Source organism: Thermothelomyces thermophilus, chromosome 3, assembly GCF_000226095.1.
Source record: "Thermothelomyces thermophilus ATCC 42464 chromosome 3, complete sequence".
NCBI lineage: Eukaryota > Fungi > Ascomycota > Sordariomycetes > Sordariales > Chaetomiaceae > Thermothelomyces > Thermothelomyces thermophilus.
In genome coordinates this window covers 1,116,710-1,632,976 of record NC_016474.1, presented here as the reverse complement: position 1 = coordinate 1,632,976, position 516,267 = coordinate 1,116,710, and the positions used below count along the sequence as shown (strand labels likewise).

Sequence of the window (516,267 nt, the reverse complement as noted above, 5' to 3'; positions counted from 1 at the left end):
GCATCTGGGCCTTATTTCTCGGGACGAGTCGGAAGTGTCGGAGGTGACGGCTGAGGAAGCCAGGGCGGTAAGTCTTGAAGTTTCGTTGCTCTCCTGGGTCGATCTGGACTGCCTGCTAACTGCTGATCAGTTTGAGACATGATTCGGTCGTGTAGGCTTTGTTGGGTCTTTGGCATCTTTGAATGCAGAGTACAAGGAATAAGCTCCTGGTATGCTGCCGATCAAACAACTAGTTGGTTGTAATGGTAGTAGACAAAATAAACTTGGAAGGCTGGGATTGGGCTTGGCAGCCAGTGGCCATGATATTTCCATACTCGCAGAGGGTGAGCATTGCGCTTGTGGTCAGAGTGAGACTAGAGACATGTAGAGCGAGGTTTACTCCGTACCTCTCTGTACAGATTACATCCACTACTTACTTCCCAACGTCACCACATTGGGAAGGTGGGGGCCCAGTTGTGCCTGCCTGTCTGCCTTATCACAGCCCAATTTACTGAGTGCTCTCTGGGCTCGGTGATTACAAGGCGAGCGCGAAAGGGTTCAGCTGCCAAAATCCAAAATTGTGTCTGTTTTATACCAGTCAGCTTCTAACTTCTTCTGCTTCTTCATGAAGACTTTGTTTACTCGGGATATGTGTGACAGGACACAAAAGACATCAAACAGGGCACTATATAGGACGCACTCAAAGCACTCGGCCTTTGAACGGCCATCACTCCTGTAGGTACCGGTAGCTTTCCAACTGAGAATGTGATGGTGTTTCCGTCAATGCACGAACTGGTGGCTGATCACACTAGCCGGAGCAACTGCGTTCAGCACGCTCGTCCAGCAGCTCCTTCCAGAACCCCTTTATTCTGTTTCTTGTGCGGCTTGGTCCTTCCGCTGGGTTCAACTCACAGCACATTCCCACATCAACATCCTTGGAGAAAAATTTGAATTCTCTCTCTGTGACGGTGCGTTGATTCACAGATGCCATCCACGTCAGTCAGTGCTTCGAGTGTTGGAATCCACTATTCTGCTGCGGCAGTGGTGTTGATAATGCCCATAGGACCGATTATTCGCAACGCTCACGCAATTTTGGAGCTTGTCGACCGGGCGACCACATCGAGCAGCTAAACTGTGACCGGGTCATTGGCCTTTTTTTTCCTCCTCAGCGTGAAACGGGTCTATTACCTCTGAGGATTTTCACATTGCCTTTCCCCAGTCGAGCGTCAGTTCCGTATCTTCCCCCCTCCGTTGTGCATCTACTCTTCCGGATAAGCTACGAAGGCGACAGCGTCCGGCACTTGTTCGCATCACTCCGACTTGCCCGACAAGACGACAATAAGCTCTGCGTGCTGCAATCACAGAAAATGGCGGATGAAGACTTCCTGCGCTACTTGCGGGAGATAAGCGGCGAGGATGCGGCCGTCTGGGACGGCTTCGACCCCTCTTCGTGGCGACATGCTCTCGAGGAGTCCGCAGTCGAGGGACTTGAAGGAGCCGAATCGGCGGACGGCGCGAGCTCTCCTCTTCAAGATCTTGCATACTCCTCGGATGACTCGGCCGAGATGATTCTAAATTACCACAAGCTGACGGCCGCTGAGAGGGCCCGCCAAAATCACGGCGTCTCCAAGCTCAGCAAGGCGCGCCAGTTAGCGTCCGAGGAGGTGGCGTTTCCGCACAAGCTCGCCGAGTTAGAGGCCGTCAAGTGGGAGGAAACGGGCCTTGGCTTGGGTGGCCGGTCCGCCGACGGAGAGCTCTTCGTACCGTGGCCGCTCGTTGAGAGTTACCCTGACATGTTTGTCGGGAAGGCCAACAGTGTTCGTGTAAGTGCTTTATACAAGTGTCATCCCGACGTCGGATGGATGTCTTCGGTTGTGCTGAAAACACCTAGGCTGCGCCCCTGTTTACGCTTGACGCTCTGCACGAGAAGCGCGTCTGGGACCTGTGAGTTGCCCCTACCTGCCGGCTGCTCAGTCTTCCATCTGACAAGGACTAGCTACTACATACATTGCCCTGAGGATATGCAGATGGACCCTGTTATTTTCGTCCCAACTTATCAGTTTCAGCATCTCCTGGACGTGATCAACGCCAAGCTGGAGACCCGATTCACGATACCGCCCGGCAGCAACAAAGAGAGATTCATGATGTCTTTCGGCACCGAAAAGAGCCCTCTTCCGCGCTTTCTGGGTCGCTCGGACAGCGCCCAAACGTTCAAGGCTCTGTGTGGGGCGATCCCGGAACCCCATCCAGATGACGATTTGAGCAAGGTACCTCAGCTCGGCGTTGAGGAGTTTAGGAAGCTCCTGAAACGGACCCGCGCGGACAGAAAGAAGGCCAAGAGGTCCGACAGGAACCGCTTAAAGCGTATCGAAGCCCACAAGGCATGGGGGCGGTCCATCAAGCGAGTTCAGCGCTATCTTGGTCTGCGAGCCAGGGCGGGTGACGGCATGGCCGCCAGACTCACCGAGTCTGATTTCAGCAGGCTTATCATTAACGAGCCAGAACAGTTCGTGCTGTTCGTGGCCATAGACATCGAGGCTTGGGAGCAAGATCAGAACCTCATCACCGAAATTGGCATCGCCGTGCTCGACACCACCGAGGTCAAGGACATTGCACCCGGCGAAGGCTGCCAGAATTGGTTTCCGCTCATCGAAGCTCGCCACATCCGCGTCAAGGAGAATTCATGGGCCACCAACTCGCGCTTCGTTCGTGGCTGTGCCGACCACTTTAGCTTCGGGTATGTCCCTCCCTCTCTTGCTAGAGCCCTCGGTATTACCGTGCTGTACCGCATTACTGACTCGGCGCAGAACAACCGAGTTTGTCCGGGAATCTGATATTGCGCAGCTCTTAAAAGGCGTAATCGACGACGCAACCTTCGTCGACCGGGTCGACGGGACGAAGAAGCCCCGACCCGTTGTCCTCGTCTTCCACGAGTCGTCGTCCGATATCAAATACCTCAAATCCGTGTCGTACTACGTCGAGGCCGCGCGAAACGTCATCGAGGTGATCGACACGCGCACGATGCACCAGCACCTGGTCCGCAGCAACGACTCGGCCAGCCTGGCGAATGTGCTGGGCCACCTGGGCATCCCGTGCCAGTACCTGCACAACGCGGGCAACGATGCTGTGTACACTCTGCAGGCGATGATCGGCTTGGCGGCCAAGAAGCTAGAGGCCAGTCTTCAGAGGCGGAGGGACAAGACAGAGGGGTAGGTTATGCATGGCCCGGAACAAATCTAGCCCCTTGTCAACAGGACTTGGTTATCTCATACCTTATTGCAGACACATTCCGTATGCCGAGTTCAAGCAGAAAGAGGGCTGGACCAGCGGCGAGGACACCGATGGCGGCTATGCGGTCGGCTTGCTCGATGCCCAGCTAGGCTGGGGAAGTGAGTGAGTGAGTGAGTGAGTGGGTTGCTGAGTGAAAGCCACCTCGGAGGGAGGCATGAGGCCCGTGGGGCCGTCAGCCGTCAGGACTAGCGTGGTGAGAGGCAGCCCTGTGATATTATATAGCTGATCGGGGGGATATTTTTTTTTTTTTTTTCAGGGTAGATACCCTCGACTTGGTGATGGCAAGCACTGCCGGTCTGAAACCAGGGTCCGGAGTTGACATCGCGAGCCACATCCACAGCGCTCGTCCTCGTTGCGGGGCCGAGACAATAACAATGACCTGGCCAGGCTATGTATCTTAGGGATACAGCGAAGCTGATGTAGACGCACATGTTGGTGTATATTAGAGGGGAGTTACATTCACCAGCCAAGCCGAGGGCTAGCAAGCAAATTCTGGTGGCAGACCACGTTCCCCCTCGCCCATTCTAGATATGCGGGAAAACCACCGCGACTTGTAGTACAGAGCGCGCGGGTGCCTTCCCCCTGCTCGCCCGCTTGCTAAGGCTCAACGTGATCAAAAGCCAACCGATCCTGAAGCCAAGCCGCCTTCCCGTCCCAAACGCCAATGCTATGATCTGTGACTGTGTGTTGTTGTACAAGTTCGCAACGCCCCCCAAAGGAGCAAAGACACTCAGACTCCGCGCAAGGAGGTTAGAGTTGATCGAGAACGCGCAAGATAGATTCGCCGCGTCATCTGCGACGGCGATCCGGTCCGGTCCGTGTGGCCCCTCGGATCGTAGGCTCGGCGGGGAAAAAATCGTCCGGATGAAAACTCGTCGACTTAGGCCCCCGTTGCTTCCCCATCACGCCCATCGCCCCGTCGCACTGTTTCCTTCCCTCCTCCATCAAAGAAGAAGCAGAGGAAAGAAGAAGTGGGGGGCTCGTCCGTCCGGGCTTGGCTTTTGTCCCCTCACGTGTTCTTCTCCAGAAACTCCTTCGCCTCGTTCACCTTGCTCGCCAGGTATGGGCTCCCGCCGCGGTCGGGATGGTTGAGCAGCATGAGCGTGCGGTGCGCCTTGCGCACCTTCTCCTTGGTGATGCCGCTCTCACTGTTGGAGGGGGGGAGGTGGAGGGTCCCGTTAGCATTGCTTGGAAGAGATACCAAACAGACACACGCGCACGCGCGCACACACACACACAGAGAGAGAGAGAGAAGGGGGGGGGGGGGAGAGGGAGAGAGAAAAGATGGGAAAAGGAAAAAAAAAAAGGTCTACGTACTTGAGCGACAAGATGAGCGCCGCCTCGCGCTTGGTCATCCGCGGCTCGAAACCGCCCTTGTAGAAGGCCTTGCCGAGCGCGCCGACGCCGCCGCGCGAGCGCCGCCAGGCTACCAGGCCAGCTCTGCCCTGTTTTGCGGAGGAAAAGAGAGAGTGGTTAGCTTTGCGCGCGCTTCTCTTCGCTTTGCTGTGGTTGGAGGGATTGTAGGAGGATTGGGGGAGGACGGGAAACCGTACGAGGAAAGCGGCGACGGCGACACCAGCGCCGATGGCGAGTGCTGAGGACATTGTTGCTCGTTTCGGCTCGTGATGTTTTTTTCTCTCAAATGTATATGTATAGTTGTTTGTGGACTCAAACGGGGTTTATATCGATTGCACTGTGGCCGTGGACCTCGGGGTGGTGGTTATGGTTCGTTGATTGCGACGATGCGCTTTTCTGGTGATCGCCTCTGATGATGGAAGCCGACGGGAACTTTTTTCTGCCCGGGTTCTCGGCGGGACACGATCGATTTGCCTCCCTTGTTGCGGAGCTAGCCGGGCCGTAAATCTGTAATAGTACGGTAGCTGTAATGCTGAGACGGAATGCGTGCTCATTACCTCCGTAGTTCGCGGTATCACCGTATCAATCTGTTACGCTGTTACGCCTCAATACGTATTTTTCATGTTCGTCTAAGCTTTCCCTTGGGCACCAAACAACAGAAGAGTAGCATAGTAAGTGTGTGCAAGTGATTGCAATGATGGTAAAGGAACGAAATTTGTTCCGGTGGCTGGCGAATCAGGACAGCAATGTAAAACCGCGCTTTCCAGGCACATCATCGCCCCCGATTCATAACTACCGCCGTGATCGGGTATAAGCCTTCGCCGGCGGTGGCAACCCGCCAGCGACCTCGTCCAAAACCCGCCTCTCCAGCTCCTCGACCGTCTTCCGCGCTTCCTCCTGGACTCCGCGGTCGCCGCCGCCGCCAGATCCCGCCGTCCAATTCCCCGCTCCTCCCCGCCCGCTCAGTCCCCCCGCCGTAGACTTGGCCGCCAGGCTCGCCGTGACGGCGGCTGCCGTCTCTGTTCGGTCTGCTTCTGCCCGCTCTTGATCTCCCCGCTGCTGGGCATCGGCGTCGGCGGCGGCGGAGGAGGAGGATGAGGAAGAAGAGATGGTGGGAAAGGTGAAGTTTCCTGCGCCGCCGCGGCCGGTGCGCGCGTAGCTCGGCCCGGTATCGGTGCCGCAGCCGGTCCCGATGGTGCGGGTTCGGGCCAGGCTCTGGTCAGCGTGGGGCTGACTCTGGGCTTCGAGATCCTAGTGGGGGGAATGGCCAGAGGTTAGTTTAGTCAGCACGGGCTCGGCATGTTAGGAACCAGATGAGACGGAGCTGGAGGAAGCGAGGGAGTGCTGGAGTGGACAGACGGTTTCGGTGGCTTTTTCGACGGCCTGGATGTCTTGCTTGCTGTAAAAGTTGCCGGCCCCGCCACGGCCGACCCGGCGGAAGACGTCGGAGGACATTAGTCGCTGCGTTGTCGGAGGTGGACGAAACACGACTACGCTGTTGACAAGAGACGCAATCCGCGTATACGAAACTAACACAATCCAGTTGTTGGGTATGGATACTAGTAATCTAGTCAATTCGATTGCTGTCCGCAGCCCTGAACTACACTACCTCACATAGATAATTTGAGCGACTTGGAATCTTAGTTCCTCCATGTCCTTATCTGGGGTACCCCAGGGCTTATCAGCTCACCAGCTCCAGCTTGTGTAATGCATTCACCTCAACCTTTTGCCCAGAGATTTACACTTAACAATAAACGCCTCCGAGGGTTCAGAAGATACTGCTAGGGCACGCCAAGAAGCATCTGGCAGACAATTTCCTTCTGCTTGACTCCCTTGTCTCTTCTTTGGGGTTTGAATAGGATCATCTGTGGTGTGTACTCGGTACCTGCTTCAGGAATTCCGGTTCAAGCGAGTTCGGTTGGCTGTCTTGCCTTTCGAGCAATTGCACGCACACCGAGGAAGACCCTGTGTCTGAGCATTGACTAAGCTTGCTGTGTTGAACAACCAAAGGGCCCTGCTCATCTGGCAAGGAAAACACGAATCTGACCTACTTGACGGCCAAGAATCAGCGCCACCTTGCCGCTTCGAGGGTCACACACAGCGAGCGCACGCAATCTACAATTCCTCCCACGCCATGTGCGTCTTTGTTATATGCACCAGTGCCGGTGCGATTCCCAACTTACCATGTATCACGACCGACCCGTGACCTGGCAGTCAGGGAAGAATAAATCTTACCTTCCGGCCCTGGTGCAACAAGCGGTTTCGATGCATGACCGGCAGTGTTAGATATCCGAAGTTTGCGACACGGCCGGGCGTTTTTGCGTGCCTGATCGCCGGCTGAAATTCTGGACCCGCAGCCTTGCTGGGTTGTGTCTGCCCTGCTCAAGGCTGGGATTGAGTCTAGGGCCTTTTTTTTATGTGCCTTGGAAAACCACCCCTTCTTTCGCTATCTTGCCGGCCTGTCCGGGAAGGGGAGCAGAATTGCAATGCCAGGCTTTGCACTTGATCATGTGGGTCTCCAGGCAACGTCATCTGCTTCTCGGCCTTTCCATCCAAAGCACGCTGAATCGAGGTTCTGTCAGCAAGTCATGGCCCTGCGGCCTGGTTCCCGAGGTTATGTTTTGCGAACCCAGGGTGCGGGACGAAACTCCGAAGAATTGAGCCTCGTGTAAGCTCCACGACTTGCAAGGGAAGGGGGGGAGAGGAGGTTTTCGCTTATTAGCGTGCGGCAACTCTGCGTTGAGTCCAGATTTCTCAGGCACCAGCTCTTGAGCGCTCCCAGCATCGGTGCGTGGGGAACACGGATGGATTGTCGCGCTGGATAGACTTGAGGCCTCGCGAAGCACAACCTTCTTTGGGTAGATCCGAGAATGGAGATATGCACGTGTACAGTACATACATGGACTATTGGAGCTTGGTAGGTCGAAAAGGACAGTACGGAGATACACTTACACACCCTATCTTGGTCCCTGGACAATGATTCCCGGGCTTGGCGCTAGTTGGGTCTTGCCGCCGCTTTTTTTCAAGACCCGACAGCTTGTGAGCCTGGTGGCCGGCAGCTCAGGACCCCGGGACGCTAACGAACGACTTTAAGCCCGATGAATTACACTACACTAAGCGTGCAGATGCGCCCATCCCCTTGAGCGATCCGGTGATCTCGGCCACCCGCATTGGTCCTCGTGGGCTGCGGGACGGGAGCTGCTTGGGCGGGGTCCTTCGAGAGGTTCCAGCCTGTCAGATAGCGGGTGGTCGGGTGATGGAGTCGGGCGCACTGGCCTGATTGGTGGTTTGCCATCCACGAGAGCATGCGAGGGTGTGAGCCAGCCAATTTGGGACATTCGGTTGTTGAAGACACATAGTACATAATAAGGACCGTCAATAACTTTATGCGGAGTTTTGGAGTCGCTGCTAGTGTAGAGTAAAGAAGGCGCAATAGAGCTCTTTGAAACGGTGATCGAGGCAATCAATATATGACTGTCCCTCTTCACGATCCTCTGCACTCGCGGCTTTTCATGCTCGGTCTTGGCAGGCCCGGTTCTCGCGCTTGCTGGATAGTGTACGGAGCAGCAAGAGCGCCAAAGTATCCAAACTACTGCCCACAAAGTACAGAGTACGGAGGATGTACGGATTACAGTACAGCCACTCGATTCTCGAAAGTACGAGTTAGCGCACGGAATACTGACCCCACGGGAACCCCCCGAGAGCACTCCCCCGAGATCACCCCTCGGTCGGCCAGTGTGTCGTCTCCATAATTGAATCAATCAATCCAAGAGAAAGCATCCCCTAACAGCCTGGATCTGTGGGTATTCGTACGTCGCAGCTCCATCCGAAACCCCGTCGTGCCCTGCCCTGTTTCCCAATGGGCTAGAAGCATGATGGAGATGCCGAGTCGGGGCACAAACAGGCGGGGTAATGGAACGTACCGGGTACATCAGGTACATCCATTACACTACTCCGGAAGCAGTTGTGCATGTTACTTTTGGTATGTCCTCAGCACTGTAATCCGTACAGTACATACCTAGACTTGGGGTGCGCTTTTAAGAACACCTCCGTCTTCCATCCCTGTACCTGATATAGCAATCCTCCGATTAGAGTCAATTGGAGCAGTCACCCCGTCCACAACGACTCGGTCGCAAACGGAAGGTCAGACAGGCTCTAGAGGTTTCGATGATTTTGTTGTCCTTGTGCAGACCCCTGAGGTCGGCCCGCCAGGCGTCAAAGCTTTCGTCAGTTGGCCCAAGAATGGAAATCGACAAAGTTGAGTCACTAACTGCCAAGCTAGCTCGTGGATACCCCAACTTCTTTTCGTTTCGTGTCGGTGACCGAGGCTTGCGATCGAATTGCCACTTGGAATGTTCCCTCTGAATCTTTTCCTATGCTTCCCGCATCTCGTGCTCTTTATACTATCCTCTACAACATGTTTTAACCTTGTGGTTTCCGTTCTTCGTGGGTGCAGTGGTGCTTTCGAGTCGCGCCTCCCCTTAACTTTCCGTTGGAAGTTGGATATAACAGTACGTAGTCGAAATTAACACCGGTACAGCGATAGTGTGTGTGTTGTACAGGCTATAGTTACTGGTTTCTATGGATACAGTGTACCGCGTAGAGGGTCCCATGGCCTCCGGTTGCATTCGCCGAGGTCAAGATAACAGCGCAAACAGGCAACGGTACCGAGCGATCTTCTCTCTGCTTGAAGACCAGAGGACGATATAGTGTATTTGTATTGCTGGGGCCCGTCTACTCCGGTTGTTCAACGGCAACTTCTCATCTACATGTGTGAGCGTCCAATCACAGAGCTCGCCCAGTAAGACGGCCGTTCCAAACTCCTCAAAACACCAGTTTCAGCAAAAAAAAAAACCTTAGGCAGGCCAATTTGCGCTGCACTCTACGTCGACTCCGTAACGTGTGGGTGTTCCAGAGGAACTACCTGGACTGTCCCTCCCGGTCAGTTCAACTTGGTATGTAACGGATATACTTTTTGGGCGGAGGCGCCAGGTACCTTACCAGCTGCCAGGGAGGGAGGGGTAGCACCTGGCATGCCTGGCGGGGGAATGTAATGTATGTATGTGCACTATGTACGTATGTACCTTACTTGCCAGGGGCACATGCGCTTTGCCAAATAAGGTCAGTGCCCCCTGGTAGCCGCCAGCATTCCAGCGCCAGAAGCTGGCAATCGCCTGGTGACTCGGGTGAGGTGGTGTGCTGTCAAGTGCAAGTCTCGTCACTGCTCGCTGCATTCGGAGTTTCTGCCACTGTGAGCTTGTTGTCATCTTCTGCGGATCGAACGAAGTCCGATGACGCCTTCCAGTCCATTCTTTCTCAATTTCTTATCCTCCTCCTTCTTCGCTTACTTTTTTTTTTTTTCTTGGGCTGACCCGGTTCCGTTTTCGTCGCATGACACGCGCCTCCCTCAGACAGGCAACCCATCAATCGTGACCCGCAATTTTATTCTTATCGTTGGGCCTTCCTCTCTTGAACACATCACCCATTCCTGAACGGGAGGCACAGCCACTTATCTTTGCTCTCGAATTGACTTGCTGCGTATGCCACCGCCGCATCTCAATCGCTGGCGGGCAAGTCTTGGAACTTGGTGTTCCGAGATCGAGTGGATGTCAGAGTCACAGGGACCCATACCCTAGCCGGCCCGAAATTATTATGTTCCTCCCCGCGCTTCGACTTGCAGCTACCAGCTGTTCCCAACCGCAACTCTCCAACAATCGTGGCCCACCAACAACTTGACACACACACACACACACACCGGACACACCACCAGCACGCCCCTCTTTTGCAGCGTTGGAATTGACTCCCTCCCGGGGAAAACACTCGGTTTTGGATAGAAAGTACCTTCCAAGACCCGTGCAGCACGCTGTATCCTTGCAGTGATCTGGCAATGGCGTCTTCCAAGGTTGGTCCCCTCTTACACGTTCCGAACAGACGGCGGGTGCGGTTTCGGCCGCGCGGTGCACGCTGCCCGATGGCAAGAAATGCTGACCATGGCTTGCGACTCGTTAGGAAATACAACAAACATCGCGGCCGCTGTCGCACCGTCCTTCAATCTCGTCCACCTCGGTTCCGGGCGGGCTGACGCTTAGCCGACAATCCCACTCGCGAAATAACTCACACTCCCTCCTCGGAAGCGCCCTCAATGGATCGCACCGCATCACACGCCGCAAGAGCATGACAAACACGGGCGCGAACGTGGCAGCCGTGGCCGCGGCTCTACAGGAGTCCGGTGACATGGCCATGCCACTCCCCATCTCCGTCAATTCCCGCCGAAACACCATCTCCAAGAGCGGCCTCTCGCGATCCGCGATCGTGGGAAGCCTCCCGTCCCCGCCGGCCAGCCTCCCCACCCACAGATTCGCAGGAGGACATGGAGCGGCCAACGGGCAGGAGAGCGCAATTGACGACGAGCTGAACGACATGTCCGGGGACGATGCCGAATCCACCTTCCGCAAGGCGCGCGTTAGAAGAGCCAGCGATGGCCAACCCCTGGTCAAGGAAGGTGGCCGGAAGAGCAACCGCCCGGAACTTCGCTGCGAGAAGTGCGGGAAGGGATACAAGCATAGCAGCTGCTTGAACAAGCATTTGTTTGTGCCCAATTTCCTTTCCCTACCCTCTCCCATCACGTGGTACCCGAGTGCGGAACCGGCAACCCCCTACCGATGGATCCCAGCCTGCGCGGTTTGAAGAAAGCACTTGTGTTGACTTGTTTGCCCGTTCAGGTGGGAGCACACTCCCGAATGGTCCTACACTTCCAAGCTCTTGATCTCCAAGCATCAGCAAGTCCAGCTTCTAGAGGCCGCCTCTGTCCTGGTGGCCATGAACAACAGCGCCGGCAACAACCCCGCCGCTGCCCCCGCAAACACGACACCTCCAGACTCTGCCCGGGACTTTAGCAGCGACCGGGATTCTGCATCCCCGGCCGCAAGCGGCTACTCGGAGCAGCCAGATCGGGGATCGGCCGATACGACACCCCCGCCGCAGTTGGATGCCATCCATCCCGCGAACGCGTCTTACAATGGCTTTGGGAAGAGGAACTGCATCGGGAACGGCTTGTCCCGGTCATACCAGACCGGGCCGTACGCAAGCTCCGCGGCCGGCAGCTTGCCTCGCGGCTCGGGCTTTGGGCACTTTCGGCAGCTCAGCCAGGATCAGCGGCCCACGTCCTCGGGCAGGAACGCCACGGGACAGGATGATCGCGAGCTCGCAGCGGCGGTGGAGCTTCTCAGCTGCAGCTTCAACAGCAACGGGGGCTCGCGGACGGCCCAGGTTCCCCCCGATGCGCCGCCGGTGCCGCCGCTTCCGGCACAGTACTTGGATCAGGATATCTTGTCGGGCACGAGCTTCATCAACAGCTTCCCTAGTAGGGCGCCCGAGAGCTTTACGCGCGGCGAGATCCGACGAACCGATCGAGCCGACACCAAGATGGAGGAGAGCGGCGAGAGCGTCATGGGCGACGATGATGAGGACATGCGGTCCCGGGCCCGGAGCGACGAGGATGACGACGGTGTCTTTGGGAGAATGGAGGAATGAGCTTTCTAGGGGACCAGCACCTTTCCCCTCGCCGTCTCATGAAAGACGGAGGCGGTTCATGAGCGATCAGCTGCTAGGATTTCACGAAATGGATATGGCTATGGATGGATATGACGGATGCGGATTTTTTTTGGGTTCTTTTTGTATACCTATCTTGTAAAGCGCGTAACCGAGGTCGCTCCGCCGACGACCACCGGCACCGAAGAGTGGAGAACGTGGGCTCCAGCCGAAGATGTAGTGATTGGAGTGCGCCAGCTCCACGAGGTTAAAGCGAGGGTCGTGTGCGAGCGTTGAGCGACCATGACCTGTGTTGATAGCGATGGGACTCTCGTTGTAGGGACCAGATTGGGAGACATATATATATATATATATATAAACATTATGCCATATGTATATATTGCCTGGTGCCTTTTCCTTATCCTGTTTGGGCCAGAGCCGGACCCGTTGAAATTGAAACAATATCCGCAATGGAATCGAGAAGAAGAGGGAAAACTCGGCGGGCTGTTCCATCACCCTCATTGACGGCTAGTTACCCATCCATCCCACACAAGCGCCATAAGCTCAGGTGCCGGCAGGAGGTCAAGCCTCCGAACTCCGGGAAACAGACCAGCTAGATCTGTTCGCTATCCGCTGCGAGACTGCCAGATGAGAATTGAATACAAATATTCATATTCTCCAATTATGTCGGGATTTTGAACTTGAGCCGAACGTGAACCGGTAGGTAGTGGGTGTGATGTGATAGGTATGATATATATATATATATATATATACATATATATATACACGTACCCGCGAGAACTTCGCAGGTGAGCTTGGAATCGATGCTCTCTGGCCCAATTGATACGATCTTTTGCGGACTTTTGTTTCGGTCGGGATGATTCGGGCAGACAACTCACTCTGAACACCCCGACGAGGAGCAAAGTAAGAACCAGTCACTCGATTCTCCGAAGCGGGTACGCAGTGCTTCCGTACCTGGTAAGTTGGGAAGATTAGCACGCGGGTCGGGAGGGGTTCTCACGATCTGGACGTCACCGGCTCCACACGGACCGGCCCCAGGAACCAACTCGCAACGCGCCAAACCTGGGGGAGCTTTAGTGGCAGGTAAGATGGAAGCTCCGCCCATTATGCACGATCCTATCGTCATCCATCAAAAACATGACCAACAAACAAGCAAGACCACAACGCCCGAGAATACCTCTCCATCCGCATTTCCAGGACACTTGCAACCAAAATCAAAGTTCACTGCCCACTACCTCGGGATAATTCGGATCCGGATTATCGCTGTCGCACAGCGTTGCCAGCCGGGCTTTTCTTTTTGCCCTCCGATTCGTCGTTTTGTCGCTCCTGTCGCGATCGCCAACTACAAACACAATCGCTTCACGAGACCTCACCACTGCCCCCTATGGCTCGAGTCAAAGAGGCGGCAGCTGAGGCTGCCAATTCCGTCGCCGAGGGGACCGCAGCAGCAGCAGCAGAAGCAGCCGCACACGCCGCCGTTCCGCCGTCGCCGAAACGCGTCGCTCGGCTGCCCGGGCCGGTCCGGTTCGCGCTGGCAGTCGTCTTGAGCTTCGCGCTCTCGTCGCTCGGCCGCTTATTTGTCGATCATTGCAGCAACAACGAGATCGGAGGTATCGCGGGGGAGGGGATCTCAAGAAAGGAACTTTCGATCCTCGCTGCGTGGAAACTGTATGCTCCCGCGCTCCCTTCCTCTCCGCCGTAAGGCTGAGGAGGTTAAATTTACCCGTCAGCTCCGTCGAGCTAACTTTGTTCCTTGCATGACAGGTTCGGGCTTGCTCTGGGCTGGTGGTACGACTACGACGGCTTCGATCTTGCTGCTCTCGCCTTACTTTCCCATGGTCCCGTCGTAAGACTTCCCGTCGTCTCCACTCCCACCACTTTCATCTCCCCACCCTTCTTTTTGTTCCCGGTATAGCTACGACAAGCCGACTACCGTGGGGGGGTTTTCGGCATGTCCCACGTGTCACGGCAGAGCACAGTTCAACTAACGTTGCATGACCTAGACTTTTCTCATCTCCGTCTTCTACGGAATCCGCGCCATAACCGCCGGTGCTTACCTCGCAGTTGACGTCGTATCGGCATTCGTGCCGTTCCTCCTCCTGCGCCGGCTCTCTGGCGCCCACGCAGCCGCCCCCGGAGTCCCTAACCGGGACATCGTCGCCGACCGGGGCATCCAAGTGCTCACGTCGCTGCATTCTGCGCTCGTGTACAGCGTGGTGCTGTTCCTAGCCGGCCGGTTCGTCCTCCCCAACACCCTGGTCCTCTATTTCGAGGGCATTCCCACCATCCAGCCGGCGGCGGACGCACCCTTGCTGGGATTCGGCAGTCCGACGACGCAGTTGCTCAGCTTGCTCTTCGGGCTCGCGGCGCGGACATTCATCTTCGCGCCGCTCGTTACGACCCCAACGACGGCCGAAGACCGCAAGAACGCAGAGTTTGACCCGGTTAGCGCCTCCCTCGGGCAGACGGTGGCGTGGAACTTGTGGGGATACACAACACGCACCAAGGTGTCCCTCATCCGCACCGCCGTGGCCATGCTGTTCACCGCGGTCGGCACCTATCTAGATACCGTGCTGGTCATCAGCGGGGTGGAGCCGTACGGCGCAGCTGTCTACGCGGGCGTATGGGTCATCGCGACCCTCGTGACCGGACTGTCACTGAGATATGTCGGGAGCATTTGAGAGTGCCTGGGATATGTTTGCGCGTCGGGGGAGGCAGATGACGCGCCTTTCCGGGGGGGGGGGGTGTTTCCTTTTTATTTCTTTCTTCTAGAGCTTTCTGTTTATCTTGGACTCTCGAGGCAGCATAGGTCGATCGGGTCGCCGAATGACAAGAAGGCTAGGCTGCAAGGCTTTACCAATTGAGGGGTAAGGGGGGTGTGGGCCGGTCGGGTTGTTTTGTCGACCGGTCTTGCGTTACCATGCCTTCATCTCATGGTCCAGACACTTTGTTTAGTGTATGTGTCACACTGTGGTGTGATGTGGAGGGAGTGCACCTTAGGCAAACGGGGGGTGAAATTGGTTACGGATCGGGGGCAGCGCGGGTCAGATTGAGCTCTCGTGGAACGTCGAGGATGTTGCACCGATTACCGCATTGGGGAGCCCGATTCTGCGGTGCCCTAGGTATCATCACGTTTCTGGACAAGATTGGCGCGCGTTTGCGGCAGACGTAGCCATGCCAAGGCCCAGCTGAGTCGCGGTCCGCCTTGGGGAGGGTAAGGTAAGGCTTTCCCGGCATGCGGGTCGACCCGGGTCGACCCAGGGGTGGGTGCAATGGAAATGGGGACGGCACTCCGGTGAGACCAGTCGGGAAACCCACGTGCGGCGGTGACTTTGGCGCTACCTTCTATTTCAGCCGCCCTGCTGCGCCTTACCTGAAGCTAGCTTTTAGTTCCATATCGCTTGGGCGAATGGTGGGACAACAATGAGCGCCTTAGCTTTTTTGGGCTCTAACTATGGGAACTGGGCGCCGTCGACTTGACAACATTACGGCCATCCGGGTTTAAGCCGGCTGCCCCGACCACCGAGCGTTGGGTATGTGTTTCCGATCCGGGGAAGTACATAGTACATACACTAAGGGAGAAAGAATGCTATCGGGAGGCTGTGGTGGCTAGTGAGCATTCGTACTTGGTAATACTAATACTAATGAGCAAACCGTCTAGTAAATAGAAACCCGCTGCGCCTCATCCGTTCGAATTGCCCAATCACATCTCACGACCAGACTCCCGAGTCCCCAGAGACCGCATGCTGGTCTCCAGAACCTGCCCAGAACCTGCCCACACTACACAACCCGCCTCTAAGTCGGCTGCTGCTTGGAGTTCGGAGCGGGGGAACACTCTTTCTCCCACGTCGCCCTTCTGGGTCTGGTATGGAGACCGGAGCGGTGGACCCCTTACACTCGGCTAGTATTACCAGAGCCCTTCGTCGAACATGGCTGTAGTGTATCCAAACCGTCATTGCTCATCGAACCGGGGCAAGGGGACGTTGAAGTGGAGCAAGCAAAAAATAAGACTTATTCCTGCCTATTTTGAGACATGAACTCCCGTGGGGCAAGACCAGAACCCCCCCCCTCCCTTCTCCCCTCCACCCTCTCCGTCTTCGGTCTGTGCCCACAGGCAGAAACGGGGACCGGTCCGGTCCAAGTGGAGGTTTGCGGCTTGCCTGCCCAGGTTGATGTCTCAGAGAAGCCGCTGAAGGACACATGGCTTACACCTGTCCTTGGCCTATCTCCCCTTACTTACATCATGTTTGCCTGGGGCTAGCCTCGGGGCTGGAGCGGGCGGTCGACCCAAAATGTTGCCCATTTCTATATAGCTTCCCGAACCTGTCCCAGACCGAGCCAGTCAATGTCCAGACTCGACATCCAAAAGTGCTCTGGGCCAAGCCTCGCTGCTCCCTCTGACTCTACACCAGGTCGTAGCGGTTACATGACGCATTACGGCTACGCCGTGTGGATGCCATCGTAAAGCGACGCCAGGTCCGTCACACAAGAGCCGTCTCTTGGACCCCGCGGGTCGAGAGAACATGAAAAGGGGCACGCAACCTCCGCCGGTCGAGACGACAGCATCAAGTCCGTTGCCACCCACAACAAGCACAAGCACTGCTGCGTCGTCGTCGTCGACAACAACAACAACAACAACAACAACATCACCCACCCCAACCGTCACCACCGGCGCCGCTTCCTCCCCCAACCCATCCACAACGACGGCGGCAACACCACCGCCAATGTACGAACACGAGCAGATCATGACCTTTGACGAGCCCATGATGCTGGGCTCGTCGTCCACCCCGGGCTCGGGCTCGGTCCGCAAGAGGAAGTCGATCCGGTCGGACGACTCGCTGTCCCTGCACGGGCCGATGGAGGTGGACGGGTCGGTCAAGTCGATGGCCTCGATCTCCATGGCCGGCGACTTCTCGGTCCGCGACCGCATCGAGGCCTACGGCAACCTCGAGATCGACGGCACGCTCAGCTGCGGCGGCAAGGTCAAGAGCATGGGTAACGTCAGGGTCCGCGGGCAGGTCGTCTGCATGTGAGTTTTTCCCTTCCTTCTTCCCTTATTCTCCCCCACATTCTTCTTCTTCTCACTTCTCTTTGATTCCCCCCGCTCTCTTCTGGTGCTTGGATGAAGATCGACTGACGTGTTTTCTTTTCTTTTCTTTTTTTCTTTCTTTTTTTTGGTTGGTACAGGGACAAGGTCAAGATCTTTGGCAAGCTCAAGATCAACGGGTCGCTAGAAGTGCACGGGGACCTGGAAGTTTGGGGAGCGTTAACCATCAACGGATATTTGTAAGTCTGTCATCGCTACGGTGTCTGCCCCTGACGGTGGAACTAACCGTTTTGATCACAGAAAGTGCAGAACCCTGACGGCGTATGCTTCCCTCACAACCGTCGACGACTCGTGGTATGAGGTAGAAGAAGGCGAGAGGGTTCACGGTGCCAAGCTCATACAGAGGTATTGAGCGAACGCAACTCTCTTCCCCTTGAGTTCTCGGGGGGTTTCCCATATTTTTTTGTTTCTTCTTTGCGTCCATCTCTGTCAAGGTCAAGCGGTTTATGGGCACGGATGGGAGTCACTTCACTAGACTGGGCGTTGTACATCTTGTTTTCTTTGTCCGGCCACGGTTAGGTTTGGGTCTGGGTTTTTGAGTTCAGGTTGAGACTAGGCTGATTTTTGGATAGATTTGGGTTTGGCTTTGAGCTTGGGTACTGGCTTGTGTTTTGACTTGATTTTGTTGGGTTCGAGGAGACAGGTTGCATCTATCTTCCTTCTCTTTCATTCTCTCATCTCTGTCATTTTCTGTCGTTTTGTCTTCCTCTCTCCCTCTTTTCACTCTTCAGTCTCCTCTTAGATAGATCCGGACACAGTACTCCGGAGACATGACGGAATGTGTGGTTTCTCTTAAGACTTTAGATGGATTGGGCTGGAGAGATTTTGCCTCGCACGCCTCTGGATCAAGGCAGCCACGAATAAAGCCAAGGTGTACCGAGGAGAAGAAATCATCTGCCGACGTCATGCCGTCATGAAACTCGGCTGCAGTTTGCCGCTGTTGTTGAGCCCCACTATGGTACAAATGTTGGTAGTGATGATGTTATCATGCCTTGCACTTCGATCGGGTTAACTTCCGACGAACTTGGGGGTAAGACATAACGAAGTAAGCACTGTAAGATTGGCACGCTCAGATGACCCGAAGGATCAACGCCAAAACGGTCATATTTTTTTCTTAGAAGAAGAAGGATTCAGGAACAGGCCAATGGAAGAGCGGAATGGTGGGGTCAAGAGGCTGTACTCTATACGTAGCACAAAGGTACAAAGCACATGGAATAATTTGCCCGACTTGCCGGGTAGCTTTCAGATCGCTGGGAAGCTGGAAACTCCCGAAGTTTGGGAACATGCAACCAGTCTAGATTCGGTTTGGCCGATGCAGCTTCGCCCCGCTTGTACGCTAACATGGGGGGTTAGTTACCTGAGCTCCACTTGCCTGCCCCGGAGCCAATCTCTTGGCGTGTCTGTCCCCTGGCGACCTCGTTCCGCTCACCTCAACCACCAACCCATCATCCATCGCCAGAAAGAAACCGTTGCGCTTCGCGGCAACAGAAGCGACGCAGCAGTCGCGCGCTTCGATCGAGTTCGCACCCATGGGAAATATTTGAATAAAGAAGGAATGCGACGCGAGTTCCATCGAAGGGCGATAACGGCGAGACTATTTTACGGCGCATAAAAGGGACAAGCAACCCGTCGCGATCCGTCGAGATGACCACAGACGCCATTTTGCGCCCCGATATGGACGAGGCCGTTTCGCCCCGCCAGCAGGCGCCACCCATCGAGCAGGCCATGCAGCCGATGGGCCAGCTCAACAACCCCCTCAACCACCTCGATCTCCGCGCCGACCCCGACGCGCAGGCCACTGTTTCCGACTTTCTCGACTTCACCGAACACCTCCCAGCCGATATCACGCGTTCCTTGACCCTCATCGGCAAACTTGGCGAGTCCTACGTCGACAGCTCGGTCAACGTGCACAAGCTTAGCACCGCCTGGGGACGGCTCCCCGACACTCCGCCCGCCGACCAGCCAAGCCCTGTCGACCTGCGGGCAGAGATCGCAGAGAACCTTCAACATGCCCTCAACTCGCGCATCTTCTCGCTCTCCGAAGCTCAGCGCATGACCGAGAATGTCCTCCGTCACCATGCGCGTGCCAAGACCATACTCGCAAAGTTGTCAACGATGCAAGAAAACTATACCCCGGCCGAAGAGCACAAGAGCCCTGTCGCGACCAAGTCGCCCCAGCTCTCACGGGCCTCGAAGGCGGTCTCGCGGGCCGACGAGAAAAAGGTTCGCAGGCCCCGGGTGCCGCGAATTACGGTTCCGGGTGAGGTACTCGCCCCGTACGACCTGGACTACGACGCCTATACTACGGGGACGGATAGCAGCTCCTCCTCCTCCGAGGAGGACGAGGAGGCCGTCACACCAGCACCCCCCGCGCGTATCAGAGTGGTCAAGGGCGCGTCGAGGACTTCCAGGCCCGGCAGACCGCCTCGATCAGGAACCTCTACGGCGCCCAACTCGTCCGGGCCGCTTCTGTCGACGAGCGCCGCAATAGCCCAGTTGCCCCCTCCGCCCCAAAATCCCGTGATCGGCAGCCCGGACGCACCATGGGGCCAGTTGACACCCTATGAGCTCGCCAAACTGAGGAAGCGGATGAAGAAGAACGCGGCCTGGACCCCTAGCGACACCATGGTGGCGCGTGAGCTCAACATGCTGGGCAGAGGAGTGGAAGCCTTCCGCGCCGCAAAGAAGAAGGCCGAAGAGGAGGGGCGGGTATTTGAAGGAAAGCTGCCCGTGCCCGACATCGACCCGGACACCGGTCAGGCGCGGATGCCGGCCGGAGCCCTGACGCTGGAAGCGCTCACGTCGGACGAGAAGACCCTGAGCAATCGCGGAATGAAACTCAACGAGGCTAAGAAACTCAAGAGGGAGATGCTGGCAAAGATGGCCGCCGAAGAGGCCGAAGAGTCAGCTAGGAGATTCGACGCCATTGCGAGGACCCTCATGTCCGATCCCAACCAAGCTAACGCTCCAGCCACCAAGGCGAAGGCCCAGAGGAAGCGCAAGAGAGACTCGGCGCCAGAAACAGAGACGGAGAAGCTGGAGACCGCAGAGGGCCAGGCCCAACGACCTCAGCTCAAGCGCACAAAGACAGAAACCCCGGTACCTCCTCCGGTTCTGACGCCGGGCGGCTCACAGCTGGCCCATGAGACGCCGGCGCAACCTCTCCAGCGTAACTCAACCGCAGGCGTTCTTCATTCCACCACACCAATCCCCGTGCCCATTCACGGCCAGGAACAGTCCATCACCGCCAGGTCTGCAGTATCGGTCCCTTCAACAACCTCTCCGGCAAGTAGCAACGCCGGCGGGACTGTAGCACCCTCGCCTGCACCCGTCAAGCCCCCTGCAGCCGAGACACCGATACCTCCTCCGGTAATCTCTCCCAGGAAATCCACGACACCGATTGTCCCGCCGACCCGGGAGACGCGCAAGACCCAAGCAGCGCGAGCCCAGGAGCAGCAGCAGCAGCAGCAGCAGCAACAGCAACAACAACAGCAGCAGCTGGAGGCGCGCATTGCCCAAGTCGCCGGGGCCATCTCCCGCTCAGCCAGCCCGGCGACCGTTCCAAAGCCCGAGCCAGATGCTCCCTCCGCCACCACTACGGTCACTCGGCACGCCGCATCCCGTGGCAAGGCCGCGAGCCAGGAGCCTCAGCCGTCGTTGGCCGCAGACCGCCCCCGGCGCGCTAGCACCGCCCGGAACACGCCTGCGCCGGAGCGTGGGGGCGAGCAGTCCATCACACCCGCGGCCGGTTCATCTTCTGCCGGTGCAGCAGCGGGGGCGGCGTTAACGACAACAGCGGCAACGGCGGCGGCGGCAGGTGGCGGCGGCCCCCGCAAGCGCACCAAGCGACCCGCTCCGGGCATCGTCAGCCGGACCAACAGCGGCGGTAACAGCGCCGTGGGGACGCGCAAGGCCGCGCCGCGCAAGAAGAGCAGCGCCTCGGCCGCGAGGGGCAAGACGGCCGCCGCGGCCAGGGCCACCGCCGCCGCTTCCGCCTCGGCGGCCGACGGCGACGCCGCCCACGAGGTGGAGGTGGACGACGAGGGAAACGTGATCGATCCCCACGAGGAGCGATACTGCCTGTGTAACCGGGTCAGCTTCGGGACCATGATCCAGTGCGATAACGATGTGAGTTTTTTTTTTTTTTTTTTTTTTTTTTTTTTTTTTTAGTTTTCTTCTTCTCCTCCTCCTCCTAGTTCTGTGTTTACTCCCCCTTGGTTTCCTATCCCATCTCGGTTATCATGTTTACTGTGACCCTGTGCTGACTGAGAGGGGCAGAATTGCAAGCTGGAGTGGTTCCATCTCGAGTGTGTCGGGCTCTCGGACATCCCGGCGCGGACTACCAAGTGGTATTGTCCCGATTGCAGGAAACTGTTGAACATCGGAGAGAAGGGAGAAGTTAGCGCGAGAGGCGTCAAGGCTTGACTTCGAACTCGGTATCTGACTAGTCATGATCCGAGTGGACCGGAGTTATGTATCATTCTCATTTTCCACTTCTTGTTCATCTCTATTTGCGCCTGCCTCCCTAATTTTTTTTTAAGTTCATAGAGACACTTTGATGCGTGGTGGTCCATCACAGTCGATTCGGAATCAGTGGCACAAACATGGTTTGGGGTGTTATTATTTTACGGGTGTAAAAGGGCGGGCGTGGTAGGTCTTCGGTACAGGACGTGGGACGAATTACTGGAACCATAGCCATGGGACCTGTGATCAGGAGTGTCATGGAGTTAAAGGCGGTTATATGCGATACTCCGTTTGTGGTTTTTATTGTGGTGCTTGTCTATATCTGACATAGCGGCACGGCTGGTGACCGGGCGATGAGACGAGGATGGATGTCCGTTGCTCACACTCTTCGGAAATTACTCGTTAGTTTGATTGCAAACCAAGGTGCAGGTTCTATCCCCGTTGAGAAGCCCCATGAGCATACATGACATAAGCTGCCTTTTTGGTACGGATCCTGGAAGCGAAATGGCAGGAGCGTAGAGGCGTTGTAGTCAGTTTTACGTTGAAGTTTGCTTTAATCTCTGCATCGGTCATCGACGTAAGGCTTGCGTGCGAACCCAAGTAACACGCGCCATCGAAACCAATGGCATAGAGAGAAGGCGCGATTTTCTTGGTGCACATACTTCGTACGAGGAGCGGGAGACGCAACGCGCGAGAGCTTGTGGACGCAACCTTTGCGTTATCCTACAGCAAAGTCCCAAGCATTGTCATCATCGTCAACACGTAGGGCCTTCGCCATGGCCGACACCAACACCAACACCAACGACTACGACGACAAGAAGGGCACGGCCTCGCGTCAAGCTCCCGACGGCGATGCCAAAGGCAACGACAACGGCACGCGAGGAACAAGCCCCGATGATCCGAGCCCGGATGGACAACAGCCGGAAGTCGTGCCGGGCGGCGAGTCGGGCTACGAGCCGTGGTATCCGAGCAACGTCGCCATCGAGTCGTTCGTCCAGGAGTTCATCACCCGCTTCTACCAAATCTCGGACGACCCCGGCCGAGACGAGGAGTGGGTTAACTGCTTTGACGCGGGCGCGACCGTCATGATCGGGAACGAGGTCGCCAGGGGGAAGCAAGGTCAGTTTGTATCTGCATCACAAGTTTCGGGTATTTGGTCTGACTCCTATTTTTTTTTTCCTTTTTTTTTCTAGAGATCCGTAAGATGAGGAAGCGCATGTGGAAAGACGTCGAGGCGCGCAAGCACCAGGTCGCCGAGGTGTTTCCCGGCAGCTTCTCCGCCGAGGTCGCGGCGATGCACGAGGCCGAGTACATGCTGTTTGGGGCTGTTGCGTACAGGATGAAGGATGGCAAAGGGGATGCGGTGGCCAGATGGGCCGGGCATGCGCAGCTGAAGAGGGACTCGGTGACGGCGCCGTGGCGCATGGTGTTCTACCGCGTCTATCTCCAGCAAGCAGAGCCAAAGAGTTGAAAGATGGGGCCCTCGGGGCTCGAGCCGAAGCGGAGGCCCACCACCCGCGCTTCCTTCCCGCCTAGTGTAAGCTCTGCCGTTCAGACGAACGGAAGTGCGCTAGCTACAATTAGTGCACTACGGACCTCAAACCCGACTAACTTCACTAGGCGGCGTTCGTCTTGTCATGTGGCCTCACCCTCACCCGCCAACACGCCCTTGCCAACCGTTGAGGGCCAGTGTTATTAAGCAGCTGCTTCGCATGTCATTGCTCGTCATGAAGTCGGTGCTTGTGCGTTGCGATTCCCATTGCAGGCGACTAAACTCGCCTGCGATTTCGCGATCGGAGCGAAGCGTTGACTACTCTGGTTCGAGGCCCACCGCGCTGCTGCTGAGTGCTTCGTTTATCAATTCGCTTATCGAGACTTGGGAGCCTGCACCAGCGAGAGGAAAATGACGTGTTGGCCGCTGAGTGTCGAGGTGTAATCCATACTGTGTAGCGTATTATAACTGATGTACGAAAAGTAGTAAGGTAGGTGCAGGTATCTACAATAAAATGTATGTGTATACAGTACTGAATTATGTGGAATAAACTGCATGCTCTGTATAGTATGCCAGACCAATGCATATCTAAGTACCGTACTTCGTGTGCGGTGAATGAACCAGGCCGTGCATAGACGGAGTTGTTGGGGAGTGCGGGGTGACGTTGGCGTGGCTCCACCGAACCATCCGGGCAGAATCACGCCGAAACAACGTCTTTTCCAGGCAGCCGACGACTGCAATCGAACTCGGGGTGTCCAGGCTTTTCCTGACGTTTCTCTCTGATTTAGCCTGACCAGAGGTCACTGGTGAGGGTCAGCACCAACTCACCGGAGGTCAGGGTTCGCTCCGCGCCACGAAACCTTGCTGGATGACCTCGGAAACGGAATGACGTAAGTACGGCACATATGTACTGTACACTGCACGCCTCCAAGTGCCGTGGACAGCCCAGTGGAGCGGGCGGCGTTCCGCTTGGATACCTGAAAAGAGTAACTACAGTACTCGACTTACACTAAGACTAAGGATGAGGCGAGGCCCGGGAAGCAGCGGCTTGAGCCTGCGCCAGAAGTGGACACTAGGGTCCTCCGATACGTTCCCATGACTCCCTAGGCTGCCTGCACGTGTTGGCTCTGTCTTTTTGAGATCTTGCTCGGTCAGGCCCGCTACCGCAAGAACTGAATTCCCAATTCTCTTTGCAACAGAAGTTCGATACCTTTCTTGCTCCGTACATCTAACGAAACTATCCGCATTCTTGCTCTTTGAAGTTTCACTCCCGCCCCAGTTGACGAAAAGCAAAGCGGCCAGTGATAACCAGCAGCAATATATATATCCGCCCTGTTCATCATTAGAATCCCGATAGCGCTGATGCTCGTCTGAAGATCTCTTGGCGCTATTCCCTTCACAGCTTGATAGCCCCCCCAACATCTAAGGTAGCGCGTGGGCTCGACCCCACCAACCCTGAGACCCCAGGCACAAACCCCTCCTGGACTTGCCGTCTTGGGCCTGCCTCCTGCAGCAAGCCCCGCCTTTCCGTACCCGGTACGCGACGCCTAGCGGGTGGTTGCGCCTGTCAGTCACGTCAATCCCAAGCCGCCTCGCAACGAGTCACACAGCCCAGCGGGAAAGCACCCCCAGTGGGCTCTCTGGCTACACAACCATTCCTCCTTCCACCACTTCCTCAAGCATAACCGTCATCATTCCACTCCTTACTGACAATAACGGAACCAACCAGACCAACGTTTGCCTTTTCTTTTTTTTTCCTTCGCACCTTTTTGCATAGTCGGGCGTTTGTTGTTTCCTCGAGGCGGTAGATTGCCGCCCCTATTCGCTTGGCCAGGGCCTCCCATAGACTCACAACCCGCGGCTGCCGCTCTCTTCGAGTTCCAGCCGCCTTCGATCGTTCGCGTATACTACCCGTCAAACAACAGCCTGGCGTTCTACCACCGTCCTACCTCGAACGCAGTCGACTTGCAGCCGCTCCAGTTTCCCAAAAGGCTCCGTCTCCCTTTATACTACGGCCTCCTTCGGCATCGCTTGCTCGCCGGGCACATATCACTCTTGGCTTGGCGCGAGGTGACGCTACTACCTCCGCTCGGGCAGGCCGCTGCTCGTCGTGCTCCTCTGGTTGCCGTTCATGCCAGGTACGTCTGGGTCGTCCATCACCGCGGAACTCCCCGCCCAAACAGACAGCATTGGACCTTTGCGTAGTCCAGACAAGCGATTCGCGTCCTTCGCACATAACCACGGCTGGATTCAGGCCTGGGGCTGACCTCTCCATCCTGAGACAGGCTCGAAGAAGGACCGGAAGAATGGCAAAGAAGGCGGCGGCGTGGTCGCAGCGGTGACGAAACATGGTGCCAAGTTCTCGTGAGTCTCCTCGGTGCTGTGGTGACTGCCGGACGAGTCTGTCGCCTTGGCGGGGGTGCCCGAGGCTGACCATGCCACAAGCAGCGGAAATGCCACCAAAGTACCGTCCCCCAACCCCTCGCCCGTCATCTCTCCCGAGATGAAACCCTCCAGCCTGTCTTCGAACGACAACCACACCGCTTCGCCGTTGCTGGACGCGGTCTCCTCGACATCATACGCAACTAGTAACTCACCGAGCACGAGGGAGTGGGCAAGAGGGCTTGGTCCAGGAATGGCCGGGTCCCCGGGGAACCTCATCAGCCTGGCGGGGGAGTCCCCGCCCACAGCCCCGTCCTCTTACGAGGACACGCGCGGGATCCGCTCCGGCTGGTCCTCACCGAGACCGGCCGGAGGCTACTATCCGTCCTCGGCCTCTCCGCCAACCGCCGGCCGCCGGCCGCTGAGCTTCCACATGGAGAATCAGTACTCGCCTCCGGATCCCCATCTCCAGCTCGCCGCCGCCGCGACGAGACGCAGCTCGATGCACTCGCATTATGCCCAGCTCAGGGCTGCCTCCAACCCGCCTCTTCCGCACCAACCGCAGCCCCACTTCTATGGCGCCCCTGCAGTCGACCTTGATCTGCAGCCACAGACGGGGATGAAGGCCGGCGAGAGAGGCTACTATTTTGGCTTTGACACCCTCTCGCCGCAGGATACCGACCGCGTGCCTGGAAAGGACGCAGTGGTCCTAGCGGGATATGAAGGAGGGCTCGAGGTGTTCTCAGTCGGGAAACGGGGCCTCGAGAGCGCCGCCGGCCTGAAAGGGCTGCGCGGAGGCGTCTATCACGCCAAGATACTGCCGTGGACGCCCGAGAGCTCTGGCCTGTATCCCCTGGTGGCCGTGGTCATCCACGGTCCAGTGTTCCCGCCGCCGGCGCCCGAAGGCGCTGCCGACGGAGACTACGACGCGGTCTCTGCCGAGAGGTCGGAGGCGATGAGCAACGCAAGCCCCGACCCGGCGACTAGGAATCTTGGCAACCGGGTTGCCCCTGGGTTCGTCGACTCTTACCAGACCACGGTCGAGGTTTTCTCGTTGAAGACGGGTCGTCGAGTGAGCGTTCTCCTCGACGCGCCCAAGGTCTCCCTCAAGTCGCCCATCACCAGCCCGGGCTTCAAGGCGCCTCCGCCGACGGGGGCATTCCACATTCATGCCGATGGCGGCAATGTTGTCGTGTCCTCTGGCGTCACGGGTGAATGCTGGATCTACCGGCAGGCGCCCGCCGCTAACGAGCACCCGTTCCACTTCCGTTGCCACGGCAAGCTCTGGACCACACTCCAGCAACCGCCCAAGGGAGGGGAGGCCGCCCAGGAGTCGGAACGGAGCCGTTCCCCTGCTCCTTCACGTCCTCGGCCGCAGGTTGCGATTCTCAGCGTCAGCGGCAGATGGATCGCCTACTGTCCCGCCGCTCCCTCCTCCCAGATTGCGCTGCGGGCGCTGGTTCCCGTGCCGACGTCCGGTCGTGCGCCCGGCCTGGCATCGGTGACCCCGCCGCAGCTGCCAACTGCCAATGTCGATCTCGACCTTCCCCTGACAGAGAGCGTCATGAACAGGATTATGCGAGACGCTACGCAGGAGCTGATTCAGGGGGCGAAATGGGTTGGCAAACAGGGCTGGCAAGCGTGGAACAACTATTGGAATCCGCAACCGAACCAGCCGCAACAGCGCTCGCCGATTCTCGCTCCGCAGAGCTGGGGCGGAACGGGGGCTACGCGGGCCGATTCTTCGCAGTTCCCACCAACGCACGGTACGGTTGCTCAGCCCATTGCCAAGGAACCGGGGCTGGTCTCCATCTTGGATCTCGAGACCCTTAGCTCCTCGGTCAACCCGCATCCGATCGCCACTTTCGCTATCCCTCACGGCTGCAGCTTCCTTTCCTTCTCGCCGACCGGCCTCTCGCTATTCAGCGCGAGCAGCAAGGGCGATGTGCAAAGTGTATGGGACCTGATGCGGATCCAACTCACCAAGTCTTCGCCACTGCAGGCCGCCGGCTCGCCCTCGGGCGGACCGCGGGTGCGCCAGGTCGCGCAGTTTTCCCGGATGACGGTCGCGCGCATTGTCGACGTCGCCTGGACGCGCCCTAATGGCGAGCGCCTGGCCATGGTCACGGAACGTGGCACCGTCCATCTGCTGGACCTGCCATCGAGCGCATTTACATGGCCCCCTCCGCGCCGCAGGCGGGGTCAACAGGCTCAAGCTGCGGCTTCGGAAGGGCCGACGACTTCGGCAGTTTCAATCGCGTCAAACGCGCTGAGCTCAGTTCGTGAGGTTGCGCGCCCGCTTATCAACCGCCAACGGAGGAGCAACCCCACCACGCCGGCGACGACAGGCGCCGGTCTCGGGGAATATGCCACACATGGCGGAAAGGTCATCGCCGCGAGCATCAGCCATTCGCTAGGCAAGACCGGCAACGCAATCAACCAGCTTCGGCACACTGGAGAGAACAGAGTCTCCCTCCCGAGCTCCTCCTCGCTCCCCCGATCAGCTTGCGTGATCTGGGTTTCTGGCAAGAGGGCCCACTCGCTCTTCGTTCTTGGTAACGGCCTTGTTCGGACGTTCCCGGCTAAGAGCCGGCGGGCGCTCTCGGGGACTTCCGACAAGCGTGCGCCGCGCCTTTCCCGATACGCCGACTTCCAGGTTCCGCTGTTGCCAGACCATGTCTTGTCCCCGCTAGTCAAGCATATCCTGGACCCGGACGAGTTCCTTGACGTTGAGAACCTGGACGCAGCCGACAACACCTTGGTTCTCAACCAGCCCCGGCTACGCACACGAGTGCAGGATCTCAGCGCCGAGTCCTCTATCCCCCAGGCCGAGATAGAATCGAGCGCTCCGTATCAGCCGTTTCATACGGACAGGCGAGTGGCGCTGTACGAACTGGGGCCCGCCCAGCAGGAGGCGGATCTCACGGCTCCCATGGCAGCCACTTCGCTCGACGAAACCCCGCAAGAGTCCACTCCGCGCCGCAAGAAGGGCTCTCGACAGGCTCAAGCCCAAGATACGCCGGCCGCCTCATCCAAGCCGTCCGGCCCGTGGGTATTCGGCCAGCCGATCCAGGCGACCAGGCTCGACCTCGGCGTGCCTCAGCTCCTCGATGACGACCCGTTCAGCCTGGCCCTCGACGATTCGCGCGCTCTGCCAGCATCTGCAATGGAAAGGATTCTGCAGAGGACGGGCGACGACGACGCGCAGATTGTGGTGACTACCCGCCGACGACGGGGGGCCGCATCGCTGCAGGATGAAGATGGGTTCTTCGAGGATGACTGTGAGGTCCTTGACTTTGCGGATCAGCGGGTCTAAGGAGCGTCCGGGTGGCTTTGGCACCTGTTCTGCTTGATTTAGCCATCACGCCCCGCGGCTCGGGTTCGGGATCGGTCTTGGAACCGGATCTGTCTAGCGGTGTGTTGTGTCCTGGATGCGCCAGCCACGATTTTTGGACGTTGCCGAGCCGTGTGTGGGTTGGAATGATATCTGTTGTGCAGAGGGTCCGTTGTATCCGGACCAGTTTGCTCACTGAACTGCATTGGGGCATAACAAGGTATTGGCATTCTTCCAGGGCAGTGGTTGGAGACAGTCGACGGTTTTCTTGTGTGTCTCACTCCACTCCTCTGTTTCGGTTCGGCGCTTTGGGGTTCGGCCTTGATCGGATTCTGATAGGGTTACCTGCTATTCATTATAATTTGTTCCTGAAGAGGCTCGCCATTGCGAGCATGGTGCAGTGCCTGACTCTTACCTGGTTTTGATAGCGCTATTGGATGGGCTTAGGGTTAGATAGATATCTACCTATCGAGCGACGTGCATGTCATTGACAGTATAATATCTGGTCTTGTGAAATGGAAGATGGAGTGGTCTTGTCAGCGTGACAGTGCTAAGTAAACATTTCTTACTGGCCTGAGCGATTAAGTGGAAGGAGGCGGTGGCATCTACAGACGTACATGTACCCCGTAGAGAACCACGATACCGAGCCATCAACGTCACGGTGGACAACTCGCTCACAAGCATCTGCCTCGTATAGAGAAGCTGGTGAATTAGTTTGGTGTTATTCATTCTGCAAACATCGTCCTCATACCCCAAGATGCTTCAGAGCCCGTATCAAACACCCCCCCCCCCCCCGGGCCCCCAAACCCGCCACGGAGGGACATGCAGAACAACCGACCGGTTCACAAGCATATTATATTAGCCGTCCGACCAGCCTGCCAGAACAGAACAATATAAAATTGTTTGTCAGGATCTCTCCTCCTCGACGCTCCGAGGCGCGTTGATTCAACCCCCCCTTCTCTCTCTCTCTCTCTTTTCTCTCCCTTTGCCCCCTTTTGGCAACCGAATCTGCGCCCCGTTCTCTTCCCCCTCCCCTTCAAGCCTTCTTCTTGGCCGCCGCGGCCTTGGCCTTGGCCGCCTTCTTCCGGTTACTGCGGATCATGACGACGCTGAGGAAGGAGCCGACCACGGCGGACCCGAGGAGGATCAGGATCACGGGGATGCGGATCGCCCAGACGCGCGGGGGGAAGAAGTTTTGGAGGGGGTGATCCGCGTCGACGAAGGGCTGTTGTGTTGAAGTTTGCTTTAGTATTTTTTTTAAAAAAAAAAAAGAGAGAGAGAGAGCGAGAGAGGGAAAATTATGAGGAAATGGTGATAGGGGAATGCGAAGATGCGTGGGAGGCGGGCGGGCGCGTACCATCAAGAGGGTCCAGATGGTGTAGTACAGGAAGACGACCGAGGCGGCCACGAGCATGGCGAGACCGACGAGTTTGTCGAGCTGTCGTGGCCGTGGGATAGCATGGTTAGTTTTGAGTTTGTTACTGAAACAAACAAAAAAAATAAATAAAAATAAAGAGAGAAGGGGAAGTCGGCTTCGTCTAAGTTGATCGACTGTGTCGACCGAAGGAGTCATGTACCATTGTCAAGAGCGGTGATGGAAGAGGAAATTGATCGGGGTCTTTGGTTATGGGTGGGAATGAGCGACGTCGAAAAATTGGCGTAGTCGAGTTGCCGGTTTGTTCGTTTGGGTGTTTTTGCGGTGCGTTCGACTACGGCAGCTCGTGGATTTGTCGGGACGTGACCTTGGATGAAAGCTGTCGTCCAGGTCCCGCGCTAGCGAGAAGCGTTGCGCCACGGTGACCTTCCCGAAAATGCGGCCAGGGGGGTTCGCGTTGGTTAGCTTACTAACTACGGACTACATCCGTACTCCGTAGCGCGTCCAGTAACTTATTAGTTAGTTACAGCTCGCGGCCAGAACAAATCTCCCTCCCCCACCCCCGGCAGCAGCCTAACGCAGAGTGGGGCCGCCTCACGTCTTGGCTGCACCAGCCTCGTCAAATAACATTTTTGGCCGAGGCGTTCTTTCCCCGTTGCTTGCTCGACGAAATAACAAATGCCATCGCGCTTGCCTTGGATCCAACCCGGGGCACCCCTCGCCGCCATTTGGAATCTCGGCTGTTGCAGATTTGTCCTGTCCATTGACAGGGCAATCTCTCTGCTCTCTTCGGGAAGCCACTTCTTTTCCTGACTGAACCGCAGAAGAAGAGATGGCGTCGTCCGACTCAGAAACGTCGGCGCGCCGCCGTTACTCCCCGGACGACGACCGTTCCCCATCCCCCGTCGACCGCCGTCGCTCCCCGAGCCCTCGTCGTGGACGGTCTCTATCTAGGGACTCGAGAGCCTCGCGAGACTACGACCGCGGCGTCTCACCCGCCCCGAGAGATGCGTCCCGCAGTCCCTCCCGCGACAGGTCCCCCTCGGCGAGATCCCCCAGTCCGCCGCCTCCTCGAAGGCGGTCGCCATCACCCCGTGATCGCTCCCGCCCGCGCTCTCATGACCGGTCGCCCGCTAGGTCCCCCCCGAGGAGACGCTACCCCCCTCCCGCGCGCCGCGATGCCGACAGGTACCGGCCGCCCAAGAAGGAGCGCACGCCGCCGCCAGCAGCTCCCGCAAAGACAGAGGAAGAGAAGCTGGCGGACGCGCGGGCCGAGTACCAGAAGCTGCTGAACATGCGCAGCCAGGGCGTGTACCTGCCGCCCCACAAGCTGCGCGCCCTGCAGGCCGCCATCACCGACAAGAGCACCAAGGAGTACCAGCGCATGGCCTGGGACGCCCTGAAGAAGTCCATCAACGGTCTCGTCAACAAGGTCAACACGGCCAACATCAAGTACGTGGTGCCCGAGCTCTTTGGCGAGAACCTCATCCGCGGCCGCGGCCTGTTCTGCCAGAGCCTGCTCAAGGCCCAGCACGCCAGCCTGCCCTTCACCCCGATCTACGCCTGCCTCGCCGCCATCTGCAACACCAAGCTGCCCCAGGTCGGCGAGCTTCTGGTCAAGCGGCTCATCATGCGGTTCCGGAAGGCCTTCAAGCGCAACGACAAGGCCGTCTGCCTCTCCTCGACCATGTTCATCGCCCACTTGGTGAACCACCAGGTCGTGCACGAGACGCTGGCCGCCCAGATCCTGCTGCTGCTGCTGGCGAAGCCGACCGATGACAGCGTCGAGATCGCCGTCGGCCTCATGCGCGAGGTCGGCTTGTTCCTGGAGGAGATGTCGCCGAGGACCACCAACGCCGTCTTTGACCAGTTCAGGAACATCCTGCACGAGGCCGACATCGACCGCCGCACCCAGTACATGATCGAGGTGCTGTTCCAGGTGCGCAAGGACAGGTACAAGGACAACCCGGTGATCAGGGAGGAGCTCGACCTGATCGAGGAGGAGGATCAGATCACCCATCGCATCGGGCTCGACGAAGACATCGACACCCAGGACGGCTTGAACGTCTTCAAGTACGACCCGGACTGGGAAGCGAACGAGGAGGAGTATAAGAAGCTCAAGGCGGAGATTCTGGGCGAGGGGAGCGACGAGGAGGAGGACGACGACGAGGAGGAGGAGGAAGAGAGCGACGAAGACGAGGAGGACGAGGAGCAGAAGGCGCTCGAGATCAAGGATCAGAGCAACGCGGACCTCGTCAACCTCAGGCGCACCATCTACCTCACCATCCAGTCCAGCGCCGACCCGGAGGAAGCGGCGCACAAGCTGATGAAGCTGCGGCTGCCCCCCGGCCAGGAGCCCGAGCTCGTGTCCATGATCGTCGAGTCATGCGCGCAGGAGAAGGTCTATCTCAAGTTCATGGGCTTGCTGGGGGAGCGGTTCGCGCGGATCAACCGCATGTGGATGGAGCTCTTTGAGGAGTCCTTTATGAAGTATTACTCGACCATCCACCGGTACGAGACCAACAAGCTGCGGAACATTGCCCGCTTCTTCAGTCACCTGCTTGCCTCGGACGCCATCGGCTGGCACGTCTTCTCGGTCATCCGCCTGACCCAGGAAGATACGACATCGGCGAGCCGCGTCTACATCAAGATCCTCTTCGAGGACCTGCAGGAGAACATGGGCACGGCCAAGCTCAAGGCCCGCATGAGCGACGAGGCGCTGCAGCCGAGCTTCCAGGGTATCTTCCCGCACGACACCGCGGCCAACCTCCGCTTCGCCATCAACTACTTCACCGCTATCAAGATGGGCTTCCTCACCGACGAGATGCGCAACTACCTCGCCAACATGCCCAAACCCACGCTGCCTCCCCCGGTCCACGATTCCGACTCGGATTCCGTCTCGAGCTACTCTTCCTATTCGTCATACTCATCCCGCTCCCGCTCCCCGTCCCGGTCTCCGTCCCGGTCCCGGTCTCGGACTCCCCGCCGGGCCATCGACCGCGGCCGCGGCCGGGGCCGTTCCGTCTCGCGCACCCCGCCGCGCAGGGGCAGGTCGTACTCGCGCAGCCGCAGTTACACGCGCTCCATCTCGACGGGTCGCTCGCCCTCCCGCTCGCCTTCCCTCTCCCGCTCCCGCTCTCGCTCTCGCTCCCGCTCCCGCTCACCTGTTCGGCGCCGAGCCGCCGCCAGGGGCCGCCGTAGTATAAGCCGCACGCCGAGCCGAAGCCCGAGCCCGAGCCGAACGCGGGACGGTCGCGGTCGCGGTCGCGGGAGGAGCTACAGCCGCTCGCCGAGTCCCTGGTCAGCATCACGCTCGCGCTCGAGGTCGCTCTCGCGGTCTCCGTCGCCGGCGCGGCGCCGCGGCCGCTCTTATTCTCGCTCCGTCTCACGCTCGCGCTCGCCATCCCGTTCCCGGTCCCCTCCCCGCTCGCCATCGCCCGTCGCGGGCCCCGCGGGCGCCGCGGGGAAGCGTCGCAGGGGAGGCTCGTATTCGCCCAGCCCGCCGCCCGCGAGGAGGCAGAGGCGGTACAGTCGCAGCCGTAGCCGGTCGGTGGAGCGGGGCGGGGGCGTGCCGGGGGGTGCTGGTGGTGGTGGCGGCGGAAGGGGGAGGGGGGATTCTTACTCACGGTCCTTGTCGAGATCGAGAACGCCGTCGAGGAGTCCCTTGCCCCCGCCGTCGCCGTCGCCGCGAGGAGCAGCGGGTAATGGGAGAGGTGGTGGTGATCGTCGTCGTGGTGGCGGCGGCGCGCCAGGGAGGGGCGGCGGGTATTGGGAAGATGACCGAGACGGGTATAGGAATGGTGGGTATCGCGATAGGGGTCGGGGGCGCGGCAGGAGCCGGTCGCCCCGCTCGCCGGCGAGGAGTCCGGCGGGACCGAGCGGCGGGAAGCGGAGGAGATATTACAGCGATTCGCGGTCGAGGTCGCCGGGGCCTTCTAAGCGGGGAAGGGCCGACTGAACATCGATGCGTTCAGGAGGTAAGGCCAGACCTGGGAACCGGAACCCGGGGGGGGGGGGTAAGAGGGGAGATTGTACAACCCATGATACCATTGTTATCAGGTTAATCAAACTTTGAAGGGTTTTCCTTTTCTCATCAGTTTCATCATCTTGGGCCAAGGTTGCTTGCTTGCTGGGGCGGGTCCGGCGTGCTTTCATATCATTGATAGTCGACCATCGGGATACTCGACAGTTTGAAGGATTATGGAATGTGTCCGTATATAGCCTGCTCACGCAGGTCCTCCTTCTGCGGTAATCGGCCTTTACCGCGGTGTAATTGATAAAGTACCCCGCCAAGGGTCGGACTGCCGCTTGTTTTTTAAATGGGATAGATCAAGATTACAGAGTATCTATCGACTGCTGACTACGAGCAATAGCAGTCCTTGGAACGCACGAAACACAGAGCAGCGGTGATCTCTGAGCTTGCTCCCCCCGCCGATGACCGCCAAAGTCAAGTCGTCGAGAGCGCTCACTTATACGGATCGCAGTTCGTCTTTTGAGAAGGAAATGAAATTCCTGCAGAGTCGTTGCAATTCTTGCTCTCATGAATCTCATGAAGAGAATGTTGGCAAATGTGTTATTATTGCGCGCAGTGCGAGGCCTCTGCGGCACGAACAAAGAAAGGCATCTACGCTCTGTTTATTAGCGTATGTGCGCTTCTCCCGCCTGCCGTTGCCGTGTTGCAGCCGTAGTAGGGCATGACGACGCCATCTGCATCGGCTGTGTTGTCGACTACAGTGCGACACTGCGGCGTACAAACAACACTACTCGGTAGGTGGGAATGTATGTGGTGTTGGGATTTGGCGCCTTCGCTTTTTAGGATTCTCGAATCCATTTTCCGACGGCTCGGAGCCAACGGGAGGAGTCGAGCGGGAAACTTGGCTTTTGGCGCATTTTCAATGGGGGTGGGGCCTTCGAGGTCCACCTGAAACACGGTGGGCAGATCTGGTAATATATCCGTACTTACTCCGTACATACAATCAAATCGCTCAAGAAGCCTGCTGTGTGTATATACGGATTAGTTATTCCGTACCTGTACGGATTATAAGGGCGCAGCAGAGCGCGCTCCATCTGCCGCGCCTCGCGACTCGCTCTCAGACATTGTGAACCAGAAAAACCAGCGGTGACGGACCTTGGCCCCTCTCTCTCCCCCCCAACTCTCGTCCCTTCTCTGTTCCTGTAACAATACGGAACACGCGTACGGTCATTGAACGATGCGAGTTTGATTCCCGCAGCGCGCTGACGACGACTCTCTTCTCGAGCCAGCCTATCATTGGACCGCCCACTCTTACACCACATAAACAATTCTCGACGTGCGACACAGAACAGGGTCGAGACAATGCCCATGACGAGCCCTTACGAGGGAGGAAAAGCGGACGTACGTATAGTATACGGATTGCTCCGGTATATACTCCGTCCACTTTCTTCGATTGTTCTACTCGCAGCGCGCCGCCTCACCGCATACCGATTGACCGAGGGGCCCGTCATCGGCTCTTCCGGAACGTCGCCGAGCCGCCGCGATCCTCCGAGCTACGCAGTCATTACGTCTCACGTACAGTACATACCAGTTGTGGAGTAACGTTAGTTAATTGATCCGTCCGGTATGGGTATGGAACCGCCCGAGACCTGGAACTGGGAGCTTAACCCGCCCGGAGTGCCCCGCCCATGTCTTGGACTTGTCCCCTTGGTCTGCGCGTTGACGGGGCACGGGGGAGGTAGGTACGGATACTTTTGTTGGTGCACAAGCACGAGGTAGATTAGGTAGGTGTTTAGTATCTCTTAACCCATCTCTCTACGCAGCGGGAGATCACCCAGCAAGGTAAGATATGTAGACGAGGGAAAAAAGAGGGGAGGTGTTTGGTGGTTACGCACTAGTTAGCGGGTATGGGGCCCCGTTACACTGCTTTCCCACCGAGGCGGATCTCCGGCGTTGCCCAGCATCGTCCAGCCTACCTACTTCGTACTTGCACCTACGGGATTACAGAGTAGCCGGCACGGATAGTGCCTGTATGCAGGGACACATGCACATACGTAAAGTAGGCGTGCGTGTATGTATGTACAGTACATACCCGCCTTCTCTGGGCGTAGTACGCAGTAACTACTCGGTCGGTGGTGTAGGACCGGCCGGGTCTCGAAAGAGGCGGCGGTAGCAGCAGCAACAGCCACGGCCTGACCTACCACACCCTCTCTCTCAACACATTGCAGCGCACCGTGTCTCGACTCGCACGCGCGAGAGAGGACAACCCATCACTGCACTAGTGGTTGGACGGTGGCTGGCTGATTGGACGATGATTGGATGAGCGCGACGAATTGGCGTTTCGTTGATTGCTTTTTTCTTCCCTTCCTTCACACAGGAATATTCTGTATGTACTGTAGTATGCATGTATGTATGTATGCATGTACATACATACAGTCTAAAGTGGACAACTCCTCCTATGTCATTCCTATTTTCTGGAAGATACAAGAAGGGGATAAGACAAGAAGAGAGACGAGCGAGAAGGGGAAAATGAAAGTGAGAATAAAACTGAGCCCAACGCTCGATAGACGCCGCTGACGTCGTCTCTGGGCATGCGCTGCATCCTGCAGTCCAAGCGTGCGAGACTGCAAAGTCATTGCGTCATGCCCGTGTCCGGAGCGTTCCATCAGAGATTAGAGCAGAGGAGATTCGAGGCTCTCGTTTTCTAGATTTCTAGGTTTCCGTGGGCCGCTGCTGGGAAGGGGATCCGCCCTGGATTAGATATACTATGTATGTACTATACTGTACACTACTCTACCGATGGGGAAAGACGATGTAATGAACTCATCATAGCGGATCCAGCCCCATGTTGGCCTGGCCTCGTGACCGTTGTTGCCGTGTGCCTGTGCCTTGGTGTGCCTGGATGTGCCTGGGCGCGTGCCTGGGTGCCTGACTGAATGCCGGAACGTCAGACTGATCGGTTATTCGCACAGACGAAGAGAATTACTTGGTAGTTAAGATGATGCATATAGCGTTGATCCGGAGGGAGCAACCCGGTGTCTACTGCGCGGTTGTTTGAAGACAAATTCGAAGTTTGACACCAGCGTCAGTTCAGAGGACGGCTACGTAATATATCTACGAACTACAGTATAGCCCTCGCTTGGAGCTTTGGCAGATGAGTTGACTTGTCTCGCGTAGGACTCGACTGACTCCGCGTCAGCGGTAGTGGTGGGGGTGTGCCCATTCCTAGGTATGTACCCCGCCTTTTCCTTTCAAGCGGTGATGGAGCATCGCTGTTGAGATGTGAACATCAACACGCGCGGCTACACAGCACCATGTAGGCACGACACTATACGGAGTTGGCAGCGTACCTACCTTCTGTGTACGAGTACATAATGTTGCGAAATGGGGAAGAATGACCCCGTTTAAGGTTCGGTAGGTGGTGGTTCGGTAGTGGAGGTAGTGGTGGCCCCCCCACCGCACCTGGTGTCACAAGTGCTTGTCCTCCACAGCTCCGCTGTACCTACTCTGTAGCTATGTAGCACACGACGCGGGCGCCGACCCGTCGGGATTTCTCTAACCTTCAACAAGCTTCTCCGCCTCATACCATAGCCGAGCCATGGAGTGTATTCCGTGCATGTTTGTAGATACTACGCCGCGCCGCGCAAACAATCACTCCACTCCCTCCGTAGAGGCGCCTATCTTTGGTTATCTTCCCCACGGAGAAGAACTCGCTAGATACCTATCTGCCTTACGTATGGTATGTACTGTACATACAATACCTGCACACTACAAAGTGCAGGAGACTTTCTTTCGCTGGTCAGGTGTGCGGAACAAATCGAGGCATCATTGAATGCGATATCTGTCCGCATGTTCCCTTCTTTTTCCTTTTTTTCATTTATTTTATTTATGTTATTTGATTAGTTATTTCTTCGAATGGATCACATCTCGCGTCTTCGCTCAGGACCCGAACCAGATTGGGGCCAGCCGCAGCGAGTGTGCTGTTGCTTGCTCGCGCGATCGCTTTACCAGAGTACACTCGGTACTTGAGACCGGAGAAAAAGCAGCGTCTGGGGTCGAATCCAGTTAGTTCCCTTTTCGGCTACGGACAAGGCAGTTAGTTGCTCGAGTAAAATACCCAGGCCACTCAGCAACTTTCGGGCAGCCACGGCTGGACTGCAGCACGCGCCGGGAGCATAAACATGGTTGCAGGACAGCTGCAGTCGTGCCTCGCTTCGCCGCTTGTTTGCGGCATCTCCCTTTTACGTGCAGCAGGATCGCCTGCCGCCTCGGAACGTGCCATCTCGATGGCCCGAGTTGGCTATTCGACAAAGGAATTGAGAGAGCGCAAACCCCGTTCGTTTGGCGAGGTGGGACCTCGGTGACGCAGACCAAGTCGCCTGACACCGCCACGATTGCTCCGAAGTTTGAGCGAGCTCACTCACGAATTGCGGCAACGGACAAGCGACAGAAATGGGCATTGTTCGACCCGAAAGTGTTTCTGGATGCAACACGAGATGACACGGCAGGGGTTCTCTCTCTCTCTCTCTCTCTCTTCCGCAGTGAGCCGTCCGGGATCTCTCCATTTGCGCCACTCAGCCAAATAACGCGATTCGTTGCCCCGCAATGCTCGTGCTGTCTGCAGCCCGGCTGCTCCATCGTGTCAGGGACAGAAAGAAGAGCAGCCAAGTTGAGATGACCTCAAGAATTCGAAAGTGCGGCGGGGCGCACGGTGGACAGATTATTCCGTAGCTACATAGTACACTCTGGGCTTCGGGCGATGATCTAAATTAAATCATCTAACCCACAGTCGATTGCATCGAGAAAAAATGCATGCAAAGGGTAAAGTTGGAGTCTGGAGAGTTACTTCGGTACAACCAGTTTGTGCTCCCTTGCTCCTCTCCCCCTTCCTTCCCCCCGGCGCTGAACATCTCGCCGCAGCAGATGCCCTGCTCATGTCGCGCGGAGCTGGTCAATGCCACAGTGCAAGTAGCGGCGTTCATCTGCCAAATCGGCCAATCACAGCGCCCATCCGTCGGGGCCCGTGTCAACAATGGAAAAAAAGGGAGCGCTCCTGAAAACGGGGAAGGACCCTGTGAGAAAAGGGCAGGATCTGACTGAGATGAGATGAAGATGAGATGATGAAACATGAAAACAAGAGATGGCGACCACCCGGTAGCCGGTTCAGAAATGCAAACAATATACAGGTTCGTGGGGTGCGACCAACCTGAGCCCTCCCGTGTTATTGCCTCAAGCCGAGGCCGTACATCCCATTGCGGAGGCGGGCATTGACGACTGAGACCCTTCCCGGCGTTGGCTGGACGGAATGCAACGCGAGGATGGTGCCCTCTCGCAGGACGAAATGATGGTCGAATGAAGAAAGGAAGCGAGGTCCCTGGGGCCTGGTTTGTAAATGTAATCCGTAACATCCACTAGTGTAGGATCTTACCAGGCATTACGCCGTACTCTGTAACTAATTACGGCGTGTCCAGATTGATGCGTCTAGTGGAGTCTCGGCCGGTGGACCTTGGGAGCTGCATGGGATGTCTTGGATTTTCTGGCCGCGAGCCAACTAACTACTAGTGTAGTAACGGGAAGAGCCACCGAATGCGTTCCAGGGGCTCCCGCGTCGCTGGCGTGTGCACCACCGTTGCCCAGCCTGTCGGCCGATGGCCTAGCTTAGGTACAGTACGCTAGTAAGTGTTCCCACTCGCCGAAAACCGTCGTGACCCCAGAGCTTATCCCGTACTCTCTCGATCGAAACTTCCAGGTCGCCCTGCACACAACACTTCCGTTCACGCACCCCCCGAATCCCGCTCAGTCGTTCAGTCTTTCATTTCTTCTTCCCTTTTTTCCTGTCTCATCACTTCATCACCACGTGCTCCGGCATCTGATTTGAGACTCCTCTTCTGGACGAGCTGCCGTCCGGTCTCTCAGGCCTCTGTCACAAAGCCGACCTGCAGCCTCCTGATTTTGGGCAACCTCGAGCAAGAAAGTCGTGGTGCCTCGTCCCCCCTTGTGCCAACACATTTTTTTTTTGGCCCTCTGGAACGCCATTTCTTCGCTTCACTGCTGTTTCCATCGTACCGCCAACTTCTTGCCACGACCGTTCCGTTTTTTCCCACATCGCTGCTGTTCGGCCGAGCATTTTCCATTCTGTTCCCGCCATTATCTTCTGGGTTCGACGCGAATCGGCCACAATCTCCCAACCAAAAAAAGAAAGAAACAAAGAGAAATAAAACAAAAAAAGAAAACAACCGATCCCGCTCGCTCCGCGTACCTCTGCCACGGGCACCACCATTTGAACGTCCCGATGTTCTGCGTATAGCGGCCGAATTTGCCAGCGTCACTCGCGGGCACTCCCACCTCCCGACGAAGTCTCAGATTGACAGGCCGTCTGCGGTAACAGTGGGCTGCTTCTCTGAGACGAACGACGGGCCAGTCTTCCTTTGCTTGGCCGCAGGCGTCCTTCGATTCTAGTGTGACACATTTGTTGAAGGTTTCCTTACCCTAATTCGAAACCCTATTACCATATCTCTCTGCCTCCAACTCCGGGATTGGCAGGTGCGTGGTTTTTTTTTTTTTTGTTTCTTTTTTTTTGTCTTTTTTGGTGGTTTCTCTTCACTTCGGCCGGAAAGCAGCTCTGCGGCGTTGCTGCCTCCCAGCGCCGGTTAACTCGGCGGCGAAGCCGTCCTGTTATGCGTTGTTTGAACTAACGGGTTGCACCGAGCAGGAATCCTACCGATCCGAGCCACCTAATCTCCACCGTCTCACTTTCGACCACCTTCCGAGCAGACCTTACACCTCGGGGCTGCAGAAGATCTTTCCTTTGTACCACGGCGTTGTTGAACCTCGCACCGATACGCCATGGCAGCCCTTGTGCAGGGCTATCCTCATTCGTCGGGAACAGTTACGGGGCTTCAGACACGACCATCGTCAGCTTCGGGAATGCTGCAGTCGCTTCCGGCCCAGTCCGGCACTTCATTCGCTTCTGGGAACTCCCACAGACACAGCCATCACGGTTTACCTTCGAACACCGCGCCAGCCATGTATCATGGCGGCTCGGGCGCTACACAACAATATCACCGCAGAGGCACGTCCAACCATAACCCGGCGGCGTCTTGGCAACAGTCCAGGACGCAGCGGACGACCTCTTCGCCAGCGGTTCCGACTATGCAGTCCCTCGATTACCTACAGCCTGCGGTAGCCCGGCCCTGGTACTCGGCGAGTGCGTCCATGACCAACCTCCCTAGCACTGCGAACTACGGTTCGCAGATGGGCGTTGGCACTCGCGACGACTCCGGCTTACCGGTCCCCGGCACCACGAGGCCTTCGACTTCGCCGCGAGTCTCCCAATCGAGCAATGGCTCAACGACGCCGCAGTCGTCGCTTGCGCCCGCAGCTCCTCTTCGGACGGCGCCGGAGAGGTATAGGCGGTCGACATTACGTGGAGATTCAACGGGAACGGCGACGGGCGCAGCAACTAGCGCCCAACTACGGGTCCCACACTCGGCCGTTTCAAATCGGCCAAACAGCTTTGTCGGCTCAGCGTCTGGATCAGCGATTGACGACGCAGGGTTTTCTCACAATCAACCCCACGGTGAATTCAGGAGGGTCCGCCGGCGCAGTATGCCCGCGTTGGATTCTCCCGGCTTTCCCATTAGCCAAACCCCGCACGAGCTTAAGCAGCTGGCAGAGTCAAACCACCCCAGGAACGCGGATTCGGACGGCAAGGTAGGCAAGACTGGTAATTCTCAAAAGACCGGCGACAAAACCAGCAATGATGAGCAGGCCGGGAATGGCCGAATCGCCGAGGCAAATGCCTCCCCCTCTTCTGTAAGTTCCCGCCTCCTTCCCTTCTTTGCCTGCACCATTTCCCCCGGCCGATTGTCCAATCATGAACGGCGCCCTGCCTCCTCGACGTTCAGCATTAACACGAATTTCTCCTTTTCCGATTTAGTCCGCCAACCGCAACGGTTCCGATGCCGCTGCCAGCCCCACCATGTCTCCTTCCCCGGACCCGGCTGGTGCTGGTGCCGCTGGCCAAGATTCTTCGCGCGTCGTCAGTATTCCACCGCGAACCTCGTCTACCGATGCCGCGCACGCCAAACGCGCCCCAACCCCGTCGCCGCTCTCGAAGCCCGTGACAATGGACACGGCGGGGGAGAGCGACCAGGTCGCGGATGCTCCTGGCTCGGCGACGCAGGAACCGGCGTCGCCACCTCGTTCTGAGAGTCCGGCTGCCAAGCAGTTGGCGGCGATCAACGAGAAGAGAGGCAAGTCCAAGAGCAAGACTTCGCGGCTCCGCCGCGCGTTCTCATTCGGGAGCGCTGCCGAGTTCAGAAAAGCCGCGAATGACAGCGAAGCTGCGGACAATGGGGCTGGGAAACTTCACAAGGACCGGACTGCGGACGACGCTCTTGACGAGGAGCAGGCACGGATCGCCGAGCGGCAAGAGGCTGCCGGGATCGGCAACAACATCTACTCGGGAGGGAGATTCTTCCATGGATCCACGGATAACCTCTCGATTTCATCCACGGCGTCCTCGGCCTCGATTATGATTCGGAAGATGGGCCGTGGCATGAAGAAGGGAACCCGATCGCTCGTTGGGCTTTTCAGACCAAAGTCGATCGTCGGAACTCCGGCGGCAGACGAACCCCCGGTGGCAGCGACACAGTCATCTGTCTCCATGATCACCGCCGAGGCTGAGAGGGAACGGGTCAACGTCAGCGCCGACCCCAAGGCGCAAGGTGGCGGTACTGGGTTCCCGCGGTTGGAACGGAACTCGATCGACGCGGCTAAAGTGCCGGTGGTCGAGGCGGAACGCGCAGGGAGCTCCGAGACGGATAGCACGAAAGCGCGCAAGAGCATTGTGGGGGGCGAGAAGGAGCGGGCCGAAGTCCTGGCAGCCGTTCGCAAGGGGATCTTGAAGAGTAAGTTGACTGACTGGCCCTGGAATCCGTGCCCTTTGGCCAAACTGACGGTCTCAGATCGCACTGGCTCCTCGAGCCCGTCGCCTCGGCCCTCGGACACCAGGGGTTCTGCATTTGATTTGCCCAGCGTCCCATCGGTCACAGATTCGCCGAACTCCAGCGCCCCCAGCACCCCTAACGAGGACTCGCAAGGCCACCGGCGGCCGGGAGCCGTGACGATTGGCAGCGAGGACTACTTCGTCTCGGCGCTCAGGCTTCGTCAGGACAACAACAACAACAACAACAGCAACAACAAGGCGACGCCCGGTACGCCGCAGAGCACGAAGCGCTGCACGACTTTCAGCCCGCGGATTGTCTTCTTTGAGACGTGGCCGAGCCAGGAGTATGACCGTCGCGGTGATATTGCTACTTGCAATCGCCTGACGCCGATGCTGGCTCAGCAGATCAAAGAAGAGCTGAACTCGTTCAAGATGGTGAGTGTCGAAAAATTCATGAGCAGACAGTACTGGCTCACTATGAGGAATATGATGTGCTGACCGGCTTCTCAACTTAAAACAGGAAATGGAGGTTCATGAGAACTCGAAAATCTACACGCACTTCTTCTGATGCAGGTACATGGTGTGTGCCGCCGCAGCCTTCTCCCTCTCGGCTCAGTTACGATATTTTGCCCTTCGGTACATGGGGGCGGTGATATTCTGCCGCGTGTTTGAGCGGGTTTTACATTTACCGCGGCGTTTCTTCTGTTTCGGGGACAGCATTGTTCGGTGTCAGGGCGTTTTTTTCTCTTCCTCGTTTTTTTTTTTTTTCTGAAGCATTTCGATCTCGACAGTCCTATGCGGCTAGAATCTTGCACAGCGCAGCACAGCGATTCTTTAATTGCACACAGTACTCGGTCGGCCTCGTCTGGTATTTATTTTTTTATCGTCGATCAGCGTCTTTTCGGGCCGGAACTTTCTGCGCCGATGCGCGCCGGCCCAGGATTGAAGCGGAAGTGCTCGGATATGATGGGAGGTTGAGCGGATGGCGATGGATAAGCGTCTGCGAGGATAGTGATAGTGGTACGAGGCAGCAAGCAGTGGCGACAATGGGTGAGGAGGGGCTTCAGCCTCTTTCAGCGGCGCGGCGATCTGACGGAGTTTATCTGTTCATACGGCGACACCGAAAGACGGCGACATGGAGGACTTAAACGCGTCTCAGCGTTTCTTCATGCACACGACATTTGTCTGTGTCGTCGGTTTCCCTTTTCATCCGGGTCTCGTGATTCTCGCCGAAGACAACTCTGGTTTTTTTTTTCTTTTTGTTTCAGACGGGGCTCGTGTCGGAGCGGTCTATCATCTATGTCAATGGGGAGGCTTAATCATGGGTTCATTCATCTTTGTTCCTCTCAAGTTATTTGCTCTCTTCTCCTACAGTCTTCCCTCCATATTTTTTTGTGTTAGTTTGGCCGTCTTGTTCGGTGTCAGATATTCAACGTCTGCGCTGCCGTCATCATCGCTGCTTCGTTGTCGATCGGCTTAGTTAGAAAGGAATATGGAAAGCACAAAATGGAAAATATTTAGCGAGACATTTCGATCTCTTAGATGTCTATCGCGTGGAAAGCAGTGCAACTGGCTCGCCCCTTTTGGTTTCTGCGCGCATTCCTCGGTGAGTGTGCGAAGATGGCCAGGAATCAATCACACGAAGACTCCCGTTGCAATGAGGTACAGAGAGTTACACAGTAGCTGCATTATACGTTGAGGGTGTTGGAAGCGCGAGATTGGAGGGCTGTTATGATAGCAGCACGCCGAGATAGTTATTGTGCTCACGAGTAAGGTATACGAACCTACCAGGCTGGCTATACCGAACGGCCTACGTCACCTAGGTAAGTAAGGTTAGTAGACCGTTTGAGAGTTTACGAAGGAAAGTAAGCAGCACAGAACTCCAGGTCTCTGCCTCACCACTTCCACGTAATGGATTCTGCTTCCATATTTCCAAGTACAGTACAGTACAGCGCCCCGCCAAAATCCCCTTCCACTACGGATGTATGTACAGTACTTGTTTAACTCTTGCTGGAATGGCCCCTTCCCCCCACCCCCCGTTTTGCCCTTTTCTTCTTGGAATTCGGCACCGGGTGTTTCTTTGGTTTTCGTCTTGTTTCCTCGGGAGGGGATGGATGGATGGATATATTTAGCGTCTACCTAAGAGCCATTTTAGTTGGCTATGAGACGTCCTCTCCTCGGGAGGGGAGTTGATGGATGGTGTGCTGCATTCTTTCCGGCGTGGTCACGCCGCATGGCATCATTTAGAGGAGAGGGCTTTGAACGGGTGGGGCACGATTGGATGATAGGGGCAAGTGGAAGTTGTGTTGCTCGTTCCAATGCTCGTTCATCCGGGTCGGATACGAGAATCCAAGCATTCTTAGCGGCGGTTGGTTTTTCTCTTTTCTTTCGTCACGCAGTCTGATATTCGTGTGGCGTTCCTTGACGCAGTAGTGGTGTCCACAGTGGTGAAAGGGAGACCACAGTTGCAGGTGTAAGCAGCGGGGTGCTGGGTCTGTTGCTCGAGGCCCTTGGAGTGATTGTGTACGTTACTGTAATACGTATTTACGTTACAGGCGCGCTTGGTAACGAGGTATCCCTTGGAATTTGTAGGCGGGGTAGTGTACGTACAGTACAGTACACGTGGTACAGGACATACTTGTACATACATACAGTACATACCGTACCTGAGTTCCGCCAGTGGCTGAACTAAATTAGTTACCTATTGGTTGCCTCGTGTCAGCTCTCCAGCAGGGGAATTGCATCACTCAGCGCTCCATGCTGACCCTGTGGCCAATTGTAACGAGCGGTTCGTCAGGGCGGATGGTGGGGTTTGTTCAGCCTTGCAGAGAAGGCGAGTGCTTCCCTCAACTTTTTTTTTTTCCCTTGCTCGGGGTTTGGCAGGATACATAGAAACGGGCCACCCTCGACATTTCATCGTGAACCTGGTCGCGCAAACACTCTGTACGAGTCCGACTAAAAACAAAAAAAAAAAAAGAAAAGAAAAGAAAAAAAAAAAAGAGAGAGACCCTGGCGGCCGGTTTGTTTTCCGGACTCGGCGCGTCGATTGCGCGGGTGTGGCCGGTTGGCCGATCGAGGTCATTGTTCTCGACCATGGCCTCCTCCGCTGCGACGCCAGCGGCTGCGGCTGCGGCTGCGGTCAAGAAACCGAAGCTCCATGGCCGCGCCTTCTACGAGAGCATCGGCTCGCCCAAATACATCGTCGCTCCGATGGTGGACCAGTCCGAGTTTGTCGGTCTCTCCGACGATCCCCGTTTTCGACCACTCTGCTGCTGTGGGGAGGCTAACTAGAGTTCTGCGATATGCCAGGCCTGGCGCATGCTCTCGCGGTCATTCCTCCCGGAGTCGGAGAGGTCGAGCCTACTAGCGTACTCGCCCATGTTTCACGCTCGCCTCTTTACCGAGAGCCAAAAGTACCGCGACCAGCACTTCCAGCCGACCAAGCCCGACTCGAACGAGCTCTTCCTCGACGGCAACCCCGCCATCGACCGTCCCTTCTTCGTTCAGTTCTGCGCCAACGACCCGCAGGCGCTCCTCAGCGCCGCGAAGTTGGTCGCTCCGTACTGTGACGCGGTCGACCTCAACCTTGGCTGCCCTCAGAACATCGCCAAGAAGGGCCGGTACGGCTCGTTCCTGCAGGAGGACCAGGAGCTGATACACCAGCTGATCAAGACTCTCCACGAGAACCTCGAGATCCCCGTGACGGCCAAGATCCGTATTCTCGAAACAAAGGAGGCGACCCTCAAATATGCCCAGAACGTGCTCAGCGCGGGCGCCAGCATCCTCACGGTACACGGCCGGCTGCGTGAGCAAAAGGGCCATCTCACCGGCCTGGCCGACTGGGAAATGATCCGCTACCTTCGCGACAACCTGCCCCCGGAAACGGTCCTCTTTGCCAACGGAAACATACTCCAGCACGAAGATCTCGAGAAGTGCCTCGCGGCGACCGGAGCGGACGGCGTCATGAGCGCCGAGGGGAACCTCAGCAACCCAGGTATCTTCGCGCCCCCGCCGCCGGTCGGTCAAGAACCCCGCGGCTATTGGCGCGGGAAGGACGGCAAGGGCGGGTGGCGCGTCGACGAGGTCTTCCGCCGTTACCTCGACATCATTCACCAATATGTTCTGAGGAAGCCGCCACCGCCGAGGAGGCCGCTCTTCGTGCCCGGCGACGACACGGCCTGGATGGACGAGGAGATCGTCCTGCCGTGCGTCGACGGACCCGAAGCGAGACCCAAGAAGCGCCGGAGCGAGGTCGGCAAGGAAAACCCGGCCCTCCTGGCCGCCAACTTCATCGGCATGCAGCCGCACCTCTTCCACCTGTTGCGGCACCTTGTCTCGCGCCATCACGACGTGCGGGACGCGCTCGCCAAGACGCGGCTCGGAGAGATGGACATGTACGAGGCCATCTACAAGATGGTGGAGAAGAAGGTTGCCGAGGGCCTGCTCGAATACGAGAGGACCGGCGGCAAGAGTGTCGAAGAGGACACGCCCCCGCCGTTAGGAGAGGGGGAGGAGGAAGACGATCCGGACAGCTCGGCTCGCGCGGTGCGCGAGTGCAAGCGTCCTTGGTGGGTTGTCCAGCCCATCGTCCGGCCGCTGCCCAAAGAGGCCTTGGCCAGGGGGGCAGTACAGATGAGCAAAAAGGAAAGAAAGAGGATGGCCGCGGAGCTGGAGGAGAAGGAAGAAGCGGACGCGAAACGGAGGAAGGAGGCAGTGGGGATGAGCCTGCTGCCCAGGCGGTGACGGTGACGGCGACGGCGACGGCGACGGCAGTGACGTCGCTGGAGAAGCAAACAAGCTATCCGTCTAGTCAGCTGGTTAGCGGATAAAAGAAGGTCGAAACGGAAACGAAAAACAAAAACGGCATAAAGGAGTGATAGCACGGATGAGCCATACAAGAAGAACCGATTTGGCTTCTGGGGCGGCAACGCTTCCAAAGAAGAAGGCCGATCCGGTTTCACCCATTCGCCGGTGAGCGCTATCCCTCACGGGAGTTATGACCCAGCAAGAGCGGTGGTAGTAGTTTGAGCGAGCCGGCCGCTAGAGGATGTCGACGCCGTGTTAGAAGATAGGCAGGGCTCGAGTGCTGTGCTAGCAGTATACGCGGCCAACCCTCCGCGCGGTGGCTCCAGAGCCTTTGCAAGGTCAAAGTCATCATCATCACATCGACGACCGACCCGCGCCGCATCTAGTACGCATCAAGGAAGCGTTTCGCACACGCACACCTCGGCCGTCCAGTATCTGCTGTGCCACACTCCGACTTGACAACCTACGTCAGGTCGGTGCTCTTTTTTTCCTGTTGTACATGGTTTTCGTTCTTGTTTTCTCTATTTGCAGACGCGGATGCCATGGTGGCTTGGTTCTCTGCATGCCGATCCGAGTGAAGAAAATGTCGAGGCATCCGACCTATATATTATTTCCGCTCTGGCTCGGGAGCATAGCAGCAGGAGTTACAACACGCACTCCGGTGCAGTGGAATTGGTGCCGATCCGCGAGCTCACACTCGCGGATTTTAAAGTGTATGTCCGGAGTATCCACTAATAACCACTAACCGTTGACTAGAAGCCCGCGCCTCGCCTTTGGTTGCAGCAACCTACTATTTGTATCCGCGCGAAATGAGTATTCCGTCGTGCACCGACTACGCCGTACACTAAACGAACAAAACGTCAATGCGAAGTGCCAGGCTCTGCCGGACGGTGCCAGGGCGCGTATCAGTGGCTGCAGGGGGTTAAGCACAACCCGCCGATCGGCGGTCCAGTGGCGAATGAGAAGCGGTCGCCAGGGACCGTCAGCATTTGTGCGGGAGTACGGATTACACAGTACATACATACATCCGTACAGTACAGCCGCCGCAGGATCCCCTGCTGCGCCGTGGCGCTATCCAGCCGATGGCACCTCGTGTAGTGTACACTAGTAGCGCACATAGCTACCTAGTGTACCCGCACGCCCATTGCAAGTACGGATTAGTTAGTGTATGTGTGTACAGTACACAGTACATACAATGCCACCACAGCCTGTCCAGGGGGAAAGGTGGGGGGAGGGGGTTTGATTTGTTGCAAATCACTGCTCTGACCGGGGGGGAAGCACACAAGAGCCGTGCCGTCCGTCCCATCGTTGTTTGAAGACCATCGGGCCTGGGGAGAGGGAGGGCAACACAACCCCCCCCCCCGGGGGCCGTTCACCTTCTTGTTTTTTATTTTAACGTTCTGGTATCCATTCTCGGACCCGCGCGTCCGTTGCGTCGTAACCCGCGCACACGAAGGAAAAGAAGAAGCTCGCCCGCTCAGCGTGGCGGCAGGCAGGCAGGCAGGCGACGCGCGAAACGACGACGGCGCCATGTCCAAGCCGGGGTGGGCTCCGGGGTACTCGGACTTGCCCGAGCCCATCGACCAGCACCAGAATTACCCCGAGGTAGTGGCGCACGATCTCCCATACCCGGCGACGACCTTCTACGAGCAGGACAAGCACCTGGCTCACTCGGACCACGCGACCGCACAGGGCTATCCCTTCACGCCGGCCTCCCAACCCACCACCGTTCCGTCAGAGCCGGAGGGCCGGGTGCTCGGCCTGCGGCGGCGGACATGCATCTGGCTGGCCGCGATATGCGGCGTCTTGGTCGTCATCGGCATCGGCCTCGGCGTCGGTCTCGGCCTCGGTCTGCGCAGCAGCGGCTCAAGCGACCAAGAGGGGGCCCCAACGGCAGCATCCACGCCCTCGCCGAGCCTGGTCCCTGACGCCGGCACCACCAACTCGACCAACAACCTGTTCGAGGGGTCCTCGCTCGCCGCGACAAACTACACGGACCCCGACGGCTACGTCCACCTCTACGTCTTCTTCCAGGCGGCCAACAAGGAGCTGACGGTGTCCAAGTGGGACTCGCAGAACGAGACGTGGGCGACCCTCTCCATCTCCAAGATGCTGTCCAGCACGGGGGTCAACCTCGAGCCGATCCCCGCCTCGCCCATCGCCGCCTACACCTACCTCAACCCGACCTTCCAGACGCGCGTCTACTTCCTCACCGCCGGCAACTCCATCCGCGAGATCATCACGTCCGAGGACCCCTCCCTGACCTCCAACTGGCGCCAGGGCATCCTCGGCAGCAGCAAGCTCATCACCGCCGGCCAGGGCTCCAAGCTGGCCGCCCTGCGCCCCCAGTGCGGCACCGGCGAGGACTGCCAGTTCTACTACCCCTCCATGGCCATGGCCTACCAGGGCGACGACGGCGTCATTGCCCTGAGCAGGGTAAGCTACGCAATCTTTTTCTCTTTTTTTTTTTTTTTTTTTTTTTTTTTTTTTTTTTGCCCCGCCCCCCCCTTACTTAAGGGAAGGGGGTTTGCTAAAAGCTGTGTGACTTGATAATGACTGACTTATATTTTTGCCTGCCTCCTGTAGGCGGATGATTGGAAGCCGATGGATATCCAATTCGGCCCGGCCGAGCCCGGCGCCGTGATCGGCCTCGCGAGCGTCATGCGCGACAACATCACCGACGTCGGCTGGAGCTTGTTCTTTGACGAGGACGGGACCCTCCAGGAGTTCAATTCCGAGCTGCTCCTCTCCCAGTGGACACGAGGTCCGTCGATCCCTTTTAAACCCCCCGTTCTGTCCTCTCGGTTTGGTGTTGGTGGTAGTGAGCAGTGAGCGAGGGGGAAGCAAAAAAAAAAAAAAAAAACGCCAGGGTTTGCTGATTTATGTGAAACTTTTTTTTCCCCTTTTCTTCCTTTTGTTGACGCGTCCGTCACAGGGAAATCGACCGGCTTCGCGCCCGAGGCCGGCTCGGGCTCGCCCAACATCGCCTCCTTCTCGTACGACCTGGTCAACATCATGATCGTCGACGTGGACCCGGACGGCGACCTCGAGGTGCGCACCTGGGACACCCAGTCCTGGAGCGACCTCCAGCCCCCGAACCTGGTCCCGTCCGACGGGGCGCCCGAGAGCCCCAAGTTCTCGGCCGTCGCCGGCAACTCGCAGCGCCGCGTCTTCGGCATCGCCGACGGCGTCATCCACCAGTGGGAGTTCTTCAGCCTCAGCCCGCTGCAGTGGTCCTACAGGGGCATGGTGCCCACCGAAGTGAAGACATAAAATGGGGTCTGTTTCTTTGTTCCTTTTTTTTTGGTGGGTTGGTGGGTGTTTTGAGCATGGGTGGGCATGTGTCATGGTCCATTGGTTCTTGGTTCTTACACACTGGGTTGGTTACTGGCTTGGCTACTGGCGCTGGATGTGTCATGCTTAAATTCCATGTGTGTTCTATACATGTATATACCTATACATATTGTTTGTTCGTCTTTCCCCCCTTTCCTACCCTGTCTTCCTTTTTATCCCTCCGGATGAAGACAACCAACGAACGTACCACGGTGTTGACTCTGATCGTTCCCCCGACTTCCGACGTAACTCCTTGTGTGTTTTGGAGCGAGAGAAAGCCGAGTTCATGCTTTAGGAGCTTGGTGAGCGGAGGAGCACAGACACGATGATCAAGCGAGAGCAAAAAACTGTTTCCCGACGCGGCTTTCCGATGACGCACCTCAGGCTGTATAAAACTCCCGAGGTGAACACTCGAAGAGCGCGAGAGAGAAGACACGGGTGGAATATATACCGAGAGAACAAGCACAGCGGCAGAAGCGAATGGACATACAACGAACGAAAAAAAAAACCCAGCTAGCCAACAACCCTCCCGCTTAGATCAACAGCTCCATTGCAAAAAGCACCATCACCACGACCCCCCAGGTCGGCACCGAACCCGTCGAGACGCTCCTGCCGCCGGCGCCGTTGACCTGAGACGGCCCGTTTTTCCAGAGCAGCACCGGCGTACCCAGCTCCGGCGTCTCGTCGATGCTGCAGACGGCGTTGCACCCGTCCCCGTCCTGCTGCTGCCGCCGCCTACTCCGCTTCGTCTCGTCCGGGTCGGTGCTGTTGTAGAGCAGCTCGAGCCACTGGACCTGCAGGTAGGCGGCGTCGAAGCGGGTCATGTTGCCGGTCCAACGGCCGCCGTCGCTCCAGGCGTTGAGGATGATGTTGCTCTCGTCGCGGGGCGCCTGGAAGGCAATGCGGGCAACCTCGACGTCGTCGACATACCAGGTCGTTAGGCCCGGGGTCCAGTCGAGGCGGTGGATGGCCCAGGCGGTCCAGTCGAGGCCGTGCGGCATGGTGGCCTTGCGGGTGGCCTCGGGCACGACGTCGCCGTCGTCGGTGTAGGCCGGCTGGTTGGTGTAGTGCACCAGGTTGCGCTTGTCAGCCGTGCGGATCTCGAGGTCCGACTCCTGCACGTCCGCGAGCATGTCCGAACCGCGGTAGGTGAAGACGGCCGTGATGGCGCCCGCCGCACCCACCGTGCGCGCGCGCATGCGCAGCGACAGGTACTTGAAGCCCGACGAGGCCGACTCGATCTCGGCCGCCGTCTGGAAGTCGCTCAGCCGCTGCGTGCGCAGCGTCAGGTACGTCTGCGACGACGGGTCCGGCTCCGTGTTGGCCTCGATGTAGACGTTGTTAGGCGAGTTGACCATGGTCACGGTGGCGTCGGGCCGCGCCCCGTTGCTGTTGTTCCAGCTGCCCAGCAGCCAGAAGCTCGACCACTCGTCCCGCTTGAAGTAGTCGCTCGTCGGGTCGGCATCCGGGCTGGACTCGGCGTCCTGGATGACGGCCGGCACGCCCGCGTACTGGGGGAGGCTCCGGAAGTCAAAGAATCGGTGATATGTGAAGTAGGTGCTGGAGTTGCCCTTGTTCAGGTAGCAGCCGCATTGTGAATCATCAGTCAAGGCAGGGTCTTTCCCCGCCGCCGCTATTCCGGGAGCGGTGGCCGAGACGAGGAAGAAGACGAGTGAGGAAAGGGACGTGGGGAGACAGAGAATGCGACGAATCGGCCCCATGGCTGTTTGCTTTTGGTTTGGTAGGCCTCCCCCCCTGAAGCGCCCTCTAGTCGAGAGCGAGTGATATGCAGTTACCACTGGGTGCCGAAGTAGGCCTTGACGCAGACACGTGCCGTGCAAGGCGAGAAGATCCTAGAGAAAAATCGTAAAGGCACACAGAGCAACGGGATGGGAACTGATATGGAAGAGGAAACACACCAGAAGCTGGAAAGGGACACGCTAATGTGTCGCCTTCTCGGGGTGGGCTGAGTCCATATACAAGAGACAAAGGACGGAAGAAAGGGGGAGGGGCACAATCCTCTCCTCCGAGCTGGGAAATGCAGCCGTTGCTCCGTCCAGGCGTCGGCCACAATGCGCAGACGACTTTTCCAGAAAGACTAGTAAGAAACATAGCATGCCGTTGCATGCATCTTCTGCGCCTGGCGTCCTGGTTTTCGAAGCAGTTGCGTAGGTCTTTCTACGCCCATTGGCCAATGCCCCCGGGAGAGCTCCCGAGGATCCAGAACCGGCGCTGAGGCGGGAGGACAGGGCAGCTGGCGAGGTGACGGGCCGGACCAGGGACGTACCTCCTTTGCAGCGAATCGGTGCCTGCGCCGGGGACGAGGGCAACATAACGACAGCGGCGACCGACGTGTCCGGGTTCCAGGATGAGCATTTTGCCATATAAGGTGTTGCGTGTGTTGGCGGGCGGCGATATATCCGGCTAAACAGAGGGCGGGCGAAGGGGCTAAAAACGGGGCGACATGGAGGCCGAGATATTAATGGAGGCTCTCGCCGATCCTGCCATGAGCCCAAATCCAGCGTATCACTTGCGGTTTAAATGCGACAATGCGCGCTTGCGTTATCGCGGCCGCCGCGGCCGTCGCAGTCCCGAAGATGCAAGGCATGAAGATGAAACGGGCGCCTTATATTATTTGGGGGGGGGGGGCTTCTCATGTCGATGACTTCCTGATTCCGCCCAGGATGGACCATTGGGCTCCGGCCGATTGCGTATGGCGTTGCATGTAGATCGGCGGCAGACCGGAGAGATTGGGAAGAAAAAGCTTGATGATATATCTTGCAGCACATGCCTCCATCAGACGGGGAAAGACAATTTTATTGCACGGCTTATGGCACGCTGCCACTCGGGGTCAGTGGCTGAGCCGTCCGGGTCGTTGCAGCTGGTGGACAGCAGGCCCGGGGTTGAAGTTAAGCAATAATAATAAACAAGGCTCCTGGCGGCTTCTTGGTGTATAATTCCTAGGTCCGTACGTAGTTGTGTATGGTATGTACACGTACATACATGCACAGCGACTCGGCGATGGCTCAGAGGGGGACGGATTGGCACCCCCCTCCCCTCTCTGATTGTTGAGAAAGTCGGAGATTAAAAGTAGTGATGGAAGAGGGAGGAAACTCCAGGCTGAGTCACTACCAAATTATGACAATTACACTACAGCGCGGCAAGTGCTACAGAACAGCAAGTGCCTGGTGCTCGAAAGCTGCGCACGGCGGAAGGAGCCAAGCCCGATATTTAAGTAGCAGAGTAGGCACGTATGCCTCGATAAGGTAATGCACTTGATACATGCATATTGCTTAGATGAGAAGCATACTCTCGTGATAGCCCTCCGGTAAACAACTAAACGAGCTGTTGCCGATCGACAACGCCACTATTCTCCAGGTCTTGGTTAGTTGCATGCGACTCTGCGACTTGATTGCATCTACGGACGTACATACACCAAAGATCGTCGAAGTTCGAGGCTCCGAGCCAAGGGCTTGCCGAGAGCACGGCCGAGCTGTTTTTGGTGGTTGCCATTTCCCCTCGCCCATCGCCGACGCAACAGCGGACGCTGTCGGGAAATGAGGGCTGCGGCAGCTTGGAACTGTGGTTTCGAGCCATTCACTCTCGTTGCACGTCATCCATAGAACACTGCGGAATTCGCTTCGCCATGCCGTCCTCTCCCGTACCTGATGAAGCCAAGGGGCTCCCGCCCGAGCCACAAGCCGATCCAGCAACGGAGCACGCCAAAAACGGACCAGGAAAGGCACCAGAGCCCGCCGAGACCGAGCCGCAAAAATCCGAATCGTCCAGCAGGGCGGACGGTGCTCCGTCCCATTCAGATTCGCACTCGGAGGGCGAGTACTCTGGATCTGACACCTCCGAACGACGTGAGCCCGAGACGGGCAACGAGGCACAGCCGTCCCTCCCGAACGAACCCCTCCCCGGCGGCGACGGCGGCGACGGCGGCGACAGCACCGCGCCCCCACTTCCGAACGAACCTCTACCCTCCGACCCGGCCGCGCCCCCTCTTCCCGCGGAGCCGGTGCCCGACCCCGAGGACGACGGATGGGAGTACCACTGGAACCCCAACGACCAGTCCTACTGGTTCTACAACCGCTTCACCGGCGTCTGGCAGAAAGAGAACCCGCGCGTGCCGACCGACTCCTCCGCCGCCGCCGCCGCCGCCGCCACTGCCACTGCCTCCACGACGACGCCCACCGTGGCGGCCGACGGCACCGTGCTCAGCAACCCGGCCTCGATCGCGGGCGGCTACAACCCGGCCATCCACGGCGACTACGACGAGAACGCGTGGTACGCCCAGGCGCTGCGCGCCCAGTCCGCCGCCGCCACCACCACCGCGACCACCGCGGCTCTGCACGGCGGCGACGCGTACGCGACGGCGGCCTATTTCAACCGGCACACGGGCCGGTGGCAGGCGCCGGACCAAGGGCCGGAGCGGCACTCGGACGAGGCCAAGAGCCGGCGGCAGATGCGCGCCTACTTCGACGTCGACGCCGCCGCCAACATGCACGACGGCCGCAGCCTCAAGGCCGAGCGCGCGGGCATCAAGCCCAGCCGGGCCGAGCTCAGGATGTTCAAGGAGAAGAGGAGGGCGAAGAAGGAGGAGAAGAGGCGGGCCTGGCTCAGGGATTGAATCTGCCCTCCCCCCTTCTTTCACCCCTTTTTTTTTCCTCCCCCGCTTCTTCTTCTTCTTCTCCCACCTCCTCCCCTCTGTAGCTGCGTTTCGACGTTTGGGTCGGGCCGGCGAGCGGGGACGGGGTTTCTCTCGATGGTATGGGAAGGGGCTTGCGGTGTGTTTTTATGCTTTTAGTTGGCGCGATGAGGGCGCGGGAGATGGGTGCGATTTTTCGTTTCTCCCTCTCTTTCCACTTAAAGAAAGCCGGCCGGGTCCCGCGCTAGTTGTGAGGGAAGGGGATGGCTTGTTTCAATACATATTATTTTGGGCTGTAGGTAGAGGGACGCGGCTGGCTGGCTGGGCGCCGCAAAACAAGCAAGGCATCTAGGGCAACGGCGGCGGCAACGGTTCTACCAGGCGTTTGGGGATCTGGCGTGACAACTTAAGAATGGCTTTTTCGAGGGGGCGCGCAATTGGGCGACGCCTCGCATGAGAGCAAGCGGGACGTGAAGAAAGGGAGACGGCACCGGGCCCGTAATCACTTAGACAAAGAGGACGCCTTTTCTTTCTCAAATGTATGTAGCATCTGTAGTATTGTTAAAACCAGAGCAAGATCCATCACAAGAATACATCGTGATCCACCCAGCACTCGTTTCGGATTCCATCTCTCTCTCTCTAGTGAGATCACTCGTCTTCGTCCTCTTCCTCTTCCTCGTCATCCTCAAGCGTCATGTCGATCTGCACGCTCCCCTCGCTGTCGCCCTCGTCGTCACTACTACCCTCCTTCTCCTCGCCCTGCTTGGTCGGGGGCGCAACAGCCACCTGCGGCGCAGCGGCCGCCTTCCCGGTATCGAGCCGCTTCGGCGGCTTGCCCGTGTCGGCCTCGAACACCTCGCTCTTGCGCTTGAGCGGAGACGCCGTGCGCACCGGCACCTCCCGCTTCTCCTCCCCGGCCGCGGCAGCAGACGTGACCACGGCGAAGGGGTTCGCGCTCCGGGGCGGCGCCGCTCCGGCCGAGCCAGAATCGACATCCATAGCATCCCCGCCCCATCCACCACCACCACCGCCATCACCATGACCTACGACTTTTGCCTTCTGTCCGCCGTTCTCCGCCCCGTCCTTTCCTTCGCGCTGCGCACCATCCTCGGCACCGCCCTCTCTGTCCTTTTCTGCCCCTGTCCCTCTCTCCTCCCTATCCAGCAATAACTCTTCTAGTCCCTCTCCCACCGCCATCCCTTGATAAGCGGCACCGCCAGCACCAGCACCAGCACCAGCACGGACGAGATTGCTCCGCAGCACCTCGACCCCCAACTCCCTCGGAAACCGCCTGACCAAGAAGGGCAGGATGCTGGGGTAGTAGCGCCCCCGGCTGTCCCGGTAGGGATGCAGGCAGCTGGCGAGCATGGCGTCCCGGTCGTGGGAGAGGATGGCGGTGCGGTCGAGCAGGCTGCGCAGGTCCGGGGAGAGGGCGGTCTGCGGAAGGTGGGTGAAGAAGACCCGGAGGAGGGCCGAGGCGGTGGCGGTGAGGTGGGAGGGAGTGGACAGTGATGGGGCCAGGAGGGAGGAGGAGGAGGAGGGGGAGGAGGAGGCGGGAGCGGTGAGGTAGGCGTCTGCATTGGTGGAGGGAGCGTGGTTGCGGGGGGGTTGGTGTGTTTGTTGTTTTGTGAGGTTGGCGATGTTGGAGGTCGAGGATGGCGAAGGCGGAGTGGGCTCGAGATGCCCCGTGGAGAGGAGGATGTCGCGGCAGGTGGACTGGATCAGCGGGGCGAGGGAGTCGACGGTGAGCTTGGGTAGGGTCGGACCCGCGAGGTGGAGGAGTTGGCTGGCGAGGGCGTAGGCGGCCTCGCGCATGGCGGGAATGTGGCGACTGGCGGTGGAGACGCGGACGGTTTGGTCAAGAATGTCAGTCGCGAGGGGGACGGAGTTCTCGCGCAGACGGCGGATAAGGGCGCGGTGGAAGCGCAGGACGGCGATGTGGATGTCCGGGAGGACGCTCCAGAGCTCGGCCTTCTCATCCCTCCCGATGGCGGGGTTCGTCTCGATGGAATCCTCGGTCCCGGAAGGGGGCGTCACGAGGGTGATCCTGGCCGTCAGGTCGAGGAGTTCTCCGAGCGGGACCGAGACGGGCGCCTTAGTGGGGCTGTTGAAGTACTCGGCAAGGAAGTCGAGCAACCCGACAAGCCTCTCGGCGCCGGCCTGGACACCGACCCAAGAGGGCAGGCCGTCACCCTCGTCGCTTCCGCCCGAAGGATCGGGTCCGGTGCCTAGGGGCCCTCCCCGGTAGCCCGTAGCTGATTCCCACGACTCGACAACGGCCCGGAAGACCTGATCGACGGTGGCGTGGCAGTCGAGGATGGTTGACTGGATAGCCTTGGCCCATTCGTCGCTGCTCCCGTTCTTGGGCGCCGTGTAAGGAAGGAGGACAAACAGCCGACGGGCGCTCTCTCTCAGGTTTTGTGGCACTGGATAGACACCGTCCGACGGAGTCGGTGCAACGTATGCCTTGAGAGCGGCCTTCATCTGGACAGCGAACGGCCGCAGGGTGGTCGGGTAGAGCACCACCAGCTTCGACAGGGAGCAGGCAACCGTGTCGATAAAGACGGCTGGCGCCTTGAGCGGCTTGCCCGAGGCTGGGGGGCTGATGAGCCGCAGGCAAGCCGACACGAAGTCGGGGAGAGTTGGGGTGGCCATCTCGCGAACAAGAGTCTGGTAGCCTTGGAGAAGCACGTAGATCTTAGTGAGGGTGACAATACAAAGCTCCTTTGAGGCAAGAGGATCGGGTTTCTTCAGCTTGTCAGTATGCTTTTGCCCTTCTAAAATGCCGTCAGAACAAAACAAAAAAAAAAAAAAAGAAAAAAAATATATGCCACGGTACCTGCAACAATCCGATCAATCCCCGAATCCAAGGCCCTGATGCCCGCAGGCTTTCCCAGCCCCCTACATCGATGACGGCCTTGATCAGGCACACGGCGGCAAAGCGGCCGGACGAGCTCTTTCCCGTAAGGAGGGTCGAGATGTGTGTCCGGAGTTTGTGGACCAGCACCGGCGTCTCTGACGACTTGTCCTTGGCCTTTGCGTCGGCCGGCGCAGACAGCGGGTCACCGCAGCGAAGCACATGGCTCACCAGCAGCGGACAGAGGCGCGGGAGGTCGTCGGCGGGCGCCGAGGTCAGCCTGCGGCAGAGTACCTTCAACTCGGACGGCGCAGCCATCTCTCGAGCGTTGGGCCTAATTGCCAAGTTGTGAAAGAGATGGAAAGGATGGAAGGAGACCTCAAGAGGACCGGAAAGAAAACATGTATGTTAAAAGCTGGATAAGGTCAAATGCTGCATTGGACCGGAACTGTCACACGCCCGACTGTAGCCAAGATGAAAAGCCGTTAGGATATAAGCTCTGAGGCAGTTGAACAGGCTGATACGGGTCAATGGCACAATCGGGGCACCAGCCGCAGTTGTTGATTGATTCGCATGTGAACTTGGTTCCTCTTTTTAGAAATTTTTGGTGTTGCTGAAGCTTACTAGTAACCCCCCAGCCAATCCGCGTGCGTTCGTTGGGCGCTGCATGTGCCGAGTGGGGGCCGTTCGTTCGTAGGGTAGCGAGGCAAAGCAAGGGTAGCCCCAAAATCCCATGCTCCCAAAGCTTTACTAGTAAGGTAGTGTACCTTAGCTACCTTACACTACATCAATTTGCCGAGTCCATGTGCTGGCCAGCATCAACCCGCTCCTCCTGATGATCACACCGCTTTCTAGACCTCCCAGCGTCGACCGGGTGATTGCCTATATTTTTTGCGAGCTGTGTTTGGTCCGCATGTCTTGTGGAGTTAAGTTTTCGTAGTGCGAGTTGGCTTTCCAGCGAGGCAACATGGTATCACGCAACTCCTCTGTTCCCCGTCTTCCCTCTTTTTCGTCGAGCCTTCCGCTGACCTTGCCCCGACAAAACCCAGCCGGACGCAGTCAAAGCCGCGCATTACATCCAACAGCTCGATGACGCCCGCTGCAATGAGAACTGGGATGCCGTGCCCGAGCTGATCCGCAAAGTGCGGAAGCACGCCCCAGACCGGGTTTGTACGCATATACCTAACCCTACCCTTCCCATCACGCCCATCACTGACGCCTTCCTTTGCCGAGCTGCTCCCTAGGCCTCGCTCTGACCGCCGAGATCGAACACTCCATCGCCAAAGCAAACCTTAAGCCGACCCCGTCCGCTCGCACCGCGTCCGCCGAAGGCAACGCCCGCCCTCCTAGTTCCTCCACGGCTCCCGCCGGCGGCCTCGAGGCAGCAAACCACCTGCCCGACCTCTTCACCGCAATCGATGCGGAAGCCGCCCATCCCGAAGACCGCTTCCAGGCCCGTGTCTGCGCCGGCTGGCTGCTCTGGGTCTTGCGCGAGTACCCGGCCGCCCTCGCCCGCCTCCCCCGCACTCTCCACGACAAGGGCGGCGCAACCACCACCACCACCACCGACAACATCAATAACAATAACAATAACAATGCGTCTCCGGACGGCGATGACCATGCCGCCGACGACGACGGCGAGAAGCCCCCCTCGGAGTGGACCAGGGTATGCGGGCTCAAGGCGGCCTACCTGCGCGCCAACTGCCTCGCGCGGGACGGCCAGCGCGAGGGGGCCCTCGACGCCTTCGAGGCGGCACTGCCCGGGCTGAGCGCCGTCTGGGCCGCCGGCCCGGCCGACGCCCGGCCGCAGACGCGCTACTGGGCCGAGCTGTTCCTGACCGAGTGCTGCATGCTCGCCGCCCAGGCCCTCCGCGAGGGCGCCCGCTCGCTGACGGACCCCAACTGCCTCGCCTGCTTCCGCGCCTGGGCCCGCTACTGGGCCGCCGGCAAGGGCGGGCCGTCCCCCGGCGGCTACGGCTTCCGCGGCTCCGTCCCCAGGCGCCAGGTCTGGGGCGAGTACTACTCCGCCCTGTCGGGCATCCTGCAGGCGGACCTGCCCTTCCCCACCGGCGGCTCCACCGTGGCGGACGCCGTCGCAGGCGGCGGCGGCAGCGAGAACTCGGCCCGCGTCCGGCTGAGGACCGAGCTGAAGAAGGTCGAGGCCATCTACCAGGGCTTGTTGTACAGCGAGACCAAGTTCCCCCGCGCGGACGAGGAGCGGACCGAGGTGGAGGACTTTGTGAGGCGCCTGATGCAGAACTGGGAAGTCCTGAACGGGCGCGGCTGGAAGGAGCACGAGCTGGGCGCCGGCGGGAGGGACGCGCTGTGCCACGCCACCCTCGACAGCCTGTACGGCGCCGCGGCCAAGACGTACCACTCGACCGCCATCCTGAGGCACATGTTTACCGTCCACCTCGCCGTGGCCGAGTTCGACCTGGCCTTCAAGGCCTTCGACTCGTGGCTGGAGCTGGTCAAGAAGGGCAAGGCGAGGGTGAAGAAGACGGGACACCGCGAGCCCGCGCTGGACGGCAACGCGACCGTGTTCGAAACCATCTCGACCTGCATCGCGGCTCTCTGTCGGTTCGGCGGCAGAGAGGCCGCCGAGAAGGCGCACAAGCTCGCGGAAGAGCTCGCCGGTTTGGTTGCGGAGGAGGAGGAGAAGGAGGAGGGCGGCCGCCGTGAGCCAGACAACGCCGATCCCCTAGACGAGGCGGTGCCGCCCGCTACCCTGGCCGTGGCGTGGCAGTCGATCGGGCTGGCCCGCGCCCAGTGGGCGCGCATGACCTTCGAATCGGATTCTCGCGCCACGCTGCAGGAGAAGGCCATCCAGTGTCTCCGGAAATCGCTTTCCCCCGCGTACGGCAACGGCCTCGACGCCAGGGGCGTGTTTGCCTTGGGGATGCTGTACGCCGAGCAGCGCAAGCTCCCGGCGTCGATAGAGATCGTCAAGACGGCCCTTCTCGCCGAGAGGCTCCCCGGCACCGGCCGGGAGGAGCTGCGCCTCGGGCCGTATTGGCGGGAAAGATCGCTGATACCGCTCTGGCACCTCCTCGCGCTGATGCTGAGCGCGCGGCAGGAGTTCGTCATGGCTGCCCGAGCATGCGAAGGCGCCGTAGAGCAGTTCAAGGACCCCCACGTGCTCTTTGGGAGTCGGCAGCTCACCGGAGGTTACCGGAGTGAGCATCTCAAGGAAGCCGGGATCAAAGATAGAGGCGGAGACGGCCTCGTGGACGAGATGGACGACTACGAGAAGGAGGGGATCCTGCAGATCAAGATGACGCAGCTCGCGATCCTCGAGGTGATCGAAGGGCCCGCCGTCGCCGTCAACGCCAGCACGGAGCTGCTCACCCTGTTCCCCAGGCTGTTTGGCGATCTGGACCAGAAAGTCGAGCTCTCCCGCGCCGAGCCGCCCAAGACATCCGGCACGATGCGCAGCCTCAGGGGCAGCGTGTTCGGCGGCAAGTCGGACGAGGCTCGGCTGAAGCAGCAGGGGCCCGCAAGCGACGAGGGAAAGCCGGCGACCACGCCACCCCGGCCGCGCACCACACAGAGCGTCGCGACCACGGGTCAATCCTCGGTCAACGACCCGGCCGACCCGTTCTCGAGCCGCAGGTCGACCAAGTCGGAAGACATGAAGCGGAGCCGCAACAGCCTGCGCAAGCGCGACCGCAGCGGCAGCCGGCAGCGCGCTTTCAGCACCAGCAGCCCCCCGGGGCCCCCGCCGCTCGAAGGCGACAAGTCCTTTGCCGCTTTTGACGAGCGCAACCTCCCGAGCCACTCTGCTCCGAAGCAGACGGCCGAGCCTCCGAGGGAAGACCTTCGCAGGTCGACGCCGCGGTCGAGGGCGGGGACGGCAAGCCAGGCCGAGGTGCGAACCGGGCAGGTGGTCGGGACGTTTTCGCAGCTCCTGCCTTTCGTCACCTTCTCGCCTGACCACGGTCGGCGACGGAGGAAAGCGATCCTAACCAAGGTCTGGCTCGTCATTGCCGGTTTCTACCGCCGCGCCGGGCTCCTGGACGACGCCGGCCAAGCAATCAGCGAGGCCCAAAGAGCTGCCGAAGAGCTGGAAGCGGATGTGATGAATGAGGCGTCAGGGGCGATGTCTGTGAGACAAGCGGGCTGGGGTATGGAGAAGAGCTCCGAGGAGGTCATTGCGGATGTCTGGGCCGAGGTGTGTGTTTTTTTTCCTTTCTCTCTTTGGTCCCCTAAACCTTTTTTGCTGAGAGAAATCGTTCGGGAGCGGAATGCTGACAGTTGCACATACAGAAAGGGAACCTCTGGCTCGCCCGCGGGCGCCCGTACCAGGCGCGGGCTGACTTCGAGACGGCGTTGACGCACTTCCCCGACCACCCCGGCGCCATCGTCGGGCTCTCTAACATTCTCTTGGATATCCACACGGAAAAGCTGCTCCCGCCGCCCGCCGTGCCGGGGCTGGACCTCGGCAGGCTCGGTCTCGCCGACGACGACGGCGTCTTCCCCTCCACGCCCGGCGGCGCAGCAATAACAACCGACCCCGCGACAACCCGCGCCAACATTAACAGGGCAGACAAGTTCCCCGCCTTGCCATCAGAGCCGCTCGGCCTGGGGCGAGCGAGCCCGGAATCGAAAGCGAAACCTGCCGAGGCGCTGGTCAATGGGCATTCGGCTTCCAAGCAACAGCAGCAGCAGCAGGGCGCGGCGGCCACGTCGACACCTTCCCTCCTCGGCCCGCCGCTGCCTCCGCCGCACGAGGCGAGCTCCCTCCCGCTGAACGACCGGCTGGCGGCGCGCGACCGCGCGTTCGGCCTGCTCTCGGGCCTGACGAAGCTGGGGAGCGGGTGGAACCACTCGGAGGCGTGGTTCACGCTGGCGCGCGCGTACGAGGAGAGCGGGCAGCTGGAGAAGGCGCGGGACGCCCTGTGGTGGTGCATCGAGCTGGAGGACGGGAGGGGCGTGAGGGAGTGGGACGTCGTCCGCGGCGGCTATGTCCTGTAACTAACCCTCTCTCTCTCTCTCTGTGTGTGTGTCACGACAGGGCCCGTCGCGTTTTCTTTTTTTTTTTTTCTTTTTTTTTTTTTGGGGGGGGGGGGGGGGGGAGGGGGGTAGGTGAAATGAAGGGCCGATATTGTTATAGTAATTCATAGACTGTCTCTCCGTGGGTCGGGGTCAGTGGTAGTGGTAGTTGTAGTAGTGTTTTTTTTCGGTAATAGAGCTGGTGGGTTGGGGGTATGGCACGCGCTGTAGAGCTGCCCACCCACTTTGCACCGTATGGTTCCTTTTGTTGTTCATCTCAGGGGTGACATTCCTTTTTGGTTTGCTCTGTTTGTTCCTGCTCTCTCTCTCTACTGCTTACTTTGGTGGGCCAATGAGAGCAGAAATCTCGTCGCTGCAATGGCTTCTACCCCACCTCAAGAGCTCTCTTTCTTTTTACCTTTCATCAATCATCCAAACTTGGCTCACTCACGGCAATAAAGAAGGGGTGATGATTCAGAATCCACTTTTACCTCCTTGAACCTGCTACCATTGCCAATGACATCGCCCTGAAACAACAATAAAAAAAAAAAAACACACACGATGCCGGCCGCCAACCCGCTGCTCCCCGAGCTCACGCTCATCGTGGCAGCCACCCAGCAGATGGGCATCGGCCGCAACGGCACCCTCCCCTGGACCGGCCTGCGCAAGGAGATGGCCTACTTTGCGCGCGTCACCAAGCGCCTCCCACCTGCGCCGTCGCAACACCCGCACCAACAACAACAACACCCGCACCAACAACAACAACACCCGCACCAACAACAACAACACCCGCACCAACAACAACAACAAAGCACGGGGGACGGGCAACAACAACAGCAGCAGCTGGTGCAGAACGCCGTCATCATGGGCCGCAAGACGTGGGAGAGCATCCCCGAGCGGTTCCGGCCGCTTCCGGGGCGGTGGAACGTCGTCATCTCGAGGAAGGCGGCGGCGGCGGCGGCGCGGGGGGGAGGGTCGCTGGGGGCGCCGGGAGGGGAGGAGAATCCGGTGATGGCGGCGGGCCTGGAGGAGGCGCTGCGGTACCTCGGGGGCCGGCCCGGGGTGGGCCGGGTGTTTGTGATTGGCGGGGCGCAGATCTACCGGGCGGCGCTCGAGACGGCGCAGGCGCGGCGGGTGCTCCTGACGCGGGTGCGTACCGAGTTCGAGTGCGACACCTTCTTCCCCCTCAGGCTGGACGAGGCGAACGCCGATGCTGATGCTGCTGCTGCTGCTGCTGATGCTGATGCTGATGCTGATGCTGATGCCGTCATCGCCACCGCCGCCGCCGCCGCCGCCAAGGGGTGGCGGAGGAGCGGGCAGGAGGAGATGGACGCCTGGGTGGGCGAGGAGGTACCCAGGGGGGTGCAAGCCGAGGCGGGGACCGAGTACGAGTTTGAGATGTGGGAGAGGGTGGATTGATTGATGATGATAACCATGAGGAGATGATAGTAAAAGAAGATGATGATGGGCTGGCGTGGTGGTGGTGGTACATTGTATTAATCGTACACAAGCGGGGCGTTTCTGTTTCTCCCCCTCTCCCCCCCGTCTTTTTTTTTCTTCTTCTTTCTCTTTACAGTCTTGTACAGCATCCTTACAGCTCTGCCCGTTCCCTTCCCCCTCCCCTCCTATGTCGCGCCGATACCCGCCTGCGTAAACGCGGCCTTCATGGACGCGGCCGGCAGGTCCACTTCGCCAAACTTCCCCCGCAGGTCCGGGAAGGCGTCTGCCGCGCGCAGCTCGACCTCCTCGTCCGTCATCTCGCCCAACTGCTTCAGGCTGGCCCGCATCCACGCGACCACGGCGGCCAGCGCCCGCGCGTCGACGTCCTCCCGGGCCTTGAACAGGTTCCGCCACAGGGCCGAGGCAAGGACGGCGTCGCCCTTTACGATGCCCTCGTCGTAGGCCAGGATCAGGCCGCGCCACTGGACGAACAGGTCCTTGAGGTAGGTCTGGCGGATCGTGCGCGACGTCAGCTCGTGCACGTCCTCCATCTTGGCCTCGGCGTGGTAGAAGAAGTGGTTGACCAGCTGGGCCTGCCAGGCCTGTTGGGCGTCCCGGTCGAGGCAGCGGAGGCGCACCACGATCAGGTACATGTGCAGCATGGTGACGTGGGCCCAAGTGCTAAAGGTGGGGAGGAGACCGAGGTCTGGGGACGGATCGCGTCGTCAGTTTTCCGGTCGGTGGTCGGTCCGGGGCGGTTGGAGGAGGGGTGAAGCTAAAGGAGACGGGAGGGGTGGAGAGGAGAGGAGGAGAGGAGAGGAGGAGGGAGAGAGTCGTACCTTGGTGCCACGGTCCGCCCTTGCTCACGCCAATCTCCTCGCCGTCGGCCGTGGTCCGCAGCTTGCCCGACTTGCGATCCGCAGGTTCGATGGCATAGTCGGCCTGGGCGGCACAGGCCTTGTAGTGGGTTTCTGTCGCCTTATAGATGAAGTAGGAGCTCTGTCCCGTGGCCAGGCTCTGACGAACCCGGCCGAGGAGCATCTCTTTGAGGTTGAATTTTTCCCGTGGCAGCGTCGTGTGGAGAGCTCGTCGGGCGGTCCGGCTAGACCTTGTCGCGAATGGCAGGGCGAGTGTCGCGGGAGCGGTGTTTGCGCATCGTGAAGCTGACAATGCCGATGGCGCAGATGGGACGTTGTCGGGGAGGTGGTGACGGATAGGCGCTGTTATCCTCTTGGGCAGCTGGCCGAGGCCCGCGCTGCAACTGCGACAAGCCATTGGAGCGCGTCTGCGGAGAGGAAGGGTGAACTGATGAGAGGAGGAGGAGCAGGAGGAGGAGGAAGAGGGGAAGGAGGAGGATGCGGCAGCTTCTGGTCGCGCCTGACGTCTACTCTCTGAAAATCGTTATCTCGAAAGAAGCGCAGTTGATACGGGTTAGGGTTATCAATCGTTCATGGCACCAGAGGAACTTGGTGCTCGACAGCAAGGGGCACCATCTCACAGGATTGAAAGTAAAGAGGCGTACATCCTCTACACCATCTGAATTTCCAATAAATATTTACTTCATATGTGTTGGCTATTTATCGAATCTGGGCAGAACCAGACACAATTTATCTCGTTTCGCAGGTCCAAACCATTCAAGCCTCCCCCCTAATTACCCTTGATATTCCCCAAACCATACGAGTTCTATCCCTGATGCCGTCCTATGTTGTACGTACAATCCCATACAGCATCTCTACAGGAAATAATACATGGGCAAATCCCGTGGACGGCCGTCTGTCTGTCTTGCGCAAGGCTAGTCTAGCCGGGAAAAGACGAGCGACGCATTGGTGCCTCCGAAGCCGAAACTGTTGGACAGGGCCACCCTCACATTCTTTTGCTGTGCCTGGTGCGGCACGAAGTTGAAGCGCGCTCCGACATCCGGCTTGTTCAGGTTCAGCGTTGGGGGGACGGCGTTCTCTCAGCTGTCAGCAACAAAAAAAAAAAAAAAAAAAAAAAAAGGAGACAGCTAGCTGAGTTCACACACGTACCTCGGCAATGGCAAGAATGGAGAATATAGCCTCGATGGCGCCGGCACCCCCCAGGAGGTGCCCAATGGCGCCCTTTGTGCTGCTCACCGTCACTCTGCTCTCGTCTTCCACACCTTCCTCGCCGAGCATCAGCGACCGGATGGCGGCGGCCTCGGCAGCATCGCCGACCTGGGTCCCCGTCGCGTGGGCGTTGATGTAGTCAACCTGCGCCGGTCGGATTCCCGCGTTCTTCAAGGCCCTCTTCATCGACGACAGAGCGCCCGATCCGTCCTCCCTGGGCGCCGTCATGTGGTAGGCGTCGCCGCTGCAGCCGTAGCCCTTCAGCTCGGCCAGGACGGTGGCGCCCCTCCGCCTGGCGTGCTCCAGCTCCTCGAGCACCACCACGGCCGCTCCCTCGCCGACCACGAACCCGGCCCGGTCGGCGTCGAACGGCCGACAGCTGGCCGGCGGGTCGTGGTTGTACGCGGTCGACAGCGACCTGGACCGGCCAAAGCCGGCAAAGGTGAGGGGGTGGATGCACGACTCGGCGCCGCCGGCCACCATGACGTCGGCGTCGCCAAAGGCGATGAACCGCGCCGCGTCCCCGATCGAGTGCGCGCCCGTGGTGCACGCCGTCGTGGCCGCGTGGTTCGGCCCCCGCAGGCCGTAGCGCATGGCAATGTGCCCCGCCGCGAGGTTGATCAAGATCTTGGGCACGAACAGCGGCGAGACCTTCTTGTAGCCCTATTCTCGCCCCGCCGGAACACGGCCCGCCCCGGTTCGATACTCTCAGCGAAAAGAAGATCATCCTTTTTTTTTCTCAAGGGAGAAGAAAAGGAGGAAATGGGGTGAGGAGAAGAGGGTAAAAAGGGACGGACAGAAAAGGGAGGGGTAGAGGGAAACTTGGGGGGGGGGGGGGGTGGAGGGGGGTTGTGTTTGTGAAGCCAGCTTACCCCTTGATTAAAAGCCAGGCTGGTGGCATAGAGTTCGTCTAGGTTGCCTATGCCGCTGCCCAGACACACGCCGGTCATCTCGCGCTCCTCGTCGCCGGCGGGGCGCCACCCGGCGTCGCGCAGCGCCATGTCGGCGGCGGCGACGGCGTACTGCGCAAAGGTGGACATGCGGCGCTCGTCGGCGGCGTCGAGCCAGTCGGCGGGGCGCCAGAGGCCGTCGTCGCGGCCCCGGGAGAGCGCCGGGTGGTCGTTATCGGCGGCGGTGGCGGTGACGGCAGCAGCGGTGGGCACGACGCCGGCCACGGTGCTGGTCAGTTCGCGCCACCGGGCACGCTCGGCCGCGTCCCGGCCCCGGTCGGCGACGCTGACCAGGCCGGACTCGGACGCGAGCAGGCGCCGCCAGGTGCGCCGGACGCCGACGCCCAGCGGGGTGACGGCGCCGAGGCCGGTTACGACAACGCGTCGCATGTTGGGGCCATTCCAGGGTCGGTCGCTGACGTTTCGTCGATGGCAGGAGGGCGAGTGTGGCGATATTAGATTTATTTTTCTCTTTAAGGTTTCGAACTGAAGTGAGAATCGAAGAACTACTTCTTGCGCGGAGTATTCATGGATGTATGTACATACATACTGTAATCCGTACAGTAAGTACCTATCCATACATTACACGCCGGTGTGGTGAAAGCGAAACCTACCAGGGTACCGGAGGATTCGGTAAGCTGCCGAGCTGCATCGAAAGCTCAACACTCCAGCAGCTTACTTCGCTAGTGTAGGTAAAGTACCTTACTATGTAGCTGCTCAAGTACTATAAGGTATGTATGTATGTAATCCGTACATATGTATTCAAGTGTGCACCGCGTACGCAAGCAGCTAGCTGTGTTGGGCTTAGTTAGCTGGAGCGGGAGCTTGGACCCCGTCAGAAGCTCCCCCTGCCCGAAACAGCGCTCAGGGCTTCCAGGCCGGAGAATGTGGGGGGACTTTGCCCGGGAGCCACTTGGCCGGAAAGCGACCTGAATAAGACACCACCGAGCAAACACAGCGTCCGCGATACAGCATCACCTAAGGCCAATTCTCCTCATCCGGTCAGTCAGTCTCATTTTTAGCTTGGCTGGACATATATTTGGCTTGAGAACTTTTGTTAATTCCTCTGTTTAGACGGACCTGGGAAACAACCCTTTTACCTCGGGGCAAGTTCTCCCCCTCTCACGGCAAGGTCCGATCTGGGCATGCTCTTTCCTTGTTCAATTGCCTCGCACAAGCAGTAGATTTGATTCTGCCATTGGCGACTTCAATACCCTCCAGAAGAAAACGCTCCATAGAAGAGCGCGGCTCCGAACTCGTCATCGCCACATTTCCCGCCTCAGTTCGCTTACTCACTCGCATGCTCCGGGAAGCCCTCGACTCGTCCCAATCTTGATGGCTCGGCAATTGATAAATTTATTTTGGATTTCTCTCAATCTCATGTTGATACCGCGATAACACGGATAAACTCGCCCTCCTCGAGGGGATATTTAACATGGCTAAGGCTTCGAGCTCCACGTCCTCGGACGTGCCACTCCAGCCTCTCACATCATCGGGCGCCAGGAGAGAAGATTCTATGGCCGACTCGACACGAGAACCATCAATATCGAGACCGGGACGCTCCCGCTCCCCGACACGGCCCTCCTCCCCAGAGTCCCCTCTGGCCCACCTCAGAGCCCGCATTCCCTTATTTAGTCCCAGCCACCACCGCGGCGACGACGGCGGCCATCTCGACAATGCCCGCTCGGACTCGGGCTCTGAATACGAACTCCTGCTCGACCCAAACCTCCCTGCTGACTACTCGCAACGTCATCAGCCCATTCCCCGCCACTCCCTTTCCAGCGTCGACCACCATCACCACCACCATCACCACGACGGTACTGGGCCCAAGATCTCTCTGGACTCGGAAGACCTTGACCCGTTAGTTTCTGGAGGTGAAGAGGGAGAGGACGGCGACGACCATGAAGATGAGGTAGAAGATTCGCCCTACCCGGAAGTCCGCGCCGCTGTCCACCCCTACGACGACCCGACTTTGCCGTGCAACACTGTCCGCGCCTGGACCATCGGGCTGGCCCTGATCTTCTTGGGTGCGAGCATGAACACGCTCTTTTCGCTGCGGTCGCCCAACATCAGCTTGGGTGCGCTGATTGCGCAGGTTATTGCTTGGTAGGTTGCTGGTCCGGCCTGCTCCTCCTTAACGCTCTTGTCCTTCGTCCTTCTCTCCCCCTCCCCCCACCCCCCCACCTTCGCTTTTCCTTCTCTCTTCCTCTGTCGCTAACCCTCAATCCAGGCCTCTCGGGAGGGGCTGGGCCCGGTTTGTTCCCGATAAAGAGGTCAGGATGCCGCTGCCATGGTTCGGCAAGGGTACGCGGATGGGCCTAGGTATCAAAAGGGTGAGGTTGGCATTAAACCCCGGCCCGTTCAACATCAAGGAGCACGCCATCGTCGTCGTCATGGCCAGCGTTTCCTTCTCCGTGGCGTATGCGACCGACATCATCCTGGCCCAGAAGGTATTTTACAAGCAAGACTTTGGCCTTTTGTGGCAACTATTTCTCGTTGTCTCAACCCAGAGTCTCGGCTACGGCATTGCCGGCATGATGCGGAGGTTCCTCGGTGGGCTCCCTTCTCCATTGCAATACACCTCTTCGCTCCTGTCGGATGATACTGACCAGCAACGCAAGTGTATCCCGCCTCCATGATCTGGCCTGGCAATCTGGTGTCGGTAACGCTGATGAACGCCATGTACGAGAGCACAGAGGACAGGGATCCCACCATCATTGGCGAGTCGATGCCGCGGTACAGGTGGTTCGCTCTGGTTACCGCCGGATCCTTTATCTACTACTTCATCCCGGGCTTCCTGGCCCAGTTCCTCAGTTCGTTTGCCTTCATGACATGGCTCGCCCCGGAGAGCCCTGTCGTCAATCAGCTGTTTGGATACACGACCGGTCTGTCGCTGCTGCCCATCACCTTCGACTGGACCCAGATCTCGGGCTTCGTTGGTTCGCCACTGATACCGCCATGGTAAGCTGCCTTCCTCCAACTACATCTTGCGTGAGACGGGATTGCAGACCGACTCATAACGTAGGCATGCCATTGCGAACACAATGATCGGCGTTGTCTTGTTCTTTGTAGTCCTCGCCTCTGTCCTCCACTATGGCGGGGCTTGGTACTCGCAGTACTTGCCCATGAGCGACTCCAACACGTATGACAACACGGGGAAACCGTACGATGTATCCCGCATCCTCTCTGCGGACTACACCCTGGACGTCGAGGCATACAACAATTATTCCCCCTTATTTCTAAGGTAGGTTCCAGTTTCCTCCTGTTCAATCCACGTACTAACGGACCAGCACAACATTTGCCATTTCCTACGGCCTTTCCTTCGCCGCCATTGCCTCGCTGATTGTATACACATACTTGCACCACGGCAAGACCATCTGGCGACAGTACAAGAGTAGCACGACGGAGAAACCGGACATCCACATGAAGCTGATGAGGCGATACAAGGAGGCGCCAACTTGGTGGTATATGTCGCTCTTTTTTGTGGTATGCTTGCTTTCTCCGTTGCAGTTTCAACACCCGGATCCGCTCACACACGACAGATGCTCATCCTCGGCTTCGTGACCGTCCTCGCCTGGCCCACCAACATGACTTGGTGGGCCTTCTTGCTGGCCGTTCTCATCTCCTTCGTATTCTCCTTACCGATCGGCATCATCCAGGCCGTCACGAACAATCAGATTGGACTGAATGTGCTCACCGAGTTTGTATATGGATACATTCAGCCGGGCCGGCCGCTGGCTCTGATGATGTGAGTATCTCCTCGCCGTTCCACCGGGCCAGGCCACCGTGCTGATAAGGGCAGTTTCAAAACTTTTGGTTACATCACCATGTCTCAAGCCCTTACCTTCGTATCCGACCTGAAATTCGGCCACTACATGAAGATTCCGCCACGCACCATGTTCATGGCCCAGGTCGTTGCTACTACCTTTTCCTGTTTCATCCAGGTCATGGTCCTCAATTACGCCCTCAAGACCATCCCAAATGTCTGCGAGCCCACACAACCTGACCACTTCACCTGCCCTGGCGGGCGCGTGTTCTTCTCCGGTAATTCTCTATTAATAGCCTTTGCAATATCCCCAGTTTTGAGTCTTTTTTTTTTATCAACCCTCGCTAACATTCCCGTGTGCTCTCAGCATCCGTAATATGGGGTTTGATCGGCCCCGCTCGCATCTTCTCCCCGGGCCAGATCTACTCTTCACTCTTTATCTGCTTCTTCCTGGGCGCGGTAACGCCCATCGTGATTTACTTACTTGCTAAGCGCCGCCCAAAGTCCTTCTTGCGTTACCTCATGGCACCCGTCATCTTCGGCGGCGCCGGCGCCATCCCACCTGCCACGCCCCTCAATTACCTATCGTGGGGCATCGTTGGCTATGTGTTCCAATATCTGATCAAGAAGAGGCACTTTGGCTGGTGGAGCAGGCTGAATTTCCTGACGAGTTCTGGATTGGACCTGGGGCTGGCGCTGAGCACGCTGTTCATCTTTTTCGCCTTTACCCTAAGGGAGGTCGAACCACCCAGGTGGTGGGGTAACGAAGTGATCAAAGAGACAATGGACTATAGAGGGGAGGCTGTACAAGTAGTGATGGCCCCTGGGGAAACCTTTGGGCCAGCTGCGTGGGGCTAAGGTGCTACTTGATCCTGCTTGGCTGAGCGAAGTCCTCGCCGCATGGAGAACTTAAGTGATGACTGTTGTAAAGCAGGGACTCGTTGCTCATCTGCTGTGAGAGCAAGAACGCTTCCAGCATCTACTGACCGATCTGCGTAGCGAGTTACCTAAGCCTTCAGCTTACCCCCCCCCCCCCCCCAACCACCTTGCATAGGGAAGCGTGGCATGTGACTGTTAAACGTTGTACGCCTGCACAAACAACTGTGTATCTGAGCAACTCGCCCACCCTCGCGTCTTCGGCTTTAGTCTATGCGCTGAAACCACTCTCACCAGCCGGGATATGACGGCGTTCTACAACTCCGTACTTACCCGAAGGCGCAGTCGCACAATGACAAGAGGCAGGGGCATGTACTATGTACATGTACATACGACAAGTACGTGTAACGTATCTCATACCCTTTTCGGCCATACACCCAATTCGGCCACTCAATTCGCAAGCAAAAACACGATAAACAGTAGTACAATAACTCAACCAATTCTAGCTCTAGAAGTACCAAATCTGTTACATTCGAACCAGAATAATCCAGAGATACCAATTATCCTATTTATTACCCTCCCTTCCCCCTATATCACCCTAAAAGACTACCCCCTCTTTAAGCCCCCTATAATATAGCGCTTATATCCAGTAAAATATAGAAGGTTTCGAGGTCTCGATATCGGTCTTCGTCCTGGCGGTACGGCGACGGCTCGGGGGGATTCTTCTTATCGGTGATTGTGATCGTGATGTCGAAAGGAGTCGAAGAGTGGTGTTTGGAAGAAAATTAAGAAAGTTGGGTTGCTCTGGTGGATGTTCTAATTTGATGAAATTTGCTGGAAATGAGCCTGGCCGAATCGGGTATGTGGCTAAGCAGGGTATGGATGACGTTATGTACGCCACCGTCTTTTTGACAGCTGTAATATAAAACTACCACTACTCAACGCCTCAACTCCGAGACAGATTAACTAGATCCTGACGGCTTTTTATTCCACCCCACCATCTGGCTCACGGTAAAGCATGCATAGATCTCTTCACTATTTCAAGCCCCCAGCCAACCAGCGCGAGGCTCGCCGTCGAACTATACATAACTACCCAGAAAGTGGTGAAACAGAGCCGGCCCCAAGGCGAAGTGCCCTGCGCCTCATTCGTCTGCTTGGTTGTACCCGGTGAGACGGATCCCCAAGTGACAAGGACGTTGAACTATCTTATTACACAAGGGGCGCACGACAAAGAACCGGGTGGGAAGGTGGCAGGGTTAGGATACCATCTAACTATCCCACCACTCCCGGTCTCGCGTTGTTCGTCATACACCTATATGTATGTACGTACACAATATCTCGGGTTCCCAGGCCGAGGGAAACACTAAGTGGAGGAACGACACGAAATGGGAAGCCAAAATGGAAAATGCGGGAGGGGTGGAGGAAGAGGAGGAGAAGGGTGGGAAAAGGAAGAAGAAAATAACAGTTCCAGTCCAGGAAACTGGCCAGCGTCCTTTTGCTTTTGGGGACCACCAGTCATTTCCTTATCGGACCCAATGCAGAATCGACCCGGCGCTAGCAAACAAACAAAACAAAAAGAAAGAAGAGGGGCCGGGTCGTAAATTCCGGATAATGTACCCTCCGACCTCTGCCCACTAGTGGACGATGCCACGGCCGAGGACGGACTCACCCCCCCCCCCCCCCCTGTATCCTTGACTGTGTCCAAGGACTCAAGTTAGACAGATCTGATACGCGATCAACTGACATTTCGATCATCAATGTATGGATGTACTGTACCATCCCATTCATGAAACCTCTCCATTACTCGCGCCTTTTCCCTGGAGGATGAAAGAAGAAAACACGTACTTTCAAACACCAAAAAACCTAGCTTCTGTTACACATTACACTCCCTTGGTCCCAACTCATAGGTAACGGAACGCCCTGGCTTCATGTCCAGGCTTGGGTTACCACACATGTTGGACTCGTGGTGGTGGACGTAGCATATGTACTCCGTACTGTGACGAGTGAGAGATCGCACCCTATTGGGCCGGAGCCTGGGCTTGTATGTATGCATCACACCACCGCAGCCCACCAACCAAAGATGGCTGGCAGAATCTGGAACGACCGCAACTCACCAATTTAGACCACACGTCATCGAGACGCTGACCGCCACATCTGCTGGGTTTCACCTCAGGCTGCGGCAATAGGAGCAGTCCTCGCTGGGACCAAGAAGGCCAGAAAAGAAAAGACGACGACCCATCGGGTGCCTTGCCCGGATGAATCGGAGCTCACCGGCGTCTCTTGGCTTGCGCTCGGCTGCGCCGGGTCTTGCTCCGGTCCAAGGCATTTCGCCCCGGCTGACTGGAACCGGCATTTGTTTCGACCGATTCGCGCCACAGGAGCGGTACCCTAGGGACATCATACTTGTTGTTTGATCAGGTGGAAGGGGCGGTATGCGATGTCTGGCGACTGTGCTTAAACTTATTTCCGCGTTCGGGCAGGGTCTGCAAACGCCGCAAGGGTAGCCGCCTTGGTCGGTACATTCCGATCTCTCAAGGCCCAGAGGGCCTCTTCGGTTCTCTGTTGCCGCTTGCGTAGTATATTTATTGCCGTGCCCCCCCGATTTGGCGCGATTGTCGCCGACGCGTACACTCGAACCATCTGCTCGCTGCTTTCCTTCTCCGAGACACATGCGAAATCCGGGTTCATCTCACCATGGGAACACCAATGTTGGCATCAAGCTGGATCTCCACAAGACCGCCCCGTCGGTTTGACACAGTATCACGCTTCCAGAAGATGTTCGTCCCGACGTCTGTATTCCATATGTGGCCTGGATCCAAACATATACAGATGCTGCAGGCGGTCAGCGGCTGCCAACCTCGCGCTAGCCAAGGGGGGTTCTCACACCGTTCCCTCTGTGTAGGCGGCGCACCGTCTTCCTGGATCCGTGGACAGAACTTGTTTCGCGGCTTGGCCCGCGACCGTTCGTGTCGAACCGTGAGACTTTTTCGAGCATCAGCGTATGGGCAGCGGCCTGCATATCTCATCTCATCGCCCAGGCAAGGGTCTGTGTCCTGGTTACTGGGTTTGCGAAAAACCTCTTGGGCCGCAAACTCGGCACGTCGCGTGTGTATGTACAAACAGTTGTCCGACATTCGGGCAGACCTGGCGGAGTCGCATGACCATGTTTCATGCGGGCCACGCAGGGGTTTTCGTAGATGTCAACAGTCATTGATTGACATCGAATGACGAAAAGCACAGAGGCTGTCTTCAAGGCCGTCCTAACCCAACATGGCTGTGTCGGTTGTTCTGTGCTGATGAATCTCGTTTGGTCGCACGGAGAATTTTTCATACTGTCGTTCGCCCATGGTTCATCCGTATTTCCATGTGATACTGTCCAATGCGGTGTGACATCCCTGTGTGCTTGTCCCTTGTTCCCAATCCTCTCACCAAAGGACAAGGACCAGGTACTTGAGGCGTCTGAGGCGTCTTCTAGTCGCGGCTGGTCTCTCCCTCGTTTCTTTAAGAGTCCCCTCTGCCGCCCCCCTTCCCACGACCGATGAAGTTTGGACCTGACACCCCTAGAATCCTCGTCTTTCACCACCAGCTTCAAGATGGGCCAGATGATACCCGACCAAACTCCAGGAGCGGCTATGGCGTTCGAGACCAACAGTTTGCCAAAGAAACCGCCATATGGCGGGACGTTCACAGACAGGGTCATCGCTGCCACAGGCCCGAACGCCAATCGGCGCCTGGCCGAAGTGATGCCCAGCCTTGTGCGCCACCTCCACGCCTTCGCGCGTGAGGTTAACCTGACTGTTGCTGAGTGGATGGCCGCCGTCGATTTCGTGAGCAACTGTGCATCGCTGCCAACACTCGGTGCTAGTTCATGCTGACGCGTCACAGATCAACGAATGTGGCAAGATGTCGGACGACCGGCGAAACGAGACCCAGCTCTTGTGTGATATTGTGGGTTTGGAAAGCCTGGTTGATGAGATAACGTCCAAGATGTTGGGGACTTCCAACTCCGAAACCCCCTCTGCCATTCTGGGCCCGTTCTACCGGCACGATGCGCCATTGTTGCCAAACGGTAGCTCCATTGTTCGAAATCTGAGTCCTGCAGTGTCCTGGTACGACCAAGCAGTCGCCGACTCCGCTCTGATAACGGGCCGCGTCTTGGCAAGCTCGGGCGCGCCGATTAAGGGGGCGATCGTGGATGTGTGGCACACGGCGCCCAATGGGTTGTATGAGCAGCAGGATGAGTCGCAGCCGGATATGAACTGTCGAGGCCGGTTCCAGACCGACGCTGAGGGTCGCTTCGCTTTCTATGCACTGCGGCCGGTCGCGTATCCTATTCCTAACGACGGACCGGCGGGGAAACTGCTGAACTTGCTGGATCGGCATCCTTATCGGCCGGGTCACATCCACGTCATTGTTTCCGCGCCAGGCTTCCGAGCTTTGACGACCCAGCTGTATGACGATCGGGACAAATACATCTCCAAGGATGCCGTGTTTGCTGTCAAGGATGAACTGGTGGTCAAATTTGTACCACGCGAGGGAGACCCCAACGCGCGGTGGTCACTCAAGTACGACTTCGTGCTCGGTCGTGGTTGATCTCGGTAGTAGGGGGGTTATCAGGTGTATTTGTGATGTAGGCTGAAGCAGCAAAGAGGCACCTCGCCCCGTCTTCGTTTCGTTTCCTCATCGCTACACTCTGCAGCCAGCTGTTCAAAGTTGACTGTTGCTCGGGGGAAACCGCCAAGTTTCCCCGAAACAGAATGTGTTTAAAGCGTCTCCGTGCCTTGATAGTGGCAAGAACTCAGAATACCGGCTTGTCTGCCAAACGAACCAGTTCCACGCATTAGCTAGAGCATATAACGAAAGGAACCCGGGCTATAGTTTTCTCAGTCGGGCAGAAGCTGAGGGTCAGGTACGCACCGTAAGGCTCTGTGGGCGCGCCAATAACTGGTGGCGGAAACTGTAAGGCAAGGCTGCTGATGCCCGGGGCGACTGAAGGAACCGGGGGAAGGTAATTGGTACAGCTGTACCATAAACCGTCAATATCGAACTCGAAGTTTCCACCGAGCAGTTCCGTGGTCGCAAGCGACGAGTGGGCGAGCACACTCGGACGGTTGCGCAGAAGCGTGGCGGGAGGGATGGAAGCGTGTGGGGGCGACATGCCGCTGGCCCTAGCTTCAAGGGCGGCGCTGGGAGCTTGGGCGGATAGCACGTCCAATATTGGCACCTTGGGTATCGATGGCGGGGTCAGCAAGCCGGGGTCCGGTCCGCTGGCCGTTTGAGGAGAGGTTCGCACGTGGAAGCCCGTATCGAGAGCGGGCCCTGGAGGCATATGACCGGAAGCGGTTCCGGAGTGTGAAGGCTGGCTGTAGAGGCAGCTGAAGTCGTCTGAGAGCTTCGGCGCAGAGTGAGAGTGGTTCTCGGTCCACTTGTCGACTACTTGTGAGAACCTCGTAATGATATCGAGGACACGCTGCGCTTGCGAGTCGCTCTCGGCGCAGTACGCTACGATGTCTAGGGCGTCGCGCATGGTCTTGTTGTACTCGCTCGTATAATACAGGGAAGAGAACTGGTTCATGAGAATAACAAGGCTGGCAGCGAATACAAAGTATCTGGCGTGGCAGTCAGCTCAGAGTCTAAGAGGCGGCAGCGACGACATATATCGGGTAGGAACCTACATGACAAAGGGGTTCCGACGTGGAAGGTAACCATCGCTCCAAGCGCTTCGAGCTAGCCGAATTGTCCGGTAAGAAGCGATGACACATGCTTCAGAGAACCTTGCCATTGACGATTCCCGGATTTGCGCGGACTTCTTGATGCCTGACCGCTCCTCCACAAGCATCCAGTTGTGCATTACGAACAACTGCCTGGTGAGAAGAATGAGCGAGTGCAAAGAAAAGAGCCCGACGTGAAGAGAGGCGACTCGATGGGCTGGATCCGCCGATCCCCCACCGGAATGGCGCCTGTAAGGTTGTGTGTGGGAGGCTTGATCCCAGTTTTTGGACATATCGACTATCTCCTGAACCCTTGCGGTGGAGATCTTTCTCCGCGAGAAGACCTTGAGCGTCACGCCAATGATATGAGCGCTCTCGACACAGGCATCGAGGCATCTCGCATGGATCTGGTCGGCTTCCGATCCGACCATGGACGGGATATCAGCGGCATTGTCGTCCGGCAGGATCTTGCAAGAGCAGTCGTCCTCGGATATGGCGGTCGGCCTCCCCAGTGTGGCAGCCAGAAAGCGGTCGAGGATGAACAGAGTCTTCCACAAAGTCCTCCGAACCCTCATCTGAGCTGGCGTGAAGATGAAGTCGTTCATTGTCTCCTCCCGATGTAAGCCCAAGGCGAAAGCAGAACGGACTGCCATGCCTAGATGGGGGGGGAGCTGGTAAGTCTTCCTACAGGTGTTCGTGGTTGCACCATCCAGAGACGACTTACCTAGATATGCATATGCCCTGTTCCTCTTGGAATTGACGAGCATGTAAATGGTCATCAAGGCCAATGCCTGGATAGACCAGAAGTCTGCATCCTCGAAGCCGGCCGCAGGGTCGCACATGGACCTGGCACTTCGAAAGAAGAGCTCTGCCCTATTTGGCTGCGCTGCGAGCTGTCTTTGCACTACCATCTCCTCGTGACTCCCAGGGGGAGGCGTTGCCAAGAGCAGGCCAATAGCCAGCACCAGGTATAAGTTGCAGAGGAAATCATTCCCGGAGGAGGGAGGGTCCCGGTAACACTCCTCGACTGACCTTAGGAAAGAAGCCTTATCCAAAATTTCAACCAGGCCGCAAGTCTAGCGAACATCAGCAAGCGTTCTCGTCGACAGTAGAAGGGTCGGCTGACATTCGTGAAGTAGGACGCTATGAGAACGTCGGCGGTCTCTTTGTCTGGCAACGGGCTGGGAATCCGCACGTCGTCCGGGAAGTCGATGATGCTCTCCAGTATACGATGCCTCTTAGGGTCATCGATGAACGGTGAGCCAATGTCTGACCCTGCGGTGTTCTCAATGATAATGCGAGTCAACTGCAGAATGGACAGGGTGGAGGCATCTCCGATGTACACTGGGTTAGAGCGAGGGTTAGCAAGGACGAGAAGCCAACATTTCTTTAAATTTTTTTTTTAAAAAAAAGGCGCCCCGGAAGAGACTTACGGAGGCGACCAGTCTGATCCTGCAACATCCGAGTTTCCGTGTAAATGCTGGTCTCCTCGGGTAGCCCCTTCATATTGTTACGACTCGGTGTCTTTTTGGGATTTCGCAAGAAGCCTTGCCGGGTATGATCCTGGGCGGGCATCGAGAGCGGTGGTTGCGATGTCATCATCCCCGACATCGACGCGTCCCCCGGCTGCTGCTCGCTCTTCCGCGGCTGGCTCCAAGCTTGCATTGCGTCGCCGGAGTGAGGAGATAGTTCTTCTGGTGCCTTGAGGACCGAGGGTATCGAGGGCGGGGAATTATCCAGGTGGCGCCGCTTGGTTGGTGACGCAACAGAGTCCGCAGCATGTTCGGAAGTGTTGTTTGGCGTATAGTGGCAGCTCAATTTCCTCCTCTGACAGGTTTGGCAGGGGTTCATGCCATTGCACTGGACGGGGACTGTCAGCAAGGACGCAAGCCATGAAACCCGATTCCGGAGCGAAGGAGGAACTATCACCGGAGGAAAGGCTCGACAGGATGACTTGGAGGGGGGAAAAAGCGTCCCTAGACGGGGGTGTCCGTCCGCTGAATTTAGGACCAACGACCGATGAGACTCGCGGGTTCTGGATTGTACTCACAGCCATCGCGCGTCTTCAGCGTCGGCGGCCAGCAGACACTGCACACTCGTGCCACTGGATCGGGGGCTGGGGGAAGCAGCCCACTTCTTCCCTAACAGTCCTTGTACTCTGCAACAATGTGACAAATGAAGGGAATACGAGGGGTGTTTGGGCACACCTCCTTGGTTGGGTCAGGCAGGCAACCCTCCTCTCCTCGAGAAACAAGCACCACTGGCCAGGATGCATCACGACGAGGGAGATGGAGGTAGGCATATGTAAAGAGAGGGTGGCCTTTTTTTTGTTTCCTCTCTCTTTTTTTTGTGGTAAGAAAGTGAGACAAAACGGCGAACGGGGGATTACAAAGGTGCAGAGGCATCCGACTCCCCAAATCAGACTGCTGGAGAGCTGTGAGACCAAAGCAAAGACCAAGTTCTCGGGATCCAACGCGGTAATGCCGTGACCCTGGCCAGACCTTGAAGCACGAGGAGGGAGCAGTGAAGCGATTGCAAGAAACAATCGAGAAGAAAAGAAACAAAAGACTCTCACCTTCTGCTTCCGGCGCTTGCACGAGTCGCAGGCCTGGGCAGTGCGCTGGCGCTTGTCGTCGGGAACCTTGGGGCGAGTCATGGTGGAGAAGGGCAGGTGAAGTTGGCGTGAGTCGCGTGGGGAGACGGGAGCAAACCCCCCGCCATCGGGTAGCAGACGCTCCTGCTCAGTCTGCTAGGCCGAGGGAGGCGGCAGCTGCAAGTGCGACGGCAATACGCGGGCAGCTGGACAAGAAGACGATGGAGAACCGGGAGGCGAGCGCTAGGTTAGTGCGGTCGCGAAGGAGCGAGCGGCGGGGACCTGGCAAGAGCGGATGATGCACGAGACACTTCGGCAGCAAGGCGGGCAGTGGGGAGAGAGCGGTTCGTCCGTCGGATGGTTGTAAGCTATCTAAGCTATGTGTCGTCTGTTGGTCCTGCGGGTTTTCTTTCTGGGGTCGGTCCAGTTTAGTGGCCGCAGCGGGAGAGCGCTTGGTGGCACGAGCCCATGTGCCGCAGGATGGTTGATCCAGGGTTGCGTCGGTGCCCAGTGTAGGGTAGGGAGCAGGTGCGAGGTCTTGGTTCTTGCGGGGACAATGTCAGTGTCGTCGAACGAGAATCACGGCAACCGGACCAGGCGAAGAGATATACTGAGCTGCTTCGGCCACCGGAAGTGAAGCAAGAAGGGAGAAGCCGAAGGCCGGACCAGGATGGGGCGGGAAAACACGGCCCTAGGAGGCGCACACCACGAGGCGGGTGGACGGTGCTAGGCGAGCGAGCCTCAAAAAGGCACCTTGGCCGACTTGTTTTCCTTGCTGCAAGCTGACGCTTTGGATAGCTCAAAAAGGCACCCTGGCCGACTTGTTTTCCTTGCTGCAAGCTGACGCTTTGGATAGTCTTGGGCCGTGCTGCGGCTTGCTTTTGCGCCCAAAACTACCCTAGATCAGCTCCAAGGCTTGCTACCCAGTGACTGGCGCGGCCCAGGGCAGCTGCATCAAACCCCGGCACGAGTGGCGCGTGAATCCAGGTGGCTGGATAACGAGAAGTCCAGCTCGCTGCTGGTGCATAAAACAGCGCAGCAACCCAAGATGCGGGGAATGCGATAAGTTGGGAAATGGGGGGTGGTGCTCGAGAGCCACCTCCCAAGCAAGCCTCGCGCAAGATGGAGGCCGGCGATAGGCAGAGGCTCTGCCCAGCGCACGAACGGGGATGAGGCGACTGCAGCCGTGATAGACAGCGTTGGGGACTTTGAGCGCGCTTGCATTGGCTCATTAGGCGTACGGCTGGCCTCGTGGCGCGTCTTTGGTGTTACCGTTCGTCCAGCTTGTTTTCTCCCCTCAGGAAAAGGGGGGGGGGGGGGGGGGAGTGCGAGCCATTGCAGAGGCAGGGAACCGGGACATGGATGACCACGCCGCTCGACTCGAGATTGAGCGGGCAGTCAGAAGCGAAGAGACAGGGCACGAATGAAGCTCGTTCCATCACAGGACTGTCGCCGCATGCGAGCCCCGCGCTGTGAACCTCGGGGACATAGGACGAGGCAGCCTTGTGTGACCATAATTTCGATGAAGGCCCCATGTTTGACGTGAGCAGGAGGCACCGTACCAGGTACGTATAATGGGGATGTGGCGTGTGGCCGTCTTACGATATGACGGCCTCGAGAGCTTGGCCCTGGGCCGCGCAGAGGAGTGATTTTGCATTCGAAACTTAGTACTGCAGATTCGAGGCGGAGAGGCAAAAAATGGAATGGGAAGGAAAACGCGGCAAAAGCAGCGCGACGGGCAGGAACCAAAGGTCAAGAACTAATCCGTACTTACTTTGCCAGGTGCTTGCCTGCCTGCCTGCCTAGCTTGCCTTGACCTAACCTGCCCGAGACGGCCAGGGAAAGAGGTCAGATGAGACTGCTGCCAATGGTTCTGGACAGCGTTCCAACTTCCACTTTTTAGGGCCTAGTAGGAGAGGCACAGCAGGTATCCAAGCATCGGATAATGCACCTAGCTCCAGCTCTTCAGTGGTCGGGGGGCATGCTGCAGGTGCCCCGCAACCGATAAAAACGGCGCCCCAAGCACTCTCAAGATTACGGGATTAATTACGGGTAATTAGTGTCAAGCCCCGAGCTCTACTAGTAGTGACAGGTTAGGTACCGTATGTATCTTCAAGCATCACACAAGAGATACTGATACCTTCCCTTCAGGTCGGTGTATCTTGCTTCCTGACCGAGTACCTAAGGTACCGTTGTCGCAATTGGTCTCACCTGCCTGACCTCCATCTTCTCGGATCGACCTGCAATCATGCCCATCTTCAACCTCAGACCTGCGGTTTTCGCAACCCGTGGGTTACCCCGAGACGACGGGACGCACGCAAATTTGGATCAGCTCAAGCACCATTGCGTGCATCGCTTCTTCCCGCGTTTCAGATGGGCACCAGCGGTCCTCGAAGAGACACAGTCGGCCACATGGGCGACGAAGGGGTTCGGTTTATCCTTCCGTGCAGCAGTCACGCCCGCCGACCAACCACCGTCGAGTGGAGGAGGTGGGGGGATGCTCTTGGATGTTGCCGAGGATGGGAAGGAAGCCGCACTACTACTCCACGAATGGTCATGGTGCATCTAATCCCACATGCCGACCACCCTACACTACAACAGCCTACAGTTTTCTCCTGCTTACCTTTTTCGGAAGCTACCTGACCTTCACCTACCCTCACTCAGTCGCGGTCACGGTCCCCAAGTTCCCTGCCGAGGGGCTCAACAAGGTGCAAACAACAGGGCGGCCGGGGGGTTCCGAGGACGGAAGAGGGATAGTTCCAACCATTCGCTTTCACCTGACCGACCTAGCCCGTTGGATCAGCGGTTGGCGGTTGGCGGTTGGCGGTTGACGCGCAAAGGCACACACCATCACCAACGCCGCCATTTCGGAATCACGGCAGGCCAGGAGAAGATGTCTCGGCTGTTGCTGGCGACGCCGTCGGGGAACACATATCGTAAGACCTGCAGGGATAGCATCCCCACGTTCCCGCCATTTCTGCAGCCATCGAATGTTTGACTTTTTTGTGTTAACTGGCCACCCCCATACCCCCGGCTCACAAGGCACGACAGAATACAGGCTTTAGTGCTAGCACTAGTGTAGTGGGGGAGAGGACGGCGCAGCGGAGAGATTGATGTATGTACATACATACATACATCCATACTGTATGTGCATGACATACCTACCCGTTACATACCTAGGTAGATGTCGCGCTAACCAGTCCCACGCAGGGTTCCCGCCCGTCACCATCTCAACCAACGGCTTGCCTACCTCGTCCGTCTCTGGGTTGCAGGTCCTACCTCCTACTTCGAAGGAGTGTACATACAGTACAGAAGCCGTGCACCGACTACCCCCCCACCCCTTGCTCCCGTCTCTCCTTCTCTCAGCAGTGTCACCGAGGTCCCCCGGTACGGGACTTCGTACTATCGCGGAAACGAGCTCAGCTTTCATATCCTCCAATCTGGCGGGTACCTCCCTGCTTCTCCGTCTGCAATCCATCATATTCTTTTTATTTTTACCCGTTGTTACAGCGTCGGTTCGGATCTCGTCGACCGCGTGATCAAGGCTCAGCGTCTCACGGCGGTCTTCCTTGCAGGTGACAAAGTTCATCGTTCTGCAACCAGAGATTCTGCCCTGACTTTTACAACACCACGCCGGACCGAGAAGCCATTGGACGCACTCCGTTATCCCATTGCTCCAAGAGGTGGTGGTGGAGAGGCGCCCTGGGAGCACGTGGTGTAGGACCTTGGATTCGCCAATGGCTCGCCAGCCCGCTCTCCAGCCCGCTCTCCAGCCCCTCGGAACCCGTCGGGAGCCAACCAGTGCCGCAGATGGGTCGGAAAGGGGCGTGACCAGCGAGGACTCGCGGCAACGACGACTCCAATCATGGCAACCCCCCGCCTCTGTCTAGTGAGATCCGCCCGTTCCTGCCCCGAGATCCCCCCGAGCGCGTGGGGAGTGGGAATCTCGGAGCCAAGGCGCCGTCATGGATCTGGCAATGGCAGGGCCCCGGTTTCTGTCTCTTATGGCGGCCTACGCGCACAGACGAACCAGGATATCTATCAGCTCAGTTTCCACCCCAAGGTCTCTATCGTATTGTCGGTCCACTGGTGCGGGTCTCGCCAGGATCCTAGGCAATGTGTGTGTGTGTATGTACAGAGGGTCACCCATGACCACCACGGTGTGATCCTCCAACGGGCTAGCCATCGGATGGCACCTACTTGTACCGGCACTTCGCCCTCGCTTAGTTTCTCATAAGGAGGTGCCTTCTCTCGACCCTTCCGCGAGCACTCGCAACAATGGACATCATAAACCGGGCAGCGACCATGCCAACAGCAACGCCCGCCGCCGGTTGGGCCTGGGAGGGCGCCGCCGTCGACAAGACGCCTTTTCCGGGCCCAAACGCCGAGTCGGTGTCTCAGCAACGCGTGCTCTTGTCAGCCTTTCGGTACTGGCAGCATTTGATGAAAGTCGGGGAAGACTATACACCAGCCGAAGGCCGTCTTGTCCCCATGCCGCACTCGGTGGCTGCCGGGGCCCGTGAGGCGCTCCAGAAGTTGTGTACGATCTGTTCAGGCGAGCTTCCAGCGGCCTTGTTGCCCTTCGCCGAGTCCGTCGAGGTCACATCGGCGACGGAGAACGGGGACGAGGTGCATTTTCCTACCCCGCTCAGAGAGCAGGAAGCCGCCGCGGCCATTAAGGCTCTCGAAGCTTGTGCCGCTGCCGCCATTGCGAAACTTCGGTATGGGACGGAAAGCAAGAGGATTCGAATCGATGCCGACAGGGTCTCGGCCTTTTTGATGTCGGCCTATCTTACGACCCTAGATGGCATGGACAAGTCGGATCCTCGAATTAAGGACAGGATTCCTGGTGAGTTACACTGCCCGCTCAGCCCAGCCCCGTCGACGAGAGTGGGATTGAATGAGAGGTGGTGGTGGGGGAGGGGAAGGGGGACGGGGCACACATACGCGGTCCAGGGCACGGCAAACTGACCCTCCTCCGCCCAGACACGGACCTGAACAAGGCCCAATCGGTCCTCTACCGGCGGATGTCGGCCAACCTCTACGGCACCAAAAACCCCGGTGAATACTTCCACATCCACGGCTCCCTGGACGCCGACGTGACCCTTGAGATGCTTGGCCTGCCCAAGGAGAACCCGGAAATGACCGATTACCACGCCATCATCGACTACATCGAGTCTGCGGTGAAAGAGCACACGGCCGCGGAACTCGACGCGCTCAACCTCGCTCACCGACAAGCCGGCATTCAAGCACTCACCTGGGCCCAGTTCCAAGCTACCCCCCACGGCAAGGCCCTCCTGGACCTCCCGCCCCTGACGGTCCGCCCCAACCCGGCAGACGCCCACGTGACTCCGCCCGTTCCCTTCCCCTCCACTACGGCAGCAGTCTCCTCCTCTCCGGGCGGCCGGCGGCCCCGGCAGGCCCTGGCGGGCATCAAAGTGCTCGAGCTCTGCCGCATCATCGCGGGGCCGACCATCGGCCGCTCGCTGGCCGCGCACGGCGCGCAGGTCCTCAAAGTGACGCCCCCGCACCTCCCGGACGTGCCCTTCTTCCAGCTCGACGTCAACGCGGGCAAGCGGGCGGTGCACCTGGACCTGCGGCCGAGCTGCCCGGCGGACCGGGCCGCCTTCGCCGCCCTTCTCGCGGACGCGGACGTGCTCATCGACGGCTACCGCCCGGGCGCGCTCGCCCGCCTGGGCTACGGACCGGACCAGCTCGGCCGGCTGGCCCGCGCCCGCGGCCGGGGCTTCGTCTACGTGGCCGAGGACTGCTTCGGCGGCGCCGACCTGGAACCCGAGCGCGGCGCCGAGTGGGCCGGGCGCCCCGGCTGGCAGCAGGTCGCCGACTGCGTCACGGGCGCCGCCTGGGCGCAGGGCGCCTTCATGGGCCTGGACGAGCCCGTCGTCCCGCCCTTCCCCATGTCGGACTACGGCACGGGCGCCCTGGGCAGCGCCGCCGCCCTGGCCGGCCTGTACCGCCGCGCCGCCGAGGGCGGCTCCTGGGTCTGCCGCACCAGCCTGGTGCAGTACGACGTCTTCCTCATGGGGCTGGGCCTGCTCCCCGCCGAGGAGCAGGAGCGGCTGCGGCGCCGGCACGCCGACGAGGCCGGCTTCTTCGCGCTCCGCCACAGCGACTCGGTCGACGAGGTCGGCAGGAGGGCCCTGGCCAGCATGCGGCTGGCGGTCCCGCACCTGTTTGCCGACGGCGGGCGGGCCGTCATGCAGGAGGCCTGGAGCGAGCCCTTCCGGGGCGTGCTGAGGTGGCCCAGGGAGGCGGTCGAGATTGACGGACTCCGGGTCGGGCACGTCAGGACGGCGAGGCCCAACGGCTGGGATAAGGAGGTGGTGAGCTGGGAAGGATGGGAGGAGGAGGAGGAGGAGATTATTGTTGGGGAGGATGATGACGATAACGATGAAGAAGAAGAAGATGATGATGATGATGATGATGATGGGGAGGCGGAGAAGCTGAACCCCTGAGCCGGGGAAACTTGGCATCTTTCTTGTCCACTTGCCCTCTTCTCCTTCTTTTATCTTCCTATTTTTTTTTTCTTTCGAGGGTTTCACTTCTTTTTTTATCTCCTTCTTCTTCCCTCCTCTACTTCTTCTTAGAAGAACTAACGAGAGCTGGGGGAGTAAGGGGGACTGGGCGGTCGGCTTGCTTGCGCGATTGGGAAACAGGTAAAGCGCTGGGCTTAGCACTGGAGGCACTCTGACCCAAAAGAAAAAAAAAAGCGAGCCAAGGTCATTCAAGTTTCGGTTTGGCTTGGTCGTGGTGTAGCATTGTCCAATTTTTTTTTTTCATTAGAAATACATCATACAATCGTACAGCTGTTTCGAAAAACTCTGGGGATATCGAAGGCTGTTTGTTTTGGGATTCACATATCAGAATGTCTATGACTAGGTAGTTACTCTGAGTCGATCAAACAAGACATACAACGCACCGAAAAACCGCTCCCCTGACAACAAACCCCGCATCACAGCACCAACCTCCCCGGCTCGTTCTCCAGCACGATCTTGACCCGCTCAAGGAAGACCTGCGCTCTCCTCTCCTCCGCCTTGGGCACCTGCAGGCTGAAGAGGTTCGTCCCGGCGGGCTGTCCGGGGAGCACGGTGGTCTTCTTGGCGGCCGGCTTCGGCTTGGAGGTGAGGATGTCGAGGATATCGACCTGCTCCTTCGTCTTGTTCGGGGTGGACGCGAACACCGCGGACGCCGACGGAAGGGAGGCGACCTGGGGGACGTAGGAGCCGCGAGAGGCCTTGCGGCCGCCGACCTTGTCCAGGCCGAGGACCTGGTCGAACAGCTCGTCGGCCGTGGGCTGGTAATCAGCCGGGAGCGGGAGCTCGTCGTTTGCGAGCTCGCTGGCGCGCTCGACAAAGGTCGAGAGAGGCAGGAACACGCCGAGCGACTTGTGGATCTTCTTCTGGGCCTCCATGACGGCCTCGAGGGAGACGGGCAGCGTGACGACCGACTTGGGCGGCGGCGGCGGCGGCGAGGCCGGAGCAGCCTCCTTGGCGGGTTTCTTGGGCTCGGGAGCCTTGGCGACCTTGATGTTGCTGAGGTCCAGGTGCGACGCCTTCTCGAAGCGGGCGGAGACCTTGGCCGGGGTGTTGGCGTTGATCTTGCCCAAGAAGGCGAGAACGTCGCCCTTGAGCAGGCGGCCGTTGGGCCCCGTCGGCGTGATGCCGCTCACGGCGGACTCGTCAAGGCCGTTCTCCTTGAGCAGGTGGATCACCGACGGGAGCAGAGGGTAGGACTTGTTGAGCGTCTTCCCGCCCGGCTTGACCGGGGTCTTGGGTGGGGAGGTCGCCGGTGTGGATTCGGGTTCCGGAGATGCCGGGGTCGCCGGAGCCGGAGCCTGCGTCTTGGGCGCCTCGGCGGCTTTTGCTGCTTGCGGGGTCTCATCGGGGGGGATCTGGAGCGAGCTGATGTCGTCACCCTCCTCAGCGATGACCGCTATCCGCGTTCCAACCTGAACACCCTTGCTGCCCTCGCCCTGAATGACCTTCACCAGGATGCCGTCCTCCTGCGCCTCAACGTCCATTGTCGCCTTGTCCGTCTCGATCTCGAGCAGGACATCGCCGGCCGAGAACTTCTCGCCCTCCTTGACTCTCCATGCAGCAATGTTGCCTTCGGTCATTGTTGGAGAAAGGGCGGGCATGGTGAAATTTTGGGCGGCCAGGACGGCGGCCGATGTGCGGAATCCTGCGTCACAGAACTTTGTCAGCTTGCCATTGGTTTTACTTTCTCGTTCTTTTTTTTCTTTTCTTGTTTGTTTCCCTCTCGTTTCATCTCTTCTTCGATTCTTGTTCGAGCATTGTCTCCGTTTGGTCCGTAAACACCTTATCTGTCTGCTTCCCTCCTCCCATCGGTCTTTTTTTTTCCCTCTCGGACGGACTGACTGAAGGCACCCCAGCTCAAACTTACCTCTGACTGCATCGTGCTGCACCTTACGTGCCGCGAGCCGCGCCGACATGCGGCATGCCGTTACAAAGGTTGCCATGGTGGCGGGCGCAAAGAGAACCCAATCCGGGTCAGGTCGCGGCACTCGAGCGTTGTGGGTTTTAATGGAAAGATGCGAAATGCGCTCCGGGCCTCGAACTTGGCGGGAAGCGGACCGACTTAGGCGGTGGCCCAAGCTCTTCTTGGCTTCCCAACATTTGCAGTTCTGTTGCAGGGGTCAACAACGCGCCGATGGACCCTTGTCTCGCGCTAGCTAGCGCCTGTCAACAATGCCTGTCAATGGGGACTGCTCAGGTCCGCCCGACGCCAAGACCCGACCTCGCGCGACCATCATCCGGCGCCGACAATTTTTTTGGGCCCCGCTGCGAGCAACCGGACCCGGAACTCCATCTTCTCCCGAGTCGGGCGCGATCGGAGCGCTCTCCCGTCATAATTCATACATTCATACCTGGTGCGGAGTACGCCCGTGCAGGGTAGCTGCTAGCCATTTGCTTAGTTATACCACTCATTATAAAAAAAGAAGGAAAAAAACAAAAGGTACGCATGTATGTACAGCACCTGACGCCATTCGGGTCTCCCCTTCACAGTCCGCGCGACCTGTTGCCCGCCCGACCCGACCTTATTCTCCAAGCTCGAAAACTGACCCGGCTCTTCCTCGCCTGTGCAGAGCCGCGGATCCAATGGCGTCCTTCCCCAGAGGGTTCGGCCCTCGACTGCTGCTGCTCGTGCGGCAGCAAGCCCCGTGCGATTGCGCCGCGACACAGGCGCGCCAGCTCCTACGTGCCCGCTTTTCTACCTCCCGCCTCCTCCAGAAGGCCGTCAAGACAGCCCGGCCGGCAGCAGCCCCGAAGACCACGCCCAACGCCGCCTCCAAGCCGACCCTTCCAAAAGCCTCTTCCGCCGCCGTCCCCGGCACCACGGTATCAGCAGCACCAGCACAAGCGGCCCGACCGTCCTCCTACGCCGAACAGCTCGCCCTCAGGGGCCGGACGCTGCTGTACGAGTCGCCCTCTCACTTTTGGTTCCGCGCCGGCTGCTTCTCGTCGGCTACCTTTTGCGTCTCGTACACCGTGTACCAGTACTGGACCGTCATCCTGCACCCGCCCGAGGGGCTGATGTGGTGGATCCCGCACGCCTTCGGCGCCATCCTGGTCTTCATGGCCGGCATGGGCGCCTACTTCGTCATGGGCGCCGGCCGCATCGTGCGCTCCATCGAGGCCGTCCCTGCCGCCGCCGTCGCCAAGCAGCTCGCTTCCGGCACGACTGCGACTACGAGCCCGATCTACATCGAGGTGGCCACCCGCCGGATGGCGCCCTTCATGCCCCCCAAGAAGCACCTCCTCCCACCCGAGGAGGTGCAGCTGCCGTTCCGCATGTACAGCGTGTTCTCGGCTGCCAGGGCGCCCGAGCTCCCGGTCGGCCAGAGGCCCATGGGCCTGGCCGAAAGGGTCCGCGCCGAGCGGGCGGCGAGGGAGGCCCGGCTAGCCGAGCGCAAGTACACCATGGACCACATCCTGACGGCGCCCTTCCGCGACGCGCGCAAGGCGTTCGGCACCGCCTGGAGCGGGATCAAGCGCTCCTTCCACCGGGAAGGGTTCGCCAAGATCCGGCTGGGCAAGCAGGAGTACAAGATGGACGTCACCGGCGGCTGGGCCCTAGACGACGGGAGGGCAATGGACAGGTTGTTGCCGATCCGGCCGAACGCGATGCGGACGAGGTGAGGAACCGATCAAGCTTCTTTGTCTCTTGGGTCTTCTGCCAAGATGCGTGTATATGGTATTGTAAATGTATGTACATTACTGTGTGAATAAGCCGAGTCAGAAAAATAAATATGCGGCCGGCCGTGCTATGCCTCCGTAGATCATACTTTCGAGGCATTCAGGGGTAGTACGAGAATGCCGGGTAAAGGATGGTTATTCTACTCGGCGCCTCTCCCGCTTCTCAGTCACGGAGAGGACAGTCCCGGGAATGTTCTCCCAAGAAATCGAAACATACGAAGGATGGTCGCCGAGCAATAAGTCTTCCAGTTTAAACGCAGCATGCATTTTCAACAAGTGCCGGGACACTGTCGGTTCCCACAGTGCACGGCTAGATCAACGGACCGCTACCAATTGCATCTGGTCAGGGTATGTGGTGTTGAGCGGCGTTGCTCGTCGAGGAGGGGTGGGTGAGGCTCATCAGGAAGGAAGGCTTCTGGGAAGGTAGCAATCGTATGTATTACGTTCGTTTGCCCTAGTCTGTCTTCTGTCTTGGAGATGTACGGCGCGTACGTATCAACGAGAATGGAGCGCCTCATCGTCCCAAGCACGAGGGTCACGAGGGAGAACTCAGTGTCAATCGCCTTCCTGCCATGTTTCCACGCTGCACGGTTAGATCCTCTCTGCCAATTGCCTTGCCTATTACGGCTTCCGCCAGTTGGTTTGAGAAGGCTTTCTTTAAGAACTCAGTGGGAGATGTCTTCTAGCGTTGCTATAAGCACTCGGGCTTGTTTCCTCGCCAACGAGCCCTGGTATTGTAATGATAGACTAACCGAGCTAGGTAACCTGACTTGAGGAGTGCCGATACCTATGTCAAGATCTGTCAACTGCCGTCCTTTTCGGTGCATTGTTACGAGCCATTCCCAACCCATGCGCTCATTGCCTATAGAGTGCAGAGCGCGGTGGCTTCCTGGGGCATATTCCTCACCCAGACCTGCTGCTGCTTCAAGTAGGCGCTGGAGCTAATAATAAAATGAAATAAAATGAAAAAACAACACTTTGCTGGTAGACAATGTCTTGAGACGAGCTATCGGCTATTCTGAAAGTGGCAGGCATGCAAGTGCGTTGCATGAAAAGCATGTTCCCCCCCCCTTTTTTTTTTTCTCTTCTTCCCCCCTTTTATCGTGTCACTCCAGCGCCTTGACATCGCATTTATTCCAAGTATCAGGTGCTAGGTATATACAACCTTTGGTTTTTGTTCCAAATCCCTTCCGATGAGTTCTCCCTAGTCGAACAGGTTAACACGAAATCGCCACAAGCATGACACTACCGCTGGTTTCTGCCTACCACACCATGAATAAGACTCATTAGGCGAGAAGTTAGGAGAAAAGATCTGGGAATGTTTAACCCGACGGATTAAGATCTATGGTTTAAGGCAGTAGCGTATAGAACGTGGAAGGAGCAAACGAAGTGCCACGACGCCAAACGTCTCCTACCAACATTGATCCTGCTCAACACGCAGCACTCAACAAATTGAATCCTAATCCGGTAACATCGAGTCAGAAAACGGAAACAGCCACCTTGTCCTTGTTCATGCTCCAAATTTCATCAAACTAGATGAGGCCGATCTCGCGCCGAAAGAACACCACTGACGAGACCGAGCCCAGGACTGTACAGATGGTCTGGTGCGACCCATGACTCCGGGGGATTCTGCGTCGCAGCCATGAGGTTTGCACACCCAGCTCATCTCATACAGCGGATGGCTTGAGCTCTGCATGGACTCAGGATTAACCTACTGCTCCTGCTTCACGTACTACCAATGACAAACAGCCTCCCGATAACTCGCCTCCCGTCCTATTGAACTCGGCAGGTACATACGCACATACAACAGCGAATTATCAAGCTGGTGTTTTGCCGCACTCCAGCATGGGAACAAGGCCATCTCTCTCAGGGATCTCCCTCGCACGTGAAACGCAACCACCGGAGGTGGGGTGATGGGAGAAGCTCGCGCCTCCAAGATGAAAGAGATCCTAAGAGTCTACACACCTTCTCGCCTCCGTGAACCGACTGTGGAAGATCTACTTCGTCAACGTGGCCCCAACCTTCCCGACCCCTCCTCTGCCTGAGCAAACTCTCCTCAACCAGGCGGAAATCCCGGCCACCCCCTCTTTCAGCCTGTGTATCAGGTCGCTGCTGATCTGTTCGCCCCCCTTACCCCCCCACAAACCTTCTTCTTGCTCATCCCTTCTCGGGCGGCACGCCACGCTATCCAAACCTTCTCTGTGGGTACCCACCCATACCCGGTACGTCGGGCAAGCGAGCGGAACAAAGACTGGCTAAGGGACCAAACGGATAACCATCCCCATGACTACCTCCTCCCTTAGAGAGCTCAAGTCAGTCGAGGTTCGAGCTGAGGAGATCGCCGACCGTTGCGGCATGCGCTCCCGGCAGCAGAGCATGTAACACAGCGCGTCAAAGCTCGCCAACGGACCGAGCCAACCGGAAGTGAACATCTCGGGGAGACCGTTACTATGCTATAGCGTAGCGCAGTGTAGCGTAGCGTATGGTATGTACCGTACATGAGTGGTTATACACATGCACGACAAACTACACAGTTCGTACACTACCTTTACTTGCCTAACCTACCCTTTTCTGCCCGCATACCGCGTACGGTTGCGGAGTTGAGTGGTAGTGGGAGGGTAAGGCATGTTGTGCATCAGCGGTTACACCACGTCGAATCATACCCTTCCCCACACCCGCCTCACAACAATCCGTTCATCACGTCGGAACAGGGATACCCACTGTATCCTCGGCCAACATGAATGTACAGTACGCACACGCAATGTAAGGCATGGAGGGGGCGGGCATGTATTCCACGGACAAGCGGTGAGTCGTCCCTCTTGGCCGTCTGATGTCCGAATCATCACCGCCCGAGGTTTGAGTGTTGGAACTACCCTTAACCATTGGTCGCCTCACCACGATGGTGGCCAAGTCACCGAGCAACAAAGGTAAGGTATATACGTGTGTGCTCCACAATGTTGCTCGGCAGTTCGGCGCCGCTCTTGCAACATCCCGGCCATTCTCCTACAACATTAGCCCTACCAAGGCAGGTATAAGAAGAGGAGGTGATGGGCCTGAGGCAGGGTGTGTGTGCGTGTGTGGGGAACTAAGGTGGGTAGTGATTTGCAAAACGGCTCGTTATGTAAGCGCGGGTTGGGGGAGCGGGGTTTCCGTCTCAGATGCGAGACCAGACGAGAGAAAATCCGGGGGAGGCGGTGGGCGGTGGACAATAACTTAGACAGCGGGCAGTGGGGAAGGGTAGAGTAGTTAGCGTAGTGTACTCCAGATGTATGTACTGTACATACAGTACGAATGGCCTTCCTATCGGTGGCAACAGGATTCTCTGCTCGAAGTGGGGGCCCAGGGTTCAACACCCAACAATGAATGGAAGACGAGGATACGATGAACATGCGCCTCCAACATAAAAAAGATATCGGCACCGGTTCGTCTACACACAATACCAACATACATTGTCAAGATTTGGCGACGGATGATGAGGATGACGATAGCGAGATGGCAATTTGTGCCGTGCAGGATCACCAGCATGGAACTTCCCCACCGGGTCCTTTCTGCCTCGCTCCTCTGCTGCGCCTATCTCTCGTTCTGGCTTCCTGTTTGCTACCACGCGGGTGGATTGCCCCGCGAGGTCGCAGCAGAAAGGACCCTGAAGAAAGCCGATCCCCCTCCATGCTCATCCCGAACCGGTCTGAGGTCAGGGATGCGCACAACAACTTAAGACTCCACTTCCGTCACCTGCAGACGATAGGTACTCCGAAGATACACCACCAGCTGTCGTACGCAGTACTGGCAACAAGGAAAAAATGAAAGAGAGAGACAATGCAAGCCCGCGGCGCTGCTCGAGGCTAATGCAATGCATGCGCATCCACCCCTATCTATCTCTACGACCCACGACATCCTACCGCTGCCCTCTTTTCCTTCCGTCCTTGCTTTTCCCCTGCTGGGTAACCGCACGACATACTCGCCTTGCATGCCGATGAGGCCAAAAATAAAACGAGCGGTGAGAGGGCCGCGCTTTGGAGGGGCAGTGGCTGTATGTATCTATGTATGTACTCTACGGGATCCGTACACTACACTACAACATACTCCGGCAAAAGAGCCTCACATCACTGGCCGCGGATGTGCGGAGCACGCTTTACCTATCGGTGCCTCGCGCCCACCGCAATCTTTCTCGCTTCGACACCGTGGTCCGTGCTGCCGCAAGTTTGCTTGTATGTACTGATACCTAACACTATGGTGATTATTCGCCCTAGATAACTGTACTGGTACGTCGAGAGTGGGGGTCCGCAGACTAGCACGCAAAACCGGTCGCAAATGCTAGGGTGAGGACCTCATCCCCGCAAGGTCAGTCACCAACCGAATGAGACTGACCGGAAGTGCCCAACTGGGCAGGCCGATAGACATGCGGATTGCAACAAGCAACGGATTCCGGATTACATACAATCTGTGGTTGGCACGCCAATCCGGCGCGAGATCGGAACAAATGAGCGCCCGCAGGCGCGCCCTGGTGACTTTCCGATTTGAGACACCACGCGATGTCGCCTTGTTTCTCTGTTCCAGGTTTTACGTTGCGTGTTTCTCGCCTCGTCGTTCGACAGAGTCATGTGTGGGCCTTCTTTTTATTCCCTGTTCGGACGGCGGGCATGAGAAGCTCGAGGGTTAGCGGACCCCCATCAGATGTTGAAGAAACTACGTCATTGGGGCTTCCCTCTGAAGGAAAGAACGTTTACGGATTATTCTTGGCCAGTGGTTCGTCGCGGTCCCCACAAGCCCACAGCGCTGCAGGCGCCACTCTTCTGTGGGGCTGCTCGGCAGCGTGCTGTTGGCAGAAAGCCTCACTGGTCGCAACAAGCTAACCCAAATTAATAAAGGAAAAGGACATGCTTCAGGTCGCGTCGATCTGATGCTTCAGAAAACTTGTAGTGTAGTGCCCTACATGAACACATGTATATCTACACGAGGGGGGACTGCAAATGCAGGGTGACGCGCAGCCTTAGCCCCCGCCAATATAAAGAAGTGAGACCAAAAAAAGTTCGACTCGGCTGTCCTCCTCGGAGTAGTAGTGTGCCGTCGAACGGCGGCATTCGACCGCCGATGCGGGGACACATCCTGAAGATCCTCGGCGCCGGGGCTGCAGGGCTTGACGACGGCGGCGGCGGCCGGGTTCCTCCCTGCGCCCGCCCGGGTCTGAGACGCCGAACGCCGTCGGCTCAAACAAGTACTGAAAAGTGAAGCGTGCAAAAATGGAGTTCGTCGTCTACCTATCCCACCATAATACTCTATCCATTGGTGGACCTCACCCTGCCCCTAACCCCGCCCGCGCTACCCTAGGGGTAGTGTAGGGACGGTGGGCAGGGCTTCTCGGGAATCATGGTAGTTGTGAATGATCTGCATATCAGATTCCCCTGATGCTCTGCTGCCGGTGCTAAGAGGGGTTTGAATCCAATCATATGCTGCTGTGGCGGGCAGATACGGAAGCACGGCCAAAGAACAACATCCTTGGTAAAGTGCCACATCGTAGTTTGTACGCCTTCTAGTTCGTGGTCGGACAAGGCTCTGTATGGATAAGGTATGGACATATATACGGGTACGTATAATCCAAGCCTTGGCTCGTGATGCTCGACGAGAGCGGTGAGGGCTGCAGTACGACGCGAGATTCAGATGGGCCACTAACCGTATGGCATGACGATTAGGTGAGCGAGTTTCTACGATCTGAGGCATGTACCAACAAACGACTGGTGAAAAAGGGTTATTGAGCATTTGCCGGGTGATGTTGCGCAAGCCTCCGCGCTGTGCTGCACGTTTAGTTTACAATCGCACGACCCTTGAGAGGTTGCGCTCTTGCGAGGAATCAAACCAAGAGGACCGAGAACGTTCCACGGCTCCTTGTGCAGCCGAGCGCTGGCCTTTTGGGATTCAGAGAGGTGCGAGATGCTCTTTTGCATCTCTCCAAAACGCCGTTTCTGCTCCAAGAGAACGAAGGCTCTAGAAAATCTGCTCCGGAGTGGGGGTTTTGGCGACCTGCGCTGCGATGTATGTACATACGAGTACATACTAGGTAGTGTTGTGTGGTTGCAGGGTGCGTAGCGCAGAGGCGAGTGACCCGGGTTCGTCCCAATCAGAAAGCACCTAGGAGCGGATCTCGTACGAAATGACATAATAGCCTCTATCGCACGACTCCAAACTAGTACAGGGGAAGAACACCTGTCTCATCATCTTGCGGCTTTCGAGATAGTAATGAAAAAAATTCGGAAGACAAAAGGAAAAGAAGAAGTAGGAGACAAAAACGACACAGGAAACACACCCTAGGGGCACGACGAAGGGTTTGTCGATGCGACGACGACGGCATGTCTTTTCTTTCGGCCCTATCGAGGTGTCAAATGCCTATTTCGTAAAGGATTTGGGGACCAGGTGCCTCTTTTCAGCTGGGAGGCTTCGAGACAAAGCATTGTGACAGAGATTAGAGCCTGGTGAAGCACACTCCTTGGTTAAATTGCTTTGTAGATTTTCTTTCTTTCTTTCCCTGAGCCGTAAGTACCTGACATATATTTACTTGCGATATTACCTTTGAGTGCGATGTCTCCCCATTGTCGTACGGATTACTCCGTATAACGGATCCGCTTTGCATTGAAGTATAGTTAGAGTAGCCGGTGGAGTCCTAACGCGGGAGGTTGGCACCTCGTTTCTTGGCTTACAAGGTCTTTTGACCACCAGGGTACTGCGGCACCAGGGTTCTTGTGGCCACCATGACCTTAAAACCTACCGAGCCGACCGCGTGTCGGGCGCTCGTCGGGATGTCGTGACTGGTTTTGGATCGCCTTTTGACGATCTTAGCAGTGATTGAGACAAGCCATTGCGCTGCCTGGATTGTGCTCCATATGTTGCCGGCGGATATCGCGGGCTGAATCGGAAGAGATTCTGTTATTTGAGTGGTCCCCGCTAACCGTGCCCATAATCTGATAATCACCGGTTTCCAGGTGTTCAGGGAGAATCGCTCAACTAGTTTGTCGAATAAAGAGAGGATCCGAAGGAACACGTCTGAAACTGTCCCTGAAAGGTCCATGCCTGTTCACTCACAAGCGTGGAATGTTGTCGGTGGAGCCGAGGAGTTCTCGAACAGTTTGCAACAGAATGGCGAGAATACACTAGGCAAGTACCTTGATGCCTCTGGAAAGATCTTCGCCTCATCGAGCAGCACGCTGCTCCTTCCTGGAATGACAATGGCCACACGAAACTTGAAACTGGTGGTTGATTTGTTGATCTGCCGCGCAGCCAAGCTATCTCAGCTCCCAACCTAGCCGAAAACTCCATACAGTGTAGATGTACGTACATATTCACGGTACGGAAAGATGTCGGCTCTGAAGATAAGGTGCTTTGCCTGCATTTCTGCTCATCATTCACCAGACAGCCGGGTCGAAGCGAGACTTTCGACTGTGCCGGCTCGCTGAGCCCTCAGTCGTCTCGTCATTCCTGGCGGCCTGGTACTACTCGAGACGTGCAGTTTCCGCAGGAGAGAGAGGGCTGCGAGCTCCTGCGCCTGCATGGACTTGGGCGCCCACGATTGGCTAAGAGCTGCAGCGAGGCGGCATCTTGGGGTACACATACGAAAGCCGACTGGTAGGAGGCTGCATTTCAGCGCCTGTGCGGCTTTCCTCCCTTGTTCTGCTGGGGCAATTTGGTTTGGTGTCTTGAATGGTGATTGTGGAAGAATTTCGAACCAGTCGATCCAAGCACGCCCACGGCACTGAAGCTTGAGCAGTTCACTGAACAGATGCCGTGCCTCCTTCATCTGCTGCGGCTCCAGCGTGTATCACAAGAGGAAGATATACGGATTATATCATCGCCACCTGATCTGACTGATCTCCGGGGAAGGATTGGTCCAGCTGATCACCTGGCCGAGCTTTTCAAGGCCCTGTGTAGGAGGCCTTTTGACAGTGCGAGATTATTGCCTGATTTCGAGGCCCGGTGGGGTGCGGGCTGTGGGAAATTGCCCATCTGCTTAGCACTTGCCCAGCTTTCCAGGATTCGGCTGGTTACCCCACTCAAGCATGGCGTTTCTGGGCGCCCATACCGCTCCAGGCAAGTGGGCGCCGCTTAACCTTGCAGTCAAGAGGTCCTTACTGCCGCCGATCTGGACCCCCAAACTAAGGTGTCGCGTATTTTAATTTGGGCTGTTACCCGGCCCCTCTTACCACCAGAGAGGACCCTTCTTATTTTTTTTTTACCCCTTCATTTCTGGCCCTTTCGCCACGGGAAGACGCTGCACTCAGGGCGCGTCGAGAGTGCAGCGAGAGCACCGGTGGATTTTCTTTCCTACTTCACCGACTCAACTATCCGATTCCCGGTCTTCATCTTTCCCACTCAGCCGGCGCTCGCCTCAAATTCCGTGCTGCCCCAGCACGCTTAAGTCGGCCAACCGCCCCCCCCCCCTCTCAGATACTTGCGAGGCCAGGTACCTTCCGACTTCGAGGACCCATCGATATCCTTAGCTGGTGGCCATATCTCTGTTTACATTGTGAGTATCTTTGCATTTTTTTTTTGTTTTTCTTTTTTTCCTGCTGTGCCTTTGACTGTGCAGTCGAGCGGGCCTTGCCATTCTCCGCAGTGTTTCCCAAGCCGCGTGCCGCAGCGAGTTGGCGGTTGTCCAACAATCATGACACGAAAGGAAAAGAGAGATCGCTCTATCTGGTGATTTGGCCGGCAACCCCGGCCGGCTTTGCCCTTCTGCTTGCGAGCTCATGTGCGCGCGCGAGACCTTTTCGGTCCATTTCTTCCATCGTACCCATTGCCGGACAGGCTTCGGCGACGCCAACTGAGCGTATCATTACCTCGACCGATCATCGAGTGACGAGAAGTCGTGTGGAAAAATCGATGGAAGAGATTTGCTCTAGCAATCCTTTGCAGTCCCAACTTTGGTCTTGAAACCGGCCGCAGCCGTGGGGGGCAACCGTCGGACCATGCGAACGACCTTGAGCCAAATCTGGCCCAAGTCCGCGACCGACTTTCTCATCAAAACCACCTTCCCCCTTCCTCTGGTCCCTTTGAAGCCTTATAACTGCGCGTCGCACAGTTTCCGTACCCCGCATCCGACTGGTTCAAACTCCAAGCCCTCCTTGACTGGCCGAGTCCTGCGGCGCCCGATAGTCGTCACACTGTCCAACCCCTATCAAAGCACATCTTTTGCCGCTCGCGGAGAGCCGCTCGGGTCATTTGTCCGCCTCCTTCGCTGGCTGCCTCGTTCTGCCTTCTCACCGGCCACCAGCTGCTTTGCGCGAACTGACAGGGAATCGACTGACTGACACATGATCCTAATTAGGCTCCTGTCCGACGATTAGCACGACATTTTTTCGTCACCGCTCCTAGATTCGATACCTCCGATATCAGGATCTCCGATAAGCGTTCAACCATCGACGGGTCTCGAAACTGCGCTTTCCCGGGCCCACGTTTGGGTATTGCGACTACCCGCTTCCTCGGACGACCGCTTTCTCATGCGTCCCCGCACATAAGCAAAGAAAATGGACTCGGAAGACGGCGAGATTTTCATCAAGGTACTGCTTCATCATTATATGCGATGGGGACCATATTTCCAGCACCAGACTACATTAAATGTGAGCGCAAGACTGACGGCTTTCATGCGCAGCAACTGGCTAGCTTTGTGCGTACTCATGAGAAGGCTCTTGCCAACGCGCTTCAATTTAAAAGACAGAACGCCCCTCGCCATGGAGCCTCGCAGAGTGTGTCCTCCATTCCGACAGGGACCGTGCCGCCTTCCCCGACGGTACCTGAAAGACCCTCAACAGCTGGGTCAGCTTCGAGCACCCTCGCTGCCGCCCTCTCACTTGGAACCTTGAACTTCACATCTCACAGCGTCAAGTCGGCAAAATTGGCTCTGACTCCCCACCATCTGTTCTATTTGCTTTCTCGCTTCGAGGAATTAGGCATCCCGGTCGGACCTATGAAAGTTCGCCTCGAGAATCTGCACGATAGCAATGTCTCGGCCAACTACGTGTCGTTTCTCGGCCAGTCGCAGCGTTCAAAGAACCGGGGCTCTGACGTAGGCTCTATCCGTTCTGTCTCAAGCATCAGAACCGTGATGTCGAGCATGTCTGCTCTGTGGGCCAGTTTCAGCATTGGTTCGAGCATATCGGCTGCCCGGACGGAAAAGCAGAAAGCTGCAATCCAGGCCGATCTGAAGTATCTTTATTCCGCCTTCACCAAGATTCCCTGCCTGAGGTTGGCTCCAGATTGGCGAGCCCGGCTTATCAAGGGCTACGAGGAGTTTCCGTTCGACTCTGCGGTGCCGCTGTATGCATTCAAGAACGTACAAGCACTCGAGGTCTGCGACATCGACTTCCGGCAGTTCTTTGGGTGGGACAGGCTTGCGGATCAGCTCCGATCCCTTACGCTCAAGCGTGCCAGCATCGATGACCCGACAGATATCCTGATCGATATCGTATTAGATGACATGGACAGACGTCGTCGCCGAACATCCAAGGGCCACACATCTCCTTCAAGACCGTGGCCTAGGGCTTCAAGTCCTCGAAGAAGCCCAACGGCGTCCAACAACGAGCTCGCTAAATCGGCCCCCATTCCAGGCCTATCTGAGCCGCGAAAGTCCACAGTAGACCTGCAGGTCGGGTCACTCAACAGCGAAGGAGGAGGCGATCAGAGTGGATCTGGTGGGCCGGAGAGTCGGAGGCCGTCTGTTGCCAGGATCGACAGCGAGGAGCTGAACTCGCCTTCCAAGGACGATGGCCGGACGCGCAGCCACTCCCCCCGACGTCCGGGAAGTTCTAGGAACCCATCGGCAAATGTGCGCGGCTCTAACAAAATTCGGCGATCGGGCTCCGGGAGCTCTCACTCGAGCCTTTCCGACTCGTGGCACAACTCGCGCGGGAGCTCCTCGAACCTCCTCCCCGCCGGCGTCCTCCCGGCATCCAAGTGGCGCTTCCTCAAGCACCTGAGCCTGGCGGATAATTCGCTGACCGCGATCCCCCCGGGGAGTTTGAACCCTCTCGCAAACACCCTCAATTCGCTCGACCTCTCTTCCAACCTGTTCACGCAGATTCCCGACAGTCTGGCTAGTCTGACCGCGCTCCGTGCATTGAATCTGGCTCACTGCATGATCGAGTCTCTGCACTCTCTCACGCGCAACCCGCTGCCGGCGATCAGCGCCTTGAACCTCCGGGCGAACCGGCTGCAGTCGATTGCAGGGATCGAAAAGCTCTTACCGCTTGAAAGGCTAGATCTGCGAGACAACCGGCTGTCTGATCCCATGGAACTGGCTCGGCTAACCGGGATCCCCGACATACGCGAGATCTGGGTGGAAGGTAACCCATTCACGCGCACCCACCGCGACTATCGCATCACCATCTTCAACCTCTTCCGCCGGACACCTGGGTATACCGAGGATATCATGATTGACGCTACCGGGCCGTCATATGCCGAAAAGCGATATCTGGCGGAGCGAGCCGAAATACCACCCGCCGTACCCGTCGTCAAGCCCGAACCCCCGGAGATACCTGCTGTCGACGTGAGCAGACCCGCGATCATCTATGATGCTCCTCACAAAGAGCCAGCAGTCCTCCGCAAAGAGAGGCCTCTACCGAAGACGGTCACCAGCGAAGTCAACACCAATTCTACACGACGTCGCAGGGCGCCCAAGCGTCGCATAGTCGATCTGGCTACCAACGACAACCCTATACCCTATGCGCGCCCCGTTGACCGCCACTCGGACGCTGTCCACAACAATACGGATGCTGGCGATCACTACCGTACCTCGCAGCCGGCCGGGACCCCCGAGACGACACAGGATGCCGTGGCGGAAACCTCGGTTCACAACAAGGCGGATGTAGCCCGGGAAGTTCCCAGGATTGACACCAATGTTGTACCCCAGTTGCCTTCTATGTTCGGCTCTCCGGGAAACAAGGCCCACTGGGATGTTGGCGGAGAACTCTACCGTCAACGGATTGAGGATATCCGCAACAAGGTCGGAAACGGCTACCTTAGTGTCCTCAGCGAAGAGGGTTGGGATGCGTCGTCCCGCCCATCCGAATTGCACCAAGAAGCCGAGTTTAGCGCACCCTCTCCGTCTATCAACTCCGACCCCACGATGACCCGGCCGAATATGCAAGCCATCCCGAGCGGCGGTGCGTTCGCCTAGCGAACGAAGTTACTCGAGACTTTTTAACTTCCTACCCAATGATACCCCCTTTTTTTGTTCTACGCTGCTCGGCTTGACGATCCTCCGGGACTGGGCTTTGCATTTCACGTTGGCTGGGATGACTGCGCCTTCTGTCACCTGATTGCTTGATCTCTTGCTCAATTGTCTCGGAATGGGAAACAGACATGGCAATGAGCAACTGATCCATAGCAAGACGGACAGCGTTGGGATCAGGAATACCCGTGTCTCTGCGATGCACATCTGTTTATTTGGCCGTTGTTGCTGGCTGGGGTTCGCTTATCTGTTGGTTCCCGGTCTTGAAACTTCTAGTTTTTTTCTGCCATCTTTATTTTCTGCATTTCGAAGATATATCACGGCACAGCACATCACTTTTTGCGCACTGGACCATATTTGCATGCATGCATTGCTTACCTGGCGTTTCGGTCGTACATGGGGTTTTGGCTGGGTAGGGATGGGAAGAGTGAGGCAAGACTGGGATGAATGGGTGGTTGAGAGGCGTTTGTATCATTTGGAAGGTCTTGCTGTTTGTGTGGGGTTCTCCTTTTGTCGCTGGTTTGAGCGAGGCTCTTTATTTCCTCGTCGGACTAGTTGATAATACCCATCGCCCTTTCCCCCAGTGATATTAGACTTGAATGGGAGAGGGGAAAGAAGGAAGGAGAGTAGTGCTCTTTGGACTTGGGGACGGTTTCTTGTATAAAAAGTTGTGATTATTTTCGGGCTTGCTGGCGGATATAGGAAGACAAGGGAAGCGTGAGGGAGAGCACGATGAATCAATGAGAGCAACTTGTGCTCTTCGGCATCTGTTTATCTGTGGCGGAGCGCCTGAAGTGTCGAGTCGTGTTCTGATGCGGTGGGCTTGCTCAATGCGTGGTGCCTCCGGGCTTGCCTTGTCGACGCTCAAGCAGAGCTCTCCGCTTCTTCAAGGGTGATTTCTGTCTATCGATCGTCATGTTTGTTTTCTGGCAGCGAAGTATGACTTGAATGCGCATTTTCCAGTCCCCTCTCTCTTTGCCTTCCCATCCGTGTCTTGTCAGTCGAAGGCAAGAAGCATTCTGGGACGCAGGTTGTTTGGCTGGAGTGAGAGGTAATCACTCTTTGCTAAAGGTAATGGGTAACGCAGGTTATCAAGTTCTGTGGTACACTTGCATCAGATGCCACGGATAAGTCAAAGAGCCAACACTTCCTTGGAGTAGGCGTTTACGGACAAAATGGTGTGAGAGTCCGCCAGTGCAGGTTCCTGAAATAGGGAAGATACGTCCCCAAAGGGCTCACGCCTCGATTGCAATATGAATGGGCTGGAGAACAAAGTAACGGAGATGTTGCATGGGGCGACCGTCAAAGGTCAGCCTGCAAAATGGTTCGTAGGTCCCGTAAGAACCGCGTTTGACCGACCCCAATTGTTGGATAAGGGACGGAACAAATGCATCACCGGACCGCGTGGGTAAGGAAAAAGGGATTGATTGCCTGGGGGGGAGACGTACCTGCGGTACCGATCGCGTTGACCAATCTCAAGATACTTTTTTTCTTTAGCATCTACATTGACGACCGACTCGCGGTGACTGACCACGGGAGTGTTGAAGAATGTTGAGCCGCAATTTCTTTTTCATCGAGCACTCGAGAATGAAGATGTTCGTTCTTTGGGGCATTCTGATGGGTTCGAAGAAGAGAAACGTAGAGAAAAACAACGCGACGAAAATTGCAGATTGGTCAATGATACTGGAACAACTTGAAACTTGAACAATCACGGCTATATTGGGACAAGTGGAAGGTGTGGTTGGCTAAATGCCGAGCTAGCCTGAAGGGTACTTGTCCAAGGATTGAGGATAAGGGTGTATGTGTGTGCGAGTTACGGAGTGCAACAAGGTACGGGTAACTTGCGAGTGCTGCGTAAGGGCGACTACGGGCAAGGAGGCGGCGTTTGGGTAGGAGAATACGGTTCTGCGTCAAGGGACAGGCGAAGGCGCCAGGAGCAACAGCAAGAAATGGAACGGGGCATACTGGCCGGCACTTGGGAATGCGATCAGCATTTGATTGGTTTGCCGCAGATCGAATTCTCACGGAATGGCTGTGGAAAGGGAAAGTGGAACGCTCTGGGGGTGGTGTGCCAAGGCTCGCCGCTCTGGCGACCACGTCATTTTGGGGTCGCTCTTTGAGGGTCGCCATGGGACAAAACTCAGCCCTACGAGGTGTGGGCGGTAACTTGCAATTGAGTGTATAGAAAAACTTGTGATGTTACGCAGCACCCGATTCCGATCTTCTACAACATGACGCTCTGCACATACTTGTGTGTAAGCGCGCCTCGCCTCGGATGATCGCAGGCATATGTTTATGAGTACACATTTCCTAGCTTGAGCTACTAATACAGAATACAATGTGTTGTTCTTTGCGAATGCTCGTCTCCAAGATTACATAGTGTAGTAGAAGCCACGTGAAGCTTTGAAGGACTGTGGGGCTATGTATGGAATTGTGTGTGGCCTTACGGAGTACTGCTGTGGGCCAACGCTAGCGTATATTGCCGTGGGTCCCCTCACAAAAGCGGGAGCTTACAGATCCGTACGGATTACATTACACTACAAACTCGTAGTGTAGATCGACTATCAACAGTCGTGAAGCTACGTTTCGAAAAGAGACACAGAATTCGACGACCAAATGCAATTGCAGTTGTTGTTGTACCAGCCTTTTCTCCAACTGAGCCGAACAAAAATTTACGAAAACAAAACAGTTTCGACACTCGCACCCTTCAACAACCACCAACAAATTCTTGCGTTGCGACCGTGACATGCTTCCCGGACCGCAGATCTCAACAAAATCTGCATGTGATTGGTGCGCCCTGATCAGACGCACGGACACATGACTGCGGCTACATTTACGTAAGCTGCTGAGGGAGTCGACGCCACTCCACGGGGAGGTCTGCGCGCGCTGATTGGCCGAGTTGACACCACGCCTCGCGTTTTCCTGAACGTCACGCCCTCCTAAGCTGAGGACACCACGCGGCATTCCACACGACCAAGCACCGCAACATCGCTCTTCTTGGACAACCGGCACACGGCAGACCTGTACATCACTCGTATAGTTGATTCCGATCAAAAAAAACCACCGAATGGCCGTGGCCAGACCCGAGTAACCCCGCATCGAGCGACGCCCTCTCACGCCGACGACCCCCTTTCCTCGCTCTCGCCCCTCCTTCCCCCTTCTGAGCGGCCCCTACTCCCTCCGTACCGGCGCCGGATCGACGAGACCATTCCAACCATCCCACGTTGCCGGCTATGGCTCCGGCTCCGTCAACCCCGAGACGTACGGCACGGGGTCGTCCCCGGGGCCGTCCCAAGGGGCCTGGCTCTGCAAGCGCGTCTCGATTGAAGAGGACCGCCCCAGACGGCTCGGCCACCGAACCCCCGCCGAAGCGTCGCCGGTACATCCCAGGCGGGCCCGGTGGCGGTGGGCGCTTTGTTGAAGAGGATGGCACCGAGATACCCACCGAGCCCCAGGCCTCCTCGGCAGCCGCGTCGCGCGCCCGAGCGTCTCAGGCGCAAGCCACCCCGACCGTCTATCCGCGAAGGGAGCGAAGCACGCGCATTCGTACCGCCGTTAACCGAGACGAGCGAGATGATATGCAGTACAGCTCGGCCGCCGCCGTGGCCGCCGCCGTCGTACAGAGCGAGGGCTACAAGCCGCGCGAGGAGCGCGGCTGGGAGGAGTTCCATCCCAACCTCGACATCGAGGCCACTTTTATGATATACCAGGCAGACGAGGTCGACGGGGTAATCAAGTCCGTTCCGCCCACCCCGGCCGCCCAGGCCTCGGCCGACCCGGTCGATGGCACCGGCACGCCCACCAAGGAGGCAAACCCGGGCGCCTCGCACGAGGCCAACGGGACTCCGAGCGGGAGGGACAAGCAGCCGCTCGGAGCGTCGCTAGCGGAGGCGGCGACGCCGAGCCGCCGGCGGTCCGCCAGACCAGCGCGGGAGTCGTTCTCCCTCTACGCTACCCGCTCCCTCGACTCGGGCGGCCTCCCCAAGATCCCCAAGGTCCTCCCCATCTCGGGCCAGAGCTCCAAGGAACGCCTGGACCTGAAGCAGCCCCAGTATCGCAGGACGAACCGCATTGCCCTGTTCGAGAGCAAGACGTTCGGCCAGGCCAGGTACGTCGACAGGTCGATGATGAATGTCGGCTACCAGGAGAGCGACCAGTTCATCCGGCCGGAGCGCGGCCTGATCAAGGCGACGGATGCCAACATGGAAGAGGAAGTGGACCCGACAAAAGCCGACGGCGATGCCGTCCAGCACTCGGCAGGCGCCGTAGGTCGCGTCGAGTACGACATGGACGAGCAGGACGACATGTGGCTCGAGAAGCTGAACGAGCAGCGGAAGGCGTCCGATCTGGACCCCATCACCCGCGAGATCTTCGAGATCACCATCACCAAGATTGAAAAGGAGTGGCACGCGCTCGAGAAGAGGATACCGAAACCCAACCCGAAGCCGCCGCAGACCCACCGGCCGCGCTCGAGCTCGGCCGCCGCAGTCAACGGCGAGCCCCAGGCCGGCGAGGAGCAGGACAGCAAGTGCGCCGTCTGCGACGACGGCGACTGCGAGAACACCAACGCCATCGTCTTCTGCGACGGCTGCGACCTGGCCGTCCACCAAGAGTGCTATGGCGTCCCTTTCATCCCCGAGGGTCAGTGGCTGTGTCGCAAGTGCCAGCTTATCGGGCGTGGTATTCCGGTAAGTCAACTCTCTCGGTGGCCTTTCTCGGAAACAGCGTGTCCTTACTGACTGACTGACCTGGCGTCGCAGACGTGCATTTTCTGTCCCAATACCGACGGCGCCTTCAAGCAGACAAACTCGTCCAAATGGGCCCATCTGCTGTGCGCCATGTGGATTCCCGAAATCTCTCTCGGGAACCACACGTTCATGGAGCCCGTCATGGAGGTCGAGAAGGTTCCCAAGACGCGGTGGAGGTTGACGTGCTACATCTGCAACCAGCGGATGGGAGCCTGCATCCAGTGCTCCAACAAGAGCTGCTACCAGGCCTTCCACGTGACGTGTGCCCGCCGGTGCCGCCTGTACCTTAAGATGAAGAACAGCCAGGGGGCGCTCGCGGTCCTGGACGGCACCCTCCCGCTGAAGGCCTTTTGCGACAAGCACTGCCCGCCCGACTACGCCGAGCAACACAACGTTGCCCAGGCGACCAAGGAAGCCAAGCGCTTCTACAAGCGCACCATGAAGGGCCGGATCTGGGCCGACAGCCAGGCCTCCGCCTTGCAGCTCGCCGCCACCCACCGCAACGCCAGGACGGAGCATCCGCCCGACGAGTCCCAGATCACCGGCGCCAAGGTCTCGGCCGTGCTCGCAGACAACAAGAAGAAGGGCCAGCCGCCCAAGAACGTCTGGAAGCTACCGTCCGGCGCCCCGATCATCCCGCAGGCCGTCTTCGACCTGGTCGAGAGCGCGCTCGCGCGGTTCCCGATCCGCAAGCGCAAAGACTTTGTGGGCGAGGCCTGCAAGTACTGGACCCTCAAGCGCGAGGCTCGCCGCGGCGCCGCCTTGCTCAAGCGGCTACAGCTGCAGATGGAGACGTTCTCGTCCATGGAGCTGACGCGCCGCAACTTTGCCGCCATGGGCCCCTCCGGCAAGGCCCGGCTCGACAGGAGAGTCGAGTTTGCCCGGGGCCTCGTCGCCGAGCTCGACAAGCTCACGGAGCTGTGCAAGCTGGTCGAGGAACGCGAGCGGCTGAAGCTCGAGATGGCCGAACTCGAGGCCGAAATGGTCAACACCTGCTATTTCCCCATCTACAAGCTGCTGCTGCCCGTCCTTGAGAAGGCATTTTCGTAAGTCCTCTTCTCACCCCGAAACAAGTTGCCCCGGTAGAAGACAAGGGGCTGGACTAACGTTGGCTGCGATATGCATACAGGCTGGACAAGAACGTCTTCAGGCAGGGCCTGCAAGAGCTCCAAGCCAAGATGGATCGGCGTTACTACGTGACCACTCTGCCATTCACACAAGACCTCTGCCGGGCCATCAATGAAGGCATCAATAACCCCCCGGAGTCGGTCGTCCAGAATTCGGGGAGACCCGTCGAGGCCTCGCCCTCTAAGCACAATAACTATGCCGAGATCGGTGCCCGGAGGCGGTTGGGGAAGCGCATCGTCAAGTCGCTCCAGCCGTACTTGGAGACGGCGCTAAGGGCCGAGGCCGAGATCACCGACCAGCCGCATGACGTGCTCCGCAAAGAACTCGAAGGCATGCTCGAGGCGAGTGTGGAGGTGCGACAGCAACTGCCCGTCGCCAGCATTACCGTATCCCCCGACGAGGACGCAGCGGCAGGGCGGCAGGGACAAGTAGACGTTCACATGGCTGATGCCCCCGCCGAGGGCCAGATCATAGTCGCCGACCAAAGCGGGGGCGAAGAAGACGCCGAGGGTGAGCCCGACGACGATCTCGTCAGCCCCGACAGGGACAACATCCAGGTCGGAGGCTACGACGAGCCGACGCCCAGGCCCAACGGTGTCCTCTCTGCCGCCCACTCCGTCTCGGGCGAGCCTCAACCGGACACAACGACCCCGCACCTCGCCAACGGCGTCACCAGTCTCGACAAGTCCTCCACATCCCCTCCTTCTCTCCCGGGAACCAGTTATTCCACCCTTCCTCCTCCTGCTGGTGCTACTGCTCCTCCTTCTCATCACCAGCCCGACACCACTACCACCACCACGACGTCCTCCTCCCACCCTCTTACACCGCCTCGATCCAATACCGGCTCCGCCTCCACTGCCTCATTCAACGTGACCCAAAACAGTAACAACAATGACAACAAGGACAACGATAATGACAACAACAATAACAACAATAACAACGACAATGGCGCCTCGACCACCACCAGCACAACCGGCAACACCTGTGCTGTCACGAACACAAACACAAACACAAACTTTCTCACCCACGGCGGCATCCCCTGGTACCTGGCAGGGTTCGAGCTGCGCGGCACCACGGCCGTACAGGAGCAGTGGACGCCCGGGCGCGAAGCCGTGCGCAGCCTGAGCGAGGAGCTGACGGACATGGACGACGAGGCGCTGCGCGACCTGGAGTTTGACGTCGACGAGGAGAGGACGATCACGATCCGTGGAGATGGGGTTTATGGTGCGGGTGTCGGGGGTGCGGATGATGGTGGCGGCGGCGGCGGCGGTGGTGGTGGTAATGACGGCGGTGGTGACGATGGCGAGGAGGATGACGGTGATGAAGATGGTGCTAAGGATGTTGATGGTGAAAATGCTCATCACAATGGTGGTGGTGACGGTGACGGTGACGATAGTGGTGGTAGCGAGGAGGGGAAGAAGAGGAACGGGAGCGGTGACGACACAAACGGGGTCGCGAGGACGCCGCCGTCGCCACAACTACCACAACCACCACCACAACCACAACCAAAACCACCTCCTCCACCTCGTTCACAACCGGCCGGGGCAGGCGTTGGCAATGCGAAGAAGGCGGTGGCGGCGGCCGGCAGCAGCAGTCCGAGGAAGAGAACCCGGAGCGAGGTCGCCGCCGCCGCCGCAGCCGCCAGCAGGTCGCTTCGGAGGGGAGTCCGGAGCTCTTCCAGGAAGAAGTGAGGCCGTCTTACGGCTCTCTCTTTTTCTCTTTCTCTCTTTCTCTCCGACTTCTCTACCCTATCGCACAGTTGTATGAGTACACTTTGGAGGGATGGGGGAAACTACTGAGTTCTGGTTTTCGATGATGCTATGGGAATTGGGGGGTTTGATTTCAGTTCCTCTTTTTTTTATTTTTTATTATTATTTTTTCTCTCCTCCCCCCGTCTCCCCCCTCAGTCCCTTGCTGATGTTGCGAGGGCTTCATTCTATCGGGGTTGGGCTTAGGCCCGTCTCTTCTGCGCGTCGACTTTCTTTTCTTTTCTTTCACATCTTGCCTACATCACCACCCTCCTTCCCCTCCGCAACCTCTGTCACGTGCCACGATGGTTGACAAAGGTGTTGATGAGGGACTGGAATTCCGGAGGAGGTGAAGGCGAGTGTTATAGCATTGTTTGGGATTCAATTTTCTTCACATTTTTTTATCCCTTCTTTTCGTTCAGGCTTCTCCTGCTGCGTTGATTCTCTGATTCCCCATTCCCGTTTACTCTTGCTTCTTTTTTTTTATCATGGGATATCTCCTTTTAGGCCCTCGACTTGATTTGTTTCTTCGAGACACAGAGATGGATCCAGCAAATGGTATGGACGCGGAAATGGTTCTGCTATTCTCGAGGAATGGAGGAAGGGATTAGGACTTGTGCGGCTGGGTTATTCACTGTCTGGGATTTATACATGCTGTACGGAGTTGGAAGGGGAGGGAGGTGTTTTCGGCCGAGTATCATGCTTATTGGCCGACTTGTTTGTGTCTTTGCCTTTGCTATCTCTCGTCTGTAGGTGGCCTGTGGTTTTTAGTTTGGGCGGAGGGAGCCTGGATGGGGGGAATAACTGCTAGCTCGCGGATCTGGGCTCGGCCTTTGATTGTTGATAAGTAGCGCAGGTGCCAGAGATACCTTTGTGGGAATATAACTGTATTTGTCTGGATTATGTATGTATGTACATATTGTATGAAGTACGTACTCCTCCCATTGCGACTGTCCATGTCGCACTGCGCACCCGTTTCCCAACTGGGACGCTGGAGGCTGTTATATATGTGGATTGTGGACAGCACTAGGTAGAGCTGACAAACACGAGTTTAGCGCAAAGAGTAAAGTTAAAGTCTCTTATCTTACACTTGGATCTTAGTCTTGATGCATCTTGCACTGCCTCCCCTTCCGGTCAAAGATATCATTGTGCTTTAGTTGCTCCCTCTATGATGCTGTCGCTACCCATTGATCAACATTGGGGCTCCATCAAGGGGCGTTGTCGATGACAAAAGCCGAGAAAGCGTGGAAACACCGCGGCCTGGGGACGAAGCGATCGGCGGATGGCAACTCTCAACACCCACGGGACCACAAAAGGGAATGATGGTTGTGTATCGAAACAGTTGCCGACTTACAAGTATGCAAATACAAAGTACACTAGCATTGGGATGCCATCGGATCAACGAACCCCCTCGAGAAAACCGTTCAGGCTGAGCGTTTCATATGACTTGGGCGCGTGGTTCCGGGGGGCTCTGTTGTGTTCTGGATGTCGAGGTCATCTCAAATCGGCATCCAATTGGTGAGAAATTGAAAACCGGACTACGGAGTACTAGTAGCTAGCTGCAATCCTCCTGCTCCTGAGGCTTGCGCATGATGACAGCATCGGAGGAGGGGCAACCAAAAGCTGCCCCGCTCCGGCGAAGCTGCCTCTCGAGAAGCTAGCTCGACGCGCAAAGGAGGACGACGGGAAACAAACAGACCACCAACAAGGCAAAACAAAACCGGCCGGCTCTTGCGCACCGAGTCAGAGATGCCAGCACCTTACTCAGTAACCGGTATGCGTGCATGTATTCTGTAATCCGTACATACGCAAACGGGCGGGCGAACGGTCGCAACCCAATCCAGCAACGAGGGTAATTAACAGCAGGCCGGATCCGACCAATCGCGCCAAGAGCTCCGATGCATTGGGGAATGCAGCATGCAGACCGTATGGTCTCGACCATGCGCTGGGTGAAACGCCACGGAATATTACTTGACTGAACCTCAGCAAAGCCAGGCAAGACAGGGCAGGCAGGTGGGCAGGCAGGCAGGTAGAGGCAGGCGTCCTCGGCGGAGATTGGACAAAGGGGATGGCAAGGGCATCCAGCGAATCATGCGCCATCGAAGGTGAGCAGCAACATGCCCAAAAGCCTCCCCGACCTGACAGGCCGACCACACACCATCCAAGGATCCGGCCCCTGGGGGCGCAGCAAGATGCGGCGCCAAGCAGGCGCCCGACAACTTTGGGTCGGGGGGTCCTCCAGAGAGCTCCAGTCAAGCTAACCCAGTACAGCAGTACGGGAAGTACACGAGCGTAAAAGAGACGTTCCCCGCCACGACCAACATCGGATGCACATCGCCAAACTCGCGTTTGCGCCCATGTCGAGATAACTAAACCAAGAACGAATCACAGTTCCACCGACATTGAGTACCAGCTCTGCCGTGTACGAGGTCCCGCCGTACTGGACCCCAGCAGGACCAAGCTCACTCCCCCTAGATTGATTGTGCTGGGGTTGCAACGCTCGCCAGAGGAGCTACTTACTCGTAATGCCCCCGGCCGACCACCAAGGCTGACGACGACCTGAATCAAACTCGGCTTCCCCGGGGAGCCGTGGGGTCAGAGCGCTCTTGAGCGGCGCTGGGGGCGTTGGGCAGCTGCGGTTGGCGATCGTAATCATGGGCAGAGAACCCAAAAGACCCCGTTTGCGACTCGATGCGTTCCGGCACCGGTAAGTAGTGAGTGGACGTGTCGACATCCGTAACTCGTTCGTCATGGCGGAGTTTGTTCGTTCACGTTGCGGCTCGGGAAAGCCTTTCGTTTTAAATCGTCGCCGAGGACAAGGGAGAGAGAGAGAGAGAGCGCGACGAGGGGTCGAGCCCCACTTCCGTTAGGTAGCAGGCCAATCTGTTGGAAGCCTCCCCGATCTGGGTTGCAGGCCGGGATGGAGGGCGGCACTAACAACTCGCGGGCGAAACTCTGCGGGCGGAAAGATAGCAGCTACGCGTTCCAGACCCCCGGCCCCGCGTGGGCTCCCCTATGCAATTTTTCGCGGCTAGGAGGGAGCCAGTGGTGTTTTTGTCCCGGCCAGTGTCAAGTGGTGCCTTCCGACACTGCGCTCCCCCCATAGCCCTGCGTAGCGCCCCGGGCTCCATTACCTTTCTTTGCCTTACCTCTCTCCCGGCTGTAGCGTGTGGTCTCCTCCGAAACCTGACCTCCTCAGCAACGCGAGAGCAATTTTTCTTGACGCTGCGTCCCGACCAGACCCCGGAATCCTCCATCGGCGAGACACGCAAAGCACAAAAAAGGCGATTTAAAAGTCCTCCGATAGGCACCGTGCAGTCGATCTTTCACCCTGCTGAAATTGAGACCACACCTGCGAATTCCTGACCCACGGCGCGATTTGCAACCCACCATTCCCACCTTGTTGTGTCTTTCCTGGTCCCGACCGTGGCAGCCTCCCTCCCAACCACAAAATCTCCATCGACGACTGGCCCTCTTGCCATCACAGCGACGACGCGCGACCAAAGTGCCTCCAGAGAGACGATATTTGAATTGCTGACACCCAGCACCCCGTGCGACCGACGAGATCTGTGCTCCTTCCTATCGACGCAGCACCGCCCGCCGACGAATCTCGCTGCACATCGCCAAGTAGCAATTTCTAAACACCCCCCCGTTGACGAGAACACAAATCGCCATCCCACCACCATCGAAAACAGACCCGACAGGGATAAGGGCGTCGTCGTTTTCTTCTCGCGAATAGCTTCAAGAGACGAAGAAGGGAGCATTTTCCCTTCTGCTTTTTTTCCCTCCCAAACAACAGCCCACTCGTTGCTGCGATCACTTTGTGAGCAACCTACAAAGGTAAGCCCGCAACTCCTTGCGCTGTCTGGGACGCTTCGCGACTGGTGTCGCGCCATGACAGCCCTTGACTCGCGCGCTAGCGACAGCATTCACATCTCGTCCCGTTGTTGGTCGTCTCCTCTGAGCACTGCGCTGACATCTACCCCTCCTTATCAGTGCCAGAAGTGTATCACCCCGATCGCCCTTGCGTCCGTCTCCTTTCCTTTTCCTCTCTCTTTCTTTTTTTCTCTCTTTTTTTCCTCGCACAATTTCCTTCGGTCGGCTGCTGGGGCTCCGCCAGTCACCATCAACCACCCTTTACCCGCGCGCCACCTTTTTGGCTTGGAGGCCTGAGGGTATTCTGCAATGGCGGACCAGCACGACGTCGACCTCGACTCGATAATCGACCGCCTCCTGGAGGTGCGGGGCAGCCGCCCGGGCAAGCAAGTCCAGCTGCTCGAGGCAGAGATCCGTTATCTCTGCACCAAGGCCCGCGAGATTTTCATTTCCCAGCCCATTCTGCTCGAGCTCGAAGCTCCTATCAAGGTGAGATGGATTCGCCCCTTCTGACCGTCCGATGCCCGACTGTCGCGTGACCTGTTCCCCCTTCCGGGTGATTTGGCTAAATTATCCTCTCCCAGATCTGCGGTGACATCCATGGGCAATACTACGACTTGCTCCGTCTCTTCGAGTATGGCGGTTTCCCTCCCGAAGCCAACTATCTCTTCCTGGGTGACTACGTGGATCGCGGCAAGCAGTCTCTGGAGACCATCTGCTTGCTTCTGGCCTACAAGATCAAGTACCCAGAGAACTTTTTCATCCTGCGCGGCAACCACGAGTGCGCGTCCATCAACCGCATCTACGGCTTCTACGACGAGTGCAAGCGTCGGTACAACATCAAGCTGTGGAAGACCTTCACGGACTGCTTCAACTGCCTGCCCATTGCTGCCATCATTGACGAGAAGATCTTCACCATGCACGGTGGCCTGAGCCCCGACCTCAACTCGATGGAACAGATTCGCCGCGTCATGAGGCCGACTGATGTATGTGGAGGCAGCACACGCCTTGGCCTTTTTTCGACAACTTTGCTGACGTTCTTGACCCCTAGATCCCCGACTGCGGCTTGCTCTGCGACCTTCTATGGTCCGACCCAGACAAGGATATCACCGGCTGGTCCGAAAACGATCGCGGTGTCTCGTTCACGTTCGGTCCAGATGTCGTCTCCCGCTTCCTTCAAAAACACGACATGGACCTCATCTGCCGCGCCCATCAGGTCGTCGAGGATGGTTACGAGTTCTTCTCCAAGCGCCAGCTTGTTACCCTGTTCAGCGCCCCCAACTATTGCGGCGAGTTTGACAACGCCGGTGCGATGATGAGCGTGGATGAAAGCTTGCTCTGCTCTTTCCAGGTTAGAAAGATCTCCCCCCCCCCCCTTCAGTTGAGGAAATGTGCACGCCGGCTAAACCCACTTTTCTCCCCAGATCCTCAAGCCCGCAGAGAAGAAACAAAAGTATGTTCACGGCCTGGGTGGCGGCAGTGGCCGCCCCACTACTCCCCGGAAGCAGTCCAAGTAAAATAAAGAATTTATGCGAACTTTCCTTCCTTTCTAGGTTCGGGCGCGGTCGATAAACTAGCCAGCCGACGGAACTTCGCCCTTTGCGAACGGAACCGCCTTCATCTCGTCAATTCTTCTAATGCCGCCGCTTTTTCTAATCGTCAAGGGCCTGCAACCTTGTTATCCTTTTTTTCGGCCGCTCTCCGTCTCGTGTCGAGCCTCGGCCGCATCGTAGCCGTCGTCCAAGCAAAGCCATGTCTGTCTGGTACTGTTAACGAACGGAGAAATCGTCGGGCCAAGGAAGTGTTTTTGGAAGGGAACGAATAACGACTCTCGTCTTGTGACTCCTAACGAAGGGGAACGTTTGGGCATGTATAGATACGTGGTGGGGTCGCGCGGATTTCGGGGTGTGGGAAGTGGTCGGTTTTGGGGATACGCAGAGCCACATGCAGAGGGTGGGGTCAGTTGTTTTTGTCCTCTTGACGGCACTGCTGCCTGCTGCCAATCTATCATAACTCTATCCTGGGGTCCTTGTTCGCTTCTCTTTGGGACGCTTTTGTCCGCTCGGCTTCCGACTTTTGTCTCGGCACGGCTCGGTCTGGCCAAGGTTCGGCCATGCTCGCGAGATGCCTGTGGCGCATTGTTGGGACGACGTGTACAATCCATCAGCAATCTTCTCGTCTACCTGGCCCTGTCTGCCCTTCGCACGTCGCCTTGCCCATTCTAAAACCGGGTAAAGGGGCGTGCATGAAGTGACGCGTTCCTGCCGTAACAACTTGGCGGACTTGTTTCCTCCGGTTGACTGTAGTTGCCACGCTACGGCACTTTGCATGGCCTGGCGTTAATGGGGCAAAAAGCGGGACATTGTCTAGATGGCTCATCTTGACGGGCCTTCTCATCGCTGGTTCGGAGGATGGACAGGTAGTGTGGATACAGGGGTGGATGGATGCGGGAGGTGACCGGGGAAAGATAACAAATTCCTCTTGCGAATCTCGAGGGTCGAGGGTCGAGGCACCGTGAGGGCGAGGTTGGAAACGTCTCGCATGATGGTGGTTACCCTACCAAACCTTTTTAAGACCTCGAATTGATTTGAATTGGGATATCCTCCCTCCCTTCCTGGTGTCGACATGGCCCGCTGACTGGCACTCTGGCGGCGTTCTCTTGGCGCCTAAGCAGTAGTAGTATGACCTACCGATCGTAAACTCGGAAGAACGGCAGCCTAGGATGTGGTCAAGAGAGGGGTGTTTTTACGGATACGCCGGATGGAAAATAGAGACTAAACTTGCTCGAGGAACCTGTCTGATCTTTGTGATTGCTCAGGGGCGGACACGGTCCTTGCTTCTCTGCATGGGACACAAGCGGCCGTCTTGTTGTTTATGCTTTGGCAAATCAATCCGTATAACGCCAGCTTAGGAGACGAGGGGGCCTCACCTGTGACGGAATTGCGGTTTTCTGCTGATGTCGGGTCATTCCCGAGAGAGACTCTAGGGCCTTTCTTCATTAACAAAACCCCCCTCTCTCCAAACAAATACGTACATCGTTCGCGGCGGGTCCCGGTTCGCCGGTTTCCGTTATTTGCAGTCCTCACACCTGTTCTCCTTCCCGTCTATACCACAGCCTGCTCCCGCCGTGCCCTCCCTCCGCGCTCTTCTTCCTCCTCCTCCCCCTTCGTTTCCCCCTTCCCCTTTCACCTCCTCTCGGCCGCGATGGTGATCTCCGTCGCCGTCGCCACCATCACTGCTCCCGCCGGCTGCTGCTGCCGCTGCCGCTGCCGCTGCCGCTGACACCCCCTCGCCCGCGCCGCCGTCCCCATGCTGCTGCTGCTGCTGCTGCTTCCCCGCGTCCCGCCCGTGGTGGTGGTAGTCCCGGTCGACGTGGCCCAGGTCCCGCCCCGGCTGGACGACGTCTCGCACCCGCCGCTTGAGCTCTTTGGTCTCGGGGAACCCGCCGTCCGCCTTGCGGTCCCAGAGGACAACCGTCGTCGTGGTCGCGGTCGCGGTCGTCTCCGCCTGCGTCTGCGACGGGGCGGCAGCAGCAGCGGAGGTGGTGGTGATTTCAACGGTAAACACGCCGCCGGTGGCGGGCTGCAGGGCGACCTCGCCTAGTGAGAGCGAGAAGGTCGAGAGGAGCTCTTGCGCGTACTGGGGTATGTTGTGTGCTCGGTTAGTTTAGTAGCATAACTTGTATATTTAACACGTTAATTTTTTTTTGTTTGTATATTTTTTTTTATTTTTTTTTATTTTATTGTGTTTTAAATGTTTTTTTTTCCTTGGCTGGCAACGAATGGTGAGAAAATTCCCTTACGTATGCTGCTCTAAGCATCCATTTGCACTGCGTGCAAAACCGGATCGTGACTCGCGGGAGCCGCGGGTCTGACGAAGAGGACTGCGGGGTTTCAGCCATGGATGACTTCTCGAACAAAATGCTGATATATCTGGGCTGTCTGAACCGAATTCCTACGGTTGGTTCAGACGTCTCTTTGGTTCCGGTATCGAGCAGATGTTGAGCCACGTTAGGTAGATGTAGAGCGTAAACTGGATGTAGAGCTGGAAATTCAGACTGCGTCATTGGGGCTACACACCAAGAGGAATGAATGAACCCTCCCTCCCTCCTCACCCTCCATCCCCACCCGACCCGCGAGTCACTTTGGACTGATGCTTCTGATATCTCACCAAAATTCACAACATCACAACATTTGTCAGACGCGGCACAGTTCACATGATCTGAGTCCTATCTCATTCACCAATTCTCGTCTCGTCAACCCATTGAAAAACCTTGAACCTATATACAATGAAAAAGGAAAAAAAAAAAAAAAAAAAGAGAAATCGCAGGGCAAGGAGGAGTCAAGCCAGCTAGAGAGCTCGGAGCAAACACGAGGGGAAAAAAAAAAGAAATAAACAAAGAACTAAGGTATTACACGCTGAAGAGCTGCGTAGCCAGCCTGCGATCCGCCCAGAATAGAAAGGGTATGAGTGGTAGCGTTATCGTAGGAGGCCGTGCCGTCATCTCGTCCGCTCCTGTCCTCCTCTCCTCCCTGCCCTCGCGAATACTGGAGGTCTCTCTTCTTATTTCCGTCCTGGCAATGGCGGATACTGGATGATCCGTGCCTTTTCCCCTTCCAAGAAATCCGTTTACCCACCCCCCTTTTGCCTGGTCTCCATGGCCCGGTGCCGTTATTAACTCTCAAGACGCTCCCGACAAGCCGCCAAACGGCTCCGCGTGGCCGTTTGCGGGCACGCTGCAAAGGAGACATTCAATGTCCAATCCGACAGTGTGAACCGAACGCCGAGAGCTGACCCTTCGCTTCCAACTCGGGCTAAGCTGTCGTCAAAAGCCCTACATGACAATACAGCAACCGCCGCTCTGTTGTGGCGCGTAAGGGTCCTCTCCTTTCGGAACGGGCCCCCAGACGCTGGGCACCATGTAATCCCTGGTGCTGTTGCAGTACGCGATGATGCTGTCAAGACCCGAGTTAGCAGCTTAGAACCACAACCATTTCTGGAAAGCGTTTCTCTCTCACCTCTTGGCAGCCTGGCTCACGGGAATGCGTTCCCGCTCAAGGTCCTCACGTAGCCGCGAGTTGAGCTCCGTCAGCCTACGGAGCTTCAGGTCGGCCATGCTCTGCTTGGTCTTCTTGATCTGCGACGGGTCGCCCACATCGCGAGATGTGTATTGAGGCATCTTGATTGATGGGGATAATGTGACGGAGAACGAGGGTGATGATCAGGGGTTGCGGGCCGCAGTGAACGTCGCTGGCGTGTCCTCGGGATTCGCCTGCGGCTGCGGCGCAAGCGGCGAAGTTCCTTCTTCAAAGGCGCAGCGAAAGAATGTCGGTCGGCTGCTACTGCAATCGGCCGGCGCCGTTGCTCTCGGCCGTGCGCGGATCAAGGGTCGAAAACTTGCGACCAGGTACTTGTTCACTCGCGATAAACTATGGCGGCTCAGCCATCGAACGTCAGTCAATTGTCGCGCTGCCTTCGAGCCTTGTGCCCGCGCTCCCGACTCGCCCAGCCCATCTCTTGCTTTGGTATACGGCCAATTACTCCCCGCGTGCCCTCCACTCGTGTTGTTGGCCAACTGAGCTCGACATGTTCCCACCTCGCCGTCGGTCGGAGAGCACGCCGTCGCGGCATTTGCTCAGGGCACACAACCCCCGTAGAATGAATGGCGCCGTACCGGGGAATTGGGACGTATCAACGCGCAAGTGAACTTACCAAAAGAGAGAAACGGTTTCCGAAGCGCGAGTGGGACGTCCGATGGAGGATTCCAAGGACGCTGAGAATCGAATGAAATGGGGGTAGATGCGAATGCCAGAGGCTTCAAAAGTGGTCTTGGAATGGGGCGAACGGGATTGGCAGAGTTGTCGGGAAGAAGGGGTAGGCAGTTCAGGAGTGGGTGTGGCTGGTCTGTGCACAATGACCCGCCCAAGCCGGGCAAAAAGAAAATGAGCTGTCCAGAGATGGTTAGCTCGGGCCCATTAGCGACAACGGATCGGTTACACTCCCCTGGGTCTTTGAATCCCGATTTGGCGTCTCTCCCTACCGGCAAAAAAACTGGGCGAGCATCTGCTGTGTGCGCACTAGCACGCCTCAAGACTACACTACGCGATATTTAAGGCCCAAAGCCCTCGGACTCTGGTCCCGAGTCAATTTTTGGTCACTCGAATACCGATCACAACTGCCCGCCTCTTCGTTCGAAAGTTGGCTGTCCCGTTGGTAGCCTCATGCATAGCTTCCGTGGTACTCCGTATACTATCTGTGCAAACTACCTGGTGTGTACTTCGTATGTACATCTGCAGCAACATCCTGAGCGACAGGGAACTTTCTTAGTGTACACTATTTGCCTTCGAGAAATGCAGGGATGCGTCGGTTGGTTTCCAAGTGCACTGTTGTCTCAAGACCCTGGAGTCCTCTGCATCGTGTGGGTAACTGCCAACTAGGAAGATGTACGGACGTACAGATGTAAGAACAAGGTAGTGTGTCATTATTATTCCGTGTACACTACAGTACCTGATAGCTTGTGTGCATCCATGTAAGTATGTACAAGTAACGTTAAACGTCGTGCCCGTTGAGCATACGCCTTCCTTTTTCGAGGCTGAAACGTGCACTTTGCACATTGAAGTCCTGCCATTGTTCTTTCTTCGTTGTCACTACCTATCCAGGCAATGCCCCGCCATTTACATCGAAAATGTTGCCCCACCTCACCTCTGTCACATCTCTTTTTTCCATCCTCGCCTCGAGCGACAGTCGAGTTTGGAACCAAAGATCTATGAAGAACAGGATCTGGAACAGGTCCAGGAGACGGTAGATGTATAACAGAGAGTTCTGTGACCCGATTCCCAAGGTTCACATCCTGTACCGAGTCTACTTGCGTTGACGGTTTCCAGCGGTTCGGTCACGTGATTTACATTTTCCGCCCACACAATTTGCAAACCCACACCTGCCTGGGCCAGGGCTCGCCAACGGATTCTCCACGGTCAAAAAAACTCTGGACAGCGCCGGCCAAGTCGCCAGCAACACCGCCCGCTGTGTTGCGCTGCTCTTGGAAACACTATACAAATCTCCTCGAGACCTGCCGCCGCGCAGAGGAGATTGCCCATCATGGTAGGTTTGCTCTCGGCGACGGCATGATCGCCCATCGAGCGGGAAGGGAATTGCTGCAGTGTTGCGAATACAGCCCCTCCCCGCTTTTATCATCCGTCGTTCAACGCTGCCTACCCTCAATCTCTCGGGTTTCTGCTCTCAAACCGTCGGCTGACTTGTGTGCCAGCCGCCCCCGCCGCATCAGAAGCCCGAAAATGTCCTGAAGCGAGCCCATGAGCTCATCGGGGTCAACCAGGCCCCGGCAGCCCTGACCCTGCTGCACGAGCACGTCACGTCAAAACGTTCCCGCAATGTGCCCATCGCCTCGCTAGAACCGGTCATGGTCCTTCTCGTTGAGCTGGCCGTTGAGCAGAAGAAGGGAAAACTCGCGAAGGACGCCCTCTACCAGTACAAAAACATCGCCCAGAATACCAACGTGGGGACAATAGAGGTGCGCAAACTCAGCCGGACGTCGGGTTGGTGCACGTTGCTGACTTGGATATACAGCTTGTCCTCAAGAAGTTCATTGAGCTGGCGGCCGAGAAGGTGACCGCCGCTCAGCAAAAGGCCGACGAAGTCCAATCAAGCATTGAGGCCACCTCCAGCGTCGATGACCTCGAGGCCAGCGAAACCCCGGAATCCATCCTCCTGGCCACCGTCTCGGGCGAGCAGTCTAAGGACCGGACCGATCGTGCCATCGTTACCCCCTGGTTGAAGTTCTTGTGGGAAGCTTACCGGACGGTCCTGGACATCCTGCGGAACAATGCCCGGCTAGAGCTGCTCTACCAGAGCACCGCGATGCAGGCTTTCGACTTCTGCCTCAAGTATACCCGCAAGACCGAGTTTCGCCGCCTCTGCGAGCTGCTCCGCAACCATGTCCAGACCGCCGCCAAGTATTCGGCTCAGATGCATGCTATCAACCTGAATGATCCGGATACGCTGCAGCGCCACCTGGAGACGCGCTTTCAGCAGCTGAACGTGGCCGTTGAGCTGGAGCTGTGGCAGGAGGCTTTCCGCAGTGTCGAGGACATCCACACCCTGCTGAGCCTGAGCAAGCGCCCACCCAAGAACGTGATGATGGCGAACTACTACGAGAAGCTCACCCGCATCTTCCTTGTTGGCGAGAACTATCTCTTCCACGCGGCTGCCTGGGCGCGCTACTACAACCTGCTGCGTCAGTCCGCGGCCATGATGGCTGCCGGCCAGAGCAAGAAGTCTGACAACCCCCCCGCCAGCGAGGCCGACCTGCAGAAGGCAGCCACCTTCGTCGTTCTCTCGGCTCTCTCCATCCCGGTTATCAGCACCTCGCGCTCGCGCGGTGCCATGGTCGACTTTGACGAGGCTCGCAAGAACAAGAACTCGCGCCTGACCCACCTCCTGGGTCTCTCGCAAGCTCCCACGCGTGCCACCCTGTTCCGTGATGCCCTGTCCAAGGCTGTCCTCCGCCGCGCGAGCCCCCAGATCCGGGATCTGTACACCATCCTCGAGGTCGACTTCCACCCTCTCTCCATTTGCCAGAAGATTTCCCCCATTCTCGCCCTGGTCGGCGCCGACGAGGAGATGCAAAAGTACATTGTTCCCCTGCAGCAGGTCATTCTCACTCGGCTCTTCCAACAGCTGTCTCAGGTGTACGAGACGGTCGATCTCGACTTCGTCGAAAGCCTGGCCCAGTTCCCCGAGCCTTTCCAAGTTGACCGAGCCACCATCGAGAAGTTTATCATGAACGGCAACAAGAAAGGCGACCTCGCCATCCGCATGGACCATGCCACTGGCGTCCTGAGCTTCGATGTTGATGTCTTCTCTTCCGCCAAGGCTGTTCACGCTGGATCGGCTGCCGGTTCCGCCGAGAGCGAGACAGGCTCTGTCCAGCGTCTCCAGAGCACACCATCTCAGATTGTCCGCTCTCAGCTCACCCGCCTTGCCGAGGTTCTGTACACAACCTGCCGGTATATCGATCCCTCGTTCAACGCGGCCCAGATCAAGGCTCGCGACGCTGCTCTCGCTCGCGCTAAGGCCGGTGCCGAAAAGGAGCACCTCGAGATTCTCGCACGGAAGGATGTGATCCAGAAGCGCAAGGACAAGGCCTCGGAGCTCCAAGCCCAGAGAGAGAAGGAGAACGCTCGCAAGAAGATGCTCCAGGAGCAGGCGCTGCAGCAGGCCGAGGCTCAGCGGTTGGCTGAGGAGCAGAGGATCCGGGAGCAAAAGCGGCTGGCCAGCGAGCGCGAGCAGATCAAGAAGAGGGAGGTCGAGAACATGCTGAAAGATATGAAGCTCGATGACGTCGAGCTCGAGGACTTGGACAACCTCGACAGCAACAAGATCCGCATGATCAAGCTGCAGCAGCTCGAGCGGGAAAAGAACACCATCGCCGAGAAGCTCCGCCTCACCGGCAAGCGCCTCGACCATCTGGAGCGCGCTTACAGGAAGGAGGAGGCCAAGAAGCTCCCCGAGGACTATGCCAAGCAGCGCGAGCGTGACCTTGCCGCTTATGAGCTGATGAAGGCTCAGACTCTCAAGGAGGCCGAGATCAAGCACAAGGAAGATCTGGAGCTAAAGCACCGCCTGAGCCGCTTGATGCCTTACTACGAGGCGTTCCGGGCTGACCTCCACGAGCGCCGCCGCGACATGTTTGAGAAGCGCCGCCGTGATGCTGAGCGCGAGCTTGAGAAGGCGGTCAATCAGCGGCGGAAGGAGTACCGTGAGCGCAAATTGCGCGAGAAGCGGGAGCGCGAGGAGAAGGAGCGTGCCCTCCGGGAAGCCGAGGAGCGCGCCGAACGGGAGAGGGAGGAGGAAAGGAAGCGACAGGAGGCTCGGAAGGAGGAGCTGGCCAGGATCAGAAAGGAGCGCGAGGAGGAGCGCGAGCGGGCAAGGGAAGCCCAGGCTCGCCAGCAACAGCGCGAGGAGGAGGCCATGGCCCGGCGCAGAGCGGAGAAGGCTGCTGCTGCCGCCGCCGCGGCGATGCCCATCCGGGAGCGCGAGCCCATCGCTTCCGCGGCTTCTGGTGCTGGCGGTCCGCCTCGCCTGACAATTGGCGGCAAAACGCCCAGCTGGAGAGAGCGCGAGGCGGCCAAGGCTGCGGCCGCTGCCGCTGGCGCCTCTGCAGGGCCTGCTGCTCCCCCGGCCATGGAGCGCACCGACTCCAGCGACAGGGCTGGAGGCCCCCCTCGTCTGGCGCTTGCTGGCAACAAGCCCAGCTGGCGTGAGAGAGAAGCTGCCAAAGCTGCTGCTGCTGCCGCCGCCGCCGCCGGCGGAAGCGCGCCTCCTGAGCGCGGCTCCCTCCCGCCCCGAGTCCCATCCGGCCGTGGCGTGCCCTTGGACCGGGTAGGCTCGGGTCGTGGCGGCGAGAGGGACAACGGCCCTCCGCCGGAGCCGCTGAAGCCTAGCGGTGCCCCGGGCAAGTATGTGCCCAAGTTCCGCCGGGAAGGTTAGGGAGATGGAAGCGGGACGACATAGACATGGCGGACGGGTATGGAACTAAGGAGGACAGGGACACGGTTCATGCATGCCATTTTCCTTTTCGCTCGTTAATATGAGAGAGAGAGAGAGGACGGAACGTCATACGCAACTACGAACCGGAGTTCTTTCTCGTCTTCTCGGCTTTTGGGATTCTTCCCTCGCTAGCTTTGGAATTGGGCGTGGGGGCGTCAGCAGCATGTGTATGTGTGTGCGTGTGTGTTTCTGTCACGTCTCCGTTTCCGTCTCCTTTTCGTTCTCCCCTGTTGCATGTATGTGGAGGGCATATTTGTTATTTGGGGCGGTGACATCTGAGGCTGGCCGGCATGTAGGCAGGTAGGTTTGGGGGAAGGTTAGTAGAGTGTGATGAGTGAAAACGGAAAAGTGGCTTTCTACGGTTCCAGACTGTCTTCCATTCTCGTGTGATGTTGACAGGATGTCGCAATGCTGGGACACTCTGGCTTTAACACCATCGAGAGATTGATTGCTCCTTGGGTGGTGAGGGAGAAGAAACAAGGGGCAATAAAAACATTGTCGTTGCCCGTATGCTGGGGTTGCATCAATCTAGGGTTCCCTAACCAATGGTCCTGAGCTCCAAAGCCAGGATGGGACGGAGTGATGCGTGTGATAGGACGTGATGTATTATTCTGTAGACGATGAACAAGCCCGGGACACTACCACCATCAAGAGGGAATACCAGAGCTGCCGCCGAGTCGAGTCCTACAAAGGGATCGGCCCTCTGGGTGGCTGCCCAGCGCCGGGCCGGGAATGGAGGAGGACAGGAAGAAATCAAGAGCGAATTTTGGGGAGGAGAGGAAGAAGGAGGGGGAGATGGGGGGGAGATGGGGAGGCGGCCTCCGTCACTTCCTGCCTCTGCACCAGACTACCCGAGCTCGAAGACTCTTGTTTGTTTGTCCTCTTCCGAGGAAAGACCTTTTGTCTCCTGGTGCAACTCTGGAAGTGCCAGGCTTGTGTGGCTACGCATGTACTGTACATACACACACACATACATACATTATTCACTACGGACTTCAGTTCGCTGAGTTGCGCAGAGCGAAAGGCTGGCTCCTCGGCCCAAGCCACTCTGTATTCCCGGCAAACACATCTTCTTTCGTGTTCTTTATGAGCCATACATAGCGTGTTTGTGTTGCTTCCGCCACTTGCGCCTCGAGAGAGAAGCTACAGCGCCATCGGCTGAGGGTTGCGCAATGCCTGCGTGCGAGGACTGTGGGTAAAGTGCTTGTTTTGTTTCCTTTGGGAGGTCCGGATGTCCTCTGGATCCCTCCCCGCTCGCTAGCCAGTCAAAGAAGGATGGATGAAATAGAGTGCGGAGTACCTACTTCCACCAAAGAAGTGTAGCTGCATCTGCGGGGTGAGCTGGTCTTGGGCCGATGAGACCTTGACGGCGCCTGGCCGATGCAGAAAGGTGATCCCCGCCGGCAAGTCTTGCGACGACAACGAATGCCCGGCTGGAGGCCCCGAGCAGGCTGCATTCAGCCCTAGCGTCAATAGTCTAGTGGAACATGGAGTATGCAATAGCACGTATTTGTGGTTGCCCGCTGCTCGCGGGTGCAGTGCACTCACTGGCTGGGTTTGATGTGGGCCAATATTGGCGCGTTGCAGCGGTGTGTGGGACAAAAGAAGCGTGCTGTCCTTCCATGCAGCATGCGGGTTGACAGGAAAGGCAAAAAAACAATACAGAGAGTAGCAATATTGCTACGTGGATTTCCTCGTGGCTGCGCTGGCTTTTGCGCTGCCAGCTAAAAATAAACAGACACAACGAGAGGATATTGATTCTTGAGTCACCACATATCCGGACCATATCCGGGTTTCCGGGCCTTCTCAGCTGGGTGCTCCTGAAGTTCGTATGTATGTACGTAGAGCACCTCGTAGAGTTTGTATGGGATACATCATCCGTGATCCTTACAATGCCCAAACATTTGTGGGAGCCAGAAACCGAACGGCTGGGGACATCAGAGCGCGGTCAAGAGTCATCAATAATAAAAAAAAAAAATCGAACATGCTGGCCAGCATTCATTTTTCTTGAAGATTGCTCGCGCGTAACTCGGCACGCGTAGGGAGCAGTGGGCCCAGGGAATATCCGTCGGGCCTGCGGACGAACTGACCATGGTCCAGCAGAAGCGTGGCCGCGGTCAAGATGCTTGGCGGTGAGGAAAGGCGGGAGAGAATGTTACGAAGTAGGTAACTACTATGTAAAGTACACTAGTTAACGTATTGGGAGGAAACTCGATTCCGGGGTCCAAGCTCGACCCAGGCCACCAGATCCGGCCGGGCCAGACCCCCAGGGCCCTTGCCCGCGCTACTGCAGGAACAGGACGATCCTCCAATGACGGGGCTTGCTGTCAGCTTACACTTCCCCGTTTTGTGCTGAACCCAAGCCACCAACGAGCTTCGATCTCGCCTGTATCCGCACACTATCGGTTTTCTCTGTGGTTTCCTCCGGCCATTATCCCCACACGATGCAGCCGCGCGCGTTTTGACCTACACCACTATCCCCCGAGCCGAACCGCAAGGCGAAGCAATTATCCCACCGGCGGACAAGCAGGCTGTGTTTTCTTTTTGTTTTTCCATCGTGTTCGACTCGATAGTGCCGCCAAAGCCGCGAATGGGGATGCCGCTGCGCAGCCGTAGTCGATCCGACCCCGCCATTTCATCCCATTCCGGTCCATTCGGTCCAGTCGGTGCCATGCCTTCTGGTTAATGCCCAATATTGAGTGACGAAACCGTCAGCAGCAGACCCTCGACCCGACTCCGCGGCGCCAATCTCAATGACACGGTATCATTGCCAGGACCGTCCCGAATGGGGCTCGCCGCCAACTCCCGGCATCGCCAGGCAAACCTAGTCCTCTGTCGACGCTAGTGCCCAGCTCATCCGATCCGACCACTAGCCTCGCCGAGCCCCCGGTCCAATGGTCGACAGACGCTCTCACTTGCTGCTCGTCATGGCTATCGTGATGGCTACATAAAACCACCGCCTTCACCAGCTTCCGGAACGACTCTTCTTTCCTCTCCTCAGGGTTCATCCTCCGGCGCCCAAGACAGGAGCAAGATCCTCAAGCTCTCTTCTTTGTTGACCGTGTCACTCACTACACGGCCCGATCCCTTGCCCCCTGCAACGGTTCCCCCGGGCTCCGGTCAGGCTTCCGTTCTCTCTCTCCAATATGGCCCCCTTCAAGATGGTCGCCGCGGCGGCGGCGCTGGCTCTCGTCGGTCACGTCCAGGCTACCGAGATTCCCCTCCCTCCGTGCCTCGACCCCTTCCAGCCATTTGTCTATTCCGGTTGCTTTGGGGAATCGGCCGGCACCCAGCTCTTGCCCTTCCGCCCTCCCCTTGACCAGCAGGAGGGCACCGTCGAGAAGTGCGTGGCCACGTGCAAGGGCAATGGCTACCGCTACGCCGGCCTCGTCTACTACGGCGTGTGCTACTGCGGCCAGACCGTCAACGGACCGCAGGTCGACGACTCGCAGTGCGACCTCCCCTGCAATGGCAACAAGTCCGAGACGTGCGGCGGTAACGGCCACTTTTCTGTCTACTCTGACCCCACCTTCCTGCCTGTCGACCATGTCACCGTTGCCGACTACGAACCTCTCGGCTGCTGGACCGACGACTCGAGCCTGGGCCGCGCCCTGACATACCGTCAGGTCCAGCTCGACAGCGCCACCCTGACCACCGAGAAGCGTCTGCAGGCCTGCCGCGACGGCGGCTTCCCCTTTGCCGGAACCGAGTACAGCGGTGAGTGACGAGCATGACCATGGTTAGAGAGAAAAAAGAGAGAGAGAGAGAGAGAGAGGCATGTTCTAACGTCCGAGGAAGGTGAATGCTACTGCGGCGTCGTCATCGGCAACGACACCTATGCTGCGCCCGCTGACGAGTGCGACATGCCCTGCAACGGCAACGCGGACGAGACCTGCGGTGGCCGCAGCCGCCTGAACCTCTACGTCGCCGAGGAGCTGGGATCGCTCCAACCCTGTGGTTACCAGCCCTCCGTCTCGAGCAGCACCTCGCTGCCGCCGTCTTCGACCGTCACTTCCACCACCTCCTCTTCCACCTCTTCGTCGACAGCGCCTCCCGAAACTTCAACTATTACTTCGACGAGCACCACCCCGGCCACCTCGACCACAAGCACCAGCAGCTCCGCCTGCGTGTCTACCACCGTCGTGCCCCCGCAGTGCGAGTACAAGTGCGGCAAGTGGTGCTCGTCGCCCCTCCCCGACTGGAACGACCCCAAGACGTGCAAGAATGCCTGGTCTAGCTGCCACGTCCAAGTTGCGTCCTGCTTCAAGCAGGCCGGGTGGCCCGACGTGCTCGACTGCTTCGAGTTTAGCCAGTGGTGCGCCGACATCGCCAAGTACTGCGACAGCAACCCGCGTGGCGGCTGCCGCAAGGACGACTTCTGGGGCAAGAAGCCCCCCAAGGGCGGTGCGCACCCATCCACTACCATCACTGTGACCGCCACGTGCGCCCCTGCCACCGGCACGGAGCCGCCCGCGACTTCTACCAAGCCCCCTGCCTCCAGCACCACCACCAGGTGCCCCATCCCGACCCCCACCAACATCTGCATCCAGCCCAGTAGCCCGCTCTACGGCTACGGCCCGGGCAAGCCGGTCGGCGGCATCGACATGCCCGTCGTGAGCTGCAACGACCTCCCCAACGAGTGGGCCCAGTTCCCGTTCAAGGGCTACACCGACCGCGATAGCCGCAACTGCCGCAAGTATCAGCGGAACCAGTGCACAAACGTCTGCGCCGACGCCTGCAAGGAGCAGTACGAGGACTGCGTCAACGTCTACGCCGAGGGCTGCAAGCGCAAGCCGCACGGGCGCCGGGACGTCGGCTACTTTGAGTTCCGGGGCAGCGTCGAGAAGCGCACCTTCGGGTGGAACGACGACTTCTCGGGCGCCGTCAACAAGTGCAAGGCCCAGTACAGCGACTGCTTGAGGGTAAACAGGGGCGTCACGGGTGCCGGCAAGTGCACCAAGCCTTGCGGATGGTAGATCCTGGGCTTTACGGTGAGAAGGGGGAAGGGTTGAGGGTTGTGCTTGTTTGGATTGACGACGAGAACGGGGAGACTCTAGGATCTTACTTAGTTAGGCTCCTTGCTATGCTTATTACGAATATTAATATTTAGTGTCTTCTTCTATCCACCACTTTTTGTCGTCACTTGTACCTCTCTAGCCTCTGCATTCCGTGTCATGCAAGTTTGACTTTGGTCCCATCCAGAGGATCCTAGAAGCCTAGGTGATCAAATTTCTGCTTGATGAACGCAGTTATACTTGTTAAAAGAAGGAGGAAAAACAACAGCGATTCTGTCAAGGCCTGATGTTCCAACTACTCTCGACTCGGGAGTCTTGACCTCCCAGGATTAAACAAGTATATACATACCCCGGACATACAAAAAAAAAACGTTGTGAGTCCAACAAGAGATTGGGCGACCCCGGAATCGAACCGGGGTTTCTTCGGGTTCGTATATGGAACGAAAGCCACAACGAAGCGTCCTGACCACTAGACTAGTCACCCTTGTGTTGTCTGGTGACAATTGCGTCGGGATCAGAGGCCTTTGAGTGGGTTGCGAGTGGGCGTGGGTGGGTTCTTCTTCTCTCGTTTTCTCCTCTTATTATTAACCTGCAGTTGTGCTCCGCTCGGCTGTTGTTGTGGATATTACCCCTCGGCGTGCAGGAAGGAGCCGGCGGGACTTTTGCATGGAAAATACGCAGGCCAAGGGCGGGAGCGAGAAACCCTTGGCTGACAGAGTGCTAGCAGCAATCTTCTCACAGCTGCCAAGTCGGTTCAGGCAAACTATCAAGACGTCATGGAAGACTGACGTTGGATTCATCACCCGCTTTATGCAGACTTAAACTCCGTAGTGTAGTACGTCCTATTAAGACTCTGATAGTCTCATCTCTCAGAACTACATCTACCATCTCCACCCATCAGCACCCAAATTTCAATCGGGTCCCGTTTCCGTCAAAGTCGAAGAAAGCCTCCGAACTCAAAGAGAAAAAAGGCCTGGGAAGTACCCACAAGATTCAGCATGCTTCTGGCCTTTCTCTGCGATCATCCCTATTCCCAAAAGAGAGAAGAAAACCAGAGGGAAAAAAAAATAAAAAAAATAAAAAAGCAAAAAAAGTAACACCCCAACGCCATCGCTAATGCAGTTTCGGTTTTTTTTCTTGTTTTCTTACACACGACGAATCATTGAAGGAGCTCTTCACAGGTCCAGTCCTCGTAGCTAAGGGACACACGATCAGTTCTCAGCCCCCGATAAGAGAATAAAGCCAACCAGGGCGCAGCCACTTACTATCCATCGGGCAGGTACCGACGCACAATGAGGGGGATCTTCTTCTCCCTGAGCTCCTTGATGGCGATCTGCAGCGGGTCCGTCTCACCCTCGAGGTCGACCAAGACAGGCGCGTTCATGCTGTAATGGCATCCCAAGTCAGCAAAACGAAAAAAAGAAAACAAAACCTTGCCTCTTCCTTTCTCTTCTCCCCTCCCCCCCCCCCCCCTCTCTTTTCTCTTCCAGATAACCGCCGCATTGGGTAGGTGAATAGGTGGGTGGGTAGGTAGGTGGTGGTTGAGACCGACCTGATCTGCAGGGCCCTGGTGCCCAGGATGCGCGCCTTCTCGTACTTGGTCATGAAGGGGGTGGTGGTGCGCTGGTCGTTGGGGATCTTCTTGTCCTTGTGCGACTTCTCGCTGCCCTTGCCGACGTTGGCGGTCGCGTTGGGGTCGCCCGACGCGATGACGTGGTCGGCGTCCTGGTGCTCGCCGTCCTGCTCGGCCTCCCGCGCCGCCTCGTCCTCGTCGGCCGGCTCCGGCTCCGGCTCGTAGTACTCGTCCGGGTCCTCGTCGAAGGCCGGCTCGTCGTTGCTGTGGTCGCGCCTGGGTTAGAGGGAGAAAAACCGAAAATTGATGACCCTTTCTTTTCCTTCCCGGAATCGCGGAGAGGGATGTGCGATGACGGAGAACTAAGGAAGCGGGAAGCTTACAGAGGCTCGCGATCGTCGTCAGCGCCGTAGTCAGACATTGTTTTGTATTATTTAGTCGCGAAGAGAATCGAGCGAACTGGAGAGGCGGGGATGGGAAGTGGCAGCAGTAGGCAGCGGTGATAAATGTTGGAGGAGGGGCGCTTTGTTTGATGGAAAGGAGCCGCTGCGGTTTGGGCGGATGGCTGACCGGGGGGAGAACAGTGAAAAATTTGAGTGGGGCACCCCATTAACTAACTGGGTACTGGGTACCTTCCCCGGTAACGTATTACAACAGTGGTTCATTGTGTTGCCCGCTGCCTGCTGCCCACAAAAAAAAGTTGGGAGAAATCAGGCTCCTCAACTTTCTCCGATCTGCAAGTACAACAAACTTACATCCATTCCTCCTCTTCCTCCGCCTTCAATACTCTGGCCGAAGCTCCCCTCCGGCCGGGGCCATGAAGCGGAAAGCCGCAATTGGAGACGGAGGGCCGTCTGGGCCGTCGGGTCCGTCCAAGCGGCAGCAGATTCAATCGCCGCAAGCAACTGATACGGAGGAGCTCGCCCTAGCTCTGCCATTTCGATTTACTACCTCCGACTCGACAAGATGCACCTCCTCCGACGACAGCAGCAATAAGAGCAGTGGCAACAATAACAACGACGAAAAGCCCGACAGCGGCGACGACAAGATCGATAGCGACCATAGCGGCCATACCAACCCCTCGTCCCCTCCCGAGACAACTACAGACCACCACCACCCCCTCACACCCACACCCACGGCCACGTCTGTCCCCGACGGAGGAGGACCCACGCCCTCCCGCCGCGCCGGGCGCAAGTTCCCGTCGGACCTCAAGACCATCAAGTGTACCTACCCGAACTGCCCCAAGACGTTCAACCGGCCGGCGCGGCTGGCCGCCCACCTGCGCTCGCACACCAACGACCGCCCGCACAAGTGCCCGTACGAGGGCTGCGACAAGACGTACCTCGAGGAGAAGCACCTGGCGCAGCACATCAAGGGCTCGCACACGCACGAGAAGAAGTACGCCTGCGCCGAGCCCGGCTGCGGCAAGGCCTTCGTCACGGCCACCCGCCTGCGCCGCCACGCTGCCGTCCACGAGGGCGCCGAGCGCTTCCGCTGCCGCGGCTACGACGGCTGCAGCCTGAGCTTCCGCAAGCACCAGACCCTGCAGCGGCACGTCCGCGTCGCCCACCTCGGCCTGGCCGCCTTCGTCTGCGCCGCCGAGGAGGGCTGCCGGGCCGGCTTCGACACGGCCGGCGCCCTGCGCCGCCACGTCGAGCGGGAGCACGGCGAGGTGCGCTTCTGGTGCGAGGAGTGCGCCGGCGACGGCGCCGGCGACGGTGACGTGCGCAGGGTCGGCTTCCGCACCCTGCCGCAGCTGCAGGCCCACATGCGCAAGGAGCACGTCGACTGCCTCTTCTGCGACGTCCGCTGCGGGAGCCAGGCCGACCTCGAGAGGCACGTGGACATGTACCACTCCGGCACCACGGTCGAGGACCGGAAGACGGTCGGCTGCACCTGGGAAGGCTGCGGCAAGAAGTTCACCAGGGTCTCGAACCTCAACACCCACATCCGGACCGCGCACGAGGGCCTGCGCTTCGTCTGCGGCCAGGTCGACACGTACCAGACCGACGACATTGCCGACTGGAACTGGAGGGAAGAAGGCTGCGGCCAGACCTTCGTCAGCAAGCTGAAGCTGGAGGAGCACGTGCGCTACGTGCACCTGGGAAGGAAACGGCCGCCGAACCAGTACACGGTCAAGTCGGCGCGGCCGGGCGAGGAGGACGAGATGTCGGCCGCCGTGCCGACGCGGACCATTCCCTGCTCCGTCGAGGGCTGCGGTGCCAAATTCGTCCGGCATGCCGATCTCGACAAGCACTTGCAGAAGAACCACCCGATCTCGCAAGAGGACGTCATCGATCCGCGCCTGCAGGAGGCCGACGGCAACCGAGAGCAGTTCTGGATCGAGTCCGCCATTCCTGCCGTGGAGGAGCCGAGCTTCGACTCGGATTGGGCCGAGATGCGGCGCCTGATCGACTTGGACGCGCTGGTGGATGCGAAGGAATGAATAAATATAACCAAATAAGAGAGAGAGAAAACTGCTTTTCCTGGGACGCATGGCCATGCACGAGCGAGTATAGATACCCTTTCCTTTTTTTTTTTTTTTTCTATTTCTCTTCTCTTTCTTGTCGTTGCTACGCGTGTTCATATGAATTAGTGTGGGCAAAAATGGCGGGACAAAGTAACTACGACCACCGGGATGGGGCGGACGACAGACTTAGATGGTATGCCTGAGTTATGCGACGCATAAGTGTACAAAACGAGTCAGAACAACGACAATTCGTGCGCTCTCCCTCCCTCTCTCTCTCGTTCCGGAGGCAAAACATGTACATACATGCTCATGGTACCTTAGAAGTCCCCTCCTTCCACGGCTCAGGCCCGTCCTCCAAAGGCACCCAGCAGCCCCAGGGACACCTAGGTCCCTTCGCGGCAGCGGATCACCCGGAGCATGGCGGATGCGGCTCGGCGCGCCGTTTTGTGCTTCCCTAGTGGCGTCTTCTGGCGACTTTCAACCCTGTTGGGCATATCCAACTGTTAATTGGGATGATAGGTAAAGCGTGTTCTGACTGCAACAGCAAGCAGCAGCAATAAGGGGATACAACCGCGCCACGTCCGAAGGAGTAGCTGGAGCTGAGACTAACGGTGCTTCTTCTTCTTCTTCTTCTTCTTCTTCTTCTTCTTCTTCTTTTTTTTTTTTTTTTTTTTTTTTTTTTTTTTTTTTTTGAGTATCACCATTCATCGGTGGGCCACGAGGAAGGAAGTTTCGTCTTATTCTGAACCGCGGCGTGTGATAAGACAGGCGGCATCACAGCGGTTGTCTAATCATTATGTAGTAGTGCATGTAGCGTTCTCACATCATATTGATACTGTTACAGCTTCCTCCGTCATGTCATGATACCGAAGAGAAAGGCACCAACAGGCAAGGGACATGACTCCGGCCCCGCGTGGTGGTCTCACGGGACAGGTAAACCGACACCCGACAAGTGACCTGATCCTCTGGTGCAGCCTGTAGGTGTGACCGTCTCCCTCAGTGATACCAGCACCTGGACAGACCGCACACACGCGCACACACACACGTGTACGGGGGCGCGCTGCCGAAGATCCAGCTGGACCACTGTGCCCAGCACAGCGCAGCAAGGAGCGCGGCGCGCGGAGAGACTGGAGGTCCCTCCCTCCCCCCCCCTTTTCTAACCTTCCCTCCACGCTCCATCCGGATCCCGGTCCAGGGTCGTGCGTGCCGCTCTCACGATCCATTCACAGCCTGCTCTCCCTCCCTTCCTTCACGATCGCCCCGCTCATCACGAACGGCTCCTCTCGCCCCTGCCCTTGCCGGGCTCCGTGCGGGGCGATTCCTCTGCCGAACAGGACGGCCTCCCGGCCGCCTTTGGTCCCCCACCAGGCGGCGGCGACGGCGGCGTGCTCGACGTCCATCTCGCCGCTGCCCAGCACCTCCCAGAAGCGCCGCTTGACCGCCTCCTTCAGCCTCTCGCCGACGACCTCGTGCACCGCCGCCGCCACCAGGCCCAGCCACTCCTCGAAGATGTCCATGCGCAGGAAGGGCAGCGCGTCGATCAGCGTCAGCACGAGCGTGCTCTGCTCCGACGCCTCCTCTCTTTCCGCTCCTCGCTGCTGCCCGGCATCGCCCGAAGCTGAAGAAGAAGAAGAAGAGGAGGAGGAGGAGGAGGAGGAGGACGCGGGGGGAGGAGCGGGCGGCAAAATGTCCCTGCCGGCGTCGCGGACGCGGTAGCGGACCATCTCCAGCAGGCACTCGCCCAGTTCGACCTGCTCCCACGAGACGGCGAAGGGGGGGCTGAGGATCTGCAGGATGGTGCGGAAGGCGAGGCGGAACTGGCGCGGCGAGATGCGGGCGGGGAAGGAGGAGAAGAGGGCGTCGGCGTAGAAGGGCACGACGCGGGTGGTCAGGGGCGCGTTGTGCGGGCACGAGAGGACGGCCAGGACGGCGCTGTGGGCTGCTTCGAAGAGGGGCACTAGCGCGGACGGGGCGGAGGAGGAAGAAGAAGAAGAAGAAGAAAAGAGAGATGGCGGGGTGGTGAGGTAGGGTGTCGCGGGGGCGATTATGAGGGCTTCGCAGTCCTGTGGCGGGAGGTTCAGGGGGAGGTGCTCGGCCGTGTTGAGGTAGAAGAGGTCGAGGGTGCGGTGTAAGGGGTGTGGGGGGATGCCGGATGCGGATGACGGAGGCAGGACGGAGCGGAGGAAGGCGGCACAGGCGGGGCCGTAGCGGGACAGGATGTCGAGGGAGGTGAGGTAGGTGAAGGTGTAGACCTGGAAGGCGTCGCTGCCGTTGCGCGACGAGATGAAGTAGAGGTTGCGGAGGGCGTGGAGGGTCTTCGTGGCGACGGTGGGCTCGACGGTGTGGTGCTTGAGGCGGCGATCCAGGAGGCTGCGGGCGACGATGGAATGGAGGATGGCCACGGAGGCGTACATGATCCTCTTGAGGAACTGCCAGAGGGCAGGCCACGTGGTCTGCAGCGTCTCCTGGGTGAGGAAGATGGTCTCCTCGGAGGCGTCGAGCTCGCAGAGCTTGTTGGTCTGCCAGTACTGCAGCAAACCCGAGGTGAAGGCGACCAGGTCGTCCTGCAGCTGCAGCACGACGGCGGAGTCGCGCGCGTGCCGCACGGCGTAGGACAGCAGGGTGGAAAGGGGGCCCAGGCCGGCGACGAGCGGCCTCTGCTCGAGCTGCCTGAGATGTAGGAACGAGGGCGAGGACTCGAGCCACATGAACTTGTCCTCGGCCTGGCGGACGTCCTGGTCCATGGACGTGAGCAAGACGCCATCCTGCAGGCCGTCTCCGCCGAGCATGGCCCGCAGCGCGATGGGCACGAGGGCGTCGCAGTCCAGGCCGGCGCGCGAGGACTCGGACAGCAGCGGGAAGGCGTAGTTGAGAGCCAGGGCGACGGGGCCCGACGGGGCGGGAGGTTCGGGCGCTCGGTTGCGAATGGCGAGGTTGGTGGCCGTGACGACGGCTCGCTCGACGGTGCCGCGCATGGAGCGGCTGAGGGAGCGCCGCTGGCCGCCCTCCATGCCCATCAGGACGCCGCTGAAGACGAGCAGGTGCTGCCACCGGCCCGACTGGTCGTCGGCGCCCTTGAGGACTGCGGCGGCCCAGGCATCGCTTCCCAGCCCTCCTCCACCGGTCCGGGCCGGTTGGATGTTATTGTCGTTGTTGTTTTTGCTTTTGTTATTCTTGTATCTGCTTTGTTCCCTCTCGAGCTCGTTGCGGCGCACGTGGATGGCGGCGGTGTTGAAGATGCTGATGATGCGATAGCAGGTGCGCATGCCATCGCGGCGGCCCCATATTGCCGGGGCAATGAGGAGTTGCGAGGTGAGCAGCGAGAGATTCAATGGATTCGAGAGATTGGTGAGCAGCAGGGCGGTCGACCCATAGATCTGTTCGGTGCGCTCATCGTCGTGCACGTCCTGGTACAGCTGCAGCACCGTGGTGAGGAGTCGGTCGATGGACATGGCGGCTGTTGTGGGTTATGGCGTCGACATCGGCATTGGCATTGGCCATTGGAATTAAGATTCGGGTCCGGTTGTGCTTCCGGGTTACGGCAGTTGGCCTGCCCTGAAATACAGGTAACTACGGAGTAAGTGGTGCGCGCCTGCTGGGTGTTGGTGGTTGTCGGTTTTTGGGCGGGAAGCAACGTAGGTGCCGAGGCATAGTGTATGCAGCTAGCCAGGGTTCCGTTTGTAGCTCAATTACGCGGGTAGAGCGCGCAGTCGGTAGCCGAGCGGATCGACCGAGATTGGAGAATGGCTTGGCTCGCATGCATCTGATCCCGCAAGACTCGGAGATCGCGAAGCGACTACGGTACCTTAACGAATTAAGTCTTGTTAAGTAGTCCGAGCATCATTTCAAACCAGCGCTTACAGGGACATTTTCTCTCTTATTCCTCTTTTTTCAATTCTCTCCCCGTCCGGACTGTTTTAGATGAATTTTTGTTTTTTTTGTCAAGAGAGGCGCCTAACAACACAACGCTCCCGCGCTCCAGTGATCGCAACCATGGAAGCGCCATCGTATGTTTCCATCGCATCTCCCCGCAGTTACGTCCCCGTGTCAAAGTTGTTGCCGATGCTGAGACGAGACGCACGCAGCCGCGTCCGGCGCGACATACCGGCCGACTACACGGTGCCTCCGTTTCCGTCGCTCTTCTGGCCGCCGCAGTCGGCCAAGATCATCCTCTACGAGCTCGACGAGATGTGGAAGTTCACCCTCTTCTGGACCTTGATCCTCTACGGCCTCTTCCATCTGGGCGCCGTCGGCGTGGCCATGCTGATGCAGGGCGGCAAGCGCATGTCCAGCTGGAAGTATCTCTGGCTAGTCCCCCTGGTCTACGCCCTCATTGCCGGCGCCGAGGCCCTAATTGCCGGCACCCTCGTGGGCTTGATGTGAGTGACCTCGAGCCTGTTAAGCTTTCTTCCCCCTTTTTGGCTGCATTGTGCTGATCATGTGATAGAGTGGGCGCGAGCTACCTCGTCGGCGGGTTCTACATGTCGACCTGGATCCCATTCGTCTGGGGCTGGGTCAACGTCCTTGTTCTCATTGTCTCTTCGTTTAGGATCCAGGGCGGTCTGTGACTGTCGACCTCTCGCTCCGTACTCCGTACAGCGTACTCACATGCTCTCCCGAGGGATTCGGAACACCCGTTCTGTGTATGAACGGCTCGTGAATTGGATGGTTGCCATCCGTGCCAATCGCCCGAAGCAAGGGATCACAGGACGGCGCAAGCAAACACTCCGTTCCAAGCCACCCTCTCCAATGCCTGTGCCCATTTTTGGGGCCCGCGTGTTTGGGTTGCAGGGGCCCTGCCCCCGCGTGCTGTGGGGTACTGTAGTGTACGGATTAGTTAGTTCTGTGCCGCGCTACACTAGCGGCTGCTGCTGTGTGGATCCACTGAGGGAACAGGGAACCGCTGGCTGCGTTTCGCAAACGACGAAAACGACTTGCGGCCGAGCTGAGTTCGGCCTTGCACCTTCAAGGGGGGAACCGAAAAGAAAGACAAAACAGCAAGAGCGCGGCCCAGGCTGCCCCTCCAAGGACGCTTCATCCGGCACAATACTTAGGGAACAATTCTAGGGACGGACCAATCACCAATCGGCATGAGATCAGCGTAACGGAGAGGCGCGGGCGAGTCTCTGTCGCGCCGGCGAAACGAAACGATTCCCCCCCCCCGCAGCGCTGTCGACATCATCACTCTGCCCCTTCAGCCACCACAACCCATCTCGACGATGAACGACGCCTCTCGTCCGCTGCCGTGGTCGCCAGATAGGTAAGCTCAATTGAGAGAGACCTGCAGACCCTCGTTTCCCACCTGCCTTTCCCACCCGCAGCCGAAGCGGCGTCCGCATTGCATTGTGGCAAACACGGCGACTCCAATATTCGACCACCACGGCGCCATTGACGAGCAGTCCCCGCCCCGGGCTACTGACTACTCCCATACCATACCATGTGTTACCGCTATTCCCGCCGCCGCCTTCCCTCTTCCTCGTCGACCAACAGCAACATCACCGCCCCAAACCGCGCCTCGCTCGAATTTGACCGCGTCGTCATGCACAATGTCTCAGAGATACCGAGCACTAAGAGCCCACCCGGCGCTGACAAGCCATCCTCCCACAGATTCTCTCGCCACCAACGAGGAGAACATGACGACGACGACGCCGCCGCCGCCGACGCTGCCATGCTCCCCTACCTCCGCCACCAACCAAAGTCCCTCTCGGGCATCGCGGCCCGCTCCTTCTGCCTGGGCATCGCGTTCGCCGTGGGCGTGACGGGGACCGTCGCGATCCTCGTCCTCACCGCCTCGCCTCTCTGGCGCCTCCCCTTCTTCCTCGCCGCCCTCGCCCTCTTCCACTTCCTCGAGTTCTGGACCACGGCCGCCTACAACACCCGCGCCGCCGACGTCCACTCCTTCCTGCTCACCTCCAACTGGCCCGCCTACGCAATCGCCCACTCCTTCGCCTCCCTCGAGTGCCTGCTCACCAGCCTGCTCTGGCCCCCCGCCGGCGGCGGCGGCGGCGGCGGCGTCCTCGCCCGGCGCGGAGCCGTCCCGCTGGTGGGCGCGGGGCTGGCGCTGGTAGTGCTGGGCCAGGCGGTGCGCAGCGTGGCCATGATCCACGCCGGGCAGAGCTTCAACCACGTGGTGCAGTACCGGCGCCGCTCCGGGCACGTGCTGGTGACGACCGGGGTCTACGGCCTGCTGCGCCACCCGAGCTACTTTGGCTTCTTCTGGTGGGCGCTGGGCACCCAGATTGTCATGGGGAACCTGCTGAGTTTGGTCGGGTACGCGGTTGTGCTGTGGAAGTTCTTCAGCAGCCGCATCAGGATCGAGGAGGACTACCTCGTCGCCTTCTTCGGGCAAGAGTACGTCGAGTATCGGAAGAGGGTGCCCACCTGGATTCCATTTGTTCCCTAGGCCCTTTTTTTTTTTCCCTCCGTTGAGGAATGAGGCGAAGCTTGTGTTATAATTACAAACGAAGGAGGTAGGAAATAGGACGAGGTCATGAGTTGAGTTAAGGGAAAGGGTCTTAAGAATCTGGTATTTTCTAGATTATATACCGGCATCTCCCGCTATCCAACCTGCGGGCCGTCGTGAACCTGTCCAAACAGGGGCTAGGCAACCCCCTTCCCTCTTCCCCATCTATAGTGGCGCCGTTTTTTCAGTCATGACCGATTGACCAAAAGTAACAAACAAGGCCAAAAGAGGACAGGGGGAAAAGGCAAAAGGGAAGGAGAAACTGAATAAAAAACTAGATGAAATCAATTGACAAGAAGATCATCTGCTTTGTGACTCTGTGTAACTTTGTAGGATCGCACAATGGCCGTACCCATTTCCAAACCGAGACGGAAGCCACCGAGCGCCCAGACCCCTCCAGGTTTTATACAGAGAACATGAAATGATCAAGCCGCTACGGGACAGGTGGCCCCATGCGCCGCCGGCGGTATCTTGCTGACGCTGCCGTACTTGGCCTGCCAGGCGTAAAAGTACATGAGGGCGGCGAAGGGCTGCCCGAAGATGGTGAAGGAGACCCAGAAGATGACGTTTCCCAGCAGGCGGCCGTTCGCCGACTTGAGCCGCTCGAGGCGGGCCGTCAGCATGATGAGCGGGAGCTGGAGGAACATGCCCAGGAAGGCGACGCCTAACCGCGCGCGCGCGCGCGCGCACAGCGTTAGTTTTGTTTCGTCTCCCCCCTTTTTCGGGGATGGGAGAGGGGAGAAAACGTACCGATGAGGTTGTGGGTGGGTACGCCGACCAACAGCTCATGAAGGATGGCGGAGAGGAAGAAGACGGTGGTGCTGGACATGAACTGGCTCCAGCCGCGCGAGCGCATGGGCGAGTAGACGTGGCGGTGGAAGAACTGGTAAACGGGTTTGTTCCACGTGCGCCAGTACGTCCCGAGGCTCTCGCTGTTCCCTGTTTTGCGATTAATTGGCTTGTCAGGAGATACATATCACAAAAAGAAAAGAAGAGAAATAAAGGGAAAGGGGACAAACGTACACCAAGCCTCGTAAAATTCGCGGTCTCCGAAGCGCATCACCTCGGCGAGCGCGTTGAGGAAGGACTGGAACAGGGCAAAGAAGCCGGCCAGCCAAATGACGAGCGAGATGGTGGATAGCTTCAGCAGCCTCTCGAGGATGGACATGTAGTCGAGGGTGGCGATCTTGTCGAGCGAGTTGCGCAGGACGGGGGTGGCATACTGGGCGCTTGCGAACCAGATGAAGGCGCTCAGGCAGGCCACCTCGCCCACCCGCTTGGCCACGAAGACCCAGCGGATCCGGTCGGTGCGCGGGTAGGCCGGCTGGTAAACCAGCGTGGGCGCCCACCAGAAGTAGGCCAGGTTGGAGAAGGTGATGTTGGCCGGGTAGGGACACTGGGCGTAGATGTCGGGCAGGGCGTCGAGCTCGCCTTTGGCCGGGTGCAGGAAGGTGTGGCGGAGGTCGCGGTTGGTGAGGGCGTACGAGGCCGTCTTGAGCCAGACGATGATGGCGTGCAGCTCGGACAGGGTGCCGATCAGGGGGTGGTGGATGTAGTAGTAGACCACGTACGAGGTGATGGCCAGGGCGGCCGAGACGTTGATGGTGTGAGCGATGCGGATGATCCTCCAGGTACGCAGGAACCGCCTGGACTCGTCCTCGGTCGGGCTGCTGCTCCCGTCCCGTTTCTGGGACTTGGCTCGCGAGCGGCGGGCGTTGGCGGCCGCGACCAGCTCGATCAGGTAGGCGATCATGAGGTGACAAGGGATGAGAACATAGAGCGCCAGCCCCAGCCGGACGTCGTTGGGATGGAAATCATGGCATCTGATGCAGATCAGGACGCCGTACTGCGCCCGTCAGCCTTCGCCCGTAGTCTACTCCGCTTGCCCAGCCAAGCCTGGCCCGGACCTGGGGTCTATAAGGGTTTTTTTTTGTTGGGGTGGGGGGGGGGGGAAGAGAGGAAGAATAAGAGCAGCAGCTAACCTTTTGGATATTTTCGATCACCAGGCGGAGATTGGCGGCCACTATTCGGTGTTTGTGAGCGAGAATTGTCCCGAGCTTCAAAGATGAGGATACCGGAGACACAGAAGCACACTTACCCAACACGATCACCATGAGGTTACGGAACCCAATGAAGCTGGGGGTCTCAGTGGCATCGTGGCTGAGACACGAAGGCTTCGACTTTGAGTGGACGGCGTAGACATGGCGGTACTTGCTGCGGATCGGCCTGCGCGGGTTTGCATCCGCAGAGCCGTTGGTGATGCCGTTGGGCTGCGTGGTGGTTGTGATGGTATCGCGAGCGGCGGCGTGGGGGTCGCTGGGTTCCAGGGTTACAGGGGCTCCTGACCTGCGATTGACGGCCCGAGTGCTGGTGCCGTCTCGCGGTCCCTCGACGCCTGTCGCTTCAGCCACTGTTTTGCTCGCATCAGCGTCCATTGAGGCGAGCATTGGCAGCAGCTGTCGGCAATCTGTACAGGGATGCAAGTGATCGGAATGGTCGTCGGCCCGCGAGCATGATCTGAGAGCAAAAATTGAAGGAAAATGGCTACAGGTCGAGGTGCAGCAGATAATTCGCGTGCAGAGTACGGAGTCCTGCGTGCTTTTACACTAGCGAGGTAAGGCCGTTAAAGGTAGGTAGGCTCGGCACTCCGTACCTAGGTAAGGTGTGTATGTATGTATGTATGTATGTTCCATGGTATTTAACTAGGTGTAACTAAGCCGGATGCAATGCGGCTCAGCCGCGGTGCCGCGGTGCCGCGTTGCCGAGGAGGGACCCGCTCCCAGAACAAGTCCCTACTAGTGTAACTAGCGGCCTAGGCAACCAAGGACAAAACTTTGATCTTGAAGCGCGAATTCGTCATTCGCAGCTGCATTGCGCGTTGCTGGCGTGCAATTCCTCGCAGCAGCTTCAGGCTACGTGACATCTGCTAGCGACACACTTCCATTTCTTGAATGGTGAGAAATGGCTCACCTGTACGGAATGAATACTGCAAGTACCAAACATATCGGAGTTTGCTGGGAAGTCGGCGGCGATTCGGGTTAGTTAGCCCGATTCACGGCGAGGCCGGCCGATCCTAGGGCTGAGAGGTTTGTCTCGCCGCCCAAGAAACGACCAGGCTTGGCCAAGCATCTGCCGGGACAAACTATTCCGTAATGCAAGTGCAAACAGAATACAGATTACAGATTACACCATTCCATACTGCGTACTTCGTACTCCTTGTATCGATGGACAAGAGATGAAATCAAGGCAGAAGCGTTAATAAGACCCACGCACTGTCCTTGGCAATTGAAATTCGAGCGAGACGGTTGGAAAAGGAGATCAATTTCTTGCATGGAACCTTTAATTCTTGGCATTCATGGCGAAGAGGTACTTGCCGCAGTTTCCTATAAACGGCAAGAGAAAGGTGATAACCAGCCTGGGCAGGAGACGCAAAGTTATCAGTACCGGTACTGTTTCGATAACGACTGCTTATCCTAGGTACAGCACCTGATTGTTTCTAGGGACGAGAAGTGACTGTGCAATACTCGGCACCGATCACGCACAAAATAGGGCGTATGATTCAGCCAGCTACGCAGGATGTAAGGGAACAGAAGTACGAAGCACTTCGTATTTCCATGTGCTATATCCATGTGCGAAGGGATCTATCTGTTTACCTAAGGTACCTATGTATGTACATACACAGTAGAGGACTTGGAGAACAATGCGTTTTCTTTTCATCCGAAACTCCATAAACCACACAAGCAAACGAGTCTGAAATACTCCGTGAGAGTTCCTAAAGATAGCCAAGAGCAATGCATCAACATATTAGACATTGAGCGCGCGCAGACAGCAAGCAACCTGTAGGTTCCTTTATCTTATATTCAGCACCTGCTAACTTCGTACTTCGTACCAGCTGCGGAATACAGTAGTACGCGGTTGGACTGCCGGAACCCGAACCCTCAGCTGCGAGGTGCTGATTCGCGCACGGGCCATTTTGTGCTACAGTTCAAGGCTGTTGTTCAATTGGAGCTCCTTGGATTCGCGGCCAAGTCGCGACTACTAGTACAGTACAAGACCAGGAGGGTTCGCGATCGAGGAAAAGGTGCCCGGCCTGACAATCAAGAAGCCAGAACAAAAGAGCAGCGCTTGACGGGTTAGCAACAAATCTGTTGACTGTGCCGCAATATATCGTTCCGCATCATCAACCGCATGACAACCATTAGCTATATATCCAGCGCGGGGCGTTTGCGATAGGGATTCATGCAGCGGAGGTGAAGAGTGAAAGCATCAATCGCCATCCCGGCCTTGCACGGCCACTAGCTTCTTCTCCTTCCTCATCATCATCATGGCCCACGAGGGCAGGGACCACGGAGACCGGGGCTTTGGCTTCGGCGGCGGGGGTGTCGGAGGACATGATGGGCCTCCGCCGCGAGTCAGAGGCAGACGTGAGTTGAACCATTTCCATTGCTACCTGCCCTCGTTTGCCGTCTTCGTCGTCGTCGTCGTCGTCGTCGCCGCCGGCGCCGGCACTCCCCTCGACGTGATGATGCACCTTCATGCACCCACGCGACATAGCAAGGCGTCCACGGATGATACAGGTGACAAGATGCTGACCATGCTCTCGGGAAGGCCCCGTCACGGACTACGGCGCTACCATCGTCCACTGGATGCGCCATCGCCAACCCCGATATAAGGGGTCGTTTGCGGGCGAGACCGAGAGACCGAGTATCAGCTACATTGTGGACGTGAGTTCTTCTTTTTGTTATTATTCGCCCCTCTTCTCCCCTCTCCTCTCCTACAGAAAGTCGCGATCGCTCACGCCCTTCCAGATGCTACCTCCCCACGCAAGGACAACGAGCGCCGCGGACTCGGTGCCGTCGCGTCACCTGCACTCCTCACTAAATAAGATCAAGCATCCCATAAACGTGGTGCGGTGGACTCCCGAGGGCAGGAGGTTGTTGACGGCCTCGAGCAGCGGGGAGTTTACCCTCTGGAACGGCACCGGCTTCAACTTCGAGACCATCATGCAGGCGCACGACTCGGCCATCCGTGCCCTGGCCTACTCTCACAGCGACGACTGGCTGGTGTCTGCCGACCACGACGGCATCATCAAGTACTGGCAGCCCAACTTCAACAACGTCGAGAGCATCCGCGGCCACACGGACCCCATCCGGGACCTCGCCTTCAGCCCCACCGATGTCAAGTTCGTCACAGCCTCGGACGACTCGACCCTGAGGATATTCGACTTCGCCGCCGGAGCAGCCGAGTCGACGCTCACGGGCCACGGCTGGGACGCCAAGAGCTGCGACTGGCACCCGACCAAGGGCCTCATCGTCTCGGGTTCCAAGGACCATCTGGTCAAGCTCTGGGATCCGCGGACGGGCCGGTGCCTGACGACCCTCCACGGCCACAAGAACACCATCACCAAGACCCTCTTTGAGCGCGTGCGCGGGCAGTGCCTGGCCACGTCGGCCCGCGACCAGACCGCCCGCGTCTTCGACCTCCGCATGATGCGCGACATCTGCCTCCTCCGCGGCCACGACAAGGACATCTCCACCCTGACCTGGCACCCCATCCACCCCAACCTCCTCAGCACCGGCGGCTCCGAGGGCTCCCTCTTCCACTACCTCCTCGACGAGCCCAACACCCCGCCGGGCCACTCCGCCTCCGTCGCGCCCTACGACGCCGCCGACCCGGCCTCCGCCCCGGCCCAGACCATCTACCCGGCCCACCGGATCCCCTACGCCCACGACTTTGCCATATGGTCTCTCGACTGGCACCCGCTCGGCCACATCCTGGCGTCCGGCTCCAACGACCGCATCACGCGCTTCTGGGCGCGCGCCCGCCCGGGCGAGGCCGACAACTTCAACGACCGCTACCACATCGGCGAGGCCGCGGCCGAGGCCCAGGGCACCTGGGACCGCCGCGGCCACCGCCACATGCGGCAGGTCGAGGAGGAACAAGAGCTCGAAGACGAGATGGACGGCCTGGTCGACCAGAAGATGCCCATCAAGCAACCGCCCGGCAGCCTGCCGGGCCTCGGAACAGCAGCATCATCATCATCAGCAGCAGCAGCAGCAGCAGCAGCGGCGGCGGCGGCAGGAGGAGCAATCCCCGGCCTACCCGGCCTGGTACCACCTCCTCCTCCACCACCACCCCCGGGGACGGTCATTCCCGGCATGGCCGGTCCCAACGGCAACGGCAGCGGCAGCGGCAGCGGCAGCAGCGCCGCGCAGCTGCCCTTCCCACTCCCGCCGCCGCCTCCGCCCCCGGCCATCGCCAGCATGCTGGTCGGCGACGGCAAGAACCCGCCCGACTTCGCGGCCATCGCCGAGATGATGAAGAAGCACGGCATCGTCCCGCCCCCCCCGCCCCCGCCTCCGCCCGGCCGGGTCCTGCCGCCCGGTCTGATCCCGCCCCCGCCCCCGCCCCCCGGCTTCCCGCTGCCGCACGGCTTCCCCCCGCCCCCGCCGCATCTGGCGGCCGGTGCCGCTGCCGGTGCCGGTGCCGGAGGGGACCAGCATGGGAGCGGGTCCGGAAACGGGAACGGGAATGGGAACGATGGTGGTGGTGGTGGTGGTGGTGGTGGGAGCGGCAGGAGAAGGGCGCCGCTGCCGAGCCAGGAGGAGAGCCTGCGGATGGAGCAGAGCAAGGGGAATTATACCCGGGTGAGATAGAGTCGGCGCGGGCGTGTTTCCTCGTCCTGAGGTCTGTCGGGGCGTGACCAAGAAATGTCGGAAAGGGTGGCGGCGGTTGGTGGAAAGACATTTTTTTTTTTGGGGGGGGGGTGGGTGGGAGGGGGAAAGCAGGCGAGGGTGAGGGTGAGGTGGAGGTAATCCCGTTGCGATGTATCAACTAGTGGATCGATCTTTCGAGCGTTACATGGCATGTGCCTGATATACGGCATGAAAACGAAGAGAAGGGAAAAAAAAAAAAAAAAAATAACTGCATAATGTCTTTGGTGGGGACTTGAGGTGTGTGTGAGAGGTTAACAAACATGGTTTTGATCTGATTGATTTTGTTATGCGATTATCTTGTAAATGGGTACATTTCATACATACACATGCATCTTACTACGTACAAGCACATGTCTTTTACACACACACACACATAGACAGACAGACAGACAGACACAGAGAGAGAGAGAGTCTATGTCTTAACATCTGCTGGCGATACTCGTGCATAGATTGGGTCGCTACTTCTTGGCAAAGGCCTTCTGGCGCTCGGCGTACTCCTTGACGATGATGGAGCAGCTGGTCTCGGCGCACAGGCGCTTCCTGCGGGACGGGGGCAGCTTGGTGGCGAACTCGAGGCCGGTGGCGCGCTCGACGGCCTCGAGGGGCACCTCGAAGTCGGCGAGGGGCTTGTCGTTGGGGATGACGGCGTTGGGCAGGACGAAGGCGGCGAGGGCGACCTTGCCTCCCGGGGCGGTCTGCTCCTCGGCGTAGATGACCTTGTAGAAGTGGGTGGGCACGGCGACGTTGGGGGGATTCCCGATGACCTCGTATTTGACGTACCACTTGTTGTCCTGCGGGTCGCGCTTGGGCAGGTAGAGCGGTCCCGTGACGATGCGGACGCTGGGGTAGCGCTGGGTGAGGCGGCGGCAGAAGTCCTCGAGGTGGGCCCAGTAGTCGCGGTTGAAGCCGTCGCCGACCTGGGGGCACATGTTGGACAGGTAAAAGGTCTCGTCCATGGCCGTCTGCGACCACTTGCAGTCGGCGGCGGGGACCTGGTGGCCGCGGTCGTAGCCGGAGCGGAAGTAGTCCTTGAGCTTGGCCTGGAACTTTTCCGGGATGGCGGGGTCCTCGAGGAAGTTGCTGTTCTTGCGGTCGCCGTCGCGCATGTTGAGCGACGCGGGCGTGATGTGCTCGGCCACCCAGTGCGGGTTGCGCGTCCGCCGGTCGTACGAGGAGATGAGCGCCTGCCGGGAGGCGAGGTCGGCGACGGGGCCGGGGAAGCCGTACTCGAACAGGCCGGCCGGGTTGACGGGGGCGGCGGCAGCAGTAGCAGCAGCAGCAGCGGCAGCAGCGGAGGGCACGGGAGCGGTGGTCGAGTGTGTGGTGGTGGTGGTGCTGCTGCTGAAGACCTGGGAGGCGGGCACCGGGACGGGCGCAGAGGGGGGCTTCGCGGAGGCAGCGGTGGTGGTGCTGGTGACGGTAGTGGCGGAGGTGGTTGTTGTCGCCGTCGTCTCGGACTTGCGCAGCGAGTACATTGCCGCCGTGGCAGCCGCACCGGCGCCGGCGCTGACGGCGGCGATGACGGCGATGGTCGCTTTGGACATTGTCGCGAAACCTTCTGACCACTAATTTCCTCCAGCCTGCGTTGGCTGCGCGCCCTGAAGCCGCCCGGCTTGCCTAGTGTGCTAAACGTCGGGCGAGCGTGCGGTTACCGGCGCGGCTGAGAGAGGTTGTGGTTTTAGCTGCTACGAGCGTGTACTGTGTAGGAAATCCTCGGCGTGGTTGTCAGACGAGCTTTTGACCGAATTTCGTAGCAGACCCACCCCCAAAACATCCGTGCTAGTTAATACACTACCTTTAATCGGTAAGTGCCCGGAGAAGCGTGCGCGGAAAAAATTCAAGCTTACAGAACAACTGCCGTTGGTTCGTGCAATATTTCCCTTAAACCCGACGCCGATTTCTAAGACAATTACTTCAATCGCCTTGAGTACATACCTAGTACTATACATACTTTTGGCACCGAGCTAAGGTACTAAGATGAGGTGGGTACGAGTATGTACAGTTGGGAGTAAGCCACAACTCGACACGGGAAGAGTCGAGATATTACTCTGGTATATGTAAAATACCCCAACTGTGGTGTCCCCTTCGCGTACCTCTCGTCGAGGCCCACAGTAGGGATGAAGTGTCGCTTCATGTTCCATACCAACAGACTCGCAGCCCCAGCCACACCTTTGTGGCAAATGCTTTGTAGGGAAAGAGCAACGCGGGCAGCCAAGAGTGTGGCATCCAATGGCCGGTGAGATAAATATTGGAGGATTAGGCCAGCATATACGGATAGAAGCGAAGCTCTTTCCTTCGCTCTTTAATGTGTATACATACACATCTCAGAGACTCAGTCATTGAAGCATGGGATTAATAATGGGGGGTTGCACCCCAGGGCAGTTAGTTTGCTACTGGATACTCTATGCGGTGCGCTTATCTGCAGCCGTCAAGGTACAACTTCGGGTGAGTGAATAGGTAAAGCATGGGTGCATTTCGAGATTGCTGCATGCTGATTGAACCCCTGCGGACCATGGCCCTGCGTTGCCGTGGCCATCAAGGTGCCCGTTACGTGTATTCCATACAACCCATGTATGAGGGACAAGGTGAATGTAACGGCCCAAGAATTGCAAATCGCTGCTTTCTGACAGGCTAACTGCAGCATACATATGCTGCGTATGCCACTCGCTCAGCGAGGGGGGTTCCACCAACGCGTGACCCACGGCATCAGCAGTGATGCCATCGACCAAGAGCTTTCGAGCCGCGTGCTAATCATGTACATACATACATACCAACCCTCGGGATCTGGGTAAATTCCATTCCAGACTTGCTTCCGGGGCCCCCAGGGCCTACGGGGTCTGTGTTTCGGACACGGCCACCAAGGTTTGGCTTTTCAAGTAGCGAAAGTGTAGGCCAAGTGCAAGCAGGCCCCGGGCCCAGCGGCCGCTGCAGGTGCGCATTTCTTACAAGAAGCACCGAGTGTTGGCCCATTCCGGTCCGTTCAAGAGGCGATTTTCTGCGGCCCCCCGCAATAGGTAGGCAGGTACCGTTAAAGTTACCTCACGCAACGCAACAAGGTACCTACCCTACTGAGCCTACCTATCCATCGAGGTTCTCAAAAAAACTCCTGGCGGGTTCAGTCAGCCCGTCCCATACATGTCGATTCGCCCGCTGAACTTGAACTTGTCCTTTCTTTTATCACCGCAACTCTACCGTGTTTCTGCCCAGCCACACCCTCACCCGGCCGGCGTTTTTTTTTTCCCTTTTTTCCCTTCTTTCTTTTCCTGACGTCAAGTCCCGGGGTCCCATCTACTTCATTTGATGCTCTATGCCGCAAGCGGAAAGTCCTTGACACACACAACATCTACCTACCACACCCGAAGCCCCCAAGTCCAAGTGCACAAGTGCACAAACTACGCGCAGCGCAGGGACCGCTACCATGGATTCCAGCGCCGTGGACAACGACACGCGGGGCTGGATTCTGTCCATCTTCAGCGGCCTAGCCTGCATCCTCGGCGCCTCCGTCGTTTGCATCGACTTGCCCATCCGCCTCATTCCGAGCAAGCGCCACTTCCGCATCCAAGAGAGCAATGCTTTCCTCGCCTCCTCCCTCAGCCTGAGCTTTGGCGTCATGGTACGTCGACGGCCTCTCCCCTGCCTCTCCCCTGCCTCGCCCTCTCGTCTCCCTCTGACACGCCCTGATTTCTCGCAGCTCTTTTCCGCCCTCTATAGCATGCTGCCCTCTGCCATGCGTTACCTTGCTAAGGACGACTGGGATGAGCACACGGCTGGCTTCTTGATGATGGGCTGCTTCATCGGCGGCTTCATCGGCATCCAGCTCGTATCGCGGATATTGCATCAGTACATGCCCTCGCATGTCGTCGACTGCGACCACACCCATGAAAACCTCGCTGACGAGGAGCTCGGCCAGGGCAACCATCATCATCATCAGCATCATCATCATCATCAGTCTCTGTCCAAAGTGTCTTCCCATCAAGCGGGCGACGATGCCCCTCACATGGTTGAGATGACCGATGCCGTCACCGAGTCCACGCCTTTGATCCCCCCCGTTTCCCAAGCGCCGATCAACGGCCACATCCACACCGAAGTTCTGGACGGCGACGCGGCGCCGGCAGCCGAGGCCGTCACTCACTTCGATGGCTCCCAGCGCCGGGCCCTCACCCAGATCCGACCGCCCTTGGCCGATGTCCGGACCCGAGTCATGTCCTTCTTCAAAGACACCAAGGCCAACTGCGACGAGGACGGGCCTTGTTATGGCTATTCGGATCCCTGCGGGCAGGAGTGCTTCAAACACATCGGCACGCGCTCTGCCCTCTCTCGGACTGCCACATCGCTCACCGAGAACGGGGACAGCGGACTGGAAAGTGCCGTCTCGACCCCGCGCTACCGCATCGTCCGCACGCCTTCCCACCCCCACGACGGCGATCACCACCATTATCACCACAACGCGCACGTCCACACCCACTCCCACGACGGCGACCTGGAATGCCCCGAAGACACGGAAGCCCAGCATCACCATCATGTGCCGACCAACGCCTTCCTCTCGATCGGTCTGCAGACCGTCATCGCCATCGCCCTGCACAAGTTCCCCGAGGGCTTCATCACCTACGCCACCAATCACGCCAGCCCCTCTCTCGGCTTCAGCGTCTTCATGGCCCTCTTCGTCCACAACATTGCCGAGGGCTTCGCCATGGCCCTGCCCCTGTATATGGCCCTGGGAAGCCGCGTCAAAGCCATCTTCTGGTCCTCCCTTCTCGGCGGCTTCAGCCAGCCGCTCGGCGCCACCGTCGCCTTCGCCTGGTTCAAGCTGGCCAAGAATACGAATCTAGACATTGACAGCACCGCCTACGCCTGTCTCTTCGCCGTCACGGCCGGAATCATGGTCAGCGTGGCGCTGCAGCTGTTCGTGGAGAGTCTGAGTCTGAACCACAACAGGAACCTGAGCATCTTCTTTGCCTTTCTGGGAATGACATTGCTGGGGGTTAGTAATGCGCTCGTTTCTCATTAAACGGAGCAATATTGCTCCGACGGCACTGTACTTTTCTTCTCTTTGGCGTTGGAAGGTCGGGTTACAATCATGGGATAGCAGGGTAAACGGATTCTAAACCCCCCCCGGGGTTCATGCATGGCGTCCAAGATGGGTTATTTTGGGATGGATGGTTTTGTGGTCGGACTGGCGTACTACCCTGTTATGTATATGTACATTGATTATTCCTTGGGCTTTTGTCGGCTTAGAGAGAGGTATGACAGAGCGCATAGAGGGTCAATGTTCTCCATTCTGAAATTCCTCCAGCGACTCTTTTACACACCTTGCAAGTTCTCCCAACATGAATTTGTCGTTAGCCTCATCCACGTCGCGTAGCCTTTTCCTGTGGCGACTATTATCATCGACACCAGCCCAACCAACCCGAGGGCCGGCTGCGTTCCCCATCACCCACCCATCCCCTGCACAACCGGCATCGGACGAGCAAAAAAGAAAAGCATGACGCTCGTCCGCACGCTCTGCTACGGAGGAGCAGAGAGAGAGAGAATGGGAAGGTCAAAAAGATTCCGGCTGCCTAATGCAGGAATCGAACCTGCGATCTTTGCATGTCGTCGAAGAACCCCATCACAAAGGACGGGCGGTCGATACAAGTGCAACGCATTAGCCACTATGCTAATCAGGCCCGGCTTGCTTGTCCGTCTACGCTTGTGGATACAAGGCTTGTGAAATCGACTTTGGTTTGGTGATGGGAGGTACGGAGTGGTACCTATTGGGGAGACCGGAGAATCCTCCTTCCGCCATAAATAATTAACGACGAGCCCCTCATAAACATGTTTACATCTCTCCCCCCCCCCCCCCCAACTTCCTTTTTTCCCTTTCACATCAATATCAGCGGAGCAGGCCAGGCCTGGATGTGTCTTGAAAGTTTCGTTGTCCCTTGGGCATGATCTGTTGTGTGTAGAGTTATCAGGAGTTCACCGACATGTATGTACTAAGTATGCACAGATTATGTACACAGGGTTTGACTTGGGCAGGCCCCCCTATTCCGTTTTGCGGTAGCATGATCATCTCCGAGTCAACAAACCAGTCATTGCTTGCCTGCCCGCCGTCGCCGCCGCCTACCAGGCAGCTCCTATCTCGCCGCAGCATGTTCAAACCAGAAGAGGATGAAAGACGGGCATGTGGGCGACTCACAGACCGTAGAACCGCCAGCAAATACGAACCGATTTCTCGAAATGGGAGAACGAGGCACCAGGTACTGTATATCTGATATAGAAGAATGTTGTCTCCATCCTCGTTGGGAGAAGCACGAAACTAAGTACGAAATCACCGTTGCAAGAAGGCAGCTATGGCGCAGCGCGTCCCGTGCAATGTGCAATACAAGGTATTTATATATCTTAAAAGACAACCGACCAAGTACGTAATACTCAAACATGGTCCCGTAACCAGCGTCCCTCATCTCAAGGTTATCACAAAGTTTCAGCCCCACCCCCCCCAAAAGAATCCCTCACCCAAATTCCAGCGCCAATAAGCCAGCCGCTCTTTCCGCTGTCGACCGGTCAACTGACCGGTTAATCGGGTGATCTTGATGCCGAGAGGCAAAACAGAGAAACAAGTCTCTCCCAAAGAAGTCAACCCCAATACGCGTCCTCTTCTGTACTCCCCCCTCGCCTCCCCAAAACCATTCCATCTGAAGAGTCCAGACGCAGTAGAAACAAAGCGCCAGATACTGTAAACGCCATAGATCGCCCCGCAAACCCGCAGTCCGCTTCCGACCGGTCGCCGCAAACCCAAATCGCCTTAACAATCTCACAAGAACGAAGAATCAGGAGCGCATAGATCTAACCAGGAATCTACCAGACCACAGTCCAGCCTCTGCCGAGGTTTGCATCATCGCCTTATTCCTCATCGCTCTGCGCGCCACCGCTGCCGCCATTAGCCTGGCTGCCTCCGCCATTCGAGGCGCTGGCACCGGCACCGGCGCTGGACGAGTTCGAGACCAACTTGATCCTCGTCGGCCCACTGGGCGTCGGTTGAGGTGTCCCGTCAGTTGCCGCCGTCGACGGTGCGACTGAGCCGTCTTTGGTGGCAGATCCAGCGGCTGCCGCTGCGGACGGGTCCTCCAGTGCACGCAGGTCCGGGTTCTCGGAGAGTTCCTTTTCGAATTGCTCTTTGAAATATGTCTGTTTGACAAAGAGTGTTAGTGGGAGGCTGGCTGATACAGAAGAGAGGAAAGTGGTAGGGTTATTGATTGGGAATAATAGCCAAGGTGCTCACCTCAATCAAGTTCACGTCCTGGCAGATTCCGCTGCTCTCCTCGTTGAACGTCCGGCAATTGGACACCATCAGGTCGAGATCCTTGCGCATGTCGCCAAGGCTCTGGTACTCCTCCCTCTTGATCTTCTTCTGGATGTCGTTCATGCAGATCGGGTTGGCAATGATGAGGTAATAGTCGCCCCAATCACGCTTGGGCGGGAGCTTAACGAATGGCCCAATGATGAGCCGCTTCGGCGGACCGTCGTCATCGCCGTCGGGGTTCTCTTGAGGCTCATCATCGTCCACTTCAAGGTTCATCAGGCCGTCAAAGATACGCTTGAGACTCTTCTGCAGCTTCTCGCGCACTTCGGGTGCGAGCCGGTTATCCGACCCGTTCAGGCCAACTGCCCTTGGACGTCCCTGCGGTCCGCGGCGCTTCTTAGCCGGAGGCTCGTCGTCACCTTCCTCGGCCTTGCGCTTGTCCTGGTTCTTGCTGCCCGGCTTGCGCCCGCGTTTTTTCACCGGCGTCTCGGCATCCTCGGTGCTAGCGCGGCTGGCCGCCGGCGAATTCTCCATGGACCCGGTCAGGAGGCCCTTCCGCCTCAACTTGTTCAGCTCACGCTTCTCCCTGCGGGCTGCCTTCCGCGCCGCGGCGGCTTCGGGCGTGTCCTCATCATCGTCGACCGCCATGAGCCATTGCTCCTCCGTAAGCCCATCGTCGTACTTAACCTTGGTACGCTCACGGGCTCCACGACCCAGGGCCATCTCCACTTCTTCCTCGACCGGGTTGCCCTCGTTGAGGTAGATGTCTGGCAGCTCGTCCTCCGTCATCAGACGCGGGACTCCTTGGCAGCCAGGCGCAGTGCCGTAGATGGGGTCGCGCGACCTCTCCTCATCCAGTTTCTGGAAGATGGCCAGTTCCTCTTCGTTCCGGGCAAGAATCATGTTCAACTCGTCATCGTCCATCTCCTCCTGCTCACCAGACTCGGCCATGTCTGCGGTCTCGAGGAGCGTCCTGAGCATAGCATCACGGTCGGTTTCAGACGACTTGTTGTCGAAACGACCTGCCTGAATGACCTTGCCATCCATGTCGAGCTTGAACCGGGCGCGCTCGAGGATCTTCTCTTCGACAGATGCAGAGCTGATTAGCCTCAGAATCCGCACCTCGTTCTTTTGACCGATACGGTGGGCACGATCCTGCGCCTGCAAATCCTGGTGAGGATTCCAATCGGAGTCGTAGATGATGACTGTGTCTGCTGTCTGCAGGTTCAGGCCAAGACCGCCGGCACGAGTGGACAGGAGGAACATGAAGTAAGGCGAGTCCGGCTGGTTGAACTGCCGCAGGAGCTCGGACCGATCTTCCGACTTCGTTGTACCGTCGAGACGGAGATAGTGGAGGCCGCGGAATCGGAGGAAGTCTTCCATGATGTCCATGATGGCCGTCATCTGGAAGAACATCAAGACGCGATGACCCGTGGCTTTGTACTTTGGGAGGATCCTGTCCAGGAGCTCGAACTTGCCGGCCGTTCGCCACAGAAGGTCGTTGCTGACATTGGCGGGGTTCATCTGATTCTCGACCTCGTCGAACACGAACGGGTGGTTGCAGAGCTTCCGCAGCTGCATGATCATGTTGCTCAAGCCGCGGGCACCGGTCTTGCCGCCATTGGCGTCGCTGACGGCAATCTTTTGGTGCGTGACCATTTGCTTGTACAGCCGCGCTTGCAAGGCAGAGAACTTGCACTTGATCACCTTTTCGGTCTTGTCGGGGAGGTCCTTCTCGACATCCTTCTTGAGACGGCGCAGCAAGAACGGCCGCAGCACCTTATGCAAGCGACGGATGACAAGAATTTGCTCTTCTTCCGTAAGCTCCATCTTGTCCTGACCACCAGTATTTGCGAACGGGGTGTTGAACCACTCGTCGAACGTCTTGGCAGATTTGAAGATGTTGGGCAAGACGAAGTTGAGCATAGCCCAGAGCTCGGCAAGGTTGTTTTGCAAAGGGGTACCCGTGAGAATGAGGCGGAATCGGGTGCTGTAATACTGCTGGATCGTGGCGCTCAGCTTGGAGTTTGCGTTCTTCATACGGTGGCCTTCGTCGATGATCATGTGGAACCACTTGATCTTGCTCAACAGAGGACGATCCTTGATGATGTACTCGTACGTTGTGAGCAGCACCTGGAACTTGCCTTGGCGGATCTTCTCCTGCTGCATCTTCCTGGCGTTCGGGGGACCCTTGTAGACCACCTTGGCGACCGAAGGCGCCCACTTGTCGAACTCCAGATTCCAGTTGGTCAGGGTACTGAGGGGGACAATGACCAGGTAGGGGCCTTGTTGGTGCTTCTTCTCGATCAGGTACGTGATCAAGCTGATCGTCTGGATCGTCTTGCCGAGACCCATTTCATCAGCAAGGATACCGTTGAGGTTGTTGTTGTAGAGAGACAACATCCACTGCAAGCCCTTGAGCTGGTACTCCTTGAGAGTACCGCCAACCAGGATGCTGGCCTGTTCCGTAACCTCCTCTTTGATGCGGTGGGCAACGGCGTAGTAATCAATCTTCCGGCCGCTCTCCTCGTCGTCCTCGTCAATGTCGCTCTCGTCGGGAGGAATATCGATTTGTTCGCCGTACCGCTCAGCGGCTTGCCGCTGCTGAGCGCGAACAGAAGAGGCGAGCTGTTTCAAGAAGCCATCGGTTTGGCGGAGCAAGTGGGTGATGCGGGTATCCTTGGCCTGGTCGAGCAGCTTGAGGTACGCCTCTTCGTCGTTCGCCTTGAGCGCCTGCAGACGCTGCTTGGCTGTCCTCTCGATCCTCTTCTGCTCTTCCTTCTCGATGTTGAAATGGTGAGCATACATAAGGCGACTGAGCCTCTGTGTCTTTGAGCGCTGAACCTGGCCGGCATTGAGAACCTCGTTCCGGTGGTTATAGACAGCCTGCAAAAAGTCGATGTGTCTCTTGCGCTCCCGGTTCTCGCGCGCGTCACGTTGTTGCTTCTCCAGCTTTTCGGTGACGCGAGCCTCGCGGACGTTTTGTTTCTTCATGCGGCGATAGGCGGCTCGGTTGGTGGTCATGGCCAAGTTGTCATAGTGCATCATCTGCTTCCCGATCCTGTCCCTCAGCGCCCGCTGCTTCGAGTAGAGAGCCAGCTTCTTCATCTCGATGATAGCCTTCCTCTTAGCCGTGTCGTCCGCCACGAGAGAATCTTGGGACGCATCCCAGTGTGCCAGGTTGCCGGGCAGCGACTTCAGCTCCGCGTATCTTGCGCTCATGCGGTTGAACACAATCTTCTCGCGATCGGCCCTCAGCTGCTCGAAGTCTATCCCCGTTGGGAAGATTCCCGGGATGATAAGACGGTTCTTCCGGCGACCATGGTCGATGTAAGAGATGGTTTGACGTACCAGCCCACCGTCATACGGAGACTTGACCGTCTTGAATGACTTGGGCTGCGGGACGGATGGAGCTTGGGCATCAGCTCCATTGGGGCCGGGTTTCGGGCCGTCCTGACTGGGGGCGTCTGAGGGGGGATTCGCGGTGGTGGGGGATTGCGTGCCTTGTTTTGCCAACGACATGCGGCGCCGCGCTCTGTGTTCAAATATCGCCCTCTGCATCTGGATGGGGACGCCGGCATTCTTGCCAAGCATCCTGAAAGCCTTGATCTGTGTCCAGAGAAGGTTGAGCTGGGCTTGTGTAAACTGACTGGCCTGGCCCTGCGCCGGCGCAGCTGTCGTAGTGTTGGCAGCAGGGGCGCCCGAGGTTGCCGGCAGGGCGGACGCGCCGAGCGAAGTTGTAGAGGGAGGCATTGTCGTTTGCGTCGTGGCGGGCTGCCCGGGACGACCAGGTTGGGTCCCATTGACAATTCCATTCGCCCCGTTTTGCATGGCCTGCTGCTGTTGCTGCTGCTGCTGCTGCTGTTGTTGTTGCATTTGCTGCTGCATCTGTAACTGCTGTTTCCGCAACTCGCTATGGCGCTGGAGGGCAGCAAGGATGGACTGAGTCTTGATGAACTCGGGGTCATTGCTAGGAACGCCCTGCTTCTTCATCTGTTGGAATCGCTGCGTGGCGGTCAGTACGGGTTGCCAATCACAGTGTGACGAGGACATATCACGTCGGTCTGGTGAACGGATGGGAGACGAACCATATAGACTTCCTGGGCTTGCTGCTGGGTCATGCCCGCCGGGATGGCGGACCCCGGTTGCACCGCAGGCGGCATCTGGACACTGGCCATGATGACGACGGCGATGTCAAATATGCCAACCGGGTTCAGTCACTCGGATTGCGACTTCAATGGCTGGGCATATCTGGTGGACGGCAGTCGCAATCGGGGCGGTTGTGGAACCTTGGAGGGGTGGGTTCCGACGCGGCGCACCGATAAACGAAGGGTGGAATGTACGAGACTGTCGCGTCTAGAAACGATGGTGAGAAATCGGCGACTGCAGCGACGCAGACGTGGGCCGACAAAAACGCGGATAGGGATGGCAACCCGGGGTGGGTGCAGAGGGGGGGTTGTCGCGTCGCTACGACGAGCGCACGATTGACGGGGGACTTGGGAGAGAGAGGGTGTTCAGCCGCGCCTGGGATGGCGACGTGCTGTGTGTGGGGGGAAAAAGGAAAATAGAAGGCCGATCGGCGACGTGGAAAAAGTGAGGAACGGCCAAAGGCGGTTGGGGCCGTGTGGTTGTCCGGTAGAATGCAGTGGGGTAGCGCGTTTCGCGGTCGGCGATTTCGAGATGGCCTCGATACGTCGCAGGCAGATTGGCGATTTTTTTTGATGCGCGCGGTCACCCGTTGATGGATGGAGGTTGAGGCAAGGCCAGGCGACAAGATTGAATGGCGCGGCGATGCTGGTCTGAGCTGTTCTGCAGGCTCCGCGCGAAGATCCTAGCACGGCTTACCTAACGCTTCCATGCGGCAAAGTTCCTGGCCGGCGCAAACCGGCGAATGAGGCGCAGCTTGCCACTGCCCCACCGGCAGTTGACTTGTTTGGCGTTCAGCAAGAGCTTCGTTTTTTGCCTTCCACAGTGCAATGTAGACTAACAAAATATCCTTTCGTTATATTACTTTACCTGGCAATCTTCGTGTCCCTAAGATCATCTCACAGGTCCCTCAGGTTGGACTAGGGCGGGCGTGTTTGCACATGGGCTCCCTGACCCATTCTCATTACCGGCACTGCCCATAGTGTCGAGCATAGCCAATGGCACAGATGATGACAGATACCTGCATCCCAAGGCAACCTTATCAGCGCCAATGGTCTAGTGGTTAGGATTCAACCCTTCCAAGGTTGAGGGGGGGGTTCGATTCCCTCTTGGCGCAGAATTTCTGTTTTTGCGCTACTTTGCTCGTTTTTTTGTATCCCTCCTGTATTTTCCCCTTTTATTGTCCAATGAACGATGTCCCTCTTATGCTCGTGTGCAATCAGACAGTGCCATGGTGTGTGTACAAACGACTCGTTTCTGTTATTTCCAACCAAAAAGACCAAGCAGCGCACCAGGTATCATGACTCCCATAATAGAATTCCGTCATTCTCGGCCTGCCGCCCCGAACGCCGTAAAAATCACACCAAGAAAAAAAGTACACGAAGTCGCAATCACCATCACCTTTTGACCCTCTTAGCATCTCTCCCCTCCTTCGCCTCGTCCTCCTCGTCGCTCAGCTCAGCATACTGTGTCACAGGCTGCGTCTTGGCCCAGGCGCTGGTGAAGACGGGGTCCTTCTTGGCCACCTCGGCGTACTTGAGCAGGGCCTCGCGCGGGTCCTCGTGCAGCATCCGGCTGAGCGGTATGTTCTCCTCGATGTGCTTCTCGTCCGGCTGGCTGCGCATGAAGGGGGTGATCTGCTGCACTTGGGGCCGGTACCGGTCGCGCGACGTCTTGCCCGAGGCCGAGACGCCGCCGGCGCCGCGCTTAGCGGAGGGGAGAGCGCCCGGGGTGACGATGGCGTCGGGCGACAGGCCGAGCTGGCTTTGGTCCATGGTGAAGGCCGGGTCGTCGTCGACGTGGCGTTTCTTGGGAGCACGCGACATGACCTCGAGGGCGCCGCGGGTGGAGAGCGAGGGGTTGTAGAGTACGCGGGTCTCGGCGTTGGCGGAGCCGGTGAGGATCTGGTTGATCTTGGGGTGCCAGTTGACGGTGATGAGGGGTATACCGGGCGTGATGGGAGTGACGTGCTCCGGGCGGAGGTTGGCGGGGTTGAGGAAGTGAAGGTGGCCGGATGCGGAACCGGTGATGATGTACCGGGAGTCGGGCGAGTACTTGATGTTGGTCGTCGGGTACCGGTCCGAGGTCGAAGGGTGGTCCACCTTGACGAGGGGCTGCTTGAACTTGCGCGTATCCCAGAGCTTGATCAAGCCGTCGCCTCCGCGAGTCACCACCATTCGGCCATCGGCGCTGATATCGATGCCGCCGGTCCAGGTATCGGGCCGATGCGCGTCTTTGATCTCCGCCGCCGGCCTGGTGAACGGTCCATTGCCGCTGTACATGACCAAGGACCCGTCCAGAGCAGCAGACACGAGGACCGGGCTGTTACCCTGCGCGGACGCGCCCCAGGCGACGGCCGTCATCCTGGTGCGCCCGGCGGAGCCTGCCGCCTTCGACTTGAAGACGATGACGTCCTTCTGGCTCCTCTTGTTATTGACGTCCCATATCCTGAGTGTACTGTCTGACCCTGCCGTGACGCAGAAGTTCGGGTCGGCGGGGTGCCATGTGCCCGATGTTACCTCGCCGACGTGGCCCTTGGTGTTGTTCATGTCTCGCAGATACATGTCGCCCTTGACGAACTCGGTTACTATGCCTCCATCCCTCGACATGATCTTCGCCTGGGGGTGTGCAGTGACGCAGAGGAAGACGCTCCCCGAGTGCCGGCTGAACTCGAGGTGCTGGATCGCGTGGGAATCAGCGGGCGCCGACTTCTTGGTCTCCCACGGGTCGATGCTCTTGAATGCTCGCAGCGTTGTGGGCGTCATGGCGGGAAAGTCGTGGAAGTTTACTTTGCCGTCGAGAGAGCCGGTGACCATGCGCGACCCTGCGGGGTCCAGGGCGATGCTGGTCACGGCGCGCTCGTGGGTTTTAAGCACCATCTCGTGCGTCACTGGGAACTTCTCGGCCACGTCTTCCTCGTCGGATTCGGAGTCGTCCGAGTCGCTGTCGTCGCGGTCGTCACTGTCGGAAGCGGGCCGTTTTTGTTTCGGTGCCGCAGGCTTCTCGACTTGTCTCCTTGTCTGCTCAATCTGCGCGGCGACATTTGCCTCCTTCGTTGTCTTGCCGAATGACTTTGGAACGAAAACTCGCAAGGGATCGTCGGAGCCGAGGACGGGTTCTTCCTCGACCCTGTAGTCGTCGTTCTCGCTGTCGCTCATTTTGGAAGACTGCTCAGAATTGGCCTGGTGGGGAGTGGTCTGGCCTGCAGGGCGATTGGGAAGTTGATTTTTTGTTGTACCAAGCGGTACGGAGTACGGTGTACTAAGTGTTGTGCACGAAATACGTCAAACCGACCCGGGTGTTAAGAGTTTCTGTCAAACTCTTGGCTAGTGGCCCACTGCGACTCGATCGCGGTCTTGGCAGTGTGAACCTTGCTGGCTAAAAAGCAGGCACGGTACCAGGTAAATGCCGTTTTAACAGCATCCTACGCGGTGCTTGCAAGCACGTACCTTTTTGTATTTTCTCCTTCTCCTCCTCCTCCTCCTCCTCCTCCTCCTTCTCTTCTCTTTTCTTTTCTTTTTTTTTTCAACTTCTTTACGGCTCTTCTTGATGAGAGATTATCATTTCAATAATTACACACTATCTGGCAATTTAAGACATTCTACGTCGTTAAAGTACTCTCTATCTTGCTTGACACGGTACCCAATTCTCGATTTTAGGCGGCCGCGCTGACAGTTTGCTGTCCCTCCTTCGCCTGCTGTGCTTTCTTGGCCTCCAGCTCGGCGAGCCTCTTCAGCTCCTCCTGTTTCATCTTCTCCTGTATCCGCACTCGCTCCGGGACTCTGGCCTCCCTCGGCCCCGTGGCCTTCCACCCGGGCAGCCTGTCCTTGCCCAGCGCGCGGAGGGTGACCTGCTCGACCAGGCTGTAGTTGCCGTCCTCGCGGTCGAAGCAGTGCTCCGTCTTGAGCGACACGGCCGGGTTGGTGATGATGCGTACCCTGCGCAGAGCGTTGCTCGACGGCGCGTGCAGCATCAGCGGGTGCATCAGGTACACGTCGCCGACCTGGCCCGTGGCCTCGACGAAGTTGCTGCAGCTCTTGGCCACGTTTCGGAAGAAGCTCAGGTCCTCGTGCTGCCCCTTCTCAAATCCCGGTTCCCCCCGTGGCGTCATACGCGGCGACACGCCCTCCGGGTGGTCGTAGAGGTGCTTCGCGATCTTGGGGATCGCTTCGGGGCAGATGATGGTCCCGCCGCCATTAGGCACGATGTCTGTGAAGATCGGTGTCACGAGCAGCGCCTGCTCGCGGCTGTCGAGGTAGTGGACGAAGAAGTCGCCATCCTGTGCGGTAATGTCAGTTACGATTCAGCTCTGTCCAAGGTGAAAAGGACGGAAGCCGCCAGGGACCGACATACCACATGCCAGTCAGGAAGATCTTGTGGCGGGATGGGCTTGCCATCGTGTTTCGCGTCCCCGAGGTTGACAATCAACGAGTCCCGCCACTCCCTGGAGGCCGGGTCGATGCGGTCCTCGCCGCCGCACAACTCGCAGATGGCCGCCCAGGCGCGCGGCGCAAAGACGGCGGGGTCAAACTTCCTGTGGCCGGGCATGTTGGTGCGCAGGCGCGTCCAGGTGGACTGGTCGTTTGGATCCATGCCCAGGCGAGTCCACATATTGGCGGTAACCTCTTCGGCTTGCTCTCTGGTGAAAGCGTTGGAGATCCTGCGGATGAGGTTAGACGGCTAGACTTGGACAGGACGGTATATGGGTCCGTCAGGAAAAGAACCGGGCTAGTTGGGAAGGGATATATGCCATGCTGCCATGTGCGTGCGCGTGTTCATGTGCGTGTACACAATACAACACCAGCGGAAACATGGGCAGAGCAACGTTTGGGGTTGGTGACGGGGGTGTCGAGGTAAGGTCAGGCACCCAATTAACTAAGGTAGGTACCTGGTAAGGAAGGTATGGATGGAAGCGTAAAAGTCTGGTACCGAGAATTCACTTACTTGATCCACCCGTGGGTAAGGAAGTGCTCCTTCTCCTCGGGGGTAAGAACCGATGTGGACGACATGGTTTTGATGATTTCGAAATTCAACGCAGATTGACAGCGGCAAAAAGGACAAGGTAATTATGGATTTTGTGTTCGTCTGCTCTCTTGTTATCTTCTTTCCGGCCTTGGCTCGTTTCCTCCAGTTTGCAGCATCGCGGCCCCTTTTATAGACGTCCGGTGCCTCCGACTCGGGCCTTGATCGGGCGTCGACCGGGTTTCCAAAGCACACCTCGTGATCGCCGTATGTCTGTGTAAAACACACGCCCATCCTATCTCCGAGGTGCGGGGGAGGCAGTTCTGGTTTAACCAGCGGCATCCCATTGGACATCGGAAGGGCTTCCCGGGGATAACGGCGCCGTGGGCTCATTCCCACGAGTGATAGCGGGTCGCTCTGGACCCGTCAGCCCGGTTGCCAGGCTCCGGAGGAACACCCGGGGGTGAGCCGTGGGTAAATTGATTTGAACCGAGTCCGGGATCCTGGGTGTCGCACCGGTACATACTGTGTAGTGTAGCGTTCATGTAGTGTGCATATATGGGCTAGTCTCGATCGAGTGACTCTTTGAAACTGGGTCTGGCGCTCGTAAGCGGGTCGCAAAAAAGTTCCCCAAAAAAAAGAGCAAGCAAACCGGCCTACTTGAGTACACTAGACCCTTATCCTAAATTTGTTCCTGGGCACGCCCCGCTGTGCCTAAGTTCTGGCCGGCATGCCCACGCCCCTCCAGCCCATCCCTAAGATCTCCACGCAACTGACGCCATGGCCCTCAAGCTTGTCGCGAAGACCCCCTTCTCCCTGTTCCTAGAATTGCTGCGCCGAGCACGCGGAGCCGAGAGCGGAGGCGGGGCGGTGGAGTGGAGCAAGTGGGCCGGTCCACCTGTCATCCTACACTAGTCCCACCTGTTTTTCCGGGCGCCTTCAGTGCTTCCAAAAGTTCCATTTCGGCTAACCGTCTCCGGACTTCTAAGCCTCTCGATGACTTCACACCGAACAGCCCCACGCGTCGAAATGTCCACAGATCCAATACCCGATGATGAAGATTACGTATCAGAAGAGGACTCCGATTTCGCTCCCGACGATGCGCCGGCAGAGGAATCCTGTGTCTCTGACGACGACGAAGACGAGCCGGCCGACGCCGAGCAGCCAATCCCGGCAAAGAGGAAACGAGAGGGAGGCGATGACGCAGCGGAAGATGCCGGGTTTGAGAACTCGGGAGACGAGGCAATAATCGAAAAGGGGAAGAAGCGACTGAAGAAATCCAAGAAGCAAGATGACGAGCAGGCGGATGAGGACGAAGGTGGCGAAGGGGGGTTGATCAAGACGCGCCGGATGCGCGCGGCCGAGTATGCACGCCCATGCCAGCTCTACGTTTCACGGGAGTCGGTTGGCTGACCGTCTTGCGATAGGAAGGCCGAGAAACGGACAGCAGTCGCAAGTGGGCCGGTCACAATCGACGTAGACGCGCTATGGGCGCAGATGATCAGCGAGCCAGTCGTCGGCCGGAGGTCACTGGAAACAGCAGCTGCCGCGCAGCCAAGAGCGGACGGGAACAAACCACCTTCACAACCCCAGTCGACACCAAGCAAGCCTGACGAATCCGACCTCATCCGCATCAAGCGAACCTACAACTTTGCCGGCAAAGTCCACACAGAAGAGAAGCTCGTCCCTCGAGACTCGGCCGAGGCAAAGCTCTACCTGGCTGAGAAAGGCGCGGATGCAGCGTCCACAGATGACGACCCGGCCGCAACGCAGAAACGCATGCCCCGGAAAGCCTTCCGCTCCGTTTTTGAGCCCGTCGCAGCCGAGAACCTCTCTCAGCGGTCAGATCTCAACCTGGCCATGTCTGAGCGCCTAAAGGCTCGCGAGCGGGCCAAGGAGGCCGAGGCCAAGAAATTGAACACGGTAGAAAAGAGCAGGATGGACTGGGCCGGGTTCGTGGATCGAGAAGGCATCAAGGATGAACTGGAACTGGCCGGCAAGTCAAAGCACTCGTTTGCCGCGAGGCAAGAGTTCTTGGCGAGGAGTGAGGCGATTCGAGAGGAGGAAGCGAGGAGGTTGCGGATGGCTGGAAGGGCATGATGTTTGCCATGTGGCGTATGATTCACGGAACCGGATGGTTTGGGATGGCGCTGGGATGGATACCCTGCTGGCTTTATGATTTGCAATTCCTCACGAATACGTTCACAGCCGGCTCTCTTGCGCAACTTAACGCACAAGAGCTATCTGGCAAGCATTAAACGGGCTGGACCCTTGGCTGGTATACTACTTCTGCTGGAGGCTTAGTTGGCCGGACTATGCATACAACAGATACGCGGTAGACGGAGAGATACCGGAAGCAAAATTTTAGGTCGCTTTATGGAAGGCTCTTACTTGATCGCCATGGCCACGGTAGCTCGCCTGGATAACGATCCAACAATCGCTCCAACTTGGGATGACAGTGTGTCAATATGTTCCGTCACTCTCACCGCGCGGCGCGGCGTGATCAGTAATCGACACGACCCACTTCCCTCCGAGTCCCTCGGCCGGAGTTGCCCCACTGGGTCGGAGCCAAGCAGCCGGACCAGCAATGTATAAATGCCGTGCTTCTACTCCGTAGCTACTTCCTACCCTACCGATTGAACGTGCCATAAGCGACTTACACACCGGCCCATTCCCACTTCACTGACACAGCACATCATGTCATCAATCAATGCTCGCCAAGTAGCCCTGGTGGTGGGGGCATCACGGGGCATCGGCCGCCAGATCGCCATTGACCTGGCCAAGGAAGGCTACGCCGGTACGCAGCAGCGCAATCCCCGTTCCGCCCACTGATGCCGCCCAAGAAGCCAGCAACACCTGACCGTTTTGAAAAGTCGTCGTCGCCGCCAAATCCACCACGGCCGAAGCCAACCTCGCCAAGCTCTCCCCGTTTCCCCCAAACCCCAATTCACCCCAATCCACCATCACCACCGTTGCCCGCGAGATCACCCTCGCCGGCGGCGAGGCCACCGCCATCCCGGTCGACACGACCAAGTATGAAAGCATTCAGGAACTCATCGCCAAGACGATTCAGGCAAGTAGTCTGCGCAACCCCACCCACCATCGCCTCTGCTTGTGTGAACCGGAGTGATGATGCAAAACAAACAACATCAAGGAGAAATAATAATAATATTTCCACCAACACAATCTAACCGCTCACACAACAGGTCTACTCCCGCCTCGACGTGCTCGTCTACAACTCGGGCGCCATCTGGTGGGGCCCCGTCGCCACCACGCCGATGAAGCGCTTCCAGCTGATGCAGCGCGTCAACGTCGAGGGGCTGTACGGCGTCGTGCAGGAGGCCCTGCCGCACCTGAAAGCGCGGGCCGGGGGGAGCGCGGAGAGCGCGGGCGAGAGGCGAGGGGCCAGGAGCATCGTCGTCTGTCCGCCCATCTACAGCCGCTTCTTCCGGGGAAAGACGGCCTATGCTATCGGCAAGGTCGGGATGAGCGTGTTGGTGAAGGGTCTGGGGATGGACTTCGAAAGGGAACGGTTGGTTGAGCAAGGGTTGGGAATCGCGGGGCTGTGGCCTGCTGTGGTGAGTGTTCCCCTCGCTTTCTTTCTCGCTGTTTTTTTTTTTTTTTTTTCCCTTTTGCTTTGGGCGATTTCATTACTAGGCAGAACTCCTGGTTGTGGAAGGATGCCGAGAGAAGCGAATCGGGTGGTAGTGGGGAATGTAGAAAGAAGGCGCGACGGCCCGTGGAGTAAAAGGCAAGGGCTAACCAGTTCCTTGCACCCTCTAGGCGATCGAGTCGGCCGCAACAGAGCAGTTCACCAGCAAAGACCCGTCCTATGCCAAGGACCTCCGTAAACCAACTATCTTCTCAGATGCCGTCCTGGCCATGCTGCGAGTTCCGGCGGCCGTGGTGAACGGCCAGCTTGAACTGGACGAGGACTTCCTCCGAAAACAGGCTGGCATCACCGACTTCTCCAAGTATTCCGTTGTCCCAGGAGCGACACCGCGGCGCATCATGCCTGCGGAGCTACCTGACCTGACCGTAAAAGAGCAAGATGATGAGGGGATGAGAGTGGATAGCTCAAGGCTCTGATCCTTATAGATTCCTCTGTTTCGATTTCGGCGCCGAATCATCAGCCGAACCATTCTTTTCTGAGCAATGTACATCGCGGAACCAAGCTAGAAGCATCGTCCTAAGAGGCAAGCAAACCGTTGTCTCGATACTCTTAATCCTTTAACCAGTCCTCATGACAGAAGAGCAGCAATGCAGAATATGCATGGGCCACCTCAGCCCCTTGGGTTGGACACCATGTGCTTCCCATTCTGGTCAAAATCTTCTCTGGTCACCAAGCCGTCGGGCCTCCTCCGCCATGTGCTCGCATGCTTTCGTCATCCTTTTTGTCTTCCTTACGAACGTCTTCCCCGGATGGCACAGAGGTCATGAAGTGCGGTGAAACTTCGTTGTTGTTCCCCTCCTTGACGCGATTCGGGTGGTCGCGACAGTCTCGGCCGCATACCTTGTTGGTGAGGTTCTCAATTACCGGATATTTGACTCGTTGGGGCCTCCACGAGAGAACATTGGCAGCCTCCAACCGCTTGAACGTCCTCCTGTCGCTTGCCGGGCTCTGTAGCCAGTCGTGATAGAACGCCTGGCGCGCCGTTGGCCTCTTGCCGCTGTCGTAGGCTAGGCATCCGCAAACGAAGCGTTGGGCGGCGTCGGATATCCTGCCTCGGGGCTCAAGGGAAGTGAATATCAGCCCTAGATACCTGTCGACATCCCTCTGGTTTCTGAAGACAGTCGAGTCAAGGTTTGGAAGTTCTTGGTACCCTAGAAATAGTTGTAACGTGAGCATGCCGATTGCCCAAATGTCTACTGATAGATCGTGTCCTTGACCTGGAACAGCGCACTCGCTGAAGATGATCAGACTCCCACCGTTCGCAAGGACACTGGCGGCTGAGGATACTCACGGCGGCCGATAGAACCGTGTTCCGACAGCAGATTTCAGCCTCCCAAAGCCGCAGATTCCCGAGTCTCCGAAGTCTGAAAGCATGATGCGATAAGGGACCTGAGGAGTTACGCCGCAAAGAATATTCTCCGGCTTGATATCGCGGTGGGCGACGCCTTTACTGTGAATGTAGGCAACCCCTCTGAGAACCTGACGAATAATCGATCGGATCACCCACTCTCCCAGCGTTTGATACCGTAGAAGAAGGGAGAATATGTCGCCTCCAGTTGCTAGTTCAGTGATGACGTATCTACCGGAAATCAGTGTTCGGATCGGAATCGCGGCCTCGCAATTGCCGAAAAGCTTACATTGTCTGCTCCGTCTCAAACGCGGCTCTGATGGAGAGAATGTTTGGCTGCATGGTCAGACCAAATCATCTCACCAAAGCAGTGTCTGGATGTAACCATACATGATCGAGGGTGCTCAGCAAGCTCGCCTCTTGGCGAATCCTCTCCACTTCTTTCGATGTTCGTGAGTGCCTGCCGATGTCGTGGACCTTACAGACGACATGTTTCCCGGTCTCGAGCTCGGTAGCCAGGAAGACCACGGCATGACCGCCATTACCAATCGTCCGATCCATGACGACGTACCGGTCTTTAAAGAGCTGTAGGTGTCAGACACAGGCGCCAAAGCTTGTTGGGAAACGCTTCGTACCTCAGTCTCCTGCCTCTGGACGAGGCTAAGGGTGTACGAAGGCTGAGTGTTTAGCAAAACGCTGTACGTAAGCCTCAAATGTGGGTGCGGTCCAATGGTAATGATGTCTCCATCGTCCAGCAACTTTGAAGGCGAGAGCCTCGCTCCTTTCCCAATAATTTGCCCGTTCACCGCTGTCCCGTTTGAAGAGCCCCGATCGCGCACGAACACGAGCGGTGGGTGTATGTTCTCTTCGTCCACGACGATGGAAAATATCTCTAGCTGACATCTGGAAACCACCGGGTCTGCAAATGCGACATGGTTTCTGACTTCGTCCCTGCCAACCAATACTGTCTCATTTGGGAAGACTAAAAAATGACCTGAACTCAGCGTTAGAGATCCAGCCGAAACGCAAACCGGCGTTGGTGGTGTGGCGGGTGAGAGTCAAGGCCTGGCTACGGCGACAAATTTCCTACCTGTACTTGCGAAATCTTGATTTCTGTTCTCCCATGTCACTTTTCCTATTGCCGTCGACGACATAGGCGTGGCACTTGACATTTCAGCTGGGCAAAGGGAAGTGCGTTTATGTTGATGTTAAACCTCAGCTTGCCATTGAGCAATCAGCAATTCTGACCTTGGGCTACGAATATTTCTCAGTTAATTCAGTGCGAATATAGTGAACCTCAGGCATTCTCGAGTAGAGCGAAAATGAATTCAGATCTTGGAGCTAGTTACTCAGGAAGGAGCGCTGTCAATTGCACACTGATTGAGCTTGCCCTCTGCGAGTGTAATCACAGACTTGCAATTCTGAGCCAATGTGGGAAGTCGCACGGACCCACAACAAGACGACAGGAAACCTGAGAAGCTTGGGCCACAGACAGCAGGTGCAGGTTACCACGTGACACGATTACCCCACAGGGCTAGTTGCCCTCTGCCCTAGTTTAAGTCTACTTCCCCTCCCCAAAATCGACCCTCGTTCTTTTTCTACAACCATCAACGCAAATTCTCATCACGAAGTTACATGTAGGTGCCGCCTCAACAACAGAAATATTCATTGCCTCCTACTGACTCCAGAGCAGTCAAGATGAGAGCGAAGTGGAGAAAGAAGCGCGTTCGCCGCCTCAAGCGCAAGAGAAGAAAGATGAGGGCGCGGTCGTAAGTTTTGCCACACCACCTGCGAGGCCTGCCGAGTTGGCACTGACGGCTCCCCAGCAAATAAACGCCCAACGCCACTCGACCTCAACCAGTCCCCGACATCAAATTGGTCACCCAGTGGGTTGAGCATTGCGACTGCGCCGACGGTCGCATCGAAGCTCGCCACTGTCTGACGCCGTCCGTCGCCATGCGACTCAAGAAGTCTCGGCATCACGAGCGCTTTCAACAACGATGTCTTCTTTTCACGGCAAGGCACCTCGTCAATTTGCTGGGCCGCAAGGCACGGGACGGTTCGGTGGCATCATGAGTTATGGAAACGATTGGTTGCCCGTCAATGAAGGTTGAGCTGGAAACAGGCGTTTACCGGGACTCGGGCAAGCTGTGCCTCGATAGGAATGCGAATCCTGAATCATGATTTGCAGGAATTGATGATGCTTGGCTTCGAGTTCATTGTGCAGATTGTGCTCCGACCATTTGTCAATGTGTGATTTGTGTGCCACAGGCGCTACATGCTCCAATGTATGCTTGGGGGGTCGGTAGTTTGTGTCTATGGCTCTACGGAGTATTAATTTTGGGTTTAGAACTTGATGTCATCAAACGTAGGTCTAGGTTACGACTGCGAGACCCGAGTGCCGGCATATTCTGAAATTGTTAAAACCGAGGTATTCAACACTTCCCGGTATTTGACAGCTTATTGTGTGCAACACCGAATCTGGTATTATTAACCTTTGTGACGCAGCTATATCGAATTTGCGTTCTTGGTGTGCACCTTATTCTGGAGCAACGGTGAAAGTGGTGGGTAGTCAGCACAGTGCAGGAAGGCGGTAAGGCGTACTGAGCGGGTCCAAACGCCGGCAGAAAAAAAAGTCGCCAGGAACAAGTCCTTCGCAGCCGAAAGCTGGCGCGCGGGTAGGAAACCAGCGATTTTTAGGGCGGCCATTTCCGAAAACCGACCAAGTGAACACAATGCCTGACTCAGCGATGAAGAAGCGTAGGAGGCCGGAGGAGGAGACACCTCAGTCGAAAAAGAAAAAGGTTGAGATTCGAGAGCAAAAGCCGGCCGTCGCCCCCGCCTTCCAGGTCACCAAGTTGCTGAAGCCGCAGGTATCCCCTCCTGTCGTAGGTGAGAGACTCTCTGGCGCCCAAGGTGTCTTCAACAAAATAGCGAAATTCTGACCTGGATGTAGCGCTTACCCCTGGGATTTCTCTCCCCGACTCCTTCTCCTTCGATGCCTACGAAAAGGATGCAAACTCGACCGCCAAAAGGCGAAAGAGTGGTGGCCTGCCCCCGCCCTCCGAGATGGCGTTGCACTCCTCGGCGCACAGGACAGTAGACTACACTGCGCGAGAAGAGCGGTCGAAGAGCGTGGATACTGTTCTCAATCACTTTCTCGCGGTCATCGACCCACGGACCGGAGAGGTGGAAGTCGTTCAGGCGAAGAAGATGGTTGTTCGAGGGACCGTCCGATCGAAACAAGCGCCGAGTGAAGCGATGCAGGTGTCCAATGCCAGACCGGTATGGCTAGAGCTTTTGCAACGTCTTTGGTGATGGGCTTGGCGCTGACCAACTTTACAGACTCATTCAGAGATGAGGATGGAGCTGGGCGAGACGTTCGGGACGAAGAAGGCGAAGAAGGCCATTCAGGCTGTTGCAGAAAACGCAATGCTCGCCGCCAAGTCGCGTGGGAAGCTGGGTGAAGACGACCGGGCCCTTGTGGACACCATCCGAGACTCCAGCCAGCACATGGCCACGCGAGAAGAGCTCCAGGCTGTTGTCGACATGGCGCGGCCGGTGCCCCGCGGCAACTTTGACGCAGATGAGATTCAGGACGTCTACGTGCCTGCGCAGATTATTGGCGCTGAGGTGCTCAATGCGGTACCAGTCATGGATTGGCAAGAAAAGGTCAGGAAACTGGAGCCGGTGCAAGTCCCTGCTCGCTTCGTTGCTCATCGCATCGTCCGTGTCGCCGGCAATGAGGATGATGTGCAGAGGTTGAAGCTCCTTCGCTACCTTCTCTGGGTTATCACTTTCTGGTCGATAACCAGACAAGGGAGAGAGCGTGGCACACGGAGTATAGCAAGGAGAGACGACTTGCGGGAGGCTCTGGCGCCGGCGCCCGAGGTCGTGATCGAGAACATCCGCCGCAAGTTCTCAGACAACGGGGTGATGCGCAAGACGCACATCGACTTGCTGATGACACATTGTTGCGTTTTTGCCAGTATCATCGACAATTTCGAGGTCAATACGCTTGATCTTCGGGAGGATCTAAAGCTCGAGCAGAAGCAGCTCAACCAATACTTCATGGAGATTGGGGCCCGAATCAAGCAGACCAAGTCTGGGGACAAGGTCAACCACATCGCCAAGCTTGCGTTGCCGCTACAGTTTCCTAAGATGCGGCAGCCAGCGAAGAGGAGATGAAGCGGGTCTGGCTTTGCAGTGCCTCGGGAAAAGGGTATATTTCACGAGCGAACCTTGTTGGCGGTACGGGTTCGTGTTTGGTGCGGGACAAGGCAGCTTCGGGCCGCCGGGGAAAGGGTCTTGGCAGAGACCCAGTGAGTCGGCCCGGAAGCCGCGCACTTACCATCGGCTGCCGGACATGCACTTGGACAGAACTTGACTAGACTATGAGCTTTCATCATCAAGCTTCAGGACAAAGTGATGAAACAAACTAGCTGTAAAGATTTCGCACACGATGATTGCTTTGTTCCACTTACAAGTAAACTACACATCCACATCGAGGTTTCGCGAACGGCACGGGGCGAGCGGGGGCCGGATCGTTGCAATTTTCTCCGTAGGTCCTTTCCCGCGGCCAGCAACCCGCACCTCACACCCCAAAACCAGCGAACCCTGCACCCAAATGGCAACATCAACTCGGGTTAGCACAGACCACGGCAGGCAGAGGGGACCGCTTCGGCCGACGCCGTAGGGCTGATCCTGATGTCCGGTTGCCGTCGCCAACCCCTGGCAAGCGGCACCGCGAGCCGCATCGACCACGTGGAAACATGGCACTCCACAGCCCGCCGCCGGGCAAATCGCCCACCATGACGCCATCAACATTTCGCGATCCCCACGATCTCGATGCGCTCCTGGCGCGTTTTCCGGATGATGCTTGCGACGACATACTTCGAATGCGCCCGTCCTGCGTTTAGGCTGCGGGATTCGTAGAAATAACCGTTGAAAGCGCCGTAGTTCAATATGCTCTATCACGGATCCCATATAAAATTTCAATGCATCGTACTCTAGCAATGGTTCATTTCCTTCCCGACGCGGTCGCGGTGACTGAACTTGTCGGTTGTGAAATGCAGTTTTTGGAGGTGGCTCTTGAGGCGGTTGCTGCCTGCAGGGGCGCATCGGCCCACTTTAATCACCGGTCTGCGCTTCTGATTGGTCGCGTGGCTTTGGAACCTGAGGACCACTCGGCCAACCGGCCTGCACGAAGCGGGCAGAAACGCGCGCCTCTCGCTCCCTCGTCCCCGACACACTCCGTTTCCTCGTGACCCAGAGCAATCGAGACCCGGATTGTTCCTCGTCAAAGAGGACGGGTATGACCTTTTTTTAATCTGTCGCCCTGGTTCGGCATATTGCTTGTCTGTAGTATTGTCTCGTTTTGCCAGCGACGTCCTCTGTCGCATCTTCGGTTCGCGACTGCAACATCGATCACGTCTTCTGCGGCTCGCATTGGCAGCTCAGCCGGTGCCCCCGTACGACCAAAGTTTCCCGTCCTTCGCCAGCAATCCGGTTCCTTGTACCGTCAGCGACCATAGAGCTTCCTTTTCGGTTCATTTACTCGTTCATCGAGATTGTGGAGTAGGTGCTCCCCTTCCCGTCGATGGTGGTTGAATAGGCGTTGCGGAGCCCTCTCTCTCTCTCTGTCGGGATGGTTTCTGCTCTGCGTTAACACGTCTTTGAATAGCGCTCGTTTGTATCTTATCACGTCAACACCGCGAAACTTTGGCAACACTACCTGTGTTTTACCGATTTTACCGATTTGCACCTGTAGCCAGTCAACCTTGTCGTTCAGTTGCGATAGTGTCAGTTCCCGCCGCTGAAGATGCCTTCGAAACGGAAACGCGATATCCTCGAAGGCTTTGACCCGAACAAATCGGACTCAGAAGACGAAAACTTTGACCCCACCGAGGTGCGCCCTACAAGTAGACGGAGTGCTAAGAAGTCGCGTTCATCGAAGTCGAAGGGTCGCAGAAAGCGGTCCAACAGATACAGAGGGTCAGACATCGATGATGACGACGAAGTCTCCGATAGCGAAGACGAGTCGTTCGGTGAATACGAGGATGAGCAAGATGACGAAGATGAAGATCTTCCCGTGGGTGCGACAGGCAGAAGAATGAGGAGGGCAGCTGTTAAGGCACTTTCTTATAAAGAGAGCAGCGAAGGAGAAGAGGATGAAGACGAGGATTCGGCCAAAGATGGCGATGGCGACGAAGAGGAAGCCAAGGAAACATCTCCAAAGAAACCAGCGGGTCGGCCTTCGAGGATCGTGGTTCTGAAGACAAGCCAGTCGGCACGGCAAGCTGCAAAACGTGGAAACGAAGAGCCCGCGCCAAACCCTCCGCCGACTCGCCGGACTAGAGCTCGGACGGAGGAAGTAGAGGAGCCTTTCCTGGAGCTTTCGAATTCCGGAAGGCACGCACAACCGGCACGCGCTTCACGGAGCAGAAGCCCGGAAGCTGTGGCTCGGACGGCACGCACTACTCGTGGAGGCAAAGGGCTTAAGAACCCACCTCCGATCGAAGAGGCGACCCAGGAAACAGAAACTAAAGAAGATCCCGACCAAGCGATGGAGTCACCGGACGAGCTCGCCCTTACTAAGCGTGAAGACGAGCCGGACAATCAGGACGAAGAGGGCGGTGCGGAACGCGGTGGTGAAGAAGAAGCCGCCATGGAAGACAAGCAAGAAGATCAACCGGAAGGCGAGGGTCCAGCAGCGGAGGAAGAGGATGACGACGATGCGCCTTACACCAGGCGAACCAGGGCCTCGAGAGCGACTGCCGCTGCGTCGGCTGCAGCCGAGGAGAGTAATGCCGAGCCACCAACTACGCGAGCTGGCGGTCGCCGTCTCCGGCAGAGGTCGGGGCTCCGGAGCAAGAAGGGTACGCAGGAACCGAGCAGCGATTTTGAGCCTGGTGATGAGTCCGGCGAAGGCGACGACTCAGGGTCCGAGGCCTCAAAGAATGGTGATGCTAGTGAAAATGAATCGACTCCGACACCTCGCGGGCGCGGGAACCGTGCCCGAAGTCGAAGAAGCCGCCGCAAAAAGGATGACTCTGGCGACGAAGATATCGAGCTCGACAGAAACGAGATGGCAGAAGAACTGGAAGAGCTTAGGGAGAGCTCCAGGTCACGCCCTCGCCGCAGTCGCCGCCGATCACCCTCCATCCAATACGAGGAGCCGATCTCTAAGAAACGCCGCACGAAGCCGGTCGACTACAGCATTCCCGCGATCGACCCAGCCGTGCTGGAGGCTGAAGATGACGATGAGCCGGTCGCCACGCCAGCGAGGAACCGTCGATCTGGCAAGGGTGGCAGCAGCTCAGCTTGGGAGCGGACTCTCAACACCACGTATGGGCCGTTTGGCGGCGGCGGTGGACCGGGGTCTCTGCTTGGCGGTCCATGGGGCACCGGAGCGACGGGTGGCGTCGACTCGGACAGCAGTGACGATGAAATGGTGCAGCGGTCCGGCATTGGCGGCGGTGTCGGCATGACCCCTACAACCGCCGCGCCGGCTGTGGGCTTGTACAACCCGCCCGTCGGTCAAACCCACAACGCCGATGGAGTCGGCGGCATTGGTGGCGGCACGCCGCAGGTCGGCAAGGTCAAGAACCAAAAAGCATTTGCCGACGCTGATCCGCTTGGAGTGGATATGAGTGTCGACTTTAGCAAGGTCGGCGGCTTGCAGAGCCACATCGACCAGCTGAAGGAAATGGTCCAACTGCCGCTACTCTACCCGGAGCTGTTTCTCAAGTTTCACGTCACACCTCCCCGCGGTGTGCTGTTTCATGGTCCTCCAGGAACAGGCAAGACTCTCCTTGCTAGAGCCCTGGCAAATTCCGTCGGTTCCGGCGGCCGCAAGATCAGCTTCTACATGCGGAAGGGAGCGGATGCTCTCAGCAAATGGGTTGGCGAGGCCGAGAAGCAGCTGCGTTTACTGTTTGAGGAAGCGCGGAGGACACAGCCCAGCATCATCTTCTTCGACGAGATCGATGGTCTGGCGCCTGTGCGGTCAAGCAAGCAGGAGCAGATCCATGCCAGTATCGTCTCGACACTTCTGGCGTTGATGGATGGCATGGATGGCCGTGGCCAAGTCATCGTCATTGGCGCGACAAACCGTCCGGACAATATTGACCCTGCGCTGCGTCGACCTGGTCGCTTTGACAGGGAATTTTATTTCCCCCTGCCTGACCTCGAGGCGCGTCGGGCCATCATCGACATCCACACGAAGGACTGGGGTATCTCTGACGAATTCAAGAATAGCCTTGCTGAAAACACCAAAGGCTACGGTGGCGCTGACTTGCGAGCGCTTTGCACTGAAGCTGCCCTGAATGCCATCCAGAGGACGTACCCTCAGATCTACAGCTCCAAGGAGAAGTTGGTTGTCGATCCCGACAAGATCACTATCCATGCCAGCGATTTCATGCTCTCTATTAAGAAGATGATTCCCTCGTCCGAGAGGTCCACCTCGTCGGCTGCTTCGCCGCTGCCGCGCGTTGTTGAGCCTCTGCTGAGGAACCAATACAGGGCTATCTTGAGGGTCCTGGATAATATCCTCCCGCGGCCCAAGAAGACTACGGCGCTCGAAGAAGCCATGTATGAACCGTTCGAAGACGCAGATCACGGATTCGGTAGAGAGGCGATGCATCAAGAGTTTGAGCGGTCCCGCATCTTCCGCCCGCGTTTGCTCATTTCTGGTGTTCCTGGAATGGGTCAGAACTATCTGGCGTCTGCCATCTTGCATCATCTGGAAGGGGTGCATGTGCAAACAATGGACCTGGCTACTCTGCTGGGCGACGGACGGGTGAGCATCCCTCGCAATGTTGGATACATGCATGACTCTAACAGACCCCCCAGCCCATGGAGCAGGTCATCGTCAGTCGGTTCACGGAGGTGAAGCGTCACAAGCCGAGCGTCATCTTCATCCCTGGAGTGGACATATGGTGGAGCAGCCTCACGGAAGCGGCCATCACAACATTTACCACCCTGTTAAGGAGCATTCCGCCTTCCGATCCTATCCTCCTTCTAGGGACCGCAGAATGCCCGCCCGAGCAGTTGGCGCCCGAGATTCTGAAGGAGTTGTTTGGCTTCTCCAAGAAGAACCGGGCCGTTGTCGAGAGACCAGAGCGGGTACGTTGCAAGACTTTCTCTTGGAGGTGTTGATCTGGGCTAACACATCCCCCCAGGAAAATCGACTCGAATTCTTCGAGAACATCATCAGCCACTTGAAGAAGTCACCAACCGAGTTTCCGGATCCTGCAAGTCGCAAGAAGAGGGTCCTTGAAGATCTCCCGGTTGCGCCTCCTCCCCCGCCACGGACCCTGACCGCGGAAGAGATTAAGGCTCAGCGTAAAGCGGACCTGCGGGCTCTGAACCATCTCAAGATCCGCCTACAACCCATTATGGACCAGATCAACCGCAAATACCGGAAGTTCAGGCAACCAGTGATACCTTTCTCGCAGATTGCGTACCTGTTTGAGGAAGCGGACCCCAATTACGTTTGGCCTGACATCGGCAATGCCGAGAAGAGACCTTACGAGATTGCAAAGGATGCGGAGGGCACGGAGGGCATTCGAGAGACGGCCACGGGCAAATTTTTCTACAATCTCGAGACCACCACTATCGAGGAGCGCCTGGCCAACGGATATTACGCAAGACCAATCGACTTCTACAAGGATATCAACAAGCTGTACCTTGACGCCAAGAACATCGGTGACCGCGACAGGACGCTGAAGGCGAACGAGCTCCGCACCAACGTCGAGGTTGATGTCGACGAGATTGCGCAGGCTCTTGCGGCACAAGGCATGAGGTTTGACGAGATATACGAAAGGCAACTCCAGAGGGCCAGGGAGGCGGAAGAGAAGGCTCGCAAGAAGAAGGCGCTGCAACCGGTTGTCGACATGATCCAGTCGGAGGCTCATGGCGACGTCGATAGCGACTCGCAAGGACCGGTGGGTATTGGGCTTCCCCTGACACAGGGTGTGCGGACAACGACCGCAGCTAGGTTCCAGCCGATCATGAGCCCCGAGTCTAAGGGGCACGGGGCCTCGACCGACTCGCATCGTCTGACAAACGGGACGTCGGGTCCGTCCCAAGCGGATGGAGAGGACGTCCAGATGGGCGGGCTGGATGACGACACTCAACCCACTGGTCCTCGACCAGACCTCGTCTCGCCCCTTCAGTGGCCTCATCTGGGGAGCCGGCTGCCGCTCGGAGACTCGACCAGAGCGACCGCGGGTACTCAGTTCTCGCAGCGCTCGGCAGTTACCTCTATCCCTCCTGGCGTATCGCCGTCTGCCATCCTCAATGAGGCGTCAACCACTAAGACATCAGACTTGTCCACCAGCCGTGGCGCTAATAACTGGAGCACGCAGCGCAGCGACACTCAGCGCACCAACGGGGTGGCACACAACCAGGACGAATCATCGCTGCTCCTCGACACCCAGCTCCACACACAGCAGCCGGGTCAGTCTCAGAGCGGCCAGTTCATTGGCCCCCTAAGCCAGTCAAGCTCAAGCGGCAAAGAGTGGCCGCACTCGCAAGCGGATGCCATGGCCAAGGGCATGCTTCAGCCTCGGAATGGAATGGGCATCATGGGCCCGCCGCCGGGAAGCGGTGTGGGGTCCATCCGTGTCCCAGAGGACAACGGTCCCCCTTCCTCCCAGCCGCAACCGCGCAGGCCCTCTGCCGCCAGCCTCGGTAACATCCTCAATGAAGACAGGAGCAGCAACCACGCCTCCCACCTCGGCAGCGGCGCCAGCAACAGCACCGGCCCCGGTGCGCACACCCCCAAGTCCGGCTCCGGTCCTAGCAGCGGCGGCAGCGGCAGCGACAGCAAAGCACCCAGCGGCAGCGCCCACGCCTCGGTAGGCCGCGGATCCGGGGCCAACTCGCTCCACCAGTCGGGCTCGACCAACCCATCCCAGCAACCGGTCATCTACGAGGGCAGCCTGTACGAGTTCCTGCAGACGCTGGCGGACCGCACGTCGGGCTGCAGCGTCGAGCAGCTGGAGCAGATCTACCGCGAGCTCATGGACGAGATCTGGAAGACGCGGCACGAGTGGAACCGCATGACGGTGCTCAACCGGCTCATCTCGGTCTTCAACGACACGATCGGGGACATCGAGCTCGTGCAGGGCGCGCTGGTGGATAGCCAGAAGCAAAAGGGGGGTAAGGAGGCGGCCGTCGCGGGGGAGGATGGCGGCGGGGAAGTGCTGGACGGCGTCGACGGGGTCGGCGGGGTCGAGGGCAGTCAGAGCCAAAGCCAGAGTCAGGGGAACGCGGCGGAGGAGCCGTGGTTCTATCTGAAGTAGTAGTAGTGATGGAACAGAGTGGGTGGGCAAGTGATGTGTGTTGACAGTCATGAGTATTCATTATGCGGGTGTTGACCGGCCGCGGTTCTTTCTTGTCTTCCCCCTTGTTTTTTTGTCTATGGTTGGTTGGGAACGGGAAGGCTGGTTGTGTGTGTGTCTTTACATCTTGTCTCTTATCGGTATTAATTAGCTTTTGTGTTCAACCTTGTTCGTTAGAGGGAGACGTAGGTGCCATGATTGCACAACCATGCGATCCTGATTTGGTATAAATAAGTATTCCTTTTAGCCTTGTCCTCATATTGAGCTGAATAATAGGGATCCGACCACGTCCTTGATTTCCAAACTGTGTTTCCGATTTGCGCTTTCTGTTGGGGCGCAGAGTGTGCCGCAGTGCGATATGTGGGGGGCGGCACAGCCTATTATGCCGAAGGCGCACACTCATCACTGCATCTCGATTCGCCGCGCCGAGTCCGCCCGGGATGTGTCTTGTGTGAACCTGGCCGCATCTTCGGCACGGCATATGAACATTAGGATCGCCGAAATTGCAATAGAATTTTTATTTCCATATATCAGTTCTCCATTACACAATGCCATATAGACCGTGTATTACAGGGATAGACAAGATCGTTACTACTGCTCTTGAACCATTAATAATTGTCAGAAGCGCTAGCCACACGCTAGCCACAGCGTATAGCACGCTCACGAACGCTTTAGCCATTTTATCTATAAATATCATTCGTGTTTTCTCCTTTATAGATAGTTTAATAAGGCACCTTTTAGACCTTTAAGCTACCCGCTAAAAGTACTCTCGAATGCTCACTCGAGCTTGCCGCTGCGTTCGACAGAAAGTTGGTCTAACGCGTAAGAATCAAAAACGGGTGTCTTTAAACGTGGATGTCTTTGTTTGATTGCCGTAATTATTCTTGTGGGAAGAACCAAGGAGCAGGTTTGCGACGGTTCGAAAAGAACAGCAACGATCTTGTCCATCCTCCCACCCCTCCCCCCCCCCAATATAATATGGCATTGTGCAATGGAGAAACGACATACGTAATCGTAATGCGTACTCTATTGTATATATTTAAATCCTCAAAACATTCTTTTTCTCTTTTTTTTCCCTTTCCAGACCCCAAACACCCTAATTAATCAACTCGCAACAGTAACAATAATAACAAGAACAAGAACAAGGAGCCCCAAATCTCTGATATCAAGTATTTAATTATGCACCTCCTTTACGAATTGACCTCGGCAAACCAAGTCCTCAGCAGCGCCGCCAGCGCCCCTGGCAGGTCCTCCAGGTGATGCACGATCAGGTAGTAAGGGAACGGGAACGAGTCCAGGTACCGGTGGATCACGGGCACCCCGTCGGGTCCGAACCGGGCCTCCTTGAGCTCCAGCACGCTGTGGCCCTTCCTGTTCTCTCTCGCGTCGTCCATGACGATGAACACCACCATCACCCGCTGCTCCATCGCCTCCCGCAGCAGCGGCCGCAGCCGGGCGTGGTCCCGGCTCTGGACCAGCCCGTCCGACAGGATGAGCGCGAGCTGCCAGAGGTCCTCGCCACCGCCGCCGCCGCCGCCGCCCGACGCCTGCACGAGGCGGGCCTCGCGGAAGTGGTCGATGGTCTTGCGCAGCAGCCGCACCATGTCGGTGCCCTCCTGCCGGAACGTGAACCGCTGCAGCACGCGCGCGCCCGCGTCCTGCGACGTGAAGGGCGGGTCCGTGAGCGCGTGCGCCACGAAGACGTCGGTCCCGAAGCCCAGCACCCCGATCTGCCCGGCCTCGAGCACCGTCAGCGCCCGCGCCACCATGACCAGCGACTCGAGCGCCAGCCTGCCCGACGAGGAGCGGTTCTCGTCCGACATGGACGAGCTGTCGTCGACGCAGAGCAGGATCTGGTACGCCCGCTTGGACGGGATCGCCCGCCGCATCCAGATCTTGTCGCGCTTGTAGCTCGATGCGATGTAGGGGATGATCTTCTTGATGTTGAGCCGCTTGCCGGTGCGGAAGGACCCGGAGAGCTTTGTTGACTGCGTCGGCGTGAGGATCAGGCGGAGCTGGGACGAGAGCGACTGCGAGAGCGGCTGGGTCTTGTTCTGGAAGTCGGACCACATCTCGAGCGCTTCGTCGTAGTCGCGCAGCGGCACGGCCTCCTCGTCTTCCCCCGTGATGCGCGTGGCCAACAGTTGGCTGGACGTCTCCTCGATCTGCTCATCCTCGACATCCTCGGGGGCCTCGGCCCTCGGACCCTCATCGGCATCTCCCGTGTCGTAGGCTCCCTTGCGGGTGGCCACACCAGAACGGCCGTCCTCGCGCTCGTGTTTGGAAACATCCTGCGGCTCGGCCGGCTCGGTGTCCTCCATCTCGACGTCTCCACCCTGCTCCTCCTGCTCGTCCTCCGGCGGCACGATCTGGTTGTCGGCCTCGTCCATCTCGGTGTCAACAGCCATCGCATCGTCCATCGGGCGGGCCTCTTCGTTGGTGGCGGTCCCTAGAGCCTGGGTATCGGCTTCGGCTGTCTCATCCTGAAGATGCTGGAACTCGGCCCGCGCCATGTCCTCGGGTGAGCGCTCCGTCTTTTCTTGGCTCTCGGATGCGGCCTGAATCTCGCGCTGGTTACGGTACCACCGTTCCAGAGCATCGCCGAGCTTCTTGAATGGCTGAGCGTTATTCGACTCTGCATCCCGAGTCTCCTCCGAAGGCCCTTGCTCTTGGTCCATATTCGAGAGCGCACCCTTGCTGCCGGGCGCCTTGTCCTCCTCGGCCGACTGCTTGCCAAGGGCGCCTTGCTCTCTCTGGCCGGCTTTGTTGTCCACCTCCTCATCCTGCATGTTGGCGTCTTCGGCTTGGCCGCCTCCATTCCGGACGTCGCTGGGTGCAGCATCGTCCTGATCGGCGCTAGTCCCATTGTCGGGAACCGGCCGTTTCTTCTCGTCCTTCTCGTCATCTTGGCCCTCTTCTTCTCCCTGCTCCTCTTCCTTCCCCTGCTCCTCCATGTCCACATCCATCTCCTCCTCTCTGTCCCCAGCTGCATCGATCTCCTCTTCTTGCTCGGCTTCTCCTTCCGGAATATCCTCGTCCTTCCGGTGCTCCTCCTCTTCACCCTTTTCCTCGTCCCCACTCTGAGACGCGTCCTCTGGCACATCGGCCTGCTTCTCCTCCGGCTCCTCAACGTCCGACAACGCGTCCAGATCATCATCATCATCATCCTCCCCACTCTCTTCCCCCCCGTCATCAATTTCAAGGTCCATGTCGTCCGGAAGAGCCAGCGTCTCATTTTCCTGAACGTTCTGATCCTGGCGATTCAGCTCTTCCTGCGGCATGCCCTCTTCCTCTTGGCCCGCCTCCATCTCGGCATCCTCATCCCCCTGTTCTTCCCCAACCTCATCGGGGGGCGCATTCCCCTCATCCTGGTCATCTCCCTTCTGCTCGTTCTTCTTCCCCTCCGCGGCGGCGCTCTGGTCGTCGTCCTTCTTTCCCTTCTCTTGATCCCCCATCTGATCCTTCTCAGCGTCGTCCTCTCCGCTACCGTCCCACATCTTCTCATCCACCGCCGTCGGATCAAGATCATCCACATCTCCAGCCTGCTCATCCATCTCCTCCTCCTCCTCCTCCCCATCTTCATCCCGGTCCTTCTTCTCATCTTCCTCCTCCTCGTCCCCTCCCACACTGCCCAGCTCCCCCTCGAGCTCGTCTTCGCCCATATCGACAGCATCCTTGTTCTCCTCGATATCAGCCTGGGCGTTATTGTTCGGGTCCTGCGCGAGTTCCGAAAGGTCCTCGTCGGGCTTGATGTCCTTGCTGATGTCCTCTGCCCCCTCGCCCTCTCCGAGGCCCGTTCCGCTCTCGACATTGCCGGACTCGCCTGATTTTTCGTCGCTCTTTTCCTGGGGCGTGCAGAAGCCCTGCGAGGCGATCTGCACGAAGGAGGAGGCGAGATGATAACCCAGCCGGCAGGTTGCGCGGTGAAGAGCGGAGAATTGCTTGAGGTTTCGGGTGCAGATTGTGGAGTACTGCGCCAGGACCGGCTGAAGGAGTCGAAGGAGTGCAGAGGAGGTGGTGGACGTCTCGGGGGAGGAGAGGCCTCCGAGTCGGTGGATGAGGGCGTTGACTTCCGATGTAATCCTTGACATGCGAAGGGCCTCGATGGATATTTGGAGGCCATCGCCGTAGTTGAGAAGCCAACTGGGGTCTTCTGTCGTCTGTGGCAGGGTTTGGACAGCCTTCTGGAAATTTTGCAGTGCGACGAGGATCTTGCTCGAGAGTGTTAGCGCCGCATCGGCAACGTCGGTAATGTGGTCGCTGCTGAGGACGCCGTTTGCAACCTCCGTGGCCTGAATGCTGGTCCAGGGTTGTATTTGTCGCACGATGAAGGCGAGGTCAGGCCGTGCCTGGGCGATCTCGACGAGAGCGGCCCGGAGAGAATCAAGTTCCCGCTCCACGTCGCCTTGGAGTTTTTCACCAGCATACGAGTTGAACCCGCCAGGAAGGCGAGGGAGGCGGTCATGAGCAGCATCCAGCTTCGTGAACACCTCGACCCAGCCCTGAAGCGTGCCGCGGACCGTCGCGTTATCCGCACCGCCGAGCTTGCCGTGGACATCCAGCAGATCAATACCGACTCTGAGAACCTGCACCAGCCAGCGAACCACTTGGGCATGATTGGCTGACCGAGACTGCGTCCTGAAGGAGTTGTCCCCTCCGGCAGAGAGATTCCCAACAGCCTGCACGGCCCCGGACAGGCCACGCTCCTCCGCAGCAGCGCGAGCCAAGAACTGCCGCTGCCGGAACATGACATGTAGCACGCCTTCCAAGTACCCAATACTGCGGTGCACCACCTCGCGACTCAGATCCTCGGAGTGTCCAGATGCGGCAGCACGGAACCGCGGCGCCAGGTCAAGCGTCTTGTGGTAGAAGTACTCAATCGCACCCGGTGTGGCACCGTCGATATCGGGTACGATTCCCGAGCCGACAAGGATCACAGCGGTCGAGCTCTGTCTCGCGAGGATGTTGGTGCCAAGATTGCGGCTGAAGCCCATGGCGCGGAGCGTCTTGAGGGTCTCGCTGTACAGGGTGACTTTGCGGGTCTTGAGGTGGCGGACAAGCTCCTTGTTTTCGTCGGTCAGGGTCGGCGGCGTCTCTTTCTTCAGGGCGGAGATCGAGGAGCTGAGGTCAGTGACGTAGCTATCCAGCGTTTCGGCAGCGTTGATGGCCGTTGATGGCAGAGAACCGTGCTTAGACATTGCCTTGAGGACGGCAGGGAGGTTGGACATCCTGGCCCAGTGCGGGTGACTTGTGATGTTGGGAAGTGCCCGTTGGCAGAAGGCGATCGCGCTCTGATCAAGGCGAGCCCCAACATGCTCCGCACCGCCTTCGGTAATCGCATCGCTGTGGTCCTCCTCGGGGAGCCCCTGTTCAACGATTGGCCTTACGGGCTGCTCCAGCACCGCGCGGAATTTACGCACAAGCTTGAAGAGCTTATGATGAGACTTGTGCGCGCTATCTCGGAGAGCCTCGATGTTCTTATCCCTCCACTTGAACATCAACAGAACGTCCTTCATGCTCCTGTCCAGCGGTGCGCGCCCGGCTGTTATTGTTTCGCTAACTCTGCGCTCGTACCGGCTGTAGAAGGTGATGAAGTTTTGGATGGCGTCGCGAACCAATGCCAGGGCCGGCTCATCGCGCACCATCTGATCCAGCTGGTTCTTGAGCTGGCGAAGGAGGTCTAAGCGGGCCCTAAATTGACCGAGTGTTGCGTCGGTAAAGTATGACTCCAAGATGCTTAGCAGCTTGACAGCATGGTCCCCGAGGTCGTGACCCTGCTGTAATATGGAGCACGGCTCAAGAATGACAGCGCCATAGGCGATGAACCACCACGACTTGGCGTCCTCGTAGCTCTTCTTCAGCTCGGCGTCGAGCAGCCGAGACCAGCTCAACAACTCCAGACGGCGCCAGTCACAGATGGTATCCCTGAGCTTCTCATATAGCGCAGTTGCCTTGTGTGCCTTGCTGGCCCAGCCACCCTCATGCCACTCATAAACATGTGCATACAGACGTTCGATGGCAACGATGATCCTCGCCAAAGGGTCGTCGATGGCCATCTCTAGCACTTTATCGCAGGCCTGTACCACGTCAGCCAAGGTTTGATGGTGGCCGATTTCATCGATATCCTGAAGCTCGAGGAAACGCTGTTTGATCGAGTTGACGAGGCCGAGGACCTTGCGGACTTCGGCGAGGTTGGCGTCCGTGTAAAAATTGTAGTTGGAGGCGTCGACGTTCGAGCCGAGGGCTTTGACCTGCTCGTCGAAGACCAAAATCGTCGCGGGCAGAAGCAAGCTATCCAGTCCGGGCTCAGCAACAGCACTCTCGCGCTTTTCGCGGGCAACCCGGCGGGCGACCTGCGCGCATAGACCCTTGATACTTTGCTGCGGTTCCGGGGCCGAGAGGAAGATTTTCTCATGTGCCTCGGCTAGCATGATGGAGAGGTCACGGCCGCCACGGCGTGGCTTCTTGCTCTTCACCACGCCCTCCTCGTCGGGGGTGTAGTCAGGGAAGAGTTGGTCGAATTCTTCCTGGTCATACTCTTCTTGATCCTCGAGGCTGCCCTTGAACCTGAAGAGACTGGTCTTGGCCTCTTGGATCTTGCGGTCGGCCTCCAGCTTCTTGGTCCATTCCTCGTGAAACGCGCCCAGGGACTCATGGAGCGCTTGACGTAGGGTTTGAGGGAGCTTATCAAGGCCCTCCACAGCGACAACGGTCTGGATGAATGAAAGGAACTCCAGCGAGAGAAGGGGGAGTGATGCTGTCTCTGCTTTCCAGATGGCCCCGCCGAGGAAGGGGCTGACGGCAACAAGAGCCTGCGAGTTACCTTTTTCAACTTCCTCGTTTAGTCCAACACCCCGACCTAGCGACAGGCCCATCCTCACACACCGGAGGAAGCTGACCAGCGGCATTGTGAGATCTTGGTAGGCGCCAAATCTTGACGTCAAACGAGAGATCAGCAGCTTGATGTTGTCCTCGACGAGCGCCAGCTCCTCGGAGCCGTCATTGGAGGGCGAGACGAGAGACCGCAGGTGCGTAGCTGCGACCTCGTTCCCAATCAGCGCGTTCAACACATTGTTGAATTCGCCCTGCAGGCTGTGGAGCTCGCCGCCGCCAGGACGATAGATCTTCTGAACGGGAGGCGACTCGCCCAGTCCTTCCACTTCTTCGGCGAGAAGCTGGGATCGGAGATTGGTCCGTTGGCCGGTGAAGGCAAGCTCGAAAGCCTCGAGAGCAGCGATCTGGGCCTTCAGGCTTTGATAATGCTCCTGATGTTCCTCCGCCTCAACCTGCGCTCGGTGGTGCGGGTCAAAGATCTTGTCCGGGACAAAGAGCTCGACACAGCCTAGGGCAAAACAAATCCATGCGACGGACGTCGTGGCAGAGCGCGGTCGGAAGCCGTTGGCAGAAGCCGCTAGGGCCAGCAAGGACTTCGAAAAGCACCTGTCAAAGACGGCGCTAAGATGTGAAGGGAAGTTGTCGCTAAGGCCCTTGAGAAGACTGGTGTGCTCAAGCCATGCCCCGAGCTCACGATGAGAGACGACATTGGATTTTTGCGGCGTCAAAAGGTTCTCGTAGGCCCCCATCATCAGGCCCCTGTAAGACTCATCGTGCGCCGCAACCACTTCGTCAATGAGCTTCAACAGCAACCGCTCAACCTTGGCTAACGGTTCGGTTGCCAATGCCTCAGACGCGTTCGTAAGAGCCTTGCCCATGATAGGCATCTCGACTTCGAGCGAGCGCAGCTCGTTCAAGCTAGCCGACGATGCGGCGTCGTACCTGAGGAGTAGCGATTTGGACAGACTGCCCTCCCAGGGATGCACATCGCTGCTCTCTTGGACGAGAAGGCAATCCACCGCTTTCAGGGCGGTAGGCTTCAGGCACCGCAGACGCATCAGACTTGCGGTCGGGATGCTGGCGAGGACGTCCACGTCTGAGGAGCCAGGTTCCAGGGCTTTACCCTGGGAGACTTGGTGCAGAACAAGGGCTTGTCGGAGGCCTTCGAAGCTAGAAGCAAAGAAGGGCGTGTGGGTGGTCGAATGTTCTCCGATCTTGGCCTCGAGAGAGGTGATTTCGGATTGGAGGTCTCTGACCAGACCCGCGGCGTCTCCCTTGCCGGTACGGATGACTGCATACACTCTCGCCATGGAGTCCTGAATGGTGCGTAGGGTAGCGATGTTGACGTCCACACGCCAACGCAGTGAGTCGAAGCGTTCGGCCAGGCGCTCTAGCTCTAATACTTGCCCCAGCACCTGCGCATCGGGAATTGGGTCAGGACGCAGCTGGTGCCAGAGAACTTCCATGCTAAGACCGCTCAACAGCTTGAAGCCCACGACGAAATCCCGCTCGAGGAAGTCATAAATGGTAGATAGGAGCTTTCTGCTGCTGTCATCCGTCTGCAGAGTAGACATGCTTTGCTGTAGGAAACTTGACCCTTGAGTCAGGTGCGCCTGGAAGCGGGCCTCCTCGAACGAGGCAACAATGAGCGACTCGAAAGTCCGCTTCCAGAACAGCAGCAAGCGCCTTAACACCGCGCGGCGCTGTTTCCACGAGCCGTGATCGCCTGACTTCTCGCAGAGAAACGCCTTGACAGCCCGCAGAACTGAGGACAAGAACCTCACCGCGTTGACGGTCGAGTCCCGGGAGAGCGAGGCGACCTTGTCTGCGACCCAGGACCGTTGAAGGCGGTTCAACGAGGACGGCTTGCTAACATTGACTTTACCGAGTTGCTTTTCCATAGCCTGCTCCGCACCGCGAATGGCGAGATAGAACTCGTAGCAGCTGGCCAGCCATGCGGCTAATCCTTCGCGACCCTGCTCCAGAAGAGGGACCATGGGCGAGTTGAGGAGCGGATGCAGCGGCATCAGCATCTTGTCTGGTGTTGCGCTGTATAGGTCTGCGAGTGACTGCCTCAACATGTTGGTGTCTTCTGATCGAATGTACGACAGCACCAGGCTTAGGTTTTGGATGGCGGCTGGTGAGCGTATCAGCGACGGTGAGGACTCAGCCAGTGCTTCACGGCTCGCTTGGAGATAGGCGTCAAGTTTGTTGCTGTCACCGAGAGACAGAACATCGTGTGCTAGCGGAACCAGCTGCCCATCCTCGGCTTGCTGGTCAAGAATGTTCGCAGCGGCGTGAAACCTATGCATGGTCGCGTCCAGCGGTGCGATCCGCTCAACGGCAGTAGTGCCGGCCGGCAGATTGTCGAGATAGATCTCGACGGAACGGTTCCTCATGGCTCTGGAGAGCTCCCCATACCGCGGATCGACAGTCAAGAAAATCCTAAAGTCCGGATGCGGCTTGATGATCCTTGGCTCGCCACCGGGGCCGCTGTGCTCGTTGACGCTAAGGATGCCATTTGGCCGCTCGAGGAGCGAGTTGAGCCTATCCAGGACGGATGCGCTGCACAGGTTGGCATTGTCCAAAACCAGCCAGGCGCCCGTCTCGACAGCGCGGACAATGACACCGTCTAACCACTCAAACCGAGGGTTCTCGAGAGTCAGAGGTTTGCGCAGAACTTCCGAAGCGTCCGAGAGGAGCGCCGTGAGATCTTCCGGAAGAGATACGCCGCCCTGAAGGGTTTCGACAAGTGACAAGATGTTCTCATACTGGTCGGCCCCTCCGGTCAATGAGCTGAGAGCTGCCATCAGATCCAACACGGCATCCGGGACGGGATTGGGGAGAGCCAAAAGAATCTGGTGTTGAAACGCGTCCCGGAGCCTGGAAAGGCAAGCTTGTACCTCTCGGTGAGGATCGGCTTGCTCGAAACCGCCGATGAGATCCATGGCATCCACATCGGCGTTGAGAGGGAATACGACGAGTGACTTCCCGGCAAGTGCAGCCACATGGGCTAAAAGAGCCGATTTCCCGCTACCAGAAGGACCGACGAGAATGCACGGCAAGTCCTGCTCGACCGAAATCATGATAGACTCGATCTCCTTGAGTCTCGGCACCGGATCAATGGCGGGGAAAGGGGTGGGTTGCGAGAGTGGGTTTCGCTTCAGCGTTGCAAGCCCGACCTGGCCGAAATACGGGTTGACATCGTGGTAAAGGCCATGGCTTTCCGGAGCGCGTCCAAAGACCTCGCTGAATAGCTTGTCCACTTGCTCCCGATCCCGCTCGGACCTGAAGCGCTGGCGAATAACGACATCCAGGTAGTCATCCGGCTTCCGGTCAGCCAAGAGTGGGTTTCGGGAGGTTAAGAGGTCGCCCCAACGGAGGGTGTCTCTAAGATTGAACTCCCAAGGAGAACCCAGAGCGCCAAATGATCTCCGGTTGACAACCTCATCGTCGAGCCTGGACATGAACTCGATAAGACGCTGTTGAGTCTCGCTCCCGATAGCGCAGAACTTATTGGCGATGATGTGAAGCAGATCTTGCTTGGTGAACACATCGGAGTACACAACGATGAAGCGGTTGACGAAGGAGCTGGGGAGTCCTTTTCGGCCACCGCCTTGATGGTGAGCATTCTGGGCAGCGAAGAGCTTGAAGTCCGGATGCCGCTTGAAGACTTGGTCTAGTTCCGCGATGTAGACCTCTCCACGATGGTCGAGGCAGGCGTTCAACCCTTCCAAGACCGTTTGAGACGCCAGATTCATTTCCTGTCCGGGGCTAAGTCAGCCATATTCATTGCCGTGCATCCGGGAAAAAACTTACATCAAGCAGCACCCACTCGCCTTTTTGCATCGCCTCCAGGAACGGCGCATTCTGCCATACGAAATTCCCCGCCTCTGCGCCCTCCACTGGCACGTCCGTACCAAACAAATCCATTAGATCAGTCTGGTCAGACAGGTTGATTCTGGTCAATGGACGGCCGCACGCCCGGGCCAGCGCCGTGACGAGCGTTGTCTTGCCCACGCCGGGGTTACCTTCCAGCAGGATGGGCTTGGTCCCCTGCAGCGCCCTGATGACGCGCATAGCATTCATCTTGGTTGTCGGGACGCTGAACTCGTGGCCTGCGTCAATACTGCCACCGGTCAAAGACCTATCAACGCTAAAGTCTCCGATCTTGAGCATCTTCTCATCAATGGTGACCTGGGGTTCCTGGAAGTAGGCTTGTGTGAGGTCCACGCCGCAGAGGCTGCTAAGGTGTTCAAGACACATCTGCCGCTGGGAAGCCATCTCCCTCGGGTCAACGGCCACGAGAGCAGAGGGGTTGGCGCCGATGGTGTCAATGAAGACCATCGCTGCGCCATGAAGAAGGGCGAGCTCGGCTGAGGGGAACTGGCTCGTGTTCATGAACTCGACCCAGGCGAGGATGTCTCGAACCGAGAAGGCCGTGGCGGACGATGGGCGGAAGGTTTTGCCAAACCACGAAGCGAACTCGACAATGATTCGAGAAATGGGCTTCGCATGCTTCTTGTTCCCACCACGCGACTTGAACCTCTTGTCCAGCTTGGAGACAACAATATCGTGGACGTCATCGACTTCTGTGAAGGCCGGCACCCATACTTCGGTGAAGCGGTTCCTCAGTGCGGGAGAAAGTTCCTTCTTGCCGAAGTCACCACCTGGGTTCATGGTGGCGAAGAATTGGAAACCTTCGGTGGCTTGGACGAACGAATCGGTGATGCCTTTCTCGGCGAGAAGGAGGCTTCGGTGGGGTTCGAGCACCGAGTTGAGGCGCTCGAGGACTGAGTCGTCCGCGAGGGAAATCTCATCAAGCAGGAAGTAGGCTCCCTCCTTCATAGCGTGGACGAGACTTCCATCACTCCACTCAAAGAGCGCTTTGCTCCGGGTTGTTCCCGTCCGGATCTTGGATCTCAGGGATTCCGGTAGCTGGTTCAAGGCCTCAGGACCCAGAGAGCGGTACCACTCCTGCAGGTTCTCGAGCGAATCCTGTTCCCGTCCCAGCAGACTCGCAGCCTCCTTCAGGTCCCGGAAGAGCGCGTCCAAGATGGCGCCGCGGTTTCTCACCGGCCTCTGGGAGCCGATGAGGTCTCCGGTCTCGGTATTTTGGTGGGCATTGACAATATGCAGCTCCTTCTTCTCGAACTCGGCTAGCAACTGACAAACCGTCGTTTTGCCGCAACCTGTCTCACCCACTAGCAGCACAGGCTCGTTGTTCTTGATGGCACGCTTCACCAGCACATACAGACGCCGCATCGCTCTCGTCCAGATGACACCTTGACTGTTTCTTGCCCGGACATTGCTTAGCTCGGGGGCGATCTCCAGGTCATACAGCCGGTCGGGATCAATCTTGACCTTGAACACCTCCTCAATGACCTTCCTGACCTCGTCGCGCTCTTCAGGTTTGCGCACGCGCTCGGCGAGCAGCATGAACCCATGCTCCGCGATTTCTTGACGCGTTTCTGCCTCTCGAAGAGCCCAGCGGAAGAGATCTCGCAGCGTGGCGAAGCTGTTCTTTTGCTCGAACACACGGCTCTCCTGACGAAGACGGGTGAGCTGTTTGTACACGGCGACGATGCGCCGGCAGTCCGAGGGTGCAGTATTGCGGCTTCGCTTCTGCAGAATTGTCTCTAGCTCGCTCTCCGGGATGTCGTCGAAGTGGAGCTCGAGGAATCTGTTGCGGAAGGCCCGGGACAGCACCTTTCTGCCCCCATACAAGCCCGGGGGGTTCTGGGTGGCGAACAGACAGAAGTTTTCGGCTGGCCGCACGATCTCCTGCGTCTCGGGGATGAGGAGCTCTCGGTTGTCGTCCAAGAGGCGGTTCAGAGCTTCCAAAACGTCCGTAGGAGCCAGGTTCAGTTCATCCAGCACAATCCAGGATCCCTCCCTCATGGCCTGAACCAGCACGCCCTCCTGAAATCTAAGCTTCCCCTCGGAATCGGACACGTATGTTCCAAGATACTCTTGAAGATCAGTGTGTTCGTGGTTGTTGATCCGTACGAACTTGTTGCCGGTGTAGTTCGCCAAGTACTCGATCATACTCGTTTTACCGGCAGAGGTTGGTCCCTGAATCAAGATGGGGTATCTGCGAGTGGATGTCGCGCGGACCAGGTTCAGAAGATTCCGCTCAACGTACGGCGTGATGATGTAGTCCTCCCTCTCCTTGGGTATCTCATTGCCTTGAAGCAGCCAGTAGTGGTGGTCCTTGTTCGTGTTCTTGAACGATACGTACTTCTTCCCGTCGGTGGGTTTCTTAGGCGGAACAGTGAGAATGTTTGGCCGTTTCAGCAAATGTTGGTGAATTAATGGCATCACAGTCCTTTCTGATTCCTCGCTGAGGAGTGTCGTGAAGGACATGCAGAACCCTTCATAGAGCGCCCTCTCCAGCCCGTATAACGGCGCGACATCGTTGGCATATGTCAAGACGCGGGTCAGCGTGCGGAGACTAAAGTGCGGCACCTCGTTCGCCTGGTCTACCAGAAGCTTGAGCTCCGCTCGCTTCTTGATCTCGAGGTAGAGATCGGCAACATCATCGGCCAGCCGATCGATGCTGCTGTTGTTTCCTTTCAGGTAAGTTTTGATAATGGTCAGCAAATCCTTTTTATCCCTGTCTGGGCTTCCAACGTAGATCTCAGTGAACCGAGACCTGATTCCGAGTGGGAGGTCTCGCTTTCCGACATCCGTAGCCGGATTCATGGCGGCGAATACTCGAAAGTTTGGGTGTGCCTGTATCCTCTCGATCTCGCCGGTCTCTGAGAGGAGCAGGGAAGGGCTTGGTTGGAACAAGCCAGCGATGCTCTCGAGCGTATCGGGAGACGCCAGGTTGATCTCGTCCAGGAGAACCCAGTCGCCATTCCTCGCAGCCTTGACAATCTTGCCCTCGACGAAAGCGAAGGCGAACCCGGCGGAACCGCTCGCAATCTGTCTATCGAACTGATCAAGGCTCTGCGAGAACATCTCCCAGCGCGGCTTGAGGTCGAGCAGACGTTGTAACTTGGAGGATTCGGTCTTTCGGCGCTTCGCAGGCTGGCCGTCAGCGGTCTCGGTACGCGGCTGGCTGCTTTCCAGCTTGGCGAGGATAGCTTCGAACATCTTGGGCGCCTTCCGCCACTCCTTCGAGACCTCCTTCCAGCGGCCCTTCGCGAACCTCTTGGAGATGCGTTCCAAGTACTCCCTGTTTTTCTCGACAGAAACCCCAGTCTTCTCGAGGAGGTCGTCAAATTCTTCCTTCAGGGGCATGGCAAGGCTCTGCGAGCTGACGGGCTTGAACCCACCCAGGAGATCGCTGGCTTCGCTTTGTTGCGATAAGTTCACGGCAACGAGCCGGTGTCCAAGAGACTCGGCCAGCTGCTGAACGACCGTTGTTTTGCCGATACCAGTCTCACCAACCAAGAGCAGTGGCTCCCTGTGCTTGACGGCGACGGAGATCTGCTCCAGAAGCCTCTTGGCATGAACCGTGGTCGCAAAAGGCCGCTTCGACTTGCTGACCCTGCTTGTACGTCTCTGCTTGACGAACGAGGCACGCCCGATGACCAGCCTGGTCTCGGTATCTTCCAAATCCGGGATATAGCTGGTGAGGTAGTGTTGCACCCTCTCGGGGGAGAGGTGCATCTCCTTGGCAATGGCAGTGATTAGGATCTTGCGTGCCGAGGGCTCATGCATGCTGCTGACGAAGCAGTCGACGGCCTCGAGGAACATGCGATCTCTCGTCGTATCCGTGATGGGCTCGTCACCAGTCTTGCAGCCGGCCGCGCGGAGGACGTCGTCCAGTCTGCTGCACCATTTCAGAAGGTCCCTGGTCCCGATCGGTCGGTCGAGGGCAGTTCGGCCAAGGGAGAGACGGGTCGACCCGCTGGTGCAGGCGACGAGCTGGTCGAAGACTGCCAGCACACCGGGTATGTATTTGTGCAGCAAGGGGTACCTCCCGTTGATGACCTCTTTCAAGTCGTCCCGAGGCAGCGCCTTGACATGCAGCAAGTGCCAGAGGCGCAACCCGATCAGGTTCGGAAGATTCTCCCTGTCGTTCATGCCCAGCCGAGTCCGGACAGTGGCAAATATCCGAAACCCGGAAGAAGCCTGGATCCTCTCGCCGCGTCCGGGAATCAGCAGCTCTCCACGTTCGATAAGCGGCAGAAGCGTGCTCATGACCTCTGTCGGTGCGCGGTCGAGGTCCTCCACCAGCACCCATCTCCCCTCCTTTACGGCGGTCGTCAGCACACCCGGGCGCCATTGGAAGGAGCCAGGTTTCGAGTCGGTCGTGTATAAGCCGAGAAGCATCTTGGCGTCCGTCTGTTCGTTGAGGTGCAGGGTCACCATCTCCTTCTGCTTGCCCAACTCCCTTGCAACCTCGTGAACGAGGGACGTTTTACCGGCCCCGGACAAGCCATGCAGCAGGATTGGGCCTGGCCGTTGCAACAAGGCGCCGAGACTCTCCAGATTCTCAACGGTGGTCGGCGTGAGGGCCAGAGCGCTGGGGGTGTTCACAGGGCCCAGGGGCCGAGGGAGGACTGTCTTGCCATACTTGACAACAAGCGGAGTTAGATTTTGCGGTGGGATACGTGGCTGAGCGGACTCGGGTGCAATAGACCCATCCGCCTGAAGACTATTGCGAAGCCGCCTGGTCTCTTGATTCCTCGCGTCCTCGTACAGGCTCAGAAACGTATAATCCACCCTTCTTCCGTCCAAATCCGCCACCAGACTGGTGCCTTTAGGAATATGCTTGGCAAGCATGGCCTCGAGCTTCTGGTCCGAGGCATCGTGAAGCTGACTGAAAACCCTGATGGCGAGATACCTGACTGTGGGATCCCGATGGGCGAATAGGGACTGCAGCTGGGAAGGTTTGGACAGGGGCGAAAATGTCCGCTTGTCGAAGTTATTGAGCCTCCAGAGAGACAAGAGGACAACGGGAATGTCTGCATCCTGAAAAGATACCAGGTCGAGGGCTTCGAGGACCCTCGCATTAGAGCCTCCTTCTGCTTGCCCTCCCACTCCGTCTCGCAGATGAGAGATCAGAAAGACGGAGAGGGAAGGCGAAAAGGGAAGAATCCGGGCAAACGACGCGAGCACGCTCACGTCGAGCCTCGGACGCGACAGGATCCATCGGGCGCATATGTCTGCAGATACCGATTCGAAGTGGGCAAGTATCCTGTCTGTTGCGGCCGGGGCGGCGAGGGCTGCATTGGCGACTGCCTCTAAAAGTTGGGTCGAGTTGTGGTCTTGAATTATGAGAAGCAGTTCGCGCGGCAAAACCTGCATTGCTGCCGCATCGCCAAGCAGAGATGCCCTCTGCCGGCTCAAGTCGATCGTGGCCATCCTCGATTTGTCGGGGATGGTATGATTCGGCCGAGATTACCGTATAAGTTGCATCTTGCAACTTGATGGCCCTTCTTCACTCTCGACTTTTTTTTTCTTTTTGGACTCAAATTCAAGGTGGGGCGCCTCCAGCAACCTGCAAGGCGGGACAGGCGGTTTTGCAGCCGGGACAGGGGCCAGACAGGACCCCTGTCAAACCGAACCCCAGGAGCCAAAATTTGGGCCGCTCGTCTCTTCAGCTGCCAGCCACCTGGCCCGCCAAGGGCAGCCAATGGGTGAGCCGCGCGTGTAGACTTTTCGAACGACGGCCGAAAAAATCCCGTCTCCGGGATTCTCGAACAAACAAGCAGCAGCAACCCGTCGCGAGGCCAGTCCGCAGCATCATCCGACGCCGCAACAGGCCGATAGCCCTCCTGCTTCCTAGCACCCCCTGCTTCTTTCTCCAGTCCTTACAGCCATGTCGCTCTCGTGCAGGTACGCAGCCCAATGCTGCGCCCGCCAGCTCCGCGCGAGCAGCGCCGCTCCGATCCGCGCCTCGAGCTCCCTCCTCCAGCAGCGCATGACGCGGAGGTACAACTCGACCGAGGCCGCCTCCTCCTCCTCCTCCTCCACCACCAACCCCAAGATCTCGGCCATCGTCGATCAGATTAGCCAATTGACCCTCCTGGAGACGGCAGACCTCGTCGCGAGCCTGAAGGTGCGCAAGGCCCGCCGGAGCTGAAGCCGGCCACGCGGCGGCTATCGGCCACCGTGCAGCATTGCAAACCCCCCCCCCCCTCCTCCCTGAGGATATCTCGTGCTGACATGACGTGTTCTCCTCCCTCCAACCAGTCCCGCCTCAACATCCCCGATCTCCCCGTCGGCGGCTTCGCTGCTGCACCGGCTGCCGCCCCCGCCGCCGCTGCTCCGGCCGAGGAAGAGGAGGCTGCTCCCGCGGCGGCCGAGAAGACGCTCTTCACCCTGAAGCTGCAGTCGTTCGATGCCGCGGCCAAGCCCAAGATCATCAAGGAGATCAAGAACCTGCTGGGTCTCAGCTTAGTAGACTCCAAGAAGTTTGTCGAGAGTGCGCCCAAGCAGATGAAGGAGTCCGTACCGAAGGACGAGGCCGAGAAGATCGTGGCGACGATGAAGGAGCTGGGTGCCGTGGTGGTGATGGAGTAATTTGGTGGTGACGTGAAGCAGCCAGGGAATAGGGGTGTGGTGTGACCATGCCACCCATGAGGAAGGTTGCGGCCAACCTAGCTCCTGGTCTGAAGCTGGAAAGAAGCGAACGAAAGGCGGATTAGAACGTAGGACCAGGTGGGCCGGACCGGCATGTTACGATAACAACCAGCCTGCGGCTTTTACGCTTGCATGTACAAAAGAGCTTGTAACATTATAACTCGAGATATACACTGTTTGGGTGATGGTTCTAGACATTGCGTTGTATTGCTCGGTTCAGAACCCCATCCTTGTGTGAAACATTGATACACTCGGTCGAAGAAGCATGCGATATAAACCATTGATTGGTATTTCGTTGATCCCGTCCCCGGCAACGCCAACGCCAACCCCCCAACTCTACCGTCCCAACCGACAAACGCCATGCAATGCAATCCACACACTTTGTCTGCCATTATTTTTTTTCTTTCGTTCTTTCTTCAGTGTGCTCCATTCGCGTCATCCTTGCGGTGCGGACACCGGCGAGCCTCAAACTCGGCCTTCCATTCGGCCCACTCCTCCTCCCCCATCCGATGGTCGTCCTCCCCGAGGTCACTGGTCTCCTCCCAAAGCTTCTCCATCTCGGCATTCTTGCCGGGAGGGACAGCCCAGATGTTCTCGCGCTGCCGCTTGTGCCGCTCGCGGTCCTCCTCGATCCGCTGCTCGATCTGCTTCTTGTCCAGCTTCGGCGGCGCGTGGCCCCGTTTGTCATAAGGTGGCAGCGTGCGGGACGGGGGCATGTCGCCGAGGTTATCGGGCATGCCGTCGCCGTTGAGCGGGGGCGGGGACATGGCGAGCTCCTGGGCCGAGGCGTCTCGCTCCTTGAGAACCTCTTCAATCTCGGTTACGGCCTGGGCGTCCAGGAAAGACTTGTTCTGGAGGGCGTGGAGGACCTGAGCGGATGGTTGGTGTCAGCTGCGACTTCACTCACACTCGTATCCCGGAAGGGCAATCAACGTTGAAAGGCAATGGCTCACCTTCCTAACCACCTTGACGTTCGCCGCTCCTGACCCGTCGTCCGGCGCCACAGCGTCCACTACCCGGATGATGTCGCGCTGCATCATGCGCACGTAGTCGTCGTAGCCGTCCTTATTGGCCATGTCGAGGAAATGCTCGATGAAGTACATGATGTTGGCACGGGTGTTCATGTTGTTCTGTCGTGCTCCTCTCGTCAGCCCACGCCACCAAGCTGCGCGCATTCACGGCGGGGGAAAGGAGCCCCAGACTCAACCCACCCTTTCCAGCTGCTCGAGGATGCACGAGTGCAAATCCTCGGCCATGTCGCGGTACTTCAGTGCATACTGTGCCGCCTTCTGCGCCGACGTGACTGATGCATTGAGCTGGCGGAGCTGGTTGGTGAAGCGCATCCGCACTTCAAAGGGGTCAGCCATGGTGTTGTCCTTGCGGGCACGCTGCTGCCCTTGATTTCTTTTGGTCGTCGAGCGATGATGGAGGTCTGCTACGGGATGAGATTTGGCGCTTTCATCTGATTTCGCCGGCTCTGCATGTGGAACCTCGTGCTGGTCCTGGGACCTGATACTCCAGACTCTTGGCTCAAGTATATCTCCCCGCCATGTGCCAACTGCGTAGTGTGTTTGTCGCGTCCGATGAAGTCCACCACAGGTTACATCTGGAAGTTCTCTCTGTTGCTTGGCGCGCTGCTCCCAGCTGCAGGGGTCTTGGGGAGAACAGGGACGAAGAGCCGATTCACAAGCAGCTCCACTAGCCTAGTTGAGTAGGCGGTAAAAGCACAGGGGCGCGGGGGAGGGGTTCCTTTGGCCACTTGTGGAGTCCCAGTCTTTTGGTCTGAAATTTTGCCGCCAAAAAAGTTCGTGTAACAAACGGAAAAGATCTAGTATTATCAAGCAGATATTCGAGAATTCGAAAGGAGGATTTTCCTTCACTAACTGTAAACTTGATTCCGTTGGGACGTCGGGTCGGCCGTGGCTTGGAATCTCTAGGTTCTTTGGCTTGACTTCCGTCGTTGACCTATCACTGAACCGAATTCGACCCGCTCTGCTTTTTTGGAGAAACATCACTTATACCACCACTCTAGTGTACTCTCCATCTCCGAACTTCGGACTCTTGCATAGCTCAAACCTCGACTCAGCAACCGAAAAAAATCTACAACTAGTGAGCACCAAGATGAGTGCGACACCCGTTGGCAGCAGCTCTCCGGAGCTCACCATGGCCGTCCTCGGCTGCGGTAAGATTTTATGAAATCTCTCCTTGCGCATTGGCACCATTGGGGTCCCTGACAGACATGCCCAGGGACGATGGGAATTGCCATCCTCTCGGGCATCCTCTCCTCCCTCGACGAGATCCAAGACGCCAACGCCAAACCCGCCTCCTCGGGCACCTCGACCCCGCTCTACGAGACCTCCGCAACCACTCGCCTTCCCTCGCGCTTCATCGCATGCGTCCGCCGCCCAGAGTCCGCCAAGAAGCTTAAGAACACTTTCGCCCGCCACCTCTCGGCCGTGGAGATTGCCCAGAACGACAACGTCGCCTCAGTCCAGCGAGCCGATGTCATCCTCCTGGCCTGCAAGCCCTACATGGTCAAGGAAGTCCTCTCGGAACCGGGCATGGCGGCGGCGCTCGAGGGCAAGCTGCTGATCAGCATCCTCGCCGGAGTGACCGAGACGCAGATCGCGACGACGCTGGCCGAGGCCAACGGCGGCGGCAGCGCCCCCGCGGGCTGCCGCGTGGTGCGCGCCATGCCCAACACGGCCTCGCTCATCCGCGAGAGCATGACGGTCATTGGCATCTCCAACCCGCCGCTCGACCCGGACACCCTCGGGTTGGTAACGTGGATCTTCAAGAGCATCGGCGACGTCGTCTACCTGCCGCCCTCCACCATGGACGTCTGCACGGCGCTGTGCGGCTCCGGCCCGGCCTTCTTCGCGCTCATGCTGGAGGCGGCCATCGACGGCGCCGTGGCGATGGGCCTGCCGCGGGCCGAGGCGCAGAAGATGGCCGCTCAGACCATGAAGGGCGCGGCTAGCCTGGTGTTGAACGGGGACCACCCTGCGTTATTGAGGGACAAGGTCAGCACCCCCGGCGGGTGTACCATCGGCGGCCTGCTGGTCCTGGAGGAGGGGCGCGTCAGGGGCACGGTTGCGCGAGCGGTGCGGGAGGCTACGGTTGTGGCGAGCCAGCTAGGGCAGGGCGTGCAGGGCGTAAATGGTACGCGGTTCCCGGGGACACAGTTACAGTAGGCGGCAGTGATAAAGACGGGGATATGGGCTGTTCCTCCTTTCGTTATTTTTGGGTCGTAGGCAGGGTCCGGGATAGACGCCAGCTGAAAAGAGTTTTTCCATTCTCGAGAGACGACCGCAGGCTTTGCATGGAATACCGAAGCCTCTTTTCCGAGTAAACGCAGAAAGTAAGAAAAAACACGAATAAGCGCAGAGAATGCCGCCGCCAAAACGCCTTAATGTACATACCAAACCAAAAGGACACGCCCGTAATCGCTACACAATGCTCGTCACTAGCAGCCCGTCATCACCAAACCCGACTTGTCCGGAGGACGCACTCATTCATCCTCGACCCTTGCCTTCTTGCTAGCCTGCTCCTGCGTGTCGTCAGCCGCCTTGCGCTTTCCATTCGCTGGTGACCCATTAGGCCCAGCAGCAGCAGCAGCAGCAGCAGCAGCAGCAGCAGCCTCATCCTTCCGCTCGTCCTCGGCCATGTTCTTCAGCTGCTCCTCGGCCTTGATCAGGAGCCGCGCATAGTCGAACTCAACGCTCGACACCGTCTCCTCAAGCTTGGCGATGCGCTCGGGGATCTCCAGCTCGCCCAGGGCGTCCTTGTTGTGCTTGTATATCCTCTTCTTGAGAATCAGCCTCCAGAGGCGGTATTCATGCTCCTGCTCCTTTGTCGCCTTGGCCGCCTGCTTCTCCGGGGAGATGCCGGGCCGAACGGGCTCGGGCAGCTGCGACATGAGGTGCATCTCCAGGACGCGCGCGAACTGGCGGGGCGCCATCTTGGCCTTGGCGCGCACCGCGTCGTACGCGGCCTGGTCGACAATGTTGTTTGGCGCGGCACCCACTTTGGGGATGGCGACGTCCGTGTTGATGCGCAGCGCCTGGAACTCGGGCAGCTGGCGCAGGTAGTGCAGGTTCGCGATGTCGCGCAGGTCGTCGAACGCCTCGTTGGGGTCCTCGACCGTGATCTCAACTGTCTGCGGGTGCTGGATGTATTCCTTGAAGACACAGCTGTATAGCCTGGAACCTAGCCCCTTGCCTTGGAAGGGCGGGAGAATGATGAACTGGGAGATCCTGCTACGGCAGGGAAGTTGAGACAGGTCAAAGTCCTGGGCGAGCATTGCCTTTTCCACCTCGCTCTCTGACGGAGTGACCGGGGGTGTAAGTGGCCGAAAGTGGAAGAAGCGGTAGACCGTGGAGTAGCCGGCGAAAACATAAGGGTTTCCGCTGGCATCGCTGGGGGTAGCCTTTTTCTGGTACAGGAAGAAAACCGTCCACCGGTCGGCATCGGAATCGTCCACGTTGATGGCAGTACCGCCTTCAATGAAGAGAGGTGCGAGTATCTGGATGCGCCTAGCAACCTGTTTCACGGCGGGGTCGGCCAGAGTCCCCTTCCAAACCTCGAACGTGTTGCCATGGGAGCGGAACGTGGTAATAAGCTTGCCGGGAGGAGTCCAGTCTTTCCGGAGGCCGTTGACCGCAGTTTCGAAATCCTTTTTACTCTGAAAGGCGACGTCGGGAAGGATCTCGCGCAAGACACCATTGATGTCGGTCGCCTCCGTATCCCCCACGCCGGGGAATTTCTTGCTGTATGTGACGGACAGGTTAGGTCGCATATCACTCGCATTGTACCGGAGATTGATTTCGAGATCTTTATAGCCGAAAATCTCCTCGTTGTCGCCAAAGAGCGAATATGTGAATTTCGGGTGAAAGCTGTGGCCGATGGTTTTGACGCCTGTCGCAGAAGGCGTCACGAGGGACAGGAGGAGCGCGTCGTTGGACGACGTTGACCCTGCAGCAGATTAGTCTTGGAATACTCCACGTAATGCCATGTTTGCAAGACTCACAAGCCTCGTCGGAGGACATGATGGGCAGTATTGTCTGTATCTGTTGAGACTTAAGAGGTCCCCCAGGATGTCGCTTGAAGTGCAGGTCGCAAAGTGAGCTATGGTAGTTATTAATTTCGCGGGTCGCGCGACGCGTTGGCAATGGCGCGATTCAAGAGGACCTGGTTAAGTTGAAGAGAGCTTGGACCACGCTACGAAGTCCAAGGAACGGCTCCACGCGTTCTGCTTCGTTCGCAATAACTAACTACTAGTACGCTACTCGCAGTAGAGTAATCCGTACTTCCCTGCCGTCTGTTCCTGACTCAAAGAATATCCATACAGTACAAACTACAGTGTTAGCTACCTCGATAGTGGTTGCTTGTGAACAGTCTCCGTTCGGGTAGCATTCTTTACCGACAAGCATACTTCGTACCTGGGATTACTTGTGTAGTTCCACAGGTTTACATGCCACTGTGTGATTCAAATTTTATACAGTGTTTAAAGATGGACTTTTAAAGGTGGATTAAGATTGCGCTAGCCAAAAGAAGTCAAGCGTAACGGGAGAGGCGGGTTGCGGAGCATGGCGTCTCGGTCGATCGGCCCTGTAGGCTTGAACGATCGTGTCGGGCGCTCCAATGAACCCTTCAAACCAACATGCCACCCTAGCACTTCCGACACAGCCAAATCTGTTCAACCACAACGGGAAGCGCGTTGTTAACTTTACGCCAATGTTCTGACAAGGGAAAGCTCAGCATCGCAATACCCCAGCAGTCCATCAACCGGCAACTGCTCATGATGGCCGGCTTGTTTTTTCTCATCGTGACCTCTGTGAGTTGCTAGCTGCAACCCCCCCCCCCCCCCCGGGGGGGCGATCGTCGGGAAAGGGGTTGAGGAGCTGACTGTTTTCTGCAACAGGTGGTCATGACCGTGGCGTGCGTCTTCGCCGACTGATCTTGTTGCTAACCAGCGCGAGCTAACCCGTTTGGGAGACAGCTCGTTCCTCGCCGGCGCCCTCCCGTTGTCGCTCTCCCTCGCGCAGTCCCAGCTGCGGCTCATTGCCTCCCTCGGAGCGGGACTGCTGGTTGGCAGCTGTCTGGTTGTCATCCTGCCGGAAGGGATCGAAGCTCTAGCCGCAGCATCTGAACATTCGCACGACCCAGCTCAACCGATGCCACGGCTGCCGGGGCTGGTGCTACGAGAGGGCGACGAGCCCGCGGAGAATACCGGCGAACTACCCGCATTTAGCATCGGCTTCGCCCTCGTCCTTGGTTTTGCGCTGATGTTCCTCGTCGACCGACTGCCCCGCCATGCGACCGAGAGGTTTCGAGCCGCGCCGACAAGTAGGCATGTCAGCCTGGAAGATCTTGCCGGGTCAAGTGTGTCCGGGGAAGGCGAATCCGAGGGCTTTCTGGACTCCCTCGCGCCGTTACCCAAACAGACTCGTGGTCTAGCTACTACATTGGGTCTCGTCATACATGCAGCGGCGGACGGCATCGCAATGGGAGCATCGGCTACAACTTCCAATCTGAATGTTGGGCTCATCATCTTTCTCGCGATTTTGGTGCACAAGGCGCCGGCCGCTTTTGGGCTGACGTCAATCCTGCTGAAGCAAGGTCTCACGAAGCGAGCTGCGCGGGTGCATCTCATGGTGTTCAGTCTCGCCGCCCCTGCCGGTGCACTGGCAACCTATTTCCTCGTCTCGTTGGCCGGAGGCGCCAACTTGGAGGGTGAGTCAGCACAGTGGTGGACGGGTATGCTGCTCCTTTTTAGCGCTGGTACATTTCTGTAAGTTATCGTCAATCCGGAGGAGCGGCGCCTATCGTAGCTGACACCATTATTAGGTACGTAGCAATGCACGCCATGCGAGAAGAGGAAAACAACCCAGCGGGTTACGACCACAGTTCTAGCAGCAACGGGTATTCCGAGAGCGGTGGCTCCGCTCCCAGGAGAAGAGCGAAACTCGAATTGAGGGATACTCTTGCGACCGTGGTGGGCTTTATGCTGCCATTGCTGACGCGGTTCGGACACCATCACCATTAACATGTGTATCTGCATTTATTCAACATGTGTATCTGCATTTATTCATGGGGGATCAGGCGTTCTGGTTTAAATGGGAAGCGAGTCATACCAGGCATAGACGGGATGAGACTTCGAGCAGGCGTTCTGGGTCATAGCGTTTCTCTCCCTTGGCTGTGGACTCGTACGGTAGTGCAGAGAAGGTTGGAAAGTCGAGTTCAAACAAGCCCATCTTCGTGTCCCAAAGAAACCCAAGTTATCTGGCCCATAACCTTTTTTGTCGGTGCCTACGTTTCTGCCATTTAGTTGTTTCTTGGCACCCTGGGATGGAGATGGCCGCTTTGTTATGGTAACGCGCGATTCACAGCGGAAATAGCATGTTCTTATTTCTTGGAGTCACGCCCCTTTTGCCAGGTATCGTCCCAAAATTTACATACGATAACGTTACTCCTTGGACCCCTACCATCACGTCTGGCCAAAACATGCGGTCTATGACCTGCATCCAACAATTTCAAATCAAACATCGAGCTGCCCGTTCGGTGTATGTACGAATGTTTCACGGCACGCCCGTAGTGGCATAAATGGATCTCCCGATGGCGTGACTTTCACCAATTCTACAGAGTCGCCACTATTCCATTCATTCCCCGTTTTTTTATGCCCGAGGTGGGCAGGAAGAGGATGCTCCAACTGAGGCTAAGCTCTCAGCTGGGATAGTCTAAGCAAGTGGGGATGTTTCATGCACAGGTCGGATGGAGTTGCCCGGTTGTTTCAACTGACGAGTTGGTTGGGCGACCTATGGTAGGTCTGGAATTCAACTGCGCCCTTAGTGTGCTAGCAGATGTGAGGCAGAGACAACTGCGTCCTGGTTCCAATCTCAATCGCCAGGATGGAGCGCAAATTTGATGTCCAAGAGCCCTGTAAACTTGACAATTTTCATCATGCATGCTGGGTGTATTCCTTCGTAGTACGAATAACAGAAGTAGTACTCTTGGAGCCCGACACCGCTGTCGATGCGTAGGCCAGGGCGAGCAAATGCTCACTTTGCAGGATGTTGAAAGTTGTCTCACCCTCGAACTGGTTGCGCGCGACCAACAAGGGAGAGTGACTGACCTCACATGCTGCTTGCCATCCGGATGTTCGTCCCATTCGCATGGCCCGAAGACGAGTGAGGCGCGACAGGCGGATACGGCAGCGATCCCTCTGCCTGTCAACCACTGTATGTATATGTGTAAGGATCCGTACTACAAATCCGTCTGTCTCAACGGTGCGAACACGCACAGGAATGCACATGCGTGTACGGAAAGACAGGATGGCTTCCGGCGATGATGCGTGCAGTCATGCAAGCGAGACAACCCGACCCACCAATCCAGCACATTGGGGCCCGAAACTTAGGTAACCCATGCAATGCAGTCACTCCAACCGTGTATCCTCGTCATCCGTAGTGTGTGCATTAGGATGGTCGGCATAATCCGGTTGAATGTAGTCGGCAGGTTGTTGGACCTGGCCAGCGCGTATTCCGGGCTGCAAGGAACCTACTTCGGCACAGCTTCTACCCAGCGGCTCCCCCACAAACCGGCTGACACCGACCTTGTGATGGAACAACAGAAGGGTTTTCCACCGGGACCTCCGGTTTTTCCCCGCATGTAACCAGATTGGCATATAAGTACCTTTGCCTTGCCGGCGACGCAGGCACGACTTAGTACCGCTTATAGGTAGAACGTAGTCGTAAAATATCATCATCATCATCATCATCATCCCCTGGACAAAGTTGATGAGCTGGGAAAGGATCCGCTCTAACATGTTCTAAGCAGAGACAGCCCGCCAACTTGGTTTGCCCAGGGGAACCTTTGGAACTGCTTAAGTTGCCAATGCTTCGCCGCCTGTCTGGAAGATTGGATAGGGTCATCATCGTAGGCGATGCAGAGCCTGCTAACCGACTCCATCGGCGGTGATATTGGCAGGTTTTCAACATGGAGGCCGCAGTTTGTTAAGTGCGGGTATTCGCCGTTGAGTGGACGCTGACGTGCAGGACTCGAGGTCCAGACCGCCTGGGTGTAGTTGAAATGCTTCGGCGATTGCTAGGCCTGACAACTCAACAATACAAGGTCGCCAAACACACTATGCCAGCACACGAAATGAGGGGATCAGGTACAATCCCTATGCTGGTAACTGTCGTCAGCGAAACATTGCCTTTTCCGTCGCTGGAGCACTCCTGTCCCCCGACTCAAAGCCCGTCGTGGCTCCATATATGATCAAGGGTTCAAAGAGGGGCCGCAACAGGTGGCGGATTGGCAGGGGGTTTCGGCCTTGGTGCTGCCCTGGGCGGCGGCCGAGAAACTGAGGTGGGGCCGTGCCATCTGAGCCCAGCTGTGGGACTGCAAGGAGCGGATACTGCCAAGTACCACCCCTGGGCCCGGTCAGCACGCTCCTCATTCGGCGCATGGGAAGTCTGGGAAGGGCCGCCCCTTCCCGTCTCGTATTTCTTTCCTTTCCTCGGCCTTCGCATCAGACTCCAAAGCAGTTGGCCTTCCCTCGACCTCTCCCGAACCTCGCGAAACCGATGATACGGGAGGGAAAGTTTACGGAGTAGCACGCGTGTTGGCACTACACACTACCAATTCCTTTCGACCTTCCGACCTGCTCTGCGCCCCTTTTCCGAAACCTCCCCTCATCGCGACCGTCTCATTACTATTCCTCTCGTTTCGACCCAGCCTCGAATTCTCGGGTTGCCGACGGTGTCTTGCTCTTTCAGATTCCCGAACCTATTGACCCGCCCGCACACGCGTGGCGCGTACCGTGACCTTTCCCCTTCGTTCATTCCGACTGCGACCCGCCGCGAATTGAGCACGAACATTCCGACGTCATTCCTCAACTGTTGTGCTGCTCGGTAGTTTTCCTTTGCAGCGTACTGCTGGAATCCCCGTGCTTTGACGAAACTTCAAACCGGCAATTATTTGTCTCTGATCAAGAAGCGCGAGATAGTGGCCGGAGTATCCGACTCCGCCGTTTCGCCACGCGCTCTTCATCAGGATGCCGCCATACAACCGACCGCTCAGCTTCTCGGAGCGAAGGGGTGCCGTCTTCAACGAGGAGTTGTCCCTCAACACCCACAATGTCAAACTGTCCCAGCAACGGCCTAGGGGGCCGCCGACGCCAAGCATGAGCACACCTGCCGCCGATTTTGAACAGGTGACTGGCTCCCCCCCGCCCCCGCCAACTCCTGCAGCATCTCCTGGACCGTCACACTCGAAGTTGAACTGGAGTAATGCCAAAGAGGACGAAGAGGCTTATCTCTCGGGACTGCGGAAGTATTTTATGCAATGCAATAGTGGACAGAGGACTCGACTGCTCGCGGACCTTCTGAACCTCTGCACCAGTGCGCAGCTGAGCTTTGTGCATCAATTCGTTAGCCCCCTCCTCAAGAAGGACCCATTTACGACGCTCCCAGATGAGTTGTGCCTCCGAGTAAGCTTTGGCCCTTTGATCTCCGGCCACTCTAGAAATTGGGAGCTGACACGTCGCAGATTCTTTCCTTCATCGATGACCCGAAAGTCTTAGCACGCGCGTCGCAAGTCTCAAGGAGATGGCGGGACTTGCTCAGCGACGACATGACCTGGAAGAACCTCTGCGTGAAGCACGACTATCAGCGGAGGCTGTCCGAGGTTGACCGGCTGAATCCTCCAACTTCCCCAGCGAGGACCGAGGCCTATTCCTTTGGTCACCGAGAAGACGACTCGACGAGCCACGACTTCGCTGGTGCGCTTACCTCTACCTCGTTACCGGCCACCTTCGACGGGAAATCAAATTCGCGTCCCGTGCTGAGGTCGTACAAGTCGCACTTCAAACAAAGATACCTTGTTGATGCCGCTTGGCGGTCCGGCGGCCGTAACCTGACGCGCAACATCACACAGGACGGCGGCGTCGTGACAAGTCTGCATCTCACCTCCAAGTATATCATCGTGGCTCTCGATAATGCCAAGATTCATGTGTTTGATACTGAGGGGAATGCGCTGCGCACACTTCAGGGCCACGTGATGGGCGTCTGGGCCATGGTTCCTTGGGATGATATTCTGGTCAGCGGCGGCTGCGACCGCGATGTCCGAGTCTGGGATCTGTCTACTGGGTAAGTCTGGGCGGCTTGGCGTGCATCGGGGGAGTTCCGCTGACTTGCGTTCTAGTGCCTGCAAGCATACCCTGCGAGGCCACACCTCAACCGTTCGCTGCCTTAAGATGTCGGACGCCAACACTGCGATATCGGGGTCCAGGGACACAACTCTCAGGATATGGGACATTAGGACCGGGCTGTGCAAGAACGTACTCGTCGGCCACCAAGCGAGCGTTCGCTGCTTGGAGATCAAGGGCGACATTGTTGTGTCTGGGAGCTACGACGCAACGGCAAAGGTCTGGAGTATTTCGGAGGGCAGGTGTCTCCACACCCTTACTGGCCACTATAGCCACATCTACGCCATCGCCTTCGACGGTCAGAGGGTGGCAACCGGAAGCTTGGACACAAGCGTCCGGATATGGAACGTGCAAACTGGGTAAGTCGTGCAGGTTCACTTGTGTGCCTGGTCTCTCAAGGTTTAAGCTAACTGTTTGCCCTAGCGAGTGCCTGGCCATTCTCCAGGGGCATACATCCCTTGTGGGGCAACTGCAGATGCGTGGCGGCACGCTTGTCACCGGCGGTAGCGACGGGTCCGTTAGGGTGTGGTCGTTAGAACGGTTCTGCGCCATCCATCGCCTAGCAGCTCACGACAACAGCGTCACCAGTTTGCAGTTTGACGACACCCGAATCGTCAGCGGCGGGAGTGATGGGCGGGTTAAGGTCTGGGATCTCAAGACAGGCAACCTTGTCCGCGAGTTGGTTACTCAGAGTGATGCGGTCTGGCGTGTTGCTTTTGAGGACGAAAAGTGCGTAGCCATGGCACTGAGAAACAGCCGGACCGTGATGGAGGTAAGCCAGGACTTTAAAGCAGTGCATTGAACCGAATACTCTGCAGGGGCAGCTACTAATCTACCGAGCAGGTATGGTCTTTCTCTCCCCCAGAAGAGTTGCTCAACGAGCAATCCATGTTGCCTCCAAAACGGAGGCTCGACGCGCCGGTACCAGACCGGCCGCTGAGCGCATTCTCGCTCGACTACCGTGGACCCAGGTCCACGGGTGGGGCACAAGACATAGACATGCCGGATGCCGGACCTTCAACGGCGCCTCTTCAACAGAGTGGCCCGACATTCTTCCAGGACGCGTAGCTGGCGTTATTACCAGGACATTGCGAGTAGCAGCGAGCACGTGGTTCATCTTTTTCTCTTTTACACGCAGATACCCTCCGAAGCGGCTCGCACACGCAGGTCAGCGTTTTCTATTATGGTTGCACTCTCCGGCGACAGAGGCATACGGGACTACGATACCAAAGTCAACGATAAGAGACACAAGTGTGGGCATTGCTATGGCGTTTCAAGTTTCCAACAGTTCGCATGGTTTTATTGGGCGAAGACCTTAGGGATATTATCAAGCAATTCGGCATTGGGACATTAGGAGGATGGGGGTTCCAAGGTCAGGCGCGGATTCGGCTTCATACAGCACGCTGTGTTCGGAGTATTGCGGGAGAACTTGCTATCCCGTGTTGAAATTAGGCGGGGCTTGACCTAGTGATGATATGGCACAGTCCCCGCGATGTTCGGGCTAGAGTTGTCGGTTTAGCGGTGAATTGAATGATCGAAGTTGAGCACACTACCTCCTTTAACCTTGGCGTCTGCTGCGACTTGTGCTCTGGAGCAACGAATGTGCAAAAAGCATTGTGGGACTGCAACAATGTCCCGACTCCGGTCTCCGAAAGTAACCGACGGAACTGGACGAAGTCTAACCCGAACTCGCATCGTCGGCTTAGCCTCAATTGAAACTGGCTTCTCACTTAGCTGAGTTAGTTTACAATATAGAGTTGATCATCCTTCTGAATGTCCACTCCGTAGTGTGTACGGATCACTCCGTACGTACTGACAAAGACGGAGTACACTATCTTATCTCTTCACTTTTGACAGATCCACTTGGGGTTCTTGGTCGGCCCTTTCCGAGCTGTCACAGAAAATAGCGCGCGGTCAGTGGAGGTCCGATGGGCCCGGACCACCAGAAGCAGCCCATGTTAGCTTTCCCAAAACAGCCTAGCTCCTGTTCAACAAGCATCACAGTCCCCCAACGCCAAAAAATGGGCCGCCCTTTTTCTCAAGACTGCTGCAGGGTCAGCTTTGCACGCAGGAAGCAGAACTTTGCGATTTCACAGAATCCGCTGTTTCTTCTGTTTCTTTCTCAGACTGATTTCCTCCCCACCTACCTCCTCCACTAACCTCGCTCATATCACATCGCATCTCGTCACACAATGTTCTCGCGGGCCGTCCGGATATCGCGGGCAGTGCCGATCCGCGCTGCTCAGCGCGCCCAAGCTGCTCCCATCGCCGCCGCCCGGAGGACAGTTACCACCAATGCTGCGTCGGCGCAGGTCGACAAGACCTCCATTCCGGAGGTAGGCTTTCAATTCAATTGATACGTCGGCGTGGGATCGCGATATTGCCCTGGTTTAGCCAACTGGGCTGAGCTCGGGTGGTCAATCAGCGTGTTACTAAAGTTGCTGTTTGGAAAACAGTCCGATGACGAGCCTTTCCACATCAGGCTCAGCGATGAGAGCTTCGAGACCTACGAGCTCGACCCGCCCCCCTACACGCTCGAGGTAACCAAGAAGGAACTGAAGGACATGTATCGCGACATGGTAGTTGTCAGGTATGCAGTGCCAACCTCCTGGGAATTCTGCATCGGACCCGCCAGGCTGACATCTATGCTGGATAAAGGCAAATGGAGATGGCTGCCGACAGGCTATACAAGGAGAAGAAGATCCGGGGTTTTTGCCACCTTTCCACCGGTCAGGAGGCCGTCGCCGTCGGTATTGAGCACGCTATCAACAAGTCTGACGACGTTATCACCTCGTACCGATGCCACGGCTTCGCGTACATGCGTGGTGGTACTGTCCGCTCCATCATCGGTGAGCTGCTCGGCCGCCGCGAGGGCATCGCCTACGGCAAGGGTGGCTCCATGCACATGTTTGCCAAGGGTTTCTACGGCGGCAACGGTATCGTCGGCGCTCAGGTCCCCGTCGGTGCCGGTCTTGCTTTTGCCCAGAAGTACACCGGTGGCAAGAAGGCTACCATCATTCTCTACGGTATGGATGCTCACTCACAAATCTCGGGACTTGATCTGTGAGACAAACTGCTGACTTTTCCATAGGTGACGGTGCCAGCAACCAGGGTCAGGTCTTCGAGGCTTTCAACATGGCCAAGCTCTGGAACCTCCCGGCGCTGTTCGGCTGCGAGAGTGAGTCTGGGCCACGCAGTCACTGATGAATGAAATTGCAGTTACTGACAACTGCGCAGATAACAAGTACGGTATGGGCACATCTGCGGCTCGTTCATCGGCCCTGACCGACTACTACAAGCGCGGGCAGTACATCCCGGGTCTGAAGATCAACGGCATGGACGTGCTCGCCGTCAAGGCTGCTGTCCAGTACGGAAAGCAGTGGACTGAGCAGGACAATGGCCCTCTTGTTCTCGAGTACGTCACTTACCGGTACGGCGGTCACTCCATGTCCGACCCTGGCACCACCTACCGTACCCGTGAGGAGATTCAGCGCATGCGGTCCACCCACGACCCCATTGCCGGCCTCAAGCAGCACATCCTGGATTGGGGCGTTGCGAAGGAGGACGAGCTCAAGGCCATCGACAAGGAGGCTCGCAACCACGTCAATGAGGAGGTCGCCGCCGCCGAGGCCATGCCCTTCCCCGAGCCTACGGCCAAGATCCTGTTCGAGGATATCTACGTCCGTGGCACCGAGCCGCAGTTTATCCGGGGCCGGACGCCGGATGAGGTTTACTACTTCCATTGAGGAACGTGCGGAGCCGACAGCTTGCTTTAATGGATTCCACCTTGGGAGGACAGGTTTCATACCGGGACTGCGAGGTTCTGAGCGAGCGTTAGGGAGTTTTGCTGTACAGTATCCTAATCTGCTATAGAGCCTGGGAAGGTCGTGAAATTGAGGTTCGGGATGGGAAGCTTGAAATTTTTTTTTCAGCTGTTGCCTGCTTGGTTAAGACTTAACTACAAAATTCAACTTTGCGATCGAGAGCTGAGCGATCGAACGTTATGAATGTCACGAACAACTTCCACCAAGGTAGCGGCCCCATTGATGGCCGGTGCTTTTCTGTTGGGCGGCTCACTCATGTGACTGTGCACTTTACGCGACCCCTGTAACCAACTGCTGCCTTCGCCAAAAGTCGCGTCAAAGCGCGTCACCACAAGCGACTCGAGCTCAACGATCCACGATCGCCAATTGCCTAAATCACGACCCAATCGCAGCCATCTTTTTCGGCTTTGTTGCCTGATTGAACTGCCTGCACCGCCTCTCTCGGGAACCCTTATCAATTACAGTGGTCGACCTCCGTCTTTCGCCACACGACTTCGACATTTGGAAAGCGTTAAATGCTCCCATTGCCTTTCCTTCTCACTCCCTTCCCGCGAGCCTCCGTCCAGCCACGCAAAACTGGCTCCCCGACTCCCCCATCTCTACTTCGCTGATTCCCTCTGCCGCTCCATCACCGGGACTCCTGTGACTTCGTCCCGCCGCTTCTGTCGCGGACATCTGCCTCTAACCGTCGCCGTCGACCGTCGCTCGTGGCTCTCAGCCCTGAGTCTGAAGCGCCAGGTTACCGGGTGGGGACGCAACGGAACAGAAAGCGGGCACGGCAGACAAGAGATGGCGCGCAAGCAGGCTACCCTGGGGTATGTGAAGAGCGGGCAGACTACCTTGGGGTTGGTAATCACATCTGCCGCAAGGGCTCCGTTATTATTACTTATTTTATGTTATTTTCAGCTGTCAGGTTGCTAGGCGCGGTTTTGGCTGACACGTCGTTAGCAAGTTTTTTGGCCAGGCAAATGGAGCCAAAGGAAAGCCGGCGCCAGCTCAGCAGACCAAGTTGAGGTTCTCGACCAAAGCAGGCGATGAGAAGAAGGAGAATGACGAGGAGGTTGTTCCGAAGAAGGAAGAGGTGGCAAGTGAAGTGGAAGACAACGAGAGCGTAGGGTCGGATAAAGGTACGGGGAAAGGGGACATCGAGGGGATTATCCGCGCTAACAACGCTGGGTCAACAGAGAACAGCAAGAAGAGGGGACGGCCTGCCAGGCCGGCGGTTGCAGCTAAAGAAAGCAAGGCTGATGTTGAGGAAGATGCTGAAGTTGCGGCACCCGCAAGCAAGCGGCCTAGAAGGGGAAGAAAGGTCGTCGTGGACGAGGACGAGGATGACGTAGAGATGGAGGATGCGCCAGAGCCGGAGCCGAAGAAGGCAACGAAGGCCTCTTCTGCCGCCAGAACCAAGTCGCCGAAGGGAAAAGATACCGAGCCCGAAGTCGCCGCGAAGACAGAGGCCGAGGAGGATACGCCTGAGTCGTCATCATCTGAAGTTGAGGAGGAGGAGATGCAAGACGAGGAGGAAAAGCCCGAAGTCGCAGCCAAGGCGCGCCAGAAGGTCCAGGCCACTCTCAAATCGGACGTCAAGCACCCATACCCCGACTGGAAAGAGGGCGACCCAGTGCCATACGCCGCGCTCTGCAAGACCTTTTCGTTGATCGAGCTCACCACTAAGCGGCTCGAAATCTTGGCTCACTGCTCGCTGTTTCTGCGCCAGGTTCTCAGGCTTACGCCGGACGACCTCCTGCCGACGGTCCTGCTCATGGTCAACAAGCTTGCTCCCGACTTTGCTGGCATCGAGCTTGGCATTGGCGAGTCGCTCATCATGAAGGCGATCGGCGAGTCTACCGGTCGCAGTCTGGCAGTCATCAAGCAAGATCAGAAAGAGATTGGCGATCTCGGCTTGGTTGCCGTCAAGTCTAGATCGACACAGCCGACCATGTTCAAGCCGAAGCCGCTCACTGTACGAGGCGTCCACAAGGGTTTGATGGGAATTGCCACAGTGACTGGCAATGGGGCGCAAGGCAGGAAGGTGGACGGCATCAAGAAGCTCTTGTCGGCTGCCGATGCCAATGGAACGGGTAAGGTGGATATCACCAAAGACAAGGGCGGCCCGAGCGAGGCCAAATACATCGTTCGCTTCCTGGAGGGCAAGTTGAGACTTGGTCTGGCGGAGAAGACGGTCATCGTTGCGCTCGCACAGGCTGTTGTCGCGCACGAGGCGTACCAAAAAGGGACGGTCCCGAGTACGAGTGATCTCGAAAAGGGCGAGTCGATTCTCAAGACGGTCTACAGGTTCGTGCTCGCTCTCACTCCTGAAAGGCGTTCTTCGATATTCTTGCTAACGGTGCGCAGCGAATTGCCCAGCTACGATATCATCATCCCTGCAATGGTGAAATACGGAATCGAGAACTTGAGAGAACACTGCAAGCTGCGCCCTGGCGTGCCTTTGAAGCCCATGTTGGCGAAGCCGACAAAGGCCATCACTGAAGTTCTCGACCGCTTCGAAGGCCAGACCTTCACGTGCGAGTACAAATATGACGGCGAGAGGGCGCAGATCCACTACGTCGCCAAGGACACGGATGAGCAACTCAGCCAGTCGGCAATGGGTGCCACCAAGGAGGTCGGCAAGGGTGTGGCTGCCATCTTCTCGAGAAACTCAGAAGATCTCTCCAAAAAATACCCCGACATCCTCGCTAAGCTGCCAACCTGGGTCAAGGAGGACACCAAGAGCTTCGTGCTGGACTGCGAGTCCGTAGCGTGGGATGTCAAGGAGAAGAAGGTCCTCCCCTTCCAACAGCTCATGACGCGCAAGAAGAAGGATGTCAAAGTGGAAGACGTCAAGGTCACGGTGTGCGTGTTCGCCTTCGACCTGCTCTATCTGAACGGCGAGGCGGTCGTGAAAAAGTCACTCAGGGAGCGCCGCGAGCTGCTTCAACAGGCGTTCCAGCCCGTTGAGGGCGAGTTCGCCTTCGCCACATACATGAATGGGCAGGAGTTGGACGAGATCCAGGCGTTTCTCGACGAATCGGTCAAGGCATCTTGCGAGGGCTTGATGGTCAAGATGTTGGATGGCGAGGAGAGCGGATATGAGCCGAGCAAGCGCAGCCGGAACTGGCTCAAGGTATGCCGTTGTCTCGCTCCTTTGAGCAACCAACTGGATGTCACTGACGCCCCTTTCAGATCAAGAAAGACTATCTATCGGGCATTGGCGACTCCCTGGACCTCGTCGTCCTCGGTGCCTACTACGGCAAGGGCAAGCGCACCTCGGTTTACGGGGCCTTCCTGCTGGCGTGTTACAACCCGGGTACCGACACGTACGAGACGGTGTGCAACATCGGCACGGGCTTCAGCGAGGCCGTGCTCGAAGAGCTTCACAAATCGCTCTCGGAGATTGTCATCGACCGACCAAAGCCCTTCTACTCACACAGCTCCGGCAGCCAGCATCAGCCCGATGTCTGGTTCGAGCCCAGGTATGTGTGGGAGGTCAGGACGGCCGATCTGACGCTCAGCCCGCGGTACAAGGCCGGCATGAAGGAAGGGGTTGACCCGAGCGGGGAGAAGGGCATCAGTCTGCGGTTCCCCCGCTTCATCAAGGTCCGCGATGACAAGAAGCCAGACGAGGCGACCACCAGCAGGCAGGTGGCCGAGATGTACCGAAAACAGGAGAGCGTGGCCAAGAGCAAAGGGCCAGCGGTGGATGATGATTTCGAGTATTAGGAAGGGGGATCTCTGCGTCACACTCCGTATATATATCGTCGCATTCTTGGTTTGGCGTTGTCCACGGTATTTGTTGACGGTCGGCATATTCGAGATGATAATTCCCCCCCCCCCTTTCTTCCAAGTTGCTTTGCCATTGTTCTCGTCCCATTGGCCTGATCTCCCCGTTCTCGCGAGTTCATCTAGCCGACGGCCTCTTCTCGATAGACATGGCAGCGCCAAGTGGGAGAGGCTTGACTCTGATCATGTTCAAGCCGGACCAGAGAGACCCCGAGATGACGAGCTGCTGGATGGCCAGATCGCCTTCTCAGATATATGGCTTGGTCGGAAGAGCAGTCCAGTCCCCCGCCGGACGGGAACCGGATTCCGGTCGTCGGCATATAGTTAGCGTTCGATGGAACGCCTGAAGGGTGCTCTGTCCCCTGAGGGCAGAGTGTTCGGGGGCTTTCCCACTCTTCTAAAGATCGCCCCTTATCGAAGGTCCGCGAGAAGACACCCGGCACACTTGCTGCTCCTCCGGAGTGAGAGACATTGCTGGGGTAACGTCTACACGCAATCGCGATTGGTTGCGCTAGGATCCCTCGCTCACCCCGATATCGAGCAGGCGTCGATCTCTATGGCAATCGCCAACCGCGCCATGAACCCCCCTCGTCAAGTGGTGGGAGACAGGCTAGCTTGCTACCTTTTAGAGAACGTTTAAAAATCGAAAATTATTTGTGTCGTTTGGGGAGAGAGAGAGGACCCGGGCGGACATCGTCGTCACCGCTGGCAGGTGCAGTTTTTAGCCCGCCCGCCCGTTCGGCAATGTATGTACGTACATACAACCATACAACCGATAAGCTCTGGAGGGGAACGGCCTCAGATCTCCTAATGTGGAACGAGATGGCAGCTCCTCGAACCCACAAGAGAGCAATGATGGCTGTGCGGAGCACACAAGTAGTAAACAAAAAGTCAAGAAGAAGAAGAAGAAGGAATGGAGGGAGGGAATTGAAACAGTGTAATTATGCCAATCAGACAATCCTAACAGAACAGTGACAAAGGCTGCTAGCAAATTGGGGCCCAAACCAGCTGGGAATTGGAGCAAACAAACCCAAGTTCCCCCCTCTCTCGATTCCCCCCCTCTTCGTATTTCATCCCATTTTCATTTTCTTTTCCCAACCATCTAGATACCTACTCATCACTCATCAGAGAGAGGCAACATCAAACCACCTCCTCCCCGCCACAACCTCCCTCATCTCCCCGACCCGCCCGAGCAGCCTCTCCCTGAGGCCATCGCACCACATCTCCTCCACCAGCCGCCCTTCGCCGCCGCCGCCGCCGCCGCCGTCGCCCGACGACGCATCCATCAAACCCATGTCTAGACCCGCGCCCATCCCCAGCCCCATCCCAACCCCCATCTGCATTCCCATGCCCATCCCCGCACCGGCCTGAGATGCCCCTCCCGGCTGGGCGGAGACGATGCCTCCCAGCTCGCGGAAGAGCCGTGCCACGGCAAGGAGGGGAAGCCAAAGCAGGTCTGGCTGGGCCCACCCGGGGAGGGGAACGGGAGTATTGTTGCTGTTGTTGCTGCTGCTGCTGCTGTTTTTGTTGCCTTCGGGGGGGAGGAGGGGGAGAGGGAGGAGGACGAGGAGGAGGAAGTCGAGAGCGCGGCAGACGTTGCCGGCGATCTGGCGAACCTGTGGCAGGGAGTAGCGCATCGGGTCGAGGTCTTGGAGGCGCGGGGGGATGGGGAGGGGAGTGAACATGGAGGGGGTGGTGCTCTGTGGCAGCTGTTGTTGTTGTTGCTGCTGGTACTGGTGCTGCTGGTACTGGTGCTGGTGGGGTTGGTGATGCGGGAGGTACGACGGAGGGTTGGAGGTGGTGGTGGTATCCATGACGACGACGGCGTCGATAACGGCGGCGAAGTAGAGGCGCCAGATGGTGGGGTAGAAGAGGACGAGGGCGGCCCAGTAGTAGGACAGGGCGAGGGCGGTGTGGTTGTCTCGGAAGATTAGCGGATTGAAAGGGGGGTTAACCCTCGTCACCGTCGAGTCAGAGAGCCAGAAAAGCGGTTTTCCCCCAGCTCCTCCACCAGCGCTGCCGGACATTGACGGGTGTTGCAGGGAGGTATACCACCGGCCCATCTCCATCTCCAGATCCAGACAGTCATTAAGCAACTCCTGCGCCATCAGCCGACGAGCGAAGGTAGGCTCCTGCGAGAGGACGTGGTCCGCACGAGGAAGAAGAGAAGCTAGGACGGCGAGGTTGTCGAACAACCGGTCGAGAGGGGCTTTGGGGTGAATCTCGAAAGGGACGGAGAGCCATTGGGACTCGGCAAGAAACGTTGGGGTGCGGTTCAGAAGGGCGGTCATAATCTGTTGTTTTTTACAAGCCGTGAGAGTCTGGATGGGGCTGACGGCAAGAGCAGGGGGGAGTGCCAGTAAAGCCAGACTTACAGCGTTGGGACGGTAGAAGCGGGCGAAGAAGTGGTGGGCGGGAAACGAACGGAACTGTTCTGGAGCCGCCCGGAGGACATTGTCGCTTTGGACGAATGGATCCTTCCAGTGTGGTTGGTTGGCGAAGTAAGGGTCGTTGCCATGCTGCGCGTGGTGAGTTGGGAGCAACACCCGACCGCCAAGCTCGCATTCTCAACTCACCTGATAAAGGAACATGCAGACACTATGTGCCACTCCCTGTCCCTGATCGGGAGCAGCGAGATGCACCAGGCACCGCGGTCCCAGCCGGAGCTCCTCCGTTCCCATCCCGAGCTGCACATCTGGCGTTCCATACGCCGGCAGCGAGAGACAGGAACCACCGCCCCCGCTCTCCCTCACCACAACACCCGCCAAATCTGTTCCCAGACCGGCAAGCTGCGTCGAATACCTCCCGCGACGCTGCCGAGGTCGACGACAGTCTAGCTGAACGAGGTCATCCCAAGCCGGTCTTGGCTCCCCATCAACCACAACTTCGACCACAGTACCGCTTTCTTTTCCCTCATCGCCACCACCACCACCACCCACCGATTCCTTGGTAACGAGCGTAGACGACCTGGATCTCGCCTTCTTGCTGCCGCTTCCGCTGCCGCTACTACTACCACCAGTACTACCACCCCCGGTTCCCGAAGCCTTGTTGACGACCCTCGGGGGGTGCGAGGAGCAGCGACCGCGGTCGTCGAGGGTGCCGATGATGAAGACGGTCTCGCGCTCATAGCCGGCGCAGATGCGGCCGCCGTCGAGGCATTTTCGGCAGTGGGGGCGCTGGTTGTCGCACTGTTTATGATTGTGTTTTTGTTTTGTCAGCTGTCATGGGGATGATCTGGAGGGTCTGTGCGAACCACCACGAGTGATGAATGAGTCGGGCTTGTTGAGTCTTGTAGGTATGTTTGTTTTGTTCGCGTCACGCCGCCTGTTTCGAAAGGGGAATGGATGGGAGGAAATGCGGTGAGAGCCAAGGAGATGAGGTGTGATGGAACGGGAGGGGGGGTGGTAGGCGACGGCGGCTCGTCCCGTTTCTTTTTCGCTCTCGGGCGGGCGAGACACTCCGTTGCCGACGTACCTTTACTCGGCGGAGACGGCATGCTAGAATGAATGTTAGCAACCTTTTTTCATTGTGAGGGCGGGCGGTAAAGGATATCCATACTCTCGCAGCCTTTGTATTTGCCCGGAACTCCCACTTTGTTTCCTAGGTTAGTGAAATGAACTCGCAAATTGTCTCCCGTTATGGCAGCGCTGGCCGGTGCGCGCCGCCAGTAGACAAGGACGGCATCACGGCAACAAGAAAGAGCCGAATTATCTCTCCAGGGAAGAGACTCTCACCCATCACGGATCAAAATTATAGCGTGAAACCGGTGTGTCTTCGCCAGGGTGTCCGACGATGATCAACGTGGGCGAGACTTCCGAAATAAAGGAGTCTTCGCCGTGCCTCTTTTGTATCCGCCGAAAGCCCTGGTAGACCTTCTATGAGCGTAAAAAAAAGGGGGGTTGCAATTGGCCAACCCTGGCGAGTGGTGATTTCGCGCAGTAGGAGTCAGCATGGCGTGGGCCCCGGACACGAAAAGGCGGACGAAAAGCTGACGCCCTGGGAGAGGGATGCCATTTAAAAACCTGGTACTATTTCCTTTGCGTTAAAGACCCGGAGGTAACCCCAGAGCCAAGCACGCGGTCTCTCTGCGCATGGTCGATGAGGCCTTCGAACAATTGCGACAGGAACGGGCAGTTCCACGTGGGAAAAAAATGCCCTGACTAGCTGAAGAAGGATGCTTAGATCATGGAGTGCGTCATGGAACCCGCTGGAACGGGGATGTGGCCGCCGGTAATAGACCTTTCCTGGGCTACGAGCTAAGGTAGTTCAACCCACATGATACAGACGCTGATCATCGTCGTGGCAGCCGGCGACTATGTGCACGGCCTCGCCATGACCGCTTGGGAAATAGCGCAGGGGAATGGGGTTTCGGTTACTGAACAACCTCCCGGCGGAACGAACGGGGGGATGCGACTGTTTGAACGAGCTCCAGAGAAAGATTGGCCAAAAGCAGGGCCAAGTAGTGACGGGGCGCTAAGAAGGTGCCTGGGCGCTCATACTGCGTACTCGAGGAATGAATGAGCCCTACCATAGGGCTGAGGAAGTTAGCAGGAGCAGGGGTCTGCAGCCCGTTTTAGCCGTCGGATGGCAGGGTAGTAGCGCGCGAAGAACGAATAAGCCACTGCTGCACTAGTGTAATCCGTACACTACCCAGCGTGGAGATTGGCCCACAACACGACTGGGGGTGGTGTGGCACAGAGAAAACGCCTTTGGGTATGCGCCTTTCGCAATCTGCCCAATGAGATGATAGCCGAGACCTCCAAAGGTCAATAACTCAAATCAAGGACGGGACGGCGGAATGTTGCTAACACCCCGAGTTTGACTGCTTCTAGCTCTGGCGTCAGCAACAGTGGCTGCCTCTTTGGTGATGGGAAATTTCTCGTGACGACAGATAGGCGAAGTTCGGATGTTGACCGGTGGCAACGTCGGGAATCAACAGTATCGCTGGCTAAAGTATGTGTACTGTATAGGAAACAGGAAAAAAAAATATATCTCGATGCAGTTTACACTTCGGTCACTAGGGTTGAGACACCGATAGTTACCAAGTTGTTGTTAAGATTTTGCCTCGAACATCGCGAATTCTCAGAGGTACTTGTAGGGGTTTAAGATGCCGTTCTGCAGTGTCGTCAGCCCATTGGGTCCACAAATCCGGAGAGGGAGGAAGGGGAGAAAAAAAGAAAGAAAAAAGGTGATTCCTACGGGATCAAATGTGGTCTTGATGTTCTTCATCAGCCCGACCATCGTGGGATTGCGACTGTAGCCAATGAACTTCTTCTTCATCAATCCCAGGCCGTGCTCGGCGCTGATGCTGCCCTGCCGCTCTGCGATCCACTCGTAGACGAACGGCTCCAGGACCTTCTCGACCCGCTCGTCGAACCGCCTGGTGGAGACGTTGAGATGGAGGTTCGCATCCCCCATGTGACCGTAGCCAACTACGGCACGGACGGGAAACTCGTCCGTGTCGCCGATCAGGCCGGCGGCCTCGACGCGGGCGCGCGTGTCCTCGACCAGCTGGTATAGCTCCCTGAGCGGGATCGAGACGTCGTACTTGTAGGTGCCGCCGAGGTGGCTGAGGGCTTCGGGGATGCCCTCGCGCCAAGCCCACAGGGACCTGATCTGCGTCTCGTCCTGCGCCAGAGTCCCGTCCGCGACGATGCCTTTCTCCATGACGTCTTCGAGGAAGGCCTGCAGCTTCTCGCTGTCGTGGTCGGCATTGGAGCCGCTGGTCTCGATCAGGCAGTAGAACGGATACTCGCCCTCGAGCGGGCGCTTGTTGCCGGTGACCTGGCGGACCAGCGCCTGGCTGCTCTCGTCCATGAGCTCGAAGGCGGACAAGATTTCGGACAGCTGGCCCTTTGCCTCGCGGAAGGCCCGCTGGACCTGCTCGAACGACTCGAGCCCGAAGAAGGCAACGTTCTGGGCCGGGGAGCGCTGGGGGCACAGGATCGACACCTTGGTGATGATGCCGATGGTGCCCTCGGCGCCGATGAACAGCTGCTTCAGGTCGTAGCCCGTGTTGTTCTTGCGCAGCTTGCAGAGATCGTCGACGACGGTGCCGTCAGCGAGCACGGCCTCGATGCCCAGGACGTTGCCGTGCAGGCTGCCATAGCGGAGCAGACGCAGGCCGCCCGCGTTGGTCGAGACGTTGCCGCCGATCTGGCAGGACCCCTTGGCTCCCAGATCCAGGGGGAAGATGTAGCCCTTGCTGGCCAGGAACTGGTCGGCCACCTCGAGGATGCAGCCGGCCTCGGCCACCAGCGTGCCGCTGACCTCGTCAAACTCGAGGATCTTGTTCATGCGGCCCATGTTGATGACGATCTCGTCAAAGACGGGCACGGAGCCGCCCACGAGGCCCGTGTTGCCGCCCTGGGGGACGACAGCGAGCATGTTGTCGTTGCAGTACTTGAGGATCTGGCTGACCTCCTCGGTGGAGCCGGGCTTGAGCACCAGCCGGCAGTGGCCTCGATACTTGCGCATCCAGTCCGTGTTGAAGGGCTCGATGTCGTCGGCCGCGTCGCTGCGCGTGACGCCGTCGATGACGGCCGACTCGCTGCCAAGAAGCTGCCGGAAGTATGCCACATGTTCCTCCGTGAGCTGGGCGAAGCGACTGTCCCGCTTTAAGTCCGGGTAAGTTTCGCTCGTCAACTTGCCCTGGACGGCGGCAGCGGGGCTTGTCTTCTGAAATTGCTGGCGGCGGGAGTTGCTGAAGCAGCGAGCTGGTGGTGATAGCGACCGCCGCAGCGCGCATTGTCGGCTGATACTAGGACAAGAGGCCCTTGTCAACTTCAACCTCCTCAGGACCGGCGTCAATTGTTGGCGGGCGGCCATGGTCACGACTGCACCGTGTGTCGGGAATAAATAGCCCTAAAAAAAAAAAAAGAAAATTGGAATAACCAAAATGGCTAGAATTGTCAATAACCAGTCTACTAGCCAGTGACACACTCAACTTAAACCCACTGACAATCAACAGGGCCGTTGCATGCCCAGAGTTGCGATGAACTCAAGGAAAATAAAATGAGTTCCTTTCATGAAGTAGGAGGCAGCGACACCGGCGATAGCCTCCGGTTCGCGGTTGTTGCATGTTTGGCAGCTGGCCGTTTCTGACGGGCCGTTGTCGGGAAGCCATCCGGTGGGGGTCTGTCTCGGTCGCGCGCTCAACCCTAACCCTGGATTTACTATCTTCCAAACTAATGTTCTGTACTAAGGCCACGGCCCCTACTGCCCTGTTTCCAAGTCTCAAACCATTAGTACTACTAATTAACGGGCCGCAACATGGTGAAGGAAAGTGTATCTCAGAGAATTTTGTGTTGGAACCAGACATCCATGGGATCTGAGCAGAGGTTGGTAAACTTGGAGGGTAAGGGTGAGTAACAACAGCAACGAGCTGCTTAGCAGCGCTCCTTGCTTTCCTCGTCGTTTGTCAGTGGTCACTGCCTCGAATAAGTCTGCAAGCTACTAGAATCGTAACTGGAGAATGGGCAAGGTATTGCAAAGACGGTCTTTCCACGCTACTTTTACATTATCGAGATGTGTTTGCTTCTCTATACCACCCCGACTCCTGTGCGTGTGTGTATACTTGTTTGTTGACTACTCGGTTATTCGGTTCTGGGTCGTTTCCCACCCTGCATCCCGACTCCCCCTTCCTTTTCACCAAGCGTTTCCATCAGCCGATGCTTTGTAGCTGTTGTCTCTGACCTCTCCATTCTTGCCCGTAGGCGTACTTGCTCAAAGTGAGATAGTCCAAGAAGAAAGAGAGACAAGCCCTGATACTCGACCCTGCAGATTAAGCAGTTCGTAAAGCGCCTGCATTAACGAAAAAGTAGGCATGGAAGTCGCAAAGTGTGCTGAGATAGATATATAAGCGTCAATCTCGCTCTTCGTTTCTTCTCCTCCTCTTATCCTCCTCAACATCCTCAACACCTTTCCCACACTCTCCGTCTTCTCTTAGCCCTGCAAGCTCGGCAGTGGCTCGCTTGTTCCACATCTCATCTTATCCTTCTCGCTTCCTCGCACCGCAATTCAGCCCTGCTGCTTCAAAGATCCCTTCGACATCCTCGGCGCCTCAGATTGTTCCCGATGGACAGGGAGGGACTTGGCAGTCCCCCACTATCCCAGCAGAGGGAAGTTCATCATCGATGCCATGAGTCCGTCTTTCTTTGAGGCTCCACCTGACCTCTCTCGCAGCAGTGTTCCGTTCTATGGTGTGTTTTGGGAATCACCAGCTGTGTTGTTTATGAAGAACCCCTGATATGCCTCGGTACCGCCTCAGACCCTTTTCGACCGAGCTCGATAGAACCGGCCTTCTTCATATCACTTCCGTGGAAACGATCATCATGGGCAGCAATTGCTTCCAGCACCATGTTCGCCGCCCCAAATGAATTTGAAACCCTCTGATAATTTTTTTCCCGTGTTGATTTGAGGCCTTCCCTTTTGGCCAATTATGAGAAGCAGCAGCAATTGCATGCAATATGATGCTCGCGGTCCCCGGTGAGTGGGAACCCTACGATGCCTTCTACCACTCTCCGTGTTGTCTGAGGCCCACCGTTTTGGCCAATGATGAGAACCCGGGTAAGGTTGAGGGACCACTCACCAGCTTCGGCTGACGTCTGTACAATGCCTGTCTAAGTCAATCGTCGATGGGACATTCAGCCTCAGTTGCAACGCAGTCAGGTAGCACCACCAAAGGCGGGTCAACCCCTCTGAAGCATCATCACTGGCCGCCCATGCTGACCCAGCCCAAACAAAACAGGTCGTAGAACCCGGGAATGTCTCCAGCGATACAGACCTTGGTCGCTGGGTTTGCCAACAGGTGTGTGGACTTTCGTCCCAAGACTCGCCTCACCGTCCTCATGCCGTTCCGCAAGATGCACTGTTCCGAAGACTTACCACTTCTGGCGCTCCCTGATAGCAAGCCGTCACAGAAGCGAGTCCCCAGGACCGGAGCGACACGCCCGACGGAAGATGTTTTGACGCAATTAAAAACCTCAAGTCTCGGCCAACCGGCACGCCTGCCGCTATCGAAGCAGCGAAGACGCGTCCTGCAGCCAGAGAGAATCCCAGCTGCTCCAGTCAACGGAACACCACGATCGAAGAGAGCAATACAACTTTTCCAGAGAGCATGGGTCGTGATTCAAAATCTGTAAGCACACTTGTGCCTTGCTTCTGCCGTTGATGGCGACGATCTCTCCCTCCGGCCGGTTGGCTTGAGCCGCTGAGGTTGCCGAAGGGCGGGCCCAACTGGTGTTGATTTCAGCTTGCTCCAGGGCCGCCGCTCGGTAACCGCACACCAGTTGTATTGGAGCCGCGATAGCATGCTCCTGGCTCGACCGGATTCAAGCCCCTACTCCCCAAAGCACATGCTCAATTACCGCCATTAACATGGGAGTGGTGTGGCTCGATGGGATGTTTCCGCAATAACTGACGGTTCCTTTGCCGACGGAAAGTCTCAACGACTCGGAAATCGACGTTTTTGAGAAGTTCGAGAGCGAATCAGGAGTTGGTCGGTTGTTGAGCGCTGGGGCAGCTGCTCTGGTTCTGTGACGGATCGAGGTCGGATTGATGAGTGGAGAGAAAGGAGGGGATGGGAGAAGTTTCGTTCGTCATCTTTCACGATTGACGAAAGCTGTACGGAAATGTTGCCAGATTGTTCTGTTGATGGTCAGGGAAGTGCTCGGAATCGAAGTTTAATAAAAACAAGGAGTCGAGTTATTACCGTGAACATCACCTTAATTGATTTGGCATTGTACGTGCAACCAATGATACATGAGTAAAGGCCGGATAGACTGGCGAGGTATCAAACAAATAAGAATTCGACTTCAATGTCAGTGAGTTGAAATGGGATTGACTTGACGCTTCGAATCTCGAAAAACACGAGCACATTGGAGTTCCTGTCTAACTAATACCTAAATACCTGGTGGAATGTGAGCCGCGTGTTTTCTCTCGGATAGGTGCTAGGCAAGTAATATCTGCGTCACAGTTGTGCACCTCTTGTTTCAATAATAATCCGATGTGTGTATGGTGTACCTTCCTGTGGGAACTTAAAGTAGGTGGTGGAAGGTACGAAGTCCGTACATACATAGTAGTAATTGCAAGTTCACTCATGGCACTAATGCATTGTCAACAAATCGAGAGGTGTTCCCAGAGCTCTTTCGCGCATGAGCATGACTCTTGATTTTTATCAGTCGTGACTTCAATCCACTTTGACCTTCGTAACGCAGTGGGAATCCTCGACTTCTTCATCGTCATAGTCGTGAAGACCAAGGTGCTTCTGTAGGGGTTCTTTGCAGGATGAGGCGGAATCTTCTGATTCGAGAGTGATCTTGTTAAGCAAGGGTTGGGGTTGCGGCGAAGACTTTGGCTGGAGCTGCAGCGGGAGGAGTTGGTCGGAGCTGCTTTGGGTGGGTCAACTTGCTTCGGCGCGCTTCTTGGCAGCCTTGGAGCTTCGTCGTCACAGCTGGCAGCCTGCACCTCAATTGCACCTGAGGTCCCGCATCTCCAGCAACCACCAACCGCAACTCAACCAAGCAACTGACTGCACCACATCCTCCCGCCCGTCTCGAACCTCTGCACAAAGGGACCTGAATTTAGGGAAAAAAAAGGACGACGGAAACCCAAACACCACACGCAAATCATGGCTTCAGGATACGACAGAGCCCTTTCGGGTGAGTTCCTCCGGGCGCTGTCTGCAGCTCCACAGCCATCCTATGATCGCTAACCTAGCTCGCCTTCAGTGTTTAGGTCCGTCGCCATTACTTCGCCCCAGGTCTCCCAACAAGCCGCTAACCCGTTCATAGTCCCGATGGACACGTCTTCCAGGTCGAATATGCCGGCGAGGCTGTCAAGAGAGGTAATCAGCTGCTGTCCCCCGCCCCGCGCTGCACCATTTAAATAGCTGACAATGCCACGACAGGTACCTGCGCGGTTGGTGTCAAGGGCAAGGATGTGGTAGTCCTGGGCTGCGAGAAGCGCTCGGCCATGAAACTCCAAGACACTCGCATCACGCCCTCCAAGATCGGTCTCCTCGATACCCACGTGTGCCTCGCTTTCGCCGGCCTGAACGCAGACGCCCGCATCCTGGTCGACAAGGCGCGGTTAGAAGCCCAGTCGCACCGCCTCAACCTCGAGGACCCTGTCACGGTCGAGTACATCACCAAGTACGTCGCCGGCGTGCAGCAACGGTACACCCAGAGCGGTGGCGTCCGGCCTTTTGGTATCAGCACCCTCATTGTCGGTTTCGACAAGGGTAGCGACACGCCCAGGCTTTACCAGACCGAGCCGTCGGGTATCTACTCGGCATGGTAAGCGTGCGAAGCGTTGAGAAGACGCGGGAGAGGGGAATACTGTGGGACTGACACCTGCCGCAGGAAAGCCAACGCCATCGGCCGGTCGAGCAAGACGGTCCGGGAGTTCTTGGAGCGCAATTACAAGGAGGACATGGACCGCGAGGCGACAGTGCGGCTAACGATCAAGTCACTGCTCGAGGTGGTGCAGACGGGTGCTAAGAATATCGAGATCGCCATTATGGCGCCCGGCAAGCCGATCGAGATGCTGCCGGTCGAGGACATTGAGAACTACGTCAAGAACATTGAGCAGGAGAAGCAGGAGGAGGCGGCCAAGAAGAAGACGGGCAGGACCCCTGGGACAGGCAGCGCCGCCATATTGACCCGGGGTACCCAGGGCGAGTCGAGTGAACAGTAGCGTGGAGGATAGTGGAGGGCAACGACGACCAGGGATGTCGGCTCCAGGAGAGGGTGGTGATGAGATTGACGGCACAAGGGGCCATGAAAGCTGAAGCCTTCTTCTGTAAGACTATACCAACGGAATGCATGCGATCACGGCGAAAACACAAGGTGCCTCTGCGCCTGTCTCCAGGCTTCCCACTCTCTATGGAATTTAACTCCCCACGTTCCGGGTATCTTGCTTAAAAATCTCACGCTCAAAAGCACATCGATCACCAACCGCTCCTTCCTCCAGCTAGCTGTCTTGCCGGAAGTGCTCAACCCAGCTTATCTGCGTCCCGATCGGGGTCAAAGATCGTAATCTTGTCAGTGTGCTTCGGCTTGACCCTGTCATCCTTGATCATCCGGCTGTCGATGCGCACGTCCTCGCCTTCGACGCTGATGGCCGGCTTGGGCGTCACGGCCTCCAGGACGAAGTGGTTGTCGCAGTGCGGGCAGTACTCGTCGGCCTCCTCAAACTCGGACGCGTCCTTGCGGAAGCACTTCTTGCACTTCTTGCAGGCAAACGTCATCTCGAAGCGCTGGAGGAGCGGGTGCGACTCCTGTTCGGCGTGGCACTCGGGGCAGTCGAACCATTTGCGGCCTGAAGAGAGGAAAAGGGGTTAAATTAAATCTCAGCTAGGAATTTCTTTTGATTTACACTGTGTGGGAATGGGGGAGCGTTTGCGTACAGCATGGCGAGCGAATCGAGACCTGGGCGTTGAGAATGTGTTTACTGATGGAGGGGGGGTTTGTTTGTCAGCTTAGCTGAGAACAAGAGGATCGACCGAGGAGGAGGGAAGAGGTTGCACTCACCACATTGTGACGGTCAGGCTATCTTTCCAGAGCGAGTGTGTTGCCTTATGATGATGGAAGAGAACTGTGCACACAAGATCGTTGCTTGTGCAGGTGTTGTTTGTGCCTGTCACTGTTGCCCCAGGACTAATCGGAGTACGGAGTACGGAGTAATCCGTACATAATTAGGGATTACAAGTCCGGTGAACCGCAAAAGTCGGACCAAGAGAGCCAAGAGTGACAAGGGCTGTGGTCCGCTGTGGATCCGCGGGGCTCGTCTGGTCGGGAAACTTTGGTGGGGCCGCTCCGAATCGACCCACTTATTACTAATCCTCGAAGGCAACAAGGCGACTTTAAAGCATAAGCAAACCATCATTCTACTTCTTTAGCCTGCATTCAGCATTTCATCCGTCAACCATTCCCTGCCTGCCGCCATCGAGTACGCGGCTATCCTTAACCGTACTACTGAGATCTCAGCAGCGGGAATTTGTACTCGAAAGCCGGCGCCCATAGTGCTGAGAAATTGGCTTGGAGATCAATCCCCTCCCGCTGCGACGATGCCGCCGAAGCGCAAGGCGCCGCCCGGGCAGGCGGGCGCGGCCAAGGCAGGGCGGGCATCTGCCATGTCGACCCCCGGCCCGGCGACTCCGCGTAGCCTTGACAGCTCGGTGATGTCGGACGGCGATGAGGACTTTGACGAAGACGTGTCCGAAGAGCAAAGGGAGCGCGAGGCGATGCTTTCCAAGGAGGCCGATGAGTTCGTCAGCAAGTTCACGCTGGGGGGCAAGCGCCTTCAAGGGCAGAAGGACGACATCGGGAGGGAAGTCAGGCGATATGACGCCGCGTCGCCCTTTTTTAGAAAGCGGGATTTTTCCCACCTTCCGCTCAAGCCCGATCATCAGAACCGCCCGTTATGGATCGACCCGGACAGCTGCACCATCGTTCTCGAGCGGTTCAATCCGCTGGCCGAGCAGGCCACCGATTTCCTCATCACTATCGCTGAGCCCAAGTCGCGCCCTACTTTCCTGCACGAGTATGCTCTGACGCCGCACAGCCTGTACGCGGCCGTGTCGGTGGGCTTGCGACCGAAAGATATCATCAACACGTTGGAGCGTTTCCTAAAGACCTCGCTGCCTGATATCGTTCGCAAAAAAATTGAAGATCACACAAGGAGTTTTGGCAAGGTGAAGTTAGTCCTCAAGCACAACAAATATTACGTAGAGAGCGCGGACGCCGAGGTGCTGCAGACCCTCCTCAAGGACAAGGTGATCGGGGCGCTCCGCGTCCAAGGGTCCGGCGACATCACCACCAGCTATGCGCCTACCATGGGTGGTCTCGTCATCCCGGGGACGCAGAACGCTGCCGGCGTCCACCAGGCAGATCTGAAGCCGGGTGAGAAGAAGCCTGGCGAGGGTAGCAACGTCCCCAACGAGGCGGACCTCTTCACCGCTCTAAATGAAGAAGATGACGATGACGATAAAGAAGCCGTCCATTCGTTTGAGATCTCCGATGCCAATGTCGAGACCGTCCAGAAACGCTGTCTCGACATCGGCTACCCCATCTTGGAAGAATATGACTTCAGAAATGACGACGTAAACCCGAATCTGGAGATTGACCTTCGCCCCAACACCCAGATCCGCCCGTATCAGGAGAAGAGCCTGAGCAAGATGTTCGGCAACGGCCGCGCCAAGAGCGGCATCATCGTCCTGCCGTGCGGCGCGGGCAAGACGCTGGTCGGCATTACTGCTGCTTGCACCATCAAGAAGGGGGTCATCGTCCTGTGTACCAGCTCCATGTCTGTCGTGCAGTGGCGCCAGGAATTCCTCAAGTGGTCCAACATCAACCCGGACGATATCGCCATCTTTACTGCCGAGAGCAAGCAAAAGTTTTCCGGCAGCACCGGTATCATCGTCACCACGTACTCCATGGTCACCAACAGCCGGGAGCGGTCTCACGATTCCAAGAAGATGATGGACTTTTTGAGAGGCCGCGAATGGGGCCTGATGCTCCTGGATGAGGTCCACGTCGTCCCGGCCGAGATGTTCCGGCGCGTCATCTCGTCCATCAAGTCGCACTCTAAGCTTGGACTCACGGCGACGCTTCTACGCGAAGATGACAAGATCTCCCATCTTAACTTCCTCATCGGCCCCAAGCTTTACGAAGCTAACTGGATGGAGCTGTCGCAGCAGGGCCACATCGCCAAGGTGCAATGCGCCGAGGTTTGGTGCCCTATGCCGACCGAGTTCTACGACGAGTATCTCCGTGCGAACGCGCGCATGAAGCGCACCCTCTACGCCATGAATCCGCGCAAGTTCCAGGCCTGCCAATACCTGATCAACTATCACGAAGCTCGTGGCGACAAGATTATCGTCTTTTCGGACGAGCTTTACTCCCTCAAACAGTACGCCCTCAAGCTCAAGAAGGTCTTTATCTACGGCGGCACCTCCCAGGCGGAGCGCATGCAAGTCCTCGAGAACTTCCAGCACAACCCCGAAGTCAACACCCTGTTCCTCTCCAAGATTGGCGATACCTCCCTCGATCTGCCAGAGGCGACCTGCCTGATCCAGATCTCGTCCCACTTTGGCTCCCGCCGTCAGGAGGCCCAGCGGCTGGGCCGCATCCTCCGCGCCAAGCGCCGCAACGACGAAGGGTTTAACGCCTTCTTCTACTCGCTGGTCTCCAAAGACACCCAGGAGATGTACTACTCCTCCAAGCGCCAGGCCTTCCTCGTCGACCAGGGCTACGCCTTCAAGGTCATCACGCAGCTGGCCAATATCGAGAAGACGCCCGACCTGGCGTTTGCCACCCCTCAGGAGTGCCGCGAGCTGCTGCAGCGCACGCTGGTCGACAACGAGCGCGGCGTCGAGGACGACGTCGAGACGGACGATCTGTTCGGTAAGACCGGTCGGAGTCGCGGCGCCGGTTCCGGGAACGGCGTGAAGAAACCCGGCAACGGGGTGCGCCGGACTGCGGGGATGCTCAGCGAGCTTGCCGGTGGGCAGGACATGGCATATATCGAGCAGAACAAGGCGGCAAACAAGGCGCTCAAGGCGAAGGCGAAGAAGGGCGCTGGCAGCGAAGGGCAGAGCAAGTTTTTCAAGAGCATCCAGAGGGAGAAGGAAAAGGCCCGGGCTCGGGCTGGGTTATGATGAGGCCACTGTTCTTGTTTATTATTGTCCTCTCTCAAGGCCGAATGTTGGTAAATTTGGTTGTTTCGAGCCATCAGCTCGCAGACACGGTGCGCCCGCCCTGCCTTTCAGGAATAAGGAAGGGGGGGGGGGGGGGGGTTGGATCTTGTATAACAGTGGAAACGGGTCACAGTACCCTCTCAGGGTTGGGGAGGCTTTGACAAAACCGGCGTTAATAGAACGGGCTAACGGTGGCGAGGGTAGCTAGTGCAAGTCATTACAAGGCGCATGGCTCTGAGAGCCATGAGAATGATGTAGATGGCCGAGTGTTTAAATCCGTCGGCCATGCTTCGTTAGGATCAATTTGGTTCCCCCCCATATACCACCACATACCAATACTTAGCGGTTGTTGTCTTGATCGAGTGATGACAATGATTTTAGGGTGTATATTTTGGACTTGCGCCTCGCCTCGCAATGGGGCCCTGAAGAGAGAGTCCCATACAAATGAGAGCCCTCGGTATCGTGTCTAGCATACCTCCTTGTGGAGTCACCCACGACGCCTTCCTTGTATCCTATTAACGATGCTGCGAACCAAAAAACCCCCTATGATGATAATAATAAATAACGCCTGAAGATCTATCCCAAACGCCTGCTTTCCCCCCATATTCCTAACGGGCGTGTAAGTGTGACGCATCCTCCTCACCGGTGTGCCATGCTCGTGCTTATTCTTCTCTTTCCAAAGACAAAACAAAGAAGAATCCACCGTTTTGGGGAGTCCCAGTTGGTCTCTTGAGGCATTCAAAAATTTGTCCTCCCAATAAGAACCAAAAAAATGGCCGTAGTTTGAAACCGGAGGTCTATCTGGTTAAAAAAAAAGCCTTACCCAAAAAAATGCGATTAAAAGTGCTCAGCCGAGCTGAGACCGCCATTAGTCGTCGCCTGACGCGGTGCGCGTTCGCTGCGTGGGCAGGCCTGAATCCACCCTTCGCGACGCGCCCGGCTCGGTGCGGCGCGAGCTGACCCGCGTGGCGTACGTCTCCTGGTCGTCCGCCGCCGGGGCGCCGCTGCCGGCGGGGGGCTCGGTCGACTTCGCGCGGTGCATCTCGGGCAGGGGCGGCTCGGCCGGGACGGCCGGGCCCGGGTGCAGCAGCGAGGCGATGATGTTGCCGCGGTCGACGGTCATGCTCCGCCGGCGGGCGAGGCTCGAGCCCCGCGCGCCCGTGGCGCCCGAGGCGTGGGAGTGGATCCTGTTCATGCGAGCGTCCGCGTCGGCCGCCTCCCGGGCGTTGAGGGACTCGCTGGGCAGGAGGATGGCGCGGTCGAGGGCGTAGGGCAGGCCGCGGTGGCGGCCGCGGATCATCATTGCGATGATGACCAGCTTGCCGACGACGGAGAACTTGGCGGAGAGCGATGCGTTGATGCCGGGATAGCCCAGTGACAGGCCGACGGTGCCATAGGCGCTGACGACTTCGAAGAGGACGGCGAAGGAGGAGAACTCGTTGGCCATGAGCTTATCGCCCTCTGAGATGTTGAGGATGAAGAAGCCGAGGACAATGTACCACAGGTCGAAGGACAGCTGTCGCCGCAAGTGGGACCCCACGTAGGACAGGTCGGAATGGCCCGGCTGCTCCTCGTCGTCGCTCGTGCTGTACACGCCAATCGACTTCTCCTCGTACACGTTGGTGCGACGGACCGAGATGGCGATGGGAAAGACGGAGATGTACATCATGACCATGTACGAGAACTGGACAGCGGGATGCAGAGCGGCGAGGTTGACGCAAGAGAAACCCGCGGTTCTGGTGGAGACCGCTTCGAAGAGGCCATTGAGGACCTTGAGACCGGCAGGGAGGTCAACAACCGGCCCCGAGCCGAGCTGTCATGGTGGTAGATGGTTAGAGACGGATCGGTCGAACGATGATTGCACGGGGTTGAGCTTACGTCAAGAACGATAAAAAACATGAGATCGAGGCCATTCATGATGACGAGCAACCAGAAGAGCCACCAGGTGGCGCCGGAGGGGAAGAGCAAGGTGAAGCACCGACGAGGGTGATCAAGAAGAAAGCGCAGCTCTTCGTAGACGCCTGTCCCGACCGGGACGAGATGCGACATCACCCAGATGATGAAGCGGAGCATGATGGGGAAGCCGGTATTGCCGATGACGATCAGGAAGGCCATCAGCAAGAGTGGCCAGACCGCCGTGTTGAAAGAGTTCATACTGTCGGGCGTAAGGGTGAAACCCAGATCCATGAAAGCCGAGCTTGCGGTGAAGAAGGCCCACCAGGCCCTGCTCACGCCGGCCTGGTCGACAATCTTGCCGTATCTCTCCGATTCCGCGATCCAAGGAGCCAGCCCGATCACGCCGATGGCGGCGAAGATCCAGAAGTAGCCCGTCAGGATCAGGGCCAGTGTCTTCAGCGACCTGTACTCGATGCCTCCGAGCTCCTCCCTCTGTTCCTCTGTCAGGTCTGGAAAAGCCGAGTTGCGGCCAACGGTCGGCTCCCAGCTGAGATACGGCGTGCCCTCGACCCTATCCCTCGAGAATGCCGTCCGGATTGACTGGATCGATTGCCTGCGTTGGGCCCCGGGCCGGGCGGTGCCACTCGGCCCAGGCTCGCTACTCTGGAACCTCCCAGTCATCCGGCTGAGAGATCGAGGTCTCGGCAACTTGAGGAAGGAGAAGACGTGTCGGGGGCCCCTGGCAGTCTCGATGAGGTCGTCCGAGTCGTATTGTTGCAGCTTGTTCCGATCCGGCTCCTCGATCGTGATGGCCTGCTGACGGCTGTCGGCTCTGTTCCCCAGAGGCTCGGCGTACCTCTCTGCTGCTGCTGCTGCTGCTGCTGACCGGGGAGGAACATCTGCCTCTTCCTCGTCCCCGGCCTCGACGCGCTTCGGTCGCATACCCCGCTCGGCATCCCGGGGGTTTGGGATGCGCAGCACCTCGTCATCCCCCTTGCGCTGGCGCTCGACAAAAGCAATGTGTTCGTGATCGGGTCGTACAACAGGTGGGAGCTTGATGGGGTCCTCGCCCAGGCCATCGCTCTTGGTCACGGTGCGGGCAAACTTGATCTCCGGTCTACGAGGTTCCGAAGCCTCATCGGAGGCTTCAGCCCCGTCCTGCCTTGCGGCCGGAGATGCGAGGTCGAGTCGCTGCTCGTCAGACGGCTGTTGAGTGCCCTCCAGCAGCATCCCGTCGTTGGTGATCCGCGACCGAGCACCGTTGAGCATGACGGTGATCTTTCGACCGTTCACGCCCCTCTCCAGATCGGCATTGTTCGCCTTGGGAGCCGTCTTGGCTTTGGAGACGGTGCCTCTCCTGAGGCGAGCTTCGCGGGCAATATGCTGAAAGCGCTTCTCGAACCAGTAGAGCCGGAGGAACACGACAAAGGAGTTGATGGTGATGGGATTGGCCATCATGGGCCATAGGTAAAGAACAACTTGCTGAAAGGTGTTGAGGAGGTTGAGGTCGACCGTGTTTAAGCCGGCTTGGGTACTGGAGCAGCTAGCAAGGAATAGCGCGTCGATATAGGCAATGTTGCCCCTGCCAGCTCCATAGACAATGACGGATCCAAGGAGGGCGAGCCCGACGACGTAGAAGTCTAACCGACTACTCAGTTGGCGGTCACATCAAGTAACCTCTCGTGCGGGGCCATGCCCAAAAAGGGGGGAGGGGGGAAGGGAGAGGGGAAGGGGAAAGTGAGAGGGGAAGGGGAAAGGGAGGGGGATGGGGGAGGATGCTCTTTTTCCCCGCTCCGTGGAATACTTACAGTGTACGGAGATGAAATGGAAGTGTGGCTTCGTGGACAAGAAGGCAGGCCGCAGAGCCTTGAGCTGGCCGACGAGCGCTTTCTTGAAACGGCCCATGATGAATGATGTCTCGCCAGGGAGATGGACAGGCGTGAAACAAACAGATTGAAGAAGACGGCTTGGGAAAAAAGAAAAGATGATCAGATACGGGACTGGTCGACCGAGGGCCGAACCGCGCGGCCGGGAAGAGCGTGCACTCGCGATCACTCTTGAGGATGTTCTCTCTGCGGGTGACGGAGCAAAACAAAACACCCTGCAGAGCAGGAATTAGTCGAGTTCGCGGCACGGCGCAGACATGACGGCGCGAGACGGTGTTTAAGGCTCCAGATTGGCGGGAGGTGGAGGGGAGGGCAGAGGCGGACGATGGCTATCGAAGATGATGGAGTTGAATCACTTTTGGGTGAAACAAGACCCGAGTCAGCAGCGTTCTCAATCCGAAAAGCCGCTGCACCTCAGATCCGGAGGGAGGCCGGATTGCGTCAAGGGTGCATGCGATAATGCCGTGTAATGTTGGGAGTGAGTGAAACACCTCGAGGACCGGACCTGGCCTGCGCGCGCGAGGTGCGAGGTGGAATTGAAGATTATTCACGGCCCGGGCCAATTCTAGGATTCCATTGTGGCGGATCGAGGCCGCCCGTGCAGGGGTCAGGCGACGGTGCTCCGCCGGTCAAAGTTCCATTCTCTTTGACCGCCCCGCAAAGGCCTACACTAGTGTAGAAGCTTGGTGTGAGGCCGGGCTTCGCCAAGGAGAGCTTGCTTGGCCACGGCGGGTGGTGACGGACGAGAGCGGGTCCAGAGCAACACAGCCTGGCTCTCCGTTGCAGCACGTGGGAGCTTCGGACGATATGCAAGGGTGACTCGGGAGCGCAGTCGGTGCGCTCTGTTTTTCTTTTTTTTCCTTTTTTTTTTTTACCGGCGAGATGGGACGTCTGACCGCCGCTCTCTGCCGAAGCGACATCGCGCAATGCAGAACACCTGCAACCATCCGTTTGCCGTTCATTACTGCAGTACTAGCAGCTTCTCTGCGGCATTATTAGTTCTGGATCGCCGCCACAAGGGCAAAGGCTGGAAACCCACGGAGGTGGAAAGCCGCGGCGCCACTACACTAATTGTCTTGGCTTGTAGTTACTTTGTACTACTCACACACTACCATACATGCGGAAGCTGCAAGACATATTCCGCCCGCTCTCCACCCGCAGCCAAGAAGGGTCGCATCCGTCCAAAGGCACATTCTAAGGCACTAAGGTAGCACTGAGAAGACGTGCCAACAGCATTCGGATAGCGCGTCATAGGGAGGGCATGCCTTAGATACGAGGGTACCATGCATGTAGCTAATCGGTGCGCCATAGCGAATCAGCTTGGTAGGTACCGCTATTGCACCATCTTCCCCCCTCCAGTGATTACACGGAACACGGAGAATTTGGCTGATAAGGAAGCGATGGGTTTTCCGCGGGATTGTGTCGCACTCACCGAGACAAACGAAACAACCAACCCGAGTCTTTAGTAAGAGACTCGGACCGGGGGTTCCTGCAGGATTTAGATCTTGATGCTACACAGAGCCTACATAGTATTAACTAAGTGCCGATCCAGCCAACCAAACAGCTGCCAAGCCAACGTTTAAAAACGCATAAAAAGTGGCGTCGAAGGACCGCGCGGAGCTTACCGAGCCCTTGCGTCGTTTCCACACTAATCCGTACTTTACCACATCTTGGACACTCCGCGCCCTCACCCACAACGACGAAATATCACGACCAACGCCCTAGGGCCATCCACCGACTGCCCTCACTTGGCGACCACCCTCACATACGGCCTTCTTCATTGTTGGCACACCTGGCTAGTAACTTTGGTGTCCTTATATTGTGACCATCGGCACAGGCAGTCTCCCGAGTTATCATGGATGGATGCTCTCGGCAAACCAAACGGCGGAATCTCAACACATGAACATACTGTAATCCGTAATTACATACGTGCTCGCGCGGTACAACACGAAGACGGCGTCACGTCCGGCCCGAGACTCCACGGAAAAGTCGCCGTCCCGGCCACGTGGGAAGCAGCGGGGACGGCGGCACGGCGGGACGCCAACGAGCTGTCTGCGCTTCCACAAAGCGACAGCTTCGAGTCCTCGGACGGCGGTCCTTGTGTTGCCGGAAGCCTGCCGCGAGATTCAGCTGGTACCCGCGAGTTGCTCTGGACCATGCGTGGGTGGAAGTGTGTGCGACGCCGCACCGCATTTGTCACGTAGCGACGCAGCATTGCATTTGGGAATAGGTGCATCTGGAGTTCTTCTTTCCACCAAAGGAGTCTCGAAAGCCCAGGAGAACCGTCATGGTCGATGGAAGTCCTTACTTTTTTTTCTTTCTTTTTTTCGCTATCAGTTGGATGTGGATGAATGACAGCGTCGTCTCTCGTCTCATGCCTTACCATTCTCTGACCTTCACCCCCCCCCCCCCAAAAAAAAAAAAAAAAAAAAACCCAAACAAGAGAATATATCGTGTTGCTGCTCATCCACAATAACAAGGACCTGTTGAGTGTAATCTGTGCCACCGCCATATCGGTACTACCGACCGGGTCGGAAAGCCTGGGTCGAGCGCAGCGTTCCCCCATCAGATGTGGATGCCATGCCTCGTGTGGTGAAGACACATACATGTCAAGGAGTTCCTGTGCGGGTTTCGTCGACGGCGATCCCAACCTCCATCGGCATGGGGAGAGAGACAATCTGGAGAAACGCGCGCGGTTTTTCCCGTATTATCCACTCGGACAGCGTGTGTGTCAACGCGCAAAAGAAGACTTGCGGAGTGAAGGCCTTGCTCTGAGCAACTAGCTCCACCCTCTCTCCTCGGCGTGAGTGCTGTTGAGTCCGAGATAGCGGCCCTGCTAGTTCATAAGCCTGCAGTGCAGTCCATGTTCCTTGTCTGGGGTTGCTGAGCATCAGTGGGCAATTAAAGGCAAGGACATGCCACAGCCGGAAAGTTAGGTAAGCCGTATGACGGCCATCTATGGCATTGAGGTGCTCGTTCAGATACGGACTTCAAAGGGTACGCCGGGGGATTTTGAGCTATATGTTTTTACTCTTTCCCAAAGCTGTAGAGGCCGAGCTGGAATCTCAGTGTGCGAGCCTCGGCAGTTGGTTTCTTTTGACCAAGGGGCATGGAGCAACCCCCGGGCTGGTTCGGATACCTTGGCCTACGGTACATACATACAACCCGTGCAACGTGCCGCACTCTTCGGCCTGCTCTCTGATATAAAGGGGGGATAAAAGGCAGTTGCACGAGGCCCAGCTCCACCGAGGACATGCCGACCTCAGCAAATTCCGGCGCAGTTGAATATAACATTTCGTCTCGTTTCTCTAGAGCAGAACAAGAAGAAAAAAATAACTTTTTTTTTCTTATACATGGTATACACGTGTACACGGCGGTGGACTCACTCCGCCCCAGGGAGACAGACTCCACGAATTCGATCCCTCCTCGTCTTTCATACCTGCTCTCCTCCATCTCCCGCGGATTTCCAGCCCGGGCCCCTCTTTCAGCAGCAACAGCAGCAGCAGCAGCAGCCAACCTTTTATTTCTTCTTTGAGTCTGTCGCCTTCTTGGACGCCCCACCGGCGGCGCCGGCGGCCTTGCCGCTCGAGAAGACCTTCCTGGAGCGCTTCCAGGCAAAGACGAGCTCCTCGACGCTGCCCATGTCGTGCTTGGGCTTGCGCATGTAGGTGAGGCGGGCGCGGCGGGCGCGCTTGTTGCGGCGCTTGACGATCTCGATGCCGGCGACGTTCTTGTTGTAGATCTTGAACCACATCTCGACGCCGACCTTGCCGAGGTGGTTGCGCAGCAGGATGGCCGTGTCGATGCCGCGGCGGCGGATCGACAGCAGCACGCCCGCGAAGGGCTCGCCGCCGCGCCGGTGCGTCACCATGAGCACGTCGCCCACCTTGGCCGCCTCGCGCGTCTTGGCGAAGAGCGCCGTCCGCGCCCCCGTCGGGTCCATCTTCTTGATCTGCGCCTCGTGCAGCGCCTGCAGCGCGTTGGCCGGCGGCGGCGTCAGCGACTTGCTGCCCGCCGCCACGGTCGACGGGTATACGGCGAAGGCGGTGCGGAGCGTCTTGGTCTTGCGGTCTTTGAGGGCGACTGCGGAACGGGGGAAAAGAGGGCGAGAGGAAGAGACTCTCGTTAGCATACTCTGGAACAAGAGAAAGAAGAAACCCAGAACCGCGACCGGGAGATCGGCGAGAAGCGGAACTCCCGGGAGAGAGTGGGAAGGTGGGGGGGGGGGGGGTTAGGGGGAGTCAAAACGCACAGAAGCCGTGTTCTGGTGCTGATGGTGGTGTTGGTGGTGGTGTCGAGGTTGTCTGAGCCTGGGCTGTCTCGGTCGCCATGCAGCGGGCGAATACCATCTTTTGCTGCCTCGCTTGGCGTAGGCTTGCCTTGAGGCAGCCCAGAGGCCGTCTTGCCAATGGCGCGACGTTCATTGTGTGTCTGTGGGAAGACGGGGGTGTGGGCGACCGGAGGAGCGTCGGTTGTCGTTGTTGATGAGCAGGAGCAAGCGGCCGACGCTTCGACTTGCAGCAATGCAAACGAAGTTCAAGATTCGAGAACCCCGGCTGGGTTGGCCGGAATTCGCGACTCTGATTGGCTGGCAGGAATGGTGGGCCAAGCAAAGCAGGGATTGCAGCGGACGAATCAGGGAAGCGCCGGCCCGACCGCAAGACGAATTTCAAGATCGCGGTTTGCGATAGTTAGCTGCTGCACTTTGAAAATCGTCCCGCCTCAACCACCACCGCCCGTCTCCCACACGCAGTCATGTTAACCACAACAACAGGCCCCAGCGCCCTCCGGGCAGCTGGAGGCAGGACATGGCTCCCAATAAGCCACGGTGCTGCTGCCCTGCAACACAGGTGCCTCTCCACGTCATCGGCATACAGAGGTATGCACCCTCTCTCCCGTCTTCACGTCGCCAAAAGAAAAAGAAAAAGGAAAAAAAAAAAAAAAAAAAAAAAAGTGCTGGAATCTTGGGAATTGAAAGATCTCTGCTTGCTAACCTGTCCTATCCTTCGCAGCCGCCCGCATCATCAGCTTCGGCGAAACCTCCACTCCCGAACTCTCCCAAGTGCTCGACGACTACCGCGAAAAGGTCATCCTCCCCACGTACCTCTCCCAGGAGCAGCGAAGAAAGATCTACAATCCGAGGATCAAGCACATCCTGCAGAACGACCCGATCACGATGGAGATCGACGGCGTAGTGCACAAGTTCCGCTACAGGAGCATGGTGGCCGACCTGCCCAGCACGCGGGGGACGCTGAAGCAGATCATCTCGCTCCTCAAGACCCCGGCCGACTTCCAGAACATCCCGCCCTTCCTGGAAGGGTGCGTGCGGGCGAGGCGCAAGATCGAGCCGGTCGACTACATCCGGCTCGTCCGGCTGGCCGCCCTGAACGGGCAGCTCCAGATGATCATGGACTGCGTCAAGGCGGCCGACAAGACGGGCTTCAAGCTCGACAACTCGCACGTCATCAACGAGCTGCTCGCCTACATCCAGCGGCCGGCCATCCTCGGCGGCTTCGACGAGGCCAAGACCAAGGCGGCGCTGAAGCAGGTCCGCCTCGTCCTCAACATCCTCGAGAGCGACGAGGAGCACCACCGCCCCGGGGCCAAGACGGCCGGCGCATTCCCCTACTACCGCGACCCGCAGGTGCTGGGCGCGCGGCTGCACATGGCCGCCGCCCGCGCGGTGCACCACAGGGGCGGCAAGGACGAGGACGGCCGGGTGGCGCGGTACGCCGAGGAGCTGGTGGCGCTGTGGCCCGAGAACGCGGGCCTGCTGGACCTGCAGCCGGACCGGGCCTACCGCAAGCGCGACGGCATCATGCGCTACATGCTCGACCGCAACACCTACCTCTTCATGGCCTCCCCCGTGCTCAACGGCCTGACCCTGGCCGCCCAGGTCGTCGACCCGGCCCTGGCCATGCAGCTGCAGAACCGGGCCGACGCCGTCGACTCCGAGGTCAAGGCCGCCCTCGCCTCGCCCCTGCGCAAGAAGGGCGGCAGGGGAGAGCAGCTGTACAACGCGATATTCAACCCGCAGGCGCAGGCGGAGGAGGCGGAGGAGTAAGGGGAGTAAGGGGGACTAAGGGGGAGCAAAGGCTGAGTATTGAGGGGGAGGAGGCAGCATGATTGAGCGACCACAATAGATCTAAAGGGGGGAAAGTGGGGAGAGGGGAAGGGAGAGGGTTATTGCGTGTGTGTGCGTGTATGTGTAGTGCCGCCGGTGGTCATGGATGGCTGTGACTTGGAAAGAGGAGTCTTATCTCAATGTACAATGTAAAGTGTGTAAACCTATCTATGTATGTATCTTGTCACAGAGAGAAGAATGTAAACCAAAAAAAAAGAGACAAGAACACCATGCTCAATGCATATTTGGAGAGGGGGGGGGGGGGGGCGCGCGCGGAGGCTAGTCTACGGCAAGACAATGTACTTTTGCAGATGCTCCGGGATGGCCGATAGCAGGTTCTTGGACTCGAGCCACTTCCTCGAGAACAGCCGGTCGGCGTACCGGTACGCGCCGTCGGCCAGGATGGTCACGACCGTGTGCCCCTTGCCCAGCTTCTCGGCCACCTCCTTGGCCGCGACCACGTTGAGCGCCGAGCTGGCGCCCAGGTACAGCCCCTCCTCGTCCAGGCAGCGATAGACCATCTCGATGCTCTTCTCGTCGCTGATGAAGAGCGAGCCGTCCAGCAGCCCCACGTCGGGCGCCAGGTTGTCCGTGATGCGCCCCTGGCCGATGCCCTCGGTGATGCTGGAGCCCGTCCGCTCGATCAGCTTGCCGCCGGAGCTGACGTACGAGTGCAGCACGCTCCCGGGGGGGTCGGCCAGGAAGCTCTTGACCCTCCCGCCCGAGACCTCCTTGAGGTAGCGGGTGATGCCGGCGAGGGTGCCGGCGGTGCCGGTGGCGCAGGTGAAGGCGTCGACCTTGCCGGCGGTCTGGTTCCAGATCTCCGGCCCGGTGGTCTCGATGTGGGCGCGCCGGTTGGCCGTGTTGTCGAACTGGTTGGTCCAGACGGCGTTGTCGAGCCGCTCGGCGTGCCGGCGGGCCTGGTGGTTGTAGTTCTGCGGGTTGTCGAACGCCACCGCCGGGACCGGGTACACCTCGGCGCCCAGCAGCCGCAGCAGGTCGATCTTGCCCTGCGACTGCGTGTCGGGCATGTAGATGACCAGCTTGTAGCCCCGGCTGCGGCAGACGTGGGCCAGCCCGATGCCCGTGTTGCCCGCCGTGCCCTCGACCACGGTGCCGCCGGGCCGGAGCAGCCCGCGCTCCTCGGCGTCCCGCACCACGTAGAGCGCCGCACGGTCCTTGACGGAGCCGCCCGGGTTCATGAACTCGGCCTTGCCGAGGATTTCGCACCCGGTCTGCTCGGAGAGGCGGTTGAGTCGGATGAGCGGGGTGTTGCCGATGGCTGGCGGCGCGGATGCTCATTAGCTCGGCCCAAGGGAAAAAAAAAAAATAGAAGAAATATATGTATGAAAAGACTCTCAAAGGGGCGCACTCATGGCGTATGTGTTCGAACGTACCTCCCGTCAACCCCTTCGCAATCCCCTGGGCCTTGGACACGGCGATCAGGTGCTGCGTCGGCTCGGCGGCGGCGGCGGCGGCGGCGGCAACAGCCAGGCGCCGTGCGCTTGTCGCGAAGTTGCGAGCGCCGTGGCGGAACATGGTGTTGCGTGAACGGGTGCGCGCGGTCTTGGGAAGGCGTGTAGAGCTGCCGTCGAAGATTTTTATGTGTTAGAGATCAAACGGGTCGCCAAGCGCAGCATTCGCAGTCGGGGGAGCCGCTCCGGTGGAAGAAAGGTTGCAGCAGTACGGAGCGGCCGGTACCGCACATAAGAACTTACACAACGCACCCGGGAAGCCGGCCCCAAGTGGGGTTTCGAGATGGCGCAATTGGGCCCGCTGATCCGCCTAAAAGGGTACTGCCGATGCACGGGTCGTTTCTCACTGTTCGTTCTTTTCTTTCTTGGCCCAGGCGACCCACACAGGCTTCAACATTGGACATTGCATTGCCGTTAGGCTACTTTTTGATCCTCTCTCAACAACGAAGACATCATTCATTACTGCGGGCCTTCGACGCGACCGTTCCACATACACACATTTTTTTTAAGTTCCCGGAGCGCGTTCCACTCTTGACGAATCGAATGCTATCACCAGTGGACAAATGTTACCTTCCGCAGTATGATCTGTAGTTTCTAAATTAATTCAAAGTTCCAAGCGTAGCAGCCATGGCTGCCGACGAAGACGAGAGAAAATCTTCCTCCTCAGAGCTATCCGACATCGAGAGCACGAACATTAGTAGCGATGGCGACAGCGACGCTGGGGAGCCGCAACAGGTGGAATGGCTCGTCACGTCGCGAGCGAAGCGGTCGACGGCCGGGAATCGGTTGAAGGCGATGCTTGCGAACGAGGAGCCTGCCGCCGAAGACTCGGACCTCGAACTGCTCTTTGCCGAGGATGAAGACGATGCCGGGTTCACCGACGATGCGCCGGAGGACGCGTCCGATGTGCTGATGGATTCGTCTTCGGACGATGAGGACAAGGAGGACAATGGCGATGAGCTGGAAGGCGAGAAAGAGCTGGAGCGCCAGGCGCGGGCGAAGCGCGCGGCCGAGCGCAAGCGGAAAGCCCAGGACGCCATACCCGCCAGGTTCAGGAAGAAGGTCCGCATCGAACAGCCCGCCCCCCGCCCGCCCCGGCCAAAGAAGAAATCCGAGAGGTTGAGCTGGCTTCCGTCGCCGGCGGACATGCCAACGCGTGCATCAGAGCGCCGGACGACCAAGATGAGCAAGCAGCAGCTGCACGAAAAGATGATTTCCGATGAGCTCAGGAGGAAGAAGCAGCTGGAGCGGATGGAGAGGAAGGCCAAGCAGCTGGAAGCGATGAAGAAGCCCCCGATGACCCAGGCGGAGCGCCTTGCCGAAGCCGCCATCGTCGAGAAGCGCAACTCCAAGAGCCTGAACCGATGGGAGGAAGCCGAGAAGCAGAGGGAAGAGGAGCGCCTAAGGAAGATTGCAGCCTTGCACAGCCGCAAGCTTGACGGGCCCGTAATTACCTTCTGGAGCGGCATCCAGGAGCTGCAAGAGGGGCAGGACAAGCATGTCGGAAACCTGGTCTCGATGGAGGAGAAGGCGCCGCGCAAGAAGAGGCAGTCGGCAGCGGCGGTGGCACTGGCGGCGAAGGAGGCCGAGGCGTCGACGCCTGCCACGCCAACCGAGAAACCAGGCGAAAAGACGCTCGAAACACCGAACCTCAAGACAGAACAAACAGATAGTCCAGCTCCAGCAGTCGCGCAGCCCGCGCCTCCAGTGGCATCTCCTGCTGCCTCGGCTCAAGAAGCTCCGGCAATAGCGGCGCTGGCGCCAATATCGGCCCCAACATCGACTCCAATATCGAAACCAGCGCCAACTCCGCCACAACCAGCACCAGCTCCGCCACCGGCGGTATCGCCTCCAGCGTCAGCTTTAGTTCCTCCTCAGGTGCCTGCTACGACACCGGCTTCCGCTCCAGTCCAGACTCCCGCTCCGGTCCACGCCCCTGCAACGGGTCCAGTCCGAGCTCCTACTATAGCCCAGACTCCCGCTCCAGCTCCGGCCCCGGTTCCAGCTCCGCCCCCGGTTTCAGCTCCTACTACGGGTCCAGTCCAGCCTCCGGCTCCCGCTCCAGTCTCAACACCAATGGCGCCTCCTCCCATCCCACCACCTCCACCAGACACGAGAACTGGCAACTCAGGCGTCCTCGTCGCACCCGTCCTCGCCCCACCCCCAGGCATTTCGCCCTCTATGGGCGGGCAGATGCCTATGTTGGGTCTCCCTCCTGGAGTTAAACCCTTTCTCGCTGCTCCCAATACAACGCCCTCTCCTTCACCCCTCTCAATGCCGCCACCGGCACCAGCTGCCGCCCCTGGCCCCCAGCCTACCGACCCGCCGGCGGCATCTACACCGAAGCCAAAGGTCTCTGTCCCACCTCCTCCGGTGCCTCCGACTCCTGCACCTACCACTCCATCACAGACTCCGCAGACGCAGCTGAAGTCACCATCCACAAAACCCCCAGACACGCCGCAGGAACCCCCTGCTGCTGCCTCGGACCCGCCCCGCGAAGGCAAGGTGACGCGCAGCTGCATCATCCTGCAAAATTTCGACGAGCAGGCCATCAAAGATAAGCAGGTCCAGACGCAGATCCTGTTTGGGAGGAAGATGAATAAGCTGGCCAGTGAGTGTCTTCTCCGCCATCCAGGGTTTTGACCGAGTTTTCATACTGACTCCTGGTGATTAGAGCCCGCCCATCCTCCCCTTTGCGTCATCACCAACCAACCGGCCAAGTACAGGGACCCGAAGACGGGCCTGCCGTACTACAATAGCTACGCCTACCGCGAGATCCAGCGTGTGTACCGCGGCGACTATAAGTGGAGTCGTCTCCTTGGCGCCTGGGTCGGCAGAGGCGACTATGCCGCCCGCGGGGTACCCGAGTGGTTTCTGGATCCGTCCAAGGCGAAGCCGGCGGAGCCCACCGAGCCGTCTGAGCAGGCTACTAAGCCAGCCGCCGGGCCAACTGCGGAGCCTGTCTTGGCCCCGGTAGACGGGGCGGTCGAGTTAAAGACGGAGGAAAAGGAGGGCAGACCTCAAGATAACCCTCAGAATGAAGCCCGGCTAGAGCCGGTTGACGGAGTAAAGGAACCGGGCGATGGAGCGAAAGGGACGGAAACGGCTGCGCCGTCTGTCCCTCAGCCTGCCGGCGCATAACTGCCTCTCTCTGCACGCCTGGGGCGTGAATGAAGCTAATGAACCTCCAAGAACAACCTAGATCTCAACTGGGTCCTTGATGTTGTACTCGATTGATTGTACCTGTTTAATACAACCATTCCCCTGGTGGTATCATGATGACAAGAGAGAGAGCATCAAAAATTTCTCCCAACCAACGCCGTTGCAATCCCCTCCGTTACCCAGAATGCTAAGCCCCGTAGAGAACGCCGCCCCGCGCGTTTTTGCTTTTTCAGAGAGCATGCCAGACAGAAGATTCATGACTCGTCCATCCTGTCCTGGTCCTGGTCCTGGTCCTGGTCCTCGTCCTCCCTCCTCCCTCCTCCCAGCATGTCGGCCACCCTCTCCAAACTCTCCACCTCCCCCCTCGCCAAGCTCCTTCCACCGCCGTCCCATTCGCCGTCCCTGACTTCCCCGTTCTTGCCGAGCTCCAGCCCGCGCACGTTCTCCAGATGCCTCTTGGTCGCCGTCTCGACGTACTCCAGCCTCTCCCTCCGCCAGCTCTTCTTCTTCTTCTTCTTCTGCCCCTTCCCGTCGCCCCCCTCCCGATCATCCTCCTCTTCCTCCTCCTCTTCCTCCTCCTCCTGCACAGCGCCGTCGCCCGCGGCCAGGCGCGCCATGACGCCCCTCAGTGCCATCGAGAGCTCCCTGAGCGACTGCAGCTGCGACAGCAAGAAGGCCGTCGTCGTCGAGAGCGGGGTCTCGGCGTCGCCGATGGTGAGATCCCCCTTTTCGTGCACGAACCCGAACGGCGGCTTCTGCTGCTGCTGCTGCTGCTGCTGCTGCTGCTGCTGCTGGTCCCCGCCTCCAGATCCTCCTCCTCCTCCTCCTCCTCCTCCGCCGCCGCCGCCGGCCGACGATTGCCCAGACTCCACCTTGACCCCCTGACCTGGCAGGACGCCGACGAGCCGGCGCATCTCGCCCAGCAGCGCCGCGTTCCTCGCCCGCTCCGCGACCAGCATGCAGTTTAGCCGCTGGCTGGCCTGCAGCCGCCTCCTTAGCCGGTTGATGCTCTCCACGCTCAATTTCTCGTCGTCGTCGTCGTCATTGTTGTTTTCGCCGCCGCCCTCCCTCCCCGCCCCCTCTCCCTCTCCCTCTCCCCCTCCCCCGTTCTCCTCCTCCCCGGGGGGAGGGAAGACCAGGCCGTCGTAGTGGGCGAGGCGCAGCCAGTCCATCTCGGTCTGCTTCAGGCAGAGGATGTTGCGCATGACGTAGATCTCGAAGCGGTCAAAGTTCTTGTCGATGCTGGCCCACAGCAGGGTCTCGAGCTGGTGCGTGCCCGACTCCACCTCGTCGCGGTGCCGCTGCCGCGCCAGCGCCTCTTCGTCGTCGTCGTCGTCGTCGTCATTGTTTTTGTTGTCGTCGGCGGCCGACCGGGGACCCCGCGGTGGTCTCCTCTGTCGGGAAGGGCGGAAACCCAGCGAGGCGGGCGGGGCGTTGAGCAGGCCCTGCTCGATCGAGTTGAGGGCGCGCTCGGCGAGGAAGTTGACCGAGTTGATGATCTCGTCGAGGAGGCTCTGGCGCACGAGAAAAAAGAAGTAAGAGGATGTTTATGTTAGTTCAATCCGAGGGCTGAGAAGGCCGGGAAGAGGGAGAGGGATTCGGAGCAGGTTGAGAATGAAATAAGCAACGTCAATCGATGGAAAGGAAAGTGGTTGGACGTACGACCGGGGGATAGCCAAAATGCTCCGTCAGGAGCTCTGTGTCGGATCTTGAGGCCATAGTTTGGTTTTGGGTTTGGCCGGCGTTGCTGTCTTGGATGCTGCAAGTTACAAGTCGCACGTCACAGCGACGCGACCGAGTGGGATGTCAATTGAAAACGCGTTCTAGGGAACAACGCGAACAGGGAAGGGTTAGGGTTGGCTTCGCCTTCGGGCCACCCAAACCATATGTACTAGTAGTAGTCGTCGAGGAAGTACGAAGTACGACCTAGGGTAGTGACAAAAACCGTAATAAATCTCCTCTCTTCTTCTTTATATGGGGATCTGCTAGGATACATTGTGGTCTACAGTTCCTCTCAAGAGCTCTCGGGTTCAACATTCAACACATTTAAATCTAGAACAGCACACGCACTTGTGGGGAAAGGACTGACAGGGTTATGAGATATCAAATCCTCGTCCGTTCATCAGTAGTACACTAGTAGTTATTGGTTCCCAAGGTAGAAGAATGTGTTCTGCAGCAACACCAAAAATGTGAGACGCCTTTCCATATCTACCTAACCACTACCTGCGGGAGCGCCAACCCATGCCTGTTCTCCATTCAGCCCTTGAACTATGATGCTTCTTTCCCATGCTCCCAATTCTTGTCATCTCCTCTCTGCGTTGTCAGATCACCGACCCCTTCTACCTTTGCGCTTCGACGGGGCTCTCCCAGATCTTCCTGACAGCCACCCTTTCACCTTCCTTCTCCCTTCCGTTCGGCCCTTGTCTCCTTCAACAGTCACCTCATTATCCAACTGCGGACCCCCCCCCCCCCAACTACCCCACTCACAGGAGCCGACGGTCATAGTCCTCGCGGCAATCGAAGCAGAGCTCAGCAAGATGAACAAGATTCAAAACATGATACAAGTAGAAGATGTGCTATTACAAGGAGCGAAGTGTGTTCGAGAATAAGCGGCAAGTGAACAAGAAAAAATAGCAAAACAAAGAAGCGCCAAAAGCCGGAAAAAATGCAAAAGAAAACTGGTCCAGATTACAATCAAATACTCAATTTGTTCCCAAATTTGCGCTCTACCGTATCTCCGCTGCTGCACTGACAAATCGAAGGGGGGGGGGGTGGGCTGGAGCTCAATTCGAGGTTTAGTTAGCAACCTCCTCCTCAACCCACCCATTCAGGTTCCCCTGGATCGCGAGTCCGAACCCGGCGCCCATGCCGCCAAAGCTCGCCTGATACTGGTGTCCGCGGCGCGGCTCACCCGGCTCGCCTCCGACGCTGCCGTGCAGGCTGTTGGGGCTCGCGCCGCCGTTCTCGAAGGGCGCAAACACGGGCAGGCTGACGGCACGATTGTGCGAGGCACGAGGGTTGCCAGGGGCAAGCAGGCCGCCAATGGTTGTCGCACCCGACGTGGACGGGTTGGAGACGTAGCCGTTGGAGATGCTGGCCGATTGCTGGTGGCCCGAGACCGGGCCCTGCGGGACCTCCAAAGTCAAGCCGGGCTCGTTAGGCGACGATGCGGCGGTGCCAAACAGCGCGGCCTGCTGAGCGGCCAGCACGTGGTTTTGCTGCTGCTGCTGCTGTTGTTGTTGCTGTTGCTGCTGCTGCTGCTGCTGAGCCTGCTGTTGCGCCTGTTGCTGAGCCTGCTGTGACACGTGCTGGAGATACATGGTAAGGGGGTTGGTGGTCGTGTTGAAGAGCGCGGCGGCAGCAGCAGTGGCAGCAGAACCGCCGGTGGGCGAGTTACCGTTCGGGGTGGTGCCGTTCGCGGCCGGCGAGTCGCCGCGAGGCGACTGCTGCTGCAGCTGCCTGGGCGGGTTGCCGCAACGATCCTTGCCAAAGTTGACCTTGAACTTCTTGTACTCCTCCTTTGAACGGACCGCCTCGATGGCCTTGATGGCATTCGCAATGTTGGTGAAGTTGACAAAAGCGCAGCTCTTCTCCCGCAGGGTGTTGACGAGCTCAATCTCGCCATACTCGGAAAAGTCCTGCCTCAGCCGTTCCTCGGTCCAGGTCTCGTCGAGGTTGCCGATGTACACATTTCGCGAGGCACCGCCGCTGACGGCGAGAGCGATGGCAGGCGGAAGAGCGCCCGAGTGCTTGCCCCAGCCGATCTTCAGCCGACGATTGTGGATCATCAGACCCTGCAGGTTGCTGAGCGCGTAGAATGACGCCGCCGCCGTGGGATCGATGAAGGTCACGAAGCAGATGTGCTTGTCCGGGATGTAGCGGATGTGGTGCAGGAGGCCGCCGCGGACAACGTTGCAGATCTCCTCGATCGTGGTCTCCGGGTGGATGTTGCCCAGGTAGATTGTGCGGTTGCCGAGGTTGCCAATGCCACCGGCCGTGGTGGCCACGGCGGCGGCGGCGACTGACTGCTGGGCCAGCGCGCTCGAGATGAGGTCGCGGTCCGCGCCGGTCAGCATGTGCGCGTAGCCAGGGGCGATGCCGAGATACTGGGCGGCATTCTGTTGCTGCGTCTTGGAGACGTATGCGCAACGGTCCTTGCCGTAGTAGACCCGGCGGGGCGCCTGCCACTTGGGCTCCTGGGGAAGCTGGGTGACGGCCTTGATGGCATTGGCAATGGAGAGGAAGTGCACAAAGGCAATGTTCTTCTCGCGCACAATCTTCACCGTGTCGATGGGACCAAACTTGCCCAGGTCCTCCCGCAACTCCTCCTCCGTGATGTCCTCGGGCAGGTTGCCGAGGTAGACGTTGCGAGACGCACCGGACTGCTGGACGGCGAGGGCGACCGAGGTCGGGACCTGCGACGGCTTGCCCCAGCCAATCTTGATATCCTGCCCCTTGATGCAGAGCTTTTTCAAGATGGCATCGGAGTGAAAGTGGGTGGCCGAGCTCGCGTCAAGGAACGAGATGAAGGCGCAGTTCTTGTCTGGGAGGAGGCGAACCGACTCGATCTGGCCGCTGCGCACATGTCCCAGAATCTCCTCCGCGGAGGTGTCGGGAGGGATGTTGCCGAGGTAGACGGTCCGGCTGGTGCCGGTAACCATGCCGGCACCCATCGAGACGGGCGAGGTAGGCTGCAAGGACACCGGGAGCTGGCCTCCGACGTTGTTGAACGACCCGGTCGGGGACTGCGGCGTGTAGAACTGGGGGGCGCCGTAGGCCGAAGGGGACACGATCGACTGATACACCTGGGGCGAGATATTCTGCTGGACCGGGCTGGACGGGCCGTTCGCTTGCTGCTGGAGGCCCTGCTGCTGGGCCTGCTGGAAGTTGTTCACGTTCTGGAAGTGGGGGGTCGCGAAGGCGGCAGGAGTCCCAGGCTGGAACGGGCTGCCAAGGAGCAGCTGGGACGGCAGAAGGGGGGTGAACTGCATGTCAAACGCGGTGCCGGGAGTGGTCAGATCGGCACCATTGGCAGGCCCCCCCTGATGATGGTGCTGCTGGATCGGCTGGGTGTTGATGGTCGGGATGTTCCCGCGACGCGGATGCCTGTCGGCAAAACCACTGATGTTCGAGGTGAAGGCGCTGTGGGAGAAGCCGGTGTCGCTATTCGAAGGCTTCGACTGGTGGCCGAAGCGGCCAGGGGCGCTCGGCCCGGCCTGGTGACCCGGCATATCCTGCATCCCGAGAAGATGCGGAGGGACAAGGCTGTCCCTGGCTGGGGGGGAAAGGACCGCCGTCTTGAACGAATCGAACGTGCCCCGTCGGAGGGCACGAGAAGGATACTACGGGCCGAAATGCACCGAACGGTAGGCAACACAAGTACCGGTGGCTCTCAAGAATCCCCGAGAGCAAATCTGAGCGGGCCTCTTTTTTGGTGTTCAACCTCTAGGCTCTTCCCCTCCGAATGCTGCCGATATGGTATGGGTTCCTTGGCGAAGTAGTGTAACTGGAACCGGAAGGCAACCAACAATTGAAGGTTTTGACGGCCAACTGGCAAGGGTCGGAAAGTCGAGGGCGACTCGAGGGATGCGGGGAGTGGCTGCTTGTGTCCAAAGAAAGAACGCTTGACAGGCAATGCTTTCGTTTGGAACCAGGTCCCGTCTTCGAGCAGAGGCGGTCGACGGGAGCGGCGAAAGTTGCAGTTGGTCCGCGGGCAAACCCTCCTAGCAAACCGCACAAGGAAGGATGTTGAGTAGTATTAAAATGCTATCGGTAAGTCGAGTGGGCAATTCTCAAGCGAGTGTCGAGAAGATGCAATATCGGCGGTGGGCACGAGAGCCCTCGTCCGAGCGAATGGGCCTTGGAAAACCGGGCGAATCGCGTCAGAACGGACGGGTGGGCGGACGTTGTCCCCAATCTTTGCGCCGAATGATTAATACCTATTAAAGAATGATAGGAAAGAAAAAGGCAAGTTGGGCAAGTTGAAGGTGAAGGGACAAGGAGACAAGGCAGCGCGTCCAACGAGTGAGGATGCGGGAAAGCAAGAGGAGAAGAGAGCGAGAGGGAAAAAAGGAGGTGTGCAAGACCGGGGCCCGGCAGCCAGCCGAATTGGGGATGGATGGAGCTAAAAGTGGTTTTAATTGCAACGGGGCAGGGAACCGTGGCTGTTCTCGCACGGTACCTGACAGCAGGTCCCTTTTTTGCTCCTTGCGGCTGGTCCGCGCCCAGAAAGGCTGGCCACGCGATTTCCGAACACCTGTGAGCGGGTACCACAACGCGAGATGCCCTGCCAATCAGCAGCCACCGTCGATTCTCATCGAGTAGGGGTTTAAAATCGTTGAATTCCGCTGTTAGGTGGCCCAGTTTTGTGCAACCCTCTCCGTGAATTCTCTGGTTTGTTGAGCGTGTTCCTGAATTCCCTGAATACATAGTCCCCGAACCCATGCGGGCTGCGAGATGCGCGATTGGAGACCCCTTTCTTCTGCTTGCCATCCACTACCTTGTTTGACTCGACGCAAGGACAGCCCAGCCCACTAAACGCTTGGCAGGGCCATTCCTCAGGTACCCGGTACCTATTTCAACTCACTGCATCCTTCAACGGTAAGGGCTGGTGACTACGGGATACACTACCTTAGTTTCCGTATAAAACAGGCGCGCCTCGGTGAAAGACCTGGTCAGCGGCCCGCCCAGGAAACACATTGATTGAGTCGAGAGCCGTGTCTGCGATTGCCGTCACGTTTGTTCACCCACCGCACTGCCGCGCCCACGGGCCATTCCCGCGGAATACTGTTTTGTTTAACCGTGCCAATTTCCGACTGGGTGGCTGGCACTGCACCTCAGACTTTCATGTTGTGTGTGCGACGGGCTGCGAGGGAAGAACGACTACTCCGTACCTTAGGCATGCTCGGTGTTGGTCTCGCGCTGGGAGAATACCAACTTTGGAAGGAGACGCCCAGTTGCCGCGCGTTTCTACCACCAATGTTACACATCGAGGACGAGTTCTCAATGTGATACTGTATTCCGTACACGACATCAAATTATACAAACCCCTCCAAGCCATTGACACATAGCATATGGACTTGGTCCTTTGCCTGTTTGAGCACCCATCTCCTCTATACCTAACGTACATCCTAAGCACCTAAAGGTTGTTCTCGGTTCCCGGTATACAACATCGCACCTAATGTACCGAATACTTGGAGGCCCAACACAGAAGAGGACCCTGGAATAAAAGTAGGACCACGGTTTCCATCCACTTGAAACTAGAAGGCTAGTTGACGTACGCAGTACGGAGTACGGGGCACGACCTACGGTTCAACCTGATATTTGCGGTTTATAGTGTAGGGTATAGAGAATCTTGTTATATACAGTACGTCCGTACTCTGTACAGTAAGTACCTTGTCATCCCTCCACAAACGCATTCCTGCCTTCCTTGGCTTACATAGTAAACTCGAAGTGCCCTCCATTCCACGCTCATCGATCGTCGTTGGCAGCGGGCACAGTGTGCATGCCAACCGAATCCCGCTCTTTGTTCCTCTTCATTGTTCTTCGTTTAACGGCAGGCCGTCGACAGAGGGGACCTAACCGCCTAGGAAGGCAGTGCAGGTCTAGAACAGGGGGGAGAAACAGCGCTAAGGAGGAGGCGAGAAATCGCTTGTCTCGGCCGGCCATCCAAGCGAACCGACTTGACGGAGGTAGGTGCCGGGGGAAGGCCAGAGGTAAGTGGGAAGGAACGGAGTGATGTTCTGGTGGATTGTTGATGGCCTGTTCATCAGCGCCCTAGGTTCCGGGCTTACGGAGCACCTACCCTAGGAAACTAATGCATAGTTAAGTTGCAGGCAGTCTTGATTTACCTACCGGTTTTGTCGCTATCCTTTCCGTGAGTTTCATCTATTCTGGGTGACGGAAAAAAAATATGTTTCACCCCAACAGTTACCAGGAGCACGCACAGCACCTGCATGCGGGCCCTCACAGGATTCACTGAACACGAATTCACAAACCAACGCCCGGGTCCTTGTTCCAGTGCAGCAAAAATGACCCGAGAGATCGGCTCGGCCACTCGACAGGTTGCCGAACAAGCAGCCCAACCCCCCAGTCCCCCGCCGCCGCAAGCGCCGCAGCGCAGGCGGGTTCCAAAGGCATTAAGCCGCGGCATTTAAAACGATCCTCTAACATCGATCGGCTGAAACGTCCATGTCAAGACCGCAGAAACGAGCGGATAGGCACGCATTCACGCAGAGCATCCGAAAGCAGTCCAGGGGGTGAGCCGAATGGTGAAGTTATTTCGCACACGCCATCGTGTCCATGTGTAGTGTATGATGAATGCGTTCCGGTCTATCTATCAATTTCCGAAGTTGAACCCTACCTAGGTCCAGACCCAGGAGGAACCCCTGCAATCCACCAAAGCCCGCTAAACCCCCCAACTGCAACGTCTCAAGGCTTGCACCGCCCCATGAAGCGCGGATACAAGCTGCATGTCCGGACAGTGTGCTGGTTGGCCATCCAAGCCAGGAAGCGCTCCAGGCCGAGGCCATATCCACCGTGTGGCGACGAGCCATACCTGAGGAGACACGTTAGTCAACGGATGCGGCACGGCAGACAGACACGTGGCTCGCTCAGTCCGTCCCGGACGGATGAAACCAAACAACGGTAGAGGGGAAACTCACTTCCTCTGGTCGGTGTACCAGTAGTAGGGTTCGTGGGAGATGCCGTTCTTCTTGTACGCCTCGATCAGCTCGTCGTAGTTGTCCATCCTCATGGAGCCGCCGACGATCTCGCCGACGCCGGGCACTACCCAGTGAGTCAGCATCACGATTTAATTCCTCAGTGTCTTTGAAGGTCGTATGGCCTTACTCAGCACGTCCACCGATTCGGTCACCCTCGGGTCCTGCGGGTCCTTCTTCATGTAGAACGCCTTGATCTCGACGGGGAAGTGCGTGAGCAGGATGGGCCGGTTGATGATGTCCGTCATGCGGCGCTCGGCCGCCTCGGCAATGTCGTCGCCGAACACGTGCGGCTTGCCCTCCTCGTTGAGGATGGGCGGGTCCTGCTTGTTGAGCCACTCGATGGCCTCCTCGTACTTCATGCGCAGGAAGGGCCGCGACGGCTTCTGGAAGTTGGGGTTGAGCGACTTCATGTACCCGCGCATCGTCTCCTCCGCCAGCACCTTGTCGACGACGCGCGAGATGATCTCCTCGAGGTGGTCGAGCAGGTCATTGAACTCGATGAAGTCGAGCTCGGCTTCCACGTGGGTATACTAGAGAAGAAGGAGAACGTCAGCACCTTGTCCCACACACTCTCAGCCCCTCTTCACCCCGCGTCCTGTTTCTTGTGTGCCCCTCTTCTGACCCAACAGATCACACAAATCGTACCTCGGACAGATGGCGCCTCGTCAGACTCTTCTCGGCACGGAAGGACTTCTCGATGCAGTAGACATTGCCCAGCGACTGCATGACCGTCTCCAGATACAGCTGGCTCGACTGGGTCAGGTACGCCTCCTCGCCGTAATAGTCGTACTTGAACAGGGTCGCGCCGCCCTCGACCTGGGTCTGCACCATGGCCGGGGGGGACACCTTGCGGAACTCCATCTCGCGGTAGGTGTCGATGAAGGCGAGCTCGACGAACTCGCGCAGCTTGAGCACCGACGACGCGTTCTCGCCGCGCAGCACCAGGTGGCGGTTGTCGAGCATCTGCGCGTCCCACGGGTCCTGCTCCTTGGACACCTTGTTGGTGATGGCGTCCAGGTCGCTCGGGGCCGCGCCCAGCACCTTGTAGTAGTCGACGTGGAGCTCGCGGTTGTCGGGCGCCTTGACGCCCTCGGGCACGGCGCGCATCTCGCCGTATACCACCAGCGCCGTCTCGAGCGCGAACATGAGGGCGTCGTAGTTCTTGGTCAGGTCGCCGGCCGGGAGGATGCACGACAGGTAGCCGTAGCCGTCCTTGAGCGTGATGAAGGTGGTCGTCTTCTGCACCCGCAGCTCGTGGATGCGCCCGTACACCTTGACGCGGGTGCCCTTCTTGGTCTTGCCGTCGCCCAGCTCGACCGACTTGTTGTTGATCTTGATGCGCACGGCCGGGGGGAGGGACGGGTCCTCCTTGAGAACGATCTTCTTGGCCTCCTCGAGGTTCTTGAGCCGCTGCTTGCGCTCCTCCTCCTCCTGCCTGGCCGAGGCCTGCTCCTTGGCCAGCTTCTTCTTGTAGGCGTCGACGCGGCCCAGGGCCTTCTTCATGGCGCTCTTGGCGGGCTCCTCCCACGCAGGGGCGGCGGCGGCGCCGCCGTCACTCCCCTCTTTGGGCGCGGCCGACCGGGTGAGATAAACCGGCGCCGGCTTGTCGAGGTGTTGCAACAATGCATAGTAGAGCGACTGATACGGCTTGGCCTCGGAGCCATCTGCAGAAGCGTCGTCCTTGCCCGACGTCGGGTCAATGTAGCATTTCAGGTCGGAGGCATCCTTGGTGCGGTCGGCGAGGTCTTGCGGCGCGGCCATTTTGTCTCTCGTCACTGGTGCGCCCGTCAATCGCTGCTTTTCGTGCGTGGAAGGAGGGGGGGCCCTCGTGCGAACAGCGTGACAAGGAGCGGGAGGGACGGATGGTGGGGTTAAGGGTCTGGGGAGGGAAAAGTTGGCGGGGTATTTGGAACCAGCGCTCTGGCGGTTTTTTTTTTTAGTGGAGCGCCCGAAACACCAAACCCGCAATGACTCACTTTCAACCCTCGAGGCTGTTTGAGATAAAAGATAGCAAAGGGGTTTGCAATCCCGGCCAGGGAATCGCGGCTCTGCCATCCCGCTTTAACGCCTGGACCGGGTATCTGGAACAAACCTGCGACGGTCGAACAGCTGAAAGATAAGTGTGTATTTCGTACTATGTATGTACATACATACATGTATGCTCTTCGTCCCGTATTCCTCGCTGCGGAACGTCGAGGATCTGGCGTTTGACTATCTCCAAAACACGTCGACATTCAGTTACCATGTGCTGGGCTGCTCAACATTGCTGGTGCAAACCCATGCGTGTCGCGATAAGCCATCGCCGCTTGCATGGGGGAAGCTGTTTCACACCTGGGTTTCATTTCGCACAGTCTGTAGTGCTGTCATCCGAAAGTTACGTTGCATGTGGTGAGGTCGTCGATCGCCCAGTCAGGGGGGGCCAGCAAGCTTATCATTTAGCTTCTTCCGCACTGAATAACCTGGACTCGCCATCACAGCCCGTCTCCGGACGGTTCATCCCAAGCCATGACTCATTCCACTCGTTCCTTCGATGACCCGAGTCAGTTGCGCCTCCTCCATTCTTATTAGCATGTCAGGTCGAGCAGTCAAAGCGAAGAGCAACTCGACCGTGTGCATCGAACAATGTCGGGTGTGAACCTTTCTCTCCCCGCTTCTTCCGTGTCTATCCTTACCTTTCCCCGCATCCATCCGTGGCCAGATCATTGTCTGCATCGTAGAACATGATTGACTTACAGTCTCAAGTCAAAAGGAACAGCTCTTGGTTGTTGTTCCCCTCCCCGCGTACGTACAGAATCAATGGAGTCCAAGCGGATCAATGTGGCGCCTGTCCGAGTCAATAGCTGCCGGTTGGCTCGAGGATGTGGAAGTGAAGGACCAGTGTACAAAACGAAAGCACTCAGGTTCCCCCAACCGTCTGCGCTGTGAAGTGCGCTCTCCAGTGTTGCCCAATAAGCCATATACAACCTATACCACTCCGTAATGCTGAACAATCAGGCCTAGGCGCAAGGAGCTCTAGTAAAATTGATGGCTCCATGCATAGAGGAGTGTTTTCGGTGCTCGAAGTGGCATCATCACCGAAGGCCCAACAAGGAAAGGAACCTTGATTTATTTGCACTCCAATCGCCGTACTGTCCTATCAAAACGGAAAGCTTCCTGCGTCGGCTGATGAACTTGCCCGCCCCATCGACAAGAGTGAGAGAACCAAATCAAAAAGAAAAAGTGGGCTGCCAGGATGGGGAGAAAAGAATACCCAGAAGCCGAATGAGCTGGGGTTGATGTTTTTTTCTTTTTCTCTAGAGGGAGGAACATTGAACATTGATCAATCCCAACCCAACCGCCCTTTTCACTGGTCAGTGAGCAATCTAGCCCTCGTGTCCAATGAATTGCTGCTGCTTCGCTGACGGGAACTGACAGATCTCGAAGAAACGTAGCACTTGGGGATTGCTCGGATTCTAACCGTACTCCTTTTCCTCCCATCCAGCGGGTATCGGGTGATTGTTGTCCAATTGCTGCGCGCTCGGCCTAGGCGACATCCAAGCCGCAAGGTTCGAAGGCTGGCAGAAGTGACCTGAGTATATAGCTGTCCGGGCCCTTCTATCCTAACGAGCCAATTCCCAGGCAAAGTAAAAAAAAAAAAAAAAAAAAAAAAAAAAAAAAAAAAAAGGATCCGGTTTGACAACTATTATACCACATGGTCGAAGCCAAGGTTAGAGAATCTGGCATCTGTGTTTGTTGCCCTTGCTATTCTTGGGCGGGGGAGGCTCCAACGCAGCAACAATGGCCTAGGAAGAAATGGTTGGTTAGTCTGCATTTGTTCTTCATCCATCGCTGTCACGCGAACCGTCCATGAGTGCCGATACCCACCTCATCAAAGACATCTTTGAGTTTGTACTGCGTGAGCGCGCTGCACTCAACGTACTTGACTGCGCCCAGCTCCCTTGCCATCCGCTCACCGTCCTCCTTCCTTACCGGGGCCATCTTCTGCTTGGCCAGCTTCTGCACCACCTGTGGGTCATCCCGCAGATCCACCTGGGTGCCGACAATGAGGCACGGCACGCCGGGGCAGTGGTGGTGTACCTCGGGGAACCACTTCTCGCGGACGTTTTCGAACGAAGCAGGAGACGTGACGCTGAAGCAGACGAGGAAGACGTCGGTCTGGGGGTACGAGAGCGGGCGTAGGCGGTCGTAATCCTCCTGTCCGGCGGTATCGAACAATCCCAACGTGTAGGGCTCGTCACCGATCCTAGACGCGACTGTTTAGCCATGCATCGCACGAGTCTAGATGCGGCATGGTGCCCGGGGCGCGGCATACATGACCGTGACAGCATAGTTGTCGAATACCGTGGGGACGTATTCCGAAGGAAATTTGTTTGTCGTGTAACTGATGAGGAGACATGTCTTGCCGACCGCACCGTCACCGACGACCACGCACCTAGAGATTATTGCGGTTACTCGGTCAGCGACAGGCTCGAATCACCATCTCGGAGCAGCTGATGATTCGCGGCAATCGGGGCGACAGGAGCACATCTCATTCGAACGGTATCTCCCGCGTAACACGGATGCGAGATGGCATCCTTGGACGAGGTCCCGAACAAACGTCATGGCTCGCTCTTGGGCCGCTTCAACTGCCGTGTAAGGGGTTGGAACGGACGTACTTGATGGTTCCGAGTACCATTTTCGGGACTGGGGGCTCCCGTGCAGGAGCAGGATTCTTTAAATGAGTACTTTGGCTCGTCTACCGCCTCAAGCGAAGCCTTGCATCCAACCTCGTCTTCCCCTCAGCGCACTCTGCAGACCGCTGGCGATTTCAAAGGTCCGCAGAGCGGAGTGGAGTCCAGAGGCGAGGAAGGGATGGGGAAGCGGGAAGCGGGAAACAGGAAGTAGGAAGCAGAGGTTCGGCGGTTTCAGCGTTGGGCAAGCAGCGGGAGCCGACGATGTCGAATGGAAGCGGTGGGCTGTTTCGAGTCGAGGGGACGGCGTGTTTCTGCAACAGACAAGGGAGCGCCGGGGTCGATTCAGACAAATAGAGCAAGAATGGATCGTCAAGAGCAGGCAGGGAGCAGCTGGACAACAATTGATTTTTTTTGGGGGGGAGGGGGGAAGGAGATTCGGTCCGGGTTGCGAATTAAAGGGAGCTGGTGGTTTTGTTGCGACCGTGCAAGCCGCGGCCTCGTAAGATTAACGGGGGGAGCTTGGAGAGAAACTAGGTGCTGAGGAAGAATGTCCAGGCGAGCGGTCAGTGGCTCTGGCTGGGGTCCTGCGCGCTGGGGCCAAGCAGGCTTCCCAGATTCGGTTGGGCCTTCCACTCGATGCTCGTCACAATTGACCCGGACTGGTGATAACGATGATGTTGGATCCCAGCAGCCAGGTGGCAGACAGCCGGGAAGGGTTCGGCTGCGCTAGCCGGTTTGAGCTAACATCGAGTCCCGGCCGTGACCTCAACTGCAAGACGAGGCCGAGTTGAAACGGGCGTGCAAGTTTCGGCAATGGAGAAAGACGCCATAAAACGCATAAACTTTAACACCACACTCGTGTAGAGTTTCATGCAAGCAGTGTGTTTCCTTTTCGGCCCATGGTCCGGGCGGGCTTCCTGGCGCACTGATAGAGGGTGAGCGGCCCACGGCTGCAGCTGGCAAGGTGCATTGGTTGGCTTCTGGAAGACGCAAGACTGGTCAAATGCGGTGCGACAGCTGCGGCGCCCTATCATGGCACGATCCACAGTCGACCAAGGTAGTGTAGGCCACGTCCGTTTCCGCCTCGATACAACACCAGCGGCACAAATGCCGTACAAGCAAGTAAAGCTCTGTGAGTACGGCAATGCTCTATAGTGTAGGCGCGTATGTATACTTGCGAGTACTCAAAATACATGCGGTGAATACATGCACCGCATGTATGCATACGGCTCGGGGTCGGCCAAATTGCGCCAGTTGGTGCTAATTCTACGGTATGGCTTATCCGATTGAATGGGACAAAAGGGCGAAAACGCTTGCCTACCGGCGGCTGGAAGTCCGATTGCAAGACGAAAGGTCTGGGTTCTGTCTCTCTCTTTCTCTCCCCGTAGAAATTCCCGCTCGGTCGCATTGCAGCGACAGCAAGGTCTTGCATGAGGAACGCGGGGCGCCTGTGCTCCAATCTCCAAGGGCTTGCGACAAACAGGGAAAGGATGGGCCAGCGAAACCTCCTCTTTTTGTGGTGAACACTACTAGTAGCGAATCGATGGAGCACGAAGCGACCCAGGCAGAGAAACGGATAGCAAGCGCCCACTGTGGAAAGGTTTCGGCTTGGCAAGGGTCCTCTGAGCCAAGCCCGCGCAAGTGGGGCATCGCCGCGAAAGCTATCGAAGCTTTCGTTTTGTTGGCGTTTGCTCCTCATCTCTCATGCTCTTGCCCGGCGGTCAAGGGATTGATGGCTTCCGGGGCCAATATCCGGCTGATTGCTGTCCGTGGGTCTGGGATATCTGGCAGTGGTTGTTGTTCGGCACCCCGCGCATGGTCTATCTTTCGGGGCTTTTTCGAATGAGGTCCGATTACTTTCCTGGATTGTGCCGTAGACGTCTGCCCGTCTTGCTTGATGCTGTGTTGGTAGCATCACGGATTTCAGAGGTGGCAGGGGTACTACACTGGGTAATGTTGTACTCCGTACCCTGGTTCAGGTGTGCTTAGCACTCATGTGTACGTCCGTACTCCGTACTGTACTGTACGAATTCCAATATGGTATGCAGTACTCCGTATACGGACGTACATACAGCATAGTCATGCGGAGTTAGAGGTCGGAGAATACTGGGGTATCACCACGCGACTCCGATATTTGAAAATGGGTCTTCTGCAGGATAACTGACCAATCACCATGGGCCGACAACCCAACCTGCAATCAATCTCTCAACCGGCAACTACCGATCATGTAACTATGTACAGTACATACAGTACTCCGTACGTACACTACGAAAACACAGTAGCTCAGTCTCAACCAGAAACATCGAAACACCTTCAACTACTCCATATACTATACCGGATTCATCTCCACTGAAAAAAGAAGGAAGGAAAAAAGAAAGAAAAAAAGAAAAACACTCAATACTTGTTCTGAACATTATGGCTTCCAACACCGACTCTCACCCAGAACCAGCCCCGCCATCCACCGAACCAGACACAGGACGGGGAGCAAAGGAACAAGCACAAGAGCCGGCACAGACACAGACACAGACACGGGCACAGGCAGGGCCGGAACTGGTGACGGAGGCCGAGTCCCAGAGGATCGACGCCCTCCTGGCGCGCTACCTCGCCCTGCTGGACGAGTACGCCGCCCTGAGGACGCGCCTCGGCGACCTGCAGGCGGCCGTCTTCCGCGACCTGGCGCGCGCCAACTTCGCCGCCGAGCGCGGCGTGCGCTACTACGGCCGCGACTACTACGACGAGCGCATGCAGGCCGTGCGGCGGGTGCGGGTGCGGATGCCGGTGCCGGTGCCGGTGCCGGTGCCGGCGCAGACCCAAGCGCGGGCGCGGGCGCGGGGCAGCAGCGGCGGCGGTGCGGGAGGAGGGGAAGAAGGGAGTTCTGGAGATGTTGATCTTGAGGAGGACAACAGAGCCGTGACGAACGGGCGTGCGGACGGGGCCGAGAAGGCGGAGGCGGCTGCGACGGCGGGGCTCGGAGGGGAAGAAGAGGGGGCGAGGGCGGTGAACGGTGCGAGCGGTGGAGAGGGCGAGGGTGGGAGGGAAGAAGAAGGAGGGGAAAAGGGCGGTGGATGGACCGGGCCGGTGTTTAGTGTCGAGGTGTACCCACCGCCAGGGGGTGAGCCAGAGGATTCGGAGAGCGCGGTTAAACGACCGGGGCAAGAAGAAGAATCCGGACCAGATGGGAAGGGCGCATCTGGCTTGGTGGGAAAGGAAGCAGGCAAAGGCGAAGCTGACGGTGACGGGGACGGTGACGGTGATGGAGAGGGAGACAAATATGAGAAGCGTTGGGGGGGAGGTGGCTCTACCATTACCGCAACTACTACCGCCACTACTACCGCCACTACTGCCACTACTGCCACTACTACGCCGGAGGAGGGCGACGAGGGGACGAAGAAAAAGCCCAAACCGAAACCTGCCGACCCCCTCCGCTGGTTTGGCATCCTCACCCCTCTGCCCCTCCGGCAAGCCCAGAGCCACTCTATCAAGGCAGTGGAGGAGATCATCCCCCGGCTGGCGACGCTCAGTGCTGAGATGGCGGGAGTGGAGTTGGAAGTGAGACGGGCGAGGAAGAGGCGGGCCAAGGCGGAGAAGGCGGAGGAGAAGAGGCTCGCGGAGCTGGGTGATATGATGGCAAAGGTCAATGTCGGCGCGTCAATGACTTGATCCAATGGCCGTCGAGAGTGTTTACGAGAAAGGAACATCATTCAATCGGTACGAGAGCGGCCCATCGAATCTCCAAGTGGACGGTTGACTGAGTGACGATTGACCGTGAAATGTCCCGTTACCGCGTCATCTGGTTTCTTCAATTATTATTCTGCTTCACCCGGTATAGTATCACGGTATCATTGAGGTAAAGAACCAATCAACGCGCTGTCCGCTGAGCTATCATTTTCCAACCTGTCCAAAAGGACGAGGTAGCCAAGGTCTGCCCATTTTTACCATGTATCAAACGCCCTTCCCTTTTATACCGACTCCTGGCTAATGATGATGATTGACGATACTAGCGGCACGTCCTCGGAATATGCTCCAGACCGGCTCGCTTATTTAATAGCCCGCCCACTCAGGTTCCCCTGTCGGCAGAGCCGGCTGGTCCCTATTCATGCGACACTGCTCTTTCCAATTCTTTGGGGTGAACTTGTCGACAACGGATTTAAACGCGGCCTATTGCACTGGTCAGCTATTGCCTCTTATAATCACCTCCAATCAGCGGCTTTTCTTTTCTTTTCTTTTCTTTTCTTTTTCTTTTTTTTTTTTACTTTCTTTCTTTCCACACTTACCAAGGTGCAGAATGACTCGTCTCCCGCGAGATGATTCCCGGGCAGCTTGCAGGCCGGGACTGTGACGGGCTCGTCATTGTAACGTATCCGAACATAGTAACCGTTCAGCTTCTCCCTCTCGGCGGCCGTCAGCTCCGTCATCGGCCTACGCCCGATGCTAGCCGGCGCGGGCGGCGACCCGAGGATCGACGCCCACCAGTTGCCCTTGGCCGGCTCGCTGGGCGGGGCTGATGCGGCCTTGGACTCCCTGAACAGCTCGATTGCGATGTGGCTCGTGAATGGCGGCCAGCGGTCCGTGTTGTACGCGCCCAGGCTCGCCAGAACGCCCGCGAGCGTCGTGTCGTGGCACCCGCTCAGGCCGAAGCGGATGCGGCCGCCGCCCGGCCGCGGCTGTTGCTCGACGGTCCCGACCATGCGGCCGACAATGTCGGCCATCAGGCCGCCGATTCCCAGCATGCGATACTCCCTCGACTCCTTGTATCCGGCGAACCACTCGTCCACGCCGATCTTCTCCATGATTGCCCGCGCCTTCTCGTCGTAGAACTCGTCGGGCAGCCTCGTCTCGGGTCCGTGGGCGAGCGTGGCGTTGACCGTGTCCATAATGCCCGACAGGCGGGGTCGCGAGTCCACGGCGACCTTGGAGCCCGGGGGCATCCACTTGCCGTAGATCTTTTGGAGATACTCCATGTCGGGCGTGTTGTTCCACCTGTCAGCAGCGCGCTGCGCGAACGCCCGCGACAGGGCGGCGAACCGGCGACAGTTGCCGTCGTTGGGGTAGAGCGTCTCGTCCCCCGGCACGCGGGTGAGGATGGTGGGGGTGGGGAACTTGCCGTCCGGGCCGGGCTCGCGGGCGGACGGCGGGTACAGGGCCGAGAAGGTCTGTTGGAGAGACTCGAGCGCGCGGGGGACCGGGGTGGAGCGCAGGTAGAGGAAGTCGGCAGAGCTAATGGTGGGCGGTAGGAAGGCGAGGCGGTCGACATAGTGTTTGCGCAGACGGAGGCCGAGGTTGTACGTGCTCTGGCGGCCTAGATCGGTCAGGCTGCCCATGTCGCAGATGTCATCGCGCTCGGCGTTGGGGCCACGGGCGAGGACGGGTCCGTCGTCGTCCCCGAAGGTCTCGAGCCGGCGTTTCCATTCCAAGGTGTCGAAAGCGTGGTTGCCGGTGGTGGCGTTGGAAGCGGCGAGGACAACGGAGCGCATCTGGCGCGCACTGGCGCAGTAGGGCCACCAGGGCTTCAGGCCGGCGTTCTGGAAGCGAGCCGAGACGGGAGTGCGCTCGCCGTGCCGCATCAGGATCTGCACCAATTGCAGCTCCAGGCCCTCCGGGTAGAGCTTCCGGAGCTCCTCATCAGTGTAAGGCGGACGCGGAACTAGGCTCGTCATTGTGTTTGTGGCCTCGCTAATGATTACTCGGGAGGAAGGTTTGGGCTCAGAACCCGGGCTTAGCGCACAGGATTCCGTACTGCTAAGTGCCTAGGCAGGTAATTCTTTTATGCCTAAAGCAACACACCTACCTTATGTAGTAGGAAGGTAGGTACGGGTATGGGTCGCAACTTCGGGCGTGGGCGTACAACCTGTAGTGTACAGTACAATGCAGTGTAATAATCTATGGTAAGAAGTCGCGAAACAATGGAGAAGGCAGTCTCGGGGGATGGTGCCTGACGCCGAGTTCTGAGTGACGTAGGAGGACCCGGGACACCTCGCCCCGCTGCCCGAGCCCGGACGTAGCGGTGAGGCCCCACGGCAAGCACCTCGAGACCCCTGTCAAGTCAACACAGCAGGTACGGACTACGGAGTACGGATTACAGGTGGGGCACGCGCTTGCCGTTTCCGCCGTAGTGTACCGTAGGCGCAAAGTTTCGACGCGATTGCTGAATTGACGAACTCGGAACGAATTTTGAGATTGACGACCGTAACTTCGATCCGAAACGGGAACTGACAGGGCACGGCACCACAACACCTGTGCTGCAATCGCCCCTGCCAGCTCAACGGCTTCCGCGTCCCGTTACCCATCTTCATCCACGTGGTGCGGGATGGCGTTGTAGGAGTGCAATATTCCCCATAACCCGATTTCTGGGACTTTGCTCCGACGAGACCGCGACCACGATCCCGACCACGACCACGACCACGATCGCGACCACGACTGCGACCATGGCCACGACTACGACCACGGCCGTGCGCGAACTGGGCGCCGTAGGCAATGTCTGCCTCCGATGCCAGCTCAGGCAGCTCGTTACGTCCCGTGCCCGAATGCGCCGCGGCATCTCGAGTCTCAGCAGCGCCGCCGTCGTCGAGGATGGCCATGCCGACATGCAACCGCAAAAGGAGGACGGGACTCCCCCGGTCTCCCCGGTCCCTTCTGCCCCCCTGCATCCCATCGGTTCCCGCCGCTCCTCCTCGGTCGCCATGTTTCAGAGCATCGTCCAGAACCAAACTCAAATGCCTGCTACGCCCGGAGTCTCGGCTGGCGGAACGGCGAGCATCGAGCTCGTCAAGGACGTAGCCCGGATTCAGACAATGATGGAGCGAGAGGGCGCCACGCTCGCCCAAGCATACGCATATTTTGAGGAGGTCGTGCATCCTCAGTTAACCAAGGAGGGCTCGGGCGTCCCGCAGATTGTCAAGAACCAGATTGCCGCCGTTCTCCTGAATAGGCTTGCCCTGGAGAAGCCACGAGACTTCGAGTCAAACGAGCTGCCGAGCGTCACCCGCATCACCGAGATCATGATTGAGCTCGACGTCCTGAGGCCCTCCGCCTGGGCTACTCTTGTGCTCTGGCTGGTTCAGCACATATACCGACAAGACACGGTCCCCGATGCGTACGCCTCTCTTAAGGACTACGAGACTGCCATGGCGCGGCGAGACGCTCTCCTACGTGACCTGCTTGGGGCTTGGCGGGCGTTCTGCGCGCAGAGTGTTGCCGTGAAGGAAGGTTCGCCGGACAATGCCTCCGAAGAGGAAGAGGGCAAGCCAAAGTCGGAGCGTGCGGGAACACAACCCCAGCAACGGACCACGCTTCAGAAGGCATTTGGATCCATGTTTCCCCAGTACCTTGTCCCGTCGCTGCTGCGACCGACCTTCGCGGCGTTTGCAACGTACAAGCTGCTCACAGACACGTTCAATCCTGCCCGCGCCACCAGCGGGGACGCCGCTCCCTTTCTGCAGATGATGAAGAGATTGATATTCCGGACGCGGCCGCCCCGCCTGGAGGACTTCAAGCCCATATTCGACACCTTCCCAGATCTGCCCCGATTTGTGTGGCCCAAAAAAAGGGGAAAGGACGAGGTCAAGGCGTTTCTCAGGCCCATTTCCGGACAGACCTTTAGCCAACGGAAGAATAGTATCCATCGGCAGCTGGGAAACGCCGTCAAAAGCAGGGACCTTGAGATGGTCAAGAAGGCCTGGCTGGAGCTCTGGGGCGATGCTCCCGTCCCCGATGCCGCCCGCATCAGCGAACTGGTGCAGTGGCCCGACCTGTTCGACTACTTCATCCTGGCCTACACCATGATGCGGCGGCCCCAGCAGGCCATCGAGGTCTGGAACAGCATGGAGCGCATCGGCATCAAGGCCACCACCAAGACCTGGACAGCCATGCTCAACGGCTGCGCCAAGGCCAACAACGCCCGCGGCATCAAGACCGTCTGGGACAAGCTGCTGGCCTCGGGGCTGCGGCTGGACGCGGCCATCTGGACGGCTCGCATCCACGGCCTCTTCGCCTGCCGCGAGCCCCAGGCCGGCCTCCGCGCCCTCGACGAGATGGCCAAGTACTGGGACGCGCGGGACGATCCCCGCTACGCCGCCGTCGCCGTCAAGCCCGCCGTCGAGGCCGTCAACGCCGCCGTCTCGGGCCTCCTGCGCCTCAACCGCGAAGCCGATGCCACCAGGGTGCTCGCCTGGGCCTCCAAGCGGGGTATCAACCCGGACATCTACACCTTCAACATCCTGCTCCGCCCGCTCGTCCGCCGCGGCGACATGAAGGGCATCGACGAGGTCTTCGCCACCATGCGCGACGCCAACGTACACGCCGACGTCGCCACATTCACCGTCCTCCTCGAGAGCACCCTCAGCAACATCGCCGACCTCCCGCCCGCGCAGGTCATCTCCCTCGTCGAGCGCATCCTGGCCGCCATGAAGTCCTCCGGCGTCGAGATCAACATGCAGACCTACGCCAAGATCCTCTACCTCCTCCTCCGCGAGGGCGACCGCGCCGAGGAGCCCGTCAAGGCCGTGCTCGCCCACATCTGGCGCCGCGGCCTCGAGCTGACCTCGCACATCTACACCATGCTGGCCGAGCACTACTTCTCGCGCGACCCGCCCGACGCGGCCGCCGTGACGGCCCTCATCGAGAACCGCCGGCTGCACGACAACAAGGGCATCGACCCCGTCTTCTGGGACCGCGTCATCAAGGGGTACTGCCAGGCCGGCGAGGTGCGCCGCGCCCTCGACATCTTCGACCGCCATTTCGTCGGCGAGGGCACCATTACCTTCGGCACCCTGTACGACCTGCTGCGGCCGCTGGTCGAGGCCGGCGACATGGAGGCGGCGATGCGCGTTGTCGAGGCCGCGCGCAAGATCGGCAAGGCCGAGGAGGCCGCCGGTCACCACGGCGGCAGCGAGGGCAAGAGGTTCTGGCGCCACCGGTTCTGGCACCTGGCTTACGAGCACGGCTTGATGGGCGGCCCGCTGGTCGAGAGGTTTCGAAAGGCGAACGTGTAACTTTGTGAGCGGTGATGTACTACTAGATTTGGCTGTACTTGTATAATCCACCAAGAATCTTGATTCTGTGTATATTACACTCACATCGCAGGGTCCTATATAACATGTTGGTGCACATTACAATGAAACACAAAACAAGGCGAATGGACGAAATTGAGGACGGGAATTGGGCGATGAGCCGCTTTTCCCACAGAAATCGCCTTTGAGTGAATTGTATTCCGCACTCCGTACCTTTATCCAGGGTGCAGCGGCCTCGGTCTCACTCATGGAATATGTGAAGAACGAAAGGGGGCTAATAAGTAAACAAAACAAGCCCAGCTAGCTCAGTGCCACTTAACGCTCGTCATCATGGACTCCGTTTTCCCAGGCCCCCCACGCGGACTGTCGAGGCGCCAGGTCCGAAAGACAAAGACAGCCTGGGACGAGGCGGACGAGACGAACGCGAGGGTGCGGCACAGTCGCGATCGCGCCGTTTCAGGTTTCTGTTTAGTCCAAGTATAGTCTGTAGTGTTAGTGCAGTTCCCGTGGCTGTGTTCGTGCCTCCTCGTCCAGATCCATCTGCACCCCGACTCCACTTTGATGCTAATGTACGGACATACACTTCGCTAAAAGGGTTTCGGGAAGTTCTCTTTCCCACTCTTGGCAAGAGATAAGGTAGTAGTAGTAAACATGGTTCGGGGCTGGATAGATCATCTGATGTCAGAAGAAGAAGATGGGACGGTGGGGTTTAGCAGGAAAACAAGGTAAGAAGAAGAAGAAGAGAAAAAGGAAAAGAGATGGTGCGACGAGTCATGACAAGGGGCATTTTTCTCTTCTTCTAAAATGGGCAGCAACTTTCGAGGCGATTTTGGGGGTCGGATGATGACGATGATGATGACATTCCTAGAGAGACTCCTTCTCGGGAGGTTCGAGCTAGACGGGGCATTGTGAATGTCCTCGGGAAGAGGTTTGGGTACGCGCATTGTTGCTCGAGAAAACGATGGCGGTAGGGCAGTGCATCAACATAGAGAACAAGAAGGGTGGAGGAAGCAGAAAGAAAGGGGAAAAAAAAAAAAAAAGATACTGGCGATTCGGGCAAAGACGGCCATCGGGGCGTCAAGAGTTCGATTCGAGCAGGCTCTATCACCGGACACAGAGTGTCCGGAGATCCAGCGCATTGAACATCCCCTCATCCTTTCTTCTCTCTTGTTGTTTTCCAACCACCCGATTGCGGGGCAATCATCACCGAAGCAACCATCACATTCACCCATGACACTCATCCCTCTTCATTCTCATTAGTTATCCTCCACCGTTGTCACCCCTTTCCCACCAGGTCATCTTGGCCAGAGCCGAGCCAGTTTTCCCAATCCAAAATACATGATCCTCCCTCCTCCCACATGGTCCCCAAAGCAAGTCAGCTCCGGCCCATTCCTTCCCCACTAATATAAGCCACCAGAGTATAACATATGATACAATCAAAAGGGCCAAGGTATCTATCCAAATCCGCGCCCTAGGCCCCTCGCTCAATGTATGCAATAACCCAAAAACGCCTAACCCAGCAAGGCCAGTGGGAATCTAATTTTTTAAGCAGTCCTGTATCCCGCTTGCGTGAACTCCAAGAACATAGAGAAGCCAGATCCAGGGTGAATAGAAACCCAGAAAAAAAATAAAAAGATGAAAAGGATGGAACTGGAAACTAGGGTTGGTCAAAACCGCCCAATAGTCTCCACCATCCAGCCCAACTCGGTGACTAGATCCTCCAGCCCGGCATCCGGGATTGGGCTCGTAAGCAGCAAGGGGCCAGATACCGCGTCGGCAGCAGTAGACGATGCCAACCGTTCGTCGTTCGAGGAGACGGGTGGAATGTTGGTGGTGGTGGTGGTGGCATCGCCGGTGCCGGTGCCGGTGCCGGTGCTGCCGGTACCACCGACCGCCGCGACCAGCTTGCCCGCATCCGTGCCCGCAGTGCGCGGGAGCGAGTACGTCGACAGGGTGGCGGCGATGTTTCGCGCGACAAGGGGGCTCTTGGGATGACCAACAGCGCCAGCAGTGGAGGAGGCGAGGGCGCCGTCGCGGCCTTTCTCGGCCATGTCCATGTCCATGTCCACGTCGAGGTCCTCCTCCTCCTCCTCCTCCTCCTCCGCTTCGGAGAGGCAGAAGCCGGGCGGGGAGCCGGAGTCGGGGGAGTCCGGGAAGGGCTGGCAGGCCAAGGCCGAGAGAGGGAACTCGCCGGGGTGGGGCACGTAGGCTCGGGCGGTCGAGATGGTCGGCAGGAGCGGTGGCTGGCGTGTTGGCGCGGATGGAACGGCCGTGTGCGAGTTCTGGGCTCCGGGCGGCACAGCCTCCTCCTTTTTCTTGTTCAGGGTTGAGATGGTGGACCCCGCAGGGGAGAGAGACCGCGGCGGGGGAGGTGATAGGCCGGTGAACGGCATGGTTTCCGAGACGGCCGAAGTGGCAAAGTTGTCGTCGTCCTCGTTCTCTTCGGCAATGTCCTCCGGGATATCGATCGCCGGCCGGCTGTTGTCCTCGTGTTCGGCCTCCGCGGGAGCGGCGTCGTCCACCAGAAATCTGCGCAGCGACTCGGGTGACATGTCCCTTGACCGGTTCCCCTCCGACCTGAGGCTCCTCTCGTCTTCGGCCTGCGGAGCCTGAGTGATGACATCCCTAAGCGAGCATGAGCTCGGCTTGCGGCTGAAGAGCTTCCGAGCTGTCGAGAAGTGCCAGCGCGAGCTTGGTGAAGGTGACCTGGACGGGCGTTTTTGGTGCTGCTGCATCCAGAGGGGCGCAGACCCCAGCCGGCGGACCGGCTCCGGAGGCGTCGGCGCTGGCCGCGGGGTTACGAACTTGCTCGTCGGGTCCATCGTCTTGAAGTCGGCCTCGTTCAGCGAGGTCATGGACGCGCTCCGCTTCCGGCCTGATTGTTCGACGGGGATGTAGAGCGTGTTGACGGTCTGGCCAGGAAGATATGGGCAGGTATTTGTTGATGGCTGCGATGGGTCATGTGTCTCGCAGGCTCCATCCAGTTCATACTGTGTGTCTCAGTCAGCGATGAATTTGGTTCGTTTCGTTTGTGTTGTGGGAGTGAACGAGCGAGACTGCGAGACTCACGTAATAATAGTATGTGTGGCCCATCTTGAGCCCTCCGTTCCGCTTTGGGACGCTGCCGGCGTCACCTTCGCAAGTGATGTCCTTGAAGGCATAGCAACCTTTCCATTGGCCGCGGTCTCGTCGGCTGTCGCGTTCCATTGTATAGCCTCTAGTGAAGTTGTCCCAGGATCCAATCAAGTTGACAGTTTTAACCGAAGGGGGTGTTCGCCTGAAATGCGTTAGTGTCTCGGAACGAGGGAGCAATGAGACATAACAGTGCCATCGAGATACGAAAGGGGCTCCGATGAGAGCAACCTCTCGACAGTTCGAGCAGCCGACTCAAAATGTTCAAGATTCCAGGGAAACGGCATATGACCGCGAGGAAAACATACAATTAATTTTTACACGCGAGCAAGAGAGTGACAGTTGACTGGTGTATGCTTGCTTTTGAGCGAGAGAAAGAGTGACCGAATACAATAGCCAGAAAACAAGAAACAGATTTGGAGACAACGAACGCAGAACCCAGATTGAGCAACGAACGTGCGGCCGGGGGAACCAAGAGAAGGGATGAGAGAGAGAGAGGGAGAGGGAGGGAGATAGAGAAAGAAGCGAGATCAAGCTTTCTAAAAGGAACTCACAGCATGAAGGTATAAAGAGTCGTGTTGGGATCCATGCCGAACGGTTTACCTGGGCTCGGCGCGCCTCAGCGGACCAGTTCCTGGAAGGCGCAGCAACTTTGTCTTATAATAAAGTGGGACGGCCGGCGTGTCGCTGCCTTGAGCGAACTGCAAAACGGCGGCAGTACCCGAACGCGAATCTGATGGAGGGAAGGAACAAGGGCAGCGTCCAACGTGGCAGCCCTTTTTTTCCGGCTGAAACTGCGGCGTCTCGGCCAATGGGAATGTCAACAAGGCACTCGGAAGCGCCGTGGTGTAGCGCCCTCACAGAGACGGCTCGCCCAATTGAGTGGTCAGCGCTTAAGCCACGCAAGCGACCGGCAGCAGAGGTCGCAGAGGTAGAGCGTTTCGAATTGGTGGCGCCCCCCCTGGCCCCCCCCCAAGACCCAGCCAGGGTGCGGTAGTGTACACTATAGGTTGGTTGCGGCGTCGTCGACGAAGGCAGGAAAGGAATTCACCCAACTCAGTGCTGTGCCGCGATTGATGGGGGTCGACTTGTCCAGAGACGTGGTGGGACGGGGTGGGTTTGGCGCAACTTTTCAAAGAAATCTCGAAACCTACACTAACCATCGCCAGAGTTGCGTGGTGGGCACTGATGGCGGCCCCCCCCCGCGGATTGTCATGACGAGCATTATTTCCTTCCCCCTCGGTTGAACCAGGGCTCTCCACGCCCAGCAGGGTTCGGGGGCCGCCAAGCGATACAAACACTAGCGCACCACTAGCGTCCATGACGTGCCGCATTGTATGTACCCCGTACGGAGGTACATACGTACAATACATACATGCACTAATTACTTCCGTAATAGTCATCCTTATTGAGTGTACGGGGCTGCAAGGGCCCGAAGGCGTGCATTGTTGGCCCCCTGTCGCCACAATCGAGCGGCATGACGGATATCGACCGGGCTGACTGGAGGATCGGTGGCTGGGGACTGGGCCGCCGTCATGCCTCGCTCATCTCACCCAGGGCCCGGGGACGGGGGTGCCCCTGGCAACCACTTGCAACCACTTACAACCATGCGGGCCGGGCGCGGGCGATCGAGGAGATGGTGCAGTCGATCAATCGGGCGGCTGCATCCAACCCGAGGTCCTATTCTCCTCAGGCCTCAGGACCTCGTCCTGCCAGCGGCTGTGCCGCGCAAGTGCGCAGCAAAAGTGTTCATACCTACGAATCCGTACCTGCAGCATGTACTCCGTACTGTTCAATCCTGCGAATCGGCATGACCGCACGCGGCTGGCGCTGCAGGCACGGCCACCCACCATGTTCCTTTTCTGTGTTTGTTTGTTTGCGTGTGTGTGTGTATGTGTGTGGGCTCGCGTGCAGGACGACGATTGGCTTTGCGAATGGCTTTCCAGAAAGGAGAGCTAGACAGGGCTATTGCGCGCTGGCGCATCAATGTCTCGAAGTGGTTGCAAGCAGTAACCTCAGCTGGATGAACCTCGAGGGAACTACCACCAATTAGTGAGCAATGCACTTCGTACTGTACGGAGTATGGGATTGGTTACATAGTAGTTTAATTATCCACGTGTTTTCCGAATATTCGTTCGAAGTTCAGCTGTCAAATCTCGACCGGCAAGTGTATGGCTGCTTCCTTCTTCCTATCGCAATTGCCCGTCCAGGGCTGAGAAATAGCTGAGGGGGGCTTCTTGTCTCCGAAACAGAGATGGGGTGATCGCATTCTCGACATGATGACATGGTGGAGCGGTTTCGAGAATGAGAGATGGCGGCTCCATCTTCCAGGGGCACAAAGGCGAGATTCCAGATGATCGCGGGACGATGAGTGAGCGAGACTGAGAGACCGGTTCCTGAAACAAAGGACCCACTCTGCGAGCCGCTCACCTCCGGCAATCCTGATTGGCCAATTGCAAGATTCGAGGTCTCAAAGGCTTTGTGCTGCGTACTGCGTGTAAACTTGGGGTTGGAACAATCATGGAATCCTGCCTTGTTTCTTGCAATGCGACAGGTTAGGGTTCCTGGACCACGCTGTCCGACTATGCTATGACGAGCCAAAACATGCAGGCGCTCAAACAGTCGCACAGTACGGATCACCAGATGCGGATTGCATTTTTGTGTTAAATCTTGCACCTTCTTCTCGTCATGTCAGCTGTCGTTTTCTGTCCCAATCAGCGCCTGCCGTAAGGCTAGTGTAGTGTAGTAGTATGGCCGCCCCCTCCCCCCCCTTTTTTTTTCGCTGAAATGGTCTCACCCATGCGAAGCTGATTGCGAATGTGTCTGTCTTGCCGGCTTCATCTTGCCGCTTTGGGAATTTCAGCTTGCTGAGAATGATACAACTAATGGGTGGGCTTACTCAGAAACTCGCTGATGGCCGCATCCGGAATGACCTCGTCTTTGGCTCATGCAAAGTCGCCGCAATGGAGCGCTGGGCTGCGAGGATGCGGCCTGCTTTCAGCTCGAGTCAAGGAACGATCACAATTTCATCCCGGACTTTTCGCCCGGGTTGTCCATCTTCACCCTCTTTCCGATATATTAGCGGCGCACGGCCGATAAAGCTTTTTGCTTCTTGCGGGCTGCGGCCGCAATTGTTGGGCGAGCATTCGTTTCCATCCGTGATATACCTTGATTACCTACCTAGGCGGGCTACACTCCCTAACTAGGCATTTACCTATCTTGTAAGCAATTGCTATCTAGGGATAGAAAAATGATGGCTGCTTATTCTGTAATTTCTGTGTACGGAACAACCTCATAGCGAATTGTCTCGCTCCTCTTTATCGAGCTCTGTCATCCCAACGTAGCGTTCAAATACTCGTTCGAGAAGCCCACGCCCTTCCCCCAAAATCGAGAAGAGGGAAAGAAAGATGGCGGCTGAGCTGTAACACCTTTGGTGTCTGTCTTTGGGGTCAGCGCTTCCCACTGACTCCGCCAAATTCCAATCTTTTCAGGGTACATGTCCCGTTATGATGCCATAATTAACCAATCAACTTGCCGCCGCCGCTGCTCTAGTTTTTGCTGCTGCTCTCTTTGACAGCATACGCGGTCTTGGTTGGTCGTTTCGGGGCCGCGTTTGATTTCGAGCCTAGCGGCGACGGCTCGGATGGCACTGGCAGCTGAACCACATTCCTCATTTCCGTTACCGGCCTGTGGCAGAGGTGAGCTCGCAAGTTGTGTTCAAAGATGGCGAGCATGTTTTGGTTGTACTGGTTTCGCGTGGGGTTAGCATCTGACGGAGATATTACTTGACGGATATTACTTGATTCAATTCTTTTGGGGTTTTCTCCCTTGTTTCTTGTTTAACAAACAAAAGAAAGAAGAAAAGCATCGCTTAATTACCTTGCTGTGGAAAGCGGATACGTGGGGGGTGATGACGAGATTCGGCACGTCCCAGAGGGGACTCGCCGCATCCAGGGGCTCCTGGTCGGCCACGTCGATGGCCGCCCCGGCCAGGTGCCCGCTCCGGAGGCGCTCGGCCAGGGCGCGCTCGTCCAGCAGGGGCCCGCGCGCGACGTTGAGCACGACGGCGCCCAGGGGCAGCGCCGCCAGCTCGGCCCCGCCGATCAGCCCGCGCGTCTCCGGCGTGAGCGGGGCGGCCAGGACGAGGACGTCCTGGTCGCGGAGGAACTCACGCAGGCCGTCCTTTTCGTCGTCGTCGTCGCCGCCACCACCTCTTGCTTCGGGCTTTCCATCTCCCCCTCGTTGGAGGAGAGGAAGGACCGTCACCTCGCCCAGCCGCGAGTAGCCACAGGGGGAGGATGATGACGACGACGACAGGGGCGGGCCGGTCGTGTTGACGGCGGTGACCTTCCTGGCGCCCAGGGCGAGGAAGCGCTCGGCGACGTGCCGGCCGATGGAGCCGAAGCCGACGATGCCGACCGACAGCTGGCTGATGGTCCGGAAGCCCGTCAGCGCCCGAGGCGCCCACTCGCGCCCGGCCTGGTTCCGGAGCGCGGCGCCCATGCGGCGGGTCAGGAACATGGTGTTCATCAGCACCCACTCGGCGACGGCCTCGGAGCCGGAGCCCGTGCTCGAGGTCACGCGGAGGCCGCGATGGTGGTGGGTGTTGTACGGGTGCGCCGCGAGCAGGTCGAGCCCCGAGGAGCCGAGGTGGACCCATTCGAGCCGCGGGAGGCTGTACCCGGGCGGCGGCAGCTCAGCCGCCGAGAGGTAGACGGTGGTCTTGTCGAGCACGTACTTGGGGATCCGTGGCCACTCGTCTGTGTAGTAGGAGTGGATCTCGAGCCCCGGGAACTCTGCCTTCAAGTGGTCCAGCTCATCGCCGAGGAGACCCAGGAAGCCGGAGCGCCTCCGGGTGGTCAAGATGACCGGGTACGACGGCTCCCAAAGCCTTGCCGGCGTGACGTTGGGCGGGAGCGGGGCCCGGCCGGACTTCCACTCGTCGACGTGTCGGCGCCAGTGGGCGGCGAGCTCGGTGATGTCGGCCTCCCACTGGGGTTGCCGGCCGGGACACACCGGGCAGCGGATCGGCCTGGTCCGCCAGTCGTGCCTGTAGGCGTCGGCATCCACCTCGATCCGCCCGGTCCGTTCGATCTCCTCGATGACCCTGTCCAAGGCGACGAACATGTTGGAGAAGTTGACCTTCCAGTGCCGGGCATGGAACATCTTGTCGGTGCTGAGGGAGCAGTCGTGCACGTGGCAGTGGAGGGGGAAGAGGCTGGGTATCGTGTGGAAGCCGACCCGAAACATCGGGATCCTCCCGGGATCGACCCGCATCATGCGCTCGATCTCCCTGTGCGCTTGGTCGCGGAATCGATACAGCAGCGGAAGGTGTTTGGTCTTCAAGCAGGCCATCTCTTTGATTGACGTGTCTCGCGGCATGAGGATGACGTGGTCGGGTGACTGCATCAAACGGCGTTGATCCTCGAGTGTCAGTGAAGCCGGATTTGAGAAGGCGAAGAAGAAAAGAAGTGTAGGCGAGCAGGTTAGGTAATACCTTTGCGTTCGCATCGTCGAGCACAACCATCTCCCGATCGAAATACCGCACGTTAGTGTACTTCTCCGGGTGGTGGCATATGTCATAGAGGGGAGACGCTTCTTGGTTGCCGGCGTATTCCCTCGAGTCTCGAGGGTCTACTCGGACTGCGGTTTCCGTCAAGGTCGGGTCGTAAGGTCGGACCATTGCGTAATCGCGTCTGGGGCTGCGATTTCGAACACCATGAATGTGGTCTGGGAAATATAGAGGCTCCAAGTACGAGCAAGCAATAATTATATGTAAATGTACATGCCCAGGTTGGAGGCCATGTCTAGAATGATGTGCTGTAGCTTAATTAACAAAAACCCGAGTGGACTAATTAGGCAGGGTTTGCTTCGTCGGCCAGAAACCTCGTCGCGGCCCTCCCCCCATTTTTCAAATCCCAGGCCAGAATCAAAGATGACATTGCGCCGCCATGGCCTCGACCCGCCTGCCATACCACCGAATGTGTTGGTTCGACGAGAACTAGCCGTGGTTCAAATCTTTGAAGAGTCGGACGTCGGATAGGACGACCGAACCTGTTACAGCATTTGGCTGTCTGTGGGTCAGATCCGACTGACCCACCAACAGGGATAACGAGCCAGGGTGTTGACATGTATTTAGATAGCATCTCTAAGTGCCTCTGGCACTTAGAACAATCAACGCTTTTATCACCTACTTCTGCAGACCGTAACAGTTGGTCTAGGAGTGCCGCCCACGGCGCGAATACCGCTGTGGTGTCGTACCTTTGTAGCCTCTCTGAGCTGTACTGATTGCAGCCACCGAGCTGTAGCAGAACCGGTCCGGTCGCAGGATGAAAGGCCAATACGCCGACTTCCGACTCGGAATTGATTTAATAAGCAGAGAAGGTCCAGGAATACCTGCTGTTCTTATTAAGACCACGGGGCCGAGGTCTCGGCCCCGTCAGCGTGCGACACGAAGGATTCGTCTGTACGGCCGCGTAGTAATAATTATTGCAACCGTACATGCGGCCCTCCTCAAAGTTCAACCTCAAAAGCGGCCCTCTGGAGGCCGTTTTGAGCCACAACAAAGCAACATAACACCGGGACGAGAGATGACACGGCGATTTTCCTCGATCTCTTTGACGCACCGAAAGAAATACTCATTGGGTATTCGACGGAGGATGCGCCGCAGTTCTAGGGCTGATTTCCAAAGCAGGAAGGTGCGCTAAGAATATCAAGCACCAATCCAGTAATTATTCACTCCATCCCTCAGTTAAGGTAAATAAAGGTAAAGAAAAGAGAGAAGAGTGGAAAATCCGTTCGGAAACAGAGGTGAAATGTCCTACCGATCGTAGCATGGAAACATGTTTACACCTGCCGCACAGCATTTATTCGATGATATTAAGTATTACCACCACCCTCAGCCGTCCTGGGCCATGACCATCACACGCGGCAGGCCATGAATTTTCAAAGAAAATAGGATAGGGTCAGAGAGAAAGAACACGAGGCAAGGCAAGAATAAGAATAGTATTATCATTAAGTATTGATGGTTTGAGCATTAGTGCAACTTGGGTGCAAAAAGTAAGCGAGCATTAGTCACCTCCCACCCGCCCTGCGACGCTCCTTTCACTTGGTCATGACCTGATTACTCTCCTCCCATCCTCATATACAGGTTAGGAGATGCAGCCGTACATCATCGTCATCTCCCCGGGTTTCATCCTGACACTGAGGTGCCCATATGTACGTGGCGTTCTTGATGTCTTTCGTCTTTCGCAATGCCGAGATGGAGAACTGCTTTCCAGCCCCCAGTTGCGCTCGAGTCTCGTCGAGGGGAAAGGGGGTAAAACGGGATCGAAGAAGGAGAGGAGTAATTGTGTGATGTTGCAAACCGAAGAAAGCCAACGCAACGCAGAACGCCCCGCCCCCTTCTCCCCTGCTCGATACCTGACCTCGTTTCGCCGATGTTTCTGTCAAAACCAGTTCTCGGTAGCGCATCCAAAATCAGCTCTCGTCTGTCGTGTCTTCCCAAGACAGAGAACACTATACAGGATGGGAGCCCTTCCGTGTCTCACATCCGGCCCAGCCAAGTGGCACCGAATGGCTCCCCGAATCTTGAACAGAGAGACGAATCCAAAATTACTTGGCATCACTCTTCGCTTCAGCCTTGCCGTTTACTCGCTTGCTGACACCCGTTCCTGCCTGCTTCTTCAAGGCTTTACCTGCAGCAGCGGCCCGAGCCCGCTCGTACTTGAGCGTCGTATCTCCCTTCCACATGGTTCCCAGCAACCGGTCCCACATGGTAAAGAACGGCTGCGAGAAGTTGGTCTTGATGCCCCAGCTCTGGTGGTGAATGTCGTGGTATGCCGCGTTGTTGCTCGTGATGCGCTGAAGGGGGTCCCACGGCAGGGCGTAACCGCAATGGTCATCGACCGTCTTCAGGGCGCCGAACACGAAGAATACCATCCCGCTGCGTGGGGTGAGCCTCGCAACCTTGTACGCGATGCCCGCGCCTAGCGTGTCGAGCACGAAGCCCTCGACCGGGTGGTTGTAGAGCGCGCCGTAGGCATAGGGAACGTAGAGGCGGTGGTGGCGGGCGTGCCAGTGGGCTGGAGCAGGGAGCGGTCAGTTTGATCCCATCCTTAATGTTGAGAGAGAGAAAGGCGAAAGCGGGTCAACGTACTGTACATCCACTTATTCACATGCATTGCGCGGTGCCAGAAGTACTGCCAGGTGTCGAGGACGCAAGTGGCAACCCAGAACTGAAACGCGGGAATGATTACCCAGTAAATGGCCTTGGCGAGCAACAGCTCCCACGTGGCGAACGCGGGAACCGCGGTCCCGGTAACGTCGTCGAGCGTCGTCGTGAGGAACGGGTAGTGCCCGCCCGCCAGAGCGCCCGCGATAAATGGGTGGGACGCAGCCATGTTCTTAGAGATGGCAGCGGCGTTGAGCCCGAGTGCCGCCAGGATCGTCGGCAGTGCGCGCTGGGCCAGCCGGATACGTGTGGCCCAGACCGCGACTTCGTAATCCTCCATCCCCGTCATTTGCCGCGGCTCTGTCATCGAGAGAATCGCGGACGAGGTCATCTGGATAATCTGCTCGATAATGACATCCCGGGCCACTTCGTAGCGCGACGCCAAGTTGCGTTGGGTAATCTCCTCGGGCGTGTGCAGCCGGTATTGCGGAAACAGGTCGTTGATATCGATAACGTGGAAGATCAGAGACACGATCCAGTAGGCGACGTGTGGTATGATGGTCGACAACCAAAAGTCGGATATGAAGGGCAGGAGATCGGGCATTGGCCGAACCTCGTAGACCGGAAGCGGCGGCAGATCGGACGCGATCGTTGCGTTCGCCATCATGAGGTTGGGAAACCGGCGTCGGCGGCGGTCGAGCCAGGGCGGGTATTTGCTGGCTGCAAAAACGACAAAGAGGCTTGTTGCCTTGCGACAGCGTCGGGAGTCGGTCGATCGTGCAGGAATGAATGATCGCCAGGGTACAAACAGTGAAAGAGCGTCGTGGAGGTGCTGGCTAGAGAAAAAGACGATCGGCAGTGGGGAAGATGCAGGACCCTGATGAATCCTGCTGCACGGCCCAGAAATTCAATTTCCCGTCCTGGGTGCTCTTCTCAAAAGTGTCGGGCCACTCATCGGACCACCCTTCGGCGAATCCGGCTTCCGCGGACCAGGAACGCGCGAGCGAATGGAGAGCTTGCCACAATATCGTCCAACTCTGAGTCCTGTATTAGCTGCTGACTTCACGACGGGGACTAGGCAGATGGTGATGGTAGAGATATACGGTCATTCGAGTCAAATATGCCGACTATGGTATACGCTTCGCGCACCTCTCAAGGCCCAGAGTAGGCATAAAGCTTCGTTTCATAGGCTATAGGCTCAACCTTGTCGGGGTATGGCCTATACCATCTGCGAGGGACTTACTAATGCAGTACTCTAAGTACTAGCCCCAGCCACACCTCTATTGCGTGTACACCCTGAATTGTAGGCAATATAGAGGGAAGGAGCGCCGCAGGAGACCGAGTGTGGCATCCAATGGCCGGTGAGATAAATCTGGAGGGTTAGCCTTCCTTCACTCTTCAATGTACTACGTACATCCTCAGAGGCTCACTCAATTGAAGCTTCTTCGCTTCAATGAGGCAGCGTACCCCTTCTGGGCTTCTCTCCTGAAGGGTAATTCGGTCAGTGGTGTCTTGGCAGGAACGACCGGCATCCTCCCGTCAGCTGCGGGAAGTTTGCGGCCCTCGGCGTACCCGCCCCACCAAGGATCAACGTGCCGGGTTAGGGTTAGATCTGATAAGCCAAGCAGCACCAGGCTTGGAACAGTTCAATTCCTGCATCTGTACGTACTCCGTACCGTGGCTAATAACTAACTCAAGGATGCAAAATTCGCGTTATTAGAGCGACTGTAGTATACGGCGCACACCTGTAGGGAGCACAACCCCTTTCAGACACCCTGTGCCCTTGCCACTTCGTAAAGGTTCAGCCATCTCCAATTCAGACAATGGTGAACAAGAGGAAAAATAGCAGTGGCATGAAGACAAGTCACGAACATTACATTGCTACACCACGATCGCTTGACTTGAGCTGCTACGACAGATAGATAGCCTGGGCGCCACGGATTTGTGTGGTCTTTTGCCCTGGCTCGATTCCAGTTTCGTGCAGCCGTTTGGTGAATCTGGGCGGGGCGCACAGTTTGCCTACTCCGTAACCTTTCCCCCCCCATGGCTTTGCAGTGTGAATCAGTGCCCCGCCTACCCCTCCCTGCTCATCCCTCTTTGGCCCCCCGCTCAATTTTTTTTCCAGCCCACCTGCTCTTGCGGCCGCCTCGTCCAGTCGATCTTTGCCCTATCACCAGATCAGACAGACCAGATATTCAAGATGATTATTTACAAGGTAAGTCAGAAGATTCCCCCGAAAAGCGGGCGACAAGCTAGCGGCAACAAAGCCGCCGGAAACCATGTGTATCTCAAAACAAGCTCGACTGACGCGAGATTCGCGGCTAGGACATCATTTCCGGCGACGAGCTCTTCTCGGACTCGTTCGACGTCAAGGAAGTTGACGGCGTCGTCTATGAGGTTGATGGCGCCTTTATCACCGTCAAGAAAGGCGCCGATGTTGGTGCGTACGACCCGGTCCTAGGCTCACGGCCTTGCGACCCGCGTGGGGAGGTGGTCGAAACAACTGTCGACAGGTAGCTAATACGGCTGGTGTTGGTCAGACATTGGTGCCAACCCTAGCGCCGAGGAGCAGGACGAGGGTGTCGAGGACGGCGAAGAGAGGGTTATCAACGTTGTCCACTCTCACCTCCTCCAGTCGACCTCGTTCGACAAGAAGTCATACCTGACCCACCTGAAGGGTAAATGGCATTCCTCGATGGGTTTGCCAGAATACTGCTAACCGGGACGCGCGCCGTAGGCTACATGAAGACGGTCAAGACCAAGCTCCAAGAGGCCGGCAAGTCGGAGGAGGAGGTCAAGGACTTCGAGTCCAAGGCCAGCGCTTATGCCAAGAAGATCGTTGCCAACTTCAAGGACTACGAGTTCTTCACTGGAGAGTCCATGAACATCGACGGCATGTAAGTACCTTTCTTCCATCCTTACCCGAATAGCTGGCGATACTAAATCTCGGCAGGGTCGTTCTCCTCAACTACCGCGAGGACGGTACCACGCCGTATTTCACCTACTGGAAGCACGGCCTCAAGGAGGAGAAGGTGTAAGGGATTGGCAAAGTCCTTGTTTACCTACCATCCGCCCCCTAAAAACCTCGGTGCTCCGCCTCTTTGCCCACGCCAGAAATACTACGGTTTGCACAGTGGAATCGCAGCGGGAGCCATCACGAGTCTTCCGCACAGGTGCCGCGCCAATTGAAGGCTTGGTGGCCTTGGCCCAACGAGAAGAGACAATACGAAATTCTCCCCCGCCCGCTCTTTCTCTCTCTATCCCTTCCCAGTTGATGTGGCAGTGCTGCATGTGACCAACGACATGCCATATTATAGTCGTAGCCCTGACCACCAATCACTATATCCATCCGCTGTAGAATCCTTCCCCTCCCCCAGAAACTCAAAATTGCGGTTTGGTCGCCAGAGGAATGGGCGGCGGTTCGTCGTCTTGGCCACCACCCCCAATCCCCCGCTTATTATGGTCCAGTTCCCGTCCCTGCTCCTGCTTCTGTCCCGGGGCGCCAAAACCCGGTATCTGAATATCCTTCTTTTTCGGCGGCGGCGGCGGCGGTTTCTTTTTCCCCGCTACGGCCGCGAGGCCGGAAGGACCACCTCCTCCGGCAGCCGCCGCCGCTCCACCCCCAAACTGCTGCTGCTGCTGCTGCAGGGCCCCGACCGCCCTCGAGGCCCCAGCGATCTGCTCCCCGTGCCGCTCAGCGTTGTCGGCGGTGGTTCTGAGCTGGCCGAAGCGGGATTGCAGCTCGCTCATGTGCGACGGTTGCGGCCGCGGCGGTTTCGGGGGGCTGGCCGTGGCGGGTGCCTGGGTGGGCGCTGCTGCTGCTGTTGACGATGAGGTGTTTGGGTAGGAAGGGGTAATGCCGAGGCCGGGAACGGAGATCCCTGCTGCCCCGAGGCGGTTTACGGCTGACTGGTTGAGGTAACCCTGGGCTGGGCCCGTGGTTGGGGATGAAGCTTGTGGCCGGGCTGGAAGGGCTGGGGATGGTGTTGATGATGATGTTGTAGTTGTTGCTGAGGCCTGTGGCTTTGGCGGTAGTGGCGGAGACGGAGTTGCTGGGGATGCAGTGCCTGACCTTGGAGGCAGGCGTGGAGGGAGACTCGGGGGTGCTTTAGCCCCTCCGCCTCCTGGTGCTGGTGGTGGTGCTGGTGGTGAGCGCCCGTCTGTCCCGTCTTTCCGCGTCGGAGGCGGGGGGAGATGTGCTGTGGAGAGACCGGTCGTGTCGAGACGCCACGGGTTGGGCTGCGGCGGCGGTTCCTCTGATGCGGGCTCCGGCGCTGCCGCTGTTCGTGGGGCGACCGCCGGGCCGGTCTGAGAAGCGGGTGATGATGATGAGGAGGTTGCCGGGCTAGTTGCTCCGATGACGACGTTGGAGTTCCTCTTGGGCGGCGGGCCGAAGCTTGCCGGGTCACGCAGTGAGTTTAGGGGCGTTGCGACATGATAGCTGCGGCGAGTGTTCTGTTGTGTTTCTCAGTCAATAAACTTGCAACTGGCAGGGATGATTCATGACAACAGCTGGGAACCTACGTCGTCACCACGACCAATGAGACTCTTCTAAGCACGAAATTAGTGCAAGAACCTTGAACAAGCCATCAGAGTTAAGGTACCGTACCACTTGCCCTTTGAGCGTCGTGCCATCTTTTTCGGGGTGCCACCCTTTTTTGAGTATCTCCTTGTAATTTGACATGTCAAAAGCAAGATATCGCTCTCTGAAGTCGCTAGCACCTAACGGACCTAAAAAGCACCACCTCTGAACTGACCAAGCTTGACGGTGGTAACTGCCTCTGCGGCTTTTGAGCAAGCCGAGCGAGGTGAATTGATGGGCGGTGGATGGCAACAAGGCGACAAGGGTCAATTGAAACACGGCCTAACCTGGTCAGGTTACATTAACGACGGTATGTTCACTAGTCACACTGTGGGTCACCGATACGATCGCTGCTATCACTGCTCGTCCAACTCGTGGCTTATTCGCTCTGGGTGAATACTATGTAGTCGAGGTAGCAAGCGCCCGGTCGTTGATTTCCGTCATTCATCGTTCTCCCTTTCGGCGAACACGCGATAGCGTTGCGATGGGGTGTACATGATTTCCTTGCCTAGCATCCGCAGCCGGTTCTGCATGACCAGCCCAACCGCGCCTTCCTCGTCTTGCCGCCACTTTGCGCGCCCCCAGTCAAGGTCAGACTCGTCGTCGCGGTGGAGCCGGCTCTGGCCGAAATCGATCACGAAGACACGGTACTCTCCTGACGGCCCACCATCCGCGTCGCCACCGTGGCTCCCGCGCCGAGGTCTTACCATGAAGTTGTTGGGTCGTACGTCCTTGTTTAGCACGCCGTAGTCTCCCAGCGCCCGCGCGATCTTCACGGCTTGTTCGACGACGACCTGCCAGCTCTCTGGCGGTGCGCGAAAGCTGAGCTCTGACAGGGTAAAGCCAAAGCCATTGGCGATGTATTCCAGCAGGATCCCCTTGACTTGGAAGTGTTCCCGGCAGTGATCCTCGAGCTCCGGGGGTGCCATGTCCAACTCAACGGCCGCGACGAGACGGGACGCCAAAGGCTCTCCCCTGCAGTTTTCCTCGAGCCGTCCGTAGACGCTCGTTTCGGAGCGATACATGGCCCGCGATTGGTAGGCCAGAAAGCCTCGTTTTGGCCGGCGTCCCAGCCGTCCTCCGTCTCGACTCGAAAATGGCTCTCGTCCTCTTCGAGCCGGCGTAGAAACTTCCCTAGCTCTTCACGGCCATCCAATCACGAGCTGTGCATACGCTGCGGCACACACTTGCGCCCATGGACCCATTTCTTTGTCGTCACGGAGCTGTGTTGCGTATCGCCAATCGTAGAGCTTCAGGAACGCGGTTTGTGTGCCATCGGCGCTGACCGCTGTTTGGGCGGTCCGACTTCTGAGATCAGAGGCGCCGTCTAGAATCTCAACAACCATGCCACAGGAAAGCGTCCACGGCTGTTGCAACTGCTTTATTCGGACCCGGATCACCTGAGCTTCTGTCGCCGTCCTCTCCGAGGGATACAGCGCTGCGCCGGAGAGTAAGGACCCTGCCTACTTCGTAGGGGAAGGCGAGCAAGGAGCCCACCGCCGCCTGCCGAACGGACATGGTGATTGCTTGCTGAAGACTACAGCAATTGCCTCAAGAAGATGGCTATCGATACATAGGTTTGTTTGCGATGCGATTGAGCAAAAGTTTGGAACAGAGGAGACACACGAAAGACCTCGCTCGCTCTCTTTGGCCCGCGTATATACGAAGTCGAGGATGATGAAGATGGGGGAATTGTGTCAATCCAACCGTACCACACCGAGGAAGCAGAAAGGGAGACCCAGCGTATGAGTCCCGCTCTCAAAGGCTTCGGTCAGGAGTAAACCGGAAGGAGGACCGGACCCAGCATCGGTGCCTACCGTATCTCTCATGCCATCGTAATACACACCAGTCGAAAGGATACGAGCACAGCAGGCAGCCAGTCAAGCGAAGGTGGTTGCGAGAAATGAGATGAATGTTGGTGAGTCTGATGGAGGATGGAGCGTTACTTCCAAGGCACCTACCCAGCAAAGAAGGTTCGAGTCATCCCTCCAAGAGAGCAGGTAGTATGCAAACAGCCGAGCAAGAGACACAAGCGGAGTTTCCTTTTTTTGCTCGCTCGGCGAGTGCGGCAAGTGAGATAAGTCATTGCACTCAACGAAGGCCCCGTCACGGCTAGGCTTACTACATAGCCAATACCGCGACCAGTCCTGGAGGCCTCGAGCCTGCCTTATGGGCACAATGTGTCAAAGAAGGTGCGGTTAGTAGTTCAAAGGCGATGTGGCCCTGGGCGTGGAAGAGGACAGTAGCAGCTCGAGCGCTGCGCTGCAGAACATAAAGGGGGAGGTCATCCCCCAGGCACCCCACGCTGAAGATTCCACCTCTCCATATCCGCGCGGCGGTGTCTTGGAGAGCGGACGGTTCTCACCAATTCTTCACGTACACCACGATCTACGCCTCCGGTGACGGGCTATGCACGCTTATGCAACGAACAGGGCAAGAAACACATCGCCAAAGGATTCATTGACCATCCAAACGAAAAAAGCGGACGGCGGGCAGCTGGAAGCCGGCGAAACGGCGGCACCGAAATCTACGGGAACTGCAACTCCTCCGCGGGGGGCCGGGGGGAGGGGGGGAAGTGGCATTTTGAAGATCATGCTCGCCGTCGTCGGGGCCCTACATAGTCCGATTCTCGGAAACATTCCAAAATCATGAGCGACTCTGCTTTGTAGTACAGCCAAGAGCCCGCCGCTGATAAGGTTGCGGAGGATGTGCAGGCAAAAGGGTGCGATGATCATTGGGCCAAGCTTGCGAGGTATTGCGCTGCGCCTCGGGTATTATTTATGGATCTATCTGCTTCGTCCAAAGTGAAGCGGGCCAAAGATGAAACGGCCAAAAAGCATCACGCCAGCCACTCTCTCTATAATATGCTTCCCCTATCCACTCCAGGGCTGGCCAGTCCCGTCTCCTCCGCCAGCCCGACGGCCCTCAGCAAGCCCGCGCTCTCCTCTCCCTCCTCTTCCGTCTCCCCATGCTCCCTCGCCAGGCCCAGGTGCGCTCCGCCGCGACCCGCACCCACGCCGCCGTCCCCCGCGCCCGCCGTCCCGCTCGTCCGCCTGGTCTCCTCGGCCCCGTTGAGGACGTACCAGACGTCCTTCTTGGTGAGCAGCCCCTGCAGCACGCCGCGGTCCACAAACAGCACGTAGCGCAGTCCGAGCTTCTGGAAGTAGCTCACGGCCAGCTGCAGCCGGCACCCGCTCGGCAGCGTCAGCGGGGTCTGGTCCATCCACGGCCGCAGGTCCAGCGTCGTGCGGGGGTCCGCCATCGGCTGATGCGCGAAGAAGGCCTCCGTCTCCGGGGGCAGCGAGCGCGGCGGGCGGGTGGCCGCGTGCAGGGTGTAGGCCAGCTCGGCGCGGGAGATGTAGCCGAGCAGGATGGCGTCGCGCGGGTCCGAGACGACGGGAAACCCGCGGTAGGGGTGCGCGTCGAGGATGGACGACAGGGAGGCGATGGTGTGGCCCGTGGCCGTGAGCACGACGAGGTCCTCGACCCGGGTCATGATCTGGGACGCCGGCATGTCCGGGATCGGCGTCGTCTCCTCCGACAGGTCGAGGAAGGGGTACTCGTCGAAGTGGATCCACGACTCGTAGATGCCTCGCCGCGAGAAGGCGTCGCCGACCCATTTGGAGATCATGACGGCGATCATGATGGGGAGCACGTACGTGAGCGCGCCGGTAAGCTCGAACATGATGACCACGATGGAGACGGTCAAGCGAGTGACGCCGGCCAGCGCGGCAGCAGCACCGATGATGGCGTAGGTGCCCGGGGTGATGCAGGGGATGTCGGGCTCGCAGGAGTGGAAGGCGATGAATTTGGGGTGGTTGGTTTGCCAGATCTCCATGATGATGCCGACGGCGCGCCCCGTGAGAGCGCCGATGGCCATGGACGGCAGGATGATGCCGGCGGGAATCTGCAGGCCGAATGTGACGGCCGCGAGGCCAAAGCTTAGGATCGCGGCGAGGAGCAGCAGGAGAATGTTGGCGGCGGAAGCGGCGCCGGTCTTGCATAGCCCGAATTGGTCGTCAAGCATCTCGGAACATTGGGAGAAGAGATCCGACACCAGCTCGGAGTTCTGTGACCGCATATAGCGGTTGGGGTAGTTGATGAGGGCAGTGAGGATGGCTACGATGACGACCTGTGCTACAGGCCCAGGCAACCACGGGGTGGACTTCCTCCACCTCGCAACCGCCATGTTGGCCTTTATGAACAGCCCGCCGTAGACGCCTCCGAGGACGCCCAGCAGTACGAATGGGACGAGCTCGAAGCCGTGCCAGTTGGAAGTGTACGTCACCTGGTACAAGACAAGCTTCCCGGACCGGAAGGGGTCAAATGCCTGCAGCACCATGGCGGCCGTCATGGCACACACAAAGCTTTGCCACATCGTCTTGTCGGGGAAGTAGTAGGAGAGTTGCTGCTTGAATCAGCACGTGCACGTGCGGTAACCGGAGATGTTTGAATAACACCATCTCACCTCGAGAGAGAACAAGACGCCGCCGATGGGCGAGCCAAAGGCGACGGAGATGCCAGAGGCCGCAGCCGCGGACAGCACCTCTCGCTTCCGCGCTGTGTCGGGGTTAGTCAACCGTGTCTGTCCCACCATCCGTCACAACGGGCGAGCGAAACGAACTGACCTTCATTATTGTTAATGCTGGGAAACAGCTTGGTAAAGATGTTGGCACAGCAACAAGCGACGTGCACCAACGGTCCCTCCTTTCCTAGCCACATGCCAGATGCCACAGCCAGAACCTTTTGTCAGGTCAGTATCCAGCCCCAGGTAGAGCAATTTTGGAAAAGAAGAAAACCGCAAAACCTACCAGACCCAGCGACTTGGTGATCAAGGTCCATACCCCTAGGAACCTCCTGATCACGAACCCCCCCAGCACCGTCTTGATCTCCGGTATCCCGCTGTGTCTCGCGTAGATGCCATACTCCTTGACCAAGACCGCCGACGAGAGGGCAAAGGTGACCTGTGCTTTACGTAAGCCTCTCCGACCTCCACCATACTTTGCAAAATACAAAAAAAAAAAAAAAAAAAAAAAAAAAAAGGAAAGGGCCTACCGCCAAACACAAGTAGACGGCCCCCTCGGCGAACCAGGTCGCGCCCCCCTCGCGGGCGCCCAAAACCTGCCCCCACCTCCTCCAGCCGCGGCACTGGCTGCCCTCGTCGTAGCCGAGGCAGCAGGCGGTGCGGCCGAGGTAGAAGCGGCCGCCGTCGACGTCGCCGCTGCAGAAGCCGTACTTGACGTCGCCCAGCCAGTCGGTGGCCACGTCGATGGCGGCGGCCAGCGCGCCGACGGCGACCCCGGACAGCAGCAACACGACCCAGACCTGGCTGGCGTCGAGCAGGCGCTGCAGGTGGCCCAGCAGCGGGACGTGCAGCGCGGCGGTGCGGGCGCGCAGGGCCCGCTGCCGCTGCCGCTCCTTCGTGTACTCGAAGATCCAGTCGATGGCCGTCAGGTCCTCGTAGCCGACGCGCCGGCCGGGCCCCTCGGCGTACCAGTCGTGTGGGTGGTGCGGGTGGGCAGAGGCCAGGTCTTTGTAGTGGGGGGCGGCCGTCTGGTCGGGATTGTCGTTCGACGGGAGGAGGGTGTTCAGGTTGAGGTTGACGGACGGGTCGGTCGTCGTCCCCGGTGTCGCTGGTCTTGTTGTCCGGGGGAGGGGTCGGGGGAGGTCCTGGCTGTTTCGGGGAGAAGAAGAAAAATAGTGACGGCCGACGAGCCTGTTGAGGATACGGCCGGGTTGGGAGAGGAAGTGGGATTGTTTCTGCCTGCGTTTGAAGGTGAGCGGGGAGGAGAGGTCGGTCTGGAGGGGGTCGTCCCGCAGGATGGCGGTCGGGTCGCCGTCGTCGGCAGCGGCGGCATTGCTAGGGTCCGGATCGTCGCCCAGGAGGTCCAACTCGTCCGACTCGTCGTCCCCGTGCTCGTACGGCCTGCTGTGGGCATTGCCATGGCCGCGATCCTCCGACGTTCGACTTGGTCGAGAGTTCGAGGGTCCCGCACTCGACGCCCAGTTGTTCATTGCGTTCGTTGGGGCCATGCTGGGTGAGGTTGTATATCTGCCATTATCATCGACGTTCTGTAAGTGCCAGCTCCCGATGGCGCCGCTTTGAGGCTCTGCTGACGACTCCCCGATTTTGGATCTCGACGCTCAAGTCGTTGTTGTTGCGAGCTGCCGCCGTCGTTATCTTATCGCACGCTGGGGCTGAGTTAGATGGCCCGTGCATAGGTGTCCAAGTCTGGAGTTACAGTAGTTAATCTGTACGGATTACAGTACACTTACTAACGTATGTATGTACCTTACAAGGTAGGAGGGGTTTGGTCAGGCCACCAAATACCTGAAGGAAGCAGTACGATCTTCACCTTCCAATGCGATATTGTTACGTGTAAGTCCCTGAGTAGGTAGGTACATCGTCAATTCCAGACTCGAAGCACAATCCACTACGGGGGACGATGGATGAGCCCGTGCCTCGTCATATCGACATTGCCGATGTCGACGGCATTGGAAAAAGGTCGTTCGCCCAGATTGGCCTGATCAAGAATTCCGACTACGCCATAAAAATTGCATCAAATAATACCCATCAGCATCATGAACGAGAAAAGGAGGTTTACGAGCGCCTTGGCCAGCACACACGCATTCTCCAGTACTACGGCGAGGTCTTAATTCATTCAATCGAGCGGACACAGCGTGGTTTGCTCCTTCAACACCACAGGAATGGAACCCTGGACAAGTCTATTCGCCGGTGACTCGAACGGCCTACGAGTAGGGTGGGAAAAAAACCCTCTATCATGATCTTTACTTGTGTCACTTGCGAAGGCTGACCGATCTGGTGCCCAGTTTTGGCTCAAACAAGCCGCCGACGCCGTCCGGTATATCCATTCCCGTAATGTCATTCATGGTGACCTGGGTTGTCACAACACCTAAAGGCCATCATCATCCGATGTTGGACGGGTGGAGTACATAAACGCCGAGGAGATTGCGAGCGACAAAAATGCTCTCGGTGCTTCTGCGACTAACTTCCGCTGCGTCGCATCGCTGGCGGCCTTCGGCGCCGTCTCCATCATGCTGGCTGTCATCGCAATGGCCAACACAAGGCGTTTTGGCACCCATAAAGTGCTTAATCCGTTTATGCTCCTGTGTCCCTGATGGCTAGGCTGGAAGTGATGGGGTGCTGTGAGTTGTTGAAGGTCGCGACCGGGTGAGAGCCATCAACCTGATACAGGAGCTGCAGTGGCGTGTCTTTCCGGCCATATCGGCCGCCATCGACAACACACACACACACACACACACAAACACTTACAGAGGCCGGGAACTCTTGGGAAGTTCACGGATTCCAAGCCCTCAATTACCTCGATCGTCTAGACAGGAGTGTTCCGTTTGGCAGAACAGTTTCTGGCAACACAGGTTGGGTACCGTAGTTGATGGTTAGACGGGCGGCGTTAATTGGGCAAAACAACAGATGAGGGCGAAGGCTACCAAACAAATAATCCATTAATCCAGCAGCTGGAGACTCGAGGAACAGTCAGTCGTCGGGTGTCTGACCCGCTCACAGTGGCCGCTGTGGCCCCACATGATGTAAGGTACCTGCCCTGAACAGCGAAACCTGCAGAAGCATTCTATCAAGGTAACCCTGAAAGGTACCTTAACATATCTGAGGTGACTTCAAGCACTCTACATTCAACCGTTGTGGCAATAACCTGCAATGAATGAGGCCAGCTTCAATCGAATAAGAAAAGAAAAAAAATAGAGCCCTCGAGTCCACATACTTTTGATGCCTATGAAACAAGAGGCCTAAAAATGAGCACGAGTAACCCTCCTCCCACCGAGGATCGGGCGGCGTCGGTGCAGAAAATCCAAACGCTGCTAAGCGCAAAGGACGACACATCGCGCTTTGTCGGCCTCGCCTTGCTCAAGTCAGTGCTAGATAACACGCCGGAGTTGAGGAACGAGCAGGTCATCACCGATCTTTGGGCGAGTATTCCGCCCAAGTTCCTCGCACGCCTGATCAAGAGCGGAATCGGGCAGCAGAAGCAGTCAGATGAATCACGGAAAGAGTCCAATGACATGTTGGACCTTGCCGTCTCGGTGCTTCATACTTTTACCGCCCTGCTCCCGGAGAGCGCAAAGCAGGACCCTAAACTGGTCGACAGGATACCACAGCTCGTCGCCTGTCTAGTGCACTGGTGAGCGCTCCCTCCTGCTGATTACTTGGGTACCTGTGTGTTAGTTTTCCGCGGCATGATGAACTGACCAAAGAGCCAGCTCTGACGAGACGACACGGCTGACCCTCGAGGCCCTGGTGAGCCTAGTCAGCCGGCCAGATGGCGCCCGTGTCTTCACCACCGCGGTGGAGGACCTGGCTCCCCTGACCGAGATCGCCGCTAAGCAGCCCCTTGCCCTGGACACCCTCTTGTTTGCGTGGCTCAATGCCGCCATGGCGGCGACGACAGACAAGAGCAGCCTGAGATCCAAGATTGACAGCACCGTCGGCAGCCTCGTTGCATCCTTCAAGGGGACCGATGCCGTCACCCTTCTCAGCTTCCTCGCAAATTTGCTGCCAAGACTGAACCCAGAGGTTTGTCACCCCTTTGAACGTCAGCTTTGACATCTCGGGCAGCTCACTCATCATGGGTGTTAGGCTTTGCCATCCAATCCCAAGTGGCTCCCAGACCTCGGAACTTTCATTCGCAATCTTGTCGCGAGCCGTCCCACCTCCGCCGGCCGCGCCGCCTTCACCAACCTCTCGGCGGCCCTCCTCGAGCTCTATCCCTTCCACGCCCCTCAACTCCTCTTCGCCGACCAGGATACCGCCGGCAAGTCCTCCTCCAGCTCCAGCCCGTTCTCCTACCTCCTGATCAACCTCATCCTCGTCGACCTGCGCGCCAGCCTGCCCACGCTCCTCTCCCAACTCAACACGCCGGAATACCCGCCCACCGCATACCGCCTGACCTCGGCCTTCAACGTAATCTCCCACTTCATCGGCTACCTCCTCCGCGCCCTCGACGCACCGGATTCCTCTTCCGCTCCCTTCTCTCTCGCCATCTCCCCGGACCGCCTCCTCTCCCTCCGCAAGTCGCTCACCGAGACCCTCTCGCTCACGACCGAGTACCTGCGCGACCGGTGGGACGCCTCCGTGGCGGGCGCCATGGGCCTGCACCCGGAAGCGCGCACGGGCGCGGCGGTGGCCCCGGCGACCGGGGCGACCCACTTCACGCTCGCGTGGGACTCGATCGGCACCGACGTCGCCGCCGACGACCCGCTCGTCCTGGCCGCCGTGCGGGCGCTCGCCCTCTGGGCCCGCGAGGACGACGGCGAGCTGCTCCGCCGCGAGGTCGGCGGGCTCTGCGACATGCTCGTCGACCTGTACCGGGAGAGCGGCAGCAACCGCGGTGGTGGTGGTGGTGGCGGCGGCGGCGGCGGCGGGAATGGGCAGCAGCAGCAGCAGCAGCAACAGCGTGGTAGACGGCTGGACTTCCGGCGGGCCGTGCTGGTCGCGTTCGAGGGCGTCGCGGCCGACCGCAAGGGGCGCGAGTCGGTGCTGAGCAATGGCGGGTGGGAGGTGCTGGTGGGGGACCTGGAGGGCATCCTCCAGGCGAGCTCGGCGGCCGACGACGAGGACGAGGCGGCGCGCGGGATCGAGATCGTGCGGGTGCTGATGCAGCTCGCCGAGACGGAGCGGCCCGGCCCCAGGGAGGCCTGGATGGACCTGGTGACGCACGTGGCGGCGTGGGACGTGCCCGAGGCCAAGCAGTCGCCCGTCACGGAGGAGTGCCAGGTCGCCGTGCTGCAGCTCGTCACCACCCTGCTCGTCAACACCCACCCCGGCGTGCAGAAGAGGTACGTCCACTCGACGAGCGCCGTGCTGGGGATCGCCCATCAGCTGCAGGAGAAGGTCAAGGGGGACCGCGCGCTGGAGGAGGCACTGGACGACGTGGTGGGGGCCTTGATTACGCTGAGGTGACTCTAAGCTGTTGCGCGCAGGGAAAGGGCGTATCTACTTAGTACCTTACTTTAAGGAAAGGTTGATTGGTAATAGGGCACCTGCGAGCGTTAGGTTCTTGCTACCTGTCAACTTGAGTACGTGCCTTACCTAATGTACGGAATCTACCTAAGTACCTTAGGTAGGAACCTGACCTACTTGGAAGGAAGGCAAGTGCTCGGGTTCGGGCCAGTGCCAGCGAAACTGATACCTCAGGTGATGTGTGAGTAAGTAATAGGTTCTAAATACCCAATTTCAACCTCTCGGGACTCTTGTCTCTGCTTCCAGAACCTTGAGATCATTATTGTCCGCCTTTTCACAACACTCTCTCTTCCCTCGGTACAACGTCCTCTGAGCAGCAGCATCCCTATTTCGGTAAAAAAAAAAAATTCAACCCGCTAATTATGCCATTCAAATGCCGGTACCGGCATCGCACTTCAGTTATTCGCCGAAATAAATGGTTCGTTTGTAGATTCCGGAAAGACGTTCGCGAAGCCGCACGCGTGCACCATCGTCGCGAGCAGAGCGCCTCATGGCCTTCTCTCGTTTTGCTGGAGGACCCGGGCAGGAGGATGTACCCCGAGGATACCAGAGTCGGCAGCGTCAGCGAGATCCAGCTCCCGTCCGTTCCTCCAGGGGACGAGAATGTTAGAGCGGATCTCGGGCCGGCGGGCGCTTCACGAGGTATCCCAGTCGTCCACCGCTATGTCACGAGGCCCCCGTTCGCACTGACGACGCACAATTAGCATCCCGCGCCACAAACCACCTGACCCATCACCACAGAGCCAGCCCTCCGCAAGCGAATTTCGGGCCCCCGGCCCTGCTGGAGCTCTCGGACTCGGCGAGGGAGTCACTCGCCAAGCATGGCGACTTTGGCCCGGAGGCGGACCAGCTGTCCTTCTTTCTGGAGCTTGCGCTGGTAGAAGAAGTAAAGGGGACACCGAGCCTCGATTTTGAGACCGTCAGGATCTCCCGCCTGGACAAGTTGGTCGCCGACCTGACGGTGTGCGGGGAGGGGCCCTTCAACCTCGCCCCGCGGTTTGTTCACGATGTGGTGGCGGCCGGGAAGCTGGAGCGGAAATGGCGGGCACGGTTCAGAGTGGACTATCTCATGATCGACGAGATACGCCTTAGAGAGCTGGCAACACGGTGGCGAACCCCGGCCGAACCGTCCCGCAACGAGAGCAGCTCGCCACACCTGTGGCCAACGACAGCAGCCGTGGCGCGGCCTATCGTCCAGCCCGGTAGGGAGGTAACATTCGGACCCGGGTCGTACGTTACCTCGATACGGCAGTGCCCATGCGTTCCGTCACCCGTCAGCTAATGTTTGGTAGATAGTGGATTAACCTGGCCTGCGCCCGCTTGGACGGCGTTATCGGAGCTGATGGCGAGACGACAACCCGGGGCGACGAGAACATCTCTCCTACCCTGCCCCTCTTGGCTGGGAAGGAGATCAGCGCTGGCCACGGCAGGGTACGGTACATCCGCGAGGGGGCGCTTGCTGATGGCGTGCATGTCAACATTGCTCTTGGAAAGGGTAAATATGTGTGCGTCTTGAGAGGCGAGCAACTCCGTAGCCACTTTGCTCCCGCCGTGGGCATCCGACACGATGGATTGTGTGTCAACCCACAACAACACCATATGGAATGGCATGCTAAGCTTTCTTTCTTGCTAGGTGGAAGGTTCTCGGATATTGTGAGAAACATTGGCACCGTGCTGGACGCTATCGGCTCACAGTAGATCTCGAGAAAGTTCCTGGCAAGCCGTCCATGGCAGATCTCCTGAAGGTGCCTCGCCCTTCACAGCTCGACGACTGGGATTTGTACAAGAGACTCGACATAAGGAAGACTACCTCTACAGAATCTCGGCGTATCAGAGAAGTCTCCATTGGGCGCACCCGGTCCCTGAATAAGGGAAGACGGCAACGGTGCCGCGCAAGGCAGTGGCCTTGGTTTAAGGCAGGAATTACCCGTGACATCAAGAAATAACGATGGAACTTGCTTCGACGAGCAGAAAGGGGAAAAATGAGAATTGTTATGGATACCTTGAAGTCCCAATGGCAGCGGTTGCGAACAAGGGAGGGGGGGGGAGTTTGGACCATAGCCAGAACTCAAACACTTCTGTATGATGCATAGGAGGCCTCTGATGCAGTAAGAAATACCGAGAATACTCTTGATAGACAAACATCTCTTTAAACTGACGAGCCTGTTTCAGAAATATTCTCTGTAGTCGATGATTGATCAGGGGATTGCCCGCCGACGCTCAACCCTAACCCGCGTATCTGCTCTACGGATACACGGCTTTCAGAACTCGAAAGCCAAGACGAGGGGCGGGGGTGCAAGTGATGGAACCCACCAGCAACCGCTCCAGCTAAACGCAGAGAGAACGGCCACTTCTTTCGGATAACCGTTGATATCCACCCATAATAAGCGCTTTCTTTCCCAAAAAGAACACAAAGCCCTAGAGAGCCACGAGAAGGAAGACAACCATGGGCAAATCTAAGGAATCCAAATCCGCAGGGGCAAAGGGCGGAAGCGGCGGGAAGGCCGACAAGGCCGACAAATCTAATAAAAAAGGCGGCGGCAGCAACTCCAAGGCTGAAGGCGGCGATGCTAAGGCGACCAAGCTCAAGGGCACGACCATCAACGTCAGGCATATTCTCGTACGCTTGATCCCCCTCTCCCTCCTGGGCTGCTGTTCACTGCTGTCTGAGTTTTACTTTTTTTTGCTCCTTTTTTTTCTTTCTATATCCTCTCATTACGGCATGGAGCTACGCAATACAAGCAACTGGAGGAGATGTGATGCTGACGTTCCACTCTCCGCTTCCCTTTAATGTCTTTCCAAACAATAGTGTGAGAAATTCACAAAGAGCGAAGAGGCCATCAACAGGCTGAAAAATGGCGAGAAGTTCGATGTCGTGGCAAGGGAAATGTCCGAGGACAAGGCAAAAGCAGGTAAGTGACCGCATTGTCGACGGTCCTACATAAGGCGGTAATGGGACACGCTCACATGCTTTTAGGGGGCTCGCTCGGCTGGAAGACCAAGGGGAGCCTCGATCCCCAGTTCGAGGAGGTGGCCTTTAGGTTACCTCCCAGCCCGGTTGACAGCCCTACGTACGAGAGAGTCAAGACCGGGTTTGGGTATCACATCATCATGGTTGAGGGACGGAAGTAGGATGGTTGGGCGTCAACCGGAACTGCCAGCTGTGAGGCTTTCTTTTTATTCTTTTTTTTGACTCTCGCTCAGCGTCCCATGCCGTATGCAAAGGGCAGCCGCGTGAAAGGAGGCTCCCATATTTCCCGCCACCAATCTTGCCAGCTTGTGAGAGCAAGAGTAAAACCCTTGAGGAAAATGTCACCGGATCGTAATCCAAGAGGTCAACCCTTAGTCCATATCCCTCTGTGACTTCCTCTTTCACCTTCCTTCCTTACGGAATGCGGCCAACCTCACCCCGTGCTTGGTTCGCTTAAGCCTCAGACTGGAAGTAGTTGAGGAGGATAGAGCGCTCCTGCGACTCCTCACCCCAGTCCTTGACGACGACGCAAGAGCAGTTGACAACCTTGCGGGCGTTGCCCTCGCGGTCGAGAACGCCTACAACAAATTCAGTCAGTATGACCCGTCCTCTTCAACTCCTCCTCATTGGGACTATCTCCGGGGCGCACTCACAAAGACCAGCCCACTCGCCAAGCTGCTTGCCGTCCGGCACCTTGATGAGCGGGATCTTGTGCTCGGAGCAGAGGGCGATGACGAGCTTCTTGTAGGCCTCCTCCTCGCACGACTCGTTGAGCACGCACATGTGCGCCTGCCTCCGGTCGAGGGCCTTGGAAGCCTCACGGAGACCGCGGGCGAGGCCGTCGTGCATCAGAGACAGCTTCAGGACACCCTTGAGGGCGTCCAGAACCGACATCTGGCCCTTGGCAGCATCGGCCGACACCTCAACCTCCTCCTGAACCGGGGCGTTGTTCTCTTCTACGTCCGACTGAAGCCATGGTTAGCGGCAAGTTCTGCTGATCGCCCTGGGAAGGAGGGGGGGGGGGAGAGGGCGCGTTTGTGTCGTTTGATCGAGAGGAAACGGGGATCGGTCGAGCACTGGAAACGGCAACTGAACGGGTGGAAAATGGAGAAAACAACAGGGGTCCTCACCATCTTGACGTTGTTGTTTGCTGGTAAGTGTCGGCTACGATCCTCGAAGAGTAGGTGATAGTGTAGTCGTTTTTCGTGTGTTGGATGGAGGGATCTCGGCTGGGCCACAAAAGTCAAGTTTAAAGTGTGCGGGCTGTCGGGCCCCACGGACCCGACCCAGGACCTCAATTCGCGGATTTTGTGTGGTCGAAAGGATTCCACACCGAGCTAGTCTGCTTTGAGCAAGCGCACAAATCTGGGACCCCAAGCGTTTAGGGCAAGTTTCCGGGGCACGGGCCACCACAGCTCGCTCAACACCTGCTGAATTTTCTGGTCGCAACCAAACCTCCTCGATCCAGGACCTGATCAACCATCACGGCTTCTCAACGCAGGCAAACCTGAGGTATGTGGTTTTCTGAAAAATGACTTGTCAACAGTCAAATGCCTTCAGCGAAGGCCGGGGAGAGCAATCACGGGATGGCTGAGGCAGTGGCCGACGCCCTCCGGTGATACGCTTCTCCTCGTCGGCAACTGAGCAGGCAGAACCCTCTCGACTTGTCGACGAGGGCACTCTCCACGCTCATCGAGCCTCGGAAGGCTAACGTCACACGCTTCGGCATGCTGGTAGATACCTCTCTTCCTCTTTACGAATTGAGAATCTCGCCCCGATCGGCCAACAACCGCCAAAATGGTCCGCACTTCCGTCCTGCACGATGCTCTGAACAGCATCAACAACGCCGAGAAGGCCGGCAAGCGCCAGGTCCTGATCCGGCCTTCGTCCAAGGTCATTGTCAAGTTCCTGCGCGTCATGCAGCGTCACGGTACGTCATCTCGCCATACTCTCTGTCGCAGGCACATATTCTCGGAACGGACGTGGAAGACAAACGCATCGCCTTCCCCGTCTGCAGTGGGCTCTCGAATTCGGCATGATAACTAGGCAGCGGTCTTTTCCGCCCCACGACCGAAGCCCTTTAAGTTGCCGAGAAATCAAACACCAATGCGAGGGTCTTACACGTTCTCGGAGACTTCCAATGACGATCAATGTTTAATCTCGCGCAACAGCTAACTCTTGTCGTTCTTCCAGGCTACATTGGCGAGTTCGAGGAGGTTGACAACCACCGCAGCGGCAAGATCGTTGTCCAGCTCAACGGCCGGTGAGTACAAGGCACAGATTGGCAATCCGGGACCTGCTCGCTGATATGGGTGTTTGCAGCCTCAACAAGTGTGGTGTCATCTCTCCCCGCTACAACGTCCGCCTCGCCGAGCTCGAGAAGTGGGTTGTCAAGCTGCTCCCTGCTCGTCAGTTCGGCTTTGTGATGCTCACCACCTCGGCCGGCATCATGGATCACGAGGAGGCTCGTCGCAAGCACGTTGCTGGCAAGATCATTGGCTTCTTCTACTAGACGCTTATTAAAAAACAAATGTGAGATGAATGGGAATGGAAAAAGTAAAGTCTCCGGCGTGTGTGCGGCGTTCAACTGCTTTTTGAGGGATACCCTACCGTGAATAGAAACGGCCTGCGTGTTCAACAGGATGCCGCAGATAATTCCCACTGAAATGTGACCAAGTTCGCCATCAGAACCGTGGGACCTATTTCCGTACAGAGTATTGGATTTCTGCGTGAGACGTGTGATCTGCAGTGCTTGACTCGGCAATTAATCCCGTTCCTTGTTTTGGTCCCGGTGCTACGTAAGGTTCGAGAACAGCGGGAGCTACTGTAGTGTACCAAGGTACATTAGCCGACGGCGTTGTGCAACCTTGAAACCTGCCGTTTAATGACTGCTTCAGGTACCTCCCTACTGTGTACGGAGCACGGAGTGCACTAAATAATAGCCTGGAAAATTCCCCTCCCCCCTCCTTCCCCCCCCCCCCCCCCCCCCCGAGTTCAAGTCGACATTTCTTTCGGCAACACCCTTTGCTCGGGATACAAGAAACAAATTGAAGGCAGGTAGCCGTCGGGAGAACGGCGTCTATTTTTATACTGGGAAAGGAGATTGGATGAAACTTCTTTCTTTTTCCTTTTCGTGCACTGACTGCAAACCAACCAATTCAATCACCCCAGCGTGGCGATCGGCAGAGACGGGAGTCTGGCCACACTGGACACTGCTTGTTCAGGTCCCTGTTTCGTTCTTGGCGACGGCACCCCCTCGCCTATACTCGGGCCGCGTCCCAGTTTTAATGCGAGCCAAGAAACCATTTACGGAGAACGTCCGTCCTTGTTCTTTAACCAACCAAACAACCCCATAATAGTGTTAAACCCTCCACCCCCCTAGGCCCCTAGGAGCTTTATCGCCCCCAGGATTCCCACCCTTACTACTTCCGCTCAACGGGTTCCTCGAGTATTCCGATGAGCACCGGCGATCGACTAGCAGCAGGGAGAAAGCCGCCGCCGCCCATCCCTTGACGAGACGGCCGAGACCACCGATCAGGGAACAACGAGAGCGCCAGACGTTTGTTTCGCCAGCGTAGCATCATATATGGGTGACGCGCTGGGTCTGCGCCGGAAGGGTGCCCTCACCAGCCTCTCCTCGAAGCTGACGATGCGCAATCGCCAAATAGGCGTTATCGGCGCCCTCTTCCTTGTCATTTTCTTCCTCTACACATTCTCCAAGACTTCACCGCACAGCTTAGTAGTACCGGGCAGGAAAGGGACCCCGGATCAAGCCCCCGCCGAGCCTGGGCGCAACGAGATTGTCGCTTTCAGCAAGAAGTTCGCGGCCACCAGGCCGAAGCCGGCGCCTGGAGGACCACACCCGATCTGGCACCTCATCTCCGATGCCGAGCGCGAGTTCAGGGCGGTCAAGGCTCGCCAGTCGAAAACCCTCCGCGAAGCCGTCGCCGAGTACCGTCGCCGCTATGGGCTGCCGCCGCCCCCGCACTTTGACAAATGGTGGGCATTCGCCAAGAGCAGGAATGTGCAGCTCGTGGACGAGTTTGACACCATACATGAACTGCTGACGCCCTTCTGGGGCCTGAAGCCGTCGACCATTCGCGCGCGAGCCCGCGAGGCGCTCGGGTTCGACAACCAAGTTATGGGCGTGCAGGTGCGCGGCGGCAATGTAACATACGTTTACGGGGGGTTCGAATGGATGCAGGAAACCCTGCCTGCCATGATGAAGAACTTTGTCGGCTACCTGCCAGACATGGATCTGGTGTTCAACTTGAACGACGAGCCGCGCGTGGTGGTCCCGCACGACGACATGTCGCGGCTGATACACACCGCGCAGACCAAAGCCATCCCAGCTGCCGGCGCTGTGAAGAGGCCCCGAAACAGCTTCACCTCGAGACCGGCAGACCTCAGCAGCAACGGGCACTTCGACGAGGTCAAGCGCACCCGCTTCGACTACTTCGCCCACCAGCCCGTCTGGACGCACTCGCGCATGTCTTGCCCCCCGGAGTCTCCGGCCCGGATCCTCGAAGAGGAAGATCAGTTTGACGATATCGCAAAGTACGCCATTGGCGACCTGGGCTTCGTCTCCAACTGGACCGCCATGTCCGACATTTGCCTGTCCCCCTCGCTCAGCTCGACCTACGGCTTCTTCGACCGCCCCAATGCCTACGGCGTGGTACACGATCTCTTCCCCATCTTTTCTCAGTCAAAGATTTCCTCCTATGCCGACATCCTCTACCCCTCTCCGTGGTATTGGGCCGACAAGGTCCCCTACTCCGCCGCCAAGGATCCTGCTTGGGACAAGAAACAAGATCGCCTCTACTGGCGCGGCTCCACAACAGGCGGCTACTCTCGCGACGGTGGTTGGCGCCGTCAACACCGGCAGCGTTTTGTGCAGAAGATTAACGCTCCAGATAAAGCCAAGATTTTAACGCCCCCCTCATCTCTCCCACCGCCGCCGTCGCCATCATCTTCCTCTACTCCCACCAAGCCCACTACCAAAAAGCAACAAGAGCAACAGCAACAGCAACAACAACAACAACAACAATCACGGCCTCCTCAACAAGAGCAAGAACAAAAACAAGAAGAACAACAACAGAAAGAGCAGCAGCAGCAGCAGCAGCAGCAGCAACAGCAACGACAAGAGCGAGAAACTCAACAACAAGAACAACAGCAACAATCAGCACCACCACCACCCGAACAACAACAGCAACAAAAACAAAAACAACAACAACAACAACACGATGAACAGCAACAGCAGCAACAGCAGCAACAATCAGCACCACCACCACCCGAACAACAACAACAACACAATGAACAGCAACAGCAGCAACAGCAGCAACAAGGAGAAGAAGAAGAGGAGGAACAACAGCGGCCCCAACACCAACAACAGCAACAACAACAGTCCTATGAGCCTGAACAATGGACGGTTCGCGAAGTTCCACGCGGCAACTACAAGTCGCTGCTCGACGTCTACTTCTCGCACGTCGGCCAGTGCGACCCTGGCGACTGCGACGCCCAGCGGGCCTTTTTCGAAGTCAAGGACTACGCAAAGCAGGAGGACGCGCTCGAGTACAAGCACGTGCTCGACATGGACGGCAACGCCTTCTCGGGGCGCTTCTACGCGCTGCTGCGAAGCCGCAGCCTCGTGTACAAGTGGGCCATCTTCCGCGAGTGGCACTACGAGTGGCTGCGCCCCTGGGTGCACTTCGTCCCGCTCAGCCTGCACGGGGAGGAGTGGCTCGAGACGGTCCGCTTCTTCAACTCCTCCGGCCGCGCGTCCTCCGAGGGGGGGAGCGAGGACGCCGAGGTCCCCAAGGAGAGGAAGGAGGGCGCCGAGGAGGCAGAGCGGATGGCGCAGAGGGGCCGTGACTGGGCGGGCAAGGTGCTGAGGAACGAGGACTTGGAGGTCTGGTTCTTCCGCTTGTTGCTAGAGTGAGTTCCCAATCTCCCGAGGTTGGCAGATTTGGTGGTGCTAACGAGTCGACAAGATATGGCCGCGTCATCGATGACGACAGGGAAAATATTGGGTATGCTGGCTAAGCAAAGCTAAGTTGGAGTTGTATGGGCAGCAGGTGGTTGGATACATTACCATATACCCCGTCCGAGCGATTCATATTTGTCCCTTAATTCGCACTTATTGGCCTTCGCCAAAGTGACGAGGGATATATATATTGGGGTTGAATGACTTCGTGAAGAAGTGCATGGGCTGGCGTTCTCCGTTTGTCGGCTCCCTCGGCGGTTGGGGTCGAGCGTATTGGATTTGGGGGGTTATTTAGCGGCTTGCTCGGATCAAGTGGATTTTGTACAATTCGTGTACAGATAGATACAGAGGTGCTAGTATTATCGTTCAGTGCAAAAATGTGACATGCTTTTCTGGTCACGGTATGCCTGTAGAACGTTGGGACGATCCGTGATAGGGATAGCTCACTCCGGAGTTGATTCCAATTTCCAAAGCTCTGTCTCTTTGCATTGTTTTTTTTTTCTTTGAAACCTGCCGTCGAACTCCGCGCTGCTTCCGAATGTACCTTAACCATTAAACGGTATGTGAATCCTCTTTTTTGGTTCTCTTTTTTTGGTCTTTCTCAGATCGTCCCCTTCTACTTATTACTCATCTTCGTCCCCGTCCGCATCAGCGTCCTGGTCCACATCAGACTGCTGCTCCTCGTGGTTCGGTCCCCCGTTGGCAGCAGCAGGGCTGGCAGACCGGGAGCCACGATCACTATCCTCTTCCCTCCTCCCAGCCCGCTCCTCCTCATCTCCGTCCTCCCTCTCGCCCTCCGCCTCCTCATCTGGCTCCTGCTCGCCCGTCCGCTCTGCGTACTCTTCTTCCCCGCCTTCTTCTTCGCCGCCCTCGTCTTCATCGGACAGGTCCCCGACGGGCTGGTGCTTGTAGCGGGCCAGCTCGGCCTTGAGCTCGTCGCTGGGGTCGTCGATGCGCACGTGCAGCTCGTCGAGGTGGGTCTCCTCCTCGTCGGCGATGCCGATGGTGCGGGCAATGTTCTTGGTGCGCTGGTTGCGGATGGTGGTGCGCTGCATGACGGGGTAGTAGTAGACGGCCTTCTGGGCGCTGTCGTCGACGCGGCCCTTGGAGGCGGCCTCGTCGTCGCGGAAGGCCAGGATGACCTCCTCGTCGTACTTGTTGTCGTGGTCCATCTCCTTCTCCTGCGCCGTCTCGTAGGCGCGCACGCGCGGGAAGCGGAAGCTGCCGCCGGCCTCGCTGCTGGTGTAGAGCGCGTGGCTGTCGCGGTCCGGGTTGTCCACGTCGAACTTTTTGCGGAAGTTCTCGCCGGTGAGGGTGTCGGCGGGCAGGAAGAGATCGTAGTTCATCATCTGGGACGGTTTCGGCAGCGTCGGGTCGGCCTCCCACGCCGCGCGAGCGGCCTCGTAGATCTGCTCCTCGGCGGCGGTGCGCTCGATGGGCTTGAAGATGCCCGACAGCAGGCGGGTGTCGTACGAGTCGCTCGAGTTGACCGGGTTGGTGCTGAACTTGACCGTCACGTACGCGCCCGAGTCCGGGAAGGCCTCGAGGTCCGGGAGGAGGGGCAGGGCGTCGACGACCTTGAGGTTCCGCTTCGACGGGTGCTTGACCCGCGTGCGGTCGGCGAGGTTGGCGGCTGCCGCTTCGAAGCTCTTTTCGATGCGCCGCTTGATCCATGCAGGCGTGCCCTTGTCCGGCTCGGGAGAGGCCTTGCGCTTCTCGGGCCGTTTCGGCGTGTTGCCAGACGAGGCCCGGAGGAAGACATGGTCGGCCGGTTTTGGCTTGGTCGTGACCGAGGAGATGTACTCGGTCCGGCGCAGGAAAGAGACGGCTGTGTCGCCCAGTTTGGGCTTTCCGAGCGTTGAGAGAGGGCGGAGGAGCGGGCGATCATGGGGGTGGACGGGCGGCGGCTGGGCTGGAGCTTGGATGGCTTTTTGGCATGTTTTTAGTGTCTGCTACGGTTTTGGGGGAGGCGATGGAGAGGGACAGCGATGGGTGGGAAACACTAACAGCTCTCGTCGCCATCAAAAACTCCCGGCATGCCGACCAGGTCCAAGGGCATTCCGAGTTCGGCATCGGCCTCAATGTTCAGTGGCTGCTCACGCGCCAGGCGCGAAGCGAAGCCGGGGGCCGTGTACTGGCCGCTCGCAAGACCCGTGTTTGGAATGTCGAGCAGCTTTGGCGGGATCGGCGGCGGAGGGAGCGCATTGGAGTATCGTATCCTGGCAATGTAATCCTGATGGATCATGCGCTCCCCGCCGCTTCTCGACTGTGAGGACGACATGTTGACTGGCGGCGGATGGCGCTGTTGTGGTGGTCCGGCGAGAGCTGCTGGATACAAGAAATGAAGCCGATTTGGGGTCTCGAGTCGCGGCGCGAGTCGGCTTGGCGCTGGATGCGAACCGGCCACTGCTCTGTAATTACCCCCTATGTATTTCGGGTTAGGGTTAAAGCTGCGATTGGTGGCGAGGCACTTGATGCGGAAAATGAGCATAACTCTCTCCGTACCTATTCGTCCTTTTGCACACAATTGAAGCGCGAGTGTGGCAAAATATGAACTAGGAATCGTTGGAAATCCCAACGGGTAATCTTAGAAAAAAAAAAAAAACCTTTTTTCCGGTATAAAGGAGAGACAGGAGGAAATATGGGGATTTCAAGAACCATCGCCCATCCACCCGCAAATAAATACGGAGTACTTAGTTGGTCTGGTTCGAGATATTCCCAGAGGGGAGGCGTGATGTGACGTCTGGAATGGAACTGGCCATATCGGATTGAACCCTCTATACAAGGGCACGGAATACGTGAACAAACATATCCCGCGCCCCTACTCCGTACCAAAGCCTTCCGAGTCATCATCCCCCTTGTTCCCGTTCTCGTTGCTGGAAATCCTACCGCAAACCCGCCTCCATCCAAGGCAAAAATAATTACTGCCCGCCCAAAACCCACTCAAGACAGCGCCTGGCTGCGGGCTGATTAAAACATACGAGTACAGAGAGTTGCCCAGGACCGTCGTGAGCTCCGAGCATGCGTCATTATACATCCATAAGACACCCTTTCATTCAATCGCCAAAGAAAATTGCCGTTCTCCATGCGCCCAACCTTCCCCCGTTTCGACACAGGGGTCACACTGAGCCGGTTCTGCTTGTCTCCCTGTCGGTGGAGAAAGAGGGAGAGAGAAGGCCGGGGGGGGTGGGGGGGGGCCTTCACGAGCTGCTCTTGTTGTAGCGCGCCTTGCCAACGGTGAATGGCACGTAGCGGTACTTTATCATGTGCTGGATTTGCTTCCTCACTAGAACCGCGAACGCAACCGGTCAGCATCTCCCATTGAACAGGCAAACTTAAAAAACAATCAAGAAAAGGGGGCCCATCATACTCGTGAGAATGAACAGCATGAACCAGTACATGACGAGAACGGGCCAGAAGACGGGCACGTTGAAGATCTCGAACCAGGTGCAGAGGAAGGAGATGGCGATGGCGCGGGTGGCCGAGTGCCAGAACTTGAACTCGGGCAGGCGACGGATGAAGGGGCGGAACTCCTCATCCTGCTTGGTTGGGAGCGTGCCGATCGCGCCATCCTCCATGTCGTTGTCGAGCGCATCGTTGGACGGGTCGAACTTGGGCTGGAGGAAGGCGAGGAAGAGGTTGAGCAGATAGATGCCGAGGGCGTATGCGACTGTTGGGGCCGGAGGGGTCACAGAGGGTCAGCCGAGACGGTCTGGATCGCCGAACTGGCACAACCCGCATGGGATGAGAGAACTAACCAATGTACCAGCCTTGTGCGAGGAAGACGCGCAGGAAGAAGATGAAGAGGGCGGCGCCGGTGCCGATCCAGCGGTAGAGGACGTAGGGCGTCGACTGATCAAGAAGTGCCTGGTATTGCTGTGCTGGCTGTCAGCAACAGAAATGCACGCGGCACCCGGGGGGGGATCCGTTTTGTCGCAAACGCACCCTCTGCAGCTTGTTCGTTTGCGCAGTGAACGTGCCGAAGGGCGTCTGCGGCTCGTCAGGGACATCCATTGTGAAGGAACCGGTTGCGCTAGGCAAACAGAGGTCGTCGGAATGAATTCGCGAGGGAGTCGGCCGTCCGGTCGAGATTCTCGCGAGCGTTGGGCAAGATGAAGCAAAAAGAGGTTGAGGCTGGGAATCAAAATGCGGCGGATTGTCCCTCCGCGTGTCCCTTTGCTACACTCTGGCCAGGCTCGGGTCGGTTCAAGCCACCTTTGTTGATTATTAGGGAGGAAATTTTTGGGCGTGGCGCGATCGGGGCGTTCAAAGAGAGGGAACCTGGACCCCCGTTGCCTTAGTGTAGCCTGTGGCGCAAGCTGCCAAACCCTGCTTGGAAGGTCTTGGCATGGAATCCCTGACGTCGTTGTCTCCGTTTCTCCCCAGCGCGGAAACGTTTCGAGAGTACGCAGCAAGGTACCATTTGCCGTGAAAGACCTACTTTGTCAGCAACCTTCGAATGAGGCTACAGTATTGTATCTTTTGGGAGAATTTGCGGTCTGCAAGGTACTCGCCATAATGTAATATTAGGGCTTGGATTGACTTTTGGCTCGAGTTAGTCGGCGTTCTTTCCAAATTTTCCTGGCAGCACAGCTACGGAGTTACATACTGTGTAAGTGACAATGTGGTTGAGCCGAGGATAACCTGCGGGCAGCTAAGAACGGGTGCGGGACGACCACTTACCAAGTACCGTACCCCTCGGCCAAAGACAACCTCTCAACTTCACCACAATCAACCCTCCAGCTCTCTTTGGGAAGAGGACGGAACCTCGTGGCGGTCGCGCAAGCAACAATTGATCATTACCAAAGATGAACGTAGCAGCAGCCCGCGTCAGTGCCCTCCGCGGCCTTCGGCCGGTGGCTTCCCGCTTCCAGCCGAGCACTCTCCCGCAGATTGCCCGCTCCTTCTCGGCGTCGGCCCGTCGCAGCTACGAGTATATCGAGGTCTCTGAGCCGCGCCCCGGCGTTGGGCAAGGTAAGCAGCTCGTTATCTTTTCCTCTCTTTTTCGTATTGTTTTTTTTTTTTTGCCCTGCCACGACCAAGGATACACTTCAACTAACCGCTGCCCCGTGTCCCATGATCGATCCCCAAAGTGACCCTCAACCGTCCCAAGGCGCTCAACGCGCTCTGCTCCCCGCTCATCGGCGAGCTCAACACGGCCCTGCGCGAGTTCCAGGCGTCGCCGACCGTGGCCGCCGTCGTGCTCACCGGGTCGGAGCGGGCCTTCGCCGCCGGCGCCGACATCAAGGAGATGGCCCCGCTGACCTTCAGCGAGGCGTACAGCAAGTCGTTCATCGAGTCGTGGTCCGACCTGACGACGGCGCTCAAGAAGCCGCTCATCGCCGCCGTCTCGGGCCACGCCCTCGGCGGCGGCTGCGAGCTCGCCCTCATGGCCGACATCCTCTACTGCACCGCAACGGCCAACTTCGGCCAGCCCGAGATCAAGCTCGGCACCATCCCCGGCGCCGGCGGCAGCCAGCGGCTGACCCGCGCCGTCGGCAAGAGCAAGGCCATGGAGCTGATCCTGACGGGCAAGTCCTTCACCGGCGAGGAGGCCGAGCGCTGGGGCGTCGCCGCCCGCGTCTTCCCTACCTACGAGGCCCTCCTGGAGGGTGCGCTCAAGACGGCCGAGACCATCGCCGGCTACTCCAAGGTGGCCGTGCAGGCGGCCAAGGAAGTGGTCAACAAGAGCCAGGACCTGGCGCTGCGGGACGGTGTCGAGTATGAGAGGAGGGTCTTCCACGCCCTGTTTGGCAGTCAGGACCAGAAGATCGGGATGAAGGCGTTTGCGGAGAAGAAGAAGCCCGAGTGGAGCCATCAATAGGTTTGACTCGAATTGTACAAACATATACAATAACTTTACATATCCTCAGTGCTATCCAAAATGAAAGACAACAAATCTTTAACAGCATGAGACGGGGTATACCTCCTGGCAAGGTCATGCTTTTTTTTTTTTAATTTTCCCTCTTCCCATCACCTCCCGACGAGCCGCACGTACGGCGCGGGAAACAGACCCTGTGCGCCCATGTAGAAGCCGTGGAACCACTCGCCATTCACGTCCTCAACCTCGAGAATCTCCGCCCCGCGAGGAAACAGCAGCTCGTCCTCGACCCCGGCCGCAGGCGTCCACCCCCAGCCGGCCACTGCCCGATGGCCCGTTCCGCCGTCCGGAGGGAACACCTTGGCGAACCTCCCGTCGCCCAGCGCGGCCGCTGCCCCGGTCGTGGAGGCGCTCACGTCCGCCGAGAAGAGCCTCTCGAACTTGCGGCCCGCGGCGTCCCGCCAGGTCGCGACCCGCAGCCCCGGCGGCGCCGCGGAGCCGAGGTCCTCGAACTTGGCCCTCCTCCCGCCCACCAGGTCCCGCTGCACCACCCGCCTCCACAGCCCGCGCTGCCTCTCGTCGGGCACGAACCCGACGACGGCCATCCGGTGGCCCCGCGGACACCGCCGCCAACCAGTCGGGCCGTTCTCGGGCGCCACGGAACCGGACGAGACGAGGGCGCCGTAGCAGGGTAAGCAGAGCTTGTAGCTCCCTTGTCTCTGATCCGGGGCCGAGGGGCAGGCGTAGCAGTGAAAGTGGGAGTCAGTCAGGGGAATGGGGGTGCGACATGTCGAGCAGGACGGGGAAGCGGGAGCGGACAGCGGGTGGAAGGAGCCGGTTGGTGTTGATGCCGGAACGGGGGCGACGGCGGCGTCATGACTGTTGTTGTTACTAGGAGCGGATGAGGCCGGCGGAGCGGAAGGAGAGGGAGAGGAGGAGGAGGGCGAGGAGGCGGAGGATGAGGAGAGTCGGGGCGGAGGAGGCTGATAAGCCAGCGGGAGTAAAGGGTGGGAGCATGCGTTGCCCTGGTCGACGCAGTCGGTGCAGAAGCCCCACTCGCCGTCGTTGCACACGTCGCAGCGCCAGTAGCAGTCGTTGGTCCAGGCCGAGCAGCGGCTACAGAATGTGCCCGTCTGTAGACGGTCCAGAGGGTTCTCGGTCGTGAGGGCGCGGCGGCCCTCGGCGCGGCTCAGCGGTTGCTTCGGAGGGAGATAGCGGTGGGCAAGGAGCACGTGTGGAGGGGGCGTTGGAAGGTTGGTGAGATTGTGCTTCTCCCAGCGCGCCCGGGCAGCGGACCCGAAGCCGAACCAATGCAGACAGCCCTTGCGCCGGCGCCAGCAGTCGAGGCAAATGTTCCAGTCGCCGTCGTGGCAGATGGAGCAGTTGTAATGGACTTCGTATTCGATGTGTTCCTTATGGCAGGTGATGCAGTTGATCAAGGGCTCTTTGTACCGGGGCGGCTGCGGTCGTCGCGAGGATGCAGGAGGCGAGGCGACGGTTGGGCTGATGGGGGATGAGACGGACCCTGGCGTCGGTGATTCCACCCCGACCTCAGGCGCTGCTGCCGGTTGGTCCGACGACCTCAGTCTGCTGCTGGTCGAAGTCGATCGAGCCTCTGGCTGGGCGCCCGACCCTGCAGCTGCCCGAGCGCTGAAGGGAAGCCCTCGGTTGGCGGGAGAGTCTGCACGAGACCCCGAAACCGTGGCAGATGTCGGCGAGCTCGCGCTTCTCGCCTCAATGCCCGCACTCGGCCGCCTGACGTGAGCGTCGCTGGTCACAGGCCTAGACCTGGAGGAGAGGTCCGTCTGCGCCCGAGATCCCACTCTGACATCAGTCTGGGTGGGCACGACAGGCAGGGTCGCACTCCGGCCGCTGCTGGAACCTCGCCTCCTCCTGGTCGGCTCTTGGACGTCAAGGTGCGCCGAGCTGGAAGGGGGGTACCGGCCGCGCTCCTCACCGCCGCCCGCGCTCGGTGCCCTCGAATGCGCCGCGTGCCGGCTCGTTGGGCGTGAGTCGTCGTCCGCTCGGGACCTGGGCCGCGGCGCAGTGGCGTCGGATCGGTGCGAGTGAGCGCTGGCGTTGCTTCTCCTCCCGCCGTCTCTCCTCCTCTCGCGCTGGCGCCTCCTGTACGCCTCGGTGATCTTGCGGCTGAGCTCGTCGTTGTTCTCGAGGTCGAGGTTGTCCAGATCCAGCCCGTCCAACAGGCCCTCCTCCTGGATCTGCCTTGCAAACTCCTCCACCTCCCTCTCAATATCCCTCGCGTCCATCGTATCCGCACTGATTAGGTTCCTCAGCGAGGACTGGTGCTCCACCTGCTGCGGCCTCTGTCTCGTTTCGCTACTCCCCCCCCTCCTCCTCCTTCTCATTGCCCCCTCGGTCTCCCTCTCACCCCCGCCGTCGGACCTCATCGCCACGCTGTGCGCCCTTCTCCCGGACCCACCCATCTCATCCCTCTCCCCGGACCCCCTCACGCGGCTCGCCTCCCTGCTCCTTCTCCCCCTCCCGGTACTTCTCCCCCTCCCGGTACTCCTCCCCCCGACAGCAGAAGCAGAAGCAGATGCAGATGCACCGGCGGCAGCGGCTGCCCTCTCGGTCGCCTCTCTCAGGCTGAGGGCCCTCACCTCGTCGATGACGCGGCGGTCCTCCTCGTCCGCGAGGCGCTCCTCCTCGGTGCGGTCCTCGAGCCTGCGGACGCGGGGGAGGACGGGCTCGCCGCGTGAGTAGCGGGCGTCCATGTCGCGGCGGTCCTCCTCGCACCTGGCGCGGGCCGGGTTGAGGGCCAGGAACATGTCGAGCAGGCTGAAGACGCGGGCGTCGTGCTTGGTGTCGCGCACGCCCGCGCGGCAGCTCGGGCACGTGAAGACGGGCACCGAGGGCGGCGGCGGCGGGCCCGGGGCCGACTCCACGCGGTCCGCCTGGAAGCGGAACCACTCCTTGAGGCAGGCGCCGCAGAAGGTGTGCAGGCAGTCCAGCAGGGTCAGGGGCTGGTACAGCAGTTCGGTGCATATCTGTGTTGGTTCCGAAGTCGGGATCGACTTGTTGGTTAGCATTCCGGGAGGAGAAAGGAAGGGGGCCAGGCGAGAAAGAGAAGCAGCACAAGAGTGGAGGATTGAGGGGGAAGGAGGGAGGGGAGTTGCGGGAGACGGTCTGTTTTTCGTGGGAGGGGAAGGAGCGGGAGGAAAGGAATAATAAGATGGAAGGAGGGGCCTCATACGGAGCACATAAGCTGCGCCTCGAGGTTCGGCGCCAGCACCGGCGGCGTTGCCGGTTGGGGGGAGTCGGTCATGTTTGTTGTTGCGTCGTGTCCGTCGTCTAGTGACTTGCACAATGGACCCTACGGACCCGGGGGTTTGGTATACTAAACTCGGAGCTGGGGGACCTGGTTCCCGACGCCGAACAAGGCGGGGTCTTTTTTGTGGGTTGAGTTCGCCGGGTCTTTAAGTGGAGTGCCGCGCCACGTGTAAGGTACTAACTTTGTTATGTAGGTACCTCATGTACGCGGTATGTGCACTGAAAGCTGGAAGGTAAGGTTCCTATCTAGGTAGGTAGGTAAGGTATACCGTCGGCATGCTAGGTAGTAAAGAGGCACGGAAGGAACTGGAAGCAGCTCGGGGTGTCCTGTGCCCGGGCCCTGCTGGAATGGGCCGTTGCAGATAGCAGAACTGAAAAGAAAAGAGAAGAGAAGGCCAAAATAAGAACAGAAAGGGAAGGACTAGGTGCGAGGCAAGCTCCAAGCCCAGCCGGGCGGCATGTGCACGTCCAAGTTGGAGCCTCAGCCACAGAAATACGAGAACGATGGTATTCTAAAGGTGAGATCCATCCATACCTAACCTAATGAGGACGCTGAGGGACGGGCCAGTAATGCCTTGGCTGAGTCGAGTTGCAGCGGGGTGGGGTGGGGTCGTTAACCGGATCGCCCTGTGGCCTATCACCTGTTGCAGCAAGATACCTTGACCTATTCAACCGTATAGGTTTTTATTGTGTAGCACAGCAGTGCCTTACATCAACAAACCCTGAATCAAGTCATGATATGGCGTCTTTCGCGGTCTGAGTATAATCTCTGTCATATGGTTCTGAAGATATATGTACTATGCATCCCACGAACCGTTGCTGCGGCCCACACCCTTGTATGTCGATGGTCCTTCTTGATCCTCCAAGCCATGAAACTCCCTGGAACCCTGACTTGTATATATATATGTACTGTACCTGATGCAAACCCGAACCTTCCTTGAAGCTCGCTGATCCCTCTCAAAAAAAATTGAAACTCCAAACGCGCCCCAAGACCCAAGAACAGATACCAGTAAACGCTCTCTTCGCAAAATACGGCTACATGTCGTCGATGCGTTCAAGGCCGTCACCCTCCCACTTCCTGCACATGCCGTACCAGGCCCGGTCGACACAACGCCTCTTCTGAGGCGGATCCTCCTCCGTGGGAGTCGCTGTTGGCGCTGACGTGGGGTTGGGCATGCTTGGGGGAGACGTGATAGTGCTCTGATCCTGTGTTGCAGTGCTGCTGGTCGTCATCGACGTCGTTGTCGTCTGGTCGTAGCAGCCCCAGAACCTGCCCGGCGTCTTGCACGTAGTGCTGGTTGTGGTTGACGTCGTCGAAGTGATGGTTTCGGTGGTGGTTACACTAGTCGTGGTCTTGTCCTTGCAGCCAAACCAGCCCCTGGCGGGAGTCAGTAGAATGCATGCGAGTGCCACATGTTGGGACCACCTACGGGGTATGGCATGTTGTGGTCGATGATGTCGATGTCGTGACCTCAGACGTCTCCGTACCAGTAGTTGTCGTGGTCTCGTCCAAGCAACCCCACCAACCCCTAGATACTCGTCAGCGAGACACTCCCAGCCACAGACGGACAACGGAACATACGGCGTCTTGCAGGTTTCGGTCCGAGTCCGGGTCTTGGAGGTTGTCGTCGGAACGCTCGAGGTCATGGTCGACTCTGTCCCGTTGCTCTCGTACATCTTCCAGTTGCCGCAGTCCCGGCACTCGGGAGTAAACTTGCACTCCGGAACCGAGTCATACTTCAGGATGACGTCCCGAATCACCGACTTGATCCTGTGCGTTCCGATACCAACACGCCAGCCCAAGTCGCCCACTGTGTCATAGACGCATTCACGGCCCGTGTGGCAGGCCGCTTCAAACGCATAACCTGCTAACGAGCACGACGCCGTCGCTCCGTTGCAGGTCCCGATGTAGACGGGGTCAGCCGTATGTCCAAAGTGGAATGCGCCCGTGTACTCCCTCTCCTGAGGCGCGTCCGGGTCGGCTCCCGGAGGGACGGGCAAACCAAGCCTCCTCGCCGGCAGCGCGTCAGGCACCGCTTGGAAGGTCACCACCGGCACACCGTACGTGAGGCCCAGAAACGAGCTAACAGCTCCACCCAGTGAATGACCTGTAATCCAGACGTTGGAATTGGGGTAGATCTCGGTGACATTGGCGTACAGCTCGCGCGCCGCGTAATAATAGCGGTTCTCGTCGCGGAGGGCTTGGGTGACGCACGTGTTATTACACGTGTAGGTGCCGGTCGCGCAGTCGCACACCTGTTGCCAAGTCCAGGGTCCCTGCTGGGCGCAGCAGCAACTGAAGAACAGGTTATCGTTGACCTTATCGTTCGTGGTCGTGCCCTCCCCGTCAAACACGGCAACCGAGGTCCCCTTCAGCCCGATGACGATGGTCGAGTTAGTCTCGTCGGCAAATACGTGGCCCCGCAACCCATCGCCCTCCCAGCCGAAATCGAGACTCCGGTTGAACGGCGCGCCGACATCTTCCCAGTCCGCTTCGCCCGGCTTCTCCACGTAAGCGTCGGCCGCCATCAGGGCGAGCGTCAGAACGGTGTCCTTGTCGGTGACGTTGGGCCCGGGAACATCGTCGATCGTCCACGCGGATGGCGAGAGTACCGAGACAAACCCCTGCTTCCTCGACTCGGCCACAATAGGGTCTACCACACTGGGCCTCCGGTCCACCAGTCGCTGGATCCGGAGCGGGTTGCTTCGGGCTCGCAGGGGACCGATTCGTTGGGCCTCGTATCCGTCCTCGGCCGGCAGCCACACGTCCGCCTTTGGCTGCGTGACATCCTGTTTGCGATGGAGATGCGGGTGTTTATACGTTCCGTGGTGAAAAATGTGTCGGAGCGTCTGGTACACGGCGCGAGACGACAGTCAGCAACCTCTCAGCAACCAAGGTTGGGCTAACGTTACGTGATGGGGCAACTCACGAAGGTGTGCTCAGCGGGTGCTGGGGGTTCCGGTATTAGTGGCGCTACCGGACCAACCTCGATGGCGAGAGGGAGCTGCGCGTCCGATGGGGCATGTCCTGCAGCCGCAACCGGAAATGTTGGGAGAGCGAGGAAGGACAACAGTAGTCGGGCGGTGACTAGGCCGGCCGAAGTGCACGCCGCTCCCGCCTCCCGCCTCTTCGGGAACATGCCGGGCGCTGGGCCGATGTGTGTGTCGATGCAGCAGAACGGACGAACTGGGTTTGGTTTCGACTTGCGTTGTCGCTGGTTAGTCTATCAGACCCAGAGAGTGAGGTGAAAGAGCAACAGCGCGCCTGGCTTGACGGCGTCCGAATTGACGACGGCATGGCTCCCGGGTTGGTTGGGGCCGATCGGAACGCCACTTGCCCAATCAAGGCCGGCTATCCAGGCACCAGGCGCTGATAAGGCGGTCATGTGGATCCTGTAGCAGCCGAGCCATGGGACTCTTTGCAGAGGCGGCCCAGTTTCAAGCGGGTCATTACAACCACATGATGATGCACGTCCCTGAACTTGTACAGTAGTTACCTTTTAGAAGCGGTCAGGATACAAGCTTTTGGCGTCGACTGTGTATGGTTTTAAAAGTCTTGCGTTTAGCTGACGATGTAAGACAAACCAAAAAAGAACTCTTCAAAGTCGTAAAACTACTGTACATGTAACGCGCTGGCGACCATCCGAGACATTGAAGCTCCCGACCTAGCCTCTCTTCCTAGCACGCCATCCCTGAAGCACAGGGAAGGTCGATATGAATGAGTTCTTGAAGGACACATGGAACAGCATTCATCGCCCTTTTGGAGATGCACAGCCAATAGGCGGAAACATACCGTTTTACGGCGTCTCTCGACCTATTGCCCCCAAAGTCCTCATGAGGCGCATGCCTCAAAGGTAGGAGAGCGTCTCTTTACATTGATGTACGACTGGCGGAGTCAGCTCTACGCACCCGTCTTTGTGGAGGGTTAATAAAATTAGTTTGAGATTGCTCGCCAATCTCAAATTTACCTTTGTACACTACTGTTCATTATGGTTGCCATCAGAGCCTAGTGACTTTGCCCAATTGTCCTTCAGCAGGTCGCCGGGGGAGGCGGTCGCTCTCAATCCTGGTATACTCCGCTATCATGAAGCTATGGCAACACCTCGGCCAATCCAATGATCTCGCTCTGCAAATAATATTTTTTTACGGTGCTTCCCTGAATGATACGCAATGTTGGGTCTAGGAAAATGAGGGCAAGTTCAGGGTCGCATCATTGTGTTGGACTCCATTCCAAATGAAGCAGGCAGCGCCTGAGGCGCATGTTCAACTAGTAAGTTCATCCCAGCAGGCTGCTTGCGAAGGCCGTCCTTACCTCACCCTTCCTCAGAGTGCGCCCTCTTCCCCCCCATGGCTCAAACATTCTGGCCCTTGGGCCTGCACGAATCGACCAGGGCCGTTGAGCAGCCGCCTCTGGCAACCGACCCAGCGCATGCACCCTGACGACTGGGGCATCTAGAACCAACTGTGTTTGCACAAGGTACAGCCCTTTCTCCGCAAGAAGAACATCCAAGCTTTTCTTTCTCGCCTTGAATGTCAGTGTTGACAATGTTGACCATAATTGACTTGTCCTGTCGTCTGCAAGACCCCAAGGTCCTTCTTTGCACTCAGCTTCCGCTAGCCGGGGCCGAGATCTGCGCTGCAACGCGCCCGGGCCCTCTGATCCGCGGGCAGCTTCGCGTCTGGCCCACATCATTCCCGCTCGCGTGGGAGTTCCACAGTGGACTGCAAGTAATCCGTACATACACTAACTTGTGTATTCCGCAATCGATAACCGATCGGAAGTTCAGGTCAGAATATACAGGTCCCACCACCTACACTACATCCGTCTCCGCGGCGCAACCTGCCTGGCTTTCTGTGCCGTTGGCTTCTCAGTCAGCGCGCGCAAGCTAAACGTCCTGCGGCCTCGACGTCGGCCGACTCGCTGACCATTCGCCCGGGTCCGCTGTTTCAACATCCCGTCTCTGTGCGATCCACTGCTTCATGCGCTGCCCCGAGGTCCGACTAGGTAGGCCAAGCCCGTCACCCTTTCACCCTGCTCCTTATCATTGAGGGGGTTGCCCACAAGGATCTTCGCCCTTCTTTCTCGCCTCGTCTCAATCACGGTTCGCGAAAACCGAACACTGACGCAATGCGGTCCAGTCTGACGTTTGGCGGTAGCTCTATGGCTTCCAATTCCAACCCGGCGCAACGCCCTAACCCCTTGAGACCTGTCCGCTCCTTCCGAGTGGAACGTTCTCCCTCTCCCGAGCCGACAACTCGACCGAAGCGAGCCAGCACGTTCGAGGCCGGACCTCTGCCTGCTAGCTCCTCCGTCCGAACTGCCTCTGGCAGCCATGTACCGCAGGGCGATGGGCACGAGCCGCCGGATACCTTTGTCAGTCGAATTAGCGAGGAGGCGATTGAGCCTCCCAGAGCATCTGTCGACTTGGAGGACCTCCCCATTGAGCTCATCAGCCTGACGGACCGCTTCATCGACTCGCTTTCAGCCAAGGTGCATCCCACTCCGCCCAATATCGACAACCTTTCCCGCCTGTTCCAAGAGTTCTACGCCACAGCCTCGTCGCATATCCAGACCCATGTCGAAACCCTGGCCACCCTCCAGAAGCGTGAAGACGCCCCGCCTCCGTCAAGTCGCGCCTCGGCCGCAAGTCTCTTGCGCGCAAAGGCCGCCTCGCTCGGCAGCAAAGAGAAGCCCAAGGCTAGCCCCTCCAAACCGGACTCAGACCAGCAGCTATTGACGGCCGAAGAATACGCAAGCCGGAAGAAGGCGAGGAGGGCATTGGAACAGAAGAAGTCGCTTCTGGAGGAGGCGGTGGAAAGGAGGTTATGTGAGGGCATCTACAGCAAGATCTACCGCCACCGCAGCACACAGGACGAGGCGCAGGACGCGAAGCTCCGGTCTAAAACCGCGGCTCTGGCCGTCGTAGGCATCGGCCCGGTGGATCTTGGCGTCGAACTCGGCACCGCACCCAACGACCCTGAAACGACCGCCAGGAAACAAGAGGAAGTCAAGGAATGGCTAGAGCAGGCGAGGAAGGAACTGGTCCTGATGAGTCAGTCAAAGTACCCCTTGGGAAAGCTGAACCACCTTAAGGCGGCCCACAAGAATATCATCGACACGCTCTCTCACTTCCACCCCTCCTCGTCCGCCGACGAGCTGATGCCCATGCTCATCTACACGCTCATCACGATGCCGCCGGAGCATCTCAGCGTCATTAGCGACCTCAACTTTATCCAGCGCTTCCGCTGGGGCTTGAAGCTCACAGGCGAGGCAGCATATTGTATCACCACGCTTGAAGCTACCATATCCTTCCTCGAGACCGTCGACCTCTCCACTCTCCGCGCCGATGAAACGCCCACCGGGCCGCTCAAGAACCCCGGGTCCTCTCCCGCACAGAAGGAAGACACCTTCCCTCCAGCATTTTCACCCACATCCTCCGGCCCAGCAGCAATCAGCTCCAACCCCTCTTCCCAAAGCGCCTCCTCCAGCTTCAATGCCGCCTTGAAACAGTCCCAGTCCCCCAGCCCAGCCGGCTTTCGGGCGACGGTCAACGAGCTTCGGGCACGCCGCCTCAGCGATCTAGTCCGCAACACCCCGACCCCGGCACAAACCTTTGGTGCGGCTTCCGACGCGGTGCTCAACACGGCCGACCAAAGCCTCAAAACAATAGGCGCCTCGCTCGGCGAGAGCTACAAATTTCTCCTCGGAAAACTTCGCGAACGGGCTCCCGACGCCTTGCTCAAAGACGATGGCGGCGCAGTCATTGTGCCAAAAACCCTTGAGGATGCCCGCAAGCTGATCGGCACACCTCCCCTTCCGGGCCCGGAGGAGGACGCGACACGGACCCCCCAGCTCTCGCTGAGGAGCCCGAGCCCGGAGCCGGAATCCGAGCGCCCGCCGCTGTTGAGTTTCATCTCAGGTACGGCGCGCAAAGTGTCGCGCGACCATAGTGCGGACTCGGCTCGCAGCGCGGGGTCGTCATCACGCAGGGGCGGCTGCAGCAGCGAAGCAGACCATCACCCCTCGGCGTCCTCCACGACGCAGGTCACCGCCACGGGATCGAGCCCCGTCATTACGAGCCCGCCCATCATCGACTCGATGCGCAGCCTGGGAAACTCGCTGAACCCCATGGCGAGGCTCTCCGCGGGCATCGGGGGGTTTAGGGGGTTTGGGCGTTCGAGTGCCGCTGCCAACACCGCCGTTGCCGCGTCTGCTGCGGCGGGAGCGCCGACACCGCCTGCGAAGGACGGGCATGGGGTTGGGCGGGATGGGGGAGATCTGGCTACGGTACGTCCAAATGCCCCAGAAGAAGTTTTCATTGTTGTGGAAACCGGGTACACTGACGAGCGCACGCAGGCCTTCCCGGACCTTGCGGCTGTCCTGCCGCCGAGGGAACAACCCAAGATCAGCCCGCCGAATAAGCGCTTCTTGGAGCTACAAAACGCGGCAGATCTGAAGCTGGGCGAGGTCTTTGAACTGTTGAAGGACTACAAGCGGCTGGCCGGGGCGCTCAAGGACATGGGCGCCTTCAAGGAGTAGGCTGGTCTTCTCTTTGATTATGAGACCTTTTCGTTTCGACTTCCCTCCGGTGGTCAATGTGCCGGGCCTCCATCAAACGTTCACGTTTCGTTGAGAACACAACGGGTTGTTGGTCGGTTGCATGTGATGGTTGGTTTCCTTTGGGGTTTTCTTTGGCAACAGCGGTGTGTATCTGATAGAGATGGGTTGGATAGACAAGCATATCATGATTACGGATGGGGGTAAAAAAGATGCCCGTTTTGTTGGCCCCCGAGCCCCCTTTCTTTCTTCCATCGGCGAGGGACTCAGAGACCTGAGCTATCTGATCGAAAACTTGAGCTCCCTTGCGGCCGGCCAGCCAGGCTCTTCTCTTTCGAGCCTCTGTCCATCAACCTCCCATCAAACTTGGTATTGTCACTCGTCGGCCAAGACCAAAAAAAAAAAAAAAAAAATCCGAGACCGATAAAAGTTTGTTTTTGCCCGCCCCCGAAACCATGTCCGCTATGCTACCTGACAGGCCTATTAAAGAAGAACATGAGGAAAAGAGATCTGAAGCGAACACACGCGTCCGCGTCCGCTCGCAGAGCGACCAACGTTTGCCAAACCACCGCCCCACTCGCCACGCCTCTCTCTTAATGCGCCCCGTTTACGAACCCTTTGGATGGACTCGCCCTCCCGGTCCCGGACCCGGTTACCTCGGGGTCCCCGATCATCCTGTCCATGAAGGCGATATAATCGTACTGGGGCTGGCCGCGGTCCGCCTGCATATCGGGCCCGTTGTGGACGGGCATGATCTCGACCAGCTTCTCGATCACGTCGTCCGGGACGAGCGAGTGGCGCAGGTCCATCTCGGTGACGTAGGGCTTCCCGTCGGCGACCTCGCGGAAGCTCTGGAAGACCTGCTCGGCCGTGTTCTGGTCCTCGGTCACGTCGACCATGAAGCGGATGAACTGCTCGAACGTGACGCGGTCGCGCCCGCCCGAGGTCTCGACGAAGTAGTCGTGCATCTCGTCCTCGGAGAAGATGAGCCCCAGCGAGGCGAGCGCCGCGCTGAACTCGAGCTCCGACAGCGTGTTTGTGTCGTCGCGGTCGAAGTGCCGGAACACGGACTCGAACTCCTCCAGCTGGATCGGCGTCAGGTTGGTCATGTTGCGGGCGACCATCTGGTTCTCGAGGAAGGAGAGCTTCTTGGAGACGGAGGACTGGACGAGCGAGAGCTCGTAGCAGAGCTCGTCGTAGGTGTAGGTGGTGAAGTCGTTCTCTTCGATGTTGGCTTCCTGGCACTTGGCGTCGACCGCCGCGATGGTCTTGAGGAAGGCGTCTAGTGGCGGGAGGTTGTCCGCGAGCTTCCGTACGTGGTGGAGTTGGTCTTCGACGTCGCCCTCTAGGCCGGATATGGCGAGCTGGATGGTGTTGAGGGCCAGCGCGAAGTCGTTGGCCTTGTCGGCAAACGACTTGCGGAGAGCGTTCTTGATGCTGCAACTCTGTAAGCGGGAAGTCCGGACTGGGCTTGGGCCCCCCCCGAAGGGGAGGGGAGGGGTATAACTCACTCCCTGATGGTCTCGTTGATCAACTGGCCCCGAGCCATCTCTGCCTTTGTCAGGTTCGCCCATTCCTGGTCCAGGACCTCTAACCTCAGCTCTGCCGGTGGTTCATACGGCCGCAAACGGTACGTGCCCAGCTTGGTCTTGATGTTACCCAACAATGTTGCTAGCTCGCTCTTCTCTGCTACCCACTCTCGCTTCCGCCCCTTCTTGTACGCCGCGAAGTCGGCAGCCTGCGCTTTGGCATCGGCGTAGGTCCCCTCAAACTTGGCCTGCTGCCAGCTCAGCATCTGTTCACGGATCGCCTTGAGCAACGCCGCCATCCTTCGCTCGTAGGCGCTCTGCATATCCCAGGCACCCCGCATATTGTTCACGAACTTCTCGACTCGGCGTCCCGCGTTCTCCACCTTTTCCATCTGGGAGAAAGCGTGGAACCAGTATGCGATGTAGGTCATCAGACTGCGCTCGTCGGGCTTGGCCACGTCGCACACGTCCTCTACGTCGAGCAGCTTGGGAATGCCAATCTCCTTGTGAGCGATGTCGAACGCCATCTGCATGTTGCCCCTGTGGTCTGACTTGTCGAGCTTGTCGTAGTCGATCAGGTCCGGCCGGTGGATATCGAGCAAGGCGCAGAATGCAAGGCCGTCGTTCCAACTCGCGCTGAAGTCGCGCACGTCCACCTCGTCATAGCACGCCGTCTTGCGCTGACACCATAAGAGCAACCCCTCCTTGGCCGTCATGCCCTCCTCGTTGATGTCGTTGATGGTGAAGCGTAGAATGAGGGTCCATATCAGGCCGAGTATGATCTTGCGGTTCCCGTCTACCACGTCCTCGGCACCAATGTTCGTCATCTGGATCCCGCGGGACTTGATGAAGTCGAGGGCCTTGTTCGCGTTCTCGAATCGCTGGACTCGAAGCTTAGGCTTGGCGGCATACCGCCCGAGAGACTCGTTCGAGAGGCATTCGAGCAAGTGGATGAGCAACACCTAAAAGCAAGGGCAAGGGCGCACAAACATACGCATTAGCCAAAAGGTGGTTCTCTTCCTCGGTCGGTCACTGTTTGTTGGAAGGACACGACATACACCATCGGACAAATCGCGCACCAGGTCCTTGACCTCGAGGTTGCGGACCACCAGCTTGGTGTTCAGCCATTTTGTGAATGTCTTTTCCTGGACCGTAACCCAGCGCTGCTGCTCGAAGTAGGCCATCGTGTTGGCGAGCGACGACAGGGCAGGAATTTCTATCCAAATTTGGACTTTATCTCCGGACGCAGGTTGACAGAGCTGCTGCCGCCATCTGCTTTTGCACGGGCTCGGAGTGCGGTAAGTTGGTGTGTTCCTTTCGGTAACCTCTCTGTCTTCGCGCGCATCCTGGGGGACGGGACGCTCCACGGGTCCGGCCCAGCCCCGCCAGCACTGTGTCGATAGCCACACCGGTCCCTGCAAGCCGATATCGATAACTTCCCACCCCTGGTAGGTTGCACTCTGAAAGTTTGAGTTTGATTGGACCGTCCCCCCTCGACCCTTTTCTTCTGGCCTGGACTCGACAACGGCCGACCTGAAATGGAGCTGGGAGACGACCCAATGATTGGGTTTCGAGAAATGCCCGAAGATTGCCAATTTGCGGACACGAATTCGGGCATCGCCTGACTTTTAACTATATCACCGCCTCTCTCCTCTCGCCAAAGATCCAACGAGTTTCAGGCAGCTCTAGCCTGTAGATCAACCGACATCCCATTCTTCACCCTGCAACGCATTTGTGACATTTTCCTTCGCTACTGGTCTCGTCAATTACTGACACCCGGTGCATGTATGTTCAAGTGCAAGTGTAAAGCAGATAAATCGAGTCCAAAATCGCGCCATTGTCCCGGCGGCATATCCTGAGAACCTTCGAACACCACGATCTGCCAATAAATAGTCCAACTGCGCCGGAATGGCGTTGACAAAAATGACCGTTTAGTTAGGTTCTCTTTTGCCTTCTAGATAGCTTGGTTGTTGCTTTGATCCGTTTTAGACTGCGTTATCCTGGTTCGAGCGAAACTACCGAGTATAGCAGTCTTGTTCAATACAAAACACGCAACGCGAGTGACGCGCAAAAAGCAGGCATATCTCAGTATGCTGCACTATTCATCACAACGGACCCGTGCTAGGTAATCGAAATATCTTAAAATAAAGCAGGTTGAGGCTTGATCCGTATATATGAAAGCCCATCGTTAAAGATAAGTGTAGCATAACCAGCCAGCGGCAAGTTTTATGATCATTTGGGTCCGCTTGTTATACGTTTGTTGATTTGAACCGACGTTAAAGCATGCGGCTCTCCAAATTTAGTTGTACGCTAGAACAATTCTGAAATCTTCAGATCGCGTTTGGCCTCTCGGGCAGACGCATGATCTGAACCGGACCGGGGTGTAGTGTCCGATTCCCGGTGACGGCCCGGCGGTTTGTGGGCGGGCGCCAATCTGCCGAACCATTCAACCAATGAAATTGACCACCGCCTCCAATTTTGGATAGTGGGCGGTGAAGTCACCAACCCCGCTAGTTTTGCCAACCCCGCGATTCTGCCGCTCGCTGGCCCTTGGATCCACCACGTTTGTTAACGCGACGACTTTTTTACTGCATCCTCTTACACATAAACTACTGAGCTTTCAAGTTAGTGCCGCAGTTGGCCGCATCTTAACCTTGTTCGCTTTCACTCAAGCTTGCGATATAAAAGGTAAGCAGGCTTGGTATATGTTTATGTCCTTTTTCTTCGGCAACGAGCCCATCGATTGCCCTTCCCACCATCTGTTTCGTTACAGTTTCTTTGCCTGTTCTGGTCGGTCTGCTTTCATCCCTCCTTCAAGTTACTTGTTTTGTTCCCAAGTCACAGCGCGAAGACCTCTAAGTTTCCCTTGCCTGTAGGTAGGTAGCTACGAAGTTGCCTACCCTCTGCTCTTCCACCCATTTCAACACACACACTCTTTCACTCTCTTATTTCCCCCCCCAAAACACAACGGGAGGCTCCATTCTTCTTCCACATTTTCCTCCCTCCATCCACTCCTGACTCTGACGGCCATTTGTGTGCTCTCAGGATACTACCTACCGACAAAGCAATCGCCATTACACTTGGTATAACCCTTGACGATATCATCGTCCACCAGCAATTGACGGGCACCCGCGAAGGATTCTCCCGCCCAAGATAACATGTCTCAACGCCCGGGCACCCATGTGCCCGCCGTGCGTGTTGAAACCGAGAAGACTCTTGGTATCACGCAGCGCTCTGCTGCAATCAATTTCGCCTGGACTGGCGATATCCGTAAGCGGTAAGCTTATCAGTTTCCTACTTCCCCTGTTCCTTGGTGATGCCATCGCGATCCTCAATCCAACTCTGAAACGCCGCCGACAACAGCCTTTGGCTTTGGCGGCGTCAGGGGTCTCAATTGTGAAAATGTCGCCTCCGTTTCATTGACAGCTGAACCTATGGCTAACTCAGCTTAGATACACGGACTTTCTGGTCAATGAGATTCGCAAGGATGGCACTGTCCTTCACCTCCGCGACTTTGAAGAGGAAGTGATTCCTCCTCAGGTGTGTACATCCTGATGGCCAGGATAATTAATCCAGTCTCCCTAACACCAGTCTCACAGGCTACGGTTGATCGCACGGCTACTCTCGGTGTCAATACCAACAAGGCTGACAACAAAACCGACAACAAGCCAAAGGTCCAGCCCATCTCCGAGGACGATCGGAGGGCTGTGGTCGAATTACTCGGCGAGGCTGTCGCTCAAAAATTGATTGAGCTCGATGAGCGTGTCCAAGCCAAGGAGCCGTTGGCTCCGAATGAGCGCTTCGTAGTATTTGACCCCGTTACCGATAGAGCCAAGCGAGGCGCCATCCATCAGGTCCGCCATCGATAGTTCGTACCCATTCAGATGTCACCCATTACTAACGCTTCACAGGAGATTCGTCGCATCTTCAATTCCCGCTTCGAGACAGTTGCTAACACGGACGGTGTCATCACCGCGACTGCCTCCAAGTGGGCGCTCAACAGCCGGGCTACCGGCCAAAATCGGGGTGGCCGTCGAGATAATAACAACCGCAACCGTGACCAGGCACGTGAGTTTGCCGAGGCCGGTGGTGAATACCTTCATTTCACCCTCTACAAGGAGAACAAGGACACCATGGATGCGGTCAACACCATTGCTCGCCTCCTCAAGATCAAGGCTTCCAACTTTGGTTTTGCTGGCACCAAGGACCGCCGTGCCGGCACCGTCCAACGCATCAGCGTCTATCGACAAAAAGCGTCCAACCTCATCTGGCTGAACTCTCGCATTCCCAATGTGAAGGTCGGTGACTTCTCCTACTCCAAGGAACCACTTCAGCTCGGCCAACATGGCGGCAATGAATTCGTCATCACGCTCAAGAACTGCCAGCCCCTGGCGGGTGACAATTGCTCTCTCATCCAGCGAATGAAGATGATTCAACAGGCTGTCGAGTGTGGCCTCGCCTATCTCAAGCACCATGGCTACATCAACTACTACGGTCTGCAGCGCTTTGGGACCTACACGATCGGCACCCACATGCTTGGCATGAAGATCCTCAAGGGGGACTACGAGGGCTTCATTGAAGACATTCTGCATGTTGACGAGGACCTCCTCAAGGAAGTCTTGAGCAACCAACCTCAGACGTACGGAACCGGAAAGGACCAACAAAACACCCGGGATGACCTCAATCGTGCTCGCGGCATCACCGCGTGGAAGACAACCAAGAAGGCTGACAAAGCTCTCGAGTTCCTCCCCAAGCGCTTCAGCTCGGAAATCGCCATCATTCGCCATCTGGGTAAGAACCCGAAGGACTTTACTGGAGCCGTTCTGAGCATTACCCGTGGTATGCGCATGATGTACGTCCACGCTTACCAGTCGTATGTCTGGAACTTTGTCGCCACTCGCCGCTGGTCCAAGTACGGTGCCAAGGTCATTGAGGGCGACCTGGTCTTGGTTACCGGCAGCCGTCGTCGTGACCGCTCCGACGACGACGAGTTCAACCCGTACGACGACAACGACGACGACAACATCTACGCTCAAGCCCATGCCCTCACGGCCGCAGATGTCGCCAGCGGCAAGTACACCATCTTCGACGTCGTCCTGCCCACCCCGGGCTACGACGTCTCCTATCCTCGCAATGATATTGGCGACTACTATGTTGAGTTCATGGGCAGGCCGGAGAACGGCTCGCTGAACCCCTTCGATATGCGCCGCAAGCAACGCGAGTTCAGCCTGAGCGGCAACTACCGCCCCCTCATCGGCCGTTTGATTGGCAATCCACAATACGCCGTCCGAGCGTATCGCGAGGACACGGAGCAGATGTACCCTACCGATCTCGACTATGCTCTGCACAAGAAGAACGCAGAGCGGCTTGCGAAGGATGCGGCCAAAACGTCAACCGCCTCTGCTCCCCAACCTCATGCTGACCCGGCAGTCAGGAGCTGGGCCCATTTCTCCAAGAATCCTGCTATGTACGATAATGCCCTGGATACCGCTTCACGCCGGCGGAAGGCTGAAGATGATCCCCCCTCGGTCGGGTTACCTGTCACCAATGAGACCTGGGTTCAGACTGCCGTGGACGGCAATGCCAAGCGCGTTAAGGTCGCGCGTCATCAGCAGCAGCTCGAGACCCAGACGGAAGCCGACGTGCCTCCTGCCGACGTTCCCGCTACTGGTCCGACGATGGATGCCGACGAGCCGCAGGAAGACGCGATCCGGACCCCCCTCGCGGGCGGTGACGGCGCGCCTCTTCATGACGACGCACAGAAGATCCCCCCATCTCATATCATCACCGATGGCCCGTTCCCCATGATCCCCCTCCCCAAAGGCGCCATACCGACCACTGGAATTCGTGGTGTCTCCGACACATACTATGCCGAGACCGGCAAAATCCCGTACTTCGGCCCGCTCCCGGCTGGGTTCCAGATGCAACCGGTCGGCGGCGATACGTCCGCGGGGTCGGTCCTGCAGTCGGCGGACAAGAGCGCTCCATCCGGAACAAACAACGTCCACAATCCGACCAACAAGGCCGATAATCAGGTCAGCAGTTCCATGGCTGATCCCGCCGCCACCTCCACAGTCAACGCCCAGGCGGAGGATAAGATGGGCTGGTACGGCACCAACCTGCCCAAGGTTCCCACTTCAACCGTAGCGAACACAATAGATGGCCAGGCCAACGGCGGCAACATGGCTCTCGTCAAGGTTGGGGAGCCCGGTGACGCAACATCCGACGCTGAAGTGATCAACGGCGTTCCTGTGCCTAAGCTCCGCGATGCATCAGACAACCCTCTTTCTTCGGTGGATGCTGGCATTGACGAGGGCAGTATTGACCCCAAGGCGGACAAGATCGCCGTGATTCTGAAGTTTCAGCTGAAGGCCAGCAACTACGCAACGATCGTGCTCCGAGAGCTCATGGGCACGACTGTCGAGGAGCTCGCCCATTAACCGGATCCGCTGCTGATGGTGGCGAGTGATGTGCTCGAGGCTATCATCTGCGGCAGAGGGCTATGCCCAGGTCTCTGCCGCCCTCATCCCTCCCCCCCCCCCCCCCCACCAAATGGCACATACTTGGCATACTCCAACTGAATATCTGAATACGTCCTCGTCTCTTGTTGGCCTTCCGTGATCGGATTGAGCACATCGCAGCTTCGACCTCGTCGAGCTAGCTGTACCCCTGACGCTCCGACAATTGATATCTCGGAACGGCAATAGTTGTTGCGCATCTTTGGGCGTTGCGGTTGCGATTAATGGATGGCTCTTGTTTCTTGGCAGGGAAGGCTGAAGTCGGTGTTTCGGCTGAGGATAACTGCCGCTTTCCCTATCCCATTTTCCCATTTCCATGAAAGCCTACTTCGGCTTCACAGCCTTTGTTACGGGGCTCTATGTCGCTTCGGACATCATGACATCGCCTACAGAAACTCGCCCTTGCTCACTGCAGGGCTATGCTTAATGAAGCATTGATGTTCACCACACGGCCTCGTCTCAGGCAACTGCGGTTTGTTTTACTTTTCTTTTCTTCTCGCCATGTACTATCTACCAGCTCGACTCGGTTTCTGGGTGGGCAGAAAATACAGGGGATTTCAGCGGTTCAGCTCTCCTTTGTGCATCTCTCTGCCGACGAGCGGCCTGCCATTTTGTGGCAGGCTACCTGAATTCTGGCATGAGATAGGATCATGGCATTCTCCAATGGCATGGCATAGCATGGGACGGCGATGGAAGGTTCAGCGGTCAAAAAAAAAAAACCTGGGTTATCTCTGGGCGTCTTTCTTCTTTTCGGCGTTGGCAGTTTTCAGGGTAGGATTGCTCACTGGGAAAGGGAATGGCATGACTGGACGAACCATGAACCATTGTGATGATACCCCTTTGTGCAGGAAGGTAGATGGGTTATGTACTGCTAGAATGAGATACTGGGCCATGATGAGCAAACCACAATAATGATGGCCTGACTTGTGGGTCCGTGGCATACTGCACTTGGCGTGTCGCGTGATGTGTGTGAACTGCACTGGCAAATCAAACGACTGGAAGACAGCCTTTGAGACTCAGCAGGCCGCAGCATACCATCGATGGATCACCGACGACCAAGCAAGATCATACAGCACTGGGAACGCACCCGTAGTTCATGACTGCGCTTGTAAGGCCCTGCCTGTATTCATAACCATATACCTCGGTAAACCAATAGACCCAGACTGCGTAACCAGAAACATAATGAGAAACAAGTATTACCCAATGGCCGAGAAGACAAGATATACTTCGCTGATGGCAAACGACAAGCCTGAGTCAAAGAGCCAAACCGGCCTAACCAACAACATCGCGATCCGGCTCTCCTTCACCCGCACAGCTTGCCACCTGTTGTGCCTAGTCATGGCTCACTGTTCGAACCGATTTCCAAGCATAGCTACAAGCATTATGGCCGCCGCCGTCATCTTGGCGCCTCCCTCTCTGAGTGAGAGGGGCGAGTACGTTGGCGGATGATGACTGTGCATTTTGCGTTTGTGACGAACAGGCACAGGCAAACTGAACAGCATGTTGTTGTTGACGGTGTTCGCGTTGATGTCCATGTTGAGATTGGAGAGTTTAGTTACGTTGATGTGCTGCTGTCGCTGTTGCCGCTTCCATGTTTGTCGTCATGTTTCGTCTACTTCTAGGATTGAAGGAAGAATTGGTGTCCAGTTAGCGAGAGGTGATGTTGGGGGGCTCGAACTCTTCAGGCGACGTTTTGCGGTTCGAATGGGACCTTGTTCCTGAGTGGTGCCAATGACGGCTGAGGATATCCACGCGAAAGCTGCTAGGTCAAGCGCTGGAGGCGCTGACTCCTTCTTTACGGGGCTTGTGGCGGTTATGATCTCGGCTGCCACTGGTGCTTCAATGCTGTCGACCCGTGTATTTACTGGCTTCTCCGTGTCCCGGGGAGTCTCAGAGTCGATGGCCATCTCAGCTTGAACCCGGTCATGTCCAGGACTCTATGCCTTTTGTGAAGCCTGTGGTTCATTCTCGTCCCATCCCCACACTTGGGCCAGATAACGGCGCATGTTGACGCGTTTCGCGGCCATTTCCACCATCCAGGGGTGCTCCAGCATTCGCCACGGGCTGGCCCGGCGAGCCGGCTCCTTCTCAAGGCTGGAAGGGAGTGATTAGTATTGGATGTCGGAGAAGGAAAAAAGGGGGAAGAAAAAAACCTACCAGCAATCGATGAAATACTTGAAGTTGCTACTCCAGTAAATGTTGGCCTCGGGTTCGTCCTTGAGCTTGGGAGTCGGATGTTTGACGATGTAGGTCAACAGGTCGAGAGGAGTGGCGCGAGGCTGCATCTCCGTACCATCGGCCGGGAACGGGAAGCGATGCTGGGCAACCTCGAGGAGGGTGATGCCGGTGGACCAGACGTCGGACGTGATGGTGTACGACTGGCCCGTGATGCGCTCCGGTGCCATGTAGTAGCTGGTACCGATGAAGGTGCTGGCATCTCCCTTGGTGCCGAACTCGCCCGACACGCCAAAGTCGCAGAGCTTCACATCCCCATTGCGGCAAAGCAGGATGTTGCTCGGCTTGATGTCGCGGTGGATGATCTTCTTGGAGTGCAGGTACGTCAAGCCGTGGAGTACACCTTCAGCGATCTTGCCCAGGACTTTCTCGCCGGTGCGACCGCCGAGCTTCTTCACTTCCTTGTAGATGCTGTCGAGCGACCCGCCCTCGCAGAACTCCATGGCGATGGAGATGGTGGCTGTCGCAGGGTCGACGAAGGCGCCGTAGTAACGGCAGATGTGTTGCGAGGCACACCCCTTATTGAACCCCAACTCGCGAATAATCTGCCTCTTGGCATCGGGGTCAGGGTTCGTGGTTATGACCTGGATGGCCGTCAGCACGCGCACGTTCTGTCGGTTGAATCTACTAAAAGTGCGTACCTTGAGAGCAAACACGGTGTTGCCGCCCCTCAACTTGCATTTTGTCACGGCACCGCCAGCGCCCTCGCCTAGGTTCCCGAGCTCGATAATCCGCTTCTCCATGCTCACGATTCGCCAACCATCGTCGTCGAGATCCTCCACATCAGCCGTCCTCGCCTTCTCGAGGGTGGCCTCGTCGAAGCTTTCCAGGCCATGCAGGCTGCCGTCCCGATCCATGTCCATGCTCTCGCTGGCATTGGAATATAGCGATCCGACAGCCGACACGGGGTCACCGGTCTGTCTTCCTATCCCGAATTGACTCGCGAAAGAGAGCGCGCTAAACTGGGAGCCGGCACTTGTGGGATTGCTCGCGCGGCCGTCGAGCGGCCCAAAGCTCCCGCTCCTGCTGTGGGCGGCACTGCTCTCGCTGCCGCCGCTCGCGCTCTGTAGGCTCAGCGAGGGCTTGAGTGGCTGTGTCTGTTCTTGTGGCACCACGTTGCTGCCCATGGGGGTCGCGAGGTGCAGGGTGGGTAGGGCCGGACGCTGCGCGGGCGCGCCTGGGTTGCTGACCGGCTTTGCGTTTGGAGACGGAGGGATGGCGAGCCCCAGACGGGGCCCCGCCCTGCCCGGGCGCGAGCCGGGGATGGCGGGTCGGAGGAGAGGTGGTGCAGCCGGCATGGTGGGAACTTGGGAGGACGTGTTGTGTTGTGGGATTCCGAGGGCAGGATGCGACGGCTGCGTTGCGTTCGAAGAATATGTCAGCAATGGATTTCGCCTTGGTCGTGTGCTTCGGCCTTTTTCCTTCAGAGCATCATGGGTGCTGAGTGATAACACCCTTCGACAGCGCCTTCTGCCAAACTTGGAGCCAGCTCAAGAAGAAGGGTGGGCTGTCTCGGGAGCATAGCACCCAATATCGAGGTGATGGGGTATCAGCAGAAAGATGAGACTCGTACCATGGCTGCAGGGCTGTCGCTGCTCTGGTTCTGAGGAGCGGCCATTGTTGGGCGCGGCGATGCGTGCGCTACGGGCCTACACCCTTTGCTATCGACCGGCGGCTCGAGACAGCGAACTCCGGTGGTTCGCAGGCAAATGGAGCTGGATGCAGAGGGAGAGAAGTAGCGATCAGATCCCGACCGAGGCTGGCTGGGATAATAGGGCCGAAGAGGCCGAGAGACGAGATGACAAGCCCGCGACGGGCTGTCGATGGGATGCAAGGAGCAATCAAGCGTAAGGCGAGCGTCGCTCGATGCGACCGCAAGCAGTGCCCCGACGGACGTAGGGAATTCTGAATCGAGCAGCTGGCGAAGAAAACTGCTGCACTTCGGGCTCGGCCGACTGCGGCGATAAATTCGTTGATCGGAGGGAGGGAGATTGACGGCTGCTCTCCGTCTCTCTCTCTTCCTACTGTCCGCACGAGGTTATGCAAACGGCGCAGATTTAGATCCGTCCAGTGCCTGGCAGCGATATGCGGAGTGGTGAGATGATTTGGGGCTGCTGACGCTCGCTGGTCTGTCCGTGGAGGTTGTTGCTCGCCTGTTTGGCAACCTGGAACGGGTTGGGTTTGTCGGTCGTTGGGGGCGTTGGGTGCGGGAGAAGGGTGCTTTCAATCAAGCTGGAGGCACAGTGGAATGGACCAGTTTTGGGAAGAGCCCCTCCACCCCTCAGGCTAGGCGCCCTGTCTCGAGCCTGTCCAGGGGCTCCCTGGCTCCACAGTTCAGCGATTGCTTCGGGCCGGCCAATGCTCGCGGCCGGATGGGATCAGGGGCCCTCGACCCTGGAAAGGCGGGGGCCACAAGCAACAAAGGGCCCTTGAAGCTTCAGACGGAACTGCTGAGAACTAAGGTGCGGCTGGAGGCGTCGGTTCGCAGAATCTGTTCCTTCTTCAATCAGCTATTATTGTATGCTTGAGGCACAGTGCATGCCTCAAGTTACCTAAATGGAGCTCGCCACCTGAATGTTTGCTCCTTGAGTACTTGGGAGTGTGGTGTGAAAAGTACATACCTACCGGACAGGAATGCGCTAAGGTACAAAAGTGCAGAATAGACTACGGATCCGTACACATTAATTATTTTGTATGTATGTACTGTACGTATGTATGTAAACTACGGGGAATGCCAGTGATCTGCTCCAAAGCTGGGATCTGGCGGGTCCAGCGGCAAGAAGAAACAAGCTATCCGCTACGGAGTAATTCAAGCGGCATTAATCGAACCAACAGGCAAGCTACGCGTCATTTCCAAAACGAATCGAGACGCAACACGAGAGTTCGTCACCTACATACCTTGCTGCTGGTGTGTGAGCAACGTAGATGAAAGGATGCGAGCTGGATCCTGATGGGCCGCAAGAGTCCTTGTAACCGCCACGGATCAACGCCCTGTGGAACGCCACTTCCTTCTCTCGCCGTCGTGGCATTTGCTGTGCATGAGCGGCATGCGCTGCTCCCCCGCATGGTTGCATTAAGCGAGTCGAGTCCTACCAGAGTAATCCGTACTACGAGTTCTCGCCCTGCGCCATGTGGCCACTGCAGCTCTCGAAGCGCCGACGGGTTTGACCATTCCCGCCTGTGTTGCTCCAACATGTCATCATGATTGCTTGAAGCTGACAAGCCCATCCCGACGATCTCGAGATGACTAACGTGCCGATTGATATTAATGTTTTCTTGCAAAAAAAGTGGTGTATCGACTGACTTCCCACTGGTCGCCTCGCGATTCGCTCGGGTACCTTTGATGATGGTCAGCCGATGCACCTAAAAAACGGCTTCCTCGCCCCAAAGACGCAGCGCTGCGCCATCCCGGGCTGAGTGTCTATAGTGTCGTTCGGGGAAGCCTGTGCTGTGAACGCTGGTTTGAGGCCGAGCCTTCTCCGCTAAATTATCTCAGGAGCACCCCAATTGCGTAGCTCAGGAACTAGCGTAGTTATCCCCCTGCACACAAGTAGTTTGATTCCTGTTCCTGCCCTTAACCGGTTCCCGGCTCTCAGAGCCCGGCTTTACCCCAGGTATGTATGTACACCCATCCCCTGGGGCTTGACACGCCTTGCACCGTGCTCGGATGACCCAAACTGTGTTAGATGAAAGACGGAGGGCTTCCCCAAGCGCCTGCTGCGGAGGACGGCGCCTCTTTCCTGCTAAGCGCCGTGATGCCCATCTTGATTGGCCGCAGGATGGGGCGCTCGTGTAAGATTTAGGTGGGTCTCGGCTAGTTAGCCTAGTATCCTGGAACATCTTCGGGTACAAAAGCATCCGTACACTACACAGGTACCTGAAGAAACACAGTGGGGTTCGTACATCATGATGTATCCGTGCACAGGTTCATTAACTAAACTACCTGCACTGATCCCTTGTCATCCTCTGCTGCCACAGAACCCCACCTTTTTTTCGTCGCGTGTGGAAATTTTCGATTCTCAACTACATAGTACAGCAGTTTCAAGCTCACCGAGGCGTCTGAATTAGAATTCACTAAAAGAGGTAACGCCTGCAGACTGAGCGACTCCTCCAACTCAGCAATGCCGTCGGTTGCTATTAAACCCCGACCGAAGAAGGAGGTGCCGCACCAAGAGAATGAGGCCGACGGGGATTCAGACTCGGATGCGAGGTCAACATCGGCATCCGGAGACGAGAGCGCCTCGTCGGAATCAGACACCCTAGATAGTGTCAGCCCGAGGAAACGTCGCCGCACTTTGTCCACGGATAGCGATGACGGCGAACCCAAGGTGATCAAATCCGTCATCAATGTGCCGTCTCGCATAAAGCGGAAGGTCCAGGCGGAAAACAAGTCCGCCGAGGCTGCTCGGCCAAGCGACCCCGAGCCGGAGCCGACATCCCGGGTCACAGCTCCCCTGGACGCTAACACCACATTCGAGTCGCTTGGTCTTCGTCCTTGGCTCGTGCAATCGCTGGCCAACATGGCCATCAAGCGACCAACCGCTATCCAGCGGGAGAGCATCCCGATGCTGCTCAAGGGAAGGGACTGCATCGGCGGCAGCAGGACGGGTTCGGGTAAGACGGTGGCCTTTGCGGTGCCCATCCTTCAGAAATGGGCCGAGAACCCGTCTGCCATCTTTGCCGTCATTCTGACCCCTACTCGGTGAGTCTGGGCACGTTTCTGGTCTCTTGCAGCGCATGCGCATGCTTACGCGTACGACCTTTTTTTTATTTTTTATTTTTTAGCGAGCTTGCTCTGCAGATCTACGAGCAAATCAAGGCCATCTCGGCGCCGCACTCCCTCAAGGCCATCCTGGTCACGGGCGGCGCCGACATGCGGTCGCAGGCCATCGCCCTGGCCCAGCGGCCCCACGTCGTCATTGCTACGCCCGGCCGCCTGGCCGACCACATCCGCACCTCTGGCGAGGACACGATATGCGGGCTCCGCCGCGTCCGCTTCGTGGTCCTCGACGAAGCCGACCGGCTCCTCGCTGCCAACGGGCCGGGAAGCATGCTCCCGGACGTGGAGGAATGCCTCGGCGCGCTCCCGCCCCCCGCCGAGCGGCAAACCCTGCTCTTCACGGCGACCATCACCCCGGAAGTCATGGCGCTCAAATCCATGCCGCGCCCGCCCGGCCGCGATCCCGTCTTCGTCTGCGAGGTCGACACGGAGAACCTCGCCATCCCGCCCACGCTCAACCAGATGCACCTCCAGGTCCCCGTCACCCATCGCGAGCACTACCTGCACATATTCCTGCTCACGCCGGCCAACGTCGAGAAGTCGGTCATCATCTTTTGCAACCGCACCACGACGGCCGACTTCCTGCACCACCTCCTCCGGCTCCTCGACCACCGCGTGACGTCGCTGCACTCGAGGCTGCCCCAGCGCCAGCGCATCGACAACCTGGCGCGCTTCCGCGCCTCGGCCGCGCGCATCCTCGTGGCCACCGACGTGGCGGCCAGGGGTCTGGACATCCCCGAGGTCAAGCTGGTCATCAACTACGACATCCCGCGCGATCCGGACGATTACATCCACCGCGTCGGTCGTACGGCGCGTGCGGGCCGCAAGGGCGATGCTGTCACCTTTGTCGGCCAGCGGGACGTCGAGCTGGTCCTGGCCATCGAGAAGCGCGTGGGCCGGCAAATGGAGGCGTGGCACGAGGAGGGCGTCAATCTTGAGACGCGGGTTGTGAGGGATGCGCTGAAGCTGGTGGGAGAGAAGAAGCGCGAGGCCCTCTTGGAACTTGAGGAGCAGCGGGAAGTTGGCGGCAAGAGAAAGAGAGGGAAGCAGAAGCTGAGGTTAAACTGAGCGGTTTGAGTGTCCTCCGCTATCACTGCCAGGCAATTGGGCGCTAATATATATATTCTTTATTGGGACAATATCAGCCCCCCGGGGGGTGGGGGGGGGGTTTGGGTGGGGGCATCGTTCCTTGGCCCTGCTCTAAGCGTCATCATACAACCGCAGCACCCTGACCGCATTCCCGCCCATGACCATCGCCGCCTGCTCACTCCCATCCCCAAGCGCCTTGTTTACGGCTTCCGCATTCAGCCTGACGCTCTCCCACTCCCCTTCCGCGTCTGCCCCCTCCCCAACAGGCGGAAAGAACGGATGGTCCGTCCCGAACATCAACCTCTCCGCCCCGCCACTGGCCTCTGCCGCAGCTTTTAGGCCCACCTCACTATAGATGACAGCGTCCAGATAGATCTGCTCCCTCAACACCTCCCACACCGTCCTCCTCCTCCTCCTCCCTTTCTCCGCTCCCGCCCCCGCGTGGTTCTTCCCGACGAGCGCCGCGTCGTGCGCGACACAGCTCTCCAGCCTGCCCGCCAAGAAGGGCAGCGTCCCCCCGGAGTGCGCCAGGATCATCTCCAGCCGGGGCACGGCGTCGAACACGCCGGCCAGGAACATGCGCGCCACGGCGACCGTCGTCTCCATCGGGAACCCCAGCGCCAGCGGCAGCACGTGGCCGTACTCGCCGGACGCGGAGCGCGGCCCGAACACGGCGTTGGGCAGGCCGTAGTGCGGGTGCAGGAAGACGGGCAGGCCGGCGTCGGCGAGGGCGCGCAGGACGGGCAGCAGGGCCGGGTCGTCCATCCCGCCGCCGGCGAGACCGCCCGTGCCGAGGACGACGCCGCGGCAGTGGGGCAGGGCGGCCAGGTGGGCGACCGACTCGAGGATGGCGGGCGGGGGCGCGGTGAGGGGCAGGGTGCCGAAGAAGAAGAGCCTGCCCGGGTGGGCGGCGCACATGGCCTCGAACGAGTCGTTGATGCGGCGGGCCGTGCGCGCGGCCTCTTCGGTGGCGGGCAGGAAGTCCAGCCAGGGGTTGGCGAGCGAGAGGACCGACGTGTCGATCCCGTGGCGCGCCATGAAGGCGAGCTTGGCGGGGAGCGAGGTGAAGTGCTTGGTCAGCGGGCGGCCGGGGAGGGGCGCGTCCGGGTCGGCCAGGGCGCGCTCGAGGGAAGGGATCTCGGATTCTAGCAGGATGAGGCGCGGATCGGGGGAGGAGGGGAAAGTGCGCACGAGGGGGATGGTGGTGCGCGAGGAGAGTATGTCGACGTACTCGGGGGGGTACATGTGCGTGTGGATGTCGACAAGGCGATGTTTGGAAGAGTGGTCGTCCATTTTTTGGTGGCCACGCGTATGTACTGTGTATGTAGTCGAGAGGGCGCCTTCTCAAGTAGTCGAACTCTCGTCGATAAAACGGCTACGGGATGAGGGATGATCGTACTTATGTATACTACTGTAGTAAGTAGAGTTTGATTTGGCTGCTCTGAGACTACACAATGCGGATAGTGCAAGTAGGTTCTAGGGTAATGCACATGCCTACGGAGTATAGTAGAGAATATGGGACCAAGCACGCAGGATCCGGGAACGCCAAGCAAGCCAAGCCGGCGGGCACCCCGCACCCTCAGCTCCACTTGCCGCGCTCGGCCCACTTGGCGAGGCTCCAAGTCGATCATGACAGGGGTCTTATCAGTGTAAGAGCAGGGGTTGAAGGCGGCTATCAGAGACTGAAGTCGGAGGTTAGACCCGAGGAGGAATGTGGTCTGCTATCATGCGCCATTGAGAGAGTGCCCCGTGGGATAAGCCTAGCACCAGTGATAGAACATGAAGAGTTAGGCCGATTTATTGCCTGGGCATCGCTTCGGCTTTCAATCCCAAGAATGGTGGGAGGGAGGGAAAGTCCAAGTTGACTTCCCAGCAGAGGGGGCGGCCACATGCGGGGTGAGTTGCAGGTGACCTTGTTGAGGTCTCGGAATTGGCAGCAACCAAGTGCGCTCCTTCCAGCTAGACTTGTGTGGTACTGCGCATCACTGATTGTTTGATAGGTATGTAGGTATGCACAGTGCCCCTCTCAGATTTAAGGTACATACATACCAAATACCCTCGGGTAGGTGCCATCCTTGAACTTCCATGCCTGTGTGTCGCAGACGGGGCAATAACAATCAGCCGCCTGCTTCTTCTTTTTCGCAGAACTCGGTCGCCCGTATACAGATCGGATCAAATCAATCATGGAGAAAGCGGCGGTCCAACAGGACGGGCTTCTCATCCCGGTAAGCACTCGCCCATTTTCAGCTGTCCACCCAGCCCAGGCCTAGCTCATCACCTCTCGCGCTGCAGCTCATCGACTTCTCCAAATTCCTCAACGGCTCCCCCTCCCAAAAGGCCGAAACAGCCAAGGCCGTCCTCGCCGGCTTCCAGACAGCGGGGTTCATTTACCTGTCCAACATTCCGATCCCCGCTTCCACCGTCACTCAGGCCTTCGATACGTCGGCCAAGTTCTTCCGCCTTCCCGACTCGGTCAAGGAGTCGCTCTCGTGGACCACGCCCGAAGCCAACCGCGGCTACTCCGCCCCCGGGCGCGAGAAAGTTACGCAGCTGAAAAGCGCGGCCGACGTTTCGGCCCTGCGCACCTCCATTCCCGACATCAAGGAAACCTTTGAGATTGGCCGGGACGACGAACCGGCCTACCCGAACCGCTGGCCGCCCGAGTCCGACCCCGAGTCCGGTTCCGGGCCCGGCCACGGCGAGATTACCGGCTTCAGGCAGATCATGACCTCCTTCTTCGACGCCCTCTCGGAGCTCCACACCTCAGTCATGCGGGCCATCGCCCTGGGCATGGACCTGCCTGAGACGTTCTTTGACCGCTTCGTCTGCGACCGCGACAACACCCTCCGCCTGCTGCACTACCCGGCCGTGCGCAAGGAGCTGTTCCAGATCAGCCCGGGCCAGGTCAGGGCTGGTGAACATTCAGACTACGGAACGCTCACGTTTCTCTTTCAGGACGACAGGGGCGGGCTGCAGGTGCAGAGCCCCAGCGGCAAGTTTATCGACGCCACGCCGATGGAGGGAACCTGCGTCGTGAACGCGGGGGACCTGCTGGCGCGGTGGAGCAACGACACGATCAAGAGCACGGTGCATCGGGTCGTTGAGCCGCCTAGGAAGGAAGGGGAAGCACAGAATGGGGAGGTGTACCCGGACAGGTATAGCATCGGGTAAGTCTACGGCCTTGAGATGCGAGGAACAAAAAAAGGGGGGAGGAGGGGTGATGGTCCGCTGACGCTACGCAGGTTCTTTTGCAACCCCAACTTCAAGGACTACATCGAGGCTATCCCAGGAACTTATGTCACCGAAGCCGACAAAAAGTATGAGGGCATCACCAGTGGGGAGTATTTGGTACAGAGACTGAAGGCCACGTATTGATGCGGTCATGGAGGCAGGACTTATCCTGCTTCGTTCGGTTTTGTTCCTGGGTGCAGTCCCCATCATGCTTCTGCCATATATTGAGCTGTTTGATGTCCTACTTGTGGCTGCCTTTATTGCCATTCGATATGTCTCCTGCATCTTGCCTGGGCTGGGCAACACTGAAGAAAGATTTAAAAACGCAATTTTGATCGTTGATCAACTTTCATAACCACACGACCGCTTTTTGAAACAGACACTGCTGGCCCATCACGTAGAACGAAGAGCTATTTTTTTCTATATCTCTTTTTCTCGAATTTTTTTTCCAATGAGATTGAAACAGAGATGAGCTATCAATGTCCCCTAAACCCAGCGGGTGACGACGTAATTAACAAGACCGCATAATTACCCGACCTTTGCGGCATGCAATGGTGTTAAACTGAGGCAAGTCCTGGGAAGAAGAGGAAGGGAGAAGGGGGGAGCCGGAATGAAGAGTGCTAAAGAGAGGTGGAGAGATAGGGAAGGCGTGGAAATGAAGGGCGGACGATGGTAGAGGGGAGTGGATAAGGAAGCCCTTCGGTATGGAGTGTATGTACACTAGATGTGCACTTGGGAATGCGTTGGTGCCGTAATCCGTACTGTACGGACAGTATTGATTCATTGCCCAAGGGGGTTAGCCTACCAGGCACGCACCTGGATCCATCGAATGGATACCTGCATTTCAACGCCTGGCCCCACTAATTACAGTACACAGTAGTGTAAACTTTAGTTACTGGAGCATCCATTCAGATCTCTCCCACTTTTAGCGTCGACGCAAACTTGCACTCTACAACCAACTGCCGGCAACAAGACGAGATGATGGCCGACCAAGACCTCATCGCGTACGCGCGCGACGCCGCCAGCAGGGGAGACGACCTGTTCGCGCTCCTCGCCACCGACGCAACAGCCTCGGAATCCGACATACGCCGCGCGTTCCGGCGCAAGGCGCTGACGGCGCACCCGGACAAGGCCGGCGACGCCTACGACCCGGCCCTGTACGAGCGGCTCGAGCGCGCCCGCGATGTGCTGCTCAACCCGGAGGCCCGCGAGGCCTACGACAGCGGCATGCGCGCCGCCCTCCAGAAGAAGATGCACCTGGAGCAGATGAACGAGAAGCGCCGGCGCCTGGTCGAGGACCTCGAGCGCCGCGAGGCCGAGGCCAAGCGCGCCAGGACGGCGGAAGCCCAGCCGCAGGCCCTCGACGCCGAGCGCCGCGCCATGGCCGCGCGGGGGCGAGCCAAGATGGAGGAGATGCGGCGGTTACGGGAGGAGGCCGAGGCGCGGGAGCGGTTGGCGCGGGAGAAGGAGGAGAGGGCCGGCGCGCCATCGGGCTCGACAGCTGCGGAGAAGCCGGAGACGGCAGGAACTTCTCAGAACGACAACAACAACAACAACGACGACGACGACTACGACGAGCGGATCGCGGACCTCGAGAGGCGGCTGAAGGAGGCACAACAGCGCAAGGCCGAGAAGAAGCAGCGCAAAGAGGAGCGAAGAGCCGAGAGGAAAGGGAGAAAGGAAAAACAGGCGGCAGCGGCGACGCCGACGCTGGCTCCCGGAGGATCTCCTCCCCCTCCGGAGAGGAGCATTCACAACAACAACAACACCACCACCACCAACAACAACAACCCTCCTCCTCCACCTCCTCCACCCACCGCCGCTGAACCACAGGCTGACCAAGACAAGGTGCCGCCCGGGCCCAAGCCGGATGCTAGCGATCCGCCCAAGGCGAGCGACCGCTTCGCGTCGACACTAGCGAGGCTGCGCGCCGCCCAAGCGAAAAAGGAGGAGGAGAAGAGACGCAAAGCCGAGCAAGCAGCGGCGGCGACGGCGGCGGCGACAGCGGCCACGACGACCACGGCGCAGTAGAACCGTCGGAGCGACATGGAGCGACGCAACGATTAGAGAACTTATGATACCCCAGTTGTTAGATATAAAGCATGAGAAAAATTCAATGTTTCTGCTGCTCCGTTTGCAAACAACGACCAGTCTGATGGGAATAGCAGGTTTATCACAACACAAACCCATGAGGCGGTTATATTCCTATCGACCCAAAATAGACACCCGCCCGAGTCGAGCTTTATTTCTAATACTCGCTCTTCAAGGCCCTGCCGCTTATCGCTCAACGCAATCAAAGTGATCAAGGAATCATTTCCGGCGTGGGATGGATGGGGTGGCCCCGAATCAGCGATGTCAAGTTATTGTGTCTTCAATAAAAACCTCGACCGTTACGTCTCGACTCTCAAGGTACTATACTATTAGTATACAATTACTATCGTACATGCACCAAGCCACCCACCCAACCGACTCCAAAAGATTGCCTGCTTATTTTTATACATTGCCCCTCAATGCCGCTCCTTGTCCGCCAACCCCTTCCTCAACCAGTCCGGCACGAGCGCCTTGATCCTCACCTTGGGCGCCGCCGTCTCGTTTCCGTCCCCGCCGTCCCCGCCGTCGCTGCCGTCGCCTCCACCCAGGCCGACGACGAACTCGTCCTCGGCCTCGGCAAAGGCCGGCCCGCCCGTCTCGCCGGGCAGTGCGACGTCGGTCATGATCTCGAGCCGGCACAGGGCGAGGCCGACGTTGCCGACGCCGCGCAGCCACTTGCCCGCGCTCCGCCCCTTCCTGCCAACCCGGCCGATGCTCGCCTCCGGGGGGACCATGTCGGCGCTCAGGCCGGGTGCGATCTCGGGGCGGTAGAAGGAGTAGTAGGCGGAGGACGACGTCGTCGTTGTGGTTGTTATTTCCGGCGCGCTACCGCCGCCGTCGTGGTCGGGGTACAGGAGGCAGGGCAGGACGCGCTTGCGGACGACGCCGCGGTGCTCGGTGCGGATGGTCAGCTCCTGGCCGACGTAGCAGCCCTTGCGGAAGTCGACGGCGCCCGTCAGGTCCAGGTTGCTCTCGTGCGGCAGGGCCTGGCCGTGCAGGAGCTCGGCCTGGCCCTCGGGGACGCCGTGCAGGTACCGGCGGAGGGTGTAGGCGGCCTCCGGGAGGAGGGGGAACCGGCCGTCCGCCGCGATCTGCGGGAGCGGGGAGGAAGAAGAAGAAGAAAAAGAAGACGAGGAGGAGGAGGAGGAGGAGGGGGGAGAGAAGGTGAGGATGCGGTGGCCTAGGTTCGGGGCGCGCGTGTCGGGAGCGGTGATGATTGTCGTTGTCGGCGACGACGAGGACGACGAAGAAGTAAGAGTGGTGATGGGAGACGGGCTGGCGCTGTTGTCGTCCCAGGCGTGCCAGACGCGTCCCTCACCGTCGTCCAGCACGCGGATGTCGAACTTTGCGCGCAGCTTGTACCGCTTGATGTGCTTCTGCAGGCGGTCGGCCTCGGCGGCATCGACCTCGACCAGCCAGCTGTGGCCGGGCGGGTGCGAGGTGTCGCGCAGGTCGCGGTAGATGAAGACGTCGTGGAGGATGCGGCCCTGGGCGGTCAGGAAGGCGGCGTAGAAGCCGGAGTCGGTGCGGATGTGCTCGCTGGTGGGGCTGGATCCGGCGTAGCCCGGGGTCAGGTTCGCCGTGATGACGCCCTGGAGATACTTTGCCGCGTCCGGGCCCGAGACCGAGATGAGCTTGCGGGACGTCAGCTCTACGAGACCGGCCGGCGACGGACTAGAAGGGGCGGCATGCCGGGGCGCGGAGCGAGAGAAGGCGCGGCGCTGGTGGACGGGCAGCCGGGTGAGGCAGGTGAAACAGGAGCGGCAGGCGCGAGATGCCGGATTATGACTCACGGCGGCCGCGGCAGCTGCGGCGGCACCGGCCGAGGCCAGAACCGTCCGTGATGAGCGCATGCTTGCTGTGTTTAGGAATGCCTCTGCCTCGGCCGTTGCCCCAGTCAATTGTTTCGGATCAAAGCTTCGTTTTCGACGCAGGATCCCGCGGATTCCGGTGACGTCGATGCGCTCGCTCCGTCGGCAGCGGGAATTTTGCCGATCGGCAAGCGGGACTTTCCCAGGCCGAGGGGCATGTGGCCAGTGCGTCATCAGCCTTGTGGGTCCGGCAATTACGCGGCTGTTAACGGTTAGGAAGGAACGAAGGGCGGAATACGGAGTACTACTCCATACTACGGAGAGATGGACCCTGATTATGGTACATACAATATGTAATCCGTATACACAGTATTCCGCGTAACACACAACGCCGTATTCCGCGGTGATTGTACACTACATGCGCCACATAGCTCGTGGGATTTCGGTGGTCCGGAATACGGCACGTCTACCTCACCCAGGGTACTAGCACTCTGGACCGCGCACTATTCACTATACTGCACGACCGATGTATTAACGTAGATTGGCCACGGTTTTGTCGTTTGTCCGTAATTTAAACTAAACGAACTCGAGGAAAACTATGAAGTATCAGGATTGTTTGTTATCCTCCCATTGGAGCCTACACCGCAATCCGATTCGCGCTTGCCATACCTTCTTGTGTAGCCTTGGGGTTTCTTTCCCGACTGCGTAAGGCGACTAGTCAACGGCGCCTGCACTTGTCGCACTGCAGCCGAGAAAACGGTCCCGAGGGATCTTCGATCGGCACACTGATATGAACCGGCAAACCTGTTTCTAGTGCCCGATTCTCTCAGCTCGCTTTCGCTAATACCATCCATTCCATCACTCACAACCGGGTGTCGAGTGCTACCTCTTCCTTTCCAAATCGTTGGATGTGCACTATGCAGGGATACTGCCACTATGCTACTCCCTACCTCCCTGCTCTTAGGTCAGCATTTCAAATCACTTTTGGAGCCCAAGTTCGATGTTCAATGCAAAATGGCGATTTAGAAGATGTGCTTGGGAAACGGGTCGAAGTCTTTCATCCACGTTACTCTGCGTCAGGTCCGTCTAAAAGCCATTCTTGTTTGGCATTTCTCTATAGCCCCCAAAGAAGCCAAGGAAATTATATAGCTCGGGAATAGACTGGCCTGAAACTAGTAGGCTACAGCTTTCTCGTTCAGAACATCCATACAGCTGATCCGATAATCCGCCTCCACCACACCACCGCCGGTACCTGCAGGTACCTCGGCCTCGACCGAGGAGGTGTGAGTAAACAGAAGTTGAACTGGGTTTGGAGCAACCTCTTCGGCCCTCCTGTCGACGTCCCTTCCGCGCTGCCGCAGACAGCGTATCGGCCGCTTGGTGCCGTCGAGTGTAGAGACGAGATGACGGATCAAATGACATTGTCGCAGTTCTATAGTCTGAAATTGAATAAGATTTCAAGTTGGGTGTGCCATCTGATTGTGAGAGGACCTGCGGTTCCCTGTGCCATATTCATGCGCTCTCTTGGTTTGGGATAGAGTGTTAGCACAGGAGCGATTGAGCAGGGCGGCCAACCACAGCAACCACTGAGGCTCAACAGAGCATCGTATGCGTTTACAAGTGTTTAATCCCGAGGAGCCTATTCGTACACGTAGGACAGATTACCGTCCACCCGACTTTGGCGACAGAGACACTCCTGATGAGGCTCAAAACAGGCCCGCTGCGGAATAGGGGGTGCTCTGGGTTTCACACTTTGCAGGCCCGGTACTTCAACATTGAAGAAGGCGAGGCAACTGAGACTCGGATGGGAAGCGAGGGGGAGAGAAGAGGGAAGCATGATAACAATGATCAAGTCAACCCGTCATGGCTTTTTGCGAAGGGACGCCAACCGATGTCGCCCACATCGCGCTCCAAAACCCCTGGCCAGTCTTAATGGTGGTAACCAGTTGCTCATATCATCGAGAAGAATGAAAGCAGACACTGGATACGCAGAGATATCGTGCCGTCTGAATGCATTCCCCTCCACACCTCCCATCTCGGAACTGCAAGAGATGGTTTCTGGGGCAAATTGATTGTTGCAGTTCATACCTCCGTAGTCCATTATCTGAAAGTGGGGACCGAGGGACCTTGGTTGCCAGGGTTAGGGGTGCCAAGTCCATGCTGCAAGGACGAGCACGCAGAATGTGCAGGCGCCCCCACCGCCGACCCCTTGCCGAGAGCGTGTAGGCGGTGAAGCGAGAAGGGTCGGTGTAATCCGTACAGAATGGACAAACGGATAGGGGCCAACAAAGAAAGCAAGGAGGTGCTCTGGTCTCGTCTACACTAGTCTCCAGCGTTTTGTCTCGTCCTTGCGGCGCGAGTGCGATGCTAAACCAACACACGCATCAGATCGACAAGCGACGATCTGGCAGACCCGTCTGTTGGTCGCAACTTGGAGAGGGCACCTGAAACTGTCAATCCAACTTACACTGATCAAACGGGCCCGAATGACTCGACCCGGCATCGAGGGATCTCGGCACCGTCTCGGCCTCGGCCACCGCGAATCGAACGCCGCCGGGGGTAACCCCCCACTTGCACGAAAAGAAAGAAAAAAAAGAGCCCGCGACACCAACAAAAAGCCAAGGTGCGTGAAATGACGAGATGCCGTGATGAATCAGCTGTACATGCAACACCAACACACCGTCAGGTCACGCTGTCCACCACCCCCGCCCCAAAGCCCAACACACACGACAAAAAGCACACGTAACCTCGCATATCAACCCGACGATAATCGAGCTTCGCACAGGGCGGGCAGTGTTGCTACAACTTGGAATCATATCACCGCCTCCCTGGCACATCCACGTAAGTCCTAAGACCTACCTGAGCGATTACCACGCAGTCACGCAGGACCAGGCACAAATGCACTGCCCTACACTTAATCCAGTCTTGCTCTACGCTGAGAATTTCCTGCAGGTATCCGTTGGTGAGATTGCGCACCTTAACGGTCAATTACCCAAAAAGGTAGGAGTTAAGCGAGCGGCGGCCGAGGAGAGACGGGGGCAAAAAAATTGAAACGCATCGACCGGCTTTCGTTCGCCCAAAGCCCGAAATGCGGAGGTAACGACCCCTAGCTCCTTGCTTGGTCACCCGGACACCCACACCCCCGTGTTTTGTAACCAGGTTCCCCTTCCTAAAAGAAGGAAGAAAAAAATCCCACAATGCTCGGTCCCAAACAGTAGCCGGGAAAAAAACCCGTCCTTTGCTCCGACTCCGTGTCCCCCCCGGCATGTGACACTTCACAAGCCAGCTTGTTTGGTGCTGCCCTGTGGTGAGCCCTACCAATGGAAGTCAGAGAAAGAGAGCGATAGGGAGAGAAAGGCACCGATAGGGAGAGAAAGAGAGCGATAGGGAGAGAAAGAAACGGGCGCCATGTGGGTGATTGCGCCCCCGCCCTCCTCATCAGGCACTGCCAAATGGCGGACAGATTGCATGCAACAGTTTGACAACTTCATCATGAAGTCCCGTAGTCGTGCTGTACATACATACACCAATTAATAAAACAACCTAGGCTAGGACTTTATGTCTGCCTAAAAGCCGAAAGTGAGCTGAGTGAGCTGTGAGCCAACTGCCACCTCTCCACCCCCACACCGACTAGCCAGCTCAGAACCCAAGAGTTACCTAGTGATACAGACACCCCCACCCTTGGGGAAAAGGGGGGGTGCAAGTGCAAAGCAAATCTACACTAGGCCAGATGCATCCCAAGACCCACTTATATTTGTGAATCATACCGCCGCCTCGGAACCGATCTCCCCCCAGCTTGCTTCGAGCGTCCGCCACGCCGCCAATCTTGCACTCATCGTCAGGGCGGGACGCCGCGACATAAGGGATCCGTAACCGGCGGGGGAAAGGAGAGTGGGAGAAGGTCTTGGCTGACTCGCACATCTTTCTTTCGACGAGGAGGCAAACGATGTAGAGCGATGCAGGAAGGGTTTAACTTGGTAGTGTAGGAGAGATCGGATGGATAAGCTGGGGTATGATGTCAATTGGAAGTTCGCTTCATTAGGGGTTCGCCAAGTGGCCGCGCATTTCCTGTTAGGGCGAATTGATTCATCAGCCAAGCTGTGTAATCGTGGGGAGAGCACCAAGAAAATTGTTTCTGGATCATGATTTCATTTGCATCTTCATCTCTGTTGCTATCCTAGAGGCAGCGCCGTTGTCGGCGGTCTAGCCTAAGCTGAAGCTCTGCGCTTCCCACTCGACCTCGGCCCACGCTTTGCGTAGCTGGGAGCGGGGAGCTCTTAGCTCGTAAGAAAATGTGGTGTATGTGTGTGTGTGACTCCATCGACCAGCCGAAGGGTGAAAAGAAAGCCGTGTGTACAGGCCCACGAAGATCCTCCTCATTTTTCAACACCATTATGTTAGGTATTGAGTGGTGTGTAAGAGATGCAATGAAACCCGATAATCTAATAACCCAACCCAACATTCCAAAGAAAAAGAGCTTTGCTTTTTTCGCTTCCGGTATCTGGTATCATTCGAACGCCGACCCATGCAGAAGGAAGAAACAGACAGAACCATGAAAAAAAAAGAAAGGACGACTCAGTAGACTGATATCGCCGAGATGAGCCTCGCCTGGTTACGTGGCGGCAGGTAGTAGCCCTCCTCGTAGAAGGCGGCCTTGTCTCCTTGGTCTATTGTCGTTGGTGTGTCTGTGCTCTCCTTCTGCGACCCCTCGAATGTAGGGATGAGAGGTGTAGGTGGTGATGGTGGCATCGACTCGTCTTCTATTGAGTCGTCCGAGTCGTCCTCGAGTTCAGGAGGTGAGGATGACGACGCGGAATTTGATGGGGTCCGCCGCAGGGCGAGCTCGGCCAAGTCCTCCTCTTCGTCCTCGTCCATGCCATCGTCCTCATCCTCCTCCTCCGCGACGCTCGGTGGGTAGGCCGCCTTGTGTGGCAGCATAGTGTGTGAAGGTATCCTCGAGAGGGGAACGGCGTCCGCCATCTCGATGTCCTCATCGTCGTCAAAGTCCGAGTCCGAGTCCGAGTCCGAGTCCGAAACGGACTCGGCGTCCTCTCGGCGCCAATCCTGCTCCGGCTCCTCCACGATGGTGTCGGCCCATTGGATGCGCCTCTCCTCGCTGCTGGTGTGGGAGGCACCGCGGACCGACTGGTTGAACCACGACTCTTGTTCCCTCTCGGCGTCGGCGAGCTCAAGCATGAGCGAATCGAGCAGGTTGGCGTGGCCCACGAGCAGGCGGAGGTTGTGGTCCGGGCGGGCAGCTTCCGAAGACAGCTTTGCCCTGGCCTTGTGGGCGAGGAAGTAGGTTTGTGCGATCGACATCTTCTTGTTTGCTCGGGGTCGGAAGGGAGAAGGGAGAGCTGCGGGAGATGCCGGCGATGAGCCCGCTAGCTTCGATGGTTGTGTGTTTCCGGGTACTGAAATGGGAAGAGGAGAAGGCATTTTGGCGGGCCTCGGGTTTCTCTAATAATTTGACGTGCTTGGGTGTTTTCTTATTATCGGTGAGTCAAGGCGAGAGAGCCGATTGCGGATAGCCGAGTTAGGCAGGCTCGCAGGGTTTTGGGGGCGTGTGAGTTGGGCCAGGTGGGGGGTGGGCCGAACAAGCGGTAGCCAGGACTGGGCAAAAACCATTCAGCGGTTCGTCGGGCTTGCGTGTCGGTCTGAGCGACTGTCGATACTTTTGATGAGCGAACAGCTCTTCAGATAAAATTTCTCCAGGTGAAGACAAGTTTACGTGTCGCCTGGTTTGTGACTGAGGAGGAGGGCATGTGCCCGAGAAAAAGGGCGGCCAACGAGTCCTTTTGTAATCCTAGCTGTCTCTTGGTGTTCGGGACTTCCAAGACACCGCGGGTCACCAGAACCCGGCTTGCTGTATCATCCGCAGCAGCTGACAAAAACCGAGAATCCGATCTCCACCCCGGCCCGCCTTTTCGACCCTTTTTTATCTGCGCACAATTACCCTTGCAGGTTAGGGAAACCCGGTCTCGGCCAAGCCCTGCGCCGCCCCTCCTACAGCGCAAGGTAGTCGATACTGAGACGCGGCGGCGGTGAAGCACCGTTGGACATCATTGCACTTTTTTTTTGCGGTGCTCTGGCGCGCTTGGCCGCACTTTGATCCCCCTGTGCAGGCCGACTTTGCCAGCCTGTCTGGTCCCAACACAAAACGCGATACGTATCACCAATTTTGGTGTGCTGTCCATCAACTCTCCCGTTGCAGCCAGGACGGACAGAGAGAGCCGAGCATGGGATCACTGGACCTCCCGTTTCGGCCAACGGCGGAACTCCTCTGGGGGAACGGAGTTATGTCTCAGCCTAACCCCGTTCCTCCAGATGATTTCCTGGCAACGCAGCGCTGCGTCAGACTGATGGATGGATGGAATCCGCATTAGGTTAACCACGCTAGGATAGCAACTAGCAACAGTTCCGTCCGACTCGGCTTAGTGTACCGCCATGCCTGCCATGGAGTTATTAGGCTCACAATCTGGATTTGTCGGCGCAAGTGTACCGTACGTCCGGGCGGGATGGTGGTTTAATCAGCAAACGCTGAGCACCCCGCATTATCGCAACTTTCGCTGAACTTTTGGTATCTTCTCGTCGCTTCTATACTAGTAAAATTTTGTTGCCTTTTGTAATCCGTACTTCTCGTTTTGCTCAGCAGCCACCATGACGTGCATTAGTCACCACAGCGCCCCTCACTCTTCACTCTTGATAAGCTGGAATGATGCACTCATTCCCTGCATGCGATCCGCGCCCATCCCGCTTCAACGGCGGTTTCGCACTCTGATTTCTAATTGCCCAAGATGGGTAAGAGGCTTCAATATTCCTGCGACAAGAGTCATTTCTCCTCGACAATGCACGTCGCGGCTTCGGCTTGTCCAGTCAATCTGCTTCACTGGCTCGACGCGGTCTCCGGCGCCTGATCTGTCAATACCTTGGAGACGCGCAACGACAGTTGACGCAATGCCACTCGTTTCCGTACCACTGAGCATACGCGACAGCATGACGGCAGCGACTAAGTAACCTAAGACAGCACAAACTGCATTAGCAAATCCTCCGTTTCGCGGCACCGCAACATGGCTGGTCCCCCAGACACTGCACCGCCTCTTTCGCGTTTAATCACTGGTCATCAAATGCGAACGAGCTCTCGGCGGTGTGTGGACTTTGCAGGAACCGCGCGTCGGGTTCGGTTCCGGCCGTAACACCGAATTGGAGCACCGCGTTTTGCACCGCCCGAGTCACTGCGCGGGGGGGAAGGGAAATTGCGGGCTTGGGGTTCGGAACGAAAGTGACCTGATTCGCCCGAGTCCGTCCGTAGGGCTGATTACTCAACAGGCACCGGCGTGGTGGAAGCCACCACCACCACATCGCAAACGGGATTCGCACTCGTTCATCTCTTCCCCAGTCTTTGGTTCCGCATGTGCTTACGGCGCAGTTCCAGCCACGAACAGTCTGTCGGAGCCGCAAATCGCAGCGTACGATGCACTGTAGGGCTTTTTGCCTACAGTACTATACATACATACACACATAGTTACATGTAACTGCGCTGACCGCATGAGCCTGCCCTCTGTGTCCGAGCAACGCTAGTGCAAATGTCACGTAGCATTTCAAGAATTCCGCTCTTCTTCTGGGGCCTGTTCTCAAACAAAACGGCAAACGGCGGCAAGGCCAACGCGTGCGCAAACCCGTCCTTTTCCTTGGCGAGCTGACGCATCGCGAGACTGGCGAGATTACTTGGATATTCTGGCACCAAAGGGCTTGCCGGATGACGAATCAGCCTCGCACACCGGCCAATCAGCTCATCGCAACTTTAATCAGTCTCCGTGGCTCGCCGGTCGCAATTGAGTTGTTGCCTGGAGAATGCCTGGATTGTCGGGGTCGGTTATCCCGGCCGTTGCTCCGTGCTCCGTGGACAGGTTGTATCCGTATCCGTACTAGTGTACTAATCGCTTGCCTGTTCAATGACCATCCGAAATACGAAATACGATAAACTCGCCGGTGCTTCTACACTAACATTACTCCGTAATCCGTATAAGTTCATACACAGTAACTAGATGCCAAGAATTCCCGCGAGGGGTCGATTATCGATAAGCCGCGTTATTTGGCGGGGAAACTCTCCGTTAGATTAAGTTCTGTGCAATGTCCCTGAATGCCCTCAAAACCGTGCAGCAACGAATTTTGAATGCGCGACAAAATGAAGATCGAAGATATTTCGGGGACATCACAACCATTGAAGTGGTTTCACAACTCCCGACCATGACAGGCTCCCGCTCAGTTCATCTGTGACAAGTTCTCGAACCTTCACTGAGAGAAATTTTGGGGATATCCCGCAGGCGGAGGAAGTCGGAGTACCCCAACTCGCTTCCCGCGAGCAACCCCCACGGACCTGGTAATTTTTTTGAGCCGTGTTCTTTTCTTCCGTTCTCGTCCGTCTTGTCTTGTGACCACGCAATGCCCGTCCCCTCGATGATCGACCGGCCCGGTGGTTTCTCGTGCCAGCCCGCGCGCGCTTTTCCAGCGGACCACGCCAACAACTTGACGAATCTTGAGTTGTGAAGATGAATCACGAGAACAGCGTGGAACGGTGACCGGGCGCAGGAGTGGAGATGCCCTCCGGAAGGTCCGCCCGGACCGTCGCATCATTTCTCGCCTCGTTGTTTCACTTCAGAAAGCAGAAGGTTCATCCCACAAATTCGCAGTGCCTTCGTAGTTCAATGATTTGAGTCACCAATGCCAGCCCCAGTAGCTCAACCTTCGAGACTTCCATAGCCCAGGGTAAAGGTGCAAGTGTCAAAGCAGCACTGGGTACTGAAACTCGAAGCCAAATCAGCAAAACAATACGGCATAACCTCTTACCGATGATTGCGAAGGGGTGAGTTATACCATTTTATTTCCCATTTTTCCTCTTCACCTTCGAGAGCCGAATCAATCGAGGATGTGATCCGTACATGCAAGTGCCACACATACCCTACCTATGCATGGCCTGTACCAGCCTCAACATTGAATAGAAGGATTTGTAATGAACCTGGCGTTGGCCAGAGCAAAGCCCGAGGCGAAAGCTGCTTCATCTGCTCTTCCACATCCTCATAATCCCCTGCCCAAGACTCAAAATGGGCTTGCACGGAATGAAGCTGCCCATGGTCCTGCCAAAGTATTGGAAACGTGTGATATCATGGGAGAGCCGATCACCGTATGAAGTGACCACCAACCAAGGTCCGTCTTGCAACTCAACATATGAAGAAAATGAGCTGAAGTAAAATATTGTCGACCGAGCAGTGTAAACCATGAGCCCCTAGCATCCCACTGGAAGAGAGAAGAAGAAGAATAGAAAGCAGAAAAAGAACGAACATCCAGCCCTCAACATGCAATGCCAACAATAAACCCCTTTACCCACCCCCTCCAAAACCCTTTGACTCCCCCACGCTTAACACCCACGTCTTCTGTACATACACCAAGCGAGAAGATCCGTGAATACTTCACCCGCGGTCCGGTGGCATCATCCTCGCCGACGCAAAACAAACCAGCGACGAGCCCCAGCCACGCATGCCGTTATGAGACATTATAGCGCGCCAAAACGCCCTGTAAATGATTGTAAGTGCGGAGAAATGATACCAAGATAACGTAGGAAGACCTTTGAGAAAGGAGGTGGAACGTAGTAGTTGCCGTTAGGTTAGTAGTAGCAGCCGGGGTAGCCAGCCAGCCCAGCAAAAAAAGAGGCCGTTACCGCTGACCGTACCAGAAACGCTCCCACTCGGCGGCCAACCAGCCGTACGGTTGCAGGTGCAGGTAGTTCCTGGTCACCCACAGCGCCAGCCCGCCCAGCACGCCGATTCCACCCAGCAGCTCGAGGGCGACCAGGCCCTTGTGCCTCAGTTCGTCGGCCACTTCCAGCAGACCAAGCGGGTCCTGCTTGTGCTGCTGACTCTGCTGTTGTCGCTTCTGCTGCTGCTGCTGCTGCTGCTGCTGATGATGATGATGACAATGACGATGAGAAGAATGATGGCAATAATCCTCCTTCGCGTCCCCCTGCCCTGCCCTGCCCCTCCTCTGCCGCCGCGGCGCCCTCGTCCTCCCTTCCTCGTCCCTATTACTAGCATCGGTCGCCACTCCCAAACGAGACCGTGACCGTTCGGAAACGACCAGGCTGCCCAGGTCCCCGTCGCGCACGCACTCGCCCATGCGCTCGGCCAGCCACAGCGCCCGCTCCTTCCTGGCGAGGCTCGCGTACTCCTCCCGCTCCCGCGCGAGGCTCCTCTGCAGGTCGGCGGCCCAGTTGGCCAGGCGCACCTGCGCGAGGCGCTCTTCGCGCTGCGCGTGGTCGGCCAGGCGGGCGAGCGCGTACGAGTTGGACGTTCCCGCCTCCGACGTCCGCTGGAGGGAGAGGGAGAGGGAGAGGGGGGAGGCTTGGTTGTGGCGGGACAGAGACGGGGTGGAGAACAGAGAGGACGACGTGCGGGATTGGCCTGACGAGGCGCGCCACTGGACATATTTGCGTGCCACGGCGTGGCGGAGGCGGGCGACGCCGCCGGGGGAGAAGACGTCGGCTACGAGAGTGCAGAGTTCGGAGGGGGCCAGGGGCTGGACGTAGTCTGGCGACATGAGCAGGCTGGCATCCATCGTGTCGTGATCGGAACCGGTCGCGTTGGAGACGGCGTAGACGCCCTGCTTGTCCGCGTCTGTTGGGGATGACGGGAGGGAGAAGGAGAAGAGGCGGATGTCGGCTTCCTTGAGCTGGCCGTGAATCTGGGCTTTGCTGGCCGCGATCTGATCGGCAGACATCAGGTCTGCCTGGGCAAGCAGGATGATGATGTTCGTGAAGGGAGAGAGTTGCCGAAGGTATTCAATGTCAACAGGTCGGAGGCCTGGGGAGAAATGTTAGCGAGAGTCCTGACTCCTCCAACCCCCTCTTCTTCAACAAGGATATGCGAGCATCTTACGGTTTGAAACCAAGTAGAACACGGCGTCAACCTGGACACCGCCTTCTCCACCCAGTAGGTTCAACAGGTCCCCATCGCTCAGCGAGTTCGAGCTTATCCGCTGCAGATGAGCTTCGATATATTGCGATACGGGTGTTATCGTGTCCATTGACTGCGACGGGAGGTCAGCTCAGATAAACCACAGGCCCGTTTGGGGGGGGGGGGGGGGATGACCCACAGATGAGCCGCTCCCGTATCCCGGCGTGTCGACAAAGCAGATATTCCGATCCAGCACCGAGTCTCCCAGGCTCTTCCTCCGCCGCAGCACCCTGAGATCGTCCACCTCGGACCACCACTCCGGGTACGGCTTCGTGCTCGCGTAGATCTCGGTGATCTGGGTCGTTCCCTGCGCACTCTCCCTCGCAGACTGCCGCCTGCTGCCGGCCTTCTGTCTCGCGCTCCCGACTCCCCCGGCGGCGCCCGTCAGGCCGGACCTGCCCATAACCACCGACGATGACGAGGGCGAAGGGTTGATGGGGTCGACGTGCACGATGTGGTCGCACGACTGCACGATCGCCTTGATCAGCGACGTCTTGCCCACGCCGCTGTCGCCGGCGATCAGCACCTTGAGGCGGCCCATGCGCTTGCCATCGTCGGTGAAGGGCCGGCGGCTGGGCATTTTGATGCTGGGCATGATCAGCTGCGGGGCGCTGCCGCTGTCCACCATGGACGGCGAGATCTCGCAGCTCGTGTCGCCGCCGCCGCCGGCGTCGTCGTCATTACCCTGGATATTGCTGATGTCTCCCTCGTCAGCGCTACCGCCGCCATGTTGTTGCTGCTGCTGTTTCTCTGCATTCATGCCCTCCTGATCGCCGTTTCCGTTGTTGTTGTTGTTGTTGTTGTTGTTGTTGTTGTTGTTGTTGTTGTTGTTGTTGTTGTTGTTGTTGTCGTCGTCGTTGTCGTCGTCGTCGTCTTCGACCGCGACGTCGCCGTCTCTCATGCTCGGCGGGCAGCTCGGGAGATCCTCCGATAAACAGAGAGAGTTGCGCCGCGAAGAGACGCTGCTGAGGGCCGAGGCCGGGCCGGAGGTAGTCAAGAAGACGGGGGTGAGCGGCCGGGAGAGGTTTGGAGTGTCGGTGGAGCGGGGGAGAGGCGAGACGGGCTGCGAGAGGTCGTAGCCCTCTTGTCGGAGGGTGTCGATGGTGCCCCCTTTGGAGCCGGGGGGTCGCGTTGTTGTGGCGGGCTCCTTGGTCCTTTCAAAGTCGAGATGCGACGGGATTCGGGGCTTGGAGTGCTCGGGGTGCTCGGGGTGCTGCTCGGTATGCGGGACGGCCCCGTGTTCCTTTGCGCGCCGGGAAGGAATAGTCGGGCCTTGGGACGATGGGCCAATGGTGGACTCGTCGCCCAGAGTGAAGGTCATCTGGGGCGCGGCCGGGAGGCGGAAGGTCGAGAGCGGATCGGGGTCGGAGGTGCGGTCGGAGGTGCGGGAACGCGCTGAAGCGTCGTCGCCAGTGAGCGGTCGCATCGTGGGCGGCTGCTACATGGAACCGGGTATGTAATTATGTAATTGCGGGGAATCCAAAGAGAGTCAAGTGGACTAGTGTTGGAATGGGTTCAAGAATAAAAGAGAAACTCGAGGGATATGGCCGTGTCGCCCCGGTTCTGGGCCTGAAGTTCCTTTGCGTAGGTGAGAAATGGGAATGTCAAGGTCCGAGGAGGTTTGTATGTACTGGTAGGGTCAGGTAATGGCAACGCACGAAACGATGGGAAACGTCAGTTGGCATCGAGGTCACACTGACCCGATAGGTGAGGGGCAGTGACAAGGGGATGCCGCTATCGCCCCACTCATTGCTTGTATCCGTATCAGCATCTGCGGCCCGTCAGTGCCCAGCCCAATGATGACATGCCATTGGGGTCTTGCAGCGGTGATCGGTCGTGTAAGCCCCGCCTTTCCCTACTTTACGCCTAAGTATCTGCCCTACTCCGCAGTATCAAGCAGAAGGGCTGCGGTGGTTTTGATCTTCTTCCTTTTTCTTTCCATATACGTTTTAGAGCTAATAATGGCAACACACGGGGGCCGGGCCTTGGTGATGCCCCTCATGATCACTGTGCGGTTCGGGTCTCAGGTGTTTCGGCCCAGTACCTATATTAGTCCGGTAGTTCTCCCCTGGCAGCGTTCCCGACAGTTGCGAGCGGCGCGGGGTCCGTTGGTGACGTGGGTGACGATGGAAAGGGCCCTCCGAGTGGGCTGACTCCGCTGTGGAGTCCCTGCCCTGCAGGTGCCGTTGCAACGGTTTTGCCGACCGCCAGTGGATCTTAAAAGTGTGCTGAGACTACTGTGCTGCTTCGTCCACATGGTAAATAAGGTAATAAGGAAGGTCTTTTTATAATTTCAGGCAGGTCAGCTAGCTATTAGAAAAGATCAACACCACTCTACCTTTGCGCTATATCTACCGACCCCTTCCCAATATTTTAGTTTTTTTTTTCTCTTTTTTTTTCCCCTTTTGACCAGACATCTTTGATGCTGGATCTTTAGTAAGCTGTAACAGTAAGTACAGACATGTATGTATGTGCATACAATTATTCAGTTTACCTCACAAAGGAGGTAGAGTAGGTGGTCGCCCCTATGCGTCACAGACAAGAACACCCCAGCCTTGGCTACATTGGGAATTGGCCCAAGGAAAGCAAAAAAAGATGGGAGGGGGGAAGAGAAAAGAGAAGAAATAGATCCACCTACGGCGCGGGGAGCAATTGGGTGACCGGCTGGCACCGAGCCCCCCCTTTTCCGCCGTCGCCTCGCCTCGCGCCGCCCCGCTCCGCTCCGCTCACGAGCAGATCAGACCACCACCACCCTAGGTACCCTACCAACGTCACCCCCTCGGGAACGATGGCTCACTCATATCTAGCCCGCTCTCTTTCCTCTTCCAGCCGTCTCATCCTTTCCTCCTCGGCCTCACCATCCGCCACTACGGCATCACCCCCGACAATCACCTCCCCCCTCCTCCCCTTCCGCCGGCTGCTCTTACGTTCCTCGTCGCCGACGCCGCCGCCACCGCCGCCGCCATCGCGGCTCTCCCTCGACCTCTTCAGTCCGGACGCCCCGCCCGCGGCCGCAGCCAGGCTCGTCAGGCTGGCCATGCGTCGCGTCTCGCGTAGGAGCCGCTCCCTGTCGCGCGCGGCCCGCTCCGCCGCGTGCACGTCTGTGGCACCCGTCGCGGGCGTGGCCGTGGCGAGGGAGGAGCGGCGGGTGCCGTCCACGGCTCCAGCTGCCGCCGCCGCCGCCGCCGCCGTTGATGTTCCCGCGCTGGCGGCGCCCTTGATCTCGAGGCCTAGGGCGCCACGGGAGCCGATCGAGGGGTGGCGTGGGTGTTGAGAGGATTCGGTGTTGTCGAGCGCCGAGGGGGGCTGTTCGTCCTCACCGTCCGCCGCGGTCGTCTTGCTGCTGCGGTGATGCCGGTCCTTGTCCTTCTCGCGGTCGCGCCGACTCTCTCTGTCCCTGTCTCTGTCCCTCTCCCGCTCGCGGTCACGGTCTCTGTCGCGATCGCGGTCTCGGTGGCGGTCTTTGCGATCCCTATCCCGGTCCCTCTCACGATCTCGATCCCGATCCCGATCCCGATCACGGTCTCGGTCCCGGTCCCTATCCCTGTCTCGGTCGCGGTCGCGGTCCCGGTCACGATCCCGAGTTCTGTCGCGCTCCTTTTCTCGGTCACGATCCCTATCCCGGTCCCGGTCGTGCTCCCGATCGCGATGTGACCGGTGTGACCGGTGGCGGTGGCCGTCGCGGTCCTTTTCGCGGTCCTTTTCGCGGTCTTTCTCGCGGTCTTTCTCGCGGTCCCTGTCACGGCGCTTCTCCGAGTCCCGCTCCTTCCGGCTGCTGCGGTAGCTCCGCCGGGAGTCGTCCGCGGGGGGGGACGCTGACCTGGACCGGCCCTCCTCTTGGTGCTCGTCCCGGCGAGGCTTGGACTCGCGTTCATCGTTGCCGTACGATGAGTGCTTCCTGCGATGCGAGGAACGGTGGTGGCGGCGCTCGTCACCGCTTTCGTCCTCCTCATCCCCCGACGGCGAGTACGACCGCTGCCGCCTGCTGCGCCGCTGCTCCTTGCGATCGTAGCTCCGGCTCCGGCTCCGGCTCCGACTGTGGCTTCGGCTTCGGCTCCTGGTTCGGCTCCTACTCCGGCTGGTGTCCATGTCTCTGTCCCTGCCACGTTCACGGTGCCGATCCCGACCGCTGTGGTCGCGCTCCCGGCTCCTCTCATGCTGTGACTCGTTGTGGTACCTGTTGTGGTGGGAGCCGAGGACGGAATTACTCCGCGACCGACCGCGGTCGAACCCCGGCGCGGCCGCGCCGGTGGGCGTCGTCGGCTTGGTATCATCCACCCAGCCTCTAGCCTGGAGATGCTTATAGCTCGTGTTAGGGAGACCCTGCAGCATGGCTTTCGGGCCCTTGGGCGCGTTCGGGGGCACGTCCGGGTTGGGCTGTGGAGGCGGCAGACTGCCTCTGCCGTCACCACCGTCGTTGCCCTGCTCCCGGTTTCCGATCCTCGGGACGCCCTCCCCGGCCCCCTGGCCTTGCTCGCCACTGGCTCCCTGCGCATTGTCACCGCGGAGGGAACGTCCAAACTCGTCAACGTTGCCGTCCGCGTTTGCCTCGCCACCGGCGGCCTGGTAGTCCCCCTGCCCGTTCTGGTACTGCTGGTGTCCGCCGTAGCCCTGCTCATTCCAGTTGCCGCCGCCGCCGTATCCGTGCTGGTAGCCTCCGCGGCCATATCCGTATCCGTAACCACGGCCTCGACCCCTACCGCGGAACCCGAACTGGTTCCGGCGATAGTCATTGAATTGGTTCTGATGGCCATAATTACCTTGATTGAATCCTGTCTGGAAGCCAGAGTTAAACGAGCCATAATCACCATTGCCCATGCCAGAAGCGCTTGGATGATTGTAATTATCTTGGCCGACATTCCATGACTGCTGTCCGTTCCAGTTATCGGGTTCGCCCCCGTAGCCCCCCATGCCCATATTCATGTTCATGCCGTTCATGCCCATGCCTTGAAAACCTCCATTCATGTACATCTGCATCGTCATCGGGTCCATGTTCATGCCTGGCATGCCTGCATGAGCCGAGTTAGACAGTCTTCCGGGCGCAGAGAGAGAGAGAGAGACTGAGACTGACCCATCATCGGAAAGTTGCCAAACCCATTTTGCATGGCCATCATCATCTGCATCTGGTCGAATCCTGGAGCCATTCCGGTAATGGAAAATGCGCCGCTCATGCCCTCCGTTTGGACGCCGCCAGCAAACCCGGGGCCCGCTTCGTTCTCGTCTCCATTATCGTCGCCATTCGCATTTTCCTCCTTGGTTCCCTCAGTGTTGCCACCATCATCAACTTCGGAACCTTGCTGTGCTGGGATTAAATCGGTCGAAGAGTTCCCTCCACCTTCGCCATCTGCGTCACCTTGAACTGGTTGTTCCTGGGGTTTCGTTAGCAGGCGTAAGGAATTGAGAAGTACAGGAAGGCCCTACGGTATCGTTTGCGTTTTCCTTGACAGGCTCGGGTCCATTCTGCTGTACGGTTTCCTCTCCTCCGTGCTCAACTTCGCCACGAGCTTCCGTATCAGCCGAGGGTTCGCCCACTGGGGCCTGTCGATCCTCTCCAGCCTGAGTTGCTTCTCCGCTCAACGGTCGCTCCGGGATAGCAGGCGCAGCAGCAGTGACCGGGCTGGGATCAACCGGGGTAATCGGGGTAGGAGCGGCACCTTTGGGCCTATTGGACTCCCGCTTCTTCTCCTCGGTCCGCAGAAACACCTTGATCGTAGTGCGTAGCGCCTTGTGGGGCTTGCAGTCGTCGGCTGACAGGGGCGAATGCTCGCAGACGGGACAAGACGCGGGTAGCGTAGATTGGCAGCTCTCGCAGATGGCCTGCTCGCAGCACGGCAAGCGGAAAGCGTTGATCGCGAGCTTGCTGCAAATGGCGCATCGAAGTTTTGCGGGGATATCGTCTTGCGGCAGGGAGCTTAATCCGGAGGTTAGTTAGGCTCGAGAGGCGCTAGAGAAGAGGAACCATTAGATCTCACTTGATCAGCTCAACCTGCGCTTCTGTGAGGGTTAACGATGCCGCCATCTTGCCTGGCGACCCGCAACGGGCACGCCGCCACTCTCGAGTAGAAGAGGAGTCAAGAAATTTATTGAGGTGAAAACATGGAGTGGGATTGAACCGCTGACGCGTTGCGGAGACGAAAAATCGACTGATTGCCGTGTTGTTCAAAGGAATATCGAAGTGCCTTGTTTCGACCAAAATCGTGACGGTGCGGCTGGGCTGATGATGCCTCCCGGCCCCGTCGGGGATCGGCTGTTCGCGCGTCGCCTGGGGCACAAGTTGTAAGAGGCGCGTCGGCCGAGTAGTGACGGCGGTGAGTTGCCGGTCGCGTTAAGGCGCTGGTCAGGAGTGAAAATTTGGTACGGGTTAGTTAGTTTGTTTCGCTGTTTCGCACGTGCACCACTCGCCGCGGGAAAAGTCCCAAGATGTTACCGTGCAAAGTGGAGCGTTAAGACACTGTATTGCGGCAGGAGTGGTCGGTGGGGTCACAGTGCAGAGCACTGTAATAGTCGCCATCGCCCTTCAAAGCTGTCACACTGCATAGTAAACTTTGCGTACATCGTCCGAGAGCGGAATCTAGCACGGGCGACGAACAATTAATATTGCAAGAGGTGTTCCATACGCTATCAAAGACTGGCAGACAGGCCTGTGATTAGCAACTGACGAAGCCCCATTGGCTTCCGACTCGGGTTGACGAGGGAAAAACATTATAAACATAACAAGGAAGAAAGACTGAAAGCACTAGTTGCTCCTGATTGACCTGCCCCGTATGACCAACCACTCCTTGATGAACCCTTGTACAGATGCGGAAACGAGAACGCATCTCTCCCTCGGCCGGACCCCTTTCCCAGCATCAGCAAGCACAGCCCTCCTTCGCGTTGGGATCCCGTGGCCCGTTGAGGTTCACCCTCTGTTCCTCTGTCCTGGCAGCCGCATGCGACGCGCCCGGCCCACGGGCCGTCTTCAACGAGGTTTCCGGAATGGCGTTGGCAATCGCCGTAAACACCTCGGTGACATTATAGCCCGTCTTTGCGCTGGTCTCGAAGAACAGCAGCCCCTCTTCCTCCGCATACGTCTTGGCCTCCTCGGTGGAGATCTTCCTCGCATTGCCCGACTCCTCGCCCCCGGCATCCTCCGCATCGCCGCCGCTCCCGGCTCCGTCGTCCGCGAGATCGAGCTTGTTGCCGACCAGCGCAATGACGATGCCTGGGGAGGCCTGGCGTTGTAGCTCAGCAACCCAGTGCTTAGCCTTGATCAAGGATGTCGGTTTCGTCAGGTCGTAGACCACCAGGGCGGCTTGCGCGTTGCGGTAGTACATGGGTGCGAGGGATGCAAACCGCTCCTGGCCTGCAGTATCCCATATCTCAAACTTGATGGTTCGCGTCGGTAGGTTGCATTTCTGTGTTAAAAAGGCGGCTACGGGGGAGATGCATCAGCAGGCTGCTTCCTCGGCCAATACGGGGGGGTACGGAGAAGGGGGAGCGAGTTACCTCCTATTGTCGGCTCCTTGTTCTCTTGAAAGTCGTTATTGACGAATCGAAGAACGAGGGAAGACTGCAAGACCGCCGCGTTAGCCTGGGAGCAAGATACCGATTGCGACTCAGTAGAGACCGACCTTTCCGACGGCAGCTTCACCGAGGAGCACTAGCTTGACGCTGCTGCTTGGTTTGGGAGCGTTCGAGTCCGCCATCTCGGCCAAGGCTGTCCAGCAATTCTGCTTGTCGCGAGGGTTCCTGACGAGAATGAAGCGGCGGATGTGATTGCTGGAGTTGCAAAAGGTTGGGTCGTTGAGCGTGCGTGCAGTTCTGGAGTCGGAATGCGGAGTGACGTGATATAAGGCAGAAGCTACATACTCGAGTAGCCAACTTGGAGCCAAGAATGGAACGATTGCGACCACACCCCAAACCAACACCAGGACTGGATTAGTGTAGCACGACCCGCTTTCGTTGGATGACCAAGGGGAGGGAATGAGGCAGGGCACGGGCCACGGGTCGGGCGGGTACGTTATGGGATTTTGGGATTGGAACTGGTGAGAACCCACAGTTGCCCCACTAAAAAGTTCAGAAGCTGCCGAACGCTCACAACGCTTCCGGGAGGAGTTGCCTTTTGAAATTTTCCTCCTCTTGCGTCCCCCCCGGGAGAACTTTGGGGTTTTGGAGACTCGATTCTAAGTTTTTCGACATGGCGCCTGCCCCCGTGAAAGGTGCAAAAAATCCCGAAGCGGAATCGCAGGACGACAAGCCCGTCCCCAAGAAATCGCTGTTCGAGGATTCGGATTCCAGCGGCAGCGAGGATGACCAGGAGGACGGCGGGGCCACGTTAGGCACCTCGGCGGAGCTCAAGATCAACGAGGAGTACGCCCGCCGGTTCGAGCACAACAAGAAGCGGGAGGAGTTGCACAGGCTTCAGGAGAAGTATAAATCGAGCGGCCTCGGGGACGAGGAGTCCGAGGAGTCGTCTGAGGACGAAACCGAGGATGATGATGCCGAATTGATCACCGAAGAGCTGGATGCCGAGATCTCGGCCACGTTACAGGCCATCAAGAACAAGGACCCCAAGATCTACGACAAGAATGCCGTGTTCTACAAGCCCTTCGACCCGGATGCCCTCCCGAAGAAGAAGGAGGAGAAGCCGATGTATCTGCGTGACTACCACCGCGAGCGGTATTTGAGCGGCGATATTGGCGCTGACGATGACAATGGCTCCGCTCCCAACGCCCCCCGGACCTACGCGCAGGAGCAAGACGACATCAAGAAGTCCATCATCTCTGAGATCAATGCCGCCGCTGCCGCTGCCGACGAGGAGGAATGGAGTGACGACGACGCCTTCATAAAGCCTGTCAAGAAGGACGAGGCGCCGGCAGAAAACGGGGTCCATCCGTCTCGGAAACCCAACATTACTCTCACGGAGGAGGACGTCGCCAACGCGGACAAGAACCCGGAGGAGTTCCTGAACAAGTTCATCGCGTCCAGGGCCTGGGTTCCCGAAGATGGTGGCTCCAAGTGGCAAGCATTCGAGTCGGATGAGGGCGAGGACAATGGCGATCTCGCTGAAGAGTTCGAGCATGCCTACAACATGCGGTTCGAGGACCCCGAAAAGAGCAACGAGTTCCTGAAGACGTACTCGAGAAGCCTGGCTGCGGCCCGCTCCGTGAGGAAGGAGGAATTGACGGGCAGGAAGAAGAAGAGAGCTCTGGAGAAGGAACGGAAGGAGGCAGAGAAGAGAGAGCGTGAAGCCGAGCGGGCCCGGCTGCGGCGTCTGAAGATCGAAGAGGCGTCAGAGAAACTCGCCAAGATCAAGAAAGCCGCTGGCATGAGGGGCCAGAAACTCACGGACGAGGAGTGGTTGAAGTTCCTGGATGACGCGTGGGATGACGACAAGTGGGAGGAGGAGATGAAGAAGCGGTTCGGCGATGATTACTACGCCGAACCCGACGACATGTCTCTGAGCGAAGAAGAGGAGGACAGCGAGGATGAAGGAGGGAAGAAGAAAAAGAAGAAGAAGAAGCCAAAGAAGCCCAAGTGGGACGACGACATCGACATCAACGACATCGTTCCCGACTTTGAGGACTCGGCCAAGCCCGCCATCACCCTTTCCGACGAGGACGCCGGCGCAGCGGAGCAGGAAGAGGACGACGGGGAGGCGACGTCCGACGGAGAGGAGGATTCGGACGGGGAGCGGCCGGCCAAGAAGCGCAAGACGAGCAAAGAGATCAAGAAGGAGCGCATCCGGGCGAAGCGCGAGGCCCGCGCCGAGCTCGCCAAGATCGAGGCCCTCGTCGACACCAAGATGGAGCTCGAGAACCCGCGCGCCCTGCAGTCGCTCGGCAAGAAGGCCACCGGCGGTTTCCGCTACCGCGAGACCTCGCCGCAGTCCTTCGGCCTCACGGCGCGCGACATCCTGCTGGCGCCCTCGGACGCCGCCCTCAACGAGTTCGCGGGCCTCAAGAAGCTCGCCACCTTCCGCGACGAGGAGAAGAAGCGCAGGGACCGGAAGAAGCTGGGCAAGAAGGCCCGGCTGCGCAAGTGGCGGCGCGAGACGTTCGGAAAGGAGTACGAGCACACCGGGCCCACCTTTGGGTTCGAGGCGCTCCTCGCCAACGACAACACGGACGCCAAGGGCAAAGGCAAGGGCAAGGGCACCGGGGCGAATGCCGTCGCTGCCGGCTCCGGCGCCGATAAGAAGAAGGGCGCTGCGGAGGGCAAGCCAGAACCGGTCAATGGGATCATCGAGGGGGAGAGGAAGAAGAAGAGGAAGAGGTCGAAGAAGAAGAAGAGCAGCGCTGCTATGGAGCTGGACGAATAAAGGGTTTCTTGATCGCTCAGAGAATATCATTGCAAGCGGCGTTGGGTCGGTTCAATTTTGTGAGATTCGGCTGTACTTGAAGTTCCCAGTCTAGCCCCTCCTGGAGATCTTGTATGTATGTCTATCGTTCAAAGTGCTTCTGGGATCATTCAGCTTCTTGACCAGTTCTTGTTTCACGAGTTGCCTCAAACGGCCCATTGGAATATCTTGAACCGGTACAGTGACACGAGTGTACCGGGCTTGACTTGTTGTTATTCTGTTCAAATTTCTCGCACTTGCGCTCGAACCCGAGCCGCACCGAAAGAGAGTAAGTCGCCTACGTACTGGTTACAAGAGCCCTTGATATCCCTCATACTGAACGGATCCCCATGGTATTTCAAAAGATGCTGTTGTTCTCTCATGTCCCCCGTACCAACGCCAAATCGTTGCTCCAAACAAAAATAACCGGGGTTGAGCGCTGCCGAGAAACCTCGCCATGTCCCTCCTCCATACAAGAAAAGAGAAGATTAGTATTCCAAAAAAAAAACAAAAAAAAATTTACATCGCGAGCGTTTGAGCGTTGAGCATCGAAGGTGTTCATTGAACCAGCAGAGCTCCTTCCCATCCCACAATTTGCACGCATTGTCCCGATCTATTCTGTCCCTCCATGATCCATCAAAATAACACTCGTTCCGCTCAGATGACTGCGCTTGTCGGAATTCTAGCAGAGATCCTACCCACCCCGTATGAACCACAAGAGAAGGGTTGGGGCGATGGACCCTGCAAAATCCCCCTTCCAAAATCTTCCGCGCCGTAAAGGAAGGGAGACACCATATCGGACGACCTTGCCGCGCCACAACCTTCCCCGTTCTGCCACCACAAAATCCGTTTGCCTTTCCGAGAACGACCAGCTTCCCGTCACCATCTAGAAAGCATGACACGCTTCGGTTACCCGACGGGATCAATGATGGTGCATCCCGGCACCGGCCGCGCCTCCGCCGCCAAACATGGTCGCGAAGCCGTCCAGCCCCCCTCCGATTCCGCCCAGCCCTTCAGGCCCCAGCTCCGGCGGCTCCATGTTGAAGGGCATGAACCAGGCCGAACTGGGCTCCCCAAACGCCGCGTGCAGCGCCGCGTCCGCGGGGTGTTGGTGGTGTCCGTGCCCCGGATGGCCGGGATGCCGCCCATGAGCGGCACCGTGTGGGTGCCCGTCCCGGACCTCGGCGGCTGCCAGGGCAGCGGCCGCCGCAGCGGGGTTGTTCCCGTCTGCCCAGCCGGCAAGGCCGGAGCCGGCCAGGGACGGATGGTCGACGGCGTGGCTGTGGCCGCCGTAGGCACCAAAGACGAGCTGACGGTCGAGGCGGGACATGCCGTGGTGGGTCGCGGTGAGGGGCATGGCGAAGGGGTCGGGCGGAAAGAAGGCCTGTGGCGGGGCGTGGGGGTGATGATGCGGGTGGGAGAAGGGGACGGGGGAGATCGGGGAGAGAGCCGGGTGGTAGGGTCCTGGGCCGTTGCCGGCCACGGCGAGGGGGTTGAAATGGCCGGGTGGGGCGCCGCTTGTCTGGGCGCCGCCGTTGGGGGCCGCGCCGGAGAAGGAGCGCTGGTGTAGGCGGGCCGCCCGGAGCTGCTCGGCCGTGGCGCGGGCAAAGTCGGTCTGGAGAGGCTCCAGGCCTTGATCGGAACCCGGTCCGCTGCCGCGGGAGGTGGTGCTCGCCTTGCGGACGACAGACTTGCGCTTGAGTTGGGAGGCGTTGGGCTGGCCGGGACGGTTGGCGCCATTGGCACCGTTGGCGGCGGCGGCATTCTCGGCGCTCTGCGGCGAGAGGGATGTGAAGTACTCCTCGACCGTGTGAAGTTCCGGCTTTTGTTCAAGCACGGCGTCTTCTCCCTTCTCCTTCTTTTTATACGTGGCAGGGTCGAGGAAATCGGACTGCGACACGCCGTGGGGATAGCGGTCGAACCAGTCGCCGTACTGAAAAATTGGAGACGCGGCATTCTCGCTGGCGGGATTCCCCTGCCTCGCGGCGTCGGCACATGTGCGGTATTGCTCCCGGAGGTTCTCGGACATCCAGTGGAACATGCCCCAGTACCGCTTCATCTTGGATAGAAACCGGACATTCGTCGCTAGGTTCCGCTTCGAGGTCGCTTCCATCGAGGGGTTGCCGGAGAAGATGCCAAAGATGTGGACGGTGCTCGACAAGAAGGCGCAGTACCCGGTGAAGGGCGCGGTGATGAAGTACGACTCGGCATCTTTGAGTAGCTCGGATATGCGGTTCGCCGCGGCAAAGGCCTTGGCTCCCGCTTTTGTCACGAAGGACTTGGGCACGTCCTGCAGCGAGTGCCCGCTTGGCGACGACACGGCGAACCTATTCATGAAGAGGATGTTTTGCTGGATAGAGATATGCAAGAATAGGAACTGGTTCGCCATGTTATCTGTCTCGTGCACCTTCAGGTTTTCGGGCGTGTACGCCAGCGACTCGGGCAGCTCGTTAATAAAGTCTTCAGTCTGCTTGAGGAGCTTGCTGTATTCCGAGTCCGGGCTCCACATCGGATGAGGATCGAGCTCTTTGCCGCCTTGGTTCAGGTAGCTGATGATGCGTCCCCAGAGCGCGATGGCCTTGATCATCCAGGCGGCCACTCCCATGTTGTCTCTGGCCTCGTTCGGATTGTCCTCGGAGACCGGCTCGGTAACCTGCCCGCTGAGCGTCTCGGTAGGGCCTGGTAGGTCGTACTGAAAGTTCTTCTCCTTAATGGGCAGCGGGATCTTGAGCGTCTCTTCCCGGATGAAGGTTGGCCGATCCGTCCCCGACGAGTTGAAGCGGTCCATCAAGAAGCATGCCCACATCGTCCGTCTCCGAATCTCGCGGTCGATGAAACTGAGCTGTGTCTTGCCCGGTATTCGCAAGGGGTCGTGTTCCAGATCTTTGTGAAGCTGGAGCGCGAACGCCATGCGGATGGCCTGCCCGCCCAGAGCCCAGCTCCGGCCGCCATGACAGGTCCCAAACTCGTGCAGGCCCAATATCAACAAGCACGTCAGGATTGTGATGTTGGGCCACTCGTAACGCTTCGTTAAGATGTCACGGGCGGTGGATGCCCACTCCTCGCCGCGGAGGAAGTTGGGGTATGTGTTGAGCTTGGGATGGTTCGAGAACCGGGCGGCTATGGCGCATACGGAAAGGATTAGGACCGGGGGAAGCGTGCCAGCTCTGGTGAAGAACAAATCGATGGTTAGGGGACATCGACACAAAAGTGAAAAAAAAAATCGAAGACTTAAACTTACTTGAGCTTCCTCATGAAGCTCGGCTTATGAAGGATATGGTATGCCTGGCCGTAGATGTTTTCGAAGAAGACCTCCGCTAGGTGCTCTTGTATATCCTTGGAAGGGAGCGCGTCGCCGCCTTCGAGCAAGAGCTTGCTTTCCTCCGCCTCTTGGACGAGGATCGTTGACGGCTTGTTGGGGCCATCCAGCCTGGACCTCGATGGCGCTCGAGCCCAGTGGTCTAGGTCCGCCCCAAAGGCCTCATCGGCGCCGCGTTTCTTCGCCGTGGCTTTCCCGCCTCCCGGTAGAGTGCCCGGGATCGCGGGCTTCACGACCGCCCGGGTGACCGAGGCAGCCAGGGCGTCCTGCTCGGCTTTGGGCACGATCTTGATGATGCGCTCTTCCATCCGCTTCAAGCGCTTGTCCAGCATGGCCATGTAGTCGGTCCTAGGAGCCGCCTTGCGCGCCGTGACCTTGTACACGCACGGAATGCGCGACCTGAGGCAGTGCTTGCAGGCGGGCTTCTCGCCCGAGCAGCGGATCTTTTTGCGTCGACAAGCGATGCAGGCCAGCGGCAACCGCTTGCGCTCCTTGCCCGCTTTGGTCTTGAGTTCGCTCCAAGCAGGCGCAGAGTCCGACTTCTCCCCTTTCTTGCCACCCAAATCCGTTCCGTCGGCGACTCCGCCCGTCCCAAGGCCGAACTCGTCTGATAGCGGGTCTTCCAGCGGGTTGGAGCCGTTCCCGTTGCTCCCCGGCGTGCTGTTGTCAGATCCTTCGGGACTGGGTCGCTGCGCGTTGGCCCCCCCGTAGGCAGAAGAGTGGACGGTGATGGACGCAACCGAGTCTTGTCGGTCCTGCACGGGCGATGTCGGGTTTGCCTGCGGCGTCCTGAACACATCGGGGCCATGGTCGTCGAAGGATGGGCCCAGCCCGTTCATGGGCGAATCCTGCAGCGTGTCCTGGTACGGGAACTGAAAGTCCCCAAAATGCGCCGTGTCCGCCATGTCGTGAGCTGCGGTGATGCTATCCAGTGTCTCATTGGGCCCTTCCAGCGTTGGATCGGGCTGGGCGAGGTGAGCTTCGGTTTCGCCGGCGGTGGTGGGAGAGAACTCGAGCTCGATTGAGGGGAAGTTTTCGACGCCAGCCTGCGCGTCGCTCGATGACATGGCGACAAAGCGCGCTGGTGGGGGAGAATGGCTTGAGAGAGACGCTCAGGAGCAGTGCGCTCGTCTTCGATCGATGACAGCAGCGAGGTTGAGGCGATCCAAGATGCTCCCCACACTACGGCCGACCCGGGGTCGGGTCCTTTCTCCACTCGTTCCGGCCTCGTCTCGTAATCGCAGTTACAGGTATTCTAATTGGGCGGCATTACACGACGAAAGCGTTCCATCGTATTTGGCGCTGAAGAACTCGGTGAGAGGTTGCGCGTGGTGAGTGACTTGAACCGTATCGTGTGTTCCAGATCTGGAAATGCGACAAGCAATCTTTCCCTTTGGTCCCGCCGCAGTTTGGTCTCCAAAAAGTTGATGGGGAAGAAAGTCGGGGGAGGGGAGGCAAAACTGGGGTCGGATCCTGCGGCTATCCAACTTTCTTGGTGGATCACTGGCCAGTGGACCCAGCGATGGTCAAAGTAGCACTTTTCCTCGTGGTTGAATTGTGGGGAAACATCCCCAGTTACCCCGGCTTTTTCCTCCTGTCTGGGGTAGTCACGATCTGAGAGTGCCACACCCTGTGCTGCCAAGACTGTCCGCTTGGCTGCAGTTGGAATCTCGAACACGATCGCTCTTTGGGGGGGGATAAGGGAACTGTAGTGCGAGTCCACTAGTACTAGACTTCAAGGATGCTTGCGGGAAGGAGAGAAGGAAGCTACCTCCGGGGCCGGGGCCAGGCAGCAGAGGGCCAAAGGAAGCACGGTCTTGGCTCTCCGCAACGGCGCATGTATGCAATATATGTACAAGCAGTACGCAAGACGAAGCATCGAAGGCTGGGGGAAGACAGGAAACGAAGGCTAGCTTCCATTTCGAGACGCTGTGCATGGGACCTGGTATATTGGCTCAATTGGGCACGGGGATGTTGGTAGGTCCGAGGGAACCTCCCAAGTATGACGGGCCGACTGCGGGCGCACACTCGAGGCCATCAAATCCCTCGTCTTGGATACTATCAGGTAGTATCCGTACAGTGGGATATCGAGAGTTGGTTTGCAGCTGCACTGGCCAATCCACGCCCAGCGGCCAGCGACATCCCGCAGTGAGCGGCCGCATCCCCACCCCCGCCGCAGCAAACCACTTCTGTGCGCCGTGCATTGCTCTTGCGTGCGCATGTCGGGCAGGCCCAGCCGGGGGTCTCATCCGTGCAGTTTGAGACAAGCCACTGTAGTATCATCCACGAGCGATTCATCCGTCTAATAGCGAACGTCAGTACTTGATAAGCATTAAGCTCCTTTGCTTCATCTGTAGGAGTTTGTACACCGCAGTTTGCCCCCATTCACCAGTCCTTTGCAAAATACGACCGGCTTGCCTGGCGCCAAAACAAGCGGACGATTGCTGGTGAGGGAATGGCCAGTCGCGCGTACGCCACGGATGTATTAGTAGGAGCGATGGCAAATTCCGAGAATGCGCGGGGCGCGCAATTTAAGCTACAACAAAAGTGAGGGATAAAGCTTGCAAGGGACACACCAGATCGGCGCTTGCTTGTGACCTTCCGTTTGCGCGTTCTTAGATTGGCCATTTTGCTAGGTACAGACGCGGCCCAGTCTGTGCTGAGGTGTTAACGGAGCCGTTCTTGTCTTTGGATAGAGCCTTATTCTGTAGTGTTAACTCGCCGTTTGAGGCTCCGATGGAATAATGTGGTTCGTGTGATTTGGCTTTTGTCGATCACTGATGTGGCGGCATGACTCGCTGATAGTTGCGGGGAGCCCGATCGGAGCAGACTCGGCAGGCGTCCTGGCCGTGGGTTGTGTCAGCGGCCGAAAGCGCTGGGATGAAGCATCGCGCTAGTCCTTTAGCCAACAAGTTGCGTTTTTGTATGTACATACTGTGTTTGAGGACGCAATCAAGCCGAAACAGAAGGCGTCCACGGGTGTGAGCGGGCTCTGACTGGCGTCGATAACCTTGGAGATCTGACCCTTCTCTATGGCTCGAGTTTTGTAAGTGAAAAGAAAGCGAGTAGTAATTAAAGGTTCCAAGGGTTGTAGGAGAGCAGAGAGCACCGTGCCCATATTCAGACTGTCGGAGGAAGTAGGAAGTCCACTCAACAGTGGCTCAGATTGACATTTTTGGTTGTGCGCCCCACTCAAGCCCCCATCCAACCCAGAAAACTCATGGGCGCAATTATCCCGAATCCAAGCAACCGCTTGTTGATCCTATCGGGCGTCATGCCCCCCCGCCTTTTATACAGTCCTGCGTGCAAGTGCATGCCACAGAGCTGTGTGCAGTTCAGTGTCATGGTAACAGCTTCCTATCTATGCACCACCATGGACGAGTTACTGGCAGCTTTCGGTGATTATCGCCATTCCTCGGAGCTGACCACGCGAGTTCGTGTCTATACTTCACCAGCTCTTTTGCAGTGGACGAAGTTGCTGTCAGCAAGACCGCCACAGTTACACAGCAAGCAATATAGAGGCCCCTCCAGAGGCACGCGGCTCGATTTGATACGTCCTGCTCCGTGCCTTGCCAACTTCCTTATTGGCATGATGGTTTGTCTATCCTCAACGACTCTTCGTTCCGGATGGAAGGAGTACTGTACAGTACTTGACTGGCTTGTATGCTGGTCACCCTGGCTCTCGTCCTTAGATCATGTCCTAAAATGTTCCCTAGGGCGGTACTTCGTATTAGTATGTAATTACCTTAACCAAGGTACCTTAGTATTAATAGCGTACACACGAGTGCAAAGCAGCTACTACAGTCTGCCGTCCGGATGGCCGCCGAGCCGAGCATCTCCTCTGCAACCAAATCGAGGCCCAGAATATCGTCAAAGAGGCAGTTACTGTGTATAAGCCAGTCAACGGTTACCAGTTCCCCACCCTCGTTGCTACACTGATACTCCATCTTGTCTATCCCGTCCGCTACTACCTTAAATCCCGGGTTAATAATCGGAGAGTGCGCGAAACTGTTGGTCGCGGCCCACCTCTCAACTCCGGTCAAGGGCGCACATCTCTCTTTCCCAGGAACCAACGTGGAAGAGTTGCACCATCCCCAGCCCATAGAGACGATAGAGCTCCAGTACCTTACTCAGCGCTAAGTCTCAGAAGATGCTGATTACAAACTCCTTGTGGCAGCTTGTATCCCTTTTCTTCTTGTTGGGGTCACTCTGGTCCACACTGAACATGTTGCCAACATCCAGGAAGAGGCAGCATAGCTTCCGCAAGTGCTTACCGCACTGTATGTGCATACAATTCCAGAGGATGCAAGAACCATTCTTTCTTTCTCTTGGAGTTAGAGAGTTGAAAACTACAAGTCTAGCAGCTCTTCTTCGGCCGGCGTCATGCCGCTCTTACTGTTGGCCCGGCTACCTTGAGTGCTGTAAAAGTCGTCAGAAGCATGCCACTTGCCAGGGTTCAAAATCCTGCCAGATGCTCCTATGAAATTCGTATCCTTTTATATATTCCGTAGTCTTAAAGCCGATACAGATTACGGACTACAGGCACGTAATCTTTGCCACGCCCCGCCTGAAGTTTTAGCACCACCCTACTAGTACTGCCTATCTCCTCCCGACCTGCTTTTTCCGGCTTGCCTCCGCTGTCACATTCATTTAATTATTTACAGCATGTCGGAAGCTATAGAGCTTCCAAACGTATTAGCCACACGTTACCACAGCTGTATAAGGCTATTTAACGCTTTAGCTAGTTCCTTTGTCTATAAATATTAGTCGTTTTGTCTCCTTTGTAGATAGTTTAACAAGGCACTGTCTCCTTCGTATAGCCACCCACTACAAACACTGCTTTCAACGCTCCCGGAGCCTTCACTACGTTCGGCAGTTATAAGCCCGGCGCCTTGACTACTCCTCTGCCAACGCATCTTCAATATTAGTAGTAGCTTCTTCTATTACGAACTCTCTTACCCTGCTTTAATACGCTTTCGATGACACGTCTATTATGTCTGAGATCCTAGTCGAGACTTCTACGTGCCTTATAGGGCCTAGTTCCTAGAACTTGTAGTATATTAAACTGTAGTCGCAGGCTAAATTCGCCGGTATATAGAGATTCGTCGACCCTAATAGTAACTGCGAGCTAGATCTAGAAGTTCTATAGTGCCTAACCTATAAGCAAGCTAGAGATAACCTTATCCTAGCTTCCTAGGAGCAGCTCTAAGAAGGATTGTTACCCTTGATGTCTGTAGATTTGATGCCTTTTAATATAGCTATTATAGCCGAATTCGCGCGATTATAAGACTCCTTTTATAAAGATATCGTATATACTATAGATATTAATAAGTAGATAGGATAGCTATAATGCTAGCTAACGTATACTATAGACCCTAAACTCTACGAAGCTACGAAAGCGTATAGGAAGAAGGATATTAACCTTATTAGGGGGATTATCTAGGCGCTTTACTCTATACTTATACTATCTATTATAACGCTCTATACGATGGTTATAATGTAATATATAGCTAGTCTTAATATAGCCAAGCATTTAAGAGTTAATCTATAGCGCTAGATTTATAACTTTAATATTACCTTCTAATGAGCTATCTAATACGATATCCTAGAAGTATAAGACGTATAAGGACTTTATACCTTTCTTAATACTATCGCTATATATATCTTACTAACCTAGGTAGCGAATAAGAGGATAGAAATTGAGCTTGCCGATAGTATAGGATAGCTACTTCTAGAGCTTAGTACCCTTATTACGATAGCTAAGATCCTAATTAATAATAATGTATAACTTAGAGTCTCTTGGAAGTATAGAATCTTCTTGATAACTTATATACTAATACTTCCTATAGTTTAGAAGAGTGGTAAGGAGAGAGGCAGAGACTTATATAGAGACTCTTATAATGGTTAGCGGCATAATATAAGATGTCCCTATAAGTATCTAAGATATCTATAGGATCTAATAGATTACTATATACTTAAGTAAGCTATCTATAGTAATAAGTAACGCTTGTACCTTTCTAATAAAGAGTATAAGAGGATTTACTAGGAGCTTAATAAGCTAAAGTAGGCTAGACTAAAAAATCAATTTATTGCTAAGTAAGGGGAGTTATCTTATTTTAGGTAGTTAGGGATAGGATACCTTAGCTCCTTTAATATATTAATTATTAGCCTTTAGTTACTTAGTAAGCTTTTAACTTACTATAAGGTATTTAATATAGTTACTCTATAGTATTATCCTTTTTTGGAAAGTACTTTATTAGACTTATATAATATAACCTACTTAGTTAATAATAAGAAGTTCCTTTTACCTAGGATATTTATCAAGGTAGAAGATCCTAAGTTCGTTAAAGTAGGTATAATAACCTTTCTTATCAGTAAGAAGGGTACTTAGGTAATCGAAAACATTTTAGATAGACTATATAGACTATATATTAAGAGCCTAACGCTTAAGAATATTACTATTATTAAAGGATTCCATATTAATATTGTCTTAGAAGCTCTATTACTTGAGGTAGGCACTTAATACTATAGCTTAGATTGCTTACTACGTTTTAGAACACTAGAAAATAACATTATCCTTTGTAAGTTAGAATATAAGTATAATCTTACCTTCCTCGAATATAAGCTACTTTCCTACTACTCGAGCTTCCTAGACTATATCTTAATTAGTAAAGCAGGTATTATAAACATTTGTATATCCTTATAGAACGTATTTACTATATATAGTAGAAGGTCCTAGACGCGAGCATTACCTATTATAAGAGAGGACACTAAGGATCTTTAGCACTTAAGAGCTAGCTACCTCGGACTAGAAGTATTAAAAGCGCTTATTAATAACACTAGAAATGTCTAGATTAAGGGGACAGTATATATTAAATATAAGAGCTATACTTGTACTTACGTAAGCAAGGTCATCTCTAAGAAAATACTACCTAAGTAGAAGTTTATATACCTGTTCCAGCAAGTAGCCTAGGATTCATTTGACTATCCTAAAGCGATTAATAGATCGTAATAGCTATTTATAATTATTAATAAGTATAGTAGGAAGCTCTTCCTTTTCCTCCTAATGACGAAGTCACTAGACTAGATTATAGGAGTTATCTAGAACTTCGAAAGCTAGGTAAGACGCTAATATAGGCTCGCTATCTATAAGATTAAGTAAGATAATAATACTATAACGATTAGTTTAATAAGATATATACTAATATACTATTAGACTTAGGCTATAGAAAGCGGTATTAATCTTAAACTCTTACCTTTATATACCTATAAGCCTAATAGACTAATAGAGCAAGTAGGGTAAAAACTAATCTTACGCTCAATTAAAATACTTAATAATACGAATCTACCTATAAAGCTCTAGTTAGAAAGTGTATAAGTAGTAATATACTTATATATAATAAGCCTAAGCTATACTTATTTATTTAGAACTCCTAACAAAGTACTCTATAGCTAGTTTAAATAGCATTTTTACTAGTATAAACCTAGCTTAATAATTATATTAACTAGTGACTTATATCCAGACTAGAGTAGTATCTTTATATATAGATACTAGGTATATATCTTCTATAAGGATAGGGAGGCTAAGCGATATATAAAGGACTTTAAGGTACTACTATATAGGTAGATAAGGTATCTTATAGGATATCGCGCTTCTAATATCTATTGTGTTTAGATACCTAAGCTCGATAAGGTTATTATAACTTGTAATGTTCGCTTCGATAAGAAGACTTTCTACTATCTAGGTAAAGAGTAGCCGATAGAATCGTCGCTAGTAGTAGCAAGCTAGGAAGTTAATTGATTCGATCTTAGCAAAGATTAGGATACTAACTTTCTCTAGGAAGCGTTATAATAGACCTAATAACCAGTAGAAGACTCTATTATAGTAGCTTAATTACCTCTATTATAAGAGAGTCTAGCGATAGACTAACCTCTCTAATAGGGTTAAGACTTAGGGGTAAGAGAGCTCTCTAATATATAGCCTATAAGCGAGTAATCAGTTCTAGAGACTCTTATAATAGAAATATAAGTAACAGACAAACTTACCGAATAGATAGAGAGCTTTAGAGGACTCTTAACCCCTAAATATACGCCTAAGCCCTCGGTGACTTACCCTGTGCTAGCTAGTAAAGGAGATATCTATTAGGAAGTAGGAGGGTTTAAATTAGGGCCTTCCTAGTCGCTAGCTAGCTAACTAGACGCTAGGGAGAGTAGGGGAGCCGCCGAATCTAGTAGAGGAATGCCTTCTATGGAAGAATCCAGTGCGTATAACGAGTAGACGGAAGAGCTAAAAGCTAGGGACGGTATTACTAATATATTATACCTAGCTAGGCTAGAGGGGTAGAGCGTTAAGCGAAGTCCGGATTAGCTAACGTATTCTCTAGAAGGTAGAAGCGAAGGAGAAGCTATTTAGTAACCTTCTACTAGGAGAGGCAGAGGTAGGAGGAAGGCTTACAAGCCTAAGGACCCTATCTAGTCAAGCAAATGGCTATAAAATAAAGAGAAGGTTAATTACTATTACTCCTTTATCTATATAATTAAGGAACTCTAGTAATAGTTCTATAAGACTTACCTACCTAATTAATAGGAAGCTTACTTAGAGAACTAGAGTATAAGAATAATATATATAGTATTTACTATTACTATACAATAGAAGGATACTATATGCCTTAAAGCAGCCCTAAATAAGCTACGTTAGTATATTAACGATCTTACTTACGTTCTTACTAACTAATAAGACCTATATAACTACCTATTAGAATAATAGTTTAAAGATATGGCTTGCGAGGAAATACGTAACTTGGAGAGCAGGGGAACGTAGAAGATTGTACCGTGTAAGTAGGCGAAAGCGTAACCTATCCCCTTGAAATAAGTCTTTATATATAAGTTTAATAAGGACGGTTTCTTAGAGAAATATAAGGCAAGGATCTATATACAAGGAGATCTATAAGACATTAGCTTAGTAGAAAGTACGTATATAGTTACTCTAGCGGTATAATCGTTCTATATAATAATAGCAATCGCTATATACTTCGACTTAGAAGTTAAGTAGTTTAATATAGTATAAGCGTTCCTTAACGCTAAACGACCGGAAGATGATCTTATCGTCTACGAATTACTAGAAGGATTCAAGTAGCTAGGGAAATACGTAGAGTTACGAAGAGCTCTATGTAGCTTAAGAGACTTACTACTCTTATAGTATAAGGAATTCTATAAAATGCTATTAGATCTAGGTATAGAACTATCGGGCAAAGAGAAGTGCCTTTTCTTAAGCTATAATAAACGAGTTATCCTAATCTTCCATATTAACGACTTCTTAGTCTTCTTCTATAAAAGTAACGCTATAGTGGCTAAGTATATAATAGAAGGAATCAAAGCTCGATATAACGTCTATAAGTAGGGTAATATCGGTTAGTTCCTTGGCATTAGGGTGATTTAAAACCGACCTATATATAAGATATAGTTAGTCCATAACTAATATATTAGAAAGGTAGTAAGAAGATATAGGCTAGATGTGCCTAGTATATATAAGCTAACTCCCTTAAGCTATAAAGAACTTAAGAGGTTCGAAGGGAGCGCTACTAGTATATAGATCAAAGAGTATTAGGAGCTTATTAGATTAATCCTATACTATATGGTTATATTATATCTAGATATTATATACGCCTGTTTAGTACTTTCTTAATATCTAACTAACCTAGGACTAAACCATTTATTAGAGGCGCGGCAAGTAGTAAGATATCTATTTAGGAGCTCTTACCTATTAATCTAATATAGAGGCAAGTAAGTACTGGAAAGTTAGACGCTTATAATCGCTAGAGATACTTTATATATAGACAATCTAAATATACGATATTCGTTATAAGGATATATCTTCTTCCTATTTAGAGGTCCTATTATATAGAAGGTATTACACTAAGATACTATTATAACGTTGAGTACTAAAGTAGAACTTCCAATGCTCTCCTTTATAGTAAGAGAGGCTATAGTACTTAAAAGGCTATTTATAGATATTAATCTTAAGCTTAAGGAACCTTAGAACATCTACTATAATAATTAGTAAACTATTTAACTAATAATAGCTAAAAATAAATATATTAATACTTACCTATAGTATATGGATATCTATAATATATAATTACATTAGGAAGTAACGAAAGGAATATTTAAAGCTATATATTTACTAACTAGTTAGATACTAGTAAATAGGCTTACTAAACGACTTAACTAATAAGCCTTTAAGCATTAAAGGGCTTTCCTTAATCTTTAAGATATTAGTTATAGGCTTATATAACCAGGAGGTAGAAAATAAGTTAAATTCATTAAATAAAATACTACCTAATACTCCTTATCTATTACTATTAACTATTACTAGGATTAATAGCCTTGCCCTTACCTTTATCTTAGCTAGATAACAACATAGCGCCTAATATATCATTAGATATACTAATACAAGCTTTATAAGCCTCCTTAATCTTGCCTAACTAGTAGAAGATATTATATACTAAGCAAGCGATCTTTATAAAACGCGTAAGTTTAGCCTTATTAAGCTTGTACTCCTCTATATCGTCTACACTAGTATATTTTAGGTCACTCTAAAGGACTATATATAACTTCTTAAGATCTTATATATAACTATTAGTAATTTGCCTATACGTTAAAGGTAGAGGTTTAGGATCTAAGGACTTATAGAAGCCTTAGCTTTATCTAATAAAGCCTTTATTAAATCTTTTATTAACCTAATATAAGAAGTAAGACTATTATTATAGTTAATATAAGCATTATAAGAGCTATTAGATATATAGGTAATTAGTATATATCTCCTTATACTTATAAGAACTATAGGTATAATAATAGTAGCAAGAGCTAGTACTAGAATAATTACGATATTTGCTAAAAGAACGTCTTATTAGAGCCGACTATATATACATTCTATAGGGCACCTTATAAAGCTCGCTAGCTTTAATGTTACTATCTTTAGTTAGCTCGAACGATCCTAACGTAACTAGAATACTTATAGTTTAAAAGCTAGTTTAGAAGCTTTAGCACGTTTACACTTTCAAGGGGTTACAAGAGTAAGAGTCGACCTACTAGTAGTAGTAGTATTCGCGATAGGCGTACCTAACAAGTTATCTATTAATTCGAGTATAGGAAGCGTTATCCTATTATTATTATTATAATTAAAACTAGTAATACTATCATAACTATAATTACAATGGCTATATTTGATCTATAGCTTTAAAGGAATCGCTCTACTATACTTGACTCTTTTAGACTTCCGAATATAGAAGGCGGGCCCTCTAAAGGAGCTATCAAGGTAAGAGTAACAAAGGACATAACACTAAGAACAGTATTACTACAAAGCGTAATTAAACGACTACCACGTTTAACTAGGGGGTGTGTCGGAAGCTGTAGAGCTTCTAAACGTATTAGCTACATGTTGCTATAGCTATATAAGGCTGTTTAACGCTTTGGCTAGTTCCTTTGTCTATAAATATTAGTCGTTTTGTCTCCTTTGTAGATAGTTTAATAAGGTACTGTCTCCTTTGTATAGCTACCTACTATAGACACTGCTTTTAACGCTGCCGGAGCTCCCACTGCGTTCGGCACAGCAGCAAGCCACCTATCCCTGGCCCCCCCCCCCCAACCCCCCCAAAAGAAGATTCAAACTTTGCAAGCTTGTTGGGACCTTGTCCTTCATGACAGACGACGGATTGTATTCTTCTTCAAAAATGGAACAGGACACGCCGATCGTCGATCTCGAGAGATGCCTTCTCACTTTTTCCCCCGACCAAGGGTACGAGGCAAGGGGTCGGGACCTCGGAAGCTCGCCCATCACGAGCCCTATGCCAGAACCAGAACCAGCAAACATCTCCCAAGGCTCGTCAAGTGCATAGGACGCGGGAAACCTGTCGTGGTCAAGAGGACCCCGGCAAAAGCAAGCGAGGCACGCGGGAGCGGGAGACGCCCACGGGAGTGTGTGTGGGTAAGGTACATGTGTATGCATCCGGATTTGCATGTTCCTGACCTCAATACATGATTGAGGTACCTACGGCAGGTACCTGGTAGGTAACTGGTAGAGACAACAGATGTCATGTCTTGTGTGTAGTGCACGCAACCGGGTACACTTTGTGACTTTGGCTTTCTATAGTATCTTGTTGTCCGAAACAGGACGGGCGGGTAGCCAATAGGGTAATTCATACCTACCTACCAGGGGGGTAGATATTCTTTGCGGGGAGGGGAGGGTTGCCAATTGACGGCTCGGCTCAACGTACCGACATTCTTCTCTCTTGACGACGTTGCTTGCTGCATGGGCAACGCGGAACGCATGGGGTGCCGGCCAACCTGGCAGCCGACCAATCGTGCCGGGCAATGAAAATGATGCGGGCGGCGGCCGGGAGGTCTCTGCTTTGAATGGTGACGGACTAAAGGGAGTTTTATGGAGCTGGAAGTGCAGGGACCTGAAAGGCTTTGTATCCATCATACAGGTATTCCGTAGCCAGAGCTACAGATTAATACGCTGCAGTATGATCGCAGAAAATCACATCAGGTATTTAGCATCTATGTTTCCCTACCCGCAACCCAATATGTTCTACTGGAGAGAGCGCTGAATAATTAGAGCAACCGGACCGTAGCGGTCCATCTCAAGTCCCACCCTCATCTTCCGCAATCGTAGCAGGGTTCCTCCCGACAGTTATGGCTCTATTAGCTGACCTGCTTGGGGAAGTGGGTTTATCAGAGCGTTTCCCCGGGAGTCACGGGTTTCTTAATATGGCATCGTTTCCCTTCTCACTGCCTTCCAACGGCCGGCCCAAGGTTGCTGAGAGTTTGGGCTGTTATCAACCTCAAACCCTTGCTCATCGCTGGTACTCTGAATCCCGGTAAACCGACGCTGCTCTGACCGGTAAGGAGAGTCAAGGCCCGTCCCGCTGCCCGGGGGATTACCTGGCCCGGACGCGCTGTGCGGCACAATTTCATCTAGGTAGGGGCCACCCCACTCGGCCGGCGGTCCCCCATCCGGAGGACGCGCCTGGTAAGAAGCGGCATGTGAGTCTTGTCCATAAGGTTGGTGGCGGTGATGATGAGATGGCGGATCATGGTGGTAGCTGGTACCGCTGTACCCGCGACCCCCGTCGCTGTTCGTGGGTATAGAGTCTTGTGCCGAGTACTCGGATGGGCTCCGCGTGAGGCCACTGCCACCATCGTAGCCATGAGTTTCCTGCATTCCGGGGCGCTGGGCGGAGGGCGTTTGAGCACACAGAGAGTCACGACGCTGACTTCTTCGCGTCATCAGAGGATACGTAGCCGCCCTAGTAATGCCGCCGGGGTCTTTAACAGCCGCTCGGAGAAAGTTTTCTTTAGCCCTTTCGTCCGCATGAACTCCGTAGATGTCCTTCAGGTACTCGGTGAAGTCCAGATAGGCATCGGCCACTTGTTTGAAGTGCCTGGCCTCGAGCGATACCAATTGAGGGGAACTGGAAGATTGTTCAGCCAGCTGTGGCGAGCCCATCTTGGTGGCTTCGAACTCGGCGAGAGCTAGAGCGGTTCGGCATGCATTACGAATCTGCCGCCCGTTCCACCGGGCGCGAGGGTGTTCGCGCCAGTAGTTGGCAATGAAACCGCCAATCGATACCATATCGGCGTGCAACTCGATGTTCTTTTGCTTCAGACCCTTTTCGATCCTCTGTAAATTCAGGCTGACAACACGTTGTGTGGATACCAGATTCAGGGGCGGATAATACAAGCTGAGGTGGATGCGTGAAGTAAGCGCCTCGTCAAAGTCGCCTACTCGGTTCGTCGTGAGGAACAAGCAGCCCGAGTAATATTCGAGGACGCGAAGGAAGACTGGACAAAGAGGTTCCAGTGAGTTTGAACCCGCTGCTAAGATGGAGGAAATTGAAGAAGAAAACTATAATTACCTGACACGAGACTATTACGGAGGAAATCTGTGGGACTCCTAGCCGACAGAAAAACGTCCGCTTCGTCAAGCAGCAAGATACAGTCCCATCTGCTAGCCAGGGCAAAGCTTCTCTCAAGTGCGGATTCGACATCGCTAGCGGACACGCCGAGATCTCCTTAAAATGACAAAGTGCCGTATCAGTATCCAAACTTCCTTTAATGAACTAATTAGATGTCGGGGCCATTTCGATATCACACTTACCACATGTGATGTGGAACAGCGGTTTGTTGAACTGCTCGGCGACGCACTCTGCCAGGTTGAAGTCTTTAGTATATTAAAGACCAGGTTTATGTGGAAGTACCTTTATACATACCTGCTGTTGAAGTCTTTCCCACTCCCGGAGCTCCGTGCAAAAGGATGACGAGCCCTTGGCCTGTAATGAAATTGTGAGCGCGTGAGAATTGAGCGACTATGACAAATTGAGCATAGAAAATGGACGGTTTGAATGTAACATACCCTTTCCACGTGCGATGTCCGTAGACCCAAAGGTACTAGACTCCTTGTGCCGGAAATGTTGAGAGGCGAGTGACAAGACCATTTCCTTGTGTCCTGGGGGGAGGACCAGCTGATCGAAGGGTGCTCCGCTGCTTTCCGTTCTTGGAGTCTCTCTACTTATGAGATTGGGGTCAGGACTGAGACGAGTCACAGGTGACAGCATTTCAAGGTTGAGTCGAGCTGTTCGAAGTTTTTTTTGTGTTAGCAGCCTAGGAGAGATTTCCGTGGCGCTTGAAGGCTTACCCCATTTCCGAGTCCGTATCACGAACCCGTACACGCTGAATGGCATGATGAGATATTCAAGGTCGCTAATCTTGGTGCCGCTGGTCTCTATGTCTTCCAGGGTGCGGGGGCAAATGCACAAGCTGGGCATCTGGGACTGATCTTGAGGGATGAGGCTGTCCATATAGTCGGCGTTTCGCCGTACCTCAACGTCGCCGTCTTCGAAGATCAAGTCATCCTGACAGCATTGGCCATCACACACGCGAGGCCGTCGTCCGGTTGAGCCGGTGACTTCGGTTTCGATGTCGATTCCAACTAGGTTCTCGATATCCGGGCGCCATTGAGGCCATTGATGGAACGCCTCCTCGACGTCGATAACAACTTGGCTGTCCACGTACATCGTGGTAGGATCGACTGTTTGCCCAGTGTAGTACATGTGCCTAATCTTGGTCATCTCGAGGAACTTCTTTCCTCTTGCGATGTAAGCCTCGCGAGCGTTTGGAGCCGAAGAGTAAGCAAAGGGGTAGATGGGCAGCGATCTGATGGACTTTTCGCCCTCAAACCGGGGGATCTTGACCATGCTGCTGCTAGGCCCCAGCTGGACGCCATCAAACTCAATAGAGACACACATAATCACGAAACAATCGTCCTCATCGTCCTCCTCCTTTTTCTTGTCTCGCCTCCTCAGTCCTCTCCCACGAAAGGGTTTGGTGGCCTTATGTCCTGGGTCAACGGTACCCAAGACCAGCGCAACCTGGGGCGCGGAGTTCCAGAGAACTATATCACCTGGTTGAAATAATAGCCAGAGCTCGCCAAATGTAACTCTGGAGCAGTTTCCTCCACGGATGTGCTCGGTCCTCTCCTTGAGATCGCCGTCTATAAATTCAAGCAGGCACCTCAAATGGTCTCTGGCTCGGCGCTCATCCTCAATGCTACTGAATAAGGAGGGTGCAACAACAGGGTCTTGCCTCTTGGATGCAGGCTGGGCAAGGTTTCGGATGTTCTGTTCGTCCTGATGTCGTTTTGGCTCTGTCCCCGGCTCTGGCTGCATATCGAGTCCTTTGGTGGCCCGGGCATTGGGCGACCGCTTCAAATTCTCGTCGAGCTGTCGATAGCACCCCCTGATTCGCTCGGCATTGTAAACCAGGGTCTTGAAAGGCTGAATCATGACCATTGGTTTGAGCTCTTGAACATCGCGGTAACTGCGGCTGTGGCCAGGGTTAAGTTCGTTTTCAATTTGAAAACAGATGCGTAAGAGCTCCGGCGAGTTGATTCGAATTCGCTCGGGAAGTGAGCATTGCTTTGCTGGCAAGAATGGTGCAGCACCCCGTGACGTCGGGGACAAGTCTTGGGTGACAGTGCGGGAGCGAAGGGGTAGTCCCGAGAGGCCCAAGGTCGGCGGCGGATGCCCCACGAGCACATCGAGAACAAAGACTGTACCCCGTACCGCCGGTTTCCGGCGCTGTATGGAGTCCCTGAATTCATCCCATCCGACCCGGCTGATCTTGTCGACTATGGTCCAACTGGCCGACGGAGAACTGTGGCCAGGAACCTCATCGAAGCTCTGGCCGGAATCTCCGTACGAATTCTGTTTGCTTTCCTGATAAGCCTTGAAGCCCAGAACGTCGTCATCCGGATCCCCGCCGGCCCGTAAGATGCGGCATGTCCCGCGGGAAGCACCATGATAGCCGCGGGAACTGAACTCGAGGACAGGGCCATCTTCAACGGCTGTTCTTTTTGAATTGGAAGCGTGACATTCCAAAGTAACTCCTCTGAGGACAGGGCTGCGCGGTGACTTCTCGTGCTCTTTGGAAAACTTGTCGGCCCACCACCACATCTCCATTTCCCGGCGCAGTTGGGCTTCGGTCTGGAGTCGGATCTCAAACTCGGCATTTTTCTCCCTCATCTGGCTAATCGCTTCCTGGAGCTGATCGATCTGTGCTTTCATTCTTCCAAGAGCGTATTTCGCGTCGTCGGGAAGTTCTCGCGCCATCTGCTCGTGTTTTTCTTCCGCGCCCGACTCATCGCCGGTGACCTGAACGGACCCAGTCTGAGAACATGGCTGAGGCACGTCGGACAACTGGGAGACGGCCACTCTATCTTCCAAGGGTGTTGGGGAGCGGTTGTTTTTTAAGCCAGCGCTCATGATGCTGTCCTGAATGCTCTGTCGCTGTGTTTGCATAAGAGAATCTGGAACAGGAACTTGAGGTAAATATTATGTACAACAAAACCGACTTTGGAGATTCTTGAATGCACGAAGGGGGAAATAATTAACCATCCCAGAAGGAACAGCACTCAAAGTTGAATGAAGGAGACCAGCGCTCTCTGAGGCAACCCGCGCAAAATGCGCCGTTTGTTTTGGGTATTAATTAAGGCGTCTCAGGCAGCCATGTGGTCTCGAAACTGTATGTACATACATACATACATACATACGAAAACCTGCAGCCCAATGGCTTAGGTATGGTCACTGGCTGGCGCACAGTACTAGTAGTGTAGGTACTGTGCTTCCACATTCCTGGAGAGATTCCAAAGCAGGCACTATCGCGCACGGCGTGGAACGGACCTTGAGGTTCAGCCCCCAAAACTTTCATTTTCCCCTTATCCGGGTGTCTCGCTGCGTTGGAGTGTGGTTCTGAAGAAGAAATGGACCCGGCGGATTGATGGTAAGTTGTGTAGCGTGTGTTCCCGTTGCTTAATTAGAAGGTGGCCCACAGTGCCCTAATAATAAAACGACTCGGTGCATTTGCCAACTGCTCCGTTTGTTTTCGGTTCCAAGACAACAGAGGTTGAGCCTATTCTCACCAATTGTCTGTTCTGATCACGTTCTGTCAGAAGCGTACACGTTTCTCTCCAATGCTCTACGAACAACCCATGGCAACGAGCAACGCTCGCTTAGGTATGCTGCAGTTCTCGCCAGTGGTTACCTAGGTAGGGTTTCGGTTCTGAAAGCACGTTAGCCAAGTAGGAAAACCCAGAGCCTTTCTTCTAATCGATGCTCGACATAATCATGGTCAAGTTATGCGTCCGACCAGTCTACCTAATAATCAGGACTTCCTCAACACCCCCCACCCCCCGGCACGGTAACATTCCCGCACGCCTCGACATACCATGCCGAATCAACAAACCGGACTCTGGCCTCGTTACCCTCGCCCAGGACGACGAGACTACCCCCTTTCCCGTCCTCGTCCTTCTCGTCTTCCCACATGGGCCACCCATCTCCCTCTGCAGACCCGCCCAGGGATCCTCCGCGAACGCCGCCCACGCCCGCTGCACTCCAGCACACATGACGTGCCGGGGGCAATGTGTCCCGTCACCGCGCCGTTGGACGTCGGCACGGTTAGAAACCTGTTTGTCCTGCCCCTGCTGCAGCCCGAACCCGAAGAAACTCCCAAACGAGCCGCGACGACAAGTTCCGTCGTGTTCGCGAGCCTTGTTGTGGCTGCGAGTGCCGCGCTGAGCCACCGCGCAACGATCCCTGCCCTCATTGACTGGAAGTTTCTGAGGGATAATCAAAGAAGGTTGATTCTACCTCATCCGAAGCGCAAAAGAGGCAGACGTCTTTAGGGGCCTTTATCTGTTTACACGCTGTAGCGGGCGGACAGCGCGACTTGGGGAGAAGGGGGAAATTGCGGTGTTGGAGCGTTGTTCAACTACCAATGTTATTTAATAGAAATGGGGTTTTGCCGCCTGGGGTTGTCCGGGACGCAGCCGCTGCGCTTGATATTCCGTCGAGCACTTTCGAGAGCTTAATGTTGCTACTTAGATTGTAGATTTATGGTTGAAGTTTTGCGTCTCACGAGCAGAAGCAGACTCGGCTGCTTGTCTGGCCATAAACAGCGATTTCCGAATCGATCGCAAAGCGGAGAGTTTGTGTTGCCAGAAGAACTCTGCGTTGGGGAAGAATGGCAGGTGAGGCTGCGCAGAGACCCTCTTTCCTCCTGCTCTTGGTCGTTCAATAATTAAATAATACTGCACGCGAGCTCATCTTCACCCGAGCACACAACACTATTCCCAGCCTCACAGTTGCATCTGACAAAATCGAGACTGGCCCATGCCTCTCTGGCTTCCCTCAGTTCCAAAAGGCAGTTGTCTTGGAAACTAATTACCTAATAAACATACTAGTTCCCTCTCGAGGACGATATGAACTCTGCCCCAGTCGCCCCACGGGAGGGAACCTGCTCTCGTATTCCTAATAATAATTAATTACTGGTCTCAGATAACAGTATTATCAGAGAGGAGTGATCTCATACACGCCGCCGACCGTCGTCTCGACCCCCTTTTCCGGGTCGTAGCTCGCCCCGTCCACCGCGAACCCACGATCTCTTCCCTGCACCTTGACCTTAAACATACCGCCGTTCTGCGCCAGCACGCTCGCCCTCGCAAACTTGCCGCCCGCCCAGACGAGCTCCCGCACCACGAACCCTCCCCTGGCGACCAGCCCGTCGACCCGCCCGTCCGGCACCTCGTCGCCCGGCAGCGCAGGCAGCAGATGAACCACAAACACCTCTTTCTCCTCCTCCTCCTCCTGCTGCTGCTGCTCTCCTTGGCGGACGCCCGTCCGTCTATTATTATTACCCGGCGAACCGCGCATTGACGCCGGCGCGGTCTCGTGGCTCTGCAGCAGCATCTCGGCCAGCGCGGCGACGAAGCCGAAGTTGCCGTCGATCTGGAAGACCGAGTCGCCGCCGCTGTCCGAGTTCCACAGGTTGCCCAGCAGGAACGTGGCGACGAGCTGCCGCGCGTGCCGCCACGCGTCGCGCCCCCGCCCGGGCACCCGCGCGTACAGCGCCGCCGCCCACGCGCGCGACCAGCCCGTCGACCCGGACCCGGACTCCATCCGGTGGTCCAGCAGCGCCGCGGCGGCGGCGGTAGTCAGGTTCGCTGAGGCTGAGTCACTGCCCGAGGCCGACGAACCCGATCCCGATCCCGCGCGGGTCAGTAGCAGCTGTCGCCCCGGGTACAGCCCCCACAGCGGCGAGAAGTGCCGGTGGCCCGGCTCCGTGTCGGCGTACTCGGGCGAGCGCCACTCCTGGATCCGGCCGGTTGTCGGGTGCACGGCCGGCGGGCGGATGCGGGGCAGGTAGGTCTCGGCCGTGGTGGTACACGTCTCGGCGTCGTCGTCGTCGTCGTCGGAAGAAGAGGAGGAGAAAAGACCAAGACGGGCGCAGGCCTCGGTCACGTCGGTAAAGAGCTGGTGCAGCAGCTGGTTGTCCATCTCCGGGCTGATGTCGAGCCCCTCGGCCGCGCCGGCGGTGGTCATGCCCGGGGGCACGATGAAGGAGTGCTCGGGCGAGAGGGAGGGGCCGGTGGTCCAGTACGAGTCCCACTCGAAGAGGTAGCAGTGGTAGAACCGGGCCGTCTCGCGCAGGACGGGCCAGGCGACCTCGGCGAGGAAGGTCCGGTTCCGGGTGAAGCGGTAGTGCTCCATCGCGTGGGTCGCCAGCCAGGCGGCGCCCATGGGCCAGACGGTGTAGGGGGTGCCCCGGTCGACCGGGGCCGCGTCGCCCCAGAGGTCGGTGTTGTGGTGCAGCACGAACCCTCGCTCGCACCCGTACATGGTCCTGGCCACGTCCCGGCCGCGCGGGATGGCCATGTCGATCAGGTCGAACAGGGGCTTGTGCGTCTCGGCCAGGTTGGTGACCAGGGCGGGCCAGTAGTTCATCTCGATGTTGATGTTGATGGTGTACTTGCTCTGCCAGGGGGGGTCGTAGTCGTCGTTCCAGATGCCCTGCAGGTTGGCCGGCAGCGAGCGCGGCCCCGTGTCGCGGGACGACGCGGCCAGGAGGTGGCGGCCAAAGTTGAACACGAGCGTCATCAGCTCGGGGTCCGCGTCGGGGTCTTGCCTGAAGTTGCTCAGGCGCGTCGGCACCGGTTGCTCCCCCGCGCTGCCCGACGACCCGAGATCGAGCCTCACGCGGCCCATGAGGCTGCTGAAGTCCTCGACGGCGCCGTCGCGGACTGCCGGGTAGCCCGCAGCCACGGCGGCGTCCAGCTTCCGTTTCAGCTCCCTCTGAGCCGCGTCTGCGTCGGGATGCCGGTACGACGTCTCGGCGTCGAAGAAGACGTCGACCGTGTCCGCGCCCGTGATGAAGACGGTGGTGCCGTCCGAGGTGGCATTGCCTTGTCAAAGAAAAGGTCAGCCGTGATCATTTAATTATATCACAGCGTCGGTAATTATAGCAAGAAAAAAGAGTAAACTGGGATAATGTATGTGCATGTCCCACACGCACCTCCCGAGTTCACGATCCTGGCTTCAGACCAGAAGGTGATGGCATCCGAAGGCTGCCCGCTATCAGCACTCAGGGCGACCGTATGCCCACCCTCGCCGTCGCTGACGCTAGCTCTCCGCGAGAGAACCCACTGGCTGCGGGAGAGGGAGAAGTTGGCGTTCAGCTTGCCCGGCTGGTCGGCGCTCAGACGGAAAGCGAGGACGCCGTGTGGATAGCTGGCGACGTACTCGCGGCTGGTACATAGGTAATTACATGCAGTCAGCACAAACAAACGCCGTTTCATGCAGATATTGGTAGGTTGATGACACGACTAGTCGTCATCATAGCTGGGTGCTCGCTCACCTGTAGCTGGTCCCGTGGTACGTGTAGTTGACGGCTGCCGTGCCCTGGAAGGTGTCGAGCCAGCGGGTGTAGTCCGAGATTCCGGAGCCGTGGCCGAAGTCGATGCCCAAGTTCACAAGCGGATGGTACGCCCTCGGCGAGATCGGGTTGCCTGCCATGTTGTCTAGCGCGGCCTGGCCGGCACCGGTGATATTCCCGGAGATTAACATCTCCCGGATCTTGGGGACCGCATCCTTGGAGTTCGGGTTGGCCCGGTCTAGCCACGGCCCGCTCCAGACCGAGTTCTCGTTCAGGACCAGCTTTTCGGTGCCCGTGCCGTACACGGCAGCTGCCAGCCTTCCGTTTCCGATGGGCAGCGTGCTCTTGAAATCATCTCCCGCGTCGGTCGTGTACCAGGCAAAGCGTGTGCCATCCCATTTAGCAGCAGCGTCGGCCGCCGCGTAGCCCAGAATCAGGAAGGCCGTGACTAACATCCTGATGATGCCCCCATAAATAATCTTATTACGGGGCTTCTGCTTGTTTCTTCCCTGCAATCGATTAACCGTCCTGTCTGCTGATGTAACTAACATTCCTCCGTAACCTCCCTCTCGGTCTATTTCCCCCAAGACCCCTCTTATACAGAGCACCGGCTGTCCACTTGCGGAAGCCGGGAACATGTACATATGTACCTGGCCCAGACGGAACCGGAAGGTCAGGAGGATCCGGGTATTAAGTAACGGGACCTAACCCGGGTTGCTTCCGGCAAGTCACCCACCCGATTCGTGCGCATGTCCCCGTGCGGGGGAACGAGCGACTACCTGCATACCTATGTTGCTACCTATGTTACCTTGTGATGAGATGATCGGAAAGGCGAACTGTTAATAATACCGCCAATGATTCATAAAGGGCGCCTGTAACTGATTCCAAGCCGAAATATTAATCCGCCAATCTCATATCTGACTTCACGTAATCATGAATCCTTCACCAAAAGCACATGCATAGTATACCCTCTCTCTAATCATTAGTAAATCCAAAGTGAAGTCAGACCTGGAAGCTAATTATCGTAGGCCCCTTGGATGTGCGATAACATCAAAGCCGTCAGGGAATTAACACAGACACCAAACATTGGCAAACTCGGTAGACATAATAGAGACGCTTTGGTAATTAATTACTTAAGCTTAATCCCCTACCCACCAACGAGCTGGTTAACATCTATTATTTATTACCAAAACCTACCTTAGCATGGATCTTACTACAGCCCGAAAACAGCAAGGCTATTCTCGATAAGTCAGACCCCCTATATACCGACCACCCCCATTTTCCGACCACTTGGCAAACCTACACCGCTTCCTCAACCTAACCACTTCAACTTACCATAACTCTACCAATTCCATACCAAACAAGCTCATCTTTAGAATATATATTTGTTAGCTTACAATGGCTTATACTAAGTAGGATTTACAGGATACGATTATATAATACTAACAAGGTATTTGGTCATAACGAAGTATCTACAAGGAATTTAGTATTCTAAGGATAACTTTCTACAACTGCCTCTATAGCTCTTAACTATATTTAATTGCTTCCAAACCATAGTAATCTCTTAGCTAGGTATAAGAAGAATAACTTATTAAGTAGATTTTGATCTAGGCTACCCTAGGTATCTTACTAATATATATATAAATTAGGGAGTTTGCTAGCTATATCCTCTAGGTATAAGGAGTAAGCTATATAATAGTTAGAAAAGGCTAGTTAGCTTAGTTTCTTTATAGGAACCTTATTCTTAGAATCTAATAAGCCTATAAGATAGATTTAATCTATATTAATAGTATTACTAACTTAGTTATATATAGTTAGTAGCTATAGCTAAGTATCCTAACTATTAAAGGTATCTTACTAACTAACCATTAGAATATAAACAAATATAGCATTATAAAAAGGTAAGGAACTAATAGTCTAATAGTTAAAAGTACCTAAATATATATAATTTGGTATAAAGCTCCTAACTTATATACCTAGACTTTATTCCTTAAGTATATCTTTATAATAAGGATATCCCTCTCTTTAATTATTATCTTTAAAGGTAAGAGTCTTTAATAATAATAGTTTTCTATTAATAAGATAAAACTAAAGGACTAGAGATTTATAATAATAGAGATAGGCTAGACTAATCGAACTATTATAGTTAAATAGCTCTAAGAAGTCTTTATTCCTTTTAATTAGCTAAAGGATAGTTCCTAGTAATAACTTCTAATACTAGATAACTATAATAGCTATATAACTAATAACTTTATATAGCTATATTATAAAAATAATATCTAGTTACTCTTTTTACCTCTATATACCTCTTATATCCTCTAGTTATTAGATCTATTAGTCTTTTCCCCCTTAAAGTATATTTATTAGAAGCTCTTTAATAATATAATATCTTAGGTAGAATTATCTATCTTAGGTAAATAGATAATAATTGGATATATTATTAAGGCTTAGAAAAAGGCTATTATAGCCTAGAATATTAAGGTAAGATAGAAGGTATCTAGGTTATAACTAGTTAATATAGTAAAACCGCTAATAAGTAGACTTCTATTAGAAAATTCGAATAATTTAATTAATCCTAATAAATAGCTAGCTTCTATATAGATGTCACAGAAATATATATATAGGACGCCGCCTAAGCCGCCTCCCCCGACAGGCTAATAGGACAGCAGATACAAACGGACCAATCAGGAAAGGATTACACTTAGCAAAGTGATCTATACACTATAGGATCACTACCACAGCTATAATCCAGACAGCAAAGGATCACTAGGTAAAGAGTAATCCTAGGATTATATATATATATAGATAGTCACTCGTTATAGTAGACTCTAGGAGTTTACTAGTAATAGTAACCTATAATATAGTACTTATATTAAGTATCGTTAAATACTATATAAGATAACTCTAATGTTATTATAAACCCTTTAGCTTTACTAAATCCCTTAGATAACCTATACGCTTATTCCGCTTAATCTACCTTCGTCTAAACCCTTTTAGAAGAAGTCTGAGTTAGGTTCGTTATACGTTGCTATCACTCCCTTTGTTCTGTTATAGTTTAGGACAAAGGTGACTTTGACCTTGATATTAATATAGCTACTAACATCATAGCTAAATAGCTGCTTACTTAGCTTAGGCAACTCTAGTAGTAGATCTAGGAGTTAGACTAGAGAGATAAGGCTACTTAAGCTTAAATTAAGGAACTTGAGAACGGCGAAAAGTACTTATAGAAACTAATTAACGAGGCCTATGTCAAAATCAAGGTGCTCGAGACTACCAAAGTAAGCTATATTAAAATCAAACTACCTAGCAAATATAGAGGAACTAAGGAAGATCTTATAGGATTCCTAACAAACCTCTGATCCTACTTCCGGCTTAATGACGACAAGTTTCTAGACGATAAAGCCAAAGTCCTCTATATAGCTATGAGACTAGAAGGCAAGGTACTTAGATAGTTTAAGCCTATATAGAATAACTACCTTACTAAGGAAGACGAAGACGACTAAGACACGTTTATATAGGTAGTCTTTTAATCCTATAACCGTTTTAAAGAAGAGCTTTAGAAGGTCTTTAGCGACAAAGATAAGAAGATTTATATATAAGAAAGACTTGCTAATCTCTAATAGACCAAGTTAGTAGCCTCTTATACTATATAGTTTAGATAGGATATACTTAAGTCTTAGCTTAATAATAAGGTATTAATATAACTATTTTATAATAGCTTAAAGGAAAAGGTTAAAGACGAGCTATATAAGTACGATTAGCCTAAGACTCTAGATAAATAAATTATATAGGCCATTAGAATCGATGATCGACTCTATATATAAGAGTAGTAGAAACAAGGTCAAATAAATAGAACTATAGTTAAGGCTAACGATAAGAAAAAATAGGTATATGTTAGTACCTTATATAGGATATATCCTAAAGCTATAGATATAGATATAGCGTGAAAGTAGGACTAGAAGAAGATAACTAAAGATAAGTCTAATGTTACCTACTATAACTATAGAAAGAAAGGACATTATAAATAAGAATGTCAAAGCCTGAAAAAAGAGTAGAAAATAGTCCTTAGAAAGGAAATTATAGTTATTAACGAAACTACTAAAGATATTATTAAAGTAGCGGCTATAAGCTACGAAAATAGGGATAGCGATATAGATAGTCTTAGACATGATAGCGATTATAAAGACGAACAAGCACCGTACTCCGAACTGGTCACTATAGACCTAGAGATAGGTCTTACCAAATAGGATATAGTAGGAGAGTATATACTACTAATTTCGATTCTCCTAGCCTTAAGGCAATAGGGTTTTATAGCTATATAGAGGTAGGATAGATCGTAGATAACCAATACCTAAGGAATCGAAAGACCTAGACCTAATGTTCTATTCCTCTAGGAACAAATCGAATAGTACTATAATAAAGTTTTCTAGCTTAATACGGAACTATATAAATCGGATAAACACTTGACTTAACTTACCTAGTAAAGCGATAAGATAAGGGACAAGATAAGGGAACTCTAATATATTATAGAAACCATCAAAGAAAAATAGCCTATAATATATAATAGGCCTGATAGCTATACTAAGTATTTTAATAACTAGCAACTTAGCTATAACGTACGGAATCTAGAGTACTAGTTTATATATATAAACTATAGAAAAGATAAACATATATAAGAAAACTATTAGAAGAAATATTCTTACCTTAGTATTAGGGTATCTATAGTCTATATATAATAGGAAGGATTTGGGAAAGAGTTCTAATACCTCCCAGGTAACGCTATACGACTATACCCTTGATATAAGATATACGTATAAGTGCCTTGGTTCTAGTATATATTATACAAATGCCAATATTACTTTTGTAACAAATTCGAAAACAATTACTAGCTAACCCGACAAGGAAATAAGGACAGAAGCCTCCGCCCTATAGAATAGGTCTATAATATAGGAAACAGAGCGGCCGAATTGCTCTAGAAGATCGAAGCCCGCGATCTAGAAGGTATTATAATAGTTCCAAAACGAGCCTGGCCTAGGTACTATAGAATAGGACAAGATATATAGGACTTATACTAGAGTAATAATTGCCTCTACTATACAGACGAAAAGAAATCGCGAATTTAGGAGCTTTAGATAAAGCTATAGTATATACGACAAAAAGTAGAATAGACCTAATAGTAGGAAGCTATAAGTACTTAATAGCTTATAGAAATAAGTACGATTAACGAAGCTGCTATTAGCTAAATAATCGAAAAGGTTAGTACTAACCTAGGAAATAGGTTAAGGCCCTTCGAGGGGCCCGAAAACCATTAACGCCTGCATAGTAGCAAGTAGTAGCGTAGTATAGGAGGAACTAACATAAGAGACCATTATATCGAGACCTCCTAGCAGAGATATAGGAAATTGCCGTAGTTTTTAGACGACGGTAGTAAGATAAGCGACTATAGATAACAGTATAATGGAAATAGTATAAAATGCTTGTACTAGTAGATAGTAAAGTAGAGATAAATCTGATTTCGCTAATACTTGTAAATTAGCTACGGATACCTTAGAGAATAAAGCGGAAGTATAGTATAGTCAAAGGGCCATTTCTAACGTAATAAATATATAAAGAGACTAAACCGATTGATATCATTATAGTAAGGAAGACTATAGTAGTCATATTTAACATTATAGATATAAGTAATAATAAAGATATAATATTAAGGTTACTATAGTATAAAGATTACGACCTAGATATTAGCTAGAAGAATAGTAGCTATTTATAATTCTAAACGGAGTTATATTCGACTAGCGAGATAGAGAGCGTATAAGGATCACAAGAGGACAATATTTAAGGGAAGGTATATTCTATAGATCTATTACAAGAGACGGATAGTAGTAGGTAGACCACTACGGACTCTAGAAGAAGTAGTATAACAACACTAACGTTACAATAGGAGGAACAAGCTAAACTACTAATAGCTATTCTCTCTATTAACGAATACGGAGTACTATAACTAGAGTAGTAGGTTAAGATAGGAGAAATCGCTAGCATTACTATAGATAGAACCAAGTTTATATACTATTAGAAAACCGAGAAACGAGACAAGACTAGGGAAGTACCGAAGGAATACGGAGGATACCTAGCATTTGAACCGAAGCATCTGGAAGGATTACTAGAGCATGGCCTATAGGATCACGAGATCAGGCTTAAGGAAGGAGTATAACAAAAGTTCTTTAAGATTTACCATACGAGCTAGACGTAGAACGAAGAACTCAAACGATATTTAGAGGAGAACCTTTAAAGAGGATATATCTACCTATCGATATTACTAGTAAGATACCTAATCCTATTTATACCTAAGGAAGATAGAAAGCTATAGTTATATATTGACTATTAGTAACTTAACGAACAGACTATAAAAAATCGATACCTATCACCGCTAATCTTATAGCTCTAAGATTAGTTAATAGGAGCCTAATATTTTATATATCTTAACTTGCCATCGGCCTATAACTATATATAGATTAAAGAAGGTAACGAGTAGAAAACGGCTTTTAGGATACCTTATAGCTACTATAAGTACCTCGTCATGCCATTCGGACTTACGAACGCATTAGTAACGTTCTAAGCCCTAATTAATCAAGCTATCCGACCCTTTCTTGATAAATTTACGGTATATTATCTCGATGATATACTTATCTTCTTAAAGACGATAGACAAATATTAGAAGTATATAAAAATAGTGCTAGATATATTATACGCGTATAAGCTATTAGTTAATAAGGAAAAGAGCGAATTCTATATTAGGAAGACAGTGTTTTTAGGATATAAGATATCCCTAGGACAAATTCGGATAGAACCTTTAAAGGTTAAAGCTATTAAGAATTAGCTACAACCGACATTAATTACGGAAGTACAAAGTTTTATTAGGTTTACGAACTTTTACCAGATATTTATTAGGAACTTTAGAGCGATCGTATAACCTTTATACGAACTTACTAAGAAGAACGCTAAATTCTAATAGGAAAGGTAATATAAGTAAGTATTTATATAGATCTGTAATACCATTACTAAAGATCTAGTATTAGTGTTACTAGACCCTAAAAAGCCATTTAAAGTAGAAACGGACGCTTTAGACTACGCTATTAGAAGACAATTAGAATAATAAGATAAACAAGGGAAGCTATATCCTATAGCCTTCGTTTTAAAGAAACTTAATAGACTACGTCTTAATTATCTAATCTATAATAAGGAACTACTTATAATTATTAAAGCTTTTAAAGAATAACGACTATATCTTAGCGATATAATCGAACTAGTATAAGTATATATAGATTATAAGAACTTACGGTACTTTACGATAATAAAGGAGCTTAATAGACGACAAATACGATAGGTAGAATTCCTTATAGAATTCAATTTTAAGATCTACTATAAGAAGGGTAAAGAGAACTAATAAGTAGACACTTTAAGTTGACGAACGGATTATACGGAAGGACGAACGGAAACAACGCCACTGTTATTTAAGGAATGAATAGACGGAACGCTATATCACGAAATATAAATACCTATAGAAGATAATCTACTCGACCTGTTCCTAGAATATTATACGATCTTTCGAGAAGAAAGAATCAATAAGGTATAGTATTAAATAGCACCTAGACTAGTAGTACCTAACAGAGTAGAAGAAAAAGATAGGAAACTCTAGTACCAAGGCAAAGTATATATTTACGATAGGGATCAATAGCTATAAATGATTCGAGAACTCTATAAATCGAAACTTAGAGGATATAAAGGAGTTATAAAGACTATTATATAAGTCAAGAAACACTATAACTTTCTATAGTTAACGGTACGAGTTAAGGAAGTCGTATAGAACTACGACATCTATAATCAAAGTAAAATAGTATAATATAAGCTATATAGGCTACTTTAGCTACTGCTAATAGCTGACAAACTATAGAGTTTAGTTATAATAGACTTTATTACGAAACTGCTAGAATCTAAGGATACGGCTATAAGAGTAATCTACGATAGTATTCTTACTATAGTAGACCGCCTAACTAAATAGATATACTTCTTTCCCTATAAGGAGTCCTAGATAGCGGAACAGTTAGTAGATATAATCTATCGGCAAGTTATATTAGTATATACCTAGCTATAAGAATAGATTACTAATGAAGATACTAAGTTTATATCGAAGTTCTAGTAAGTGTTAATATAACAATTAGGCGTTAATAGCAAGCTATTAACGGTATATTACCTATAGACCGATAGATTAACGGAACGACTAAACTAAGTTATTAAGTAGTATCTCTATTCTTACATTAACTATTAGTAAGACAACTAGGTTATACTATTACTAATAGTATAACTCGCTTATAATATAATACTAATAGAAACAACCAAAGTCATACTATTCTTTACGAATTACGGATATAAAGTAGACCTTAGGCAAGGGCTAGAGGTTATAATACTAAAAGTAATAGTTAAAGTAAAGTAGATATATATACTATATAAGAAGCTTAAAAAGGAACTCAAGTTTATTAGAACTAGAATAAAGGGCTACTATGATAAATATAGGCTCGAAGGACCTTGCCTAGAGAGGGGAGACAAAGTCTACCTAATTATATAAAACTTATAAACCAAACGACTAGGTATAAAGCTAGACTTTAAGAAGGTTAGACCCTTTATTATTAAAGAACGAATTTCGACATCTAACTACCGACTATTATTACTATTATCTATATAACTACGGACGGATATTTTTCATATTTCACTTCTCGAACTAGCACCGGAAAACGCTAAGATTACTACGTACATTGAAGTAGAAGACAAAGAGGAAGAATAGGACGTCGAAGAAATTTTAGATTTATATATTATTAATAGGGAACTATAGTATCTAGTCAAATAGCTCGATTTTAGACTAGAAGATAACTTATAAGAACTAGTTAAGAATTTAAACTATCCTAAGAAACTAGAATAGTTCTATTACTAGAACCTAGATTAACTAAAAGCAAAACTAGGACAAAATCGAAGATAGCGCCCTAGTTAATAATATTAATACTACTATTAAGCTATATACCTAGAACCGCCCCTAATTCCTATTACTCTACCTCTTCTAATTTATCTAAAGATATAAGACCCTAGTAAACTATTTCTAACCCTTAAGATAATAATAATCGCTTTTAACGATAAATATAGTCTAAACGAGCTAGAGACTTATCTAAATGATATTACGTTTTTACTAATAAATCGCGATCGGTATAAAGAGCCTCCTTAGCATCTTATTCTAGTTAGTTAAGACGCTTTAACTTATCTATAATATAAGATACTATAAAAGTTAGTATAGGGAAAATATACTAATAAGGGGATATAGACAAGACAAGACCAGAACCCTAGAACCATTATACGACCTCCTACGATAAATGCATTCGCCGTAATAAGAAGAACTCTTTATTATATAGTAATAGAGGCCGTAAGAAAAATAATAAGAATAAGGCATCACTTCGAACCTTAGCTCGTTAATAATAGTAGCTAAGGTAATACGCTCCTTGGTCTTTACAGACCTTTTCGTCGAACGCTTTGCTATACGAGATATGTCGTTAGCAGTATATAGAGGAAAGAGGGAAACATAGGAGACAACTTACTAAGGGTTATTAGCGCTATTTAAGACAGCCTAAGATAGGCTTTCGGGTTAAAAGCCTTAAAGGAGGGGCATTATATTACGGAAATATATATATAGGACACCGCCTAAGCTACCTCCCCTAATAGGCTAATAGGATAGTAGATACGAACGGACTAATTAGGAAAGGATCATGCTTAGCAAAGTGATCTATATACTATAGGATCATTACTATAGCTATAATCTAGATAGTAAAGGATTACTAGGTAAAGAGTAATCCTAGGATTATATATATATATAGATAGTCACTCGTTATAGTAGACTTTAGGAGTTTACTAGTAATAGTAACCTATAATATAGTACTTATACTAAGTATCGTTAAATATTATACGAGATAACTCTAGCGTTATTATAAACCCTTTAGCTTTACCGAATCCCTTAGATGACCTATACACTTGTTTCGCTTAATCTACCTTTGTCTAAACCCTTTTAGAAGAAGTCTAAGTTAGGTTTGTCACAATAGACTCTAGAACCTATTTAATACTCTTAGCCTTTAAAAGGAGCTATTAATCTAATTTTTAATATATTATAAAGGAAGTTAGACTTATATAGTTAGCTAACTAATCTATTTACTAAGATTTAATACCCTTCTATATATAGGCTCCTATTTAGGAAGGCTAAGAAAGCTTTTAATTAGAAGGACTTTAAGTTAGCTTAGTTATAATAGGAAAATAAAGCTCTAAAGGTATAGTTAGAAGTAGCCCGGCCGTTAAAGAGGAAGAGGGTAATAGTAGATCTAAACGAGCAGTTTACAATGATTAAATAGATCTACTAGGCCTAGATGGAAGCCGGCTGTATAGAGGACCCTACTGCCAAAGAGAGTGGCTTAGAAAGTGTAGAATCAACGGCTTCCTGTATTATAGTTGGTTGAACAGGTCTGTAATATATGTGGTTGAAGAAGATAGGTAGTTGTGGGTGCCAAGGTTTGCCAAGCGGTCGGAAAATGGGGGTGGTCGGTATATGGGGGGTCCGACTTAAATAGTTGATGCCCTGGGCCCGGAAGCTGTCCATCTCGACGTCGCTGCCCTCCTCGGACCAGACCATGTTCTGGCCGATGCCGCCGCCGCCGTCCGGACCGAAGCCCGCGCGAAACGACGACCCCCGTCCGAGTTGGTGCCGATCAGCGCGCGCACTCGGGGGAAGCGCCCTCGCGCAGCTGCTTGGACGGGTAGTCGGCGACGAAGTCGCCGTCCAGGATGGGCGGGAACCGGTGGGCGAGGGGGACGCCGTCGACGGCGGTGGTGGTGATGCTGTTGAGCGCCCGGTGCAGGTCGTCGAGCTGGAGGGCGCGCAGGCAGGCCAGCCGTCTCCGAAATGCCGGCGGGCCGGACGACGTTGAGGTACAGGCAGTCCTCGGAGAGCTCGTATCCGACATTGTCACCGCCGTAGCCGATGCAGTGCTTCGGATAGGCGGTGGCATTCCGCACGCCCTCCCAAGACGAATTCAGAGGTTGCGAGACGGTGAAGCAAGGGCGCCTTCTGCACATATGGCATACCTAGGAAGAAGTCCTGGTTAAACTCGGCCGAGTGTACGCCCGCATACGAGCCGTTCAATACTCTGACAACCGGGACGGTGCTGCTGTTGTCTCTGAATGTTATCGACGATCGAAGGTGCGCCGGCGAGGGCGAGGCGTCGATCGGCAACACCAGCAATGCTAGGCTGGCGGCGGTCAGAAGCGACGAGATGAGCCAGCTGGCCATCGCTTGTTTGTCAACCTTATTATCCCTGCGATGGCAAGGAGAGTGCTCTCCACAGATATAAAGGTGAGCATGTTTTCCATTGAGCGCTGACATAGCTCCGCGGGTTATTAATAATAAGAGTAAGCTGGTATATATTCTGTATGTATGTACAGTACATAAATAACCGCGGGCCTGAATCGCGGCCCCTTGTGCTTGTCACTCCTTGTTGTTCCGCCCAGAATCCCTGTAGCTGCATGCAGGATCCTCTCCATCTTGTGCTGTAAATACCGAGTATGTATCTATGTACGGATTATGGGCGGCTTACCTTACTGTGGGGTTTTCGGAGCGTTACTAGATATATTACCTGTAATTAGTTTGGTTTAAAATTGATAATCTTATGATAAATTGAAGTGGTTGGTTAGGTTGAAAAAGGGGTATAGGTTTGTAGAGTGGTCTAAATGGGGGGTTAGTCCAAATCTAGGGGCTCCGACTTACCTAGCGGGTCAACCTTGGTTGCCTAGGCAGACTTCGCAGGCCATTTCAAGTGAATCTTACCTACCGAGCATGCGTGCCAAGCGTGAAGGCAGTGAAGACAGGGCAACTTTGAGAACTTCGGCAGCAGCGACAGCTTGGCCCCCCTTCGAGTTCGATGTCGTCAGCGCCGACAGGCCTTCGCTGCTTGCGACCCTGTGCCCGGAGATCGAGGTTCTCGAGGACGTCGTCCTCCTGCCGTCCATCTGCTACCTCAGAGCGCCGCTGGCGCTACCGCGCCTGGTCTCGGTCGAGCTGGCGTGGGAGCTGGCGTCGTACTGGATGCCAGACCGGCTCGGGCTGAGCCAGCTCGCCAAGCTCTTCCGCGCCGCGCCGAACATGCGCGTGCTACGCTGCTCCGCCGTCTAGGACAACGCCAGCGACGGCGACCTCGGCGAGGTGGCGACGGCGAGCGCGCTGAGCTCGAGCTGACACTATGATGGAGGGCCGCGGCGGCAGATTCGGCGTCGAAACCTTGGCTGAAAACCTTATTTGATGTCACCATGCCGAAGTGTCAAGTATGGGAAGTCGTCAGACCGAGTGCCGTAAATTATACGTCACTCGAGATAGGGTGTTACGCAAAAGGGGAGTTCCTATTAGACGATGACTCTATCATTTCCTATACCGAACAGACGTGGGAAATATATCTAACTGGCACTCCCCCCTCTCTTATCGAGTTTTTTCCCCTTTGCCGACCCCTTAAATCATCAAGACATCGCTTCAACATCTGCTTAAACCCAGCTTTGTAACTGCCTCATCCAAGATGCCTCGACATGATATGACCAAATCGGATTCCTCGCGAGTCCAGTCCTCTCAAGTTGAGTCTCCCAGTATTTTGTCGTCCAGAAATTGTCTTTCTAACGACATAACAGGCCAAAAGCGGCGGTGACATGAGCTCTGGCGGCTTTGCAGCTCGCGCACAGTCGGCCGGAGACCGATGGAGTGCATCGCAAGCTGGCTCGGCTCCCCAGGGCACTGGAGCTTTGCGCTCTACTAGCGGCTCCGGTTCGAACCAACCCGGCACTGGATCTAGTGACACTTCTAAAACGAAATAAGGAAGTTTAAAGAACCAAGGAACATTTCGTGAATAACACTAATACGTGCTCCGAGTTGTTAGTGGAGCGAATTACGACTAATAGCTACGGCGACTCTACGGTATCATGTCAGGACCCAAGTCCTAATTATTCCCGGCGGCAGATGGAGGACCAGTATCCTTGAGCTAAACCAGACTGTAATATTTCTTGGGCGGCCACGGTTCAAGGCTGGCCAGGAGGTAGGCGGGATTTTTGCATGCATTTGTTCCTTTTCCGGCAAATTGGACATGTAATTATCTACTAGTAAAACCTCGCCCGGAGACTTGAGTAACTACAGAGTACAGACAGGCAATCAAGTTCTTTACCTCTCCACACACAAAAGGCTATCGTGGCCTTCTGTCTCACTCTGACCAGGGGAAGGGCCATCTATTTGTCTGACTCGACCTATTGAAGTTACAAGAACCCGAGTCACTCTTCCAAGCCTGGATTTAGACATACACTGGTGCTGATCTACATCCCCCCTCTCTGATGCCGCCTTGCTCACCCGGGCAGCACTGTACGAGCACTGTGCACTTGCTGTTGCAATTCGTCCACTCAGATTCAAGGCTTGTTCAATTGGACTAGTCCAACAGGGGGCCACTGCTGAGAAATCAAAGCCCCCCTCCCTCCCCCCCCCCCCCAAAAAAACGCTACGGCGCGGGCAGCGATCGAGACGTTGCTTCCCGGTTGAGCGTTGCCGCATTTCTCACCAATTTCTCCACTCAACAACCTTCCGAGGAGATTCCTGCCGAGGTGCTCGGCCACTAATTAGATTCGAGCTCACGCTTTCGTTCCTTCCTACATAAACAGAAAGGCGATGTTTATCACACTTCGAGCCTCAGGTAGCCAAAATGAGGCGGGCGGCGGGATGGAACAGGTCGTGCGGCGCAGCGCAGCTGGAGGAGGTCCTAGAGCGGTTATTAGAGATCGCGCCCGCCAGACACGGCGCCCAGCCTGTGTCGCCTGCCAAACCAAAAAGGTAATTAAATCCCGCTTTTGGTAATCTGCAAATGTCGGCTCCCATTTCCAAACAGTCCGGCCCGCGCAGGCCAACTAACCGTTTCGTCGTCTGTTCCGCAGCTCCGATGCACTGGCAGCTCCTTCAACTGCGACCGGTGTCGCGCCAGGTTGATCGAGTGCGTCTTCCCCGCCGGCGATGGTGGCGGCAGGCAGAGCAAGTCGCGGCCGTATCCGTGGACATCGTCGCAGCCCAGCAATATAATCGGCAGCATTAGTAGCTCATCATCGTCAAGCAATCTCGCATGGCAAAAGTCGGGCGAAGCGTCTCCCCAGCAGGGCGATCCCTCGCGCGCCGACTCGTCAGAATCCCCTTCGGCTGATGGGGTAGAGGCGCCAAACGGGTCCAAGGGGCTAATAGCGATCGAGCCGACAGGTTCAAGCTCGCACGAGAAGCAGCAGCAGCAGCAGCAGCGGGAGCAGCGGGAGCAGCGGGAGCAGCGGGAGCAGAAGCAAGACCAACCCGCACTAAGAACCCCCGAGTCGGTCGGCGTTGATCCGCTCGACGGCCATTTGTTCAACCGTGAGTCTGTCGTGGTGGATTTGGTGATGAACCAGGCCTTGGCAGCATGGCTGACGGTTTCTTCCGCGGCAGTGGATGCCGTTGAGGGACTAGACATCAACATGGGCGAGCCTGGGCTAGATGGTATTGTGCTTGATATCCCATCCGGCATCGGCCCTGCCCATAGCGGGAGCAGTGATCCACACCGGGCGAGCAAGCCACCCCGAAAAGACGCCTCCAACACTCTAGGCTCGTACCTATCCGCTGCCCTGGCTCAGAGCAACAACCCCCTCACACAGGGACAGGCCCGGACCGTCCCCGAAACCATCCCCAGCAATGCCACCGAGACCACCACCGCTCAAGAACTGCCGACCATGCTTGCGCTGGACGCTGCCCCGCCATCACCCGGCCAATTCGGGGTGCTTTCGGGAGTGTCACCCGCGCCGGTCCCCATTAGCCAAAAGAGCTCACCGCCGTGCTCGTGCCTTAGCGACCTCGTCCGCGTGGTGCAGCAGCTGGACGACGACGAGTTCCGCATCACCACCCTTTCGCTGGACCAGGTGCTGCACCTGCAGAAATGGCTGGTATTCCAGTGCTGCAAGCCGCTCGACTGCCCCAAGTGTCTCGATCTCCCCACCATTCACACGGTGCGCCTCATCGTCTGCGACCGGCTGACCGAAATGTTCGAGTGTATTCATTCGCGCATCAAGCGTGCGGGAGCCATTTTGGCCAGCCAGCAGGGCAGCGACTCGGGAAGCCATTCGATTTCGTCGTCGTCGTTACTCTCCTCCTCCTCCTCTTCCTCCTCCTCCTCTTCCTCCTCCTCCTCAGATTCTCTCCGTTCCGTGCCCCAGCCGCCACCTTGGTCCGCGGCCGTCGGTTCCGGGCCGCTGCCCGCCCAGCTCTTCTGCCGCTCGTCGGGGCGCGCCGCCAACACTGTTGCGTGCAACCCCCTGATGTTCTCGGAAGACTTCCGGAGCCGGTACTCGGACGAGGAGCAGGTCCACATGATCCGCGCGCTCCTGAGGCTGCAGACCAGGGATTTCCGGAAGCTGCTTCTGCGCCTCGAGCGCGCGTGTGAAGGCGCCCGCAACCAGGCGCGCCGTTCCAAGATCGAGTCCATGATGGCGCGCCTCTCCAAGGCCGAGGCGGATATCGAGGACGCGCTGCGCGTCGTCTTACACGTCTGGTCGACCGGGTGAGACGGCATTATTACATTTGTTATAGTTATTAGTTGTTCTGAAGCGGGAGCAACGGATTCACATGATCTGAAAGTCCATGTAAACACGTATTACAATGATTAATTAGACGTGGAATATTAGAATGGCCCTAAGCGTTCTCTGTAGAGTACATGTATCCCAATTTCACGCACTCTTATCACAACCTACCCGTCTGAAGATAGGGGTCCGATGCTGCAGTGACTTTTCTGCCCTTTTTGTCAAGTTTAGCACCAATCCCGTCTTGGTAGAGTCGAGCTGTTGGTTCTGAGTGATCTTGGGCGATAAGTAATGAACGATGTATGTACTTGCCTAGCGGCATCCAACGAGTGTACGGAACGAGTGCATGTATACTGAAGGGACTCGCTACAGTATATATTATGAATAAGGATTCATTTCACTGCCTTCCCTGGGAAACTCAGCTCGTGGTTCCACAGTCTGGATTGGAGGCCCTGACAAACCATCAAATCGGCATCTTTCCTGTTTCCGAAACAGGAAATATTCTCGGAGTCCTATTTTTGGTTTAGCGCAAGCCGTCTTCTCCGTATTACAAAGCAGCACAAGGTTACCCAACTAGGAAATTCACTAGGAAACCACAGTGCGCACAGGACATATACGTGATAAGACCACCCAACTGGGAATGGAATGGAATTCTAAGGCCCAAAGAAGGCTACTGCGGTGTAATTAGCACCAGCGGACACGCTGCGGTGTTAGGTGATTACCTGATGCTCGCGCCCACTGAGGATACCGGGCTCGTACGGTACTTGTGTACAAGCAGAGACTCGAACGAAAAGAACATGATGTACGTATATGTACGAAGTACAGTTATTATCCGTCCCTAGATTTGTATACTCAGATACAGTTTGGGAGCTCAGAGGGGTCTGCAGTTATACTTGCGGCGTCTCAAAACTACGCGCTCATCTAATTAACCCGTAACATTGGTAAGCGAAAGCCTGCCCGCCGATGTCAATGCCATGATTCCCTCGGATTGGAGGTACACCTTTAGGAGATGGCGAAGAGTTTTTGAGCGTGGGCAGTTTTGGCAGGGAATGTGCTGATAATTTTTCCGCATTCTCTCCTTTCTTTTCTTTTTCTACTGGTTTGTCTCTCATTACCTATTCATAGATCCTAATCAAGTGTTCATGCTCTAGCAGGTTCTGACCGATTAGGTGATGACCTGATCTGCCTGGTGTCACGTAAGCAAACCAATTCCGTGATTTCCATTCTTGGAAAAACTGCTTGTAATTAACGCTGCCAAAGAAACAGGGAAAAAACGCTAGGATTTACTTCCCTCATCAACGCCGCTTTTCCATCTTTACACTCTACCTAATCCACGGGCCCGATTTCTAAGCTGGAACATAATTACATTATTAATCAAGTTGTGGTGTTTGGCTAGCAGAGAACCAACCATCTGTCGCTCGTGTATTATTTTTCGCCTTGACCAAATCACCATCCCAGGTCGCTTCAGTCCCCTGTTATTTCATTCACTTCCGCCCATGTTCTGAGTTGGATCAAACTCGCTTCGGGCATCTTCCAATACGAAACTACGGTTTAGCACGAAGTTCTTTATGTCTCTCCTGGGCTTAACAAACTTTTGTTGATTCTTCTTCTGTCTTCCATTCCAACTTTCATCCCGCATCCAGGCACAGAGACGTTGAATAAGACCAACACGGTCACTGACACCATGGCCTCTGGAACGACATGCGTCAAGGAGAAACCCATTGATTCCACCGGCGAGAGCCCATCAGAAGGAGGAACTGCATCAGACTCCAACCTCGAAGCCAACTTGCCTGCCAAGACGGGAAACGAGGCCGCCAAATCTGACCCGAATGCATCTCCGAGACAGATTCACGGGATATTGGTAAGTAATTACTGCGCGCGGAAACGACGTGTAGTTGGTAACTATTTATATTGCATCTTAGCTGACCTCGACCAATATTTCGCGTGACAGTGGGTCTTGGTCGTCATTGCCATCCTTTCGAGCATCTTTCTCTATTCTCTCGACAACACGGTGGTCGCCGATATCACACCGGCGGCAGTCAACGCCTTTGGCGACGTGCTGAAGCTGCCATGGCTGTCAGTAGGGTAGGCTACACCCTGTCTACCGTTGAACTCCTCATTACCTTCCCAAAGAGATCCGGTGTCTAATACAGGCTAATTTCTGTTTTCTTCAGATTCCTTCTCGGTGGCGCGGCCGTTGTGCTCCCATTTGGAAGGTTATACGGCTTGTTCGACGCAAAATGGTTGTATATCCTGTCGTCAATCCTCTTCAACGTCGGCTCGGCCATCTGCGGCGCGGCGCCCAGCATGGATGCGCTCATCGTTGGCCGCGTGCTTGCTGGCATGGGTGGGAACGGCATGTACCTCGGCGTCATGACGCTGCTCTCGGTCAACACCTCGGACCGTGAGCGACCCGGGTACTTGAGCTTTGTCGGGCTGGTCTGGGGTATTGGCACCGTCCTGGGCCCCGTCGTTGGCGGTGCCTTCGTCGAGTCGCCGGCCACCTGGCGATGGGCCTTCTACATCAACCTTTGCGTCGCCGGTCTCTTCGCCCCTGTGTACCTCTTTTGGATCCCGTCCTTCAAGCCGCGCGCGGGCACCAAGTCCCTGTCCTTGGTTCGCGAGTTCGACATTATCGGTACGGTCCTGAGTATGGGCGCTATCACGGCCCTGATCATGGCTACCAACCTCGGCGGCGCTCTGCACGAGTGGAACAGCGGGCAGATCATCGCCCTCTTTATCGTCTCGATCGCTCTCTTCATCCTCTTCGCCCTTCAGCAGACGTTCACCGTCTTCACGACGCTGACGACGCGTATATTTCCCGTCCAGTTCACGAAGAACTGGAACGCGGTTCTCCTCTTCTGCCTCGCCGCTGCGGTAAACACGGCCGGATTCGTCCCCATCTACTACGTGCCGCTCTACTTCCAGTTCACCAGGGGCGATAGCGCCATCCAGGCCGCCGTTCGGCTGCTGCCACTCATCTTTGTCCTGAGCGCCACGATCCTCGCCAACGGTCATCTCATGTCACGCTTCAGCTACTTCCAGCCCTGGTACATCTTCGGAAGCGCCCTCACCTTGGTTGGCGGCGTGCTGCTGTGTACGTCCCCTTCTCGGTTTCCGTTAATAACTAAAACTTACCCTGCCACCAAGGAGGCGCTCACTGGATGTCTTCTTGACTTGGGAAAGCTGATCCGGCAAGTTTGGCAGCTCGCATCACCACCGACACGCCAGAGGGTCAGATCTACGGATTCGAGATCCTGACGGGGGTCGGCACCGGCTGCTTCATCCAGGCCGGCTATGCCGTCATCCAGGCCGTCACGCCGCCCGCCGAGATGGCCTACGCCATCAGCTACATGATGCTGGCACAGCTGTCCGGCATCGCGCTGGGCCTGGCCATCGCCGGCGCCGTCTTCGTCAACGGCGCCATCTCGCGCCTGGCCGCGGTCCTCCCCGGCGTGTCGCGCGAGCAGCTCCAGCTGGCCGTCTCGGGGACCAGCGGCGCCTACCTGAGCTCCCTGTCGCCCGAGGTGCGCGCCGCCGCCACCGACGCCATCGTCTTGGCCCTCCGCGAGGTGTTCATTCCCGTCTACGTCGCGGCCGCGTTCAGCTTGGTGCTCTCCGTCTTGTTCACGGCGAGTCTCTCTCTCTTCTTTCCTTTCTTTCTCTCGTCTCGTTCTCGTTCAGCAGCGTAATCGGTTTCTGAAGATTGCTAATCTGAGATGTTGTCGATAGAAACGCAAAATGTTCAACACGGTGGCCATTGCTGCATAGAGGACGCCGGCAGTTGCTGGCCTTGTACGCGTGGTTTGGAGAAAGGGAGCGGGCGGACCCTTGAAGTCCCCTTTTGGATATGACTATTTCTGTAGAATTCTACCAGAATGGATTCCGGCACAGTGGAGGTAGTGCTGGATGAGCCCGGAAGGGAGACGGCCCGGATCCGCGAAGGTGCCAGATTTGGACTATTAAATTGGCCCTTTCAGGACCCGGCACTTCTATGGTCTTGTGGCTGAGAAGCGGTCTCCAAGGCCCGGGAGGAGCATTGTCTCGTAGGACCTGGTGTCTGGTGGCGCAATCCATCACGCAGTATGTAAGTAGGTACCTTACATATACGTGCTACGTTGGAAGGCAAGACCCATGTTCAACATGGCCACACGCAAGAACACCTAAGTTTACATTGCCGCCTTGGAGTCGATTGTTTGGCTAAGCGGGTCAATCTTGGGCAGCATAGATCGTATCCCGAATGCGTTTGCTCCGCGTTATTAGTAGAAAATAGGATTAGAAAATGGAAATGTCCCACGCTATGCTGCTTCTGTCCCCTCCTAATTAGCCTCATGTACAATTACCGAGGCAGGGACTTATCTGTGTTCGGTATTTGGACTTGGCTCTGCTGGGCAAGATCCTCAGGACTTTGTTGCCCGAGATGTCCACAAAGGGTCTCACATCGTTATATTTCGGAGGAGAGAGCATCAATAGAGCAAACAGGACAACCCCTCCAGTACTTTTCGAGTTCGATTGCCGAAAACACTAATTATTGAGGCGATCCAGATATGCCCTTTGCAGATGGTCAATAAACTCATGTTCAACGTCGACCATCTAGACTTGGCCGGACGAACATGTCGGTTGGAGCAGCGTTGCTAACGCACAGCTGACCAGACCCAAAAATCGTGGTGGTCAGGCCAAGTGGTATTTGGTCAGGTCAAGCTTCGGGGGGTTCCGCTCGATCAATCTGTTGATCTCCTCTCCACTACCTCTGTTGGACTATATAATGGCATTTCTCAGATGCTCCTAGCACGTACGACCATACCCAGCAGAAAGCACGGCATCCCGTCCGCTCTGCCCTAGTTAAGCTGCTGAGGGCCCGAGTAGTAGTTGGGTCGGTGACGACCAGCGAATTCCGGGTGTTGTACGTTACTATTTTTTACCGTTTCGGGCTCGGTCGGCCTTGAGATACTACTTCGCCTATGTAACATTGGATTATAAAAAATGCCTGGACTCGGCAACCTGAGTTTGCACAAACTATATTTTCGTCTTTGGTCCTCCCTGGTCCCGGAAGGCGTTGTTTATTCTATGTTGTTTGACATGATCTATCTGATACTCCACATTGCGGCTTTTGTCATGGTCGGCGGCCTTGAATTCGTAATGTGCTCTCAAAATCCCTTAATTAGAGCAGTTCGTTCAAATACATCAGCTTTCAACGTACCGGCTTAATAGTCAAACGTCTCACAAATACAGAGACACATCTAGCTCACTTCGAACAACATTCTCAATTTTCTGCGTTCGTCAATTAGGTCACTTCAGGTAATACGCCCTGGCGTCTCCCTCCAAATATGTGCTTTTACGGTCACGCAAATGATGAAAGACGCCACATTCAAGAAACTAAGCGAACCCCTCGGTGTCCGGGCCGTTCAAATGGTGGTAGCTGTCCGCTTCTCCTCGGCCGCCTTTTTTTTTTTTTGAGACGCTGTCGTCAAGCAAGAGCAGGGCCTCCCTATGGAGTCCGCTACGGCCGTCTTTCGGGTTTCTGGTTCGAGGCAGAGAGCATCGACTACAGAACCAGCAGATCGTGTCGGCGGACGCCTTGCACGAGCCGCCGTCTTCGCCTTCTGGCGAATGCTGCGGCACCATTCCACTACCATTCTTTGATCCTTCCCTGTTCTTCTCGGAACTTCCACACAGAAAGAAGCGTTGCGAGAACGATGCCCAACAACCAGACATCGACGAGGGCCATATTAGGCGCCCACCGCTTCCTCCCAATGATAAAAATCAAAAAAAGGTTGATTAATAATTAGCTTATACCCTTCTTCTGTTCCGTAGCGGAGTCTTTTCCTGAGAATGGATGACCTGTCAATCCAAGCGGCTAATTAATATCTAGCAGGTTCAACAAGATGAAGGCGTCGTAGTAACGAGTTCCCATCTTCGATATTACATGTGCCATCCAGCTCAACTTGGCAATACGAGTGATGTTGTGGGCTCAGATAGATCCCTTCCCGAAATGGAAGGCAACAAATATAGTACTGATATAATAATTATAGTTGTGGTTGGGCTGCGCTGACATCTGACGACCTCTAGCTACAGAGAGATAAGTACGTGCGACATAATTATGATAGGCTGCAAATTGTCTTGGCCCTGTGTAAGTGCCCTGTTCAGGAAATGTGAGTAAACCAGGAGCAGTGAGTGGTGGCTGGCTGAGAGCAATGTGGGGTCATGCTCCTGCAACAGTACCCAAGGCAGGCACCGTACCTCACCTTGAGTAGGTAATATGCTAGGGACTTGATGGAAGCCTCATAGGCATAAATGACGTAGTATTCCGCTACAAGTTGACCGTCGTGCATGAGCTACATTTAATTACGTCTGCATTTTTGATTGTACAGTTCAGAAGTGCTGTTCAGGGACAAGATATCTCAGCAACACATTCAAAGGTGTTGGGACGCAAAGTCTCATGGTTGGTAATTAGTTGGTGTGAAGGGGTATAGGATACACGCGCGGATGATTCTGAAGCAACTAGGGATCGAGCGGTGACCAAGAAGTCGGGTTGTGGGCACACTGGACTCGACCTTACCGTCTCCTATTCTCCCCTTCTCTAGCTCCCCTCCCAGCACCCGTTACCCCTCGTTTCCCCGCTCGTGGCTGATCTCAGCTGCAGTCCCGAAGTGCCACTGAGGTTGTGTATTCGCTGTTGTTGCTTTTTCTCGGCGGGAAGTGCGGCGAAGGCCACTTTACGTCCCCGCCTCCAGCTCGCTAATTTTTGCTCGCTGAGGCACCGGGGCCCGTTGGGCAAAGACAAAGGGTGTCATCCAGTGGCAATTCCTAAGGTGCTTGCAAAACTTGGCTTATGCGAGAAGCCTCTTAAGAAATAAATAGGGGGAAAAAGGGGGGGGAGGGGGGGGGGGAGAGAGAGAGAGAGAGAGAGAGAGAAAAGAGAGAGAGAGAGAGAGAATTACACGCCCCCTCCTCAGTCGATAGACCTCGAAAGATCACCGCAATGCATTTTACGACTCCTTGTGCTGTACAGCGAGATGCAGGATGTCGATCTCGGGCCAATTCAGGAAGTATAAAGCGAAATTTGAGGTAGTGTCGCACAATGAAGACATTAGTCTCGCATCGGAGCCCAACAAGCGGAAAGGGTAATGTCATATTAGCGTCCCGGCGGCGACCTTGCTCTTAAAGACACACCGGATTCTTCGCCTATAAAGAGAGTGCGAAGGCCAAGGTACTGGTTACTCCTTGAGACTTAATGTTCTAAAGCATTGTCCAACAGCTGGCTCATCTCCTCCTTATTCTTCGATACCACTACTTCGTAGTCGTACTCTTCCTTTGGTTCACCACCGACTGCATCATGGCTACCGACGCACCCCCCTCCTACGACTCTATCATCAGCAAGGTTGATAACAATATCAAACAGGACCCGACAGTCGAGGGACTAAAGAGGGCCTTCGACAGCCTCGATGATGAAGAGAAGACTATTCTTGCCGCCCGCGAGCACGAGCCCATCGAGCTTAATCCGGAACAGCTGAAGCAATTCCATCAAGGCTTTTCCGAGGGTTTCTCCCAGGTACAGGAACACCTCGAGTGGAAAGCGGCCAATTGCGCCGAGCAGTGCAAGAAGGTTGCTACCGACTTCCTGAACATTACCGACAAGCTCTCGTCCATCTCGTCTCTCGATGGCTCGGAAGAATCACAGAAGTTGGTCTCCGATTTCAAGAGTCTCGAAAAGGTGTGGATCGCCCCCCCCCCCCGGGGGCCCGCGCTTGACGGCATGAGATGACGAGCCCTCTTCTGGTGCTGACGTGCCTCACCCTGTCCCTTGCCTCACGGCAGCGCTACCGCGACTTCCTAGACTCGAGCCGCCTGTCTGCGATCAAGGTAGCCCAGCAGGCCGACGGTGCGTCGCCCGGAAGACCTTTTGTTGTGACCTTCCCCCCGCCCCCTCGCCTTTGGGCTGACTCCTGTCGATGTAGAGTTCGACACCGTCGTCATAAAGATTGCCGCGGACAACCAGATCCCCCTGGAAAGAAGGAAGCAGAAGATCGGCGACTTTATCAAGGTACCGTACCTTCCGTCCCTCCTTCCTGTACCTCTGCTCAACAAGAGCTGACGCGAGCGGGCTACTACAGGAGGCCGAAGACCTCGAGAAGGAAGCCCAGGGAATCCACGACAGCTTTAGCAACTTCCTGGCCGACATATATGAATACACCGCCCGGTTCGATAGCTGGGCACAAAAGAAGGAGGGCAGCCTGAACGATAAGATCACACAGCTGAATAAAGACATCCAAGACCTCAAGAAGGAAATCTCGAAAATCACCACGGCCATGATCGCTATAGGCGCTGTTGCCGGCTTCGCCCTGCCAGCTCTCGCCGTCGGGGCCGCAGTCGCCGGGCCATTTGCGCCTCTCGTCATTGGCATCGCCATCTTTGCCGCCGTGGGAACGGTCGCGTCTGTCACGGCCCTGGCCTTCAAGAAGAGCTGTGCGTCTCTCTGCTTGGGGGGAAACCCCCTCCTCCCTCGACACACCTTTACCCAGCGTAGTTTTGCTGACTGACGCGGGCCGGGTAATTAATATAGCGCTTGACCACGAGATCGAAGCCAAGGAAGACGAGAAGAAGAAGGCCCAAGAGCAGCTCGGTAAGATCCAGAAGGCGCGGACGGAGCTCAAGGACCTCGGCAAGTCGCTAGATGACGACGTCAACCACATCGTCGGCGTCATCAACACTGCCTGGAAGTACTGCCAGGCGGACGCGGTCGAGATCAGGCGCTGGCTCGAGCAGGGGCAGAAGGACGCCGACCTCCCCCCGTACATGGCCATTCAGCTCGGCAAAGCCGACGGCATCTGTACGCACTCCCCTCTCCTTACCCTCGGAGCAGAACTTCCCAACATCATGTTGTGGGCGGCGCAATAATAGTTGACGATGCTGACCGCATTTATTAGATTCCGTTGTGGGCAGGTACCTCCGCAAGTACGCGGATGCTTTGGCCAATACCAGTGGCTCCTCTTAACTATCTCACCCAAGGGTAGTAAGTAAGGTAGTAAGAAAAAAAAGTGTGACTAGAGCACGTCGAAATGTTGAATAACTAGCGACGTGTTACCCGAGACTCAAGAAACGGGAGTGGATTCCAGGTGCCGGAGCAGGCTCAGATGAAAAAAAAAAAAAAAAATCGACACCTCAATTCAATCCTTTGCTTTTCGGGAGATAACCCTCTGGATCGCGTGTTCCCTTTGTCGGGTGATTGAGATGTGACCCGAGTCTGCTATCATAATAGTGACTTTGGTCGACTCGCTTAGGAAGCTCAAGTACATACCTTACCTAAATACCTACCTAGGTATGTACCCCAAATCCAAAATCACCAAAACCGGGCCCGACTGCGCGGTCGAGCCACTAGCTCGTCTGCCAAGCTCAACGCGTTTGGGTCGGCCCGTCGGCCGAGACCTTCCGCTAGCGGGCTGCAGCAGAAAGAACGGGGGGCTTGTGATCCACTCTTTGCGTTGCTCTGGATTACGACTGGCTCACGGCTTAAAGGAAGCAAGCGATGTGAAGGAGATCGTGGGGCGGTGAGGAATCTGGCACTGATGTCGCATCGCATTGCTGTAAGAGCACCTGTTTGTCACTTCTCAGACTGGGGCCAAGACGAGGTGCTCTTGGTCAGATCAGCATGAATATTGGGTGGGAAGGGGATTCGCTCAGCTCCCCCAGTACTTGTAGTGAATTATCATAGTAATGCCGAGATGTATCGAGGTCTCACGGGTTCGCTTTGTGCCCACATCGAGTGTGTGTAGGTAACTAGGTAACTAAGTACACACGAAACAGTCGAGTCTACCGTACAACAAGTGGCTAATTATTTACTCCTCCCTTAATTTCCTGACACCTAGCAGGACAAGCTAGGCCGCTATCGTGACCGTAAGCTTCTGCGCGCTGACTTTCCCATCCCGCAGGCCCCCTAGGCCGCGTATGACGGCCTCGGGCCATTCCTCTCGTCCCTCCGGGGCCACCACCTTCACTGGGTGATTCTTGAGCGCGCCCGAGCCCAGGAGCGCCTCTGCCAGGGGATACCAGATGCGCGCAAAGGCGCGGGCCGACGGATCCGCCGGCTGGCTGTAGCCCTCGCCGAGCTGGAGGTCGCGGCCGAACATGACGGGGCCCATGACCCAGGTGGGCTTGACGACCTTGCGCAGCGCCGCCACGCTGTCCGGGTACTTCTCGAGGGCCACGTACCGGCCGCCCGCGCGGCCCAGGGCGGCGTAGCACAGCGCCGCCGACTGGGCCGTCCCGATGCAGTCGAGCGCGTACCACAGCGCCGACTTGGTGTACTCCTTGATCTCGTCCGCGCACGTCTCGAGGTTGTAGTCGAAGGTTGCCGCCGCTCCGTACGCCGTCACCAAGCCCGCGTTTCGCGCCGAGCAGGTTGCGATGGGGATATATCCAGCCCTGTGTGTACGGACCGTCAGTCAGTCGACGGGCACAGCCGCGGCGCCGAAGAAGCTGGGAATGAGGACGAGGGTAGGGTAGGGTAGGGTAGGCTTACAGCCGGAGAATTTGCAGCGCCATGGTGCCGCAGGCAGTGCTTCCCCCGTACACGAGCACCACCTTCTGGAGATCTTTCTTGCTCAGCTGGGCGCTGCTGCTGCTCGACCCTCCGCCATAACCACCACCACCACCCTGCGCAGGCCGGAGAACACTCGGAGGGGCAGCAGCGGCACCATCCGCGGCGGCAGAACCATGTCCCTGCAGCAGCAGCGCAGCCTTCTTCTTCAACCCGCCCATGTCCAGGCCCATCTTGCCCTCGCCGAACAGGCAGAGGGCGACGGACCCGTGCACGCTACCGCCGACCGACGCCGCCGTCTCCCAGTCCCAGCCGTCCGGCAGGCGGCAGAGCATGACCGGGTCGGCCTCGACGTACTCGGCGAAGGCGCCCCAGGCGGGCGCGCCGGGGTTGCTGCCGTAGACGACGCCGAGGACGCGGTCGCCGGGCGCCCAGCGGCGGGGGATGCCGGCGCAGGCGGCCGCGTCGCCGGGCTCGTCGTTGGCGCGCGCCCCGACCGCGACCACCTCGCCCGCGAAGTCGCACCCGGCCGTCAGCCCGCCCGTCTTGACCCGCGCCGGCGTCTTGTGGTCGGTCGGGTTGAGCGCCACGGCGCGCACGCGGACCAGGACCGAGGTGGGCCCGCACGCCGGCACGGCTCGGTCGCGCGCGACGGCGTGCCGGCCCTCGGCCGTCGTGATGACGGCTGTCTGGGTCGTCGGGAGGGGCGGGAGGTCTTGGAGGCTGCCCATTTTGTTGCTGACGTTTTGTGTTTGCTTTTTCTTTCTTTCTTTTCTTTCTTTCTTTCTTTCTTTCCTTTTTTTTCTCCTTCTCGTATCTGTTGAAGAAGATGGTTGGGTTGTGTTGGGTTCTGAGAAGCTAGGTACCTATTTGCTTGCTTGCCGAGAGAGTCGACTCGACCTGGTGGGATCAGGACGGATCTGATGAAATCATGTGTTCGACCACAGCATGATGAGGAGAGAGAGTCTTAGACCGACGATGCCTGGTCACCATCGCCAGGTTAAGATGGCCAGCCCCGGGTCGACGGCGTGCCGCTCATTGTCACACAATCTCGCGGGCCCGATCGCGGCCCCGGGCCGCTGGGAGGGATTTCGGTGTGCGCGAAGTTTCCGTGTCGGGATCCGCTTACGGGGCGCAGCGGGACCGGGGCCGGCCCGATGAGACTTCGGTCACTTCCTCCGGCCCCACAAGCAATGAACTCGGCCGGGCCTTGGCAGAATTGAGTGGGATTGCCCGATGGGGCAGGTGGAGCACCCGGTTTCGGTGTGGCTGTCTGGTTGCGAGTGCGAAGAAGAATGAGAAAAATAGAAGAGAGAAACCTGGAAAGCAAAATGATTGAGAGAAAAAAAATGAAAAGCGTGGAAGCCGCCGTAAGGTAGGACAATCTCAGCCATCTACTTCGCAGTTTCGGTGTTCTCGCCAGCGGCAAGCCGGCCGCCTAATTATTAGATTTGGGCCCACCCCCATCTGGGCGACTCAATCCCGTATGTACAGTACAAATCAAGACAAACCCGCACTCTTCAACCCCCACAAGAAACATCCAAAGGTAATATGGTTAAGATGAACTTCTAATATAGGATCGAAAAGTACAGTAGATATCATTGTTCAATCAAGTATAATTATCGGAGAGCTAGAAAATTTGAATACGATGCAAATAAGGTACAGATCATGATTTACTGCTTTTTTATCTCCTTTTTACTTTGATTGTCCTCGTATTCTGAATGATGACTTCCTATACATCGGAACCTAAGGGTTAAAGCTGTAATAGTGGCCCAAATGGAGGGGTGGCCCAAATTCAGGGGGGCTGAACTTAGTACTTGTACCCTGTTGCCAACACAGCATCGCCGAATAAGTGGTAAACACTGGCAAAAGGTCATGAGGAAACTAAGATGCACAAGACAACCGGTGATTCGGCTATGGGCAAAGTTCGATCCACTTCGATAGGAGTTATGTCCTTGAGAATCTTGAGCAGCCATTTTCGCCGTGCATGTCATATACTCGGTAACTTGGGTCACTCCTCTTGTCCAACAGTGGACATATCAATTACTTGATGCTAAGTTTGATTTCTTGTAAGATGCGGCAATCTAGCAATGCGATCATTCTATTACAACCCTGTATGTTCATTAACCCATATTATCCCGATTGCCCAGTCTAGCAATGCCATGTAAAATGCCATCATTTCCGGTGAATCTTTGGTATCGATCTGTCTTCAGAGAACAAAGCACAAAACTCTTGGGCGATTGTGAGGGGGGGGGGGACCTGTGAAAATGAGGCAGTAGGCATATACTTCCTGCCTCATGTTGAAAGGGTATCTTAGGGTGAGCGAGGAGTGCAGAGAGGGTGCGAAGAAGGGTTAATTAAACCCGAAGGGTCAAACTGTACGCGTCGGAGGGACGCTCATGCGCTCAGCTCGGCCCTCTTGGCTCCATCCGCCGCCTTGCTCTCTTCTCCATCCTTGTTCTCCCCCTCGTTCTTGGCCTTCTCCTCATCCTCCTCCTGCTTCTTCTTTTCCTCGATTCCGAACTTTGTGTTCAGCTTGGACCGCAGAGTCACCTCCTTCTCGAGCCAGACCAACAGCCAGCCAAGCCCGGCAAAGGCAGTGCCCACGTACCAGACAATCTTGATCGACTGTCATACTGTCAGCACAAATGCGTGGGGCAGAAAAAGGGGTCCCGGAAAAGCAACTTACCGAGGTGAAGATGTCGATAACCTCGGAGCGAGAGGCCGGGTCCCGGATGCTGTCGAGGAATTCCTGCGTGGCGAATTGGTACGCCTTGCCGCCGGTGAGGTATCCAACCAGGCTCTGGTCGGTCAGCGAGGCGGCCGCCTTCTTGGCCACCTCGTTGTCGAAGATAGCCGCGGGAATAGTCACGCCCCAGACGGTCGAGAAAGCCCGGACGAAGGTCCAGACTCCGGTAGAGGCGGCGACGAGACTCTCGTCAAGCGGCGCCTGCATGGCCGGCAGGAGGATGGCAATCATCAGGCCGGAACCGATGGCGCAGAGAAGCTGGAAGCAAGCCCAGGCGGCGGTGCTCGAGTTCCGGTCGAGAATGCTGAACAGACCGAACGAGACGGTGACGATGGCCATGCCGACGAGATGCAACGGCTTGTAGCGGCCGAACTTGGAGAGGAGAATACCGCCGATGATGGCAAAGGGGAAGAGGCCGGCGAAGAGCGGCAGGGCGTCGACGCCGGACCAGAAGGCCGACTTGGCCTTCACGCCCTGGAAGTAGATGGGCATGAAGTAGAAGGCCCAGTAGGTACAGAGGGTGGTCAGGAACGTGACGGCGAGGACGGTAGCGGCTGTGCGCTCTACGATAGCGCCTCGAGGCAGCGAGGGGTTCTTGGCGAGAGTCCACTCGTAAGCCAGGAAGAGGCCTATCCCGACGAAGCCGAGGACGAGGGGCACGATGACGTTGGCAGATTTCCACGGGTAGACGGCGCCACCCCAGGTGACGCCGATGAGAACGGAAACGGTGGCAGCGATGAAGATGGCATTGCCGATGAAGTCGATGCGCTTGAGCTTCTCAACCCAGGTCCCTCCCGGCGGGGTGGCGACGCGCAGGAAGAAGAACAAGGCAACGAGCGAAGCTGTCACAATCCATGTCAGTCCGTCTGGCTCTCCCACACTGACTGGGGCACCCGGGAAGGAGGAGGCAGACGTACTTCCACCAATGGGCAGGTTGATGTAGAAGACCCAACGCCAGGTGCTGCGCTCGGTCAAAAGACCGCCGAGGAATGGTCCGAGGGCAGCACCGACGGCGGAGACCATCTGGACGATGGCCATATACTTGCCTCGCTCACGAAGGGGGACCAAGTCGGTGAGGACAATGTTGATCATCAAGGCGATACCACCACCGCCGAGACCCTGACTAAGAAGAACAAGAAGAGACCAGTCAGTTAGCGACATGGTTACCTGAATTGGTAAGTGAATGCCAAGAAAGACTTTTTCGACTTACACGACACGGCCGCCAATCAGCATGGCGGGCGAGTTGGCACCGCCGCAGATGCCGCTGCCCAGAGTGAACATGGCAACCGAGATCAAAGTCAGCCAGCGGCGGCCAAACAGGTTGGCGGCCTGGGCCATGAGCGGCAGCATCACCATGGTGGCGAGGAAGTAGCCATTGGGGACCCAGATGAAGCTGCTGTCGCCGCCGAGCTCGGCGCTGATGGTGGGCAGGGCGCTGGTGATGATGGTACCCTCGATGGAAGAGCACAGGGCCGTGAACGCCAGGGAGGCCACGATACCCCAGAAGCGCAGCGAGTGGCTCGTCTTGGGAGGAGTAGCGTCGCCTTCGCCCGCCTCGTCGCCCTTCTTGGCGGCGGCCTCGCTGCTCTCCGCTGCTGACCCAGTACCAGTACCCGCCCCCTCTGACATGGCTTCCCGGTCGTCGGATGCCGGGGCAGTCTCCCGCGGCGTGCCGTTAGGTGGGTCTGCGGGTGACATTCTTGGCTGTATTTTTGGCTGTATTTTTTTGGCTGTATTCTTGGCTGTGTCTGCTATAATTAATTGTAGAGCAGTTTGAGTGACTGACGGAAAGGACGAAGGGACTCGAGTGGTTCTTCTTGGCTGACTGCGACGAGACGGGCAAGCCAAGAAAGGTAAGCTAACGCTTCGGAGTCTTGGAAGCTGGGGCGATTACGTGCCACGCCAGAGTCGAGAACCGCTTGTGTAGTCTTAGAAAGGGAGAAAAGCTGTCAGAGGAAGCCATGAACCGGAGGAATTTAGACAGAGTTGGCTGCTCCTTTCGGTCATTTTCGGCCACTTTCGGCCATTTACGGTGACTTTCGGTGACTTCCGGCTACTTTTACACGGTACGCATTGGAAGAGCTTTCCCTCCATTGGGCTTCAAATCTTTTTTTTGCCTCCTGCGAGACAATGCCTCTTGTCTCGTCGTTGCACGTGGGTCGATTTGCTCATCGCCTTCTTTCGGGCTCGATGGGGCCCTCTATAGTCCTGGCCGTATGGATTACACTGCACCGCTGGCATTGAAGGGGGGCCGATCATGTCTTTTGTAAGCCGGTTTAAACTAATTAGCTAGACCTGACTCAGGCCTTGGAGGGCCGGTACCGATAATTACTTACGGCAGCGTTCCAGCCGGTCGAGGTCGTCGCACTCTCCGTGACCGACCGACCACGGTGAGTTAATGGGACCGGATGGTTGAGTGCTCAATCCTGGCCTGCGATAATTTTGTCCATACTCGTACGAATCGGTATGCTGCGGTGCTGCGGTGCTGCGGTGCTGCGGTGCTGCCATGATCCCATACTCGTCGTCTTAGTTATTGCTGCTACTGCTTGCTCCCTTAATGCTCCGCCTCTCCCCCCCCCCCAACCGCCTGAGAAGCACTGTTGAGTACCTTAATGAGGGAGGGCATAATTACACTCTCGTCGACGTCGACTCACGCTTCGCGCTTTGAAAGTCAACCGTAATTAATTACCCAGTGATACAACTGCCGTCAAACCGGAGCAGTACGCATTCTGCATTCTCCCTGCGATGTATCCATTCTTCACATACTCGCCCAACCGCCATTACTTCGAATACAAATGGTACAACCTTGAGCTGCTGCGGCTGCTGGGCGCCGCGCCATACGGGGGTTGCGACGCTGCCGAGTTCCTCGAGCTTGTCGCCTCGCTCATTCCCAACGATGCTGACGACTGGAACCGCAAATTCTTGGCCCTGGCTGAGAGGACGCAGTCGTGGGCCGAGGAGATGCAGAGAAACGGCCACCTCTCGGCCGCCAGGGGCGCGTTCCTGCGCGCCAGCAACTACTTCCGCTGCGCGCAGTACCTATTCCCGATCATGCCCGCCGAAGAGCAGCCCTACTTCCTGTCCCTATACCACCGCAGCATCTCCAACTTTGAGCAGGCGACCAAGCTGATGGAGCACGACGTACGCCGCGTTCGCATCCCGTTCCAGCCGCCCGAGTACCGCGCACCGCTCCTCCGACTTCCCGGATGGCTGCATCTCCCCGCCCCGTCTCGACGTCTCAAGGGACGCAAGACGCCCGTCCTCATCTGCATCGGCGGCGCCGACTCCACCCAAGAGGAGCTCTACTTCCTCCACGTCGCCGAAGGGCCAGGCCTGGGCTACGCCGTCCTGACGTTCGACGGCCCAGGTCAGGGGCTCGTCCTGCGGGAGGACGGCGTGCCCCTGCGGCCCGACGGCGAGATCGTCGTCGAGGCAGTCCTGGACTTCCTCGCCTCGTACGCCGAGGAGCACCCCGAGGCCGACCTCGACCTCGACGCCGTCGCGGTCACGGGCCAGTCCCTGGGCGGGTACCTGGCGCTGCGCGGGGCGGCGGACGCGCGCATCAAGGCCTGCGTCGCCGTCGACCCGGTCTACGACTTCTACGACCTCGCCATGTCGCGCATGCCGCGGTGGTTCATGTGGCCGTGGGAGCGCAACTACATGGGCGACGGCTTCGTCGACTTCGCCGTCCGCGAGCACGCCAAGCTCGACGTCGCCACCAAGTACACCTTCGCCCAGGGCTGCCACATGTTCGGCAGCTCCAACCCGGCCCAGATGATCCGCGACATGAAGCAGTACACCTTCCGCCTCGACAGGACCGTCACGGCCGACAACAAGAACCGCGGGCGCGCCAACCGGGACTACCTCGAGTGGGTCCGTTGCCCCGTCCTGGTCACCGGCGCGGGGGGTGACCCGAAGCTGTTCCTGGCCGAGATGAGCACGTCGGCCATCATGAGAAACCTGGTCAACGTGCCCGAGGGGCAGAAGGAGCTCTGGGTTCCCAAGGCCTGGTCCGAGGGCGGCGCCCAGGCAAAGTCTGGCGCCTGGCCGCTGCTGCAGTACCGGACTTTCAAGTTCTTGGATGAGAAGCTGGGCATCCAGAGGCCGTCGAGTCCGAAGAGGGTGTACGAGAACGGATATGAAAATGGGTACACAAACGGCTTCGTGAAGAACGGGTACGAAAACGGCTTTGTGACAAACGGCTATCACTGATGCTGGTTGGTCGATCTTGGGGTTGTTGGTCCGGGGGGGGGGGTCGATCTCAGCAGTGGTGAGATAGTTACAGCAGCTTTTTTTTTTTCATTTCATCATGTTGTTACGGTTTCTCGTAGTAATCGGTAGTTGGATGAACGGGTTCTCTCATACCATAACCGCGTGGGCTTGTCGGTCGACCAAAATCGTGAAGTGCGCCACCGAGATGTTGCCAGCACGTGTCTGTAATTACTTACCCTACCTAGCCTAAGTACCCTTGCTTCAGCTTAAACACCAGATATGTCACATACAGTACATACCTAGACCCAGGTGCTTACTACATGGAGCATATGGTGCCGTAGAGCTCAGAAACGTTCTCAGGTTGTCGGTCACGGACCTGAGGAGCTGGACAAGTGCTTAACAAGGTGTTGAATGTTCTGCCCCTTTAATGTAAAGCATAAAGTCGGTCCCCCTGGATTTGGGCCACCCCCCCTCCTTTGGGCCACTACAGCTCTAACTAGTTTCAATATATTAATCAACTTTAAATGTAATATCTATTACACACTTGCATCTTATCTTAGAAGTTTGTCTTGATTATACTAGTTTAGGTGCTCCCAAGGCGTAGATGCACGGAATCTGATTGATCTGATGCCGAGAGAGACAAGAAGAGCATATACAACACAAGGGAGGAATATAAAACGTAACATTGACCAGAAACTAAGGAAAAGAATATTCGGGGGAGAAAATTGAAAAACATCCAAACAAGTAAATGGTTTGATAGAGGCATATCAAGCCTCACGATGGAAAGCAATGTTTGTCATGATTTGGTCAGATTTGGAGTCTTAAACTCATTCATTGCATGCCACTCCTGAGCCACGCAGGATCTTGGCCATTTTCTACTGCATCCTCCTAGGTAGGTAGGTAGTAAGGTGCGTAACAATTTTGATGGTCTGGCTAGCTCCGCTCAATCCTTTCACTCTTCTCCTCCTTCCATCCACGCCCAAAACCTTGCTCGTGATATGCGGACCGACATTGATTGCCCTATCACCCGCAACTACCTAGATAGGCTAATTAAGCCTGGAGGTGCCCGACGACGTTCACGCGAACGCCGGGATTCTCGGGCAAGACGCCGACGAACAGGTCTTGCACCATGGTGACGTCGTGCTCGGTCGTGCCGGGGGCGATCCTCATGTCGACCGTGCCGATCAGGGCGGCAATGGTGAGGTAGAGCTCGGCCCAGGCCAGGTTGATGCCGACGCACATGCGGGTGCCCTTGCCGAAGGGGACGAGGTAGCGCTGGGCGTCGGTCGGCCTGCCGTCGTCGGTCCAGTACCGGTCCGGGTCGAACTCGGCCGGGTTCGGGTAGATGGACTCGTCCGTGTGGACCAGGTAGGACGACTGGCCGAAGGTGGTGCCGCGCGGGATGGTGTACCGGCGCCCGTCGAAGGGGCTGTAGTACTCGAGGTCCTCCTCGGGCGCGATGCGCACCAGCCGGCCGGCGACGCCGTGGGCCAGGCGCGTGCCCTCGTGGATGACGCAGGTCAGGTAGCGCAGCTGCTCCAGCTGGGCGACGGTCGGCAGCGGGGAGGTCGGGGTCGGCATCAGGGTGCGGATCTCGTCGAGCACGCGGGCCCGGATGTGGTCCTTGGTCAGGAGGTGGTAGAAGATGACGGTCAGGGTGCGGCTGGTGGTGTCGAAGCCGGCCGCGATCAGCGTCATGCCGTCCGCCTGCAGCCGCTTCTCCGTCTTCTCGTGCTCGGGCAGGACGTCGCTCCGCATCATGGAGTGGAGGACCGTTCTCGAGTCGGCATCGTCCGTCTGCGAGTACTTGCCGCTGGCGAGGTCGCGGATCGCCTCGTTCCGCGCCTCGGCGGACAGCCTGTCGGCGAGGTCGAGGAACTCGGCCGTGGTGGACACGAGGCCGCTCCATTTGAGAGCCCACCTCGGCAGCTTGATCACGGTGCGGGCCAGGGTCGGAAACGTGCGAGCAAAGGGGTTGATCTTAACGCCGACCCCCATCAGCTTGTTCATCTCGCGCCCGAGGTCTGGGCGGTCAAGCGCTCCGAAGCATCGGTTGAAGCAGTACTGCGTGATAATGTCTAATAATTAAAGAAGCGCATGGTTAATTAAAATACCTTTTAAAATACCTAGGCACTCTGGAACTCTTTTCTGTTCCGGGGCTCTCTCCTCTCAACGGTTCCGTTCCCGGATGTTGGCTTGCTTACCCAGCGCCATTGCACCAAAGGCATCCTTGAGATTGACCGGGGCACCGCCGGCGCGTTCCAGAAGCCTCTGCCGTAGTAGTAGGACTTTCTCCTTCACTCTCGGTTCCAACTCCTGGACCTTGCGCTTGCTGAAGTAGGTGCCCAGCCCGGCCTTCCGGAGCCGATGATGGTCGTGGTCGAGCGTGATGAACATGCTCTGGTCGCCCACGGCCCCGAGGCCATGCATCCAGTACCAGATCGGGCTCTTGTTGCGCTTGTGTGTTGAGGAACCGTACATCTCCTTGTAGAACTTGGCATCGTTGACGTGGACCTCGTCGGGTCCGATGCGCACGATGGGGCCATACTTTCTGTGGAGCTCGTCGAGTTTGAAGATGAATTGACCCTGGTGCGGGAAGAAGTCGTAGTACGACTGGTAGTAGTATGTGAGAGCAGCAAGCTTTGGCCCGGGGATGTGGGAGATGCGGTGGAAGAAGAGTCGATGAATCGTGATCGTCACCAGGTAGATGACATAGGACGCACCAACCGCAATGGACAGGGCCAACACGGCCGGGCGTTCTAGCCCAAAGATGGAAAAGGTTGTCATCTCAGTCATAACAGCTTAGACTGGCAAAGGGAAGGGGGTAGTTCCTAGGTCGGCTGCTGTGTCTAACCTGAGTTCCTCGTAGCCCATGAGGACAGTTAAGGCGTATCTATTGAGCTTTTTTTTTTTTTTTTTTTTGTTGTTGTCTTTTTGTCAGGCACTGGCCATCGCCGTAACCACCGCTCTCGATGTCGGCCGGCACTAGAGTATCCCCACTAATTAACACCGGAAGCCCGAGCGAGATCTCATTCGCCGGATCCGCCTACCGAAACCAATCACAAATGTGACCGAAGAGTTCGGGAGCGGCTCCGATCTCCGTTACGGCCCCACTCAGGCGGCCTCGATTAATTTAATGCCTACCCGAATTGGAAATCCCGCTGTTTGGGGATTTTCGGAATGGATATCGGCGCAGCAGCGGGCACCAGAGTGTTCCAGACTTGCCATACCATATTGACACATGCCCGGTGCCATGTTCCCACAATGGCCAGATCTCGGCCAGGTGAGAAACCTGCTAATTACCTATCTGCCATCATACCATCTCAACAGCGGTCGATGACCAAGGGGGGAAAAAAAAATGACCAAAATCTTTGCTACCGGTGTCACCGGGTATCTCGGCGGGGATGCCGTTTATGCGATCCTGCAGGCACACCCGGAGTACGAGATCTCATGCCTGGTGCGAGACAAGGCGAAGGGTGCTCTCGTCTCGGAAGCCCATCCAAGCCTCAGGATCGTTTACGGAAGCCTGGACGATGGCGACCTTCTAGAGGAGGAAGCCGCCAACACGGACATTGTATGCAGTAGGTTTAACCAACGGCGTCCGTCCTGTCCCGGTGCTGATAACTGACTGATGTAATTGCATGCATCCAGATTTTGCCCATGCAACCCACGAGCCATCGGTGCAGGCCCTGGCAAGAGGGCTGGCGCGGCGCACGCGGCCCGGGCCCGGCTTCTTGATCCACACCATGGGCAGCGGGACGGTGATCTACGACGACGTCGTCAAAGGCCGGTACGGCCAGGGCAGCGACAAGGTCTTCAACGACCTAGAGGGACTGGCCGAAGTGCTTTCGGTGCCCGACTTTGCCAAGGCCCGCGGCGCCGAGAATGCGGTACGACAAGTCGGCATCCAGCTGCCCAACCAGGTCAAGACCGCCGTCGTCAGCACCGGCTCGGCTTACGGCCTCGGCAGAGGCATCCTCAAGTACCGCCCCACGGCGATCCACGAGCTGGTAAGGGCTACTCTCGAGCGAAAGCGCGCCATTGTCGTGGGCGAGGGCAAGTCCGCCTGGACAAACGTCCACGTACACGATCTCTCCGAGTTGTACCTCAAGTTGGTCGAGCACGCTGCTGCTGGAGGAGAAGAGACTGGGAGCGGGCCGGCCGTCTGGGGCGGTTCGGAAGGCTTCTATTTTGCCGAGGGCGGAGAGCATGTCTGGAGCGAGCTGGCACGGTCCGTCTCGGCTGAGGCAGCTGCTCAGGGGTTCCTGACTCAGGTGGAGGAACCCGAGTCCATTGAGCCGACTGAGGCGTCCAAGATCATGCCGATGGGCCAGTTCTTCTGGGGATGCAACGCTCGAGTGGAGGGAAGGCGGGCGAGGCAAGCACTGAACTGGCAGCCACACCACCCCTCGCTCAAGGAGGAGCTCGGGTCTATTATTGCAACTGAAGCTAAGAAGCTCGGCCTTGTGTAGTTAGCAGATAATTATCTACCCACCTCAGGCAGTCACGCGTGCTACAAGTCCTATGATTCATTGGAAGTATCTATGGATATATATATATATCTTTTCAGTACCATTCCTTAGCCTTGTTCTCTTAACCCCTCCCCCCCCCCCCCCAAAAATGTTCTGAGCCTTAAGTGTCACAATAGGCACGTCTTAATTACTTCCGAGTCACGGAGCTGGAGAGATGAATAGTCCAAGGACATGGCGCAAGACGGTGTATTGGTACCGATGCAAAGTGACAACAGGTTCGGAAACGCTTGTGGAAGTCCTGAATCTGACAACAAGATAGATCTGCACTCTGCACACTTTTGTTTTTGTCTAGTAATTCGAGACGTGCCGACAACCAAATGTTACTTGAACCCTTAATTACAGCTTACCACCACCAGAACGCCGCCGCCCATTCACAAACGGGTATTACGATTCTCCCTCTCGAAGCGCTGCCACGGCTTGAAGATTACTTTCTGAACCTGCATCTCGCTAAAGAGTGCATAGCTTTCCACCGCCTCTGACAGGGGTACGAGTTTTTCAAACATGAACCTAGAAGTGGTGTGAGAACTAATTACGTGGAGATCATGTGTACCTAAGGGAGGCAACATCGAAGTTGGCTTACCCAAAACGGTGTTGAGCCTTGGCCAACACCGGCAGCGCCTCTGGGAAGATTGACCGGACTGGGCACCTGCCCATCTGGATCTTCACGTTTTTGCTGGAGCAAGTGTCAGTAATTATACTCGTCAGGTGGAAGAGATCCCGTGGTGGTGTGGTGGTGTTAATTAACACTTACTCGTATCCTTCCGTTGCCGTAAATGGCATCTATTAATTATATAAGTAACCGCATGTCAGTCATCAAATCCATATTACGAGGAGTCGCTCTCTTCGACCCGCTTCTCGCGTACCGATGAATTGTGGACTCCGATACTGCTAATGCTTCCAAATGGCCGGACAATGTCGTAGGCCGTTCTCAGAGCAGGACTGAGGCCGACCGCCTCCACGACGACGTCGGCCCCCCTCCCCTCCGTTAGCTCCCCGATCCTCTTCACAATGTTCTCCTGACCGTCCGCGACATTGAGAGGCTCCGCCCCCAGATACTTGGCCACCCGGAGGCGGCTCTCCACGGCGTCGATGGCAAAGAGGTGCCTGGGCTTGTACTCGAGCGCCGAGACGATGGCGCTGAGTCCCACCGGTCCGCAGCCGATGACGACGGCTACCGCGTCGGAGGGGCGCTGGGTCCGCGGCAGCCCGGCGAACGCGTTTTTGGCGCCGAAGAATCCGGTGGGGAAGACGTCGGCCATGAGGACGAGGGCGTCGTCGCTGATTTCGGGGGGCGCCTTCATCACGGTGCCGTCCGCCCGCGGCACGCGAACGAACTGGGCTTGGGCGCCCGCCAGCCCTTCGGTGCCGAAGACCAAGCAATGCACGCACCGGGACGAGAAGCCGTTTTTGCAGTAGAAACACGCTCCGCTGATTTGTCAAGGAAGTCAGCGAGCTTGGAGAACTCAGGTATTATTAGGCAATCTCATTTGTCAACTCACCATGATACCGTGAACGGTGAGACGATCTTGTCGCCAACGCTCACAGTCTTGACACCACTTCCTGCTGCCACTACCGTTCCCGAAAACTCGTGGCCCATGATAAAGCCCGTTGTTTTGGTCTTCTCTAGGCCACGAAGAAGGTGAAGATCCCTGTGGGCGGATTAGAAAGTGCTGACATTCCTCAGGATTGAGATGGTTATTAATGTAAAGTAAGGTACGGTAGTGTACGGTAGTGATGGTATACGTACGAACCACAAAGCCCAGCGGCTTGCACCTTGACAATGATGTCTCCGTCATCCTGGACTACGGGATGTCAGTAGTCTAGCCCAGGAGTAGAAAGATGATCGAGATCGAGTCAGAAATGGTTGGGGTACTTTTTGGTGTTGGGCGTTGTTGGACGGAGATGTTGTGTGGCCCGTCAAACACAACAGCAGTCATGGTATCTGGGATTCGCTCCATCTTCGTTGATTCGAATGTCAGCTTTCCTCGCTTTAAAATGAAACTTTGGAAAAAGGAATCTCAAAGTTTCCTATTGCACCATTAACAACAATAACAGAGAATACTTGGCTCTATGCCGTTACTTTTGACTCCGAATGTGGGCATGTGTGCAGTGAGCGTTGTCTTCAACATGTTAAATATTATGTCATTAATTACTTAACTACCTACCTTGGGTAATTTGGGATTCGTCGGAGTGGACTTCGCGAAGCTAGCAGATTTCGGTTGCATCGCTTCGGCCCAGGTAAAATGGCCACTTCGGCGTATTCGGCCGGCCCGTACCGGCGGCGATTGGCGTAGATCGCAGATCTGTGGCCGCCAAGCGCCTTGTCCTCTTTGCATTTTTGGGGCCTGCACACACTCCAAGATACGGACCTAGCTCGGAATTGAGAAATATTCAGTACACAGCACTTTCCCACCCTCTACACACGCGCACTGCACGTATAATTATATCTATGTGGTTCAGGATCAGTGGATTCTAACTATACTACCCGATTAATAATATGCCTTAAGTAATATACGTAGAGATATTGATCACTGGAAAATCCCTCCATCGAAAAAAGATGCCAAGAGATACCAAGATAGGTAATATGTCAAGGAGTGTTTACTAATTAGAGTCATTGATAGAAAGTCTAGTTTTCTTCGACTCTTGAACGTGTAATTATCCTACTAGTAAATAGACTGCCGATATTATTAATCAGGTAAATATATTTAGAATTTCTGTATCTTCAAGGTACGCTTGTTTACAGTAATCACAGACATAAAATCAATTCACTTGAATAGGAGAACCAGCATGCCAACTTCAGAACTTGTAAAGGTGGGATCCAGAAATCACGACGGAGATTAAATTCATCTGCGTTAGTATCCGTATACCTAGTGCTCAATTTGATGCCAGCAACTCCACATCCAGACAAACCCAATTCCTTCGAACAGTCATTAAAAGTGATCGTAGAGTGTGCTACGGAGTAATTTAATACTTGTCACATCTAATAACCCCCTGTTTCTTTAGGTGTTTGTCTCTAGGATATTGATGTAACCGAATGTGAGCACGGCGATCAGCATGCAGATGAAGAAATAAACCTTGGTGATACCCTCTGCAAACCAGAATGTTAATTAGTAGACATTCGGCGGAGGAGAGCAGAGCCGGACTGGGATAATTACTCACGGGGTAATACGCAGACGTCGGAGAACTGCACACCTCTGTATACCTCCTCTCCAACCTTCCCTCCCTTGATCTCGCCCAGGAAGGCGGTCAGACCGGTGTCACTGCTCCCGAACAGATACTCGAAGGCCTTGCGGCGGTGGACGAGCTCGAACTGGTACTCCTCGCCCTCGGCGGCGGCAAATCTGAGGATGGCGCCGGTGCTCGAGTCCCCGAACCGGCCGGCGAAGCCGGTGTTGTACGTCGGCGTCCACCGGACCGTGTGCTTGGGCTTCCTCTCGTCCTTGCCGGCGCCCGTGTAGCGCAGCGCGCGCTGCAGGGCCGAGGACGACCGCGGCGTCGCGTACACCTCCTTGGCGCCGAAGAGCTTCTTGCCGTCCCTGGCGACGAAGCCGCTCGAGTGCACGACGCCGTCCATGTCGGTGTACTCCATCAGCGTGACGCTGTACGGGCCGGCCACCCCGCGCGTCACGCGCCAGCCGAGCGTCGTGTCGAACCACGACCCGGCCGCCCACGCGTGCATGTGGCCGCCGATGCCGCGGAATCGCACCAGGCGGTCTCTGACCACCAGATCCGCCTCGAACGTCGCGGTGGGCATGACCTGGACCAGGTGGATCTTGGGCAGCAGCTCCGTCGTGGCCGTCTTGCCGGACGCCTTGAGCTCCTCCTGTGTCTCACCCTCGGGGTAGAGGGGTGGAGACAAGGCCGCCAGGGTGAAGTGACCCTGGACCTCGGGCGTGGCGATCTCGACCTTGGCGGCGCTGCCGTCGGCGGCGATCTGGTATCGGTACGCCTTGTTGGGCGCCGTCCACGAGCCGTCGACGGTGCCGGTGTTCTTGGGGCCGCTCCTGTCCTCGACGATGGCCTCGCTTATCCAGTCCACGTTGTTGTAGTGCGAGCCGTCGTCGAAGGTCACGTCGAGCTCGACGCGCAGCGTGCCGCGCCCGAGTAGTGCGTAGCTCGCATCCCGTGCGATCGTGAGAACGACGCTCGACTTCCCGTCGTCCGCGACGCTATCAAAGTACCACTGCTCCCAGACGGGACCCTTGATTCCCGAGATCCTCCATGCCGCGAGCGGATCTGCGGAAGAAGTGGAGAACTCGATCTCGTCGGCTTTTTGGTAAGCCGTCTGGCGGTTTATCCGAGCCATTGTGTTTTTCTGCGGAAGATCTGAGATAGCAGCCCCTGACCTGGTGTTGTGTTGACAAGTTCTTCTAATTAATTCGTTGTTGTGGCCGCTCAAGCTGCCTTTAGAAATTTGGGGGGCATAAACAGAAAGGACTTCTTTGTGACGAGAGGTCGAGTGATTGGCTAGTTACAGCCAAAGCATCTGGCTAGAAACAAAAGATAATTAGATATCCATTAGTTGTCTGATAATTACTGCCCATGCAAAGGCGAAGTGTAAGCATAGACTCCCTGCTCTCAGCCCAGCCTTCGTTTCGGCGCGTGGAGCCGAACCGAAAATCAACGCAACACCAGGAATCGTGGACCCCCTACTCCGTATTAATTCGGCAAACTCCCTACCCAATTCGGCAACTCGGTCACTTTCTCCGCCGCGCCTTAATTATAACCGCGCGCTTGACGGGAACTCGCGCAGGGTATGTACAACCATTTACACTACCGCCTCATCGTTAATTATCGCTCCTTTGACCGGCCCGGTGGAGAGAAATCCCGATCCGTGAGACCCTGACAATCCCCGCCGCTTTCGGCTCAAGACAGCTCCTCAACAATTCACGGCGCAACATGGGCTCCGTGGACGATGGCCGAACACCTGCCGGCGTCATCAGCGTCAGCAATTCCCCGTCGCCGTCCGGGTTTACCTTGACCATCATTGGATGTGGTAAGTGAGTCTCGCTTTGGTTTAGAACTCCGGACTCCAGAGTCACGGCATCATCCCCCACTGTCCGAGGCCTGAGATTGAAAAAAATTCATCCCAGGTAAACTCGGGACCGCCGTCCTGCAGGGGCTGTTGGCGCCGCTGCCGACGGCAACACAGGCCGGTCACGGAACCGAGCCGGCACAGGATAACCGGCACACACTTGAGCGGATCATCGTGTCCGTTCGCACCCGGGACAAGATGCAGAGTCTTTCGGAAACGGTGTTAACGGACGACGTCGGCGACCGAGCTTGTTCCGTCGAGTTCGTCGTCGGCGACAACGTCGGGGCCGCACGCAGAGCCGATGTCGTCATCCTCTCGTGTCACCCTCACCAAGGAGCCGAGGTCCTCGGCATGCCGGGCATGCGGGAAGCGCTCTCCGGAAAGCTGCTGGTAAGCATGCTCGGCGGCGTGTCCGTGGCAAAGCTCGAGGAGGGCTTGTATGGAAACCCGAGGAGGAGTGAGTCTCCCGGCCTCCGTCCCTGCCACATCCTCCAGGCAATCCCAAACGTAGCAGCGGCCCGACAGAAGTCCGTTACCGTCGTCGGTGGTCAGTCCGCTTCCATACCGGGTGAAGTGCTAGAACTAGGGCACGAGGTCCTAAGGCGGATCGGAACCCCTGTCCCTGTCAGCACGAACCAAATGCCTGCCGCCACGGCGTTGTGCGCTTCGGGCACCGCGTTTTTCTCTTGGTTCCTCGAGGCAATGGTGGATGCTGCCGTAGCACAGGGGATCGAGAGGAGCAAAGCGACACACCTGGCGGCTCTCACCATGGCAGGCGCAGCGGAATTGGTAGTCTCTGGTCAAGACCCGGCTGCCGTCACTGCAAGGGTCACAACTCCCGGCGGCGCAACTGCGAGAGGGTTGGCAACCTTAGAACGAGGCGAGGCAAAGGAGACCGTGGTAAAGGCGCTTCAGGCGACGACATCGAAAATCTGTTCATGAAATAGTCTATTGCATGGATTGAAAACAGTACTAATTATTATTATTGTTTAATTAAATATAAAAAACATTAACGTAACTAATAACGGTACAACCTTTATTTCCAGTACACTTGAAAACCTGTATTAATTAATCAATCATGATGACAACTAGCATAAGATCAGGGGAGCAATGTGATATTTAGAGGTGCAAATCGTGTCATTCGGGGGCGAAGTCAGTCGCCAAAGTAATTAGCTACTAATTATTAATTATTGTATCATGAAACGCGGCTATCTACCACTAATTAATTTATGCACTCATACGGCTGCCCAACGAGCAGAAACAGAGACGATGTTATTATTGACTAAGGGAAGGAAAAACCAGAGAAAAGGCATGTAATTATGCAGTCACTGCACTAATTTATGTTGTCTTTGAATTCACAATTTTGTCATTGATAACTGAAAACTATCTACCGAAAGCAGCCTACCCTACACATGCCTTAATCTACCAGGCCAAATCAAAACTATCCCCGTTTTACTTCTTCTCCTGCCGAAGGCTTAGTAGGCCGTCAAGAGCCGCTGACGGTGATACTCGGCCGCCGTCATCTCCTGGTAGTGAGGCTTCTCCTCGGTCTGGAAGGCCGGGAGGGTGCCCACGGAGGCGTGGCGGTCAGCCTTGCACAGATACGCGATGCTGTAGCGCCGCGGGATCTCGACGCTGCTGTCGGTCTTGATCCTCTCCTCGAGCTCCTTCGGAGTCGAGACGCGGTGCAGGCCCGCCGGGAGCTTGTCGTCGGTCCAGCGCTGGAGGGTCTCGCTGATGTTCACGATGAGCTCGTCCTGCGTCTCGGCCTCGACCGGGATGAAGGTCTGCGGTCCGGGCGCCTTCCTGTCCTCCACTTCGAGCCCGCCCACCCCGGAGGTGAAGAGCAGGGTGATGACGCCCAGGTCGAAGTGAGGCCAGATGCGCGAGACCTGGCCGCTGAGGAGCTGCGAGGCCGGGACGGGGGGGTAGTGGTTCAGACGGAGCTCGCTGGCGTTCTTCTCGTGCGTGACGAGATTGTTGAACGTGCCCCGGGGCACGCCCAGTCCCTCTTCCAGCCAACTGAGCAGCTCGGCAGTTACCTGTTCCATCTCGAAGTAGAACGCTTCCATTTCCTTCCGGAAATAGCCAAGAGATTCGGACTGGGGCCACCGGTTCCTGTACTCCTCATCAAGCGGGGAGCCGCAGTCAAAGTGCTCCTATGGCACCGATATGTCAGCGGAATATCCCAAGACGTTCTGGCCGGCCGGCGAGGTGAATGTTCACTGAGAATAAAACAAGTGTTTTAGGGACGTACTCTAGCATCTGTCAGCCTCTCATCCACGTTACGGCCGATCAGCTTTCCGTGCAAGGAAGCGGTCTTCTCAACGCCAATAGCGCTATACCCGCGCTGGGGGCTGCCATCGGCAATGTTGGCGAATCCGAGTTTAGTTTCGGTGTCGAGACTGAACAGTTCACCCGCCTGGTTGTCAGAGTGGTTAGCACGGGGCTGAAATACACGAAATGTAATTATCGGCATTCCACGCCACCGTTAAACGTACCAGCTCAAACATTTCCTTCACCCTCGCCGGAGGAATGCCATGGTTCGTGAGCCGGACGAATCCATAGTCCTGGAAACTCTGGATCAGGTCCCTGAGGAAGCTCTTTCGCGCCTCAGGGCCAGCCCGAACTTGGGATGCGTCAAGGAGCGGGACAGGCATGATGTTGACTTGGAAGTCTTGGTTAGGTTGTTTGTGAAAGGTACGTTACACTTGACAGCACTGAAGACTATTTAATTAGCCCTTGAGCCTCCACGGCTGCTGCGCTCAGAGGGTTTAGTAGCTCGAGTTTAAATCTCGTAGGGGGGTTCACCCCAACCATCACATGGTAAAGCATCCTTTTCCATCGTGTTGTAGTGGGCAACGACATCCGCGTGGAAGTCGGTAAAAGGCCCCGAATGTGCTCGCTGTCAGACTTAGACTAGCCTCGGTATAGATCGGGGTGGTGTGCCTAGACATGAAGGCGACCGGAAGGCGACCGAACTCAGGGGTTGGCTTCGGCGCGTCAGATCCCATAGTCCAAGTAATTAGCGACCGAGTGGGAAATCGCACCCGCCACCCTGCTTTGACAAGTTTCGAACCTCTAACTATGAGGCGAGAATCTTTGCCCCATCGCGTGGGGGGGTACTCCTCGGTCCCGAGAATTTGCCGCGCCGCATCTTGGTAGGACGGAATGATGCGTTTCACCTCTTTCGGCTTTCCCCCTTTCGCTCATCACGAGTCCCTAAACACTACCAAAGCTCTCCCCCTATGATATTCCGAGCACCCCCTATTCTAACACCATTTCCCATACATAATACTCGTTCGACCTCACATATTTCAACCCCATAGCCAACAGCACATATTTATCGAATTTACATCAAGATATAGCTAGAGACAGTATATTAAATGATCTACCTTATATTCGCATTTTAAATTATCTAACTCGCCATTATAGTATTACATGCCGTTCATTTAAGAATCTGGTTAGTTCCTAAATTAGCATCTTTGTTAAACTGTTCACATGATAGGCGGAGTATATTCCTGGAGTTTTACTCACTTTTGACTATTGTGATGTTGATTATTTGAATGCAGGTAGATTCTTACATATTACCCTGACAGTCACGGATGGAGTAAATAATTATTTGGGATAACCTAGGGGGTGTTCTGAATGTGGGGTCCGACTAATATGGTGAATGCGCTTTTCAGTGATCATCATGCTCAGTTTTTCGAACGTCTCCTAATTACTCGAAAAGGAGCTCATTGACCGCCAAGAAGAGTAGGTAGTTTAGCATTGCTCTCAAATATCCATCCATGAGGCGTCTCTACAGCTTGAACAGACCGACTGGGACCGGATATTGCGGTTTATGTTTTATGTTTCGATCTCTAAGTGCAGCCAACTGCATGTCAGGCCACTCCCCCTATTTACAACCCGTTGCCACGAGCACCACCCCGTTCAACGCCCCCGGCTCGGTTGGACAGTAGACTTTCATCTCTTCGATGAGGAGCTTCCTCAAGGTGGCCTTTTCCTGCTCGGTAAAGTCCCTCAGCAAAGCCGTCATGCGCGGTTGGTAGGTCAGCAGGGTGTCGACGAACAAGTCGTGCGACTCAAAGGGGACCTGGACCGGGACCGACTCGACCTCCACGTCGCGGAAGCCCGCGGCCGCCAAGTCGGCCTTCATAGCCGAGACGCTGGTCCACTTCGCCTTCACGGCGCTCTTGAGCTCCGGTTTGATGATCGGGAGGACCTGCATCATCTCGAGCCACTCGTTCCCCTCCCATGCCGACGCGGCCAAGACCCCGTTCGGTTGGAGCACCCGTCTGCACTCGGTCAGGCACTTGTGGGGGTCCGTAGTCAAGTTGTAGAGCTTAGTAACGTTAGCGTCGGCAGGGTGGGTGCTTGAAAACATGCCTTTTGCCCATGGGCGGTATTACTGACCAGTCCAGCGGCAACATGACTGAGCGAGTTGTCGCCGATGCCCCTCAGGTCGAGTGCATCTAGAACCCGGGCATCGACCCTGGCCCAGAGGGAAGCCGGCTCCTGCTTCTCCCGGGCCGCTTCCACCTGCTTGATCATGGCGGGGGAGTAGTCGGTGCATAGCAGGGAGCACGAGGGGGGAAGGCTGGTACCGTACACGTCGATCAGCCTGGCCATGATGGTTCCCGGCCCGCAGCCGTTGTCCAGGAACCCGGTCGCATCCTTGAACGGCCACAGAGCATTGAGGCGGTCAAGGATGGCACCGACGGGCTTGATGTTGGTGCTCTCCGTGATTTGCTTGTACGTTTCTGCGAACCTATCCCAGTCGCCGGCCTTGGCTGTTTCACCCGGTCGTTAGTTCTCATCGTGACCCTGTCTGTCGCAGGCTTCGGGATACGAGGGGTCAAATCACCTTGGATCACCATTTTCAGGACTATCTCGTGTCAATTATCAGGATTCGAATTATTATCAGAATAGAACTTCTTGATGGATTCAGCCCCCGGCTAATGAGGCGATTCAACCAAGGTACCTATCTAAGTACTATTTGTCATCCCGAGTCTGCTCCCAACACGAAGGTCAATCAGTGTGTTTCCTCTTGGTGCAAAAGAAAAAAGACCCCCCCAAAAAATGAAGCAAAAAATTACCACGAAAGGACGCGAAATGCTGCGAAAGGTCAAGACGGGTTTGGCGTTGACAGTTTGCATGCAGATCCTTGTTTCGGTGACTTTCGGTGAGGTACTCCGTACAGGTCGAATCCATCGAGGGAGGAAGCGACCGGTAACGTACTGTGTAAGCGCCATAACGTTAAGCGATTAAGGTTCCATCGACCCGCGTGGCTGGGGAGAGAGAGAGGGTCCCCGAGCCGATGGCCAAGACCCGGTTCCTGTTCGGGTGACCCACTTGCCGTTCCAAGCAAAGCACGCCGGCACCATGCTCCGATGGTGATCCACTCCGCCGAAGCTCCCACGCCGGTGCCTCGTTTTCCCATCGGCTGAGTCCGATCGAGGAGTCGCTCATGGTATTGCATCGATGGCACCAATCTTCGGCACCGTCACCTTTCAACGGTGAACGGAGCCGATACAGGAGCCGTGGGAATACCCTCGCCTGTGCAAGTGAAGGGGGTAATTAACAAAAGGGCATGGGTTTGCGGGATACTCGAGTTCGAGACCTATATACGGCCCTACGTACCGGTATTAGTTGTAGTCCATGTCTTGTATCGTTAGGAGTCAACTTTGGAGTTGATGTGACTGGCACCACTTGAAGTTGCCTCCCCTTCATCCTTCTCTTCCTTCCCCTTTGCCACCAACAGAACGAGCAGAATATTCTTCTCTCACAGCAACGAAAAAAAACCAAAAATGTCTTCTGCTCAGGCAAAGAGCGAGCCAATTGCCATCATCGGCTCCGGCTGCCGATTCCCAGGCAGCGCATCCTCACCATCAAAGCTCTGGGATCTCTTGTCGAAGCCTCGGGACGTCCTGTCTGAGATTCCTCGCTCGCGGTTTGATCCCCACGGCTTCTACAATCCCGTCGGTGACACCAGCGGTCACAGCAACGTCCTGCACTCGTACGTGCTCGATGAGGACGTCCGCGCGTGGGATGCCGACTTCTTCAACATCTCGGCCAATGAGGCCGCGGCAATCGACCCCCAGCAGAGGCTGCTGATGGAGACCGTCTACGAGGCTCTCGAAGCCGCCGGACAGAGGATCGGTGACCTCAGGGGCAGCGACACCGCTGTCTACGTCGGGTTGATGGGAGAGGAATACAGCAGCATCCAAGGGAGAGAGCTGGACATGATGCCGACTGTACGTCTGACAAGCCATTGCCTCCCTTTCCCCAAGTGACATGTGCCTGCCGATGCTGACTCTTGCTCTGAATAGTATCACGCGACCGGAACAGCCCGTTCTATCGTGTCGAACCGTATCTCCTATTTCTTCGACTGGCACGGACCGAGTATGACGATTGACACGGCGTGCTCGTCGTCTCTCGTCGCCGTTCACCAATGCGTACAACAGCTCCGCGCTGGTCATTCGCGGATGGCTGTCGCTGCGGGAACAAACCTCCTCCTCGGCCCTGAGCCCTACATCTCAGAGAGCACCTTCCACATGCTCTCGCCCCGTGGCCGCTCCCACATGTGGGACGCTGAGGCCGACGGATACGGGCGTGGGGACGGCGTCGCCGCCGTGGTCCTGAAGAAGCTCAGCGATGCTATTGCGGATGGCGATCCGATCGAGTGCATAATCCGTGAGACGGGCGTCAACCAAGACGGCCGTACAGGCGGCATCACGGTTCCCAGCCCGGATGCGCAAGTGGCGCTGATCGAAGACACATACCGTCGCGCCGGCCTGGACTTGAGCTCGCCTTCTGACAGGCCGCAGTACTTCGAGGCGCACGGCACCGGAACGGCCACGGGAGATCCTCTCGAGGCCGAGGCAATCCACCGGGCCATCGGCAGCCGTCTCGGACCCGGGGAGAAGTTGTACGTCGGGTCGGTCAAGACGATCATCGGCCATACTGAAGGCACCGCGGGCATCGCGGGCCTGATGAAGGCCTCTTTAGCGTTGCAGAACCGTCTTATTCCTCCCAACCTGCTGTTCAAGACGCTTAACCCCCGCATCGAACCGTTTTACAAGGGCCTCGAGGTACCCGTCAAAGCGCGCGAGTGGCCAGAGGGAGCGCCTAAGCGCGCGAGTGTCAACAGCTTCGGCTTCGGCGGTACGAACGCTCACGCCATCCTTGAGAGGTACGAGCCCCCGACGGCTCTACCACGTGCCGAGATGGGCATCGTTGCTCGCGTGTGGACCTTCACCTTCTCGGCAGCAAGCAAGGCCTCGCTGAGCCAGGCGCTGAGGAATACCGCCGACTTCCTCGGGCAGTCACCCAACATCAGCGCCCGTGACCTGGCCTACACCCTCAACTCCCGTCGCTCCACGTTCCCGTACCGGGTGGCCTATGTGGCTAGGGACGTAGAGGGTCTCAGAAAGCGCGTGCTTGACTCGGTTGGGTCGCCCGAGTGGGAGACCCAGGCAGTCGTCCGCCCGCCGAACCGGCCCATGAAGATCCTGGGCATCTTCACGGGCCAGGGAGCGCAGTGGCCGGGTATGGGCAAGCAGCTTCTCGAGGCCTCTCCGTTCGCCCAGGCCCGCATTCAGGAGCTTGAGCTGGCTCTCGCGACGCTCCCGGCGGCCGACCGGCCCTCGTGGTCACTGAGGGAAGAGCTCGTGGCGGAGGGCTCCAAGTCCAAACTGCACCTGGCAGAGTACGCCCAGCCGTTGTGCACGGCACTGCAAATCCTGCTCGTGGACCTTCTGACCGCCGCCAATGTCAAGTTCTCGGCGGTTGTGGGCCACAGCTCCGGAGAGATCGGCGCGGCGTACGCAGCCGGGGTGCTCTCGGCCCGCGATGCCATTGTGACCGCGTACTACCGCGGCGTTCACACGAAACTCGCCGGCGGTCCGGACGGGCAGCGTGGTGCCATGCTGGCTGTGGGAACCAGTCCCGAGGATGCCGAGGACTTTGTCTCGTTGCCGCGGTTCGAAGGACGCATCGGCATTGCGGCATGCAACTCGCCAACCAGCGTCACTCTCTCGGGCGACGCTGATGCGATCGAGGAGGCCAAGGAGGTATTTGAGGATGAGAGTAAATTCGCTCGCGCCCTCCGGGTCGACAAGGCATATCACTCCCACCACATGCGGCCTTGCAGCGACCCCTATGTTGCGTCTCTTCGGAAAGCGGGAGTCACGGCCAACAAACCTAGGGATGGCTGCAAGTGGTACTCGTCGGTGCACGACGGCGCCGTCCTCACCGGTCACGCGAATGAAGAACTCGACAGTGTGTACTGGGCACGCAACATGGCTCAGACGGTGCTCTTCTCCACCGCCGTGGAGAGCGCCTGTGCTGAGGAACAGTACACCATCGCCATCGAGGTTGGCCCGCACGGCACCCTGAAGGGGCCGGCGTTGGACACGATGAAGGCCGTTACCAAGTCAGTCCCGGCTTATATCAGCTGCCTGTCAAGAAACAGCGACAGCAGTGAAGCCTTCGCCAACGCGATCGGCCAGATCTGGGCCAACGCGGCTGACGGCGCGTTGGACCTGGACAAGTACCACATCACCGCTCACGGGCTGTCGGGTGCCAGACCGTCGATTATCAAGGATCTCCCTACCTACCCCTGGGACAACAAGCGGGTATTCTGGAACGAGTCTCGCCGGTCACGAGCCCTTCGTCTGCGAACCGAGCCTGGCCATCCGCTGCTTGGAATACTCAGCCCGGATTCGAACGATACGGATCTGAGCTGGCATACCGTGCTCCGACTTTCCAATCTGCCCTGGATCAGCGGCCATCAGCTGCAGGGGCAAACCGTCTTCCCTGCCGCCGGCTACGTGGCGCTGGCAGCAGAGGCGGCCAAGCAGCTCGCGAAGGCAGCAGCCGCAGGGCCACTTGCCAAGATCGAGTTGAAGGACCTTGACATCGGCAAGGCGATCGCGTTCGAGAGCGACAAGGCTGGTATTGAGCTGGTCTTCTCATTGCACATCGACAAGGCCACAGAGATCGACGGCCACCGCGTGTTCGAGACAAGCTTCTTCGCGCGTTCTGTGACGGCCACAGCCGAGTCGACCGATGCCGCTCTGAACGCGTCAGGCCGGATGCAAGTTACAGTTGCCGGTGATGGTGCCGCTGAGCCTCTGGAGTCACTACCGGCCCAGGAGGCGGGCCCCGCAGCCATGACCGAGGTCGACGACTCGCTGTTCTACTCAGAACTCAAGCAGCTGGGATACGGGTACTCGGGCGCTTTCCGAGCTCTGCACTCGATGACGCGAAAGTCCGATTTCGGTCGTGGGCGCATCTCGAAGGTGGACGCCGCTAGCATGCATCCATCTGAGAAGGACCTGCTAGTTCACCCCGGATACCTTGACGCGGCTTTTCAGGCAATGTTCCTGGCGTATTCGTACCCGGGCGATGGCCGCATCTGGTCACTTCACGTGCCCGTGTCGATCAAGAGCATCCGAATCGACGCTGCCCGGTGCCGTGCCAACTCTGACGATTACCTCAGCTTTGATGCGGCCATCAACGCGGCCGAGAGCCTTAGCGGCAAGATCGATCTCTCCGGCGACGTGGACATATTCTCTGGTGATGGCCGCACAGGCTTGATCCAGGTGGAAAACATCCGTCTCATTCCCTTTGCCCCTGCCACCGAGTCCCAGGATACGCAGATGTTCTATGTCAACACTTGGAACACTGCTTCTCCCGATGGCGCGATCGCCGCTGGCGACAACAGAGCCAGCCAGGAGGATAACGAACTCGGCTGGTTGCTGGAGCGGGTGGCCCACTTTTACCTCCGCAACCTCGCCGAGAGCATCCGGCCAGACGAGGAGGCAGGGGCTCGATGGCACCATAAGAAACTGCTCGAGTTCGCGCGGCAATCGGTCGCACTTGCGCGCGGCGGTAGGCAGCGCTTCTTCAAGAAAGAATGGCTCCGTGACACGGCTGAGACTCTGGAACCGCTGATGGATGCGTTCGGCGACCGAGTCGACGTGCAGCTCCTGCGGAATGTGGGCGAGCACTTGGCGGATGCTGTACGAGGCCAGGGCGACATCCTAACACACATGACCAAGGATGGCCTGCTGGACCGCTGGTACGAGGAGTCGCTTGGGCTAGGCGAGTACACCGGCTTCTTGGCAGAAGTAGTCGGCCAGATAACGCACGTCAACCCTCATGTGCGTATCCTCGAAGTGGGTGGTCGGTCTGGGAACGCGACCAAGAAGATCCTGAAGAGGGCGTCGCACGCATTCAGCCATTACACGTTCACGGACGTCTCGCCAGATGCTGTTGAGGCGGCCAAGAGTCTCTTCCCGGATTACCAAGGGCGCATGTCTTTCCAAGTTCTCGAGCTTGGCGCGGATCTCGCGGAGCAGGGCTTCCAAGCACACTCGTACGACCTGGTTATTGGTGTGTTAGCGCTACACACCTGGCCCCAAGACCCCGAGGCCTACCTGAGCAACCTACACCAGTTGCTGAAGCCCGGTGGGTATCTGGCACTTCTCGAAGCCACTTCGGGCGCGACTGTTCGCCTGCCCGCCATGATGGGTGGTTTGGAAGGCTGGTGGCCAGCCAAGAACCGTGGACGGGGCTCGACAAAGCGTTTGTCCGCCGCCGAATGGCACGCCGCTCTGGTCCAGGCTGGGTTCAGCGGCATCGAGACTAGCACGCCAGAGCTGGATGTCCTGCCCCGTCCATACAGCGTCTTGGTGTCGCGGGCGACGAACGAGCACATCGATCTCCTTCTCGAGCCGAGCTCCAAGAACGATGCCTCCGCCTTGTCGCACATCGACGAGCTAGTCATTGTCTCCGGCCGGTCGCTCGTCTCGGTCCGGCTTGCCGAGAAGATGAGGCGCCTCCTCGAGCTGCACTCGGAGCGCATCACCGTGGTGCCCGCGGCGCAAGACCTGGCGAGTCTGGACTTGTCCGCTCGTCCAACCGTCCTGTATCTCGCAGATCTTGACGAACCCGTGTTCACGAGATACACTCCCGAAGCGCACGACGGATTGAAGAAGCTCTGGACCACTGCTCAAACGGTGCTTTGGGCAACGCGCGGCGCGCGGCGCGATAACCCGCACGCCATCATGTCGCTGGGTCTCGGTCGTGCAATGATGGTCGAGCAGGCCCATGCCAAAATCAATGTGCAGTTTATCGACTTCGCTGTCGACGCGCGGCTCGATGCCCACATGTTGGTTGACGAATTGCTCCGGTTGCAGATTCTGGGGCGGTTGGCCCGCGAGAGTGCCGACTTTGTTTGGGTGAAAGAACCGGAATTCGAGGTCGATGCAGAGGGCCGCAAGTGGGTGCCTAGAATCGTACCCCACCAGGCCACTAACGACCGCTACAACTCGTCTCGTCGCCAGATCGTCGCCGAAGCAGACCCTGCCAAGGAGGTTGTCGAAGTGGTCGAATCCCATGATGATAATAACGGCAGCCAGAATCGCGCTCTCATCCGCGTTCTCGCACCCGAGGCTCGCCGCACCGATGGGGAGGAAGTCACGCGAGTGCGCGTTCTGTATTCGGCCACAGTCCCGCTGAGGCCGTCATCATCGCAGGCTCTGTATCCCTTCATCGGTCTCGATACTGCCACCGATGCGCCCGTGGTTGCGCTAGCCAAGAGCATCGCCTCCATCGTCGAAGTCCCGGCTTCGTCCGTGGTCCCGTACAACTATCCCTTGGATGAGGCTCCCTCCCGTCTGCGGGCCATCACCTCCCATCTCCTCGCATCACTGATCTGCAGCGAGGCCGCCACCGTGGACGGAACTACCCTCCTTGTCGATCCCGACGATGACCTGGCCGAGTCCGTGGCCAAGTTGGCCGGAGAGAAGAGGCTTAGCGTTACCTCGGTGACGACAAGCCCGGCAAGCAAGCGCGCCTATCCGGGCGTCTCCGTCAGCGCTCATGCCAGCAGCCGCACAATCCGTCGTGCCTTGCCACCGCGCATCGCCTCCGTCATCGACTTCACCAAGCCATCCTCTTGGCGCGGCAACTTTGTGGCCCAAATCAAAGCCCTCTTACCCGATGCTGCGAGGTTTGAGAAGGCCAGTTCCTTCCAAGCTCGCAACTTCAGCACCACTGCCCTCGCTGCGCTCTGCCAGGAAGCAGTGCACTTGGCACCGACAAACCTCTCCAAGAGCGGCGCGGTGTCTGCCGATGCATACGTCGCCGATCCTCAGTCAAGCGCCGCTTCCGTGATCGACTGGACGGCCAGCAGCTCGGTCTCGGTCTCGGTGAAGCCATCAGACGCCCTTCCAATCTTCAGGGGAGACCGTACTTATGTCTTGTTCGGCCTCGCTGGAGCCGGTGGCCTCGGACTGCCGTTGGCCGAGTACATGGTCAGCCTCGGCGCCCGATACATCGTCCTCACCAGCCGGAGACCTAGTGTCGACCCGCATCTGATCGCCGAATACGCAGCTAAGGGTGTCCAGATCAAGGCCGTTAAAAAGTAAGTCCACCACTGCCTAATTAGAGTTTCCCTATCAACAGAGCGGTCCCGATTAAATTAATCATTTTGAAAAATAGCGACATTACCGATGAGAACGATGTCCGGAGCCTTATCGCAGACCTGCGGTCTTCTTGGCCGCCAATCGCCGGTGTGGCAAACGGCGCCAACGTTCTGAACGACATGTCTTTCGAAGACATGACTTTCGATGACATGAACAAGGTGCTGAGACCCAAGGTCGAAGGCACACGCATCCTTGACCAGATCTTCTACGATGACCCGCTCGACTTTTTCATCGGCTTCTCGTCCATCTCCATCGTCCTGGGGCGGGCCGGCCAGAGCAATTACGACACGGCCAACATCTACATGCTCGGCTTGGCATCGCAGCGCCGCGCTCGTGGTCTCAATGCAAGTGTCATCGACATCGGCCCTATTGCAGGTGTCGGACTTATGGCTCGCGATGTCTCCGAGAACGTCATGAACCTCCTGGTCAGCCACGGATACCGCAAGATGTCCGGGAGAGACTTCCTAGCAACATTCACCAACGGCATTTTGATGGGCCGGGTCGATTCTCGAGAGCCCGAGGAGCTCATCACGGGCCTGACCGTGCACCCCAAGAAGGGCAAATTCCAACCCACCTGGGTCGACAACGCCAGATTCTCGCACCTGCTACTCAACACTGACGGAGCCTCGGGCGCCTCCTCGGAAGGCTCAGCTCAAGTGGAGTCGCTGGAGGACCTCCTGAAGAGAGCAAGATCGCCGGGCGACGTCGGCAGGGTTCTTCGAGGTGAGTGTCAAGTCAGCCAGCGCATTTGGAGAGACCCCCCCCAAACACTAACCATGTATAACCACCTCCCAGTTGCCGTTTTGAACAAGCTTCAGAACATCTTGAGTCTCAGCGACGAACTTGTCAACAACCCCGACGCCCTCCTCCAGCAGGGCACGAGCGCCCTCGGCCTCGACTCCCTTCTTGCGGTTGAGCTGCGCACGTGGATGCGTAGTGAACTTGGAGTCGACATTCCAGTCCTGAAGATTCTCTCCGACACACCCGTCCAGGGGCTCGTTGACTATGCTGTCGAAAACCTTCCTGCCGAATACGTGCCTAACCTGGACCCGAACGGCAAGGACGCCATCACGGAAGAGAGCCTTACGGCACCAAAGGCAAAGGAGGAGCATCCCAAGCCTGTCGCCGCTTCAGTTCCCCCTGCCGCGCCGCCGGTGGCCACCACCACCAAGCCGAATGGCAGTCCCACCCTTCCTTCCGTGCCGTCTAGCGCAAGTGAAACCGAGGCACCGACGCCGACTGGGTCGTCATCACCTGCCTCTTCTGTTGCAGACCCAACCGAGAGTACTAGTCTGGTTGCGCCGCCCTCTTCGCAACCAGTCTCACTGTCGCCATCACTGACAATCTCCCAGAGCCCCGCCATTGAGAAGGTGCTGCCGATGTCCTTTGGTCAATCTCGGTTCTGGGTCATGACGCAAATTGTCCAGGACCCAACCGCGTTCAATATCTCTTGCGATGTCGAGATCCAGTCGGAAATCGACGTACGGGCCCTGAGCCGCGCAGTGGAGATGGTTGGAGCCCGCCACGAGGCGCTGAGGACGTGCTTTTTCCACGAAGACGATCAGCCGATGCAAGCCATTTTGAAGGAAAGCCCCTTGCGTTTGGAGACCGTGAGTGCTTCCGTCTCCGACATCGATCGGCTCTTCCAGGAGGTGCACAATACCGTCTATGACCTGAGCAAGGGCGAGACCATGAGGGCCATGTTGGTCTCGACTTCGCGAACACACCATCATTTGCTCGTCGGATACCACCACATCAACATGGACTCGTCGAGTTTTGTCGTCTTTGTCGCGGACATGATCAAGATCTACGCGGGCCAAAAACTCTCGCCTCCGCGGATGCAGTACTCGGACTTTTCCAAGTATCAAGTTGAACAACTCAGCAAGGGCAATTGGGATTCTCTGATCGCCTACTGGTCGAACGAGTTTGCGAGACTTCCAGATCCGCTCCCCATTCTCAACGTGTCTCCGAATACCTCTCGGCCGCGCCCTAACCTGACAACGTACGAAAACCGGAGTATTGAGACGAGAGTGTCGGCCTCGGTTGCCCGTCAAGTCAAGTCGGCCTGCCGCAAGCTCAAGGTCACGCCTTTCCACATCTACACGACGATTCTGCAAATCACCCTGGCTCGTCTGGCTGCCACCGATGACATTTGCATCGGTATCGCCGACGCGAACCGCGCTGATGTCGGCGCGACAGACAGCATTGGAAACTTCCTCAACCTGATTCCCCTGAGGTTGCCAACTGATCTCAACCTGCCATTCTCCTCGTTGGTCAAGGCGACCAAGAACAAGGTCCTGCATGGCTTGGCCAACTCGGCGGTGCCCTTCGATGTCATCATGGAGAAGGTCGGGGTGCAACGAAGTTCGACCCACAGCCCCCTCTTCCAGGCCTTCATCGACTATCGCTATGTCACGGAGAAGCTGCCGTTCGGAAAAGGTCATCTGGAAGGCAAGCGATACATCGTCAGCAAGACGCCGTACGATGTCATGATTGAGATGATTGATACCCCCACCGGAGAAGCCTCGTTGAAGCTACTCACCCAGGAGGCCCTCTACACACCGGAGGAGTCGCAGACCATCATGGGATGTTACACGACTCTCTTGGATGCATTCACTAAGGACACCGAACTGGCTGCAGGGCAGCCTCAGATGTTCGACGCCGGCGAAGTGAACAGGGCTTTGCAACTTGGCAAGGGTGAGTTTTGTCGATTTTGGTTAGGAGGCTCGGATCATCGACGCTGATTCCTTGATAGGCGAATTTCTTGACCTTCAGCACCCGACCATCTTGACCGAGGTAGACGAGACTGCAGCGCAGCAGCCCGGTGCGGTTGCTCTACGAGATAGCCAAGGAAACTCGCTTTCTTGGTCTGACCTCAAGTTGAGATCCGTTGCCATCGGCCAAAGCCTAGTAAACCTAGGACTACCCGCTCGTTCCAGGATTGGAGTGTTCCAAGAGCCTGACGTTGACTGGGTCTGCTCCATGCTCGGTGTCTGGCGGGCGGAGAAAACATACGTCCCCCTGGAAACCACCCAGGGTGTGCGCCGTCTTGCCGACGTCGCAAAAGAGGCAAAGCTGGCTGCTGTCCTGGTCCATGACCCCACCGTGCCGCTCGTTTCGCAGTTGGCTCTCGACGACACAGTCAAGGTGATCAACGTGTCCACGCTGCCGTTCAACCGCCTCGCCGCAACCTCTTTCGTTTCGAACCACAAGCCAAGTGATGAAGCTATGATCATCTACACCAGTGGGTCGACTGGTGTTCCCAAGGTATGTTGGCCATTAATTAGCTGTGATGACACCGCACCGCGTCTGCTAATTAATGATACCACGCCGTTTCAGGGTATTTCGATTGCCCATCGCGTTGTGGTGAACGCGGCTCGCAGTTTCCTCCATCGTTGGCCCATGTCGCCACAGACGGTTCTTCAACAGACTCCTCTCAGCTTCGATGTCTCTTGGTGGGGTGCCATTATCGCCCTTGCCACCAAGGGTACAGTGGTCGTTGCTGGGCCAGAAGCTCGCAGGGATCCACGGGCGTTGACCGACCTGATCGTCTCGAAGAAGGTCACTTTTACATTCGCAGTCCCGAGCGAGTCCGTTGCTTGGCTCCAGGGCGGTGACCTGGCTGCGCTGCGGTCGTCTGCGTGGACATGGCATTGCTCTGGGGGCGAGCCGTACAGTCAGAACCTCATCAACCATCTCAGGCTTCTGGACAAGCCTGACTTGCGCGCCATCAACATCTACGGCCCAACTGAAACCATGATACCCAACGCCTACGAGGTCTTGTATCGCAGCTTTTCTGCTAGCGACATGCCCGTTCCTATCGGTCGGGTCATGCCCAACTACACCGCCCGGGTTGTTGACGCACAAGGCCATCCGGTTCCTGCCGGTATCCCTGGCCAGCTGCTCTTTGCCGGAGCTGGAATTGCCGATGGCTATGTTGGTAACCCTGAGCTGACTGCCGAGAGATTCCCCGAGGACGATCTCGCCCCGGCAGAATTTGTGAAGCAAGGCTGGAAGCTGGTCCATCACAGCGGCGACAGCGGCTACCTTCGTGAATCTGACGGCCAGTTCATCCTCCAGGCGCGGATCAATGGCGACACCCAGGTCAAGCTTCGTGGTCTGCGCATCGACATGCTGGACATTGAGGCACAGCTCCTGTCGACAGCCAAGGGGCTCGTCAGCGACGCGGTCGTTCACGTGCGCAAGCCGGAGCCGAATAACTCGAGCGCTGACTTCCTGGCGGCGCACGTTGTTCTGAGCGAGGAAGGACGGGCGCGCTACGCCACTCCCGCCGAGCAAGAGACCTTCCTTGACAAGGTAGTTGCGGAGCTTCGCGTACCGGACTACATGCGGCCGGCTGTGATTGTGGCCGTTACTTCCCTGCCGCTCACCCACCATGGCAAGGTTGACAGGAAGGCGGTAGCTAAATTGCCGCTAACCAGGGCGCTCGGGAAAGCGACAGAAACACCGGTTGGGGCGGCGGCCGCCGTCGACCTCGGCGGCAACGAGAACCTGAACAAGATGAAAGACCTATGGCTCAATGTCCTGGGGGAGTCGGTACACGCACACACCCTCGGCCCGAACTCTGACTTCTTCCTCGTCGGTGGTAACTCTCTGCTGCTGATCCGTGTGCAAGGCGACCTCAGAAAGCAGTACGGCCTGGATGTGCCCCTTACTCAGCTTTTCCAGCGCAACACGCTGGCGCAGATGGCTTCGCTGCTGGACGGAAAGGACCGCAACAACGCGTCGGCAACTTCTGGCATCGACTGGCCCCGTGAGATCAAGCTACAGCCTGCATTGTCCCACCTGCGCGCTCCCGCGTCGCCGATGCCCAAGAGCGGCCTCGTCATCGCTCTGACCGGTGCTTCCGGGTTCCTCGGACTTGAACTTGTTCGGCAGCTCGTGCGGCTGCCGGAGGTCAAGACGGTCCATGCGCTGGCGGTTCGTAGTCAGAGCAAGCTGGCCCAAGTTTCGTCCCCGAAGCTGGTCATTCACCCTGGCGACCTGTCAAAGCCTCAACTGGGCCTGACCGACACCGCCGCGACCGAGGTCTTCAAAACATCGCACGCCGTCATCCACAACGGCGCCGACGTGTCCTTCCTCAAGGCCTACGGCAGCGTCCGCCGCACCAACCTCGAGTCGACCAAGGACATTGTCAAGCTCGCGCTCCAGCACGGCAACGTCCGCCACCTGCACTACATCTCGACCGCCGGCATCGCCACGATGCTCGGCCACGACCTCTACGAGGAGTCTCTCGGCGCCTTCCCGCCCACCAGCTCCCCGGAGGGCTACGTGCTCTCCAAGTGGGCCAGCGAGCTGTACCTGGAGCGCGCCAGCGCCGTGACGGGGCTCCCCGTCACCATCCACCGGCCCACGGCCATCGTCGGGGAGAACGCGCCGCACCTGGACGTCATGTCCAACATCCTGCACTACTCGCGCCAGATGGCCACCGTCCCGTCCATGTCGGCGCTCGAGGGCACCTTCCAGTTCGTCCCCGTCGAGGACGTCGCGGGCGGCATCCTCTCGGCCGTGCTCTCTTCGGGCGCTACCACCACTACTACCACTACTACTACTACTACTACGCCGCAACAATCGTCCGGCCAGCTGGTGCAGTACCGAAACCACAACGGCCGCCCGGAGGACACGGTCGACGTGCACGGCCTGGCGCCGTACCTCACCAAGCAGCTCCGCAGGACCGTCACGGTCACGCCCGACGCCGAGTGGATTGCCGAGGCCAAGGCGGCGGGCATGCCGGACGAGGTGGTCGAGTACATGAAGGGGGTGAATCTGACTGATAGGAAGGGCCAGAAGTGGAGGTTTCCTAAGGCGTTGAACGGCCCGAGGCCCTGAATGGCGAATGGCCTGGGTTAATGTGGAGGAACTTAAGGTGTGGAATGGTAGTGGGGAAACTTGACTTTTTCATTTGTAGGTATGCATGTGTGCTTCCTTTCTCAGAGTCTGGCTGGCTTTTCATGGGTGTACATAAGGCATTTTGGTTTTTGCTATGCTGTATTGGGTGTCTGTATATATGCAAGGGATTTTTGTCTTGTTAGTTATGGTTTACCAACAATGTTTTTTGCAGGATGATGACCTACATAGATAATAAAGATACTGTGCTTAACGTTATTCTCTTTTTGGATATTTCCTGACCAGTTCAATCCCAGTGGCTACGATGTCCTCGTGTAACTCTTCTCGAGACGATTTAGGGTTGGCTGATGTGAGACAAGGGAACAAGCGCTTTGAGTCTTGATTACCCCTGAGTCTCCTAGTTTGTTATGCCCCCCCTGTGGGAATGTAGAATCCTATCTTTATCCAATCCTTGTGTTTCATCACAATTCTATCAGCCAAGAAACTGACTGACTAAGGTACTGGGGGAATGGGACGTTCGCCTCTGTCGCAATCACCAACTGCACTGTAATTTGATATTGTAAGCAGCACAGTTTCATGCCCAGGGCTGTGCAGGCACTCACGATGAATGGCGACTGTAGTCATGTTGGCTCACCTTATCCTATACGCCGTCAGTTCCTTTGATGGGGCGTCTAAACCCGAACCATCTTGCTAAGACCCCTTTGATCACGGCGGCGTTTTCGCCCAATGTCAGGTTCGGGTTGAGGAGGTTCATCGGCACAATGTTGTGGAAATCACCTGTCCTCGCGGCCTTGCCCATCAGCAGCGCATTCAGACCCGTCTGGCGCTTGATATTGGGGAGCACGTCATTGAGCGTCGCCTGGGTCACCGGGTCGTTTGGCACCTCGACCATGGCGAACTCAAACAGAAGTGCCACGAGGCCGGCGGCAATCGGCGTCGCCACCGAGGTACCCGACATGCGCCTCGTTGCCGCGAGGTCTACTGCCGCCGCTGCAGCTTCTGGAGCGCCGGCGTCGTCTGGACCGCTCATGTCTGTCGTCGATGCGGTTGTCGTCGCCGTCGGAGTAGTTGTGATCCAGGCCGAGGGCACATTCTCGCCCAAGATTGTCAGCGTCCTGCCCGGCACCGCGGGCGGGTTGAAGTCGGATGGTCGGCCCCTCGCGTTGGCCGAGTTGATGGGGATGACGTCGGGATCCCAGGCCGGGTAGGCCATGGCACGCAGGGTGCCGTTGTTGGATGCAGCGGCGAGAACGATCTTGCCCTTGCGGGTCGACGTTCGGAGAGCTGTGTCGATAGCCTCGCTATAGTGCTGGAAACCAAGCGAGAGGGAGAGGATGTCGACGTCCCAGTTGTTGGAGGCGTCGCCAGGGCCCCTGGAGCCAAGAGCGATAGTGATGGCCTGTTGGGGAATGACATATTAAGGTACTAATAGTCAGCACATTAAGGCCCAATAATTACTTAAGCTCCATGGGACATGGCTGACAATTCTCTCTCTGGCTTATTACCTTTGCTACGACGTTCTCATCCACACCCGAGTCAAAGTCAATCGCCACCCGCCCGACGTAAATATCGGCTGCAGGGGCGATTCGGTTTATGAGAGCGGCGCAATGCGTGCCATGGCCGCACTTGTCTCTCCCAGTTCCTTTGCCGTTAGGGTCGCAGAAATCGACGCGCTTCTTAATGCGCTGCCGGACCTCCGCTTTGTGAAATGCCGTGTTCTTCATGTCAATGCCCGTGTCCAGGATGCCTACTTTGACCCTCTTGCAGGCCTGTCGTCTGTAGGGTTCGAGGATCTCTTCATTGATTTTTTCGATGTCGCCAAACCAGATATCCACACTAGCAGTTGATAGTTAGTGATTCAGGTCTATTCGTCTTTATTGGATGAAAACCTGAACGAGTTGTATGTACTTACATACCTTGTATCGTCTACGAGCTGTTGAGTTGCATCCGAGATGGAACCCTTATTAACTACTGATGATTTCGGCTCTGACTCCTTGGGCGGGCCCGGGTTTACGCCCGAAGGTATCAATATCGGGTTATCCACCCCGGATCCCAACTCCTCTGTGTCTTGTTTTCTCGCGTTTACCAGTACGGGTTTCGGCCCTGACTCTTCCAGCGTCTTACTACGTTGTTCGCCGAGAGTGTCTTCGCTGGGGGTCGATTCGGAGGCCAGATCCCGGTCGCTTGACTTGGTGGGAGGGCTCGAACGGCTCTCGCGGTGTTCTTTGTCGTAAGGTTCCCTGAGAGAAGCCGATTCGGGAAGTGCCCTGCCTGTTGAGCTAGAACGGGCACGTGTTTCCTGAACAACAAGACTTGTTGCAGACGCTGACAGACGTCCTTCGCTCGCGGGGTCATGATTGAGAAAGATTAGCGTGCCAGGAGCGAACGTGGGCAGTGCTTCTATTTGGCGTCTCTCGCTGCGTCCCACCGGGATCGGAACCGTCTGAGCCTTTCTAATCTGCAACATGGCAATTGTCGGTCTCCTCTCGACGCCAGGGGGTTTCAATGTCGGACCTTTGGTCGTATGCCGATAAGACGGAGGTGAGGAGAAACACCGTCAGCAGCCTCGGGCTTCACGGCCTTTTCCAAGGTATTATCTGGCCAACGAGGGGAAGTGAGTAGCGGGATATCCGATGTCTCTCAGCTAATGATACTGTCGGTAACTGGGTACTCCTGAATGTTAAGCAGATGTCGGTAGGGCTCGAAGATTTTGGGTAGTAACCCCCATATGATATATACTTCGTATGTACATACATCCGTACATACATCCGTACATTCATACATGTTGGACGTCCCAGCTGTGCGTAGCCGCGCGGTAGCGTTTGTGGTTGGTTCGTTGTTATCGAGCAGGGGTGGGCGAGCTGATTCAGCTCGAAGAGGTATTCTAAGCGAGATACTCCTTCTTGAGGGGCCTGTGGGATTGACCCCTCCTACCTGAGCCCTCGCCTTGCCATAGCGACGAGGGATCGTTCAAGCGCTGGCGTGTTGATGTCGCCATGTTGACCTTGACTTCCGGGGCTGGGAGTACATTCCCTTTGGAATCTTCCCGTCGAGTTTCAAGACACGCAATGCACGAAGCTCTCGTGCACTTGGCACTCCCCTCTGTGGTGCCTTTGGACTTCCTGCTCTGTTTGGCCGAGCCGGCGTCGATGGCGACCACTCACCCCCGCGTCGGGCGACAGCAAACGACGTCGCCGCTGCCCCTAACTCACACATCTTGTCGTCACCGCCATCATTTCCTGGCTGATCTGCAGGTTGGTGAGCGTGGCAACCAACCAAACGTCGGATATTCTGAATTCCCCGTTTCCAACGAGGAGCACAAATAGCTCAACCCGTAGTTCCGAGTGCATGTCTTCGGTAACTAGTCTCGGAGTCCAGCGGCAACGGAGGCAGGCGCCCTCGCCTCAGTGGACCACTAGGAGGGGGGCCCCGCCGCAATTGGTGGCTCAGGAAGCCGAGGTCCACCTCCACCAGGCAGCCCAAGCGGGCCGTACGGCGGGCCGCATAACCGACCAACACATCAGGCGAGGCCAGTGGCCAACGTCCAAGAAAAGGGTGGATAACCCGCTCCTGGGTTCAGCGGCGCGCTTCGTACTTACACAGTAGTACATACGTTGTTTTCACCGCCAGAGCTTCCTTCTACAAATTCAATGGCTCATCATGCGATAGCACCGGGGACAGGACTGAGAATATGAAGAGTGCAACGGCCGAGTGTTTACACATCAGACCCTGAACCGCCTAGGCAAACGGTATATAGATATTACGGTGGCTATGTAAACGGGTGCGGGCGGCCTCAGTGGGGCTGTGCAGTGACAGCTAATGGGCTTTTGATGAGTTCCTTTATTCATAAGCACACAACAACTTAGGTGCCTTAACTTGGACTACTTACCGTAAGCAGCTCTGGGTCGTATCATGATGTCTAGAACGCAGTCGGAAGACTCGAACAATAGAAGGGTCAGAAGAAAGAGACTCTCTAGCGGTGGCTTCGAAAGTTCAACAAAATGCCCGTGTAAACTTGGTAAGGTACCTAGGGAAAGAAGGAAACGAGCGCTATATAGGTAGATATATAGACATACGAAATGGCCAATGCGTTTAGCAAGCATGTCTCGTTATAATTATGGTTGCTTGTAGGTCGCTCGAGTGAAGCGTTAGATAGATACACAATATGCTTCTGACATAATTAACGTGAAACCAATTCGTGAACCCTCAATGTCTGACATAATACTACGACCGAGTACGCTCCAAATAGAAACTGAAATTCTCTTCAATGTTGACTACTTATCACAACACCATCGTAAGGGTTACCTTACCGTACTTTGCTACAGTATATACCTAAGGTAATTAGTGTAGTTGTCATACATTGATATTAACATTTAGGCCAGCAGCAATTTGAAGGTTTCTGTTTGCAGATTTGAAGGTTTCTACAAGGTCCCTCGAAAGCGGGGTTCGGATGCCTCCACGTTCTCTTAAACATTCTACTAATTAATAGAAATAAATACAACAAAAAAAAAGAATAATACACGGGTGCTAGGTACTTTACAACCTCATTCCTCTTATGATTATCCTTAATGTAGCTTCCCCTACACCACCTCAAAACCTGAAAGATGCATCCCAAGAGAACCTACTTCCTCGCTCCAACGCGCGATCAGGCTCCGACGGGGCCCATCGCGCTCGGGAACCTGATCAGGTCCCCTCGCGAGCCCGACTTCCCGCTCAACGACCCCAACTCTCCGACCGTCCGGCGCCTCCAGTCCGCCGCGACCGTCGTCCCGGAAGCGGACGCGACCCGGTCGGCCCACGCCGCGCGCTCCCTCCAGCCGACCGTCTTCCTCTCCTTCCTCTCGGGCCTCCTCGGCCAGAACCCCGTCGAGCTCAGCGTGGCGTACTCGACGGCGGGCGGCGCCGCCTACCGGATCCCGCGCCTCGAGACCCGCACGATCCACCCGTCCGCGGCCGACGTCGCCGCCCTCTTCGCCGAGCCCGCCGTCCAGGCCGCCCTCCGCGACAGCCGCTTCACCGCCAACCTGTACCTCGTCACGGGGCTGCAGATCGCCACCCACGGCGCCGAGTACCTGGTGTCGGGCGCGCGCGCGCGCGGGGTCCGCCTGCACTTCCTCACGGATCTGATCACCACCGCTGCCGGCGGGGTACCGGTCGGTGCCGGGGTGGGCGCCGAGGCGACGGAGGCGATGGAGGGCCGGTCGGCGGGTAGGATCGAGGGGCCGTTCGTGCTGGCCTATAGCCTGCGCGAGGTGCTGTACAGGAGGAAGAAGGTCACGGGGCAGAGGCGGCCCAGGATCGAAGGGGATTTGTATGCCGATGGGGAGAGGAAGGTCAGGATTATTAAGAGGGAGGAGGAGGAGGAGGAGGAGGAGGAGGAGGAGGAGGAGGGGCAGGTTGAATCATTCGAAGCCGAGCTGGCGGGGTTGAAGGATGAGGATCCCGAGTTGCCCGAGTACTGGGATTTAATAGATGTCGAGACTGGGGTTGATCTTGACGGGGCCGAATGTCAGATTGTTCGCGTTGCCGCGGACAAGCATGACGGCGATGATGATCTGGATGAAGACTGAACACTCAGGGGTCCACCTAAGTACCTCGGATGAGAAGATATTACCAATCCACTTTGGGATACATACAAATCTTCTTGCGCTAACTAATCGGAGGATATTTAAGCATGCCTGACTAGAGAGCGGCGTAACACATGTATTTTCCTAGCGTCGATAGGTTCTTATCGAGGTTCTCGGGCAATCTAGAAATGCTTTTCTTGAATCCTAATTAGTCATAATTATGGCTTGCTGTCTACACTCCATACGCAGTGCTGGTGCTCTCTAGTCGCCCGTGCACACAGTAATTACTGGAGCTTGCCACTTGTAATAATAATACCCAGCACGTATCGCAGATTTTATCTCTGGTTCATCGTTTTGGACTGCTGCCACCTCTCTGCACCGTCCGCTTTCCAAGGCTCCCCTCCCATTTGCCACGAGCAACAACAAAGTCGTCGACATTTCGGTGAACGCATAAGGCTTAATTATCTGATTTCTGTAGTACAACCGGGGAAGCCGGTTCAAAAATGCTTGCCTACCCCTAGTAAGAGCTTGAACTTGAGGTTCCATGTCATCTTGTCGCCCAGCAGCGGGTAAAACGGAGTGGCCGTCGGATGAGGTTTCCTCGCCGCCTCCTCTTTTGAGGAAATGCCGAGCTAGAACCAGATGGGTGAGCTGCCTAGAACATGGTAAGCTGAGGATCGGAGTATGTCCCCATCCAACCAAGCCGCGCTTTCGCTCTATTGTGAGCGGAGCAATGGCACGGCTCAGGTTGGACATAGGGAGAAAGCGCGGAGCGAGCACGGGTTGCATCGTGACCTTGTTTCAAGGACTTCGATTCCACTTCCGACAACGACATCGACGAGTACATGAGAGGTGTTGCCCTCTTGCGGTACTTAACACGTGCGAGCAATCAAAGTGGACTTCCCCGCTTGCTTGAATGGTAAGGTAAAGTACCGTACCTTATCAAGTCCTGCCTGGTTAGCGCCCCTCGAATGATCCTCCTCAGCGTAACGATCAGGTGGACTGTTCTCCTCGTTGTCTAATTAACGGAAACATGTAGGAAGCGCTACGGTAAGAGGTTGCCTTACCTTAGGTACCTAGGTACCTAGGGAGCTTAGCCGTTGGTTGGATTGTCCGGAATCGGAAGGAAAACAAAGCACCATCAGGTATTGTATGATCTCACAGCAAGTCCCTCGGGTCTGCTGTGACTAGGGGCAGATTCGGGATGATGCATTTTCGGCCACTTCATTCCACGTTGCTGAGTCATACGTAACTGAGGTAGGTACGTACCTGAGGTGCATACCGTGTGTGTGTGTGCCTGCTCGATTTGCCCACCTCCGATGTTACAAGTCTGCTGACAGAGGGCCCTAAAGAGCGGAGACAGCCGGTAATGCAAAGTGGCTGGACTAGAATCGCGTAGAAATCCTTCGTAGTATTGTAGGGTTTCGAGGCTCAAGAAAAAGCGACCCATGCGCCCGGGAGGGGGGAGGAGGGGGAATGGTTAGGCAGATAGAGTGGGTGGTCCCTTTGGAGGATAAGCTTATACGCTCGCCAAGCCGCGGGATACGCCACCGGGAAATAGAGTTAAGGCTAACAAACTTTTTACACTTCATTTGTGGAACCTCTATTTCCCTGAGCGTTAATGGAACCGTTATTTCTGTGGACTTTCAGAGTTGAGCCATTCATAGCGTAGTACTGCAGTCCTCGCACCAATCACGTGTGCACCGTTGTAGCAAGGCTTAATAGCGTAATCACTGACCAAATCGAGGGTCTAGACCGAATCGCGGGCCATGATTGGCGCACAGATGAGAGGGGTAACGGTTCAATACCCCGACTGTGGTGTACTGTGTAATCCGTACTCCCGTCTGTGCGCTTCGCGCACCTCGCGTCGAGGCCTATAGTCGGCATGACGAAGCTTCGGGCATGACGAAGCTTCGTTCCATCGCAACAGGTGGGCTTGATATACATACAGGGTGCAGGGTACCTACGTCCAATCATCATATGTCGTCGGACCCATCGTAGCCATCGTAGCCATAATAGTAGCATCGTAGCATCGTATCGTAGCCTGCCACGAGAGCGATTTACTGCTGGTATACGAAATACGGATTTACAGATTCAGTCATACCTCTAGGGCGAAGGTACCCTAACTGCGTACGAGATATAATTAGGGGAAGAGCACCGCGGGAGGGCAGAAGTGTGGTATCCGATGGCCGGTGAATCCAATGGTCGGTGGAATGACTGTTGGAGGATTAGTATAGAGAAGCGAAGCTGTTTCCTTCGCTCCTCAATGTGTATTATACATACAGATCTCAGAGGCTCACTCAAGAGAAGCTTCTCTTCAATGACTAGCAGGCATCACAAGCGTGCTTTACATTCATTAGGCATAGTAGAGGTAGTGAAGGGACGAAAGCCGCCTCCATCCAGGGGTCGATACCCAGAACCTATGTATTTGCCTACCTGGTTATGTGAGATTGACAGTCATCCTTCGCTGTTAGGGCTTGGTTGGGGCCCTTGTGTTGTGTGGCCCGCAACTTACACCCCTGTTGTTTCCCCCGCCTTCTATGGCCGACACCGGAAAATGTAGCACAAGTGTAGGACAATGCCAAGAGCCAAGGAACTGGTCGGCTTGCGTGAGGACGCCCGGTAAAAAAAAAGTATATACAAGAAAAATGACTCGTAATCGAGGGCCAAGCCGACCAAGACGGGAGCGTATACACTAGTGTACGGAGTAGTGGATGTACCCCAGCCTTTTCGGCTCTGGTGTACCAGTGTGAGCTCCACTGCGTAAATCCTATAAATCAAACCTAGCTGGCGCGGGGCTCCCCTGCCTAGCTGAATCCCGCCTATCTCGTCCGACCCTAGCCGTCCCTTCCGCACTCCGGATACATGACCGGATCCGCTCCCGCGCTTGTCCGTGAAGGTAAATCAGAAAGTTAAGCTGGAGGTCAAGACACCGTTTCATCGAGAAGCCATCAATCACCAACTCGGGCATCAGGTGGTGGGAGCCCTCGGGGATGGGGCCGTTATTACGGATCCGTACCAGAATGTCGAGAGCGCGCGAGTATAGAACGTCTAGCCGGGTGTAGCAACTGAGAGCTATAAGCGCAGTCGACCGGTCGTAGCGTTCCTGGCCCTGCGCCGCTGCCTCTTCTTGGGCTCGGATCCGTGTGACGATATCCATGAGCCGGCACGTCATTTCAAACAGGTTTCCTGTACGTAGCTCGCGGGCGTTCAGCTCAATGACGGAAGAGCCGTTGGAGCCGTTTGAGGAGCTGTCAGCCGAAGGGGCCTCTGCGGGTTGTTGCGGTCTCGCGTTCTCGGAGTGAGAAGCCAGCATGGTTCGCAAACCTGCTTTGTCTTTTTCGCGATGTAGCGGGTGTTGGAAGAGGGCTACGTTAAGCTCGCACAGCTCCGTGAGGAGCTGGATCTGGTCGTCGCCCGGCCCCCCGTTTTCCACGGTAGTGTAATCCATCTGGTCGGCCTCGTCCACCCCGCTATGGTTTGATTGATTTCCCTCGGCCGGTTTCCCTCCATTATTGAGCGGTGACGCGAATATCTCATTTTGTTGACCGAAGGGCCGGGTTCCGTTAACGTTCGGTGTTCCGTTGGGTATAGGAGCCGGCGCGGTGACTGGTGTAGGGAATGTCCCTCGTGGGGCAGAGAGACTGAGGCCGTCGGGCTCGGGGAACCTGGCTAAGCGTTAGTTAGATCCGCGAGAGAGCGTAGAGAACAGGTGGCGAGATGGGGGGGGTTACCATGGGAGGAAGTCGAGGGGGTCGGAGAGCACGTTGGCGGAGTTCATGGCGATGTCGGTATCCTCGTCAGAGACGGGCGCGGTGCTGGTAGCGTTCTCCTCGCTCCAGCTATACAGGCTCTGGGTCTGTCCGCGGCTGTGACTGCTGCTGCTCTGGCTGCGGTATTGTCGCGGAGGTCGGCCCATGGGCCGCGGGGGAGGAATGGTGCAGACGGCATTTGCCCTCGCACAGCGCTGGCACTGCGGCTCCTTGGGATCCCAGATACATCGGAGTTTCTGTCCGCGGCAGCGGTCGCAGGCAGCCTTCTGTGAATTCGCTTTGGCCATGTTGTTGTTGTTGTTGTTGTCGTTGTTGCTATTGTTGCTATTGTGGCGTACAGTTCCTGCCATTAAGGTCGGAGCCGCTCGGTCGAGCGGTGTAGTCGGCCGTTTGAGGTGAAGTCAGCTTCAAGTTCCAGGATGCTGCTGTTGGGCGGAAGGGGCTGAATCAAAAGATGCATCCTGACTGGATGCTGCAGGCCTTAGTAGAGAGATGGGACGAACCAGAAAAGCTCTGACCGCCTGCCGCCCGCCCGCCTTCGCTAAGCATCCAGCGTCTCTGGCCCCACTTCAGTTGAGGGAGGAAGGTCGCAATGTTCCATCTGCACCGGCGCCGCACTTGTGCATCCGAATGGCAAAGCCTGCATCGTCCTAACTAAGCACTAGTGTAAGCAGACCGCGGGTCCCGCCTGGAGATTCGAGTACGAAAGTGTGCAAACCAGGCACGCAACTTCCCGCAACGAGATACAAACAAGTTCTTCAAGCTCTTTAGGCCACCGCTCTCGCCTCCGTATGCTCCACTAAGGTACTGCAGTATACCGTACGAATTATTGGACTGTACGACTTTCTCCGAGAAGCAAAGTGTACCAAGTAGGCCCCCGCAAAATCCACAACCCCGCAACGGAGCGTAAGGTACTCCGTAATTAGTGTATATGCACTAAATGCGCAAGGCTGCGGCCCGGCGGCAGATCAGCGGCGAGCCATACTAGTATCAACAGCGGCCCCACCGCCAAGCCCGGGCACTTCATGGGGAGAAGCTTAGAGGCGACCTTGTGTCCACATTTACTCTGCAGGGCCATGTCAGCCAGCCTCCACCGTTACTACATCGTGGACATACACTTTCGCAGCAAAGAACAGCCACCAATGATAACATGTGCCTCTCCCATGCTTCGTTGATCGACACCAGGCTCTGCCACTCAGATATGCGAACCTGGCCCTGAACCTGGCCCTGAACTGGGCCCTGAACCGCGCGCCCTGAAGTGGGCGTTTCAGCTGTGCTACCGCGTGTGCCCCATCACGATTTAGATTCAGCACGTTGGATGCGGTGTCGTGCCCACTTTGCGGCGCTATTCGCTTATATATGCCAAATGCCGTTCCTTAACCTTGCATGGACTCGTTTAGCTTATCAGATAAAGTGCATGGCCGGGTGACACATGAGTGCTTAGAAAGGCGTAATATTCCATTGGAGTTGTGTAACGTTCTGGCCTCTACAGGTAATTAAACTTCGTCGACCCCCATCTGTACTGTACCTCCAAGTCTCTGCCGTCACCCCCACAACTTCCCTACCTACTACCTCCCTACCCAACTGGGAATGCGAACTAGGTCTGAGGGCGATACCCAAGACTACCTACCTACATGCAGTAAGCGCGGTTGTCCTTGAGTCATCCGGGGTGGGGGTAGCTGGCAGTGTGCTGCCATCAGCCGTGCATGATTCATGGCTTGGTTCTCGGTCGAGGAAACGGCAAACCACCGATGATGACGCACGTTACTTTCCCATTAGGCCGACATCGATTCTGGAACGCTCGTGCAATCTCCTGATCTAATAGCCGAGTTCGCCTTCTTACCACGGCTTCGGCTTCAAGATCCCTGTTTCTGACGCGTTGCAGTGCATACGCTCAGAACGTGGGAGAGATACGAACGGTTCCATCCATGGCACGCTGAGAGCGGGGCCCCTGACACTTTGCAACCCTAATTGGAGCGGAAGGTCAACTCAAAAACCCTTCCGAATACTTTGTAAAGGCAAACACGGCGCTCGATTCGACACCTTAAACGCAGGGCGTCCACTTTAGCCTTGGCCTTGGCTACCGCCAAGCTTGCCGATCCGTTTCCGATCCACACTCAACGCGCCCTTCGATGAAACTCTTGAGGGGGTGCTTAGAGTAAGGCGGTGCAAAGCAAGGCCGAACGAAGAGCGGGAATTACGGCCATTATGCCTCCTCGTGTGGACAGAAATCTGGCGAAAACTCGGCCGTCGCGACTTCCGAACTCCATTTACGGAGGTCGGCGATTCGAGCCACGCTCGTCATCAATCGCTCTCTCCTTCTCGGGCGCGAAGCGTCATGGTCCGTCTTCCGCGCGGCGTTGGATATGGTATTGGCTCGGTGGGGCCGGGATCGCGATCCTTCACGGCTACGACGGCGCGAACCCTGTGCATTCGGGGCGGGATTCGGCGGCTGAGGAAGCACTTGCATCATGGCCAAAAGAACGGAAAACGTTTATGGCCGAATTCAGATCAGGTCCCATTTGGTAAACCGCGTGGCTTCTTCGGCGGTTGAGCTGACTTGGGCGGACTTATTATCTCCGATGTGAGCGCCAGGCCTGATTGAGGATTCCACGCCACACTAAAAGCTAGATTAACTTCTCCACGTTAGTGTATACCGAAATGTCCGCTGCTTGCGTCTTTCGGAGCCAGGATTGCGCATTCTGCCCACTGAATTCTTCGTCACCGCCCGAGCCACTAAAGCCGTCTCCGTTTGAGAGGTGGGTTCGGCCCAGGTTTCTTACTCAGCACCCGCATTTCGACGTTGTTATTCTTCCTGTAGGATTCAAGGGAACAGAGCCAGCTACTACCTGACGAATAATGATATTTCCATAAGCCGCCAGTAACTTTGACAATCGTTAAACGTTTGTGAAAAATGGCAACATTACTTCTAGCAGTTCTTTGTCTGTTTCGTTCTCTACGCTCCCTACGCTCCCCCTCCACCCGCGGCCCCGGCCCCCTCCCCCCCCCCCCCCCCCGAAAAGGGCTTGGTGCTGGAATAAAGGTAAACACAGTCAATGAGTCCCAAAACAAGGAGGTTCACAACAATCTACTCTTAAGATATGACCTTTTGCTGCCGAATAGATTTCTGCTTGTGTGTTTTTCAAAAGCCTACTACGTTTACAACCTAAACTTGTGACCAATACAAGCGTTTTTAACCCAGGATTACAGTGATGGGCTTGAAGAATCCAAGAAGACGTCCTCTTGTCTAACTGGCGGTTCAAAACCCACCGGCAACTCTGCAGGGGAATTGGTGGAATACGTATGTACATACTCCGTACCCCCGGAGTTATTGCCGCCGCTCCCTAACATCCATTGTCAATACTGAAGAGTTAACATAGATGTCGAGAATGCGTTAGGGAAGAGATTAAACCATGGCTTTACTGTTGAGCTTGTAGAAACAACATAGTGTGATAATTAAGGACTAGGAGCTGGCTCTCCGGCTATTATTGCTAGTGCTCGAATCTTGCGTTTTCGACCGTACTCCACCACGAGCATGGCATCGATGCGGCCTACCCAAGTAAGTACATAGTATGGATACACAGTTGACAAAGCTTCTCATTGAAATGGGGGTCATTGAATTCTACCGTGATGTTGATGCCCGGCCGCACAGGTACCGTATCAATAGCGCTGTAATCTCAGGTTTCAATCCGCATACCGGCTCGATAATATCTATTCCTATGACTAACTATTTATGTCTACCAGTGTCGGTGTGGTTTCTATTTCTCCAAGGACACTATCGAGAACGTCTAATTTATCTTCAAAATCTACACTGAAGTGACCATGGACATGCTCTCGATACTGGCCGAGAGCCTAAGTACCTCGGACTCGCGTGGCAGAAGTTTACTGCTTGAAGACTACAACCCATACCACCCTCTCTGGTCAGCAACACACCGACATGCCGAAGCCCTCTCTTCTCTTCCCGCTAATTAACCAATATATTGTGTATCCCACATATTGGATATAGTTAGACGTAAAATGAAGGGATGGTCTCCGCTCGGGAGCATCCTCTCTACACAGTAGTATGTATCCCCGAGCGTGGAACCTTGTTGGAAGCTTCCTAACGCTTTCGACATCCCAGAAATATCAGGCTAATTGAAACGTGCTGGGAAAGTACTTCGTAGGCTTCGGCTCCTTCCTCGGGCAGACCTTAAACACCGAGGCACCTTAATTACAGTACCTACGTAGTGCATTATTAATTACAGGAACGGGATCATCGAGAACAAGAAAGAAAAAAAATCCCGCAATCTCGCGTCAGGCTCAGTCATCAGCATCATCATCCCCGCCCTGCTCCTCGCTCATATCTGAGTCGTCCGAATCGGTCTCTGAGTCCGTATCCGCCCGCAACTTGTCAAAGAACGACAAGTCGAAGTCCAGCCCGACCGACTCGTTGAACTCCTTGCTGATGCCGCCCCGCTCCGCGAGCAGCTTTGCCGTGCGCAAATGGGACGCGCTCCGATCGGACCACTTCTGTGCCTCGGCGAGCGGCGTGCGCCCGACGCTCCCCGTCCCGTTCTTCGAGTTGACGTCGACCTTGCCCGAGTCGAGCAGCAGCTCGGCAACGTCGTAATGGCCGCCCTGCGCGGCCCAATAGAGCGCCGTGTTGCCGTGCTTGTCCTTTCGGTCGGGGTCCCCGGCCCTGCCCGAGTCCAGCAGGAACTTGACAATCTCCGCGGCGCCGTGCCGCGCAGCCGTCAGCAGCGGCGTCCGGCCCAGGTCGTCAGAGCAGTCGACGTCGACCCCGGGCGAGCCAAATAGGAACCGAAAGATCGACTCTCTGTTGTACTCCGCTGCCAGCAGCAGGGCTGTCCGGCCGAGTTTGTCCTTCTCGTTTGGATAGGCAGTGGCCCGTTCGTGCATCATCATCTGCCTGACGGCCGATTCATCCTCGTTCTGTACGGCCTTCATGAGGAGCGTGAGTCCGTTCTCATCCTTGAGGCTGGCACCATCAATCCCGTATTGCTCCATCAGCCGATTCAGCATGTCGACCTGGCCGTCGCCCTTCTCAGCCGCCCACAGCCGCGCCTTTCTGGACCCTTCCGCTTTCCAATCCCGATCGGCGTTGGGAGACGACAGGATCAGCTCAGCGACCGTCGCATGCCCATTCTGCACAGCGACCAACAGCGGAGCGTGGCTTTCGGTCCCCCCGAGCTCCGCCTTGTCGAGAAGCAGACGGACTGCATCCACGCAGCCGTTCCGTGCGGCCCACGTCAACGGGGTCCAGCCGTTCTTGTCCTTCCGGTTCGCGTCGACCGTCTGTTCCTTCAGCAGCCGCTCCACAACGGCGGCATAACCGTATTCGGCAGCCAGCGAGAGTGGCGTCCGGCCATCCTTGTCTCGCCAGTTCGGGTCGGCCTTCCCCTCGGTCAGCAGGAGCTCGACCACGTCTCTGTGGTCGAATGCGGCAGCCCACGACAGCGGCGTCCGGTCGTAGCTGTCCCGCAGATCCGCGCAGTCCATCTGAGACGCAATGAGCTCCTTGACCGCGTTCGCCGCCCCGAAGCACGCCGCCAGATGCAGCCCCGTCATGTTCCTCGGGATGTCTTGGCTGTACCCCGGCCACGGGGCGTATTCGCTGCCCGCCATCATCGCTTGGCTCGACGCCTCGCGTCGAGCGTCAAGCCCTGGATGTCTTCCCAACAAGAACGCCCGGACCTTCTCGCCCAACTGTTGGCACTCGCGAACATGGTAGCCCCAATAGCGCGCGGTGTAGCTGTAGAACGGGTGAGACCGGACGCGGGCCTCGAACTCTTGGTCAGAGGGGCAGAACCCCTCTTTGAAGGCGTCGAAGGAGAGGTAGGTGACGCAGATCTCGGCGATGCGGGCCTCGGCATCGGCAAACCATCGCGCCCGTGAGTCCTGGCGTCGGAAGTACTCGTACGCCGACCGGTGGACGAGCCGGATGACGTCGCTGTCCTTGTCGACCGTGACCAGTCCCGCACAGCAGGACACAATGTCGTCGGTATCCGGCACGTTCTCCCCGTCCAGACTCGTGTCGGAGGACCGAACCGCCAGGGCGTGCTTCAGCTCGATGGTGGTCAATGGCCTCTTGGCGCAGACGATCCACGACAGGACGCGCCGGGCGAACTGCTCGTCCTCGATACGCCGCTCCATGGTTTCCTCGTACGCTCGCTCGCAGGCTTCGGCCCCGCCCTTGAGTGTTTCCAGCGTGCTCTTGAGCTCGCTGGGGCTGTGCATCTTCGCCAGCGCGTCGAGCCAGAGCTTGGCGAGCAGAAACATTCCGCATACGGCCGTGACGATGGCCTCCTTGATGGCCTTCTGGAGGTCAGGACGGCGGTCGACAAACTTGGGGAGCTGCGACATGTTGCCGTCCAGAAATCGCTCGATGTCGCCCTTGTGCGCCTCGATCTCGAGGGAGACAACACCCGGTGCTTTGCTGAACAGATCCTCGATCTCAGGGATGCGGCGCGATGTGAAGAAGAGGTTCGTGCCGCAATCTCTCTGCAGGCCGAAGAGCTCGGATACGAGTCTCTCGCGAGCGTGGGAACCGCGAGGCCGGTACGCGTCCAGCGCGTCAACAAGTACAAAGGAGCGGGCATACCCCTTGGCCACTTCCCGCAGGCACCCCGAGATGTCGGCAAGTGACGGCTGAGTCCCGCAGTTTTTGTGGTTTTCGTAGAGCTTCCTGACACACTCCGGTAAGGGGCGTAGCCCTTGGGTCAGCTGCTTGAGCATGCTGGAGAGGAGGTGCTCGGCTCCTTGTTCGTGCTGCAATTCGACATTGCAGTAGACGAGAGCGACGCCGACGGCTCCGGCCGCTGCCATTCGGGCCGGGGCCCCGCTCTGGAGATGTTGCGCGACAACAGACGTTAGGATCGTCTTGCCGGCCCCGGGGATGCCTACGCAAAACAGAGTCTGGCTCTCTGCCGCCAACCAGTCCCGGAAGCAATCCGAGGTCAGGAGCCACTCGCCCGTTCCCGGTTGTCTTTGATTCAAGTAATCGGTATGCTGGCGGCGGTGCCAGTCACCGGGCGCGACCCAGTCCAGGATGGCGCCATCCTCCTGTTGGTCTAGCTTGAGTCCCACCGCTTTCACTCCCTCCTCGACTCTCTCGACACCATTAAGCACTAGGAGAACACATCTTGTCAGGAACACACTCAGGCGGGAAGATTAGAAGTAAGATACTAGCTGCTTAAGTAACACGACTGGGAGATAATAAGCTGGACGGCGCAACCGTCCCGATCTCACTGACCGTCAGCCAGGGCGTCCTTGATCTTCCGCTCCGCCTCGATCTTGTTCGGGGCAATGCGGGCCAGCAAGTCCTTGGTGTAGGCGGCGGCTGCCATGGCAGCGTAGCCTTGCCACGCCTTGTTCTTGTGCGAGTCCGAGTAGTCGCAGATACCCCGAACGACCAGACAGGGGAAGTGATTCATCAATCCGGCCGCTTCCATCTCGAAGCACAAGACATCCTTCTCCGCAATTAGACTGTCCCGGACCGATGCATCCTTCATGACCTGGTTGGCAGAAGCAATCAGGCCGTAATGGACTGCCGGATTGTCCTCCTGTACGGAACGTGGAGTGCGGACTTTCTGGTACCAAGAAGCGTTGCAGATCTGGGCACAGTCCCTGTTCGGATCGCTGTGAACATAGCCGCTCTGGTAGAGAATGTCCGACTTGGGGTCCGGCCGCGCATGCGTGGCTTTCAGCCTCGTGTTGTTGGCGAGAACGCCATCAACGGCCTCGGCAAGTTTGTGACCCTTCCGCCTGTATTGCGCCTTGAGACCGCTCACCGCCGTACGCACGACCTGTGGGGGTTGGTCGAGGCGGCGTGTCACTTCGAACTTCTTGTTCTGGACGGCCTTTCCAAAGTCATACTGAAACACGCCGCCCTCTCCGTCGCCAGGGGAGCTGACGACGATGTCTCCCAAGCGGATGTTGTGTTTGGCGCTGGGCGCGCCGCCCCCGATACCCACCATCAGGCCGACGCGGATGTTGGGGAAGCTGTGAACCATATCTCGGGCCACGGTAGCGGCCGAAGTGAGGCCGTATTCGCCATCCGGCAGGACGGCAATGACGACGTTGTGCCTGCCCATCCGCCCCAGAGTATAGTCGTTGTTGTCACGGGTCGCGACGGACTCGGGACCGTCATGTTCCTCATCGAGGAAGCTCTGTGCCGCAACGTACTCGGCTTCGATGGCACAGATCCATCCAACCGTGTAGAGACTGGGGTCCGACATGATGGCGGGCGGTGTCAATTGTTTTGATAGTCCAGTCCCACGGTTTCAAGGGCTGGGGCACCCAGTTTGTCAACAACGGTCTCTCTGCTGTGGCCACGGGGCGGGATTATTGGCATACCTCACACAGAATCGAGGCACGTTAAAGTACCTTAGCTATCCTCGGAGAAATTTCTCAGTCTCCCGCAGGTAGAGAAGGGCAGACCCCTTGTTGGCTCTGGGGTTCGAGACGCTCAGAAAGGGGGAAGGGGGGGAGGGCCACTGGACAACTTAATATATACACATACGGGTGCCTCTGTGATCTGGAAACCGCGGAGGAAGCAGAAGGCGAGCATGGTAGCCCGATCATCGCCGAGGACAAGACCTCCCGCGCGCCATAGAGGCGCCATACGTATTACACTAGGGAGCTGGCCGCTTTGACCCTTCGAATTCGCGTCGTCGACCAGTCATTTGATTTGGACTGAAGCGCGCCCAGCGCTCAAAAATGTAGGGTCGAACCGCGTGGGATGTCTTCTTGCGGCTCCTTGTAGTAAGTATCCCCCAATTCCATGCTTGCCGCGAGTTCCGCAGTAGACAACATGGTGTATGTACTTGTAGAACCAACCTACGGGTACTCCCCCTTCACAAGAACAGGGCGAGACAATACCCACTTCGGGGACAAGTTGCGTAGCCGAGATTCGAGGAAGCCCTTTCCGTTCGGTGTATGTAGTAATTAGGTAGTGAGTGTAATTATGTACATATTAGTGTACACTGCCGGCGTTTTGGCACATGAGCCTGGCCACGATCGTCACGACAATCATTTGCCAATCCGAGACCCAAAAAACGGTAAGGCGTCAATGCAGACACCTGTTGATTGACGAAGATGGTTAATTCGCTGGTGCACTCTGCAGCACACACACTTGTGTAAGGTAGTAATTACTCGATGTTCCTGCTGGACTCTAAGACCCTTGGGCGCCCAACATGAGACGGTATTCCAAGATGGGCCGCAGAGGGCAAACACGTATCTTCGTCACACTTCAATGGTGTGTCTGAGGCCTTATTAATTACCTTCAGCTGGAAACGAGAGCGCCTCGAGCGGCAAGAGCGGGAGAGATATTATCCCGTTGGCGTCCAATCAAAGGCTGAAGCCCTCTAGTCTCCAAAGACTCCAACAAGGCTCTGACTATTTCAAAGTGCTCAGCTCTGTCTTGCCTCGTTGATGCCCAAGATGCCGCCACAAAAAGGGGGCCCAAATCCATGGGGAACCCAACAGACGACTGACAAGTGGGATCGGTCTGAGGGTGGAGGATTTGTGATCCAAGGCGGTTCGAGTTTGGCAGGTTTACAGCCGCACGCATCCATGGCCGAGATGACTGCGCGTGTACAAGGGGGGGAAAAAAACGCTGGACGATCTTGGAGTCGGCTCGAAGAAGTTCTGGGATATGCTATATAATAATGAGTGCTCTCTTCTGCCCGTGGAGCAAGCCGGCTCGCTCATGGTTAATAGCACCGCCTTTCGAACGTCGTTCTCCCCAGTCAACTACCTAATTACCTCGGCTTGTTTGCTAGCAGATACCTCAGCTCTGTTTTCTTCTTCTTGCCTACCGATTCGGAAACTGAAACAATGTGCGCCGCACAAGTAGCCGACCGTCCCCTGACGCTCCCCGTCCACAGCGCCGGCCAGGATGCACGCGCCCACACCCAAACCGCTTTGGCAGTCCAAGCGGCTACCAAGGAAGCGGTCGAATGGGTCATATCGCGAGGCATCATGCGCAGCACCGACTGGGCAACTCCTCTCGCCGCGGCGCCTTCTGCCGTCGGCACCATGGCAATCCTCCTCAAGACGGCCTCTTCCGACGCAGCGGCAGGTCTGCCGGTCAAGAGTCGGGACGTAGTCGGGGACAGAGGCGAGGTAGTCAGCCAATTGCCGTGAGATCATTGTTCTCTTTCTCTCCTTCGCCATTCCACACTTGCTAACAACACGTCTCCTTCATCACTGTCCAGATACGACCTTCTCCACAGCAACCTGCAAAGTTGTAGTGACATTGGGCGATCTGCGTTTACGGAGGGCCGAAGCACAATGGACTACGTCCACAAGGCCGCTATCAGCATTATCCGTAACGGCGGCAAGGTTGAGAGCATTCTCGAGATGCTCGAGAACATCGAAGATGCCCGGGTCAACTTGAAGCCCGAGATGCAATCCGTCAAGAGGACGGCCGAGATCAGTCTGGAAAGAGTCCGAAGCCTCACCGAGAATTTCCAGTACTGGTACTGGATGATTTGCTGTCTGAAGAACAATGTGCTCGAGAGCCGAGGTGATCGAACCCCCCCCCCCCCCCCTTTTTTTTCCCCCTCGCCTTCGAAGCGCTCTCGCCAGGAGTTACCACCGAGTAATGCTAACAAGGTGTGTTTTCCGGCAGGTACCGTGCAGGCCAAGGTCAACAAGAACGAGGATGACATGGAGAAGGCCAAAAACGATAAGCTCAAACACTCGGAGAAGGAGCAAGTCGCTCAGAATACCATCAACGAGCTGCAAGACCTGCTTGCGGAGGCGAAGAAGCGGGTCCAGGCGGCCCAGAAGGAGGTAGATCGGCTGGCGAACCTACCTCCCATCCCGGAGCCCGACTTTGCCGAGGAACTGCTCCATGCCGAAAGGGCCATCCCCACCACGGAGCGAGGTAATTAATTATGTTGACTTACTCTTTTTCAAAGCCAGAGTCAGAGCAATTGCTAATTTACGGACATTACGCTCTCAGATCGTGGATTGTTCGGAAATCTGAAGAAAAAGATGTTCGGGGAGAGCGACAAGGATTTTGCTGCCAGGCAGGCGCACTATCGGGATCTCGAGCAGCGCCGCAAGGAATACATGGAGGGTAAGATGAAGCAGCGCGACGCAGAACGCAAGGATGCTGCCGCCCGCCTCAAGGCTGCCCGAGATTACGAGGTCGGTCTCCAAAACAAGATCACAAAGGCCGTCGAGGACCTCAGCAAGAACAAGAATCGGCTGGTCGATGCCCAAGCAAACTTGGCCAAGACCGAGGCCCAGTTCAAGCGCCTGGGCGAACAAAAATTGGAGCTTGTGAGTAATGGTCGACCGACCGGTCCTTCCGCAACCGCCCGGGACGTGACTACTTAAATATTATTTAAACGGCATCCGGGCGGGCCATGCGCATATTAATAATTACCCAATTACTGACACGGGGAAACAGGACGATGTCCTCAAAATCCTAGACGAGTCGAGCCGCCAGCTCAGTGACCTGAAGGAGCAAGTCAACGGCCTCGTCGCCTTCTTCAAGAGCATTCTCGAGGAGGTCAGTGCTACGGTGGACAACGACGTCGAAGATTTCCTCGCCACAATCGAGAGGGGCGTCCAGACATTCGGCGACACAAATATCATTTCAAATATCAATCTGCGCAAACCGGCCCAGCGGGTATGGTCCACCCCGTTTCTCCCTTTCTTTTTCTTTTTTTTTTTTTTTTGGGGGGGGGGGGGGGGGGCGCTCCGTAGGAGGGACCGCAACGCTGACCTGGGCATGCCGCCAATCTAATTAGCGAATCCGCAACACGGCTCTCCAAATTCAGGGCAGCTTCAGTGGCATCCGGGACATTACCGGCACTTACGTGGCCATCTCGGACCGCTACATCCAGCCGGCAATCAACAAGATGGAGGCCCTCTCGGCAACCAAAGGCGACGAGTGGGATGCTAAGAGCGAAGAGTTTGTCCGCTGGTGCCGTCAATCCATGCGCGAGATCGAAGAGATAACCCGCGCTGCCGCCGACGGCTTGGAGTCAAACATGACGGAACGCGTCTCGTACTTGCAACACGCCATCGAATCGACCGCCTGAACGAAACGGCGGCAACGAGTTCCTGTGGTTGCCGGCCACGCTAGAGATATGGTCTCTCACTCTTGAAAGGGAGGGAAAAAAAAACAAAGGCCCACCTATTCTTGGGTTATTTCCTGTTGTGCGTGGAGGGAAGGGCATTAGGCTGCTAGCTTCGGTCTCAACACTCCTGACCAAGTTTGTTACAGTATATGACTGCCAGTGGGTCAGATCTGACTGACCCACCAACAGGGATGACAAGCCAGGGTGTTGACATGTATTTAGACAGCATCTCTGAGTGCCTCTGGCACTTGGAAGAATCAACGCTTTTATCACCCACTTCTGCAGACCCGTACCAGTAGGTCCAGGAGTGCCGCCCACGGCGCGAATACCGCTGTGGTGTCGTATTTTGCAGCCTCTCTGAGCTGTACTGATTTGCAGCCACCGAGCTGTAGCAAAGTTGGATAATATTATTTGTTGTCGGAAGCTATGGAGCTTCTAAGCGCATTAGCCACGCGTTTGCCACAGCTATATAAGGCTGTTTAACGCTTCGGCCAGTTCCTTTGTCTATAAATATTAGTCGTTTTGTCTCCTTTATAGATAGTTTAACAAGCCCCTCTTCCCTTCATACAGCCACCTACTACAGACATTGCTTTTAACGCTCCTAGAAGCTTATCACTACGTTCGGTAGTTATAAGCCTGGTACCTTGACTACTCCTCTGCCGATATATCTTTAATATTAGTAGTAGCTTCTTCTATTACGAACTCTCTTACCTTGCTTTAATACGCTTTTGACGATATGTCTATTATATCTAAGATCCTAGTCAAGACTTTTATACGCTTTATAGGGCCTAGTTCTTAGAACTTATAGTATATTAAACTATAATCGTAGGCTAAATTTGCTAGTATATAGGGATTTGTTGACCCTGACGGTGACCGTGAGCTAGATCTGGAAGTTCTATAGCGCCTAACCTATAAGCAAGCTAGAAATAACCTTATCCTGGCTTCCTAGGAGTAACTCCTAGAAGAATTGTTGCCTTTAATATCTAGAGATTTGATACCTTCTAATGTAGCTACTATAGCCGAATTCGTATAACTATAAGACTCCTTTTATAAAGATATTATATACGTTACTAATGTTAGTAAGCAGATAGGATAGCTATAATGCTAGCTAGTATATACTATAGACCTTAAACTTTATAAAGCTATAAAAGCATATAGGAAGAAGGATATTAACCTTATTAGGGGGATTATCTAGGCGCTTTGCTCTATACTTATACCATCTATTATAACGCTTTATACGATAGTTGTCATATAATATATAGCTAGTCTTAATATAGCTAAGCCTTCGGAAGTTAACCTATAGTATTAGATTTGTAACTTTAATGTTACCTTCTAGCGAGCTATCTAATATAATATCCTAGAAGTATAAGGTATATAAGGACTTTATACCTTTCTTAACGCTATTGCTATACGTATCCTATTAACCTAGGTAGCAAATAAGAGGATAGAAATCGAGCTTTCTAATAGTATAGGATAACTACTTCTAGAGCTTAATACCCTTGTTACAATAGCCGAGATCCTGATTAATAACGACGTATAACCTAGAGTCTCTTAGAAGTATAGAATCTTCTCGATAACTTATACATTAATACTTCCTATAGCTTAGAAGAGCGGTAAGGAAAGAGGTAGAGACTTATATAAAGACTCTTATAACGGTTAGCAACGTAATACGAGATATCCTTATAAGTATCTAAGATATCTATAGGATCTAGTAGACTGCTATATACTTAAATAAGCCGTCTATAGTAACAAGTAATACTTATATCTTTCTGATAAGGAGTATAAGAGGATTTGCTAGGAGCTTAATAAGCCGAAGTAGGCTAGACTAAAAAATTAATTTATCGCTAAGTAAGGGGAGCTATCCTATTCTAAGTAATTAAGGGTAGGATACGTTAGTTCCTTTAATACGTTAATTATTGGCCTTTAACTACTTAGTAAGCTCTTAACTTACTATAGGGCATTTAGTATAGTCGCTCTATAACGCTATCCTCTTTTAGAAAGTACTTTACTAGACTTATATAGCGCGACCTACTTAGTTAATAATAAGAAGTTCCTTTTGCCTAGAACGTTCGTTAAGGTAGAAGATCCTAAGTTTGTTAAAGCAGGTATAATAACCTTTCCTATTAATAGGAGGGGTACTTAGGTAATCGAGAATGTTCTAAATAGACTATATAAACTGTATACTAAGAACCTAACGTTTAAGGATATCGCTATCGTCAAAGAATTCTATATTAATATTATCTCAGAAGCTCTATTACTTAAGGTAGGCACTTAGTACTATAGCTTAGACTACTTACTACGTTTCGGAATACTAGAAAATAACGTTATCCTTTACAAGTTAGAATATAAGTATAATCTTACCTTCCTTAAATATAAGCTACTTTCCTACTACTTAAGCCTTCTAGACTATATTTAGATTAGTAAAGCAGGTACTATAAACGTTTATATATCTTTATAGAACGTGTTTACTATATATAGTAGAAGGTCCTAGATACGAGCGTTACCTACTATAAGAGAGGATACCAAGGATCTTTAGCACTTAAGAGCTAGCTACCTTAGACTAGAAGCGTTAAAAGCGCTTGTTAATAACGCTAGAAACGTCTATATTAAAGGGACAGTATATATTAAGTATAAGAGCTATACTTATACTTATATAAGCAAGGTTATCTCTAGGAAAACACTGCCTAAGTAAAAGTCTATACGCCTGTTCTAGTAAGTAGCCTGGGATCTGTTTAACTATTCTAAAGCGATTAATGGATCGTAATAGCTACTTATGATTGTTAATAAGTATAGTAGGAAGCTCTTCCCTTTCCTCCTAATAATAAAGTCACTAGACTAGATTATGGAAGTTATCTAGAATTTCGAGAGCTAGATAAGACGCTAATATAGGCTTACTATCTATAAGATCAAGTAGGATAATAATATTATAACGATTAGTTTAGTAAGGCGTATACCGATATACTATTAGACTTAGGCTATAGAAAGCGGTATTAATCTTAAACTCTTACCTTTGTATACCTATAAGCCTAATAAACTAGTAGAGCAAGTAGGGTAAGAACTAATCTTACACTTAATTAAGATACTTAATAGCGCGAATCTGCCTACGAAGCTCTGGTTAGAAAGCGTATAAGTGGCGGCATATTTATATACGATAAGCCTAAGCTATGCTTACTTGTTTAGAACTCCTAACGAAGTACTTTATAGCTAGTTTAAATAGTACTTTCGCTAGTATAAACCTAGCTTGATAATTACGTTAACTAGCAACCTATGCTTAGACTAGAGTAGTATCTTTATATATGGATGCTAGGTATATATCCTCTATAAAGATAAAGAAGCTAAGTGGTATATAAAGGACTTTAAGGTACTACTATATAGGCTAATAGGGTATCTTATAGGATATTATATATTTAACATCTATCGCGTTTAGATACCTAAGCTTAATAAGGTCATTATAACTTGTAACGTTCGCTTTAATAAAAAGACTTTCTACCGTCTAGGTAAAGAGTAGCTAATAGAGTTATTATTAGCGGTAACGAGCTAGGAAGTTAATTAATTCGATCTTAACAAAGATTCCTAGGATAGCAATTTTCTCTAAGAAGCGTTATAATAGACCTAATAACTAGTAAAAGACTCCATTATAGTAGCTTAGCTACCTCTATCGTAAGAGAGTCTAGCGGTAGACTAATCTCTCTAATAAGGTTAAGACTTAGGGGTAAGGGAGCTCTCTAATATATAGCCTGTAAGCGAGTAATTAGTTCTAGAGACTCTTATAACAGAGATATAAGCAACAGACGAACTTACTAAATGGATAGAGAGCTTTAGAGGACTCTTGACCCCTAAATATACGCCTAAGCCCTTGGTAACTTGCCCTATACTAGCTAGTAAAGGGGATATCTACTAGGAAGTAGGAGGGTTTAAATTAGGGCCTTCCTAGTTACTAGCTAGCTAATTAGACGCTAAGGAGAGTAGGGGAGCTATCGAATCTAATAGAGGAATACCTTCTATAGAAGAATCTAATATATATGACGAGTAGATAGAAGAGCTAGAAGCTAGGGATAGTACTACTAATATATTATACCTTAACGTGGAATAGGAGGAATAGAGCGTTAAGCGAAGTCCGGATTAGCTAACGTATTCTCTAGAAGGTAGAAGCGAAGGAGAAGCTATTTAGCAACCTCTTATAAGGAGAGATAGAGGTAAGAGGAGGGCTTATATACCTAAGGACCCTATATAGTTAAGCGAATAGCTATAAGATAAAGAAAAGGTTAATTACTACTACTCCTTTATCTATATAACTAAGGAACTCTAGCGACAGTTCTATAAGACTTACCTACCTAATTAATAGGAAGCTTACCTAGGAGACTAGAGCTTTCGAACGATATATATGGTATTTGCTACTACTATATGATAGAAGGATACTATATACCTTAGAGTAGCCTTAAATAAGTCGTATTAGTATATTAACGATCTTACTTATATTCCTACTAACTAGTAAGACCTATATAACTACCCGTTAGAATAACAGTTTAAAGATACGGCTTATAAGGAGATATATAACTTAGAGAGCAGGGGAACGTAGAAGATCGTACCACGCGAGTAGGTAAAAGCATAACCTATCCTGTTAAAATAGGTCTTCGCGTATAAGTTTGACAAGGATGGTTTCTTAGAGAAGTATAAGGCAAGGATCTACATATAAGGAGATCTATAAGATATTAGCTTAGTAGAAAGTATATATATAGCTACTCTAGCGGCGTAATCATTCTATATAATAATAGCGATCGCTACGTACTTTGACTTAGAAGTTAAGTAGTTCGATATGGTATAAACGTTCCTTAATGCCAAACGACCGAAAGATAATCCTATTATCTACGAACTACTAGAAGGATTTAAGTAGCTAGGGAAATATATAGAGTTACAAAGAGCTCTATATAGCTTGAGAGACTTGCTACTCTTATAGTATAAGAAGTTCTATAAAACGCTATTAGATCTAGGTATAGAATTATCGGGCGAAGAGAAATGCCTCTTCCTAAGCTATGGTAAACACGTTATCCTGATCTTCTATATTAACGACTTCTTAGTCTTCTTTTACAAAAGCAATGCCATAGTAGCTAAGCAGGTAATAGAAGGAATCAAAGCTCGATACAACGTTTATAAGTAGGGTAATATTAGTTAGTTCCTTAGTATTAAGGTGATTCGAGACTAACCTATATATAAGATATAGTTAGTCTATAACTAATATATTAGGAAGGTAGTAAGAAGATATAGGTTAGATATACCTAGTATGTATAAACTAACTCCCTTAAGCTATAAAGAACTTAAGAAGTTCAAAGGGAGCGCTACTAGTATATGGATTAAAGAGTATTAGGAGCTCGTTAGATTAATCCTATACTATATAGTTATACTATATCTAGACATTATATATACCTGTTTAGTACTCTCTTAATACCTAACTAACCTAGGACTAGACTACTTATTAGAGGTATAGCAAGTAGTAAGATATCTATTTAGGAGCTCTTGCCTATTAATCTAGTATAGGGGCAAGCAAGCGCTAGAAAGTCTAACACTTATAATCGCTAGGGACGCTTTATATATAAATGATCTAGATATATGGTATTCGTTATAAGGATATATCTTCTTCCTATTTAGAGGTCCTATTATATAGAAGGCGTCGTACTAGGATACCATTATAACGTTAAGTACTAAAGTAGAACTTCTAACGCTCTCCCTTATGGTAAGAGAAGCTATAGCGCTTAAAAGGCTATTTATAGATATCGATCTTGAGCTTAGGGAACCCTAGAACATCTACTACGATAATTAGTAAACTATTTAACTAGTAATAGCTAAGAACGAACGTATTAATACTCGCTTATAGTATATAGATATCTATAATATATAATTACACTAGGAAGTAGTAAAAGGAATATTTAAAGCTATATATCCACTAACTAGTTAGATACTAGCAGATAGGCTTACTAAATGACTTAGCTAATAAGCCTTTAAGCACTAGAGGGCTCTCCTTAATCTTTAAGATGTCAGTTACAGACTTATATAACTAAAGGGTAGAAAATAAGTTAAATTTGCTAAATAAAATACCGCCTAATACTCCTTATCTACTACTATTAGCCGTTACTAGGATTAATAGCTTTGCCCTTGCCTTTATCCTAGCTAGGCGATAATATAGTACCTAATACGTTATCAGATGTGCTAATACAAGCTTTACAATCCTCCTTGATCTTACCTAACTAGTAGAAGATATTATATATAAAGTAGGCGATCTTTATAAAGCGTGTAAGTTTAGCCTTATCAAGCTCGTACTCCTCTATATCGTCTACGCTAGCGCGTTTAAGGTCATTCTAAAGGACTATATATAGCTTCTTAAGATTCTATATATAACTATTAGCGATTTGCCTATATATTAGGGGTAGAGGTTTAGGATCTAGGGACTTATAGAAGCCTTAGCTCTATCTAATAGAGCCTTCGTTAAATCCTTTGCCAACCTAACGTAAGAAGTAGGACTACCATTATGGTTAGTATTAATATTATAGGAGCTATTAGATATATAGGCGATTAGTGTATATTTCCTTATACTTATAGGAACTATAGGTATAATGGTAGTAGTAAGAGCTAGCGCCAGAATAATTATAACATTTGCCTAAAGAACGTCCTACTAGAGCCGACCATATATACATTCTATAGGGCACCTTACGAAGCTTGCTAGCTATAATATTACTATATTTAGTTAGCTTAAACAATCTTAATATAACTAGAACACTTACGGTTTAGAAGCTTTAGTATACTTATACTTTCAAGGCATTATAAGAGTAAGAGTCGACCTACTAGTAGTTATAGTATTTGCAATAGGTATACCTAATAAGTCATCCGTTAATTCGAGCATAGGAGGCGTCATCTTGTTATTACTACAATTAAAACTAGTAATACTATCACTACTACGGTTATAATAGCTATATTTGATCTATAGCTTTAAAGGAATCGCTCTACTATACTCGACTCTTTTAGACTTCTAAATACAGAAGGTAGGCCCCTAAAGGAGCTATCAAGGTAAGAGCGATAAAGGATATAACACCAAGAACAGTATTACCACAAAGCGTAGTTAAACGATTACTACGTTCAACTAGGGGGTGTGTCGGAAGCTATAGAGCTTCTAAGCGTATTAGCTACATGTTTGCCATAGCTATATAAGGCTGTTTAATGCTTCGGCCAGTTCCTTTGTCTATAAATATTAGTCGTTTTGTCTCCTTTGTAGATAGTTTAACAAGCCCCTCTTCCCTTCGTATAGCTACCTACTATAGACACTGCTTTCAACGCTCCTAGAAGCTTATCACTGCGTTTGGCATTTGTCTAATAAATAGGATTTTAGGCTAACAAATGGAAGACAGACTTAGGTACTTGGGAATCTCATATAAAACAGGTTTGGCAGTGTAGAGCACGAGAGGCAGTTATTTTGGCATATTACTTACGAAAAGTCAAGTTTCGATTCCTTGCAGCGGTTTCCCATGACGATTTGAACTCTTCGTGCCTTCCCTTTCGTGCTAACAACGGGCATTCGACAATAGGTACCGAAAACGAGAAGCGACAGCAAGCGCGTCAAGAGAAGCCGTTGCCTTCAGGTGAGAAGATTAATGATAATTACCAATCCCTACCTCTTCCTCCACCCTCCTCTCCACCTAGCCAACCCGCACTTTCACACCGAGCTTTGATGATGACGCACGGCTGACCAGATCTAGACAATTTGTGGTAGTCAGGCCAAGTCTGGGAGTATGGTCAGGCCAAGTGGTGTTTGGTCAGGTCAACTTTAGGGGTCCTAGTCGGGCCAAGTCTGTAGGAGCACCGGGGGGATAAGGGGGGCTTCACAAGGTCAGTCCACCTGATAATACGAACTTTTCTTGTCTCTCGAAGAAGACGGAGCATATAAGGAATACTTCTACCGTGCTGCTAGTACGTACGACCATACCCAGCAGAAAGCACGGCATCCCGTCCGCTCTGCCCTAGTTAAGCTGCTGAGGGCCCGAGTAGTAGTTGGGTCGGTGACGACCAGCGAATTCCGGGTGTTGTACGTGTTACAGTAACTTCCTTTTTGGCCTTGTGGGCCTCTGATTCCACTTGGCCTGTACGGAGTAGTTATAACCCCATTCAAATACAGATACCCTTACAAATACATACGTGCGAAATATTGGCTAGGTTACTCGGAGCCTAAAATACACTTTTGTCTTAGGCCCTCATTGTTCGGGAAGAATTCACCCGATCTATATACTACTAGACCTGCATCTATTTCCGCTGTTCGGTGCCTTTGAGGACTTAGCAATGCGAACCTTTCTTAAGATGTTTGGTGACCATGATACTTGAGCTGCGTCTTAGGTTAACGAAGGAAACTGTTCCCTGCCGAGAAAATTGTCTCGTCTCTTCGGCAGACTCTTCCTTTAACTGCTGGGGATATTGTAAAGGACTAATCTGGGTTATAGCTATGGAGTGCATTCAAACTCTCCTTCACGCGGTAAGCAGACTTGGCCTGACCGAGTACTTGACCTGACCAAAGCCCTACCCTTAATCTAATATGCCAGCATTTTGCAACTGCCACTCAATTCTTGCCGTGGTAATGTAGTCTCTTATAGCAATCTGCCAACATCATAAGCTCCCACCATAGCTGGTTTGGTAATTCACTAAACGGCTCACAACCTGCAAACTCCTTCGCAGCTAGCAATCACAACGGCAACGGTGATCAGTTACCAGCACTCCTTGTCCGGTTTTGGATATTGGGACACTTAGTCATTAGGCCGCAAAACAACGCAAATCAGTTTCTATCTAATGTTCTTAAATACTCAGAATCCTCGTTCGACGTGATTCTACTTGACATTCATCGACAATCAATGCTCGCTTCTGACGCGAACATCTTGTGGTATGGTCCTACTGTCTACTCAATCGCTAATTAAGGTGGTACCCAACTAACCATCTCAGCGGGCTTGATCGCCATTAGACAGGCTGATCTTCCATAACTACCCTGCAGACAGGCGTGCTCAACAAGCAAGACTATATTCACCTGGTTCTCTAATTCAATTTTAATAGAAACGTCCTAAATTCTCTAACCACTCATTTTGTAAAGTTTCCGTCGTTAATGACTCGTAATCTCCACGCGATAGATGATAATTTACCACCCTCTTTCTTTGAAGCTGGCCTTGCGGTCTCGGCAAAAACCAAAAACAAAAGGTCAGGCCATCTCCACTGTTCTCCTGTGTCGTGGCTGTCCCTGGACGGAACTTCCCTGGACGCAAACTCCACAGCCTTTTTTGTCCTGGTGGGCATCAACGGCGGCTAGATTAAGACCGAATGGGTCCCACTGTAGTGGGTGATCGGAAGTGAGGAGGTTCGTGGAGTCAAGTCGACAAGAACCGACACCCTATTGTAGGGAGATGGTGCATCGAATGGCAGCCAGTGGATCGAACAATCATTTAGTAATGGGCGGATGGTGGCAGACAATAATGCATTCCGATCATGGTTTGTACAAAGTTTCTGTGGGGGAAGATGTCAATACCATAGACTTCCGATGCAGATTGTGGTGGCTAGGAGCGTCCTGCAGCCGATTTACCGTCGTAGAATGAATGCTTCTGGTTTTCAGTAGGAATATCCAAAAAGAATGACGAATTACCTAGTGGTAAAGGCTGCTACTATTTGAAGTACACTGGAAGGAGTCGACTAGTTCCAAGGCGATCGAGAAGTTTAGACTCTGAATTTGCTATTTTGGGCCTGAAGTTGTGTCTGTCTCTATTTCCAGAACAAAAGCCCTTCCCGGCAGAAAAGACCCCGGGGGAATATCGTAGAATTCGACAGAAAAGGATAAAAAGACACCAAAGCTCATTCATAGTAGAGCATGAAATAAAGAGACAAAAAGGAACGTACAACACCCGGAATTCGCTGGTCGTCACCGACCCAACTACTACTCGGGCCCTCAGCAGCTTAACTAGGGCAGAGCGGACGGGATGCCGTGCTTTCTGCTGGGTATGGTCGTACGTGCCGGCTGCTTCTCGCATATGCGATTATATGTTGGAAAGCTGACCTGTTGATCGCGAAAAATGTCTAACTACGGACGTACTGTGTAGGTTGTTGCCGAGGAAGACTTCCACACAACCCGAACCCGCATTTAGCTCTAGGTTTTGGCTTTAATTTTGCTTGATAAGACCTTTAAGCCCTTTATGTTTAAATCAATCTACAGAATACTCGGAATTTATATGCTCAATTATATATGTTACTTTTTTTTTCTACATTGATAATGAAGTAATAAACCTTCTGCTCGGAGAGATAGCTTCGTGGCGGACTCGGCGTCCTCGTGTTTCACGGGCAGATTGCCCCCGCGAAATTCGACTCCACTAACTAGCTCGAGACTAGGTAATCCGTATAAGAGGTACAGTACCTCAGACTTGGCCTGACCAATACTTGACCTGACCAAAACCCCTAGACTTGGCCTGACTAGAAACCAACCCCTACTGTGATGCTCACTCAAGAATGTCTGGTCAGGGCAAGTCCAGAGGATTGGGTCAGGCCACCTAATCCCTAAATTACTATCGTACAGTACATACAAGCCCCCTCTATATGTACATACAGTACATATTCAAGACGCGCCGACGAAGCGTCCTTTTGTATAAACCTGGGCCTGTTCACCTACAACACTGCCGGGAGCTCGCAATAACGGATTTAATTGTCCCTCAGCGGCTATATTATTAGCTGTAGACTGGAGAAATATAATTTTAGTCCTTTAAGGAGTTATGGCTCTTTTACACTGCCGATCACGTCGAAAAGTAAACAAAGGCAGTAATAAGCTATCTGACCAAGATCACTAGGAGAGCGAGGAAATAATTAATGTGCTGTTGCAAAGTTGCACGGCGAGCCTAATTAGCAGTTTCGAGGCAACCCTGGGAGAAGCATCACATCAGAACGGAATTAGGTAAGGTATGGAAGCAGACGCTAATTACTGAAGATCAAGACCATTTCGAACATTCATTTTTGCAAATTGTATCATCCATCATGGTTGGCGTGTATGGGAATATCATCGTGATCTATCCTATTATCTCTCTCACCGCTCCGAAACCCCAACTCCGCCCACCCACCTCACCTCCCAATGCAACCGTGTCCAGGAGAGAAGGGAAAAAAGAGAGAGAGCACAACAGCTCCCCCCCAAAACAGACAACATCGTCAATGATCACAGAACAGAACATACGAAACGCAAAAAAAAAAAAAAAAAAAGAAAAGAAAAGAAAAGAAACATGCCCCGGCGTTTACCGCTCCACATACACAGGAATGCCATACACGACCGCGGCCGCAGCGGTCACAAAGCGGAACTTGCACCTCCCCCTCGCCCTCGTGACCGCCTCGACGAGGCTAGCGTCCCCATATTCGCCGCCACCGGCAGCACGAGAAGCAGCAGCAGCAGCAGCAGCAGCGGTAGCAGCGGTAGTAGTAGAAGAAGAAGAAGAGGAATGGGGGGAAGAAGAAGAGGAAGGGAAGGTGCCCCTGGGGAGGAGCCCCCACTCCTCGACGAGGCCGGCGGCGAAGCGGTCGACGTCGCGGTCCGTCACGTCCCACAGGGTGCCGACGACGGCGGGGCAGCCGGCCATCATGTAGTTCCAGACGGGGCCGGCGGGCTCGAAGTCGCCGTGGTCGGCCAGCGCGGCGGAGCTGCAGCCCATGAGGAGGACGGCGGCGGCGCAGCGGTCGAGGCGGCGGATGGTGCGCCCGCGAATGTACTGCGCGCCCGAGCCGTGGCCGAAGTAGAGCAGCACCTGCGACTCGGCCAGCGCGGTCGCGAACTCTTGCTCGGTCGGCGGGCGGCCCGTGAGGGACCGCCAGGCCGGCGACGGCAGGTGCGCGGCCAGCGGCCGGGAGAAGGTGGCCTGCGTCGACGTCAGGTCGCCCGAGGGGTTGAGGATGTAGGTGCCGCCTGCGGAGACGGACGCGTGGTGGCCGTCCGGGCGGCCTTCCCGCTCGCCCGGCCGGCGGCAGTCGAGGATCAGACGGCGGAGGCAGGCGAGTGAGGGCACGCGGGAGACGGCGAGGCCCCACATGCAGGGGAGGGACTCCCAGGGGAAGACGTGGAGCGCCTTGTCGAGGACGAGGATGGTGTGCAGGTTGGCCGGGGCGTCCTCGGCTGCCGCGGCGTGGGCGGCCGAGTGGTAGGCGTTGAGGGCGTCCATGGTCTCGACCACCATCGAGTCGAAGTCGATCTCGTCGTAGGCGTTGCGCTCGCCGTGGAACTGCAGGATGTCGACGACAAAGTAGAGCAGGTCGGTGAGCTCGTCGTCAAAGTCGCGGCCGGGCTCCGTGGCGTCGCCCAGGCCGATGAACAGCTCCAGCACGTTCGGGTCCAGCGTGGCCTTGGCCGTCTGCTCCGGCTTGGTCGTCTTCTTGCCGCGCACCTGCCGCCGCGAGGGCAGGTGCTTGTCCAGGATCGTCAGGAAGTCCTTCTGGAACCTCGCCAGGAGCTCCGGCCGGCGGACGTGCTGCGAGAAGATGCCCCTGAAGCCACCCAGCCAGATGGTCTCGATGTTGTCCAGAAGCTCCTTCAGCCGCTCGTCCAGCGCCTCCCTCTCGGCCCACCACGCCGCCTTGGCGCCCTTGACCGTCATGTCCCGGGAGTCGTGGCACGTCTTGTTGATCTGCTTGATGATCTCGAGCAGCTCGGCGCGGCCCTGCTGGAAGTCAAAGACGTCGCTGTCTGCGTCGCGCGAGCTGGCCCGCTCGAGGGGCAGGCGGATGACAAAGGGGTTTTGCCCGGCCTGCAGCTTCGTGATGCAGAGGTCGTGGCCGCCCTCGCTGAGCGAGATGGAGATGACGTTCCATGACCTGGGGACGATGTCGATATAGTCCCGCTGGATCTTGTGCAGGTCGAGCGTGAACCCGAGGCTCGACCGCCTGGTGCTCGCTGACTGGAGCGTCGCCGGCCACTGCAGTCCGTCGCTCTTGTTCGCGTTCTTTTCCTGGAGCAGCGCCTTCCGCTCGCGACGCCAGGTCAGGTTCCGGGCGAGCTCGACCGAGTACGACGTCTGGGCGGAGTGGACGGCCGCCTTGGCCTTGGCCGAGGTGGCCGTCAGGTACAGGCTGACGTTTTGGAGCATGCCCGAGATCCTGTGAATTAGGCTCGCGTCCCCGCTCAGCGCTGCCACCGAGTGCGCTTCGAGCAGGTAGTCATGGGCCTGCCGCAGATTGTCCACGTACAGCCCCGGAGCGGCCTCCCTGACGGCTTGTCCTTGGCTCGCCGCGGCGGCTCGTGACTTCTTAGGCGACGAGGCCTTGGGGCGGACTGGCGAGGGCTTTTCGGAGGAACCCGAGAGAGCGGGAAACGAGATGGTCGAGTCTTGGATGACGGAGAACACGGGGTCCTGAGCCATCTGCTCCATGCTCATACCCAGCAGACACGAGGCCATGGTGACTTGTCTCACGGGCAGCAGGCCGGATGCCTTCGAGGCAGCCGTAGCCTCGATGAGAGCGGCCTGGGCTGCCGCCCACTCCTTTTGTCGGAGCATGGACACGGCTTTCTGGACGAGGATGGACGCTCGGAGCTTGGCCAGCTGAGCGTCCTCCTCGGCCACCACCACCACCGGCGGCTCGGGAACGGGGGCCGTCGCCTTCGTTCTGATCGCGCCCTTGGCCGCTTTCCTGCCTGGCGTCTTCGCAACAGCAGCCTTACGTCCACCACGACCACCACCACCACCACCACCCCTCGTAGGCTTCTTTGTGATGCTCAACTTCGCCATTTCGGTCTCGACGGCGGCGGTATCTGCCCGCTGCTCGGCAGCCGGGCTCGCAGCGAGGTTGTGCGCGATTGCCTCGGCCCGTTCCAGCAACAGCTTAGCGCCCTCCATATTGTTCTGGGAGAGATACATGGAGCCAATCTGGCAGGCCAGCGCCGCCGACGAGTACGAGCGGTTGTCGTCGGGAAGCAGCGCTGCGGCTTCTTGCAGCATCTCGAGTGACTTTGTGGCATTGGCGGCCCTCCAGGAGACAGAGCCGATCCAGGCGGCACACTCGGCGTTGTAGAATTCCGAGTTGACGGTCTTGGCCATCTTCAGGGCCTGCTCGGCGTAGTACATGGTCTCTTGAAACATGCCCAAATGAGCGTACATGGACGAGAGCCGGAAGACGTTGCGATAGAGGCAGTGGAACAGCCGCCAGAACTCCGGTCCCGGGCTCTGCTGAAGGGTATCGCCTTCGATGGTTACCGCGGATACATCGATGGTCTGGTCGTCCGCACGGTTCGGCTCGGGCAGGGTCCTCGGCACGAGCCGGGACTCCAGTTTGGCCCAATCCTGGAAGAGCGTGCGGACGCTGTCGCGGGAGTAGGCGAGCGCGTGGTGGGAGTCGCCGCGTTCCAGGGCGATGAGAGATTGGAGGTAGCAGGCATATGCGACGAGTCGCCTTCTCTCGGCGCGGTTGTGCTTTTGAGAAGCGGCGGCATCGACGTTGAAGGCGAGCTGGGCCTGGGCAAGATGGTCTTCCGCCTGTCTGATACTGCTGAGGGCAAGGAAGTGCTCCGCGAAGGCGAGGTGGAAGCTGGCGAGGACCTCGCTGCGGAGCTCGTCGCTGATCAGTTCCTGTACTTCCTGGAACACCTGTTCCGCCCTCAGCGACTGCCCGAGATTAGTGTATTGTAGGGCGAGGCACGAGCTATGCTGGATCACCTCTTCCGCCTTCGAGCCCTCGACCGCCCGCGAGATGCTGGCGGCCAGCTCCAAGACGGCTGCGAGCGTGGTGTCCCGGCCCTTCATGCGGAGAAAGTCAGCAACCGACTGCAGGTACTCCAAGAGGCCCGGCACGTCGTCGATGACCGTCTCCAGTGCTGCCTTGTCCTGGCAAGAGGCGATAATCGAGCGCCAGGTGGAAATGCAGGCATCGAGTGCCTGGTGGTCGCGGTAGGCATCTACTGCCGCGGATAGCGAGTTGTGGAGCGCCTTCAGGTGTGGGAGAAAGCCAACCAAGCCCGAGTCCTCTCCGAGATCTCCAGATGCCTCGACTTGCGCGGCGTCCTTAGCGACCGAGAGGAGCTCGGGGGCTTTGTCAAGGTTACCGAGCGCTGAGCACAGCAGGAGAAGGAGCACCCGGAGTCTCCGGATGGGGTATTTGGTAGGGATGTAGATTCGGAGCAACGCATCGACTACGGGGTGCTCCGGGCTGACGGCGCCTTCTTTGGATCCTTCCCGTAGCAGAACGAAGCGCAGGCGGTGCTCCAGCGCAGCAGCCCGCTCCGTCTCGTCGAGGTCCACGGTCCAGTCGATCCATACATGCTCCATCTTGGAGATTGCCAGTAGTGCTCGCGAGAGGCCCTCAGCCTTCTCGTCGGCGGCCCAGGCAACGGCGGGCGCCTTCGTCTCGAGGGCCTTAGCGACGGACGTCAGGACACCATCCTCGACAAGGCTTGTTCGGATGGCCTGCAGAGCTCCGAGGGCTTCTTCTACCCTGCCCAGCGTCCGACAGAGCTCTGCCATGCGTTCCAGCTTCAATGTGAGTCGTGCCTTCTCTTTCTCCCCGCTGGAGCGATGCTTGACGCACTCAATCGAGCGCCTCAGAGCACGCAGGGGGGCAACATCCTTGGGATCGGTGGATTGCTGTCGGAGGCAGCTGTACTGCAGGTAGTAGAAGTGTGATATCTTGACATAATATGACGCTGAAGGATCCGATGTCGCCGAGTTGCTGCCCGTGTACTCCAAGAGGGTGTTGCAATCGCCGAGAATCGAGTCCATGAGATCCCATGCGAGACGCGACTGGTCCAAACAAGTCTTGATAGTTATGAATGCCGAGTCGAGAACGTGTGGGAAGTACTGCAGCATGAGCTGCCGCCGCTGGTCGTACCGAAGGTAGTCCTTGGTACTTCCCTGGGGCCCGGGGGGCTTTCCGAGCCATCGGAGGCAGAAACGAGGGCATTGGAGGATGAATGTCTCGAGCAGCTCCTTGGTTTCCGGGCGAGGCTGGGAGACGCTATCGCCGTTCCTGGCGAGGGTGAGTAGATAATGCATCGCGCCTTTTCGAACCGCGCAGATGTTTACCAAGAGCTCGTCAAGTTCGGCAGTGTCACCGCGCAAGGGACCCTGGATGCCGGCAACAACCTCTTTGAGCAGTTGGTCGTCCGAGAGGTACTTGGCAGGTTGCTTGAGATGGAGGGAGAGCAGCTGAGCGGCGACCGCGCAAGTCTTTGCTATCGATTCGGCCGCGGGATCCATGGCCTCTCGGAGTTTGGTCGCCCACATGATGGCGTCCGACATCTGCTGCGCGTCGCGCGCCAAAGTCGCCAGGGTCTGGCAGATGCCGGCGAACGGCTGCCTGGATCCCTTGGCCGGGTGGAAGCCGTGGGCTTCGAGCTGCCGGCGTATCCGGTTGAAGATCTCCGAACAAACGACATAGCTAGACCTGGGCGTCTCCGAGGTCCGCCTCATGTACGCGCCGAGACACCTGTATAGAGGAACCATGATATTCTTTTCAGCGTCTCCCTTGTGTTTCGCCAACCCCCACCAGTGCAGCCGGCTCTCGAGCGCAAGCGCCTGCAGCTCCAGCGCGGACGCGGGCGAGATGCTAAGTCGGGCCTCCTGCGCCGTGCCGTCCTCCTTGCTGGACACGCTGGGCGTAAGCGACAGAAGGCATTGGGCCAGGGTTTCCGTTTGCCTGGCGATCTTGCTGACGTCCGCTCCGTCCTCTCTCGCTGCTGCGAGGAGCAAGTTGATAGGAGAAGAGGCCTGGTCCTGGCGGAGGTAGGGTAGGGCCGCCTCGATGGCCGACGGCTTCTTCGAGATTGCCAAGACTCGCAGAACCTGGATCTGGGTGGCGATGATCAACAGAAGCCGCGCGCCCGAGGCCTTCACCGAACCGAAGTCGAGAAGGTCCGAGAAGAGTCGGGCGGTATTCTTGCAATCCGAGTTGGCCGATTTCCCCGCCTTCTTAGCCTCAGAGGCCGAAGGCCCCTCCAGCCTCCTTTTCAATATCCTCAGCTCCTTGACGGCCTGCTCTTGGAGGTTTAGGTTGATCAACCTCCCAACCAACGCCGACATGCCGGACTCGAGCTGCAGGTCGGGGAGAGTAATCTTGCCCGAGGCGGGCAACTGTCGCAATGCTGCCAGGGCCACGCGGGCACACTCGACGGTGGAGAGCAGGTTTGTTGTGCTGGACGACTTGGAGGGCGAGCGGGCATGTTTTGCAGCAGCGACGGGAGAGGAGGCCTGCCTGTTAAGCGAACGGGGCTGCAGGGGCGACATGGGTGCCGAGCTGGACCGCCGGATCGCGTTCTTGGTCGCCGTCTTGACCAAGTCATCCTCCTGGGCGGGTCGTGGCGCCGCGGCCGAGGAGGGTTTTGCAGCCTCTCCGAGAGCCTTGAGGGTGGCATTGACGACGTGTGTCGCCAATGCCGCCTTCTCTCGTGCCGACAGACCCTCGTCGGGAGCGGGGGCGGCAGCGGCTCTGGCGCGTTTCGATGGGGCTCTCGTGACCGTGTTCGTTCTCGATCGGGCAGAATTCGCGGTCTTCGCGGCAGGTCGAGTATTCGCGTCGTCGACGGTCGGGGTCTCCGAGTCCTTGGGAAGCAATAGAGTCTTGAGCAAGGCAGATGTCGCGGGGGTGCAGGTCGCGACGGACGAGACTGCGCCGCGCACAGCGTCAGCCTGGGAGAGCGGTGTATCCATGAAGAAGAGCGTGTCGCGGGCCGATTGTTAGTAATCGTATCATATCATCATCGCTGCATCGAGGACATTATCCAAAAGACAGCAAGGCCCAGAGATGCAATGGATCGCGAAATGCGATTGCCGAGACCCAGGTTCGATGTTGGAGGTTTCGAATTGCGGCGCCGTTTCGCGTCGTGCAGAGAGACACGGCAGGCAGCTTCTCCAAAGCGGAAGCTAGCAAATGACCAAATGTGGGCTTTGATCCACGTCAGAAGAGACGCTGTCGGTTGGCGGGGCAACGGCTAGCAAAGAGCTAGAACCACAGCTGGGTTTGCTCCCCCCACAGCATCCGGCTTGCCTGCCGCCCGGGCCAGCATTTTTTTTGTGGCAGCTTGGATCTGCAAGCGCTCAGTGGGTCCCCCGCATCTTCCCCAACAACCGCATCTCGACAAGTCGACTTTCGAGACTGAATCACTAATTACGGATATTACTTGGACACGAGTGAGGTCGGAATCGGGATCCAATTAGCCAAGATGAGCCGGGTCGCTCTCCGTCGCACGCTGCTCACGCGGGCACTACGGCAGCCGTCGCTGATGCTGCTGCTTCCTGGAAGACCGCTTCCTTCTTTGTCTGCCCCCAATACACGCGCCGTCAGCTCTGTAGCCGATGCGTCCTTCTGGAAGTCTCTGGTGCCGAAGCCTCTGCGGTCGCCGACTGGTTCGAAGAAGAAGAAGACCAAGGTACAAAAAGGCTGGAACCCCGCAACCTTTTTCATCATCATCTTCTTGTTGATCGGGTCCATGGCCATCCAGATGATATCCCTCCGAAAAGACTTTGCGACATTCATGCGCCAGTCGGGCGTCAAGATCGATCAGCTGAGGGAGGTGGTGGAAAAGCTGCAGCGGGGCGAGGAGGTCGACGTGGAGGAGGCCTTGGGCACTGGAAACGCGAAGAAAGAACTGGAATGGGAACAAGGTCGGTCGGTCTACGGTGTCCCGGAGGGTAGTAGAGAAACGCTGGGAGAGAAGAGAGGCTGACAAGGTTGCGGCAGTTCTGAGGGAGATTGAGCGCGAAGAGCCCATCAAGAACCAGCGCAAGAAACAGCCGGACGCACCGCCCAACTCAACCCCAACGCCGAGCTCCGGAACCCAGCAGAACCCTCCTGCGTCACAGGAGACGCGGGCGCCGTTGCAGAGCACCCTGGCAAGCAATGGTTTCTTCTGAGCGCAAACCTCTCAAAGGGAAAAAAAAAAAGGGCGGAGGAGTTTTTTTTTTTTTTTAGTTTTTGATTAACACTAAAGGGCGATCTACTGTAACATGTTTTTGAACACGGCGGCATCGTTTTCCAGAAACGAGGCCGCCTCGGCTGATGATGGCTCCGCATTCTGGAGAATCGGTTGTTGCCGAAGCTCTCTGACGAGAGCCGGCAGCAAGGTTTCGGTCGACATCTCGAGCCTCACGCCCTGGGCACCCGTCTGATCCGGGTCCAAGCCGGCGAAGAAGGCCTCCTCGCCCCTGACGCCGCCGATGTTGACAATGGCGACCGGCATCCCCCTGTCCTTGGCGCGCTTGGCCAGCCTCCAGGCCGAATAGGTGGCCATGGAGGTGGCGAGGACGAGCAGCTTTCCCGCGCCGTCGATGGCCTCCTCGGCCGCCTTCTTGACGCCGTCTGCGATGCTCTCGCCAAACATGACGACGGCCGGCTTCAGGATGCCGGCCTTGCTCGTCGGGCTCCAGGCCCCGTCGTTGTCCACCTCCACCGCGGCCCTGCTGCCGTCGGCCAGCAACGGGGGGTCGCTCAGGCACTTGGGGCACGCGGGGTAGCGAAAGGTCGTGTAGGGCGCCTGGGGAAGCTCCACGTCGCCGTCCGGGTTCACCCGGAACCCGCGCGCCCGCCTCTCGTGGGGGTCCTCGGTCTCGAGCGCGCCCGTCGCGAGGGCCTCCTGCAGGAAGGCGTCCCACACGGGGTTCAGCCGCGCCAGCTCGGCCTGGAAGCCGTCCCGGGGCATCTCGGTCCGGCAGGAGGTGCACACGGTGGAGCGCAGGTAGCCGTGCAGCTCGAGCGTCGGGATGTCCGGGTGGGCGCGCGGGTGGAACGAGTCGACGTTCTGGGTGACGACGGCCGAGACGAGGCCGAGGCGGCCCAGGTCCCGGACCGCGTAGTGGCCGGGGTTGGGTTGCGCGTTGCGCAGGGTGGTCCAGCCGAGGAAGCTGCGGGCCCAGTAGCGCTTGCGGGCCTCGTGGCTGGTCAGGAACTCGTGGTAGTAGATGGGGCGGTACGTCTTGTTGACGCGGTAGGTGCCGTTGGGGCCGCGATAGTCGGCCAGTCCGCTCGCCACCGAGAGGCCCGCGCCCGTGAGGACGACGGTGGAGCGGGGCAGGTCCCGGGGCGACGGGGCGTGGAGGAACTCCTGCAGGGCGGCGATGGCGCCGGGCAGGGAGCGGGCCGTGTGTGGGATGATATTAGGTGCGGGTAGGATATCGGTGTAGGGTATGCGCATGAGCGGTTTCTTCATGTTTCTTCGTATGTTCTTCTTTTCTTTTAGACTGTAAAGAACCTGAAGTAATTAATCGAGAGAGAAAATTAGATTATCTTTTGATAGCATGCAGCCGTGGTCTTCTGTATGATTATTCGTCCTATACTTTTCCTTTCTTTTTCTCTTTTGGTTACCCCGTTAAGTCTAATAACACGCGGGCCGGGCGTAACAATTGTCATGATCCGGGATGTGGCGGCGACTGGTTGAAACTTCCACATACGAGTACTCATCCGTAACCCGCCCACTAGTAAAGGATCCACTTTGTTCCCGTTGCGGTTGGTCAATGCGCACACTCCTGCCCCAAACGGGACTTGACGCAGTCGTAATAAGTGGAGGAATGTTCGAAGAGCCGAAGTCACTTCCCATGTACCATGTCCCATGTCCCATGTCCCTGGATTTCACCCGTTGGCTGATGACGGTTGGGGTGGTGCGATGTCGGGCGATTTCTCTGAGGGTGTGTGTGCCCACTGCGCAACACCTATGCTAGAGTTTGCTCCTCTACGTTTTTACACACAACAGGTTCCTTTGCACTGGTCCGCAGCCTCCAGCTACGTGCGACAAGCCATCGCGCCAGGCATCCGTACTTGACTGGCTTTGACTGGCCTTGACTGGCTTCAATTGCGAATCCAATGGGACCCTAACTAGCTCTCTCCCCGGCCGCGTCTCGACGAACACGTTTCGTCATCCAAACCACGGAGTAGTACGTTACCTACGGATGGGAAACAGTACGTAGTCACCTCCGACCTACTCCGTACCTTAGCTCCGGCCCTGACACTACCTGGGTTCCTTATCCGGTACCCGGCATACGTACATACATACCTTATGTATGTACAGTACCCAGGTTGCCTTTAATCACTGACCACCTCTTGTTCCATTGCACAGTACGTCCGTACTCCCCGTACATTACATGCATACATACACCTCTCCGGATAATTCGCAGACCAGCAAAAGTTTGGCTTTTTTCGGTCTCGTGTCTCCCTGTCGACGATCGACGACATTTCGCCAGCGCCGATTTTTACCCCGAATTTGGCGCGATCCGGCGGCCGCAGCGGATAGTCCCGTCGCCCGTTAGTTAGTTAGCTCGGTCCTTTGATGAATTACAGGCGCTGTCCGGGCCCCGCGCTGGTGCGCCTGCTTGCGACGCCTGCCGCGTCACAACTCCATCCGAGACGGGCACGGAGCTGCCAACCTCCATGCACAATTATAATTAGCCATCCTGGCAACACTAGCACCACCACTACCACCACCACAACCGCCGGCTCCTCGTCGGGGACACATCACCCACAACTCGGATCCGTGCGCGTCTTCCAGACCTTCTCCCCTTCCCGAGCATTTACAAACCGCATGCAACGGTTGCTACATCCAGACCCCTCGCCATCACACTCCTTTCTCTCGCCAACGACGACGACGACGACGACAACGACGACCTCTACATCCAGCCCAAGACCAATATACCACCACCACCCTCCACCCGGCACAATGGGTAGCGGCGCGACGCAACAGACACGAGGCCACGCTGGCCATGGCCACGGACACCATCACCATCACCATCACGGACTCCATCACCACCACCACCATGATAACGTCTACCTCACCTCCACCAACAAGAGCGACGCCGGCGTGCGCATCACCCGCATCGGCCTGTACTCGAACCTGGGCATGGCCATCGCCAAGGGCGCCGGCGGCTACGTCTTCAATTCGCAGTCCATGATCGCCGACGCCTGGCACTCGCTCACCGACTTGGCTTCGGACGTCCTGACGCTGGCCACCGTCTCGTGGAGCCTGCGCCCACCCACCGACAAGTTCCCCCACGGTTTCGGCAAGGTCGAGAGCCTGGGCTCCCTGGGCGTCTCGAGCATGCTGCTGTTCGGCGGCCTCTTCATGTGTATAAGCAGCTGCGAGAGCCTCTACGCCCACTTCTTCCTCGACCCCGAGTCCGCCCGCGCGCTGCTCGAGCACGGCCACGGCCACTCGCACGCCCATCACCATCACCACGGCCACGGCCACGACCACGCCGCCGGCGCCCCGAGCCTGCACGCCGCCTGGCTCGCCGCCGGCACCGTCGCCATCAAGGAGTGGTTGTATCATGCCAGTACGTCTCTTCTTCTCCTCCTTTTCCCCTTCCCTCTTCTCGCTCCTCCTCCCCCCCCCCGTACAACACTATAGAATCTACTCCTCGAACAAGTCACCCCTTTACACCTCCAACTTTCACTAACCAAAACGCCTTCTCGCCCGGCCATATAATATATGCAGCCATGAAAGTCGCCCGCGAACGCAAGTCGTCGGTACTCGCCTCCAACGCGGTCCACCACCGCGTCGACTCGCTCACGGGCATCGTCGCGCTGCTCGCCATCCTCGGCGCCAACCTGCTCCGCGACGCCACCTGGCTGGACCCCGTCGGCGGCCTGTTCATCTCCCTGCTCGTCATCCGCGCCGGCTTCTCCAACACCCTCGCCGCCCTGTACGAGCTCGCCGACCGCTCCATCGACGAGGAGGTGCGCGCGTCCGTCGCGAAGCAGGTCTGCAAGGGCCTCGCGAGCCTCAATGATAATCACTACGACGACCACGACCACGACCACGACCACGACGCCGACCAACACCGCAGCAACAGCAGCAGCAGTGTCCGCGGCGATGACGTCGAGCTGCGCGAAGTGACGGGCGTCAAGTCCGGCCAGAACTACCTCGTCGACGTCGAGCTCGCCGTCCCCGGCCACTGGACCGTCGAGGACGTCCGGGCCGTCGAGGAGGCCGTGCGCGCCCGCGTCGGCGCCAGGGTGCGCGGCGTCAGGAGGCTGCGCGTCCGCTTCGTGCCCCGCTCCTCCGACCCTGCCGCCCCCCCGGGCCTCTTTGACGAGTTCATCCCGGCAAATGTCAGCCCCCGGAGCAACCCGGAGCCGGAGCCGGAGGTGGAGGAGGAGGATGACGAGCGGGAGGAGGAGGAGGAGGGAAGCGGGCATGGCAAGGGCCACAAGGACCTGTGAACACGCTTTCCCCCCATTCCCGCAAAGAACAAGACGTGTTGTTTTAACGTCTTGTTCTCTTTTTTCTTTGGGCCGGGGGGGGGGGACGATAAACAAACAAGAAAAAGATTAAAATAAGAGAAAAACCCGGGGGGGGGGGGCGCGCTGTCGTCATTTTGGCCTTTTTTTTTTTTTGCCCGCCCGTCCATCCATGATAGAAATCGGAGGTTCGTGAAGCAGCACGACGGGGAGAGAGAGAGACCTTCTGACTTGGTCGTTGCTCAAACCATTCTCATGTATCATAGACTTTACTTTCTCCCGACGTACATAGCCCTGTATGTAATGTATGTACATACAGATGGGGTGGTGACGCGATACCCGGTCCCTTTTTTTTCCGGGATCCAGCCCTAGAGAATGGCATGGCAAGATTGTTCGTTCAAAGATGAGCGGCCCTCCCTAATTGTTGTGCTTGATCGACTGTAACCAGGCTCTTTGCACAGGGCTTACTTACGATTATTGTCTCGCAGAAAAGAAAGACTAGGGCAACTCCACATTGCATTACAACAGCATCAGAACGAGTGGGACATTGTCTTTGCCCCAGACCAGGTCAAAAGCAACAACGTAACAGGTTAGCAACTGCCAACCAAAATCAGTCAGCGACTTCCAGACAGACTCTTGGCTCCAACAGCTCTGTTCTTCTCAGGATACAGCCGTCTATCCCCGACATCGAAAGCAGTTGCTATTAGACGAGAGCCTCCGTCCCCCTAATCCCTCGGGGGAACAAAAAAGAAAATGCAGCAGCGACCCAAACGCCTCGCCCGCCATATCCTGAACAAGCCAAGTAGGAACATCAAGCCAACAGGCCGCAGCAGCTCTAAAGTAGTACTAGAAAGACGTATGCCTTCCCGGTCCTCCAGCCTAAAAATTGCAATCCCCCCCCCCCCTTCCTATACCTGAAGCACCGATCCATATTGAATCCCCTTCCGCAGCGGGATGATTCGCCCATCCACCCTGTTCGACTTATTCATACCCCTCTTTCTCTTCCAGCTCCCGCATATACTTGACAAAAGTCTTCTTATGCGTCTATTCTCTACGTTAGCATTTCTCGGCACCTCCTTGTAAATTCGACGAGAGAGAAAAAGATCAAAAAAAAGCATCACTTACCATGCCCGCATACTTCCCATCCCTCAGCACGCAAATATACCGCAACCCCAGCTTGACAAAACACTCGTATACCAGATCCATGGGGGACCTAATGTCCAAGGCCACGGGAGCAGGGTCGATGTAGGGCGTAAAGTCGGTGGGGTCGGGCGATCCGTCGTCCGAGTCGTCGATGCGCGGCACGGGCGCCATCAGGCACAGGCTGGAGGCCTCGTCGCGCAGGTTGTCGAGCGCGTACTCGAGGTCCGGGGCCGGGATCAGGCCGACCAGGACGCCGTCGCGGATGATGGGCAGGCCGCCGTCCAGCTCGCCGGCCTTGTGGAGAAGCTCGAGCTTGGCGCGCAGGCTCGGGGCCGGCACCACCGGCGAGTTCGTGATGTCGATGATGCGCTCCTTGCGGACGCGCGGGACAATGTCGGCGAGGTCCGAGGTGAAGATAGGCTTGTGCTTGTTGTTGAGGAAAGGATACGAGTTCATGTTCGTGAGGAGGTCCTGGAGAAGAGAGAGAAGAAGAGAGGGTTAGCCACGGTTTTAGAGGACGGGGGGGACAAACGAGAGACGAGGAACTTACGTAGATGCTGAGAGGCTCGATGGCATCAGCCGTCCACTTGGCCACCAGAATAGCCAGCGAGAAGGGCAAGACGTAATCGAGGCTGCCGGTGAGCTCAAACAAGATGACGGCAAGCGTGACGGACAGGCGGGTTACGCCGCACATGGTCGAGCCGGCGGCGATCAGACCGTACACGCCAGGCTGGATGCAAGTGGCATTCGGCATCTTGGCGCAGGTGCCCCAGATGCTCCAGTCCGGCGTGGCCATGACCACCCACTGGACGACGTGCCCGACCAGGCGGCCCATGAGGCCGCCAACGACCATGGACGGCACGTAGATGCCAGCGGGTAGTTTCTAGTGATTCGTAAGCCAAGGTTTTTTTTTTTTACTACATATCGTCAGGGGCTGGTGGCAGCCAGAGAAAACTTACGATGCCAAAGGTGATGATGGTCAGCACGCCTTTGATCAGGAAGGCCGAGAAGAGATTCATCAAGATGGGGGGGATGTCGCCAATCTCCTCCGGGCACAGGCCCAAGTCCTCCAGGTTGTTGTCTCGGTCATCGCACGGCGCCGCCAGGTTATACAGGAGTTTGGAAACGGGCAGCTTGGTCAGGGTGTTCCAGTACCCTAGCACGCCGGTGACCAGGGCAACCAGAGCGACCTCGAGCAGCGGGTGCGCCTTGATGACGGGGATCCGGCGGAAGGTCTTGGCCCAGTGCTTGGAAGCCTTGATGAACAAGGCCCCGGCAGCTCCGCCAAAGACGCCCACCGTGATGAAGCTGAGGATCTCAAAGTACTCCCAATCGACGAGGTATCGCACCTGGAACATGACGATCTTGTGCGTGCCGTAGGGGTTCAGGAACTTGAGCGTCAATGCGGCGGTAATGCAGCAGAAGAAGGTGCGGAAGAGCGTCTTGGCCGGGAAGAAGTAGGCTACCTCCTCCAAGCCGAAGAGCACGCCGCCGAGCGGGGCGCCGAAGGCTACCGCGACGCCCGCCGCGGCTGCGGCCGAGAGGACCTCGCGGCGCTTGGCGTCGTTGCGGTCGTACTTGCTGAAGAGGCGGCAGGCGATGTTGCCGACGCAGGACGCGATGTGGACGTAGGGCCCTTCCTTGCCGAGACTCAGGCCGGAGGCGACGCTGAGGATGAGGCTGAGGGTCTTGACGATGAGCGTCTTGAGACCCAGGAAGCCGTGCAAGACGAAGCCGCTGAGGATGACGCGGACCTCGGCAACACCGCTGCCGGCGGCCGAGTAGTAAATCATGGGCGGCTGTTCCCGCTTCTCTTGCAACCGGCGGGGGCTGACGGCGGCTCCGTTGGCGCCGTCTTCGGGTTGAGGAGCGGGAGCCTCGGCGGCGAGGTTCTCGTCGAGCGTCGTCAGTCGGTATGCCGAGGGCACCACCGTCTTGGTGGTGAGCGTCAAGAGGCACGACAGGCTGGCCAGCGTGATGACGGCGACGATGTAAACGACATATTCGGTCCAGCGCTCGCCAAACGGGAATCCCTGGAGGACCTCGCCCCAGTCCCGCCAGTCCGTGCAAGGGCCGTGAGGGCAGCATTTCTAAACCGAGGGTCAGCCGCGAGTCGCGTGCACGTTCGTGTCGGAGCCAGCGTTTAGCTACTACTACCGCGGCTGCTCACCTTCTCGCTGATCAACCACCCCCTCGCACAATAGCCGTCCTTGAAATCGAAGACGGTGGCCTCGCTCACGTTGACCACGTACGCCAGGACGGCGACGATGAAGCCGACGAGGGCGCTCAGCAGCCAGCCCTGGGCGCCGTCGAAAAGGACGTACACGCGGCCCCAGAAATCCTTGCGACTGCGCAGGGCCTTGACCCGGTAGGCGTCGGCGATGCTGTCGTGAACCCAGTCGGTCGACGTGAACTGGTCGTACCACACGCGGTCTTCCGGGTAGAGCGAGCCCTTGGAGTCGGCCATGGAGGACTCCTGGCGTTCCGAGAAGGCGTTCATCAGGCGAGTGCCCCACGAGTTTCCGCGGCTGTGGTGGCGGATGCTTCTCGGGCTGTCTGCAAGGAAGGAATCCCGGGGAGGTAGCCAGAGGCGGGCGGTGGTTAGCTGGGTCGGTACGCTTCCAGAGGGATCGATTGGGTCTGGGAACTCGGCGCGCGTGTACGTACCGGCATAACTCTGGTTCCTCGACAGGGCGGGCACCCTGGGCGAGCCATGGGCGCTGTGTATGCGGATGCGCGATGTCCGATTGCCCCCGCCCAGGAGCGGCGAGCGCTCGTCTGGGGGCTCGGTATTGGAGCCTTGTCGGCTCATGTTGGATCGGGGCCGGCGAATGGCGGTCGGGGAGCTGGGCAGCGAGAGGTAGCCCTGCGGTTCGGCGCTGGAGGCGGCGGGGGTATTGTCGTCGATGCCGGCGGCGTTGCCGGCAGCAACAATCTCGGGGAGGCGAGCCCCGTGTCGCCTGCCGGTCATGCGTGGGGTTGGCGGAGCAAGATGAGGGACGAACGGGTTCGTGGGAGCGGGAGTCGCCGAGATGAAAATCGCGGCCGTTGGTTACGGAGTAGCTATGTCGTCACCAATCCAAGCTGTTGAGGTCAGACGAGGGCCGTGGGTGATGAGAATCAACCGACAATCTCCACTTGCCTTCCACACAATGATTCCGGGAAAAAAAAACCCTCGGCGTGCTCAGTGCATCTTTTCAATCGCGCGAGGACAGGAGGAACAACAGGACAGGAAGGCCGAGCAAGGGCGGAGTGGAGCTGTTGTTGTTTTAGGATGGTGCAGTTCCAAGTAATCCGTACAGAGCACGAAGGGAGTGTATAGGTGGCGATACGAAGTACAGTAATCCGTACATGCAACTGCTGCGCTGGAAAACGGCACAAGGGGGTAAACGCAAAGAGAAGAAGGATGCAGAACCCGATCGACAAACTGACGGCAGATAACCTGCCGCGAGATGGCGGCCTCGAGCCGGGATCTCGATGTTGGGGTTCGCCGACGGAAGCGGAGAAATGAGAGTCGGTCCAGGGCATGTGCCAGGATGGTGCTGCTTTCGTCGTTGTTTGGGGCGGGTGCCAACCCCCCACGTGCACGCTTTCGGTGTTTCACTGCTGTGGCGTCATTGGAGCAGCTTGCGCCAGCGGCCTTAGAAGGAAGCACAGCAACCTAAGGTATCTAATTCGTATATACAGTACATACAAGTAACTAAGCGGCAGGTGCGGCTGGTGAATTCCGGGGGTTTTCAGGTCGTTATTGTGCGAGACAGAGACAAGGCTGGAATGCACACACCATGCTGCTAATTCCCGCGTCGCAAAAACATGTGTTAACAGCCAACATTAGGTGTCTCTGGGGAGGGGTACGAGTAAGGCAATGACTAGTTACAATTTCAGCCTGTCTCCAGTGACTTCGATCAACGACCCAACAATCACCAGATTAAATCCGAGCGGCGCGCAGAAGGCTGGTCTCGGCTCTGGCTACATGCCGCACCGGATGTTACAGCGGATCGTTTCTCTGCACTACTATGTTAGTTACTTTACCTAACTACCGTGTAACGTTATGCGGTGACACAAGGTTCTGTCATGTGGGGACAAGGGTGTCGGCAAAGGAAGGCCGTAACTCGGCGCTGATTCGCCCATTGGCCGCGCTGACCGTTGCCTATTTTAGGCTCTGCAGCCGCGAACAAAGGTCTCAGCCACTGAATCAAGTCCGAGCAACCAGCGACATGTTGGAAGAGAACGCAGAAACACCCATGCTCGCCGCTGCAAAACCTATAGAATAATTGCTAATTTTTTTCATGTAGCCTCCGACTTGCTATGACTCGGAAAACGGCAGCTCAATCGATGGGCAAAAGTGTCTGGACTGATAATCATCGCCGATGAGTTGTGACGACGAGGATGGCAATCTAGACCCTCGTCATTGAAGCGGCACCAATGGACAAAGAGCAGAGGCAGGACAAGGATAAGCGACGGGCTGTGCCGAAGTTTGGATCCTTCAAGCCGAATCCCACCCCTGAGCCCGCGCCCACGGCTCGGCAAACAGAGGAAGAAATCCAATCCTACAAAGACCGCCAAGGCCGGGCCGACAAGGATAGTCGCAGCCGTGACCGTGGCCGTGACCGCCGAGAGGCGGACCGTGGGCACCGGCGTTCCAGCCGAGAGCGGGGTCGGGATCGCGAGAGGCATCGGAGTCGGGGGGACCCTGAGAGGGATCGTGAAAGGGATCGCGAGAGGGAGCGAAAGAGGGAAAAGGACAGCGAACGAGGGCGCCATCGTAGTCGCCATGAGCGCCACCACACCTCCCGATCCAGAAGCCCAAGGAATGCACCCGGTCGAGATAGGTGCGACCGCGCAGGCTCCCCCGTCCTGAGCAGCAACGACCTCTTCGTCATGGACAAGCGCGGCGACCCTCTCATCGTGCAGTACGGGAGCAATGACCGCTCGCAGGTGCCGGTCTACCACCGCTTCGGCGGCGGCCGAGTCATCGGTTCCCCCGGCTTCCTGATCATCCACCGCGACGGCGTCCGGGAACAGTTCAGTATCCGGCTCCCGGGCGAAGGCAGCGGCAGCGGCTCCGCCTTCCGCGACAAGGCCCTCGTCGCGGCTGCCGCCCGCCTCCATCCCAGGCGCATCAAACCGGAGCCGGAACCGGCTCATTCAGCACGACCACCATCAGAGGCCTTCATCCCACTATCCCCACCGCGCAAACGGAAACGCCACCACAACGGCCACGATGAGGACGGCACCCACCCACCATCACCACCAGACTACCGCTCCACCTACGGCAAAGCCCGGCAGGACAACCTTCCCTCCGACTCGGACTCGGACTCGGACTCGGACTCCTCCCCGTCGCGTTCCCCGTCCCCCGAACCGGAACCCGACCTCCCGGGCCCCAGAGCCCGCGCGGCCGACCTCTCCCGCCGCGTCAAAACCCACCCCTCCGACATCCCCGCTTGGCTGGAACTCGTCGCTCTGCAGGACAGCCTCTTCGCCTCTGCCTCTTCCTCTTTCTCTTCCCCTTCTTCCCCTTCTTCCGCGATCCCGGACATTCTCGGGGGCCGAACCGCCGAAGAGGCCCGTTCCCTTGCCGAGCTGAAGCTGTCGCTCTACCAGGAAGCCCTGCCCCATGCCGTCTCCCCGCAGGACAGGGAGACGCTCCTGCTGGGGATGATGCGGGAGGGGGCCAGGGTCTGGGAGGAGGGGGTGTTGAAGAAGAAGTGGGAGGAGGTCGGCTCTCCGGATGCCGGGTTCGGTCTGTGGAAGGCGCGGTTGAACTACGAGACTGGGAGGGTCGCCGGGTTCGCGGTGGAGCAGGTCAGGGACATGATCGTGGGGAAGCTGAAGGCGCTGGGGCGGGAGCTGGAGCGGGTTGCCGCCGCCGGCCGGGAGGGCGAGGAGGAGCTCTGTCGGCAGGTTGTCTATGTCTTTTTGAGGCTGACGCGGCTGCTGCACGACGCCGGGTTCGCCGAGCTGGCCGTGGCCGCGTGGCAGGCGCTGTTGGAGATGACCTTCTGCCGGCCGCCTGCGGAGTATGCTGCCGAGGCCGCGCTGACCTCGTTTGCCGACTTTTGGGAGGGAGAGGTCGCTCGGATAGGCGAGGACGGCGCCAGAGGGTGGCGGCACTTTGTCGAGGCGGGAGAAGGCATGGTTGATCCGCCCGAGCCGAAGAGTGATAAGCCGAGCGTGGTGCGCGGGACGATGGATCCCTTGAAAGCTTGGGCTCTGATGGAGAAGCAAGGGGCCGAGAAGGCGCGCATGCCGGCCAGGACGCTGGACGAAGGGACCGAGGATGACCCGTTCAGGGTAGTCCTGTTTTCGGATATCAAGGAATTTCTGGTCTGGTTTCCCTCACCCGTTGTCCCGCAAGTCAAACCTCTACTGGCCGATGCCTTTCTGGTCTTTTGCGGGCTCCCACCGGCAGGCCTATCCGGGGAGCCATTCCTCGCCCTCTTGCGTGACCCGTTCGTTGCCGCGACGGGCCAGGGGCTCGATCTCGGCTTGGGAAAAGAGGAGGCTGGGACGACAACACGGGATCTTACGCGGCACGGCCCCGAGTTTATACAGCACGGCGGCAGCCTAGCCATATCAGCTCAGCTTCTGTTTTGTAAGAGCTCCAAATTCCGATACCTGGACGAGTGGTCGAGAATATATGAGGCGGCAGACAAGCAGGTGGACCTCTCTTGGGTCCTCCGCACCATCGGGTATCTGGTCAGAGACTGCGGAATGGAGGCGCTCGCCACGTACTATTTGGCGATGGAATGGTTGAACGACGACTCAGCCCGAGCGAGGAAGGTCGCCAAGGGTTTGCTGAAGCAGTATAGCTCCAATATCCAGTTGTACAATGCCTACGCTCTGGTCGAGTGGGCGAACGGCAACGCCGAGGTCTCTCACAAAGTCTTCTCATCGGCGACGGGGCTGGTACAGGTAAGCTAGCTGCCCTCGGAACTGTGCCACAGCCTGGACTCACGGTGACAACGGCGGCAGCCACTCTCATCCGACGGCCAGCTGCTATGGAACACTTGGGCCTGGACTCACCTCGAGTCTGGTCAGAAAGATCTGGCGCTCGCTCGTCTCTGTTCGTCAGTTGACAAGGAGTTCCGCGGCCCAATCCCGTCTCCGGCTCTCCTGCTCACGGCCAAGTCCCAGATCGCCAGCACCAGAGACTACTCGCTCTCGTCCCGACAACTGGGAACTGCAGCGCAGTATGCCGAGAGCTTGATGCTGCTCGAGTACCTCTCTGCCGAGGGCGGAAGCGAGCCGACATCCGAGACCCAAGGCAACATCAGTGCCGCGCTCTCCACCATCCATGCCTTCTCTCACGAGCTCCAGTCTCGCAACCTCCACGACACCCCGCACCACGAACGCCTCCTCCAAAGCGCCGCCTGCCTACTTTACCACCACGCAACACACGGGTAAGCCGCCGTCATCCGCATACACACACACACACGCACACACACACACGCCCAGTATCCCGCCCCTCCCGCCCGCCCCAACTCCTTTAAACAGAGTGCTAACCGCTTCCCCCCACCCTCCTTTTACCACAGTCCCTACCGCCCAAGCTACGTGCGCGACCAGCTCCAGACGTTCGTCCACCTCTTCCCGCACAACACCCTCTTCCTCTCGCTCTTCGCCTGGAGCCAGCCGCCGCTGCGCATCGACGACCCGGTGCGCGCGGTGCTGCGGACGCGGGCGCTGGCGGGGCGGCCGCTGCGGCCGCCGCACGACCGGCTGGGGACGCGGCGGTTCGCGATCCACCACGAGGCGCGCGCGGGCGCGGGGACGGCGCACTCGGTCCGGGCGGCGTTCGAGGCGGCCCTGGACGACGGCGACGACAACGCGTGCCGGGGCAGCGCCGAGCTGTGGATCCGCTACCTCCGGTTCTGCTGCTCGCGGAGGGCGGAGCTGGGGCGGGGCCGCGCGAGGGAGGTGTTCTACCGCGCCATCGGCGCCTGCCCGGGCGCCAAGGAGGTCTACATGGAGGCCTTTGGGGAGGGCATGGCGGGGATGCTGAGCGAGGCGGAGCTGAGGGCCGTGGTCGAGACCATGGCGGAGAAGGGGCTGAGGGTGCATGTGGATCTGGACGACTTCCTGCAGGGCCGGAGGGGGGAGAAATAGAGAACATGTCTTAACTTATTACCTAGGAGAGCTGCTCAACTCTTATCCAACTAATCTGATGATATTGTCGAGCTATTCGTGCGGCCGGTTGCTGAAGGGTCCGTCGTTCGTCGCTTGTATCGTCTCAAAACTTACGAGCCCGATCAATGTCAACAAGACGTCGAAGCCTCGCGGAGCTGCCCCTCCTTGGCTCATTGAGCCAGCCACAGACGGCCACTTCCCAACATCACTCACGCCTTCTCCTCTCGAGGTCGTCTCGGGATGGGGGTTGACTGATTTCAAAATCAATCGATCCATCACTGGCTGGACGGAGCACACCGTGCAGCCCTCCAGCCGATTACTAGCACAGAGGGCACGCAAGCAGAGAAGTGTGTTTCGTCTTGGGTTTCCAGAAGCTGACATGGATCCCGTGAAGTCAGTCAGTTATAGTGATTTGACAAGTGTAGGAGAACCACGTCATCCGAACAGTACATAGTACATACATGATCGGCGGGTGATGCGCGACAGATCTACACAAGGAACAAGGGACCCTGCCCCTTCCTTACTATGTAAGCACGGTCGATAGACATGATACACCAGGGTAGGAGAGCAGCTCGTTGCTGGTAATTCCTCTTGCGGTTGACCGATTGTTGATTCTCTTCGACCTCAGAGGGAAGCGCAGAGCATGGCGTAACATACGATCTCGGTCAGCGACAAGAGATTCTTCGTCAGTTACGTACGTGGAAGAAAGATTGACAATTGGTTAAGGATGCGGTTTTATCCCACTTGCCAACACCCAAGCGCCAACAGATAAGGGCACAAATATGAAGCAAACATGAAGCATCTACCGCCAAACACAACACACACACACACATATACACATGAACTTGGCAGGCCCACTGACGTGGTAATACATCTAGCCCCCCGGGCCACACATAGCGGATGCCCCCCATATATCAATCCTCCTCCTCCTCCTCCTCCTCCTCCTCCTCCTCCTCCTCCTCCTCCTCTTCTTCTTCTTCTTCTTCTTCTTCTTCTTCTTCTTCTTCTTCTTCTTCTTCTTCTTCTTCTTCTTCTTCCCAGTTCAGGCAAACCTCCGTCCTGCCTGCACGACGGCGCGAGGAGGCCGTCGCCCAGCCCCTAGTCCGCAGCTTCTAGCTGCGAGCCAGGCTGAGCAGCCCACTCGCGGCGCCCCCTCTGCTATCCATGTCCTCTTCGTATTCTTCTCTCCTTCGATTCTCGTCTGCGTTCTCCTCCTTTCTCAAATACCCGCCGTTCCCGGCAAAGCTGGCCGCCCTTCTTCGAGAAGAGGAAGACGGCAGCCACGCGGCCGCCGACGAGGACGATGATGATGATGACGACGACAACGACGACGACACCAAAGACGAGCCTGGCACGTCGGTCGCGGTGCGCGGTCTCCTGTCCGCGGGATTGGAGGCGTACCTGTACCGCTCTGGGTCATGTCGGGTGTCGAGCAGGGCTTCGGATTGGCGCCGTTGGTGGTGGTGGTGGTGTTGGTACTGGTGCGAGGCCATGTGGGAGTAGCGGTAGTCGTGGTGGAGCTGGTGGTGATGATCGTAACGGTCGTGGCGGTTCTGATGTCGGTCGTCGTGTTGACGGTCCTGCCCTTGCTCGGTCTCGCGAGCGAGGGCCAACCGCACCTCCTCGAGAAGCTGACTGCGCGACGGCGGTGCGGGCCGCGAATAGTGCCCCCGCTCCGTCCCGACGCTCGCTCTCCTAACTGGCGCGCCGGGCAGACGTCGCCTGTGTTCCCGCTGTGCCGCCGCGGCTGCAGCGGTGGCTCCCGGAGGGGGGAAAGAGGCGGCAACGGACGTGGTTGGACCGTGGTGGGTACTCTGACCTTGGGCTTGGGTCTGGCCGTGGAAGGAAGACGCGGACGAACCCCCCGCGTGCCTCGCATCTCCGGCAAGCCTCGCTTCCAGCCTATCCAGCGGCACGTCGGTCTGGCCAGTGCGCACCTTGTAACTGGCTAGCCCGAGACGGAGGCGGAGGATTTCTGCTTTCTGTTTGACCAACTCCTCTGTCAGCGTCGTTCGAGCTCCGGTAATGTTTATGTCTTGTCTGTACGCGGAGCCAAACGCGAGGTGACGAGAGCAAAGCGCGGATGCGGGGATGGAGTCTTTTGCGGCATACCTCTCTGGCCTGCTCTCGCGTCAACCTGGGTCGCGCCCGCGGGGCAGGGACCGGAGCGGGGTTGGGGTTGGGCCCCGTGGCATCGGGCTCGGTGAGGATAGTAAGCTGGGAGTTGTCGACTGCCGAGTTGTCAAACACGGATGGCGTGTCCGGGGAGGCGGAACGATGACGGGTTGTGCCGGTGGTCCGGGTCGTTGAGGTCGAGGAGGGCGGCGACTAGGTAGGGAAGAGAAAGAGCATTAGTTTCCGAAACCGCGACGAACATTGTTGTTGTTGCTGCTGCTGTTGCTGTCGCTGCACACGGCGGCAACGCAATGTTTTGCATGTATGCATTGCATACCTCTGACCGACGTACTTGACCATCTTCCCTCATGCCGTCGAGGCAAGCCCGCTTCGCGGCCGGTTCGCCTCCCTCGGCCGCCTCTGCCTCTGCCGCTGCCGCCATCCCGGACGTAGGAGGGTTAATGGCGGACGGATTAGGAGAGCGGCGTTTCCTCGACTCGACGCCCGTCTCCCTCTCCGGCGTGTCCGGCACCAATGATTGGGATGAGGACAGGGACGAGAACGGGGACGGTGACGGTGACGACGACGGCGATGCAGACGAAACGCGGGTGGTCGGCGAGGCACCGCCCACGCTCAGCTCCTGCCGGGGCGCAACCGACTTGACCTTGACCGGGCTCAGGTGTCGCGCCGGCGTGAAGAGCTGCTGCTTACCACCCTCGTGTCTCCTCGCCTTGTTGGGCGAGCACGCGTTGGGGTCGAGCGCACCGAGGACGCGGCGTTTGACGGGCGATGATGCATCCATCCTTGCTGGCGGTTTCCGGAACGTATGACAGACGCGGGAGGGGGGAGGGAGGGAGGGCTGACTCCGCGTTCTTCCTCCGGCAAACAGACAAGTCAATTGCAATTGAAACAAGCAAAAAACGACTTTAGGCGGGGGGCGGGAGAGAGAAATGCAGCGGGCAGCCAAAGGAAAGGAAGGTGCTGCAGAGAATTTGGGGAGTCTTCTGCGTAGGGAAACTCCAAGTGTCCGAACCCCGAAGAATGTACGGATTACTGTAACGTTTGTGCTCAGTCCGGAGAGAGAACACGAGAGACCCTTCTTACAACAACACGAGGACGGCGAAATGACTCTCCAACCACGTCGCCCCTCCCGAGTCCCGCGCTTTTGGTGTTAAGCAAGGTTAACGCGTCGGCCGGCATCCACATCGGAACCCCAGGCACGCGCTGCGACGCTCGGCCCTCTTCGATGAACTGCAAGATTGCAGTGGGTCCGCCTTCCACTTGTCCAAATCTGGCAATTTGTAAATACGCGTCCAAACGCGTTTCTCAACGGTTAACCCTCAGGTTGCAAGGTTGAGGTCCGAGAGAGACTCAGGGTTAGACTCACTCGGGATCTCGGCCAGCGACTCCGACAGCAGGGATTCACGCGCCGCACTTCATGCAACCGCCCCCCCCCCCGGGGGGGATTACTAGAGATATTGCAGCACACTCGAAACCGCGAGATGGACACGGAGCCAAGGGAAGGAGAGGGTGGGATGGGGCGTGGGCGAACTCTTATCATCCTCCAAGACCGTTTGTATATTATAATATACCTCCCAAGATTATCCACGTAGAATAATATGGACGAAACGCGCTACCTCCAACTAATGCGGTATGCCATCGGGGGACTACGGCTCCACAACACTAGAAGAGGAACACAGAGACGAACTCAAATGGTAAACGACATGTCCCTGGCTGTTGGCATAGCCCACTGGCAGCACTCGCCTCCGAAACGAGTGCACTACTTCAGAAACAACAATGCACGACCCCGACCCAAAAAGCCCCGGTCATTCCCCGGTTGAGAATGTGCGTACGGACGTACATGGCCGGGTGATCTTGTACATACACCGCCATCCCGTACCGCTGTTCCCAGATGAAAAGACATGCCCCAGCCGAACCACTAACTCCCCCCAGAGTCCACGGATTGGCCGCACCCAACCCAGAGAAATGAGCCACGACGATAATAAACAAGACAAAAAAGAGCTTCGACACACAGACCATATACGATATCCAGCCCAAAATGGCCCATGGTGGCACCGCCCCCTCTCTCCCTAGAAAGCACACACACGAAACCAATGTCGACGCCAAACCCTGTTTTTTTTCCACTGAATAACTCCCCTTTTCTTCTCAATGCTTCCTCGGTCATAACCTCCAACCCTCTGACCCCCCAACCCAAACCCTAAACTCCCGCCGCCCTCAGCTTCCTCAGCTCCTTGGCACGGAGACCTACTATTCTCACCCCCTCCCAGAGTGTCGCCACATTCGTCCCTCTCGCTGCCTCCCCGATAATGCCGCTCCAAGGATATATGTGTCCTAGGTATCCAAATACCCGATCTGCTGCTGCTGCTGCTGCTGCTGCTGCTGCTGCTGCGTCTCTTCGCATCCTTCCCCCCGCTCCCCTCGGCACCAGTTTCACACCTCCGTCGAGTAAAGCTCCCGATCTACCCGGAAAGGCTTGGAGAAGTCGTTCTGCAGATCGTCCAGTGGGAACATCATCGACTCGTTCGTGAACAAGTCCATATCCATGTCCATACTGGGCGACCCAAAGTTCTCCATGTTGATGTTGGTCATGTCATAAAGCAAGTCGTTGTCGAGCGGCTGCACCTGCAGGTCGATGTCCAGTGCCGCCGTCTCAGCAATGTCGCTGGTCGCTTCCGACGTTCCGCTGTCCTTGCTCGACTCGGGAGTATCGTTAGGCGTAAGCGACCGGTACGTGCCAAAGTCCGGCACCAAGGTCCCCGTGACCGCCTCGAGTGAGCTGCTGAGGCCGGAAAACAGGTCTTGCGGGTCGACCGTCGAGCTCATCCACGGATCCTCGGCAGTAGGGATCTGTGGGGTTCCGGCCCCTTGTTTCGCGGCCAAGTTCCGGCCCGGAGTGCCAGCGTTTTCGCCGGGCTTGGCGCCTGCCGCGCTGCCTTGCCGCTGCATCGACCCGGCCCGGGACATCGGGGTCGCTGCCGGCTTCTGGCCCTGCTTGGAACGGCTGATGCTCATGGGCGTCGCCGCCGGAGTCGAGACGCTCTGAGCGCCAGGCTTTGGCGACGCCTTCGGATTGCCCTGGGCATCCAAACCAAGTGCGGCAGCCATCTGCTCCTGGAGGAAGCCATGAGGGTTCTCAAACGGCTTGACATGCTCCTCCTGACGGTGTGTGTTGAGTGCTTCCTCCGTCAGGAACCCGATTGAATTTATCTCGCAGCCAGGCTCCGGGCACCTCAACTTAGGCGGCTCTGGCTTCCTGGCAGCCGCGGGCGACGGCGTGCCGACTTGCGGTGACGACGCGTTGGGTGTCTGCTGCTGGGCCATGGGCGGCGAGGCCTGGCCCGCCCCGGTCTTGGCTTTCTTGCGAGCCGGTGGGATGACCAGATTCGCTTGCGTAATTCGCTGCTCGCTCAGGTATTCCGGATTTCCGGCGGGCGACGACTTTTGCATACCAAACTGGAACGGTGGCTGCGACGTCGTCGGTGCCGCCGGCGGTTGAGCTGCCTTGGTTGCCGTTCGGTTCTGTGCTTGCTTGAGGGCCTGGGTCTGTTTCTCCAGGTTCGCAGCGCTCAAGGGAGAAGGTTGAGGTGGGACTTGGACTCCAGCACCAGCCCCGGATTGGCCTGCCGATCTCTTGAGCATCTCTATGTCTTGCACCATACTCTCTAACATGTTCATGTATTGATCTAGCTCGTCCTTGGTTATCGTCAAGGACTCGGGCAGCTGCGACATCTGATCGCCGTCGACAAACTGCCGGGATACCTTGAATCTCTGGACAAAGCGTTAGAACACTCTCGGCTTGCCAAGCTACAAAAAGGGTTGTTTTCTTCTCTTTCTTTTTTTTTTTTTTTGGGGGGGGGGGGGCGAGGGGGAGTGGTGGGAGAGATGGGACTGGAAAACATACGATCTTGAAGAACATTCTTGCCCTCGAGTCGTCCTTGGTGTACGAGTACCACTTGCCGATAACAGGGCCACGGAACCACTTGATCTTTTCAGCAATCTGGGTAAGTTTGAGGCGAGTCTCGCCGAACATTGGGGACGACATTGTTATCCTGGCACCCTGCTGCGGCTGCGCTTCTTGCTGCCTTACTTCATCGAGAGCAAGCCGATGCCCCTCAGTAGCCAGGTTTTTGAGTCGGGCGTAGAGTTCAGGTGGGACGGGCGGCATGGCCTGCCGAATCCGCATCGCAATTGCTTTTTGTTGATCTGGCGGCAGTCTTGCCAACTGCTCTTGGGGTATCTTCGCGAGTTGTTCCGGAGAAAGCTTCATGAGCTGCTCCACGGTTGGCTTTGAAGCGGCCGAAGGAGGTCGGGTTTCCGATTGGGGAGCAGGTCTCTGCGCGGCACCACCTGGTTGGCCGGCCACATCATTGGGATCCTCCGGGTTCGGCCGCTTCAGGCTCTTGGCCACCGTGGCAGGCGACGGGTTAAGGGGTTGTTGACGTGCGCCCTTAGCAGGGGCGGCAGGAGCCTCTGACACCGGGGCAGCCGCAGGCTTCGGTTGAGGAGGCTGAGTGGTCTGTTGCTGGACTCCCATTGATGTGGTCGGTTGCGGCGCCGCGGAAACGGCGCCCTGCTGGCCGGCCGGAGCCTGAGCCATCAGCGCACCCGGCTTTTGGACCCCTCCGGCAAGGTTGATATTAACCCTTGCTTGCTGGGATTGCCTATGCTGTTCCCAGGCCCTCTTTGCCCAAAGGTCACGCTTGTACTTCCTCACGACCTCGATCAAAACCTCATCCGACATATTGGCGAACTGCGGGTTCCTCCGGACACCTTCAATCTCTTGACGAGATACCTGCGAGATGTTGGGCGGATATGACATTCCCGGGGGGAGCGGCGGCGGTTGGAAGCCCGGTTGCTGAGGAAGAGGCCCGTTCGGACCCTGAGGAGCCACCGCGGCTGCGGCTTGCTGCCGTTTTTCCCACGCTTGCTTAAACTGCACCGTCTGCCAGTAGCCGAGACGGTTGATCAGTGGAGCAGGAACGACACCCGGATTGGCCTGGAGGAACTGCCGGAGCTGGGACCATTTCCGCGTTTCGGGGGGTACTATCCCTCGGAGCTGCGCTAGAATCTGGGGAGGCACATCCATGTTGCTCATGGCCGCCCGCCCTTGCGGGGACTGGGCGAATGCATTGAATCGCTGGTCAGCCTCGCTAGGCACGGGTTTGGGCTGCTGCTGCCCAAGCCCGGGCTGCGTCGTCGGCTGCATGTGGCCATTGGCCTTCTGGCTGGCATCGACGACACCGGCTTGATTTGGGCCGCCCATCGGACCGGCCGGAGATGGCCCTGGGATCCCGGGCATCAAGCCTGGCTTAGGCCCTTGGAAGGCGCTAGTTCCAGATCGATCCTGTTGCAGCTGAGCATAAAAGTTCCTCATGGCGCCGTCGGGGCCGAGGTTCGGGACCATTCCCGCCATGGCAGTGTTGGTCATGTTCCCCTGCAGCGACGGTGGTCTCGTGTTGTTCTGGTGGTTAAATTGCGGGTTTAGGGTAGCTGCCATTGGCGGGTTACCCTGGCTCACAGGGTGGCCGTTGCCTTGGCCCATGGGTATTGGTGGCTGTCGCATCGGGGCGTTGAGGGTGTTCATTGCCGGGCTCTGAGAAGCCTGTGGAGGGGCCGTCGGGGCTGCCATGGCTCCTGGTTGGCCCGGCATGGGTCGGCCGGGGACCGCCCGAACACCCTGCTGGGCCTGGACTTGAGCAGCCGTAGCATCAGGCATCCCGAAGGGCTGGACCTGCGTAGGCCGCGGCGTCTGGTTCGGGCCCTGTTGGTTGCCCGGCCTAGCCTGCGGCGGCATGCCGGTCATCGCTGCCGGTGTCGCATTCCGCCCGGGAGCGGTGCTCGCGGGGACTACCGTCTGTCCGGCTTGCTGCGCGAGGAGGCCCATCTGCTGCTCATTACGGATATCCTCCATGTTTGGGGGGAAGGCCTGGCCATCGGGCATGACCGCTTGCCGAGCCAGATTCCCCATGAGAGCAGGGTTCATAGGGCCCTGGTTCGGCGCTTGCCGCATCATGTTGGCTGGCATGCCTGCTCGCTGCTGCATCAAGTTCCTCTGTGCCTGAGCCCGAAGGTGCATGAGGGCCTGGTTCTGGAAATAAATGAAGACGGGATCCTTGCCTTGGGCGGCGTACTCCTGTAGTTGAGCGGCTGTCATCCTCTGCTGCATCTGTTGTCGGATGTTATTTTTTGTATGCTCGTCTGTGTTACCCATGAGCCTCATCGCCACCGCATTAACTCTGGCCCTGTCCTGCTGAGATAGCTGCCCGAGCGGATCGACCTGAGGTACTCCTGGCTGGCGCGCTTGTCCCATCTGCATGGGAAACTGGCGCTGATCCGGTCTGTTCTGGAGCATGCCCGGTGTGGGCATCCCCATGCCCAACTGCTGGGGCTGCTGAGGCATGACAGGAACCTGCATGGGGTTTTGCATCGGCTGGAATCCGTGCTGGGGCGGTTGACCCAGACCCCTCGCGGCCATCTGATTCAGCATCATCTGCTGCTGTCGCTGCTGGGCTGCCTGCAGTTGGGCTTGCCTTGCCGCATCGTTGTTGACATGGTTCTGAAGCTCCGTGGCGTTTTCTTGTCGCCGTTTGACCATCTCTGCGGTCTTCTGCGCCATGGCGTGATCATAGGATTGCTAGGTCCGAGTTAGACAAACCACTCTCTGGTCTAAGGCTGAACTGATTGATTGCCTACCCGATCCGGTGACTGCAAGAATAGCTTCTTCTCGTGTTCAATTGCGGTCAAGGCGAACTTTTGCCAATCGGGACTTGGGTAGGCCAAGAGCGTATTTGATACCCTGCGGAACCGTTAGCATCTCGAAGATATCGTGCCAGATACCGCAAGCCGAGGCAGGAAACTCGACGGGCGGCAAAGCTTGAGAATCAACTTCGAAAATGTGAAAACACTTCGTACAGATTGATGGTCTTTGCAAAACGATCTCCGATACTGACGCCAGACTGCCACGAGTTGATGGGCGCCAAGCTCATACTCTGCATCAGGTGGGTGGAGACTAGATTTTGAAGTTGCTTGTCCCGCGAGGACTGCTGCTGCTGCTGCTGTTGTTGTTGTTGCTGTTGCTGCTGCTGCTGCTGCTGTTGCAGCATCAACATCTGGCCGTTCGCGACCATCTGGGGTATGTTGGCGGCCATGGCCGCTGGACGAGAGATATCAGGAGATCCACGAAGAGGGTCGAGGGGCCTTGAGGATTGTAGAAAGTTAGACTATGAAGCCTGGACGGCAAGTGCCCATGTAAGACGGACTGCAGTGCTGGACCGCGCGAAAGCTGGCCGCGGGGCGAGCGACAACACGGCCGCGGTGCCTCGGGGCAAACCGCGGGACCAACTAGTCCTCCCCGTCACCGCTCGCAAGCCAAGGTACAGATCGGGCCGTTGCAGTCAGTGTTGAGATCCGTTCAAAGATCGAGGATCGCAAAAAAAGAGTTGCTGGTCCGTCTCCGCAGTGCCCGCATCTGTTTTACAGGGAGACGCCCAACTTTGAGAAACTGATAACCGAGCGGCCGGGGACAGGCAGTGGGCGGTTGCAATCTCGAGCGAGGCAAGGCACGGCCGGAGCGGTGGTGACGGAGTGTATCGCCGGCGTCGAATTGTGCCAGGAGATTAAGTTATGGTCGTGAGTTCGGCGGCCTGGTGCATTCGTCTCTGTTTGCTGGCGAGGCCTGCTCCAAAAGGATGGCGGTGTGCGGACGTTGGAGTGTTGTGTGTGATGTCCGGTGGGGGGGGAGATATGACGGAGGGAGATCTCGAGCTCAGACCGCGTTGAACGACGGCGGCAGAGAAGTACAAAGAGCAGAAGAAAAAAAACAACGCGGAGCGGGAGCAAGGGCAAATTCGAAAGGTATATTGTTGCAAACGTACCACCTGAGCACAGCACGAGGCGGATTGCTGCCGCAAAAAGAGGACGAAGGCGTGCTTCGTTGTGGGTTGCGGGTGCCTGGGCGGCGTGAAGCGGGAGGGAAACGACCGAGTGGAATGGGGAAGGGGAACGAGTTGACGGGACCTGGCGCGAGGATGTGGGCTGCAATCGCCAAGCCTGTGTCCTGCTGGGCGGTTAAGTGGGTCCACAGCCAAAAAAGCCAAGACCAAAAGTGGAAACCGAGACCAAAACCTTGTCCGGGACGGGAGCTGGGAGCTGAAGGTACTTTCCAGTCGTATCGTGCCAGTAACGTACTGTACGGAACATGTATGTACTATACTGTACATGCCTGACCCTTACCTTCCTTACCTAATAAGGTGCATTGCGAGGTACTGCGGTTCTATTGCAGCCGGGCACACCACTGGAAAACTAGCAGAGCAATGACCGGGCAGCTGAGTTTGCGTGACCTGAAAGTCGAGTACCACACAAAATTCGTTGGAGGGGGAAAACATCAGGGTGTTCCATTTAGGACAGTCAACATCAGGTGAACTACGAGGGGCTCAGAGCCCAGAAGAGCATGATGAATCTTTGCCCATGTGCGTGCAGTGTGCAGTGCACGAAGGACTTGGAGGCTCTGCAGCCAGGACGTCACCCCCAGGGCACGCATTACGTATGTCAGCCTGATTCCTGATACCTCAGGTAACCTACCCATCCTGTACTTTGTACATACCATATTCAAGTGCTCGGTAGTCGGGTATGCCGGAAATCATTCCCTGCGTAAACCCCCCGGTATGTGTACAGTACATACAGATCCTTATTAGGTAGCCCAGCAACGATAGCTACAATCCGCGAGCGAGG

General features: G+C 56.5%; 151 protein-coding genes and 3 non-coding genes across 154 annotated transcripts in view; 75 read left to right on the top strand and 79 right to left on the bottom strand.

The window, feature by feature from the left end:
- Nucleotides 1-202, top strand: part of MYCTH_2118116 (uncharacterized protein) — a gene marked incomplete at both ends in the record, with an annotated part of 2,559 nt that extends 2,357 nt beyond the window's left edge. Inside the window, 2 exons of the mRNA XM_003662813.1 lie at nt 1-67; nt 191-202. The exon at nt 1-67 is cut by the window's left edge and continues 403 nt beyond it. Of these exons, the coding sequence (XP_003662861.1) occupies nt 1-67; nt 191-202 (79 nt within the window). The remainder of the gene's footprint in view (nt 68-190) is intronic.
- Nucleotides 203-1,346: 1,144 nt separating this feature from the next.
- On the top strand, nt 1,347-3,376 carry MYCTH_101870 (uncharacterized protein; the record flags this gene model as incomplete). Its single annotated transcript, XM_003662812.1, has 5 exons — nt 1,347-1,802; nt 1,871-1,923; nt 1,976-2,716; nt 2,787-3,188; nt 3,262-3,376. The coding sequence occupies 5 exons, from the start codon at nt 1,347-1,349 to the stop codon at nt 3,374-3,376; spliced, it is 1,767 nt and encodes a 588-aa protein (XP_003662860.1).
- A 614-nt stretch (nt 3,377-3,990) lies between these two features.
- MYCTH_2303965 (uncharacterized protein) lies at nt 3,991-5,121 on the bottom strand. Its single transcript, XM_003662811.1, has 2 exons — nt 4,588-5,121; nt 3,991-4,418 (listed from the first exon to the last, which is right to left on the bottom strand). Exons 1-2 carry the CDS (start codon nt 4,872-4,874, stop codon nt 4,280-4,282), a joined length of 426 nt encoding a protein of 141 aa, XP_003662859.1. The 5' UTR covers nt 4,875-5,121; the 3' UTR covers nt 3,991-4,279.
- A 245-nt stretch (nt 5,122-5,366) lies between these two features.
- Nucleotides 5,367-6,617, bottom strand: MYCTH_2303964 (uncharacterized protein). The gene is made up of 2 exons (XM_003662810.1): nt 5,986-6,617; nt 5,367-5,877 (listed from the first exon to the last, which is right to left on the bottom strand). The coding sequence occupies exons 1-2, from the start codon at nt 6,079-6,081 to the stop codon at nt 5,419-5,421; spliced, it is 555 nt and encodes a 184-aa protein (XP_003662858.1). The 5' UTR covers nt 6,082-6,617; the 3' UTR covers nt 5,367-5,418.
- Nucleotides 6,618-10,334: 3,717 nt separating this feature from the next.
- MYCTH_2138951 (uncharacterized protein) lies at nt 10,335-12,159 on the top strand (the record flags this gene model as incomplete). Its single annotated transcript, XM_003662809.1, has 3 exons — nt 10,335-10,528; nt 10,636-11,213; nt 11,349-12,159. Exons 1-3 carry the CDS (start codon nt 10,514-10,516, stop codon nt 12,157-12,159), a joined length of 1,404 nt encoding a protein of 467 aa, XP_003662857.1. The 5' UTR covers nt 10,335-10,513.
- Nucleotides 12,160-13,323: 1,164 nt separating this feature from the next.
- On the top strand, nt 13,324-15,627 carry MYCTH_2143673 (uncharacterized protein). Its single transcript, XM_003662808.1, has 3 exons — nt 13,324-13,845; nt 13,942-14,023; nt 14,181-15,627. The coding sequence occupies exons 1-3, from the start codon at nt 13,562-13,564 to the stop codon at nt 14,856-14,858; spliced, it is 1,044 nt and encodes a 347-aa protein (XP_003662856.1). The 5' UTR covers nt 13,324-13,561; the 3' UTR covers nt 14,859-15,627.
- Nucleotides 15,628-16,554: 927 nt separating this feature from the next.
- MYCTH_2303957 (uncharacterized protein) lies at nt 16,555-17,352 on the top strand. The gene has a single exon (XM_003662807.1). It carries the CDS (start codon nt 16,902-16,904, stop codon nt 17,208-17,210), a length of 309 nt encoding a protein of 102 aa, XP_003662855.1. The 5' UTR covers nt 16,555-16,901; the 3' UTR covers nt 17,211-17,352.
- Nucleotides 17,353-18,928: 1,576 nt separating this feature from the next.
- On the top strand, nt 18,929-21,480 carry MYCTH_115886 (uncharacterized protein; the record flags this gene model as incomplete). Its single annotated transcript, XM_003662806.1, has 2 exons — nt 18,929-20,999; nt 21,455-21,480. 2 exons carry the CDS (start codon nt 18,929-18,931, stop codon nt 21,478-21,480), a joined length of 2,097 nt encoding a protein of 698 aa, XP_003662854.1.
- Nucleotides 21,481-22,671: 1,191 nt separating this feature from the next.
- On the top strand, nt 22,672-23,201 carry MYCTH_2019141 (uncharacterized protein; the record flags this gene model as incomplete). Its single annotated transcript, XM_003662805.1, has 2 exons — nt 22,672-22,867; nt 22,942-23,201. Coding segments are annotated over 2 exons (456 nt in total), but the record flags the coding sequence as incomplete, so codon positions are not given.
- Nucleotides 23,202-24,847: 1,646 nt separating this feature from the next.
- Nucleotides 24,848-29,020, top strand: MYCTH_2303954 (uncharacterized protein). The gene has a single exon (XM_003662804.1). The coding sequence runs from the start codon at nt 25,876-25,878 to the stop codon at nt 28,936-28,938; it is 3,063 nt and encodes a 1,020-aa protein (XP_003662852.1). The 5' UTR covers nt 24,848-25,875; the 3' UTR covers nt 28,939-29,020.
- A 717-nt stretch (nt 29,021-29,737) lies between these two features.
- MYCTH_2315106 (uncharacterized protein) lies at nt 29,738-30,681 on the bottom strand. Its single transcript, XM_003662803.1, has 3 exons — nt 30,534-30,681; nt 30,314-30,394; nt 29,738-30,181 (listed from the first exon to the last, which is right to left on the bottom strand). The coding sequence occupies exons 1-3, from the start codon at nt 30,534-30,536 to the stop codon at nt 29,993-29,995; spliced, it is 273 nt and encodes a 90-aa protein (XP_003662851.1). The 5' UTR covers nt 30,537-30,681; the 3' UTR covers nt 29,738-29,992.
- A 394-nt stretch (nt 30,682-31,075) lies between these two features.
- On the top strand, nt 31,076-34,698 carry MYCTH_2303950 (uncharacterized protein). The gene has a single exon (XM_003662802.1). It carries the CDS (start codon nt 31,164-31,166, stop codon nt 34,287-34,289), a length of 3,126 nt encoding a protein of 1,041 aa, XP_003662850.1. The 5' UTR covers nt 31,076-31,163; the 3' UTR covers nt 34,290-34,698.
- A 6,343-nt stretch (nt 34,699-41,041) lies between these two features.
- Nucleotides 41,042-44,106, top strand: MYCTH_2303946 (uncharacterized protein). Its single transcript, XM_003662801.1, has 4 exons — nt 41,042-42,119; nt 42,244-43,216; nt 43,274-43,689; nt 43,775-44,106. The coding sequence occupies exons 1-4, from the start codon at nt 41,331-41,333 to the stop codon at nt 43,820-43,822; spliced, it is 2,226 nt and encodes a 741-aa protein (XP_003662849.1). The 5' UTR covers nt 41,042-41,330; the 3' UTR covers nt 43,823-44,106.
- A 2,028-nt stretch (nt 44,107-46,134) lies between these two features.
- On the top strand, nt 46,135-48,115 carry MYCTH_2303945 (uncharacterized protein). Its single transcript, XM_003662800.1, has 2 exons — nt 46,135-46,485; nt 46,564-48,115. Exons 1-2 carry the CDS (start codon nt 46,348-46,350, stop codon nt 47,995-47,997), a joined length of 1,572 nt encoding a protein of 523 aa, XP_003662848.1. The 5' UTR covers nt 46,135-46,347; the 3' UTR covers nt 47,998-48,115.
- A 1,249-nt stretch (nt 48,116-49,364) lies between these two features.
- Nucleotides 49,365-51,526, top strand: MYCTH_2303940 (uncharacterized protein). The gene is made up of 3 exons (XM_003662799.1): nt 49,365-50,496; nt 50,647-50,824; nt 50,996-51,526. Exons 1-3 carry the CDS (start codon nt 49,591-49,593, stop codon nt 51,331-51,333), a joined length of 1,422 nt encoding a protein of 473 aa, XP_003662847.1. The 5' UTR covers nt 49,365-49,590; the 3' UTR covers nt 51,334-51,526.
- Nucleotides 51,527-51,918: 392 nt separating this feature from the next.
- On the bottom strand, nt 51,919-53,224 carry MYCTH_2303939 (glycoside hydrolase family 16 protein). Its single transcript, XM_003662798.1, has one exon. The coding sequence runs from the start codon at nt 53,112-53,114 to the stop codon at nt 51,927-51,929; it is 1,188 nt and encodes a 395-aa protein (XP_003662846.1). The 5' UTR covers nt 53,115-53,224; the 3' UTR covers nt 51,919-51,926.
- Nucleotides 53,225-54,744: 1,520 nt separating this feature from the next.
- On the top strand, nt 54,745-56,544 carry MYCTH_2303937 (uncharacterized protein). Its single transcript, XM_003662797.1, has one exon. The coding sequence runs from the start codon at nt 55,040-55,042 to the stop codon at nt 56,024-56,026; it is 987 nt and encodes a 328-aa protein (XP_003662845.1). The 5' UTR covers nt 54,745-55,039; the 3' UTR covers nt 56,027-56,544.
- MYCTH_2303936 (uncharacterized protein) lies at nt 56,545-59,506 on the bottom strand. Its single transcript, XM_003662796.1, has 2 exons — nt 58,884-59,506; nt 56,545-58,792 (listed from the first exon to the last, which is right to left on the bottom strand). Exons 1-2 carry the CDS (start codon nt 59,217-59,219, stop codon nt 56,693-56,695), a joined length of 2,436 nt encoding a protein of 811 aa, XP_003662844.1. The 5' UTR covers nt 59,220-59,506; the 3' UTR covers nt 56,545-56,692.
- Nucleotides 59,507-59,668: 162 nt separating this feature from the next.
- On the top strand, nt 59,669-63,952 carry MYCTH_2303934 (uncharacterized protein). Its single transcript, XM_003662795.1, has 4 exons — nt 59,669-59,871; nt 59,951-60,071; nt 60,146-63,072; nt 63,168-63,952. The coding sequence occupies exons 1-4, from the start codon at nt 59,869-59,871 to the stop codon at nt 63,873-63,875; spliced, it is 3,759 nt and encodes a 1,252-aa protein (XP_003662843.1). The 5' UTR covers nt 59,669-59,868; the 3' UTR covers nt 63,876-63,952.
- A 224-nt stretch (nt 63,953-64,176) lies between these two features.
- Nucleotides 64,177-65,435, top strand: MYCTH_2303933 (uncharacterized protein). The gene has a single exon (XM_003662794.1). It carries the CDS (start codon nt 64,455-64,457, stop codon nt 65,310-65,312), a length of 858 nt encoding a protein of 285 aa, XP_003662842.1. The 5' UTR covers nt 64,177-64,454; the 3' UTR covers nt 65,313-65,435.
- Nucleotides 65,436-65,626: 191 nt separating this feature from the next.
- On the bottom strand, nt 65,627-66,332 carry MYCTH_2034929 (uncharacterized protein; the record flags this gene model as incomplete). Its single annotated transcript, XM_003662793.1, has 2 exons — nt 65,627-66,039; nt 66,173-66,332. Coding segments are annotated over 2 exons (573 nt in total), but the record flags the coding sequence as incomplete, so codon positions are not given.
- Nucleotides 66,333-66,858: 526 nt separating this feature from the next.
- MYCTH_2303929 (uncharacterized protein) lies at nt 66,859-68,919 on the bottom strand. The gene is made up of 3 exons (XM_003662792.1): nt 68,293-68,919; nt 67,361-68,083; nt 66,859-67,287 (listed from the first exon to the last, which is right to left on the bottom strand). The coding sequence occupies exons 1-3, from the start codon at nt 68,758-68,760 to the stop codon at nt 67,126-67,128; spliced, it is 1,353 nt and encodes a 450-aa protein (XP_003662840.1). The 5' UTR covers nt 68,761-68,919; the 3' UTR covers nt 66,859-67,125.
- Nucleotides 68,920-69,303: 384 nt separating this feature from the next.
- Nucleotides 69,304-73,090, top strand: MYCTH_2303924 (uncharacterized protein). The gene is made up of 9 exons (XM_003662791.1): nt 69,304-69,371; nt 69,445-70,476; nt 70,601-70,923; nt 70,992-71,331; nt 71,396-71,614; nt 71,661-71,856; nt 71,913-72,118; nt 72,173-72,414; nt 72,504-73,090. The coding sequence occupies exons 2-9, from the start codon at nt 69,806-69,808 to the stop codon at nt 72,992-72,994; spliced, it is 2,688 nt and encodes an 895-aa protein (XP_003662839.1). The 5' UTR covers nt 69,304-69,371; nt 69,445-69,805; the 3' UTR covers nt 72,995-73,090.
- A 2,091-nt stretch (nt 73,091-75,181) lies between these two features.
- Nucleotides 75,182-76,223, bottom strand: MYCTH_2126595 (uncharacterized protein; the record flags this gene model as incomplete). Its single annotated transcript, XM_003662790.1, has 5 exons — nt 75,182-75,352; nt 75,416-75,460; nt 75,706-75,844; nt 75,897-75,994; nt 76,134-76,223. The coding sequence occupies 5 exons, from the start codon at nt 76,221-76,223 to the stop codon at nt 75,182-75,184; spliced, it is 543 nt and encodes a 180-aa protein (XP_003662838.1).
- A 590-nt stretch (nt 76,224-76,813) lies between these two features.
- On the top strand, nt 76,814-77,728 carry MYCTH_2303921 (uncharacterized protein). Its single transcript, XM_003662789.1, has one exon. The coding sequence runs from the start codon at nt 76,916-76,918 to the stop codon at nt 77,603-77,605; it is 690 nt and encodes a 229-aa protein (XP_003662837.1). The 5' UTR covers nt 76,814-76,915; the 3' UTR covers nt 77,606-77,728.
- On the bottom strand, nt 77,708-80,681 carry MYCTH_2303918 (uncharacterized protein). Its single transcript, XM_003662788.1, has 6 exons — nt 80,157-80,681; nt 79,850-80,067; nt 79,448-79,799; nt 78,688-79,378; nt 77,930-78,621; nt 77,708-77,827 (listed from the first exon to the last, which is right to left on the bottom strand). Exons 1-6 carry the CDS (start codon nt 80,386-80,388, stop codon nt 77,811-77,813), a joined length of 2,202 nt encoding a protein of 733 aa, XP_003662836.1. The 5' UTR covers nt 80,389-80,681; the 3' UTR covers nt 77,708-77,810.
- Nucleotides 80,682-83,564: 2,883 nt separating this feature from the next.
- MYCTH_2126592 (uncharacterized protein) lies at nt 83,565-85,037 on the top strand (the record flags this gene model as incomplete). The annotated part of the gene is made up of 6 exons (XM_003662787.1): nt 83,565-83,869; nt 83,952-84,121; nt 84,199-84,252; nt 84,527-84,569; nt 84,686-84,763; nt 84,827-85,037. 6 exons carry the CDS (start codon nt 83,565-83,567, stop codon nt 85,035-85,037), a joined length of 861 nt encoding a protein of 286 aa, XP_003662835.1.
- A 584-nt stretch (nt 85,038-85,621) lies between these two features.
- MYCTH_2060682 (uncharacterized protein) lies at nt 85,622-87,792 on the top strand (the record flags this gene model as incomplete). Its single annotated transcript, XM_003662786.1, has 2 exons — nt 85,622-86,165; nt 86,303-87,792. The coding sequence occupies 2 exons, from the start codon at nt 85,622-85,624 to the stop codon at nt 87,790-87,792; spliced, it is 2,034 nt and encodes a 677-aa protein (XP_003662834.1).
- Nucleotides 87,793-87,903: 111 nt separating this feature from the next.
- Nucleotides 87,904-89,920, bottom strand: MYCTH_2303910 (uncharacterized protein). The gene is made up of 2 exons (XM_003662785.1): nt 89,741-89,920; nt 87,904-89,518 (listed from the first exon to the last, which is right to left on the bottom strand). Exons 1-2 carry the CDS (start codon nt 89,814-89,816, stop codon nt 88,290-88,292), a joined length of 1,305 nt encoding a protein of 434 aa, XP_003662833.1. The 5' UTR covers nt 89,817-89,920; the 3' UTR covers nt 87,904-88,289.
- A 201-nt stretch (nt 89,921-90,121) lies between these two features.
- MYCTH_2303908 (uncharacterized protein) lies at nt 90,122-91,807 on the top strand. The gene is made up of 2 exons (XM_003662784.1): nt 90,122-90,321; nt 90,444-91,807. Exon 2 carries the CDS (start codon nt 90,457-90,459, stop codon nt 91,495-91,497), a length of 1,041 nt encoding a protein of 346 aa, XP_003662832.1. The 5' UTR covers nt 90,122-90,321; nt 90,444-90,456; the 3' UTR covers nt 91,498-91,807.
- A 9,060-nt stretch (nt 91,808-100,867) lies between these two features.
- Nucleotides 100,868-103,800, top strand: MYCTH_2303903 (uncharacterized protein). The gene is made up of 2 exons (XM_003662783.1): nt 100,868-101,099; nt 101,192-103,800. Exons 1-2 carry the CDS (start codon nt 101,067-101,069, stop codon nt 103,712-103,714), a joined length of 2,556 nt encoding a protein of 851 aa, XP_003662831.1. The 5' UTR covers nt 100,868-101,066; the 3' UTR covers nt 103,715-103,800.
- Nucleotides 103,801-106,674: 2,874 nt separating this feature from the next.
- MYCTH_2303901 (uncharacterized protein) lies at nt 106,675-111,641 on the top strand. The gene is made up of 3 exons (XM_003662782.1): nt 106,675-108,456; nt 108,529-109,562; nt 109,646-111,641. Exons 1-3 carry the CDS (start codon nt 107,347-107,349, stop codon nt 111,333-111,335), a joined length of 3,834 nt encoding a protein of 1,277 aa, XP_003662830.1. The 5' UTR covers nt 106,675-107,346; the 3' UTR covers nt 111,336-111,641.
- Nucleotides 111,642-114,588: 2,947 nt separating this feature from the next.
- Nucleotides 114,589-117,446, top strand: MYCTH_2315100 (uncharacterized protein). Its single transcript, XM_003662781.1, has 6 exons — nt 114,589-115,232; nt 115,389-115,757; nt 115,853-116,254; nt 116,320-116,619; nt 116,693-116,721; nt 116,822-117,446. The coding sequence occupies exons 2-6, from the start codon at nt 115,578-115,580 to the stop codon at nt 116,838-116,840; spliced, it is 930 nt and encodes a 309-aa protein (XP_003662829.1). The 5' UTR covers nt 114,589-115,232; nt 115,389-115,577; the 3' UTR covers nt 116,841-117,446.
- Nucleotides 117,447-118,258: 812 nt separating this feature from the next.
- On the bottom strand, nt 118,259-119,502 carry MYCTH_2303896 (uncharacterized protein). Its single transcript, XM_003662780.1, has 2 exons — nt 119,071-119,502; nt 118,259-118,907 (listed from the first exon to the last, which is right to left on the bottom strand). The coding sequence occupies exons 1-2, from the start codon at nt 119,167-119,169 to the stop codon at nt 118,338-118,340; spliced, it is 669 nt and encodes a 222-aa protein (XP_003662828.1). The 5' UTR covers nt 119,170-119,502; the 3' UTR covers nt 118,259-118,337.
- MYCTH_2315098 (uncharacterized protein) lies at nt 119,487-121,051 on the bottom strand. The gene is made up of 3 exons (XM_003662779.1): nt 120,981-121,051; nt 120,287-120,697; nt 119,487-120,223 (listed from the first exon to the last, which is right to left on the bottom strand). Exons 2-3 carry the CDS (start codon nt 120,445-120,447, stop codon nt 120,103-120,105), a joined length of 282 nt encoding a protein of 93 aa, XP_003662827.1. The 5' UTR covers nt 120,448-120,697; nt 120,981-121,051; the 3' UTR covers nt 119,487-120,102.
- Nucleotides 121,052-122,609: 1,558 nt separating this feature from the next.
- On the top strand, nt 122,610-126,174 carry MYCTH_68011 (uncharacterized protein). The gene is made up of 2 exons (XM_003662778.1): nt 122,610-122,799; nt 122,856-126,174. Exons 1-2 carry the CDS (start codon nt 122,689-122,691, stop codon nt 125,775-125,777), a joined length of 3,033 nt encoding a protein of 1,010 aa, XP_003662826.1. The 5' UTR covers nt 122,610-122,688; the 3' UTR covers nt 125,778-126,174.
- A 2,809-nt stretch (nt 126,175-128,983) lies between these two features.
- Nucleotides 128,984-130,813, top strand: MYCTH_94171 (uncharacterized protein; the record flags this gene model as incomplete). Its single annotated transcript, XM_003662777.1, has 2 exons — nt 128,984-129,554; nt 129,636-130,813. 2 exons carry the CDS (start codon nt 128,984-128,986, stop codon nt 130,811-130,813), a joined length of 1,749 nt encoding a protein of 582 aa, XP_003662825.1.
- Nucleotides 130,814-131,244: 431 nt separating this feature from the next.
- On the bottom strand, nt 131,245-131,336 carry MYCTH_t83. Its single transcript has one exon. It is a non-coding gene; the product is annotated as a tRNA-His (tRNA).
- A 294-nt stretch (nt 131,337-131,630) lies between these two features.
- Nucleotides 131,631-132,867, bottom strand: MYCTH_2138933 (uncharacterized protein). Its single transcript, XM_003662776.1, has 4 exons — nt 132,809-132,867; nt 132,405-132,689; nt 132,118-132,237; nt 131,631-132,048 (listed from the first exon to the last, which is right to left on the bottom strand). Exons 1-4 carry the CDS (start codon nt 132,844-132,846, stop codon nt 132,012-132,014), a joined length of 480 nt encoding a protein of 159 aa, XP_003662824.1. The 5' UTR covers nt 132,847-132,867; the 3' UTR covers nt 131,631-132,011.
- A 1,074-nt stretch (nt 132,868-133,941) lies between these two features.
- On the top strand, nt 133,942-134,871 carry MYCTH_2062613 (uncharacterized protein; the record flags this gene model as incomplete). Its single annotated transcript, XM_003662775.1, has 1 exon — nt 133,942-134,871. A coding segment is annotated over one exon (930 nt), but the record flags the coding sequence as incomplete, so codon positions are not given.
- A 704-nt stretch (nt 134,872-135,575) lies between these two features.
- MYCTH_2303887 (uncharacterized protein) lies at nt 135,576-138,562 on the bottom strand. The gene has a single exon (XM_003662774.1). The coding sequence runs from the start codon at nt 138,345-138,347 to the stop codon at nt 136,119-136,121; it is 2,229 nt and encodes a 742-aa protein (XP_003662822.1). The 5' UTR covers nt 138,348-138,562; the 3' UTR covers nt 135,576-136,118.
- Nucleotides 138,563-138,718: 156 nt separating this feature from the next.
- MYCTH_2303885 (uncharacterized protein) lies at nt 138,719-139,599 on the top strand. The gene is made up of 3 exons (XM_003662773.1): nt 138,719-138,902; nt 138,981-139,274; nt 139,343-139,599. Exons 1-3 carry the CDS (start codon nt 138,889-138,891, stop codon nt 139,461-139,463), a joined length of 429 nt encoding a protein of 142 aa, XP_003662821.1. The 5' UTR covers nt 138,719-138,888; the 3' UTR covers nt 139,464-139,599.
- Nucleotides 139,600-140,024: 425 nt separating this feature from the next.
- MYCTH_2303882 (uncharacterized protein) lies at nt 140,025-141,585 on the top strand. Its single transcript, XM_003662772.1, has 2 exons — nt 140,025-140,155; nt 140,503-141,585. The coding sequence occupies exons 1-2, from the start codon at nt 140,115-140,117 to the stop codon at nt 141,296-141,298; spliced, it is 837 nt and encodes a 278-aa protein (XP_003662820.1). The 5' UTR covers nt 140,025-140,114; the 3' UTR covers nt 141,299-141,585.
- On the bottom strand, nt 141,541-144,007 carry MYCTH_2303878 (uncharacterized protein). The gene is made up of 5 exons (XM_003662771.1): nt 143,457-144,007; nt 143,341-143,381; nt 142,382-143,204; nt 142,109-142,297; nt 141,541-142,022 (listed from the first exon to the last, which is right to left on the bottom strand). Exons 1-5 carry the CDS (start codon nt 143,791-143,793, stop codon nt 141,784-141,786), a joined length of 1,629 nt encoding a protein of 542 aa, XP_003662819.1. The 5' UTR covers nt 143,794-144,007; the 3' UTR covers nt 141,541-141,783.
- A 1,675-nt stretch (nt 144,008-145,682) lies between these two features.
- MYCTH_49818 (uncharacterized protein) lies at nt 145,683-148,014 on the top strand (the record flags this gene model as incomplete). Its single annotated transcript, XM_003662770.1, has 4 exons — nt 145,683-145,782; nt 145,967-146,082; nt 146,167-147,869; nt 147,930-148,014. The coding sequence occupies 4 exons, from the start codon at nt 145,683-145,685 to the stop codon at nt 148,012-148,014; spliced, it is 2,004 nt and encodes a 667-aa protein (XP_003662818.1).
- Nucleotides 148,015-148,532: 518 nt separating this feature from the next.
- On the bottom strand, nt 148,533-149,618 carry MYCTH_51411 (uncharacterized protein; the record flags this gene model as incomplete). Its single annotated transcript, XM_003662769.1, has 2 exons — nt 148,533-149,300; nt 149,493-149,618. 2 exons carry the CDS (start codon nt 149,616-149,618, stop codon nt 148,533-148,535), a joined length of 894 nt encoding a protein of 297 aa, XP_003662817.1.
- Nucleotides 149,619-151,311: 1,693 nt separating this feature from the next.
- On the top strand, nt 151,312-153,451 carry MYCTH_2303876 (uncharacterized protein). The gene is made up of 2 exons (XM_003662768.1): nt 151,312-151,687; nt 151,766-153,451. The coding sequence occupies exons 1-2, from the start codon at nt 151,493-151,495 to the stop codon at nt 153,080-153,082; spliced, it is 1,512 nt and encodes a 503-aa protein (XP_003662816.1). The 5' UTR covers nt 151,312-151,492; the 3' UTR covers nt 153,083-153,451.
- A 178-nt stretch (nt 153,452-153,629) lies between these two features.
- MYCTH_t82 lies at nt 153,630-153,740 on the bottom strand. Its single transcript has one exon. It is a non-coding gene; the product is annotated as a tRNA-Thr (tRNA).
- Nucleotides 153,741-154,326: 586 nt separating this feature from the next.
- Nucleotides 154,327-159,534, bottom strand: MYCTH_115909 (SNF2-family ATP dependent chromatin remodeling factor like protein; the record flags this gene model as incomplete). Its single annotated transcript, XM_003662767.1, has 3 exons — nt 154,327-155,241; nt 155,336-159,361; nt 159,445-159,534. The coding sequence occupies 3 exons, from the start codon at nt 159,532-159,534 to the stop codon at nt 154,957-154,959; spliced, it is 4,401 nt and encodes a 1,466-aa protein (XP_003662815.1). The 3' UTR covers nt 154,327-154,956.
- Nucleotides 159,535-160,547: 1,013 nt separating this feature from the next.
- On the top strand, nt 160,548-160,619 carry MYCTH_t96. The gene has a single exon. It is a non-coding gene; the product is annotated as a tRNA-Gly (tRNA).
- MYCTH_2303871 (uncharacterized protein) lies at nt 160,614-162,759 on the bottom strand. Its single transcript, XM_003662766.1, has one exon. The coding sequence runs from the start codon at nt 162,658-162,660 to the stop codon at nt 160,900-160,902; it is 1,761 nt and encodes a 586-aa protein (XP_003662814.1). The 5' UTR covers nt 162,661-162,759; the 3' UTR covers nt 160,614-160,899.
- Nucleotides 162,760-163,157: 398 nt separating this feature from the next.
- Nucleotides 163,158-164,536, bottom strand: MYCTH_81258 (uncharacterized protein; the record flags this gene model as incomplete). Its single annotated transcript, XM_003662765.1, has 3 exons — nt 164,447-164,536; nt 163,856-164,162; nt 163,158-163,781 (listed from the first exon to the last, which is right to left on the bottom strand). The coding sequence occupies exons 1-3, from the start codon at nt 164,509-164,511 to the stop codon at nt 163,158-163,160; spliced, it is 996 nt and encodes a 331-aa protein (XP_003662813.1). The 5' UTR covers nt 164,512-164,536.
- Nucleotides 164,537-165,187: 651 nt separating this feature from the next.
- On the top strand, nt 165,188-166,880 carry MYCTH_2303867 (uncharacterized protein). The gene is made up of 2 exons (XM_003662764.1): nt 165,188-165,828; nt 165,892-166,880. The coding sequence occupies exons 1-2, from the start codon at nt 165,494-165,496 to the stop codon at nt 166,562-166,564; spliced, it is 1,008 nt and encodes a 335-aa protein (XP_003662812.1). The 5' UTR covers nt 165,188-165,493; the 3' UTR covers nt 166,565-166,880.
- A 741-nt stretch (nt 166,881-167,621) lies between these two features.
- On the top strand, nt 167,622-168,678 carry MYCTH_2303864 (uncharacterized protein). Its single transcript, XM_003662763.1, has 2 exons — nt 167,622-168,042; nt 168,248-168,678. Exons 1-2 carry the CDS (start codon nt 167,743-167,745, stop codon nt 168,551-168,553), a joined length of 606 nt encoding a protein of 201 aa, XP_003662811.1. The 5' UTR covers nt 167,622-167,742; the 3' UTR covers nt 168,554-168,678.
- On the bottom strand, nt 168,679-169,403 carry MYCTH_2303862 (uncharacterized protein). The gene has a single exon (XM_003662762.1). The coding sequence runs from the start codon at nt 169,311-169,313 to the stop codon at nt 168,804-168,806; it is 510 nt and encodes a 169-aa protein (XP_003662810.1). The 5' UTR covers nt 169,314-169,403; the 3' UTR covers nt 168,679-168,803.
- Nucleotides 169,404-169,410: 7 nt separating this feature from the next.
- MYCTH_2303861 (uncharacterized protein) lies at nt 169,411-170,070 on the bottom strand. Its single transcript, XM_003662761.1, has 3 exons — nt 169,876-170,070; nt 169,775-169,821; nt 169,411-169,716 (listed from the first exon to the last, which is right to left on the bottom strand). Exons 1-3 carry the CDS (start codon nt 170,044-170,046, stop codon nt 169,425-169,427), a joined length of 510 nt encoding a protein of 169 aa, XP_003662809.1. The 5' UTR covers nt 170,047-170,070; the 3' UTR covers nt 169,411-169,424.
- A 1,027-nt stretch (nt 170,071-171,097) lies between these two features.
- MYCTH_2133976 (uncharacterized protein) lies at nt 171,098-171,869 on the top strand (the record flags this gene model as incomplete). The annotated part of the gene is made up of 3 exons (XM_003662760.1): nt 171,098-171,122; nt 171,179-171,254; nt 171,312-171,869. Coding segments are annotated over 3 exons (170 nt in total), but the record flags the coding sequence as incomplete, so codon positions are not given.
- A 561-nt stretch (nt 171,870-172,430) lies between these two features.
- Nucleotides 172,431-173,987, top strand: MYCTH_2303859 (uncharacterized protein). The gene is made up of 2 exons (XM_003662759.1): nt 172,431-172,770; nt 172,831-173,987. Exons 1-2 carry the CDS (start codon nt 172,555-172,557, stop codon nt 173,671-173,673), a joined length of 1,059 nt encoding a protein of 352 aa, XP_003662807.1. The 5' UTR covers nt 172,431-172,554; the 3' UTR covers nt 173,674-173,987.
- A 1,319-nt stretch (nt 173,988-175,306) lies between these two features.
- MYCTH_2126564 (uncharacterized protein) lies at nt 175,307-180,794 on the top strand (the record flags this gene model as incomplete). Its single annotated transcript, XM_003662758.1, has 3 exons — nt 175,307-178,285; nt 178,339-178,611; nt 178,668-180,794. 3 exons carry the CDS (start codon nt 175,307-175,309, stop codon nt 180,792-180,794), a joined length of 5,379 nt encoding a protein of 1,792 aa, XP_003662806.1.
- Nucleotides 180,795-181,841: 1,047 nt separating this feature from the next.
- Nucleotides 181,842-197,082, bottom strand: MYCTH_2303853 (uncharacterized protein). Its single transcript, XM_003662757.1, has 2 exons — nt 191,487-197,082; nt 181,842-191,431 (listed from the first exon to the last, which is right to left on the bottom strand). The coding sequence occupies exons 1-2, from the start codon at nt 196,986-196,988 to the stop codon at nt 182,024-182,026; spliced, it is 14,910 nt and encodes a 4,969-aa protein (XP_003662805.1). The 5' UTR covers nt 196,989-197,082; the 3' UTR covers nt 181,842-182,023.
- A 363-nt stretch (nt 197,083-197,445) lies between these two features.
- Nucleotides 197,446-198,149, top strand: MYCTH_2126562 (uncharacterized protein; the record flags this gene model as incomplete). The annotated part of the gene is made up of 2 exons (XM_003662756.1): nt 197,446-197,685; nt 197,820-198,149. The coding sequence occupies 2 exons, from the start codon at nt 197,446-197,448 to the stop codon at nt 198,147-198,149; spliced, it is 570 nt and encodes a 189-aa protein (XP_003662804.1).
- A 159-nt stretch (nt 198,150-198,308) lies between these two features.
- Nucleotides 198,309-199,657, bottom strand: MYCTH_2303849 (uncharacterized protein). The gene is made up of 3 exons (XM_003662755.1): nt 199,421-199,657; nt 199,163-199,339; nt 198,309-199,078 (listed from the first exon to the last, which is right to left on the bottom strand). Exons 1-3 carry the CDS (start codon nt 199,574-199,576, stop codon nt 198,626-198,628), a joined length of 786 nt encoding a protein of 261 aa, XP_003662803.1. The 5' UTR covers nt 199,577-199,657; the 3' UTR covers nt 198,309-198,625.
- A 673-nt stretch (nt 199,658-200,330) lies between these two features.
- Nucleotides 200,331-201,403, top strand: MYCTH_2109970 (uncharacterized protein; the record flags this gene model as incomplete). Its single annotated transcript, XM_003662754.1, has 2 exons — nt 200,331-200,391; nt 200,457-201,403. 2 exons carry the CDS (start codon nt 200,331-200,333, stop codon nt 201,401-201,403), a joined length of 1,008 nt encoding a protein of 335 aa, XP_003662802.1.
- Nucleotides 201,404-201,480: 77 nt separating this feature from the next.
- On the bottom strand, nt 201,481-203,367 carry MYCTH_107723 (uncharacterized protein). The gene is made up of 2 exons (XM_003662753.1): nt 203,239-203,367; nt 201,481-203,183 (listed from the first exon to the last, which is right to left on the bottom strand). The coding sequence occupies exons 1-2, from the start codon at nt 203,255-203,257 to the stop codon at nt 201,721-201,723; spliced, it is 1,482 nt and encodes a 493-aa protein (XP_003662801.1). The 5' UTR covers nt 203,258-203,367; the 3' UTR covers nt 201,481-201,720.
- Nucleotides 203,368-203,849: 482 nt separating this feature from the next.
- On the top strand, nt 203,850-205,434 carry MYCTH_2303843 (uncharacterized protein). The gene is made up of 4 exons (XM_003662752.1): nt 203,850-204,045; nt 204,133-204,149; nt 204,211-205,002; nt 205,059-205,434. Exons 1-4 carry the CDS (start codon nt 204,010-204,012, stop codon nt 205,255-205,257), a joined length of 1,044 nt encoding a protein of 347 aa, XP_003662800.1. The 5' UTR covers nt 203,850-204,009; the 3' UTR covers nt 205,258-205,434.
- A 2,535-nt stretch (nt 205,435-207,969) lies between these two features.
- MYCTH_2303838 (uncharacterized protein) lies at nt 207,970-210,714 on the top strand. The gene is made up of 5 exons (XM_003662751.1): nt 207,970-208,698; nt 208,758-209,356; nt 209,412-209,774; nt 209,839-210,187; nt 210,259-210,714. The coding sequence occupies exons 1-5, from the start codon at nt 208,264-208,266 to the stop codon at nt 210,481-210,483; spliced, it is 1,971 nt and encodes a 656-aa protein (XP_003662799.1). The 5' UTR covers nt 207,970-208,263; the 3' UTR covers nt 210,484-210,714.
- Nucleotides 210,715-211,333: 619 nt separating this feature from the next.
- Nucleotides 211,334-213,544, top strand: MYCTH_2303832 (uncharacterized protein). The gene is made up of 5 exons (XM_003662750.1): nt 211,334-211,751; nt 211,872-212,005; nt 212,074-212,441; nt 212,507-212,593; nt 212,653-213,544. The coding sequence occupies exons 1-5, from the start codon at nt 211,608-211,610 to the stop codon at nt 213,159-213,161; spliced, it is 1,242 nt and encodes a 413-aa protein (XP_003662798.1). The 5' UTR covers nt 211,334-211,607; the 3' UTR covers nt 213,162-213,544.
- A 17-nt stretch (nt 213,545-213,561) lies between these two features.
- MYCTH_2303831 (uncharacterized protein) lies at nt 213,562-217,156 on the top strand. Its single transcript, XM_003662749.1, has 4 exons — nt 213,562-214,054; nt 214,188-215,534; nt 215,595-216,363; nt 216,423-217,156. The coding sequence occupies exons 1-4, from the start codon at nt 214,029-214,031 to the stop codon at nt 216,957-216,959; spliced, it is 2,679 nt and encodes an 892-aa protein (XP_003662797.1). The 5' UTR covers nt 213,562-214,028; the 3' UTR covers nt 216,960-217,156.
- Nucleotides 217,157-217,936: 780 nt separating this feature from the next.
- MYCTH_2303828 (uncharacterized protein) lies at nt 217,937-220,903 on the bottom strand. Its single transcript, XM_003662748.1, has 6 exons — nt 220,754-220,903; nt 220,578-220,610; nt 220,494-220,516; nt 219,596-220,207; nt 219,395-219,538; nt 217,937-219,313 (listed from the first exon to the last, which is right to left on the bottom strand). The coding sequence occupies exons 1-6, from the start codon at nt 220,755-220,757 to the stop codon at nt 218,144-218,146; spliced, it is 1,986 nt and encodes a 661-aa protein (XP_003662796.1). The 5' UTR covers nt 220,758-220,903; the 3' UTR covers nt 217,937-218,143.
- A 1,043-nt stretch (nt 220,904-221,946) lies between these two features.
- Nucleotides 221,947-224,044, bottom strand: MYCTH_2303826 (uncharacterized protein). The gene is made up of 2 exons (XM_003662747.1): nt 222,219-224,044; nt 221,947-222,134 (listed from the first exon to the last, which is right to left on the bottom strand). Exons 1-2 carry the CDS (start codon nt 223,845-223,847, stop codon nt 222,102-222,104), a joined length of 1,662 nt encoding a protein of 553 aa, XP_003662795.1. The 5' UTR covers nt 223,848-224,044; the 3' UTR covers nt 221,947-222,101.
- Nucleotides 224,045-227,575: 3,531 nt separating this feature from the next.
- On the top strand, nt 227,576-229,636 carry MYCTH_2133968 (uncharacterized protein). Its single transcript, XM_003662746.1, has 7 exons — nt 227,576-227,680; nt 227,750-227,756; nt 227,813-227,865; nt 227,929-228,316; nt 228,383-229,340; nt 229,429-229,472; nt 229,553-229,636. Exons 1-5 carry the CDS (start codon nt 227,650-227,652, stop codon nt 228,714-228,716), a joined length of 813 nt encoding a protein of 270 aa, XP_003662794.1. The 5' UTR covers nt 227,576-227,649; the 3' UTR covers nt 228,717-229,340; nt 229,429-229,472; nt 229,553-229,636.
- A 272-nt stretch (nt 229,637-229,908) lies between these two features.
- MYCTH_2303821 (uncharacterized protein) lies at nt 229,909-233,060 on the top strand. Its single transcript, XM_003662745.1, has one exon. It carries the CDS (start codon nt 230,089-230,091, stop codon nt 232,678-232,680), a length of 2,592 nt encoding a protein of 863 aa, XP_003662793.1. The 5' UTR covers nt 229,909-230,088; the 3' UTR covers nt 232,681-233,060.
- A 328-nt stretch (nt 233,061-233,388) lies between these two features.
- On the bottom strand, nt 233,389-236,675 carry MYCTH_2303819 (uncharacterized protein). Its single transcript, XM_003662744.1, has 3 exons — nt 236,424-236,675; nt 234,598-236,255; nt 233,389-234,532 (listed from the first exon to the last, which is right to left on the bottom strand). The coding sequence occupies exons 1-3, from the start codon at nt 236,518-236,520 to the stop codon at nt 233,588-233,590; spliced, it is 2,700 nt and encodes an 899-aa protein (XP_003662792.1). The 5' UTR covers nt 236,521-236,675; the 3' UTR covers nt 233,389-233,587.
- Nucleotides 236,676-239,616: 2,941 nt separating this feature from the next.
- On the bottom strand, nt 239,617-241,022 carry MYCTH_2303817 (uncharacterized protein). The gene is made up of 2 exons (XM_003662743.1): nt 240,754-241,022; nt 239,617-240,584 (listed from the first exon to the last, which is right to left on the bottom strand). The coding sequence occupies exons 1-2, from the start codon at nt 240,923-240,925 to the stop codon at nt 240,022-240,024; spliced, it is 735 nt and encodes a 244-aa protein (XP_003662791.1). The 5' UTR covers nt 240,926-241,022; the 3' UTR covers nt 239,617-240,021.
- A 117-nt stretch (nt 241,023-241,139) lies between these two features.
- Nucleotides 241,140-242,877, top strand: MYCTH_2303816 (uncharacterized protein). The gene is made up of 2 exons (XM_003662742.1): nt 241,140-241,380; nt 241,514-242,877. Exons 1-2 carry the CDS (start codon nt 241,257-241,259, stop codon nt 242,563-242,565), a joined length of 1,176 nt encoding a protein of 391 aa, XP_003662790.1. The 5' UTR covers nt 241,140-241,256; the 3' UTR covers nt 242,566-242,877.
- A 1-nt stretch (nt 242,878) lies between these two features.
- On the bottom strand, nt 242,879-244,284 carry MYCTH_2303813 (uncharacterized protein). Its single transcript, XM_003662741.1, has 2 exons — nt 244,023-244,284; nt 242,879-243,907 (listed from the first exon to the last, which is right to left on the bottom strand). Exons 1-2 carry the CDS (start codon nt 244,162-244,164, stop codon nt 242,910-242,912), a joined length of 1,140 nt encoding a protein of 379 aa, XP_003662789.1. The 5' UTR covers nt 244,165-244,284; the 3' UTR covers nt 242,879-242,909.
- A 188-nt stretch (nt 244,285-244,472) lies between these two features.
- Nucleotides 244,473-247,379, top strand: MYCTH_2303811 (uncharacterized protein). The gene is made up of 2 exons (XM_003662740.1): nt 244,473-246,711; nt 246,775-247,379. The coding sequence occupies exons 1-2, from the start codon at nt 244,728-244,730 to the stop codon at nt 247,239-247,241; spliced, it is 2,451 nt and encodes an 816-aa protein (XP_003662788.1). The 5' UTR covers nt 244,473-244,727; the 3' UTR covers nt 247,242-247,379.
- On the bottom strand, nt 247,378-249,028 carry MYCTH_2303810 (uncharacterized protein). The gene is made up of 2 exons (XM_003662739.1): nt 248,925-249,028; nt 247,378-248,776 (listed from the first exon to the last, which is right to left on the bottom strand). The coding sequence occupies exons 1-2, from the start codon at nt 248,979-248,981 to the stop codon at nt 247,517-247,519; spliced, it is 1,317 nt and encodes a 438-aa protein (XP_003662787.1). The 5' UTR covers nt 248,982-249,028; the 3' UTR covers nt 247,378-247,516.
- Nucleotides 249,029-249,912: 884 nt separating this feature from the next.
- On the bottom strand, nt 249,913-252,765 carry MYCTH_2303808 (uncharacterized protein). Its single transcript, XM_003662738.1, has one exon. The coding sequence runs from the start codon at nt 252,500-252,502 to the stop codon at nt 250,058-250,060; it is 2,445 nt and encodes an 814-aa protein (XP_003662786.1). The 5' UTR covers nt 252,503-252,765; the 3' UTR covers nt 249,913-250,057.
- A 2,691-nt stretch (nt 252,766-255,456) lies between these two features.
- Nucleotides 255,457-257,911, bottom strand: MYCTH_2303804 (uncharacterized protein). Its single transcript, XM_003662737.1, has 4 exons — nt 256,631-257,911; nt 256,113-256,515; nt 255,926-256,049; nt 255,457-255,819 (listed from the first exon to the last, which is right to left on the bottom strand). The coding sequence occupies exons 1-4, from the start codon at nt 257,744-257,746 to the stop codon at nt 255,693-255,695; spliced, it is 1,770 nt and encodes a 589-aa protein (XP_003662785.1). The 5' UTR covers nt 257,747-257,911; the 3' UTR covers nt 255,457-255,692.
- Nucleotides 257,912-259,650: 1,739 nt separating this feature from the next.
- MYCTH_2303801 (uncharacterized protein) lies at nt 259,651-260,793 on the bottom strand. Its single transcript, XM_003662736.1, has 4 exons — nt 260,641-260,793; nt 260,298-260,417; nt 259,850-260,228; nt 259,651-259,767 (listed from the first exon to the last, which is right to left on the bottom strand). Exons 1-4 carry the CDS (start codon nt 260,658-260,660, stop codon nt 259,693-259,695), a joined length of 594 nt encoding a protein of 197 aa, XP_003662784.1. The 5' UTR covers nt 260,661-260,793; the 3' UTR covers nt 259,651-259,692.
- Nucleotides 260,794-263,073: 2,280 nt separating this feature from the next.
- MYCTH_2109950 (uncharacterized protein) lies at nt 263,074-264,318 on the top strand (the record flags this gene model as incomplete). Its single annotated transcript, XM_003662735.1, has 1 exon — nt 263,074-264,318. One exon carries the CDS (start codon nt 263,074-263,076, stop codon nt 264,316-264,318), a length of 1,245 nt encoding a protein of 414 aa, XP_003662783.1.
- Nucleotides 264,319-264,529: 211 nt separating this feature from the next.
- Nucleotides 264,530-266,649, bottom strand: MYCTH_2303799 (uncharacterized protein). Its single transcript, XM_003662734.1, has 3 exons — nt 266,447-266,649; nt 264,933-266,331; nt 264,530-264,816 (listed from the first exon to the last, which is right to left on the bottom strand). Exons 2-3 carry the CDS (start codon nt 266,313-266,315, stop codon nt 264,700-264,702), a joined length of 1,500 nt encoding a protein of 499 aa, XP_003662782.1. The 5' UTR covers nt 266,316-266,331; nt 266,447-266,649; the 3' UTR covers nt 264,530-264,699.
- A 171-nt stretch (nt 266,650-266,820) lies between these two features.
- On the top strand, nt 266,821-269,840 carry MYCTH_2303798 (uncharacterized protein). The gene has a single exon (XM_003662733.1). It carries the CDS (start codon nt 267,084-267,086, stop codon nt 269,646-269,648), a length of 2,565 nt encoding a protein of 854 aa, XP_003662781.1. The 5' UTR covers nt 266,821-267,083; the 3' UTR covers nt 269,649-269,840.
- Nucleotides 269,841-270,736: 896 nt separating this feature from the next.
- On the bottom strand, nt 270,737-273,407 carry MYCTH_2079474 (uncharacterized protein). The gene is made up of 3 exons (XM_003662732.1): nt 273,353-273,407; nt 272,736-272,943; nt 270,737-272,656 (listed from the first exon to the last, which is right to left on the bottom strand). Exons 1-3 carry the CDS (start codon nt 273,385-273,387, stop codon nt 271,334-271,336), a joined length of 1,566 nt encoding a protein of 521 aa, XP_003662780.1. The 5' UTR covers nt 273,388-273,407; the 3' UTR covers nt 270,737-271,333.
- Nucleotides 273,408-276,175: 2,768 nt separating this feature from the next.
- MYCTH_2303791 (uncharacterized protein) lies at nt 276,176-278,615 on the bottom strand. The gene is made up of 3 exons (XM_003662731.1): nt 278,296-278,615; nt 276,678-278,201; nt 276,176-276,544 (listed from the first exon to the last, which is right to left on the bottom strand). The coding sequence occupies exons 1-3, from the start codon at nt 278,479-278,481 to the stop codon at nt 276,347-276,349; spliced, it is 1,908 nt and encodes a 635-aa protein (XP_003662779.1). The 5' UTR covers nt 278,482-278,615; the 3' UTR covers nt 276,176-276,346.
- Nucleotides 278,616-279,784: 1,169 nt separating this feature from the next.
- Nucleotides 279,785-281,804, bottom strand: MYCTH_2092086 (uncharacterized protein). Its single transcript, XM_003662730.1, has 2 exons — nt 280,957-281,804; nt 279,785-280,882 (listed from the first exon to the last, which is right to left on the bottom strand). The coding sequence occupies exons 1-2, from the start codon at nt 281,636-281,638 to the stop codon at nt 280,413-280,415; spliced, it is 1,152 nt and encodes a 383-aa protein (XP_003662778.1). The 5' UTR covers nt 281,639-281,804; the 3' UTR covers nt 279,785-280,412.
- Nucleotides 281,805-283,138: 1,334 nt separating this feature from the next.
- Nucleotides 283,139-284,216, top strand: MYCTH_2315082 (uncharacterized protein). The gene is made up of 5 exons (XM_003662729.1): nt 283,139-283,186; nt 283,297-283,411; nt 283,512-283,649; nt 283,709-283,868; nt 283,925-284,216. The coding sequence occupies exons 1-5, from the start codon at nt 283,172-283,174 to the stop codon at nt 284,007-284,009; spliced, it is 513 nt and encodes a 170-aa protein (XP_003662777.1). The 5' UTR covers nt 283,139-283,171; the 3' UTR covers nt 284,010-284,216.
- A 136-nt stretch (nt 284,217-284,352) lies between these two features.
- On the bottom strand, nt 284,353-285,655 carry MYCTH_2126533 (uncharacterized protein; the record flags this gene model as incomplete). The annotated part of the gene is made up of 3 exons (XM_003662728.1): nt 284,353-285,426; nt 285,496-285,522; nt 285,581-285,655. 3 exons carry the CDS (start codon nt 285,653-285,655, stop codon nt 284,353-284,355), a joined length of 1,176 nt encoding a protein of 391 aa, XP_003662776.1.
- Nucleotides 285,656-285,993: 338 nt separating this feature from the next.
- Nucleotides 285,994-287,071, bottom strand: MYCTH_2109943 (uncharacterized protein; the record flags this gene model as incomplete). The annotated part of the gene is made up of 3 exons (XM_003662727.1): nt 285,994-286,663; nt 286,727-286,920; nt 287,021-287,071. 3 exons carry the CDS (start codon nt 287,069-287,071, stop codon nt 285,994-285,996), a joined length of 915 nt encoding a protein of 304 aa, XP_003662775.1.
- Nucleotides 287,072-288,246: 1,175 nt separating this feature from the next.
- Nucleotides 288,247-291,716, bottom strand: MYCTH_2303781 (uncharacterized protein). Its single transcript, XM_003662726.1, has 5 exons — nt 290,609-291,716; nt 290,365-290,517; nt 290,182-290,296; nt 290,022-290,113; nt 288,247-289,961 (listed from the first exon to the last, which is right to left on the bottom strand). Exons 1-5 carry the CDS (start codon nt 291,584-291,586, stop codon nt 288,411-288,413), a joined length of 2,889 nt encoding a protein of 962 aa, XP_003662774.1. The 5' UTR covers nt 291,587-291,716; the 3' UTR covers nt 288,247-288,410.
- A 130-nt stretch (nt 291,717-291,846) lies between these two features.
- Nucleotides 291,847-292,387, top strand: MYCTH_2303780 (uncharacterized protein). The gene has a single exon (XM_003662725.1). The coding sequence runs from the start codon at nt 292,000-292,002 to the stop codon at nt 292,291-292,293; it is 294 nt and encodes a 97-aa protein (XP_003662773.1). The 5' UTR covers nt 291,847-291,999; the 3' UTR covers nt 292,294-292,387.
- Nucleotides 292,388-293,344: 957 nt separating this feature from the next.
- Nucleotides 293,345-295,508, top strand: MYCTH_2118030 (uncharacterized protein; the record flags this gene model as incomplete). Its single annotated transcript, XM_003662724.1, has 3 exons — nt 293,345-293,730; nt 293,810-294,122; nt 294,186-295,508. The coding sequence occupies 3 exons, from the start codon at nt 293,345-293,347 to the stop codon at nt 295,506-295,508; spliced, it is 2,022 nt and encodes a 673-aa protein (XP_003662772.1).
- Nucleotides 295,509-295,677: 169 nt separating this feature from the next.
- MYCTH_2303774 (uncharacterized protein) lies at nt 295,678-297,050 on the top strand. Its single transcript, XM_003662723.1, has 2 exons — nt 295,678-296,210; nt 296,273-297,050. Exons 1-2 carry the CDS (start codon nt 296,099-296,101, stop codon nt 296,848-296,850), a joined length of 690 nt encoding a protein of 229 aa, XP_003662771.1. The 5' UTR covers nt 295,678-296,098; the 3' UTR covers nt 296,851-297,050.
- A 785-nt stretch (nt 297,051-297,835) lies between these two features.
- Nucleotides 297,836-298,537, top strand: MYCTH_2303773 (uncharacterized protein; the record flags this gene model as incomplete). Its single annotated transcript, XM_003662722.1, has 2 exons — nt 297,836-298,188; nt 298,378-298,537. Coding segments are annotated over exons 1-2 (281 nt in total), but the record flags the coding sequence as incomplete, so codon positions are not given.
- A 160-nt stretch (nt 298,538-298,697) lies between these two features.
- On the bottom strand, nt 298,698-299,769 carry MYCTH_2315077 (uncharacterized protein). Its single transcript, XM_003662721.1, has 3 exons — nt 299,670-299,769; nt 299,193-299,505; nt 298,698-299,117 (listed from the first exon to the last, which is right to left on the bottom strand). The coding sequence occupies exons 1-3, from the start codon at nt 299,670-299,672 to the stop codon at nt 298,993-298,995; spliced, it is 441 nt and encodes a 146-aa protein (XP_003662769.1). The 5' UTR covers nt 299,673-299,769; the 3' UTR covers nt 298,698-298,992.
- Nucleotides 299,770-299,905: 136 nt separating this feature from the next.
- On the top strand, nt 299,906-301,280 carry MYCTH_2303766 (uncharacterized protein). Its single transcript, XM_003662720.1, has 4 exons — nt 299,906-300,051; nt 300,277-300,469; nt 300,733-300,802; nt 300,862-301,280. Exons 2-4 carry the CDS (start codon nt 300,337-300,339, stop codon nt 301,049-301,051), a joined length of 393 nt encoding a protein of 130 aa, XP_003662768.1. The 5' UTR covers nt 299,906-300,051; nt 300,277-300,336; the 3' UTR covers nt 301,052-301,280.
- Nucleotides 301,281-302,816: 1,536 nt separating this feature from the next.
- MYCTH_115935 (glycosyltransferase family 90 protein) lies at nt 302,817-304,887 on the top strand. The gene is made up of 2 exons (XM_003662719.1): nt 302,817-304,473; nt 304,530-304,887. Exons 1-2 carry the CDS (start codon nt 302,849-302,851, stop codon nt 304,579-304,581), a joined length of 1,677 nt encoding a protein of 558 aa, XP_003662767.1. The 5' UTR covers nt 302,817-302,848; the 3' UTR covers nt 304,582-304,887.
- A 47-nt stretch (nt 304,888-304,934) lies between these two features.
- On the bottom strand, nt 304,935-306,873 carry MYCTH_2303763 (uncharacterized protein). Its single transcript, XM_003662718.1, has 2 exons — nt 306,530-306,873; nt 304,935-306,449 (listed from the first exon to the last, which is right to left on the bottom strand). The coding sequence occupies exons 1-2, from the start codon at nt 306,801-306,803 to the stop codon at nt 305,146-305,148; spliced, it is 1,578 nt and encodes a 525-aa protein (XP_003662766.1). The 5' UTR covers nt 306,804-306,873; the 3' UTR covers nt 304,935-305,145.
- A 382-nt stretch (nt 306,874-307,255) lies between these two features.
- On the bottom strand, nt 307,256-308,695 carry MYCTH_2315074 (uncharacterized protein). The gene is made up of 4 exons (XM_003662717.1): nt 308,468-308,695; nt 308,281-308,398; nt 307,893-308,192; nt 307,256-307,808 (listed from the first exon to the last, which is right to left on the bottom strand). The coding sequence occupies exons 1-4, from the start codon at nt 308,534-308,536 to the stop codon at nt 307,723-307,725; spliced, it is 573 nt and encodes a 190-aa protein (XP_003662765.1). The 5' UTR covers nt 308,537-308,695; the 3' UTR covers nt 307,256-307,722.
- A 427-nt stretch (nt 308,696-309,122) lies between these two features.
- Nucleotides 309,123-310,421, top strand: MYCTH_2303755 (uncharacterized protein). The gene is made up of 2 exons (XM_003662716.1): nt 309,123-309,496; nt 309,616-310,421. The coding sequence occupies exons 1-2, from the start codon at nt 309,331-309,333 to the stop codon at nt 310,344-310,346; spliced, it is 897 nt and encodes a 298-aa protein (XP_003662764.1). The 5' UTR covers nt 309,123-309,330; the 3' UTR covers nt 310,347-310,421.
- Nucleotides 310,373-313,752, bottom strand: MYCTH_2303754 (uncharacterized protein). The gene is made up of 2 exons (XM_003662715.1): nt 313,558-313,752; nt 310,373-313,351 (listed from the first exon to the last, which is right to left on the bottom strand). Exons 1-2 carry the CDS (start codon nt 313,627-313,629, stop codon nt 310,496-310,498), a joined length of 2,928 nt encoding a protein of 975 aa, XP_003662763.1. The 5' UTR covers nt 313,630-313,752; the 3' UTR covers nt 310,373-310,495.
- Nucleotides 313,753-314,963: 1,211 nt separating this feature from the next.
- Nucleotides 314,964-316,955, bottom strand: MYCTH_2303752 (uncharacterized protein). Its single transcript, XM_003662714.1, has 3 exons — nt 316,565-316,955; nt 315,217-316,484; nt 314,964-315,163 (listed from the first exon to the last, which is right to left on the bottom strand). Exons 1-3 carry the CDS (start codon nt 316,772-316,774, stop codon nt 315,061-315,063), a joined length of 1,581 nt encoding a protein of 526 aa, XP_003662762.1. The 5' UTR covers nt 316,775-316,955; the 3' UTR covers nt 314,964-315,060.
- Nucleotides 316,956-318,720: 1,765 nt separating this feature from the next.
- MYCTH_2303750 (uncharacterized protein) lies at nt 318,721-321,265 on the top strand. Its single transcript, XM_003662713.1, has 2 exons — nt 318,721-320,922; nt 320,992-321,265. Exons 1-2 carry the CDS (start codon nt 318,763-318,765, stop codon nt 321,172-321,174), a joined length of 2,343 nt encoding a protein of 780 aa, XP_003662761.1. The 5' UTR covers nt 318,721-318,762; the 3' UTR covers nt 321,175-321,265.
- A 437-nt stretch (nt 321,266-321,702) lies between these two features.
- On the bottom strand, nt 321,703-324,056 carry MYCTH_2303748 (uncharacterized protein). The gene is made up of 3 exons (XM_003662712.1): nt 323,780-324,056; nt 322,704-323,683; nt 321,703-322,629 (listed from the first exon to the last, which is right to left on the bottom strand). The coding sequence occupies exons 1-3, from the start codon at nt 323,903-323,905 to the stop codon at nt 321,786-321,788; spliced, it is 1,950 nt and encodes a 649-aa protein (XP_003662760.1). The 5' UTR covers nt 323,906-324,056; the 3' UTR covers nt 321,703-321,785.
- A 1,823-nt stretch (nt 324,057-325,879) lies between these two features.
- On the top strand, nt 325,880-329,161 carry MYCTH_2060093 (uncharacterized protein; the record flags this gene model as incomplete). The annotated part of the gene is made up of 4 exons (XM_003662711.1): nt 325,880-325,998; nt 326,174-326,261; nt 326,366-326,575; nt 326,633-329,161. 4 exons carry the CDS (start codon nt 325,880-325,882, stop codon nt 329,159-329,161), a joined length of 2,946 nt encoding a protein of 981 aa, XP_003662759.1.
- Nucleotides 329,162-331,176: 2,015 nt separating this feature from the next.
- Nucleotides 331,177-333,683, bottom strand: MYCTH_81343 (MAP kinase-like protein; the record flags this gene model as incomplete). Its single annotated transcript, XM_003662710.1, has 4 exons — nt 333,048-333,683; nt 332,116-332,829; nt 331,397-332,058; nt 331,177-331,333 (listed from the first exon to the last, which is right to left on the bottom strand). The coding sequence occupies exons 1-4, from the start codon at nt 333,090-333,092 to the stop codon at nt 331,177-331,179; spliced, it is 1,578 nt and encodes a 525-aa protein (XP_003662758.1). The 5' UTR covers nt 333,093-333,683.
- Nucleotides 333,684-335,229: 1,546 nt separating this feature from the next.
- Nucleotides 335,230-337,389, top strand: MYCTH_115944 (uncharacterized protein; the record flags this gene model as incomplete). Its single annotated transcript, XM_003662709.1, has 3 exons — nt 335,230-335,266; nt 335,729-336,176; nt 336,260-337,389. The coding sequence occupies 3 exons, from the start codon at nt 335,230-335,232 to the stop codon at nt 337,320-337,322; spliced, it is 1,548 nt and encodes a 515-aa protein (XP_003662757.1). The 3' UTR covers nt 337,323-337,389.
- A 24-nt stretch (nt 337,390-337,413) lies between these two features.
- MYCTH_2303738 (uncharacterized protein) lies at nt 337,414-338,789 on the bottom strand. Its single transcript, XM_003662708.1, has one exon. The coding sequence runs from the start codon at nt 338,634-338,636 to the stop codon at nt 337,455-337,457; it is 1,182 nt and encodes a 393-aa protein (XP_003662756.1). The 5' UTR covers nt 338,637-338,789; the 3' UTR covers nt 337,414-337,454.
- A 651-nt stretch (nt 338,790-339,440) lies between these two features.
- Nucleotides 339,441-340,918, top strand: MYCTH_81347 (oxygenase). Its single transcript, XM_003662707.1, has 3 exons — nt 339,441-339,568; nt 339,636-340,510; nt 340,586-340,918. The coding sequence occupies exons 1-3, from the start codon at nt 339,527-339,529 to the stop codon at nt 340,716-340,718; spliced, it is 1,050 nt and encodes a 349-aa protein (XP_003662755.1). The 5' UTR covers nt 339,441-339,526; the 3' UTR covers nt 340,719-340,918.
- A 634-nt stretch (nt 340,919-341,552) lies between these two features.
- On the top strand, nt 341,553-342,605 carry MYCTH_2126511 (uncharacterized protein; the record flags this gene model as incomplete). Its single annotated transcript, XM_003662706.1, has 1 exon — nt 341,553-342,605. One exon carries the CDS (start codon nt 341,553-341,555, stop codon nt 342,603-342,605), a length of 1,053 nt encoding a protein of 350 aa, XP_003662754.1.
- Nucleotides 342,606-342,811: 206 nt separating this feature from the next.
- Nucleotides 342,812-344,631, bottom strand: MYCTH_2303736 (uncharacterized protein). Its single transcript, XM_003662705.1, has one exon. The coding sequence runs from the start codon at nt 344,516-344,518 to the stop codon at nt 343,082-343,084; it is 1,437 nt and encodes a 478-aa protein (XP_003662753.1). The 5' UTR covers nt 344,519-344,631; the 3' UTR covers nt 342,812-343,081.
- Nucleotides 344,632-348,611: 3,980 nt separating this feature from the next.
- On the bottom strand, nt 348,612-350,226 carry MYCTH_111645 (uncharacterized protein). Its single transcript, XM_003662704.1, has one exon. It carries the CDS (start codon nt 349,913-349,915, stop codon nt 349,052-349,054), a length of 864 nt encoding a protein of 287 aa, XP_003662752.1. The 5' UTR covers nt 349,916-350,226; the 3' UTR covers nt 348,612-349,051.
- A 3,747-nt stretch (nt 350,227-353,973) lies between these two features.
- Nucleotides 353,974-355,433, bottom strand: MYCTH_2303733 (uncharacterized protein). The gene is made up of 2 exons (XM_003662703.1): nt 355,408-355,433; nt 353,974-355,332 (listed from the first exon to the last, which is right to left on the bottom strand). The coding sequence occupies exon 2, from the start codon at nt 355,247-355,249 to the stop codon at nt 354,191-354,193; it is 1,059 nt and encodes a 352-aa protein (XP_003662751.1). The 5' UTR covers nt 355,250-355,332; nt 355,408-355,433; the 3' UTR covers nt 353,974-354,190.
- On the bottom strand, nt 355,368-357,142 carry MYCTH_2303731 (uncharacterized protein). Its single transcript, XM_003662702.1, has 2 exons — nt 355,625-357,142; nt 355,368-355,558 (listed from the first exon to the last, which is right to left on the bottom strand). The coding sequence occupies exons 1-2, from the start codon at nt 356,909-356,911 to the stop codon at nt 355,382-355,384; spliced, it is 1,464 nt and encodes a 487-aa protein (XP_003662750.1). The 5' UTR covers nt 356,912-357,142; the 3' UTR covers nt 355,368-355,381.
- A 1,053-nt stretch (nt 357,143-358,195) lies between these two features.
- MYCTH_2303730 (uncharacterized protein) lies at nt 358,196-360,550 on the bottom strand. The gene has a single exon (XM_003662701.1). The coding sequence runs from the start codon at nt 360,475-360,477 to the stop codon at nt 358,279-358,281; it is 2,199 nt and encodes a 732-aa protein (XP_003662749.1). The 5' UTR covers nt 360,478-360,550; the 3' UTR covers nt 358,196-358,278.
- A 446-nt stretch (nt 360,551-360,996) lies between these two features.
- On the bottom strand, nt 360,997-361,498 carry MYCTH_2038181 (uncharacterized protein; the record flags this gene model as incomplete). The annotated part of the gene is made up of 2 exons (XM_003662700.1): nt 360,997-361,396; nt 361,458-361,498. Coding segments are annotated over 2 exons (441 nt in total), but the record flags the coding sequence as incomplete, so codon positions are not given.
- Nucleotides 361,499-362,062: 564 nt separating this feature from the next.
- Nucleotides 362,063-363,414, bottom strand: MYCTH_2303725 (uncharacterized protein). Its single transcript, XM_003662699.1, has 3 exons — nt 363,096-363,414; nt 362,971-363,034; nt 362,063-362,896 (listed from the first exon to the last, which is right to left on the bottom strand). The coding sequence occupies exons 1-3, from the start codon at nt 363,168-363,170 to the stop codon at nt 362,334-362,336; spliced, it is 702 nt and encodes a 233-aa protein (XP_003662747.1). The 5' UTR covers nt 363,171-363,414; the 3' UTR covers nt 362,063-362,333.
- A 136-nt stretch (nt 363,415-363,550) lies between these two features.
- MYCTH_2303724 (uncharacterized protein) lies at nt 363,551-365,983 on the top strand. Its single transcript, XM_003662698.1, has one exon. It carries the CDS (start codon nt 363,662-363,664, stop codon nt 365,783-365,785), a length of 2,124 nt encoding a protein of 707 aa, XP_003662746.1. The 5' UTR covers nt 363,551-363,661; the 3' UTR covers nt 365,786-365,983.
- A 583-nt stretch (nt 365,984-366,566) lies between these two features.
- MYCTH_2303722 (uncharacterized protein) lies at nt 366,567-370,283 on the bottom strand. The gene is made up of 2 exons (XM_003662697.1): nt 369,045-370,283; nt 366,567-368,970 (listed from the first exon to the last, which is right to left on the bottom strand). The coding sequence occupies exons 1-2, from the start codon at nt 370,187-370,189 to the stop codon at nt 366,726-366,728; spliced, it is 3,390 nt and encodes a 1,129-aa protein (XP_003662745.1). The 5' UTR covers nt 370,190-370,283; the 3' UTR covers nt 366,567-366,725.
- A 12,178-nt stretch (nt 370,284-382,461) lies between these two features.
- MYCTH_2040766 (uncharacterized protein) lies at nt 382,462-383,456 on the bottom strand (the record flags this gene model as incomplete). The annotated part of the gene is made up of 4 exons (XM_003662696.1): nt 382,462-382,967; nt 383,078-383,197; nt 383,284-383,331; nt 383,384-383,456. Coding segments are annotated over 4 exons (747 nt in total), but the record flags the coding sequence as incomplete, so codon positions are not given.
- Nucleotides 383,457-384,097: 641 nt separating this feature from the next.
- Nucleotides 384,098-385,792, bottom strand: MYCTH_2060248 (uncharacterized protein; the record flags this gene model as incomplete). Its single annotated transcript, XM_003662695.1, has 2 exons — nt 384,098-385,081; nt 385,580-385,792. Coding segments are annotated over 2 exons (1,197 nt in total), but the record flags the coding sequence as incomplete, so codon positions are not given.
- Nucleotides 385,793-387,868: 2,076 nt separating this feature from the next.
- MYCTH_101972 (glycoside hydrolase family 95 protein) lies at nt 387,869-390,844 on the bottom strand (the record flags this gene model as incomplete). Its single annotated transcript, XM_003662694.1, has 4 exons — nt 387,869-387,897; nt 388,150-389,919; nt 390,030-390,262; nt 390,372-390,844. 4 exons carry the CDS (start codon nt 390,842-390,844, stop codon nt 387,869-387,871), a joined length of 2,505 nt encoding a protein of 834 aa, XP_003662742.1.
- Nucleotides 390,845-401,179: 10,335 nt separating this feature from the next.
- Nucleotides 401,180-401,760, bottom strand: MYCTH_2126499 (uncharacterized protein; the record flags this gene model as incomplete). The annotated part of the gene is made up of 3 exons (XM_003662693.1): nt 401,180-401,338; nt 401,391-401,538; nt 401,603-401,760. The coding sequence occupies 3 exons, from the start codon at nt 401,758-401,760 to the stop codon at nt 401,180-401,182; spliced, it is 465 nt and encodes a 154-aa protein (XP_003662741.1).
- A 3,139-nt stretch (nt 401,761-404,899) lies between these two features.
- Nucleotides 404,900-406,242, top strand: MYCTH_2303718 (uncharacterized protein). The gene has a single exon (XM_003662692.1). It carries the CDS (start codon nt 404,985-404,987, stop codon nt 406,062-406,064), a length of 1,080 nt encoding a protein of 359 aa, XP_003662740.1. The 5' UTR covers nt 404,900-404,984; the 3' UTR covers nt 406,065-406,242.
- A 1,521-nt stretch (nt 406,243-407,763) lies between these two features.
- Nucleotides 407,764-409,850, top strand: MYCTH_2118002 (uncharacterized protein; the record flags this gene model as incomplete). The annotated part of the gene is made up of 5 exons (XM_003662691.1): nt 407,764-407,940; nt 408,031-408,164; nt 408,254-409,176; nt 409,287-409,711; nt 409,812-409,850. The coding sequence occupies 5 exons, from the start codon at nt 407,764-407,766 to the stop codon at nt 409,848-409,850; spliced, it is 1,698 nt and encodes a 565-aa protein (XP_003662739.1).
- Nucleotides 409,851-410,823: 973 nt separating this feature from the next.
- Nucleotides 410,824-410,988, bottom strand: MYCTH_2062976 (uncharacterized protein; the record flags this gene model as incomplete). Its single annotated transcript, XM_003662690.1, has 1 exon — nt 410,824-410,988. A coding segment is annotated over one exon (165 nt), but the record flags the coding sequence as incomplete, so codon positions are not given.
- Nucleotides 410,989-413,415: 2,427 nt separating this feature from the next.
- Nucleotides 413,416-415,216, top strand: MYCTH_107763 (general substrate transporter-like protein; the record flags this gene model as incomplete). Its single annotated transcript, XM_003662689.1, has 4 exons — nt 413,416-413,793; nt 414,194-414,545; nt 414,643-414,909; nt 415,007-415,216. The coding sequence occupies 4 exons, from the start codon at nt 413,416-413,418 to the stop codon at nt 415,072-415,074; spliced, it is 1,065 nt and encodes a 354-aa protein (XP_003662737.1). The 3' UTR covers nt 415,075-415,216.
- Nucleotides 415,217-415,954: 738 nt separating this feature from the next.
- MYCTH_48716 (alcohol dehydrogenase-like protein) lies at nt 415,955-417,347 on the bottom strand (the record flags this gene model as incomplete). The annotated part of the gene is made up of 3 exons (XM_003662688.1): nt 415,955-416,501; nt 416,599-416,679; nt 416,830-417,347. 3 exons carry the CDS (start codon nt 417,345-417,347, stop codon nt 415,955-415,957), a joined length of 1,146 nt encoding a protein of 381 aa, XP_003662736.1.
- A 1,666-nt stretch (nt 417,348-419,013) lies between these two features.
- On the bottom strand, nt 419,014-420,994 carry MYCTH_50920 (general substrate transporter; the record flags this gene model as incomplete). Its single annotated transcript, XM_003662687.1, has 4 exons — nt 419,014-419,244; nt 419,306-420,207; nt 420,283-420,488; nt 420,576-420,994. The coding sequence occupies 4 exons, from the start codon at nt 420,992-420,994 to the stop codon at nt 419,014-419,016; spliced, it is 1,758 nt and encodes a 585-aa protein (XP_003662735.1).
- Nucleotides 420,995-421,937: 943 nt separating this feature from the next.
- MYCTH_2303709 (uncharacterized protein) lies at nt 421,938-423,861 on the top strand. The gene has a single exon (XM_003662686.1). It carries the CDS (start codon nt 422,111-422,113, stop codon nt 423,575-423,577), a length of 1,467 nt encoding a protein of 488 aa, XP_003662734.1. The 5' UTR covers nt 421,938-422,110; the 3' UTR covers nt 423,578-423,861.
- Nucleotides 423,862-424,627: 766 nt separating this feature from the next.
- Nucleotides 424,628-426,364, bottom strand: MYCTH_81364 (cytochrome P450-like protein; the record flags this gene model as incomplete). The annotated part of the gene is made up of 2 exons (XM_003662685.1): nt 424,628-425,655; nt 425,782-426,364. The coding sequence occupies 2 exons, from the start codon at nt 426,362-426,364 to the stop codon at nt 424,628-424,630; spliced, it is 1,611 nt and encodes a 536-aa protein (XP_003662733.1).
- Nucleotides 426,365-426,820: 456 nt separating this feature from the next.
- Nucleotides 426,821-428,144, top strand: MYCTH_2303707 (uncharacterized protein). The gene is made up of 2 exons (XM_003662684.1): nt 426,821-427,158; nt 427,229-428,144. The coding sequence occupies exons 1-2, from the start codon at nt 426,936-426,938 to the stop codon at nt 428,047-428,049; spliced, it is 1,044 nt and encodes a 347-aa protein (XP_003662732.1). The 5' UTR covers nt 426,821-426,935; the 3' UTR covers nt 428,050-428,144.
- A 228-nt stretch (nt 428,145-428,372) lies between these two features.
- On the bottom strand, nt 428,373-430,133 carry MYCTH_2138881 (uncharacterized protein). The gene is made up of 7 exons (XM_003662683.1): nt 429,983-430,133; nt 429,857-429,911; nt 429,609-429,758; nt 428,973-429,537; nt 428,861-428,889; nt 428,690-428,782; nt 428,373-428,616 (listed from the first exon to the last, which is right to left on the bottom strand). Exons 1-7 carry the CDS (start codon nt 430,065-430,067, stop codon nt 428,481-428,483), a joined length of 1,113 nt encoding a protein of 370 aa, XP_003662731.1. The 5' UTR covers nt 430,068-430,133; the 3' UTR covers nt 428,373-428,480.
- Nucleotides 430,134-430,891: 758 nt separating this feature from the next.
- Nucleotides 430,892-432,637, bottom strand: MYCTH_2303702 (uncharacterized protein). Its single transcript, XM_003662682.1, has 2 exons — nt 431,269-432,637; nt 430,892-431,197 (listed from the first exon to the last, which is right to left on the bottom strand). The coding sequence occupies exons 1-2, from the start codon at nt 432,413-432,415 to the stop codon at nt 431,109-431,111; spliced, it is 1,236 nt and encodes a 411-aa protein (XP_003662730.1). The 5' UTR covers nt 432,416-432,637; the 3' UTR covers nt 430,892-431,108.
- A 467-nt stretch (nt 432,638-433,104) lies between these two features.
- On the top strand, nt 433,105-434,114 carry MYCTH_2303701 (uncharacterized protein). Its single transcript, XM_003662681.1, has one exon. The coding sequence runs from the start codon at nt 433,343-433,345 to the stop codon at nt 434,084-434,086; it is 744 nt and encodes a 247-aa protein (XP_003662729.1). The 5' UTR covers nt 433,105-433,342; the 3' UTR covers nt 434,087-434,114.
- A 505-nt stretch (nt 434,115-434,619) lies between these two features.
- On the bottom strand, nt 434,620-435,870 carry MYCTH_115957 (2OG-Fe(II) oxygenase-like protein; the record flags this gene model as incomplete). Its single annotated transcript, XM_003662680.1, has 3 exons — nt 435,646-435,870; nt 435,402-435,566; nt 434,620-435,303 (listed from the first exon to the last, which is right to left on the bottom strand). Exons 1-3 carry the CDS (start codon nt 435,802-435,804, stop codon nt 434,620-434,622), a joined length of 1,008 nt encoding a protein of 335 aa, XP_003662728.1. The 5' UTR covers nt 435,805-435,870.
- A 1,172-nt stretch (nt 435,871-437,042) lies between these two features.
- On the bottom strand, nt 437,043-437,935 carry MYCTH_50128 (methyltransferase-like protein; the record flags this gene model as incomplete). The annotated part of the gene is made up of 2 exons (XM_003662679.1): nt 437,043-437,489; nt 437,561-437,935. Coding segments are annotated over 2 exons (822 nt in total), but the record flags the coding sequence as incomplete, so codon positions are not given.
- A 1,019-nt stretch (nt 437,936-438,954) lies between these two features.
- Nucleotides 438,955-451,152, top strand: MYCTH_68164 (polyketide synthetase; the record flags this gene model as incomplete). Its single annotated transcript, XM_003662678.1, has 6 exons — nt 438,955-439,401; nt 439,477-445,580; nt 445,658-446,364; nt 446,437-448,338; nt 448,397-448,908; nt 448,981-451,152. Coding segments are annotated over 6 exons (11,844 nt in total), but the record flags the coding sequence as incomplete, so codon positions are not given.
- A 539-nt stretch (nt 451,153-451,691) lies between these two features.
- On the bottom strand, nt 451,692-454,202 carry MYCTH_2303695 (uncharacterized protein). The gene is made up of 4 exons (XM_003662677.1): nt 453,426-454,202; nt 453,015-453,345; nt 452,144-452,908; nt 451,692-452,053 (listed from the first exon to the last, which is right to left on the bottom strand). Exons 1-3 carry the CDS (start codon nt 453,974-453,976, stop codon nt 452,150-452,152), a joined length of 1,641 nt encoding a protein of 546 aa, XP_003662725.1. The 5' UTR covers nt 453,977-454,202; the 3' UTR covers nt 451,692-452,053; nt 452,144-452,149.
- A 1,786-nt stretch (nt 454,203-455,988) lies between these two features.
- On the top strand, nt 455,989-457,380 carry MYCTH_2303693 (uncharacterized protein). Its single transcript, XM_003662676.1, has one exon. It carries the CDS (start codon nt 456,114-456,116, stop codon nt 457,077-457,079), a length of 966 nt encoding a protein of 321 aa, XP_003662724.1. The 5' UTR covers nt 455,989-456,113; the 3' UTR covers nt 457,080-457,380.
- Nucleotides 457,381-459,580: 2,200 nt separating this feature from the next.
- On the bottom strand, nt 459,581-461,281 carry MYCTH_2303692 (uncharacterized protein). The gene is made up of 2 exons (XM_003662675.1): nt 460,811-461,281; nt 459,581-460,744 (listed from the first exon to the last, which is right to left on the bottom strand). The coding sequence occupies exons 1-2, from the start codon at nt 461,134-461,136 to the stop codon at nt 459,847-459,849; spliced, it is 1,224 nt and encodes a 407-aa protein (XP_003662723.1). The 5' UTR covers nt 461,137-461,281; the 3' UTR covers nt 459,581-459,846.
- Nucleotides 461,282-462,762: 1,481 nt separating this feature from the next.
- MYCTH_2303691 (uncharacterized protein) lies at nt 462,763-463,482 on the top strand. The gene has a single exon (XM_003662674.1). The coding sequence runs from the start codon at nt 463,058-463,060 to the stop codon at nt 463,376-463,378; it is 321 nt and encodes a 106-aa protein (XP_003662722.1). The 5' UTR covers nt 462,763-463,057; the 3' UTR covers nt 463,379-463,482.
- A 1,666-nt stretch (nt 463,483-465,148) lies between these two features.
- MYCTH_94266 (uncharacterized protein) lies at nt 465,149-469,086 on the bottom strand (the record flags this gene model as incomplete). The annotated part of the gene is made up of 3 exons (XM_003662673.1): nt 465,149-465,421; nt 466,544-467,976; nt 468,102-469,086. 3 exons carry the CDS (start codon nt 469,084-469,086, stop codon nt 465,149-465,151), a joined length of 2,691 nt encoding a protein of 896 aa, XP_003662721.1.
- Nucleotides 469,087-470,830: 1,744 nt separating this feature from the next.
- On the top strand, nt 470,831-472,908 carry MYCTH_49795 (uncharacterized protein; the record flags this gene model as incomplete). The annotated part of the gene is made up of 4 exons (XM_003662672.1): nt 470,831-470,991; nt 471,067-471,499; nt 472,299-472,493; nt 472,615-472,908. 4 exons carry the CDS (start codon nt 470,831-470,833, stop codon nt 472,906-472,908), a joined length of 1,083 nt encoding a protein of 360 aa, XP_003662720.1.
- Nucleotides 472,909-480,889: 7,981 nt separating this feature from the next.
- On the bottom strand, nt 480,890-481,057 carry MYCTH_2062645 (uncharacterized protein; the record flags this gene model as incomplete). Its single annotated transcript, XM_003662671.1, has 1 exon — nt 480,890-481,057. A coding segment is annotated over one exon (168 nt), but the record flags the coding sequence as incomplete, so codon positions are not given.
- A 1,790-nt stretch (nt 481,058-482,847) lies between these two features.
- Nucleotides 482,848-483,015, top strand: MYCTH_2060549 (uncharacterized protein; the record flags this gene model as incomplete). Its single annotated transcript, XM_003662670.1, has 1 exon — nt 482,848-483,015. A coding segment is annotated over one exon (168 nt), but the record flags the coding sequence as incomplete, so codon positions are not given.
- A 1,217-nt stretch (nt 483,016-484,232) lies between these two features.
- MYCTH_2117988 (uncharacterized protein) lies at nt 484,233-490,616 on the bottom strand (the record flags this gene model as incomplete). Its single annotated transcript, XM_003662669.1, has 2 exons — nt 484,233-484,335; nt 484,486-490,616. The coding sequence occupies 2 exons, from the start codon at nt 490,614-490,616 to the stop codon at nt 484,233-484,235; spliced, it is 6,234 nt and encodes a 2,077-aa protein (XP_003662717.1).
- A 1,286-nt stretch (nt 490,617-491,902) lies between these two features.
- Nucleotides 491,903-493,186, bottom strand: MYCTH_81379 (uncharacterized protein; the record flags this gene model as incomplete). The annotated part of the gene is made up of 1 exon (XM_003662668.1): nt 491,903-493,186. Exon 1 carries the CDS (start codon nt 493,109-493,111, stop codon nt 491,903-491,905), a length of 1,209 nt encoding a protein of 402 aa, XP_003662716.1. The 5' UTR covers nt 493,112-493,186.
- An 875-nt stretch (nt 493,187-494,061) lies between these two features.
- On the top strand, nt 494,062-496,135 carry MYCTH_2303685 (uncharacterized protein). Its single transcript, XM_003662667.1, has 2 exons — nt 494,062-495,224; nt 495,386-496,135. Exons 1-2 carry the CDS (start codon nt 494,612-494,614, stop codon nt 496,111-496,113), a joined length of 1,341 nt encoding a protein of 446 aa, XP_003662715.1. The 5' UTR covers nt 494,062-494,611; the 3' UTR covers nt 496,114-496,135.
- A 945-nt stretch (nt 496,136-497,080) lies between these two features.
- On the bottom strand, nt 497,081-500,491 carry MYCTH_2303682 (uncharacterized protein). The gene is made up of 7 exons (XM_003662666.1): nt 500,417-500,491; nt 499,942-500,358; nt 499,445-499,830; nt 498,234-499,364; nt 497,825-498,157; nt 497,257-497,745; nt 497,081-497,175 (listed from the first exon to the last, which is right to left on the bottom strand). Exons 2-7 carry the CDS (start codon nt 500,243-500,245, stop codon nt 497,113-497,115), a joined length of 2,706 nt encoding a protein of 901 aa, XP_003662714.1. The 5' UTR covers nt 500,246-500,358; nt 500,417-500,491; the 3' UTR covers nt 497,081-497,112.
- Nucleotides 500,492-501,699: 1,208 nt separating this feature from the next.
- Nucleotides 501,700-505,380, top strand: MYCTH_2138875 (uncharacterized protein; the record flags this gene model as incomplete). The annotated part of the gene is made up of 4 exons (XM_003662665.1): nt 501,700-502,039; nt 502,121-504,189; nt 504,250-504,677; nt 504,810-505,380. 4 exons carry the CDS (start codon nt 501,700-501,702, stop codon nt 505,378-505,380), a joined length of 3,408 nt encoding a protein of 1,135 aa, XP_003662713.1.
- Nucleotides 505,381-506,407: 1,027 nt separating this feature from the next.
- Nucleotides 506,408-508,735, bottom strand: MYCTH_2303678 (uncharacterized protein). Its single transcript, XM_003662664.1, has 3 exons — nt 507,869-508,735; nt 507,514-507,729; nt 506,408-507,383 (listed from the first exon to the last, which is right to left on the bottom strand). The coding sequence occupies exons 1-3, from the start codon at nt 508,316-508,318 to the stop codon at nt 506,514-506,516; spliced, it is 1,536 nt and encodes a 511-aa protein (XP_003662712.1). The 5' UTR covers nt 508,319-508,735; the 3' UTR covers nt 506,408-506,513.
- Nucleotides 508,736-509,788: 1,053 nt separating this feature from the next.
- Nucleotides 509,789-515,517, bottom strand: MYCTH_2303672 (uncharacterized protein). The gene is made up of 5 exons (XM_003662663.1): nt 515,412-515,517; nt 514,450-514,734; nt 514,231-514,333; nt 511,439-514,171; nt 509,789-511,305 (listed from the first exon to the last, which is right to left on the bottom strand). The coding sequence occupies exons 2-5, from the start codon at nt 514,683-514,685 to the stop codon at nt 509,968-509,970; spliced, it is 4,410 nt and encodes a 1,469-aa protein (XP_003662711.1). The 5' UTR covers nt 514,686-514,734; nt 515,412-515,517; the 3' UTR covers nt 509,789-509,967.
- Nucleotides 515,518-516,267: the final 750 nt, after the last annotated feature.

Coding starts and splice junctions, on each gene's coding strand:
- MYCTH_2303965 (XM_003662811.1), bottom strand. CDS start 4,874: ATGTCCTCAGCACTCGCCATCGGCGCTGGTGTCGCCGTCGCCGCTTTC. Junction 4,419..4,587: donor GCGCTCATCTTGTCGCTCAA/GTACGTAGACCT, acceptor CCCCTCCAACAG/TGAGAGCGGCATCACCAAGG.
- MYCTH_2303964 (XM_003662810.1), bottom strand. CDS start 6,081: ATGTCCTCCGACGTCTTCCGCCGGGTCGGCCGTGGCGGGGCCGGCAAC. Junction 5,878..5,985: donor TCGAAAAAGCCACCGAAACC/GTCTGTCCACTC, acceptor TCCCCCCACTAG/GATCTCGAAGCCCAGAGTCA.
- MYCTH_2143673 (XM_003662808.1), top strand. CDS start 13,562: ATGGCTCGAGTCAAAGAGGCGGCAGCTGAGGCTGCCAATTCCGTCGCC. Junction 13,846..13,941: donor ATCCTCGCTGCGTGGAAACT/GTATGCTCCCGC, acceptor CTTGCATGACAG/GTTCGGGCTTGCTCTGGGCT. Junction 14,024..14,180: donor TACTTTCCCATGGTCCCGTC/GTAAGACTTCCC, acceptor TGCATGACCTAG/ACTTTTCTCATCTCCGTCTT.
- MYCTH_2303957 (XM_003662807.1), top strand. CDS start 16,902: ATGTACGAACACGAGCAGATCATGACCTTTGACGAGCCCATGATGCTG.
- MYCTH_2303954 (XM_003662804.1), top strand. CDS start 25,876: ATGGCCGGGTCCCCGGGGAACCTCATCAGCCTGGCGGGGGAGTCCCCG.
- MYCTH_2315106 (XM_003662803.1), bottom strand. Junction 30,182..30,313: donor CCATCTGGACCCTCTTGATG/GTACGCGCCCGC, acceptor TCAACACAACAG/CCCTTCGTCGACGCGGATCA.
- MYCTH_2303950 (XM_003662802.1), top strand. CDS start 31,164: ATGGCGTCGTCCGACTCAGAAACGTCGGCGCGCCGCCGTTACTCCCCG.
- MYCTH_2303946 (XM_003662801.1), top strand. CDS start 41,331: ATGTATCATGGCGGCTCGGGCGCTACACAACAATATCACCGCAGAGGC. Junction 42,120..42,243: donor CAAATGCCTCCCCCTCTTCT/GTAAGTTCCCGC, acceptor TTTCCGATTTAG/TCCGCCAACCGCAACGGTTC. Junction 43,690..43,774: donor AGCTGAACTCGTTCAAGATG/GTGAGTGTCGAA, acceptor AACTTAAAACAG/GAAATGGAGGTTCATGAGAA.
- MYCTH_2303945 (XM_003662800.1), top strand. CDS start 46,348: ATGGCCTCCTCCGCTGCGACGCCAGCGGCTGCGGCTGCGGCTGCGGTC. Junction 46,486..46,563: donor TGGTGGACCAGTCCGAGTTT/GTCGGTCTCTCC, acceptor GCGATATGCCAG/GCCTGGCGCATGCTCTCGCG.
- MYCTH_2303940 (XM_003662799.1), top strand. CDS start 49,591: ATGTCCAAGCCGGGGTGGGCTCCGGGGTACTCGGACTTGCCCGAGCCC. Junction 50,497..50,646: donor GCGTCATTGCCCTGAGCAGG/GTAAGCTACGCA, acceptor TGCCTCCTGTAG/GCGGATGATTGGAAGCCGAT. Junction 50,825..50,995: donor CCTCTCCCAGTGGACACGAG/GTCCGTCGATCC, acceptor CGTCCGTCACAG/GGAAATCGACCGGCTTCGCG.
- MYCTH_2303939 (XM_003662798.1), bottom strand. CDS start 53,114: ATGGGGCCGATTCGTCGCATTCTCTGTCTCCCCACGTCCCTTTCCTCA.
- MYCTH_2303937 (XM_003662797.1), top strand. CDS start 55,040: ATGCCGTCCTCTCCCGTACCTGATGAAGCCAAGGGGCTCCCGCCCGAG.
- MYCTH_2303936 (XM_003662796.1), bottom strand. CDS start 59,219: ATGGCTGCGCCGTCCGAGTTGAAGGTACTCTGCCGCAGGCTGACCTCG. Junction 58,793..58,883: donor GATTGATCGGATTGTTGCAG/GTACCGTGGCAT, acceptor GACAAGCTGAAG/AAACCCGATCCTCTTGCCTC.
- MYCTH_2303934 (XM_003662795.1), top strand. Junction 60,072..60,145: donor GCACGCCCCAGACCGGGTTT/GTACGCATATAC, acceptor GCTGCTCCCTAG/GCCTCGCTCTGACCGCCGAG. Junction 63,073..63,167: donor TTGCGGATGTCTGGGCCGAG/GTGTGTGTTTTT, acceptor TTGCACATACAG/AAAGGGAACCTCTGGCTCGC.
- MYCTH_2303933 (XM_003662794.1), top strand. CDS start 64,455: ATGCCGGCCGCCAACCCGCTGCTCCCCGAGCTCACGCTCATCGTGGCA.
- MYCTH_2303929 (XM_003662792.1), bottom strand. CDS start 68,760: ATGCGACGCGTTGTCGTAACCGGCCTCGGCGCCGTCACCCCGCTGGGC. Junction 68,084..68,292: donor GCCTGGCTTTTAATCAAGGG/GTAAGCTGGCTT, acceptor GGGCGAGAATAG/GGCTACAAGAAGGTCTCGCC. Junction 67,288..67,360: donor CCATTCTTGCCATTGCCGAG/GTACGTGTGTGA, acceptor GACAGCTGAGAG/AACGCCGTCCCCCCAACGCT.
- MYCTH_2303924 (XM_003662791.1), top strand. CDS start 69,806: ATGGCTAAGGCTTCGAGCTCCACGTCCTCGGACGTGCCACTCCAGCCT. Junction 70,477..70,600: donor ATTGCGCAGGTTATTGCTTG/GTAGGTTGCTGG, acceptor CCCTCAATCCAG/GCCTCTCGGGAGGGGCTGGG. Junction 70,924..70,991: donor CATGATGCGGAGGTTCCTCG/GTGGGCTCCCTT, acceptor CAGCAACGCAAG/TGTATCCCGCCTCCATGATC.
- MYCTH_2303921 (XM_003662789.1), top strand. CDS start 76,916: ATGTCGGACGACCGGCGAAACGAGACCCAGCTCTTGTGTGATATTGTG.
- MYCTH_2303918 (XM_003662788.1), bottom strand. CDS start 80,388: ATGCAAGCTTGGAGCCAGCCGCGGAAGAGCGAGCAGCAGCCGGGGGAC. Junction 79,379..79,447: donor CAGGGCATATGCATATCTAG/GTAAGTCGTCTC, acceptor CCCCCCATCTAG/GCATGGCAGTCCGTTCTGCT. Junction 78,622..78,687: donor CGTCGGAACCCCTTTGTCAT/GTAGGTTCCTAC, acceptor CTGCCACGCCAG/ATACTTTGTATTCGCTGCCA.
- MYCTH_2303910 (XM_003662785.1), bottom strand. CDS start 89,816: ATGGCAACCTTTGTAACGGCATGCCGCATGTCGGCGCGGCTCGCGGCA. Junction 89,519..89,740: donor GCAGCACGATGCAGTCAGAG/GTAAGTTTGAGC, acceptor TCTGTGACGCAG/GATTCCGCACATCGGCCGCC.
- MYCTH_2303908 (XM_003662784.1), top strand. CDS start 90,457: ATGGCGTCCTTCCCCAGAGGGTTCGGCCCTCGACTGCTGCTGCTCGTG.
- MYCTH_2303903 (XM_003662783.1), top strand. CDS start 101,067: ATGGACTCGGAAGACGGCGAGATTTTCATCAAG. Junction 101,100..101,191: donor ACGGCGAGATTTTCATCAAG/GTACTGCTTCAT, acceptor TTTCATGCGCAG/CAACTGGCTAGCTTTGTGCG.
- MYCTH_2303901 (XM_003662782.1), top strand. CDS start 107,347: ATGCAGTACAGCTCGGCCGCCGCCGTGGCCGCCGCCGTCGTACAGAGC. Junction 108,457..108,528: donor TTATCGGGCGTGGTATTCCG/GTAAGTCAACTC, acceptor CTGGCGTCGCAG/ACGTGCATTTTCTGTCCCAA. Junction 109,563..109,645: donor GTCCTTGAGAAGGCATTTTC/GTAAGTCCTCTT, acceptor ATATGCATACAG/GCTGGACAAGAACGTCTTCA.
- MYCTH_2315100 (XM_003662781.1), top strand. CDS start 115,578: ATGGCGGACCAGCACGACGTCGACCTCGACTCGATAATCGACCGCCTC. Junction 115,758..115,852: donor AGCTCGAAGCTCCTATCAAG/GTGAGATGGATT, acceptor ATCCTCTCCCAG/ATCTGCGGTGACATCCATGG. Junction 116,620..116,692: donor GCTTGCTCTGCTCTTTCCAG/GTTAGAAAGATC, acceptor TTTTCTCCCCAG/ATCCTCAAGCCCGCAGAGAA.
- MYCTH_2303896 (XM_003662780.1), bottom strand. CDS start 119,169: ATGGCTGAAACCCCGCAGTCCTCTTCGTCAGACCCGCGGCTCCCGCGA. Junction 118,908..119,070: donor GGATGCTTAGAGCAGCATAC/GTAAGGGAATTT, acceptor AACATACCCCAG/TACGCGCAAGAGCTCCTCTC.
- MYCTH_2315098 (XM_003662779.1), bottom strand. CDS start 120,447: ATGCCTCAATACACATCTCGCGATGTGGGCGACCCGTCGCAGATCAAG. Junction 120,224..120,286: donor GTGAGCCAGGCTGCCAAGAG/GTGAGAGAGAAA, acceptor GGGTCTTGACAG/CATCATCGCGTACTGCAACA.
- MYCTH_68011 (XM_003662778.1), top strand. CDS start 122,689: ATGGTCCTTCTCGTTGAGCTGGCCGTTGAGCAGAAGAAGGGAAAACTC. Junction 122,800..122,855: donor CCAACGTGGGGACAATAGAG/GTGCGCAAACTC, acceptor TTGGATATACAG/CTTGTCCTCAAGAAGTTCAT.
- MYCTH_2138933 (XM_003662776.1), bottom strand. CDS start 132,846: ATGTCTGACTACGGCGCTGACGACGATCGCGAGCCTCT. Junction 132,238..132,404: donor ACCAGGGCCCTGCAGATCAG/GTCGGTCTCAAC, acceptor ATGCCATTACAG/CATGAACGCGCCTGTCTTGG. Junction 132,049..132,117: donor CGGTACCTGCCCGATGGATA/GTAAGTGGCTGC, acceptor TGTGTCCCTTAG/CTACGAGGACTGGACCTGTG.
- MYCTH_2303887 (XM_003662774.1), bottom strand. CDS start 138,347: ATGTCCATCGACCGACTCCTCACCACGGTGCTGCAGCTGTACCAGGAC.
- MYCTH_2303885 (XM_003662773.1), top strand. Junction 139,275..139,342: donor GGCACCCTCGTGGGCTTGAT/GTGAGTGACCTC, acceptor ATCATGTGATAG/AGTGGGCGCGAGCTACCTCG.
- MYCTH_2303882 (XM_003662772.1), top strand. CDS start 140,115: ATGAACGACGCCTCTCGTCCGCTGCCGTGGTCGCCAGATAG. Junction 140,156..140,502: donor CTGCCGTGGTCGCCAGATAG/GTAAGCTCAATT, acceptor ATCCTCCCACAG/ATTCTCTCGCCACCAACGAG.
- MYCTH_2303878 (XM_003662771.1), bottom strand. CDS start 143,793: ATGGACGCTGATGCGAGCAAAACAGTGGCTGAAGCGACAGGCGTCGAG. Junction 143,205..143,340: donor TGATCGAAAATATCCAAAAG/GTTAGCTGCTGC, acceptor TGACGGGCGCAG/TACGGCGTCCTGATCTGCAT. Junction 142,298..142,381: donor CGAATTTTACGAGGCTTGGT/GTACGTTTGTCC, acceptor ATCGCAAAACAG/GGAACAGCGAGAGCCTCGGG.
- MYCTH_2303876 (XM_003662768.1), top strand. CDS start 151,493: ATGGATTCCAGCGCCGTGGACAACGACACGCGGGGCTGGATTCTGTCC. Junction 151,688..151,765: donor GCCTGAGCTTTGGCGTCATG/GTACGTCGACGG, acceptor GATTTCTCGCAG/CTCTTTTCCGCCCTCTATAG.
- MYCTH_2303871 (XM_003662766.1), bottom strand. CDS start 162,660: ATGAGCGACAGCGAGAACGACGACTACAGGGTCGAGGAAGAACCCGTC.
- MYCTH_2303867 (XM_003662764.1), top strand. CDS start 165,494: ATGTCCACAGATCCAATACCCGATGATGAAGATTACGTATCAGAAGAG. Junction 165,829..165,891: donor CGCCGGATGCGCGCGGCCGA/GTATGCACGCCC, acceptor GTCTTGCGATAG/GAAGGCCGAGAAACGGACAG.
- MYCTH_2303864 (XM_003662763.1), top strand. CDS start 167,743: ATGAAGCGCTTCCAGCTGATGCAGCGCGTCAACGTCGAGGGGCTGTAC. Junction 168,043..168,247: donor CGGGGCTGTGGCCTGCTGTG/GTGAGTGTTCCC, acceptor TGCACCCTCTAG/GCGATCGAGTCGGCCGCAAC.
- MYCTH_2303862 (XM_003662762.1), bottom strand. CDS start 169,313: ATGCTCACGTTACAACTATTTCTAGGGTACCAAGAACTTCCAAACCTT.
- MYCTH_2303861 (XM_003662761.1), bottom strand. CDS start 170,046: ATGGATCGGACGATTGGTAATGGCGGTCATGCCGTGGTCTTCCTGGCT. Junction 169,822..169,875: donor TGCTGAGCACCCTCGATCAT/GTATGGTTACAT, acceptor CTGACCATGCAG/CCAAACATTCTCTCCATCAG. Junction 169,717..169,774: donor TTTGAGACGGAGCAGACAAT/GTAAGCTTTTCG, acceptor GATTTCCGGTAG/ATACGTCATCACTGAACTAG.
- MYCTH_2303859 (XM_003662759.1), top strand. CDS start 172,555: ATGGCGTTGCACTCCTCGGCGCACAGGACAGTAGACTACACTGCGCGA. Junction 172,771..172,830: donor AGGTGTCCAATGCCAGACCG/GTATGGCTAGAG, acceptor CCAACTTTACAG/ACTCATTCAGAGATGAGGAT.
- MYCTH_2303853 (XM_003662757.1), bottom strand. CDS start 196,988: ATGGCCACGATCGACTTGAGCCGGCAGAGGGCATCTCTGCTTGGCGAT. Junction 191,432..191,486: donor GCGAGTGGGTGCTGCTTGAT/GTAAGTTTTTTC, acceptor AGCCCCGGACAG/GAAATGAATCTGGCGTCTCA.
- MYCTH_2303849 (XM_003662755.1), bottom strand. CDS start 199,576: ATGGCTGACCCCTTTGAAGTGCGGATGCGCTTCACCAACCAGCTCCGC. Junction 199,340..199,420: donor TCCTCGAGCAGCTGGAAAGG/GTGGGTTGAGTC, acceptor GGAGCACGACAG/AACAACATGAACACCCGTGC. Junction 199,079..199,162: donor ACGTCAAGGTGGTTAGGAAG/GTGAGCCATTGC, acceptor CCATCCGCTCAG/GTCCTCCACGCCCTCCAGAA.
- MYCTH_2303843 (XM_003662752.1), top strand. CDS start 204,010: ATGATGGCCGGCTTGTTTTTTCTCATCGTGACCTCT. Junction 205,003..205,058: donor TTTAGCGCTGGTACATTTCT/GTAAGTTATCGT, acceptor CACCATTATTAG/GTACGTAGCAATGCACGCCA.
- MYCTH_2303838 (XM_003662751.1), top strand. CDS start 208,264: ATGCCGCCATACAACCGACCGCTCAGCTTCTCGGAGCGAAGGGGTGCC. Junction 209,775..209,838: donor ATATGGAACGTGCAAACTGG/GTAAGTCGTGCA, acceptor TGTTTGCCCTAG/CGAGTGCCTGGCCATTCTCC. Junction 210,188..210,258: donor ACAGCCGGACCGTGATGGAG/GTAAGCCAGGAC, acceptor TCTACCGAGCAG/GTATGGTCTTTCTCTCCCCC.
- MYCTH_2303832 (XM_003662750.1), top strand. CDS start 211,608: ATGTTCTCGCGGGCCGTCCGGATATCGCGGGCAGTGCCGATCCGCGCT. Junction 211,752..211,871: donor ACAAGACCTCCATTCCGGAG/GTAGGCTTTCAA, acceptor TTTGGAAAACAG/TCCGATGACGAGCCTTTCCA. Junction 212,006..212,073: donor CGCGACATGGTAGTTGTCAG/GTATGCAGTGCC, acceptor TGCTGGATAAAG/GCAAATGGAGATGGCTGCCG.
- MYCTH_2303831 (XM_003662749.1), top strand. CDS start 214,029: ATGGCGCGCAAGCAGGCTACCCTGGG. Junction 215,535..215,594: donor ATTCTCAAGACGGTCTACAG/GTTCGTGCTCGC, acceptor AACGGTGCGCAG/CGAATTGCCCAGCTACGATA. Junction 216,364..216,422: donor GCAGCCGGAACTGGCTCAAG/GTATGCCGTTGT, acceptor CGCCCCTTTCAG/ATCAAGAAAGACTATCTATC.
- MYCTH_2303828 (XM_003662748.1), bottom strand. Junction 220,517..220,577: donor CAAATACAAAGGCTGCGAGA/GTATGGATATCC, acceptor CATTCATTCTAG/CATGCCGTCTCCGCCGAGTA. Junction 219,314..219,394: donor GCTTCTACCGTCCCAACGCT/GTAAGTCTGGCT, acceptor AAAAAACAACAG/ATTATGACCGCCCTTCTGAA.
- MYCTH_2303826 (XM_003662747.1), bottom strand. CDS start 223,847: ATGGCCGCCCGCCAACAATTGACGCCGGTCCTGAGGAGGTTGAAGTTG. Junction 222,135..222,218: donor TCAAGACCACATTTGATCCC/GTAGGAATCACC, acceptor ACGACACTGCAG/AACGGCATCTTAAACCCCTA.
- MYCTH_2133968 (XM_003662746.1), top strand. CDS start 227,650: ATGGCTTCAGGATACGACAGAGCCCTTTCGG. Junction 227,866..227,928: donor CGGCGAGGCTGTCAAGAGAG/GTAATCAGCTGC, acceptor ATGCCACGACAG/GTACCTGCGCGGTTGGTGTC. Junction 228,317..228,382: donor TCGGGTATCTACTCGGCATG/GTAAGCGTGCGA, acceptor CACCTGCCGCAG/GAAAGCCAACGCCATCGGCC.
- MYCTH_2303821 (XM_003662745.1), top strand. CDS start 230,089: ATGCCGCCGAAGCGCAAGGCGCCGCCCGGGCAGGCGGGCGCGGCCAAG.
- MYCTH_2303819 (XM_003662744.1), bottom strand. CDS start 236,520: ATGGGCCGTTTCAAGAAAGCGCTCGTCGGCCAGCTCAAGGCTCTGCGG. Junction 236,256..236,423: donor CCATTTCATCTCCGTACACT/GTAAGTATTCCA, acceptor GTAGTCGGTTAG/ACTTCTACGTCGTCGGGCTC. Junction 234,533..234,597: donor TGTTTTTTATCGTTCTTGAC/GTAAGCTCAACC, acceptor CCACCATGACAG/CTCGGCTCGGGGCCGGTTGT.
- MYCTH_2303817 (XM_003662743.1), bottom strand. CDS start 240,925: ATGAACGTCGCGCCATTGGCAAGACGGCCTCTGGGCTGCCTCAAGGCA. Junction 240,585..240,753: donor AGCACCAGAACACGGCTTCT/GTGCGTTTTGAC, acceptor CCCGTTCCGCAG/TCGCCCTCAAAGACCGCAAG.
- MYCTH_2303816 (XM_003662742.1), top strand. CDS start 241,257: ATGTTAACCACAACAACAGGCCCCAGCGCCCTCCGGGCAGCTGGAGGC. Junction 241,381..241,513: donor CACGTCATCGGCATACAGAG/GTATGCACCCTC, acceptor TATCCTTCGCAG/CCGCCCGCATCATCAGCTTC.
- MYCTH_2303813 (XM_003662741.1), bottom strand. CDS start 244,164: ATGTTCCGCCACGGCGCTCGCAACTTCGCGACAAGCGCACGGCGCCTG. Junction 243,908..244,022: donor TGCGAAGGGGTTGACGGGAG/GTACGTTCGAAC, acceptor CCGCGCCGCCAG/CCATCGGCAACACCCCGCTC.
- MYCTH_2303811 (XM_003662740.1), top strand. CDS start 244,728: ATGGCTGCCGACGAAGACGAGAGAAAATCTTCCTCCTCAGAGCTATCC. Junction 246,712..246,774: donor GAAGATGAATAAGCTGGCCA/GTGAGTGTCTTC, acceptor CCTGGTGATTAG/AGCCCGCCCATCCTCCCCTT.
- MYCTH_2303810 (XM_003662739.1), bottom strand. CDS start 248,981: ATGGCCTCAAGATCCGACACAGAGCTCCTGACGGAGCATTTTGGCTAT. Junction 248,777..248,924: donor ATTTTGGCTATCCCCCGGTC/GTACGTCCAACC, acceptor CTCGTGCGCCAG/AGCCTCCTCGACGAGATCAT.
- MYCTH_2303808 (XM_003662738.1), bottom strand. CDS start 252,502: ATGCAGGATATGCCGGGTCACCAGGCCGGGCCGAGCGCCCCTGGCCGC.
- MYCTH_2303804 (XM_003662737.1), bottom strand. CDS start 257,746: ATGGCCGCGCCGCAAGACCTCGCCGACCGCACCAAGGATGCCTCCGAC. Junction 256,516..256,630: donor CGAGGCGCCATCTGTCCGAG/GTACGATTTGTG, acceptor CTTCTTCTCTAG/TATACCCACGTGGAAGCCGA. Junction 256,050..256,112: donor CGAATCGGTGGACGTGCTGA/GTAAGGCCATAC, acceptor CTCACTGGGTAG/TGCCCGGCGTCGGCGAGATC.
- MYCTH_2303801 (XM_003662736.1), bottom strand. CDS start 260,660: ATGGTACTCGGAACCATCAA. Junction 260,418..260,640: donor ATGGTACTCGGAACCATCAA/GTACGTCCGTTC, acceptor AATAATCTCTAG/GTGCGTGGTCGTCGGTGACG. Junction 259,768..259,849: donor TCAAAGATGTCTTTGATGAG/GTGGGTATCGGC, acceptor ATTTCTTCCTAG/GCCATTGTTGCTGCGTTGGA.
- MYCTH_2303799 (XM_003662734.1), bottom strand. CDS start 266,315: ATGACGAGCCTAGTTCCGCGTCCGCCTTACACTGATGAGGAGCTCCGG. Junction 264,817..264,932: donor ACGAGTCATTCTGCACCTTG/GTAAGTGTGGAA, acceptor CCAGTGCAATAG/GCCGCGTTTAAATCCGTTGT.
- MYCTH_2303798 (XM_003662733.1), top strand. CDS start 267,084: ATGGCCACGACTACGACCACGGCCGTGCGCGAACTGGGCGCCGTAGGC.
- MYCTH_2079474 (XM_003662732.1), bottom strand. CDS start 273,387: ATGGATCCCAACACGACTCTTTATACCTTCATGCT. Junction 272,944..273,352: donor ACTCTTTATACCTTCATGCT/GTGAGTTCCTTT, acceptor AACGCATTTCAG/GCGAACACCCCCTTCGGTTA. Junction 272,657..272,735: donor GCCACACATACTATTATTAC/GTGAGTCTCGCA, acceptor TGAGACACACAG/TATGAACTGGATGGAGCCTG.
- MYCTH_2303791 (XM_003662731.1), bottom strand. CDS start 278,481: ATGGTCCGACCTTACGACCCGACCTTGACGGAAACCGCAGTCCGAGTA. Junction 278,202..278,295: donor TCGACGATGCGAACGCAAAG/GTATTACCTAAC, acceptor CGTTTGATGCAG/TCACCCGACCACGTCATCCT. Junction 276,545..276,677: donor TATCCGCTTTCCACAGCAAG/GTAATTAAGCGA, acceptor ACGCGAAACCAG/TACAACCAAAACATGCTCGC.
- MYCTH_2092086 (XM_003662730.1), bottom strand. CDS start 281,638: ATGATGGCGAACGCAACGATCGCGTCCGATCTGCCGCCGCTTCCGGTC. Junction 280,883..280,956: donor TGTGAATAAGTGGATGTACA/GTACGTTGACCC, acceptor TCCCTGCTCCAG/CCCACTGGCACGCCCGCCAC.
- MYCTH_2315082 (XM_003662729.1), top strand. Junction 283,412..283,511: donor CAAGAAAGGCGCCGATGTTG/GTGCGTACGACC, acceptor GGTGTTGGTCAG/ACATTGGTGCCAACCCTAGC. Junction 283,650..283,708: donor ATACCTGACCCACCTGAAGG/GTAAATGGCATT, acceptor CGCGCGCCGTAG/GCTACATGAAGACGGTCAAG.
- MYCTH_2303781 (XM_003662726.1), bottom strand. CDS start 291,586: ATGGCCCCAACGAACGCAATGAACAACTGGGCGTCGAGTGCGGGACCC. Junction 290,518..290,608: donor CCGTCTACTTGTGTTTGGCG/GTAGGCCCTTTC, acceptor CGTAAAGCACAG/GTCACCTTTGCCCTCTCGTC. Junction 290,297..290,364: donor TCACCAAGTCGCTGGGTCTG/GTAGGTTTTGCG, acceptor ACCTGACAAAAG/GTTCTGGCTGTGGCATCTGG.
- MYCTH_2303780 (XM_003662725.1), top strand. CDS start 292,000: ATGGATGAGCCCGTGCCTCGTCATATCGACATTGCCGATGTCGACGGC.
- MYCTH_2303774 (XM_003662723.1), top strand. CDS start 296,099: ATGTACCCCGAGGATACCAGAGTCGGCAGCGTCAGCGAGATCCAGCTC. Junction 296,211..296,272: donor GCCGGCGGGCGCTTCACGAG/GTATCCCAGTCG, acceptor ACGCACAATTAG/CATCCCGCGCCACAAACCAC.
- MYCTH_2315077 (XM_003662721.1), bottom strand. Junction 299,118..299,192: donor TGGCGAGTGGGCTGGTCTTT/GTGAGTGCGCCC, acceptor AATTTGTTGTAG/GCGTTCTCGACCGCGAGGGC.
- MYCTH_2303766 (XM_003662720.1), top strand. CDS start 300,337: ATGGTCCGCACTTCCGTCCTGCACGATGCTCTGAACAGCATCAACAAC. Junction 300,470..300,732: donor GCGCGTCATGCAGCGTCACG/GTACGTCATCTC, acceptor TCGTTCTTCCAG/GCTACATTGGCGAGTTCGAG. Junction 300,803..300,861: donor GTTGTCCAGCTCAACGGCCG/GTGAGTACAAGG, acceptor GGGTGTTTGCAG/CCTCAACAAGTGTGGTGTCA.
- MYCTH_115935 (XM_003662719.1), top strand. CDS start 302,849: ATGTCGCGGCTGATACACACCGCGCAGACCAAAGCCATCCCAGCTGCC. Junction 304,474..304,529: donor TTCTTCCGCTTGTTGCTAGA/GTGAGTTCCCAA, acceptor CGAGTCGACAAG/ATATGGCCGCGTCATCGATG.
- MYCTH_2303763 (XM_003662718.1), bottom strand. CDS start 306,803: ATGTCGTCCTCACAGTCGAGAAGCGGCGGGGAGCGCATGATCCATCAG. Junction 306,450..306,529: donor TTTTGATGGCGACGAGAGCT/GTTAGTGTTTCC, acceptor CATGCCAAAAAG/CCATCCAAGCTCCAGCCCAG.
- MYCTH_2315074 (XM_003662717.1), bottom strand. CDS start 308,536: ATGGATGTCCCTGACGAGCCGCAGACGCCCTTCGGCACGTTCACTGCG. Junction 308,399..308,467: donor AAACGAACAAGCTGCAGAGG/GTGCGTTTGCGA, acceptor CAGCCAGCACAG/CAATACCAGGCACTTCTTGA. Junction 307,809..307,892: donor CATGCTGTTCATTCTCACGA/GTATGATGGGCC, acceptor TCGCGGTTCTAG/TGAGGAAGCAAATCCAGCAC.
- MYCTH_2303755 (XM_003662716.1), top strand. CDS start 309,331: ATGAACGTAGCAGCAGCCCGCGTCAGTGCCCTCCGCGGCCTTCGGCCG. Junction 309,497..309,615: donor GCGCCCCGGCGTTGGGCAAG/GTAAGCAGCTCG, acceptor CGATCCCCAAAG/TGACCCTCAACCGTCCCAAG.
- MYCTH_2303754 (XM_003662715.1), bottom strand. CDS start 313,629: ATGACCGACTCCCCCCAACCGGCAACGCCGCCGGTGCTGGCGCCGAAC. Junction 313,352..313,557: donor AGGCGCAGCTTATGTGCTCC/GTATGAGGCCCC, acceptor GAACCAACACAG/ATATGCACCGAACTGCTGTA.
- MYCTH_2303752 (XM_003662714.1), bottom strand. CDS start 316,774: ATGTTCCCGAAGAGGCGGGAGGCGGGAGCGGCGTGCACTTCGGCCGGC. Junction 316,485..316,564: donor CACCCGCTGAGCACACCTTC/GTGAGTTGCCCC, acceptor GCCGTGTACCAG/ACGCTCCGACACATTTTTCA. Junction 315,164..315,216: donor ACCGAAACCTGCAAGACGCC/GTATGTTCCGTT, acceptor ACGAGTATCTAG/GGGTTGGTGGGGTTGCTTGG.
- MYCTH_2303750 (XM_003662713.1), top strand. CDS start 318,763: ATGCGGTCCAGTCTGACGTTTGGCGGTAGCTCTATGGCTTCCAATTCC. Junction 320,923..320,991: donor ATGGGGGAGATCTGGCTACG/GTACGTCCAAAT, acceptor GAGCGCACGCAG/GCCTTCCCGGACCTTGCGGC.
- MYCTH_2303748 (XM_003662712.1), bottom strand. CDS start 323,905: ATGGCCTACTTCGAGCAGCAGCGCTGGGTTACGGTCCAGGAAAAGACA. Junction 323,684..323,779: donor TGCGCGATTTGTCCGATGGT/GTATGTCGTGTC, acceptor CCTTGCTTTTAG/GTGTTGCTCATCCACTTGCT. Junction 322,630..322,703: donor ATCAACGAGACCATCAGGGA/GTGAGTTATACC, acceptor ACAGAGTTGCAG/CATCAAGAACGCTCTCCGCA.
- MYCTH_2303738 (XM_003662708.1), bottom strand. CDS start 338,636: ATGGACGACCACTCTTCCAAACATCGCCTTGTCGACATCCACACGCAC.
- MYCTH_81347 (XM_003662707.1), top strand. CDS start 339,527: ATGGAGAAAGCGGCGGTCCAACAGGACGGGCTTCTCATCCCG. Junction 339,569..339,635: donor AGGACGGGCTTCTCATCCCG/GTAAGCACTCGC, acceptor CTCGCGCTGCAG/CTCATCGACTTCTCCAAATT. Junction 340,511..340,585: donor CCGGACAGGTATAGCATCGG/GTAAGTCTACGG, acceptor GACGCTACGCAG/GTTCTTTTGCAACCCCAACT.
- MYCTH_2303736 (XM_003662705.1), bottom strand. CDS start 344,518: ATGCGCTCATCACGGACGGTTCTGGCCTCGGCCGGTGCCGCCGCAGCT.
- MYCTH_111645 (XM_003662704.1), bottom strand. CDS start 349,915: ATGCCTTCTCCTCTTCCCATTTCAGTACCCGGAAACACACAACCATCG.
- MYCTH_2303733 (XM_003662703.1), bottom strand. CDS start 355,249: ATGTCTGCCGATCAGATCGCGGCCAGCAAAGCCCAGATTCACGGCCAG.
- MYCTH_2303731 (XM_003662702.1), bottom strand. CDS start 356,911: ATGCGACCGCTCACTGGCGACGACGCTTCAGCGCGTTCCCGCACCTCC. Junction 355,559..355,624: donor GATACGGGAGCGGCTCATCT/GTGGGTCATCCC, acceptor CTCCCGTCGCAG/TCAATGGACACGATAACACC.
- MYCTH_2303730 (XM_003662701.1), bottom strand. CDS start 360,477: ATGGACCCGATGACGATGCAGATGTACATGAATGGAGGTTTTCAAGGC.
- MYCTH_2303725 (XM_003662699.1), bottom strand. CDS start 363,170: ATGGCGGACTCGAACGCTCCCAAACCAAGCAGCAGCGTCAAGCTAGTG. Junction 363,035..363,095: donor GTGAAGCTGCCGTCGGAAAG/GTCGGTCTCTAC, acceptor GCGGTCTTGCAG/TCTTCCCTCGTTCTTCGATT. Junction 362,897..362,970: donor CAAGGAGCCGACAATAGGAG/GTAACTCGCTCC, acceptor TCTCCCCCGTAG/CCGCCTTTTTAACACAGAAA.
- MYCTH_2303724 (XM_003662698.1), top strand. CDS start 363,662: ATGGCGCCTGCCCCCGTGAAAGGTGCAAAAAATCCCGAAGCGGAATCG.
- MYCTH_2303722 (XM_003662697.1), bottom strand. CDS start 370,189: ATGTCATCGAGCGACGCGCAGGCTGGCGTCGAAAACTTCCCCTCAATC. Junction 368,971..369,044: donor AGCTTCATGAGGAAGCTCAA/GTAAGTTTAAGT, acceptor GTTCTTCACCAG/AGCTGGCACGCTTCCCCCGG.
- MYCTH_2303718 (XM_003662692.1), top strand. CDS start 404,985: ATGGGCGAGCCTGGGCTAGATGGTATTGTGCTTGATATCCCATCCGGC.
- MYCTH_2303709 (XM_003662686.1), top strand. CDS start 422,111: ATGTATCCATTCTTCACATACTCGCCCAACCGCCATTACTTCGAATAC.
- MYCTH_2303707 (XM_003662684.1), top strand. CDS start 426,936: ATGACCAAAATCTTTGCTACCGGTGTCACCGGGTATCTCGGCGGGGAT. Junction 427,159..427,228: donor CAACACGGACATTGTATGCA/GTAGGTTTAACC, acceptor GCATGCATCCAG/ATTTTGCCCATGCAACCCAC.
- MYCTH_2138881 (XM_003662683.1), bottom strand. CDS start 430,067: ATGGAGCGAATCCCAGATACCATGACTGCTGTTGTGTTTGACGGGCCA. Junction 429,759..429,856: donor GCCGCTGGGCTTTGTGGTTC/GTACGTATACCA, acceptor ATCCGCCCACAG/GGATCTTCACCTTCTTCGTG. Junction 428,783..428,860: donor ACGGCAACGGAAGGATACGA/GTAAGTGTTAAT, acceptor CACTTGCTCCAG/CAAAAACGTGAAGATCCAGA.
- MYCTH_2303702 (XM_003662682.1), bottom strand. CDS start 432,415: ATGGCTCGGATAAACCGCCAGACGGCTTACCAAAAAGCCGACGAGATC. Junction 431,198..431,268: donor CGACGTCTGCGTATTACCCC/GTGAGTAATTAT, acceptor TCTGGTTTGCAG/AGGGTATCACCAAGGTTTAT.
- MYCTH_2303701 (XM_003662681.1), top strand. CDS start 433,343: ATGCAGAGTCTTTCGGAAACGGTGTTAACGGACGACGTCGGCGACCGA.
- MYCTH_2303695 (XM_003662677.1), bottom strand. CDS start 453,976: ATGTTGCAGATTAGAAAGGCTCAGACGGTTCCGATCCCGGTGGGACGC. Junction 453,346..453,425: donor CAGCTCGTAGACGATACAAG/GTATGTAAGTAC, acceptor ATCAACTGCTAG/TGTGGATATCTGGTTTGGCG. Junction 452,909..453,014: donor ATGAGAACGTCGTAGCAAAG/GTAATAAGCCAG, acceptor ATTCCCCAACAG/GCCATCACTATCGCTCTTGG.
- MYCTH_2303693 (XM_003662676.1), top strand. CDS start 456,114: ATGCATCCCAAGAGAACCTACTTCCTCGCTCCAACGCGCGATCAGGCT.
- MYCTH_2303692 (XM_003662675.1), bottom strand. CDS start 461,136: ATGGCCAAAGCGAATTCACAGAAGGCTGCCTGCGACCGCTGCCGCGGA. Junction 460,745..460,810: donor CCCCTCGACTTCCTCCCATG/GTAACCCCCCCC, acceptor ACGCTTAGCCAG/GTTCCCCGAGCCCGACGGCC.
- MYCTH_2303691 (XM_003662674.1), top strand. CDS start 463,058: ATGCCTCCTCGTGTGGACAGAAATCTGGCGAAAACTCGGCCGTCGCGA.
- MYCTH_2303685 (XM_003662667.1), top strand. CDS start 494,612: ATGGGTAGCGGCGCGACGCAACAGACACGAGGCCACGCTGGCCATGGC. Junction 495,225..495,385: donor GGAGTGGTTGTATCATGCCA/GTACGTCTCTTC, acceptor TAATATATGCAG/CCATGAAAGTCGCCCGCGAA.
- MYCTH_2303682 (XM_003662666.1), bottom strand. CDS start 500,245: ATGACCGGCAGGCGACACGGGGCTCGCCTCCCCGAGATTGTTGCTGCC. Junction 499,365..499,444: donor GGTGGTTGATCAGCGAGAAG/GTGAGCAGCCGC, acceptor CCCTCGGTTTAG/AAATGCTGCCCTCACGGCCC. Junction 497,176..497,256: donor ATGGGAAGTATGCGGGCATG/GTAAGTGATGCT, acceptor CGTAGAGAATAG/ACGCATAAGAAGACTTTTGT.
- MYCTH_2303678 (XM_003662664.1), bottom strand. CDS start 508,318: ATGGATGCATCATCGCCCGTCAAACGCCGCGTCCTCGGTGCGCTCGAC. Junction 507,730..507,868: donor GCATGAGGGAAGATGGTCAA/GTACGTCGGTCA, acceptor TTCCCTACCTAG/TCGCCGCCCTCCTCGACCTC. Junction 507,384..507,513: donor CGCGAGAGCAGGCCAGAGAG/GTATGCCGCAAA, acceptor TTGGTCAAACAG/AAAGCAGAAATCCTCCGCCT.
- MYCTH_2303672 (XM_003662663.1), bottom strand. CDS start 514,685: ATGGCCGCCAACATACCCCAGATGGTCGCGAACGGCCAGATGTTGATG. Junction 514,172..514,230: donor TCTTGCAGTCACCGGATCGG/GTAGGCAATCAA, acceptor ACTCGGACCTAG/CAATCCTATGATCACGCCAT. Junction 511,306..511,438: donor CAAGAATGTTCTTCAAGATC/GTATGTTTTCCA, acceptor CGCTTTGTCCAG/AGATTCAAGGTATCCCGGCA.